This window comes from Asterias amurensis, chromosome 6 (assembly GCF_032118995.1).
Source record: "Asterias amurensis chromosome 6, ASM3211899v1".
Taxonomy (NCBI): domain Eukaryota; kingdom Metazoa; phylum Echinodermata; class Asteroidea; order Forcipulatida; family Asteriidae; genus Asterias; species Asterias amurensis.
Genome location: NC_092653.1, coordinates 25,449,971 through 26,026,686, shown reverse-complemented (window position 1 = coordinate 26,026,686; position 576,716 = coordinate 25,449,971). Strand labels below are relative to the sequence as shown.

The window sequence follows — 576,716 nt, the reverse complement described above, 5'->3', positions numbered from 1 at the left end:
ATTAAAAGTAAGCGGCTGTGCTCCGAAACGAACTCAACAAGCCTCCCTACGGGATTTTTGTGCACAGAGAAAATCAAAAGTACAACGGGTCCATTTTACCCCAAATCATTGCTCAATCTAAACAAGTTTAGCACCATTGGATGGACAATTTCAAGGGCTTTCCTCTCGTACAACAATTAGCGCTATGGGGATTTTTAAAGCGACGCTAGAAGCCAGGGAGTAGACGCGACACACCCCATAAACTTGGGACATTTAATGCATGATATACACGGCATGTGGTGATTATTGGAGAAAACAAATACTATGCGTTGAAAAAAAGCCCGGACTTATAAAAACTTTCAGCAATGCTTTCGAATAATTCTGGAACTAAAAACGATAGAGAGACGCAGTTTGTACCTGCGTCATTCTGACATTTCCCTAAATTCAAATTTCAAAGTTTTAGAGCGGCTTCCAGACTTCTTGATACCGAAAATTAAAAGTAGGCGGCTGTGCTCCAAAACGATCTCAACAAGCCTCCATACGGGATTTTTGTGCACAGAGAAAATCAAAAGTACAACGGGTCAATTTGACCCCAAATCATTGCTTAATCTAAACAAGTTTAGCACCATTAGATGGACAATTTCAAGGGCTTTCCTCTCGTACAAAAATTAGCGCTATGGGGATTTTCAAAGCGACGCTAGAGGCCAGGGAGTAGACGCGACACACCCCATAAACTTGGGACATTTAATGCATGATATACACGGCATGTGGTGATTATTGGAGAAAACAAATACTATGCGTTGAAAAAAAGCCCGGGAGTAGACGCGACACACCCCATAAACTTGGGACATTTAATGCATGATATACACGGCATGTGGTGATTATTGGAGAAAACAAATACTATGCGTTGAAAAAAAGCCCGGACTTATAAAAACTTTCAGCAATGCTTTCGAATAATTCTGGAACTAAAAACGATAGAGAGACGCAGTTTGTACCTGCGTCATTCTGACATTTCCCTAAATTCAAATTTCAAAGTTTTAGAGCGGCTTCCAGACATCTTGATACCGATAATTAAAAGTAGGCGGCTGTGCTCCAAAACGATCTCAACAAGCCTCCCTACGGGATTTTTGTGCACAGAGAAAATCAAAAGAACAACGGGTCAATTTGACCCCAAATCATTGCTCAATCTAAACAAGTTTAGCACCATTGAATGGACAATTTCAAGGGCTTTCCTCTCGTACAAATATTAGCGCTATGGGGATTTTCAAAGCGACGCTAGAGGCCAGGGAGTAGACGCGACACACCCCATAAACTTGGGACATTTAATGCATGATATACACGGCATGTGGTGATTATTGGAGAAAACAAATACTATGCGTTGAAAAAAAGCCCGGACTTATAAAAACTTTCAGCAATGCTTTCGAATAATTCTGGAACTAAAAACGATAGAGAGACGCAGTTTGTACCTGCGTCATTCTGACATGTCCCTTAATTCAAATTTCAACGTTTTAGAGCGGCTTCCACACTTCTTGATACCGAAAATTAAAAGTAGGCGGCTGTGCTCCGAAACGAACTCAACAAGCCTCCCTACGGGATTTTTGTGCACAGAGAAAATCAAAAGTACAACGGGTCAATTTGACCCCAAATCATTGCTTAATCTAAACAAGTTTAGCACCATTAGATGGACAATTTCAAGGGCTTTCCTCTCGTACAAAAATTAGCGCTATGGGGATTTTCAAAGCGACGCTAGAGGCCAGGGAGTAGACGCGACACACCCCATAAACTTGGGACATTTAATGCATGATATACACGGCATGTGGTGATTATTGGAGAAAACAAATACTATGCGTTGAAAAAAAGCCCGGACTTATAAAAACTTTCAGCAATGCTTTCGAATAATTCTAGAACTAAAAACGATAGAGAGACGCAGTTTGTACCTGCGTCATTCTGACATGTCCCTTAATTCAAATTTCAAAGTTTTAGAGCGGCTTCCAGACTTCTTGATACCGAAAATTAAAAGTAAGCGGCTGTGCTTCGAAACGATCTCAACAAGCCTCCCTACGGGATTTTTGTGCACAGAGAAAATCAAAAGTACAACGGGTCAATTTGACCCCAAATCATTGCTCAATCTAAACAAGTTTAGCACCATTGGATGGACAATTTCAAGGGCTTTCCTCTCGTACAAAAATTAGCGCTATGGGGATTTTTAAAGCGACGCTAGAAGCCAGGGAGTAGACGCGACACACCCCATAAACTTGGGACATTTAATGCATGATATACACGGCATGTGGTGATTATTGGAGAAAACAAATACTATGCGTTGAAAAAAAGCCCGGACTTATAAAAACTTTCAGCAATGCTTTCGAATAATTCTGGAACTAAAAACGATAGAGAGACGCAGTTTGTACCTGCGTCATTCTGACATTTCCCTAAATTCAAATTTCAAAGTTTTAGAGCGGCTTCCAGACTTCTTGATACCGAAAATTAAAAGTAGGCGGCTGTGCTCCGAAACGATCTCAACAAGCCTCCCTACGGGATTTTTGTGCACAGAGAAAATCAAAAGTACAACGGGTCAATTTTACCCCAAATCATTGCTTAATCTAAACAAGTTTAGCACCATTAGATGGACAATTTCAAGGGCTTTCCTCTCGTACAAAAATTAGCGCTATGGGGATTTTCAAAGCGACGCTAGAGGCCAGGGAGTAGACGCGACACACCCCATAAACTTGGGACATTTAATGCATGATATACACGGCATGTGGTGATTATTGGAGAAAACAAATACTATGCGTTGAAAAAAAGCCCGGGAGTAGACGCGACACACCCCATAAACTTGGGACATTTAATGCATGATATACACGGCATGTGGTGATTATTGGAGAAAACAAATACTATGCGTTGAAAAAAAGCCCGGACTTATAAAAACTTTCAGCAATGCTTTCGAATAATTCTGGAACTAAAAACGATAGAGAGACGCAGTTTGTACCTGCGTCTTTCTGACATTTCCCTAAATTCAAATTTCAAAGTTTTAGAGCGGCTTCCAGACTTCTTGATACCGAAAATTAAAAGTAAGCGGCTGTGCTCCGAAACGAACTCAACAAGCCTCCCTACGGGATTTTTGTGCACAGAGAAAATCAAAAGTACAACGGGTCAATTTGACCCCGAATCATTGCTAAATCTAAACAAGTTTAGCACCATTGGATGGACAATTTCAAGGGCTTTCCTCTCGAACAAAAATTAGCGCTATGGGGATTTTCAAAGCGACGCTAGATGCCAGGGAGTAGACGCGACACACCCCATAAACTTGGGACATTTAATGCATGATATACACGGCATGTGGTGATTATTGGAGAAAACAAATACTATGCGTTGAAAAAAAACCCGGACTTATAAATACTTTCAGCAATGCTTTCGAATAATTCTGGAATTAAAAACGGTAGAGAGACGCAGTTTGTACCCTAAATTCAAATTTCAAAGTTTTAGAGCGGCTTCCAGAGTTCTTGATACCGAAAATTAAAAGTAGGCGGCTGTGCTCCGAAACGATCTCAACAAGCCTCCCTACGGGATTTTAGTGCACAAAGAAAATCAAAAGCTCGACGGATAAATTTGACCTCAAATCATTGCTCAATCTAAACAAGTTTAGCACCAATAGAAGGACATTTTCAAGGGCTTTCCTCTCGTACTACACTTAGTGCTCTGGTGATTTTCAAAGCGAGGCTAGAGGTCAGGGAGTAGAACCGACACACCCCCAAGATTTAGGGAATTTAATGCATGATGCACAAGGCACGTGGTGAACATTGGAGGAAAAAATATATATTCATTGAAAAAAAAGCCCGGACTTATAAAAACCTTCAGCTATACATTTGATTCATTCTGGAACTACAAATGCTAGACAAACAAAATTTGTACCCGAATCATCCTGGCATGTCCTTGCATACAAATTACAAAGTTTTAGGGCGGCGTCCAGAGTTCTTGATGCCGAAAATGACAAGTAGGCAGCTGTGCACCGAAACAAACTCAACAAGCCTTACTACGGGATTTTTGTGCACAAAGAAAATCAAAAGCTCGACGGATAAATTTGACCCCAAATCATTGCTCAATCTAAACAAGTTTACCACCTCTGGAATGACAATTTTAAGGGCTTTCCTCTCGTACTAAACTTAGCGCTATGGTGATTTTCAAAGCGAGCCTAGAGGTCAGGGAGTTGAACCGAAACGACCCCAAGATGTAAGGAATTTAATGCATGATACACACGGCACGTGGTGAACAGTGGAGAAAAAAATATATTCATTGAAAAAATAGCCCGGACTTATATAAGCCTTCAGCTATACTCTTGATTCATTCTGGAACTAAAAATGCTTGAGAGACAGAATTTGTACCTGAATCATCCTGGCATGTCCCTGCATCCGAAGTTCAAAGTTTTAGGGCGGCTTCTAGACTTCTTGATACCGAAAATGACGGCTGTGCTCCGAAACGAACTCAACAAGCCTCCCTGTGCACAGAGTTGTCGGAAAGAAAATCAAAAGTTACAACGGGTCAAATCGACCCCACATCATTGCTCAACAAGCTGAGCACCATTGGATGGACATTTTCGAGGGCTTTCCTCCGTATAAAACTTAGTGCTACGAGAATTTTCAAGGCGAGGCCAGCGGCCAGGGAGTGCACACCCCCCCCCCCGCCCCAAGGGCCAATATGCACATTATATGGGCCCCAAACACTATAGGCGCGTGGTGATAAATGGAAACATAATACATTTTCACTTAAACAAAAAAACGGACTCATAAAAAAAATTCGCCGACCTCTTAACGCTTAATCTTAACCAGTTATGCGCGGTCGGATTGCCACTTTCAACGGCTTTCTTCTCGTATAAAACTAGTAATGTTATGACTAGGCCAGGAAGTGGAACTGCTACCCCCAGCCCCAGCCCCGAATTAATCTTTCAGCCAGACTCTTAAATGGAACTAAAAATGCTTGAGAGACGCAGTTTGTACCCGAGTCATCCTTGCAGGTCCCTACATCTCTGAATTCTCAAAGTTTTGGGGCTTCTTGATAGCGCAAACAACAACGCAGGTATGCTCAGAAACGATCTCAACAAGCCTTAAACGATTAGTTTCCAGTTTAATGCTCAATCTTAACAATTTACCAACATCTTAATGCCATTTTCAAGGGCTTTTCAGGGCGGGGCCATCGGCCAGGAAGTGGACCTGCTACCCCTCCAAAATGTGTGTGTTGTGTATAGGGGCCACACACACCTCGCGTGAAAATAAACAAAAGCCGAACTCGTCAATAACTCGTGGAACTAAACATGCTACGAAGACGCAGTTTGTATTCCTGGCATATTATCGCTCTGCGTCCGAATTTTTAGGGCGGCAACAGCATTTTCATACCGGAATTGGTAGGTGGGAACGCTCAAAACAATGCGCAACAGCCTCCCCCACGGAATGTTTTCTGCACAAAGCTGTTTTTGTGCACAAAGCTGTCGAAGAAGAAAAGATCACAGAATTATTATGACCAATCTAAACAACTCTAATGTAAATGAGTGAAAAAAAACACTTTCACGGAGCCATATGAAGGACAACTCTTTTTCGAGTGATTTTTCACTCTGTCTTTGAGTGAAACCCCTCTAAAGCCAGAACACAAACTAAAACCAGAACAGAACGGAGCGTAGCGTTGAAGATGCCATCCTAACATTGTTGCATGGCAGTTATCGCCAATTTGGTCGTCCTAAAGCATTATTATGTTAGGACTTTGGTCGTGGATTTTTTTTTCGGCCTTCAACTTGAACATCCAGCCTCATGTTCTGTTTGGCAAGCTGAGGGGGATGAATGTTAACCCGGATCTGATTTTATGGATAAACGATTTCTAGCCAAATAGATCACTGAGAGTTAGACTGATGCAGTCAGTGTCTGAAACTGTTCATCAGGCGCCCCTCAGGGATGTGTTTTATCCCCAGAACTGTTCACATTGTATACAAGCGATCTTAGATGTAGTAATGCCACGAGTGTTCCATGGTCAAGTATGCAGATGACACTTCACTTACAGGATTCATTACTCATGAGGATGAGACGGGGTATAGATATGAAATTGCCAAGTTTGGTAACTGATGGTGCAAAGAAAATATTCTGGTTTTAAATGCAAAAAGAACTAAGGAAATTGTATTTGATTTTCGGAAAAATCCGACGAAGATCGAGCCTGTAAACATAAATGGTGTTGATATTGAAATGGTCACTGAACATAAATACCTTAGGACTCACATTGATAGCCATTTAAAGTGGAATGTTACAGAAATAATTATGCTCTACGGCTAATCAACGTATATGTATTTTTTAAGGAAACTTAACATTTTTAACATTGACCGGGATATTATCATGTTGTTTTACAAAAGTGCAATTCAGTCTGTTATTGCGTTCTCTTGCATTGCATGGGCGAATGATCTGTCTGTGGGTAATCAAAATCAAATCAACAGAATCACTAGATCTGCTAGTAAGATTTAGGTACCATCTACGAGGCAGCTCTAGTGTCAAAACTCGAAAGTATACAACTTGATGATACACCCCCACTTCATACACTTTTTGTTTTTAATAAGTCTGGGAGATTACGTCAACTCGAATCCAACACTAATCGTCATATTCTCTCCTTCCTACCCAGTGCAATTTTTTTTACATGTTATCCTTAGTTTACTTTTTGTTTTTATGTATACTTTAATTCCGATGTATTTCAAAAACAATTTATTTTTTGCAGTGTGATATTTTTATTATATTGTTGCTGTTTTAATGTCTACGGTTCATGTATGTTTTGTGCTATTTTTAATAACTGTATTTTAATGTGCAAATCGAGAAAGTGATTTTCATGCTGGGCATGACGAATAAAAATCTAATCTAATCTAAAAGAGTGAAATAACCACCACTCTTTTAGAAGAGCCATAATAGGGACAGCTCGAAATGTAAAGAGACCATGGTGTTTTTCACTCTTTAATACATTAAAAGAGAAGATCTTGGGATCTTCAAAGGCCTTGTTCGCGTACAAAATAATAAAAACAAATTCTCGGCGGGGCCGGCCAGCGGCCAGGAGGTGGACCTAAAACTACTACCCTAAAATTGATGCACTGGATGTAGGCATAGGGGCCACACAAAACGCGTGGACATTAAACAAACCAAAGAAAATTTGCTTTAAAAATAACTGAGCCGAACTCTTCAATAACTGTGATGTGGAACGAACGTTGTAGGATAGGGCGGCTTCCGCACTTCTTCATACCGAAAATGCCTTTTGATTTTTAGTCGTCTTTGATACCCAATACAATGATTTGCTGAAACAGCGCCCATAGTGTCACAAACTTCCGTCATTATAGCATACGATTGCGAGTTAGAGCGTGTAATAGCAAACTTTTTTATAGGGGGAATTATGCGTGGCTGATGCAAAGAAAATAACCGTAGTTTCACTGAAATCAAGTCTTGTCTAGTTGTGGGAGGCCGAAGTGGTATTAACGGCGTTATGAAAGGGCGCCCTCCACATTTGAGAATCAGCCAATTGGTAACAATGGCGGCGGCGGAAAGCGGCAGCAGTTGTTCGGATTCATCCGACTGGTTTAGTGGCAGCAGCGATGATGAAGCGGAATGTAGGCTCTCTCAACTGGTCGATGAGAAGGGCGAGGAGAGTGAGGATAGTGATTCCACGTCTCTTGATCACACAGAGCTGGACAGTTTTGCCGATGGTTTTGAGGTAAATCATTGGTTGGTTAGAGTTAGAGTTAGACTTTAGATTAGATAGAGTTCAAGTTCAACAACACCCAGCTGCCCACCATTCCCATTCCATTGTCATGTTGACTGTTGTTATTTGTTGATGGTCAAACCATGAGTTGATGGACACGATGGAGGAAGAAATAGAAACTTACTTCTAGAAACTATGATTATGATGAGTCTTAAAAGAGCCTGGTTGACACTGGACTTAATTCCTTTATTAACTTGGGCAAACTAACCGCGCCATAGCTCAATTGGGTAACTTACCCAATTATCCAGTGCAAACACTAAAACAGCACAGATAACCTGCCTGACCAGCTAACAGTGACAGGCTGACACTGACGACAGGTAACTTCACCACGCCGCGCGATCAGTTTAATCGAGCCAAAGGTGCCCAGGAAGATTATTGTCAGTTTAACCGAGCCAGAAAGTCCAGTGCGGACGTGACAACTCATTTAAATCTCCAACCATCCGTCCGTGACCCTAAGAAGCTGACATGTTTTGGCATGGAAGAATAAAATGTTCATTATTATCAAACTATTCGATATAGCAAAAATCAGGAATGCAAGTCTTCAGCTGAAAAACGTGGTTTCCCATCTACACAGGTTTATAGTTTGAGTCATTTGGAAGTTGCGATCAAAAGTTTTAATATGACAGCGATTTGTACAGCAGTAAAAGGCAAATGCAGTCAATAAACCTAGCCGAGTATTGGTCCCTTTTTGTCTGGTTCCGGCACCACTTTGTTTGGATTTAATCGAACCCCAAATCACTACACTACAGATAAGATCAACAGAGTTTAATGCATGATAAGAGTAATAATGTTTAGTAACTTTAAAAGTCAAATACTATTTTATAAAGGCTACAAAATAGTAGTTGCAATGACCCTAGTTAGTATTATAAATCAATCATAAAAAGTGTAATATTTATAAATGATTTATTGATTTGTTTTGTAGATAAGTAAAGATGTCAACGATTATGATGCCCATATTCAGCTGATTAATGCAGCCAAGGGGCTGAGTGATTCTCCTCAAAGTCAAATCTTTGACAGTCACAGATTAAAAGGTTTAGCTCGAAAGAGAATGAGCAAGTATTTTCCATTAACTCCAGGTAGGTACTTATGCTTTGTGTTTTATTGTTCCCCTTTTGGTAATTACACTTTCAGACATAAAGTAAGCAAGAAATTTATGCTTTAGATTAACACAGGTACTATAAATTTAATGTTGTCAGTGAACAATTTCCCTCGTATACCAGAGCAAATTGCGACACAAAGTGTTTCAGTTGACTACTCATTAATCACCATTTGCTACTCAATACTAGCATTCAAAGTGCACAACAAAAGTTCAGTCTAAATATTTTGCTATGCAAAACAATATTTTGCCATTCAAAACTACTGGATTTATCCATTGTTGTAAAGGCAAGCCCTACTTAACACATGTGTCTTTCTCTCCTCTTCTTTGAATGTTGGTAAACATAAACATGTTTCAACATTGGACTGTCATGATTAGGTCATCACTGGGCATATTTAGCTGGTTGGGTGACAAAGATCTGTCCCTTTAGCTTGAAAACTTTGACATTCTATTCTGAACCATACATTAATATTTGTTTTTTTTTCTTCATTAGAGCTTTGGTTAGAATGGATACAAGATGAGATTGATCTTCAGCATTTGGAGAAATCTAAGATCAATAAACTCTTCCAAAAAGCAGTTCGAGACTACACCTGTAAGTATTCAATCAAACACCACAGTGTCAATCCAGTGGGTTTTGATAAAAGTGTTCTTTTAACCAGAAGGTGCCGGAGAAACATTCAAGAAGTGTATAGTGTGTATCCAAAAAATAATACAAGTATTAATTTTTTTGTAATTTTCATGTTAATTTAGCAGTTTTTTTAATGGAGTACTATATAGATGATGCATGTAGAACTCTGTAATAGTTAATTATGAATTGTTGTCAAAACAAATTTGTTTTTTATGTTTTCGACAGCACCAGAGCTGTGGGAGAAGTATTGTTGTTTCTGCTTGGAAACTATTAATACAAACTACAGCATAAGTGAAGTGCGTAGTATCTTTGAGCAAGCTCTGACTGCAGTAGGGCTACATGTCAGCAAGGCTGACATTATTTGGAAGTTATACAGAGACTTTGAAAACAGCCTCAGAGAAAGCGCACAGGTAACAACTTTGATTTTTTTTACAATTTAAGCATGTATTTTAGCAATAAATGTTTGTTTAAATACAAGATTAAATTCCAGGCTGGAAGTGTTACTGAAATTGCAGAGTCCACAAGAACAACCTTTCTGATATCTTGCATATTTTCCAAAAGGAATGTGTACAGTATGTGTTCAGCATAGCTCACACAAACTAACAACAAACTAAAAAAGGATTCATGTTTTAAGTCTTAAGTAATGTGCAAAAGTTCCCAAACACTATTGTTTCAGTGTACATTGTACTTAAGGTGTGATTATATTTGATAGTACACAATTCATTTAAAATCATCTTTTTCAAGTCGATAAGGAAAAGGTTTACATACTTGCACCCTTGGCGTTTTCTTAATGTAAACACTTTTCTTTTAACTACAGTCGTGTAATCTAGAGTCAAATAGTAAAGCCAAATGTTTTGGATTGATTGAGTTCATTATTTTGTTCCTCTTCTTCAACAGAATGAGTATGAGAAGGACCAACAAACAGCTAGGCTGGAACGACTTTTCAAACGTCAGCTATCAGTGCCACTCATGAGTAGGTTAATTCTTCTATATTTTATAGGAACTGGTTTATATTTTAAAGGAACACGTTGCCTTGGATCGGACGAGTTGGTCAAAACAAAAGCGTTTGTAACCGTTTTTTATAAAAAGCATATGGTTGGAAAGATGTTTTAAAAGTAGAATACAATGATCCACACAAGTTTGCCTCGAAATTGCATGGTTTTCCTTCTACTGTGCGAACTAACATGGTCGGCCATTTATGGGAGTCAAAACTTTGACCCCCATAAATGGCCGACATGTTAGTCGACGAGGTAAAAGGAAAACCACGCAATTTCGAGGCATGTTTGTGTGGATCATTGTATTCTACTTTTACAACATCTTTCTACCCATATGCATTTTATAAAAAATGGTTACAAACGCTTTTCAAAGACCAACTCGACCGATCCAAGGCAACGTGTTCCTTTAACTTTGGTTATCTTCATAGAATGAATAATCGGTTTTTATATATCAGTTTTTATACCCGAAGGGCGTCTCAAAGCACTTTAGACATACAGTATTATCTTCAAGGTATGTGCGATTTCATTTTGAAATAATATGTGAGATCTACTCCTTTTACATATCACCAGTGTTATGATTTACAGGGTGCTGTGGTGCAATATGCTACCTATCCAGCCAGGAACACAGGGGCGAACCCCTTCTCTTTTTGATTTACACTGGGTTCTTTTATCTGCATTACACAACACACGGGACCAACAGCTTTCATCCCATCCAAAGGATGAAGCAATGGATAAGTTCCTTGCCTAAGGACACAAGTGGCACAACTGGGACTCGAATCCACACTCTGCAGACTTTTCCTACTGCACAACTGTTGCTAAGAAAAAACAAGTTACCAACAAAAGGGTCATTGGTTGAGACTGTTTGAGACTGTTTCTTGGTACTTTCCTAATCATTTAAAATCACCCATTAATCTTGTGCTTTGTCTTGAACTATGTTGGAATGGATCGTTTTTTTTTCAGACATAAGGAATACATGGAGTGAGTATGAGTCCATGTTGGGAAAACCTCCAACACAGATTTCAAAAGGAATCTTAGCTCAACTTGATAAGTACAGACCGTATGAGCAGAAACTGGTAAGTCCTATTGATGATAAGGCAGCCCCTATCTAGTTATGTTTCCTGTACCCATGCAAGTAGACCGTTTTGCCAAACTAGCCTCCATTTGGTTACATTGATTTCAGTGGGACAAGGGAAGCAGGGTATACAGTTGCAGGACACTAGTTGGAGAACAGCAATGAAATACTTTGGCTGATTTTGCATTGAGCAACCTTGACATTTTGCTTAGTTCTGCATTGAACTTGGTGCTCTTTGAAGTGTAACATTTGCCTTTAGGGAGGAAGGGAAACATTGAGCTACATAACTTCTACAATTCGTTACGGAGACTGGCTTTCGCCAAAGCTGCTCCTCCTTTGTAAAATAAGCTCCCTGTCTCACTTTGCAAAACAACATCACTCAACAACTTCAAGAGGGAACTAAAAACACACTTGTTCAATTAGACTTCATTGGGTTTTAATTAAGTACTATTTCAATTAAATTAAATAAAAAATTCAATTGTATATTGTTTTCTTATTGTGTAGGCGCTTTCATCGGAAGTGAGCTTTATAAATCCGTTTTATTCTTAATGTTATACAATAACCTTATATTTGATTATGTGATTAGTTGAAGACAACTCCTCCAAGTTATGAAGACTACAGAGCCTACCTAGATTACGAGAAGGCATCTAAGGGTAACCCTGCGCGTGTACAATGCTTGTATGAGAGAGCCATACTAGATCACTGTCTGCAAGAACAACTTTGGCTAGACTACACTGACTATGTTGTAAGTCAATATATATAAACTGGGTTTTGTACAAAGAAACATTTATTAGAGCAGTACTTGGGAGTGTAAACCTGTGACCTCTGGATTAACAGGTCCACACTCTCAACACCAATCAGCCAAATCTTGACAGTCTGTAGGTGTGACACTGCAGTTTTTTTTTATGCAAGTTGCCAGACACACAAGGCCTGAAAGTCACGTCAAGGTGTAGGCTACAAATCAACTATTTTTCTAGAAGCCATTGCCACCTACTCCCGGGCCACCCCCTTTACAGTCAATACGGATGTAGGCTAGGGTATCATTTATCAGAAGCCCAGATGGTAGAGCAGAAAGCACTACCTCCCTAACTTTCTGTAGCAACCATGGTTAAATGTTTTGCTTTAAGGACACAAGTGTCATTACCAGGACTCGAACCCACACTCTGCTGATCAGAAACACCAGAGCTTGAATCCGGTGCTCGTAACCGCTCTAGGCCATGACACGCCACAAGTGCATTGCATTATGGGGCAGTGGGGTATACATGTAGATGGATCTAAATATGATAATAATAAACTGCGCCAATAAAGTATCTAAACACTTACAAATAGTCAGATTTATCGGAACCTGAATTAGTATGCCAAAGAATAATTATTCATTTCTATTCACCGTTAATTTCTGCACATTTTGACACATCTTGTGTTGCGCTACGATGTTGTTTGGTGGATTTATGGACACTTAAGTGGCTTAAGGTCGAATTTCAAAAGTTGCAAAAGCCCCTATTCACCCCAATTCCAGAAGGGAACTCACACAAGCATCACACACAGACAAAATCAAGACAAAAGACACAAACTCGTTTCGTTTACTTGACCAGGAAGTTTATGGCCGTATCTTTAACTCTAAAACTGCTGATATCCTGTCCTCAATACTTGGTGTGTCCTCCATCACTGTTAACGGCAAGGAGTCGTCTTCTCATACTCCAAACGAGACATCTGATCTGTCCCTGGTCAATCCCCTGCCATTTCCTGATCAGGGTGCGTCGCAATCCCTCGAGAGTGGTGTCAGGCTTGATGGACTTGTTCACTTTCTTCTGCTGCAGAAGTCACACTCGGGCGGCCACTCATTGGCAGGTTGTCCACATTTCCCTGAGCTTGGTAGCCATTCCACCATTTTACTGACCGTCGCTGGTGACGTTCCAACTTGATGAGCTGCAGCTCGAATCGACATACCGGCTTCTATCAAACCAACGATCCGTCCTCTTTCCTGTTTGGTCAGTTGAGCCATCTTTCCTGTTATCTTGAAACACCTTTCCCTGTCTTACCATAATCAGGGATTCTGGCTCTTAACCCATTTTGCTGTATGCCTCCCATCTTTGACCCCTTTGCTTGGTTACTGACAATTATTGCTGATGTTCATTGCAACCGATTTATCCAAAACGCGACAAACAAATCATTTATAAAAGGCGGGCAAAAGAAACGCTGATCTTACTCGTCACAATACAACGATTTAGCTCGAATAGGGGCTTTTGCAACTTTTGAAATTCGACCTTAAGCCACTCAAGTGCCCATAAATCCACCAAACAACATCGTAGCGCAACATAAGATGTGTCAAAATGTGCAGAAATTAACGGTGAATAGAAATGAATAATTATTTTTTGGCATACTATTTCAGGTTCCGATATATCTGACCATTTGTAAGTGTTTAGATACTTTATTGGCGCAGTTTAGTACTAAATAGGTTCATATACAATGCTTTCAAAGCCAAAGGAATCCTCAATATGCTGTGTATAAGTTACAACGTAGAGGCATTTTGCTCAAAGTCCTAATTCTAAATGTGTTTAGTGAACTCCCATATCAATTCAACATGTTTAATCATACTGCGTATGATCAGAGATTTGACTGACTGGTGTTTTTGTTCATAGGAGACTAAGCTGAAGATTAAGGACATAGTGCTATCAGTGTATGACAGATCAGTCAGGAACTGCCCTTGGTCTGGACGACTATGGTGTAACTATTTGATTGCCAAGGAAAAGTTCAGAGAGTCACACAATGTCATTAAAGGTGAGGAATACCAGACATTTTATTTCCAATCAAATGGTTTGTTGTTAAATTTGTTTGGATTATTAGTGTGTCAACTAAGCTACATGCAGGACTTGATAGAAGCATAGATATGTGCCCCTAATCTGCCTTATAATTTTGTTTTGATTTTGTTGGAGCAGTTCTCATACATTGACATTGTATGAATATTCGGTTAGCACTTGTGTGTTTCTATTTGCCGGATTTGTTCTTTAGAGAACTGTCTTTCTATGTTCTACTACCGCGGTGTTGATTTATCGGATGTTCGGGAGACTTCTCAGTTCTCAAAAGAATTTTAACTACTATGTGGGCAGAAGGTATAGACAACTGGCTGGGACTACTACTTTTGCTTATAGGATCGTAATTGACTGCACTACCGCGGAGTCAGTTCTTGAATCGGTCTCAACGTTTCAACTAGCTTGCTCTAGTCATCGTCAAGAGACATTGTACATGTATGAGTTTTATACTAAGAATGTGGTGATCCATTTTGTTTATTTTTAGGCAAGTATGAGGAGATACTATCGTCTGGTGTCCTACCTACAGCTGCAGTTTATCTTGCTATATGGCAGTCATACATTGATTACATGAGGAGACGTATACCAGAGCTTGATCCTAGAACATTGATTTCAGGTAATTATATTCTATTTCATTCCATTCAATAGGAATCTTTGAAAACTTCCTTAATATAAAACAACAGTATTTGTAACGGGTATTTTTCGAAAGGATAAAACTCGCCTTTTTCAAAAAGGTTACAAAGCGCCAGGTATTTACTGCAAGGTGATTGGGACGAAGTTTGAATTGTGAGACCTAATCCTTAGCACCATGTAATGATTTACAAGGTGCTGTGGCGCAATATGTTTATGGTGTTGCTGCCATTTTAAAGATGCTGGACTAAACCACACTTTGTTAATTACAATTGGTGAAATAAAATGCTGTTCCCTCATTGAAGAAGGGCTTTGTTCAATTTGTCTATGGGTGTGAGTCTTTGAGTAGTTTTAAGAATCCCCAAATTGTATACACATGTACGGAGGAAGAGCACTATATTCACTTTGTTTTATTTGTCACCTTGCAGATGAAAAGTTAGAGTGGAGAGAAACTGTGTTTAGAGCAGTGCAGTTTATTACTTCTGGTAAGTCCTTTTCATTATATTCATGTTTTATCTATTTTCTAGCATTTGTACATAGAAGCTTTAAACTTTGATTTAGCATTAACCTTCAGGTTTTTATTTAGCTTTTAAAGTCGGATAACTGTCTCATTACAAAGTATTTGATCATTAAGATCTAATGCTGCTATGTGAAAAGGAACTTCATGTATTTTTTGTTTTTATTTTATGTGTTTTTCATTTGGGGGGGGGGGTGTGCTTGTAGTAACTATAATGCTCATCATACCCCTCTGTCAAAAGAATTATTTGTAAATGGAATCCACATTAAGGAGAATATGAAGTAGGATTTGAAACTTTACTTGGTGGAAATACGATATGGAAAGGTTTGCAGTAACACCATGTAATGATTGTCTCTATTAGTTGGGGTGGTTCTGAAAAGAACTGTTAGTTTCAACTCATTTGTTTCAATCAGTATGCTCTGAATGTCTTCTGGAGAAAACACATCGTTGCTAAATATGTCTTGACACTAGGACCACATCATTAGAAGCAGTCTTAGTTCATATAACTATGTATCTGTTAATCATTTATAATAACATACTTTTCTTGGTTTGTTTTTTAGCTTATGAAGATGGAGATCCAACCTGTAGCCTTGTGCGTTATTGGGCTAGAATGGAGGTATGGTTGGCTTTAGATTGGTACATTGTAAACAAAACAAGGCCCTTAGCATAAATCTACTACATTGTAGAAGAAGAAGAAAAGAGGAAAATTTACATCATATAGAAATCTAGAATTGTTGGGATAAACTATAATACCTTTAAAGTACATATAAATCCCAAGGGCCAAGTTTTATTAATAAGCTACTTCGAAAGGCCTGCTTATTATAGGATGAATAGGGAACCTGTCACAAACATACAGTTCTTTTTGGATTAAAAGCTGATGTTTTGGCTTTAGTAGCTGTATGGAGTTGGACCCATTTAGGCATGGTCGACAGCTATAATTTGTAGATCCTTGCAATATACACAGATAGTGTCAAAGGGCAAGATCAAATGTTCCTGTGTACCTACAACGTATGAAATGAACTCGCTCTAGAATATCTCAGACATTAATGCTCATGTTTGTCATGCGTTTGTTTTTCAAGTCAATGTTTAAGCAGTATGTGTATTTTCTTATTAGGCCATCTATTGTGGAAACATGCAAGAATCCAGAAGACTTTGGAATGATATCATAATCAAGGGACATGCAAATAATGCACAAATGTGGATGGAGTATTGTAGGTTGGAAAGGTAGGTAAACAGAATCAGGCAAGTAGTCTGCAAGTAAATTGGCATAATACAAAATTCTAAACATCTATTCCAAACTGTAACAAAGTGGAACATACATGTAAAGTAACGAGCCCACCCAAAACAAAACTTAAGGCATGCTAGGAATTAGTTTGATTGATTGACTGATTACATGATGTTATACATCGATTTGTTTATTTAATTGTAACACAGCATGACCCAGAAACGCAGCAATGAGTTTGGGACACTATGCAGCACAGGGAAAACAACAAATTAATTGCTTGCAAAACACTGCAATATATTATATGCCTAGTAGGTTAGCCTGGTTAGCCTGGAACATGCCAAGTAAAATGAATATTTTAGGCTTTTTATCCTTTTGGTGATAAAAGGAATTGCTCTGAAAGATCTTGTGCTGGACTACACACTGCTTTTAAACAATGCTAGACAAAGAAGACAGTGTGTTGGGATGCAATTCTTCAAAACGCCTTAAAAAGTGTTTAAAAACACTTTATAGATCATCAATTGATTTAGAATCATAATTTACTGTCTTATCAAGGAAATAATTGCCTGACAATATGTGTGAAGAATATAATCAGTTTACAAAGGCTTTCCGATTATTTATAGATTGTGTTAATCACAAGTTATGATTTTTGAAATAATTAACTTTGATTGAGGTTCAAGTGTACGGTAAATTCAATGTTTAATTCAATTTCCATTTTGAGTTATCAAATGGGAGAATAAAGGGGAAGAAAAATGTGTAGACTTTATAAATAAACAACATAAAAATTAAAATAGGTGTTTGGCTGAAGGAAAAGATCTACAAAACTCCTCTCCTTTACTTTGTACTACATGTAGATCCTTTTTCTTAACTTTGTTAAACCTGATTTTTGGCATTGAACAAAGAATTGAGTAGAGTGGGATAATAACCAATGACCTCTGGATTAATTTGCTGGCGCTCTACCAACTGAGCTATCTAGCCCCATGTTGGCAGTCTCCATATTTTTGTAATATCTTTGTTCAGGGGTGCCAGTCAGAAGCCATACAACCGTTAACTGCCGTGCAGCCAGGGATCATACCCAAATTATGATACAACCTGGGAAGCAGCAGCCTTTATTATACATGACTTGATGTACCATTAAAAGAGTGTCATGGCCGAGTGGTTAAGAGCATCAAATTCAAGTTCTGGTGCTAATTCACCGGAGTGTGGGTTCGAATCCCGGTCGTGACACTTGTGTCCTTGAGCAAGATACTTTACTATAATTGCTTCTCTTCACCCAGGGGTATAAATGGGTACCTGCGAGGGTAGAGGTTGATATTGTGAATGAAAAGCTTTCGGAGCGCCACGGCAGCTCGGGGCTGTATACTCCCTAATGGGAGCTGAGAAAGATTAAAGGGATGTTTATTGGCCCAATGACCAGGGGACTAATGTAAAGCGCATTGATACAGTTTATTGTGAAATGCGCTATATAAGAACTTGTTATTATTGTTATTATTATCATTTCTCTTTTCTTAACATTTAGGTCACATGGTGATCCAGAACATTGTCGGAAAGTGTTCCAGCAAGCTACTGCTTCAGTCAGTGACTACCCCGAGTGGATATTTGAGGAATGGATCATGTATGAAAGAGAAGAGGGAACCCTAGAAACATTGAGTATAGCAGAAGCAAAGATAGCCAAACAAAAGAAACGAGTAGATGACATGAGAGCAAAGGTCAGAGTTTATTTTGAAAATTTTATAATCTAGCTAAGCAAAACTATTCCTTAGACTGCAAGGTTTTGCATTAACGTAGATATTAAACCAAGAGTAACTAGATTCAGTTCTTGAACTGGTTTCCTACATTGATGGAGTGATAATTAGTATTTGAATTGTAACTGTACGTACTTGTTGTTTGTATCTAGGCTGCTAGGGAAGAGCAACAAACACTGCAAAAACAACCCAAAAAACACTTGAAGAAAAAAGACAAGGTAAGAAAATTTGTGCATCTAAGATATTCTTTTGTGTTACTAATTTAGAACGAGTTGGTTTTCCAGTAGAAGTAGTTTCATTTAAAAACTTTATCAAAGTTTTTGTTTTGAAAAAAGTGTATCGGCATGACACACTACTCTATACGTGCACATATTAAGCAGGGATTGCCAGAACTGACAAATCAAACTAAAGGTTGAGATAAAAATAGTACGCTATATATTGGCGCTTGTTGTTTTTATTATGTTATGTGTCTTGCTCAGTGAGACAAGTGACACGACCGGGATTCGAACCCACACTCTGCTGAACAGAAACACAAGGGCTTGAGTTTGGTGCTCTTATGCGCTCCGCCATGACACCCTACAAGTTGTAAGCTACAGAGACTTGATCATTTTTTATCCACTAAATGATTAGTTTTGTTATGTTTAATTTACAGGGGGCACAACGTGACAGTTATTCACCAAACAGTAACCAAAGAGCAACCAAGAGGAAAGTAAGTGAAATTTATTTTTTCCAGTTGTTACATAAATTTAGTATGTTTATTTGGTTTTGTGAAAGAAAATACCAAATTAAATGTTCATGTAATGATCATCTTGTCCAGGCAACCAGTTTTGTGAAAGTTCCGCAAAGTTTCTTGGTGTGCATTCTATTTAAGTTTTAAATAAAGTATGTTTACAAGGGCATGGGCATTATATAAAAACATCCAATAACTAAATAATACGCATTGCTTTAACCAGGATTATTCACACATTGTCATCAAGTCTTATTCCTGTATCTTCACAGTATCCCGAGGAGCAACCTGAGCATAGAGTAAGCTCTGCCACTGATTTTGATAAACCTAAGAATGGCGATGATGTTTTCAAGATACCTCAGGCTCCTTCTGCAGCCTCAAAAACATCCTCACCCAGGTATTCAGAACAAGACTCTGAGTTTGAATCTCCAGCAGCCAAGAAGTCGAAACGTAAGCAAGGAATAAGATGTGGGATAAGTTGCTCTCATATAATACCCAAGCCTACGTCCGTATGGACTGTAAAGGGGGTAACCATGTTTCCGCCCCAGGAGTAGGCGGCAACAGCCCCTTGGTAATAGATTGTAAACCACACCTTGAAGTGGCTTTCAGGCCTTGTGTTTGGTGACTTGCATACACAAATAATAAGATGAAATGGTTAGGATGTTAGAGTTTAAGAATGAAGACCGTGGTAAGATAGAAATAGCATGTAGCTAAGTTTAAGATATGATAAACAAGATACTACATGTTATTTGGTATCAAAATAAAGTAACATGTATAGGAGCACTAATGAAGAAACCTTTACTGATTTAGTGTAGTAAAAGATATTGATTTAGCATGGTGGGCATCAATGTGTACTGTATTGAAATTACGATATTTGTTTGATACCCTCCCAGGCCTGTATGGTTTGTTTTTGAAGGGGCAAGGGCACCAAGGCATGTTCTCTTTGGTAAAGGCCACCCTATGAGGAAATTGTGAATTTCTACTGGAAGCATTTCAAGGGTACCAAGGTACTGACTAGGGGGCATGAAGGTGATACCCGTGTTGGAGGTGAAGTATCAGGCTCTTCCTTCTGTGCAAACTTAAGATTGGTATTTGTTCAAGTAAGATGTATGAAGACATAGCATATTGAAATTAATTTATAAATAATGTTTGTATTATTAGCTGAAGATGAAACATTCACAGAGGAGACAGGTCAGACACGATTCAAATATCCAGCCAAGGAAAAGTTCTTCCATGACTCCAGTAAAGACCATCGAACAGTATTTGTCAAGAACCTCAGCTACAATATCACAGAGTCAGAGATCAAAGCTTTTTTCTCAAAGGTTTGTTAGTTCAATTGTTATTGACTGTTGATAAATGACTGATTTCTGTTCATTGACATTTGACGGTTGATTATTGTCTAGTAACAATTGATGGATTATTGGCATTATGAAGAAACCTTTAACATTGTGGAGTATAAAGATTACATGGTGACCAAAAACAGGAGAGTTTTAAGATCGCACCAAGGAAGTTGTAGTAGGGGTTATTATGTCTTTGGAAAACTTATGCGCCTAGTTCATAAGAATATTTATTTCCTTGTTTGTGTTGACAGTGTGGCAGCGTAACAGACATTCGTATCGCAGAAAACAACAAGCATCAGTTCAAAGGATTCTGCTATGTGGAGTTTGAAGATCAGGTAAGTGTATACCAAAAACAGCAAATACCCCCCCCCCCCCCACACACACACACGCAAAATAATAATAATAGAAATAACATTTAAAAAAAAGAACAAGAGAAATCTGTCTTTTACTCAGGTACCACCCATAAGTTGTACTATAATCAAAGCTGGCTATAGACCATCAATCAAATGGATCAAAACAAATAAATGCTGCAGAATGAGATAGCTCATTTTCTGCTGAAAGAAACTGTAAACAAAAGGTTAACAATTCACTATTTACACTTCTTGGACAAACTTTTAAAAAGTAAAATGTTTTAGTCCACTCTCTAGAGGGCCATGTCCAAGTTTATTAAGGGTGTGTTCTATAAGCTTCCCTGGGTCTACCCCGCGGTGCTCACTCGGCTGAGCCCCTGACGAGCTAAACAAACAATCACTCACCGCTCTTGTAGTGATGTCATGCACCTGTGGCCAGCCCCCAAGTGACTCACTCCATAAGCAGGGCACTGGGGGCTGACCTGGGTGAGCCCCTGGAATGACGTCAAAGCTATTCGACATACCGGGGGCAGACCAGGGTTGACCCAGGGAAGCTAAACGAACGCACCCTAAATTTATGTCAATCTTATTTGTCATTTTACAGTCATCAGCAGAGAAGGCCTTAGAATTGGACAATTGTAAACTTAAAGGCAGACCAATGTATGTTGATTGGTCGGAGGATAGGACTAAAACTACTACCAAGCGCCAGTTCAAGGTAATGTATAGATTGGTCATTACTATAAAACTGTTAAGGGGGTGGGATGGATTGATAATTATCCAGACGTAAATGACAATTTTTTAAATTGAAAGCTGACAGGTATAAATTTCATACCAGCACATTAACCAGAGAAGTCGTCCATCTGAAATAATCTGAGTTGTAGTTAAGAACTAGCAATTACAGATACTGTAAGTCTCTGTTGATTATATTAAATGCTGTAATTGTAAATGAAAGTACACATAATCCCTAGTTAAAAACAGATCTCCTACATGTAAATGTACTTTTAAAAATGTGCACAGGTTGTTGGTACATGTATGGCATGTTTAAAGTAACTTAAGAATGGATGTGTTCAGGGTTGATACTACATGGAGGCAATGAAGGAGATTGCCTCGATGCCCCCTGGTCATTGCCTAGGTGCCCTAGAAATTTACAATTTTCTCATAGGGAGCCCTTTACCAAAGAGAAAATGCCCTGGTGCATATCATTGGCGCATACATGTAGTTTAAACACTTCTTGCTCAAGTTTCTTGCAAAGGTTTGGTGTATTTTCAATTGTCAATTCATTCAGCATACCTCATTTCTTTTTGTTAAAGATTAAGAGAATTATTTTCATAGCTTAAAGTCCTTGATCGTTTCCATTGTATCTCTTTACTGTTTTAGTATGATACAAAGTTGGAGAAAAGTAAGCTATTTGTGTCTGGGTTGCCACGGTCTGCTACCAATGAGACGTTATTGGAAATCTTCAAAAAGGTAAAAAACTTCTATTCGTTTGTTTGCTTGTTGTTTTTTGTTTTTTTCTCCAAGAAATTTACTTTTTAAGACGCCTAATTAACCATTGCCAAGTTGGAAAGATGCATTAAAAAAAGTAATAATAGCAATACAATATATTATTTATTGTGCACAAATTCTGTGGTAAAACCGTGCAGTTTTTCACAAGTGGTTTGTTTCATGTGTTTGATGCAAAATGATTGTTGGGGATTAATTTTACTCCCTACCCACCCTCAGAAAAGCAACAACAACAACAAAAACCAAAACAAATAATCAGAGTTGAAGCATTTTCTTCTTATGACAAAAAGGTAAACGTGTACTTGAAGAGGCCATCAATGTACAGTTGTATCATAGTTAAAATAGATATTAATAATAATAATAAACATTTATTGCGCCAAATCTATTAAAAATGCTCCCAGGCGCTTTACAACAATAAAAACTTGTAACTAGATTGGGTATCATCATAGATCTTACTAGCTGTGAACTTCAAAACACCCAACAGTGTGGACAAATGCTTTTAACTAAACTTTATACAGAACTCCAACCGGGAAATACTTTGGACTTTTGCATATGTGACAGCACTGAATGAAAGAATTACCAAAAAGATGATGTATTCTGCAAATTTATTTTTCTTATACAGTATGGACCAGTGAAGGAAGTCAGGGTGGTAACCTATCGAAGCGGCATCTCTAAAGGTCTTGCATTTGTGGAGTTTGAAAAAGAGGTATGAAAGTGCAGTGAGCCATGGTACCTTAGCATACTAAACAGCTTACTTTAAAGCACTAGGGTGCATTCTTGATACTCCTACGTACATATAGCGTACCACGATACCATGCCAATAGAATGAACAATTTCTTAGTGGCGTTCCTTTTTTTTTAAATAAGATCCCAACTGCAGCCCTGTCCTGTCCTGCAAAGGGAATGCTTGAAAGCAGCACCAAACACCATTATTACTTGAGGGGACCACACTTACACATGCTCTTTGCATTTGGAACTTTTAACAATAAAGGGCACACCAGCAAAATCAAGCTCATTTATTATAGTTCACCTTCATGTTAGACCAGGGCTCAAAATAAACACTGGATCGCAGGGCCCAAGGCAAGTGTTTTTAGCATTGGGCAAGTTATGCAGTCTTGTGTTTTTGAACTCACACCTCATTTATACGTACATGTAATCTTAACTTAACTGATAAATACATTTCTTTCAATTCCGTTGAGTATTGAAGAATTAAATCTTCTCTTTAGTGCTTGTTCCCCAAACATCTCAACTGTTTTAGTTCTGGTATTGTAACAAATTCTCTGGTTCAGTAAAAGTTTTGAGCTACAAGCCCTACAGTCTGGTGTATTGTTTCCCCAAATTCAAGCCCTGAAAATGGTGGGACGTCTTATTTTACTCCCCATTTTTGTTTATGTTTACTGGAAAATAATGACTTCAAACAAGGGTGAGAGCCTGGGACCTAAATAAACTAGAGAACCTCGGCATTCCATCCAATAAAGAAATCAATGTTATTTGGTATTGATGCTATTTAATGTTGATGTTTGTTTGTTTGTTTAAAGAGTGATGCATCACGAGCTGTCTTTGGCGAGGATAACACCATTCTAGATGAGCATACCATCAATGTTGCAATCAGTAATCCACCCAAGAGAAACCCAAAGAAGGAATTGCTAACCAATCCATCACAAAGCAAGACAGGTCATACTGAGTCAATGCAAGATAATAAAAAGGCGTCATTGAATCCTGAACTAACACAAAATGAGACTTCTGACAAAATGCAAGATGAGACATCCATTCCTAAAGCAACTGAAGACAAAGCCCAATCTGCCGGATCAACTGAAGATAATGATCAGAGTAGAACCACAGAGACAAAGAAGAGTTATCCCAAATCCTTAGGAGCAAAGTAAGTGACGCATTATTCTGTATATGGATCCCTCTTTCCTGCCAAAATGCTTGTTTCTATTTCTGTTGGTTGTACGACCCCTTTTCGGTTATGAAGTTTACAATTTTTTTCTGACACTTTTCTTTTTAATGTTTATATTTTGTAAATTCTCGTTGTTTATCATTTAAACTCAATTCAGCCCTTAGGCTGCAATGTGCGAATTTTTAATAAACCAATAATACTAAAATTAATAATATTATATATATATTTGCTTCATTGTTCTTTGGTTTGACCCTCTCCATTCCATAACTTAATACTCTGAAGATAACAATCAACAAATTATCAAACGGTTTCAATACCTGCATCTATTGCCAATCCCAGAACCAAAGTCAGTCTGATCATCAATAGAGTCTGCAGAATTCTTTAGTTCCACTTAGATTTATTGTGCACAAAAACTCCACAGGCCAACTTTTTACAATCAGCTGACTAGAAAATAAAACTAGATCATCGAAGGCAGGGCTGCCAACCACCAGATAAACCAATGACTGACAGAAAAACCAATCATTTGATCAACTGATGGTCAAAGGGGTGGAGACATTGACAAGTATGAAGTTAATTTAGCTCATTCAACTGGAACCAGTGATAAACTCTTTGAGTTTAATCTTTTCATTATCTACATACAAGCAGCAATATTTGATTGCAATAGTGATGCCCATTAGGGCCATTCGCACGTTACGTGTGTGAAAAAAGAATTGGGAAATTCTCTACTTTAAAATATCTGTCCTCTATAAATAACATTGATTTACTGACACTGGTTTAAAATTGAATACAAAATTGTTGACTTTTTCACTTTGGGGCAGAGGTTAAATAAAGTTTGGTTACTTGTGTGACGTCAGACAAAAGCAGGTTTTTGTACCAAAAGTTTCTTTCTCAAAACTCTATGAGTCTGATATTGCTGAAAGACTCATACTTCTTGTGGGGGGACTTTCATTCCTAGTCAATTAATGACACAATCAATTTTAAGGTCAACTAAACATTTTAAATATTCACTTTGGGTTACTTGAGTGACATTATGGTCGGTTATGTGTGTGAAGCCCTATGCTTTAATGCACTGAGGCAATCGACAATCAAGTAAATTGTTTAGCACTTGCCTCTGTGTCAGAAATGATTTGTGTGTAAATTAATGAACTTTCCAAATGGAATCAAATAACTGTATTAAGACAACAGTATATTTTTGTCTTGAACAACTTAATTTTAATAAAACCAAGCATAACAATTAAAAATTTACATGAACGCAATCGCAATACCGATGTCACAGAGAAAGAGAGTCAATTTAAATCCACTTCTGGGTCATGTCCCTCCCCTTTGTCAAAAATTGTTGGCTGCATCTTTGTTGTACCCCTCTCACAAGTGTAGGTAAAAAATGTGGCCATAAAGTGACACTCGAGGCTTATTCACCTGGGTTGCATCACAGTGCATACCTTGTGTATTGAGGGACATGCATGTTGGCATGCTGTCACACACGTACACACGTAACTAGTTACGTGTGCGAAACATTTACTAGGGCATTAATTAATAGTGTGAGAATTTATTGTGCCTTTGGTTTTGTATTCAGTTAGGTCTGGCAAATAAAGCAGTGCTTCATTTGTAGTACAATCTGCATCATCAGTTACGTGTGTGACATGAAAAGTCGCTAATTTCTTCGTTAATTTCTGACTACTTCTTAGAAAAAATATTTCACATTTGGATTTAAAAAAATTCTAATTCAAGCCAAAGGCACTCTCAGCAAACCAGAACATTCCCCAGTCAGTTAAGGGATAAAAAACAGCTTTATGTTAATTATTGCAAAATAGTTTATGCAAACTAGGGATGGTTGCTTGTAAATTTCAAAAAAGTAAAGCATCAGAGAATGGCCCATTTAAGGTTCCCATTGTTTTAGCTCATAATTCAACTGGAAAAATATGATAACACTCTTTAAACTGTAAACTTTAAATTAAAGTGTTATCGTTTTGTTTGAAGCTACATGTAAGAAGCAATATTTGATTGAAGTTTCATGAGAACATCTTTGAAATAAGGAGTTTAGACCATTTAAGGTTTTCATTGTTTTAGCTTATTCAACTGGAACCAGTGACGCACTCTTTGAGTTTTATCTTTTAATATGTATTTATATGTAAGAAGCAATATTTGATTTAAGTTTAAAGCCAGTAAACGGACCGGCCATTATTCGTATTCCAGAAGGGAGACAAATCTGGAGTGATTCTTTATTTGTCACGGGAGGTGAATATCGGAAACCGTATACGTTTCTATTTGGGTCAAACTTTGGGTCGCCTGCAATTTTCATTTTTGACTATTAAACCAACTTGTAACATTAATGCAAATGATTTTCAAAACTTAAAAACAACAAAATAGAATAATATTTTGACCGCTAATTTCTGCCCTTGATAATACTTTTTGTTTTTCTCGTCAACAACCTATTTATGGGTTCGTAATTTGAGGATTAGTTGTATACAAAACTGCAATAAAATGTTCGTGGTTTAACGATTGGTCACTTCTGCAACGCACATTCCAACTACTCACCGCCAACTCGTTGTCAACTCGCTTGGGGCCTTGGTGCTGTCAACTCGCCGCAACTCCTCCAAAATACGTTTAAAATCCACAAAAGAGGCATAAAACTATAAAGTATTAGCGTATAGAGAATTTTAAATAGTTTGTATTAAATTGCGGTTCAAATTTAAAGTTTTTTCTTGTGAACAAATTATCTCTAGTAAAACTACAAAGCCGTCAGCCGCCATCTTGCATTTTCAACAGGGCTTTTTTCTTTAAATTTACCGCAAGAAAGACAGGGAGGTCACTGCTACTTAGATCCAGTGATTCCATTGGATAAAATTTATCATTGGATAAGTGCAGTGACTAAAAGTTACCGTAGCTGGGTTTGTTTTGATTGGTCTGAGATCACCTCGGTTGACCAATCAAAACACAGATACGGAAAGCTAACTTTTGGTCGTCTGCAGCTAGCTGCATGATGTACATTGTGTGTCCATGTGGTATTATGTATACAGTACATGTACATGTACATGCAGGTGCATAATGTATACAGGTGCATATAAACAGTACATGCAGGTGCATAATGTAAACAGTACTTGTAGGTAATGTTGGTGTAGAGTTTGTGCGTCCAGTTTATTTCCACAGTACCAAAATCACAATCAATTTCAAATCAAAGGCAATGTGAGTTGGAAATTAAGAAATAAATAGTGAAATGAATGTAGGTCAAAGGCGAATACACACGCCGGTTTGGGGGGCAAGTCTTGGGAGTTGACGGCTCAAGCGAGTAGACGACGATTTGACGTAGTAGGACAGTATGCATTGATCACGCGCAATCGCGGCCACAAATATAGCGCAAATCAAGCATTGTCAAACCATTTTATGAACTTCAAAACATGGATTTTACCAACTTTAAAACATGGATTTTACCAGCGTATCCCTCGTGAGTTTATTGCGACAAGGAACCATGTTTTTTACTCGTAAACTATTTAGTTTTGTGCTAAATGGACACACTAGTATCACAAAACAGAGCAAGGAACAGTTTATTGATACAATGCAAAGTGAATACAACTTTAATAGCTCTAAACTGGATTTTAAGTCAAGAGTGCATAAAGATTTCACCAACATTATTTTAGGACCACACGTGCCAAATTATATGCAATTGTTTTTATATCTCTAAACATCTTGTTGAATGATAGAACTGAAGTCATATTGTGGCTCAGGTGAAAATTGTATAATAAAATTAAGTTAACTTACGTTTGTCTTGCCTTGGATCACTGGTAAAAAGTCACATTAGGTATCCTCAATGCTCCCAGGTTTCTCTTAATATTCCATGGTTAGTTTAAGATTGACAAATCCACTTGGTCTGCCTTGCAGTGAAAACCAATGGGTCCATAGCAACTCATGAAGGCAGCAAGTGGTCAAGACGCATCCACTCTCCTTCAACTTCACTTCACATTCACACAAAAGGCCACACCTCATTCCAGACATTCTTACTCTTTGTGTTAAATAATGTATTCACATATTGTGCTGATGCAGATTTCATGATGCAACAAACTAATCAATATGCAAACTCCTACATGAATATTCACACAAACCAAAACTGTAGAGGATACTTTCTCTGTACCTATTTGAATATTCATATAATATCCTTTTCTCTTATGTAACTCTACATGACATGGTTTGGACTTACATACAAGATTGGTTTAGCTCCTTTTAAATTCTCTACTTTGGTATTGTGTATAAAGGAATGGGGACTGTTAGGGACAATATTTTTTTCAATCTTTCCATTTAATTAAATCTTTATACAATAAACCATTGACTTGACAGTGATCCTATTTATATTGCTTTTAATGTCATATAAATTTATTAAATATAATATGAGTTTAACATTGACAGGTATTTTTAACTGTGTTTTCTGTTTTTGTTTTTCAGAGGTGTGGATGGACCCAGAGGTAAAAGCCGAACGCAACTGTCATTTGTTCCGAGAGCACTGAATCGGAAATCTTCAAAATAGGAAAAATGAAAAAGCATTCTTTGATCCTATCAGCAGTTAATTTGTTAACAAAATGTACTAAATTAACCGTTTTTTGTATGGTTCCATACTACCATAGTAGTATGTTTTTTATGCTTACTGTGTTTACTACCTACAACTTGTGGAAACTAGTACTTAACAAACCAAGGCACAGGAACCTGCCACATTTTTTTATGGTAACTTCATTTTCATTGCTTAAGCTTAAGAAAATATTGCTTCAAAAGTTTATGCTAAGCAGCAGTAAACAGCAGTAAGCAGGATACCAGTCACAGATCTTACATAAAATAGTATTTTAGTTGGTAACCTTTTTCTTGTTAGCATAATTTGATTGTGCTTAAGCATCTCTATGGAAGATCCCAGATGAGTTTAAGATTTTACAAACCAACACTAATAACTTCATGGCCCAACCTCGTAGAGCTGCTTAAAGGCAGTGGACACTATTGGTAATTACTCAAAATAACCATTATAATAAAACCTTTCTTGCTTACGAGTAATGGGGAGATTGATAGTATAAAACGATGTGAGAAATGGCTCCCTCTGAAGTAATGTAGTTTTTGAGAAAAAAGTAATTTTCCACGAATTTGATTTTGAGACCTCAGATTTAGAATTTGAGGTCTCGAAATCAAGCATCTAAAAGCACACAACTTTGTGTGACAAGGGTGTTTTTTTCTTTCATGATTATCTCGCAACTTCGACGACCATTTGAGCTCAAATTTTCACAGGATTGTTATTATTATGCATATGTTGAGATAGACCAACTGTGAAGACTAGTCTTTGACAATTACCAATAGTGTCCACTGTCTTTAAGCTTAACAAAATATTGCTTCAAAAGTTTATGCTAAGCAACAGTTAACAGCAGTAAGCAGGATACAAGTATTTTAGTTTGTAAACCATTTTCTTTTAAGCATAATTTTGTTGTGCTTAGCTAGTTTTTGTGCTTAAGCTGCTCTATGATAGATCCCAGATGAGTTTAAGATGTTTACAAACCAATCTTGTTGTTTGACAGAGTAAATAGTCGTCTGTCCCTTTAATTGTTTTGCATATGTGAAGATTACTTTTAAATGAACTGCAAACTTGTGCTAAGCAGTACTACTTTGTCTGCAAAACAATTGCCCAAACTTTGTTTACTACATTACATCAGAGATCATGTTGTATCAGAATAAGCATATTTCTTAGATATTTTATTACAAAAGTTTATTTTCCCTTAAAAGAGTTGCAAGATGGCACTTTGTGAAATGTTTCACTTTCAAAGATACTTTCAGGAGATAAAATGTAATTGAAGATTAAAGGCAGTGGACACTATTGGTAATTACTCAAAATAATTATTTGCATAAAACCTTTCTTGGTTACTAGTAATGGGGAGAGGTTGATGGTATAAAACATTGTGAGAAACGGATCCCTCTGAAGTGCCATAGTTTTCGAGAAAGAAGTAATTTTCCACGCATTTGATTTCGAGACCTCAGATTTAGAACTTTAGGTCTCGAAATCAACCATCTAACTGCACACAACTTCGTGTGACAAGTGTGTTTTTTCTTTCATTATTATCTCGCAAGTTCGATGACCAATTGAGCTCAAATTTGCACAGGTTTGTTATTTTATGCATATGTTGAGATACACCAACTGTGAAGGCTAGTCTTTGACAATTACCGATAGTGTCCACTGCCTTTAATAACAACACCTGGTATAATTTACAAGTTTAATTTTTATTTCTAAAAATAATAATTGCATCATTGTGCTTTATAAGATGGCTAACTTGATGAATGCCACAGATAAAAGTTAAAAATAAATCATGGAACAACTGAGAGACAGTGTAATACTTGTTTGAAATAGCGTTTCAATTGTCTTATCACACTAGAAGTGTGTTCCAATATCTTTATAATTTTTAACTGTAATGGACAGTTGCAACTTTAAGATGGCACACTTTTGAGATACGATCTTCATGGATGTACATGTATAGGCTATAAATATAAACAAAAAGTTACCCTAGACTTCATGGATTGAGAACAAAACTTGTTTATTGTTATAAGTTTTGTAACAATTTTCATTCTTAGTTTGCGTGTCAGTATTGAGTGACTTGCATGTGTATACCTCGGTTTGTGTGTATATCGTTGCATTTTCTAGAACACCTCATAACAAAATGAAATTTTTACTGAAATGGTTGCAAGACAGCACTTTGTATACAAAGATCTCGACTCTTTTGGATAAAACATTTCCTAGTGTATATTAATCAAAACTGAATTGCCAAGACACATATTGTGGTTTTATGTTTAGCCGAGTATTTATTGAGCAGTAAAACTTTTAACTTCCCTTTTTACCATGCAAAGTGTTGAAATTAAACGCAGTGCATATTGTTACTTATTATTTCAACCCTGTTTAGATGTGAACATTTACTGATGTATTGTTTCAACCCTGCAATTTATGATTAAAGTTGACCAAGTCTTCCACAAATCAATTTACAATGTACTTTAAGGTTTTGCCAACTAATTCAATTTGTCAAAGTCCTCCGTGATGACAATTGTGAAACATATTGTACCCAGTAGAGTACTGAATCCAAACTAGAGTTTACCAAGTCCTTCATGGGTGTAAATACACACTTTATCCATCCAATGTTTGACTGGGTTCTCCTTGGTAGTCACTAGAGGTACAACAATGAGTCAAGTCTAGGGTTGACCAAAACCTCTATAATGGTTTATAACCGAACTGAATCCACGTTGGCTGCACCATGTGCTTGTATATCATTCAATATGCTCATGTGTGTGTGACTGTTGTCTAACTGTGTACACCACCCCGCTGAAAAAGATGTAGAGCACAGTCAAGAACACTAGCGTGAGTAATATTCCAGTAGGTCCAAAGCCAATAAATAGCCAAAGAATCAGCGAGAGCAGTACCAGCTTAGCTAGAGTGTAGTAATTAGCTAGAAAACGAAGACTCAATCTTGGATTGCATGTTTGTTGTTGTTGAGGGGAGGCACGGTATGGGGGCGTTGGAATGGGCGTCTGTCTATGGGTTGGGATTGATGTAGGTGCAGTGAAGATCTGCTTAGCTAAAGCTCCACTGAAATTTGCTCGATGATACACCTCAAAGACTTTATCACCAAACTAAATAAATGAGAAAACACACAAGCATATGGGTTTAGTTTGGTTCTCAAATTGAAGTAGACTGTACAATGAAGAAAGTTTGTTCCATAGCAGTTTGAACAACTAACCAAACTGTACAATCTTACTAGATTCATTCCCTTGTTACTTTTAACTTTAAATCTATCCGTCACACCCTTCAGAACTTCAAATGAGGTTAACAGTTGCTGGCACAACATGGCCGATAGGCCTAACCCTGGAACAATAATTTGGGTGTTGGTTCTAAATCCCAATATTAAGACTCGTAAGCATGACCCTTGCCTTTAATTGATCCCAGTCACCAAGTTAAATGGGTTCCTGTGCGGTCAGGCATGGTTCTTATATTTAAATTAAGTTTAATTGAACAACATACTTGACGGTACACATTGATAGCTCATAGGTAGTTCCTGAGATAGTTTAAGGAATGAAATAGATGACCTGATGACTTTGGTATGTCAACGCACCATGCATTGATGGTCAAATTTGTCAACGATATCCTGTGTAACCGTCTGTTATTATTATTTCGACATTGTTATTTGTTGGTTTTCAGTGAATAATAATTTAAATTACAAGTTTTTAAAATCGACCTGTCAGATCAGTCAGGTAATTATCAGAATTGTCTTACCGTAGTGTTGAAGTTTGACGAGAGTGCATACAGCTTGCGAACAAGGTACGCATTTTCAAAGCTTCTGATTGGCTGAAGTTCTGGGTCACCTCGGTACGCGATCTCAAACTTTCGTAGTTTATTCATCATCTATGGATATTAAACAAATTAGATTCGATGTAAGACCTCACCGAAGTTCAAACCAGAGAAATACTTTCTCTAAAATACTGTCCAAATTCAATATGGCATTGAAAGGCTGTTGTGTCCTTGGTTAAATACAAGTACGCCCTCTATTGTTAAGGTTGTTTGGGGTTACGCCATCTTAGATGGTGGAGCTGTTCACATGACATGAGGTGAACATGATAGCATACTGTTTACTATCTTCTGCGTCCTTGTGAGTTCCTTACTGACTACACTACAAAGGCCCTAATAAATCACTTGCTTATTTACATTAAAGCAAGCAAATGTGCATAAATCTTTGAAAAAAATTACTTTTTCATTTATTATCACAAAACTGTGACCACCTTCACAGGTGATTTATCACAAAATGGTAACTTTTCCTGAAGTATGAATGTATCAATGGCGCTAGTGTTGATTGTTATGGCAACAAGCTTTTAAGAAGAATGACTACTTGCCTGGAAGCGACCCTTAGGACTCAACTGTCCATTGACACAATGTGGTGGTTGGCCATTCTCGTTAATGGCTGTACTCCCACTGGATCCACCATTTATTGACTCTTCAAGTAGTGACGGTGCATTTACCTGCAAAACCACAAATCATTGATTCTCATTACACTGCTTGAAAACTGCATTTTTAGTGATGTGTGTAAAAGTAACTGCATGGAAGCCTTATGTGGTGTATGAGTTTAAAATAATAATAATAATAATATCGAAGTCTTATATAGCGCACGTATCTACCAAACAAGGTACTCAAGGCGCTGAGTATATACAAACTTTCAGAAAGATAGGTTATTGCAGTGATGGATTCTGAGACCCAATTATGTAGCACTTATAAGATACACAAACATAAGACAATATAAGACACACTTACGTGTATAAGATACACAAATATAAAATACACAAATATCTTTGGGTTAATCTTTACAAATCTTAACAAATTTTGTAACAAAGCTTCTGTAATTCTGTTTGTCATCATGGGACGATATAAAGTATCCATAACAATTTATAATACATTTAATTACCTGAAACACTTTGGAGAGATAATCCTGTGTATATTCCAAGTATCTACACAACTTGTTGGTGTCTACTGGCCCAATATCATCCTGCAGCTGAAGATGACCCTGTGACCTTTGACTTCTGGGGTCACTGAAGGTACTTTGTGAAAACCAAGACAAGAAGCCCTCTCCATCATTGGTGACCGGTGTGTAACTTAAGTTGGATACTGTGATTTGAGCTTGGTGAACATTCTGTAACAATCTCTCAATCTAGCAAAGTTTTAGAAAAATATACAATTGAATTGTTGGAATGATTATTTGTGCAAGGTAAACAGGAGAAAACTTAATTGTGAAGATGCCCTTATTTGAACAAACTGAGAACATATGATTCCACAACAAGTATGATAACAAGCTTGGTTTTCATCAAGGAATAACCCTGAAAGATACAACGATGTGTGTTTATTGGGTCTCATTGTCGTTTTGATAGATACAGTACAGCCCTTATATTTCCAATCAAGGCTCGCAGGGGGAAACAAGGGCTGTAACGAGCGTCTTATTAACCCCATCCAGTGCACACGCCTCGTTGCGAGCAAGCGAAACAGGCTCGAAAGGACTGTCTTTTTGAGACGGGTGTCTTCGTGTTGGCTGGTGCAGATCAATGACCCTCGTTACACAAGAAACAACGAATAAGCCACGCAAGGCACCCAGGGACAAACCATGTAAAGATCAACTTTTTGTAAAACTTTTGGTGAACATGAGCATACACGGTTTCTTAATTGAACAAAGAAAGAACCTGAATACTTTCCTGAAAAGAAAACCCTTGTTTTGGTTCAACAAATCTGAATAAAAGAAACACAGCATTTCTATATTCAGCCTATTATACATGATAAGCCACAAGGGAAACAGAGCAGGTAAAAATGTAGTTATAAATCAATTTTGGGATGTAATAGATGTTAAATTTGCATCGGGGATAAAGAATATTAATTTTGGTTTTTACCCATACACCGATGTGTGTTAGCACTGTATACTCAGTACTTTCCCGAGTCCTGTGAAAAAATATCACAGGCATGTTACTCGGGTGGGTAAATTGCAAGGGTCGTGGGTTCGAATCCCACCCGAGTAACATGCCTGTGATATTTTTTGGGATGAATAAAGAAACATGAACTCTGTGAACCCTAAAACTTACCAAAACTTTGACATCATTGCTGTACAGTGGTGTATACATGAATCCAGGGGTCTCAAGCTCAGCTACTTGGCAGCCCAAGTCAGGTACAGATGGATTAGGCTTAGGGGTCAGGAAACTACTTCCATATGAAGCAGAGTGGCCATGATGTGGTGAACCATAATCCTCATAAAGACTTCTCTCGGCTAGTAAAAGGAATATAATAGGATATGAAATATATGAATGAGATGGCCAGGATGATGATAATACATATTAATTAACAAATTGCACTGGAATCACAAGGGCTTGGTTACAAGTTAAAAGCACTAGATACTTATGGTAATTTGATCAAAATAATTGTTAGCTGATTTACTTGTTAGCGATCAATGGAAAGATGTCGATAGTATAAAACATTGTTGGAAACGGCTCCCTCTGAAGTAGCGTCGTTTTGAGAAAGAGGTTATTTGATTTGATTTTGTACACCTCAGCTAAGGTCTCGAAAACCAAGAATCTGAAAGCACACAATTTGTGCGACCGGGGTGTTTTTTCTTTCATTATTTTCTCGCAACTTCGACGACCAATTGAGTTTAAATTTTCAAAAGTTTGTTATTTTATGCTGTGTGCATATGTTGAGATACACCAAGTGAGTAGACTGGTCTATGACAATTACCAAAAGTGTCCAGTGCCTTTAATTTAGATATGTATAATGCACTGGAAAAAACTCCAAAGACCTGCAAGGGTTACACTGGGCTGAGCTGGGTTTTCTTAATAGGTTTCCGATAGGTGCTAATAGGTGTCAACCTGGGCTAAGGTGGGTTCTCCTTAGACAAAGCTGAACTGCTAAGCATATGCATAAATGCCTATGCCTCATGATCTGGGATGGGATATTCAAAGTTTCTATTGAGTGTGACTCTGCGGTCTTACCTTCTTGGAGAACCATAGCAAGATTGCTCTGTGCAAGAACCTTAGCAACACGAAATAATACAACGGCATTTTTAGGGCTAGTCAAGTCTTGACGGAATGCCCTGGGCAAGAATTCCTGGAATAGCACCGTGTAGAACATGAGATTGCTTGAGATGAACTTTAACCTGCAAAGAACATACAGACACATATAAACAAGTACATCTACGTAGGCTTTTGTTCTGAGTTTAAATCTTTGCAACGACCCTGCTCCCTCTGATTACCTAAATGTCGTCTGTCAAACAGGTATCAAGATCTCTCTTTCTAGTCCTTAAAAATAATAACCATATATATAACAAGCCTTTTCCAAAGGATACTGCACGGTGAGTAGGACAAAGTTTTTTAATTATGAGACCTAATCCTTAGCACCATGTATTGGTTTTAATGGTGCTACGGTGCATTCAGCAATCACAGCCAGGAACACTAGGGCGAACCCCTTCTCTTTTCAATAAGTGCACTGGGTTCTTTTTCAACTGTATCACTAACTATGTAGGTCTCTCACAAAGTACTTCAATGTCCAATCAATGTCTCAATATCTTACCATCTTTCTTCTTGTATTGGTTTGTCCTTGTGAGTTTCTCTCATGTTACCTCTTGGAGATCTTTCTGTTTCCCCAGATTGATCTACATAGCGCCATGGCTGGATATAACTCAACCAAACCTCCAGCATCTGCAAGCAAAAGACAACCACGTCAAGGACTCAATATGCATTTTCATTGACAAAATAATTCACAATATAAATAGTACTGTTTTGAAATAAGAGACACTTACAGGCCTGATACTTCACGGAGGCAACGAAGGCAATTGCCTCTGTGCGCCTGGTCATTGCCTTGGTGCCCTTGAAATGCTACAGTAGAAATTTCCTCATAGGGTGCCCTTTACCAAGGAGAAAATGCCTTGGTGCCCCCGCCCTGTCAAAAACGAAGCATACAGGCCTGCCGTGGTGTTTAAAGAATCAATTATGGAGGCTACACTTCATTTGTTTCAAAAGGAATATTACTTGCCTTAGACTTAAAAACAAAAAGCAACAAAAAGATACTTCAGTATTTGTTTCTACATTTATGCCTTGGTCTTGAAATGCATGTATGTACATCGGGGCACTGTAACTGTTGAACATTTGCTCGTCTGCTCCGATGGTGTTTTAAGCCCAAACTTAATCAAGTGAATTAGCTATAATTCTGAAAAATGACAACATAATTATTATGTGCCCAGATTGCTCTTATTTCTACCTCTACATACCTGTCTAAAGGTTGAATCCAGAGGCCAGTTGTCAAATCCATGTCGTAGAAATACGTACAATTTCTTCTTGATGAACTGTGGAATCACATATCTATCAGATGAAATATAAAAGCTTAGGCTTTGCAACAAAAATAAAAAGTACTTGTATAAATAATTGTGTTTTAGTCATTGACAAAAAAATAGGGAGACAGACAATAAAGGGCTACATATAGATAGCTCAGTTGGTAGAGAGTTGGTACGTTAATCTAGAGGTCGCTGGTACGTTAATCTAGAGGTTGCTGGTACGTTAATCTAGAGGTTTCTGGTACGTTAATCTAGAGGTTGCTGGTACGTTAATCTAGAGGTTGCTGGTATGTTAATCTAGAGGTTGCTGGTACGTTAATCTAGAGGTTGCTGGTACGTTAATCTAGAGGTTGCTGGTACGTTAATCTAGAGGTCGCTGGTACGTTAATCTAGAGGTTGCTGGTACGTTAATCTAGAGGTCGCTGGTTCGAGTCCCACTCCAGCCAATTTCAATTGTTCGACCCCAAATCATTCAACAAATATTTCAATAACTCATTTTGACAAAAATGAATAATTTGGTTCGTTTAATAACATGTTTTCTTATTTTTACAAACCTGTTTTCAACATAATGGCAGGAAAGATTTCTTATTTGAATTTTATAGACTGATTTCTGCATTTCTTTGAGAAAATTACTGATTTTCTTTTATTTACCTCTTGAATTCTTCCAGTTGGTCTTGTTCAGGATGTTGGTATGCAGATGGTGCTAATGGTGGCTGCGCTGAGTTCACAAAGAAATGTAGATGCTTCACCAGGATTCGAACCACCCTCACATGATCTGAGCTAGGAATGTAGTTCTCCTAATATTAAAAGAAAAAGCGCAACATTACCTTTTGGAAAAGTAAATTTGTAATTTGTTGTGTTTCCAAGAGCAAGTCACCAACAGTTAGATGACAGTGCACTTATCAAAAAGAGAAAGGGTCGCCCTGGTGTTCCTGGCTGTGGCTGCTGTATGCGTCCCAACACCTTGTAAACCCTTACAAGGTGCTACATAATTGGGTCTCAGAATTCATCTCTGCAATAACCTATCTTTCTGAAAAATACTAATACTTCAATGCTTGTATTATTGTATCTGTAAGGTTATGAAACATTTCTTTTCATAAACATGAACACAAAATACAAACTTCAATAATTTCTATTCTTATGATAGACTGTTTGATAACCTCAAATTTACTGTTATGGTAATGTAAAGAGAATGATGTCAAAAATGAACACAAATATACCACACTCTCCCTCACCAGGGATCGATTTCAAAAAGAGTTAGGACGGACTAGACCTAGGAGATATAAAAAATGTATGGCTCGTCCTAAGTTAAGATTAGTCCTAAATATATGTGAAACCCACCCCTGGTTGTGCATGATTTATAGATTGGCAAGGAATAAGATGTGCAACTGCTATCACTGTCCAATTTGTGTTTTCGAAAGCTTCTTACTCTGATGAATTGAGAAAATCATAAAGATTTAAGTATGACTTCTAAATGTTTTGTTTACCCTAACGTGTTGCCTGAATCCTTGTTTTGATTGTAGCATATTCTGATTTAACCAGAGCTCTCCCAATGCTTGTAGAAGTATCTCACTACGCCATGTTTCTCGACTGCCTGACTCTATCTGTGATGATTGGTTGAGATTCAGTAAAGGTTGACGATGTTTACTACCAGTGACCTCACTACGGAATAGTTGGTTGTGCTGTAACTCACTGGAGTACCTGCGTTCAATCAAATCAATCATATCTCAAAATTGTTCTTATCATGTTTCATAATTTGACACAGAAATATTTTCAAAATTGTAATTGAACTAGTGTACAGAAGTCTCTTGTGTCAAGATCAAGTTTTTTATACTCTATCTAATATATATCGTTGCGGTACCCACTGCCCAAACATAGGATTCGAACTGCTTCTAGCTATCGGGCAATCTCGGTAGTCTAGTTAGTATGACACTGCTCTAGAATTGCAAGGGTCGTGGGTTAGAATCCCACCCGAGTAACATGCCTGTGATATTTTTTCACAGGAATACTCGAGTAACCAGGGCTAACACACATCGGTGTATTGGTAAAAACATATTCTTTATCCCTGATGCAAATTGTTCATATATTATATGTCAAGTTTTTTATCTACATGTATAGTAATGTTTGATGATTATAAAGAGCCTCACACTGTGTATAAAAAAAGGATAAAAAAATTCTCTAAAAATTTAAAACTCAAAACACAACCAAAAGTCACACTACATGTAGAAGTCACTATACATCAGTGAAAACAAAAGTATTGAAAGCAAAGATGCACATGCAACCAAAGCTTCCCATCACAGAAATAAATGTTGCATTTCTATTAGTGCTATCATGCAAGAGCCATGCATACCGTCATGTCAAAGGTCAATAACAGTTTCAAATTGATGTCTAAACACAGAGTCTCATAGACAATGCCTTCAGAGTTGTCCACAATTTGTATCAGTATTTGGCTTAAGCTTAATCAGTGCTACATGATTTGCCCACTTAGTTGAATTGAATACATGTATGTAGTTGTATCAACTATTCAAATTCAATCAGTTTAAGGTACTTAACACCTTTGGTAAATGTCAAAGACCAGTCTTCCCACTTGGTGTATCTCAACATATACGCATAAAATAACAAACCTGTGAAAATTTGAACTCAATTGGTTGTTGGAGTTGTGAGAGAATAATGGAAGAGGAAACACCCGTTGCACAAGTTGTGTGCTTTCAGATGCTTGATTTTGAGACCTTACACGACACGCCATTTTGTGGAGTCAAGTTTTTGACTCTATAAAATGAACGACCATGTTGGTTCACAAAGTAAAAGGAAAACCAAGCAATTTCGAAGCATGTTTGTGTGGATCATTATATTCTACTTTTAAAACATCTTTCCAACCATCATAACAAACGGTTAACAAACACTTTTTATAGACCAGCTCACCCTATCCAAGGCAACGTGTCCCTTTAAACATAATGTAGTCAGACAGGGCAATTGCCCTGATCATGCATACCACTTATCCCAAAAAACAACATGTACTACATACCAACAAAACATAATATCTGCTACTGCCTAATAGCAAATGAAGCATTATTATAGCAAATGAGACGGCAGACAAAAACCCTTGTACCCAGGGGTGACCTAAATGTAGTGCATAAATGATAATGGTTTGCAACCTTGATCCAAGATTAATGTGCAACGCAAGATGTTCCTTTCACAAATATTGCTGTAGACATTTTAAATTGTGCTAACTTTTTGCTGTGCAATGGTTGAAATTTAATTTAATTTGGGCGTTGCTATAATGTATGTATCAGCAAATGAATTTAACCATAACCAAAGTTTAAACTGAGCAAAGATGATCTACACTGTACATGTACATGTAATTTCCTTTCAAATTATCCTTGAATCAAAGAATTAGTTACCTCCATTGTCCATTTTTTTATCGTTTCTAGCCACTTTTAGACAGGCTTTTAGGGAACACCGTGTGTGAGAATATACCATGTAAATGGAGTGCACTCAAAGACCAGTAGCTTTTGTTCTGGATGCATTTCATTTATCATTTGATGTATTAATTTGCTACCACTGTTAGGAACATTAACTTCACCTTATATGGCCGCCCTCAAGTATCACAAAATGTAAAACGTGTTGCACACATATATGCCCATGATAAAACATTTGCCATGAAAAATTTGAACATCCTATTGTTGGCAACAATTCATGTTTCAGTGATTTGTGTACACACTGTTGAAACCAACGGTTCTTTCCAGAACCACCCCAACTCATTACATGGTGTAACCGCAAACCTTTCCATATAGTATTTCCACCATGCAAAGTTTCAAATCCTACTAACACTGTAATTTGTTAGCGCTTGTAATAAATTAGGCATTTTTAGTAGCCATTCCAAGTTTTTCCAGCAAGTTAAAAAAATGCATCCAGTATGTTGTTGAAGAAATGCAAAAGGCTTCAACAATGGCGACAGTCAGAAAAAAAAACTATTTAAAAGAATAAGGAGATTCGTAATATCCACTGGTCCAACGATCATACAGCACTCAGACTCAGAACCCAACAACTTGAGCAAGCTTTGCAGTCAAGTGTTTTCTCAGATTAACTTTAGCTGTCAAAACTCTTTGAACTCAGCCAACAACAAACAAGAAGAACTTTGTTAAACATTTTTGTTCCAGTGAGGCCACACATGATCTGTAGTCTAGTGAATATTTTCTAGATATTTGAGCCATGATACATGTAAGTGCGTGCTGCCTACATACAACCAAATACATCTCCCCTGGGTACAAAACTGTGCTGAGGAAAAGAAACTTACAAATATTGATAGAGTACGCCGTATTGAGGAACCCTGTAATGAAATGATGCATCATGGACAGATTAACAACTGTTATCTCAAAACCCTAATATCTTAGGGTCCCTTTGATATCCAGAACTACACTCATCACTACTGCATTGTGGATTGTGAGCAACTCCATCTGCTACAATACTACACTCAGACTATCTGCAACCAAATCGGCCCTTTTAGAAATGCCGGCTTCGGCTTTGGATTCGGCTCAGGCTAGCTTGGCCCCGCGGTTGTTTTGCCAATTGCGTATGCTTTGCGTATGTGCTCAGGGCTTCAGGCGGGAGGACGGAGCCTGACGCCGCATCCAAAGCCAAAGCTCTGATTTGGAAAAGGGTCATAATATAGCCCTACTAGCCATGATAGATGGTTTGTTTTAGTCACAACAGTACATTTTAATTAAAATAAACGCTCCTGGTACTGGTTTTCTTTGACTGTGGCAATGGAACCCTTCAGGTTAACCGTCCATGTTCATGGGAGTATGGTATGACTAGAGCCATGTCCATGTAGGTGTGGGGATTGATGAAGGAAGGAATTCAGATTAAACTACTGTGTCATCATGGATTGCCAGTTACTGAATGCTTTCCATTCAAACTGTTAATTCATTACCCAGTATGAATCTAATGGGAATACCAACTCCTTAGCTACTGTGTTCATAGATATAGAATATAATACCTAGATCGGCGGCATATGTGGGTTCTGGCATGGGCGCCGCTATTGGCCTACCTCCCATGTTCATCTTCCACCAGCACGTGACTTTTTAGCGCATCCATAAAGAACCAGGAATTTTTGTGTACGGCTTATGGCGCGTATATACGCGCGGCCAATAGGTATTACATTGTATATTCTATATCTATGCTAGCAATATGGACTCTTCCAATATGACTTTATGTACATAGTAATGAATCTAATTTATGTAGACTAAACAGCATGAATATCGCCCTCATGATATGTGCATAAACTAGATGGCTAAGACATTACTGTACCTGTAAGTTGGGGAGTGACCTTGATGACTGGAAACCTGTGTGCTTGAAGTAAAGGGAGTCAAGGGTAGACTGGTACCATCAATAGGCAGGAAGTAATGCAAGTAGTCACTGAGAAGACGGGGATACAGCCAATCTTCTGATTCTACCCACTGTTGTTGACTCTGTATGGGAGAGGGTTATATCCAACATACATTGATCATTGTGTCATGGCCGAGTGGTTAAGAGCATCGAATTCAAGTTCTGGTGGTTAAGTCACCGGAGTGTGGGTTCGAATCCCGGTCGTGACACTTGTGTCCTTGAGCAAGATACTTTACTATAATTGCTTCTCTTCACCCAGGGGTATAAATGGGTACTAGAATAGGTAGTGCAATCTTCACGATACAGAACGCTGATCATGAAAGAGGGGGTTCAGTTCAGTGTTTCTGGTGCATTGCGAGACATCCTTGTCTACAGGTTTCCTCAGGCATCCGAGTAAACAGTGATTTTGTTTGCTTTTTAGACATCCTTGGGCTCAATACAAGAAATTATTAATAGTAACAGGGATTATTGCTGATATATGTGTTTTGATCCATTTCTTACCAAATGCCTCTTTAGCTTTGTATAGATGAGCAAGAAGTAACAAATGTTTACACGTGACTAATAACTCAATGAAGATTATCAATTCTAATTGAGCAATGGCGGTTGAGGTTTACTTCCCTGCTAATGTTTTTAAGCAAAACAATCACAATTCTAGGGAATGCAAGAAAAGATAATCGGAATACAAGCTACCTATAAAGAGGTTTTTTTCTGGCATTTTCTCCCCATTTGACAGGAAGTAACACTTACCTGTTGCTTATGTCGAAAAATTATAAGATATGCAAAACTATACATGAAATATTCAAAGGCATCTGAGTAAAATGAGTTAAGGAATGTTTGCAATTATATGGAGCACTAAGGATGAAGGCATTATTCATAAATTATTTATCCATTCTGAATGGTTTACAGAAAATTACGTGGCCAAGTTTAAACGTTAACACATGCATAGATACACAATGCAGAGTCAAGGTGGGCTGTCAGATCTGCTCTAAAAATTTACAGGGATTTTGATTTTTTTTATGGAAAGTGTGTTGAATCAGGTTTAAAGGAACACGTTGCCTTGGATCGGACTAGTTGGTCAAAACAAAAGCGTTTGTAACCGTTTTTTATAAAATGCATATGGTTGGAAAGATGTTTTAAAAGTAGAATACAATGATCCACACAAGTTTGCCTCGAAATTGCGTGGTTTTTCTTCTACTGTGCGAACTAACATGGTCGGCCATTTATGGGAGTCAAAATTTTGACCCCCATAAATGGCCGACGTGTTAGTCGACGAGGTAAAAGGAAAACCACGCAATTTCGAGGCATGTTTGTGTGGATCATTGTATTCTACTTTTACAACATCTTTCTACCCATATGCATTTTATAAAAAACGGTTACAAACGCTTTTCAAAGACCAACTCGACCGATCCAAGGCAACGTGTTCCTTTAAACAACTTGTTTTACAATAACACTGATGCCTGGTTCTGGAAAATATAACCTTAAATTCGCCTCAATAAAATGATCAAGAACCCAGTGCCTCAATGTCTATAAACATCTAGTTTGGAATCTATTCACCATATTTTGGTTCCCTTATTGACACATAGGTTATTGTGATGCTGGGTATTCTTGATTGACCTTAATTAAATACAGCATAAAGGATACTAAGCAGGACTGATACAGGGGGTCTACCCTGGGTCTGGTAACTCAGCTTATTCACATAGAAACCAGGCATAGCTCCATCCAGTAAGGCCTCTCTAGTTGCAGCCTGAAACACAAAAACAAGAAATTTCCATCAGCAACATAATTATTTGCTTTTCAGTTTTCACAATGTTTTATACTATTAAAGCGGTGGACACTAATGGTAATTGTCAAAGACTAGCCATTCAGAGTTGGTGTATCTCAACGTACACATGAAATAACTAACCTGTGAAAATTTGAGCTCAATCGGTCATCGAATTTGCGAGATAATAATGAAAGAAAAAAACACCCGTCACACGAAGTTGTGTGCGTTTAGATGGTTGATTTTGAGACCTCAAGTTCTAAACCTGAGGTCTCGAAATCAAATTCGTGGAAAATTACTTCTTTCTCAAAAACTATGGCACTTCAGAGGGAGCCGTTTCTCACAATGTTTTATACCATCAACCTGTCCCCATTACTCGTCACCAAGAAAGGTTTTACGCCAATAATTATTTTGAGTAATTACCAATAGTGTCCACTGCCTTTAACAGCTCTCCATTGCTTGATACCAAGTAAGTTTTTATGCTTACTTTTTTTTTGAGTAATTACCAATAGTGTACAGTGTTTTTAACACTTTCCAACTAAAGACCTTCATACAACCAGGGGAGTTGTTGTCCCTTTTCTGACAGGTTCCCAGTTTCAATGTTGATTTCACACAAATATTTTAAAGTTTTCTTTAACACTTCATTTGGTAAATTTGATGCATAATAAGCTTACCGGTAAACATGATACAGGAAACTCATATCTGAATATGCCATCTGCTTGCAGTTTATATACCATGGTCATAAGAGGACCTCTTGGAGCTAAAAACTCTTTTATGATATGAAAATCCTCTGGAGAAGATTGCTGACTGACAGTCTGTAGCCCCCATCCTAAATTCTGGTTATATCCAAAGATGTTTTCTAGAAGTGGTTGATATACAACATGCAGCTCCTAGGGTGGAAGGAGAAAAAGATGGAACCTCAGTTAACATACATAGACAAAGTGTACTTTTCTTTTGGTGTAATTGGCCTATTACCTTTTTCTCATGGGACCAACGGCCTTAAACGTCAAGAACTAAGACGATCGGCCAATTTGTGGAGTCAAGTTTTTGACTCCATAAAATGGCAGACTTAGTTTGCAGACTTAGTTTGCAAAGTAAAAGGAAAACCGCTCAATTTTACTTACATACAAAAGAGGCATGCTTGTGTGGATAATTATATTCTACTTTCAAAATATCTTTCTAACCATATCGAATTAGTAACAAATGGTTTCAAACGATTTTCATGGACCAACTCGATCGATCCAAGGCATCGTGTCCGTTTAAGCTGTCACTAATGATTGGAAGACTTCTAGTACTACAATAAATATCTTCTCTTAAAGACATAGTGCACACTAGTCACAATGCTTGGGACATGACAACTAGCATTTTCCAAAAGAAATAAATATAATTTCAGTGTTCACACATTACATTGTAATATCAAATTATCTAGTTATCTAAATTAAAAAACTAAAATATGACTGACCTTGCTTGATAATTTATGAATAAAGTCTGCAATCTCTTCACATCTCTGTCTCAGTGGTTTATTAAATGTATCTAATATTCCACTCTGTGAAAATAAAATAATTTTATCTGGTTAAGAAAATTATAAAGTGGCACAGTGTTTTACCTGAAGGATATCTGCTTTGAGGTTGAAGGTTCACTTTTGAATTTTGTAAAAAGTAGAAACTTTCTTTAAAAAAAACAACCTCTCATTACAAACTGAAGGTTATTCCTAAAAAAACACCATTCTTTGGCCGATACTGTGATGATAGAAGGCTCAATAACCAGTGTATCGAAATATTCAACCATTTTACTTTTTGTTTACACTGCACTCACAATGTTTTATAAATTATAACCAAATTCACTCAGTAAGGTAAGGAGCTTTCTTCTGATTTGCCAAACAACTTAAAACAAAGAAAAAGTTCTAAAAGTTCCACATGGCGCCACCACTTTTTTATTCGATATGAATAATATAGTACGCATGTATTAGTAAATAGTATCTAATTTACCTCAATGAGTTTCCCTTCTTGTAAAAATAAGTGAAAAAGAGGTAGCGCCATACGAAAAGTTATCCAAAACAAGAAACAACAACAAATGTTGCAAGTTTTGATATTGTATCCATCAAGGATCAAGACCAAGTTGAATTTTAATTATGACGTGCCCCATTATTTTAAACTTTAATTAAAGGATTAGCCGGGCTGATTCTGATTCTTTCATTTCATTTTTGTTTTATTTCAACACCAAACCAAACCAAAGCCAAACAAATCTTTTCTGTCCACTGCCAATTCACTGAATGTTGTTGTTCTGTTTGTGTTGGTGGCCTCGACAGCCTTCGGTCAGCAGTCAGCAGAACAGGACAGCCCACGGCCACACAGTGCCACCACAAACCACAGACAGAGCTATCTATAAAAAAATACTCGTCACAAAGCAAACTGCAAAGACAGGAGTGGTGCAAATGCTTTTGGTGAGGCCACCACAGAGGTGTGGCGTGAACTGAACGGGTTAATCAATATGGAAAAGCTTGCGGGTTAATTAATGATCGGATGGTTTGTTAAAAATAAAGGTGAATTACTATTAGTAATTACTCATTTACTGTATGTATATATGAATACCCGTATATATTATATGTACTGCCGACAAAATCATATTCGTACTCACCGTACTGCATTGCATACAACAATACAAATTATGAATTATGGGAGCTTTGACAATTTCTAGTAACACAAAAATCATTTCTAGTAAGACCAAAATAATCATAGTAACAACGGATGGATGTTTACCGATCTAGATGACGAAGTAATCGACATTGATCCGGGAGAAATGCCCAAAGTAGCTCCGAACAAGGACGCCGCCATCTTGCTTTCTCCTGGAGGTCAAGAGGTCAACCAGCTGGCAAACTCACGCGAGAATTATATTTTCCCGTGAGTAAACGTCACTTGGCTACGTTCATAGCAACGGCTACTGCATCAAAATAGTTTTACAGATTAATCCGCTAAAATCTTAAAAAGTTGTTTTTTTGTCCATGAAAATCAAGAAAGTTGTTTATAGATTTAACTGGATCACAAAATGAACGTATTAAAACAAAATCATCACATAAACATTTCAGAAAACGTGTTTGTTTCCTTGGATCTACTTTCTCCGTGCGAATGTGTAATAAGATACTAGGTGTGTTCTTCGTCACTTCATCTGTGCACTGTTTACATGGGAGGTGCAAAGATTGTGTGAGAAGTAAAGAAACAAACTGCAGTTTGTGTCGTAAATATTGTGTTTTGTCACACTACAGCAAAGTTCATCTTGCCTTTATGAAGTATACCTTGTTTTTAAACAATAAATGAGTCGTTGGACGTCAGAGTTTTGTTGGAACAGTTGAAAACAGAGCAGCACTTTCTTCTGGGATCTTCTCTTAACGACCGTACCGCAGGACAGCAGGTAAACACTAAACGTTCAAAATGGCGTTGGCATTTGCGGATATTGCTGTAATGGAGACAGTTCGTCTTCTCGACAAAGTCAGAGCAGATGGACCCAAAGGAAAACCAGAGATCATTTCCCAAGAACCTCTCCAGTTCAAACCAGTACACAAAGTGAAATCCAAAGAAACCAAACAACCAAAGACAGATCCACTGCGAGTATTGGACCCCGGCCGCAAGAAGCTGACCACTGTGGAGTCACAGCGTGTTCTGGCCGTACTGGATGACAGTATTAAACGCATTGAAGTGGTAACATTGCTTCCATATGTTACTGAGAACCTAGAAAGGTTTACTGCCGTGCTTGGTGCTGAATTGGTGACAGCAATACAAGAACATACGAACATGAAGAACTCTTACAACGATACCTATAATCAGTTGATGGAATTGAATAATCCACAACGATTATCAACATCACAGTCAAGTAAACGATCGTTAGCGTCATCGCAGAGGAGTGCTGAGGATAGTCGAGCTTCATCCAGGCAAAGCAGTGGTATTAATGAGAACAATGAAGGAATTGAAGACACAGAAAGGATCCTCTCTGAAGAAGAAGAACAGTTGTTTGAGACTTTTCACGTCTTGAAGAAACAGATGGGTTTCTCCACTCGTAACATCCTCCGTCTTCTGTCGCTGAACCCGGCTGCTGTGAACGCTGTTAGGGCTGAACGTCAAAGCAGAGATCAAGAATCCAGCAACCTGATTACATACATGAATGAGCTTCGAGGATTTATCTTAGAGCGATTGCTGACAACACCCCTTGAAGAGAAAGAGAAGACAGATTATTTGATGCACATCACGATCCGCGAGCGAAAGAATTCTCAAATAATAAAGAAACTCTCAGCAGAGCTCCAAGCCGCTGAGGAAGAGAAAGATGCAGAGGTATTACTGTCAGTTCAGATGGGAATTTTAGTTTAAAAAGCATTGTCCAATTACTGGATCCAACAATACCTTTTCTGGGGTTTTGAATAGTGTAGTGCATTGGCACACTACAGAGTATAAAAAAAAAAACATGAGCATTTATTCTGACACTTCATACATGTATGCCAGATAATGTAAAAATTCTAAATGTGGAAAAACATGTTGGGGCCAGTTACTTGCTTAGTACTATTAGAAAGTATTATGGTATTTGAGCTATAAAAAAAAAAGAACTAAAAGAAGTTAGGCAGAACTAAAAGAAGATTTTAAGTTATTGCAGAGACAGAATTTTTTTTACTTTGTAAAATAATCTTCTTTGATTTCCCAAAATTTTTCAAACATCTTTTAAGACTTTGAAATCATGAAAAGTCGATGTGTGATACACAAACGTTTCCAAGAACTCATACATAAAGCTAGAATAAACAAAACTTTTGGACATGCCCTTTAAATCATTGGGACGATTGAGGGTTATGATAATCACAACTTTCATGAGTTAAGCTTGACAATACATGATTCAAATTTTAATCAAGCATTTTTATAGTAATTTAAAATTACATAAAATTATGAATTTTTTTAAAACAAACAATGCTAATTCTTGGATGAACACGTACCAGTCTACCCTCAATACTCTAGTAGAAGAATTAGTTTTCAAATTTGTTACTATCAATTTTCTTGTTTTAAATAAATATTGTTGTCCAATGTTAAATTACTTCAGATCTCAAAACGGAATGAGGAAATTCGTCGTCTAAAAGCTGATTTAAACCAGATTGAGAAGTTCTCCGAGGAGCATATCCGCCGCACAAAGTCTGAATCTGAGAAACAGCAGCAAGCAGATACCAAGAACTCTGAGGGCAAACAAGGCAAGCTGCAAGCTGACTTACAGGCCCTCAAGACACAACTTGCTACCAATACAACAGAACATCGAGAGAGTGAACTAGCTCTAAGAAAGGTGAGCCTCAATACAATTCTGAATGTTACAGCGTGTCAATCTGGGAGTTTTCTGTTTCTGTACAATGCTATCCTTGGCTCCAACTTTGTTCCCACTTGTATTAAATCACACATTTTCTTCAATTGCAGAGAAAGTACAAGATAGAGACAGAAGTGGAGAATTGGATTCAGAAATTCGACACAGACATGGGTGAACGGCAGGTAGGTTGACCCCCACCCCCATACACTTCTCAACTTGTAATGATTTCATCACTGTCAACTGTATGCCCTTAGTTGAGACAATCATACTGAGTGCAAATGTTTAGATATGTAGGGATGTACTGTACTGTGTACACAACAAATATTCAGGGAGTACAAGCCTTATAAGAAGCAAGGGGCAAAACAATGAACAGTTGAATTTAATACTAAAAACCTGATGACAACTAGAGATAAGAGAAGCTAGATCAGACGCCTGGATCAGACCTGATACTACATGGAGGGGACAAAAGTGATTGCCTCCATGCCCCCTGGCCATTGCCTTGGTGCCCTTGAAATGCTCCAGTAGAAGTTTCATCATAAGGTCCTTTATGCTAACTGTATGTTTGTGAAAGAGCAAGGGACACCAAGGCATTTTCCCTTTGGTTAAGGGCACCCTAAGATGAGGTTGTACATTTCTTCTGGATTATTTCAAGGGCACAAAGGCAATGACTAGGGGGCATTCGGGCAATCGCCTTGTTGCCTTTGTGAAGTATCAGGCCTGGATGGTGCCCTTCACCAAGGATATTGCCTTGGTGCCCTTGCCCTTTCAAAAACAAAGTATTGTATGAATGGACAATATTGAATATTTGCAATGTCCTCTTCCATTAGGATGAGTATGAGGATCTGGACACTGTCTACACTGAAGAGAAAGCTCAACTGAATGAACTGGAAGAACGCTTTACCACCTTGGAGACTGAATACGTTACTATCATGGAGGAAAAGAAGATAGCTCAGGAGAAGAAAGAGCGAGAGGAACGGGAGCTGGCTTTGATGATCAAAGGAGCTACAGTCATTCAGGCATTCTGGAGATCTTATAAATGTCGTAAAGCTCTTAAGTCTAAGAAAAAGAAGGGAAAGAAAGGAAAGAAGGGAAAGAAAGGAAAAAAGAAGTAAATGTACTATTAGGAACATTGACGATGTCGCTATTAATTGGACTTCTGTACAAATTATTCATTCTAAACCAGTGAAGATAGAAAGCCAAGTTTCACATAAAGTAGAAGACTTTGGTAAATTTATTCACACTTGATAGAAATTAAGCCACACATCCCCCCTTGCACTAACAAAATGGTCTACGCGTAGGTAATGAGGGTATTCTAACTCTATCTAGGCATGCTTTATTGAAGCCAACAGAAGTCAACACCTTTATCTGTGCACTTGGATAAAATAGGCCTACATGTCATGTACATTGTACAATACTCCAACCATGTGTGAATGAGCTTATCAAATTCAAGAAAAACCTGTCAAATTTGGGGGTAAAAGTTGATGATATTTTCCACAGGTTCATATAGTCAAGTGTATCAGGGCTGTCGACCATAAACATTAGGATGGTTTTCAAATAAAGCATGTTTCAACCTGAAATTATTTTACTACATTATAGTGTATTGTACAAAATCTTCCTGTGACACTCATACCAAAATGTACATGTATATTGTACTTAAAGACACTGGACACTATTGGTAATTGTCAAAGACTAGTCTTCACAGTTGGTGTGTCTTAACATATGCATAAAATAACGAACCTGGGAAAAATTGAGCTCAATCAGTCTTCGAAGTTGCAAGATATTAATCAAAGAAAAAACACCCTTGTCGCACCATGGTCACACGAAGTTGTGTGCTTTCAGATGCTTGATTTCGAGACCTTAATTCTAAATCTGAGGTCTCGAAATCAAATTCGTGGAAAATTACATCTGTTTCTCACAATGTTTTATACTATCAACCTCTCCCCATTACTCGTAATCAAGAAAGGTTTTGTGCTAATAATTATTTTGAGTAATTACCAATATAGTCCACTGCCTTTAAAAACAGCGATGAACCAAAATAATAACCAATTGAAATGCAGTTATCTTCGTATTTATTATGTTCTTGTGTTTGCATATTTGTTCTTGAAGTTATATATAAGAATGTGCTATTTAAAGATTATAAATCGCTAATAATTTTCACATCAGACATTTACGAGGAATTTGTCATAAAAATCAGTGTTTTTTTATAATTTTCAACATCAATCCAATGAATGTTAAACTATATTACCGCATAAACGTACATCACAGTTATCATTTAATAGTATGTAAAGTTTGAAGATTGACCAAAATGTATTGTTCAATATACATGTAATGCATTTTCTTCAGTCATTCCTACCTATGTGCAGCAAAAGCACAGAAACGCTAGAATGCAAAGCTCATCATTTTGAGTAAGTGGTTTTTCTCGAAATTGTTTTGAAACAAATAGACCATTCTCTTTTTGGACAAACATTCTCGAGTTTCCGAGCTTCTTACTTTTAAATTGGTGTTACATTGCAATCAGTTTAAAAATAGAGCAGTTGTTAGAATGATAATTAATAAAGTAGGTTATACATTATATTGATTGTTTTTAAATAACAGCAACATTTCAACATTACGTAGTTCATGTCGGTTATGGAAAACAGACTTGCTTGAATAAAAACTGTATGTACATAGTTTATATCACATTCAATCAGTACTGGGAATTTCTATCATTTTGTTGTCACGGCTTTTTAAACGTAATTTGCAGTGGTTGTTCAAAGTATTGTGCACGGTCGAACAAACCCACCCACTTGTTTACATTATTTATTCAAATAATGTGAATCCCGCTAATCGAGACGTTCTTGGTCTTCACGACGTCCCCATTGGTTTCAAGGGTAGACACGCTCAGATTCCTCCCCCCCCCCCCCCCCTCCCCACACACACACACCGACAAGATTCGGTTAATTATAAGAGATGCCAACCTGGGGCCAATTTCATAGAGCTGCTTAAACAAAGTTGTTTAGCTCAACAACATTTTGCTTACCAGAATAAGGTTGCCAGCCTAACTACTATGTCACGTGTACAACTGTGGTTGGTATCCTGCTAATTTCTGTTAAGCAGAAAAATGTTAAGCAACATTTTCTGCTTAAGCAGCTCTATGAAATTGGGCCCTGTTATTTACAACCCGAACATGGGTGTTTGTCCTTTTTTTTTTACATATCAGCGGAATTGCAAACACTATTTCTTCTTATCTGCCCCTTTCTTCTTGCCTTTCTTCTTCTTAGCCTTGAGAGCTTGAGCTTTGCGACGTCTGTAATCTTTCCAAAGTCTCTGGAATTTAGTAGCTGCATCATGTCTTGCAAATTCTAGTAGTTTAATCTCTTTGATCTTACGAGCTGTGTCATGTTCTTCAATGATAAGGAGGTACTCTGCCTCTAAGGTGGTGAAGCGCTCTTCAATCTCGTTCAGTCGAGCCTTCTCTTCGGTGTAAATAGCGTCTGCATCTTCAAACTCAAGCTGGGTGAGGGAAGGGGAATAAGTCAAAGTGTTACTGACGGTTCAATGAAGAAATGGAAAGTGATGACCCTTAAAGATGGAATTACAATGTATTGTGAGGTTCGTTTTTCTGGTTTGAAATGAGTTAGAAATAAGTCCCGTTGTGAAACTAAAATAAATTCCCGTGTATCTTCTCCATCCAAAACAGAGTATAAACATTATTTATCACAAGAGAACAAACGAAGGAAAGAGAAGGAAAGAAACAACGTTATCCTGAAAAATCCACACTATGAAAATTAGTGACGAATCAACGCAGTAAATTAATTTAAAGTGAAATGCAGATATGGTAGGAAATGTTTGGATGTTGGGGTTTCCGATTGGCACTAAAATGTCAAAAGCAAACAAACAAACAAACAAACAAACAAACTAACTAACAAACAAACACCCCGAACAAACAAACAAACAAACACGCAAACACCTCAGCAAACAAACAAACAAATAAACAAACAGACAAACAAGTAGATCCCTCTTCCTTACAATTTTCAGTTATTTTCTGAACACACCCGCTAGGGGTCATAAACCTACTCTGGAACTTGGCTTGAGATATACATACCTGTCGATCACCCACGTCAGTGTCGTACTTCAGAATCCAGTTCTCTAGTTCTGTTTCAATTTTGAATTTTCTCTGGGGAAAAAAAGAGGAAAAACATATTGATATTTATTGGTTGGAACGTTATTGCGGAGGTCGTTGGTTCGAATCCCACCCTAGTAAATTCTTCTCCCCGGAAAAAAAAACAGTTTCCCTTGTGGCTTAACATTGAAAGACATATTGGTCAGATATTGGGTTTAATTGGGGACGGTGGGGGGGGGGGGGTTTGGGTGGTCGCAGAGATGTATTGCACCATGCAGTAATAATGATATCAACTTCATATCACCTTTCTGAGTGTGAGTTCTTTTTCTCTGTGGTCCGTGATGCTTGCAGAAAGTTGAGCTTTAAGTGACTGTAAGTCTGCCGTTAGTTTGTCTTGTTTTCCCGCCCAATTCTTGGTGTCGACTTGCTGCTGTTTCTCAGCCTCGGTCTTTGTACGGCGTATGAAATCATCATTCAGTTTTTCAATCTGGTTCAAATCTGACTTTAGACGACGAATCTCTTCATTTTGCCGTGAGATCTAGAGGTGATCAATACAAATTATTTAGAATATCATAAATTGGTGATTTATTATATGGCATAAAGAAAATAAAACATTAAAAAACATAACGAAACATTTTCAAAGTATTTAGCTAAGATGGTCGAAAAAGACTGGATAAAATGCGTTCTTTATCCAGTTTCAAAAACTTTTCCGTATTAAAAATATACCCGTTTCAGAATATTGATATCATATGCCACCATTTTAAGCTTGTAATATTCGCAAAAACAATATTATTTTTTTGTATAACAGAAACAAAAACGAAAAAATATGGATAAGATTCCTTCCAGTGTTATGGTAACAGGCACCCATTATGTTTACCCCTAAAATAACACAACGACAATGACAAACAAATGGTTGATTACAATTAAATACTATACCTTTGAGTGGAATGAAGATGGAGTGTCTTACCTCAGTATCTTTGAAATCTTGAGCAGCTCCGAGTTCCGCTGATAATTTCTTTATTATCTGAGCATTCTTTCTCTCACGAACATCTATGAGAGATAGATAATCTAGTTCATCTTTTTCCTCAAGGGGCGTGGTCAGCAACCTTGTAAGCATGAATCCTCGAAGCTCCTTCATGTTCTTGATGAGGTTATTAGACTGATCATCCCTGCGGTCCTGCCATCGTGCCTTGATTACACGTACAGCAGGCGGGTTCAATGAGAGAAGACGGAGGATGTTACGGGTCGCGAAACTCAGCTTTTTCTTTAAGACGGAAAGATACTCCTTCAATTGCTCCTCATCTTCAGCTGAGTGGATCTCAACTCTATCTTCATATGTATCTGATACATGAATGCTGCTTAGCCTGGATGCGCTACTTATACTTCCCGTAAGCGACACCGATGATGATTTGAAACGAGATGATGCTCTTGACTTGGGGTTTAACCTGTTGTACACATGGGTGTAAGATTTATTGAGATGGGAATGTCCATCTAAAGCTGTGAGTAGTTCAGTTCCAAACACATCACTATATCTGTCAAGATTCTCTGTGAGATATGGTAGCAGTGTGGCCACTTCAAGCCGTTGAATACTTTCATCTAGTACAGCTAGGACACGCTGTGACTCCACAGTGGTCAGTTTCTTCCGACCGAGGTCTATCCCATGACCAGCAGCAACCTTTCCGGGGTGTTTTGCCTCCTTTGAGGTTTTGAAATGACTTTCTTGGGGAGGTTCAAATGATACTTCACTGTTATCGAGTTCGACAGCGTCGACATTATTCAAGTCTGATTCTAAACCTGAAACGTCACCCATTGATCTCCGAGAAGCCATTTGTAAAGTTCTTGTTTGATCTTGGTTGTCAGTTTACGAATTTGATTTCATTCTTTAATTGTGACAGCTCTGCAGACTCTATATAGGCCTAATCATACATGAACCATGAAAATACTTTAGAATATAGTATTTCCGATTCAAACATGCAAATAAAAAAGGAGACGAAATTTCTTGAGAAAACAGTCAGCACATTAATTTAACATGTATACAGCCAAACGTACGCTAAGTCATACCATTAAACGTGAAGTCCAATGAGGTATCCATTATAAAGTATCCTGCCATAAAACACAATTGAAAATTTGGTTGAAAATCACGAAAACCACTTTACCAACTAGCTCCTGCAACTAGCCACAAGACTAATATTCTCCGAAAACAATTGAAGACTGAATAATGGTATAAATATCGATGAACTGATGAAACTCAAAGCTGAAGTAAAGATTACATGTTGTGTGTTGGTGAACTTGGGGGATTGCAATGACTACTACTGACTCCCGATTGTACATGTATCGGGTTTGAACCTGTAGTTACGGTAAATAAAATACAATAATATGAAAGCCTCTTTACAATCACACTTACGCGATTACAAAATAGTCACACCTAACAAGAAGGTTTATACAAACAAAAATTATCCTTAACAAACCGCTTATTTCAAGATGCTACCTTTATTATTGAAAACATACTCAATGTTGCAAGTTTTACTATCTAGGTTTGTTTTTATTTGGTTTTGCGGATGAATCGGAGAATAATTGTGCTTGTTGAGCTGTTGCTAAGAGTGTTCCTATTGAAAGCAACGTTTTTATTCCATTTCAATGAAAGCAATACCACCATTATGGATGCTCACACACCTTAACGAACAACAATTACATTTCCATAACACGAAATGGCACAACAACTTTGAGTTAGAAAGGGGCAGGTACAGGAATATAAAAAATACATGTACAAGTACAACATTTGGAATAGCCAACTTGTAAACGATTCAAAGTTATCAAAACTACCAACCAAATAAATTGGGAAAATTACAAGCAGGGCTACTTGTATGTAAAAGTGCTATTACTTTTCATGTTTTAGAAAGAAAACGTTTATGTTTGAAAAGAGCAGGGTAGTATTTCAAAAGGCAAGGTTTATTTTCAATATGAATACCAAATGGTTTCCACTTTGATGATTACGATGAATGCGTCTGTGACCCTGATAGTTCTTACTCAATAGTTACAACAATAAAACAGTCTATTGTCATACTTAAATGGAGTCTAAATAAAATGTTCACTTACACTAGGCCAATGGTATATATTTGTGTGTATACACTGAACTGACATACATAACACAACTGTTGGCACTTGTAAAAAGTGACTGACAAAAAGCAATATTTATGTTTAAGGGACTCATTTTTGTCTGCAGCCAATTTAAATTGAGTTTGACAATAATTTGGTGGGTAATCTTGTTTTTATCAAGGAAGAAACTTCATTCTAAGCAAATGTTTGTGCTTATTAGCAGCTGTATGTAATTGGGCCCAGGTTGGGGGAGTTTTCTGATGCTAGGCGATGGTACTGAAAACAAATGGATTCACATATGATTGGGACTTGAGTCAAGTCTAGGTTTGGATCAGCGCGCATCGATGGCGGCTGACGCGGTATTATATTCTGTATCTATGGTGTGACGCAACACGGACGCAATGCGCAAGTGATACTCGCGCGTTCAGAACAGGCGCTGCGTTTGAAATAAATAATACAGGCGGTTGTTTTATACTGTTGCACATTACTACATCTGTTTTTGGTTGAGAAAAACGGTATGCATGGAAGCTGATGTTCAGTACGAAGAAAATAATAAGACAAAAGGAAAATGGATGAACAGACCCCACTCATGAAGTTCTTTAATCAATTACGTCTTAAGTGCGGCACATCTCCATCAATACAACTAAGCGACGGGATACATCTTACAGGAGTTCCAAACGATGATCTATATGATGCGATTACTCGTGGAGATTTAAGTAAATGCCAGGAGCTTCTTGAAATGGGTGTAATGGATCAAGAAGAAGGAGACTGTGCAAGCTACCCTTCTCATGAAGCAGTTAAACTCACTTCGCCTCTACACTACGCAGTGATGCGCCGAGAGCCTGAGATTATTAAGCTACTTCTAAAGTACGGTGCTGATCCAAATTGTGTGGATACTGAAGGCAGGACAGCAATACATTCATTGATTCTATGCTGGCCTCGATGCGTACCTAAAGGTAACCCATCCAAGTTACACGGAACCGCTGCATATCAAAGGCATCTCCAAGAAGTAGACATGGTATGCCGAGATAGTCTTTGGAGACTATGTGCCTTTGGTGGCAACCCAAACGCACGGGACAACAGGCAGCAGTCACCGCTACACTATGCTGCTAGATTTGATATCCCTAGTGCAGCGAAAGTACTTCTTGAATGGGGTGCTCATAATGACTCCACTGACATAGACCGTAAGACACCTCTGATGCTAGCAGCAGCCACGGGAGAGGAAAGCCTGGAGGTTCTTCTGCAATCAAAACCAAACGTCCATCTTACATGTATTGATGGAAAGACAGCACTTCACCATGCAGTTGAGTCAAGATGCCCAAAGCATAAGAAGCAGCTTTGTGTTAAGTTGCTTCTTCAAGGAGGTGCTAACCCTGATGTAGTGGATAACACCAGAAGCACAGCTCTCCATTATGCATGTACTAAGCTACCAGACGAGACCATCATCCAGTGTTTACTACGAGCACGAGCCAATCCTGACATCCGAGATGCAAACCTCATGACGCCTCTTCATCTACTACTCCAAAACACAAACAATCTCCTCACGAAAGACACCATCCTAGATCTTGTAGATGCAACTCTTATTTACGGAATACCAAACAGACAAGTTCCGTTGGCACCCAACCTTCCCTGGCTTACGTTTTCTGTTGGAGCAATTCTCACTGACCACTCCCCTCCACCTCTCCAGAGAATCTGCAGGAAGATAACACGCAACCAGATACTGAAGAGCCTTGGAAGTCATTATGAAGATACCAAGATGGAGCGGATCATGGAGGATGCAGTTGCTTGGTTACCGCTTCCAAAGTCACTACAAAGATTCATCGTACTGGATGCAACAAACCCAGTACGGCAATTGATTCTGGGAATTAAACAAATCCAGAACCGTCAGTGATGCCGAACAAAACGCAGCCAAACTTCAAGTCCAACAACAACAAAAACAACAGCAACGAATATATTTCAAGTCGGCGGTTGACTTTTTGTCCCCCAATTTGTCTTATTTATATTGGGATTATTTAGACTTTGGCACAGTAAAATCGGAAACTGATTGTTGGGAGGCAATCTGAAGACTTCTGAGTCTTTAGATTAAAAGTATGCTTGGATAAATCCTTAATTTATATTAAAACATTGTCATCTTAATTATGATATATACAACTTAGTGTGAAATATTTCAGGATATTTTCTTTGTCTTTTGGGGGGCAGGAATTTGGTGAGAGGACATGCACAATTTGAACTGTGGTTTTTAAGAAACTGCATTCACCTATTCAAACAAAATAAAAATTAATAAATTATTAAAATAATAAAATAATTAATTAATAAATAAATAAATGGTTAAATATTCTATAAAACATGTATTTCCTTTATTTGTTGTCAAACCGAAGTATGTTTTAAATAATCTAAAGACTCAGAAGTCTGTATGCATGTTTAATGGACTCACTACTGCCATTGCATATTTTATTATGAAGTAAACACTTGCTATCGATTTAACTCTATTCGACTTTATTAACATATCCACCACAAGCTTATTGGATAAGAACATAAACAAGTATTTACCATGTCTCTGTCTTCATGGACACATGGTCATGACAAGAGGGTAGTAACTTTCAGCAGTTAACTCCAGGGATGGGTGTTGGTATTTCATGATGGCCAAACTCAGATATAGCTAACAAGGATGGTAAAACGCTCAGATTGAGATGGCTTAATACTTTAAGACAATGATGACAATGGTGATGATGACGCGATAATGATGAGTGAGATGAATTAGCCTATAATGATGACAACCAATGCCAAAACAGACTTGATTCGGTTAAGTACAACCTTCATTTGCCAAGAGGAAGTCATGCAATTTCCTCGACAACAAGTCTAATCTCAACCGTCATTTTCGTTATTTTCTTTATTTGGATAATTTAGCCTTTTGTAGTTACATACAAATTCAGACAATTTCCGACTGTTATTGACCCTTAATATCCGCTGACTCCTCCTACTCTTACTCCTACTCTTTAGTCAAACCCCGGTCATTGTACCCTTTCATAGAAAGATAAACTTTCATTCGTTCTGCCCAAAGTTTGCCCGATCAATTCACAAACACGACTCACCAATCTTTTTTGTTCAATCCCCCTGAAACCTGCTTCAAGTCACCTCTTCTTGAAGACTACGTCCTTTACTTCTTATTATTCTACTCCACTCTTGATATTCCCTGGATCTTAACTAGCCATCCGGCTTGAGGAAGTTAACTGAATCCCAGCCGGAGGGCATACAGCTATTTACAGCTCTCCCCTGTGTGTTAGACTGGCACCTTGAGTGCGAGTCACACAACAGCTTCAGTAGCCCGACTCAAGACTCAACATTACAGGGTGTGCCTCAAGCACATGGGCAATGAGTATACATACACAAAAAGATTCGGTTAGAAAAGAGTTTTTTTCACAATCACCATTGTCGAAATAATCTCACTTAAAAAAAAAGACTATTACTAAAGCCTTACTTTCCACTAAGCCATGGCAACCATAATACCAAATTCTTGCAAGAAGTGGTGGTTTTGACTCTGAGAAGAAGTCCAACCTTTTGAGGAGAGCACTGATCAACAACCTCGAGACTTATATCACCTCTGATTCTCATCATTGCAAGAAGAGACCATCACACCGTGTCCATCTACATGCCTACCTAGAATACTCCAGTTTTCAACACAATGCACAGCTTCAAATCTTCAAAATTGTTGGTATATTAATTTGAAAAAGCCGATGTATTTTTTTCTTAAGAAAACGTCATAGACGAGAGACAGGAGTAGTTCTTTTGGGGGAAAGAACAACAACAAAAACATTTAATTCAAACCATACAAAATAAATGTTTCTAAATTGATTTTAATTAAGATGAAGATGATTTTCTTACAGAACCTTCCAGGTTGTGGATTTATAAAATGAACTGTATACAAAGGATCCGTGAGCTAAACATCGAAGTGCTTAAAACTTAAACAGCGCCCTCATACACCAAGTAGAGTAAGCTTATTATTGTTCAATCCTAAGACGAATCACTGGATTGGTAAAAGTAATATCGATTTTCATTCTGGGAAACTTACCGATGATAATATTCATACTATAATAGGGACAATCTTCAGGAGACAGTGTCCAAAATGTTTTGCACAAGTCGAGAAATGGCATAATGAAGAATACACAAATCACTGTTACTTATTGCGATCATCATAACTTCGATATGAAAGTGTAGAAAAATAACTATCTGCGTGCATCGAGTCAGGACTGAGGTTGGCTCTGAATGGAGCAAGCTGAGAAAAGATTAAATAACAACTGTAATTTGTTAATACAAACGATGTATCAATTGCATGCTGGTTATCGTGAACCACTGCTGTATAACGATCTTTATAGTTTTCCAACTGCTTCAATTATAGTCTACTTCCTCATTAATAGCATTAGACTCATATTGATTCGCTAAACACCATCCTGAACGCACAAATTAATATCATTTCCCACGACGACAGAGTCGTATGACCCTCTTCAATTGACACTCAGACATTATAGGACCCCCAGGCAGGCTTACCATCAGTCAACTAAACCACAAGTCACATCTCTAGCAGTAATTACAATCTTACAGATTTAATCCTACCACCCCTTTGGGTCAGGGGAAGTTAAAGATGGCTAACATTTTCTTTAAACATAGCTTCAAACAATGGATCCCTGACTCTAGTTTGGGCTCATCTATTCAGCCTTGGTGGACGAAATCTAGATTACGCAGGCAGCGAGTTGAAAAGGGGCCACGTGCAAGGAATTAAGTTAGAGTTGCGTTTGACGACTGGTGGCGCTGTAGATTGTGATTAATTAGTACAATATTTGTTGTTCTTCAAACAGCTTCTAACAAGGGTTAACATGACTCTAGTTTTGGCTCATCTATTCATCATTGGTGGACGAAATAATGATAATGCGAGCAGCGAGTTCAAAAAATCCCTGTGCAAGGAAAGCTGGCAATCTCAGATAGTCTAGTTGGTAAGACACTGATCTAGAATTGCAAGGGTAGTGGATTCAAATCCCACCCGAGTAATATGGCTGAGATTTTTTTCTCGGGAAAGTACTGAGTATACAGTGCTAACACACATCGGTGTATGGGTAAAAACCAAAGTAATTTAATTCTTTTAAGGCCATACACAATACATAAAATTGCAATGTTTCATTCTTCTTATTTTATGAATCTGATTTCTACAAGGTAGCCAATAAATAAAACATTCGATTTGTATACAAACTGTCGTTGTATTCAAGAAGATAACACAAACTATGAGCCAATTAATCTGGTAACTGCGACCCTCTGTTACCCCAAACGATAGCCAATCAATTTAATACCCAGAGCTGTGAAGTTAATTAGTGTACACACCCTCCTTTTGTTTTGACTGAAGTACTTCCTACTTATATTATGCTGACTGATATTTGCTTATTACGGGTATTGGGTTATGATTATCTATGAATAACACACGTGCCTATTAAAGTAGCGTCGATAGAGTAGAGTCGGTATTCTTTTTTCTTTTTTTTTTCATTTCAGAACTATTTATTTGCACATGAATAAGCACTTAAGAAAACTTTTTTTTGACAAGAAAACTACTAAGTGGAGGCATTACACAAGAAGCCGAAAACACAACCAAAATATATTGATATAAACAGTGCTGGAAAAGGAAGACAATTCAAAGGACAAAATACAACAAAACAAAACAATGGAACAGAAACAGACATACAAACGAAGTGGACATAAACTTTTATTTCTTACTCCTGAACGGATGATGACAACAGTTTAAGTCATACCATAGAGCAATGGTAATACGTAAAGTAACTTTATGAAGGAAATGTCTGTACATTATTTTGCGCAAGTTTGTTTGTCCATGTCTAACCTTTGACCCAGGTAATGTCTTTGATTATTTCATAGTTTAATTTAGGTGTACATGTCATGCGCCATAGTTTACTTTTTTTTTTAACACGGGTCAGTTTGGTTTGTAAATTGACATTGTCATTTGACACGAAGTGTCTCTGATTGGTTTACATTTTCAGTAGTGGCACCGTAAAGACCAAATCAGTCGTTTTCAAGATCAACTTTTCTTTTCACTCGTCAGGTACCAAGCTGGTGTTTTCATCAAGTGCCTCAGGTAGTGCTATGTTACAGTTCTAATCCAACGCTCCGCTCCAGTCCGTTCACAGAAGGCTTTACATTGAGGTAATGAGAGTATAGGTCTACCAATATGACACGGCGCTTGTGTGTAGCTTTGGTGCAATGGTCGACCACACCCTTATTCCACGGGAAACAGGGTAAATTGAGCGAAGGTGTGAAACAGTTAACGGTTGCCATCAAAAACTTTGACAGAATTCAAGTGGTCTAAACATATGTAACATAGCAACTGTATGCTGCCAAGCAAAAAATAGCAAAGTCGTTCAAAGGAAACTATTATACAATAAATATAGTGATTTGGTAATTATCGAAACAAAAGTGATTGGGTTGATTATAAAATTACTATCAGTACCAATCGTTCAAATATATTAAAGGCCATATTTTCGTTTGAAATTATGTAAAATTTGTAGAAAATAATTGTAATAGCGCCACATCACGATTGCTCATTTCGATTGCAGCATCCAGCGTGGGAAGGAATCTGATCCTACGATTCAGAATATGAAGATTCACCAGAAGGCATTCGTCCTTAGAGGAATTTACGAATTTCACTTTTTCAAGGATCACCTTCGATCTTCAACAACCACTTTCATTGACGGCAAATTTCAATTATGCCAGAAAGACCAAAGAAGTCAAATTGTTTCAGTTGTTGAGTTTTAAGTTACACGCCCGAAGGGGGAAAGGGTTCAAAGATGGCGCGATTTGCTGACGTGTTGACAAATCCAAGTTCATTTCAGTAATGGGGTTCGTAGAATGGTTACCAAAGGTGCTGACAGATATCAGACGAAAGCAAGTCCAGCTTCGATCAGGTAGATTTTTGTCTCAATGATACTACAAAGTTCCATTCCATAAACGGGGTTGGATGGAGGATAAAAAAAGCTAAATTCAGTGCATCTTTAACTTTTGTAAGAGTTAAACGTGTGCCAGGCAGCATGTCTAGTTTTTGCACGAAACCTCACACATTTAAAGCTCAACTGACATTTCAAACTCACGCAATTGCACTTAAGGATAATCCTTAACGTCTTATGGTTATCCACTTACCAGAGTGTTTTGGAAGACCCTTTTCCCCTTCCTCTTACCCCTTAGTATAGACATATGACTGGACATCGCCAGAGCATTCAGGCCGAAGTTGAATCATGATAAACTATTGTTAAGTTGACCATGGAAGCGATCGGTTGACTTATCTGGTAAACTGACTACAATAGTCAAAACATGTACAAAATAATAATAAAAAAATCACCCTCACCAAAAGATTTTAAAAATAATGTATGAACCTCGTGATTGAACTCATTGAAATATATTTTTCTCTTCTTCCTTGAAGCTTCTTGTTTCATGTAATCGCTCATGTTATTTCATGTATACATCGACCATAGAGCTATAAAGCTTTACTATGACATTGAGTTATCTCTTACTTGATGAACACTTTGGCTGCTTTGAGCGTTTTCATACCATGTTTAAAGACAACCCCTCGAGTTTGAAGGCAATAGTTGTACAATAATCTCCTTTTTTCCTTTTCTTTTTTTTGCTGACGCAGTGATAATAATATCGGTCTGGTATCTTCGATTGTGCATTCAAGGTACCGTTAGATCACTTGGATCGTTAGATCACTTGGTTTGTCAGATCATTGGGTCCGTAAGATGAGTTGGCAGACGTCAACCAAGACGGTATTACAATATTTGGACAGGTACATCCACCCTCATTGTATCTCAGACACAACAAGGTCATGTAGTGTCTTAGTTTCTTGCTTTGGTTTCCGGTGATTAGGCTGATGATGATGGGATTCCTATTATTATCCCAGCCCACTACCCTACTGTGGGTTGGGCTCCCAAACACAACGAACCATGGGCCTAGAGTGTTATATCGACGGTATGGTACAGACGACTGTGGGTAGGTTGGGGCATCTTTTTTTTCTGAAAGGTGGGTCGGGTCCAGAGTGTAAATATGTTTTAACTATTTTGATGTACAACTTTTCGCCATTTTGATCTCTGTCTGTTTTGTCTGTTTAAATAACTTAATTGTGCTTTTCTATGTAATTTAATGTTTTTATCCATCCTGTCATTGGCGCTTGCGCTGTTGGATGTGGCTGAAATAAATAAAATATACGCGTCCACGCCAGTAGACGGCATTATGAAAGTGGGTCCAAAATGGTCACGGTTATTAGCTGATAAAAATCCTCTCCTCCACAAATTATTTTGGAAACAAAAAATTAATTTAATCTTTTTCATCATTGTGGCATAAATTTTAAACCAACCAAAACGATATTTCATGTTGACCCTGTATCTACCGCGTCATCATCACTCGCTTTGATCCGATCCCACACTCTCCTTTCAGTAACTTCGGTTCCTTTGAACTAAAACTGAAAAATGTAACCCTGTATTTAATAAATGGTTCCCGAAGGTCAGGTGTGATTTGTCATTTGTGACCCTTATTATGTTGACAATGTTCCCATTCTACACACCCCTTTGATCCTAAGAGCGTAAAGTATAAGACACCTGCTGTTGTATGCCTTTGATTGACTCTAACCTTGCCGGGATTGGCTTGGTGTATCAGGGGAGCATACACCAAGACGCGCCCTCACTCGCACGCCTCTCATCACCGCAAATTTACCCGACAGATGTTGTCGTATGCTTACCCACAGTGTCCCCGGCCCGTGTGTAAGTTATAATATAAAGAGCATGTGTCTTATCATGCTTTTTGATATTATTAAGGAGTTTTAAAACGGCATAGTTTTATTAATCTATACCAAACATGAACATGAGCCCGAATGGCAGTGGAGGTATTGTCGATTTTGACTATAGTAAACTAAACATTCAGAACCAACGATCTGTACAGCACTGTTGTGCTTCAATTTAGCAAGTGATAAAGTAGTGACGAAAAAAGTGTGTTATGGACAGATTTTACCGCACTTATTTAAACCAAAACAAGCAAAATCGTTTTCTTACCATAGTCCGTTTAGTTTTGATCGACTGTCGACCCCTCGTTGATCGTAATAAGACGAAATTTCCTTACGATACATCGCCAGATCCCTTGCAAATACAACTGTGAAGACGTTCGCCCGGCCCACATTCATGGGTTGTTTTAAACTATAGTTTAACGGCTCACTGGTCAGGATGATTAAAGTGTACCTGGCTAAGTTATGTTAAAATTACGTAATAAGTTCAGTATAAAGACCCTTTCAACATTGACTCGTGGTATGTCTCCTTCAGGTGAACTTTGGTTTACTGTTCACAGGTGTATTTTCGAATTTGAGTTGTGTTTAAAGGCAGTGGACACTATTGGTAATTACTCAAAATAATTATTAGCATAAAACCTTTCTTGGTGACAAGTAATAGGGAGAGGTTGATGGTATAAAACATTGTGAGAAACAGCACCCTCTGAAGTGCCATAGTTTCCGAGAAAGAAGTAATTTTCCACGAATTTGATTTTGAGACCTCAGATTTAGAACTTGAGGTCTCGAAATCAACCATCTAAACGCACTCACCTTCGTGTGACAAGGGTGTTTTTTTCTTTCATTCATATCTCGCAAGTTTGATTTGAGCTCAAATTTTCACAGGTTTGTTATTTTATGCTTATGTTGAGATACACCAACTATGAAGACTAGTCTTTGACAATTACCAATAGTGTCCACTGCCTTTAAATAAAACACCCATTTGTATGTGGCTACGTTCAAGAAGAATCGTCTTATTTGTATTTTATATTGTTTGAGTTTCCGATCCATTGGGCGGGATGGCTAAGAAGGCCATCCCGTCCATAACACATACAAGTTTAACGGTGAAAGTTTTAAATATATTGTGGTCGAAAAATTGCAAGACAAGGTAAAACATGAAGGTAGACTGGGGCCAAAGATTCCAGCACAAACTCGCAAGTTATTGTATTGTACCTCAGTGTTTCAGACTAGTGAGTTGTGCAGTACTTGATTATAGCATTCACACCCCGAAACCAGACTGAATCAGAACAAGCAGACATGCAGGCGACAGGGAGAAACACGTCTAGCATCAGACCACCATGGAGTGGAGAGGTTGATCAACACGCTTGGCAGTTAGCACCGGGCCAGACCATGAGCTCACTCAAACTTCTCTTGGTTCCCACCCTGTCGGAAATAGGTCCATTTCAACAAACTACGGCATTGGTAGCTCTCGTAGCACATCTAAATATCACAGCAAATTATCAAGTCATCCGTTGAGCGGTTTTAGACGCGTGGTGACAGGGTGAAGGAGCTATCAAGCCAGAACCAAACGGACCCAGTAATTTAAAGGATAATCCCCGAGTTCTCATGGTATCTCCCTATGGGAGTTTCTTTTAGGTCCTTAGGAGGGGGTCTTGATGTACGGATCAAGGTATCAAACTATGATTATACAAGGTATAGATGTCGACAGGCTAGAACTATGTGATTCATGTCCGTTTAAGATGAAACACAATTCAGCAACATCAACAACAGAGCAGTAGCAACAACAACAAAAAAGGAACAATTATGACGACGACGACGACAACAACAACAAAAGCAACAACAACAAGGAATAATACATGACGATGACGATGACGATGACGACGACGACGACAACAACAACAAAAGCAACAACAACAATATAAACAGTAAATGAGGAAGACGATGACGACGACGACAACAACGACGACGACAACATTAACAACAACAACAATTTCATCAACAAAACAACAACAACAACAACACGACAACCACCACAACAGTGGGGACATTAGCAACAGCATTAACAACAGCAATGACAAAGACGATGATGACAACTTTAAGCTTATAACCGCCAGTTAATCATCATGTCACTATATTAGGAGCGCAGTCATGGAATAAAATTGTATAAAACAAATTTCATTCTAGCTCATTGTATCCTATATTAGACTAAAACGTCTGGTAAATGATTTTTGCCGCAACAACAAACAAACTGAAAATCAAGTTGAGGGTTTGTGTCTGCCCGAGTATTTTATATTCTAAAATAAATACAGTGATTTCTCAAACATTACTGTGGTGTCCACTCTGTTTGTTTAAATTTGTAACATTTTGTTTCAGTAAAAGAAAGATTCATTCAATGCGATTTTTCCTAAATTTTAATTTGATTGAGTGATTTGAAGCGAAAGTGTCCCCTGCCACAAGCTTTGGTTATCTTTTTAAGGTTACTGCTACGGTGGGCTTTTATGTAGGTCACATGCTCTTCGAACTGTCTATGAGAGAATTGACATTTCCCAGCACGTGTGTGTACAATCGTAGTGTGAACTTGGCCATGAGGTGCTGCAGATATGTACACATGAAAGACTTAGTAGCCTGACTGGCGCGGGATACATACTGAGTACACAGAAATGTGAAATCAACGTTCATGGTTAGTCAACGCATTAAGCTAAGCATCTCATAGCCTTGCTATGTTTCATTGAGTTTGCATGCCGTAGATCCATAGTTGTATAGACCCCTTGGCGACTGTGTCGATGAGATGAAACTGGCTGCCCCTCATTGCAATAGGGCGGGTACTGTGTATCCTAACCCCTTACAGACTGATGACTGAATTCACCAGTCCACGTATAACTCTTGTGAATCCCCTTAAAACAATAACCTTACTCGTGTCAGCATCTCTTAAGTTATTGTTTCCTTCCATGAAATGTCACAAATTATTTCGATCTTAAGGAAATTACCGCAATACAACTAATGGTAAATTTGTTGCCTAAAGTTAATATATTCCTAAAACGTACTCTTCTTAGCTGCGGAACAATTTAAAACTGTAAGCATAATCACTAAAATACCCAATAAAAGCAGAGGAAAACAAACATGCACAAAAAAGGTCACCGAAGGCACTTGCAATTAAACGACTCCACTCGAGGAATTTCACTAGTTAGAACAATGGCATTTCTAGGCTTGCTTTCCTTCAATGTTAAAATCAAAAGTTGTTTGTTTAGGTTTATAAAACACGGTCAAGATCTCACACGCAATGTTGACTATGTCTGGCACAAATACTTCGCCAGCCCCGACCCATGACACCAAACATTGGTTCTGTTTAAGGGACTGACATGACATTACCATAAATTTAACTCAACCGTTTTGGTGCTGCCCGAAAAAAAAACTTTTTCGCAGTCACACTTGATGCTTTTTACACATTATCATCCATCAGCGGTACGTCAATAAAGATATACATGGACACATTACACAAGATTGCATCGAAACTGTGGCTGGGCAATATGGCCGCCATCAAAAACGTCGACATTGCTGACAGAAATACAGACCATTAAAATGGTTAAAGTTTACGGTGCGGAAAAGTAATACCCATAATGGTGAAAACTGACACCCGAACTGGCTAATGTAGCTACGTGTTTGTTTAATAACCTTTACTGCCGCTCAAAATTCCAATAGAATGGGACTGTTCTATATTTTGCAAAACGCATAGGAGTGACTATAGCTACAGATCATTAATAGACTTATTCCATTCTAAACAAGTTGACTCGGTCTTCTGGGATTGATAATTGACAACCCTCGCAACTTCCGTTGTCTCGTAATTCAAGAAAAGATGTGAAGATGAACACAACATTCGAGAATAACATAACACATTGATCTTGATAAAACAGAGAACGGGTAACATCATCGACTCTTTGCTTTATTTCGAAATCTGTCTTAAGTATGACTCTCTGCAAATCGTCATATCCGCTCAATGCATGGCATTAAGTCCTTTCTTACACAGTTTTAATTCAAGTGCAACTGAGACACAATAAAGCCATTTCATCTAGTGTCTCCATCGGATCTGCCATTAGCACACAATACCCCATAAGGACAAAAAGGTAAATGTGACCCCAGTCGCAACATGTGTGTATAGACCGTATTGAATATGACGTCACCAATCAACTGCCCTACAACATGGCGTCTGTGCGCGTTTGCGGGGGTGTGTGCGTGCATGTGCCGTAGAAATCAAACCGGGCTTCGTTAGTGTTTGCATTTGGACGTCTATACAGTTTGCCCTCTAAGATGGCGACTTTCAAGGCAACAAAGGGGTTATTCAATACGGTCTATTGATGCAAAATGGCCACGAAGAGCTCACTGCCAGAGGGTCAGCAAGCCATACAAACCAAAGGACAACATCATGAGTTCCATGATTGCACTGTTTCCATTAAGTGCATCCCAACTCCCACTCTCTGAGCCCGAGTGCAGCTCCCCCACCTTCCTTCATTAACACCCAGTCTACTCATTCTTCACACTCTTGTCAAAGCAATCTCTTTACGCAGGATATCCTCTGACGATCAAGTATAAATTGGGAGTTTTGTCTTTGGTTAACGCCTTCCAAAAACTGCCCAGGGCTTTTTGGCGTTATTCTCTTAAAAATATCAATCCCATCCGGTTCATAGGAGAGACCGTGCTATCGAAAACACGCGAGCTTTACACTTGTTTGTCTTAAGGCGGTTATCTTAAATGCTAACTTATTTTTTCCTCAAACTGATTTTAATTCAAGGAGGAACTTACACTTGGCTTGTTTATAGGAGAGGCCAAGCTAACGGTGTGTGAATAAAGCCGCATTAGTCTTGACACCCAGCCACTTATTTATATTTTTGTATTTGGGGGTTAAATGACACAGGTTAAACAAGTAAAAATAAGGATTGGTACTTGGAAGACGGCTGTAACAGTGAGACACATCCTTTATTCGTTTCTTATGTTTCAAAAAAAATCGAAGAAATCATCTTGGAGTAACATATATGTCAAAGAATAATGTTAAGAATAATAAGAATCAAATATTTTACAGTTCTCACTTTTATGCAGTTTAGAATTGGAACAATTACTTATCAGATACTTTTCCTGTACATTTATTCTTCAAACTCCTCACATCACATGCCCAGTCAATCAAGTGTTGACTTGAATTGTATCACTGCTTTCAACACTGAGAGACAGTTAACATTTGCACAGATGCCCTCTAAGCAAACCCAACCAGGCTTAATGTCTCTCATCAACTATACGTCTGACTGCAAAACATCTCAAGCAAACCCATCGGAGCCAATTCGTTACCACAAATACATCCCGGACTTCATGTACTTATTTAGAGATACACAAAGGTAAACAGAACACTAAGGGACCTTTGTGGATGCGATCATCTTTGACCTATCGGCTTAACGCAACATGGCGGCGTCTGCCACTCATGCGCAGTGTCGATGACCTTTAACCTTTCTAAAATCTGTTTGGTTGGTATGTAAAATGCAATGATCTTTATTCAAACTATACTTTGTAAGTCCATAACTAACTTCAGTTGCAAAGAATGTTTTAGAGGGTTATTGAAATGTGTGATGGTGACAGTAACCCGCTTCATACGAAGGCGATCTCCTATACTTCCGTCTCTCAAGTACCCGCCTTTGCCTTGGACGCTAAGCATAAAGCCAAGTTTGATTTACAAATAATGATACAAGTTAGTCATGGACTCTAACAATACTTATAGTTATTATTAAAGAGACGACCTAGTTTACGGCCTTTCGTTTCCATATCGAGAATCTGGGTCCAGGGGTAGGATTTCAAAAACCTAGCCTTAAGTTTTGTATAACTCCTAAAGAGTCATATGACTAGACTCACCCCGGGTGAGTGTAAGTTCTAGCGTGTTCATTTGCCTTTCCATGCCGTCTCTCTTTGACCAGGGATGCCCTGTTTCACACGTCCCTTCCAGTCTCACGCACGTTTGATGTGACAGACCCAACGAGTGGGGCAGTAGTCAGTTCCGGGCCGTCTAAACTCGTCAAACTCCACACGAAACACAAGGGTGTGACACAAAGAAATCAGCAAGGAGCATATCCCATGACTTCGCCCAAAATACTCCCAATCATAACCATTCATCTTGACGAGGATTAACTGTTGATTTGGTACTCATTGGTCTAATATAATTTAACTGATGTCATAAATTTCACAGGACACCTTAAAGGTGTACCTCATCACAATAATGATTTGTAGAACATACTTGGGGTCCAATAATCATATTCAAATTCAAATCACAATGAGTTGCATCGTACATGACGGAGCATATTAAGGTGATATGTGCCAATCAATACTGCGAATGGTGTTGTGCTTTAAATTCAAGTGTAGGTCATTTAAGTTCCTATCGGTGTAAGGACGTCCTATATTTCAACGTGTAAGGACGTCCTATATTTCAACGTGTAAGGACGTCCTATATTTCAACGCATGATGGCGCGGATATCTAGCCGTATCCCGTAGTTGTAGCCGCCAATTCGGACACGGTCATCCTCTCATCTCTTGCAATGGGGGACTTTCAGGGACTCTTGGTGGCAGCAGACTTGACAGGTAAATCCATTGTTATCGGTAATGTGCGCACGCTCAGAGCATGGTTAGTCTGCTGCCACCTAGCGTTACAAAGTCTCCCATTGGTCGTATCGCAAAAACCTTAACAACCTTATACCTGGTTTTGTGGAGTTGAAGAGTCTAAAAACACGATGCAATCTAATGACCCATACATCAGTGAAGTAGTTCAACTGGCAAAGTGTCCCCATGTACAGTCATATAAGCCCATAGCTCACGGGGTGTCTTCCAAGCTAGCCTGCAATTGGTTGTGAATACTTCAATGACAGGCCAATTGGTCTAGTTCTTCAGTGCAAGGTGTTAATCCTTACGCGATTTCTGTTGTGACAGAAAAAGACCAACCGTGGAAACTGCTGTCATGCGTCAGAACGGGGCCTGCCAGAATAACCTTGAATGGCCATATCAAGAGAGTTTTAAATAGTGACTTAGCAAAGGTATACACCCAAGGAAAGAGGTCATAATTTGGGTTTCTTATCAACGCTACATCCAACCAAATTGAGGCTTGATGTGCAGTGGTTTAGTCTTGACAACGGATATTTTGCCTGTAGCGTAGCTTGTGGCAACGATAGAAGCCTTTCTGGAACGAAGTAAAGAACAAGCATGGTGCTGCACGAACGCCACATTGTAATCCATAAACATGTGTTTGTTTTAATGTCCGATGTGTGTTTGTGTACCTGTTGGTATTCCCTGGTCTGTTTGATGTGGGTTTCGGTGTACTATTTTTGTCTTCTTATAATAATGTTTTTATCAATATTGTGTAATTTTTAATGTTATAATTGTTATATTTATATTCATATTAAAATTTATATTTATACATAGTTTTTAACGATTCCTGTAAGTGGCGGCTTTCCGCTGTTGGATGTCAATAAAAAAATAAAAAAATATTGCCCGTGGATTCAAGCTTATTTTTGGCAAAGAACTTGACCGGTAATTTAATGAAGATAGTAGTGACAAGTAGCCCGACTTGTTTGGTTCCCCGGTCGTCCGTGTAAAACTTGCGTTTTATTCGATTAAACAACCAAGCGACTAGCACGAGTCTAAGATCGTCTGGTGCATCATACGTGGTTGACTTTACGCTCAACTTCCCTATGAGGACTGGTAAAAACAGCTGATGAAATCAAGTGATGAGTCCTCGGTCACACAGACACGAGGACCGGCCAACTAGAGATGGTAGTCGTCTATATGATGACGTCATGTTCACCTGCCACATGGTCCAACCACAGTGACGTCATGTCATGCGATGAAGAACTCCAACTCTGTATACAAAACGTAAACAATTTTTAATGGCAACTGCACTCGGGTCAGAGGTTACTAAATTAAACCATGGAAGGCATTGGAGGTTATTGACCCTCAGTTATCAATACCCTCACAATGCAAACAATACAAGTACATGAGTTTTGAATTGTTCTTGACTACGTTGCAATGAGTGTGGCTGTATCGCTACTTACTTTACGATTTAACCGAGCGTTGCATGCCGAGATATGGCGCTCTTAGACCGTACACTAATTAACTTTCCATACATGAATAGTTCAGACAATTATATAATGCTGCCTCGGTTTATTTTAAGAAGTGGTAACCGGTTTATAGTTCGCATTATTCTACAAATCAGGTTGATCTGCAAATCAAAGTACTTTGTGTCAACGCCACGTCACCTACGTAAGTATGCCGTGACGCGTGACGCGCAGTCAACGCGAACCGTGATATGTGAGCATTCCACCCGTCAGCTTTATCGTGACCGCTCTCATGTCCATCGACACCGAGAGGTGTGACATGTTCACTGGTTCAGAACCAATCCACCATCGACCTTGCGTGAAGATTGAAGGGGAAATGATTTTCACAGGTTTTTGTCACGATTTTGGACAGTGCAATGGGGTCGAGGAGATTTCATCTTTATCACAACCCTTGACGATTTGAATGAAAAAATCTCCAAACTGTCATCCAATTTATACAATTAAAAAAATAAATTAGGCCTCTATCGTGTTAGTTTCAACCTTTAAATACAGGTGATGGTAGGTTTGAACAGGAGCCAGAGTGATCAGTTTAGTTGTACAGCTTAAAGGAACACGTTGCCTTGGATCGGTCGAGTTGGTCTTTGAAAAGCATTTGTAACCGTCTGTTATAAAATGCATATGATTAGAAAGGTGTTTTAAAAGTAGAATATAATGATCCACACAAGTATCACTCGAAACTGCACGGTTTTCCTTTTACTTTGCGAACTAACACGGTCGGCCATTTATGGGGGTCAAAAATTTGACTCCCATAAATGGCCGACCGTGTTTGTCAACGAGGTAAAAGGAAAACCACGCAATTTCGACTGATACTTGTGTGGATCATTATATTCTACTTTTAAAATATCTTTCTAATTATATGCATTTTATTACAAACGGTTACAGACGCTTTTCAAAGACCAACTCGACCGATCCAAGGCAACGTGTTCCTTTAAGTCGTCATTTGTATAGTTGTAGTTTGACAATTTTCTTCCTCTTCTGCTTTTGAAGAAAAATAAATGAGTGAAATCTAGAATCTCTTCTCGTTGCTGCGTCATTGCTGCGTCGTATCTTATCTCAATTCAGCCAATCAAAGTGGACTCATCAAAACACTAAAGAAAAGAACAATCATGTGTCACATTCCAAACGTCAGGCTCCTTAATTAACACTTGTCGTGTAATCAGCCCTATGACACTCTACTAAAAACCAACCAACCAGTTCTCCCTTCAGAGGCGTCTCTCAAGTTCAACTAGAATCAGAGCTGACAAAACTAACACTACATCGAGAAATCTGGATTGACATGGTTAATACACATGCCAGGAATACTTGACGAGCTTTGATTAAAGAGGAAAACAAGTCACATGATGTGTCACCAGACTATAGGCAGAGGGGATGAGGGAACTATGGCGTCAGTCACACCCCTAATATTCTAATTGTTCTTTCTACAATTGGAGTTTATTAAGTTATTAAGTTTCTCCTTAGACAATGTCATTTCAAGTAACGAACTTTGTTCGACACTAAACTAAGACGAGGTTTCTTTAAGATAAGATACGATATAATTTGCACTACAAACTTACTGGCTATGATTGTAGTGTGTTTGACTTCTAGGCCATGCTTCTGATTGTTTGCTGTGAATTATCAATTTCCCCAAATTATACTCAATTTCTACGACTTAATTGAGAACAGAATTCGATTTCACGGAGGTGATTGCGTGGCTAGAAACCACAACCACAAAAAAAGAACTCTACTTCAATACCAGCCGTTCATTCACACCCTCATTATTTCTCAACAGGTAATATCCTTTGCAGTGCAATTTTACAAACAACACCAATATTGGTTTTGATGGATATGACATTGGGGAAATGGTCACGACGGAGTAGATTAAGGTAAGGTGATTACAGTTGAGTGCAAGTAATGACGGACATAAATACCAAGCTTTTTTTCTTCATTTGTTTGTTTCGATTGCCTTGTAAATCGCTGAGGTCGCAAGGAGTTGGTTACAGTTCCAGATTCGATTTAAAACAAACGACTCCTGGAGGAATTACAATAAAGACGTTTGTAGTTGACCGCTTCAGATGACCTTTGACCTTTTAATAGTCATCTAAGACGGTGAGCTATAAGGCTGGGAGATTAAATAGTTGTCAAGGAAAGCAACTTAGATCAAACACCATATGAAATCCAATCAAGATTCTGGACCTCCAGAGAAGATCAAACTTAAAAAAAGAACATAAGCTGCTAGCGGTGGGAATTAAGAGTCATTGAAAGATAGAAGCACAATGGTACTTTAACAAAAGGTATCCGAAAACCAGAGGAAACATTAATAGAGTAACTGCATTTGTTATTAAGAAAACTGAAGAGATGTCTACTCAGCTCTGCGGGGGGTCGGGTTTACAACATAAACAGGTTATGATTTGACGAGAAAAATGTACACCAAGTATAATTCTTATGTTGTCGATGTATATAGACAGGTCATAGCCATTTGGATTCCAACGATCTCAAAATGCGTTTAATAGCCAGTCAATGAGGAGTTTACCGCCCTCTATTGACTCAACACTTCCTTTTCATCACACATAGTTTCCTTTGCCCTACTTGTTGTTAAAACAATACACATTATTCACCAAATTGTTATGACATGAACAGGTGCACCAAAGAGACTTAAATGGAGTCGGAAAATACCCACTATGCATCAAGGAAGCAGCAACTTTATTAATCAAACACGCTTTGTTTTCCTAATGCCTCATGACAATATTTTCTTGGCCGAAGTTTCACGCGACAGCAGTCATAACATTTCCCCTTCCTCCTACAACAAGAAGATTCAGACCCTCACGCAACACTACGTCACTGGATGGCTCACGCGTGACGAAGTGCGTGCAGCCATCTTGGTCGGGTTCATTGAATACACACCAATACAACACAAAAACTATATATTATTACAAAACCAAAAAGTATTTCTCATTCAAAGAAGGAACCAGACTACTTTTCACTCTCAGCTTCACAAACACAAACAGGTAGACGAAGAATCGAATACTACTATCTTGGTCGGGTTCCCTGAATACACAATAATAAAAAATAATATAAAAAAAGATAAAAATCTAAAATTGTCATTTAGGTCAGCTTCTGACCGGAGCAAAGTGTGACACAGACTCGATTACTTTGTGGTACTGAACTATTCTTAAACATTTCTTGAAGATAACGGTAAACAGAAGGCTAATTATGACGTCATTGAATGCACTAATCACTTGACTAGACTCTTCATTAAGTCCATTGACAGCAAGACCTTGCCAAGTGTCTTTCAAACTGTATGATTACACTACAGTTGATGACATTCAAAATTAGTTAAGAGATTTTGATGTTCATCTACTCTTCGTGGCACGTGGCTTTTGTCAAACGGCTCACTACACCAAACCATCCCCCGGATCTGATCAAAACTCACCCACAATTCAATTAAGGAAAACATGGTCCCTATCCGTCGATTTCAGACACTTCATGCGGACTTCTTTAATTAGCCAAGCGTGCCATCTCTCTCGATGTGGTTTGTAGCCGTGTTATGATTATTTGATTCACATAATGAAAAGGGGATGTAAAATCAAACCTTGTTGGGGTGCCTTCAATGAAGTTGATTAAGAAACTGGATCAGTGACATATTTTGGAGGAATTTGTGGTTATTGTGGGCAAGTTTGAAGGCCGTCGTGCTTTCGTGGGGAAACATTTCCCCTTCATCCCAATTAAACAATAACACACGCAGAAATACAAATGTTTGAAAGAAATAACACGATTAATCAATATGCATAATTGTGTTATCCTTTCATGATAAATACATGAATGACGAAGGTAAACTGTCCGACTACATCAACATTTTGTACAGTAAACCATTGGACGAGACAGCACAATTAACGCACCACAGTCCAACCAAGCCGCCGTGAATTTCTCTACATTTACCGGTGGCCGGACTGAGCCTGCCCGCTGCTCACTCGAAGGGCAAACACCCATGGAGTAAGTTACCACGAAGCCAAGAAGGAAATATCACTCCACCGTTACGTTTGGTGGAAGGTCGCCCTTCTCAGACGGGGTTGAGTCTAAGACAACGAGGGGCGAATTCCCAAGACGCTTGGAAGGAACACAAAGTTATCGAATTGCCCGTGGGTAGACAAGTCAAGCTTGGTGTCAGTCACTACACCATGGGTTCTACCTGTACTTTGCCTCCCCTGCTGAACGCTTTCTCCCTGAGGTAGCTTCAACTTTCACGGTCTTCACCAAGCTTTCAGTTCAATTTGATACACCCACTATTTTATCTTAAATATAATCAGTGCTTGGGGAATTGATTTCAATTTTATCTTCACTGTTGTAATGAAAGGGGAAATAAGTAAGGTCTCCGTTGCTTTCATATAATTCGTTTCTCTAATTGATAACTTTTCAAGAAACCAATCTTGGTCCATTTAAATTTCAAAGTGTTAAAAATATAACACACTGATATGTAGTGAGGTTTCACACTTAAAGGCAGTGGACACCTTTGGTTATTGTCAAAGGCCAGTCTTCTCACTTGTATTGCAAATTTGAACTCAATTAGTCGTCGAATTCGCGAGATAATGATAAGAAAAACACCCTTGTCACACGAAGTTGTGTGCTTTCAGATGCTTGATTTCGGGACCATAAAATCGTAATCTGAGGTCTCGAAATCAAATTCGTGGAAAGTTATTTCTTTCTCGAAAACTATGTTACTTCAGAGGGAGCCGTTTCTCACAATGTTTTATACTATCAACCTCTCCCCATTACTTGTTCCCAAGTAAGGTTTTATGCTAATAATTATATTGAATAATTACCAATAGTGTCCACTGCCTTTAATCTTTGAAATAAACAAACCGGTATGAAGTCATGTCCACACATCTGTAAGTATCAATAGCACGAGACCTGCCCATCCAGTCTGCCAACAACTCTATCCACAGCCCAAACCCAATTACTAGAAACAAATTGAGATATAAATCAACACAAATTATTCCTCACATTATCGAGGCTGTTCACCTTTCCATTTTATTTCATTTTAATTCACAAGAACTTTAATCAAAACCAGGTTGTCCTCGCAGTAATTTCAATTTGTGGCCGTTGGTTGGAACTATAAGTGTGGTGCTGGATGCCAAACTGGTATTCATTAATCGTCATATTTTTTTACGAGCTCCAGCAGGCCACAGAATTTAAACAAAACTGATTGAACAATTTGCGTACAGTTGAGCTACTGAGACTAAATCCCAGCGTAGGTTTGAGGATATTGAACAGGCAACCACCATGATGCCGCTCATGACCTTTGACCCCAAGCCACTAGCGCTACAACAGATTTTAAGTTTCAGATGTTGGCAAAATATAAAGAAGTTAAGGTTCATATTTGTATACTATCTCGAAGTTGACTTGTATGTGTGTGGTCGACATCTGATACAATTTATGATACGCAAGAGGGACGTCAACGAATCTTGTATTTACACAGACATCGGGGTTTGTGACATATCAAACATAGTTTCTTGAAGAAATAACTTTTGTTATTAAAAATCAAAATAGAGAGCTTAAAAAGAAACACAATCTAACCCATTAATGTGTCTAAAAGCCTACTGGAAAACGTAATATGTATATTAAAGACGCTGTTGCCATTTTTCGGCAGTTCTAAAGTAGTTAAAATTTAAGGCAACAATTCCACAGAAACAGAAACAAAATACCTATATATCCCATGTTAATCATGAATGAAAACTAAAAATACAAACATGTTTAATTGTTCCAGACAAGTACACAATGTGTTTTTGGACTTTTACTGTTGATTGGCAAATGGTAGGCAAAATATTTTCTTAACTTTTAGTGTTGAAAATTCTTATCAAGTTTCTGAATACCTCTGACATGAATTATCGGAAGTTAGAATCCGAATGAGAGGATAAGGTTGTTCAAATTGCAGAATTCACAAATGAAGTGTTTGATCAGCAACAAACAAGCAAATAATGTAATTTTAGAATGTTTAATGTATAGTATATAATGTGTATTTTTTATGAGCTAGGTCTGGGAGAGCACATCTTTTTTGATGACAGTTTTTGGACTTTTGCCCTTCCCTGGACGGCCTGTGCTTGTTTTTACTGTTTTGGTTTTTTTTTTGTCCGAAGAATTAAAAAAAAAAAAAAAATAATGAGATCATTACTGAGTGAGAAATAACAATGAGAGTCTTGTAGTGTATTTCACTACGGGAGTCAGCTATCAGTGGGAAGATTTGGTGATCAAAACAAGAGAAGAACCACGATCTTTCTGCAGTCTGTTTACTCTGCTGGGTTGATAGTGTCTCTTTTTATAACAACCTGCCATCACATACGATGACCTTAAGGCCCTGTGTAAACAAGAACCATCATGTGTGGCGCATATAACTTGGCCTAACCAGGACAATCTTTGAAGGCATGGACCATCGAGAAAGTGGGTTTGTGCTGAAAGCAAGGCGTTGATTCTAATGGACCATCCAATGCACTGACTGACAAGGTCTGCCCTGCACCAAAATCAACAAATTTCGTTGCTCTATTTACATATTGATATCAACAAAACATTATAGTGAAATCAATCACATAAGAGCTCACACTCAGTCTACATTAAAACGTATCTTTTACTAATATTGTTTGTTTTAGAAGACAATTATTTTTAACATTCCAGTCAAACAATGAGCCGCTCAAAAAAATACTATCAACTATATTAAAACACCAAGACGATCAAATGAAAAATCAACATCTACAGTACAGAACCGATCCTAGCATGCACAGGTACGGACGGGCTTTCCAATAGGACTAACGATATACCCAATGAGCTTGTTGTCAGTTTTGTCCAATTGTTTCTCCAATCACAACGAAATGTTGCAGTCGAATAAATTCTATACACCATTTATATGTCACACGTTGTTCATTAACTATGAATAAAATATGGGAAACATACACTGAAACATATTTTCTTTGGGAGGGGAACAATTAATTGTAAGTACAAAAGGGAGCATTTATTGGAGTCGTAATGTTTAAGTCAACATGCGCAATGATCATCTGCTCGCAGCGATGTTAGGCAAGAAAATAAGAACTTACTAAGATGAGCAAACAAAGCCACAATAAAATACAAATGACTTTTACTAGATTCAAGATGGCGACATGAATAAGCAAATAATACACCTGTTTTCATCTTTGATACATAAGCCTCATTTTCACTTGCCTTGAAATGACGGCTGAATATTTCCAAAGCACTAAAACTAAATAATGGTCACACGACTGCTCAAAGTATTCGGCACAGCTTGAAAAACACATATGGCAAGGACATGAGACACAGAAGTGAGGTTTTTAAGACGCGTCAAAAGACATGGAGTGCGTTTTATTCTTAGCTACACATACTGTATGCAAGACAGCAGTTTATGAGGTCATGATGACGTGACAAAGGATAGATTAATATGTCCTGCACCTGTTAATAGAAATTGATCAGAAGTTATGTCTTCTTTTGACCAGGGTCACCATTAAACAAAATAAGAAGTACAGATGGGTATGATACGAAATAAGATTCAACTAGACATCATCAATGAATGGATAACTCAATTTCCAATCGCGCTGTCACCATCTTGGTCATGTTCCCTGTTTCTATAACAGTAATGGATGTTAACATTCATTGCGCAAACATGGCACCAGACTATTATTTCGTCCAGCCTCAGTTTGGTTACAACGAGTTGGAATGGAGTAAAATCAAAGATGGCTACACAGCGATAAAGGTCTATATAGCTGAGTAATAGGATAGAAAGGGATTGGGTTTCGCGAGTGGAAAATTACGAGATTGAACGAACTATGTGGCCATGGTGAATTCTTCCTGAATACTGGAAAACAAGTTTTGTTTAATAGCCGATTGTCATCTCGAAGGAATCTTAAGTGTGACCATGAAATGACGGTGACAAATGGCATCAAAATAGTTTGGGATACGACTATTTGAAGGACAAAACCATTTATTGTCAATTCTCTTTGCGATCTGGACATCGTTTATCATCAAGGACGGACTGCATCATGTATCACATTGCAAGTCTCTTCTTTATGAATGTACAATCATTTCAGCAGATACAAGGCGAGATTAACGAAAACACACAGATTAAAGAGAAAACAATGATAATGATAATAGATGCAAGTCAAAGATTATGTGAAGAAATTGAAATCATAATGAAATGTTCTCTAAATTTGTGTATTAAAATAGCAAAGCGTAGAATGTGCATGAGACATTTGCGAAAGGTTTGACACGAAAATCTGGGACCAGGAAAACAACCTCAGTCTAAATATTGCCGACATGTGGCTGAATCAAATTGGACTTTAAGGCCAACCAAATGAAGTATACCTGTTATGTAGCTATACATGCATACCATGCATTCTATATCAGTCACGTAGGTGGACTGTATAAAGACGCATAACTGTCATATGACCCAAATATCTTGTCATTTTTAAGAGTATTTTCTTACAATCAGAACTAGTTTACGGATCATCTAAAATCAGTCAATTCTTGTTGAATTTGGGTCAATTATCACATTAAAAAATACGTTTCGTATCTATCAAAGACGAAAAAGCATTTTAAGATGGTAGCAAGGCCGGGACGGGTGAGATGAACTGAGGGTTTATTTTCGGTGTGAAAGAAGGATCAGCGTTTTTTTCATTTGCCTTAATTTGTTGAGAGCATTTTGTAATAATAGTTGAGAGCACTGTACCGCATGGGCACACATGATATGATTTCATATCAGGATACGAGAAAGCCAATGTGTTGAGTATTTTACTTTGAGTGAACATGTAACCTCAAGAACTAATACAATATTTCTCTATCTTAAAATGAACATGTAAACATCCACTTTGATTCTAGCCCAAAATTGAAGAAACTTTATATCATATGGTTGTTATTTCGTTTGTCTCAACGCTCAATGGTTTTTGCATCTAGGCCTAGTTGTTACCACACTATTATTCACTTCAGAAATTGGTTCATAGAACATATTAAAGAACGTAAGTGTTGACATAAACTCTATGTCCACAACTTAAAAAACCCCGATTCGATTCGTAATATCATGCATATCAAATCACTTGAAAAATAAACCCCCCAAAAAACAACAACAACGACAACAAAACAACAAGGGTAAAAGAGAACACGGTCTGAACTGATCTTCAAGATAATGTTTAATTTACAAGAGTTAATCAGATTTCGATGAGAATGAAGCATTGCTTAGAATGAATAAATGAATGCTTAGCCCAAAGGATTCTATACTCCGAGAATGGTCTCCAGTGACCCGTGACTCCATACCGTCTTACGCGCCATACACACGGCGCAGCCAACACCCCGCCCACGCTACCTCACTTACGGACTCTGAGACCCCGTACAGTTTCCCTTCATTCCTGACACGAAATTAGCATTGTTATTTCCCTCACCCTGACAATTTACAAGTTGAATCACCGGAAATTTATCGTCTTCTCTGAACCCGCGACCCTAAATTCCGACGGGAAGCATGGGGGAACGCGGCCACCGCAAAACAACACTCCTACACCGTCTAGGTAAATCAAACGCACTCGCTCTTTTAGCTTTCACAACCTTTGAACTCCATTTGTTTATATTTTTCCTCGAGAAACCCGTGGAAGTCAGAATTAGTCTTTACTGTGGGTTGTCAAATAATAGTGTTATGCGCGTAAACCACCCATTGCAGCAAAAAACAACCAAACTTGTAGAAGAAAAACAATGTTTACGTTAATAATTCAAGAAATACGATTTGAATTTTCAGCCACTTGTAATGGTCATTTTAATGATATGGCTGCATATTTTTTTTTTTTAATTCTACCTCGTTGGGAATTTGTTTATAAATATAAAACCAAATTGTGTAAAAAATACATTCACAGGACAACATCGGAAACATAAAGAGGAATTGAATAAATTAATGCCTTTTGATTGTTTTGTTTCGTCTAAATCAGAAAAATAAATCAAATCATCTCCAACTGAGCGTACATGTTCGAGTGAAGAGTATAATATTAAATGATTTTTGGTTCTTTGTTTTGAAATGCTAGTAGAGCTTTAGGAGAATTTATAGACGTTTTTTACTGAACTATTAACCAACTCCATCACATCACGACTATCTACAATATAGCGTTCAATCAAACCGATCCAATTAATCATGTGCATTCCTTGAATCTAATATAAATTCGAATGAAAAGTGAAACAAATGATTGTCTGTAAATTGGTTTGAGGGAAGTGAAATCCATCTATCTAATTGGTTTTGCATGGTTTCCCAAGACCGATGACCGGATGATAAAGATATGAGCCAGCTACAATGAAATCCAAGTCAAATCTATGCCTTTCATTCATATAGAAGGATTGTTTATACAATCTAGTATACTCCAATGTATCTTCACTGAGATTTCTTTATTTGTAGACCGTGTCTCGGCTGAAGAGGCACGGGCATTTCGCTCATCAACCTCGGCAGTGATGCTGTGAGTGTTTACGCTATGAAGTAGACTCTACAATTATACCACATTTACATCGGGTTAAAAATACCAAGCTCTGATATTGTAAATAAATAAAAAATGCCGCTTAGATCGCTAGATGGTTTATAATTGTTTGAATAATAAGGTACGGGGAAGGTCAAAGGTGAATTAAGAACCGTAAATTTAAAAAGAAGTCTCAAATTTCGTTATTATGGATGAAGATGCAAGTTATTTCGTTTCGTGTTTTAAAAAACAAAACCTTATACAAACAATTAAACATGTACAAATAAAGAACTAAAACAGTTTCACTTAAAACAGACACAAAAAACACGAGGAAAGTCTGGCTTGGAAATAACACATGGGCTAACCATAGAGCAAGGAATAACCCACCTTCAATAGAAGATAGAGGGAGTGTCTGTAGGGAGTGAAACTCTATACACTTTTTATAACCAATTGAAACTTGGGTCCTTTTCGATCAATCCACAGTCCAGACATTTCCAATGGCACCTGACCTTCCATTTTTACCCCCAAATCGTGGATTTATCACCCCATTTTCTTCCCCTTTTCACTTTGCAAGACCGGGTGTCAAGAATTATTACAAGCACATGTTTACGTGTCCTGGCCAGGGTCTTAAAGTGTACGAGGGGACCGTGTCTGAGGCCGTCAGCACACCGATGATAGTACGTAAATCACGGCTGAGGTATTCGCTCGACGTGGCCTGGTGGTTATAAGGTCGTAGAAAGCCACTCTCATGCTTCTGTATCCACAGGAACAGGGTTGACAAGTTGACTGGGGCCGAAGGGTGCGGTCAACGAAATCAAGGCATTTTACCGAGAAGAATGGTTTATTTAAAACTGGAATGTGATTTATTTGAATTATGATCAAGATTTGACCTTATTTGTCACTTTTCTCATAGGTTTGCCATTGTTCTCGTTACTGTACGAAATGACCTCAGCACACATATCTCAATATCCATGCACCAAAAAACTATTGGATGTTGGTAGCAGAACATTTTAAATTGGAAACTTTAAATAAATCTTAACGTAATTGTATAAAATAAAGACGCTTAACATTAATGTTTGCATGAGCCAACATTCATGTAGACCTATGTGGCTTTGTGTGTAATGAAACAAAGGGCAATGTCCTTGGATTTCGACCATCCGATTGGTTCAGTGCTAGTCTCTACACCTGTCTCCATCACTCATACATGACCACTGAGTCTATGAATAGCATATACATGTACATGACTACTGAGTCTAGGAACTGACCAATCCCTTGAAAGAAGACTAATCAGGGTCTAAGGTGTGACCTCCAGATACCTCGTTAAGAACAACTCTGGCGCTTTATCGATTTGTCAATGAAGGTGCAGATTTCTTTTACACAACTCATTCTTTACTAACGAAATTCTAAACACCACTATTTGGATGAAAACACCAAGACTTAATAACAATAACGACGTCTGTATCCACAAAAAAAAGTGCTCATGGCTGAGTCTATTGACAGCATACATGTACATGACTATACTGTACAATTTTGAATTGTACTTTTACATTTCTTTTTGAGCCCAGACATTGCTCTACTGCAAAACTTAATTAAATATAAAGACAAGCATGACGACGAGCGCTTTTATTATTTTCAATGTATCTCCCTTAAATAGATTATGAAATGACGGATCTTGGTTGACGAAATAAGCTTTCGTCAGCTGGCTCAGTTTTCTAGGGCAATAAGTCACGTGATCATCTTCTTGAGCCTCAGTAATACCAAAAGGACCTTCTTCAATTACTGGATTTGACCAGATTTGGGCTAAGCTACAATAACGAGATCTGTAATATTTCTATCTATACATGAGTTTCAACTCACAAGCATGATTTACATCATGTAAATAGCCTGGTAAACTAGTTTAGGCTGATTTAGGACTTGGTTTTTGATGAGGAAAATACTCAAAAAGCATTCGTCAAGTCTATGTAAGGCCATTTTATCTGTATTTTCATAAATCCATAGATTGCTAAAAACCAGGATCACTCTCCTTTGAAACGAAAGAATTATTTTTACTTATTCCATCTAGAATAAATCGAATAAAAACTGACTTTCAGTTTTAAATATTTGTTTCTGGGGTATCACAATTGAAGCACCGAGGGTTCCTTCACCTGTCTTTAGCTTGTTTAGAGAGCCACTGTTTTCTTCGTGGCCCCCGGGTTGATAGTTTTTATCAATAATTTTGCTGTAATGTTTAAACACCATTACCGAAATTTGGCAAGGCGGTATTTTGGGTACGTACTTGAAGTCATGGGATGCAAGTATGAAATTGAACGTAAAATAAACGTTTTAAAATAATTATTCACTTTATGCAGAACTTAAGTGTGACGTTACTCAAAGATTTGCATAAAGTGAATAATTATTTTAAAACGTTTATTTTTCGTTTGATTTCCTACTTGCACATCATGACTTCAAGTACGTACCCAAAATACCCCCTTGCCAAATTTCGCTAATGGTCAAATACTACAGCAAAGTTGTTAGTGAAAATTAGCTGAAAACATAGATCCATCCCCGGGGGCCACGAAGATCAAAGTGGCTCCCTAAAGAAGCTAAAGACAGGTGAAAAACACGAAAGACAATTGGTCCTAATTCAAATGGAAGTGTCGTGGCAGAGCGGTTAAGAGCACCGAGTTCAAACTCTGGTGTTTCTGATCAGCAGAGTGTGGGTTCGAATCCCCAGCCGTGACACTTGTGTCCTTAAGCAAGACACTTAACCATTGCTTCATCCATCGGATGGGACGTTAGGCCATTGGTCCCATGTGTTATATAAAAAAGAATGGGATCGACCCGGTGTTCCTGGTCCAATCAGCAGTAGTTGCGCCACAGCACCTTGTAACACATGGTATTATCAGAATTAGGTCTTATAATTCAAGCGTAGTCCCACATCTTGCAGGAAAAACTGTATGTTACAGCGCCAGGAGCGTCACTGGGTGACGGACACGTGCGCTATATAAGAAGCCATAATTATTATTATTAATTGACAAGCGAATGAATAATTATCTCTCAACTGCTTGACTTCCATAACTGACCATAACGATAACAATGAACTGAAAACGCAACGGTGTTCTTTCGATACAACAGAGTTTGATTGAACTGGGCCTGGCCACATGGTCATTTTGTTCTAAATTGCAGAGAGGAAAATATATTAGAATAGATTTCACATTATCATGTTTAAGAATGATGATGTGTTATCAAGATGTGAGAAGATTGCGAATGAATTACCGATAATAATAAAGATACATTGCGAAATTAATGCAGATAGAAATGTGATATGATTGCATTATCACAGTTAGGGAATGGGTTTGACTCCTTAAGCATGTTCGTTCGGTTGGTCTTCCTTGAAGAAGGCATGCTCTTTAGCGATTGTTTGTATAGGGAAGGAGATACTTCAAAGAAAGAGAAGATGACATATAAATAAAAGACAGATTTTATAATATCATTCGGGGAAACAGTTCGTGTGCCTCTTGTATTCATGCAGACATATCGCAAAGTATTTAGAACAATATTATGAACGATATTGGTGCAATTCTTTTCGCAGAGTGAATTGTTCTTAAGCCTAGTCATCTGAACACTCAGAGCTAAATAAAAAAGCACCACCTATAAATTTTTAATAACACAAGCTGAATATCTCGATTGTTTTATATAATTGTAAAAGGAAAATACGGCGAAAATGTTTTCTCCTTTCTATTTTTCCTTTGAGATATCTCCAAAGACAAATAACGTTTGTGTTTACTCTTAAAACATTTCAATTATTATTGTTTTTAGACCGATTTGAAGATCATTTGAACTGCAATAGAATCAATGTTTCAAATGTGGACTTCATTTTGTTATAATCACATCTAATTTTATTTCCTTCTCTCCAGATTTGCGTTAATCACTAAAATGCTTTTTCCCGATGAGAGAGAGACAACGTTGGATATATCTTTGATTACATCGCTGTCTTCAATAATCAAGCTACCATTCATATGTCATTTACATCATATTTCATCAATTAGAGTTTATACTTGAGGTATCAGTGTGATATTCAATCTATGCAGTCATGTACAAACCGGTTAAAGTTACTATCAATCTAAGCAGCGCTAAGCCTCACTCCATAATGCACAGGAATCTCGGCGAAGAACCAAGGTCCTCGGAAACCAATACCGGACTTTCACAAGCTATAAAATAACCCATATCTCAGAGATTTATACACATATTTGCAGAAAAGCTGTATCCCCAAAGCAACTCAAGATTGATTAAAACAGAAATCTTGAATTTCACTAACAACTCTTTTTACGATCTCAGAATGAATTACAGTTTGATATTTTTGCCTTTCGTGACGATGATTGTGTTTAGTTTTATTCGTACATTTGGTTAGAAGAAAAACATGTTTAGGTAATCCATGGAGGACGAATTAATCAGAATTATTTTGTCTTTGTATAGGATATCTCTCGGTTTTCTGGGCTGCAAATATGAGCATGTTTTAAACAAACCTGAGTTTACCGTTTTTATAACTGGTAAGATTTGTATTGCATTCTTATTCATGTCGTTAGATATCAAGTATAAGCTGACCATATATTGGTCGTGGTCCTCCTTATACAATGGTAATCGTGAATGAATTCGTTATGAATTATCACTTTGCAATGTGCATGGGTTGCTGACTATTTCATTCAAGTATTGATTTTGTTATATTTGATAAGCATGAGGGAAAGTAAGATGGTTGCACCATGACGACAACATTTTGTTTACATGATTACTCGAGAGACGGTACATGGCCATAAGGCAGTTCAACATATTGCTTGAAGAAATTTATTGGGAAATTATCTCAAAGGTAAAGCCATTGGACACTTTCGGAACAGAAACAAAATTAAAAGTTCACAGATTTACAAATAATTTACAGGGTTTACAGAAGGTAATGGTGAAAGACTTCTCTTGAAATATTATTCCATGAAATGCTTTACTTTTTGAGAAAACATTAGAACAATATCAATTCTCGATAGCGAGAATTACGGATTTGTTTAAACACATGTCATGACACGGCGAAACGTGCGGATACAAGGGTGGGTTTTCCCGTTATTTTCTCCCGACTCCGATGACCGATTGAGCCTAAATTTTCACAGGTTTGTTATTTTATATATAAGTTGTGATACACGAAGTGTGGGCCTTGGACAATACTGTTTACCGAAAGTGTCCAATGGCTTTAAGTGTGTTTAAGAAATAAAATGAGACAAAAAAGTTTCATTCAGAAGCAGCCCTGGAAGATAAGTGAAATAATTTGAAGTTTGAGAACGTGACCTCACGAGAGTCTGTACAACATGAATGTAGGCCTACTATCTTGTTTTGTTTCGAGAAAAAAATATACTCGGGAGAGATTTACAGTCAACCATGGCCTTGTCAGGGAAGCAGGTACAGAAATGACTTCATTTCTAAAGGTTTCGTAAATGTTTATATTTGTAACAAACATCACTAAATCCATTGGACAACCAGTGGCAATTTATAAGCCGATCTCTCTTTAGGAAAAAGCCGCCGATTTAGCTATGATTTAGTATCAGCAGATAAGGCCCGGATATGAACCTTGGAGAAAATTGAGATGAATTTATTGAACGAAATATTGAAGTGGGATGATGACAATGGTGCATTGTTCTGCTCCTTATTCTTTTTCTTGCTGATCGTAATAATTATGGTCATGATGTTATCCAACAATAATAAGTCGAACAAAATGACACATCCTTAAAGGCACTGGGCACTATTGGTAATTACTCAAAATAATTGTTAGCATAAAAAAATTACTTGGTAACGAGCAATGGAGAGCTGTTGGTAGTGTAAAACATTGTGAGAAACGGCTCCCTCTGAAGTAATGTAGTTTTTTGAGAAAGATGTAATTCCAAGTAAAGTGATTTCGAGACCTCAGCTGATGTCTCGAAATCAAGCATCTGAAAGCACACAAAGGTGTTTTTTCTTCCTTTATTCTCTCGCAACTCAAATTTTCACAGTTTTTTTATGCATATGTTGAGATACACAAAGTGAGAAGACTGGTCTTTGACAATTACCACACGAGTCCAGTGCATCTAAACTACAAAGTATTCCCCCAATGTTCTACTGCATATTATACAAAGGACAAGTTACAGTATCCAGTGCCCATGTGGCTTTGATATTCTACTAGACGGAAATGAGTTTCCGTGTAGTTGAATTGCCGATGTTCCTGCGTTTCACAGCTCGCAGATTAATGTCCGGTTAACAGGTCCTGCTCAATTAGGCACAGCACGAATTCCCTGACGGCTGTCCTAGGATGAGCACCAATAAAGACATAGGGCAAACACCTGTAGAAAGGACACTTCAAAGTTCGCATTTTCAAAGATTCGATAGAGGGGTGGTGTGCTCATATTCGGTACTTTCTGAAGACCAAGGACAAAACAAAAAAGGGGAAATAAAAGGACTCCATATGGACATTCTAAAGACTGGGGTGATCCACAGGACATTGTGTGTACAAAGTCTATGGGAAAATCTTAAGTACAGGGACAATGGAAAGAACAAAAGATGTCTCCAGAGGGATGCATATTTGAGAGTGTGTGTTTATGTGCGTCAAAGAGGGCGGCATTTGTTTTTATGGCGTTAATTACCGCAAAAGCAAAAACATTATTTACACTATTATTGAACAATGAAATTAATACTATAGAGAGTGGATAGTATGAATTATTTTCCTCAGTGGTCCGATGTTGCTTGAAGTTGAATGATGTACCGGTAGCCTATACTAAATGGCGAGTTTTGTGTGAACAATTATCGCAAGAGAACTTATAAAAAATTTTAAAAAACGTAGTACTTAGGAAGTTTTCATTTCAACCAGATGAAAAGGGCGAAAGAGCCACCAATCTCAAATTTCTCAACGTTTCGGACACCATCAGAACTTAGCCTATCCTACGCATAACTACTACTAAATAATCAGATGATTTCTCTGTGACCGCTCTATGCCCTTTGGTCACCATTTCACACAGTTTTCCTATAGTTGTCACCAACATCCAAACTGCCAACAGCCACAAGAAAATTAGGACTATGCCTACAAAAAGGATTAGCGAATAAAGTTTGGGGGAGGGGTTGCTAAATCTTCTCCGGAATGACCAAAAGCTGTTGTATGACTCAAGACATTGTATCATGACAAAATGACCGTGAAACTCCTTAAAGATACGGAAGAGTCTTCTCTTCTGATACACACCTATTAGATGCTCCAGTTAGCTTGAAAATATAGCAGGCATGATATTAAAAACGTCCTATATATAAAAGGAAGACGGTCATCGCTAGAGGCATAGGATGCGGTAAAGAACGAGTTCATTTACCTCCACACAAATGAGGCTATAAGAAGTTAGCTAAATATGTATAGTACACTGGCATTCGTTTTCACAGCTACTGCAGCGGCCTGGGACACCACGTTAACTAAGGAGCCACAGAGCACAATACATTTTTTAAGAGATTCCTCCATGGTATTATCTAAAAACTCTTTCGGCTGGTTTCTTTTTGTAACTCCTGCTTTTATATGGAAATTATGTCAAAGAATGTACATTTTCCCATAGTTTGACCAGTGTTGTATCTTGCCTGCCAAGAAATGCCATGGAATGTGCAAGTTGGCTCTTATGGTAGGCTGTTTTGCAGTGGGTTTGTCGAATGAGGTACATGTTTTAGTTTCTTTAGAAAATCTTAGACGTATTATGTGTTTTCCCCAAAACAAAATTTGTCACACAGTGGGCCTACGTAAATGTACAGCATAATATAGTTGAGAAAGACAAAATGCAAAAGTCCGGCTTTGGCCAGTCTCAAATAATTCAGTAAATCATAATTATTAAAAAGCCGTCTTCGGGAATAGAAACTGAAATATAACATGTTTAGTGAATAATATGTTCGTGTTAGACAAAATTTGCTATAAATGAGTAGTGTACTTCAGTGTGGTATGCAGGTCATCCTAGTTTAGGCACATCTAAAATTAACATAAACCTTTCAAATATTTCATCACCACAAGCAAATTAACCTACTTCAGTTTTAAACCGCATATCAAATTCACTTAAGTTGACCAGATACTGATAGAAAATAACAAGTAGTTTTAGAAGCCGGTTTTATGTTGTGTACAAATCTTCCCCCAGTGTGTTGTTACATCTAGCTGAGAGAGAAAGCACCAAAGTCACCTGCCGTAACAAATTACTGTTTCCCCGTACTATGAACAGCATGAGGCACCCCAGAAACACACAGGTGTGACATTTATTTACGAGTAGATTCTCGTTATTTAACTCTTAATACTTTCGAAAAGGTTTTCCAATAAATTCCCTAAAGTTATGTACTACTTCAAACTGAAAATAAAGCCCCAATTTTTTTTAGATCGCCCCCGCAAATGTGTAGATATGGCATGATATTAATGCAAACACAACAATTTTATGACAATATCTGATCTGTCTTTCCTTCGTTTTTCAATTTGAAAATAGATTTGTCGTCAGAAAGAGATTAAACCCCATGATGTCGTCATACCATCACTAACCCAATGACAAGGCAAAGGTACTTAAAGCACGAGAGCACGGCATCAATGACCGTGTTTATGAGAGTCTTGTCAACCGTAGCCTACCGACGAGCTGATGGTGAGAAACACGCTGCCTTCCCACTGGCCCCAACGAGTGTAAACCAATCCATCGTGTATTGTCCCTTCCGTACATTTCTCTCAGGTCGCATACCACTACATCATCGAGGCTGTAATAACCACACCAGAGAAACATGTACAGTTTGTTGTTAGGCCAGAAATTCCACCATTGTAAATTTGTGCCAATGCCATTTGGTGTCATTGGAGTTTTTGTCCAAACATTTTCAGATCAGTTTTACAAATTTCGATAAGTTTTCCTGTTCACATTATCACCTTAATGGGGTAGTATTATGATTATTGATGTATAATTAAACTTTATCAGTGACGTCATAGAAAAGTGGTGTCGTTTCTAAGGTTTTATATTAACCAATGTCAGCCAATTAGAAACTATATTTCTCTATTATTTTTATAGACAATGCGTTACATGATAAGTTGGTGGGTAGTTGGCAATTGTGCTCGTTATGCAGAGAGCTTTGAAGTGCCTTAGAGGTGAACTTGTCCCGTTTGTGTGATTTGTTGTATGTGCTGACAGATTGCCACCAACAAAAAAATGTCACATTTCGGGAAATCCTCAACAAGGTTAAAGGCTTGGAACAAGTGGGGCTGTTACCAAGACAATATGGATTTGTAGAGTAGACTACAACACACTGTACAACACGTAAAGGGTGACTGATGAGCTGGGTGGTATCAGACCTTGTCAAGTCCAGAACGTAAGAAAAAAGAATACAAGAAAACCAAATGGGCATAAAATGACCGCGAAGACTGTTCCGATGACAAATAAACAATCATCCACGAAGGCCTTGACCTTCCTTTGTCACATGTTCTTCGGTAAAAAAAAAAAGGAGATAAATTTAAACAAAAAAATATTTACGAAATCTTAATAATAATTCTTTGAGAAGCATCAGTTTAATGGCAGGTACTTCGGCAGAGATCGAATCCGACTCAGCCAACAGTGGACCTCAAGTAGAGGAGGAGTCAATCGACATTATGACAAATCTGTCTCCATAAACATTGCATGAAACTCGATCACCTTGTTTTTCCTGCACTTTTAGGCAGAATACCTTTACTTTACCAAACTAGTTTCAATTCAAGTGGTGAAAACCGTTCTCAGGAAGACCACGTCAAATTAGTCTGAGTCCGGGGACGTAACCAGACAGAGTGAATGTGTCTGGCCGTTCGATTGGTGTAGTGTCCGGTAGAAACAGGTGTTTAGGTGGTGGTGATACCAGTGTCTGGTTCCCGCCCCAAGGTCTCCAATGTATACCGATAGCATCAGCTGAGCACTATTAGTGGTTTGGCTCAACTCAACTTATCGACATCACACCAGACAAAGAAAAACAGTGACAGAAAATTGATGTTGAAATCGAGCATCACCACCTTCATTTGCCACGATTAGAGAGGAATATTGACTCTAAGAAAATACGAGATCAGTTTGGGGCAGTGTAATAGTTGTTTACAAACAAATACATAAGCTTTTTTCATTATAAATGAAAAGGGACAAAAGGGAACATAAAGAACTGCGCAAACTGCTTCCCAACCCTAAAATTGCCTAGTGGAACTGAATACCTCATTTTGAGAAAACAAAACCCAAATCCAAGACAGCAACAACAAAATGAACAAAAACAAAAACTACTGAATCAGCAAAACAATTTGAAATCTCGTCTTAACGAACATTCTGTCCAAGGAGCTATAAGAAAAGAGCTCCATGATCCGTCATAACCAAAGACTATTTCAATCAGTTAAGCACATTTGAACGGTGTGAGTCTTAATTACCTCATAAACGTTGGTAATTAAGACCTAATTTTGAAAGAATCAGCATCGAGATGACACTAATTGGGTTGAATTGATTTGGAACATTGTATACCCATATGTAGAGGTCTATGACCGAAGAGCGAGACATCCACATGCACTTTGAAGTTCATAAACCTCTAATTTGTTTCACTCAAAGCTGAATCCGCTAATTTATTATCCAGACGAGGATCATTGTAGGTGTTCGTTGGTCGCCGATTCGTTTGGGGCTTGATTTAGAGACATTATGGTCATCGGGCAGGTACATTGATAGGGGGGGGGGGATAAACCGACGGCACAGCCTACAAGTCATCTTACAAGAATTCAGATTTGCATTGGCCCGGAACGAATTGCATCGTAAAAAGACATGAATATGGAACCGTAGCGGTTGGGAACCGTTTAGTTGAGGTAACAACCCCGTCACTTGGGACTGTCCTTCCCGGCAAGAAAACAACAAATATAACCGATGGCATCTGTCGTTTGTAATGGGATCGTCAACAAGGGATTGTCTTGAGGGTACGGGCAAACCGAAAGACAGATCTCATGTAATTCATGACATCTGGAATGGATTGCACCTTCATCTAAAGTAGTAGTATCAACTGTCATAAACGTGTAAAAACTATTTTGTCATTGTGTTATATAACGCTACCGGCATAATAGCAAATGTGTGAGCAATAAAACCTTATCAAGTTTGATTATTTTGAAAATTGCAGTCAGTTCAACTGAAAATTTTATTTTGCCTTTCTCTCAGAGGTCAGATAAGGTGTGACCTCTTTCTTGACCAATACAGTTAAAATCATTCATAATTTGTTATTAATAAATCAATATTATCAATTATCGACTTCCAGTTCAATTTTATGACTGACCTTTCCTAAAGACTAATCTGAAATTTCTCATTTCCATTTTCTTCACGAATGTCACACCATCTTTTGAATCTGCGAGCGTTTGATTTCCTCAATATTAAGTTGACAACTTGTCATTTCCTGAGTGAAGTCCAGAGAGACTTTCGTGCGTGTAAGACATCCAAACCCCACTGTGACCATGCTGTGACCAACCACTAACCACGGTGGGTCTAGGCTACCCCCCTCTATGGGAGTTCTTTCACCCTACCCCGACCCCCTTTACCCTCGCTTCGTCCGCTCTTGGCGCGCCATGTTTCGGATTGGCGTCATAACTGAAGAGTAACCCTAACCCTGAGTGTCCAAAATGGTGAATAGTACAAGCACCTTGTGGTTGATCCCTTAGGAGTGGGGGTAAAGACAAAACGGATAGGTTGGAGGAAGACGATAATAAGATTATTGGTTCTGATTGTGTCTCAGGAAATGTCTTGAAGAAAGTGATGGACATAAAGCCATACATGATCGTGATGAAAGAGACTTTAAGATATGTGTGTCCGGCCAGTATACGCGTTAAGATGAGATGGTGTACTGCACTTACTACATGAACCAACAACGACTTGGTGAAAAATAGGAAACACGGACAATTACAAAGATGTCAACTGTGTCATTTGAGACATCCAATCCCTGGCACATTCAAATGACCACAGTTTGTCATTTCAATGTCCAGGTGAGGTGACTCAAATGACAACACTCGCTACTTAAATCACACATTCATTAAAAAGTACGAAAATCACTGAATGAAAGCAATCATGTTTGGTCATACATTGGTAAATGTTGTGATCTCTTGTGGCAACGTATTGCATTGGTAGCAGTTGAACGGAGATAACATTTATACAAAAAGTATTTGTATCAAAATAATTCGTCAAACCATGGTCAAACATTGCCCCAAAATACTTTCCAAGGGAGTTCACGAATGGGAAAATTGTAATTTACAATCACCAGTAATTAATTTGTTCTTGGAAGTTTGTCTGGACAGGGTGTAGTTCCTGATCCATCAGATATATAAGGACAGAATCAGTCCTTGTAAGTGATTAAGACGGGATTGCATTCGTGTAACGTGTTAATCAATGGGGTCGATTGTTTACTCCCTTGTGTGTACACGCACTAAGTGAGGCTTCAAAAACCTAAGTAGTTATTACCGTTCAATAATATGTACACGAGCAATTCATTAAGACCAACTCGTCTAACCTAAGAAAAACTGACATCTCTAATCAGTAGTTGTCTTGTTACATTGACCATGCGTTTCCGACCCTGTTGCTTACTGGTGAGACCTGACAGCAGCCAGGGGTATACGAACAAACTTGCCACAAACCATTTTTCTGCTGACTTGATGGATGACTATCATGTTGAACATGACAAGAGGGTAAAAAGCAGGACATTCGTCAAAGTATTATTCTTAGGTTTTCTTCTTGTTTGGTTTGGTTTGGAGGCATGTGACTGTCTCACTCTATGCTCAGGCCAACAGGCTGTACGAAACTCACTTTGGAAACTTAATTTTGAAGAAAGATGAAACTTCATTGAAGAAAGATAAACCAAAAAAGACAAGACAAAATTGAAATAATAAACACAGTAAATGCCTACATAGTTATCGTTGGTAGTTTTTGATTAAGGTAACGAATGGTGGCGACCTATATATCTATTTGCATATTTCAACCATTTCACTACACCTTCTGATTTTGGTATGGGGGGGGGCTAGGCCTAGGGGGGGGTTACCTATTTTACGTCTTATCGGAATGCTGCATAGTGAAGTTTTATTTCAAGCATCTGAGGTCAAAATGGAATGAACTTTCGATATGATATAGAAGCTGCCCCCATAACATTTTCATTATTACCCATGACATCATTATTTTAATGGGATTTGGATTAAACAATCGAATATCCAAAAATCATATCTTGTTAACGTTCATGACTATTCTTAATCAACAAACTACTGTCGTCACTAAGATGGACAAGGTACTCGAACATTGCTGTTCAATAGCACTGTGATCCGACTCCACGTTGTGACTAAACTAAAATCTGCAGTTCGAAAATTAACGAAATCCCTCCAAGTAGGAGATTTTTAAAAGTGGTCAAACCCTCAAACGAAGCTTATTGAACTAGACTTTAATTACCAGAAGTATTGATTCTATTCTTAAAGACAGTGGACACTATAAGTAATTGTTAAAGACCAATCTACTCACTTGGTGTATCTCAACATATGCACAACATAACAAACCTGTGAACATTTGAACTCAATTCGTCGTTGAAGATGCGAGAGAATAATGGAAGAAAAAACACCCCTGTGGCATAAGTTGTGTGCTTCCAGATGCTTGAATTCGAGACCTCAGCTGAAGTCTCGAATTCAATTCAAATATTTTGTGAGAAATGACTTCTTTCTCAAAATCTGCGTTACTTCACAGAGGGAGCCGTTTCTCACAATGTTTTTAAAACTATCAACCTCTCCCCATTCTTCTTTACTAAGTATGGTTTTATGCTAATAATGATTTTGAATAATTACCAAAAGTGTACAGTGCCTTTAAGGATGGAGGTAGACTCCCATGCTTTAAGAGTGGTTTATAAATTTGAGATGGTGTCAACTTCTGTACTACACGAGAACAACAACTGACTAGCAGCAAGATCTGAACTGGGTTCGTAGATGACCTTCGACACTTGTACCATTGCCTCCTCAATTTGACCTTTGACCCTATTGCCACTTGTAATCATAGATGCAGTTAAGTACAATTAATCATTAGTCTGGTGGCCGTGTGCTTGACAACCATGGCCATTATGGGAAAGACGTATGTGGGAACCTGCAAGCAGACATGAGGTGTTTTGTTCAACTACACCCTTTGCAGAACTGAACTGTTTACAACATCCAAAATTTAGTTTGTCTTTCAAAACCTACGAATTACAAATCGTCATGGACTTATTGAATATATCGAAATCATAAAGTCAATGTTTAATAATTGATTTTTATTAATTTGCTTAATTAGTTAGAGACATACTTTGCAAATTAATAGATAAGGCCCTAGGTTACAAGTTTCACAATAATTACATCAGTAACCGTAAAACACAATATTGTCCATGTTTTTGGGAGATCTGTTTCAATGACGAGTCTGAGTCGAAGAACTGAGAGTCTAAAAACCCAACAAAAGACCTTTATTAGTAATATCTGATAATAAAACCCTAGAATAATGTGCCTTTCGCTGTAACACATAGGCTGAAGAGAAAATGTTGACAAAATCTAAGTTTAGATGGGATAAAAACACTCAATGGGTAAACCCACGTAGTCGGGGGGGGGGGGTACTGAAGACTAAACAAAAAATACAAGGTTTCTAGTCCGAAGCGGATTAAAAAAAAAAAAAAAACATGCAGGGAAGAAACTACAACCTGAATGCCCCAATTTAAAAAAAAAGTAAACTATTAAAGGAACACGTTGCCTTGGATCGGTCGAGTTGGTCTCTGAAAAGCGTTTAATCGTTTGTTATAAAATGCATATGGTTAGAAAGATGATTTAAAACGATTTATGTTAGTCGACGAAGTAAACGGAAGACCACGCATTTCGAGTGATACTTGTGTGGATCATTATATTCTACATTTTAAAATATCTTTCTAATCATATGCATTTTATAACAAAAGGTTACAAACGCTTTTCATAGACCAACTCGACCGATCCAAGGCAACGTGTTCCTTTAAGATCGTGATGTTTGTTCATAGATTTCGTTTCAGAAACAATGTCTTTTGAGAGATACGTAATTTATACCACGTGACTAATTATTCAACTGATTTCTTTCGAATTATGTGATGACTAAATAGACTGATTCCTCGCTACCATAAATTGGCAGCAATATAAGAATCAGCTGTTACTAATAAGAGTTAAATCAAACATTTTGACAAACGGGTAAGTATTCTAAATGTTTTCTCAAAACTTTATGAATGATAGGCCTTATGAGTTTTTGTTTTCTTCAGGAAATATTTAAAAAAAAACATAGCATAACAATTTACATAGACTGAACTGGTAAAATCAACAACTTTTGTTTTTACCATACTTGTAAACAAATGGGGGATTCTGCTTTGAAGCTTCGAAACAGGGTTGAACCAAGGACCAATCCATACCTTTTTAAAGGTCATGGGTCATTTACCACATGTGTTTCCATGGAAATAATGTCAAACTATGGCAAGTGACGTCATTATTTCATTCTCGGTAAATTGGGACAAAATTAAGTTTTACATTCATTCTTTCATTGTATTATTACCGAACTCGTAACCTATGATAAATACCACAACATTGATAAACCAACTCAGTCTGCATTGTCATGATACATTTCAAAATGAATATTTCATTTATTGTCTGACTTTAAAAAAAAAAATTATAAATGATATTCGACCGAGCGGTTTACAACGAAATTTATAAGAACAAGGAGTTATATCGCAATTTATTAAGCACAATCTGGTTCTGTCATAAAGGTAAATACTATATAATGTTGCAGTTTCGCATCATTAATATCAAACGCGTATATTCAGATCTAACCACTTGAATATGACTCGTTGTGAGCAAAACAAAATGGCTTCGATTTCTAATTCACATGACCTTTGACCTCTACTAGCGGTTTCAGTCTGCAGAGATAACCCAACCATAGACCCGACCGTCTCTTATTCCTGATGTGAAAAACAGTACCAACCGTCCAGACTTACCTCTGAAAACCCCAATACCTGGATCGGTTTGCGGGTCTAGCGATCGGGACTAGAGGGAACAATCGCTCCATGTCGACCGGTAGACTGTTCGACGAGAGACCCCGTTGTTTGTATCAATGCCAGGCGTGCCTTTAACAAGATGGAGATTGAGTGGCAAAGCTAAATGATTCACATGGGGTATGTACATTGACTTCCAACTTCATGTCTGAGCTCATTCTGCATCACTCTCGCAACAGCTTTACTAGAAGTGTGGTAAAGGTCTTTCTATCAAGTACGAATCTTTCTGGTCTTTTCCTTGTATGTTTGTTCGGCTAGAAGGATGGAGGATTTGGCACGTTCACACGGCGATCTCATATTGAAATACACCTCCGGAGCCTGGAAAGGTTTGTACGGACGCGGGAATTTGTCAATCAGCGCGTTAGGGTAGAGGGGATAGGTCGAACCGTAGAGATCCTACCAACAAACAGCAAAAAACATCCATCCCGTGGCAACGAGTCATTCATAAAAACAAATATTTGTTTGTCTTGTACTTATACACAATCCTGGTGAGAAAGTTTTCCTATCATCTGAAACAATTCTAACTCTTCTTTTCTTGCAGAGCTATGAAAGTTAAGTAACTTAAGTCAAATGTCTACGAATCAGTCAGTTTCATAAATTGAAAGCAAATTGATGATTGTAATTGTTTAGAATACATTCCAAACAATCATTATCGTCTTAATGTTAAAGCAAAAGTTACCGTCTGAATTGGCACAGCTAAGTAATTCTTAAATTAGTTATAAGGGAGGTCAATAAATTACAAAATATAAATGTTTATTTTCTCTGAATTTAATCATTTTTCACAACTTACCCTAGCAAGCCAATCTGCGTCACTACATCACTTGATTACAAAGTGGTATAAGTAGAGCTAGCTACATCCAATACCAACAACTCGAACACTCCACCGAAAACAACTTTTGTTCTTCCCTCAAAAAGGCATAACATATATAGGTTCCTCGAGGGGCATAACATACCCAAATCATGGATTACAAAACCCAACTGTCTTTGACTGAAAGTCTCAAATGTTTTAAGATTCAATCCTTGTATGTTTGTATTCCTTCTGCTTATCACTTGTCGTGACTTAGAAAAAGAAGTTGGCAAGCAAGGAGGTGGTGAAATCTTGAATGGGTTAAAACTCAATTAATGCGAAGGTGCAACTGCTGCGACTGATTGAGGATGAGTTAAGTGTTTTGATAAGGACACTGAGCTGAAATCAGATACAACCACATTCCAGTACTTTATGGTCACTCTTCATTCCACATGTGGTCTTTACTTAACACACTTATTTCCCTAATTACGTCATAGTGAGGGAACTATAAGCCACACACTTAATATGTAAACACCTGCAATCGGAGACCTCATTATATTATTGTCCCTCTTTGTTTTTATAACTAACTGTTTGGCAACAGCTCTCATTGGTTTGTACATACTTTCTAGCTAGAGGACCTTCACACAACTGGCCCATTGCCCATTTTGCTGTAGGTTGCCGGTTTGAATGTGTAGGCCCTATCTATACTGAAACGCACCTAATAAGGTAGAAAGTGATATCGACTTAGCATTATTTCCAGCCAGCCACATAGGCCTTATACTATTCAAGTTTTACAGGAGCACCATTGGATAGAGTTTTATGCTATAGATCTCTCTGCCTACACATTACAACTCTCATAAGTTCTTCCATGCACTTCTAGACATTATATCAAGGAAGAACTTTGTCCAGGTCATGTAAGGTATATCAGAGACACTAACTTAAGATATAGGCCCTATACCGAGTGCCTGTATCATTCATGATTTAAAGACTCATTGTTTACAAAGATTCACCCCTTTGATTAAACGCAACCACGCCCTTGCGCCAAAACAGGATGAGAGGCCATTTTGTATTTCCAGTGATCACATTACACTCTGAAAAACACTCGAAACAGTTGATGTGTTGTATTTGTTGTCAATCTATCAACACTATGTAATTGGGATATGTGTCCCGTGATCGTAACTATCTCGACGGGCTAGTCTTGTTGTGTAGTAACATTGGTTTTCCAGGGTTTTATAGAATGTGATAATATGGGTGACATCGTTAGCTTCCAATCATTAAAGATCCTATCATTTCAATTCAGTAAGAAACATGTACAGCATTATGACATGCTTTCATTAACATGGATGCGGCTAATATCTGGACAAAGCTATCCAAAACCATAACACCATGGTTTAACACCCAAAATATGCATAATGTACAACAAAACATAAGTTTGTTCAATTATCAAAAGAAAGATGTCAGAGCAGTACGTAACGTTTTGTTTTATTGTACAGCAGTATATAGGCATAATATGTCATTGTTAGACTTGTCTACCCGTCGTCTAATAAAAACAAGTTCAAATGTCGAACGAGAAGACCAAAGTAACTTACAAAAGCAATAGATCCACCATTTTTTAAGTTTTTTTATATTAATATTAATACCACATCACAGTTACCAAGTAATTAATTTTTATTTTTTAGGATTTTTTTTTAAATGTAAGGCCTTTATGTACTTATTATTTCGTACGGTGTGTCACCTTTTTCGTGGGGGGGGGGGGGGTCGTTTCATAACATTTCAATATTTTATTAGAAAATAATTAAGGAAACTTGTATTTGTCATTGGTATGGGGTAAGGTGACCTGATGTCCAGGTATAGTGTTAAGCAGTGCACTTTTATGTAGTCATATGGGAACGTGTTTGAGAGACACTCACGTCCGCGAGCTGTCTCTCCCGTTCAGACGGTCCTACTTCCTTCATTTTCAAGACAGACTTCAACAACCCTTAACTGTCAACTTTATACGTCTTGCGCCCGCCTCGTCATAACACGGCAACGGACCAGGCTATTATTCTGATATTGAAATTTTACTGATGAAATGTCACCGGTTCGTCATGAGCTCATTAGCATTAATTTTAATATTGTTGACGTGGTTAAGTCGACGGTAGCCAATGATTTAAGAGCTAGGTAGGGGGACAATGAGAGATTTAAGTGGTAAAGCTGCCACTCACTTTAGCTTTGATGTATTTTTCGCGCCAATGGCGGGCCTGTAGCCAGCCCCTATCACTAATGTCCACAGCCTAAGGGCCAGCCCCTTTTCTAAATGACCGACTCTACACTATATCATGACTAGTCTCCTTTACTACGAATTGTTTTGGTTCTTCTTGGATCAGTGTACACTGATCATCTACTGTGAACAACCTCAACTCTTGTTAGATTGTCAGCGTTTCAAACCTTATCAAGCTTTACTGGGCCGTGTATGTGACTGTGATACACAAAATTAGTGTACCACTGTGTACTTAACACGCCACTGATTCCACACGCCAACTGTAGGGATAGAGAGTAGACTTGGATGCCGACATCGCACGGACGTTGCCCCAGCACCACCGGTTGTGTCTCTGTTGACCCGACGGGCCAGCGGTCTGCAACGGTACCCCACATTGACTCCAGCGAATGGTGTAAATTTACTTAATGATTGTCACTGCTCTGTAAATCTCTTCAAAAAAGCCTTCTTGAATAGAGTCTTGCGTGGGAATCAAAGAGGAAAATCGACTTAATTCGGCCGTCCCTTGACATCGTTGACAGTCGTTGCATCTTCAAGATCAGCTATACTTGCTATAAGAACAAACACAAAGCAGCAACTTATAAAAGGAGAGATTGGGTTTACCAGGGAGGCGGTAGTTACCCTTAATTTGAGTCTTTTTGGCTATGGATTTGAATCAAACGGACCAAAATCCACTGTCACCCAGAGCTAACCGATTCAGCATAGCATCACTGATTTCTCCAGAGGATCGCGGTGCGGCCGAGGAGGCCTTAGCGGCAGTGAACGGGACAAGTTGTACCGGCGTCTCGCTACAGAACACGGCCAACGGCTTGCTGGCAGACGCGCTGGGTGATACGGCAGGAGATTGGGGAGTACGCTACACATCTGATCTTCATACCATGGAAGGTTTGTTATTCAATACCAAATACATATAAATATTGACATTGTGGATCTGTCTTGCAGTATTTTAATTCCATCTCAAGTAAACATATTTACTACTCATTGAGTTGTCCTTGTTAAAGCACACATTAGACAAATAACATTCTAGTCACCTCCCGTTAAAACGTTCCACAAATAATTGTTTAGATATTTTATAAAAATTTGATATGATATTTAATAATTAGGCAGGCACATCTTGATTTGTGAATGTAGTTAATGAAATCTATTGACTTATATAACATGGATATAGAATTTTACCTCCATGCTTGTACGATTTGCGAACAATGACAAAGATACTTTGAATATAACTCAATGTGGCCATGATGGCGTCGAAGTCACTTTCTCGTTTTAGGAACATCCACTTGTTCGTTATTCTGAAAATGTTTCATAAATCAATTAATATACTCCTTTACGATGACAACAAATTGTTTTGTTTTGGCATGTTTCTAATTGCATTATTGATTTACAGAAACAAACCTGTTTTCTGTAGATTTGTTTGACATTTCTTTGTAGTTATTTCGTACTGTTGGTGTTGTTGCTTTGATCGTGACAACTAACTATTTGTATGTACTTATAACTGTCAAATTAAACTGAAATTATGTTGGCTTAGACGGAATTGTACGTTGACATTTTTCCTCTGACCCAGTAAGACACATTGTGTAATTACTTTGGCCAGCCTACCTATCCTTCACTAATTAGCAACAATCCTAAATCAGGCCTCAGCATTTTGTTATGGATCTAGATCTATAGAGAGTAACAGGTTCCTTTAGACTCGTTGAAGTGTTGGTTTAATGACCAGCAATCCGCCTAATGTTTGGATAAGTTGAATAAAATTGAAAAAGAATCGAGCAGAATTGCATTATAACCAAACGAGGATTTGAAACAAATCGTGGAAAACCACGTTTTTTAATTTCTAAAGATAGGCCTACTTTTTAAAGATAAATTTTTCATTTCAAATTGTCTATTCCTACCTCCATTATTATCCAACATGAACAAAGTGCAGATACAACCCCCTGTTTAAAGACAGTAGACACTATTGGTAAATGTCAAAGACCAGTTTCTCACTTGCTGTATCTCAACATATGCATAAAATAACAAACCTGTGAAAATTTGAGCTCGATTGGTCGTCGGAGTTGCGAGAAAACTATGAAAGAAAAAAACACCCTTGTCACACGAAGTTGTGTGCTTTCAGATGCTGGATTTCGAGACCTCAAATTCTAAACTTGAGGTCTGAAAATCAAATTCGTGGAAAATTACTTCTTTCTCGAATACTACTCCACTTCAGAGGGAGCCGTTTTATACTACCAACCTCTCCCCATTACTCGTTACCAAGTAAGGTTTTTTGCTAATAATTATTTTGAGTAATTACCAATAGTTTCCACTGCCTTTAAAGATGAGCAAACGCGCAACGGGAATTTTGAAATAATTATGATTTACGATTTGAAAACAAAACCTATAACAACTAGATTACGTGATTTGTTTAAAAGACTATTCCTTCAATATTCTGAGTGTATTTTAAACTTATTTTTTTTTCACATTTTAAGTTCATTTTTTTTTTCTCTAAAATATTGCTACCAAACAGAAACCCTGTATGGGAACCTTTCACTGCCTTTATAAACAAACTACAAAAATAACATTGTTTGTTTGGGGAGGTGATCGAATGCAGGAGAGACTTCTGAAATGTGTATCGTAGGTCAACAATCATGACTTAAATGCTGATCCTCAAATCAAAGATTCTGACTATTTCTCCTTTTCACTGTTATTAGTCTGAATTTCACAATTAAATGCATGCATAGTTTTAGTTGTCTGAAGGCTTGTCTCTCCTTGTCTCTCCTTGCATTACATTCATTGAAACTTCTCACCAGCAAATTTTAATTATGTGTAAATACTGTCAAAGATGCCTTCTTGACAACCCTTTCCTCGTCTAGAATATTATGACATAATAATTATTAATATACAGGGATTCTACAAAGAAAATGGAGGTTTTTTAATTTGTACATTTGCACGACGAAAGGTTTAGGGAAGGGGTGAAAAGGGTTGACTGTAAAACAAACGGCAGATTTTCCTATACTGACTCATAGGTATTGAGTGATGGTTTGTACATGCTCTTTAAAGGGAATGTAAACCTTCACACGTTTTATACAAGTGAAAATGCAATTAAGAAACACCCGAACATTCCCAGTCAAAGAAGTCTTAACAGCTATTTTTAATGAGCTGTGACATCTACAATTTGCCTCTGTGAGACTTGGTTAGTCATATCGGTAATCAGTATTCAATCTTTCAGTTGGTCTTTTTCTTTCCGGTGTCCCTTTATGTGTAACATTGTTTAAAGACAGTGGACACTATTGGTAATTGTCAAAGACCAGTCTTCTCACTTGGTGTAACTAAACATATGCATAAAATAACAAACCTGTGAAAATTTTAGCTCAATTGGTCGTCGAAGTTGCGAGATATGAATGAAATAAAAAAAAACACCCTTGTCACACGAAGTTGTGTGCTTTCAGATGCTCGATTTTGAGACCTCAAATTCTAAACTTGAGGTCTCGAAATCAAATTTGCAGAAAATTACATCTTTCTTGAAAACTACGTCACTTCAGAGGGAGCCGTTTCTCACAATGTTTTATACTATCAACCTCTCCCCATTACTCGACACCAAGTCAGGTTTTATGCTAATAATTATTTTGAGTAATTACCAATAGTGTCCACTGCCTTTAAAGGCAGTGGACACTAGGTACTCATAATATTACCTGCCTTTAAAGGCAGTGGACACTAGGTACTCATAATATTACTTGGTAACGAGTAATGGAGAGATGTTGAATGATAGTATAAAACGTTGTGAGAAATGGCTCCCTCTGAAGTAACGTAGTTTTCAAGAAAGAAATAATTATCCACGAATTTGATTTCTAGACCTCATGATAAGATTTTTATGTCTCGAAATCAAGCATCCGAAAGCACACAACTTCGTGCGACAAGGGTGGTTTTTCTTTCATTATTATCTCGAAACATCGACGACCAATTGAGCTCAAATTTTCTCAGGTGTGTTGTTTTATGCACATGTTGAGATACACCAAGTGAGAAGACTGATGTATGGCAATTACAATAGTGTCCAGTGTCTTTAAAGACAAATAAGACAAGAGTCAAGAGCATCTTAAAACATCCGAGTAAACAGTGTTACGCGTAATAAATATGTTATTACTAATTAAAGTTTTTATAATTTTGTGGTTTAATTTTAGCGATAATAATCATATCTGCAATTTGTAAATGATGAGGAATATGTTTTTCAATCTAGAAGAACGGTGACTATTGAAGCACTTCGAGAAAAAACAAAGACTTTGTATAGAGTTTGTAACTTTTGAAAGCCCAACTTAAAACTCTCCACTCACTTGTTCAGTCTTTGGAAAAATTAACTGTTATACCACTGACCAATACGCATGCAATAAGTGCATATAACCTATAACCAGGCTCCTCTATTTTCTTGTATACCCGCCCCTTCCCTCAAATATGAGTCAATTACTATTTTTAACCGAGAGCCGTTTGTCCCAAATGCAGACAGAAATAACCAAATTGTGCTTGGGACACTGACCAAAACTTCGAAACCAGCTACTTTAGGTTAGCACCTATGTTTACATACAAAAAGAGAATAATATTTGAAATAGAGAACAGTACTGGATGTTTTCTTTTTCAAATTAAAAAAGTTGGTTTCAACCTTTGCATACAACAGAGCTTTGTGAAGCACATTTCCATCGAGAAAAGCCCCGTAAAGAGCCAAACCAATGGAACTATATAACTACAACATATCTGATACAAATAAGTTTCAAGAGATTTTTTGAACAATGTCAAAGAGTTACATTTTCTGATGCGTACTGGGAGGTTGTTTCATATTCGGGGAGCATCAAAGGAGAAACATTTAACTATCATTTATGCGTGACTTATATTAATTTAAAAAAAATCAAAACAGTACAATCCGAAGAGCAGTGGATGACCAGTAAGCCTCACTTTTTGTTTCACAGATTTACCTCTGTGTCTCCTCTTTATGAATTTATTTTATTTAGTTATTGATGAGCCGCCAATTACAGGAAATGATAATAGTATACAAATGTTCATAAGTGACGGCATTTGCATGATAAGTGACGTCACTTTCATAATGAATGTCGTCATTTAGATACGTTACAATCGAATGCATTTTTTATTAAAGTTTTAATCGAATCAACATTTTTAAGGAATTGAATTGAAGTAGACAACAAATATATATTGAAATCAGCCTTCATTACGTTATCCATCCCACTCCTACTAATTATTATGTGGTGTTGTTTTGGCCAAGTACTTTGGTTGGGATAGACCTTTTAGGTGAAATCTTTCTCTCGTCCAGACTACACACAGACCTGTCCACAATGATTTCTCCTTACAATGTTGAGTATCACCATCCGGGGAGGATCCTTATCACCTCGTTCTCACGCTAAGGACCCCACTGCGGGTATATGAGAACACTTGTATCTGTATTGCACACAGAGCAAGCCCAAACTGAATAACCATGTAAAATACAAAGGAGGAAATTAGTCAAGACAATGTCACAGTGTTACATTTTTAGTTTGTTTTATCTGGAGCGTTCCTGATTCACACGTGACAGGCCGTATATCTTAGAAATGATGACATACAGTTTCAAATAAAACTCGGCAATGGAACCAGAACAATTAGGATCGATCGAGGATAAAATGTTAGAGCCACTTTACATTTTAGTATTGAAAACTAAGCCAATGTGGTATCCTCAAACCAAAAATCATGTCCAGTGTCATTAGCACTTATTGTGTATATAGGCCTAGTTGACCAAATAATACTTTCTTAAGGTTTGTATCCGCAGTTCAAACATGGAGGTCCGCCTGCATATCAGTTTGTAAAGCCCCTTTCACATGAGAGCAGTTTAGCAAGTGTCCCTTGCTAAATTGTAGCATGTTTGTAAAATATTTACAAAATGTATACCTCGTGTGAAAAGACAAAAATCTATTTCTTCTGTCCAAGTTCTCTTGCAAAATCTTTTCAAACATTGCTACATTTTACAACCATGTTAAAATTAAGCAAGGGACCCCAGTTAAATTGCTGTCATGTGAATAGCACATACGCAACCAACCTACAACATCAAGATTAATATATCCCTTTAAAAGAATGACGTATAGGAAGGGTGCCCAGTACCATGGATTAAAATGTTCTGTATACGTTATTCATTAGTAACGCTAATTATGCGTGACCATTGATTGTCATCATACAATGTGTCGTGTGTTGATATGTTGATATTTATAGATGCTCAAGAACATCCTGAAAGTAGGCAGGCAATGAGGACCTGATTAATTACCCATCTATTATTGTGAAGTTCACCTGATAGGCAAAACAATCAACTCATCACCACGGGATAGCATTCCAAATGATGGCCACATCAACTATGATGTTTATATATTACTGGCAAAAAGTGACGGCATTCAAATGAACAGCTTGCTCTAATATTGAAACTATTGTACTATTGCCAGTTACCAACTTAAGGTTATTCCTAGGAAACTCGTCCCAACTCGAGATCAGAAATCCAACACAGGTCTCATACTTAACGGAGGCAACGAAGGCGATGCTTCCATGCCCCTGGTCAGTGCCTTGTTGCCCTTGGAATATTCCCGTAGAAGTTTACTATTTACTCATAGGGTGCCCTTTACCAAGGATCAAATGCAAGGGTGCCCTTGCCCTTTAAAAACGAAACAGACGGGTTTGTATCACACTCATGTAACCATGCCATCGAACCATAGAGTAAAGACAGATCGAACTAAGCATGGATCTTCAATAAAATAAGCAATCTCTGTAAAGGCGCATTCCTTGGTTTAGGGGGTGGCTCTTAAGGCCTTATGGGGTCAAAGGTTGAGGTCAGCAGGCTTCAAAGAGAAGAACTTTGGTCCTGTGGTTTATACATGGAGAACCTCCCTCCATGGTTTATCCACCATTCCTCCATAGGCTATCGAAAAGGTAATTATCCAAACTGTGATTGGGTGATACTCAAAGCCCACAACGAAATAGAGGTTTAAGATAAATACTAATATAAATAATAATAAAAATACTAAGTGTTGATGTAATTTTAATTAACTTTCAATCAGATGTGGACTCTAATGAGATATTGTTCTAAGTTAAATTTTCACTATTAATAATGAATAATTCCGTTTTCCGTTACATCTTAGGTATGCTAATTGAAATTGAATTCAATTAGATTGAAATATTTCATTGAAAGTGATTACAAATAGATCAAACCATGTTCCTCTAGTATCCAAGTCGAACTAAGAAGCATCTTCCAATCTCCCTTTCTCATGCTTCAAGTCTAAGAAACACCCCTTCTCATCCTTTTTGGATACTGCACAGTCTTCCCCTCTCGGTCTCATCTCAGTTTTTGAGACATCCCACGATTCCCATGCTCTCATCTTCCTCTTCTGATCATCTCACTATCTTCCTCTCGCATCATGGCATCTCTAGTATAGTGCCATATCTTAGTTCCCGAGACATCCCACAATCCCCTTCTCTCATCTTCCTCTTTTCTGGGCATCTCACTATCTTTCTCTCGCATCATAGCATCTCTAGTCTAGTGCCATATCTTAGTTCCCGAGACATCCCACAATTCCCCTTCTCTCATCTTCCTCTTCTGATCATCTTACTATCTATTTGTCGCATCATGGCACCTCGAGTCTAGTACCATCTATATTTATGTGAACTTCTAATTTGTTGGATAATTGCGAGTTGGGGACATAAATCACGTCCCTGTCAATGTCTGTCATCCCGGGTTTGTATCTATGTAATAATAGCTCCACCTTCAACTGCTCGATCAGTAGAACGAAACAAAAATATACAGAGATCAGTAACGCTGTGTTGAGTGCAGAGCTTACTGATTGAGAAGGTTTAACGTAAGATTGATATTCACAAATTCATGCATTGCTTCGTAATAACAATTCAGTGTCATAAAGAAGAACAAAACAAAGTGCTTCTAAAAAGATCTTACACGACGTAAACATTGTAAAAATGCATAAAGAATTGTATTTTGTTACGGGTTTTTTCTCCATCAGTTTAAATCACGTTAATAATCAATGTAATATTTTATGTACAATCATTTTACAGTTATATTCACTGCTGAGACCACTCTTCAATGTATCGGAAGTTTTCTATTTGTGATAATCACTTATTGTATTTTATATCAAACTAAAACAGTATGCTTTTGTAATATTTCATGTTCAATCATTTATTATTTACACTGCTGAGGCCACCCTAAAGCAAATTTCAATGTATTGGAAGTTTTCTATTTGTGACAATCACTTACTGTAAATGTATATTTAATCAAACTAAAGAGTGTGTTTTTGTGTTTGACCTATAGTTTCAGCTAAAAGCACGTCAGATTACGACGAGGGGTGCAACAACACACGGTCCTCCAGTCCTCAGATCATAAGTGATCAATGTAAAGATAACATTGATCCAATGACAAAGATCTCAGGGTCCTCTTCAGATACATCTTCTATGAATGGAGACAGAGACAGAATCAGGAGCAGTGATGGAGATGTTGGTGAAGATGTTGAAGATGGACAGCTTGCTAAAAGGAGGAGGTTAGATGAGAAACCAATGAGTGCTAAAGTCGTGACTGTAGAGGTACGACTGGAAATGAAAGCATTATGGGATGAATTTCATTCACTTGGAACTGAGATGATTGTCACCAAGGCAGGCAGGTTAGTCACTTTCAAATCTCTTCCACATCATATCGCACAAATATAATTTCATATAACATGATGCTTAAAGTCATTGGCAATTTCGGTACAGAAAAAAAAATAACAGTTCACAGATTTACAAAAAAATTACAGGGTTTACAGAAGGTAATGGTGAAAGACTTCTCTTGAAATATTATTCCATGAAATGCTTTACTTTTTGAAAAAACATTAAAACAATATCAATTCTCGATAGCGAGAACTGCGGATTTATTTTAAACACATGTCATGAAACGTTCGGAAACCAAGGGTGGGTTTTTCCGTCATTTTCTCCCGACTCCGATGACCGATTGAGCCTAAATTTTCACAGGTTTGTTATTTTATATATAAGTTGTGATACACGAAGTGTGGGACTTGGACAATACTGCTTACCGAAAGTGTCCAATGGTTTTAGCACTGTTTCTAAATGAACCAGCCTGGGCTTTGTTTGGTTGATTAGGATAAAAGGCAAGGTAATTTTCATATAACTTGATTAAGATTGGAAAACAACGATATTCATATAATTTAATCGGACACGAAAAAAGAAAGGATCTGAGACTATTAAACGACGATAATGAGCGATGACGTAACATTCCTTGCTCTATGGTTTGAATGTGTTTGTTGACGTATACTTTAGGTCACCTCACCATAACGGCCCAATATCATAGAGAAGTACAAGGTTACCAGCCAAAATACCATGTAACATGTGTAACCAATGACTGGTATCCTGCTTTATTGCTGGTTAGCAGAAAATGTTGAACTATGAAATTGGGTCCAGTGTTTTGATGGCATTCTGAACAATGAAAGGCATCCTTGGTAATGATGGCATTGATAACACTCATCTAAGCAAATAATCACAAGATGTTCAACACAAGAAGAAATATATTTTTAAGATGGTGTTTTGGACACAAGAGAGAAATGCATTTCGTCTCTCTATAGAGGTGTATCATGCTGTCTTCATTTTGGTCATGTTTCTTCTATCAAATAACAATGATGAATAGGAACCAGACTATTTTGTTCTTCCAGCCTCGGTTTGGTTACATTGATATCAATGGGAGAAATGTAAGATGGCTGCACCATCATGATAAAGGTCTATGGCGTGGCACACACAGACAGTTAATCTCCGTACATCACTAACGTTGTACATGAATTCCATACAGTCACGTCAATCATGTATTTTGAACACTACCCATCACACTGAATATCCTGCCCTCAACATTACATCAACCATTCCCTGCTACGTTTCAGGATATAACAATCACTTTAAAGGCAGTGGACACTATTGGTAATTACTCAAAATAATTATTGGCATAAAACCTTTCTTGGTGACGAGTAATGGGAAGAGGTTGCTAGTATAAAACATTGTGAGAAACGGCTCCCTCTGAAGTGCCATAGTTTTCGAGAAAGAAGTAATTTTCAACGAATTTGATTTCAAGACCTTAGATTTAGAACTTAAGGTCTCAAAATCAACCATCTAAACGCACACAACTTCATGTGACAAGGGTGTTTTTTCTTTCATTATTATCTCGCAACTTCAATGACCGATTGAGCTCAAATTTTCACAGGTTTGTAATTTTATGCATATGTTGAAATACACCAACTGTGAAGACTGGTCTTTGACAATTACCAATAGTGTCCAGGTTCTTTAAGATATTTCAGTGTCTATACATTCCGTCTGTTAGTTAACTATATACCCCCTCCCTGTTCTTCTCTCCAACAATCTTGTAAGGGATTTCCAAATTTCCTGAAGACTATGACGTGTACCTAGAGGCTTTTCCATATTTTCCTGCACACTAAGTCCTCGTAACACGCTGTTATATAAAGTAGGTTGCTTGATTAAACGATAATTCACAATGTAAACCCACTGGCTTATAACAGGGTACATCTGGGCTAGGCTGTGCAACAGTTGTGTTGAATTGTGTCATGGGCCGCGGGCAATACTGATGTGACTGGGTCGGTTAGGTGAGGGGAGGGGGGGGGGGCTGATGAGAAGCACATACTCACCGCTATATTCATGTAAACTGACAGTAACCTTTGACCTTGTTTGTTATTATAATTCATTACTAATGAACTTGTTTTAAATCATTGTGGAGTGTTCTAACATTTCATAGACCTAAAGTTGTCTTCAAACTATAATTTAAACTTTAGGAAGAGCATTGAGGTAGTTCTTAATCCATGGGCAAAGTTTGAAACTCAAGCTGGAAATTTTCTTTATTTTAAAATAAGTTAGTCTTGGGTTGAGGAGGTTTGTAATAAGAGATTGACAAATAGTGGAAATGTGATTTGGAATGGTAGAGGATTATTAATTAATACGAGGAAAGAAGTAGAATATTGGTGGTTAAACCTACTCACATGGCGTCGGCGTGTTTGTTTGTTAAACATTTAAAGCAAACACTAATAATTAACACAGTTTTTGAAAAAAAAAGAAAAATAATGTAATCGCATAAAACAATGTTCAGACGAATGCTTAGTCATGGTTTAGATCGGGTTTGGAAGTCAATGGGCCGTCAATGTTCGTCATGCATCGGTCTGTATCTCATGCAGAACAGCCAGTTATTTTTATTCTTTACTTTCCTTGTTTAGCCAATGACATCATGAAAATAATATGAGCAAACATTTATCGGCAAGGAAGGCTGGTTTCCACAAGAGACGTACTTGTTTTAAACTTGTTTTTTAATATCACACTAAAAAAAAATATAAAAAGGTATAGCGACACACATAAAGCCATAACTGTTTCAATGTTAAGTGGAGTAAACGCCTTGAAAACAAGGCCTTGGTGAAAAGAACGAAGAAAAAAACCCACATACAGAATGTTTTCCATCAGAAAAATCGTCCCATTTTCTCGATTGGTAATATCAAAATACATTACATACAGTTATCCCATGGGTCGGCTGGAATATTTATGGCGTACTTGATCAACAGCTATGCCGAGAAATTAGTAAATTCTTCCCGGTGATTGCAGTGCTGTGCTTGCTCTGCTGCCGAGGTTCTTCGGTGTTCTGGCATAGTATGTGTATAGGGACTAGGGATTGGAATGTACTAATCAACTTGAACCCTAATGATTTGTGGATATTAATTGTCATCTAGAGTTGAAATGCTGCACCTGACTTCATTCTAAGGTTTACATCTTACTGTTCATGTTCTTAGCAGAAACGTAAATGGGGTTATTCATGGTACCGACAGGTGGGTTTTATGGGCTTTTACTCATTACTTACACTATAGAGAAAGGACCATAGACACAAACAAGGGTTGCTGCGTTTGATTGTGTGTATTTGTTTTCAACTTGGATAAGTCCATTGAAAGAACTTATACTCAACAAGCGGTGTTTTAAGACGTGTGAGAAACAGCTAATCTGATGAAAAAAGTCGTATCATATCAAAAAGTAACCGAGATTTTCAACTAACTTAGGCCCTATAGTTTACAGTTAATTACAATTTAATTTCCCATTTTTGTTTTGGGAAAGACAATTAGGCCTACTACTTTGTCATTTGCAAACCTAGAAATCAAGAAGTAACTTGAAAACATTTTTAAACAAACAGAGACGAGTCTTATAATGTAACTCCACTTGAGGAAGAAAGAATTGTCTGCTTTAATTACTGTGTATATCCTACAAAATTCACACATCCTCATAGCACTCAGTCGGGCATTTGATTGTTTTGTTACAAAGTTTTGTAATTCATGTTCTTCTATGTCATGTTTTATAACATGCACTCCTATAAATTGAAATCTGGTTGACTTAAACTGTCCAAAACCATCAAAAAGTAAGCATCCTTGCATAATTTCTGAGATTGAAGGGGGGGTGGTTGATCAGTGCTGAGGTATCTAGGATGATAAACTCTCATCATTATTGAGAAAGAAGAGAAGTGGATTACATTTTCTCCTCACACCCACGTTCTGTCTCATCTAACACCTCATGCAATCCTACTGAAGTAACGAGGAATCTTAGCGGGTAATCCATCTTAGTAACGCGGTGCCAGCAGAGTGAGGGCTCCGCGTAGCTCCCAGCTCCCAGCTCCCGTAACCAATAAATATTCCTGTCCAATACTGACTACTGAAAAACAAAACTGTTTCCTTGTAAAAAAAGACGATTGTGATGGATTTACGTTGGATATCTGTTTACTGATTTATCTTTGAACATTCTGAACGAAAATGTTATAATGAAGAAATTTTGAAAGTGATTGGTGAATGGATGTTGTGAATGAAGGTTGATTGGGCCGACTGGATGAAGAAAACTGTCAAATATGGATATTTAGAATACCAGAAAACCAATACACGCCAATGTCACATACAACAACAACAACAACAACAATAACAACAACAACAACAATAACAACAACAACAACAACAACAGCAACAAACACTTGAAACTGTTTTTAATTTGCACGATTATGTAAGAGAACTATTTCTAGATTGAAATCTCTAACCAAAGACATAATTTTAATAGGAACAAATTCAGGTTTGTTAAATCTTTTGTCAATAATTTGGTTCGGCACAACCTCGTTCTTCAGGAAGTTTGAGTTCTTACAAGAATCTTAAAAAACACTCAGTTCAAACAATTTCCTTTCTTGCTACAGATGTTGACTAAAATCACAAGTGTCGTAAATAGTTAGCGCTGAGAGTGTTACAAATTATTTACTGCATGTTGGATCAAGAGGGATTATCGGGATAAGAGAGAACATGTTATGGGATCAGTGGACAATTTGGTTTATAGGAAGGGATTATCTGATGATTTATGGGGGTTATCTGATGTAGCAGAGACTGAGCCAAGAAGGGGTGGGGGCAGGGGTCGTTAATGGTGAAGTTGCGTAATGCTACAGCTGGCTAGACACAAACCCTGACTTGAGAGTGTTTTATAGTATTAGCAGTCTCCTGTTTTCATGAGATACTGTTTATTCTCACATTGAATCATGGCTGGACTGGGAGATGTCCCGAATTGTGTGTGATTCAAGACACAATTCCAGGGCGGGTTTGACCAACGCAAAGATAACTCTCAAAAATGACTCATTCGTCAAAAATCCTCTGTTTGATCTGATCACCCTACCTCCATGGTTTCATTAAAATATAATGTTATGACAATCGCTTCAGACAATGAATGGGCATTATTCAATTAATAATTTCACTACAACCTTGTTAAAACAAATGAGTCAAAACTGATTGAACAATTAAAACACCTTCATTCGATTTTTTTTTTTTTTTTTTTTTTTACAACTGTGTAAAACAAAGACATACAAGCCTACAATATCTTAGGTGGGATACATTAAAATGATTGACATAACTTGTCAACTTGCAAGGTTTATCTCTTATAATTTGTCCACAATGACACAAACTCATACCAAATGTCATTGAACGTGTCTTCATTGTTAGAGAAAATTCATCTGGGTTTGGCGCTCCAACTGAATTATTTGCTTTAATTCAACAAATGCACATGACAAGAAATAAATAACCAATCCTGCGGACTTGACTTTCGGATGGAACTTGTGTTTATTGAGACATTTCAAGGGGCCGTAAAAATCTTCTGGCACTTAATTAATTGTTGAAGGGTCCGTGACGGGGGCATGCACTCACAGACTCTTCTTAACTCCAAGGTCCTCATTAGATGAAGGGTAGATGTTTAGAAATATCATCTTCCTTTATGACGTCACCAGTACTTGATGACAGCTAAATTCCAGTTGTTGGAAACTTGGGTTGTTACTTCTATAAGGATGCTGCATGAGGGGTTTTAGCCAGAAAAAAACGGTTTGTCTGAATCGATCGGCAAAAAAAAAGAACAAAGAAATAATAAAAAATTGTCTGACATCAAGAAGCGGTTTTTGAAATTGATATCTGATGGAGATTAATAATAAATGAGAAATCTTTTGACATTCAGCCACAATAACGTATGTAAATAAAGAGTTATTCATGATCACTGACTGACTAGCTGATATTGTTATTATGAACTGGAAGCCTTAGCTAGCATATGCATACAGGACCTTGACACGTATAAGTTTGTGTATCACTCGTTATTGACCTTTAAGTAAACAGGTGTTTACTCAAACATGTTTTGGCACAATTTATATCCATCGTACCCCATATTGCGGATATTGCGTTATGACTGATTACTCAAATTAGTATTTATGCTAGACCTATGTCGATTCAATTCAATTCATTTCTTCCGTCAGGATCAGTATGTAATTAACTCGGTTCATGATAAGCCTATCGATATGTAACACATAAAGATAACAACACTTAAAGCATACATGTATAACTAACAGATACCGAAGACGATCAGATCATACTGATCGAAACGTGGAGTTGAAACCAACGTTTTTTTTTCAGAACCACCCCTAGTCGATTAGAGATAGTCATTACACGCATTACATGGTGTTACCGCAAACCTTCCCATCATAACAAATACATCTTGAAAAAGTGGGTAAAAGACAAATTTAAAAAAAATACCAAGATAAAGGATGAGCCCTCGGCACAGAGTTTTCTACAGACGGTATAACATATTGCAGATATAATTTGATAATTGTTTGATCTAGACTGCAACATCGAGTGAGAGTTTACATCCATTGTAAGATGGTTAATACTAATCTTCATATACTACGATCTCCCTTGATACCATTCCTTTGATCATACGAGACACATCCCCCATCCGTCTTCTATACTATATCAAGATGTTTCCTTGTAGTCTCAAGACTAGCTTGTAATGTCCTCATAGCGGTCTGTAATTCATTACCGAGCTGAAGATAATCGTTCCATGCCCGGAGGCGCTTCGTAACCACCGGGTTCTAGTTATGGAGACAGGGGGGTCACGTTTCTTGAAAAGCACGCTAAGTGTTTCGGCTTGTTCTTTGAGAAAATAATCAGGTCTATTATACCACCAGGGATGTACTCGACAAGCAAACACTGCCTGCCAGATAGATAAAGCACTACAAAACGTACAGCAATGTTTCAAAGCATCTGATTGCAGCTCAAATCATTTACTATTCGGTAAAACATTGTCCAATGTTGTCCACAAATACTCCCACCCGAACTTGACTTCATTAAGCCCGTCAATGTTCAGATGTTCAGTTCATTTTGGCTATGATCACGTTGACTCATAATCTAATACATGCTTAATGTTTCAATGCTTCTTGTTTATACACGTACATATTTATCTTATTAATAATTACTTGACATATGTCGGCTAATGATGTGTGCCTATGCCATGATGTAACCCATCTTTAGGACAAGATTAATTATACCACAAAAACGAACTACAGACTGGTCTCCTTTTAGTGTGAATTTTCTTCATCCATGGTGTGACTGAAAACATCCTGGATTTATTTAGCTGGAAGACACTTGCCTCAAGTTTTATGTCTCCATAAAAAACGGGAAAGACTTTTGCTTAGGGTTGTTGTGGATGTTGATTTAATGAGAACTGTTAAGCTGACTAAAGGAATGAGGACCTCATCTTCACCAAGTACTGGCGTCTTTAAGACGATCAATCTTAGTCTTCATCACCTGTCGTCGGTAGCAACAGACAATTATATCAGTTACTGAACAGACTCATCCAGATAAATTATTTAATTGCTGAGCATTTTTTCCTAGATGAGCTTTACCCAGTGATGAAGACTAGCCCGATGAGGGCGTCAGTCCAAAGACGATTTGTAAATGTTGTACTTGTTACACTTTATTACTTGTTAATATGTGATTGTTGATATTTTTAGACTGATATTACCATAACCGTTTCAGCTTCTGCTTCTGGTCATTTTGTTTGTATATTTTATACCATAAATAAAATAACAAAATAAAGACAAATAATATACTTTTGTTTGACATCCGGACGATGTTAAGACATTCCATTCATAATCAGGGCGAGAAAATTAGATATGACATAAACAATAATGAGATAATAATGAAGGGGGTGCTTAACTAAAAAAAAAAGACTTTGTGTAAATAAGTATTCAACAGTAAATCAAAATAGTGTCACCAATATTTACTATTATTATTATTATTATTATTAAGTATTAATATTTTATTTGACCAAGAAGCAAATACAGGCAATGTACGTCAGTGAGGCTACATGTTATCCGCTCCATCAGCAATGTATAATAAAATGGGTCTACTACACTTAAGTCAGCAATGTTTAATAGGTCTACTACACTGAAGTCCAATTTGACAGAAGTCTAATATGAACTACTGCTGGTATTTTAATGTAATCAATAATTGTAATACACGATGAGCGAAATGATAGACGATTGTACTCTATGAGATTTAGTTGATTTTCATTCTGTCAGCACCATGTATGCTGACTCTATTAACCTACTCAAGATTTAGTCAATGATAATTTCACTAGGACTTTAGAAAGTCAAATAAGAAGAACTACAAAGAGTCATGTCTACTGCAATGAAGGAACAGTCATGTTACTCTAGTCATAGAGTAAGGATTCTACACTCTAGTGTACTCGGCATCAGGCAATAGCGAGTGTTTAACATTTCTTATCTTAAAAGAAAGATTTTAACTCGAAAAAGTCTCATGTTTAATACTGATTTTTCCTAGTTTAATTTTTTGCTCCAACAATTATAATAATTCAATTCACAAAATTTGTGTGTTAAGTTTTTTGATAATTTTCTTAATTTTAAGTGCTTTTACAACGAAAAAAGGAGAAGAAATTTCGTGTGACATCAGTTAGTAGGCGAAAACTATTGTGCCTCGTTTTTAGGCAGAGAAAGTTTAATCAGTTTACATTTAAATAAAATTGAGTTGAAAACAGTATGTGGCATTTGTCATATTTTGGTTTTTTTTTTACTGTGGGAGCTAAACACAGCTGGCTCAACACATCAGGTCGCGGTGATTCTGCTTGGCTAATTTGTCGCAGAATCTTTGTTCATTATCGACTGGAAATGGTGGCATATTTCGGTACGTTTTCATCCGGTCATCAAGGGCGAGATGACGGTACGGTGTAGTGCGAGCACACGGTACACCGTGGAGTACCAGACGGTAAAAACATGTCGCTGGGTTTAGCATTTCTAGTCCACCCCAAAGCGGTGGCTGAACTTAATTTAAAAACAGATGAAAAATCGATGACTTCTGATCTGCAATCCTTGCCATAAAGGTCATAGGAGTATGTTGTACTGTGTTCAAGCTTTCATTAAACTGTTACATTTTCTGGTAGTGCAATTTGTTGGCGGCTGTTCTTAGTTGTACCCACAGGGTTGGTATGATGACAGAACCAGCAGGGAATAACAACTCTTGTGGCTTGAGGTACAATCAGTGATTTTGACCACCAACAATCCTTCACCCTGAATTAATCTACGTCTCGTTCAACAGACTACTGCGAGTGGTACTCTTTAAGAGCGTACACTTGTGAGAATATATAAGAAATGTATTATTTCTTAGCTCACAGTCAGTATTTCTTAAAGACAAAACGGAATTAAATAGTTAATTCAAAGGGTTATCCCGGCAAACTCAAACGTCATAATTGTGAACACTAATGGTTATTGCTTATCACAGATCATCTGAATGCCATGGGGGTAGGGTTTTGTTCACTTGCCCCAATTTTTTTGTTTGTAATAAAAAATTATGACAAATGTTCGCAATATTATGCTAAACTTGGAAATGTTGCAAAAGAAACACAGTACTTCAGCAGTTGATTTAATTCTGAAAGTTATCCCTGTATAGCCTGTTCTCTTTTGGTGACAAAATGAAGATAGTTGTTTGACTGAATAACTTCACAACAGATGTACTGTAAATTTATTTTAGTTGCATTGGTTCACAAAGTATTAAATGTCAAATATACTGGATTTTAGTAAGTACTGTTTTCTACTCTAGTATACTGATGGGTTACCCACCCGTACTCTGGTCACGAAAAGGTCTGCTAAATCTAGTTCAGGTAAACTACATAGAACAGTAGATTGGTTGTCAGATATTCACGGTGTTCAGGTTCACATGGCTCTTAGTACAAGCCGATAACCTACTTCATACATGCCCTAAAGTACTTCAATGACTTCCACAATACAGCTATACCGACTGTTCTGATTCAATTAATTATAGTACAAATTACATATTATTTGAGATTTTCATTAAGTTTTAGATCCATATTAGCAGGTGCTGTAAGGAAGATGATAAGACATTGTCAATAAAAAATAATTTTATTTTCTTGACCTGGACTTACTTTCTTAAAACTCACGCTCTAAATGTTGCTTTAGAATGTGAAATTCTGATATGTTGTATTGTTTTTCGTGAAATCGACAAGATATTTTCTTCGGTCTATCGTGTTGTTAAAGCACAGTCAAAATGAATGATAGTTTGGTTCCATGGCATTATTTTAGTACAAAACCTATTATATCCTATGGATTGGTTTTGGCAGGGATATGACGAAGAATGAACTTTTGTTTTGTTGTTTTTAGTTTTTATATTATGTACAATTCTTTTAACTAACTTTTTTGATGTCTTGATATTTCTTTGATCAGGCGAATGTTTCCTACTTTTCAAGTCAAGATTTCCGGGATGGATCCCATGGCTGAATACATCCTCATGATGGACTTTGTTCCGGTAAGTTCAGTTAATTTACAGACACTGTCACGGATGCTTGTTGCTATATGATAATAATATCGAAGTCTTATAGCGCACGTATCTACCAAACAAGGTACTCAAAGCGCTGAGTATATATACAAACTTTCAGAAAGATAGGTTGTAGCAGTGATGAATTCTAAGACCCAATTAGTTAGCACCTTATAAGGGTTTACAAGGTGCTCCTGCGCATTAAGCAGCCAGAGCCCAGGAACACCGGGGCGAATCGCTTCTCTTTTCGATAAGTGCACTTGGTTCTTTTACATGCGTTACACAACACATGGGACCAACGGCTTTACGTCCCATCCGAAGGACGAAGCAATGGTCAAGTGTCTTGCTCAAGGACACAAGTGTCACGGCTGGGGATTCGAACCCACAATTGCCAATAGTGTCCAGTGCCTTTAATTGTTTGATAATGTTGTTGTATTCTGTCATTGCTCTTTCCTAGGTAGATGATAAGAGATATCGTTATGCCTTCCACAGCTCTAGCTGGTTAGTAGCAGGGAAGGCAGATCCTGAAATGCCAGGACGGATTCATGTACATCCAGATTCACCAGCTAGAGGAGCTATGTGGATGAAACAAATCGTCTCCTTTGATAAACTCAAACTCACAAATAACCTCTTAGATGATAATGGACATGTAAGTATAGTAACTTAATCGTGATTGGTTCTTACTATTGATGTAAGTGTCGTGTCTGAATGTTGGTTGGACCTTTGGAGGTTAAAAAAGAAAAAACTGTTAAAAAAGAAAAAAAGGTTTGATGTTTGCGTTTCTACATTCAAAGGTTTTTTGGTACTCCTTATTTGAGCTGTTTTAGAACTCTTTTTATACATTTAGATTGTGGTTACAGTAAAGCACCAAGACGAAAAGTAAAACAGTTTGAGAATGAATAGAATAACAAAAATATCCAAAACTTTTAAAGAAGGAATAACGCGTAATTTGCATTGTTTGGTTGTTTTTGATATAATCGTCTTAGATTTAGTTAGATTTAATAATTTTTGGAAATGACGAACAGTATTGAGGATTTGGATTGGAGTATAGCTTGTGGTATGACAAATAGGTTTGTGGGAGTTTGTCCGAATAATTTGAAGCTGAGTGAAATATTGGACTAAGGCTTGTCTGACTCATACCGTTAAGTGTTGAAATATTGCTGCATACTCACACTATACGTATCCTGCCCAGTATACGAAAAAGACAAGTGGACGTGTTGCTCAAGAACAAAATAATACTGAAGTTCAAGCATAGATGGCATATCCACCGTTTAGATCTAGGCCCACATGGTATATGTTACGGCAGAGTGACATTATACATCATTCTTAATCTGGCATGAAGTGAACTAACTTGTTTTAAAACATTCCCCTTTTCTTAATTTCTGATTTTGTATTTGTCTATAGATTATTCTAAACTCGATGCACCGTTATCAACCTCGTTTCCACGTGGTTCACGTCAGTGGTCGTAAGGATTTCGATGATGCCCCTGAGAGAGACTTCAAAACCTTCATCTTTCAGGAGACACAATTTACTGCAGTCACAGCGTATCAGAATCATAGGGTAAGGAGGAGTGGCAGGAAGATTTGTAGCCAAGTTACACTTTACACTAAACCACTACTGATGTTCTTATTAAGTAGCCAAAGTAGAGCCTAAACAACCAAACATCTTTCCGTTCACATTATATACTTCTACATCTACGCTGTTGCTCAGCAAAGTCCACTTCTGGATGTAAAAGCTGAGGTGCTTTGCTAGGCGTCTGTGTATAAGAGCTCAAAACCTTCTCATGAGACAATTAGGTATTTTTTCTAAAGTTATTTCAAACAAATTAAGAGGATGCTTTATTAGAAATGTACAAAAATGTAAATCTTATGAAATTATGTAAAATGTAATCGTTGAGCAATATGATGCACGGTTGAAATTGAAACAAATGTCACATTCTTGTTATGGTGGAGTTGCCCAGAAAACTTCACAAACAAAATCTAAGACAGCGCAAATGACTTTGAGTATGGAAATGCTGGAAAATTTGCATTAAAATACTGCATACGATCTGGCTATATAGATGTTTGACCTTTTAAATAAAGCTGTAGCATACCTTAAAATAATGAAAACATCCTTACACTAAAACCTCACTATTATTAATATGCAAATTACTATTAAGTTAGTGTGTTATGATCCCCTGGTTCCCTGACGAGTCTATCCCATCGCTCAACACTCGATGATACATGGTTCCCTGTGAGTTGCAGGACATCTTGGGATTAGACAAATTAGTATGGACTCTTCGTTACACCTGCAACCCCATGGAGTTTAAGCTAATGAGGGTGAACTGACTACACCCATAAGGATACAAACTCGTCCCGATGGTCTTAGAAATTAAAAGAAATTGACAGAACGGGGTTGTTAACAAAGTATTAAGTTCACTGGTTCACAAGCCGTCATTCTTGACAAATTTGAATATGCCATATGCTGCCTGTGCATTTTTATATCAGTTGGCTATTTAAATAAGTCAAGATCACATTAACAACAGCAATATTAATAGTTGTTGAGCAATATTTGTTTTATCTTGAAGATGATCAGAGCTTCTTGATAGACACGTCGGGTTACCCGGGTTCATTTCAGAACAAGCACAACCAATTAAAACGATTATTACATATACAGCATAGCTTAGTTTGTTAGAGGGTTTTCCATCATACAAAGTATCCTGCCATTCCATCACTGAGCAAACCGTCGCATATTATTTCCTATTTTATCAAACATTATGAGACTGTACACTAAGCAACTAGTTTGGTCGTGCTTGAAAAGGACTGCAACAGGAAACTCAACCTTTGAGTTCAACTTTAATATTAAAAATCAGCCTAAAATAACATATCGATTAACAAATTGAAAAGATTTGACAGTCTTAATCAAAGTCAACTTGTCTATATTCATCTTTGAAGTTGAGTTGACATTTTGAGTGCGATTCAAGGTTGAACACGTATACACGATGGCCTACATGTAGAACATTAACAGGTCAATCAAAGTTTATTTCATGACTTAAAGTGCCGAAGTGACTAAGCGCAGAACAGATGTAAGAAGCAAAGTGTGTATCAACTATCGGTATATTGAAAGAAGGGTCACGTCCAGTGTTACCATGTTTTACAGTCAGCTACAAACCATCTGTGGAAGTGTCGTGGCCGAGCGGTTAGAAGCACCGAATTCAAACTCTGGTGTTTCTGATCAGCAGGGTGTGGGTTCGAATCCCCAGCCGTGACACTTGTGTCCCTAAGCAAGACGCTTCGTCCTTTGGATGGGACGTAAAGCCGTTGGTCCCATGTGTTGTGTAAATGCATGTTAAAGAACCCAGTGCACTTATCGAAAAGAGAAGGGGTTCGCCCGGTGTTTCTGGCTGGCTTGGCAGCATATTGCGCGACAGCACCTTGTAAACCATTACATGGTGCTAAGGATTATGTCTTATATCTCAAACTTCGTCCCACACCTTGCAGTAACATTACCTGGCGCTTTGTATCCTTTGGCAAAAGGCGCGTAATAAATACGGTTATTATTTCATGGCAATGTATGCTGCAGAATTCTGCGCTTACGGCGAACTGAAAGCATATGACTCTTCTACCGAAATGCCTTCAAATTGGGCCTAGTTTATACATACCAAAAATACATCAATGTGGAACTCCACTTAACAAAATGTTTTTTCTTTGGCTTAGATAACCCAGTTGAAGATTGCAAGTAACCCATTCGCTAAGGGATTCAGAGAATGCGATCCTGATGATTGGTAAGTGTAATTACCGTATATGCCCCCCCCCAAAAAAAAAAAAAACAAACAAACAAACAAACAAAAAAAAAAAAAAAAAAAAAAAAAACCGCTTCAACTTCCATTATGTTTCTTCGGTGAAGCCCAAGTTTGGAATGGTTGCCGTGTGAGCATATCCAGATTTACACCATTTTATCACATTTTTTGTCAGATATTTACATTTTGTTAATTAAGGGGAAGGGACAATTCAGGGGAAAAAACTGCTGATTTACACACCATTAATGGTCCCTTCACATAAATAGATGGCCATTCTGTATTTCATTGATATTATAATATACGCCTGACATAAAAATCACTTCATGAACGTAGAGTGCAATACGGGTAAGGCTGGTTGCTCGCACCTTTACTGGGTGAAAACAAAACCTTAATGCCATTGAACAAACGAAAACCTTTTTTTTCGTAACGAGTTCATCTTCCCAAACTAAAACTAAAAGAATATTAAAGTTATATTTGATTAGTGTTATTTATTTTACTGGATACGATCACAGTGTACATTTAATGACGCAATCTAAGTCGAGGTCGGAAAGATTAAATACAACCGTTTAATCTGTCATCGTATGAACCCCAAACACGCCTGTAAAACGCTCAACTATTTATGTTGATTAATTTATCATCATGATATGTTTTTCTGTTCTACTTTTCAGTATTCGTGCTTCATCTGGACTTCTCAACTCACACCAAGGCTCGAGGTTAGCAGAACTTGTATTCATTAAAACATGATGGCATTTTGACCGTGAATTAATCGTTTTGGATTGGCAAGCGATTCATGGGTCTCATGGGAGATGTTCCCTCAAACACCAAACAATTTCTTGTTCTGTACTTTTTGGGGGACACAAAGGAATGTTGGTGAAATTGAGATGATTGCAGTTCTTTGCGTTATATGAAACGAAGAGTTTACTGTTGAGTTGTAACAACTTAGGAATTGAAACATCGATTCTTATATTAAATTACTTAAGAAGGTTTAAAACTGCTCGCAGTTATTTCGTCTGAACAATACTGGCGTTAATGTATATCAATAATGGTTCAGTTTCATATGATATCATGTGTTTAACTTTTAAAAATGATATAAATGATCTTGATATAACTAGAAAGTACCACATAGAAATCAGCTTTACAAACGAATATTACGGCAGGGCCTGTATATTGTTATTTGAAAAATAAATGGAGAAATCTTGGGTCTGAATGTTAAACATTTAGACACTTGTCTCATACAATGTGTACCATTTCAATCTATGTGTGTTTTTCTTTAGTATCATCGAGATTATGCCCCATTCTAATGGGCCAAGGACAAGGAATCATCACCGACCAAGCTCATTACAGATTGTGGGTATTAGCAGGAGCAGGCCTCTTACACACAGACAACAATCAAATGAACAAAGTAAGTTGTATAATAAGTTACATCTATAGGGGTTTGAATCTGTTTATTTTTATCGGTAATTCTGGTGTACAGTAATGACAGGTTTCATTACAGTCATGATTTATTTTTGAACAGTTTACTAATTGAGTTACTATTGTCGAAACTTCCTTTTAGTTTCTGAGACGAATCGAGGTGCAACAACAGGGACCTCGGTATCCCCACCTATGACGTCAGAACCAGCCAATACCCTCCCAAGCTCACAATTGGTCAACCCTAATCCAAGCTTCCCGGATCTTGGCCAATCACCGATGACCAACGGCACATGCGCAACGGATACCTACCCGACCTACCATCCTGACAACCAATACAGTTATGGGCCGAGTTGTTACTTCCGATCTAATACTCGCCCTACACCATACTCAAGGGATGTGTCATACATGAGGGACACCCGTTACTGCGGCAATGGACTAGGTTATATGGGGCGGACGAATCCACAGTTCACCTACGACCCTTCCACTATGATGGGAGGTATCGATCCGCGAAGGAATTACACTCAACACATGGTGTGATTACAACCGGAACTACTTTGAGTATTCATCATAATGATAGCAAAATGCATATTGATGTATATTGTAGATATTTCTTTTGACGCCAAAGGTCAAGTGATAACAAATGGATGATACCTACAAGTCATTGGACCCCATTTGCCCCATTTACGTCCGACGATGTGCACAAAGAGCAGGAATGTTATCAGTTTAACATAACTGATTGAAAATTACCTTTCGGAGAATGATAACAAGTCATTCGTTTTGATTGGTAAATATTCCCACTCAATGATATGCAGTCTTTGAACCATTGTTACTATACGGCAATGCCAAAAGGTAAAGTGGTCTGTCTCTAAGAGTAGGGACAATGTTCAAGATGACTAATAAAGATTATATACAGCGTGTAAATAAAAGAAACAAAAAATAAGACATTTCCCAACTTTCCTTTACCAAAAAGTGAATTGACCGACAACATCATTGAAGGAACAAGTTATAAACCCTCGACTTAAAAAGTCCTTCTTAGCCAATAATAATAAACAGATTTTAAAGACTGAATAATGGGTGTTATTGGGACATGTCTAAGATCGATATTGCAATGTGGTTTTCAAATCGATTATTAGTATTCTGAAGAAATGTATACAAAAAGGAACATTCAAAATGTGTGCACACTCGATTATGGTTTTTTCGATATATGTATATTTGTCAAACAAATTTGGACCGTAATGATTTGATTTGATTCATTGCTTGTAATTTGAATGTAAAGTTAACAGCTGTAAACGAATCCTGCCTTCAATGCATGTGTTTTCATTATGATTTACTCGATACTTAACTCGTGTGGATATGTTTTGAAGCGGTAAAACACCAAATAAACACGGGGTATGATTCCTGAAGAGCCATCTGCGTCAGTTCTGCTCGACTATCCCCCATCTCAAACTGTTATCATGGGCTTTACTGGCCACAGCTGCTGTTTATTTATCAGCCAATTCCTTCAAAAGTTGTGCGTTCAAGTGCGAAGTTTCAAGCTGCTGGCTGCTGAATGAAACAGTTTGGTAAAAGTTCCCGACAAAATTCCCAAGAGAAACTGGTCCTGGCCATTTTTTAGATCGAATCTAAAGTGACAAATTGCACCGCGTGAAATGCGGTTGGTTACATTTGACATGAGTGTACATGTGAAAAGAATTTAACTGGTGGAGAAAGGTGCGAGAGGGTGATGGGAGTCGAGGAAATCGTAGTAGGCCATACCCGGCCACGGGAAAAATCACTAACTACGACAACAACCTCACCACCACTAAGAACAATACCACAACAACATCATCATCATAATCATCATCACCATTACCCAAATTGCCCCGTTCACAACACGTGATTAGGAGTCCAACACACTCTGCCACTCGTTGACAAACATGGATGTAACTTAACAGAAGAAACTGAAAACCAGCGAGGCTTGCTGTATCAAGCTAAATCCCAAGGAGCCTGGGCTACCAAAGCCCCTGGTTGCTGTACGGGGAGACGAGGCGCTGCGCCCCACTCATGCCTTCATTCACTCGAGTCTTTTCGGTATAGCCGGGGGTGGGGGACTCAACGAATTCTGATTGCTTGGCAAACTGAACTCTGCCAATTTTGTTGAAGGTGTAGAGTGATTGGACATAGAAGTGGACTATGGGCACCGTCGCATCAACCTGACCAGCTTGAACTCTGAAAATAGTGGGACTTGAACAGTGGATGACCAAATGACGCCATCCACAACATATAGTAATCAGATATTCCCCAAGTCAAACAATAGTGCTCTAAGCAAGGATAAGACGAAATCAGACTTGCTCCACAATGAAAGGAAAATCAGATAATGCTGTTTGATGGTTGGACATGATGGATCTCGCACTCGAGTCAACTTCAATTGACATTATTTCAGCGAAAAAAATAACTAAAAGAATATACACTCATCTTGAACAATCCACAACAGTTAGAAGTTAGTGCGGGAAAGACTAAATGGTTAATTTATTCCAAACTAAAGTGAAGTGACTAGAGTAGTGATTTCAGAGCTGGTAAATCAGGACAGGCTTCTTTACACATTACCATCCATTTGGGGACAAAATGTTGTCATTATTATTGTCATACCGGCTGTATGGTATAGGAACATACTGTATTTGTTTTAGCTGGTGACATCATAATGACGTCATGATCAAATAGTCATACTTGCGGCAACATGAGCAAAAAAAAACCACTTTTAATATATAGAAAAGATATTCCCTTTTCGATGTCCATTTCTTTTAAGAAGAAATCTGCTCCTTAGCGGTTCTTTTGTCACGGAAAATTGACACCATGTTATTAGTTGTAAATATTTTATTTTGTGATTGACTTGCGTCAAGGAAGTAATTCAAAACCATTTTTTATTTATTTATTGATACTTCAAAAAGTTACAGCCGCCTCGATAAGAACATCCTTTGCGATGTTGTTGGTGGTTGTAATTATTTGAAATACATGATTGTAATCAGGATGGTTAACCCAAATTTTTATATATTAAATTAATGACAGCACAATACTTATCAGACCAAAGGAACTTTAAGGTAAAAGATTGAATGACGTTTGTGTAAGTTTTGTTTTGATTGATCCATTAAAAAAAGAATATTTCGACCGAGGCTCAGCAGTACTGATTGTGACCAAACAGTGTTGGATAATATAAATAAAAATCATGTTATGAGATGACAATGTTACTTATTCATATTATTATAAAAAGTATGTTTGAGGTCGAAGGTGAAGCAATATGCAGTTCTCCAGAAGACGATCAGAGCATACTGATCGAAACGTCGAGTTTAACCCAACGGTTCTTTTCAGAACACCCCAACTCATTATAGAGACGGTCATTACATGGTGTTACCGCAAACCCTTCCATATCGTATTTCCACCATGCAAAGTTTCAAATTCTATTTAATATGCAATTCATCACTAATCTCTGATTGAATTTGCGTGATTTTATTTTATCCTTCTGAGAAAGTGTTGTTTTTCTTAGTTTAATAATAACAACCTGTGCAAAGACAATAATGGTTTCAATTGAGACATTTGTAAGAAACGTTTGTATTGCTGGTCGTTAGCTTGGTTTTAAACACCATATAATTTCCTATATTTACCTTTCCAATGAAGAAAATAAATGTAATTTATAAAATAACATAATATCCTGAAGAAAAGCTGTCTGTTTGAAAAACTGATTTCATAATAAAATGTTCATCTTCACGACCACAAGGTTGAGTTGAAGAAGCTTCTGCTCAAATCAGGAATTGTATTTAATTCGTTTAATAAAAATTTATATAAAAATTATATAAACTATTAGAATTCGAAATTGGACATAAGTTGTATTTTTTTCATTTTGGTCTCGAGTGGATTTACTATCTATAAATTACTGATGAAATTGACATTAGTGAGATACGAAGACCACAGTTTAAATAAGTCGGCCCACCCCCTCTTGGCTGGCCCCAACCATGTTTCCTTCGTCATACAATGACCGAGACGTACAAAACGTCAAATATCTTCTTCAAGTTGTAGCTGAATATCATTACCGTTTAGACATCTATCAGATCAACATCCTCCAAATCAACCAATGTCAAAGTACAATTATTCGAAACAATTATCAACTGTTTTTAAGAGGAGGTATTTTGTTTTAAAAAAGGTCTCCTTTTTTTTAATCTGTAGAATGTGGACCCGGATGGACATTCAGAGATATTAAGATCTGATTCAACCACGCCTTCATATTATCCCAAATTGCACAGCTCTTTCTTAGCTGAGTGATATGACCAACAATAATTAGGACAAGACACCAAGCCTCACTCTGTAGATCCAAGACTCTTTTATCTTAAGATGTTGAACTCTCCATCATCATAGTAGAAGATGTTTAGAGCTGATGAGAGCAGAGAGATGTTGGTGAGCTAGGGTAGTAATCATCATGACTCTCGGGGTATATGTTCAGAGAGTGCTGCAATTCGCCGACTAATCCCTCCTCTGTCGTCAAGATGGGGAGTGCTCTGTCGTCCTGCCTAGTTTGGTGATATGATGCTACGGTATTCGTGACGGCTACTAATGATTTCTTCACCATCCTGTCAGTCTACACTGGTGAGGTACTCATCTTGATGATGTAGATAGCTGATGATGCAAGAAGTAAGATGTTCTATCTTCTCCGGTCATCGTCCTCCTTGTAAGATACTGTCAGCTCAATCGATGGTTTGCTTGCTCTAATGTAGAATTTGAGCACTGTATCCCCTATTTACAATAATTATCATACCAATTCGGCACAGATCTACTCCAGCCTCGTTTGCATTGACCACCAAATGAGTGTGACGTAGCTTGCAACCACAACTGAAATTTTAGAGCCAGCTTCAGACAAAATTGAAGGAAGTTTCTGATCAATATCAACGAAACAGCAAAGTATTGAATATTACAAACAAGCTCTTGCCAGAAACAGAAGTATACGGAATTTGTTTAACTTCAGACAATGAACTATAATATGGTTCTATTTAGGTGTAACCTCCCATTTAAACTAACCCAACTAGCGAGACCCGAGAGCAGCGCAGGGGTCCATTTCACAAAGAGTTACTAAAAAACGTATGGCCAAGTCCTAAGTTAGGATGAGTAACTCGTCCTAACTCGAGATAGTCTTAACTTACTGTAAAATCCGGCCAAGGTTTCCCGTCTTGAAGGAACACGTTGCCTTGGATCAGTCGAGTTGGTCTTTGAAAACCGTTTGTGACCGTTTGTTATAAAATGCTTATGGGTAGAAAGATGTTGTAAAAGTAGAATACAATCATCCACACAAACATGCCTCGAAATTGCACAGTTTTCTTTTTACCTCGTCGACTAACACGGTCTGCCATTTATGGGAGTCAAATTTTTGACTCCCATAAATGGCCGACCGTGTTAGTTCGCAAAGTAAAAGGAAAACCACGCAATTTCGAGGCAGATTTGTGTGGATCATTGTATTCTACTTTTAAAACATCTTTTCAACCATATGCATTTTATAACAAACGGTTATAGACCCAACAGCAAAGTAATATATAAAGGAAGCACTATGATGTTGGTTCTGCATAAAAATAATTAATCTGGCGTAGATAATGTCAAACTGAAACATGACCGGAAGCTGCATGCTTCACATCCCATACCAGTGACCAGCAATGACCCAACTAGCGACTGTGTAAAGACAGAACCGATGTGTTTTATGGTGTATGAAATTTCAAATTCCAGATCTTGGAATTTTGTTGACAAATCCAAAACACGTGTCCAGTCCCCAACAATATGATTATTAAATAGTATTACAAATGTGCAGATGATACGGTAATGCACCCGTTATTACTATAGCACAACATAAACCTACTCGCTGTCTACCCAGGGACCCATCAGAATCAAACGTTCCAAGTGCAAACGCGCTGATTTGATAAAACCATGAAATTACAACCAGGCCCATCTTTATATTATGAATCGCTGTAAAAATGACAAAACGTGAAATCATTAACTTGATCTCAAAGTGCCGCGCGGTGTCTTAGAAACCGAAGCGACCCTGCTCAATGAGCCGTGGATTATTGGTGAGCAGGTGGCGATATGGGACTCATAGTTATCAAGTTAAATGACAACCATATTTAGCCTTGATGCTGGAAGATGGGCAATTGGAGATGACAAGAAGATGGGTGTAGTCGAGCGAAACCCTTGCAGGGAGAGGTAGCTGCATCCGCCCGCTGCAAGGGTAGCTACATGTACGCTGATGATGATGATGATGATAGGACCGGCGGTTGACGATGACGGAAATGCGACAAGTACCAATCCGTGCGTGTTACGCTATGAAGTGCTTTGTGTCAATGTAGTGACATTTATTCCAAATTACTGTTTCTAAATAAATGCGGGCTTTATGATCATAGAGCAAGGAACATACATGATAATATGATACAGCTGAAAGCGATACTAATCACAGCATATAGCACGAAGATGTGCAAAGCGCCAACATGATCTCTTAAGACGTTTTGGAAGATGTCGGTCCGCCTTGCACACACACAAGGAGTGACAACAAAACCAATTCAAATTTTAAACTAACTTTCCAGCCTCGACATGGAGGTTGACATGAAACTTAATAACATATGCCAAATTCGTGGCACATTCCCAGCATTAATACTTTGTTTCACATTTAACTTTTTAGGGCCTCCCCTAATACACAATGTGGGTGTGGCCTCAGCTCGATAAGGCACGCCCTTTCAGTGGCTTGAAAAAAAAACACCCAACCCTCTGCATTCTCTCATAAAAGCCTATGACAAAATTGTGATTCTTTCACATTATAATTATCCCCCCCCCCTAAAAAAAAGGGTCGTAAATCACAACACTTCGAAATCAAAAATCAAAAGATAGTGAATATTATTTTTACCCAGGTGTTTATTGGCATTGCTTTAACGATGTATCGTCTTCTCATTTTCCCTAGGCCTATTACCTAAACCATGACTTTACATTACATAATTATTATAATCCATCTGCCAAACTAACGGTTGTATTCTGCCACGTGAGATCTTCAGATATTAGCCAGGTTTCAAATTCGTTTGTTTTCTCTTTCTGGTGATTAACTAACTGATTGTCACACGGATCTTGACTTCAGCTTGCGGCTGGGTTTTTAGCCTTTTGGTGAGTAGGGCTTAAAGCCCCCCCCCCCCCCCCCCTACATTGGGTCGGTAAGGGAACGTTGGACGATTGTTGTGGTGGGTTTCTTGTGATATCATTGAGCACTTGCCAAGTGACGACAGGTTTTGGTGATGGTACGTCGTGAGGAGGATTAGTGTCTCAGTCGACAGGTCATGGTGTGAAGTTAAGACGGAGAGGGAAATAAAGCAGGGGTTGGTGTGGCACCAACTAGACTATGAGATGCCTGTTCCATATACAGGACAATTGCAAACCGTGTCTCTTCACGGCACAAATAAATTACCAAGCTCATGGGCGTCACGGGGATTTTAACAAATCTGCCATCATTTTATAAATGATTAAAACGCACGACGCAAACGAGTGAAATCGAGGCAGGCATTGTGGCTATTGGAAATCGAATAATATTTTTCAACCCAAAAGATATTGTGGATAAGTTAATTAAAAGAACAAAACAGAAATTAACAATATATTCGAATTTGTTTACGTTTCATGAATAGGACCCAATCAAATTAATGGGAAAAACTGGTTTACATTATCCACTATTAAACTCAGGCCTAAACCGTTTGTTTCAAATTTCCCATTGCGACATTCAGCCTTTATGGGGGCTCTATTAATAAAATGGTAATTAATAAAGTTTACAATCTCATTAACCGTACAATATGCCGGGTATTGTCAGCAATTTAATTTAAAGTCTTCGACAAAACGCGTTTGTCCTTAACCCTGAGGTCTGTCTACGACATTTATGAATTAGGAGCAAGACGGGATAAGACACTCATAATCATGACTCCATGTCGTAATTACTACACAGGTAGATACAGGTAGTGTCAAATGGATTTACCTGCTGCTGCAAAGTACGTCATGCAATTTAATACATGATAAGGGGCAACTGTATTGATTCACAAGGGTCCGGATTCATTTTATGTTATAAAAATAAAAGGCAGAGACATCAATTATTGCAATACTGTACTTCAACCAAGGATCCTACAACTCAAGCAAAACAAAAAAATCCAACTGAAAAAGACATCAATATCATCTCGTTCTTAAGTTCTTGGATTAAACCTTCTGTACTATTCACCCCTCTCATTAAATAACTTTAAGTACATAAGAGTTGAGATAGGTGGGGTCACAACCCTGTGTTAAAATTGCAGGGGAGAAAAAGAGAAAGGGGAGGCACTGTTGAAATGAGCGCCCTCTATTGGGCAAAATAGTACATGAGAATAAGACAAGGATTATAAATCTATAGTAGCAAACTTGCGGGTAGGGAGACGCATTTTAGTAGTCATCAAATTGTACTTTGGAAAACATAGTCATAACTACTGAAGTATCAATGCATGCATTTTGAGAGACACATTTTATTTTAATAACTGAATTATACTTTGAGGAGACATTTGGTAATACTATTTTATGAGGCATTTTTATTACCGATTCCAAAGATCAGTCATACATTCAATATTTCTAACTCATGGTTCAATCGATTCCAGTCACCCATCCCGACCCAAGAGACCCCAGCATTGTACAGGATCTTGAAAATCTCTCCAAAACTTGTAGAGCATACATGAACTAGCCTGGCGTCACCAGAAGGGGGGGGGGGCAGGAGGGCCACCCCCGCTCAGAATCCTTCCCCTCCCCCATATGAAATCACAGAAAACTGTTATTATAATATGTATTGAAATAAACGTCTTGAAATGAAAATGGAATAAGTCATGTCTCATTTGCAGTTAATTGCGCCCCCCCCCGTTCAGATCCCTTGCCCGACCCCCCCCCCCCCATATGAAATCACAGAAAACTATATTCTTTTAATATATATGGAAATAAATGTCTTGAAATGAAAATTAAATAAGTCATGTCTCCAATACAGTTAATGGCAAGCATAAATCTCAATCTATTGCACAATGATTATTTTAAGAAACATACAAGGAGCTTGAAATTTATAAAAGGTAAGCATAACACATTTGTTTGAAATGCAGGAATTTGTTTGTTACATTTGTTTTCATTCTTGATTCTTTTAAAAGAGTTCCATAAGAAACATCTCTCAATGTGAGTGTTACCACATTCAAATCATTCATCTACAAAAAACAGTACGGAATTAAGAAAACAAATTCTTTTAATTTCTGCACCTTATCAAATCTTAATTATAATAAGAACTCTGAAAAAGAAATTCTTAAATATTCAGTTAGAATTCCCAAATATAATGTACATAATTAAACACGACCTCTCCAACTTGGTTGGCACAGATTATTCATATAAAAAGCTAAGGGTATATTTTCTTGTTATTTCACTTAAAGACACTGGACACTATTGGTAATTGTCAAAGACCAGTCTTCTCACTAGCTGTATCTCAACATGTGCATAAAATAACAAACCTGTGAAAATTTGAGCTCAAGTTGTGTGCTTTCAGATGCTTGATTTTGAGACCTCAAATTCTAAATCTGGGGTCTCAAAATCAAATTCGTGGAAAATTACTTATTTCTCGAAAACTATGTTACTTCAGAGGGAGCCGTTTCTCACAACAGCTCCACATTACTCATAACCAAGTATGTTTTTATGCTAACAATTATTTTGAGTAATTACCAATAGTGTCCATTGTCTTTAATCATGGGGGTGTCATGTTTTGACAACCTTAAGCTTCGGTCTGCTCTGACAGATTTCATCCACTTTATTGCAGAAATCCTCCGTTAGTGGCAGACTACACTGATAGATAGCCAGATATCTTAACTCAGTACAATCCACCAGAAACTTCAGAATATCCTCTTCTTTGAAGTTCTTAATCTGGGCAATATTTAAGACTTGTATACTTGGTAGATGCTTGGTCATGTTGCGTAGAGACATGCTGGTTAGGTGAGTGCATTTACATACATTCAGGTCTTTAAGATATGGCAGTTTCTAAAAGAAAAAGAGAAACACAGACATCTTGGTTACAAATACATAATAGGAATGAAAATATTCAGAACTTTCAATATTTAAGGGTCTGAACACGTTTGGTAATTGTCAAAGACCAGTATTCTCACTTGGTGTATCTCAACATATATCAACATGCATATAATAACAAACCTGTGAAAATTTGGACTCAATTCATTGCAAGAAAATGATGAAAGAAAAAACACCCTTGTTGTACAAGTATAATAGTGTGCTTTCAGATAGAAATAAGGCTTCTGGCCAGAAGTCTTTAATTATTTTAGTGAGAAATTACCTCTTTCTCAAAAACTACGTTACTTCAGAGGGAGCCATTTCTCACAATGTTTTATACTATCAACAGTTCGCCGTTGCTCGTTACCAAGTAAGATTTTATGCTAATATATATTTTGAGTAATTACCAAACGTGTACAGTGATTTAATGACACTATTTAAGTTATGTCAAACCTTCATGAGTCTCATAAGAAGTTCATCATTTAGAAGATAACCACAGTATTTAAGATTAAGAATCCTGAGGTTTGGACAAGTCTTCATGATCATCTTCAAGGAGCCTGTAGTTAGATAAGTATCACTCAAGTCAAGTTTCTGCATCTCAGAACTCAGGATACACTCCAATGTTGTATTGTTTAGTTTCTTATTTCTCTTTAATCGATGCAAGATGTCTCTGTGGAGAGAACAGCAGAAGAAAATGTATCAGAATTAAACTGTGTGAGGTGGCCACTCATTAAAAGATTACTACAATACCAGATGGCCTTACAGTGTTTTATACTTTCTAGCATTTTGTATAAGAAACATGTACGTACACAAGAGATGCAATAGTATAAAATCTCCCAAACAAAGAAAGTAAAGTCTTTGGCAAAGTGAATAATACTGACAAATTAATATTGCTAAGAGTATAATTATGAAAATCAAGATAATACCAATGATAATTGGTACAAATGAAGCAACTAGATGCATAGAGTAATTTAAGGTCAATAGCCCTCTATAAATATATAGGCCTAAGTCTTGATTAAGTTAAACAAACTAAATACAAAAACATTATAGCACAAAAACGATATGTGTAGTAATTCCTGATCGAATAGAACAATCAGAATACAAGCAGGGATAAAGCAGAGAAAAGAAATTATGTCATAATTTCTGATCAAATTGAACAATCAGAATACTATACAAACACATTTAATATGGCACAGAAATGCAATAGCAAATCCTGATCCAATTGAGCAATTAGAATTCAAACACAATATAGCACAGAAAAGAAATATTTTGATTGTATACATAGTAATTCCTGATCCAATTGAACAATCAGAACACAAACAAATTATAGCACAGAAATGAAATAGTAATTCCCGAATGAGCAAATTGAGCAATCGGAATATAAACACAGTGTAGCAAAGAAATGAAATAGTAATTCCTGATCGAACTGAACAATCAGAATACAAACAAGGATAAAAGCACAGAGAAGAAATTATTTAAGTAGTAATACCTGGTCAGTCACATTGAAAAATCAGAATAGAAATACAATATAGCACAGAAATTAAAATTCCTAATCGAGTTAAACAATCAGAATTCAAAGACAATATAGCACATAAATGCAATGGAAATTCCTGATCAAATTGAAAATTCACAATATAAAGACAATATAGCACAGAAATGAAATGGAAATTCCTGATCGAATTGAATAATCAGAATATAAAGACAATATAGCACAGAAATGAAATGGAAATTCCTGATCGAATTGAACAATCAGAAAATAAACACAATATAGCACAGAAACGAAATAGTAATTCCTGATCGAATTGAACAATCAGAATACAATCAATATATAGCACAGAAATGAAGTGGAAATTCCTGATCGAATGGAACAATCAGAATACAATCAATATATAGCACAGAAATGAAATAGTAGTTCTTGATCGAATTGAACAATCAGAATACAATCAATATATAGCACAGAAATGAAATGGAAATTCCTGATTGAATTGAACAATCAGAATACAATCAATATATAGCACAGAAATGAAATAGTAGTTCCTGATCGAATTGAACAATCAGAATACAATCAATATATAGCACAGAAATGAAATGGAAATTCCTGATCGAATTGAGCAATCAGAATACAATTCAATATATAGCACAGAAATGAAATAGTAGTTCCTGATCGAATTGAACAATCAGAATACAATCAATATATAGCACAGAAATGAAATGGAGATTCCTGATCGAATTGAACAATCAGAATACAATCAATATATAGCACAGAAATGAAATAGTAGTTCCTGATCGAATTGAACAATCAGAATACAATCAATATATAGCACAGAAATGAAATAGTAGTTCCTGATCGAATTGAACAATCAGAATACAATCAATATATAGCACAGAAATGCAGTGGAGATTGACCAATCAGAATATAAACAAGGATATAGCACAGAAAAGAAATGAATGAAGTAGTAATTGCTGATCACATTGAAAAAATCAGAATACAAACACATTATAGCACAGAAATGCAAGGGAAGTTCCTGATCGAATTGAACAATCAGAATATGAACACAATATAGCACAGAAATGAAATATGTAGTAATTCATGATCAATAGAAATTACAGAATTAAACATTCAGGGTTATAAAGACATACTTAATTTCAGACTAAAAAGCATCATTTGTGGAAATACAAATTCAATGTAAGTAAAATTTCAAATGTCTCAAATATCAAGAAGCAATAAAAATACAGCAGATAATATATGAAACCATGATTAATTGGATGACATCAAAGAATGTGTGAATCCAGCCCTTATTGAAACCAAGGCTCAGGCTATGTTTGAAGCCTGTGACATAACGCACACATTTTCACAACTAACTCAACTCAGAGCCCAAACTATAAAGCCATGGAATCATAAAGGGCTGTTGATTCCTTGCAAGTGTGGGAGGACCTCCCCATAATGCGGGTCGACTAGTTCCACCATTTTGAGAGTCAATTCCTTCGTATACATATTGACTCCCAAAATGGAGAACAGAATGGGCCTGTGTTAAGTGGGTCAACAGTAGAATTCAATATTGGCTGTATAGTTTGTTTCATATTAGTTTGTATTCTCTCCTTGACGAGTGTGGTTAAGGATGTGGTATGACTGTGGTTGGGTGTGATAGGGGCATTCTCTATGAGCCACATACAGGCTGACGGAACGCTGGCCACATTGTAAAGACTCACCCTAGTAAGAAGTCATCAGGGAATCCATCTAAGCTGTAGTTAGTGATGTTAGTTGCCACAGTCTGCAAACATATCTCTAGTAGTCTCAATACCTTGGTGTTCTCATGGTATGGAAGCTGCAGAAGAGAAACACAATCATATAAACTCCATTATAAATATAATTAGACCTTTATCACGCTGTCACCATCTTGGTCATTTTATTTTATTTGTATCTTGTAGCGCTTCTGCGTCCCATATCCAATGAAGCCAAAGGGCGAGTTGGATTTATGGGACGCAGACGCACTATATTTTCCGTATTTCCACGAGCGCGTGTGTGATAACATATTTATCTTCAAGCAAACTTGGCGCGTGACATAGAACACACAAGACGCAGGTAGTGATATTAGCCGTGCAATATAGGTTTTAATCACCACTCAATTCTGCGAATCTGATTGGAGGATAAGCGCGTTCTTGAAAATACAAGCACATACAGACTTGGCAGTATTATGCACGATACACATTATCTTACAATAAATCCCATAAGTCTGTATGTATACGGGTGTATATGAATAATGTATGTTAACCATAAAAGCTCTTTCCCTTTTCATTTGAAGGTCGTGAAAATTGTATGGAGCACAGATGATGATCTAGTGTGGCATGAGATTTAGATCCCCAGAGACGATGTCCTCCCTTAATACAGTGAATGGTGCAGAAATTTCATCCGATAGTGCGCTATTTTTAATCAACTTCTCTCAGCCCATGTTAATCTGACCTGTATGGAAGGGGGGGGGCAACACATTCACTGGGGAAACAAAATCCTTATGACACACCGGGCTGTGTTATAACCTAAGAAATCATCCAGATTTTATCAAGAGCAAACAAGGCTGAGTGAGCATAATGGCTAAGCCATTTACAGTTTGAAATCAAGTTAGGGGTGTGGGTTCGAATCCTAGTCGTGACACTTGTGTCCTTGATAAAGATGCTTTACTTAAGTTGCTTCTCTTGTTTTGATGGAAACACACCCTGGTCCTTCTAAAGGGAAAGTGCTTTAAAAGGAAGGGGAGAGGGTGTCAGATTACAGGCTACTTGATTTTCATTTCTAGAAAACCCGCAATTTTGTTTTGTCACTTAAACTTTTGTGTGGATATTTTAACGCAGAGTGTGCAGTTTTGCTCACCACCTTGCGTAAAACTTAACATGCTTTGGTGAGCTAATAACTTCAAGGTTTTGTTTTCACATGGTCATTGTGTAAATTAGTCAGATAATCAACATAACACTGAAGGGACCATGGACGCAACAGTATTAGGCCTACTGCCCTAATAAACTAAGTCTAACTATTTAGGTATTTCTTTTTTAATTTGTGTAATTGTCCAGTGACAAAAGATTCTGTGAAATAAAGCGAAATTTGAGTCAGTTGAATTCCTGGCCGACACATTAGAAGCAGTTTTGCTAATTTACCAACATTCTGACTTACATGTATTACGAAGCAGAAAACAAGAACAACTGTGACTTAAACCACAACCCTAAATGAAGTATTAATCAACAAGCGTTGCCCACAACACCGATACAAAATCAGATTCTCAAGACATCACAAAAAGTGAGCTGAAAATATCTGAATGCAAAACATCTCATGTCATCTGTAAGTCTTCCATCAACTGTTACACTGAATACTAGGTCACCCCTGATAGGTTAGACTGGTACCGGTGACACTAAGAGCAAACCTCACCTTGTCAGGCATGTCAGGTCCTACCCTAATGAGGCCGGCACCCTTTGATCCAGAGGGAGAAAGGGTAATTGATGGAGTACCTATTTAATGAGCTGTCAAAAGATACCCCCAGTTTTGTCACAAGGTATGTTTCATTTATCAATGTCAATTTCCTTGCCCATTTCCTACTAGTTTGCCATTGCTGGTGGCAGTGTATGTAAATAAACAAATTTGGAAAGGTGGTATGAAAAGGTCAGATGCGATGCGTAAGGAAGAAATGACACATTAGCAGTATATTACTGAGACCATACTTCAGTCTACATCGTAGTCATCTATCTAAAATAACTGATTTAGCATGTCTCAGAGATGAATGCATGGAGGAAAACTCACTTTCAACGAGGCTGCATGGACAAGTACCACTCTTAGTATTGTGCTCGAAGTAGAATACAATTGAAAATAAATAATTTTTGGGGTTGAACAAAGAATTGACTAGAGTGGGATTTGAACCAACGACCTCCGGATTAAAGTGCCGTTGAAAATAAATAATGCAGCACAATTGCAATACAAACGCATGCGCAATGTACTGTAACTTGTAAATCTTTAGTCAATGTCCAAGAACATTTTGAAATATAGAACTTGGATCAACAGAACCAACTACTAAACTGTTGAACTCAATTATTTGTTTCTCCTGAAGATGATCAGAGTATTTTGATTGACAAATGGAGACCCATGGATCACATCTCTGTTCTACTAAGCAGGCCTGAAATTAATTGAAGGTCATGGAGACCATGCCCGCAGTTGCCCCTGGTATTGGCATTGGTGCCCCTACAAAGATTAAGATGTTCCAATTATTAGAACTGCCCTTTGCAAAATAAAAAACCCTTGCCCTCACAAAGATGAAACTCCAGGCCTGTCTTAGAACCACAACTTATCAAAAGAAAAGTTTTCATGTTGTGGATGCTGCCACAAACTAGTTTGCTCAGAGGTTTTGATATTGTTAAACAGCAACACAAATTAACCAAGCTTTGAATGTTACCCAAGAACTTGTGTAGTATGAAACATCATGACAAATTGGAAAGAAATTAAAACAGGCTTGTATGATACTTTGATCTCTCAGGGGTGCTTAACTTTTGTTCAAGCTTGTTTTTGGATGCTACCACAAACTAGTTTGTTTAGAGGTTTGATATTGTTTAACATTTAACAACAGCACAAAATAGCCAAGCATTTATTAAATATCATGACAAATTGAAAAGAAATTAAAACAGACTTGTCTGATACTTTGATCTGTCAGGGGTGATTAAACTACTTCCATCCAAGCATGGAGGTAGAAATCCAAGCTTGTTTTTGGATCCAAGCATGGAGGTAGAAATCCAAGCTTGTTTTTGGATGCCTTCCTCCATGCTTCCTCCATGCACAAACTAGTTTGATATTGTTTAAAAGCAACACAAAATACCCAAGCTTGTATGAAAGATCATGACAAATTGAAAAGAAATTAAAACAGGCTTGTCTGATACTTTAATCTCTAAGGGGTGATTAAACTACTTCCAAGCTTGTTTTCAGGGGGCGGGGGCACATTTGGTATGGTGTATATCCACATACCAAGGTATTCTCCAGACTGGTGTACAGTGTGTTAGGTCCAGCAATTACTTAAGCTTTTCCTGGTATGCTTGTTAACAACTAGGGCATGACCCAAGCATGTGTGGTTTACAGTGTCAGAAGAAAGACATATTTAGTCTGTAAGGAATTAACTTGAAGTGACCCATAGAGTGCTGAGGAATGATTTTAATCTAATTAGTAACAAGGGAGCAATACAGCAAGATGGCAAGGAGGTTGGATTACTGCACGCTTTGACCTATTTTAATTTTTCTTTCTTGAATCTGCTCTAAACTACAAGTACACTAGTTCTTACTTTAAAGTTAGTTTTGGCAGATAAGCAGGCTATGGTTCTTGGAAGGACCTCATAAAAATCAGACCACAAATGGTTTTAAGTAAAACCAGAACTGATTGAAAGAAAACATAGTTTACTCTATTCACTTACGAAAATATGTTTTATAAAATGGCTAAGAAATAACACTATTTCTTAGAAGAAATTTCTAAATTTAGGAGTAAAACTAAAAGAAGCAATTTCTAAATGTAGGAGTAGAAATAAAAATTATGTTTTAGAATGAATACCAAACAACTAAATACATTTGGCTCTACGGAATACGACAATAAACCATTTTTTAAATGTGTACCTCAGATGTTGAACTGATGGTTGAACAGTGATTAATAATAGTTTGATCTGAGGTTGTGTTGTGCAGCCATCTATCTCTGTCACTAGAGATTAAAGAAGTAGGCCATGCATGACATCAAGTCTCAGTTGCTAGCTCTTGGCTCTTGCTTACTGTCTGTACTCTCAGTGAAGGGTCATGGCCAAAACTCTAGCTCAACCTACTGTATGTAGGTGGGGCATGGCTACCATTTGTCTTAATGTCAGGGTAAACTAAACATACAGGAAACCAAACCTGATATTCATAAATGTAAGTATAGGAGTAGCAGCCGGGTAATGTTCCCCAGCAAGCAGAGTTCTAGGTCAACAAGATTTTAGTGTAGCTGGGCCAATGATTTGGAACTGCCATTACGGAATCTAATACTCTATCTGCATTTTGTTAAGTTCTAAAGACTCACCTTTTTCCGCGTTAATTGCTTTAAAGTGCACTATGATCTTGATGGGATAACCCTTTTGATTGTTACTGGTTAATGGGAAATATTGTTTAAACCAAAGCCAAGCATTAAACACCATGTGCATTAATTTACACACATTTAGTGGTGATGCTAACTTACCCGCTCAAACTGTTGGCCGAATATAGACCTGACAAAGACCTCTCCCTTCCTTGTCTCCACTTCATATCGCCTTTTGCCTCGCTCTGAGGTGGACTTTTCAAATTCTGTAATCAATGTTTCCTTGGTGTACACTGAGAAAAGTGGAACCATCATCATGTCAGAAAGCTTTACAAAACCTGCATAAAATGGAGAATAAGTTGGTACATTCATTGTGAGGTGTTATCAGTTTTTTACAAGGATACTGCAAAACTATTTTGGAAGAGTACAACAATTTTCAGGGTTCAAATTTAGACAAAAAATTCAAAATTTGTAAAAGGCTTGTACATAGCTAAACTGAAACATGGAGCGCTCAAAAATGAGAAAAACTATAACTCCCAGTTAAACTTAGAAAACCTCAAAAATCAACATTTCATTATTAAAAGACACTGGTAATTGTCAAAGACAAGTCTTCTCACTTGGTGTATCTTAACATATGCATAAAATAACAAACCTGTGAAAAATTGAGCTCAATTGGTCATTGAAGTTGCGAGATAATAATGAACAAAAAAACACTCTTGTCACACAAAGTTGTGTGCTTTCAGATGCTTGATTTCGAGACATCAAATTCTAAACTTTGGGTCTCGAAATTAAATTCGTGGAAAATTACTTCTTTCTCGAAAACTACGTCACTTCAGAGGGAGCAGTTTCTCCCAATGTTTTATACTTTCAACCTCTTCCCATTACTCGTCACCAAGTAAGGTTTTATGCTAAAAAATATTTTGAGTAATTACCAATAGTGTCCACTGCCTTTAATTTTCCAAAATGCAATAATTCATTTGTTTGATTTTGAATTCTGAACAGACAATGTCAACAGTGGCGGTTTTATTACACAGCTACAGTAACATGAATCATTAAGAACTGGGTCAAACAGCAGCAGGTCAGCCCTCATAATGAAGATATGTTTCTGATTCTTGGGAATTTTGTTCATTAATATAGACTGTATCTTGGCATTGGATTATATTTCCTGCTTGGAATGCATCAGAGTAGCAGTCTATCAATCATTTACGCTGTAGTAGCTCTATGAGCAATATGATATTGACACCTTAATGTAAGACATAGTGAGTGCTTAGATGCGCTTCCAATCTGTAGTCGCTTTGTACACACTTGCTATACATTAAAACATCACAATCAGGGGTTTTGTTTTGCATGGTTGCATTCTAGGCTACATGTTATTTTTAAGGTCAGGCTCATGGAATACTGAGTAAATTTTTGAAAATCTTGCTTTCAAAACACACGATCGTTTTGTAATATGTATTTATTTGCAATTTACAGCTTTTTGTCAGGGATAAATTGAATGAAATAAATAATTTTAAATAAAATGTGCAACATACAAACAAGTGTTTTAACCCTTCAAAAATGACACACCCAATATTATTTTGAGTATATAATATGGGCTCATTGTTAAATAATTACAAAAAGCTACATTTTTTTTTTGGAGTAAAACACTCGACAGGTTCAAGGAGTGATTTCAGAATACGATTAAATTATTAAATTGGCACAAACATCTAGGCCTACTGCTTTTAGATAAAATAATATTTATAAATGTTGTAGTGAAATTGATATTTGAACTTGAGTGTTTGAAAATATTCCTTTTAGAATAGCAGTTTGTCTGGACTAATATATACGAAGATCACACTGAACATCACACTGATCTTGTGTGTTCTCCCATGTGAGAACTGATTGTTTATTTGAATTCTGATCTTCCTATTTCACACTTTGCAGTAAATCCAAACATGACTTGATGACACGTTGATGACTGTACACAAGGTGCATCATCAGAAGTCAGGACGGAACCCTGTAGCCTGTTACTGTACATGTGCATGTAGTAGGCCTACAGTATAAATACTAAAATACAGCACAGAAATTTAAACTGGATTGCCAGTCCGATGCCAGAGATTTTACAATCTGACCATTAAATTCAAAATGAACAAGTCCTGCTGTATTGTGTTTTTCAATTAATTGTTTGTTCTCAAAACAATGTGTTTAGAGTTTGATGAAATTTTATATTCTTTTAACTTCATTGGGTATCATTTCTTACTAAGTTTGACTCACAAAAGAAGCGAGATAAGAATTCTTTTAGTGATTGTTCCACTGAAAAGAAAAAAAAGTTTAAAATACAAAACTGTCATCGTTTTATTCTGATTTTGATCTGTTCACATTTTTATTCTGGTAATGTTAAAAAAAAGAAAAAGTAAGCCTATAGGGGCTTACACATTATAAATAAATAAAAATAAAAAAGTAAAAAGCAGTGATGCTCATGGCGCTTCAACATTATGACCCCTGGTAACTAGGCGTTAAATCATTCCTTAAACCATCTCAGCCTCCTGGGGAGTAGGTCTATACAGCCTGTGCTGCCAAATATGTAGCGCACTAAGCTAAACAGTCACAAACTCTGCCCTCACATGTACCCATTTACCCCTGGGTGGAGAGAAGCTTAAATGGTTGAGTGCCTTGCTCGAGGAAACAAGTGTCACAACCGGGATTCGAACCCAACTCTGCTGATCAGAAACAACAGAGCTTGAGTTTGGTCCTCTTATCCGCTCAGCCACAACCCCTCTTTTTTTGTACAAAAAATGTCACAGCTAACATGTCATCAGTCCACCCATCTTTTTGCCAATACACTGTTTGAAAGCTATAAGGTTAATTATACAAATCTTACAGAAAGTGTTACCTTGTGCGACCTGTACTTCCGGTCAAAACAGGAAGTTGAATTGAAAATATATTTCCAGGCCTTGTTTTGAGAGGCCTTAAAAAAGTAGGAACTGGGATTTTGACATGTTTTCCAATATTTGACAATAATTATCGCATGTACCTCACTATGTATTAACATTTTTAATGTTCTGTTGATTTTTATTAGAAGTATAGAAGTACTACAAATGAGAACCGTTGTCTTAGTGAGTGTTCAAATAAAAACAGTTTGTTCAACTGTGTGTTTTTATCTTCTTCTCATTCAGATTCTGTTCCACTTACGAGATTTCTGCTTCAGTTCAGTTTGAGCTAAAAGCCCCGTGGTATGTGAAGGATTCTGCCCAGCCTCCACAATTTGATCCAGACTGGTACTCTAATGCTGCACAATAACAGCTAATTTTGTAACAAACTCTGGAGGAAGAGTAGGCCTAATTTTCTCAAGCAAGGCAACAAATGTTTTACATGATCCAAAAAATGTTACTCTTGAAATCTGAATAGTTTAATACTTTTATTGTGGGGGGTGAACAAAGAATTGACTAGAGTAGGATTCGAAACAAGGACCTCGGGATTAATGTGCGATGCTCTACCAACTGAGCTATCTAGCCCTATATTAGCGTTCTTTCTTCAGGTATGACAGTCAGAAGCAGCACCCCCGAACAAAGACATTGACAAATATAGGGAGACCGCATTATTAGGGCTAGAGCTCAGTCATTGGTTCAAATCCCACATCGTAAATTCTTTGTTCAACCCCAAAAATCATTTTAGAATGTACCTAGTTTAATACTTGAAAGTACTTTACCTACCCTTCTCTGTTACTTTCAGTCCTTCTTTAACTGCTCCATATCTTAGCAAATAGGCCAACCTTCTCCCAAGTTTGGAGTTGTTAGGGTCAGCATACAGAAAGTCAGTTTTACTGCCATTCTTCATCTCTTCTTTCCCACTTGCTGGTGATTTCTGTTTAACAAAATAAAACAAATGGCAACCCTTTTAACTTGATGATAGTATCATGTCATTGTCTAAAATAAAGCAGTTTTAAACCTCATACGCCTGAGCTTAATATTTATGCATGAGTTACGCCACAATTCTAACCCAACAAGAGGCTATAGGCGCAGCCACTGCAAGTAGTGGCGGACATGGGCCTATGGCCTCATTTTGGGTAAGAGTGTTTTTGTAATGTGCGGCGGACAGGCTGTCAAAGGAGGAGCTGAGGAGGAGAGTCGAAGTGGAGGGGATCGGCACCGTGGGGAGAAGGCACATGCTGAGGTGGTTTGGTCATGTGGAGAGAAAGGAGGATGCCAACTGGGTCAAGAGGTGTTCCAACGTAAATTGTGGGTGGGCCTACACCCGTTGGTTGACCGCACAAGACGTGGCATAGCTCCGTGACATACGACATGGAACTTCTTTTTCAAGGAGAAAACAGACCAATCCAGAACTGAATGGACAACGGCCTTAAACCAACATGATGAAAGCAGACACATACTGTACCACGCACAGGCATGAACGCGCAGACAATGTATAAATTTAAGTTAGCTGGTGTACGCATGAAACCAAGGTAATGCCTTACTTGTTAGCAAAAAGCCCGACACCAAACAAAGTATTGGTGCTGTTAAATTTCAATTGTTTGTTTTTTTTCAAGACTGGTTAGCATGCAAAAATAGTTTGTAGATTAGGTGCAAAAAGATGAACAGCCTAAAGAATGTTCCTTAAAAAAATACCTGCAGAAGAAAAACAATAAGTTATGGTGATAATTAAAAAATGTCTTGTTAAAATTTATTAATGGAAATAAACAGTGTTCGGAATTGTTCTTCAATGCGTGGTTATTACTTTGGTTGGTGGCTGGCCGCTGGTTCTAATGCACCTCACCTACGGCTTGGTCCATTAACACTTGGTGACCAGCCATGAACCTCGTTCCCAGGGGTGATCGGTTTTGCCGTGCCATTTTTTCCCAGAGTGCCTTGCTCGATCATCACCCCTGGAATTTGTTCATCAAAGTGTGCTAGAATCTAGCACATTTTAATGAGCGCATGTAAATTGTAATCAATCCTTTCTCTGGACGCACGCATGTCTTTCATCTTAAGGAATGTTTTTGTTTTTCTTTTAAAAAAAAACGTGTTTGTGCCATAAAAAATGCAGGCGTGATCAACACGCAAATCTTAAAACTCCGCGCGCGCGAGCACTTTACATCAAATGCATTAACCCAATTTCATGAACCAATCAGCGTTGTTTCTCAGTACATCCCTTCTAGTGGTAAGTGACGCGAGGTATCATTACGGCACGCTGCCAATGGTAGCGAGTCTTGGTCATTACCACTCAGTGAAGACAGGCTCTCCCCACACTGTTATTCCCAAACTCATTACATGCATTGTTGTCATAATACACTGTAACACTGTAGGAAGATTGGGAGGAATTTAGAACACATTCAAATCCAACAAATTTATACTCAACACCAGACCCAGTAACGTGGGCGCTGTATTCCTTTTTCAAAATTTTGATGACCACGAATAATGTCAAAATTTTCAAAAAGGAATACAGCGCCCCAGTTACTGGGTCTTACTCATCACTAGACCCACAGTAACTGGGGCACCTGTACTCCTTTTTTCGAACTTTTGTCATTATCGGTCATACTGCTATTCAAAATGTTGTCATTATCAGTCATGCTAGAAAAAATTTCGAAAAAAGCAGTTACTAGGTCTAATTGAACACCAAGTCCAAGTTGGGCATCTCTATACAATTTTGTGACTTACCCTGATAGTGATACCATGGCCATGGCCATCTGACAGACAGGGGAAAATGAAAAATTTTGCTCAGGGAATGTTCTTACTACTGGTTTTATGCTTGGTAATAATTGAAATAATTAAAGCAATAACAATCAGTAAAATTTCATTCAATTTTTGAATTTGTTTGAAATTGAATATTTACAAATTAATTTCCGAAACTGGCTTACCTTACGAAGTAGAATACTTTTATTTATTTGTATAGGCCCATGTCCTTACTTTGTTGGTCTGCAACGTTTCATAACATAGCGGGAAAATGATGAAACACCATGTAATTTTTTTGTAATTGTATTGTATTTTGTAGGCCTATTTATTATAACTAACACTAACAGTAACACAAACCTATCAACTAGCAACACACAAAAGTGACAAATTATTGCACAACTCACCGAAATTGTTGTCCATAAAATTTATGAAACCTAATGTAATAGGATGTAAACACAGTGTTGCACAACTCACCGCCATGTTTCTAGCTCGTTTTCAAGAGGAAGGAAGGAACGCCGGTAAAACTTTCACTAAAACCTTGACCCTAATTTGACACAATTGTAAAAAGTGTAAAATTATGCGAGCGCGGCAAATCGGTCGTCTGCTCGGTCGTCTGCTCACAAAATTAATTAACGGCGGTATGATAGGGCGCCCTCATTAGTTGACAATCGGCTAAGTTGTAACAAATTAATTAACGGTGGTATGATAGGGCGCCCTATCATAAGTTGACAATCGAGTAAGGCCGTGTTTGAAACGGCCACTTTGGCTTGAGATACGACTAGATCACGCGCGTCTGCCTATTCTTCATCACATGCAGACGCGGTGATCTAGCCGTAGCTCAAGCCGAAGTCGCCGTTTCGGACACGGCCTAAGTTGTAAAAACAAATGTAAACATGGCGGACACGATAAACTTTAGCAGAAATAATTGTTCCTCGACATGGTTGTGAGATTAGGTGCCATGCAAAAGATGAACAGACCCTAAATTGACCCTAATTTGACACAATTGTAAAAAATGTAAAATTGCGCGAGCGCGGTAAATCAGTCGTCTGCTCGGTCGTCTGCTCACAAAATTAATTAACGGCGGTATGATAGGGCGCCCTCATAAGTTGACAATCGGCTAAGTTGTAACAAGTTAATTAACGGTGGTATGATAGGGCGCCCTCAAGGGCGCCCTATCATAAGTTGACAATCGAGTAAGGCCGTGTTTGAAACGGCCACTTTGGCTTGAGATACGACTAGATTGCTCGCGCCTGCCTATTCCTCATCACATGCAGACGCGGTAATCTAGCCGTAGCTCAAGCCAAAGTGGCCGTTTCGGACACGGCCTAAGTTGTAAAAACAATGTAAACATGGCGGACACGATAAACTTTAGCAGAAATAATGGTTCCTCGACATGGTTGTGAGATTAGGTGCCATGCAAAAGATGAACAGCCTAAAGAATGGCTCTTGGACATGTGCTGAACAACTGTGCATGTTGGCACAATACACTGAGACACTGTGTGAGGAAGATTGGGAGGGAAATTAGAACACATTCAAATTCAAAAAATTAAAAATACAATAACATATCATTCAACACCATTCTTTCAGGCCTGTCACACCTTGACGTTTTCGCCAGCGTATGCCGGTGTATGAACATTTTGACAATTATGCTGGCATACGTTTAATAAGTTATGGGTTGCTGAAACACTCTGATATACGGCGTTGTAAGGCGAGGTCGTCGAGAAATTTTGTGCATGCACAAAAATTCTCGACGAGTACCACCAGCGTGTGGCTCATAATTGTTCCGCATTTATAAGTTGTAGGTAAGTTATACGATCATTTACACATGACCACATACGTTACTTGTAAGTTAATCATCAGTCAACATACGTTGAGATAATGTCTAGCGTACCCAAAACTTATTTCTAACCTACGAGTATTGGCTTTGAACCTACATATTTGACGTGTTTCGGACGAAGTTTCAGTAGAACTTCATTCATTGAAATTGTTTGAAACCGGCTTATCTTACTGTTTGTAGAATATTTATTGTTATAATGTACTAACTTTGTTGGTCTGCAGCTATTTATTTATAACATAGCGGGAAAAATAACGAAACACCATGTAAATTGTAATTATTACACAAACATATCAAGTCAACGAACTAGCAACACACATTACACATGTCACATTGCTTCCACAACTCACCTAAATTGTTGTCCATGAAAATTAATGAAAAATAATGCAATTATGATGATGTAATTGTAAACACAGTGCTGCACAACTCACCGCCATGTTTCTAGTTTTCAAGAGGAAGGAACAGCAGTAAAACTTTCACATACATCCCTACTTTGACCCTTATTTGACACAATTGTAAAAAGTGTAAACTGTGCAAGAGAAAGCTCCACGGTGTCGTCTGCAGCTAGCTCTCGGTCGTCTGCTCACAAAATCAATCAATTAACGGTGGTATGATAGGGCGCCCTCATGCGTTGAAAATCTGCTAAGTTATAAAAAAAAATTAACGGTGGTATGATAGGGCGCCCTCACAGTCGACTAAGTTGTAAAAATAATTAACGGTGAAATGATAGGGCGCCCTCATATTTGAGGGCGCCCTATCATAAGTTGACAATCGTGTTAAGGCCGTGTCCGAAACGGTGACTTCGGCTTGAGATACGACTAGATCGCTCGCGTCTGCCTATTCTTCATCACTTGCAGACGCTGTGATCTAGCCGTAGCTCAAGCCAAAGTGGCCGTTTCGGACACGGCCGTTTCGGACACGGCCTAAGTTGTAAAAACAAACTAATGTAAACATGGCGGACACTATCAACTTTAGCAGAAATAATGGTTCCTCGTCGAATATGACTGAACTTCGAAGTCCGCTGTTGAATCAAAGTGAGAACGGAATATCAGAGGGAATTAATGGTATGTTTTGCGAAAAATAACTAGTCTTTTCAGTCCAAGCCTACGGTGTAAATGTAGGGGCGCCCTCACAGTCGGCTAATTGTAAAAAAATCAACGCTGAAATGATAGGGCGCCCTCATATTTGAGGGCGCCCTATCATAAGTTGACAATCGACTAAGGCCGTGTCCGAAACGGTGAGTTCGGCTGGAGATACGACTAAACCGCACTTGCTGCCTATTCTTCATCACATGCAGACGCGGTGATCTAGCCGTAACTCAAGCCGAAGTCGCCGTTTCGGACACGGCCTAAGTTGTAAAACCAAATGTAAACATGGCGGACACGACAAACTTTAGCAGAAATAATGGTTCCTCGTCGAATATGACTGAACTTCGAAGTCCGCTGTTGAATCAAAGTGAGAATGGAATATCGGAGGGAATTAATGGTATGTTTTGCGAAAAATAACTAGTCTTTTCAGTCCAAGCCTACGGTGTAAAATGTCAGGGAAAAGGAGTTACTCCTCGACTAGACCCAGTAACTGGGGCGCTGTACTCCTTTTCAACAATTTTTGACTTTATCTGTCGATAAAGTCAAAAATTGTTGAAAAGGAGTACAGCGCCCCAGTTACTGGGTCTACTCCTCGACGGGAAATGTGTCGTGTCATGTGTTTGTGTGTAGTCGTCGTGGGGTTGTTGTTGTTTTGACGGGTTCGTTTTGACATAAACACTGACAAGTGTCACTGTCAGTGACATACCAGGATTTGGATATCTTTCCGTATCCTGCCACCACTTTTTCACTCATTTTTACAAAGAAAAAGGGATAACTCATTGAGGTAAATTAGAGACTATAATATTTCATATCAATGAAAAAACTAAAAAGTGAAGGCGTGATACGGAAACAGTCAGTCATCCATACCTCACTCAGTCATCTGTCTGCAGTCCTCCTGCTTTCAGGTAGTTTTTGGATAACTTTCCGTATCACTATCATGCCACCAAGAGCGAAGTACATTAGATACTATGTTATTTCATATTTATTGAATGAAAACTAACAAGTGACAAACCAGGAATTAATTTTTGATATCTTTCCGTATCCTGCCACCACTTTTTCACTCATGTTTACACAAAGGGATATCTCGCTGAGGTAAAGTCAAAGAAGTCCTACAATGACATTTTCATATTGAATTGAATGAAAAGGTGGTGGCGTGATATGGAAACAGTGAGTTTTTACTTTTTAGGCATGTTTTCCCCTTTATAGGCAACGTGTTCCCTTTTTAGTTTTAATAAGAAAGACTCTGCTTGCTTTGGTAGTCTAAATAGGTAAACATTTAAATCCATGACCTTTGCCATTCTATAGCACTCTTACCAACCACTACTAGCTAGACTGACAGAGTTGCCATGTGAGTTTCAAATCATACATTTAGCAGAAGGTAGCCTACCCCAATGATTTGTCTATATGTTAAAGTTACAATGATGGCAAAGAATATTATTTAGTTTAACCCTTACACCAACAACTTTAAAATTAATCCTGATGCAAATTTAACATCCACTAAGTTAATCATAAAGAGAACTTGTTTCAATTCAGTGTGCTTTGAACAAACTAGCATAAATAATATACTTACTATTGTTTCTTTTGTTATGATTATTGCTTTGACCAGAAGATGACATCTCAGTTAATACAGATGATACAAATGAGGAGAGTGCAGCGACACATTGGCAACTCAACTATCAAGAAGCTGCCATTTATCTCAAGGTCAGACATGAAAGATGTACTGTGGTAGCCCAAAATACCCCTGGGCATTATAATCTTAAAATGTCCCTAAACATTGGCCCAGGGCCTAGCCTTGGTAGGACGTCAGTCAGTGCCACTGCACCGCAACGGAGGAGTCCAACCTGGGCTAGCCCAGGGCCCCAGAAGAATGTTGACCAAGGATGTCCCTCAACACCACTGACTAGTTTTTATGCTGTAATGACTATTGTGAATAAACATCTTTAATCTATCTATCATCATCTAATAAAGCACCCAAAATGTCTAAAGCCGTTAATTTTCCCATTTAACAGAAAACCTGGATACACAGGCAGCCGACTGGTCAAACTACATGTTAGGCCTGTATTGTTGTCAAGGTTGAGAGAGATCAAGTGCAATGGAACCTTCCTTTGAAGTATGCATTGGTCACACTTTTTGTCAACTTTAATAATATGATGAAACATCACGTCTTTTTGTACCATGGGGCTGATTTTGTATGATGATGTGATACGCATTTCTGCTTCCCCGAGTGCACCACTATATGTGGCTCATTGTAAGGGTTAATTGGTACAACTTGTGTAGTGGTGATTGTTCTTTGTTTTTAATGTATGACAGTGATAGAGAAAACTTTTTCCTTTAAAATTATTGACTCTTTTTTCCACTGATCTTTGATTTTCTAGGAAGGAGAGAATAATGAGCATTTTACGACCCATCCCAAGAATCAAGATGCATTACCAGCCTACATCTTGGTTCATAATGTGTGGTTCTATTTGATGGACTTTACAGCTGCTTTCCTTCTACTGGGACTTGCTTTGTGTGAGAATCCTGCTGTGCCTGTGTTCCAACTCCCAGAAATAGTAAGAATTATCAAGTTTAAAATGTATAATGACATTCTTAAACAAACAGTTTTCAGCCAAACTAATTGGTTCTTATACCCACAATGAGAGGATTGGGGCAACAGTCTGTTAAATTAAAGACAATCAACAGGACCTAAAACTACACTCTCAAACTACACTATAAAAAGAAATTACAAGTTTGGCTTATGTGAGGAAAAAAGTCAAACCCACATTTCAATTCCTGTAATCACTACAATGCAAAGCTTCAAATCTTGTTTTAATTTTTAATTTTTTATTAATTTTTTTTTTTTTTTTTTTGTCATGCCAGAGCAACAATGTCAGATCTCAGTATACTCCCCCAGGTTATTAATCAAGTGACATCATTTCAGTCTTTCAAATTCACATAATAACAATATTTAGGAATTGTTGTCATTATTGAATCTTTTAGGAGAATATTACATTGTTGAACCATGGAGGAAGGAAGAGAAGGAGCTGGAACGATGGGACTTCAAAAGTCGAACCCGTGGTACCGCAACCGTTTAACGACACCTCGTAATCACCCACATACCTTACACAGACAATGAGCGACCTGGCGTATGTGAGTTTGCGCGTGCGCACTTGGTTCTTCACTCAACTATGGTGTTGTATGTCGTATGGATATAATACAGAAAAACAACTTTTTTGAGACCTGATAAAAATTGTGTACACTTGTGCTCACCAAATCGAAAAACACAATTGAATACCAACCACCCTCGTGTGCTAATACCCAAATTTTGAACCACCGCTAGTGACCGGAAAGTCACAAAAAATGTATTCAACTTTACACGCAGGCAAGAGCGCAGACTGGCGGTACCACACGTTCTGTACAAAGAGATTTAATCCTACTCCTTAATCGGCCGTCCAGCTGGAGGTCTCCTATCTTTTTCCACTGGTCAGACAGGGGCATTGTCAGAGTATTCTTTTGTTAATCTGCAGTTTTGCGGGTCGTTCGAACTCCTTCTCTTCCTTCCTCCATGGTTGAACTGACACAAGGATTTGTTCTATGATGTTTTCAGATCCATGGTTTGTTAGAGCTGTTCTTACTGACCATCACTGCTATTGGTCTTGGACTAAAGGTCAGATGGTTAGGAATCAAGAAATTCATCACTCATAAGAGAACTTTATTCAAGGTAATCAACACATTTATTCAGTCAGGGTTTTTTGAGCCAAAATAATACTGAGTTTAATTATACTAGCGGCTTGTTGGGGGTTTTCACATTTTTATAACTGTGACCTATAAAGTCTCTGTAGGCAGTATTAAGTGAACATTAAAACCTTTGTTAAATTCGTGTGCCAATACTCCTTGTCAAATGAAATGAGTTTAAATGGTATTTTGCCTATTCCTCTAGACTATCGTTCTGCTTGTGATGTATTGTGAAGCCATCACAGTTCTAGTCCGTCAGAAGAGTCATTTTAGAATCACCAGATCCTTCCGACCATTCTTCTTGATTGATTGTCATTATTGTGGAGGTGTTAGAAGGTAAGACATCTCTTCTATGCAAGTTTCTTAGCCTGTTTCAGTGTATCACAGGGGATGAACCTTGATCGTTCCCACCGGTAGTTGATTTCCAGTGCTTAGTACGAAACCGCTGCAGGTTCAAGGGAACAGTGGAGAATTGTTTCTTATTTGACCAACTGTTCGTTTGCTTATTAAACTATGCAGACTCCGTCGTAATATTGTTTGAAGATGACAACAGAACTTTTTGAAGAGGAATAATAATAATACCAAGGTTTAACAAAATAATTGTTGCACGCTGTGACTGGGGTCCATGGGTTTTGTATGAATGTTGTGCCAGATGTAGGCCAAAATGTGTGGAATGGCAATGTTTAGACAATTTTCAAAAAATCTTTTGACATGCAAATTGCAGAGATCCCAAGATTCTTTTTTCATTTGTCATTAGATGAAACCTGTTCCAACATCCGGTTGCCAGAAAAAAAAGTTGTTTGATGTTGGCGCATGGCGCGCGAGGTTATGGAGATGCGAAAACGCAACATATTGGTAAAATTTTAACTTTGACCTCTATTGTCTCTCTGCGCCAACGAGATCCCACGCACTTTGCACTTTAATTTGTTTTAGGGATGCAAACTCTTTCATGTGAACTTGTTCAATTCATGGGATCTTATAGGCGCATTGAGTTATGAGGCGTTGAAAATGGCACGAGGGCACTGTTCGTCAAAGGTTCAGGTGCGCGTAACATGACGGGCCAACGAGACCCCAAATTTTTTTTCCCACTTTTGTTATAAGCCCAACTGGATGTTTCAAAAAATGTTTTACTTTTTTTGGGATGACCTTGGCGCACATTTTTGTGTTTACAGGGAATGTACTACTCATTTCACAAGGGCTTTTTGGCCCAAACTTTGATAACGGTTAACTCCAAAACCGAAAGCGTCAGCAAACTAATATTTTGGATTTATTCGTTTGGTATGATAATGTATCACTCTAATTTTTTAGAAGAAGATCTGAGAACCCATGAATCACCACTTGGTACATTCTTACAGGCAGGGACTCTTAAGTAAGGTGACTTATGTCCTACTTTCACGATCTTTTTTTGCTCTTTCTTAATATTAAGATTTGCTTGTATTTTCTTTTGTTATTATTCACATTTTGCAGTTTTTTTATTTTATATTTGGCTGTCTTTGAACTCCACACCTTCAAGCTACTACTGGTAAGAATTAAACTAATTAAACTAAGCTACTTCTAAATGTAATATTTGTTGTGTGCCGAATGTACTTGTTTACAGATTCTAGCAATACAATTTCAAACAAATTTCCTCTAAAAAATTACCTGAATGCATTTTACCAATATACAAAGGCAAAGCAGCTACAGATTGGTTTGAAACCTTAGACATGAAAACCCTTCTTGATACTCGCTAACTAGATTCTTAACATCCTATTCCTAGTGCTGATGCCTGCTACTTGTTTATATATTGTAATGAGCCGTCGTGGTCAAGGACTTGTGTTGTTTGTTGATTGACAAGAATTAAATGCTACGGACATAGACAGGAATAGGACAACACAAACAAATAAATAATTGTGACACAAAAACAGTTTTCCTTGAGTCTTTGATTCTCTTTGATTCTCTTCTTCTTTTTATAATCACAGGGACTTACATTTTCTTTAATCTTGACAGAAAATGGGGGAGTCGGCCCGGAGCAATCCCAACCAAAGTGGTCTATTTGCGTTGGCTGTTGAGACCCAGATCAGTACTGACTGCCCTCTCCAGATCACGTGGGAACGCAAACCCGGTGCCTAGATTGCCAGGAGGTGCTCCGGATGTCTGCGGTCAGCACTGCCTGTAACCTCAGTGACCTTATATAGTGACCCCTGCACATTAAAATATTGTTTATATCTTCCCCAAATCTGGTTGATATGTAAGCATGGTTGGTGTTGTTACTCAAGTTTTCAAACTATTAACAAAAAGCATCTCAGGTTGACACACTGTTCTTTTGGTTTTATACAGCAATTTTGCTTGTACAATCCAGAGTAATGTTGTGGGTGGTTCAATTCCACCAGTGCTTAGTTAAAGACTGTGAGGCACACTAACACCATGTCACTATGATGGATACTGATCGTGTTGTTATCCCTGTCCTTTGAAATATTCTGATCCCAAATAAGGTACATTTCATTATTATCAGAAGTATCAGGTCTGGAAGTATAAAAAAGTGCCTGGACCTAATGTCTGGTACAATGACTTACTGAAATTTGAATTCATTAGTCTGAAGTCAGTGCTGTATATGTCAGATAATTTGGGACAAGCTCTTTCAAGAAACAGGATCACCAACTTTTATATGACTTTCAATGTAGAAGGCTTTGGTGATGTAGTGGCTTCTATACAAAAGCTTAGCATTTACAAATAAAAAATACAAAAATAGCATTTACAATCCCTTGTGACCAAGCAAGTCATTATACCAGACATTATGCAAATCTGATTTGCAAATTTTTTTTAAAGTGTTGATTGGTGTAACATATAACGGTAAAGCAAAAATGTACTGTATTTTAACTGGTTATACCAGACATGTATTGGTCATTATCTTCAAGTAGGCTTAAATTCTTGATTCTGATTGGTCGATCCATAGCAACAAGAGTGTGATATAAACCTAAATTGCACAGCCCATAAATTATCACACGTGCGCTTGTGGATTACGAGAACATTTAATGCTTTTGTGACTCGGCCTTCGGCCTTGTTGGATATGGGACGCATAAGGGAATATTTTTCCGTATTCCACTTCTGCTTGTGTGATAACTTATATTGGAGGTAACATCAATAATTTCCTAATGCAAACATGTACATTACAAAAAACATGGGGCTAAGTAAAAACTGTCACAAAATAGTCCAAATGCCACGGACTTCTATGTAGTTGTAGTGGCAGGTGATAATGAGCTTTGAAGTTCATAATCAGAAGAAGAAATATATTTAAAACCTTCGTGATACTTCCTGGCACTTGCAGAAGTCCCACAAATAATACATCAATGCAGTCGTGTGGTCCCATTCACAATGGCCTCTAAAACACAGGAGTCTCATCCATTCAGTTCGGCGGCATTGAAGATTCCTGTACAAAACAAACAAGCAGAAGTAACATAATTGCTTCGATTCACTCTTCTGAAACAGTAAGGAAAAAAGATTAGGATGCATTAGCCAAATGGCCTACTAATGACACATCAACTTTCTTTGAGTAACTAGTTAAATTCATCAATCATGTAACCCCAACTCCAAAGAGATGAAAAGTTATGTGGAAGAACCAGATAATAACACCTTGTCTATATTCATGGTATTGGTCAGATCCCTGATTAAATACAGTAGGCATATCCCTTTGAAACAAAAAATTACTTTTGTTTTCCATATCCTATAAATTAATGTGAACTTGTTTAAATTTTCTTCCAAATCAAACTACATGATCAGTACATGCTCCCTAGCTAGTTGACTGTCCTAATATTGTTATGTGCAATTTCAGTGGTTCTGTTCGTGCATTGCTTTATTATATTGTATTTCTACGTTTGTCTTTGTGTTAAAAACATTACACATTTACTTGCAGTTCACAGATGCAGCAATTTGAAAATAAGTGATTTGTAAATAAACAATTAATTGGAATTGTGAATTGAACTGAATGATCATTTACTTCCGATCCGAGTCCATATTGAATTGCCTCTTCCATAAACCAACTAAGCCCAACAAGTCCTCCATCCATGTCTCATTGTCAGTAATTAGATTAGTCGTGATAACGTTACCCTCCTCCTGATCGGTATCATGCATGATTCATCATGAATTTCATGACCACTCCCAGCCCACTCCAGCTAAGAATTTAGATGAGAAGTCAAACATTTTACCTAGTTCTCTGAGTGAGTCATTTGAGTTATTCTATCACTCAGTACCTTTTGTTTTTACTTGTTGACTCCCGCCACAAGCTAAATCAGCCCCTGACGCCAATAATTTTAAGTCCCTCCTTGAGGCATGTGCAAATAAATTACGGGTATGTTTTTAAAAAGTTACAACCACGCTGAGTTACGTTGTTGTAGAGCTAGTCATCGAGAAATTGTGTGCATATGCACAAAAATTCTTGACGCATACCAGCGTGTGGCTCATAGTTCCACATTTATAAGTTGTAGGTAAGTTATACGATCGTTTACACACGCTCACATCGGTACTTGTAAGTTAATCATAAGTCGACATACGTCAAAAAATGTCTAGTGTACCCAAACTTATTTCTAACCTATTAGTAACTTAACGTGCTTTGAACCTACGTATTTGACGTGTTTCGGACGACCACAGAGCACAGAAGTAGTCTGCAGCTATTTATAACATACCGGAAAAAATAATGAAACGCCATAATTACACAAATGTAATCAATTCAACTCAACGAACTAGTGACACGCCATTGCACAACTCATTGTCCATTGCAAAACTCATTGTCCATTGTTTTTGTCCATAAATAATAACGAAATTCATGAAAACTAATGCAATCAATAGGAAGTAAAAATACTGTTGCACAACTCACCCCCATGTTTCTAGTTTTCAAGAGGAAGGAACAGCAGTAAAACTTTCACATACTTCCCTACTTTGACCGTTATTTGACACAATTGCAAAAAGTGTAAACTGTGCAAGAGAAAGCTCCACGATGTCGTCTGCTCTAGGTCGTCTGCTCACAAAGTCAATTAACGGTGTATGATAGGGCGCCCTCATGAGTTGTAAATCGGCGAAGATGAAAAATAATTAACGGTGGTATGATAGGGCGCCCTCACAGTCGGCTAAGTTGTAAAAAGAAATTACCCTGAAATGATAGGGCGCCCTCATATTTGAGGGCGCCTTATCATACGTTGACAATCGATTAAGGCCGTGTCCGAAACGAGGATTTTGGCTTGAGATACGACTAAACTGCGCTTGCGGCCTGTTCTTCATCACACGCAGACGCTGTGATCTAGCCGTAGCTCAAGCTAAAGTGGCCGTTTCGGACACGGCCTTAGTTGTAAAACCAAATTTAAATATCGCGGACACGGTAAACTTTAGCAGAAATAATGGTTCCTCATCGAAAATGACGGAACTTCGAAGGCCGCTGTTGACTCAAAGTGAGAATGAAATATCGGAGGGAATTAATGGTATGTTTTGCATGCGATAGTCGGCTATTAGTATTAGGGTTGTAAAAAAAAATTAACGGCGGTATGATAGGGCGCCCTCAAAGTCGGCTAAGTTGTAAAAAAATTAACGGCGAAACGATAGGGCGCCCTCATATTTGAGGGCGCCCTATCATAAGTTGACAATCGACTAAGGCCGTGTCCGAAACGGTGAGTTCGGCTGGAGATACGACTAATCCACACTTGCTGCCTATTCTTCATCACATGCAGACGCGGTGATCTAGCCGTAACTCAAGCCGAAGTCGCCGTTTCGGACACGGCCTAAGTTGTAAAACCAAATGTAAACATGGCGGACACGATAAACTTTAGCAGAAATAATGGTTCCTCCTCGAATATGACTGAACTTCGAAGTCCGCTGTTGAATCAAAGTGAGAATGGAATATCGGAGGGAATTAATGGTATGTATTGCGAAAAATAACTAGTCTTTTCAGTCCAAGCCTACGGTGTAAAATGTAAGGGAAAAGGAGTTACTCCTCGACGGGAAATGTGTCGTGTCATTTGTTTGTGTGTAGTCGTCGTGGGGTTGTTGTTGTTTTGACGGGTTCGTTTTGACATAAACACTGACAAGTGTCAGTGACATACCAGGATTTGGATATCTTTCCGTATCCTGCCACCCCCACTTTTTCACTCATTTTTACAAAGAAAAAGGGATAACTCATTTTGAGGTAAATTAGAGACTGTAAAAAGTATAAAATTATTTCATATCAACGTAGCCTTGCTCAAGGCAGTCGAATTATTCACTCCGAAAACAGGCCGTCGCTGTTTAAAAACCCACCCGTATTCACTGTGCGAATTCATCGCACGAGATGATGCCCCCGTACACTATCCGCATGCGTCAGGCCGACAGCCTTGTAGGGTTTGTGTTGAAGCCACTGACCTCATTACTATAATAAGCGAACAGTTCCCACGGTCAGCTCATTACCATAATGCACGCGAAAGACGAGACATGTTTACATTACACACCACCACTATGGACGCATGATAGGGTCCAAAGGTCGTGATAAGGGAAGTGCGTGATTGGACGTCAAAATGAATAATTCATTTGCCTCACATCCTGTGTTGTCTGATAGGTCTGACGAATGATATACATATTCATGAGCTGCATACTAGCATATCTGAGAGCCCCCCCAATTTCGTCCACTAGTATAATTTTTTCAATACAACACATTAAACCCGGAAGATACAGACCCAACAAGGCTGTTGGCCTGACAGCCTCCGGTGTACCAGTGCGATGGCTTGTGTGAACAGTATTCGTACGATCGGGTGGGTTTACAGCGGCGTCTTTTCAGAGCGAATAATGCGACTGCCTTGAGCAAGGCTAATATCAACGAAAAACTAAAAAGTGAAGGCGTGATAGACTGATACGGAAACAGTCAGTGTCACTCATACCTCACTCGCTCATCTGTCTGCAGTCCTCCTGCTGTCAGTCAGGTAGTTTTTGGATAACTTTCCGTATCACGCCACCAACCAAGAGCGAAGTAAATTAGATACTAAGTTATTTCATATTTATTGAATGAAAACTGACAAGTGACAAACCAGGAATTAACTTTTGCACTCATGTTTACAAAAAGGGATATCTCATTGAGGTAAAGTTAAAGTAGTCCTACAACGACATTTTCATATTGAATTGTATGAAAAGGTGGTGGCGTGATATGGAAACAGTGAGTTTTTACTTTTTAGGAATTTTTTCAAACTAAACATCCACTAACTTCCTAAGAAAACCTGTTTCAATTCAGTGTGTATTGGGCAAACTAGCGTAAATAATATACTTACTATTGTTTGTTATGATTATTGCTATGACCAGAAGATGACATCTCAGTTAATACAGATGATACAAATGAGGAGAGTGCAGCGACACATTGGCAACTCAACTATCAAGAAGCTGCCATTTATCTCAAGGTCAGACATGAAAGATGTACTGTGGTAGCCCAAAATACCCCTGGGCATTATAGTCTTAAAATGTCCCTAAACATTGGCCCAGGGCCTAGCCTTGGTAGGATGTCAGTCAGTGCCACTGCACTGCAACGGAGGAGTCCAACCTGGGCTAGCCCAGGGCCCCAGAAGAATGTTGACCAAGAATGTCCCTCAACACCACTAGTTTTTATGCTGTAGTGACTATTGTGAATAAACATCTTTAATATATCTATCATCATCTAATAAAGCACCCAAAATGTCCCAAGCCGCTAAGTTTTCCATTTAACAGAAAACCTGGATACACAGGCAGCCGACTGGTCAAACTACATGTTAGGCCTGTATTGTTGTCAAGGTTGAGAGAGATCAAGTGCAATGGAACCTTCCTTTGAAGTATGCATTGGTCACACTTTTTGTCAACTTGTAATAATATGATGAAACATCACGTCTTTTTGTACCATGGGGCTGATTTTGTATGATGATGTGATACGCATTTCTGCTTCCCCGAGTGCACCACTATATGTGGCTCATTGTAAGGGTTAATTGGTACAACTTGTGTAGTGGTGATTGTTCTTTGTTTTTAATGTATGACAGTGATAGAGAAAACTTTTTCCTTTAAAATTATTGACTCTTTTTTCCACTGATCTTTGATTTTCTAGGAAGGAGAGAATAATGAGCATTTTACGACCCATCCCAAGAACCAAGATGCATTACCAGCCTACATCTTGGTTCATAATGTGTGGTTCTATTTGATGGACTTTACAGCTGCTTTCCTTCTACTGGGACTTGCTTTGTGTGAGAATCCTGCTGTGCCTGTGTTCCAACTCCCAGAAATAGTAAGAATTATCAAGTTTAAAATGTATAATGACATTCTTAAACAAACAGTTTTCAGCCAAACTAATTGGGGGTCAACATATCATATACCCACAATGAGAGGATTGAGTTTGTTAAATTAAAGACAATCAACAGGACCTAAAACTACACTCCCAAACTACACTATAACAAGAAATTACAAGTTTGGCTTATGTGAGGAAAAAAGTCAAACCCACATTTCAATTCCTGTGATCACTACAATGCAAAGCTTCAAATCTTGTTTTAATTTTTAATTTTTTATTAATTTTTTTATTAATTTTTTTTTTCATGCCAGAGCAACAATGTCACATCTCAGTATATTCACCCAGGTTATTAATCAAGTTACATCATTTCAGTCTTTCAAATTCACATAATAACAATATTTAGGAACTGTTGGCACTATTGAATCTTTTAGGAGATATGACATTGTTGAACTGACACAAGGATTTGTTCTGTATTATGTTTTCAGATCCATGGTTCGTTAGAGCTGTTCTTACTGACCATCACTGCTATTGGTCTTGGACTGAAGGTCAGATGGTTAGGAATCAAGAAATTCATCACTCATAAGAGAACTTTATTCAAGGTAATCAACACATTTATTCACTCATGTTTTAATTGCCAAAATAATACTGAGTTTAATTATAATAGCGGCTTGTCAGGGTTTTTCACATTTTTATAACTGTGGCCTATAAAGTCTCTGTAGGCAGTAAGTGAACATTAAAACCTTTGTTAAATTCGTGTGCCAATACTCCTTGTCAAATGAAATGAGTTTAAATGGTATTTTGCCTATTCCTCTAGACTATCGTTCTGCTTGTGATGTATTGTGAAGCCATCACAGTTCTAGTCCGCCAGAAGAGTCATTTTAGAATCACAAGATCCTTCCGACCATTCTTCTTGATTGATTGTCATTATTGTGGAGGTGTCAGAAGGTAAGATCTTAGTGTCTCAGCCAGTATCGGTGTATCACAGGGGATTAAGAGTGTGTGCATGTACACTGTGTCACCCCTCCCCTCCAGAAATACAAATCCTCAAATGAAATCCAGACTAAGGAAATACCTTTAAATGTTCTCATACTACCTGTACTTTTAGAACGATACGTTAAGAGAAATGGCAAATGGCAAAAACAGGAGATCTAATGAAGTGCATGGCATTTAGTTAGTATAGCAATACAAAATGCTCCCATTTAATATTGAACTTATCTAAGTTGTTACTCTTAACAAAGAAAATGTGGCAGATATACAAATGATGCGACGTGACGTCGCTAATAGAGCCGATAAATTTTCTAAAAGTTTGGTGGCAATATTGCAGAGTGAATCTTAATATATTGTTATGTCTCTATTGTAGAGTACTACGTCAGATCTTTCAGTCACTGCTTCCAATTTTAGACGTCATGCTACTGCTCTTCTATTTCATGGTCATCTTCTCCATTCTAGGTAGGTGTACATTTTTAAATCATTTCTTGAAGTCTCAGTCTAAATGGACAGTTCAGGTGTATTATTATTATTATTATCATTATTATTATTATTATTTATTATATTATTCTATGTGACCTGTCACAACGAAATGAGCTATAATTCGCACTGTGCCATTTCCCAGTGCAAAGTCAAATCATTCTCAATAGATAAGTGAGAACTCTCTTGTTCCCACAAGCTCTGTCGGCTTGGAGGATTATTGTTACCCCAAGTGTAATATACCATTGGAAAGCTCTTGATCTGCAGAACTCAGAAATACCAATTGTAATTTATTTTAAATATAAAAATAGATAATAGAGCCGATAAATTTCTAAAAGTTTGGTGGCAATATTGCAGAGTGAATCTTAATATATTGTTATGTCTCTATTGTAGAGTACTACGTCAGATCTTTCAGTCACTGCTTCCAATTTTTGGTATTTTCAGAAATACCAATTGTAATTTATTTTAAATTCAGACTTATAGCTCATTTTGTGGTGACAGGTCACATGTTAAGTATTGCTGTGAAAAATCCATCATGGTGGGTGCTTCTGAAGTTACCTTTGACAGTAAATGTTTGACGCTCATTTGTATATAATGAGTTCTATTTGGAACGTCTCAAAGTGATTGATACTTTGTAGTACTAACTTCACATTTTGTGAAATTTCCTGTTCTTGTTCATAGATACCACATCAACAGTTTGTGACAATCTAATTATTTCAACTTTAGTTTTTACCGTTACGGGGGAAATCGGGTGATTTAAAAAACAAATTGACATTACCGGTACTGTTGCAATATTTTCCTTTTTGCAGGTTTTTTCATCTTTGCCAATATTGATAAGAATTTTGACAGTTTGATTGACAGTTTCATCAGTCTCTTCATTCTAATGACAACAGCAAAGTAAGTATAGTATTATCAAAATGGTACTCAAGTACCCAGTATGAGTACTGTTACACTCGCTCACTCACTCACCCCAGCTTGTATACGCCTGCAACCATGGACCTCCTTTTGTCCCTCTTTTGTTTATACTTAAACTTTTTTGCAACATCTCCCATTGGTTTTGTACACGTTTTCCAACTGTGGACCTTTCCCGAACCTTGGACCCTATTGTCCTCTTTTGTTATAGGTCCCCAGTTTGAGTGTGTGTACCTACTCACTCCCTTGACCCAAGTTACTTGAGACATGCGAGATTATACACATCACGATCCCTCATGCAGCCAGCTAGATCTCCAATCCTGTATCTTCTTTCATCGTCTTCACCGTGTTCTTGATTGACCTCCCTCTGTTTGGTTGAATTTGTACATTGTTACCCCTATAGTGTACCATTTTTAGAGCCCTTTCATAAATTCTTTGTCCTGTTTCTATTCCAGTTTTCCGGATGTCATGATGCCAGCCTACAACAAGAGTGGTTGGTCCGTGTTATTTTTCATCGTCTTTTTGATCTTACAACTGTACTTCCTAATGAATTTGGTAAGTTTATTGTGGAATTTGTTTTGAATGTGATTTTTTTAAACATTGCTTGGTCTCTCAGCCTGCTGTGTATATATTGTGGATTCAGGTATTATATTGTCCAGGCAAACTGCTTCTACAAAGGTTAAGCGGCACTGTAAATGCACAATCATTGTATATCATAGAATACTGAAGGTCCCTTTTTTTTTCTTTTAAAACAAACTCAAAGAGAGTTGACCCTAGTTGACTTGAAGTGTTATGATGTGTATTTGTATTCATTTTGATGATTGTTGATAATTTCATTGCATTAGAACTGTCCATCACAATAAGTTGTTAGTCACATTTCGCAGTTATTATTGATGTTGATCAAACAGTGAGAAACTTTTAACCAATTCCAGTGGACAGGCACTGCCTTCCAAAAGAGATTTACCCAGAATGTACCCAGAATTTACTAGTTTATACAGTTACATGTTCTACACCATGCAAAGCTTCAAACATTGTTGACAGTCATTGAGTGATCAAATAATAATGATAAAGAGCACTGGTACATTAGTCCGGGGGTCGTTGGTTCGAGTCCCACTCTAGTCCATTTGTCTTTGTTTAACCCCAAGATCATTAAAAATTGTACCCAGTCAGTTTCCCTTGTGGTTTATATTGATAAAGTAATAATGATATCTCATTTGTTTGGTTACAGCTTCTGGCAGTTGTATACGATACATTTACTGGAATAGAAAAGGCAAAGTTTAAAGCCCTGCATCTACACAAACGCACAGCCGCCAGTAAGGCCTTCAAGTTCTTATGTAGCCGGAGAGTGAGTGTTTCTTTATTTTATTTTGGTTTGAGCTCCTCCTGTGGTGCTATGCACTTGTTTCTACTTAAAGGCACTGGACACTATTGGTAATTACTCAAAATAATTGTTAGCATAAAACCTTACTTGGTATCGAGTAATGGGGAGCTGTTGATAGTATAAAACATTGTGAGAAACGGCTCCCTCTGAAGTAACATAGTTTTTTTGAGAGAAGTAATTTCTCACTAAAATATTTGAATTGAACTTGAGAACTCTGCTGTGGTCTCATATTCATTGCATCTGAAAGCACACAACTTTTGTGACAAGGGTGTTTTTTCTTCCATTAATATCTGACAACTTTGATAACTAGTTGAGCCCAAATTTTCACAGGTTTGTTATTTTATGCATATGTTGGGATACACCAAGTGAGAACACTGGTCTTTGACAACTACCAATAGTGTCCAGGGTCTTCAAAGATTGATAATGAATTTGACTTTGTTTGTCATCTTCCTCTGCATTCATTGGAAGGACACCTAGCTGCCCAAACCAAACACCAGAGATGTAATGTATACTTATATTATAGGCCAGTGGTTTGCATGGAGCTGGTACACCTATGCCTTGCCACTTTGTCATGTCTTGTATTGGTCTAGCTTAATTCATGTACATTAATCAATGCTCAGCTTTACAGTGTTGTGTGTAAGGGTTTGTTTATGGCACAGGAAGAATGTTTGGGATCTACAATCCCGGCCAAAATGCTTGGACCACCCATTCGCACAGGACAGTAAACATTCTTTCCATCGTTCCCCCCGATCAATATTGCTGGGAGCACAGACCGTGCGATAAGGGCCAACATTGAAAGGGGGCACTTGGGCCGTGGTGGGGGGGCCCAATGAGATATGGCCGCGTCTGTAGGTTGACCATCAGTAGTTCATGCTAAACCTGAACACAGTGATCAACTCTGTTTTTATAATTGATTCATTTGTACCTTCTTATTCCCTAGCATCCAGGCAAAGTCAGTTTCAACCATTTTCAAGGCTTGATGAAATTCTACCGTCCTCGTTATAGTAAACGTGATGTCTTACTGGCTTTCAAAACCCTGAATACTACAGATACAGAGCTGCTTAGTATGTCAGAGTTTCAGGATATATATGACGTAAGTTTGTACAACTATTAATATTGCTAAGCAGAGAAAGAGCTTACTATTAATATTGCTAAGCAGAGAAAGAGCTTGGCTGAAACGGAATACCACATTACATCTCATGTCATATGCCTCTCTTAATATTTATGCATGAGGTACGTAACAATGCTAACTCAAAACGAGGCGATGGGCGCAGCCACTGCAAGTGATGGGGAACGTGCGCCCATAGCCTCATTTTGGGTAAGAATTATGACGTCATGCATTCGTATTAAGAGAGGCGTATAGGTTTCCAAATATTGTTTGGTTAGAAAATAAATTTGTTAAACAGTTTAATGAAACCGGATTATTGAGTTGAAGAGGTCATGAAACCATTTGACTCTGCATGTTTATTATTTAAACCACAATAGCACGCCCCCCACCCCCCCCCCCCCCAACCCAACTGGACTAGGCCCCTGCTCGCCCCCTCGGGTGTGCTTTAATAACGGACCATGTCTTCAGTCAGTGCAGGCTCGTGGGGTGCGAAGCTCCGCTGCTCTCCACAAGCACTCTCCCACGAAAGCCTGAGACTCGGTACTTTGCTGTACTTTAAGATACCGTCCTTGCCCGTCAAGGGCGTGTCCCAGGCCCCGACCCCAGCCAGGCAAGGGGCCCGCCAACCCTCTCGGTCGTGCTTTAATAACGGACTGTGTCTTCAGTGCCGGCTCGTGAGGCCCTGAGCTCCAGTGGCCCCAATGAGCACTCTCCCACAAATGCCTCCAACTTCTTACTTTGAACCAAGTCCAGACTCCTCCCAGGCCCCCATAGTTGTAGTACATTATGAGCAATCATCATTTTATCACCTGGTATGGTATTTCATTGCATAGTTGAATCATGAAATTAATACTATTCTTACAGGTGGTTCAGCTCAGGTGGAAATTAAAACGAGATGATAACAAAGTATGGTTTGATGCTCTGATGTCTCCTTTCAACAAGCCATTTAAACTACTTCATCGGTTCGTTACTGGTGACATATTCAACTACTTCATCTGTGAGTATAATACACAAGACACAAAACATATCAAATCATAGCTGATAAACCTTTACAAACCCATCAAGGCTGTTGTTTGTGCCACGTGTACGAGGTTGAAAGTAGAAAGACACGACCGTACTCACGACTTCGCTATACTGTTCTCGCTGTACAATGTACTGTACATACAATGTACTGTGTTTGTTGTTCGTGTATGTACAGCATGCAGACTGCGGAATCATGCCGTGCCGAGCCAGGGCACACTACGCCAACAGCCTTGAGTCGATGCTAATCAAATCAAAGTATTGTTTTACTTTACATGACCATGTAGGTAAAAAATGAAGCTCACTTCATTAATTATAAGGCAGGTTTAAGATATATAATGGGAAGATTTTTCAAGTTCAAATTGGTAGACTTTTTGGTTCAGATTTAATGTCTAAATCAGCCCTCCTAAGTGTTACATTATATGTTATACCGCCCTCTTGTGTTGGTAACTACAGGCAGTTGCCATGTGGGCCGGCATTTTGTTATTTTGAGAGTTAGAGAACATGACCAATGATACTAGAACAGAAGTGTGTGTTTGTCTTTTTTCCCCTTTCAGATATGGTACTGTTTGGTAACGGCATTGTCTTTATCTACAAGACGATAATAATCTCAAGTAAGTAGAATTTCTCTACACTGTTCTTTTTAATAAGTTGGATCCTTTTAAGTTAATTTATCTTCCTGCATATTAAAACTAATCAGCTGTGTTGTCAAACTCATATTTTTCTGTTAACGTTATAAACTGATAAATGTTTTGTCACAGATTTGTGTTTGTTCAGACCAGGCTTATTTCATTAGAAGCAATCGAAATAAGCAGCAGTGATATGTGGGGTTTGCAAATGCTCTTTACTCAACTTTGACTGTTTCCAGATGGAAATGATAATAATAATAATAAACAAGACTTATAAAGCGCATTTTACAAGATACAATGCGCTGGTAAGAGAGCTACGAAAAAGTAAGTTTATGAGCGAGAAGAGAATAGATCATGTGTTTTTAATTTACTCTTGAATGTCTGGAGTGTGTTGGTGTTTCGAATATGACTTGGTAGGGCGTTCCAGCATCGGGGACCAGCGACTGAAAAGGACAGGTCCCCTGCCATTTTGTGAGTGCGAGGGATTGTTAGATTCTGGCTGGAGCAGAGCCCACTCCGACCAGGTATATGGATTAGCCCTGGTATGAACTTTATAATCACTGGGCTTTCAGTTTCTTTTTCAACCGTTACAAATCTGTACCTGGTGTTTCATTAATGCAGATTCTGATGCCAGAACTATTGATGAAGACTTGTTACAGGTTAGCTGGTATGACTGGACGTTCATGGGAAGTAAGTATCTGATTTTGCATCCCATCATTTATCCATCACTAACTTCAATCCCAATCATAACCAACATTCATCCTTCAACTTAATCTGTTAACCCAGCTCCATAGCATCCTCATCCCATGTCAACCTTATCCCACACCCAACTACAACTTGATCCAGGCAGCAACCTTGACCCTCACCCACTGCATCCCATGTCAACATCAAACATACCCAGCACCAACTTTAGCCCCAACCTTTACACCTCACCAACCTAGCAAGAACCTCAACCCATACCCACACCAACATGATACCCTCAACCCCAATCCAGCACTATAACCTTATAACCAACCTTATCACCCCTCACCAATCTGATCCAAACAAATACATTGACCCCTACCTAGAGTAACACCACACAAACAATAAACCACCAACCATGCCAATCCAATCCCTACCCAGCATTATATGGATATTACCTTCACCATTTCTAATTATTTCAGTTTTTGTTTTATTGTTACGAAGTTTACGGGGCAGAAATAATTCTCAAGGTAATTGGTCTTGGAGTTACTGGATATCTCAACTCAGGGTGGAATGTGTAAGTTGCTGCAATCATTGGATTGTTTAATGTGTATAAACTGTAATTAGGTCAATTGAAAATTTACTTACCCGCAAAAAAAACCCAGGGCAGCCTAAAGATCTCTTATAACCCCCTGTTTTGACAGAAGGACAAAGTTCTGGAATTTTGCATTACATATTCCCTGGTAAATGGGAGATTCTGAGCATGAAATCCAGAACTGTTGTCCCTCTTTGCACTGGGCAGAAGAAGTATTAAATGATGCGAGTTGAAGCACAGTGAACGCTGCACAATGGAATGTCTGGCCATGTTAACATGTCACTCACTGTTGACCTCTTACCACAACAAATTGTTTGAAGTGTGCACATGTCTGTCGGCAGCTTCCTAGGGTAGAAACTATTCAATAACCTTTCGAAAAGATTAAATTTTCATATCTTTTTCATATTTAAAAATAATAGAAAGAAAAAAACTAGCACAAATGTGGCATGTATGAATTATATGTTATGAGTCATTTATTAAAACCCTAATGGATTTGGCAATCAAATTGTTTATAAAAATACATAAACTTTTCTTCTTGTATTGATTCAGGTTTGATTTTGTTGTGACGGTCATTGCGGTGCTAGGAATTGCTGTTGAATCTTTAAATTCAGCGTTTTATTACCTCGTCATCTTACGCCCAATTAGACTGCTAAGGTAAGATACAAATACAATCCATGGTATTACAACTGCTGCATGTTGTGTTGTAGTAATGGCTGCCGATCGACCAGTAGGGGGCGCAAGCATGACTCTCCATCGGAGCACTGCTGACTTGTCCCCTGCAGGCCGAATGAGGAACTCGCTTGCCAGAGAGGGCGTCTCATGACTTGTTGAGTGTAAATGAAGCTCGGAACGAGGGACAGAAAACCATGTTGTTTTTATTCTTTGTGTCATTTCAAGCTGTGTACATCGCAACCCCCAGCCAACGCTACAATATGGTACAACTTTGGTCATGTTGTCAAAACATTTGTTAGGTCTCTGAGGAGTTTACAACTTGTTCAGTTAATTTATCGGGCCACACATGCTTTATGATTCTAAGATCTGTTGGTTTACACTTTGTGTGTTTGCTTTTTTTCTTCAGATTATTCAAAATTAAGAAGCGTTATCGGGACGTCTTTGGAACTTTCTATGTATTACTTGGTAGGATGTTAAGGTGAGTGCAAAGATTTTATTGAATACTCATTTCGGAAAAAATACCTCCCTGCTGCTGAGTGTGCGCGCTGAAAATTTGAACTTGCCGCCCAACAATGCGTAACAGAACCTGCCGCCCTACAACGCGTGACTGCTGCAAAAGTCCTACCTGAGTTTGCTTGAGGCCGTCCAGTTGCCCTTGATTGAGTCATCAAGAGACAAGTAGCGCTTTTTGGAACCTGAATATAAATGTAAGAATAACAGATATTCAGCTTTTTGGGGCACTTCTGTTTTGCTAGTCCTGCAGCTACATTTTAACTTTCGAACCCTTAATCAATTTCAAATTATCAGATTGTATTTGCACCTAACTTTATGAAATGTTTGATGGTTGTTTGGGTTAGCTTTAGGGATCAGATGATTGGAATTAATTTATTGTTCTAAAACCAATAGTATTTTCCCTAAAACACGTTGACTCATAGAAGCTGTCGTAATTAACTGCAAGATTAATTAACTGAAGCAAATGGCGAGATATAATTTTTTAAATATACATTATTATGGTGATGTTTGTTTGGTTACAGCGTTGGTATTGTTTTAGTCGTCATGTATTACTTCTATGCTATTATTGGAATGGAATGTTTCTCTGATGTTGAACTGATGAACTGCTGCAAGTAAGTCTGAATCTAGACATCTGTTATGAGGGGGGGGATGCTTAAAGTGTGTTTAAAATACTGATGCATGATTGGAGATGACTTTATGCTTAGTGGGTAGGGTTTGAAACTTTGCATGGTGGAAGTATAACTATCAGAGGTTTGCAGGAGAATACAAGCATACTGATCGAAATGTTGAGATACCAACCACCGGTTCTTTTTAGAACCACCGCTACTCAAAGTCACATGGTTAACGCAAACCTCTCTTAGACATAATTATTGAGTTTAATTTTGGGTGACATATTTTGATTTGAAATACAAGATTGCAAAAGAGATCTTTGAAATAAATATTTCACATGCATTCCTTTACATCAGTTTATAACATAACAATATTAACTAATGTCCAATTTCAAATCCAGTGATGGCTATTTTTTATTCCAAACTTATCTGTGTTCCCATCCATAGAAACACCAGCTTTGAAGGTTTCTTCAGCAATTCCTCATCGTACTACTTTTACCTGAATAATTTCAGCAACATTTTATACAGCTATGGTAAGTTATAACATGACACTATTTTTTACAATTGTCCTTACAAATTACATTTGGATGAAACAAAGGAGTCCCCAAAGGGAATGCTTGCATTGTTTTAAATCAACCAGTCCAACCATAAACGCTGTCTCTTGATAAGTAGTGTTACAAGTTTTTGAGGTAGATTTCCTAGTAAACAAACACTTAATGTTTCAATCTTTCAAATTCCTTTTATTTCTTTTTTTACATTTTGTTTCAGTGACATTATTTGAGCTGACCGTTGTCAACAACTGGCATGTTATCATGGTAAGTACATCACAAAAAAAAGAAGTCTTTGTCAAATGCAAATAAAAATTAGTCATTGTTGTCTGTCCACGTTTAGGTCTAATATAGATGCTAAAATTTGCATCGGGGATACAGAATATTCCCTCATACACGTCGGCACTTTCTTGAGTTCCGTGAAAACAAGTCACAGGCACATGACTCGAGTGGGATTCTAAACCCACAACCTTTGCACTGCCACCGAGATTGCCCGGTAACTAGAGGCATATAAAAATAATAACATTTAAGTCATTTGTTTTTCTTTGTTAAATCATTTCACTCTACAATTTTTTTCCCATAATTAATTTGACTGAAATGTTTTTTTTCTGCCGATTCCCATTTTGCTCTTATTTTAGTTTGGTTTTGCTTACACCACAACACAATGGAGTAGGATCTACTTCATACTCTTTTATCTCTCTAGCTTGGTAAGTACACAGACAAATCCAAGTAAATCACCTTAATCTTAATAAATGTACTTGTCTAATTTTGAATTTTACATGATTGACTGTACTGAATCCAAGATGTTGTGATAAGTTCATACAAATACAAGTTGACAACGGGACAGTAATTTTTTATCTTCCAAATTCTCATAAACTAAGGTAATGAAAGAATAAATTTCTCTTACTGGAAATGAGTCACAATTTGTACTTTGTTACATTATTTTGCATTTTGGTTTTCAGGTTGTGGTGACAATCATTGTGACGTTCATCTTAGAAGCATTTGTCTTTAGGATGCAGTATGGACTTAAAAACCCACAAGCAGATGATGAATGTAAGTGACGATCTTTCTCTTGAATATTCTGTTACATTCCGAAAAAGCACAGCAGCAAAATTTGTGTGAAATGGAACAAAAACAATGACCTTGTAACTAAAAGCACAAAAGTAATAAAAAAAAACACAATGAGAATGGTATTCAGTCCATGAACCAATAAAGCAGAACAATGAGTTAAAACAACAACCCAGGAGTAAGTTGCTTTTACTTTGTAGCTGAGTGTGATCATAGGCCCCATATGCACCAGCAAGCTGACATGTTTTAAAGACAGTGGACACTATTGGTTATTTTCAAAGACCAGTCTTCTCACTTGGTGTATCTCAACATATGCATAAAATAACAAACTTGTGAAAATTTGAGCTCAATTGGTCATTGAAGTTGCAAGATAATAATGAAAGAGAAAACTATGTAGTTTCAGAGGGAGCCATTTCTCATAGTGTTTTATACTATCAACTTCTCCCCATTACTCGTTACCAAGTGAGGTTTTATGCTAATAATTATTTTGAGTAATTACCAATAGTGTCCACTGCTTTTAAACAGCTACCTGAGCAGAATGTTTTCAACATAAATTGTATTTTTACTTGTTTATAATGCACCTTTTCACCATTTCAATGTAATTTTGATATGTGTACACTTCTGAACTTTTCGTAATTATCGGTTAAAAAGTCAGGCCCCTACCTAAAGGTTTTTTGAAAAACTAAAAGAACTTCTAGATTTCCTCAATTTGTAACAGACTCCATTCTGTTTTGCTTTAATAGTCGTCAGTTCTATCGAAACTGAGATGACAATATCTCTACAAGAGCTGGAGAGATTTTATTCTTCAGAGTTAAGGAAGGATGTTGGATTGGCTGTACAGCAAACATTGCTCAGAAATTTGGTAAGAGTTGCTTTTTAATATTTGCATCCAGAATGACAAATTGTTTGCTTACATTGTTATTCGTGGTTTGACTTTACTCTTATGAGATAAGCACTGAATACTGTTGCTTTGTGTTTATAAAACCATCATAAAAGCAAAAGCCTTAGTGACCCTTTTTAAGTTTCCTTGCAAACTTAAGAATGAAGTAAAATAACTGTTTTTAATTTTTGTTTATTGGTATTCCTTTTGAGGGCTTTTCATAAAAAAATTCAGATCTTTAGGGTTGTGGTCCGCTCTGACTCTGACTGACACATTCTTAGTAACTTTCAATAACTTAATTTGCAGATACTTTACAATTTAACGTGTATAAAAGTAACCTCTAAATAACAAATTTGAGGACTTTTACTCATGGGTGCTTTGACATAAACAAATTAATTAATAAATAACATAAGCTTTTGCTTCTTTGTAACTTTTATTGTTTTGTTCTTGCAGTCTGATCGGATGGCAACATACAAAGGATCAAGGAAAAGAACTAAAGCTGATCTGAGTAAGACCATGTATGCTGATGAAATCAAGGCAAGTCTGATGCAATAAAATGCATTATATTAGACAATTTGTTTTGTGCTTTCTGATCCAAGTAACTGTTTGTCAATAATTCTGTTGTCTGTACACATTGTATAATTCTGTAGTCTAGTGTTTTTAAATTAACAAAGTTGGCTTTATTACCAACAAAATGTCTCTGTTTAATTACTAGTCATAGTTTATTTCTTTCGAGTTTGAAAGTGAAGTGGTAATGATATTAAGGGTCACCTGTGTGTGCGGTGCCAAAGTTGATTCTACTCATAATATGTACATATTGTGTGTATGCATGTGGCGGAGGGGGCAAAGGAAAATGACCCCCCTGGCCCCCTGTAGCTATGGCACAATATAAGACAGATTGAACAACACTTTGTTAAACTTGTTGCTTTTTTTTCAGCCTCAAATACAACATAGAAATTGCCATTATCTTTACTCCAAGGTCTATCTTAGTGGTTTTTATATATGTTTCCTTTCTTCACCAGGAATGGATAAAAGAGCAAGATAAGACACATCGCAAAGAACTTCGGCAGTTTCTCGTCAGACAACTCAGTAGATCAGCCTCCCAACGATCTCTCCCAGTCGTTCCTGAAATCCTCTCATCAGATGATGATTCAGGCCAAGACATGTCAGAAGACGACCCAATATCCCATCAATTACAGACATTTCCCGTTGAGAATCCTGCAGTATCGAACGATTATCAGCAAAATGAAAGCGAGTTACCATACTGGGAAATAGAAGAAGAAATCAACCGAGTCAAGCAGGCTGAGGGAAGACTACATCCAAATGTAAAAATACGATATGATGTGAGCTTAGAAACCAGAAACAATTGTCAATTGAGACCTGAAAGTGATGATGAAGATGATGATCAATTGATTGCATTATGAGAAATGCGGAGGCAGAGTCCTCCATGCCAAATTGCTGCTTGCCCTTTCGATGACACAGTACTTTATTATAAAACTGAGATACCATCTTGAACAGTCTTAATAGGGAAGTTTAGCTGCCAGTTACGCAAGCAAAAACGTGAGCATGAACGTCTGAAATTGTTGTTGTAAAAATCTATTGTTTTAAGCATACATGAAAGTACCATTTCTCACGTCAGGTACATGTACGTACATGCAGAGGTCATTCTTGAGCATGAACTAAGCCTGAAGTGGTGACGTCACCTAGAAACGACACCATTTTCTGACGTTCACGTTCATGTTTTTGGATGTTTTAATAATGTGCAGCTAAACCTCCCTAATAGCTACTTTGGACGTCTTTCACTCTGCGCTCCCTTAATCCATACCTTGGTTTGCTTCAACATGATGCAGTTCATCAACAAATAGCCTAAACCAAGAAACCCAGGCAGTCTTGTGAGATTCCACACAATTGGGTCTCAAGTCACATGTCCATGGAGGGTAGGATTGTTATTGTTTTAAAGGCACTGGACATATTTGGTAACTCTCATAGACCAGTCTTCTCACTCTGTGCATCCCAACATATGCATAAAACAACAAGCTTGTGAAAATTTGAGCTCAATTGGTCATCGACATTACAAGAGAACAATGAAAGATAAAACACCCTTGTTGCACTAATGTCTCACAATTGTCCATCACAATGCCTTAATGGGGACAGTTGAAGGCAGGGTGAAAACAGGATTTATTCAAAGATGAAATCAAACTTGCAGTTTATTTATCGTCGGCCCATTGATATAAATTATAAGGTCATTAATTGCAATTGCATGTTCGTAATGATCAAAAGGTCATATAATGAGAGATAGGTATAAGTTTGAAAAAGTAAATCAAAATGAACATTTTACTTAGAAAAATGAATGTTTCTTTTTGCCAAACACATACTCTGAAGACCACTCTTGCTCAATCAACCTCCATTTACCAGGAGCTCCTAAATATGCAAAAGCAAGTTCATGAAACCTATACACGTTGCACTATGACCTTATAGTTCTGAGCAGAGGTTATGTAACTTTTACTCCAAGCATTCCTTTCGTCAGGAGTCATGTCTGTAAATTTACTGGAAAACAACAATTTCCTCAAATTGGATTTTGTCAGTTATCAGTTCAAGATTAATAATTGGTCTTTCATGTAAAAATCTAGCTGTATTTAAATTACTTTAAGGATCAAGTGTATGACATTACAAAGGTTTAGCGTGTGACATGTGTACTGTTGAAACCTGTCAAACATCAAGTACCAAGCTAGTACTAAGAGCAAAGAGGTATCTTCGCTACATGTACAAACAGTAAAGGTTGGAATAAGATTGACGTGTGTGGAGTTTACTTGGAAGACATTATAGTGCAGACCCTAGAGCTTTAATACATATCATTATTTAACATGTTTGTTGACCAAACATACCGACCCAAATGTTAAGTGCTCTCACTGAAGTTTCTTTATCAAATAGGGTAGATGCTTTACTAACAGCAGTTAAGGAAGAATTTGGTTGTTGCTGAACATCGCCATAACTCTTTTAGAATGAATAGAATTGGCTCTTATCATTTCTTATCCTGTATGTGTATTTGTTTTCTATCATAAGGAAGAAACCAAATTAATTTTGTTGAAGATATTGATAATTTAGTTGAGCTGTTTTATTTTTTTCTTTCAAGTCAAATTGTTTATTGCAGTGTGATGTTGATTAATGTCTTTCGGGTTGTACATGAAATTAATACAGTCATAAAGGTTGTACTTGAGAAAGAAAAACGGGTCGATAAAGGCTGAATGGACGGTTGCATTTTTGTTAAATTAGCGTTTGCTCATGCTACCGATTGACAAACACATTCCATACTTGTTCTGCCATGTAGTTTTATAAAATAAAGGATGCTAAGTTTACAATGTCAGATGGCCAATGCACACATCTTTGTCAGTGGTGCAACATAGAACGTTATTGTACGATATCAAAATATTAGTTATGTCCAGGTCAAAATTCCAGTTGAACCTAGTTAAACTGGTTCAACTGGAAAAGTGACCAAACTCGTCCATTTTCCATATTAACCAACTGGTTTGGACTAGGTTTAACTGTGTTCAACTAGGTTGAAGCTATATATTTGGTTTGCAGTAACACCATGTGTGTATCTGCTTGCCAGGTAGAGTTGTTCTTAGGGAACTGTCTTGCTTTATTCTACTGCTGTGGAGTAGAAAATCGGCAGTAGAATAAAGCAAGACAGTTCCCTAAGAACAACTCTACCTGGCAAGTAGATACACACATGGTGTTACCGCAAACCAAATATATATTGATACCCCACCATGCAATGCCTCAAATCCTATATAGGTTGAAATTATAAATCTGTTGGTTTCTGTCCGTTTTCCATATTAAACTAACTGGTTTTAAATGTCTAACTGCCCCAGAATATGGTGTTGCATGCCCTTGCTTATTTTAATTTTTATTTATTTATTACTTATGTGTATTTTTCAATTTCTTACTGCATTCCTTTTATTTTTTGTAAATGGAGATAGAAGAAAATTAATTTTATCTAGAAATAAAGTACTATGTGATGAATTTCAACTCGTTCGCAGTGGTTTCTTTGCTGAAATGATTGTTAATAAAAAATAATATTATTAATAAAATGTCAAAAAGAAAAGAAGTTTAGGTATCAAAAGAACCATTTCCCTAAAAAGCATTTACAAAAATTAAATATATTAACATATTTTTAACAAAACTTTTTGGCAAGGGGGTGTTTTGAACTTAAAAAAAATAACTAATCGTCTGGCCGAAGTAATGTTTTCCTCGTTTATATTCTTTCTTTCTTTCTTTTTTTTTTTCCATGCCCTAAATACACTTCCGTAGTACCAATGGGCAAAACTGCATAAAGAGGGCGTTCAGCCTTTTTCGAAACTGAAATTTGGATCTGGCACCACAGTCGCACTATAGCTTGGCCCCGCGGTTGTTGTTACAACATTGCGTGTGCTGTGCGTGTAGACGGTCAGGGCTTCGGACGAGAGGACGGAGCCTGAAGCCCAAGCCAAAGCCGAAGCCGTGGTTTCCAAAAGGCCCAACGATATGGAGACCCGAATGAATAGTCTGGTTTACAATGTCTACTTTCTGTGTTTTCGATCGTTTGGTTTGAGTCGGGTTACTGACACGTGAGCGCCATCTTTGAATTTCAAGAGTAACTTTGTCTTGTGATCTTACTCAACAAAGAAAGCTGTCTATTCGGTAAGTGCCCTATTTTATTCATAAAAAATTACGTAGAAATAAAGCATGAAATGTGGAAACATCACAGTTTGAGAAAAGGGGGGTTATGAGGGAAAGGCCACGATGTCCACATTTATTTTTAAAATCTCGTCGGGAACGGTCGATAACGAAAATGGAAAGGCGCGCAGCCGGGCTGGTGAGTAAGGCGCCCTGGGCGCCCGTTGGGGCGCGTGCAATAATAATACGATGTCGACGTGTGTTTTTCACAAATTAAAGACAGTGGACACTATTGATAATTGTTAAAGACCAGGCTTCTCACTCGGTGTATGTCAACATATGCATGAAATAACAAACCTGTGAAAATTTGAGCTCAATTGGTCGTCGAAGTTGCGAGATAATAATGAAAGAAAAAACACACTTGTCACACTGACAGAGTTGTGACTTGTGTGCGTTTAGATGGTTGATTTCGAGACCTCAAGTTCTAAACTTGAGGTCTCGAAATCAAATTCGTCGAAAATTACTTCTTTCTCGAAAACTACTCCACTTCAGAGGGAGCTGTTTCTCTCAATGTTTTATACCATCAACCTCTCCCCATTACTTGTTACCAAGTTTAGTAAGGTTTTATGCTAATAATTATTTTGAGTAATTACCAATAGTGTCCACATGCCTTTAACACATGCATTTCTTCTCAAACAATGTTTTGTTGTTGAGTTTCTGTTTATGCATTGTTCAACAATGTTATATCTGGAAATTGTTTTCACCAATGTAATAAAGTTGTCCCTTTATGTGACCCCATAAAATGCGTTTTATTTAGTCTTAATTTTTTTTAATCGTTTTTTTACTTGTCAAAAAGTTGTTGAGCCATTATTCATGAACATAGGACCTACCTGTAGGGTTAACCCCACAAAGAGCAAAGATTTCTCTAAAAATGTGTGTCAACCTTCAATGCTAAGTAAAGTGTGATGTCACTATACAAATCACTTTGTTAATAATGATGAACAATAGTAAAAGCGAGCCCAGGAAAATTGTAATCATTTGTGTGTTCACCAAGTAAATAAAATATAACCAGGGTGTATTGATTCTTATTTCTGTGTCAGTTTTTTTCTTGTCAAAAAAAATGTTGTCTGATTGATCTTCTGTTATTCATTATTCATTGAGGAAAAATGATAAGATGGGGAAATGTTTGTGTTCACCAAGGAAATATATTTGTCAAAAAGTTACGATTCCTAAAATGTGTATGTTTTCATTATGTACCAAATTCTAACATTGATAAAAAGTTACCAACACCTTAAACATATATTTGGTTTAATTCTCCATCAATTAATGTAATTGTTCAATCATATTTTCCCCCCTTAAAAAAAACAACAAAAGTAAAAAGTAAAAACAATTTTTTTTTTTAAATAAGTAAATAAAATAAATGAATACAAATTCTGGTTAAGGGTCTGGCCTCATAAATACCTTGTGCACTTAACGAGAAAAGGTTCACCCCAGTATTTTTGATTTTGTTTTGCCTGCATATCGACTGTGACACTTATTGTAACCTGTAAATTGCATAAAAAGTAGTGTACACGTATGTTTAAGAAACGAGTGGTAAATAAAAAGCTTTAAACAAAAATTTCTCCAAGTGTTGTATTAATTCCAGTGTTACTTTAAAGTCTCAATAGCTGGTCACGTCTAGTCCTGGACGATATCGAAAATTTTGACTGGCGATATATCGTCAGGTATATGTCGCCAATATGACGATATATGGTGAAGATTTTTGAAAATCGAAAGTACCCTTCAGAAGGGGACAACAATGGCCCAATCGCACGCTAAAAACATGACTGTTGTGTTGTTAAAAAAATAAAAAAAAATAAAAAAATGGACTGCATAAATTAGATAAATTTTATTCAAACCGCTTTGATGAAAATTACTGAATTAACATTACATCCATATTCCATGAAACAGAAAACGTAATATTTGTTTGTTTTACATCACTGGCTCTGAAGCAATTAAATCATATTTGTACCTCAATCGATTGGAGTGTTGCGATCTCTAAAAACCCACGGAGGAAAAACCTGGCGCCGCTATTTTTATTCCAATGCGTTCACAATCATCACTATACATGTGCATGGATATTCACAGTCGATTCGCTTGTGTTGGTCAACTCACCGTCAACACGACCGATGCTATTTTATATAGCTGTGTGGCCAAAACAGTTCCAAATGCAGGAAAGCGCTCTCTGTTGTCCTGTTGTCTTCTGTGAAGAAGCAAGATGGCGGCCGACGGCTTTTGCCGCCTCAAGATAATTGTTTTCACGATAAAAAAAATCCTCATTTTATTACCGAAATGTAACCAAAACTAGTATTTTCAGTGTGTCCGACATGGTCCGACATTTCCTGACGACAATGTGGTGATTTCTGGTCAAGGGAATGTCCCCTACAGCTTTGCACCCACGCGTGGGCACGGAAACACTCTGTTCATTCATCCCCTAATAACAACTTATAAGAATAACCGTGGGATCGAGGTGATGGATACTGCTACGTGGTGATTTCTGGCCAAGGGAAATTCCCCTACAGCTTTGCACCCACGCTTGGCCACGGCAGCACTCAGTTCATGCATCCCCTAATCATAGTGTTAGCCAGAGGGGTGTCTGGGTGTCTTTTGGACACCCTGTTTTTAATTTGGACACCCTGTTTCATCTGTCATTTACATGTAAATTTATTGTAGGTGAACAATTTGGACACCCAGTTTTAAAATTTCCAGCAAATTTGGACACCCTTTTACCAAATCCTGGCTAAAACCTTGCCCCTAATAATAAAGTACCATAATAACAGTGGGATCGAGGTGATAGATACTGCTCCGGGTATTCACACAGCACATAAACGGTTCAAGAACGTTGGTCATGCTTCAGCGCTGCAAAGAGAGACCACCATGTCTAGATATGAAGGTATGCGTTCAGCCACAACTTTCATTCAAAGTCGTAAAAGACAGCATCAGCCCTAACAAATCTTATTTACCTATGAGATTGTAAGAAATCCGTGGGAAATACTCGATATTTTGAAAGATATCGTCTATGAAAAAAATATCGTTTAGAGACGATATTTCGATAAATTCAAAACCAACATCGATATTGGCGATATTGTTTTCAATATCGTATCGTGACGATATTATCGTCATATCGTCCAGGCCTAGTCACGTCACTGTGATTGCATGGTGTCAAGACTAGTGACCAGAGAAAATGTCAGTTAGGACAGCATATTGGAGAGGTTGATCTATAAAACAATGGTGTGACAATAACTCCTCTACTCTGACTTTCAAGTCGGCTGACCTGAAGTGCTAAAACACAGAACGATTAAGGCTGCTACAGATGCAAGTCTATACCAAATACTTATGAGACAGGAGAGTAAAGCTTAACAATTTCACACAAGGGTTACACATTGAAGCTTTAAATCGTGTCAACGTGCCTTCAACTGAATCCATCCTGCGCTGGCCTGGACACATTCTACGTATGCCCGAGGAAAGCATCTTGAAGGCCTCTCTACAGTGTATACAGCAAGTTGTCTTGGAAGTGCACCCGTGGACGTCCTCTCCTCCCCTACAAGGATTGAGTGAAACGAGACATCAGTGCTGCAGGCATACCAGCAGATTGGCCCAAGACCAACGTTCATGTCGGCATCTGGTCCAACACGGCACTGACGGGTACATGATGCATGGTCCCAGAGCCTGGAAGATCGACGAACAAGCACGCAGGAATGCCCGTGCTGTTGAAGCTATCTCTGCCGACACACCGCCTGTCAAGACGGCCTGATGAAAAAGAGTGGGTGACAAGAGACAGAGGCAATTTGTGCACAGTCATGACATCAAAATAAGTAATATAAGTGATTTTTGTTAGGTCCATACCTTATCTTTGAAAGTATTACACACACAACATTTCTCTTAAGGATTGTCACTACATGGTGAAAACATGTAATTATTGAATTTTCAGTTTGGAAGTTTCTCTTTCTGAAGTTGACCCCAATTTTCTCTAACTTTGACACAGTAGAGTGGGCAACCATCTGGACGTTTGAGATGTCCTATGTCCTCATGGGAGGATGCAACTGATCACCACAGATGTTAGAAAGAATGATTGACTTTTTAGTTGGTATTAGAACATTTACAATTACTGCCTTTTGATTTTAAAATCTTGTTTGGCTGAGACAGAACAGTCCTGACAGGTAAGATTTATATTTATTAAGTGAACTCAAGACGTAGGGGAGTGATTGGATAAAACACAAGATGGTTGTTTATCTAAATTCTCTTTGTATCAATACTCATCAAGTGTTTCTATGTTTAATTTTCTTTAAGGAAAGCTGTCAACTGATGCAATGTAACTTTGCTTCATGCTGTCGGTAGTATCAGGAGAAGTTACCCCAAGTAAGATGTCAACTTTCTGAATATCGTCAGGTAGTGAATGGATTTGTCATGAGAGATGGATGCTGTTATTCTCTATTCTCTTTGTATCAATATTCATCAAGTGTATGTAGTTGCTGGACACCTCTGAAAAACAGTGATTCACTGAGAGGTTTCCCCAGGGTAAAAAAATAAATAAATAAATAAGTACTTTTTATGTTTAACTGATTTCCTCTTTTGCTTTTGATTCGAGCTTGCAGAGACAAGCTGTTGAATTGAAAGTGACAGAAGACATCAGTTAAAGGCATTGACACCTTTGGTAATTGTCAAAGACAGTCTTCTCACTTGGTGTATCTTAACATATACGCATAAAATAACAATCCTGTGAAAACACAGTTGGTCGTCGATGTTGCGAGATATTAATGGAAGAAAAAACACCCTCTTGTCACACGAAGTTGTGTGCTTTCAGGTGCTTGATTTCGAGACTCAAAATCTAATTCTGAGGTCTCATAATCAAATTGAAACATCTAAGTGGAAAATTACTTCTTTCTCGAAAACTAGGTTACTTCAGAGGGAGCTGTTTCTCACAATGTGTTATACTATCAACAGCTCTCCATGGCTTGTAACCGCGTAACTGTTTTTATGCTAACAATTATTTTGAGTAATGACTAATGTGTCCAGTGCCTTTAAGCAGCCTTTCTTAAAGAAAAACAAACATGAAACGTACTTGATGAGACATGTGTATCTACTGAGTGAAGTCAGGAAGTGAATGAAGTGATTGGATAATAGACTGGAAATGGTTGATGTTTATCTCTATTCTCCTTGTATTAACACTTGCAAACTGCTCTTTCTGTTTATTTTCTTTAAGGAAAGCTGTTTGTCTTCTCTTGCTTTCAATCCCTGCTGGCTGAGGATCCGATGCAGCAGTGAACTCACATGGAGGAGTTGACGGAAGAAGTTTAAGGAGCATTGCCCCATCAAGGCGCTGCCCCTGAAGATGCATGGTGTATGGCTGCGAGACATGGCCCACATGAGTGAGGCGCATCCAGCAGATGGAACAAGCAGAGATGAGAATGATCGGGTGGATGTGTGGGGTGTCTCTGACTGACAGGCTGTCAAGTGAGGAGCTGAGGAGGAGAGTCATGGGGAGGGAATCGGCACCGTATTGAGGAGGCACATGCTGAGGTGGTTTGGTCATGTGGAGAGAAAGGAGGATGGCAACTGGGTCAAGAGGTGTACCAATGTAATTGTGGGTGAGCCCAAACCCACGGCCGTGTCGAGAGCTCTGTGTCGAGTGACATACACCTTCTTAGAGTCGATGCAAGGGATGTGGCGGACAGGGCCAAGTGGAGGAGAGCCATATAGGGAGAAATGCAGGCCAACCCAGAAGCGTCTTGACAAGCCTTCAAACCGACATGATGACTATGATGTTGATGATTAGACAAGCTTTGGAACCAGTCCTGATAGGTAAGATGTCGGTCTACTTAGGAGTGATGGGATAATGGACTTGAGATGTGTTTTTTTTTTATCACTATTCTATTTGTACCTATAGTCATCAAGTGCTCTTTTTGGTTTTTTTTCTCTAAGGAAAGCTGCTTAACTGTGATGTCTTCTATCGCTTTCAATTTTTGCTGGCAGAGACAAGTTGTGGAAACCAGTCCTCATAGGTAATATGTATACTACTTAATAGGGAAAGTTGGGAAGGGAGTAGAGTGATGGGATGATCAACTTGAGATGGTTGCTGTTTATCTCTATTCTCTTTGTATCGACACTTACCAAGTGCTCTTTATATTTGTCTTTCTTTAAGGAAAGCTGCTTAACTGATGTCTTTTATTGCTTCCAATTCCTGCTAGCTGAGACAAGCTGTGGAATCCAGCCCTTGTAGGTAAGATGATAACTTTCTGATTAACTGAATCATTGATCGGACGGACAAAGTATTATAATTGATGGTTGCTATTAACCTCTATTCTCTTTGTATCGACACTTACCAAGTGCTCTTTATATTTGTTTTTCTATAAGGAAAGCTGCTTAACTGATGTGTTTCATTGCTTCTAATTCCTACTAGCTGAGACAAGCTGTGGATTCCAGCCCTTGTAGGTAAGAAGATAACTTTCTGATTAACTTAATCATGGAGTGGATGGCTTATAATAGTTGATGGTTGCTGTTTATCCTCCATTCTCTTTGTATCAATACTCACCAAGTGTTTTTTTTATAATAATGTTGAATATTTCTAGTGTGCTATGTCTGTCAATTGTTAACACTCCCGCAGCTAAGGTACTCATATAACCTCAGCGTGGAAGGGGATGAGAAGTAATTTATGTGAAGAGGAATGACTAGCCACACTGGGATGACTTACACAGAAGATATTAGTTATGTTTTTTCTGGGACGCCGGTAGTAGTTCTTGGGGATATTGTTGTAACAGTGAAACCATGACTGCGAAAAGGAAACACAACAAACTACCCATAAAATTCTCATTGGATTTTGTGTTCATATATTATTATCTTTTCTTGATACTATCTAATAGCTTACAAATCAAAATTTTACAACAAAAACAAAATTAAGTGCAAATATTAAAGAGGTTAATAATAATATATAAACCTTGCATATCCTTCACTCAGTGGTGCTTTAACATACAATACTTTCCTGCAAGTAATTTGATAATAATTAAGTTTGAATTATGAAACCAACTCCTTTTACATAGCACCCTGTAATGGTGTACAAGGTGCTGTGGCGCAATATGCAGCCAATCAAACCAGGAACGCCAAGGCAAGCCCCTTTACTTTTAAATAAGTGCACTGAGTTCTTTTACTTGTGTTATACAACACACAGGACCAACAGCTTAACGCCCCATCTGAGAAGCATTATGGTTAAGTGTCTTGCTTAAGGACACAGTTGTCACCACTCTCAATCCCACACTCTGCAGATCAGAAACACCAGAGTTTGAATCGGATGCTTTTAACTGCTTGGCAATGACACACCGATGATTCCAATAATACATAACCGCTTAAGCATATAAATTAATTCAAATTTGGCTACATTTCTGAGCTAATAGTATGACCCATTTGCTTAAGTAATCCCTTGGGTATGTTTTATTATTATTTACCAAAGGAAATCAAGAGTAGTGACGAGGTCTTAGACTGGAGCTTAATACCGGCAAGCTGAGATCGTTGGGGGTGTGATAAAGGACCAAGTCAAAGGTGAGATTCTTGAAATGTCTTAAAGGCACTATGGACCTTATTGGTAATTACTCAAAATAATTGTTAGCATAAAAACTGACTTGGTAACGAGCAATGGAGAGCTGTTGATAGTGTCAAACATTGTGAGAAACAGCTCCCTCTGACGTAACCTAGTTTTTGAGAACTATATTACTTCACTCAAATATTAAAATACTTCAGGCCTTCGGGACTCGATGATTAAGACTTCAGGACTGAAGCCTTTTATTATGCATCTGAAAGCAAACAAATTTGTGCAACATGATTTGTTTTCTCTCTATTATCCTCTTGCAACTTCGATGAAAATTAGGTCAAAATGTTCACATATTATTTGTAATTTAATGCATATGTTGGGATGCACCAAGTGAGAATACTGGTCTTTGCCAGTTGCCAACGGTTCCAGTGCCTTTAAGACCAAGTCACTGCTCTTTTGTTTAATTGATGTTAAATTTGCACTGAGGATAAAGAATATGAACTTTGGTTTTACGACAAATTACACAATGAATATTTAAAACAGTGAATATATACAACAGTGAATCATTAATTTAGGTTAATTGTCAAAAGTTACTCAGTCTTATTTACCACAAGGGTGATCGATCTATTTGACACACCAGTATAATGTGTCGACAATTTGAATTTTCAGGTGGAATCGATTGTCTTTAGAGCTGCTTTATCAGCACACAAAATAGCTAAGCACAGCAAAATTGTGCTTACCAGAATACAGTATACTAGCCAAAATACCATATTTACCTGGTATCCTGCTCGAGGCCTGATTGCATTGCTTAAAAATTATCTGCGTATGGCAAAATAAGTGGGATTGTCAAAGAAGGTAGTTGAGACATGGAACTTTGGTTGATACAGTAATCTGTGAAGCAAACTTTTTTGGGGTATAAGCTTCCATTTGTGCTTAAAGTCATTGGACACTTGGTGATTACTCCAAAAAAAAATTGCATAAAAACTGATTGGTAACGAGCAATGGAGAGCTGTTGATAGTATAAAACATTGTGAGAAATGGCTCCCTCTGAAGTTGAGAAAGAAGTAATTTCTCACTATGCAAATATGAACTGAATTGGAGACCACAACAGAGGTCTCAAATTCAAGGCATCTGAAGCACACAACTTGTGCGACAAGGGCTGTTTTTCTTTCATTATTTTCTCGCAACTTTGACTACGAATTGAATTTAAATTTTCACAGGTTTTCTAAATTTTACGCACATGTTGAGATACACCAAGTGAGAAGACAGGTCTTTGGCAATAACCAAACATGTCCAGTGTCTTTAAGCAGCTCTTTCAAAATTGGGCCCTAAAACCTTGTTTTTGTTAATGTTATTTGATTTGTTACATTGAGTTGTCACGCCTCAGATGATTGATACGTTTGTCTAGTAAATGGGGACCTTGCACACAGCAGGTTGGATCCTGTCACATGGTAGATCGTTGAAACTAAACTCCCAAAGCTGTGCGCAATTTTCATTACCATCTTCATTATCAGGCTGATTACCAGACCAATTTATGTAAGGGATCTCGGTCTCTCCATCCATGCACTTCCAGGGATCTTCAATGAATCAATAAAAATGTAACAATAAGTTTGGGTACTTTTTGTACTGCAAAACACATTGTCCACAGATTTACATTAAACCTCAATTAAACTCGCACTGTTTGAAGATAATGATAGTAGAAAGCATACCGCTAAAATAGTACTTGCCGAGGTGATGGTTTTTGAGAAATGAGTAAAACAATGTCACAAAAATACACTTTACATGCTAAAATAATGTTCGTCATTAGAGACAAAACTTTTTGTTGTTACTTGTATTACTCATTTCTCAAAAACTACAGCACCTCAGCAAGTAATATTTTAAGGGAAGCCTTCCATCATTATTTTCAAACTGTATGAGTTTACTACAAAAACTGGACATCGTGTTTTGTGTTCTTCATAAAGTACCCAGACCCTTTATACCACAAGGGAAACTGACTGGGAAATTTTAAAAAGATTTAGGGGTTGAACAAAGAAGAAATTACTAGAGTGGGACTCGAACCAACAACCTCCGGATAAACGTGCTGGCGCTCTACCAACTGCTTTCTAGCCTTGTGTTAGCGGTTTCCAACATAAATATTGAAAAAATAAACTGAGACCGCCAATATAGGGCTAGTTAGCTCAGTTGGTAGAGCGCCGGCACGTCAATTCGGAGGTCGTTGGTTCGAATCCCACTCTATACACGCCTAGCTATACACCGTGTTTATAAATCAATTCAAATCTCACCTGATGTAGAATTTCTCATACAATTGATCCAGGGATGGTTTTTTGAGATGCTCCACAAAAAGAACTGTTCCTCTGTTGAGTTTGGCGCCGCCATGCTTCCCCCAAACTGAACACACTTCTGCCGTGCTGTAGACCATTGTAGGGCTTCAGTGACTTTGTAACAGTGCATTTTGTAGTGACTCCAATAAATAGGACACACTCTTTTGGATATGCATCTGCCACTAGCTTTATCATACAATTGAAGTGACATGAATATAAGTAACAGAGTAACCATCAAACTTAGTGGGTTCATTTTGATATTGATACTTTCAAGCTAGTCCGGCTTATGGTTAAATAACGCACAATTCCTGGCTTATAACAAGCATCTATTATCAAATAATATTTTGATGAAGTTTTTATTAATAACCATCAAAACAGGAAATGGGACTAAGAATTTGCATTATGGGGGTGGTTAAAGTTTTGCCCTAAGAAAGATTCATGTATTGTGCTCTGAATATTTAAAATTTGACATATTTCTGATTGTTTTTTGTTTAAAATTGGTAAGACTTGACATATTATGGTTCAACTTTTTAAAGGGAGCAATACAGCATTACTATTGTAATGATTAAAGTAAACTATAACCCATATAGTTTTGGAATGAAGTCTGCCCATTTTTAATATAGAGTGGCACGTTTTACCTCTTAGCTGCAGTTTCCAATATCAGGCCGGAAGTCCAACCTATCTGCTCCAGCTTTGTATTGATTTTTACTTCATCTGTGATGAAAGCCGAAATTAAATTTGTGTTTGGCCACCATCTATTGAAGGTTAAATGTATGGTTACTATGGCAATACCATATGATGAATCATATTAAGATAAGTCTTGTGCTGTGAATTCAAGCCAATAATTCTGGAGAGAAAGGTCAGAGGGCAATTTCAGTAGAAAATATGGCTCAACAATGTTCTGCTAAGCAAAATAATGAGAAGGATACCAGTCAGTGTTCATTTGACATGGTATTTTGGTTTGTAAACTTATTCTGCTTAGGATCCTTTTACTATGATTTACTACTTTTTGTGCTTAAGCTGCACTATTAAATTGGGCCATGGTTTAATTAATTATGTAATTACTAAAAAATAATTGTTGGCATAAAAACTAACTTGATAATGAGTAATGGAGCTAGCTGTTGATAGTGTAAAACATTGTGAGAAACGACTCCCTCTGAAGTAACGTGGTTTTTGAGAAAGAGGTAATTTCTCATTAGAATATTTGAATTAAATTGACATTGTTTAACCTTTGTCATGAAGCTTACTGATTTGGAAGTTAGAATCGGCTTTTTGAAGGTAAATACACAGTCAAAAAACTTGTGTTTGAAAACAATTAGACAGCAGCAGTTTTTGTTTTATCCATAGTTTGCTGGAGTCCACAGATGTTTGCCAGATGGTCTACAAAGTCAACACAACATGGGATTGTCATTATAAGTTTGACCTCTTGCTTGGGTGGTGTAGACAGAGTCAAGCGCCCTCCTGTGTACTGTTCTCCAAACTGAAGATAGAGACATGGAGTCAGGCGATGTTCGAGAGATTACATGTACGTTGATTAAAATAAGTAAAAAAAAGGGTAGCGACGAGGTCTTAAACGGTCGTTTAAAACCGGCAGCGTCGTGGCCTTTATCGCACGGTGTGCAAGGTTTTAAACTGCCGTTTAAGACAAGTCACTACTCTTATTTTCCCATTCATAAATGCCCTTTTGTTAAAAGGTGAAACAGTCACACAGTTTGAAACAATCTGCCGCTTGTTTCCTTTTCAATTTGGCGTACTTTGCAATTTTTCAAAATATTTTGTGTGCGTCAGGTGGTGTGTATACGCAGTGTGCATTGCATTCCGCGTAAGTTAAGTTGGCGTACATGAGCTTGCACGCCCAACATGCGATGCCAGCCAGTTGCAAACAGCTACAGCCGGTCATTATCAACCGTTTAAACACCCCCACGTGTTGCGCTCTCCACCAATAGAATTAGCGAAACTGTCTGGGGTGTTTATAAATGGTAATTCATAGTTTGTCAGTGCTCGCAGTAGATGGCTATGAGACATCTGTGCCCCCTTCAATCCATACAGACAAGTTTAATTTGTGAAAAGGCTCTGACGACTCTGGAAAGCATGTGGGCTGGTATCCTGGGACCTTCAGGTGGTAGCCCTGTTTTTAAACAAACCTAGTTATCAGGAAAAATAGCCTACATTTGAAACTGAAATATATTAAAAGGTGTACTTAATTATAAGATTGTGAGTCAATTTGCATTAAAAGCATACTCTGCATAATATATAAAACGTCCTAATGCAAGAATACTTTTTTTACTTTACAGATGACCAAACTGCAAGGTGGCACAACAACTGCATCTCCTAAGGACCCATGTCATCCATGAAGCAGCACCTAAATCAACAGTGTCAGTTTGTCAGCAAGGCGTGAATGAACAAACCCAGGGAGAGTCAAGCTCCACTGAATGGAAGGCTGATGTTTATAGGTGAGGTACAAAACCAACTTTCTTTACAACATTTTTTTTTTAAGAGTTCAGTTCTATTTATAAAGATACAAAATGTATACCTAGTACTTTAAGCTTTTCAATTTCAAATAAATGGTTTGATTTTGTTGGCAAAATGTTTCACTATAATCTGGAAAACACAGCAATAGTGCAACTGAATAATTGGTTATCAATACCACAACTTTCTCTCACCTAACACAGACAGGTTTCTAGCTGTTTTTTGTAAAAATACAGCAAACTTAAATACCAAGAAATATAACAGCTTTGAAGGCACTGGACACTTTTGGTAAATCTAAAAAAAAGTTGAAAGCACAACAGCGTACTTGGTAACGAGCAATGGAGAGAGTACTGGTCATTGACAATTACCAAAGGTGTCCAGTGCCATTAAGCTAAAACAATAACTAACCTTTACTAAAGAAAAAACAGTATTTATTCAAAACATTGAAGAAAAAGAACTAATAATATAGGACTTTAGTTGAACTCATAAAACTTCTTCTGTGCTACAGCATGTGCTGCGTAACACTCCTCGATCACCCCCACGAGTGTTGTCTTATTTGTAGTCAGCTTCATCTGGAGGAAGTCTCCCTCACCTTGCATTCATCCAAGCCTAGAAATTCTTTAGTTGCTCCTGAGTGGGAGGTTCCAGTTTTTAGCCTGCATTTGATTGAACTGCTGGACTTACCCCTTAGGGGGGTCTATACATACCATTCCTTTTTATTCAGAGAATTCATTACAACCCTTTACATTTAATGTTTATTACTCTACTACATTGTAATTATAGCATTTTCGTAACTTACCTCAATTTTTAAATCCATATTTTTTTGTCAAACTTTCAGAAGGCAACCTGACATACAGATATGGCTTCCAGCACACAATCGTCAGTATCATCTTGACAGCTGAATATTGCAAAGAAGAGACCCACCATAATGTAACGGCTAGGACTCTTTAATGAACAGTGGATTTCTATTCACATTCGTGGACAGTTACATCCTATGGACCTTATAAAAACTAATTGAGTTACAGATTATCAATGCAAGGATCCTTGGAGACAAGATGTTCATCACAAGAACTGTGTATCATTCAACGCAAGGACTTTTCTGAGATGATATATATACGAACAAGAACTGTTCAAGACACTGTTAATCAGCACAATGACTTTACAAGACAAACTTTCCTTTCCAAGACAATGATCTTCAATCAAGAGCTGTCCGAGATAAAGTTCATCAACGCAAAAACTGAAGAAAACTTTCTGAAGAAAATTGTTATCAACACAAGAACGATCAAAGTCATCAAGACAAGAAGTTTCAAAGAACAATCAACACAAGCCTTGGAGACAAGATTATCAGCAAAGAACCGCCAAGACATTCATGAACTAATTTTTATGAAAAGTTAAAACTTTTCAAGTAGTAGTTGTGCTGGGCCCAATTTCATGGCTCTACTTACCACCAAATTCTGCACTTACGATCATGATTCGCCACTTACATACAAGCGCCAAATTTCTGCGCTAGCCTTGTAAGCGTAGAATGCCTAGTACAAACGTGCAGAAGCAAAAATTTGCCGCTTACTTGTGAAATACACTTGCTGTAAGCACAGAATTCCCTGATTCTGCGCTTATGGTAAGCAGAGCCATGAAGTTGGGCCCAGATTGTAATGATAAATTGTCAAAACTAAAGAGTCTGGCTACAGGGGTTATTTAAATGAAGACATTTTGCATTGGATATTTATTTATGTTTGGGTTGATAACTGTCTATTGAATACAAACTTCCTATACATGTGATATAAATGATAAAAGTGTTAGCACCATATGAATTGTGTCAGTATGCTGAGGATACTGACTGAGGGTTATGTGCTGGTAACCTCTACCCTCAAATGTTTCTTATAAGCCCTATAAGATCTTTCCTATCATGTCAAGTTATTAGCCACATGCTGAGGATGATGGCTGAGGGTGACTGTGCTAGTAACCTCTCCCCTCTTGTATTTATTATATTCAGACCTTGTTTAAGTAAATTGGTGGTTCTGCAACTTCCACAATTAATGATTTGTTGTAAGATGCTAGAGTTCGATGCCTTTGCTTTCATTGTTATAATGTAGGATCAGTGGTTGTGTTCAACACGCGGAACTCGCTACTTAGTACCATCTTATTATATCATGGAGCCTCGCCAATTCCTCGCGATTCATGTGCCAAGTTACTGTATAGGAGCAACAATGTTTCTCGCAATTCAGTGCCACCTTATTACATCATTGAGCCTCGCCAATTGCTCGCTATTCAGTGCCAAGTAACTATATAGAAGCAACAATGTACCTCTCTATTCAGTGCCATCTTATTACATCATGGAGCCTCGCCAATTCCTCGCTATTCAGTGCCAAGTAACTAGATAGGAGCAACAATGTACCTCGCTATTCAGTGCCATCTTATTACATCATGGAGCCTCGCCAATTCCTCTCGCTATTCAGTGCCAAGTAACTATATAGAAGCAACAATGTACCTCTCTATTCAGTGCCATCTTATTACATCATGGAGCCTCGCCAATTCCTCGCTATTCAGTGCCAAGTAACTAGATAGGAGCAACAGTGTTCCTTGCTATTCAGTGCCATCTTATTACATCATGGAGCCTCGCCAATTCCTCGCTATTCAGTGCCAAGTAACTAGATAGGAGCAACAGTGTTCCTTGCTATTCAGTGCCATCTTATTACATCATGGAGCCTCGCCAATTCCTCGCTATTCAGTGCCAAGTAACTAGATAGGAGCAACAGTGTTCCTTGCTATTCAGTGCCATCTTATTACATCATGGAGCCTCGCCAATTCCTCGCTATTCAGTGCCAAGTAACTAGATAGGAGCAACAATGTACCTCTCTATTCAGTGCCATCTTATTACATCATGGAGCCTCGCCAATTCCTCGCTATTCAGTGCCAAGTAACTATATAGAAGCAACAATGTACCTCTCTATTCAGTGCCATCTTATTACATCATGGAGCCTCGCCAATTCCTCGCTATTCAGTGCCAAGTAACTAGATAGGAGCAACAGTGTTCCTTGCTATTCAGTGCCATCTTATTACATCATGGAGCCTCGCCAATTCCTCGCTATTCAGTGCCAAGTAACTAGATAGGAGCAACAGTGTTCCTTGCTATTCAGTGCCATCTTATTACATCATGGAGCCTCGCCAATTCCTCGCTATTCAGTGCCAAGTAACTAGATAGGAGCAACAATGTACCTCTCTATTCAGTGCCATCTTATTACATCATGGAGCCTCGCCAATTCCTCGCTATTCAGTGCCAAGTAACTATATAGAAGCAACAATGTACCTCTCTATTCAGTGCCATCTTATTACATCATGGAGCCTCGCCAATTCCTCGCTATTCAGTGCCAAGTAACTAGATAGGAGCAACAATGTACCTCTCTATTCAGTGCCATCTTATTACATCATGGAGCCTCGCCAATTCCTCGCTATTCAGTGCCAAGTAACTATATAGAAGCAACAATGTACCTCTCTATTCAGTGCCATCTTATTACATCATGGAGCCTCGCCAATTCCTCGCTATTCAGTGCCAAGTAACTAGATAGGAGCAACAATGTACCTCGCTATTCAGTGCCATCTTATTACATCATGGAGCCTCGTCAATTCCTCGCTATTCAGTGCCAAGTAACTAGATAGGAGCAACAATGTACCTCTATATTCAGCGCCACATCTTTGAGCAACACATGTACCTCGCTATTCTGTGTCATTTTACAACATCAGGAGCAACACAAAATACCTTTCTAGTCAGTGCCATCTTACTACATCATGGAGCATCCAACACCAGTGAGTTGAGCAAGATATAGTCATCAGCTTACGCCATCTCGGGAACCTCAGATGATCGCCGTCCAGGCATTCCGCATCCAGCGACTTCAGCTTAGTGATTTCTCGTCGTGTTGCGCCGGGTAGAGGACCACCGGGTGCCTTGCTTTTCAGTGCCATCTTACTACATCGTGGAGCAACACCAGTGAGTTAAGGGAGAGGTTGTCTTCAGCCGACGCCATCTCGAAAACCTCTGATGGTCGCCTTCCATGCATCCCGCTCCAGGCATCAGCATCCTCAGCGCAGTGGTTTCTCGTTGTGTTGCATCGACTGGGTAGAGGCCCACCGAGTGCCATCACTTTTCAGTGCCATCTTTCATGGAGCAACATAAATACCTCTCTAGTTGGTGCAATCTTACTACATCGGAGCAATACAAAAACCTCGCTAATCAGTGCCATCTCACCAAGCATCATCTTGACTCACAGCGGGATTCTCAGGAAAAACCTTTTATTGGGTGATTTGTAGGTAACCTAGCTCTCCGTTCCTACAGCATTGTAGACCAAAGATCCTAGCTATCGAGTTCTTTTGGAAGGATTGTCGTGAGTGATTTGACCAAGTCTGTGGAGATTTCCTTTTTGAATGGTATGATGAAGGCCAGGTTAAACGATTATAGCACTTGGTGTGCATCGCCTTCAAAATCACAACTGTTCATTTGATATAAGGCCTACTAGTTATAAAAGCTCATGGGTAAATCATGTCATGGCATGTATGGTAATGAATCTCTTTTAAAAGAGTTGTTGCTCTGAATAGAGCTGGTTTGTTCTAAACATTGAGACTAGTGTCACCTAGTCATTGTCGATGGATAGGCCTGAAATAAATGTCTTGCTTGTGGACGACCAGAGCCAAGGGTGAAGTGCTGGTAACCTCTCCCCTTCTATCGGAACATTTCTATGTTGGAATACCCTTTTAATTTATTGATCTCAGGAAATCTACCCAGTTGACTGTTGTCAGGGAGATTTTATCTACTGCAACCTACCATTAAACTTTGACAATGATTTTAAACAGGGTGACGTGCTGGTAACCTCTCCCCTATAACACCTGCAAAGTTCACTGAGCATCAACGAATGCATCAAATAGCCTACCCTTTACAAAGGTATACATTCATAAACAAAGCTTAGATGTTTAAAGGGTTATTGTTAAATGGACAATGTTAGCGTGTGTCTACTTTGAGATTTAAGCTGCACAGGCTTTACACGCAGCTGTGTTTTTTTGTGGTTTTTTTTGCTAATATTAAAAAAAAAAATATTACTTTGTATTTGTTATATTATAAGAGATGGTAAATGCTGGTTCTACTAAGAGTTACTTTGCTGCAACTATTCTACACAAGTGTATAATACAGAAACAAGGTTGCTGCTAATGCGTGTGACTCGTTATCGAGCAGAAATGTTATCATGTGTTAAACAAAAAGAGTCACACCCCCGTCAATCTCCATACTTTCCTAAGCAGGCGATCATTCCTATCTATATCTTATTTCATCTCCTATCTTTTATCTCACACAAGCCCGTCAAACAATAAGTTAATACCCTACAGATTACTGAGGTTGCTTGCTGGCTCACTGGCTGGCTAGCTGGCTGGCTTGCTTGCGTGCAGGCTGGCTGGATGGCTGGCTGGCTTGCTGGTTAGCTTGCTTGCGTGCAGGCTGGCTGGTAGGCTGGCTGGCTTGCTTGCCTGCAGGCAGGCTGGCTGGTAAGCTTGCTGGCTGGCTGGCTGGCTTGCAAAAACCAACAACAGACAGGTCTCCCACAAACACATCTCCCATCAATCTTCATACTTTCCTCATTAGACGACCAATCCTATCTTTATTTTTTTCAAACTGTCATAACTCCATACCCTACAGATCACTGTAAGTAGAATGTAACAAGGTTGCTGGCTGGTTGGCTGGCTGGCTTGCTTGCGTTCAGGCTGGCTGGCTGACTGGCTGGCTGGCTGCCTGACCTGCTTGCGAGCAGGCTGTGTGGCTGGCTGGCTGGCTGGCTGGCTTGAAGGCTGGCTGGCTGGCTGGCTGGCTGGCTGGCTGGCTGGCTGGCTGGCTGGCTGGCTGGCTGGCCTGCTTGCGTGCAGGCTGGCTGGCTGGCTGGCTGGCTTGCAAAAACCAACAACAGACAGGTCTCCCACAAACACATCCCCCATCAATCTTTATACTTTCCTCATTATACGATCAATCCTATCTTTATTTTTTTCAAACTGTTCCCACCCCAGCCCGTCATAACTCCATACCCTACAGATCACTGTAAATAGAATGTAACAAGGTTGCTGGCTGGCTGACTGGTAGGCTGGCTGGCTGGCTGGCTGCCTGACCTGCTTGCGTGCAGGCTGGGTGGCTGGCTGGCTTGTAAGCTGGCTGGCTGGCTGGCTTGAAGGCTGGCTGGCTGGCTGGCTGGCCTGCTTGCGTGCAGGCTGGCTGGCTGGCTGGCTGGCTTGCAAAAACCAACAACAGACAGGTCTCCCACAAACACATCCCCCATCAATCTTCTTACTTTCCTCGCCAGACAATCAATCCTATCACTCTTCTTTCAGAGCGGTCCCACCCCAGCTCTCCTTCCTCCATGCTGCAGCCTACTTGCGTATTTGCATCTTGATATCGGAACAGGGTGAAGTGCTGGTTAACTCTCCCCTAATAAACATTTTAGTCTAAAAGTAGCCTCTTGTTTTGAACTGAATGCGTGGTTATATGAACAAAACTATAAATAAAGTTGAGGTGTTTATTGGGTTTTTATTACTGATAAGGTTATAAAATCAAATAAATATTCTTATGGAAAGAAATGGGATTCAAGGATACATGTATGCATTTGTGTGTTATTTCATATTTTGAAAAATCTTCAATTTATTTGTATATTATACACACAAGAGTCGACCAATTTTTAGGAGTAAACGTTTTTTACTGCAATTATTCTTTACATGTGTTAAATATAAATTTAATAAATAAAATCGATAAAGTACAGAAAAATAGTTGCTGCTAATGCGAGTGATTCGAGCGGACGTGAAGTTATCGTGCGGAAATGTTATCTTGTATTGAAGAAACTCAAATATTATAATAACTATTGGTCTTGTATGAGAGGATACTCTCTGGTGTGCAGGTCGTCACCTGTGAGACTTTGTTCATAAAATACAGTAGGCTACTGGTCATTCTTTAAATATTTATGTTTATAAGGGGCTTAGTTTACAGAAAATCTCTTCAAATAAAAATATTTATTTTGCACCCATTTTATTTTGGTTTAATTAAATGTAAAATTTTGAACAGGAAAAATGCATCTTTTACTTATAAAGTGTTTATGATTTGATACGAACTGACTAACCCCATATTAAAGTTAGTAAATTACCAAGTCCCATTACCTCAAAATCATGAACCCCTAATCACTTACTAATATAATCAAATATCTTGGTATTTTTGTAAGATTTACTGATGGTTTCTAGCACTAAAATAACAGTTTAATTAAACCGAAAACATACATGTAATTAATGACAATAAATGTTTTTTTGTTACATTATGCCACTAAAGGTAATGTTTCATGTACTAACATTCTCTAATTAAATTAGAATTTGAAGAATGAAAAAAATTTAATGTTTTACAATAAAATCAAGTTGTCTTTAAATTGGTTCACCAATGCTAATTAGTTTAGGCCTACATTGTTTGTAATATTATTAAACCTTATTCTACATAAAAGGCATGGGGATGAAAACCAAAATAATTTGAAGTTACATTAGCATGAAATATATAAGGTTTGGTTAGAGTCAATGTAAATATTTATTGTAATACCAAAATAACAGTTTAACTAAAAGAAAAAAAGTAATTAATGACATACATACTTATCAAAATAAAGAATAATAAACAATTATATGTTAGATTATGCCATTAAAGGCAATGTTTGACGTACTAATGTTCTCTATAAAATCAAGTTGTCTTTTAAGTTGACACCCCAATGCTAATCATTTGAGGTTTACATTGTTTATAGTTTAGTTATTAAACAAACTTTATTAGGCACGGGGGGGGGGGGGGGGGGGGGGGGTATCGAAGAATAACAAATTAAAGGTATATACATGTATATTATATGATAAATGTTCCAATGTATTAACATAATCACATCTTTAACAAACCCTTATTATAATCCTTTAAATAGATGCATGGGGTGAAAACAGCAAATTGTACCCCGGGGGGGGGGGGGGGCTGTAAATAGTAACAATTTAAAGGTATTAAACTGCATATTCGTGTATACAAATAAATGTTCCCATATATTAACACATTTGCTTCTTTAACAAGCCTTATTATAATCATTTAAATAGATGCACTCTGTGAAAACATTTTGGACATGGGGGGGGGCGGGTAATCATAACAAATTAAAGGTATTAAAATTGAATATTATGTTTAACAATAAATGCTAAATGTATTAAAATTGAATATATTTCTAACAGTAAATGCTAATTACATTCAAGTATTTACATCTTGAACAAGCCTCATTTAAGTAACTGCGTGCGGTAAAAACAAACAATTGTGCAGGGGGGGGTATCATAACAAATTAAATGTATTAAAATTGCATATGTATTACAATAAATGTGAAATTATATTCAAGTATTTACATCTTGAACAAGCCTCATTAAAGTAACTGCATGCGTCGAAAACAAGCAATTATGCACATGTATCACAATAAATGTTTACAAATATTGGAATATTTGCCTCTTGAACAAGCCTGGCTTGAACAAATGCATGGTGTGAAAACAGAAAATGAAAAGTAATATTAACATGAAATATAAATCATATGGTTAGAGTCAATGTAAATATTTGTTTAATTAAAAATCAATATTCAGAACAAATTAAATGTACTTCAGGTGGGGTCAGGGTAAATTAAAACATGATAAATTTACAAATAAGGTCAAATTTAAATGACGCATATAGTTACATGTTTTCTAATATGAGTTACCGTACATTTTACTCACCGTTACCGAAGAAATTTAATATTAATTATCAAATAATTTAACCAACATTAACCAATGTAAATTAACATGCAAAATAACTAACACATAATGTTACATGCTTAACATGACTTTTCTATGACTGACATGGTTTATATTATTGTTAGTTACTTAACAAACCTTATTATACACAGAATGTAACAATAATTGTTATTGTAACTAACATCAACATGAAATACAGTTAGAGTGAATGTAAATATTTGTTTAATTAATCATTATTCAGAATTAATTAAATGTACTTGAGGTGGGGGTGGTTTGAGGTTAATGAAATACTATATGTAAATTTTCCTAAATAAATTAAATGAAAATTGCCACACTGTTGTGTTCGTAACTCGCTAAATTATCAGTAAAGGACAAGGAAATATAAGTTCTATTCACGTGATAAAAACAGAGCTCTCGATAATGAGATCTCGCGTACAAAACCTTGACCTCATTAGTATGACCTCGCACAAATTTTGCACGAATACGTGATAAAAAGCAGCCATGCCTTGAATGTACAGTTAAATACTGATGCGGGATAAAAACATCTAGATTATTATTTCTATTGCAATGAATAGAAAGAAATGTGTGTTTTTAATGATTATGTTTTAATAGACTCTTAAATGTATAGTTGGTGGTCGATAAATAAGTTACACTAAACTATCTTTGAAAAATACTGACATTATTAAAATATCTATGTGTTTTTGTTTGCGTTTGTATCATGTTTATATTAAATCAGGGTGTATGATAGCACCTCTATAGTTATACACAGAAACTTTAATGTTGACATTGCTATAAAATATTCACAAGTACACGTTATTACTACTGTAGTTGGATGATTTGGTAACTTATTCCAAGAGTTTACATTTTACAGTATTCTTTATAACTTAAACTTGCGCATACATTAAAATTTAAGCTAAATTTTAGAAAATTACTCTCTTTAGTTAGTTATTTAAAGGTTTTGGACAAGTAACTTCAAGTTGTAAAATCAAACTAGTAATGTGCTTGTTTAAAGAGCATGTATTATCCTTTTAAAATATTTTACTTGGTTACCTTTTAAAAATTATTTCACTTGTATAAATTATCAGTTGTTTTAACACCAGGTTAAAGGGACACACTAAATTTTAGAAAATGACAGTCTTTAGTTGGTTATTTAAAGGCTTTGACAAGAAGTTTCAAGTTGTAAAATCAAATTAGTAATGAGGTTGTTTAAAGAGCGTATAATTATGCATATCCTTTTAAATGATTTACTTTTGTTTCATAAAAACAATTATTTGACTTGTTTAATTTAATTAACTTGTATAAATGTTTAACTTGTATAAAGTATATCACATGTATAATTTATTTAACTTGTATTAATTATATCAGTTGTATAAATTATTTCACTTGTATAAATTATCAGTTAAAGGTTTTTGGTTGATTAAGTGCTACGAATAAAGTACTTTTTAAATACCACAGAAAATACTTTGCCATTTCTTTTTTTCTTTATGACTCGAGCAAAGGTCATAGGTCTCATCTCATTTAAATTTTTCATTTTTTATTTGGCCCATCCATTCTAAGGTTTAAATATTAGTTCCGAGCGATTTTTTTCAAGAGCCGCCGTAGCGCAGCGGGCTAGCTCACAGCCCCCAGAATCCTGGGGCTGTGAGCCGGGTGGGTTCAAATCCTCTCCAGGACCCTTTTACCATTAAAATAAAGATTTTTTTTAAATTCTAGTAAAAATGTGTAGGGCTTGAACTGGGGACCTTCCGCTCCGTAGTCTCTGGCCTTCACCGCTGTGCTACGAGCTGTTATGAAAATCTAACGGTTTTTGGAGTGATGAATTTACCGCATTTGGACTTAGAAAATTTTTCACAAATTTCTCACCAAAAGTTTTGCCTGGCTCGAGCCTTGGATTTCTAGCTGATCTGAGAGTTGACCAAGGGCCTTGCTGGCTCAGATTTCTCGGGGCTGAGGGGATGGAGGGCTAAAAGGCAGTCAATAGAGCTGGGCTGCTGATGGGACTGGAGTTCTTTAAGGCAGTCACTAGAGGTGGCCTTCTGAGGGGCTGGAGGGTTGGATGGCAGTCACTGACTGATCTGAGGGTTAGGGTTGGGGTCTTGGAGGACTGGATGGCTGGCAGTGGTGTTGGGCTTGGAGAGTTGGGGTTAGGGTCAGGGCTGGATGCCTGACAGTGGGGTTGGGTTGCTGAGGGGCTGGATTGTTGGTAATGGACTAGGGTCTGGGATGTTGCTGAAATAAACTGGAATTTTATGGTTAATTAAAATGTATTAATGGTCTTAGGGTTGACCATGGGCCTTGGAGCTCTGGGTTGATGGGTTGGAGTGTTATATGGCAGTCACTGGGGTTGGGTCTGCATGGCTAGTAGTGGGGTTGGGCTGGGAGAGTCTGTTAGGGTTAGGGTACGGGCTGGATGGCTGGCAATAGCGTTGGGCTTAGAGAGTTGGGGTTAGGGTCAGGGCTGGATGCCTGGCAGTGGGGTTGGGCTGCAGAGGGGCTGAATTGATGGTACTGGGATAGGGTCTGGGATGTTGCTGTAATAAACTGGAATTTCGTGATTAATTAGTTTTTAAGTGTGTTACTTAATTTATTTGTGGTTTTACTAGATTCTGATTTAAAGGTACAATGTTTTAATTATTGCGTGTCTGACTTGAGATTTAGTTTTTAAAGGTGTTATTTTATTAAATGACGATTTGACTAGATTTTGTGTTTAAAGGTGTGGTTCTTTATTTATTGACGGTTCGACTAGATTTTGTGTTTAAAGGTGTGGTTCTTTATTTATTGAAGGTTTGACTAGATTTTGTGTTTAAAGGTGTGGTTCTTTATTTATTGACTAGATTTGGTATTTAAAGGTGTTGTTTTATTTATTGCAGGTTTGAATATAGATTAACTTTTTAAAGGTACGTGTTGTTTTTTATTTATTACAGGTTTGACTATGATTTAGTTTTTAAAGGTACCTTATTTTATTTATTAAAGGTATGACTAGATTTTGTGTTTAAAGGTGTGGTATTGGATTAAAGCTTTGCTACATTTTGGATTTAAGGAATTAAGGGTATTTTCAAATGTATTTAAAGGGGCAATACTTTTCATGCTGCTGAAATACTACAGACTCTACTTACTGATCTTTCTTACTGAATTGAACTGTTGTTAGGTGGGGTTCTTTAAACAATAAATACCAATTAATGGTTTCTTAACGACCGAGTATCTAGATTGTTAATGATACTGAACAGGATCAGCTTATTTCAATTGCTGTTTTATTTTGGGGGTTTTGATAAGAATATTTTGATTTGTGGATGAGTGGGGATCATACTTTTAAAGGTGCAAACCCACGATAAATCTATTCAATTTTTTAACAATTTAGTCTAGATGTGTTCCAAGTTTGCTCAATATGAATAATTTATAACTTCACTGAACCATTTTAATTATAACACACAATGTGTACTCAAAGTGATGGAATTTAACAAATTTCTTGCTATATATATAGAGAAATTTTATTTCACAACTTCAACTTTAAACAACTAACAATACAATATGTTCAATAATAATACATTCAACGTAAGAGCAATTTAAAATGATACATAACCCTGCAAAATGTAAAACACTATGAAACGATTAAAAGGACAAAACACGATAAGTAATTCCAAACATATGCATAAAATAACGAGCATGTGAAAATTTGGGCTCAATTGGTCATCAAAGTTGCGAGAAAATGAAGAAAGAAAAAACACCCTTGTTATGCAAATTAGTGTGCTTTTCAGATAGGAATAAAAGGCTTCTGGTCTTGTTATTTTAGTGATAAAGTACCTCTATCTCGAAAATTAGGTTACTTCATAAGAGGGGGCCGTTTCTCACAATGTTTTATACTATCAACCTCTCCCTATTACTCGTTACCAAGTAAGGTTCAATGCTAATAATAATTTTGAGTAATTACCAATAGTATCCACTGCCTTTAAGGAATAATGGTGCTCACTGAATCTCCATGTCTCCAAATAGTGCTTAGTTTTTTGAAAATTTAGTCAAAATAGACTGTTTAAAATAGACCACAGCAGAGCCAAATGTCATCAAATTAGGCTGTGCAGTATCAAATAAATTTATCATGGATTTAATGCGCCCCATCAATTATGAAACCTGGTAACAAGTCTATATAAAAATAGTATTAAAGTCAATAACTTAAGTGTACTATTTGATGGTTGTAGTTTTTCAACGTCAGCAACTTCAGAACTCCATATCAAAATACTAAAAAGTTCAAACAGGTATTTTTTTTAACACAACGTCCTGTAATAAGAACTTTTTTTTCCAAGAAATGATTGTTTCTGCAAAGAACTTGTACATGTTCAAGTTTTATAATTCGAATAAAGCTCCCATTTTTGAAGGACAGTTGATTGGCAAATAAGTAAACTTTTAACTAATTTATTCAACAAATGTCAATTAATTATTTAATCAACAACAATGAAGTTGAGTATTTATATATCATGTGTACTTTAAATTAAACTTTAGGAACATTTCAAGTGCACCATTGCGAGCAGTTTAATATGACTTTTCAATTGTGTCAATATCATCCTAGTAAAGAAGAGCAATTGCAGCTCCTTTTAAACAAGGTCTGCCACTTTAAGAACCAGGGCAGTGCTTCAAACCAATGTTTCAAACCTTTCATCTCCATCAAATGATTTTCAAATCGCATGTGTGCTTGCTCGCAATGATAAACTTATTTACTAATTAAGGTATTTAAGGAAAATTGTATATGTAGATAACTTAGACACTTAGACACTGTTGGTAATTGTAAAAGACCAGTCTTCTCACTTGGTGTATCTCAACATATGCATATAATAACAAAACCTGTGAAAGTTTGAGCTCAATCTGTTGTCATAGTTGCGAGATAATAATAAAAGAAAAAACACCCTTGTCACACGAAGTTGTGTGCTTTCCGATGCTTGATTTTGAGACCTCAAGTTCTAAATCTGAGGTCTCGAAATCAAATTCGTGGAAAATTACTTCTTTCTTGAAAACTACATTACTTTATAGGGAGCCGTTTCTCACAATGTTTTATACCATCAACCTCTCCCAGTTACTTGTTACCAAGAAAGGTTTTGTGCTAATAATTATTTTTAGTAATTACCAATAGTGTCCACTGCCTTCAATGTTTTTTGTCTACCAATGTGAAAAAATGAATTGATGGGGTGATTTCTCCTTTAAAGGTACTTGACACATTCGGTGTACTCACTTGGTGTATCCCACCACTTGCGTAAATAACCAATCTAGTGTGTAAGTTTTTGCTCAATTGGTCATGGAAGTTGCAAGAGAAAAATGAAAGAAAAAACACTGTTGTCGCACAAACTTGTGTGCTTTTAGATGCATATTAAAAGGCCCAGACCTGAAAGGCCTCAGACTAGAAATTACCCGTTTCTCCAAAAGTATGATATTCCAGAGGAAGCCTTCTCTCACAATTGTTTTAACAGCTCTCAATTGCTCCTTACCAAGTAATTTTTATGCTAAAATTACTTTGAGTAATAACCAATAGTGTCCAGTGCCTTTAAATGGAACAAGATCTTCTTTAGGTGAAAGAATACTCTTCAAAACAGTTAATTAAAATACAATTGATAATGTTTGGTATAACAATAGAATTTAAATATAATTTTATGTTTACAATACAATCCACACCATAACAATTAACTAGAAGAATTGAAGTGGTCATAAGTGGAATAGCAGTGTTTTTTGGGCAAGTTTTTTTGTTGTTGCAAGATCATTAATGTGTTTAGATTATAATTAAGGGGTAATGTTAATAAAACATGTTTACATTTTGTTAATCTGTAATTGATCTGTAGGGACAAACCATTCATCTGAGTTAGGCTGATGCCAGCATGAAGTCCTCAGAGTGTTATGGCATGTCTTTGAGGTACAGTGCTGCAAAAACAGCCCACTATACTGACGGGGTAGCGTCATAATGTATTGTTGCCCAATGATTTACAAACCTGTTGAAAACCTCACATGTTTACATTGGTAATGGGTAGACATTGTGCTGATGACAGACACACGCTCGTCTCAGGAAAGTATCTCGTAAGTTGGTACATATCATCTGAAGATGGCACACCTTTTAAAGTCAGATCAAGAATTTATATGTTAGTCATTTAAAAATGTAGTTTTGTTTGATTAAAAATTGTCATTTGGAAAAGAAAGGAAAAACTTGATATCAGTGTTACTCCCCCAGGTAGTCTATAACTGAAAACAAATTACAAATTGGTTGTGTAGTTCTTGAGATATGGTCCAACTTTCAATTGACCCGGAAGTAGGTCAACATGGGGTCACAGTGACCCAGTTCAATCTTTAATGCTCAAAGGATCTACTGTTATTCTGGTTTATCTATTAACTGCACTGGCGGCCAAGCAGGTCGAAAAAGTACAATTATAACAGAAAAGAAATTAAAATTTTGTTGTGTAGTTTTTGAGAGATACCACTTCTGGTTGACCCTGGAGGTCAACATGGGGTCACAGTTACACAAGGCTAATATCAAATGCCAAAGGAGTCCATAACTGAAACATATTTGAAAACTCGGTTGTGTTTTTCTTGAGATATAGTCCCACTTCTGATTGCCCTTGAAGTAACGGTCAACATGGGGTCACAGCTACCCAAGACTAATATGCAATGCCCAAAGAGTCAATAACTGAAAAATATTTGAAAAATCCATTGTGTTTTTCTTGAGATTTAGTCCAACTTCTGATTGACCTTGAAGTAAAGGTCATCATGGGGTCACAGCTACCCAAGACTAATATCCAATGCGCAAGGAATCCATAACTTAAAAAGGTTTGAAAATTGGTTGTGTAGTTCTTGAGTTGTGGCCCCACTTCCGGTTGACCTTAGATAAGGCATTTTGGCTAGGCTATTAAATGTGTTTAAAAGCATTTGTTATGAATTTAAATAGTGTTTGGAAAGATGTTTCGAAAGTAAAATATAATGACTCACATTTACATACTTTTGTATGAGGCTTGAAGTGCAACAAGAAGTATCTGGCTGATGGAAAGCTCCTTGGAGATCTCAGATGTGTACTTGATTGGAAGACATCTGTTTGCAGAGAAAAATAAATATTCAATAAAAATTCCATACTTCGACCCCAATCCCATGTTCGTAGATCTAAGCCCCAAGATAGATTTTGGGTTTACTCTTTTTGTAGGGACTGAGTGTGGTAACCCATACACAGCATTTGGTTTGGTTCTGTGACTTCAGTGACCCTTTCAGAGTTTATGTTTGCCATGTTAGAAAAGTTTGAGAGAAGCCAAAATCAGTTTTACCTGCATTTAAGCAGTACAGTTGCGGACTATATGACCATGTGTATTGGTGTGAATATATTGACAAACTACATGCACAGGTCAGTACTATAAACAAAGAAAAGGTTTGTCAGCTTGTAAAAATCCTATAAAAGCAAATCAGTTATTTCCCATTTTTACGGAGTGATACTTTCCAATGTCTCACAACACCAAGTGTGTTTCATTTTTAAAAACAGAGGTTATAGGCGCGCTCAACTTGTGTTAGTTCATGACAACTTTTTTAGAGCTGAGGTTAGTGCCTGCAATTCACGATAGAAAATGCAAACTGTCTCGCTGAGTTCATTAATAGTTCATAAAACAAGAAGTCTCACTTTTCTGTTAGGGTTTAACATGTTATTATCTTTATTGAAGGAGCGTGTTGCCTTTGATTGGGCACTTTAGGCTATTTAAAGAATTTGCTATGAAATAAATATTGTTAGATAGATGTTTCAAAAGTTGTAGATAATGACCCTATGTGGCATCAATCATTTGGCAAGAAATCAAGACTGATATTTACATACCTTTGTATCAGACTTGAACATCCAAGTGTTACAAGAAAAGTCTGGCTGATTGAAAGGTCCTTGGAGATCTTAGATGTGTACTTGTTGGTGGGAAGACATCATCGGCAAGTTGCAAGACTTTCTGTTTGCAGAGAAAAATAAATGTACACACAAATTTATGAAAACTTGAGATAAATTGTTCATTAAGCATGTTGGGAAAGAGTAGGACTCTTTCACACATATCCATTTACATTGGGAGTTCCAGGTCATCCTTCAATATGATATTCCTTATAAATAAATACTAAAAAGGGTAATTAACCCAAACCATTGATTTCTTGGACAGGGAAAGTACAGGGTTTTGAAATTTGTCTGCCTTTTTTTAGGCTATAAATTTAATATCTGGAATAATGGGAATCTCAAAAGTGGCTCACAAGAATAAACAGGCTGCCTCCGAAACGTTCCAAGATTCCAGCTTATCAATGGCAGTCACCAGCCAGGGTTTAAATCCAAGGTTCTGCAATTCACAGTGAATGTAATATCTTATTTTCTCACAAGACAGCGATCCCTAATACTTAAAGGCAGTGGACACTATTGGTAACTACTCAAAATAATTATTAGCATAAAACCTTTCTTGGTAACGAGTAATGGGGAGCTGTTGATGGTATAAAACACTGTGAAGTAACGTAGTTTTTGAGAAAGAAGTAATTTTCAACGAATTTGATTTCAAGACCTCAGATTTAGAATTTGAGGTCTCGAAATCAAGCATCTGAAAGCACACAACTTCGTGTGACAAGGTTGTTTTTTTCAACTTCAACTTCAACGACCGATTGAGCTCAAAATTGAGCTCAAAATTTTACAGGTTTGTTATTTTATGCATATGTTGAGATACAGTAAGTGAGAAGACTGACCTTTGACAATTACCAATAGTGTCCAGTGTCTTTAATAAAAGAACCTTTCCTAAGGCAATGTTTTGTGATTCACAGTGAACCCATACTCAAATAATTTTTTCCCAAGAGAACAATCCTGGTGCACATTTCACAAATCTTTTCTTTGGTTTTCTTTGTCAAGTCAGATTTGTTTTTTGTCAAGTCAGAGATGTAATATTATTTTCATTGGAAAATTATTACTTCAGAAACGAAGAGGCAAGGATAATGTTTTATCAACCGCCCCAGGTGGTTTAACAAGGACTCATTAATAAAATTACCTGCTTGAAAGAAAGGCAGGTTGCGTGCCAGACAGCATGATGGTTTGGAGTCTCAGACATCTACATGTTGATGGGTAGATTTCCTTTAAGACCAACATACCTATAGATGCAAACAACACAAAATTGTAAGTTATTGAAAAGAAAAACAAGTTGTTCTTTCTGGTGAAAAAAAAACATAAACAAGGACACTTAACTCAGAGGTTCCCTTTAAAAACGACCCCTTTGTGTCCCCCCCTCCCAAGTAAAAGCTAGCACTAAAAACGAGATTTTTAAAGATTTTTTTATGCAAGTCACCTGACACACAAGGCCTGAAGGCCACTTCAAGGTGTGGGCTACAACTATTATTTTATTCCAGAGGCAATTGCCACCTACTCCTAGGGCTGAAACAGGGTTACCCCTTTTACAGTCCATACGAATGTAGGCTTGGGTATCTTCAATTCGAAGCCTAGCCGGTAGAGCAGAAAGCACTACCTCCCCAATTTTATGTAGCAAGTGTCACAACCAGGATCCGAACCCACACCCTGCAGTGATCAAACACCAGTGCTTGACTCCGGTGCTATTAACCGCTTGGCCATGACACTGCCACTTATTTACAACAAAGTTCCGACTAATTTATGTGTATATCCAGGGCTTGTTGGCTTGCATTGTAATCAAAGTATTAAGAAATAGCAAGTAAGTTTTGTCCATTGCAGTCAACCAGTCAAGACCAGCCTGTATGGGAGGGCCCAGTCCCCAGCATGATGTGGCATGTAATTTTTGTGATATTCATCGCAAAGTGCTTTAAAAACAGCCCACTATAAGTTAACTACAAAAGTTGCTGTCAAGGTTTACACACCTTTGTATAAGCCTGGAACAGCCAAGTGTCACAAGAAGATGCTTAGCTGATGAGATGCCCTTGGAGAGCTAAGATGTCTACTTGTTGATGGGAAAACATCATTGACGAGTTGCATCTTTCCTGTTTGTGAGAGGGAAACAAAATATACACATAAATTAGTCGGAACTTTGTTGTAAATAAGAGGACAGATCCAGACAAAACAATTCAGGGGGTTGGCAAATCTGTCCAAGACGGAGCATGGGAGCACGAAGCCTTTACAGTTAGAGGCATATCTGATGAAGGAAACAACAGCCTTCAAAAGTTTCACTGTAGAATTTGGGTCTTTTGGATTGGGGCATAATTTAGTTTTCATTAACACAAAATTTAAATAAAAAGATATGTGAAGCTGATTGCTTGCAATGTATGCATGAGAGGTTTATTAGAAAAGAAAACATTTATTTATCCTTATATGGAGCTTTTTATGAGAACCTTAGTTATTTTGTCTTTTGTTAAAACAGGGTTTCATTGTGGTAATGATATGTTTAGAGGAAAACAACCACTCAAGGAGCTTTAAAAAGATTCAAAAAAATAGTAATTAATAAGCCAACAGCAAAGATTTGTCAGTTTGTGACCCCCACAAAAACAAACGCGCACTCAAATGGCACAGACAGACGTTTGTTTGAAGTTTTTATTGTTCATATTGAAAGGACTTGCTGCCTTGGATTGAGCAGTTAAAGGCAGTGGACACTATTGGTAATTACTCAAAATAATTATTAGCATAAAACCTTACTTGGTAACGAGTAATAGGGAGCTGTTGATACTATAAAACATTGTGAGAAACAGTTCCCTCTGAAGTGACATAATTTTCGAGAAAGAAGTAATTTTCCACGAATTTGATTGAGACCTCAGATTTAGAATTTGAGGTCTCGAAATCAAGCATCACAAAGCACACAACTTCGTGTGACAAGGGTGTTTTTTTTTTTCATTATTATCTGGCAACTTCGACAACCGATTGAGCTCAAATTTTCACAGGTTTGATACACTAAGTGAGAAGACTAGTCTTTGACAATTACCAATAGTGTCCAGAGTCTTTAAGGCTATGTTATTCAAATCAATTGAAAACATTAAAAGGAAATTAATGTTGTTGGAAAGATGCTTCAAAAGGAATATAATTATCCACACAGATATGTGGGATAGAAAATAATTCGCTAAAAGTCAAGACTAAGATTAACATACTTTTGTATTAGCCTTGACGATCCCAGTATTACGAGAAGATGCTTGAGTGATGAGATGACTTTGGAGATCTAAGATGTCTACTCTTATTTATGGAAAAACATCCTTAGAGAGTTGCAGGCCCTCCTGTTTGAGAGAGGAAAACAAAATATACACAAAAATTATTCACAATGTTGTTGTATATATCTTCTTAGTGGGTTTTTTTTAAATATTTTTTTTAGGGGGGGGGGGTCTGTCCAAGATGGAGCATTTGAGAGTGAAGCCTTTACGGCATGGGGTCCAATGATCTGATGAAAGAAACATCAGCCTTCAAAAATTGAGCTGTAGAATTTGGGCCTTTTGGAATTGGGCAAGACTTAAGTTTTTATAAAAAATATAAAAAAAGGTATGTGGTTCTGGCAAGTTGTTGGATTATACATCCAGCATGTGTCTTCACGGACGAGTCGCATCGGAAGGCAGCAAGTTGACTGACAGTCTGCACCGGGCGAAAACTTTTTGTACTGGACTCTGATTGTCTGATTATAAAATTTGTTGATCAGCCTATTCAAAAATATACCACACATTTTTAATTGTTTTTGTTTTATTGGGAACTGATAAAAGTGCAGTTTCTTTCTTCAACTGGTAAAGTAAATTGAGATAATTTTAAATTCCGCCTGTAGACAAGCCCTTAACCAGGGGGGTTAGCGGCTGGCAAATTTAAAAACAAAAAGGTCCGCCCCCATAATAAATTTAAAAAAATTAAACATCCCCCTCCACTCAAAGAAAAACTACCCCCCAAATTGCCCCCAAAAAATTTGTTTTTAAAATGGAAAAAAGGCTTCCCCTCATACAAAACCCACATAAAATTTAAAAATACAATTTGCCCCCCTTAAAAAAAAAACACCCCCCCCCAAAAAAAAAAAAAATCACTTCCCCCCCCCCCCCCCCCCGAAAAAATAAATAATAATAATTCCTGGTTATGGGCCTACTGGTGGAGTTGGTAAAAACAAAATTGTCCAAAAGTAAAAGAACAACATTTGGCAAAACCTTTGAACAGATGCGTTTTTAAACTCCCCTTTTCATAACTAATTCCTTCGTACGGAAAAGACTTCTGCTCCCTTCTACTTCCTATGACGTCTATCACGATTATGAACGTACAGTTTACGATGTTAATTGAACCATATTGAACTAATAATTGATATTAATAATAGTTTAGTAGAGAACAGTAGGTTCTCGTGGTGAGCAAACTCCCTTTCAAATTATCTTATCGTTCATTTCAGTTACATTTAAATAAATGCGCCATTTTCGGTCCGCCCAAGTCAAACCATGCTCGGAGCAGGAAAGCCATGCCGTCTACCGAGTCTTTGTTCGCCCATAGACAATGGTCCAGCACGCAAGTGTAGGTTTAGTATCTCGTGCAGCCCGGCTGAAAATACCCGTCCAAGTTTCGTGTAAATTACTTGTATAAAAACCTTGAAAACCTAACCATCATAACTACAAACAATTACTAACAAACCTTCAAGCTTTTTGGGTAGTTTGTGTCCTCATAAATGCAGTAAAACTTGAATTGTCTTGAGAAAAAGTACAGAGACTTCTCGACGTCTTCCATTTTGTCTTTGAGAATGCATGCACGGTTCAATGGGCTTCTTGCATCATCTGATCCAGTCTTTCCCGCCGGTGATCAGAATTAATTTGCATATTAAAAAGAGCCCCTCTCAATAGAAAAGTCTTTATTTTGTCAAAATAAAAGAACTTGGAAATCTGATGAGACAAAAACAGTTTCGTTTTTGTTTTATTCGTTTAAAAGTAACTACATTTAACCATGGCGACTGCGTGAATCTTGCGCAATTGCCTGAGTTTCCCGTTTACCAACGATCACGTGATCACGCAGTCGGTGACTAGTTTGCATAACTTATCTTATAAGGGCTTGTGATTGGATAAACCATTCTTTAAAGGGAAGAGACTTCATGAATATTTAAATATAGGCTAATGTCTATTGGAAACTCGAACATAACTTTCTTTGACAGAAAGAGTTATTCTATTGTGTTCTGGTTTAACTGATTTCTAAATGGATGTTTATCTTTTAATGGTACGTTTGTGATAATTTCTGTGTCTCTTTATTATAAAACTACACACATAGGCCTAAAGCTCGCAAATTCATTTCAGAGCAGAATACAGTTTTCTAACTGTCAATTATAAATTTCTGAGGGTCATCTTTTTGTAATTTACTAGTAACAAAGTCAAATTTGGGTGATAAAAATTAACTTACTAAAAGAAGGAAAATCACAGAATTACAGTGGCATTGAAATAGTTAAATATTTTCACATTTCAAATAACTAAAATGTTTCCTTCAGATGTCACTAATAAATCATCTATAATCCAAACCGTTGTAAAACTTTTATAGAACTTTTTCAGGGGTTAAGTGCTATTTTCGTTGTGCAAAGGGCACTTCTGTAGGACCTGTAGCAAATTTGTCGATCGCACATTCACTGTAACTGCATCCACAGAATGGAACAACATCTCTTCTTTCATTAAGGCTGCAAAATATTATTACCCATAGAATGATGTTTGGTAAACTGTTATAAAACATTCTGTGGGGAAAAAAAAAACATTTTATGCATTACTATAAACTGAAATAATTTTAGATAATCTTTGGTTATCTGAATCAGTAATTATAATTTAAATTATCTAAGAAAAGCAGTTTACAGAGGGGTTATATATAAACTCCATGTAATCATAGATGTAATTAAGAGTGTTCAGTTTACAGTTTACAGTTTACAGTTTACAATTCTGACAGTCTTGTCACGACCTTCGTTAGGCAAACATAAGGCTGAATAGACATTTCTTTTGCACAGTCACAAGGTTTACCAAACTTTTGGCAAAACTATGGGCTGCCTACACTACAAAACAAAGAGTTTATCACTTACAAAATAACAATAGGCCTGTGTGCTGTCAAACTACCCCCATCATCACTAATAAACCATGCTATTTAAAACAAAACCTACAAACAAATCTTCATTGATTTTGTTTTATATATTTCACTAAAAAGGACAAATCTGTGCCACCCAGTTACATTTGGTGACACTTGATGAAAAGGCTGCCCATGCAAAATGTTGGTCTAATGTCAACAGAACGCTCTATAGACCTTATGCATTGACGTCATTCAGCCGCCATCTTTGAGGTCAAACGGTGACGAAACAATCGAAACGCACATAGATTCGCCAATGAACAACCTCCTTTTGACCTCAATGCGGGGGCGCCGTACTGAAATGAGGTCATGGGCATAAGGTCTACTATTCATTTGTCATGACTAACAATGTGTGAATTTAACAGTGGATTTGGCACTAGGCCTGTGATGAGAAATATGTAACCACTATAGGGCAATGCATAGCAAGGGAGCAAGAGGTTAGGGTTAGGTTTTGTATTGGTTGAGGTTTGCTGTAAAAACTCGGGTAAGTTGTTTCGGTTTAGTGAAGATTCCTCTAAATGCCACATTGTACAATGTCAAGTCAATTTCCTTTTTCACAGCTGGGCTGGAAAAACACCTTTTAAATCACAATTAAATGACAAAAATCTTTTGTACTAATGACTCAGTAATGAAATCTTACGGCACATAAAACCCATTATAAAACTTATTATTTCTTCATTGTCTTTTCTTTTACAGAGGTACCTTCAAGTGAAGAGTTAACATTGTTTACAACTCAACAAATGCAAAGAAGAAAAGCAACACCGCAGGTAAGTGTGTGATGAGCAACTCTCCCCTCTCCAGACTCTTTTTGCTTCTTGCAAATTTTCTAATGATCTACTCTGTTTACAGTTTATAAATTGTATTACATATTAAACACAAGTTTTTTCTTGTCTACATTTCAGTGATACAAAGAAGACAAACAAGTGTACAGCAGCAGCATCAAGATGGCTACTGGTGGGGTTAACAATCAATCAATGATAGACACAGCATCTGAAGATCAATTTGAATGCCCGATATGCTCTGACCGCTACACAGACCCAAGAGTCCTTGACTGCATGCACAGTTTCTGCTACAAATGCCTCTGTGAACTCCAAAAAAGTCAAGTTAATCCAAAGAAATCTAAACTACCATGTCCCTTGTGCAGACGCCAGACCAGCCTGACTGTAGAGGGTGTAGCTGGTCTACTCGAAGACCTTAAATTAAGTGCTGCTATGGATGAGCTTGCATTTGATGAACAGGTTATAAGAGGTCAAAGTTCAAGTATCAAATGCCAAGCCTGTAATGATGACAAAAATTGGGCCGTTTCAAGATGTATGCAATGTGATCATTTCCTCTGCCCTGAATGCCAAGCACAACATACCCGCATGACTCTTATGAAATCCCATCAAATCTACACTCTGGCTCAGTTTCAATCTGGGGAAGTCATCTACAAGAGTAAAATCAGGGAGTATGTTCCAAAGTGCAAGAAACACACAGACCAGCATCTCAACATCTACTGTGAGACATGTCAGCAGTTAAAATGCACAACCTGCAGCATTCTTGGCCATGGAGGCAAAGAGCATTCGCTGGTTGACCTACCTGAGGCAGTACACAAATGCAAAGAAGAGGTGGACACTCTTGTTGGGAAAGTGAAACAGAACATGACAGAGCTGACGAGAGTCATCAAAGAAGCAGATAAGTCCCAAAACAAAATGTACTTGTTGCTTGGTCAGACAAACAAGAAAATTTCCAAACGAGCAGAGAAGGAGTTTGCAAAGATACAAGAAATGGAGCAAAAAGTCAAAAAAGAGGAGAGGAAACTGAAGCAAGAGGCAGACAGAATCGTCCAGGACAATGCCAAGGTAATTGATGCTGCTCAAAAAACAAATAAAAGGCAGTTGAAAAATGCGGAGTACAAACTGAATGAAGTACATCGCCTCATGACCCAAGGGAGCCAGCATGAGATTCTATCCCTGAAGCAGAAAATCCTTCACAACCTCAATGAACTAGTTACGGACATAAAGTCTGAGAATATGCCCAATGCATTGGGCTACTTAGACTTTGAAGAAAATGAACAGTCACTTGGAAGAGTTGTACACAAAGAATTGGAGCAACAGGACAAGGATAAAGCATCAACAAGATCCACAACTTTGTATCCAAAATGGAAACTGAAAGAAGTGATATTTGGACCGGCAAATAAAGGATTCAGCTGTAAACAGAGTGTTGCAAAATTCTCTAACAACCACATTGTTGCCTTGGACACTGCCCACAATCAGTTGATAACGTTCAGTCCAAGTTCTGTAGATACCTTGACAAAACTTAACTTCAATGGTCTAGCTAATCCAATTCATGCTGCAGTGAACAAAGATGACCATCTTATTGTTATCGACAAGGAAAAAAAAACATTTGTCAAGACATTCAGTAAGAAGCAAAAACTCATGGGGCAGTTCATACCTGGTAGAGGAATCAACAATGACCCAACCTGCCTTGCTGTGGATGAAAACAATCTCATTGCAGTTGGTTACATGTGCAGAGAGGAGATCACCCTTCATAACCCAGATGGATCCTTCATCAAAAAACTCTTTGCTCCAGGGATTACTGAATATTTAACAATGCACAACCAGCGCCTCATCTACACGAACTCAGAGAAATCAAGGTTAATATCAGTGACGTACAATGGCAGTGTTGTATTTACAGTGGATCTGATTGATCTAGCAGATAAAGAAAAATGGAAACCAACTGGTGTACTCTGTGCAAGGGATGGTAGCATTTACGTTGCTGTATGTAAACCATCCATCATTCCTGTATCAAGTGAAATACAGCATTACAGTTCTGATGGCAAGTACATTGGTTATATTGCTATAGGTTTTCGTAACATGTACGGTATGACTTCTACTTCAAATGGGGACTTGGTAGTGGCTGCAGAAGACTGTTTTGAGATCTATGAACAAGAAATCTAACCAACATTCTTGTGGATTTTAAAGTTTATTGTACATCAAGATGTCAATCATAACTCACGTGCATGAGCATTATTACGCATTACATATAACAGTTGGGTTTAAAAAAAACTTGAGTGGATTTCAAACCCACAACCTTTGCACTGCTAGAGCAGATGTCCAACCAGTAGACCACTGTGCTAGCCCAGTAGCTAGAGAGGCAGTTTGAATCCTATGTTTTAGCAGTGAGTGCCACAAGGATTAAGATAATTTTGCATTGTGGAAAAGGAATTCATAAAATTTGGTGTTACCCTTACAATGGTGTAAATAAAAGCACTGTAAAGTCAGTACTTTCGTAAGATTAAACTAACATTTTTTATCCCCTATGCAAAATTAACATCCCCTTGATAATTAATTTTGGTTTTACCAATATATACACCGATGTTTGGTAGCACTGTATACTCCGTACTTTCCCAAGCTCTGTGAAAAAGACAAAATCACAGGCATATTACTTGGGTTGCAATTCTAGAGCAGTGTCTTACCAACTAGACCACAGAGATTGCCCGATAGCTAGAGGCAGTTCCAATCCTATATTATTTTCAGCAGTGGGTACCACAACAATTTAATTGATGGAAATTAGCATAGGGGATAAAGAATATTTTTTTTTTTTACAAATTACCCATACACCAATGTGTGTTAGCACTGTATACTCAGAACTTTCCCAAGCTCTGTAAACAAAAATCACAGGCATATCACTCGGGTAGGATTCAAACCCACAACCTTTGCAATTCTAGAGGGGTGTCTAGTGTACAGTTACCGCAAAGATTTAATACTCGGGCGAGATTCGAACCCACTATCTAAACAAAATTTATAAAGTTTATCTTGGAACATAATATTGTAACATTAACATGTGTAAATAATATGACTTGAGAAGAAAAACAAAAATTTAATTGATGGAAATTAGCATAGGGGATAAAGAATATTAATTTTTGTTACAAATTACCCATACACCAATGTGTGTTAGCACTGTATACTCAGAACTTTCCCAAGCTCTGTAAACAAAAATCACAGGCATATCACTCGGGTAGGATTCAAACCCACAACCTTTGCAATTCTAGAGGGGTGTCTAGTGTACAGTAACCGCAAAGATTTAATACTCGGGCGGGATTCGAACCCACTATCTAAACATCATTTATAAAGTTTATCTTGGAATATAATATTGTAACATTAACATGTGTAAATAATATGACTTGAGAAAAAAAACATGTGAAAAGGGTTTGAGTGTAGGCCTTATGGGCCCCCCTTTAAGTACCTGTAAGTGTAAATTCTATGTAATTTGAGCTAATTTAAGGCGAATATTGCTCCCCAACCTTCCCAGTACCGACAGGGGCAGGAATATTGCCACTTGTTTACTCACATCTTTTTGCATGCAGCATTCAGCTAGCAGACGACACACATCACTTCATGCCGAGTGGTTCGTCATATGAGGGCGCTCTGCAACTTCACCAAAAGAAAATCATGCCGGTTGGTGTTTTTTTGTCATATGAGGGCGCACTGCAACTTCACAAAAAAAAAAATTCATGCCGGTTGGTGTTTTTGTCATATGAGGGCGCACTGCAACTTCACCCAAATAAAACTTTTCGTCATATGAGGGCGCACTGCACCTTCACCAAAACAAAATCATAAAAATCATTCAGGACTGAAACCACCAAGATGAAGAATATGCAATATGAATAGTGATTGCTAAAAATTACAAAATTTCAAAAGTCGAATTCAGGGGTCATTTTGGCGATCACAAAAATTGTTTCGGTCATTAGGGGTAGTCAGTGAAAACGAATGGCAAATTCAACCGAAACAGTTGTTTATCACAAACCACCAATCTTCCAAGCTCCATATATTATAACAATGACCATGCATGACATGGGTCATATGATGGAATGGTTACGTTCGACCGCAAAAAATGCACCCAACCCCAGTTCATCGGTTTCTTAATTTTATCAGGGCAAGTTGCTCACCAAGCCTTCCCAGTACTGAAAGGGGTAGAAATATTATGACTAGTTTACTCACAGATTTTTATGAAAGGATCAGTTTTAGCCCAGCCAGCTCCACATGCAGCATTCAGCAGACGACGACACACTTTACATCAAGCCGATTGGTGGTTTTTCGTCATGTGAGGGCGCACTGCAACTACACCATTAAAATTCCCTCACAGGATTTAATTGAAATCACTGAGAACATGCTCAAAAAATACAAAATTTCAAAACACGAGTTCAGTTCATCGGGTATTTTCCCCCAGAATTTTATCAATACAACTAATCAAGTCGATTACTTAAGTTTTATAATGTTAAAATGCAAATAAATATACCCGTATCTAAATAGTGTTGGTTTCCCCCAAAGAGCGATAAATAAACAACCTCGATTCTGTATGTGGTAGGCCGCATCGTTCCCTCAAACCTATTGCAGCAAGATCGTACAACCTTGAGAACGATCGGCAATTAAAATAGAGGGCGCTGTACTAATGTCAATACAAAATGGCGGCGCCCATGGCAAACTCCCGATTGAAAATGTCCAAGTTGATTCAGTGTTTATACAGAAATAGAAGTCTTGATCAATCTAGACTCTACTCAGGATCGTTACTGAATACGTCATCTTACAGATGGTCAACACCTTTTGAAAATCGCGGTCAGAATTTTGCTGATATTTGTCAAAGAAGTATGAGTGCATTTACATCAAAATGCAATCGTATTTTAATGCAAAGTCGACTGTCAGTGTCAACGTCATCGATGTTAACAAACTATACGACTATGTATTCTGTCAATACAGCTACTATTTATAACAGCGCACACAACCAAAGTTGCATCTTCCCTCTTCAAATACGTCAAAGACAAACACCACTTTTTAGCTCGTTTGTGGGTCGACTTAGTTATACACGAAGAAGCTTTTGCAATTCATCATCATCATCAGTAACTGGAACTTGCTGGAACTGCAATGCTCAAATCACTGTTGTTGATGATATATCAATGGTTCAATTCTTCTGTGGGATGTGTAACGCTATTCAACCAGTTTACCAAGAGGCTAACTACTTTCAGGTGCTGAATTGGTAAGGAAGGGTCTCACTGATATTCTACATCTGTTCAACTTCAATAATATTTTAATATTAAAAAATCCCTTTTTATGAAATGAAACACTTTGCCATAATCTTTCCAAATCACAATAAAAAATAAAACGTGAAAGCAATTGGTAATTAATTAAGCTTCACAAAACCATGATTCATGAAGATTTGTAAGCTCTTTCAATCTTCTTTCTTTGATTTACTTTTGTAGTTTGAATCAAACTACAAAAGTAAATCAAAGAAAGCAGTATTGATCAAACTTTGATCAATACTTTATGCATTGTAACAGTTATAATTGAAATCTGTGTGTCCTGTTATGTTTTGCTAATTCACAGCAAGATGGTACATTGTTGCAAATTATCAACAACAACAAAGTCCACACTACTTGCAAGTTCTGGTGTTGTCAGAGTGTGAGTTCAGGTCCTTCTCATATAACTGGTGTCTTTGAGCACAGAGACATTTGGAACCATAGATTCTTTGTCCTTCCGATAAGTGTAAACATCTAGTAGGGATGTTACAAAATTTTGTAATTTATCTCATCAGATTAAGCAGAACAAGACCTTATTGAATTCCGTTGACATCAAGCAAAAAAAATCCCATAACTTTCTTGACAACTAAGACTCTTAGTAAGAGAACTGAATGAATTTTTCAGTGATTATAGATTATGTTCATTCTGAAAAAGATATAACATCTTTTAATTTGGATGACCTGAAGTTAAATTATAACTAGTTTATTACCTGGCTGCAGAATGCATTGCATCACCTTGTAATCAAATTCAAATTCTCTTCAAACCGTACAACATTTAAATAATGAGCTCTCTGAGACGCCTGGCGGACATGTAGATAAAAGACCTCATCTTCAGCAAACTAATTTACACTCATGTTAAATGGTTTCAAGGCACTGTACTTGTTGGAAGGCACTAAAAACTAACCTCTACAGCAGTTCGGAACTTTTCGTGTGCTCTCGGAACATTCCGGCACGGTTCGCGACGATCCCCCAAGCAGCAGGTTTGGGGAGTTGTTACATAAGAGTGGACTAACCACTAGGACCTGGTTGTTTATATTTTCATGTTTAAAAGATGCAAGCACTGCTTCAGACCTCTTTATTCAAGTACATTTGTAGCAGCAGGTTTGGGGAGTTGTTACATAAGAGTGGACTAACCACTGGGACCTGGTTGTTTATATTTTCATGTTTAAAAGATGCAAGCACTGCTTCAGACCTCTTTATTCAAGTACATTTGTAGCAGCAGGTTGGGGAGTTGTTACATAAGAGTGGACTAACCACTGGGACCTGGTTGTTTATATTTTCATGTTTAAAAGATGCAAGTACTGCTTCAGACCTCTATATTAAAGTACATTTGTAGCAGCAGGTTTGGGGAGTTGTTACATAAGAGTGGACTAACCACTGGGACCTGGTTGTTTATATTTTCATGTTTAAAAGATGCAAGCACTGCTTCAGACCTCTTTATTCAAGTACATTTGTAGCAGCAGGTTTGGGGAGTTGTTAAATAAGAGTGGACTAACCACTAGGACCTAGTTGTTTATATTTTCATGTTTAAAAGATGCAAGCACTGCTTCAGACCTCTTTATTCAAGTACATTTGTAGCAGCAGGTTTGGGGAGTTGTTAAATAAGAGTGGACTAACCACTAGGACCTGGTTGTTACGCTCGGGTATTCTCCGATGGGCCGAACCCCTGTGGAGTTTAGTATTTAGTGCCTTCCGTACTTGTTGGGTAATTGTAAAAGACCAGTCTTCTCACTTGGTGTATCCCATCATAAGCATAAAATAACAAGCCTCTGAAAATTTAGGTTCAATTGGTCATCGAAGTTGCAAGAAAATGATGAAAGAAAAAACACCATTGTTGGACGTATTTGTGTGCTTTCAGATAGGAATAAAAGACTTCTAGCTAAAAGTCTGTTAATATTTTAGTGAGACATTACCTCTTTCTTGTGCGAAGGATTTCTGCTCTGTTCTTTCCCTTTTTTCTCAAAGAACTTGATCTATAAAAGGTACCAAAACCCTTTAAATCCTTGATTCTGGTTGGTCAATTGAGACAACAGCATAACCCAAATTGCACCCTGCGTATTGCGCTGTTCTAACTCTTTGTATTGTGCTATTTAAAGCTGCGTGTCATGTTTGCTTGAATGTAAATTTGTTATCACATGATTGATCTTGCAATTTTGAAAATAATGTTCTTCTGTGTCCCATATATCCAACCCTGCCTGCCTTCAGTCTCTTTTTTTATATGAGCAGCAGGTAGGGGAACAAGGGCCATGCCCACCGCCCCCCCCCCCACCCCAGCTCAAATTTGGAAGGCTTTTGTTTCCTTCATTAATTATGCCTCTAAGGTAAGTAGCAAAATTAAAGCATAAAATACCCCAGATTTTGCAGTAGAGTTTTTAAAACCAAGATAACCACCAACTAGAAAACACAAATAATTTTTTATTTTTTTATTTTTATTTATTTACTGCAGATCAAATACACAAAAAAACATTGTAAGATAAAACCGTATTTTAAAAATGCTTATAGATTTGACAGTAGGGCTTTTAAAACCAAGAGAAACGCATCTAGAAAACATTATGGGGACCTTTTTTCAATTGACTACTGTCAATGCTTCGGCCTAACTTTGGGTTCAGAAATACCCCACCCCCAACACACACACTTTTGTAAAATCCTGGAGAGAACTTTTGGCTTTCTCTGTGAAACGTTTTATTCTCTGGAAATTTGCTGAGTCAGTAGCTTGTAAAATTTTATTTTGTTTATTTTGCGTTAAAACTACAATCAAGTCCTGAAGGGAAAACCAATTATATTGCCCCCTATTTGTAATGTTGTGATGATGGCAGCAACTTAATATAAATTGGAACCAGAAAAATAAAGACATTAATTCTATGCACAGTTATAATGTACGATTGGAATTCAGATTAATGTTCTTTTTACAGCTATGTAAAAATAAGGCCACACTTTTCATTTACATTATTCTAACCATCACATTTAATAATTTTATTAATTGCAGTCGAAAAATTATGAAATATTTCAGTGAGCCTGACGATGTTTAAATGAATTTCAAAGTGGAAAAAATATATCCATTAGTATCTAGAGCCTACTTATTTTACTAAACTTGGTTATTCAAATATATGCCCACCAATACAGTATGAGTAAAATTTACACCTTTGATGTACAGAACTATTCCACTAATGTACTAGAAAAAAATGATCCTCTTCGTTTTATAATGTTCTGTACTGTACATATATTTTATCTGAGTTATACTTTACTTGAGCTGTAAGAAGTGAATGGATGAATGAATGAATGAATGTGTGAAAAAAAAATTGAATATCTACAGATTATCTTTCTGTTGTGTCAATTTGTGAATGATACAGCCAGAGATGTTGTTGACCTATCCACTGTCACCTCACTAAATGCGGATGGATGTGAAAATACTGTGAGAGTTTTGCTGTTTTCTCAGCAAATAGACACTGTATGGAGCTGTTCCTTTTACATTTGACTCTTATTGCATCAAACTTAATAATTTTGCCTATAAATCAGCATTTTGTTAAAAAAACCAAATGACCCACCATACCTTTGACAAAAGCAGTTTGCTGATTCTACATTAAACATAATTATTAACACAATACTTTAAACTGCCTTCAGAGGCATTGGAATTGAGCAACCGCTTAGTGAACTGTTCAGTTATGATGGATTCACAAAGTTCCTGAAAAAAAAGAAACTCCCACAGACCTTTCCTCTTTTCATCAAATCAAAAGCAGGCACACAAAAAGCAAAAGAAAAGCTTAATATTTATTTATATAATGAAGTGCTGTTTGATACTTGAGTTCGGCAAAGTTCTGCTGATCAGACAAAGTTATTTTAGCAGCAATGTACAGGCAAAACTTACAATGAAAAATTTAATCCTGGATCATTTCTGTATTATTACCTAATGAGATAATTTGGCCTTGTATTAATCATGATTGATAAGGTACTGCTTTTCAATCCCAACTACTAAGCACGGGTTCAGTTTTACTTCTGTCTGTCGCCTCTCTTTTTCTTCTTTGTTTTGTCGACTATGTCCATAGTTGTGACTTGTGCCATGTAGACCTTCTCTGCCTCGTACTGCATTTTGTACGCCTTCTCTGTGACTTTAGCGATCTCGTCATCTGCCTTCTTTTGGATCTTTGCAATTGTTTCGGTATACGCTATGTCCAGCTTAGCGCGGCTCTCATCTGTTTGTCTAATTGCCTCAGCGAATCGGCCCTTACTCTTTTCAATTTCATCAAGCAGTTCCTGAAGTCCACGTTTTCCTTTGTCGCAGGCTTCAGACAAACCTATGAGATCATGTTGGGGATGCTCGTAGGTAATGCAAATTGTGCACACCAACTTCATGCAGGTATTGCAAAAAAGGCATACAAATTGATCTTCGTGTACTTTGCATCTAGGTACATCCTCGTAACTCTCGTTGTCAACCTCCTCCGATCGATGCCTGGGCAGCAAGTAGACCTGGTGTGATTGGACTTCTTCAAGCTCCCAGTGTGCCTCTCTACAAGCCCCACAAAGAAGATGATCACAGTCCATACACTTTGACACAGCTTGATTTCCCTCATCACAAGCTTGACATTTGCCATCTGACCCCTGACCTGTCTTTAAAGTCTCCTGCAGCCTAGACTCTGCCACCAGCGCACTCAATGTGGAGTTATCAGGCAGACCATGGACTCCCTTCTCACTCAATGTAGTCTCACAAACGCACGTTGGGCAGACAAGTCTCGTACTCTGATCTGAATCTAGTGGCGCCTTCAACTCTTGGAGACATTTCAGACAAAAGCTGTGGAGACAGTCCAGCATTTTAGGTTTGATGAAATACTGGGTGCAGATGGAGCAGTGCAGATTGTCTTGTCTGAACTGATCCATACCTGATTGGCCCTCATCACTTGCAGCCATCCTCAACCTTTATGTAGGCAACTTGCTAAAATGACCTGGGTAAAATAAAAATAATAATAATAATAATAATCAAAATGCATACGTGTGGTCAAGTCAAAAGTAGGCTACATCCTTTTGTTTGGAAGAGTAAAGTTATTAACATAGGTTTTATCAACACACCATGAACCCAGCTCATATGAATGTCATACGATTTAGTGGTCACATTAAACAGCAAAAAAATGATTATTTTTTGGTCTGGGACTCTTTGCAAGCTTTTTCTTCAATTGCTATTTTATCCCTTTAAAAGCATTGAAAAATAATATTTTTGAGACTTTAAAATTATTTCTGACAAAAACTTCACTCAGACAGATAGGTTCTTTGTATTAAATCCTGCAGGGACTGTTCAGATTTAAACCAACTAGTTTCATGGTGAAGCAAACATTTGATACACAGCCGCGCTTAAAAAACAGCAAAGCAAGTTTCTTTATATCGAAAGTCCTTCATTCTGTGCCATTTCCATATAAAGTAAGATTGTTTTCCCCCATTCAGCTGTGTACATACAATGTATCATGCCTTCAGACATGGCCGAAAGACTGGAATTTATGGCTCTTTTGTATGTACTGATTACATGGTCTAAAGCCCCATAGTATGCATGTCTTCAGTGCAGGGTTGCATTATCAGCATTTTATAGATAACACGTACTGTGCCACAAAAACACAATTAAAGGACAGTATATATTTCAAGTTTTCAACTATTATTGTAGTTTAGTACTGAAGATGCTGTAAATGTAAAAAGTCCACTGGCCAAATTTATATCATTCCAATCTGCATGTGTCATGACTAGGACCATGACTGTTGAAAAGTGGTTGTTAGGTTCATGCATACACTGTGTACAATGTAATGTGACCTTTGAGTGCACAATAAAACAGGTTGCAGTTATGCGTTCCATCAAAAGAAAGCAAGCACAAACTGGGTTTATTTTCTCAGATATTTTGATAACATAAGCTTGAATACTTACATGTACTTGCACTGTGCTCCTCGACTCTTCCAATTCTAGGCCACTGGAAGAAAAAGTGTCAAAACTTGATGCATTTCTGTTCAGTCAAACTGCACTAGCATGTACGCTGATAGACGTACCACATCTGTTGTACGTATTGCGCAGGTTGGGGAATTTTTTCTAAATCTTTGCTAACCGATCATGTGAGAGGTTCATGAATTGTCTGTATGTAAATAAACACCTAGGTTGTGTGGATAGGGACTTGGCTAGACCTTGTACTGTATTGTACAGTATCTGTATGGTAATATGACAATACAATATCATATTGTGCATGTGTACTACTAGATAACCCTGCAGCTATGTGGAGGTTTTTTCAACGTACAAGGGAATGGGCTGGAAAATGGGCATAAAATGCAAACTAGTGTCAGGGTCAAGGTCAAAGGCACAAGTTACAATAAATGATGATGTGCTCCCATGAACATGTACAGTCAGAAAGGAACACAAATTTTTAACTAATTGTCAATAGGGAGCCTCCATAACTAGGCCTAATAGTTAAAAAACATTTACAATTTTAGTTTTTTTTTTACAACTTAGTTTTTTTAACACTTTTTCTTCAAGTGGCCAACTTTTAGTTCCTATACATAAACAACCACTAGTCCCAAGAAATGTGAGTCTGCAATGCTGTCATTCAATTTGTTTTCCTTTTTTTTTTTTTCACAATGTTTGATTTCTCACCAAAACTATAATATGACAATTCCAAAAGTCCCTGATAAGTCCCATGTTTAGTATGGTGTGTTTTTGTTGAGAAGTAGAGCACCATAATTAATTAATTAGATGATCTCATCTGGATCATTACAGGGGTGGTGCAAACTAGTGCCAGATAAAAAAAAAAACAGAGATATTTGTTGATATCATAAATGTTTAATACTTCATTCTGCAGTGGATTGGTGAAGGCCAAAACTGCAAAAATTAGCCCTTTCACCCTCAACAAAAGCTACCAACACACAAACATACATACATGTCAGGAGAGTAGTTTAATTCTGTTGGGGCAAAAAGTCTGCAGACCAGAATTACATTCTGTGAGCAAAGAACTATTACATGAGAGGTGACACTTTATATCCTATTAAACTATTACCTTGGAACTTAGCAATGTATCTCTGTTCCTACATTGTACATTACCACTTATGTTTGAATTTATGTTAATTCTATCTAAAGGAAGGGATTATAAATTTGAGTGTCAAGAGTGTTCACTGATCTTCAATTTCGATTACTGTTTCATATGTGTAAATCTTTCTGCTTTCCTTTCCTTTTAGTGAAGTGACCTTCGACCTCAACCCTGCACAGCTAACACAGACGTTCAGAAATTTGCAGCGACAGTTGCATCCTGACAAATTTAGCATCAAACCAAAGGTACGTACATGTATGATTTAGCTCATCAGACTCGTGTTTTGATGGCTGAATCAGCTAAGTGTGGGTTTGATTCCTGGTCATGACACTTAGGTTCTTTAGAAAGGCAGTTAGCCATAAATTGCTTCTCTTAACCCAGGTGTATTTAGTTTGAACTTGAACAGGTTTATAAAGTTTGAGGAATGGTCTAAGTATGGCTGACAAACCAGATGTGAAGAGAATTTGGATTATGGTATTAACTTGAATTTAAACATTTGAATATCCTACGATTGAAAGCAGTGAAAATAGTGTTCACCATTTCTTGTGACTCTGTAGACGAATTGAACATAAACTTTTACAGGTTTCTTGTTTCACATTATATGCTTTTTCACACAAAGTGCGGATGGTCTTTGACAATTACCAACGTTGGCCGCATGCTTTAAGTAACTCTATGAAATCAGACTCTGGTAGGGAGAAGTAATCCTGGAGAAGTTCTTTGAATTAATAAGTTACTCGCAAGTGTAGAGCAACAATACTCTGCAGCGCTGGGTCTTGTTTCAAATGAAATCAAAGATATTCTGAATTACTTTCCGTACAGGTGGAGCAGGAATTTTCTGCTGAGCAGTCTTCACAAGTGAATAAGGCCTACAGCACCTTGTTAAAGCCATTATCCAGAGGCTTGTACCTGGTAAGTCACACTAGAAGAGTGAAAAGATCTTGCTTATGTGCAGGTCAAGTTAGCACTTACCCCTGACAGGCAGTAAGTGGTATTTTCCATAGCTGAGTGATTTCTCAAAGTTGGCAAGCAAGCTTGATCACCATAAGGGCAGCATACAACAAAAAAGTTGGCAAGAAATAAATGGCATCTTGGGTAAACACAAGGAGCCCACACTCCCAGGTAGTTTTCTGATGATTGGTGACTACTGTGTCTCACAAACTGTTGATGTTTTCAACTCTGATTAAAACAAATTCTTCACAAAGTTTGGTTGATGGTGGCTGCAGGTTTTATATCATCATTTTTATTCTTTTCTGGTTCTATTGGTATAAAATTTGCCCTTCTAATGCTGAACCTCGTCCTGACAATTTCAATCTCTCCTTCTTGAGTGGACATTTACCTCTTCACTTCAGCTTGCTAAAATCATTCCCGTCTTCACAACCGGATTTAGAGGAACATTAAGAATTAAAAGGCTATTTTATTCTTTTCTGGTTTCTCTACTTCTCGAAAGGCTGATGTATAATGGTCTTTTTTGTTTTGTTCATTCAATTTCCTGTTTGATCATCAATTTGTCTTTAGATCTAAACATTCCACCGACTCAGCCCTTGTTGATAGAGTTACTCAAGAACTATTTCCTTACCTTTTCTTCTTCATTGTGTTTGACAGTTAGAGCTGAATGGGTTGACCATTGAGGAAGGAGATTCAGGAATTGAACCAGAGTTCTTGATGGAGGTGATGGAAACCAATGAAGAACTGGCGGATAGCAAGGATGAGGAGACTGTGAGGAGAATAGGAAAGGAGAATGATGGTAAGTAGTTTAGGATGACTATTGACTATGAAATCCTTTAAGGCATTGGGACCTGTAAGTCAGGAAGCGCAGATGAGGCCGCCCTAGGACAACATGAAAAGTGTAATCCAGACTAGGCAATTGGTGGTCTGTGGAGGAGGCAGAAGTGGCAGCTCAAGATAGGTTTATTTGAAAGCTTCTCACCAGTCAGGCAGCTGAAGTCAGAAGTGTAAAAATATCAAAGTTACATTTAAATGATAAACAAATATGCCATAAACGAGAAAAAATTGCATTCCTGTCAAAAACAAATTCACTCAAGTGGGTCTTTAAACCATCAAACTTTATGGTTAAACTTATACATGGTATTTTCAGAATATGGGATTTAGAAAGATTGAGTTTTACAATGTTTCATGCAAACTGGAGAGGGCTGGCCCATTGAACCATAGTTATTCTTTTCCTGGTTTGTTTTGCAGTGATGCTTGAAAGTCTATTGAAGGATCTGTCGGAGGCATTCTCAAAGAGTAAGTTCTGTATAAGATTTAATTTTGCTAATCTCTACTCTCAACTAAAATTCTCAGCCTGTGGATATTATGCTAGCTCCAAGCTTGCTTTGACATGCATACCAAGGAAATTACCTTTGCCTTTGTTTCCTAAAGCTGTCCCTAATACATTCTATTGCCCTTTTTCTGAAGTAAGTGTTCTTGTCCCAAAAATAATTCAGCACCAGCTGGAAAATGTCTAAGATGGTCAATTACTTATTTGTAGGCATTGAGCCACATGGGTATAACAGCGCCCTAGAAGACAAAGCACAGCATTGGTGGTGATTATTGAGGGGAAGGTGACTGGTTTAAATCTGATAGCTCACTGACCAGTACCAGTCCCCCAGAAAAATATTTCTGTTAAGATATTTATTTAAAAAAAACAGTATTTGAAGACCTGCAAATCACCATTATCTTGAAGGATATAAAAAGTAATTGGAGAGTAAGGGTTTTAAGGCAATTGGAATAAACTTTAAAGTTCTGCATCTCTCTTTTAATTTCAGAAGAGTACTCCACAGCCAGAGAAATCCTGATGAGATTAAAATACTTTGCCAACATTGACGACAAAGTCAAGGAGCACCTGGAAAAACATTCTTAATTAACACATTTTAAATTACACATTTTATGAAAATTAATCTCTGTTTAGTTTGTTCTGAACTGATTTTATGATTTCTTTTAAACAAATCCTTGTAAAACCAGTGGTGTAAGGAGGGAGGCGTGTTACCCTAATTGATTGTGTGACTGCTTTTATGTGGTATTACTCAGTGCTTAAAGGAACTGGACAACTTTGGTAATTGTCAAAGACCAGTATTCTCACTTAGTGTATCCCAACATATGCATAAAAAACAAACCTGTGCAAATTTTGGCTCAATTGGTCATCGAATTTGCAAGAAAATAATGAAAGAAACACCCATTACTTTGTGCGCTTTCAGATGCATAAAAATAAAAGGCTTCTGCTGAAGCCTTTTATTATTTGAGTGAGATTACCTCTTTTCTCAAAAACTATGTTACTTCAGAGGAAGCTGTTTCTCACAACGTTTTATATTATCAACAGCTCTCCATTGCTCATTACCAAGTGAGTTTTTATGCTATTGTTACGTACGGCCAACTCACAAGGTTAAACCCCATAAGTTGGTACGCACGGCAGACTAAAAAACAATGAAATTACCAAAACAAATAAAGAAAGGGAAAACCAGCAACTGAAAAAGACAAGGGTTGAAACATTCTGTGTACAGTAACAACTTATTAAGTAATTTATTTACAAAATCAAAGCTTACAAAGGGTGTTGGCAAAATGAAGTGATTTTGAGTAATTACCAATAGTGTCCAGTGCCAATAAAGTCAATTTATACCTTTGTTTTTTTAACTGTTTTTTTTTAAAATCCTATATACATGTAGTTGTAAAAAAAAAATTATCTGTTAAAATTTCATTACAAAAGGTGGTCACATTTTTGAGATATCACCGAAACTCCGGAGCGAGCGAATAATGTCTACAGGGAGAAAAATCCTTATTGGAAACGCAATCTGAGAAGTCTTAATGTGGTAACGCTTCTTATATTCACATTTGGGGGGATAGAAGTTGATATCCTTTTCCAGAACCTTAATACTTTGAAGTGAAATCTTTCTCAAAATGTATTGTACTATCCAAAGCTGTAAGTTTTTATTATTTTCAGAGTCATTACCTAATGTATACAGACCCTTTATTTAAAGATATTTTTCTACTCTGAACATGCAAACAATGTATTTGTTTTTATCTTTGGACTTCAGACTATCTGACAAAGTGCTAAAAAAGGCATACCAATCATTGTGTAAAATTAAAATATTGTTTGAAGTGCGAAAGTAAACTACAGTTTCAATTGGCTGGAAGTGCTTGTTACGTGAACAAGAAACACCAGGGTTAACCCGAACTAAGTGTTCTGGGTTCTTTTACATTCACTACCAATCCTAGCTCAAAGGACCAAGGGCTTAATAATCTCCAATCTGAAGAATTAAGCAAGCATGGTTAAATATCTTGCTTAAGGACACAAGTGCCAAGACTGGGACTCAAACCCACACTCTCCTGATCTGAATCACAGAGCTTAAGTCCAATACACTTAACCACTCGGCTATGACGGGCCACAACATCACTTCTCCAAACACCATCACTCCTCTAAACAAACATAGATACTGGAAGTCTGAAAGTATGTATGTAAATACTTCATAAACTAAGGTTATTATTAATATTATTATTAAATGTATTCGGCCATTTTACAAAAAACAATAACAATAGATGTAATTGGAAAGATTATAGTTATAGGGGAAAAACATATTTTAAACAGAACTACATGAAGGCATACATGCTAAATAAAGGCAACTTAAGCACTGGTCCTGAATGAAGATGACTGACATAAGGTTTGGATATAACAAGGAACATATGGAGAATAGATGAGAGATGAGGGTAGATTGGGTAAGGACAGTAAATAATTATGTAGAAGCAAAGAAGAGAACAGGAAGGTGTAGACCAAAGTTCATTGAAGATGGGTGAAAATAACAGTCAAGGCTCCCCGAAACCATTTAAGAGCAACTCCAATGCAGAGCTGCCAGACACTAGATATAAAGCCAAAACACTTTACCCTAATTGATGTTTGAAGCTTTGCATGATGTGAAGAATAAGAAAAAAACTTAATATAATAGTAAACTTGCAGTATATACAACCAAAATCAAATAAACAGTTTCTATTAAGTGGTGTACATATTAAAAGGCTTTGAATCTTATTGGGTGTGTTGGGGTCTTACAAATAAGTTGTTTTTCTTGATTGTAAACTTTTCTTTTGTTGATAAATGTGGTTTATTGCCACACCCTATTTAATTTAATTTTAATTTGCAATATTTTTAATGTAAAATTGTGGTGTAAAATTGTGGCTTAATCAATAGTGGCCTACTCCACCTCTTATTAAATTTCAATCGGTAGTTCTTATAAATATGTTTTAAAAAAAAAATTCAGCCTTTGTGCAGCTGCTGAGGAAAGTTTGTTTTATCATTAAACCATGTTATCTATCTATAGTAAAGAGTCATGTACTTTCTTTAATAATCCACCAAAAAAAGAAAAGGCAAGCAAAGGCATGTATCCCTTAATTTGGATTTGTGTGGGGCTTGCATCCAAAAAGTGATATCAAAATAAAACAATTTATAAAGAGCAAGCTGGGAGATTTCTAAAGGGTTCTCACTTTGTATAGAGTTGTGGAGAGTGCTCTATCCGACCACCACATTTTGCACTCGAAAACTAAGACATTAGGGCTAGCTTATCAGTAAAAATCCGGCAGAAAAAGGGAACTCTCTGCCGCTACTTTTTATTCAAAAACGCAAAAAGATTCCGGGCATTTAAACAATCAAGTCTGGGGCGTCAGCTGCGCGCACGGCAGGGCGCATGGCGCGCAATTTTGGAGTCGCGCATTTGATCGAGTCACGCTTGCGTCGCGGCACGCAATTCAAACGCGCACAAAAACAACGTGCCTGTGTTCGTTTGTGGCCGGACAGCAACGTAAACGATGGTGTTTTAGACGTACTTCATGTCAAAAATATAAAATTTATTATGAAGAAATGGTAAGATTTATGAATGAAGGAAACCACTAGCTTGACACTACAATGGATTAGCAATCAATACCATTGAACAAATAAATCCATCAGCGTATTATTTTTCTCGTCATGGGCCTGTCGCCAAGTTTCCCAATCGATAAGGAGCCACCAAACTTTGAGGATTTGAAAGCATTCAACATTTCAGGTAGGAATTAATACTAGACAGGCCGTAGTTTTAAAGTCGTCGTCATTTTAACTTAAAGTATAAAGGAGGTGTTGTGTTGTCAAAATCAAACCAACATGAAGAAACTGAGGCGTTATTTGTGGAGTGCAGTCGGACACAAAAGTGCTGTAAATCATAAACAAAACTTTGAGAACTGAAAGTGCTGAAGAAAAGACAACTGACAACTCATAAAAAAAAACACTTATTCTAATCTTTTGATGGGGCTATGATTATGATTATGAATGATTATTTCACTTGTTCAGTTGGCTGGCCTACTGTTTTTCAATTGTTATTTGCCTAATGTTTTTAATTTAGGGAAACGCCGTCAAGACTTCGAACAGGAGACAGATATAACAGAGTATGAATGCCTGACCCATAAATACTTTAAACGTTATGTGAAGGAAAGACAAGACGCACAGGAAGCCAAGGCTAAATTTAACGGTGAGAATATATACTTTGGGGACGTTTTTTTTACTGAGGTTGAGACTGAAGCAAAAGTGAAATGCCTTGGAATTTCGATATTCGAAGGCAATGCTGCAAACTGTTCTGGAGCTAGCTGTAAGTTGAAAAGGGGATTGCCCGTTTGACCATTTGACGGTACATTCACCAATCCCCCCCCCCCCAAAAAAAAAAAAAACACAACTTTGTTCATTGTCGTAGATAACGGAGGATAAGGGGGCCCCGCCCCTTCTTCATTTTGGATCTCAATTGGGAATAAAAGGTTCGAACCTGCATTCCTTGGGAATAAAAGGTTCGAATCTGACTTCCTTGAAGTCTCCTTAATAATGAAACTCGTTTATGGGGCAACCGTAAAAGCGGACAATGGTGAGGTACACGTAGTGCGCTCAAGTTATTTTGCGTGAATGCAAACTATTTGCCTCAAAAGATAACCAAGAAAGGCTGAGATGGTGCACCACACGGCTTATTATCCGGCTTATTATCCGGGCTCCTCGGTGGCCCGGACCGGCCCATGCCGTGTTCTAGACGCGCACTTGCACCCTATTGTTTTGTCAAGACAGTGAGCAAAACTAACAGGCAAACAATTTACAATCAGTTCAATACTCGGAACAGAACCAATAAAATAATATTTACAAATAAATTAAACAATCTATGGTTGGAATTTTTTGCTGTGCTTTGGTTTGAGACTTTAAAAATTATTTTGTCATTTTTTTCCCCCATGCATGTTACCCTTTCTTATTCAGATCTTGTGGGTTTGGCAGCCCGTTTCCCACAGTGGACTGAGGCAGATATAGCTGGGATGCGGTCTCAGTTCTTGTCCTTTGATATTAACCATGATGGACTCATAGACTTCCCAGAACTGTAAGTGTTAAAATATTAGGAAATTCTATACCCACCCTTGGCAAGAGATCCCCCAACTGAACAGGAAAAAAAACACAAGACAACCTTTTCGAAAGTGTACGTCTTTATTGAACTACTGAACCCTCGAATGGTCTAACTTTTTTTTTTTTTTATAGAGATAGCGTCTTGAGTGAAATGGGGGATACTTCCTCAAGCAGTGTACGCAAGGAAAGGTTTGATGTCATTGATGAAGATCATTCAGATAGTATAGACTTCGAGGAGTTTCTACATGTGAGTAACTCTTTTTTTGTCTAAGCAGTTAACAATTGATTTTAGTATTGTTCTTAACCCTGACAAAACCCACCAAGATGTTAGGCTTAATCGATTTCCAAATAAACGAAAACAATAGCCATGAATTGTTCAGTGAGTTTTAATGCCATTATTTACCACAAGTGTCATTATGATGCAATACACTTAAAATAACCAGGGACCAATTTCATAAAGCTGTCAAGCAGAAAAGTGACAATATCTTTGCTAAGCAAAAAATGAGCAGGGCACCGGTTGCAATAATGTTAACTTCATTGAATTTTGGCGTGAACCATTTTCTGTTAAGCAAGATTTGTCCGTGCTTAGCAAGTTTTGTGCTTACAGGCTTTCTAAAGGCCCCAGTCAGATTAACATAGTTTTGACTCTTGTTCAATCCCAGTTGATAGAATCCGTGTCGTCGACTGAACGAGGAGGGATTTCAGACACAATCGGTGCTATGTGCGAACAAGGCAGCAAAAACGCTAACATCATCCGCAAACTAACAGTGGAGCAACAGATCTATGGGGGCGTGTTTTAACGCAGAACAAGAAACCAGACACAATATACAACTTTGCTAATCTGTGTTTTAGTTTTTTTCATAAAATGCAAACCATTCAATGTGTGTAACCATTATCATAAGTTCGACATTCATTGTGTATCTGTTGGGCAACAAGTTTTATTAGAACTGTTGGTTGAAAATAACTAAGAAAGCATCAAAATGCACATTATTTTTTGTTCAAAACTGTACTGAAAGTGCCATTTCATTAAATTGCTCTACATATGTTTTTACTTTGTCAAAAAGTGCATCATTATCTGACTTCTGGGTACTAATAAAATTTGTTCATTCCAGAAATGTTTTATTCATTATTTTTTGTAATTAAAATATAAATAACTTGATACTAATAGGGTGGACGTGTACAAAATATGAATAAGGTTGTAATAGTCATCAATAAAACACAGAAACAGATGAAACTTTAATAACAAATGAGTCCTTTGCAAACTGGATGTAGCATTCTTGAATTATGTCAATTTAATGTGAAGATGTCTCTGAGAATACCTGTCACACCTGTCATCAATTAATTATGCAAATAAGGAGCAGACATATCAAAAAGGCGTTATAATCCATTCTTCTAGGACATTATCAAAGTTTTCTAGTCTGGAATGTCATGGCATGCAATGTGCTTAGTGTGCATTAAATATGCAAATTGGGAAGACCAACTATTAGAAATGTACAGAGATTTAACTTCCGTAAAGATTAGTACATGTAGCGTAAAGTTGGCTTGACCTAAATGCCAGTTGTTTTTCAAGTACGCTGTGAAGCCTTGGCAGAACAGGATTATATAGCATAACATTAAACTTACTGAAAAGGTAAATAAATGTATTTTGACTAATGACCCACCAGTTACCACCACCAGCAGCTCCAAGGGACACCAACTTGTCACTGGAAATAATGTGCTGCATAAGAAAACACTCCAGACAACTAGCCTAAAGATAATGATTTTGGCTCCAATGAGTAAAGTCAAGCACAAAAATACATCCATACTAATAATTTCTTAATTGAAATTAATGTTAAGCATATTATTATCAAACAATATGCCCATACCCTGTACTGTTTGTGTGCTTGAGTGTGCATTTTATACTCTTTGATACCAAGCACGTGTTAAAACCAAAGTGATCGGGGTGAAATTGGCATCCTTGGTTTGATTTTGTGTACAAATAGTCAGGACTTAACACAAACCAATGGAGACATCACATACTAAGTCTTTTGAATAGGAAACCAAATAAATTTAATTTAATTTAATTTGTTTAAATTAGAAAAAGTGAAACTCACTCAATCAGGATGGAGAACCACTCATTACCAAACAAGGTGCCACACCACTGCCACGGTTGGATGTGTACCAGAGCCATGCGGTACCACACATAATGTCTGACCGTCTTTACACAGCAAATTCGTTCATGGTTCACTTCCCAAAATGCACACCATCATGTTTGCACTAACCATAGAGCAGGCAACCATGGAGGAATTTAATGCACTAACCAGCCTATCCTGACTGTGGATAAAAGTACTGTGTCATTTTAAACGGAGGAATTGTCTTCCTTTATGCACTTCTGAACAGTCAACAACAATGAACAACATTTGCATTGCATACCGCCAGACAAAAGTTTTAAGACAGACCTCAAATGAATACTGTGGGTCGAAAACAAACTTAGCCATGCTTTCCTGTGATGTAGTAAAAGTGACATGATTCACTCTCTATGAAAAGCCTCTATTTTCTGTTAAAATGAAAGAGGAAATGTGAAGTTATTTGCAATAAATACCACAATCTTACCTTAGCTGTGTGCGGACTGAAGAACACTGTGTACAGTCTTACTCGCTTTCTTCAACTAAGTCAAAGGTCAAAACAAATCTGGAGTTTTGATTGGTCATTAGGCAAAGTCCAAAAAATTGTGACTAATCTATTTTTAAATGGGGGTTAACTCGTCAATTTTGTTGGTGTTTTTGGTTTTGAAAACACTTCACAGGTGCAGACTAATCTCCTAAATAAATCGGACGTAACTTGCACAGGAACTCAAAAGTGTCCTTTTTATGGTTTATTCACTTTTTCATGGATAAAAATACCCAGGAATTAAACACATTATTATCAGACACCCAAAATTGGAATTGCGCCACCTATCGAACCAAAATGAATTAGTCCGTGACCTCAAAATTACTAGACACGGGGGAACCCGTTTTGGTACGCACGAACGTCATCACACAGCCTGATGCGTCAATGAACACAATGAGCCTTTCGGACGATCGTGCAAAAGACAGGGACATGCTTGCGTTTTGAGGTTGCAATACGATATTATTTCGGTTTCACCTCTAAAGCTAGCAATTTATTTTGTAGAAAAATGTTATAATTGTGAAAATACAAGCTAAATGTTGTGCTTTGCCGTGCAGACGAGCAGGTGCAGGAAACAACAAATTTGAATAAAAGTGAACACGTGACGTCTTTTGGCCAATCCATCAAAGGGTAATTACCGCCTGAGTATTTTGCCCTTACTGTGTCGCCATTACGTTATACGCGAGCGGACTAAAGCCGCCCCCGTGGTCGATTTTAACCCGGAATTTTACCCATTTTTTTGGATCATACTACCGTAAAGGTTGTGGAATATAGGAGAGTCATGTCTCTAATATGACTGCCGCAAATTCGGCGGCGAATGGTGCTAGTTTGGAAGATTGTCACACCAACTTGTTCGCCCTGGTAAGTTAGAATTTTGGGGTCAAATTGGTTGTTTGAAGAGTGTACATGTACGTCAGGTAATGGATGTGGTGCCGTGACCCGACAGCCATGGCCGAAAGACATGTCGACAGAATTTGACCTTGGACGTAGGAAGAAAATGATTAGAAGATGCGTTTTAAGACCGAAATCTATTGTCTATAAACCCCATATGTGACAATCTGGTGTTGAATACTCCCAACCATTTATCTTCAGTTAAAGGTTCACAATTGTTCGTGTATTTTATGAGGAAGTGTACTTCTACTTGGGCATGCTGTGCCTAGTTCAAAATTTTGTGTACGGACAGACATGACAGAGAAGCGTATACATAACTTGAAAAGGGGAAATATGTTCCATTGAAAGGCCTCTGTCAAATGCCGGCAAAAGGACGGGGATGTACATAATTTTGTAATCATCTCATGCAGAATATTGTTTTCAACAAGACAAATGAGAAGAAAAGTTTGAAAGGTTTCCCGGAACTATTAATATTTGTCAGTTAAATAAATTCAAATTAGGCCCTATTTTTTACTTTATACAGACAGGTTACAGAAAAGCAGCGAGATATACTTACAATTCCAACAGATTCGTAAACGAGGAACATATCCGCATGTATCTTTCGAAACAGAAATCATGTTTATTTAGGCTTTAAAAAAGTATAACGATTGTCTTAAATTTATAAAATAATTTGTTTGAATTTGATCATAAGGTTTATTGCGATTCAGACTGCAATGCGTTGTGGGAAGGAATATGGGGTGGTTTCTATGCAATGGGGTTGCAATGGGGGAAATTTGTAGATGCTAGGTGGCAGCAGACTTACCAGGTAAATCCATTGTTCTCGGTAATGTGCGCATGCTCAGAACTACGTAAACAATGGACATTTACCTGGTAAGTCTGCTGCCACCTAGCGTTCCAAAGTCTCCCATTGCTGTCAGATGCCCCTGCCATGCTTCTTGCCGCCATGAGTTTTAAAATATAATTTTTCATGGCAATGGTTGATACACATTTCTCCCTCGTTGCCTTGCACTTGTGATAGCAGTCCACAATGCAGGTTAAAGTCCATCTTGGTTTGACACGTGATGTGAAAATACAACAAATGCGAACCTGACACAAAAGTCTAACAATCAAATGTGCAGTAATGTACTGGTGGAAAGTAGTATGGCGCAGGTAAAATTAAATAATTGTGCCAATTAATTCAGATTTTAAAACTGAATTTGTGCTCACCCATGGAATTACTTAATCATAAATTCAGATTTACTTTTTTGTTTTTAGAAACTCATGTCACATTTGGAAAAGTGTGACTTGGCCTATCTTGTGTAAAGACATCAAACATTCTCAGAAAATTCACTTGGATTTCTTTTGTCTTTTGAGATTATGTGGTCTGTGTTCACTGTAAATAATCGGCAATTATGCCGGATTAAGCATTTAATATTTCGTACAAACCGCTGGAAATCAACCAACTGTGTGGACGATCAAAGTAAATGTATACTGGTTAACAAACCTCATGTTACCCTCTGTGCTATGTAACATGCTTAGTGTGCACCCTTAGCCATGGAACATGCGTCTTTGTATCACATCGCGTCTTTGTATCACATTGCGTGATTGGTTCTCGTCCAATAAAACTTGTTGCCATGGTAAAACAAATGCAAGTGAAAACTGGCAGGCAAGTCACTACCAAATCCTTCCTTTACTAGCATGCTGGACGAGTAAAATAACTTTCCTTTTCACAACAAATAGGCCTTTATTCCATTAAATTACAACATTTCTGAAACATGTGATGTTGATCAGAAATTCTCTTTTCATATTCTACATGTGTACTAAACTCGTGGAACATGCATCAATTTAAAGGTACATGCACAAATGTGTACCATACTCATGCCTCATGCACAACCAGTGAGATACACACATAAAGTATGTGTACATTTTTGTGTACACACATGTGCATTGTTTAAAATATCACACGGAAGTGTCCATACAGAACATGTACAAACCATCTGCGAACTTGCTTCCATTATCATACATAGTACTAAGTAGGCATTAGATACAGTATCCATCCAATTGTGAATAATCCAGCCATGGGCATTAAAATTTAATAGAGGTAATTAAAATATAAAATGCACAACATATTTTACTTTATCAGTTGTAGGACAAATTTAATTATAATATTTAATTATGCCTGCCTGTTGGTAACAGAAACACTCTTGGCAAAAATATGACTGACATGTTGACAAATTCAGTATTGCGAAGGGTCAAATGTCACATTATATGTGATTTATGGTGACAGGCATCCTTATTTTAAGGACTTACTCAGTGACAATAAATATGTGCGTTGGCTTGGCCCAGAAAACAATCTTATCGGTTGACAGCAATAACAAGTGAGGCCTGAATATTGATTGCGTGATGATTTAGTCATGACATATGCCTCCAGGATCCATGGAGGGATTCAAAACACACTTCATCAGCTTTCTGCTCAGTTGTTGATTTCAAGCAACCAAGCCGGTGAAATGCAACAATTTCAGAATTACTCTTTGAGATAAGTTTAACTTTGTTATGGTGGATAATATTTAAATTACATGTAGATCTTTATTAGTCGATTTGAGATGACAGATCCTTAGAGCAGTTGATGGCTGCTGTTAAATAACTTTTTATAAGCCATCATTAGTTGTATTGAAACATAATTATTTTTGACATGATTTGATTAAGAATAAATGTTTATTTAATTTTTTTTTGCTCTTTCCTCCTCAAGACGGATCTTTCGGGCATCAAATGGCGTAAGTTCAGCTACGATTGTCCCCAGGAGCCCCTGGGGCCCCTCGAGGATCCCGTCCTGGTTTCCTACTCGCGCTGCATCGCAGCTAACATTCTCAGCGTGTGGCATCGTGTCCCGTACATGAACACGGACCTATTACTCTCTCTAGATGTGCCGACGAAACCTGACCCCATTTGGTCTAAGGAACTATGGATTTATTGGTACGGAGATGACCCTAATCTGGAAGAGAAGATTTCACCGGATTTAAAAGGTAACGCATTGAATTTGCTAGAAAATTACTTTTTTTTCACATTTTATAGGTTTCAATTATGTGTATGCAACAATATGCAACCAAGTTTTGCAAAGCATATGTTGCACAAGCATCGCCTTATGGTCTTAATGAAGTCGTACTCTTATGAGTTATAAACAATTGTAGTCTAGAATGTGAGTCTTAGCACCCCCAAAATGCCCCTCCTCAGTCTTTTTTCCCAAAAAGAAAAGTACAGTAAAAGTCCATGTTAACTCTCCATGTCCAGATGCAAATTAATCTGGGCTACCATGTTTCATTTATTGGGATACTTGCAGAGCCTCTCGACTACATGAATTCTCTAGTTCCTGTATGGCAGAATATTAGCTCTGTACCATACCATGACAAAATGTGACTAGGTTTTGAGTAATCTTCAAGCAATAATTTGAGACTTTCTTGTTTGATGTCAAACTTGTCCCTTCTATAATCTTGATGGCAATCAGCTTTGATGGGTTTGGCACTACGATTCAACATGATTGTTGCATTACCCATTTAAAAATATAGCACTGTATACTATATTTATCACTTGGATGTGATCGATAAAGAACAAACTCGTCCAAAGTAAATCAGCAAATTACAGCCAAGTGCATTCTGCCTTCAACATTGACTTGAACTTTGGCTCCTCAGCGCAACCAATTTGTTTTGATCCACTAATCTTTTAGCAAATTTTGTGTCCAAAGTGCAAGAGGTATGACAGATAAAAAAATGATTAAATACATGCAAGTATGTGTATCCAGACAAATTTTTTGAATAAAACAAACACAGAAAAGGTAAAACACATTGAGAAGTACATACATACATGGTTTACACAAATATTCACACACTATTGAATACTCTGTGTCGAACATTGTAAATACTTGTTATCAGGACTCAGGAAGGTTGTATTTAAATAATATAGTTTCTTATCAAATATTGGTGGTACCGAAAAATACAAATGCCACTGAGCCAATTTACTGCCCACCAATAATTCAACATAAATGTAAAGGAGTGTAGAAAAAAATCCTTCGTCAAAATCATGGCGTTTCACAACAGTTGTGAAATTGGAGCATAAACATACATCCTCGTTCAGTGGTATGATACAGGCCTGATACTTCACGGAGGCATTGAAGGCGATTGCCTCAATGCCCCCTATTCATTGCCTTGGTCCCCTAAAATTCTCCAGTAGAAACTTTCAAGTTCCTCTATGGGTACCCTTTACCAAGAGAAAAATGCCTTGATGCCCTTGCCCTTTCAAAAACAAAGCATACAACCTTGGATATTGCATTGACAAACTTTTGTTAAAACATTGATAACCAAGACTGTTGAGAGAGGAACGCGAAGTACATGTAGGCTATGATTAAAGTTTTGGTTTCTAGTCTTCATTTGGCCAAGAAACAATACTAATAATAATAATAATAATAACTTTCGATTTATATAGCGCCTAATAATTAACACTTAATTCTCTAAGCGCTTTACAAAGAAGTACACTATAAATCAACAACAACATAAATATATATATATATAACAAATAATACCACTACAAGCATAACGATACAACAATACAAGAACGTAAACTATTGTAAGAAAAGGTGCGTCTTTAAGGCACTCTTGAAATCACCAAGGGAAGATGTTTTCCTGATCGTCAAGGGCAGAGAATTCCACAGAGTTGGAGCCGAAGCCACAAAGGAACGGTCTCCATAGATATGCATATTAACAGGGTGTACTGCAAGGAGGTGTTGTGACGATGATCGAAGTGTACGAACTGGATTATGCTTATGAATTAGATCTGACATATAAGATGGAGCAAGATTATTCTGGGCTTTAAAACACATCATAAGAATCTTAAAAACAACACGTTTTTCTACGGGCAACCAATGAAGTTTCTTTAGAAGAGGAGTGATGGAATCTCTTGAACGAGCACCCACTATTAACCTTGCTGCTGTGTTTTGAATTCTCTGTACACGGTTTAATTCCTTTTTCGGAAGGCCATACAACAATGAATTACAATTATCAACATGTGACATTATCAAAGCATGAACAAGTATATTAATAGATCTACTATTTAGATAGTGCCGGATCTGTCCAATTTTCCGAATGGCTATGAATGCCAACCGACAGGTTTTAGTGATGTGATCAGACATTGTGAGGTGCTTATCCATGATTACACCCAAGTTGCGTGCCTTACTAACTGCAGGAATGTCAACTCCATCAACAGTGATAACAATAGCATACAAGTTGCTATTATGCAACATGAAAGCAATGTGTTTGTGTAATGTTTGTGTCACCTAATACATTTATCTAGTGTGGCCATAATTAGTAAAAAGTATTTATAAACAAGTCTTCTGTACTTGAAATTTTACTGTACCTGTCTATAGTTGTACTTTGGCTTTACACATCTGATCATTGCACCTTATCAAATCTCCATTGTATAATTTATTGGATATATCAGCCAGTAAACAGGTCAGAAGGCCAAGCCTGAACAGACACAGTCATATCAGGAACATCTCTATTGATACCTCGGGATTTCCAGGCAAGCACTCAATGGAAGTAGGGGGTTATCAAGTTGCCCATACACCAGAAGCATTACACCAGAACCCCAGATGGGAGGCTGTGTAGATGTCACAAAATTATAATTATCCAGTATGAAAAATATGATTTATGTAACCTCCCGTAACCACTGTCACAATTTATAAGTTTTGAACCAACTGTCTAAGGCAACCACCGGCCTCGGGCCTGGGTCCAGCGTAAATTTCCAGCCCTGGACACATGTAGTTTATCCTTTTCACTGAACACATTTTTTATGAAAAAAAACCTATTTTTAATAGGCATCAGAAAAATGATTTCAAGACTAATAGGCCTAACAGTTTAAAGAACACCATAATGTTAATATGGACATAAATTGTAAGATGCAAACAATTGCATCACTTATTGGAATGTTTGTATCCTAAACAACAACCTGTGAGACTCTCTCAGCTCAGTGGGTGATGGCATTCCACAGAAAGTGTTCCCTAAAGACCAACTGTGAACTAGATTGAAGTGTGTACTGTACTTCGAGGGAAACGTTGTTTCTGGTCCATTCAAGCAAAGTTCCTATAGTTTAAGAACCATTTAAACATCAGGAGCTAAAATCTTGTTAGAAATTATCTTACAAGTTGAACTGGGACATTTGAAAAAGGAAAGTTGGCAAATTTGTTGGGCAAATTTCTACTGAAACGTATAATACATAGGATGGCATACGGCACTTTCCTTAAGTTTCAAACAACAATGCAACTTTTTACATTAATGAGAGAAAGACAAAAAATCTATTTATACATACATGATGTAGTTTTAGACAAAACTCACTTTGTTAGACAATGTTGTGTTACCATAACAATTGTTGTGATGATCAGGCATAGTGCAGGGCTTTTCCCATTGTGTAAAGTAAAGCGTCTCAAAAAAAAAGAAGAGTTTTCTACATGAACCTTATTTAAGAAATAAAAGACTTGCACTAATTTGGCCCAGCACAGTGATTAGCTATTCAGAAAGATATTTCTGTTGTGAAGAAATGTAGTTAACAACGCACAGTGTTCATGCACGTATGCAACCTTGACTGTAGCCACAGTGACTGGGCTCCAGTGATTTGACCTTCACACAGTGCGAGAGGCATTGCTACGTGATTCAAGCAAGATGCTCTTCATTTACATACACACGTACATGCACAGGTCAAGTGTGGTAAAGGCATGTACAGTAGTGTAAAGCTGTAGCTGAATGCGCGTGACTGAAATGCTAGGAATCGCTCTAATTTGAATTGGGACACTTGTTTTTCCATGAAGGGACTTCTCAGCAAGCTGTGCACTGGGTGCCAATGATAGCCATCAATACTTCTGGGGCACACTATGAATACATCCTTAGAATGTGGTTTTAAGATGGTGCCTTTGGTAGTATACTGTTTTATTTGTATTTTGTTTGACATGCTGTTGACATAGCACTGATGTTTTATTGTCAAACAACAATTTATGTTTTATGAATCAATGCAGATTGGGTTTGGTAATATCCATTAGAAGGGCTTCTTAAGAGAAAGTTTTGGTTAAAATTAAAACAATGCTGTCAATGTCATTGTTAAAGAGAACATTATAAATTTGAATTATAGCTCAATTATGCAATACAGTTGATCGGGCATACAGATGTCAAGTGTTTTTTTCCCCTTTTGGTAACTGTGAAACTACAGTGTATAGTGATGTACTTATTTGCTAATGGCTCTCTATTTAAGTTGATGTGAATGTAAACGCTTTTCTTTTTTGCACCCATCGACCCCTTTATTTACCACAATAGTGCAAGTTGAATGATCACATCATTTTGAATTCAGAATGAGATGTGTATTAGTGGCCTTTAACCAATCAGCAGTGGTAGTCGCGATCACCCATCTTCTTGACTGCTCAGGAAACTGGGTAGATTTCCTCTCGCAGCCAGCGGAAACTGGCCAGGCTCTGGGGCTTGTCAATCGTGATGCGACATCACCACAAGGTTTACAAGGTTCAGTGTGAATTGCCTAAACAAAGGCATGTCATCCTAAAGCACTGATTTGTAAACAAACTACAACATTGCAGAAGCTATGAACTGGGCTGCTTTACATAATTAGTAGATTGTCAACAGTTTGTTTAAATGATATAAACAAATGATTGTATAGAAAGCTTGCACAATCAAAATTATTTCGTAGACTTGGTGGATATGGGATGGGGGAGGGGGTGGCAGAACTAGGAAGTAAACTTAAAGTTCAGGTCAGTTTATTTTTACTCGGCCAGTTTGCTGTTCGGATGCTGTATACTGATACAATGTGAAGATCCCCGGTACTTGTATTACATGTACTGGTTAAAGAGTTTATGTAAGTAACTTACTCACTTGGAGATGTTGATTGTGGCAAATACTATGGCTGTACAAAGCACGAGGAGAGGGGGATCTCTATTTTGGGGAAGGTTGTACTGCCAACAAAATTATGTTGCAATCTGACCACTCCAAATGATCGCCAAGGGTTTTCAATGAGACTTTCTCTCTCTCTTTTTCATACACTACAGACATGTGTAAATGTTTCAAGATTGCATATTTTCCTCCCCAAATACAAGACATGCTTATGTAAGTCAGTCGGTCGCCCACAGGCCAGGCTAAGCGCTTACGTGCAAAAGGAGGAAGAGGCAGCCAATGATACTCTGTGTTGGGACATTGTGATTGTTAATATTTAGACTTAGCATTCCAACAGGTGCATCAGTGCATAGAGAGTGCTATGCTACAGGATGCCAGACCTTGACCCATGATCATTGGTTGCTGATTGACTTGTATTCCAAACATTCTCGGTATGTTGTAGTTCAATGTGATATACCAGAACATCAAATTGTACGTGCAATTTAAGGTTAGGAACTCTATAAGATTTTGTGACAAGAAGGGACTGATTTGTACTTTGTATATATCTCTAGAATAATTAATTGTGACTAGTTTAAGGAGATAAACTGGGGCTGTGCCTTGTAAACAGTGAAAAGTCAAGAGGAGAATTTTTTAACTTGATTAATTTTTCTTCTTCTTCGACACTGGTCATTTTGAATGTAAACATTTGCATACATATCACTCATCAGTCCTGCGCTAAATTACATGAACAATGTTGTTTAATATATAATATAGGCGTACAGCATGAGCTAGAATTCATCCTAATGTTGTGATCCATGGGGCAGCCACCTGTTCTGGTCCGACACTGCTCATCAGTCTCTTGATGCATCTTTAATTACCTTTTATTAATTGGGCACCATTTTGACAGTAGGTTGGAACACAAATATCCTACTAAAGGGTCCATGGCTCTGCTTAGTGCTTACCAAGATGTAGCATGATGTTCTTTCAGCTGATATAGCTGTGCTTAAGGGCGACATTGTTTTACTAATTTTTCAAAAAGTACAGCACCTCAGCAATATTTTAAGTATCGTTGCGGTACCCGCTGCCAAAACATAGGATTCGAACTGCCTCTAGCTACTGGGCAACCTTGGTAGTCTAGTTGGTAAGACACTGCTCTAGAATTACAAGGGTCGTGGGTTCAAATCCCACCCGAGTAACATGCCTGTGATATTTTTTCACAGGCATGTTACTCGGGGGGGAAGTACCGAGTAAGCTGTGCTAACTAACCCTCATCGGTGTATGGGTAAAAACCAAAATTAATATTCTTTCTACTATCATTATCTTCAAACTGTGTGAGTTTAATCCTTTAAACACAGCATACCTATACTACATACACTGGTGCAGTAGTACACACAGTTGTTTGGTGTCCTGTTGGGTCTTATTGCATACACTTGTACAAGTGCTGCCCTTTGTTGCCCCTTGACTGTGCATAAGCTATACCAGATTATACAGGTTTCTTATCTGACCAGACACAGGCTATTCAAGTAGCATGACTAGATTAACCCCTTTGCATTAATCCACCAGGCATAATAGGCAATAGCCAGGGTCATGCACCAATACATATAATCAATACCTTTTCCACAACACTTCTGTGTTATTTGAAAATTCCAACAACCAGGATTTGCTAAAGGGTTTTGAAGGGAAAAGTGAAAGGATTGTGCTGACCAGAGATTTGACATGTTTGATTGACACTATGCTAGATTGTAACCCTACAGCAATGGTAGAATATTCACATTATCATCTTTAAATCACGCCTGAGTTGGCATTGAGCATTGCATGCAACCACACTGTAAAGGCAGAATAAAAGAGGATGCCAGTAGTATTAAATTGCATGACAGGGTATGTAGTATCTACAACAACATTGCTGGATGATATTGAATATATTTAAAGGAACACGTTGCCTTGGATCGGACGAGTTGGTCTATAAAAAGCGTTTGAAACCGTTTGTTATGAAATGCATATGGTTAGAAAGATATTTTAAAAGTAGAATATAATGATCCACACAAGTATCACTCAAAATTGCACGGTTTTCTTTTTACATCGCGAACTACCACGGTCGGCCATTTATGGGAGTCAAAATTTTGACTCCCATAAAAGGCCGACCGTGTTATTGGACAAGGTAAAAAGAAATCCACGCAATTTCGAGGCATATTTGTGTAGATCATTGTACTCTACTTTTACAACATCTTTCTAACCATATGCATTTTATAACAAACGGTTACAAAACGCTTTTCAAAGACCAACTCGACCGATCCAAGGCATTGTGTTCCTTTAAGTTGCCAGTATGATGATATTATTGATTCACTGAAAGATAATGTCACCAAGATTTAAAAAAAATTAAAAGTGTTTTATAGAATTAGATAAAATTAATTTACTCAATGACCTTGTCAAAAACAGTTACCGCAAGGATGAAATGATAGGCTAAATAAACAAACAAGACATGCCCAAATGGTGAAAAAACACAACATAAAAATTACTGACATGTTTTACTTGAACAGCTCACATTGTTTCTTAGCTACTCCTTTAACGATAATGCATTGAACCATGGAGAGTTTGAACTCTGGACCCTGGTTACACTGCACCCAAACCAAACAAAGCTGTTTCACCATTTGTATCATTTGTGGATGGCAAAGGCTTCATACATGAAACTGTCGCTGCTCTTTTGAAAGGTGATTTGTTTTCCCCTTTCGTTTATTTTTGAGTATATTTTTTGCCAAATCGATGATATTTTGTGCATCATCTTTGGTGCAATATTTCAAAATGTTGAAGACAAATTTCGAGAAATTTTCAATTGACCTGTCTGCATTATCATATCTTGATGATATTATTGTGATATCGTCCAGTACTAGTCCAGCATTATTTTTTGGAAGGCCCCTTGCGACAAATATCGTAAACATTTAGGTTATAAACATTCCCTACCATTCCAACCACTCTCCCTAATAAACAATTGCACCATTTTGATGTGTAAATTTTTTTCATGGAGATAGTACAAATGTAGTGTAATAACAAAATGACTTACAAGATTTCTGGTAAAATTCCCCCATCAGTGAAGGTGGGTTTATTAAACATTGATCATTTATCTCTCACTCCGGGCTCTGCTAATAACTATCCTTGGGGCTTTGCGTTAGCAGCAGCTTTTGTCAATAGCAATATGTGTGTCAAGTTTCTGTAATATATTATTCATGCTACGGGCTAATTATGTTGATCGGACAGGATTTAGATGATATCATTATCAATGTATGCCTGTACATACAGTGTTTTGTCTTGAAATTCTAGCTTAAAAATAACTGTAAACTAGTTTAAAAGAGAAAAAAAAAAAATAATAATAATTTTACTAAAACCATCTTCACTGGTTTCATTCTGGGGTGGGGCAACAAAATCATTTTTACATTGTGGTTCATTTTGCATAAATATTAAATGCACGTAACCAATTTGACAAAAAGACCAGCTTAATCCTTAAGCTTGCAACAGTGAGACTAAGTGGTAAATGAAATTATAAACCATTCTGTTCCAATGAAACTGTGCAGGTGTGAACGTTCAGTTTTGTAGAGCCTTCTTGAGTCGTTACCATGGTAATCAGGAATGCCATCTTTTTGGGTCATGCAACCCTGAGGTGGGGCAACAAAATCTGGCTGTCACCTCCTCTGCAGGGCCTGCTCAGAATTATGCCATGAACATTGAAATGGCAGGTTTTGGTTATATGTCTGAACAAAAGATGGCTTTAATTTTAAAGTAAACGATGCACTATTCAGTGTAGAAAACTATACCAAAAAGGCAGTTGGACAGATAACAATTTTCAAGGGAACATTTAAAGAGAAAATATCCTTAGGGTATTAATATATATTTTTTTTGCCTACACTTTAAATCATTCTTCAGTAAAACAACTGATATTATTAACTATAATAAATCAATATAAACCATGAGGGAAACTGACTGGGTAAATTTTGAAATGATTTTTGGGGGTTGAGTCAATTCTTTGTTCAACACAAAAAAAATCAACTTTAATAAATTTCAAAATTTTAGCATTTTAGACTTTCTCGTTGCGAGCACTTGGCTTGGAATTGGATACTCAAGAAATATCACCTTCAAGCCTGTTGGAAAGTTCTGTCAATCAGGGACAAAATTATTGAACCACTTGAAACCCCTTTCTCTCCCAGCTACAGTTTACTGTTGATTTTGCTGTAATCATTCAAAGGAATTTACTCAGAAGCAATAACGCTGGCAGGAATTGCCCCTACATGTTTTTCAGACAGGCTGCTTCACTCAGCAGACAAGCTGAACAACGCGCTACGCGGCTGTCCCAAGAAATTCTGCACACGATCTTATTTTTTAGCTTGATGGCCTCTAAGTGTTATTATGTACCGAATAAAGGATTTCTCTCAAAAGCAGCCTAATTAACAGCTTTCTAATGTGTTTATAAACTTCATGTTTCTATAACCTACACTTGGTCCATTGTACGTTAATGTTGAGTCTGTTCTATGCCATACAGACAAGCGCCTTTCACTCCCAGCTGCTTACTACAGGCTTTTCTCACAAAGCTCCCTGTAATTTTGTTCACTGTTTAAATACCAAGGGACCCCCCTAGCCGTTCAAGTCTTGTTTACTCATATTTTTTCTTCGGCAAATAGTGGATAGGGGTCGCTAGATTGAGAAATCTTTTGTGTTGCCAGAACAAGAGCGGAAAAAACTGGCACATGTGTGTCCCTTTGGAGTTAAGCAGGAATACTTTGTGGCAATCAAGAGTTAGGATGTAGGTCATGACCTTAAAAGTGCTCCAGTCCTACTTTAATATTATGAATGTGTGTTAGACACAAAAGCTGCTAACACCCTTGCAGTTAGTAATGCATAATCTTAAAACCCTAACATTACATCTAGACTATAGGAGTGCAGCCATTCATTAGCGGCTAGGGGGAACGCTTACAGCATTGTTTCTCCTGAGTAAATAAATCCAAAGTACAAGTGTACTCAGTTGGCAGTGTATAAATTGGCTGTTTGGCGAATGCTTGATGGATTGATAGAAATTAAGCCAAAATATGTCCACAATGAGTAAATCAATTGTGAATCAATGGCAAATAATGATGAGAAATGTCCGTTCATAGTCTATGGTTCTTGCCAAGGTGCAGTTAACATATAAAAAATAATTTTGATATCAAAACAGGGCTCGAATTGGGTGTGAAAAAGTACAAGACTGCAGTTTGATCGGACCAGAATTCTTTTCAAAAGACAAGAGTGAAAGTGTGAAGAAACTTCAACATGTTTACTGTAAACTGTTGCACAAGCACTAAAGAGACGATATTTCTCATTTGTCTTTGGGGCAATTATCCTTCAATACTCAACATAAAAGGAATTACAGACATGACATTGTAGAACCTCAGGAAAACTAAAGGTGAAATCCATTTAAATATTGAGAATGACGTTTGAGGATGAGACTTCATAAAGTGTGCAAAAGCTAAGACCAGGGCAACAGTAAGGCCATGGCTTCAGGGTCCTGCATTACAAGGAGCTTAAAATGTGACAAATGTATACCACTACATACTTAATGCAAACCCGCAAGAGCCATCGTGTTGATCAGATCAATATGAGTGTAGACAACGCATATTTTCATCCCGCACAGTTGCCCAAAACTGCTAGGCCTGTCAACTGATGAACCTGGGTAGATGCTGACGAGCTGAATACCAGCATGTCCGCATAAGAGTCTCTGGAATGTTGTCTGTGCTGTAGTCCGGATTCATCATAAAATTCAAATATTAATTTTAATAAACACAAGTGTGCATATAAAATTGTATTCCTACGTATCTGTTAGTTTCAATGCTTACCCACATAATGTAAATGAAATGGAAGTTTGATTGTTAATTTTTTTTGTCAAACATAGACTACCAGCAAACAAGTTTTCTTGTATAGCAGATCAAAATGTGTTATAAATTGTATCAGTAGCCTTGATTTGCTACTCAATGTTGGCATCCAGTGTGCTCAGGAAAAAAGTCTGTCTAAATTGTTTGCATGCATAATTGCTGGACGAAATCAGTCCCTGTAAGTAATGCAATTTATGAATGTGTTGGATCAAAATAACATTGTTTTTCAGGAATTGTTTTACCTAATTGATTTTCTTTTTAAACCAATATATTTTGCCTTTTGTTTTATATTGCAGAAGTTGATGAGGGTCATTGGGATAACGGCCTGTCTTATGAGTGTCGCACGTTGCTCTTCAAGTCACTGCATAATCTCATTGAGAGGTAAGTACATGAAACTTAGGGCTAGGTACTAACCCACATTGCTAGATGTGATGGAAAGCCAGTAACGTTTTAGTGAAATATACATACAGGTATTAACATTTTTGACTATACTACATTAGATACAAAGAATTAAAAAACATTTTGTTGTACTTCTGAAGACAGGAAACATTTATTTCATACTCACCCAGCAATAAGAGATACATAACATGTACTTTGTAAAAAAAAAGCAAATAATTAATCAATACATATCACACTAATTAATTGAGGAGCAATAATGGGAAAATTTACACTGTATAATGATAGGGATTGTTTTATTTGGCTGTGACAGACAGGTACATGTATTTGTAAGTGAAAGTGTTTTTAAATGAAAGTGTTTTTCAAATGAAAGTGTTTTTGTTAGTCAAGCTTGTGTTGAAATGAGGAACCAGATTTTGTTTTTACATGGTGGTGTGAGAATATGCGAGACATGCCCAATTAGGCGTGTGGCCAGGCAGCCTTGACACCACTGTAATTATGCATGCATGCAGATACAATCAGTCTGATGATGTACAATAATTTTGGTAGGCCGCAAAAACCGACAATGTATGGCCTAACAAAAGAAGTAGTTGTGACTGCAGACCGGTTAATCGTATTTTAACATCTGGAAATTTTTACACTGACCTGGCAGTGTTTTTATAACAAATTATTTATATTAAAAACAAGTTGCTATTAACAAAAACAGAAAGTGATATTACTTACACAGTATGTATTTTTTTACATGTAGACTGGATTTTTTACATTGACTGCTCTCTTTTCTCCAAACTTGATTGACCATTTCTGTAGGCTTCTGTAGTTTATTGAAAAAGTATTTGAAATAATTATATGCATTCACAGTGATTTGCAAAGACCTCCACTGACTTTGATAAAAATAAAGTCTAAACAAACAATTATAATTGATTGTAGACTAGTTTGGCTTTTTATTAGTAGATCCCTTCAAGCCACAAGATTTTGTTTCCATGGCAATGGGCTTGCTGGAGTCTTTTGGTCACATGTTTTTGAGTGTTTCTAAGAGTAACCTGTGATCCAACACATCGGCAAAATTATGTAGTTGTCTTGTCGCAACAATTCTCTTGGCTGTAACTCAGTACCTGTGCTGTCAATATGATTTGAAAAACACAAAATATAAGTAACCAAATCAAATTTTGGAATAGACACTTTTATACATTATACATTATTTTTAGCAAGCATTTAAATTATTTACACATAGGAATAATACAAACTTATAATATTTGTAATATTTGAAAAATTATTGCACCTCCTCAAATGAAGAATATAAAAACCCAAGCTTGTAATGAACAACCATGTACACGTATCATCACAATGTGTACAATAAATATGCGCGATGTTATTGAAACTATGGAGTGAAATATTTGCCTAGAAGTTCATACAGAACTGTAGTATGTAAATTGCACAGTCGATGGTCTGGGTTTGCCTGCACACTGCAGCACCAGCTGGCTGGAACCACACTAAGCGATAATGTCAATTAGTAACTTCAGTATGCTGCTCATGCTGTTTAAGATCTTCCCTATGTAGACCATGGAGCAAGGAACATCAAGCAGTCATTATGATGTCAAGGGCTTGCTCTTTCCCTTTCTTGCATGTAGAAATTAACCTTTACTTCAACTGTGAATAGGACAGGGAATTCGGGAATTGGTATTGGGAAGGTGGGATGGTCATTAAGGCCTAGTGGTCAATCGGAATGCAAGGACTAAAAAACAAATTTGTTGCGAAGGGGTGAAGCGGGTGAAGAGATAGAGAAAAAAGAAAGTAGACCTTAGAGAGAAATAATTGAGACAGAGAGAGCTGCATTTGTACTCATTTAATATTTAATTTAAACAAAATGGATCACTTTCTACTGACCCTATTCACCTGACGTCATCATCAGAATAATGTTGGATGCGCCATTTTGGTGGTCAATGTCAACAGGCGTTATTCAGTGAAGTGCGCATTTTAGGTGATGCAGTGTTTACACGTAAACCTATTGACCACCAAAAATGATGAGCGTGGCACAGTCGCTGCGTGCGACGTGCGTGCAAGGGGTCAAAAGTAAACTCGGTGTCATCTTAGCATGGCATAAGTTATTCACAGAACGTTAAGACAACCTTTGTACAAGATTGGTAATTTAAAAAAAAAATCAGTTCTAATCTGAAAGCTCCTTATTCTTAAGTAACTGCACCAATTCTTCAGAGAAATAATTTCAAAGAAATGAATTACCGCCACACCGTCAAAAATAAATAAATAAATAAATAAATAAAATAGCATTAGAAAAGCCATCAAACTATTTTGTTTGCCACAATCAAAATTATTTGGAACCAACTTGCACAAAATCCCTGAAAAATTGTGTTGTTTTGCTGTTTACTATAAAATGTGACCAAAAATTTTCACAAGTTGTTTATGTACTATTTTTTTATTGGGAACAAGATGATTTGAATGACCTTACTCTTCTAAAAGAATAAAGATGAACGTTCCCTTTAACTTGACTTGATGTGTGTACAATCTGCCCGCACACACACTTCAAACTAATAATGTAGTGGGTGTAGCAAACTCAGTGTGTACACTTGGTTTCATGAATTATTCGTCCTCTTTTATCACTTCTAATGTTGAGCTGAAATGTCAACATGATGTCTACAAAAACTACATGTAGGCTATGGTGGAAGATCTTAAAACAGGCTTGTTTACTGCAAGTAAACTTTCTATCAGTTACAAGTATTTAACAACATGTATCCACACATGTAGAAAAAAAACAATTTAAGTGAGAGCAGGGCTTGCATTTCAGGAAAATGTCCACAAGACTACATGGCCCATTTGTATGGCTCTGCTTACCGTAAGCAAAGAATTAGTGCTTAAGGAAGCAGGGAATTACGCGCTTATGTCAAACATTATTTCACAGGTTTGAATTTAGAAGAGAATTTTGCATGACATAAACAGGTACATGTAAGCCTACCTAGGAAATAGATCATCGTCAACTAACACCATTGTGCGCTTGTCATTCCTTGAAATATTTTTCATTTCATACTTGAGTCACAGCATCTGTTGCAGTCATATTTTCATATCCCCAGTACGGTGTCCTTCAATTAGATGCACCTTTTCCTCAAGGAAGAGGCCAAAGGTCAAGTGTCAAGGCTCACGCTAGTTTTAGTATAGCATTGACTGACAGGGATTACTGTGGACAGCTGTAGGGCTGCTTATCCAAGGCATAGCAAACCAACCCATGAATGTACTCGGTGAATGCCTAGAAATGTATACATATTGAGGATATAACTTGATCAATGGTAATACATTGGTACAGTCCCAAGCTGTGGGTAGTATGCCACCCAAGGGGGGCACAACCACCCAAGGGGGCACAACCACAGACAGGCTGCCACAAAAGGCAAGTTGGAGGCAACAATGGATGGCTGTAGGCAGCTTTATCATCCAAATGTTGCTCTTTCTTATCCCCCCCCCCCCTCAACAAAAAGGGTGGAAGATAAAGGCATCTCAAAGCATGCTGATAAAAGCATGTTCACAGTGAAAACTGAGTGCTTACATTGGACATAATTGTAGGTTCCACTGCAGTGTTGTACCATGGTTGTACTGTCTCTACTAGACTAGTTTATTGGCTCGAAAGGAATCTGTTTTTGTTTAGAAAGATCTCCTATTTTTACAGTTTTTATTTAGAATTTAAGTGGAACAAGTGCCTGTTCCTACTTTGTATTAAATGTAGATTCATTTTGTCTGGAATATCTGTAAACTTAAGTGTTGTTTCTATAATTTAATAACTCCTTAGACCTTTATCCTGTCCAAAGTAACCTGAACTATATGATTAGTATGTTTAAAAATGAGGGACATTTTCTTTTTCAAAGATTAACACTTGCTGATTGATAATAAATGTTTTAAATAGTGTAGTAGTTGGCTATCGATACTAACTCTTTATTTTAAATGAGGTAGAAAAAGTGAGCACAAACTTTCATGACGAATGCGTTAGGCCTACTGTTGCGTGATTTATTGTTATGAACAACTAAAATCTCCCAAAAATGTCTACTTTGCATTTGCAGCCTCTGGAGTAGTTATAGTTTTAATTTAAAGCAGCATATAATATATACTTTGCAAAGTATTGAGTTTAATTGTAGGCCCTAAAGCATTGCTGGATAAAGTGTTTTAATTTCCATATTTTCAATTTGTATTATTCTTATTTTTGGTTACAGGTGTTTGTTGAGCCATAATTATGTCCATCTTGGCCGATGGTTTGTCAGGCCATATGACAGCCTTCCTGCAACTCCTGACTCATTCAAGTAAGTCATACAATTATTTCATTTCATAATCATTTACTTTGTTTCTGATAGGCAATTTGAGTTGAGCCTAAAGAAGAAAGAAAGAAAGATTTAAAGTGGCACTTGTAACTAACCGATGATTTTTGTAAAATTTAAATCAGAAAGTTTCTTTAGTTTAACTAATAGTAGTAGGTCCTACTACCAATCTTCTATAAAAATTGAATCGTCTGTCTGAAAAACTGTCCAAATCTAGGATTCCTCTGTTTAATGACTCTGAAATCACTGGGTGTGTACCTTGATTCATCCAAGCAAACTAAGCCCGGGCTTTACAATAGGCCTACATGCCAAAACTGCCTCTTTCTTTTCTTGAATCTAATCTTGACCTCTGAATTTGATTAAATTTTGAATGATTTACTGTCCCTGTAATATTCATGATGAATCAAGCAATTTGAATCCTTTTTAATCAGCCTACCTGGGCCCAATTTCATGGCTCTGCTTACCGTAACCACAGAATCGGCGCTTGCGGAAGCAGGGAATTCTGTGCTTACGGCAAGCGTATTTCATGGGTTAGCGGCGAATTTTGGCTTCTGCGCGTGCGTACTTCAAGTTACTAGGCGTTCTACGCTTACAAGGCTAGCGCAGAATTCGGCGCTTGCACGTAAGCGCAGAATTCGGCGGTAAGCAGAGCCATGAAATTGGGCCCTGATCAGTTTCATCAACTTCTTAGAAAATAAATCATAAAACAAGCGCCACCAATATCAGTGCTTTTTCCAAAGCACAAATGCATTGAGCCATGGAGGATTGAGCTTTATATATTATACAAATATTGCAATTATAAGAGCGTAACACACTGTTATTTTCTCTCAAATTGTTTTTCCCTGCATTCTCCTTTTTAAAGTTTACACAAACAAATTTCCATGGTTTGAAAGATTAAACTTTGCATTCAGTCTCTGTGAAATAATTAATGCACACATACAATTTTGTTAAACCATTTTTTTTTAAGAACGGAAACTTTGCCTCTGGAATGAAGACACTTACCACTTCTAAATATCATTTTAAATAAATAAAAAAATATTTGTACTAATGTTTCCAATACTATGGGAGCCTCTGGGTCTTTGAGAAGAGATTTGTGTGGTTTGTTTATACTTGACTTTGGGAGTCAGTTTATTTCAAATGTATGTTCTGAATCGAGGATAATGCAAAGCCATGTTGACCTCTGCTGGGTAAACAAAATATTAAATCATCTTCCCCTTCTGAAAGCAAGCACCAGTCAGGCAGCCTGCCACTGATTTACCGTTCTCTACATGTGACACTTGGCATTTACAAATGTAGATGTTCACAGAACAAGTATTTTCAGAAGCAGCGTATATATTTAGTGAAAAACCAATCAATACTTCTTGTAACAGCAGTTTAACTGACAGCCTAGCTTTACAATTAATTAAGCTGACAATTGAACAACAGCCAGAAATTTGGACTCTTTGTCTATAAATAAACCATAATAAAAGGCTATAACTAATTTGGTTCAATTTGTTTATGTTTTATTTTAAGGTATTGTCACATCCAAGTTATATTGACTCAGTACACAAAGTGTGTAGTAATGAAAGATAAAACAAATTTGCTTCGTATAAGTTGTAACTCCTGGCAAAAGGTATTTAATATACCCTCTACCTGTATTCACAAACTCCCCCTTTTAGAAAATATATTCTATGAAATTTCTTTCCACTTGATTTGGAAACTTCAGTCTAAAATTTTGCTCTTGCATGTTTCTTGAGATTTGCTCGAGTGACAATGTCCTCTGTCTTAATTGCGTTTGTTATTTTTATTTATTTATTTTTTTTCAATAAGGATTTTTCCTCTGCCATTTTCCTTTCATTAGAATGAACTAAAACAAAATGCCCAATAACTGAAATTATCTGTGGGCCACCTCCATATTACAAACATTTTTCCATTCCTCATTAATATTTCAACCCTGGATTTTTATTCCACCATCCCCACTTCATGAATAATAATCTAGATCAGTTGTCTAAATTTCTCTCTCCTCTCTGATCTGACTGGCAGTCAAGAAAGGGGGGACAGCCCAGACCAATGTGTGATGATTAATCAATTGGACCAGTAATACATTAGGGCAGGATTGACCTTGTAGACCTCTGTACAGTAGATAGGCCCTGCTCGCTGCAATGCTGGCTGCAATGCTTGCTCGCTGACTCTTCGTATTGTTGATGACACCCTACTATCGTGTGTACATCTTCATATTGGTGGTGACCATGCATGAGCAATGTAGCGGACATCCGATAGGTCGGCACCATGATGAGTGCAGTCTGAATACAAAATAAAATATAACAACTATACCCTTTACCCTTTATAGGAAGAGAAAAAATAGCTGCATGTATTTGAACAGGAAGTATGTACACATCACATTAGAAATTTATGTAGATCATTTTGATAAAATTAGTTTTCTGAAACTATGAAAGCATCTCATATTCAGGCCTGATACTTCACGGAGGCAACGGAGGCTATTGCCTCGGTTGCCCCTTGCCATTGCCTTGGTGCCCTTAAAAAGGTCCAGTAGAAATTTACAATTTCCTCATAGGGTGCCCTTTGCCAAAGAGAAAATGCCTTGGTGCCCCTGCCCTTTCAAAAACGAAGCATACAGGCCTGCATATTTGTGGTTTGGAGTGTTGGTTTGAACAAAAAATGTGAGTACGAGACAACTTACAAAATTAGAGATTAAGGCAGGCATCTCTTTTTAAAATGATTACGATAAAGCTTTAAACCAGAAAAAGTAGCTATAGATGCTCGTTTGTTGTGATCTAACGAGGAAATAGGTTCTTATGCATCCAATAATAACTCAGTTGCTCATTGGAAAAGGCAACTGCTGCATTTTTTTTTAAAACTTGTAACCAAAGTATGCCAGCATGGTATCCATGTCACTAACCCTTGGTTAGACTATCATTACTCCACTTCTACAAGCATACTGTTCAGTCTACGGAAATGAAATTTTAATGTTTTTGCAGTGTGTACTTCCAATTGCCATTTTGTCAAAAGGGGAAGGACTAATTTATAAATCATTTTCAGTAAAGCCAAACTGTGGTTATAGTGACATAATGCAACTTTTTTATGCCACCAAGCATATCTTTTGAATCAATGGTAAAAATAATAATCAATGATTCCTTTAAATTTCCAAATAGTGAAGTTTATGTTTTTATAGATAGGATCGAGTATCAGTAAATCGCTCAATCACTGTACGTGTCATAGATCCTGTCAATTCAAGTTATGATAATTACTGTATGCATGCTGTTCACTGTGTATTCATAACCGTACTAAGACGCTTGTACTCGCTGTATGCCGTGCAGAGCACAAAAGGCCATGCCAGCATATTTTCACGAGTGCCTGATCCTGTATAAATTGGTAATTAAATGATGCTACGCTAAATTCCTTCCTTCCCTAATATCCCTGAGCTGGTGAAATGTGAACCCTCTTTTTGCCATAACCGTAGGATATTTAATTGTTCAATATCATACGTGTACGTGTAATACTAAGCAATATACGAGTTAATGTATTCTTTGTTTGTTTAACATGGGTAGTGTTTAAGTCCATTATGATCATTTCTACATTGATAATGAAAATAAGATTACATATTAAAATTCACATACATGTAATAGTTCTATATATGGTGTTTATAAAAAAAGAAAAATCATTTGAAGTTGACAAATTAAAAGACTAATTACAGGTTACATTAAGTTTGAACAATAGGCCTGTAAGATTTATAACAATATTAGAGCATACAATACAATCATTTGTAATTGCAGTAATCACAATTTATTCATCTTAACAGTGTAGTGCTGCAACCTGCTTAATTTGACAGATAAAAACCTAACCACAGCAATTAATTATGTATGCTAGATCAAGTCTATTTGCATAAGACCATGACATTAACAAGTAGGAAGAGAGAGTATGCAGCCATGCATTGGGTTGGTCTTTTGTTGTTAGTCCTAGGTGTAGTCTGGCATAAACTGTGTGCCATCATGTGTGAAGTAAATGCCTCCCTAGAATTGTGTGATTGTCTGCACAAACTGTGCAAGTCAATATGTATTGTATACTGACAAACATCAACTACATCCTTGCATAGAGAGTGTGTTGAGAGGTTATAATGGGGGTGTGGCTATAATGTTTACATCATTCGAGTCTAATAAACGTTAAATTAGGGAAAAAGGAACATTATGTGGTTTTACCCTTACACCGATGTGTGGTACAAAGACTGTATACTCCTGAGTATTTTCCCAAAGCCTGTGAAAAGGTTCACAGGCAGGCATACATGTATTACTCATGCGGAATTCGAACACTGGATTCGAACACTGGATTCGAACCCCCAACCTTTACAATTGTAGAGCAGATGTCTCACCAACTTCTACAGACCACTGATATTGCCCGGTAGTGAGAGGCAGTTTGAATCCTATATTTGAGCAATGGGTACCGCATTGATTGGTCTAGTTGGTGAGACATTTGCTCTAGAATGGCAAAGGTTATGGGTTTGAATCCCACCCGAGTAATATGCCTACAGGTGATTTTTGTTCACAGGACTCGGGAAAGTACGGAGTATATAGTGCTTACACACATCGGTGTAAGGGTAAAACCGAATAATATTCTTTATCCCAATGCAAATTTCCATCTATTAAGTTTTTTTTCTATGTTCTCTTCTCTCTGTAATACATGTACTAGGCAATCTCGGTGATCTACATGTAGTTGGTAAGACATTGGCTCTATATTGGCAAAGTTAGTGGGTTCGAATCCCACCCTTGTAATATATTTTTTTTAATTTAATAAATAAAGCACTGTTTCAATGGCAAATCTCCTTGAAATGCGACGACCCAAATTGCAGATATTTTTTACTTGTTTTTTAATATGAGCGTTCTTTGAAAAACTAGATAATGTGAATTTTTTACCAAACTATCACTCTACACAAAACCATCAGAGGCGCCTTATATACTACTAGTACTAGTACTAGTGTGTGGTTGTGTATGCCTTGATGTTTGCTATCTAGTCAGCTGTAGTGAATCACATCCTTCCTTACTGTACTACAACAATAACAAACACAGTAATCAGAATGACCTCTTTAAAGGGATTGTACAACACTGAGCAAGTTCAAGTGCCCACATTAAGTTGACTCGCATCTGACCATTTATCAGTAACGTACTTTGCGTAGTGACACACTCACTCAAACGACTCCTTTGAAAGCCAAGTCAACTATCCCTTCCGCCCATTTAATATAATCATGATAGTGTCACCGGTTCCCTTCTACGCGTTAGCATGGAACAGGCTATCAGGACCACGGAAAAATCCTTGGTCCTGAGGTTGGTTCAAAATGTTGGACTACAGTCAACCAATGGTCAACCAGGATCCGCCACCCCCCTCCCCCCACTAACCCCCCCCCCCCCAAAAAAAAAAAAAAAAAAAAAAAAAAAAAAAAAAAAAAACACAACAACAACAACAACAACAACAACAACAACAACAACAACAACAACAACAACAACAACAACAACAACAACAACAACAACAACAACAACAACAACAACAACAACAACAACAACAACAACAACAACAACAACAACAACAGAGAAATGTACAACAACAGAGAATTGATTTCAGTAATATGGAGCTTTAAACATAGTTAAATTAGTTGATAACAAAGCCATGAGGTTGTTCCAGTATGTATTGTAAGTATCGGAAATTCTACATCTTGTTGATAACAAACCATTGAGATCTGAGATTGCCACGTACAAAGTGTATGCGGTAGAGTACACTTTGTGTACAGTGTATGGTTTTGCTCTGACAATTATTATTAGTACATCAGTGTCACTTTGGTTGTGTAATCAGGACAAACACTTTACATGTAGTGCTACGTAGTTGTATGGGACTGCCATTTTAACAGGATGCAGTTCTTACACTGAGGTCAATCATCCATGATTTAAGCTCTGTCAATGTTTAACTTAGATGCATATTACATGTGCATGGAGGTAGTTCTATGGTTCACATAAAACCAAAACTCAAAATGTACTGGAATCTAGATTTGTGTTGGTGCTTACAATGTACAATGTAAAGTGTATTCACACCCATGTGCAGTGATGGGTTACGAAAAAACTGCCAGGGGATCAGGTTGTAAAAATTAGTTCTCAAGTCTGTTGTTAAATGCATGCATGGCTTTTGTGGCTGTGCACACATGTAATGCTGCAGCATTCATTGTGCGAATCAACACGCCGTGTCAAATCAACACTGCATCAAGGTCTGAATTCAACTGTACTGACCCCAACTGCTTTCTCTCCATTTTCCTTTCTGTGTTTATTGTATGAAAACTGAACTGAGTATGGCTACTTGCACTCTCTTTCTCTCTTGACATAACATATAATTCAGTATGGGGGAACCAGTGGGAGGCCAATGTTGTCAGTGACACTTGGGGTCAAACCAAGAGCAGGTTAAGGTGTAGGAAGTGTATGGTTACCGGCCAAGACTGGCTGTCACTAGTTCCAGCATGTATTTACAGATGGAAATTTAACTCTGCATTAATCAAGGATCTTGGGGATGGAGAAGAATGGAGGGGGATGGGAGTGAAATAGTCATTCTGTATTCAGGCTTGTAGGCCATGGGTTCAGAATCCATCCTGCATATTATGAGGATAGCTCCCTAGAATACAGCAATGAAACTTATAGGCCCTACAGGTTTGCTGTTTAGATACCTCGTTATACTGATGAATTCACCCCTAAAGGGAAGGTGTGGTTTTCGGTTTGAGTTTTTTCAGGCATTTCTGGAGGGTCTGAACCTAACAGAATGTGATGTGGACATTTTTGTGGTTTATAATCCAAATATGAAAGGAATGCAACAATGTTGATACAGGTCATAGGTGTGTGATCTACAATGTAGCAGTCATGAAGAAAGGGCAAAACAGTTTTGTGCAACTGTGTCACAGCATGGTCACAGTGAGCTGAGAATAACAAAAACGTAGGGAGCCAGTTTTCAAATTTAACAAATATTGTGAAAGGGGCACCATATTATAGTTTAAGTAGGATTTGAAACTTTACATGGTGGAAATACGATATAGAAAGGTTTGCGGTAACACCATGTAATGACTATCTCTAATGAGTTAGGGACTTGGGGTGGTTCTGAAAAAAAAACGTTTGTTTCAACTCGACGTTTCGATCAGTGAGCTCTGATCTTCTTCTGGAGATATCATATTATAGTTTGTTTGTTAGTTGTGTCATTGTGTCTTATTCTAATAAAAATGAATATCTGTAGAGACACATTATGTAGTTAAGCATTACATCCTCTAACAACTGATACACTAAACCTCATTGGTCCTTTTTAGTGATTACCTACCTTTATCTTACCAAGACCTGTGGCGCCATTTTTATTTGCCTCAAATCAAAGGAAGTTTAATTGGAGATGTAGCTCTGCTCATTTTGAACATGAACATTTCAAACTTCTTTTTGATAAAATAGTTGACTAATTGAGGGGAACCCTTTTTCGATCAAAAATACGCATCATGAAAAAAAAAGATATTGCTTTATTATTAAAAAGTTACTAAAGCGAGACTTAAAATGTCAGAAATTGTTTCAAAATTCAGCTAATACAAGTAACTGTTTGTGAAATTCAGTTAGTCTTTTAATTTGATTTGACTAACGACGTTAAGAGAAACCTTGTGTACAGCAAGGCAAATGCTAATCAAGCCAGTGGGATTTGTTCTTGTCTGTCGCCATGGAAATGTGTGATTTCCCATGCAGTTCTCCTTACAAGGGCAATCCATCAGTGTGTAAAGTGCCCGCAGGGCGGTGACGTACATCATTTCCATTTTGCTCTTCTCATCACCTCAACCCCCCCCCCCCACCACCCTCAATATTGGCATTTCCAGTGAAATCCCATACCTTCGTTAGTATGTGAATTCAATTTATGCGGCCTGCTAGAAGCATGGCGTCGATGGAATTCAGGCATGGTGATCTTCAGTAAAAAGGTGGTACTCTGTGTGTGTTTACTTGCCACAGAATCACCAATTCAAAGGCTGCACAGCTCAACTTGTGTCTACATACAATGTAGATGAAATGGCCGATAGCTTCTGAACAGTACATTCATTCAAACTTTCAAGGTTTAAATCAGCATCAAGATACATTGTAAAAGATAGTTCTCCAACTAAAACAGAAATTCCCCCAAAGTAAGCAATGTCGCATTAGTGCAGGCTAAAGCATTAGACAGCGTTGTTGGTGATGCACAGTTCATTTGAAACTACACAATAGTTGGGTAATATTTTTAAGGGTAAATTTTCACCCTTTTCAGCTAGTTAGATCAATGTACAATTGCTAAAGGAATATGTGTCTGGCATATAGTGCAAACAAAGCAAGAGGTTGACATTTATTTTTATATAATGGATATTTTGGCAACTTGCCAGTATTTGCGTTGATAGAAGGTTTGTCTGTCTGTCAAGACAGCAATTATGTGTTGCATGAATGAATATTCACAATGATTTACTACCTCTACGTGACTGAAAATTATTTATTTCGGATATATCTGTTGAGGAGACGTGCAGTTGCTTACCAAAGATAAACGTGCATTAAATTACCTTAAAATTTATTTTGTGCTGTTTTTTTCGCCAAGCAATTCCAGCGATTGTCAGTCATCTGGGAGCTTTGTCGAGTTCTTTTGGGAATGTCATCTAAAGAAGCAAATGCTACTTGAATGAATATTTTTTCATAAAACATGGGCAGATAGATGTTTTATGATACCTGTAAAAATAGGTTTAATTCCTAACAACTGGACTCACACTGGTAAGACTTAGAACAATGGGTCACAAAAGTGTGTACGTCTTTTTAAAATAAAAACTTGAAATTCATTTCAAAAAGCATTTTATTTCATGCACAGCATTAAAAACAACATAAATGTCATCCGTAGAATGGAAATAACCTTTGTTAAGGATTCTAGACAGACAGCTACCCTAGGCCATGTTATCATGGCCATCAGACAGACAGCATGATTATTAAGAAAACCACATCCTTCAAGGTACTTTGTCAATCAGGAATTGATAAGTCAAATCTATTTCTTGCAGTGCTTTATGAATCAACACACTCTTCCATTCCTTAGTGTAAATAAAATGATATGACTTCTAATTGTCACCATTTATTTCTATTTTTTCTGTTTTGGGAAAAACAATCATGGCTGTGCACATGACATTAAATATGTAAGACTGTGCCAGAATGCCCAGAGAGGTTTTTTTCATACCCATGTACTTTTCAAAACGTCACTTGCTTTGCTAGTTAGCAGCGTGAAGACAATGATGTTTGACAATTTCGTAGTAATGCCAAATATTGTCTTCAAATAGTGTTAGCCAGATGATTGCCTGTGTGTCTTGTAGACGACTATCATTCAAATGCTGAAGTGTTGTACATAATGTAAGTCAGCAATTGGACATTCAGGATTTCACACTCTATTTCTAGCACCTCCCTAACACCATACTGTGAAATGAGTAACTGATAATTGATGTTCACAATCTCTTATTTTCCTCCTGCAGTGATCACCTGTCATTCGCCTTTAGTTTCTTCCTACATGGAGAGAGTACAGTATGTGCTAACATTGAGGTCTCCCTCCATCAACCGGTGTGCCGGCTGTCAATGGACCATCTTGCCCTTGCGCAGGGATCTGCGACCGGTTTCCAAGGTAGTTAAGACTAAATAAGACTAGTTAAGATATGTAGGTGAATGGGATGTAAATGTGATGATTGGCTTGAAGTAATCTCCACTCAACAGTGTGTGGTCGTAAATCTGTTTTGATGCAATGATTTTCTTTCAACTGAACCAGGCTGTACTTTGACTGGCTGTGACTTGAGATATGACTTCCGATCTTTTTGTAAAGTCTTTACTCTGCTTCTTCTATTCTGCTGGAAAACATTCACAGAAGAAATGGTTGGCATCAAACCCAGACACATGTTTTTTTTTATAGCAGGCATCTTTAATAACTTAATCATTCACCAAATGGTTTTTCACAGATTTGGAGCCGTGATTAGTGCGTATTACATTTAACGTTGATCAACTCAAGAGAGATACTAATTTTTGCAGACGATTTATTTATTATTGTCACGAGTGTCTTGAAACCAAAAAGAGGCTACACAGAAATTTTTCTGAAATTGATGAATTGGATTCATTTCTCTGAATCTTTCTGGGGGCAAATTGAAAGCTCACTGCTTAGAAAGTTTTATCAGTTTAGATCATGTGTGTCCTGTGATCACACTAACAATTGAGCTAAAGAGCGTGGACTTCCTGCAGGCACGATTTGTAAATCGCACATGAAAGAAAACGTTCAATCGCATATTTTAAGGAGATTGCACTGTTTGATTATACAAGACTACAAAAATATATGAAATGTTTTTATAATTCGTTTGTTATTTTGCATCCAGTTATCCTTACACCGTACGGACTGAGTGGAGTACTGACTGGTCATTCCTACAAAGCTAGCCATTCGGTTAGTCGTAGGATCCTAAATGAGTGGTGCCACTTCTACCCTATCAAGTTCCAGGGGGAGGAGGATGGGGGTAGGGACGTACCCCAAGATGAAGACGGCCTGGAGGATGGCCTTCCTGCTGTTGTTGATGTCCTTGTGGGTAAGTTATTCACAAAAGCCCCTTTCACACGAGAGCAATTTAGCAGGGGTTCCTTGCTAAATTGTAGCATGGTTGTAAAATTTTACAAAATGTACCACATGTGAAAGGACAGCAGTTGTACTTTCTGTTCAGGTTCTCTTGCAAAATCTTGTCAAACATTGCTACATTTTACAACCATGCTAAAATTAAGCAAGGGACCCCAGTTAAATTGCTGCCATGTGAATAGCACTATAGATGATACCTTTAGGTGTCTCATTGTAAAGTTGCATTCAAATCTATGGGTTCCTTACATACCACTAGTGAACACAATACATCAAGGATAAGATTAAGCTGCAGTTTCATCTCTTCTTTTGGTAACCTATCAAAGATAAAGATGAATTATTGCAGGACATTGAGCCTTATCCTTGTATTTAGGGCATTAGAGAAATGTACCATACTGTCACAACATAGCATTATAGCTGTGATGAACAAGGATAAACAATCAACCCTGAATGACAGTTGTTGCATATTAGGGGTATGTAGTTGTTACAAGTTTTATGCGAGTCCATTTTGATTGTCCACTGAACTGGCGCAAGTCTCACCCTTTTGGCTAAGCCAGCTGACTCACAATCAGGACAATCAGACTCTGTGTCCTCACAGCCAGTACCAGAGTCCGTTGGTAATCTCCTTGACTCATTGGATCTGGTTGAAGGTCCCTATGGACCCCGGCAGTTACAGAGTCCCATGCTACGCAGTAGGTCTTCCAGGTAGTGGTCAGTTATGATTGGCTTGTTGCCAAAGGTCAGGGTTCAATAACCCCCAGGAATGTCTTGCAGTCTTCGTTTTTATTCTCAAAGGGGTTGTTTGCGACTCAATAGTTATGCTATTGACCCAATTCACCTGACGTCATCATCAGAATAATCTTGAAACCTTGAAAAGTTGTAAAACCCATTATTTGCAATGTTTGTTAATACCAGAAAGAATGGGTTACTTTAATCAAACAGCCTTGCTCAACCCTTTGAGTACAATTTTATTCCCTACCCAAAGACCTACCTGCAAAGACAAACCGGAAGGTGTGTCTTCATTATCCAGGGTAACCATGGCAACAAACTGTCCCCTCAAGTCTGTCCAAACCAATAATAATGCACATGTCATTCCATGTACTCTACTAGAACAAAATTACTTTGCATAACACACACCTATTGGCACTGCTCTTGTGAAAGGGCTTATCACCAATGTATTACGTACAAGTTGCCAACAGCACAGTTTTGTGTGGAAGTCTTGCGCGTACCTGGAACAGGGTTTAAACACAAATTGAGACTGTCGCAGTTTGTACTTGAAATTAAAGCATTAGTAATTAGAATGATAAATAGCTTCATTCCCTTAAACAAAATTTATGTGTTTACGAAAGCTGTGAACTCCTTGAGATGCGTAGATCGTGTCGGGAGAGTACGTAAACTGTAAAGTCAACTATTGTAGGCTTTGGGGCTAAGTCCTATCTCAGTATCTACATGATATCCCGTCCAAGATTTGACCCTAATCCTCGTCCACGGCAAGCATAGTCCAGACTCACTGACGCTGTTTTTTCCAATCATCATTTCACCTAATCCTCTGTGGTTTATAATGACAATTGATGTGATTTTTGTGCCCTTTCTTATTTATTTAGTCTTGGCTAGTCTTAAATGAAAATGTCACAGGGCCCCTAAAGGTCACTCGTGTTGCGAATTATGAAATGGAGAAAATCACAACGTGTACTTCAATCAAACTGTAGATCAAACTCATGACATTTTTTATGTTTAAGTAGATTAATCAAATGTAGGTTGAGGGTAAATCGATGCTTGGAAAGATCATCAAAGTGAAGTTTTTTGTTGTGAAAAATCGATCATGTATTAGTTCATGGAATGTCATGAAAATATCATGCACACCCGTTGCAAATAAGTTTTAAAAAATATGAAGGAACGAATGACGTACTTATTAGGTTGACAGTAGACAAAAGTGTCTTCTCTCAAACTTGATTACCCTGCTGATAATTCAAGGAACTGTCTACTGAAGACATGGAATCCAGACAGGAGTATCTGACACGTGAAAACATTTCACTGACATTTTGTGTTTAGTGTAATTAATTGCGAAGCCAAACAGATGTCTGTACATGTATGTATGTATGTATAGGGGCATTAGGTATGCTACATTATAATGATAATATGTCATTTTATGCTGGAAATCATTGATAAAATTAATAAATACTAAGCTTCAATCTGAAAGTCCACTTTTTTTAAAGGTCACACCTATACATGTACCAATTTGTTCAACAAAAAAAGATTTAATAAATTAATTAATTAATGGATAAATAAATAAATAATCACCATTGCATGTTTCAATTGCCACTTGTAAGCAAATAGTGCCCTAAGAAAAACATGCACAAAATCCCACACAAAAAATAATGAGTTCATTTGGTGTTTTCACTAAAATGCGAGAAATCGATTGATCTCATGTTATGTGCTTACAAATTAAAAAATTTGAAGAGTTCACTTGTCCAATTAAAAATTTAATTTCAACAACGCACAACATCCTAGTTCATTATTAATAGGCCTTATAAAAGATTTACTGTACAAACACACGTTGTAAACATGCATTTTTTAGTACATTGAGGTCAACAGTATATATGTAATGCTGGTCCGAAATTCAATCCCATTCTAAGCGAAACCTTCAATGAGGTCATATTTTATTTGCAGAAAACCTCATAAGGCTTTTAACACAGCCAGAGGCCAGACAAATGTAACATGAATAATATCCAGTTTTTGATGTGAGATTGAAACCCCAAATGTTGGACACACTGTTGCTACATGTAGGGTTGGAGCTGGAAACCTTATCTACACGTTGAGTTCCAGGGGGGCAGGATGGGACTGTGGTCTAAGGAGATGTGTATTCAGAGGCAGCCAGGGGAAGCACTGCTAGATGTGTGCCATTCCAAAACTGATTAGCTACTCACTAAATAAACTGATAACAGTGCCATGCTCAGTTTAAACATGAAACAAAAGACCTAATGACCTCTCATTATTCAGTCTGGGGGACATACATCAGTTGAGATAATGCAGCAGCTTCAAAATAGATTAAGACTTGTTTTCCTTAGAGACACATACACGTACGTAGTGTACGTATGTGTGACACCGTAACAATACGATGATGCTTCCAAAAATAACTCACTTCTAGTGTCCTATCCAACCATGCAAAAGCAGGATTGTATGCTGCATGTTTGCAATCCTGTTGAGACAGCATCAACAACTTTTACATGTACTTGGTTCCTAAAGGGGAAAACCACAGAAGCACACGGAGTCAGTGATGCCAAAAAAAGGGTCACTAAAAATAGTCGCTTCAAAGTTTCACAATTTCTTGGCTCATACTGCGTGTAACTCTAAATTCAGCGTGAAGGTTACACTCCCCTCTGACCCTAAACTTGATCCATCACTTAAAAGACGTAAGAAACCTACAAGACGTTATTAACTCTCCCTCACAGAGCTAGCATGGTTGTGTAATGTAGGATAGCGTTCTATACGTTGCTAGGACTGGGGAACAGGAAATTAGCGGATGGGAATCTGGTGACTGAGTTCCTCCCTTGAGGAAAAGCTAGCCACTTTGGGGAGTGCTATTAATCTTCATATCTTGGGATGGGTGGACATCTTGGTTCTTGTCATGTACAAGTCAATGGCAGTCAGAATGAGGCCCACAGTGACTGTTCTGATGTTTGGTCATCTTTTAATAATAATAGTCCAGAATCCAGATTAAAATGGCTTCATGCAAAATAACCACACATTAAAAAAAGGGGGAATCGAGATTCCGTTTAAAGCACCCCTTCTTATGTCGGGGTGTGGGAGGGGGGGGGGGTGGCCCCTAATGTACTCTTTTCACACTTTTCCTTAGAACATTTGATTTCAAAGTATTTAAACCAAAGTTGGCAGTTGGTTTGAGAGTACTTCTGGGGGCTTACTTGACTATTTGCAAAGCTCACTAGTTGATTAAGCTAGCTTTGCCATCAGTATGTTTACCCACAAGTAGATCGGTCAAAGTGTGATGTGATTCACTAAGAAGGAAAGAGCATTGAGATACATCTTTAAGCTACTGACATTAATTAGATCGCATATTATTAGAGTATGAGACTATGTAGGCTGGTGAACTTTAAATAGAGGGAGGATTGTTCTTACTAATAATTCCACAAATGTTTTACCAAAAGTTTTGGTTCAAGAGTGTTATTTGTTGTCTTGTTTTTAAGGTACCAAGTTTCTCCTCGTACATCCTTGAATAATATTAAATTTTTCTTGTCTATTTAATCCGTAGGTGGAGTACGGATGTTGTACCCGACTGCCTATGTTCTGGTACCCCAGAGTGAGGAGCTTGCCCATGTCCCCATGGCACCGCTGTCTGGCATGACATACCTTCCCCCTCCTCCAGTTCAGAATGCTGGGGCAAGAATACATGGCATCACAGCTGCAGGTGGGTGACAATCACTCTCTTATTATGTCAGATAAGCATCATGTAAAAAGCTTCAAAGGCACTGGACGCGTTTGGTAATTCACAGACCAGTATTCTCATTTGGTGTGTCCCAACACTAATAACAAATCTGAAAATTTGGGCTCAATTGATCATCGAAGTCGCAAGAAAATAATGTAAGAAAAAAACGCCCTTGTTGCACAAGGGTTTGTGCTTCCAGATGCCTGAGAAAAGCTTCAAGCCTGGTCTTTCTCAGATTCGTTTGAGTGAGAATCTACCTCTTTCTCAAAAAATACGTTATTTAAGGGGAGTCGTTTCTCACAATGTTTCAACAGCTCTCCATTGGTCGTTACCAGGTAATTTGTTTGCTTACAAATATTTTGAGTAATTACCAAATGTGTGCGGGGCTTTAAGTCTTGATTCCTTTGAGATGTTAATACTATTATCAGATATTGAGGTTGGAAATCAATCTACTGTCACAAATTTAGGGCTCACAAGTAGAAAATGGCTGACATGTGAGAAACAAAACATGACAAGTATGACCTTATCATTCTTTAAACTAAAGTCTGGAATAATCTCAAAGCAGATTGCCAGGAGAATATGTAAATTTAACAAACCTCAAAATTTACCTATTCCTATTTCCTCTGAGCCTTGCAGGAGGTTTTTTATTTCCATTTTATTTCCCTGATAGACATGAATATGTTTTTTCAGTTTGGTCAGAAATGGAAATGATAAAGCTGGCATAGTGGGAGTGATGTAAATCAGCATCAAGGCTCGTGAAGTAAATCAATAAATTACTGTTGTTAAGATCGGATGAGTGAATCCACGAAGACACCGACTGATAACATGACTGCTTCATTTGGAGTGCTTCATCGTTCCCCCCATGTCATGCAATTTACTCACGCTTGTCAGATTCCCTGACAAGGGGATAATCAGCGAACCGCCCAATATAACTCGGGTTATTTGCATACATTAAAAACAGTTCTAGTATTTCCCCCACTGAGTGAGATTATAAGTAAGAATCATGTGATCAAAATTATGGTAAATTTATTAGTTAGATTAGTCAGAAACACACAAGGAAGTGTTGAGGAAATTATAAACCTCACAAGTTAAACAATTGTCACAGTTGAATGATGTAATTTGTGGTAATGGGAGAAGCTGGAAGCAGTGTATCATTTGTATGCAAGAATAATTTTGGGAGTGAAGTATGTGATTTAAAGGAAATTAGTGAATCTGATACACAAGCCTGATACTTCACAGAGGCAATGAAGGCGATTGCCTCCATGCCCCCTGGTCATTGCCTTGGTGCCCTTGAAATGCTTTGGAGCCCAGTAGAAATTTACAGTTTCCACTTATTAAGGGTGCCCTTTTTATCGAGGAGAAACACCTTGATGCCCTTGCCCATTCAAAAACGAACCATGCATGCCTGTGATACAGATGGTGATAAAGCTGGCCCTCAAATCGTGAAACCATGAAAATCATTGTGGATTGAACCATTTATGAAGGGTAGAAATTAAATTTGCTCTTCCCTTTTTTTTAATGTTCCACTCACACCCCTGATAAGCGAAAGGAAAAACAATCAACATGTCTGCAAAATATAAAGAAAGTGTGATTTAACTAACATTGTAAATTGTTGCTACTGTAGTGCACACCTATCAACTGAGAATGAATCACTAAATCTGTCTTTCCACATACAGCCATGTCGTCAATCTCACTGACTCCGCCCACTTCCCCGCCCGACCAGCCCATTCCGGGCGAAGCTAAGATCACCATGGTATCATCAGGGATGTACCCGAGCACCCCTGACCCGTCCATGTGTTCCCTAGAGTCCGAGATGACATCACCAGCGTTGGCTGGACGTGTCGCTGGTAGAATGTGGAGAGAATTGACAGTGGCTGCTGATAACCCAGCGATTGTGTAAGTAGCTTCTGAAGAGCATTGGAATAACCGCAGGTCATCTTCATGATGTCCTTCATAAAACATACTGGCAACCAGATCCTGCTGAGCAGTTCTAACTTTGCTTAGCATTGTTGGAAGCTTAGTAGCTTTCATCGATCTGGAATGAATGACAATTAAATACAGGTGGAAAGAAAACTGAAATGTTGTGGCATTTTTATTTTAAACCTACATAGCTACCATGCCATCACAAAAAAGAAACACACAATGTCAAGCCATGACTAATGTGAACAAGACCTGCTGAATAATATTGACCCAAAAACATGTACGTCAATTTTCCCATTGTGTGTTTAGCACATGACATGATAACATTCAGTAATGAAAGATTGACTCTTCCTTAAAAAAAAATAAGTAATCATTTTCATTGTCTGTCTTTAAACAATTTACCAGTTGAAAATAACAGTTGAAAGTAGAAGATGCTTTGTAACTTATCCCTGCTGAAGACTACACAGTCTAAGAATATCTAGATTTCTTAACTTGAATTTGGCTACCATACTCACTCTTCCTCCATCTTACTCCCATCTTTGATGTAGCACTCCTCAACCTGTTGAGCCAGCTGTCATGCCCAATGAGGAGGGAACCACAACAGAGACGAGGAGTACCGCCACTAATACTATGGTCACATGGGAGTTCAACGACCCTTGCTCAAGATCCAACTGTGGTTGTTCAAGGTGAGAAATGAATATTCATAAGACATAGTTAACTATGTATCTCATCAGTATAATTTTTATGTTTATCGTTACACAGATGTGTGTTAAGCACTGTATACTCAGTTCTTTCCATAAAAATCATAGGCATACTCAGGTGGGATTCTACAGCAATGTCTTACTAACTAGACCAGGTTGATTAACAGGTACACTAGCTAGAGGCAGTTTGATCCTATAATTTTAGCAGCGGGTACTTGGCCCAATTTCATGGCTCTGCTTACCACCGAATTCTGCGCTTACGATCGCGATTCCCCGCTTACGTGCAAGCGCTGAATTTCTGCGCTAGTCTTGTAAGTGTAGAATGCCTAGTAACGTGGAGTACGCACGCGCAGAAGCCCAAATTCACCGCTAACCCGTGAAATACGCTTACCGTAAGCACAGAATTCCCTGCTTCCGTAAGCGCCGATTCTGTGCTTACGGTAAGCAGAGCCGTGAAATTGGGCCCAGCACAGTTGCCTGTGATTTTTTTCACAGAATTCGGGAAAGTACTGAGTATACAGTGCTAACACACATCGGTGTAAGGGTAAAAACACAATTAATATTCTTTATCCCCAAATATTGCATCAGTGTTTCATCAGTTAGAGGTGACATCATCACAACAGACTGTATCACTTATTGGGTGTTATTTATGTGTGCATAATACATTGCATATTTCATTTTTCATTGTGTAATTTACATCCGTAGCATTTTTTTAAAGGCATGTTTTCTCTATTGAACTGAAAGCAATGCATATTCATGAGGTGCATGAAACTTTCATGAAACTTTCAAATGAGATCCACTGAAGTATGAACATTCCAGCTGGAATTAAGTGTGATTTGAAAAGGGTAGCTATGGGTGTGTTTCACAACAGTGGAAGTTTCTTATTGCTTGAACTTCCCATTAAACTCCTTCATACATTCCAAATTGATATTTTGAGACCACTCTGCTTAACAGGATGTTTTTAAGATTTAAAAATAGAAAGGGGACTGATAGAATGGTGGTGTCGGGAAGAGGGAGGGGTGGAGTTTTGGAAAACAAATGGGTCCCTTGTCTTTTTCAGGGTGAGAAGGTAAAAACCAAGAATGATAGAAGATTGTGAAAATTAAGCCACTGTATTACCATGTTCTAGTACTGACATTGGGAGCAAGGCTTGACTGCAGGGGACGGTAGTGTGAATCAATGAATGTGTGATAGAATGGGGAAGTTTTTTATTATGAAGGCTTCCTGTGTAAACTTTTGTTGACCTCGGCTAATTTCTTAGATACGTGTGACCCAACAGGAAGTCATTACCTGGCCTGATTCAGAGATGAGGGAGAATGTTTGTACATTCTCTAAGTTGTCAGGTTGTTGACAGAAAGGGATGTTGTATACGTCATTAATGTCGTTTAGTTTATTATTTTCATTACCACTTAATCTTAGATCTTGTCTTTGACGCACAAAATTTAAATCTCCTCTCAAAACAGGTTTTGTAGGACTAATTTAGTTATGTCTGTTTACTTCGTTTGTATTTGGTTTTACTGCTCCTTGAACACCAAGCAGGGTGGATATGTATGCATTAAAAGTCTTTATTGTTATATTATTATTATTATTTAATCAAGGTTAACTTCATTATTAACTTCATCAAGGTTTTAAAAGTGTATTGTGGATTGGATTAATAAGGAAGTTCATGATCCATAAATTTTAACTTTCAAGAGTGGATAACAAAATAATATTTTCATATAGTTTCAAATTGTTGTTATTATTTAAAATATTTTGTTTTATTGCAGGCAAAAAGCCCTAAAGCAAAAAGGAGGTTTACCTTTCAGCAAGTCTCATCAATCAGGCCATATTAGCAGTAAGCACTCCAAGTCAGACTCTAAGCAGGAGCGTCAACAGCGGACCCAGCGCCCTGTCACGCCATTCCACCATCGTACAATGATAAGCGAAGACCTTCTAGCCCTGGAGCAAGAAGCTGTTAATCAGAGACTTTCACTCCAGAGTGCTGCATCAAACTTACCCGCCACTGCTGCACAACAACAGCAGCAACCGCAGCAGGACAGTAAACTCAACACAGGCAAATTCACCCAGCCAAGCCCGGCGTTTCGTCCTGTCGGCCCTAACGATTCCGTACTGACGGAATCGCCTCCCTCCGTTGCACCCTCGCCGCTTATCCCTCCACCGGCGAGTGCAACAAACGCTAATGAGAGAACTATGCCCGCGTTAAGCCCGTACCCACCCGCCCGAAGCGGGAGTGATTCGGGTACGCCAACGGCCACCAACGCGCCGGCTGTCTTCTCACGGACGGACACAATCCCCCCTAACCCGGATCATCCGGAGGGTGTAGGGATGCTGCCTATGATGGGTATGCACATTGTGGATGCTATACAGAAAGGCATGATTGATGCTCATCATTTGGCTGATGCTAAAGAGGAATCTGAGGAGGATCCATTATGGCAATGCTTCAAACTTCCACGAGATGCCCACTTTGATTATAAGAGACCACTCCTACCAGCGCAGTGTTATGAATTGGATGATACTGATGGTATCGGATTGGAAACTCTCTATGACATGGACAATAATGAAGAGTGAGTCTTAACTACACCATTCTTAAGTAGGATTTGAAACTTTGCGTAGTAGGGCTTGCGGTAACACCATGTCATGATAATCTCTAAATGAGTTGGGGTGGTTCTGAAAAGAACGGTTGGTTCAACTCTAGTGTGCTCTGATCGTCTTCTGGAGAAAGCAATCTAATTGTGGTTCTTGAACACAATTAATGATGAGAGTTTTCTGTTTTGAAACGATTCAAACGATAGAAATCGTTACAGTACAGTAATTTAAATGGTGTGAAATAGACCAATAATGTAGCAGTTTTCCTTCAATGATACTTCACAATCTTTTTGTCTAGCAAGGGTTTGTTTTGATTCAAAAACCCTTTTCTTGCATATAAATGTGGTGCTTATACTTAAAGCTAGATTTACAGTATTGTGACGTGCCCCTTAGTTCAAGGCCAGCCTACACCCCTTTCTATTGCACTTCTTTTCAATGAAGGAAACTAGAAGAGATTGTCATTTATTCCCCTCTTTGCCCAAAACCTTTTCAGGATCTTCTCCCAACCTATGAAGAAGCTGAAGCCTGAGAGACCAGCATTGAGCAACCATGATCTACTTACGGGCAACTTCTCTGTGGATCAGCTGGACTATAAGCCACCACCGAGGGCAGCATCTCCTGAACCAGTGGACCCCTATGAGTTCATGGAGCATGATACATCTCCAACAGTTAGTGCAAACTTAAATCATTCTGCATACTTGATAAATAGATGAGACTAAATTTGTAGAAAGTACTACATGTAAAAATGCAGACTTTTTTTTGTGGATAGGATTTCAAACTTCTTGAACATTTTTATAAATGATGCGATGTAGAAACAATACTTAGAAACCAAACAACCCAAAATATTTGTGTGTACAACACTATTACCATCATTAGAAAATTAACTTCTATTTTTATTTTAAATCGTAATGGATAAATTGTATACGTTGTTGCTGCGTGTGCCTCTTTTTCTCATGTTTTTTTCGCAATTGGCACCTTTGTCTTTAAATGATGGTTCATGTTGCCAAACCCAATTATGTTTGTACCCAGCAGAGCCGAGTGATTTCCTATCGCAGTCGAGGCAAAGATTTCAAAGGCAAACCTAAAGGGCTCCAGCAAAGACGCAACAGCATACGCAAGGAACGCAAGAAACAGGTAATAAGATCTTTTCACTCTATACACTCCTACTAGAAACCTCCAATCAGCTAACAAAGGCGCACTTCTAATCCCTTATATTGCCACCAAAACATATGGTCAACGAAATTTACAGTTTGCTGTACCTCATTTATGGAACAATCTCCCTCCACACATCAAACAAGCTACCACTATCTCAAGTTTCAAGAGTCTTCTCACTTCTTTTCTGTTCAATTCATTGTATCTGTCATTTTCTTTTGTTCATCTGAGCGCTTAGAGACTTTCTTTTGGAGGTGTTAGGCGCTTTATAAGTGCAGTTATATTATTATAGATCCTTTGCATGTGACGTCACACGCTCAAAAAGTGACCTCACTGGGGTCATAAAGCGCTCTCACTGGGTTAAGAAGGCAAATGATTGGACGATAGCCGGTCTTTGTGCATGAAAACGTGTGCGTCAGTGTAGCGTTTCGCTTTGCCCTAGGCAAGGGGTCTATTATAAGAGTCCAAGGGATCAAATCTACTCAGACTATCAGTTAGTTTACTTCATCATCAAATAGCTGTCTCAGAATTATTGTCCAGGTGTTCTATTCTGTGGACCATGCACCTAAAGCCCGGTTCATACTTCATGTGAATGCGAATGTGATACGAATTTACAAATTCTAAACAAATAATTGGCAACAGTTAAACTGTGTTAAATTCCTGTGAAACATTGGCTGCAAAAACAGCCATGTGACACAAAAATTTGCTTCGCATTCGCAGGAAGAATTAAGCGGGCTTTACTGGCTTTCTAATACTTCTCTAACTCCTTGTTATTATGGTTTTGTTTAACTCAAGGAGGAAGAGGCAGCAAGACGTGCTGAAGAGGAGAAGATAAAACAAGAGCAACTCAACCAGGAGCAGTCTCAGAATAATGCTGTTGATGAGAAAGGTGGTAGGTTTTTTTATTTCATAGATTACAAAATATATTCCACACCCTTGAGAGAACATATAACCCCATCACCTAAGAACTTAATTAAGGAACAAATCCATTTTAAAATAGCTCTTCTTGTTTTTAAATGATTGAATGAAACTACTCCTTGATTTTCACATTTCACTCCTCCCGCATTTCTTCGGTCCACACTTGACATCACTGGCTTGAATGTTCCCCTAAAAAACAAAGTTTTAAGTCCAAAGCTTTCAATGCAGCTGAAATGGAACAATCTTCCTACTGCCATTAGGGAATCTGTTACTCTATCTGCATTTCGCAAAGTTCTAAAGTGATGTGTGATGTTACAATACAAATCACTATGGTAATACTAACAATTTGTCTTACGATGAATGTAATTGCTGTGTGGAATGGAGCCTTTGGCTGTGTTGTCTATAACAGGTCCGCTATCCAACCTTTCCACAGGGCGACTTGACTCTAGCAGCCTGTTGCAGGGTAATGACCTTAAAGTGACTTCCTATGAAGACTTAGACCAGCTCTTCCAATCATCTGATGATGACGATGATGGGGTAAGTACACTCCAAGCTTGTGACTATAGCCCCCGTGTGCTCTCACCTCTTTATCTTTTCTTTTTCCTAAAGACAAGCAAAGTATTCTGTTCAAAACATCAAGACCAAACCGTCTCTTTTCAAAGCCAACACTCCCTCAAAGGAGAATTGTTACGTGGTTGTACCCGCAATTCTACTATTATTTATAGTTTGTTTGAGGTTTGTTTGGTTTGAGTTTTCCCATCAAATTTATTTTGAGTTTTAATCGACGTGTATCTGTTATAACATTGACTTCCTTTTATAATTGTTATGTTATAAATCCTATTACCATGAAGTGCTTTCAAAAGAGGTATCCAGTCTTACCATCGGAATGATGGCAAACACTTTGTTCGTGGGTTTGTTCTTTAAGGATAATTTGTTGAGTTTTCAAATTTTCTAAGAAAATGCACCAAGGAGCCTTTATCCTAAACGGATAAACAGAGTGAATGCATAGCTTCTTTTTGATGTAAAGTTTATTAAATAATTACTGAAGTTTAGGAGATCTCTAGAGCAAGGGTTGATTCGCAGTTGGTGTTACAAAAAGGTAATGTTTAGAACGTTCTATCCCATGTTTGTTATCTCACAGGGTGCCTTTGAGAAGGAGAGTCTTGGACCTCCATCAGAAGAAGCCAAACCCCTCTCAGGGAACTCAAGTGGCCCAGTTGGTAAGTACATTTGATTTCAGAAGGACTGGTGCCCGTCTCAATATTTGCTTAGCAAAGAAATTTGTCAGCCAGTTTTTTTCTGCTTAAAAGCTATATGAAATCTGGCCCTGGTTAACTTTGTTTTATTATTATTATTTTTAAAGCAACCATTAGTAATAATATTGCTCGGTGTACACAAAAAATTTTTTTGATACAGATTGATGTATGAATTTTGTGAATTGGTTTGAAGCTTGATTGATTTGTAATTGAACAGGTGTACCTTACAACACTGCGACGGATCTAGTGATGTTTCCTACTCCACCCTCCTTGGAACAACAGAACTCCGCCTTCTCCCCAATCAACCAGCCATGCCTGGAATACCTCAATCACGGCTCAGTGGCTGGAGTAACACAGATTGAGCAGACTAGTCTAGGAGACATCTCAGAGGTAGAGGTAGATGACACTATGGGGAGTCCGAAACCAGACACAGTTGAGGTATTGAACCACTTTGTTTTTACTGTAATTGTTGGAACCATTAACTCAAGACTGAGTCATTGTTGAACTTTAAAACAAACAATCCAACTGGGCCCGATTTTCATGGGTCTGATACTGCCAAATTATGCCGGTAAGATCACCATTCCCCACTTACTGTGCAAGTGCCAAATTTCTGCGCTTTCTGTGTAAGCATAGAATGCCTAGTAACGGGGAGTACGCACTAGCAAACTTCCCTGCTAACCTGTGAAATACGCTTGACGTAAGTGCGGAATTCCTTGCTTCTGTAAGCGCCGATTCTTTGCTTACGAAGAGCAGAACCATAAAATTGGGCCCAGATCTTTCAAACAAGTTTAGAATTTCTGTCGTTGAGAATCTTCGTATAACTTTTGATTTACAGTATAAATGTACATGACTGGACTTGCATGTATACAGTATCAATGCTGGAATGTGTGTACATTTTTGTCACAGGTCCAGACAAAGTTAAAAAGTGCTTGAAGGTTAGTTAATGTACATACCATTCATATTGCAGGACTGGTCGTATGTATATAAAGCCCCCACGCTGGAACGATTCGTCGGAGCTAGTATGTACGCACCACTCAAGTCATTACCAAGTAGCAAGCTACCTCCCCTCAGAATACCAGAAAATTGTTTCTACAAGCCATCATGGCAGGTGAGCTCATAGCCATTAATTGCTCATAGATTATTAAAAAGTGTACCAAGTTTTAGGTTATTGTGTGACACAATGTTTGGAGCTATGGCAAGATCATGTCATTTATAACTGTTCAAATATTTGAAATTATTTCAATTTCAATTCACTTTATTATCCACAATGGGAAACTCATTTCGGCCTTTTATACAACAAATTTACAAAATTGAAACTGAGGGAACCCCAAAAGTGACTACTACAGTAACCCTTCTTGAGATGCATGAACCTGTGGCGAGAGATGATGACGAGAAGTTTGATTTGATTATTTTATCTGGCATGACAAATATTAGAATAGACATGCTCTCTAGATTCCAGGGAATTGTTGGTTCGAATCCCACCAAGAAGTTTTTGATTTTTTTCCCCGTAAGACTCAAAAAGCAGTGAGTATACAGTGCTTAATGCACATCGGTTTAAAGGGAAGGTACACGTTTGGTTAATACTCAAAACAAATATTAACTTAAAGACTGACTTGGTAACGAGCATTGGGGAGCTGTTGAAAGTATAAAACATTGTGGGAAACAACTCCTTCTGAAGTAACATAGTTTTTGAGAAAGAGGTAATTTCTCACTAAAATAATAAAAGACTTCTAGCTAGAAGTCTTTTATTCCTATCTGAAAGCACACAAATTCGTCCAACAAGGGTGATTTTTCTTTTATCATTTTCTCGCAACTCCGATAACCAATTGAGCTAAAATTTTCACGGGCTTGTTATTTTATGCTTATGATGGGATACACCAAGTGAGGACACTAATCTTTGACAATTACCAAACGTGTACCTTCCCTTTAAGGCGATAACCAAACAAAGTTTATAATGTTCAGTTTAGGTGTTGGAAGAAATCCCCCCTAAAGGTGAATCCATGTACAGTAGGTAGGTAGGGACTGACATTGCAATCCACATGCAAGGCTTTAGTCTGCAGAGGTGAAAGGCAGGATGACAAACCACTAAACCATCATGAGACTTAAACACACAGCCAGTTTATTAGGGTTCATAGGGTCACCTCCTGTATTCATTATTATCTTAATGTTCGTTTAACATCCACAGATTCCACTTTCACCAAAGCCTGAATTTATAGCTTCAACCAAAGAAAGGTAAGAAAAGCTTAAGTTTTTTCAGTCTTTATGTACAGGATTTTTGTTTCATGAAACTGAAGTAAGACTGAGTTTACTTTTAGCATAAAGCCTGTGAATGCGAAGCAAATTTTTGTTTATTACAATTGGTACGCGTTCCCCTTCCAGTTGTGTCGCAAGAAAACTCACTTCTCAAGAAGCATTTACAGAAAGTATGAACCAGGCTTTAGTTAGTTCATACTTCAATGAAGGTTAATGTGATTTTTTTACGCCGAGAATTTTAATTGATTTTCTCCCTGACAAACTTGTAACTGTGCGATACTTATCATAATTGTTGTCTGACTTCCATCTTAGTGTTGCATCTGGAAATGGTCAGCTGATAAACTCTCCTGCTTCAGCTGCAATCGCTGTTGGTGTCTACCCTCCTGGCAGTCAAGGACCAAGGAGTGTGACCAATGCTGATATAGCGCCCTCTCCAGCCTCCGAGGCTTCTTCCTACATCAAGAATCTTAACTCTCTGGAATCAGCCTCATTAGGTAACAACATCCCAGAGGCACATAGCCTCACTGTTAACCTTGCGCTCTCCGACTCGCAGCTCAACATTTTCAAAGACCGGAACTTTGACAGCTGTGTTATCTGTGCGTGCAACATGAGCATCCGTGGTGGAGAAGCCATATCAGCTTTTGATCCCATGGGACCCTGCAGTTGTGGGTTCAGCTCTGTAATGAACCGTCGGTACGGCACGGGCAGTGGGCTGTTTGCCGAGGATGAATCTGAAATAACGGGGCAGTTTAGTGATGTGGCCCTCTGGGCGTACCACCGGGATAACCCTATGTTAGCTGCTGAGTTTGCCCGTAAGGGACCCATGGGCCTGGAGGGCGGCCTGAGCAGACTTTACACAAAGGACGGGAACTTGGTCGGCACCGAGACCATGAGAACTTCAAACACGCTGTTGCGTTTGATTCAGGATCAGTGTAACACGCCATATTCAACATTGTGTCGCTTAAATTATATCACCAAAAGGAGGAACATTAACAGCTCAGGTCAGCTTGCCAGAAGTCAGTTGGAGATAGAAGGTATGTTTTCAAATCACATTATTTCAGGACAACTAGGAACCAAGTCAATGGTTCTACCTACAGTAAGATTTGTAGGAGAAACATAGAAATCCCTTAAAGAACGTTGTTGGTTTTAGTGTATGATTTGTATACAGCTCAATACTTGAACAATTCAGTAAAAACTATCGTCCTGTGCCTGGAAGAAGGACACAAGGTTCTACGCCTTTCTTCATGGTGTACAAAGTACTTTTAGTCAATAGCAATAGGCATTAAGCAATAGACCTTCATCGGGTGCAGCCATTTTGAATTTCTCCCATTGATATCAATGTTGTCAAACCGAGGCTGGAAGAAAAAAATTAGTCTGGTACCTATTTTCAAAAAGATTGTTAGCATTCATTATTGTTATTCGATGCGAGGAACATGACCAAGATGGAGGCAGCATGGTAAAGGTCTATAAAATGGCTTCTCTGACAAAAATCCCCAAGGACAAGTTTTTCCATTCATATAGATTTTAAAACTTAACCTTCCTATAATGAATGGCAACAAAATGCTCAATGTTTCACACTCTTTTTAATTTAGATGCACTTTTGCACATCCATTGGTTACGCCCTTTCTCTAGTAACTTTTTGTTAAGTCCTTCTTCCGGCTACACAAAGGTATGTTGTTGTACAACAGCCTGAGACCTCAGGTTTTTTTTAGGAATCTTTAACACACAATGCTTACTGACAAGCCAGTAGTTGTTGTCAAGGACTTTTATTTAATGATGGCTGCATGTATATTAATCCTTGATATTTAGTATTTAATGTTCATCATCCTAAGGGAGTGTGATTATCGTGTCATTGAAATTATGTCGTGATATATTTACCTCAAAATGGCCTTCGTGTAATTCCAGGCCTGACAGAGGGTGCTATTTGAGACATAACTTTAATGCACTACTTAGTTAACGTGTGTTGCATATTGTCATGAACAGTTGCATGTTTCTCTAATCTCCTTTGTCCTGTCCAATGTAGATGGGTGTGAGGCATGTTTTGCAGCCTTGGAGCAAGGTCGTCAGGTAGCAGAGAACTCCAGCAATGCTAAGCTCGATGACACACTTCTCAAGAGTTCATGTCTACATAATTGGCCTTACTCTCCAGGTTAGCTTAATGTTCAATTCATAAATACCCTTCGGCTTAGGCTTTGATCACACGGCTGCGACCCTGCCGGTTTTAAACGGTTGTTTAAGAACTCACCACCTACTCTTTTATTCCTTATTCTCAAACAATGACTGTCAAATCTGGTATTCATAATAGTTATCATTATTACAGAGCCATCTAAACATATTCCTCATTTTAGAACACAGCATTTGTTTTGGGAAACAGTGTATTCATTCCTATCCACTAATTTTCAATGAATGCACAATACCATCATTCGGTGCAAATTTCATCCAATTGAGTGATCACTTTCAGATAACAACCTATAAATTAATAGCCGTTGGCTTGTTATGGATTTTGTACATTTCCATATGTGCTTAAATTGCGTTTGCGAATTAAACAACAAACAAATGATATGAGACTCTTTTCTCACACATGTTACTTCACTTGAAAATGATTCTCAGTACAATTGGTGTGAGTTTAAGTTATAAAAAGTAGTCTTTGCGATTTTAGTTTTTTCCTTTCATTTGAAACTGTTGTGCGTGGCATATTGACTCAAATTGTTGAGAAAAAGTGCTCAATATTTACAGCAAGCTTATTTAAGATACTTCTTGATAATCATTTGAATGACATTTGAATGTCCTCCTTTACTTCATCAGGGATGTATCGCAGCCAACTGTCGTCCCAAGACATTGTACGTACCCTCTCCTCCCTCCAGCCACTTCTCCAAGATGCTATACAGAAGAAGAGGACAACTAGGTTATGGGAGCGACCTTACACTGTCCAAGGTCCTCTAACATGGCAGGTCTTCTTCAACTTAGCTGCTAAAGGTACTTAACAGAAACAAATGTTATTATCATTAGAAGATGTTTAATAAAACCCTAATCACCTAGTGTCATTAGCCAGAGACCTACCCATATTCTCCAAATGGTAACTTGACACCCAAATGTTAGGACGAGTAACTCATCCTAACTTAGGATTAATCTTATAGTCTGCATGCTACAGTGCAGAGTTGGGACTTGTCCTAAGTCCTAAGATTAGTCTTAAGTTAGGAAGAGTTTTGTGAAATCGACGGCTCGACAAGATGTTGAAAGATTTGTGACCATTAAGTTTCAGAAACTCAATGACCAAATAAAATGTGATTTGGCTCAACGAAATAAACAAACTTGAAAAACATTTCAGCCTTTGAGAAAGACTCTGCTAAGGTCAAAATGGAGACCATGATGCTGTAGTATTATTTTTTATATTTTCAGTAGAAAAAGGTAATGAGAATAATGTGTTTGTTTGAATGGTGTTTTGTAGGTTCATCTGAATCCCCAGAACCGTTACCCATTCCACCTCTACTGGTTGGTTATGACAGAGACTGGCTGTCATCATCACCCTATGCTCTCCATAACTGGGTAAGTACAATTCCAAGTTATCTTGAATGTCATTCTCCTGATAATCACTAGAGCAAGCTAGTCCAAGTGTTTAGACCATGAATTGAGCATGAATTCAGGCTATTTGAATATGTGCCTGTTGACAAAACTCAGCTGTAATTTTCTTCAGCTGTAAAGAAATCATGCTCTTTGATCTACTTCTCTAGTGCTGATGATACTATTCCTTAAAGCTGATGATACTATTCCTTAAAGCTTCCTTCACGGAGGCAACAAAGGCGATTGCCTCCATGCCCCCTGGTCATTGCCTTGGTGCCCATGAAATGCTCCTGTGGAAATGTACAATTTCCTCACAGGGTTCCCTTTACTAAAAGGGTCCCCTTTCAAAAACTAAGCATACAGGGCTGCTATATTTTCCAAGAATTACCATAAAATGGACATACAATCTTTTCAACATACCTCATTAAACATAGAATTGAACCCTGTTGTGTTACTTCTATAATGTGTTACATTGTGATTTGTTCCACCAACAGGAGAAGCTGTTTCTTGAACCCTACAGCTCATCGCGAGACATTGCGTATGTTGCATTGGTACCTGATAATGACTTTGTACTTCAGTGTGCTAAGAGTTTCTTCAAGGAGGTGACCGCTGTGTATGAGGTAGGCACTCACAAGGCTTGGTCCGATAGCATGAGGGAAAATATGTGTGTAGTTTGGAAATTGGCTTATTAGCAGTCTGGGTACTATACTGTTTCAAGATGTAGCCCACATTGGTACATGTCCATCTTTCATAATAATTTTCTCAAGACATATCTTTGGTTATACATGATGTAAATGTTAATTTAAAAGAAAAGAAGAAAAAGTCCAATACAACATGTACAAGGATGGATGGCTTTTAAAATGGACTGTTATCATAGATAGAGCCATTATATTGGTCTTGGAGCAAGTTCTGGTGAGCCACAAGACTTGACCAGACACTGTGACGTAGCTCTCAAGTTGATTATATCCACCATGCTTCCAGTGCATGGTGGATATAATCAATCTCCCTGTGCTCTATGGTTTCTGGTTAAACTAGTGGGTCCAGCCAAGTCTAGTCGCCACCAGGTAAAAAGGTGAAACCATTTTGTTCTGTTCAAGGCAGATGCATGCAACTACATGGACGCTGATAGTTGAACACTTGTCACAAAAGCATCTTCATGTTGTATTGTTTCTTGTGCTTTGTTTTTTGCAGAGTTGTCGATTAGGTCGACATGCCCCTATTGCTAAGACACAGCGAGATGGCATCTTCCGTATTGGCAACAAGTATGCATCTAAGGTCGCTGAGGAACCTGTAGACGATTGGTTTGCAGATATTGGTAAGATCAATTCTCATCCCCCCCTTTTTTTCTAAATCAATTGTCACAAAGTTAGTTGAATGATCCTGCCGTCGATTTCACCAAACTCTTCCTAACTTTAGGATTGATCTTAGGACTTAAGATGAGTTCAGTTCCGTATCCGAAGACGTTAAACCGAATTGAACTCGTCCTTAGTTAGGACGAATAACTATAGATAGGATTAATCCTAGCGTTACGTAAAAAATTGACTCCTGATCTCTTTGGAGTATGACTTTCAAGAACACATCTTTCCAGAACACAGGTTGATCAAAATGAGTTAAGCTAATTTATTATCTTCTTATTTTACAGGTCATCTTCCAGAAGCGAGCAAGTTAAAGCTCTATGCACAGGTCTGCAAAGCTTATGTCGGTAAGTTGGTCCTTTCTCAATCATTTTGTAAAACTCTCTTGTTTATAAATATGATTTATTTGGATATTATTATGCTACTTGGTAGTATGGTACTAAAAAGTAGAATGGTTCTTCAAGTGAGAACATTCTATTCAAAATAGCAACAGGGTTGTTCAGTTTTCCTCAAAACTCTTTTGCCAAAAAGTTTGGTTTATCTTTACATAAGTTCAATTCAATTCAAAAATGGTTTATTAAAACATATCTCGCAGTTAAAAACTGAATTGCACATGCCAACATAATATGTTAAAAAAATTACATCAAAAATTCTTCACTTCTATTGACAGTATTAGAATTATGGTTTTGAAATTTGTTATTTTACACTCAGCTTGTTTCAGTTCTATTCAATTTAACTCTTTTGAACAATGGCCTTAAGAAAAATTAGTGTGGCCCTGCCTTATAAAGGTATTATCAATGTTTGTTACAAAAGCTGGTAGTGTCGCTTTATCTCTAAACTTTTTGTTTTCCTTCTTAGGTCCCTTTCTGAGTAGAGACCCGCCTGACCACACCTTATTCATGAACACTTCCCGACATGACAGATCAGCCATGACCAGCTCCAACATCCCCAACCTTCCTAGTAACATCGGTGGTCCCTCATCAGTCCCTGGTAGCACTAACCACCTCAGTGGTGCACCAGGGGGCTCAGGGATGCTTGGTATGGGTAGTGTAGCTCCTTCAGGACCCACACAGGGACCCCAAGGAGATGGGATGGGACCTAGCGGAGGGAACCCACAACAGGGTAGTATGAACATGCCAGCACCAACCCTAACAGGACCTCCTGGTACTGGATCTCAACAGGACTCCTCCGAGAAGACAGAACCTAAGGAGAACGAGACCGGAATCAATATTCCAGATGTCTCTGACTATGAGAAACCGCCGTCTCCAGCCGTAGTGGTCTACATCATAGATCCATTCAGCACTGATGATGACTATGGGGAGAGGTCTATGTCTACTCTAGCCCTGCTTAAAAGCTTTGCTGAGATACAACAACATGTCCAGGGGGATCTTAAGAAGAATATCATCTTGCAGGTATGTCAGAAAAACTTTGTTCTCTCATATTCGGTTAATAAAGTGTAATATGGCACTTAGGCCTTTCTGTCTGGCACACTTACATGTTTTAACCCATTAACATATTGCAGGCGGACACAGTGTATTTCATTAACAGGAAAACTGTTTGGATGAAATTGAATGGGCAGACTCAAGGAGGGTTGACTGTGTATATGCAATCACCATTATCGTTGCAGGCTGTCATATGGAAATGTTGTGCGTCTATCAGAACCAAGTGGACGATATTAATTGGTCAAACAGTAGGAGGGTTAATGTTATTTTCCTCTTGTGTTCTTCTTTAGATCATTCCACTGCAGCAGATTCTTCAGGTTGCCAATAGCGACATGTCAACACGTCTTCTCAGTCAGATCAAGTGCCATGCCTTCTCCGTCTTCTCACAGTGTCGGCGCCATCTGCTGCCCTCTATCGCCGGACGCAGTCTAACAGGCTTCGGTCCCGCTGCCGAGCTAGACAGAATACTAAGAGCAAATAAAGATGTAAGTATGAAGGCCTATTGGCCAATGTCACATTGTTTAATACACAAATTTGCAAAGATAATTAACAAACCGAAATGCTATGAGGAAAATACATATGAATCTAAGTAGCGAAAGTTGTTGAGCTACACTTGATAGGTTAAAGGCTATATGTATGACTTGTTTTGTCATACAAACAAGTTACATTGTATTGAACTCACATTTAAAAAAATAATAACAATAACTTATTTATGTTACTTTTCCTTCTCTTACAAACTTGTCTTACAAACATTGCTTATTGAATATGATTGTAGAGTGCAATTCCTTCCTAACCATGTTATATTGACTTTGTCCTTCCACCCCACTACCAGGGCCCTAAACCTCAGTACCGTCTGTACTCCCCGCCCTACGTACTGGCCCCCCTCAAGGACAAACAGACCGAACTTGGTGAATCCTTCGGTGAGCTGAGGCAAGCCTGCGGAGAGCTATTCTGCGGTTACTGCCTGTCACATGATCAGCGGTTGCTGCTGGTATCCTGTACAGACTCTAAAGGGGAGATGATGGAGACCCAAGTTATTAACATTGATGTGCCTAATAGGTTGGTTACCAGTTTGATTATTTTATTTCCCCTTTCTCACCCCCCCCCCCCCCCACACACACACAAGTATTTATACCCCTGCAACCGTGGACCTCCTATAGACCTTATTGAATAATCCCCATTTTGCTATGAAAGTCGCCATCTTGTAGGTCAAACTGTATGCGCGTCTACACAGGTACACCAAAGAAGCATGCAGCGTTCCTGGTTTGATTTCTTTGGCACAATCACGCACACACACACGCACACGCTCGCAGACGCCATCTTGCAGGGCAGATATTTGAACGGTGACATCATATTCAATATTGTCTATTGTCCCTCTTTTGCTCTTTTGTTTATACCCTTACTTTTTTGCAACATCTCCTATCGGTTTGACCTTTCCCAAACCATGAACCCTATTGTCCTCTTTTGTTATAGGTCCTCGGTTTGAATGTGTATACCTACTCACCCAAACACTCCATAACATCCAGCTTGCATTCCTTGGTAATGGTATAATATATAAACTTGTTGCGTGACTCATTCTTCTTGTGTAGGAAACGAAGGAAAAAGGTGTGTGTGAGGAACATTGCCCTGATCAAACTATGGGACTTCCTGATGGGTGTCATGTCTAAAGCAGCCGTACCATGGAGACTCGTTGTGGGCCGCTTTGGACGTCTTGGACAGGGTGAACTCAGGGGTGAGTTACAGATATCAGTCAATAATAAACAAACATTTATACTGCGTAATACCCATAAGAATGTGCAATCTTTGATCTGGCATTCATTTCACATGGCTTCATGATCCTGGATATTCACAGTTAAAGGAACACGTTGCTTTGGATCGGTCGAGTTGGTCTTTGAAAAGCGTTTGTTATAAAATGCACATGGGTAGAAAGATGTTGTAAAAGTCGAATACAATGATCCACACAAACATGCCTCGAAATTGCACGGTGTTCCTTTTACCCTGTCGACTAACACGGTCGCGGCCATATTTTTGACTCCCATAAATGGCCGACCATGTTAGTTCGCACAGTAAATGGAAAACCATGCAATATCAAGGCAAATTTGTGTGGATCATTGTATTCAATGATGGATAAAGACAGGAGACCAGTCTAACATTTTTGACAGGAAAAGGAACATTTCAGCGGTGAATGGTTTGGTTTGTTTGTCTATTGATACAAGATCTTGTAATATTGATTGCTCTTTTATCTTTGTTTTCTGAGCAGATTGGAGCGCATTACTCAGCAGACGGTCTTTAACGACCCAGAGTCAAACGCTGAAGGAGATGTGCAACATGTGTAACGTGACGGGTAACAATGATTACCCCTGTATCCTTAGTGCCTGCTTGGTCTCCATGGAACCTGAGCCTGGTCTGCGCATCATGGCAGGTAGGTCATTTCAAAGGTCATTACCCACATCGTTACAGCCCCAGCAGGAAGCTGCTTAGCATACAAAACTTAGTTTACTTGCATGCAACTTTTCCTCGGATCAGCTGAATTCCTCGTTCTGGTTTTCTTAAAACAATTCTGGGGCAGTAAACATTGGGTGCATTCAATTAGCTTCCCTGTGTCGACCCCGCGATGCTCACTTGGGTGAGCCCCTGACAAGAGCTAATTGAACGATCACTCACCCTTGGGCCAGTCCCAAATGACCCATTCCACGAGCAGGGCACTTGGAGCTGACCTGGAATAACGTTAAAGCTATTTGACTGCACTGGGGTCAACCCAGGGAAGCTAATCAAACACACCCATTTTAATCAACAAGCCCTTTTGTCTTGTGGATTCCCCCCCCCCCTAAATTCAAGCACTGATGGTGGTTAAAGTCTCAATCCTACTATAGTGGATTGTTATATTGGACAGTTAACGGTGTTATTATTCCATCTATTTAGTCTTTGATGTTGTTATTCCTTTTGTAGATTCTGTAGCAGCAGATAAATGCAGTAAGAATGCACAACGGGACCAGCCGAGCTGTCAGCTTCACACGCCAGATGATGCCACCTGCACACATATTCATGTCTTCCCTACCAGCGCTACCAAACAGGTGAGACCATCACTCCTTAAAAGACCTTATGCACATGATATCATATCAGTAAGGCGCCCTCACCTAGTGGTCAAAAAGAGGCCGCTCACTGGCCAAACATGTGCGCCACGCGTACAAAGTTTGCGTTTTGATTGTTTCATCATCACTTTTAGACCTCTATGCCTATAAGGTGTTAAACACCACCTACCCCAACTTCATGACACATAGAAGCAGATAATCTCACCCATCAGATGGATGTGTTTTGAAGGGGATAGCAGTATGCTTAATAGCCTGTGGCCAATTTCATTGAGCTGCTTAAGCACACAATTTTACTGATCGGTTTTTTGCTAAGCAAAAATATTCAGGGTACCAGTTATAAACTGTTCATGTATAATGGTATTTTTGCTGGTAATCTTATTCTGGTAAGTATATATCTGGCGTGCTTAGCTAGTTTCCATGCTTAAGCAGCTCAACAGCTTTATAAAACTGGGCCCTGTTTCTGCTAAACAAGTTATATTAATGCTTAGCTGCATGATATTGGATTATGGATAAGGAACTCTGAAGTTGTCACCAAATAAAATGCACATCGTATGAAATTGTACTCACCCTCCAGTTGGAGTTTTCCTTTATAATTACCATTTTGTCTTTATTTATTTCTATGTTCCAGGTTGCAAGCGGCCCATTCCAAGCTGAGCCCATGATGGATCTATCCTTCACCAACACCAACGACAATGTCCTACCAGTCGAAGATGATCTTCTCTTATTCACAGAGGGATTAGACAACCAGGACTTGGCCCATATCCTTGGGCTAGGTTCCCCGCCTAAGATGAACATGGGTTCACCAGCAGCTTCTCCTACTGGACACTCCCCTGGACCAAGCTCACCAAGTGGTCAACAGATGAATATGGCATCTAACAGTGAGAACATGAATAAGGTACGTTACTTCGGTTGTGTTGTAAGTATTAGATTTTGGCTTGGAACTGTTCAGTTTGAATAGTTGTAAAAATTGTTTGGTTGTATTTGTGTTTTGGTTGTGTTTGTATTTGTTTTTTCAGGACAGAGTAATATATATCTGTGTCACTTATTATGACTATGTTTTTTTGCAACTTGTCTTCACATCAGTTTTATGTGTGTTATGTAAAGCCATATTCATAACAACACGACAATATTGCTCTGTTAGCTTTTTATGACCAAGAAGTAATTATATTTGTGTATTTGCTGACAGAACACCAACAAGCCAAATTGCTCTTTTATGTTCTTATAACCAATAAGTATTTGTCTTTATGTATTTGCGAACGGAGCACCAACCAGCAGGTATTGCCAACGGAGCCTTTTCTGGAGACATAATGGATTTTGTGTTCCTACATATGTTATGTTTTTATAACTAAGAAGTAATTGTCTTTGTGTATTTGCTGATGGAACACCAACCAGCCAATATTGCTATGTAATGCTTTTTATAACCAAGGAGTAATTGTCTTAATGTATTTGCTAACAGAATACAAACCAGCCAATAGTTCTTTGTTATGTTCCTATAACCAATAAGTAACTGTCTTTGTTTGTTGCTAACAGAACACCAACCAGCAGATATTGCCAACAGAGCCTGAGGAGAATCTTCTACAGCAGCCTTTAGCCATGGGCTTCTTTGTCTCCACAGCTAAGACTGGTCCATTACCAGATTGGTTCTGGTCATCATGCCCAGAGGCTGTCAACAATTGCCCTGTCTTCCTCAAGGTAAACATTCAATACTTGACACTACTCGGGCCGAACTTCGCCTCCAGACATTGTGACCACAGGTTTTTGCAATGTTAGAAATTTGTTTGTGCCATCCAGGGCGATCCTGGGCAGCACTAACAGCTTGATCGTGTTGTAGGCTGATAGCATTGAGGTCATCTATAACCTGTGATATGTAGGTGCAGTACAGGTTTCAACCCTGTCGTAAGGGTTCAGATGGTTGGTTTGGTGGATTTAACAATATTTGCAACATACCACCCCTGTGTTCTCTAATGTTTGTCCCCTGTCTTTGTCTTGACAAACTTGGGCCTTATCATACCTTGTTAGGATAGCAATCTAAGACTGAATGTGTAAAGTTCTCAACTTTACATTTACATGTACCACAACCATGTTGGCTCAGTCCAGTTTTCCAAATTGCTTTTTCCAAACCCTCTAATCATAACATTCTGTAGGGGGCCAAGGGGTTGGTTGTTACTATGAACTTTATGTCATATCTCATCATAACATTAGACAGGGGAAACGTTTGGGTTGTTACTATGCAAGTGTGTCAACAACTGTTGCTCTGAACATGGGGCAAGGTTGTCACATCTGTTACCAGTTTTATGCTATGATCACTTGGTTGTCTTTTTTCCCCAGTTTACAGGGCACCTGACAATTTGTAATGGCAATTTGTAATGGTCACAGTTGGTCTGTGTTCTAATGTAATTTTAATGTTTCCTATTTGTGTGTTTATTGTATGATGACTGTATGATGTTTTATAACATAGTATTGTAGGCCTATTTATTTTATAAGCTTATGGTTTACACTGTTGCTCGTGTAAGGTGCATTCCTAATATCTCTTTATAATTGCTGTTTATTATTGGTTGTTGTTTGTAGGCGGCGTTACATTTACACAATGCCTCAGTTCAGCAGATGTCTGATGACATTCTCCAGACTAAACACACTCATCCTCTGGATTCTAACCTCACAACGGATGTACTCAGGTGAGTAGTGTAAAGGTCATGACCCTTGACCTCACTGATCAACTTTGACCTCTTATTGAATACGGTGTAACAAAATGGGCTTTTACTTGAATATGGTCAAGCCGGTGTCGTGGTATTGTGCCAGCTTTCCGCCTTTTCAAATGTCTACAGCAAATTTTACAATTTTTTTTCTTGACAAGTGTCTCCATTCTGTCTTAATTATCTTCCCATCAAGGGAACTCGGCTAACTTTCTAGGGGATTATGCCAAGCTGGCAACAGCCAATCTCTCTCGGCAAACTCCCACAAGGGGATATAAACACCAAGTTAGCAACAGCCAATCTCTCTCATACAGACATTGGTTTAACCTCTATGATTATGAATTGTACAAATCACAAAGTTGAGATTACGTAACTAGACGACAATACATATTCCCTAGTCAATTTGAAACCATTGGTTAGCTTTGTAGGATTGGAACCCACAACCTTGTGATTGCAAAACCTGCAGTCTTACCACTTGACCACGTTGACCTACAAGGCAGAGATCTGAAAGGATTTCTTTGAGCTGTTACTTGAGATATTTAATTGTTCTCATTTCCTTACCCTTAAGGTATGTGCTGGAAAGCTACAACAGTCTGTCATGGCTGAACGTGGATCCATCGAGTGGAGATCGGCGGTCGTGCCTCCCCATTCATCTTGTGGTTCTCATGCAACTCTACAATACAATAGCAGCCCTCTTCTAAACCAAGCTCCAAGTCCACTCATCATCTTTGGATGTTTCTCAAATCATAGAAACCTTGATCAAACTGAGAGTTCCAAACTGTTGCCAATAATTGTGCCCTGATGCCCAAGATTGACTCAATATTTTGAGACTTTATAGGTTGGGATAACTCTTGATTTATGCTGAATGGAAGTGTTTTATTTGTGTTTTGTCTTAAGTTCATCCAGTCCTGTTTTGTTTTTTTAAATGAAGACTCAGAGTAGAAACTCTTGTCGGTTACATATTGGAATCGCGACTGAATCAAGAGAGCTGAACCCTGTATTGGACGACCTTGTGTAATTCTTGGAGACTACTATTTTTTTTCTTTGGAGTATCTGATGCCCTCAAGTAACAATGTAAGACTGTTGGAGCAGAATCCTCAGTCTGACTTACAGAATGGATCATGGAGATCTCTGGATTGACAGCAGAATCACTCGGAGTGAGTAGACGCATCTTAACGCCATGTTGGAGACAGCACAAGTGTCCGAGTGGAGCCTGTGCAGAGATTGTGACCGCATGTTCCTCTGTATGTCATAGGGGTAAGCTTTTCATTACAACAGTTGTCACTGAGCTTTGATAAGGATCATCTGCTGCCCTCTATTGAGGGATAAGAGAAAGTAAGTTCAATGTTCTCTATCTAATGTTATGGAATACTATTTGAATGTCTAATTGGATTGGACTATTTGAATGTCTATTGGATTGGATTGCGTGCGAATGTTATAATACTCCTGGTTCTGGTGTTGAAAGGATTTGTCTCTGTCATAACAAGCTTTGATGCGTCGGGCCTGCTCAATACTACAAAGCATTATGGAATGAATGATTGATTACTTGATTACTTGTACATGTGATTGATATCAACAATAAATCAACAAAATAAGTTAAGTAAATGGATACAATGCACCCACCCCTAATCTTTCGGTTACGTTTTAAGCCCCCTCCCCCCCCCCCTCTCAATCTTTGTCATGGTTTGATGATCCAGAAATGTCAAGTCCTCATACGCAGGCCCCAGTTTCATAATGTTGTGAAGCAGGCAATAGTTTTGAGCAGCGAAAAGCAAAAACTTGATTGCGACATCAGTTATGATTATTTCAAGACATTTTTATTGTGCTGAGAAAAATTATTCGGTGTGTTAAATTCTCACACTCACCAGAAAATAAACAGTGACTTTTATAGCAGTTAAGATGCTCGATCACTTGACAGAGTTTTCATGGTCATAGCTCTATACACACTTTATCAAGCGGAATGTTTTCGCTGAAAGTTTGTAAAACATTACCAAGCGTTGAACAACCCATGACAACAGTTTCATAGTGTTACTTTTCACATCTGTTGATTATTTTGTTTGTAGGCATTTTTATTCAACTATAATTAAGTTTGTTGTGTTTTTATTTTATTTTATTCAACTCAACTGGAATATGACTTGCCCTATCACTCATAAACTGTTGTACCTTCAATGAAACAAAGCTCAATCCATAAATTAAAAGATAATGTTTTGCTGTAGTCATATTTTGTATTATATAAACAATAGTATGTTTCTGCACTGAGGAAATGGACTGGGTAAAAATGCAATAAGGAAATGGTATGTTCCTTTTAGCATTAAAGAATGCAATCAAAATTCACGAAGATGCAAAAGGGACTTTAAAAAGTCTACTAAAAAGGAGAAGGGTTTAATGGAAATATAAAGTTTCATTTGAACTCACAAAACAAGACTAAATTGATCAGTTATTGAACCGTAGAGCAAGACAAAAGTCAACCCCCAACAAGTGTGTAATTTTGTAGCGACTGATGGGTTTCTTGACTTTCCTATTTACACAGCAGCAATTTAAATAGGGTCCCATGCTTAATTTTGGCATGGATGTTAAAAATGTTGCAATGTTTGACAAGATTTTGCAAAAGAACTTGACAGTAGACAAAATTGCTGTGGAGGTCATTTTGTAAAATTTTACAACCATGCTACAATTTAGCATGGGGCCCTTGCTAAATTGCTGTAGTGTGAAAGGGGCTTTTGACTCCATCTCTGTTTTATTATGTTATGTCATTTCTTACACTCAACAGACAAATTGGGGGGTATGTTTGTGTAGGTTAACCTTTACAATGAATGAGAACCCGCGCTACGGTGTAAAGTTTCCATTACATAGTTCAAAAAACGTTGTCAAACTCTTTTCTAAAGATTTTGTGAACAAATTGTCATTAAAAAGGTTGTACAATGAGTTTTTAGCCGGGACCTGTTATGAAATGTTGAAAAACCTTGCATAAGTGACCTAGACTGGCTGACGCTTTGTGCAAAGTTACTTTGTACTAATCCTATACGTCACAATAGTTGACATTCTATCATGGGTAATAAAATCAACTCCATGTGGTCCATACACCTAACACTTTGAAGTTAACTTTTCTACTGGGCTGGTCACTTTTCCTTTTAGGCTCCTTGCATAAGAAGTTATATGCTTCAATGACCCTTGATAGGGATCAAAGAAACACCTCATTGTTGTTGTTAGCTTTACCATTGTTTGCACATTGCAAGGGGTTTTACCCTGCAACTATCAATCAATAGAACGATCCATTAAGCTCCGCCCCATTGCGTATTGACCAATCACAACGCAACGAAAGTCTGACACTAAGGTCCGACATGCGTGCGCATATGCTTGTCGCGCGCGGCAGAGTTGTGCAGAAAGGCATTGGAGAGCCCTACGTGTTCTTGCTCACTTGGCGTCGTGGGCGGAGCCTACTGGATCGGTCTATTAGTCATTTTGTCTAGCAAAAACATATCATCTATCAGCTATTGACTTAAGACTAAGAGTGTATTTCCTTCCTCCATGGTGTAAGTAACCCCTTTGTTTGAATTGTATACTGATGTATGGTATGTCAATAAGCTGTATCCATAAAGCCTTGTTGAACAGTACACATGAGATCAATTGGAGAGCTTTGTTGTATAGCAGTCATCGTGTTCCTCTCCTATCAAAAACCAACACATCAAAAAAGATGCAAGAAGAATAGTCTGTTTCCTTTTTGACCTAATGAAATCTTGAGTTTGTTATGGCCCTTGCAGATGGGGGAACAAAGTCATTAACATGACTGCATGATCAAGTTTTATTGCCACAATGACTCCTAAAAAAACAATTAGTTGGGGATGAGAATCCATTACACTGAGAGTACCACACCTTTAAAAAAAAGAATCATAGCTTGCTGACATAATTGACAGAAAGGATGTTTTCGTTTAATGCTAATCTCTAAATGTGGTTTAAATATCATTGCCCTTCACATTATTGTACAGTTTCCAGATGGTTGTGTAAGTTACTTTTTAATATGATTTTCTCCACACCGATAAGTAAAAAATATCACTGGTTTTCAATTCTGAACTTTTAATTTTTTTTTGTTAGGTGCAAGTGATGTAGTTTGAATTTATTTAGCCAGGTTATGGCTGATCATGTTTCCTTAATAATGCCATTCCTTAAGACTGAAGTCCCTACAGTTCTAACTCTAAGGATTGAAGTCATTTTGATCGCGGGTCAAAACTTTAACTGGAAATTTAACTTTTTGTTTTTATTGTGACCTTTTTCTTATTTTATAAAGAAGAGGTTGTAGTGGTAACAAAAACCATGTGGACGGTTCATTGTTGATGTGAAATCAAGGAATACTTTGTCATTAATGGGTCAAACATGTTTCAGGGTCACTTTGGTTAAAACTCACGATTAATGTTTTCCTGGTCGCTGGGAAAGAAATCCTTCAATCCCTTTGCCCTCTAATCACACATACTTGATAGTCTCAATACCCAGAACAGCTTGACTGGTATCATAATTGTAAAATTCAAATAAAATGTGTTTGCAAATTTGTTTGCAGATAGTGCTTAAAAGTCTTGCACAGCACACAGCGACATTCAAGTTTGTATGCATGTTTGGCAGTAGTAATGTCAACAAGCCACATGTGGTGTGGCACTGTGGGGGATGGTTTGGTGGTTCAGAGGGATAGGGGTGTGAATTGACAAGTCAAATTATCCTGCAATGCAGACTCTTTGGCCTACTATTCCATGGGGTTCATTCCCTCAAAAGACTGACAGCTAAATGTTATTATCTCTAAAAGAAAAGAAAAACATTTTCAAAAGAGTTAAAAGGATTTCCTTTTTTGGTGTTCACATGTTTATAACGCATCTGTTGTCACATGTTGTTCTTTAATCAAGGCTAATACACAAATTAGTGAAAACTAGTCATGTGTTAAAGGCAGTGGACACTATTGGTAATTACTCAAAATAATTATTAGCATAAAACCTTACTTGGTAACGAGTAATGGGGAGAGGTTGATAGTATAAAAAAATGTGAAAAACGGCTCCCTCTGAAGTGATGTAATTTTCAAGAAAGAAGTAATTTTCCACGATATTTGATTTTGAGACCTCAAGTTTAGAATTTGAGGTCTCAAAATCAAGCATCTAAAAGCACACAACTTGGTGTGACAAGGGTGTTTTTTTTTCTTTCATTATTATCTCGCAGCTTTGACGACCAATTGAGCTCAATTTTTCACAGATTTATTATTTTGTGCATATATTTAGATACACCAAGTATGAAGACTGGTTTACGACAATTACCAATAGTGTCCATTGTCTTTAAGTAGCACTTGGGTGTCAAGGCACTGTACTTCCAATTCTTCACTGCTGTTGAAGTATATTGTCCATTGCTGAGTGACATATTACATTTAGCAGTGAATATTTCTGTGATGATTCACAGCCCCTTTGTGTGTGTTGACATTCATTTGTGCTATGTAATAATGTGTCAAAAAATGGCTTGCTGTTTATCTATTGGCAGGGAGCCAAAAGATCATAACACTGCGACGCATTTTCTGGATTTTAAAACGATTTATCAATATGCTGCCCTTTGAACCAGCAATATGCCAGCATCCTTCATAGCTTATCCCAAATTAGTTCAAAAGGAGTGCATGGAGTACAAAATTACAATTCACAGAAACACAAAAGTTGCAAACAACCGCATGATACAGCAGTGCGTGCCCAAATCCCAAAGCATTTTCTGGATTTTAAAACGATTTATCAATATGCTGCCCTTTGAACCAGCAATATGCCAGCATCCTTCATAGCTTATCCCAAATTAGTTCAAAAGGAGTGCATGGAGTACAAAATTACAATTCACAGAAACACAAAGTTTGCAAACAACCGCATGATACAGCAGTGCGTGCCCAAATCCTTTGGAGTGTATAACTTGTATGGATGTTTAGAAGAACAAGTAGACAGTCGTACCTAGTTACACAACTTGAAAGGAATGGGTATCTTTTACTAGGCAGGGATCATTGCCACTTCTTGAAATAGTGGAAAACACTTCTTTAACAGACAGGTACAGATAATTGGTGAGTTGCATTGTGCTTCGCAAAAACACTTGAGTTAATCATGATAATTCCTTCTCAGTTGAGTCCATCTTTAACAATCTGGGCCAAATTTTACAGAGCTGCTAAGTACCAAAATTTGCTTAGCATGAAATTTCTTCCTTGATAAAAGCGAGATTACCAACCAAATTTCCAGGTGATTTTTTGAATGAGCAAACAACAGCTGGATACAAGTAACACGCAATATGCAACAAATGGCAATTTGGTTGGTAATACTGTTTTTATCAAGGAACAAATGTCTTGCTAAGCAAGTTTTTGTGCTGAATGAAATTAAGCCCTGGTGGTTCCATTGTGGGTAGTGCATAATTAGCTCCTTGTTATCTTTTTACCATGCAATAACAATTCTTGTGATTTTATTTAATTTTAATTCATTTTTAAACACATGAACTATGATTTGAAGTAGGAATTTACATGAGAGTCAAATATGGTGATTGAAAAAAAGGAAGATTCATGGAACCTTAAATATTATCAAACAAAAGGCAAACAAACATCAACAACACACCTTGTGAGAAAACGCAGCAATAATTAATGCTTAGGAAAAGTAAAGTTAGCTTTAAAATAAGGAGGAAATCAAATGACAAATCGGTTTTTGATGAGGGCTTTGGGCTTTCAGTGTCACTACTGCACTTTTTGTATATGGTACAAAGAAGTCTCAGTTTGATGCAGATCTTAAAATCTAGGAAAACTATCGAGGGAAAAAGTATTTACCAATCTAAGCTTTGGGTTGTTGGTGTTCTTTGTGTTGTACAAAGGGACTAAAATCATCCTGAGCACCATACAGTCTATGGGGGGATCCATGGGAAAAAGGGATAATCAGAGTTCAGGCTAGTGGAATGGGTGCATGGAGGGGGATTATCGAGGGGAAAGGGGAAAACGTAAGTGCAAACTGGTGTGGTACAGTCAATGTGTGTTTTCTAAGGAACCACCCACATAGATTAATCTCGATCAAGTTCTTAGGCTATACATGTTTATGTCGCCCAGTGTCGGTAGTCACGGTAACTCCAGGTAATTATCCTCTATCCCAAAATTCTCTTTCCCCCCTATGAAATCCCACAAGATGATGTTCTATTTCACCATGAGTTTGCGTAATGCTTTTGTTACGAAAGGAGGTTTATCTCGAAAAGTGATGATTAATCAGGGCATGTTTGGGTTTCAGTTACATATCATACTTCAACATATGAATCACAATAGTGTCTTAAATCTCTTACCCTATCATTTGAAATGATCAAAATGATTTATAGACTGTCATACTTGATTTTCAGTCTCCTATAAAATGTAATGAATCAGTTGTGTACTTTTGTTTTTAGCATAGTTGTTACTGTACATACAGAATCAATTACGAATTATGCTGAACAAAATAATGTACTCTGTGTCGAGGTTTAAGCAGAAGTATTCAAAGACAAATCATAATTAATATTAATATAATATATTTTGCCTTTTGTTTTTATGGAAGTATTATAATGAATATTGTAATGTGTTGGAATTTCTTCAACTGTGGGTTGTTGAGTTTGGTGTCCATTGTGGCATTTAAAAAGAGTGTATCAAAAGGAGCGTAGACTCTGCCTCTTTGTATATAAATATTGAAATTATTGGTAATTGTATACAACATGGGTGTAATTTTGTGTACAACGTGTATGTAACTTGGTAAAGTAAACACTTTGTAAATGGTTACCATTATCAAATGGGAAATACATGAAAAAATATTGTGTTTTTTAATATAAATATTGTCTGTTTCCTGAGATAAAATATTATCACCGTCGAAAGAAATTTAGATTTGGAAAAGAAAATGTTTCCACGGTGAGTTTTTTTCTTTTTGAAAACTATTTTATGTGTGTATGTATTGAAACATATATAAACAAATAAGAAAGGGATGAATTAATTGTATGCGGTTATTTTAAATGTTTAAGTATGTCAGAATATGAGTCTTGTTTTAGAGTTAAATTATACGAAAGTCCTTTGTGAAGAACTTGGAGTGAGATGGTTTAACACCTTGACAGAGTGTATGTACTTCATGGGATAAACTTTGGACCCTTAACAGAGAACCGAGTTCTTAAGAATATCAAACAATGGAATAGAACAATAGGTTCATTGTTGCCATTCCATTGTTGTGATGTTATCAGTGAGTGTTCTTTGTGCAAAATAGGAGTGCACCCTGAAGGAAAGAAACCAATGTTAGTTTTACAGGTCCTCTGTTTATAAACATCAAGTACTACGGTATGGTCTCTGTGCAAGCCGTTAATTGTCATAATAAAGAATAAAGTCTTGATGCGTTGTCCCAATAATTAATATAATATACTTTTCCACATGATTTGTAGAATAAAAGTAAGTTATTTGTCTCTAGAATGAAAACCCTACAGGAGAAAGAAAGGAAACAAAATTGTGAGTCTGATTAATTATTTTTGTGTGATGTTGTTTGTCATTATTGCTTAAAGACGCTCGCTATTTAAGTTGGTTAAATCATACCGTAAGAGGGCGTGCTTTAGCGATATACATCTAGGCGTAGTTCACTATCCAATCGAGCACTTAAATCTTGGGCCAAGATTAGCCGCCAAATAGCCTCCCTGTCGGCGTAGCCTGGTGTCTCGTTTCCGCCGCCCCTCCAGTATGCTATTGTTTCACGAGTGGAATGGCAAAAAGCTGCAGCAATAGGGACTCTAGGTGGCAGCAGACTAAACGGGTGAACACATTGGAAGAACTACGTAAACTATGCACATTTACCTGGTAAGTCTGCTGCCACCTAGCGTTCACATACGATTTTTTTCTTGTTTTTTTCTTTCTTCACAAAACTGGAATGATTGTCAACATTAATAAATAATAAAGTCAATCAAAAAATGCACCTCTCCATGCGGCCGGTGTGGCAGGAGATTTTTACAAACTACTTCTGATAGCGCCCTCTGTTGAATCATCATCCTCTAGTCCACGTTAATTTCCCACATGGGGGACAACATTTCCGGCAGACGGAATTCCTTTGATGGGATACCGGCTTTTTATGTTTAAAGTAATAAAAAACTGCTTATCTATGATAATGATATGCATTGATGTCATCGGTGGTTTAGAAACGCACGGTCAGCATTTTAAACATCTTTGCTTGGAAACGGGGGGGGGGGGGGATTTACATGAAGTAAAACAATCTTTCTGTCCATCTAGGATCCCAAATACAATGTCATTGTTGTAAAATGAAGCCTGCACGCTTTGCAGTATCAGATTGTTTTACAATATTTAGCATTATCACGATGACGTCAACAATTGAGTAGGGCGCCCTCTTCTAGTTGTCAATATTGAACGCACGAGCGCACACGTGCAAGAAGATTTGAACACGAATCAATATTAATGTGAACAGGATTACTACCCCATAATTCATGCAAGTTGCTGTGGACAATAGGTGTATTTTCATACAAATAAATACTCGTTTCCCTTCAAGTAGGCTGCACATAGCTCGAGGGTGCTTAGAGAGAGCCGATTAGCTGACGTTGTTTAGGCGCTAGTGAGCGGTCGGTGCTAAAGGAGGGTAGGTAAGGTTTTAGAGAGACACCTGCTATTCTTCAATCCTGACCCTCACCATTTCCAGCCATCAAGTAAAATAATCGTGCAGGCAGGAGCAAGAAACAACGGAGCACACGGGTAAGTTTTTTTTTCACAACTTTGTGAAAGTTTATTAACTTAATTTAAGTTTTACGACGTCAAACCTTTTAAATAAAATAAAATGTAACACAGTTTGAAGTTTAAATTCCGGCAGCAAACTAGATGGAGGAGAAAAGGAGATCGTGTGGGCATTTAGACAGTGATGGAAAAGGGGGGGGGGGGGGCAATCGAAGACGATTATTTAATCAGTTGTGATGTGCTGTAGCTGCTCCTTGTTGACATATCGTTGGGGCAATCTTGAGTCACAGTTGTCGATTTATACAAACGAAACTATTTTTTAAATCTCGCTGATTCACTTGCTTGGCTTATATTCAAGTGACATACCTGCGTACCGTCAGCACCACTGAAGTTGGTGCGCTCTTTTGAGTAGTTTTGGTTCTGAAAAGAATTGATTGACGGATTGGTCGACCGTCCATCACAATAGAGAAAGCTGGACTTTGTATCTATTGATGCTCCCGGATTGAATATACTTGTACGTGGTGATGAAAGAGGACTAAGTACTAATCCTTGCGGAGCACCATGCTTGGCGTTAATTGTATTTGATTGGATATTGTCAAGCGCGAAGCTCATGTTATGGGAAAAGTTTACTTTACGCTCCGAAAAGAACCGGTGATAGACAACTCAACGTTTCGATCAGTATGATCTGGTCATCTTCAGGAGGATAATAAAATAGCAATTTTTCAGACAAAGCTGAGCATGCACGGCGGATAGAATAAGCTAAACAAGAGACAGTTTATCCTACGAGACGCTGTCTCGGGGAACGCTCTCTAGACAACGACAGCTTCACACCGGGGGGACAGAATCTCCGTCCATGCCGGATTGCATGCACAATGACTGAAAGAGGACCGAATACCAATCCTTGCGGAACACCACGCTCGCCGTTAGTTTGATTTTGATTGGATATTCAATCATGACGCGGCGCTCATTATTATGGAATGGAAACAAATTGATTTTACGCATAGCCTACTCTAACTTATGAGACCTGTTCGTTCCTATGAGGGTATGAGGGGTATAGTTGAATAGAAATTTGCATAGGAGGAGGGTTCAAAAGAGGGCGCTATCATCAGAAGAAGTTTGTACACAGTTCGCCGTATGGGGACAGATTGCCACACCGGCCAGTGCCACTCACACACCACACAGACTAAATAACTGTTCCCACCGGCCTATATTTTCTTTATAAAGTCTGTCCATTTAAAGAGTTACTTCCGAAGTTGAAGATTAATGTTGGATGTTGATCGAAGGCTCATGTATAAAGAAAGCAACCTTTAATTGGGCCTTCTACCCAAACCACAGTGTTTGCAGTTTGAGTGAGTGAGAAGGGATTGAAATAGCTCTCCGTGTGGCAAGTCAAATAATTCCACATAAGGATCCCGGAAGGGACTATGAGACGACCGCAACTTATTTCCATACGATGGCAGGGGCGTCTTGCGAGAACTTTGCCAGTGAGCATCACGGAGACAATAGAGGGGGGAGAACGCTTGTGACAAGTCTACGTCGTCAGCTTTAGCCAAGTGGGCGTGCACATGGCTCTGCTCATGCGCGACCTACCACCTAAACCACTACCTACAGAGGATCAAGAGGTGATGATGTGCGTGTGAACATGAACGTGTTCATTTTGTGACTTTAATCTATACCACAGGAGTACACGGACCTCACCTTTCATAAGTAAAAAAACAGGTTCTTGCGACAACTTTAAATAGCGGAAGGCCACCACATGTCTTGTCACAAGTTTAAGGAGATAACTAAATCACAATTATGTAAGAGCGGATGTATATGCGGAGAAGTTGATGCAGGAAGCTATCAGTGAAGGATGATAACATTTGAAGTAAGTAAACCAACATAAAGCATGTGGAAGAAGTGAAGGAACGTGGTGTCAAGAGCTTGGTCGTTGTCAATCAATATTGTTGTGTGTTTTATGCGGAGGCGAGATGTGGGTGTGTCAATTTGTCAAAATAAGATTGGAAGAATTTCCCTTTATACCTATTTGTTCTGAGCGAGTTTGTTTTTGCGATTTAGAGGTACTGGACACTATTGGGAATTACTCAAAATAATTATTAACATAAAAACTTACTTTGTAGCGAAGTGTAAAGTCTGGGATAAACTACATTGGCACCTGAAAGCGCAAAAGTTCTCAGATTTGTTATTTTAAGTATGTTGGAATACACCAAGTTAGCAATCAAGTCTTTGACGATTAGAAAAAATTGTCCTATTCCTGTTTACTATTTTAGAGGACAGGTTGAGTTCATTGTGGAGTGTTGCTGGGGTTGACATTCATGGTGTTATGTCACTGTGGTCAGGAGATTTATCAACATATCACCAGAGGGACTGTTTTATTGGGGTTGTCGACACTACTTTCATTATATTTACTGAATGGTAGGCCTATTCTCTCTTTTTTCTTCACCAGATTTGCTTTGCATTTCCCATTGCCCGTGCCAGGAAACTGCTAAATCTTGGACTTACATTTTATAACTGAAACTCGTTTTACACCAGTGGATACTCTTTTATGCTTTGATCTTATCCGTTGGATTCGCCCATCATGGTGCAGAAAGAGGTGCAAGCCATAGCTCCAAGAGCATCACTTATAAGTCTGCTGTGTTTTACCATGACACTTCAGAAATATTGTTTAGCAGGTAAGTGATTTGCAGTAAATATATCAGTAAATAATATGTGAAGTTTCCCTTTAATTTGTTTTTCTTGAGGCAGTGTGCAGCAAGCTCTTTAACAATCGTTCCTTCAGAGAAAGGAAGTCAAACTTAATTGTCAGGCTCGATCTGTGTTTATACAATCTATGACTATTAACTTGATTCTTCCATGCTCTCTGGTTTTTTGAATTAAATTAGTTAGGCCCAGTTTAATTAAATACATTTATTTAAAGGAAAAATTGGTGTGCGCGACAGTGTGTTGCTTTCGCTATAGAACTGATCTCACAGTGATCACCAAGCTCTGAAACCACTTGTTCTTCCAATAACGTAAAACACCTGGGGTGGATTTCACAAAGAGTTGATGACTAGTCTAACCTCAGGTTAGTCTCTGTACTAGCCTTAAGTTTTTAATATCTCTCATAGTACGGTCCTAAGTTAGTAAATAGTATATATATATTTGGTTTGCGGTAACACCATGTGTGTATCTACTTGCCAGGTAGAGTTTGTTCTTAGAGAACTGTCTTGCTTTATTCTACTAACCGCGGAGTAGATGTTCGGGGTTCAGGAGACTTCTTATATACCCGGGCGGATGGTAGTATAGAAAAATACTTTAGCTTAGGATCTTGGGCTTACTGTACTACTGCGGAGTCGTTCTTAAATTGGTCTCAACTTTTCGACTAGCTTGCTCTAGTCATCGTCAGGAGACTGAAGAGGTAATGTTATGTAATAGTAGTTAGGACTAGAAAGTTAGGGGTAATCGACCGCAGTACACCAATTGCTCCAAATTGCAACTCTGTAGCCAGCCTCTATTGTGAACCGCGAGCATGGGCGTCAATCAGGGGTGGGACAGGGGGACATGTCCCCCCCCCACCTTTTTGAGGGTGGGGGACACAATATCAAATGTCCCCCCCCCCCCACCTTTTTGACCACCTTTATCATGAAGCCCAAGTTTTGCCCTGTGTAAGACGAAACCCGGTGTCCCTATATGGGCATTAATCCTGTTGGCAAAGGATGACACAATTTGTTGAAGGGTGGGGGACACTATATCAAATGTCCCCCCTCAAAATTGGCCATAGATTGCATCACAGAGCATCTAAAATGCAAAATTTCCCCGGGCCCTTAATCGGGCCCGCACCTCACGACGTAAAGGCTTCCCACACGCAGGGTCCATCGTTGACAGATTTGCACCTCCCCCCTGAAAGAGTGGAAGGAACGTGAACCCCACCCCATTTTCGAAGGGTGGGGGACACAGTATCAACTGTTCCCCGTGTCTTTTGACCACCTTTATCATGAAACTCATGTTTTGCACTGTGGAACTGTGGAGCACTGGAACACAATATTCCCATTGTTCTGTTTCGTTTGGCCGCTTAATGTTTCGCATTTGCGTGCTCACTCTTTGGCAGACTTGTCCCCTAAAATTCGTGTCATAAACCAACACCTGAACATGCTGTTAAACAAAAAGATTCTACTGCTCACATTTTACAGATGCTCTGTTCCATTCTGTAAGCATCTTATTGGCCTAAGATTGCACCACAGAGCATCTAGAATGCAAAATTTTCCCCGGCCCTTAAGCGGGCCCGGACCCATGCCGTAAGGTTTCACACTTACGTGCTCACTCTTTGACAGTATTCCCTCCCCCTAACACTTGGTTCAAAGACACGCACTTGAAGATGCTGTCAACCCCAAAATGCTCACATTTTACAGATGTTCTGTTCCATTCTGTAAGCCTCTTATTGGCCTAAATATTGCACCACAGAGCATCTAGAATGCACAATTTTCCCGGGCCCTTAAGCGGGCCCGGACCCATGCCGTAAAGGTTTCACACTCATGTGCTCACTCTCTCACAGATTTCCCCCCTAAAACTTGGTTCATAGATCCGAACTTGAAGATGCTGTTAACTCAAAAGGTTCTACTGCTGCTCACATTTTACAATGTTCTGTGCCATTCTGTATACCTCTTATTGGCCTTAGATTGCACCTCAGAGCATCTGGAATGCAAAATTTTCCCGAGCCCTTAGGCCCGGACCCAAGGCCGTAAAAGGCTTCGCGTTCAGCTTTATAGCAGGCTCCATCTTTAATACCCACCAGGGATGAACTGCCGTCTGAGCATTATAATGCAGAAACAAAATGGATATTACGAAGCTATACAGTGAGTTGTTTTTTAGGTACAATAACCATGATAGCAAAAATAGGTGCATCATAGCTTGAAATAGGCATTAAATCTGAGAGGGGGAACATCACTCCTCAGACTCCATAGATTGCACCAGAGAGCATCTACGGACAAAAAAAAAACCCGGACCCCACGCCGTAAATATTATGTCCCCCCCCCCCCCCCACCTTTCAAGACGGATTGACACCCCTGACCGCGAGAATTATTTCCACTCATGTGCTATTCAGACACCATTCTTTTGTCAATCAGGATTCTCAGAACATCAATTGGTCCATCTTACATAAGGACCTTGTTCTAGTAATGTTGGGTAACGAAACATCCGACGTCATACTTATGATTATTGTGTTGTGCTGCTCCTAAACGGATGATCTTTTCACTGGTGCTCTTCCGTCTCAATCGGTTCTCCGCTGTGTGTCTATCAGAGATGTGAAACAACGACTGTTTAACGACACACTGGTTTCGCTCTGCAGCGAGTGCGCACGTTCATTAGACCATTCTTTCACACAACCTGCCCCGCGCGCAATTCCTTTTTTCTTGCCGCACAAGGAATTGCCTTCCCCCCAAAAAGTTCCAGATTTTTGTTTTAATGATTCCCTTTTTTAAATTAATTTAGAACAAAACAAATCCCCCATTGCAAAGCACTATGACTTTGCAATTCTTGGTGCAGAAAAGAACATGCATGCCCCCCACGCAAAGTTAAGTTGCTCGCGATATTGAACGTGCGCACTCGCTGCAGCGCCGTAACTAGTGTGCCGTTAAACAGTCGTTGATTTGACGTTCCCGACAGCAGCAGAACTGACAACGGAATGGGGCACCAGAATAAGAAGTAATGGCAGACTTTTTGAAATCGGATCATCGATTTGGAGCACAACACATGATCGTGAGTACAATAGTAATTCCTCAGTTATGGCTGATGAACTGTTACACCCGAAGGCTATGTTTGGTCGTGTCTGTACTCGCACGGTTGAGTGACAGAAAACTAGCCACGCCTGTATTGTCTCTAATGAGGCAGATAGAAGAAGAAGAAGAACCAAAGAGTAAGACGTCAAAACAAAATCTCACCCAGGCCTGCTGGTCATTGCCTTGGTGCGGCCCTTGAAATGCTCCAGTAGAAATTTCCTATAGGGGGACATGCCTTGGTGCCCTTGCCCTTTAAAAAGCCTGACAATATTAAAAGAGTACAGCTAACAGTGTCTAATTTAGGCACAGCCGTGCTCCTTTTTTTTTTTAAATAAACGTCTTCACATTATTCGTCCAGCTTACGCCGTAGATTTTCAAGGGACTTTTTTTGAAGGATTCGGGTACTTTTTCAAAATGTCCACAGATTGACATTAAACTTACAGGGTTTGAAGATAATGATAGTGGAAAGCTTCCCTTCGAATATAACTAACTAAGGTTGTGTAGTTTTTGAGAAATGAGTAAAACAAGTCACAAAATCATTTTGGTCTAATGAGACCAAAATTATTTTAGCATGTAAAATCCCCTTAACCAGTTATGATATTATACCAAAACCATAGCATAACTGGTTAATACGTTTTTACATCCTACCTCCATGCTAAAACTGAGACGAAAATTATTACTTTTACTCATTTCTCAAAAACTACAGCACCTCTAGACCCAGTAACTGGGGCGCTGTACTCCTTTTCAACAATTTTTGACTTTATCTGTCGTACAACAATTTTGACTTTATCTGTCGTACTAGTACGACAGATAAAGTCAAAAATTGTTGAAAAGGAGTACAGCGCCGTACGACAGATAAAGTCAAAATTGTTGAAAAGGAGTACAGCGCCCCAGTTACTGGGTCTACAGCACCTCAGTAACTAAAATTTCAAGGGAAGATTTCTACTATCATAATCTTCAAACTGAAAGTTTAATGTAAATCTGTGGACATTGTGTTTTTTGTTAGGAAAAAGTATGTATTCATCATTTGTTTGAATCTGTAGTATTATAACTATTGCTTTATTATTTCATCTATCCTCCATGTTTTCACCTTACTACTTGTTTTGTGTGTGTTGGCATCTAGAGTCTCCTGCATTATGCGCTATAAAAATGTCTGGTATTTCAAATGAAATTTAAAGCTCCTCAAATTTGCGTCATGTGATTAAAAATATAACCATTCAACTGTAAATCTCTGCTAAAATGAATGCTCATTATAATGCCAGGTTAACAAATCTTAAAATAACAAAAGTCAAGCTGTCTGGGTCCATCAATTGTCATTGACAGCTGAGAATAGCAAATGTAAACTGAAAGAGACCAGTGAGGCAAGGTTAATTATTTAGGGAGAGCAATTTTACCTCTCAAACAGGAAATTTAACCATCGATGCATTTAATGAGTAATCCTATAATTGCTTGTCACAGAATCTACTCACAATATTTAAAAAAATGGAAAAGCCAGATTTTATTGAGCCATGATTTTTTGTCAATGACAATAGTGATGAAAATGCATTCTGTGTTTGGGTTTTAAATAAAACATGGCTCGAATTTGGAGGATGTCCACAACCTGCAGGACTTGTAGATCAGAATCTTTACTGGACCAGGGTTTTATTTACAAGACCAAAATCAAAATGAAAAGAGACTAGTAGGCCCTATCAAAATGAGAACAAGGTTTTATCATCTAAACTGTTTCATTGAATAAACACTAATAGAAGAGACAATTTATCTCTTCTGTTAATTTGAAAATTAACTTAGGCGACTCAAACTTTAAAACATCATTATTTTCAGACAAAGATGTTGAATTAACCACCCGACTTGTCCTGTTTTGAGTTTACTGGCCCAGTCCTGATACTTCAAGGAGGCAATGAAGGTGATTGCTCCACGCATCCTGGTCAGGTGAAATGCTCCAGTAGAAAGCATACGAGCCTGCTGGCCCTACACTGGGTGCGTTCGATTAGCTTCCCCGGGTCGACCTGATCTGCCCCCATGGCTGAATAGCTTTGACGTAAATCCAGCAGGGGCTCACCTGGGTTGGCCCCAAGTATTAAAACGGGTCACTTGGGGGCTGGCCTGAGGGGCATGACGTCACCACGAGAGGGTGGTTGATTGTTCGAATGAGCACCGCAGGGGTCGACACAGAGGGAAGCTAATCGTTTGCACCCACTGAATTCGCTGGCCTTGGGCCTGTGGTCCCGTGTAAAAATCAAGCCATGCTTGTCATTGGAAATTTTGTGTCTAATAATTATATTACGGAAGCTCATCCATTGTCGACTCCCTCAAGGATGAGTAACCTTGTCACCAGTGACAAAATATGGTCAGGGACTACGTAGTGGTCACGTCCAAAACGTTCTATAGAATTATGGAGAGTACATTAATTTTTGAGCATCATGGCAGTTTACACGGCAAGTAAAACACCACATGTGGTGCGTGTTCCACCAATCAAATGTCTAGGATTGTCAGGGCTCAACCTTAACACTTGCCTGGTGTCCTTTGCCTAGATAGTAAAAACTGCTGCAGGCTATATATATGTAGTAAACACCACCTCTCAACTTGCCCTGTGGGGCTGCAAAAACTGTGCAACCTACTTGTTTAAAATGCTCATTCAGATGTGAATAATACGTATTGTTAATGTGTTAATTTATTGTTTAGTGTTTGAATGTAACTATTGTTCTGGTTGTGATGTGATTGCTACCATTGCATCAGAAAGATACTTTTTTTACAATACAATGCTACTAAAACTCCCTTGGGGCAAGTTAAATCCAGGGTTTATCAGCCCGGTTGGCTACTTAACAAAAAGCTTAAAGAGCAACCCCTGATCTTTGTGTTCCGTATACAAAATGTGGATATTGCAAACCCTTCATTGAAGGAGTTGATTGGTTCCCTCATTATGAAGAATTACTTGAATTGTTACACCCACCCCTCCTAGGAGTGTATGACAAGTCTTTTGTGTGCAACTCCTGTCTTCGCATCCAAGTCTTGACACGCCCAGCTATTATCTAGAATTACTTGAGTTTTTTCTTAGGGAGTTACTGATGTTCCCTTTAAAACTATGAGCTAATTGGTGAAAAAAATGAAAGTGTTTAAATTTTTCTGCTGGAGTTTCCTCTTCTGAAACAGCATTTTATCAAAACCACAATAAAACAAACGAAGTATAAAACAAATCCACAAAAATAGTGCGAAACACAGTCTTAGAACCTGGCACAGGCTGTAAGCAAGACATTGTAAGCCTATTACCTTCATAACAAGATCAGAGGGTGGGTCTGTTTTGCCCTACAATGACAGGAGATTTGTATGATACTTTCCGCCCCTGAAAACAAAGTTAACAATGCAACTCTGGGAACTGTCCCCCCCCCACTAAGATGAGAACTGTCTCCCCTACTAATGGGACCTCCCCCTACTAAGTGCGTGGATGGGTTTAGTATAGGTATAAAGGAATTTTAGTTCCACCCAAACTCTTTGGAGAAGCATTTAAATAAATTATTTTGAGGGTTTTAAATGTTGTTGACCCTCAATCTAGGATGAATTTCCTCTCATTCAAAGCACTACATGGTTTAGATCCACCTTACCTACAAATACTGCTGACGCTTGTACAACAAGACCAGTGGATTGCACATAGAGTTAAAGACAGTGGACACTATTGGTAATTTTCAAAGACTAGCCTTCACAGTTGGTGTATCTCAACAATGCATAAAATAACAACCCTGTGAAAATTTGAGCTCAATCGGTCATCGAAGTTGCGAGATAACAATGAAAGAAAAAAACACCCTTGTCACACGAAGTTGTGTGCGTTTAGATGGTTGATTTAGAGACCTCAAGTTCGTGGAAAATTTCTTCTTTCTCTTCTATGGCACTTTAGAGGGAGCTGTTTCTTACAATGTTTTATACCATCAACCTCTCCCCATTACTCGTCACCAAGAAAGGTATTATGCTAATAATTATGTTGAGTAATTACCAATAGTGTCCACTGCCTTTAAGACTAGTCTTATCTCGACTTAGGACAAGTTGCTTGTTCTAACTTAGGCCTACCCATAGGTTTTTAATATCTCCCAAGACCGTTCCTAAGTTAGGACTAGTCCTAACTCTTTGTGAAATCAGTCTTGCAGGCCTGAGATCTCGACCAGGCCTGAGGTCTATCAGCAATATGCTTTATGTTCCTCAAACTCGCCTGATCAGTAACAGGGACAGGGCCTTTTTAAACATCACCAAGACTCTGGAACTCACTTCCTGAAGACCTCAGCCAAAATGCTCAACAACACTCTCTTCAAGCAGAAACTGAAAACCACTCGTTCACGCTTGCTTTCCCAACAATTCAACAATACTGTATCTAACTTTGACTTCTACTAGACCGGCGCCTTTGATTGTTTTCAGGAAGGTTCGCCTTATAAATTACAGTGTAATCATTTAGTTTGACGTTTTGAATGATCACTATGATTTTTTACTGCATCTGGACTCAATCATGAAGATCAAAAAGAACTGAAATGCGCCAGATTTTCAATCCTTTGCATTTCATTTAGTTTGAGATTTGTTGAATAGTTGTTATTATTATTTAAAGTCCACTATTTGTGAAGCCAACCAGGACGTTTTCCTGTTTCATTTTTTTTTTCTTTCACATTTTTCCTTTACAAATGCCAGGTCAATAGCCTGACGCAGGCTTCGCATGAAGAGACATGATGTTTGAGTCTCCAAGTTTGCTGTTTAATGATTTTTTTTTAATAATAGTTGTTATGAATAATCCTTTTTTGTGTGAAACCAACCCAATCAAACTTTAAAAATTTGGTATTTTGCGAATCGGGCATTCAACTTTTACCAACAGGCAGAACAGTCAAATGTTTTTTAAATAGTGATAGTGAAAAAAATAATTCATAAACACCTCAGACAGTTTCGCTATTCCTGTTGGTGGAGAACGTGTCCAGTGGGTGTGTATAAACCTTTGTATATAATGACCAGTTAAAAGTGTTGAAACATGGGCGTGACACGGGAGCTTGCACCTGTGCTTCATTCCTATTGGTCGAGAGCAACGGCCGGGACGACAGTTGTGCCACGTCACAGCATTTCCTTATAAAAAGTTGTTTACCAGAGGGCGGCAGACGGCCTTACCTTTTCATAGCTGGAGGGGTGTTGTGTTGAAAGAAATCATTGAAAAATTATGATTTTTTGACCAAAAAGTGTTGTCGACTTTGGCTCGGTAAAATTATCAAGAATCTGCAGGCCTCGTTGGGATTAAACCACTAGTTGAAAACCTCTTCACCACACATTGATTCCCTTATTTGTAATTTTAGGCGACTTACTAGGATCTTTCTCCACTCTAACCATGAATAGAAATAAGTACCTCCATGTCCGAACAACTGGCCTGATACTTCATGGAGGCAACAAAGGTGATCGCCTCCATGCCCCCTGCTTGTCTTTGCCTCGATGCCCTTGAAATGCTCCAGTAGAAATTTACAATTTCCTCATAGGGTGCCCTATTACCACGAAGAAAACGCCTTGGTGCCCTTGCCCTATCAAAAACAAAGTACACAGGCGTCATGTAACAATACAGCCATCGATTTCACAAAACTCTTCCTAACTTATATAAGACTTATCTTAGGACTTAGAGACTTATCTTAGGACTTGGGATGAGTCCCAACCCTGCACTGTAGCATGCAGACCTTGAGGTTAATCCTAAGTTAGAACGAGTTACTCGTCCTAACTCGAGATAAGACTCGTGAGTCCTATTAACTCTTTGTGAAATCGACCCCATGCCACGCACTCTTTGATACTTTTAGTAATAGCAATAAACAGTGCCTAGTTAAATACATAATCAACACATTTTACAAGAGCTATTCAATAAATTTACATCAGTGCCCTATGGCCAATATTCCATTCCTGTATTCTTTCCTTCCTGCGGAGTAGTTTATACATCCCTGGGTTTCTGTGACAATACTATACAATTAGGCTTTCCTACATACAATAAGCCTTCACCTGGGTAGTATGCTCAGCAGGTATCCATTTACATATGTACACCCTTGTTGGATTTATTCCACTGGATGATCTTGCTGAAGGACACGGGTGTCATTACTGTGTTTGAAACCTTTACCCCCTAATGAGTTAGCCGACACAAATAGATTATTGCCCGCTAGACCACTCCCCCAACACACCATGGAGGAAGCATAAATCTATATCCAAACTGTTAAATACAGTGGACACTATTGGTAACTGTCAAAGACCAGTCTTCTCACTTGGTGTATCTCAACATATGCATAAAATAACAAACCTGTGAAAATTTGTACTCAATTGGTCTTCGGAGTTGCGAGATAACTATGAAAGAAAAAAACACCCTTGTCACACAAAGTTGTGTGCTTTCATATGCTTGATTTCGAGACCTCAAATTCTAAACTTGATGTCTCGAAATCAAATTTGTGGAAAATTACTTCTTTCTCGAAACCTACGTCACTTCAGAGGGAGCCGTTTCTCACAATGTTTTATACTATCAACCTCTTCCCATTACTCGCTACCAAGTTAGTTTTTATGCTAAAACTTATTTTGAGTAATTACCAATAGTGTCCACTGCCTTTAAACTCTCATGCCTGTATGTTTCGGTTTTAAAAAGGCAAGGGCACTATTTGCATTTTCTCCTTGGTACAGACCACCCTACATGTATGATGAAAATTGTAAACTTCTACTGGAGCATTTCAAAGGGCACCAAGGCAATAACCATTCCTGGGCACAGAGGCAATTGCTTTGTTGCCTCCATGCAGTATCAGTATTTCAGGATTTTTCTCGTTCAACCACATTCACAAGAACAACTGCTTGAAAGAAAGCTCTTGAAATATTGCACAAATCTTGCACAAATTTTGCACAAAATGTCCCCCTCCCCCATTTGACTTTGACATCTGCTGAAGTTTTGAATATCATTGGACAATTGCGTTGCCATTAAAATACTGATTGTAAACATCGCATCTCTGGCTGCAGCTTTCAAGAATGGACACCAAGCCTAGAAATAATTCATGGTCAATAGGGTTAATGGTAAATAATTTGTTGAGTACTCAAAAATCTGTTCCTGTCATTTATTAATGGAGCAAAAGGGAGTCAATGTGCATAGTTTATTATAATGGGTGTAGTACAAAAACAGGAAAGCAAAATCTTGTTCTTGCCAAAGGCAAGGTCTGTTGTTGTTTTGCTTTTATATAGCAAATGGTGTTACTTTGGCTAAACTGTACTTTCTCTACCAAAGCTAATGGCATGTAAACTGGGCCCAATTTCATGGCTCTGCTTAGCGGCCGATTTTTTGCTTACTGTGCGATTTATATTTCATAGCGCTGCTAACCGTAAGCACACGAAAAGGCATGCTAACCTTCCAGTGCTTACCGCACGAAAATAAATAACGCCACAATGCAAATCCATGGTAAACACGCAATATGGCTACCAATTTTTCTGCTAACCTGTGAAATACGCTAAGGCTTAAGCAAATTTTTGTGCTACAGTAAGCACGCAAATTTGCTTACCGTTAAGCAGCGCTATGAAATTGGGCCCTGGATACCAATGGGTGGTTGGTCCATATCAGGCCTGTATGTTTCGTTTTTGAAAGGGGCAAAGGTGCCACGGCATTTTCTAGTAAATTTTTACTGGAGCATTTCAAGGACTAAGCGGCATTGACCAGAGGGCAGGGAGGCAGTCGCCTTCCGTTGCCTCTGTAGGGGTAGTATTTTTAACCATTTTGATTCAGATATGAATACTAAAATTATGAACAGTAAGGCTGAATAATCTTTAAGATTAATATTTCAGATTGTTTGTTCTAAGAACGAGAATATAATAACATTATAGCATTACAATTATGTTGCTATTCAAACAAAATTTGAACTGCCTCTAGCTACCTGGCAATCTCGTTGGTCTAGTTGGTAAGACACTGACTAGAACTGCAAACAGTTCGTGGGTTCGAATCCGGCTAGAGTTATATGCCTGTGCTCTTTTTTCACAGTACTCGGGGAAAGTACTGAGTTTACAATGCTAACACACATCGGTGTAAGGGTAAAACCAAAATTAGTATAGATTGATTGTAAATTTTCTTGAAAGAGAAAGTAATTTTTGTTTATCATGTTTTTGTAGACTCAGTTGAGTGGAGTGACGTAAATACATACTTTGTGGACGGACAGCAAGGGGATTCGACCACCAACATGCTGTTGGGAAGATTTCGTCGTGTTCCTAGCTCTACTCATCCTGAAACAGTATACAATAAAACAATTCAGGTAAGACAATTTGCAGGCGTGAAATCGCAGTCGCGTTCCCACTTGAGGATGGCCACGCATTGATCCCCCTTATGGGAACGGAAGTGGGTTAAAAAAGAACACTGTTTCGCTAGGAAATTGCGGGGTCTGATCGCCCTTTGCGTTCCCACTAGACGTTTGATCCACAAGGGAGATCAGATCCCGCTTTAATCCTACTCCTGAGGAGGATAAAAAATGTGCGGTCAGATCCTGATCGTCCGCACGTTCCCACTGGAGCTCATTTCTCGTTGATCACCCTTTGATCGCCTTTCAGGGTCTTGATCGCCCTTTTCTGAATTTGGGATACCAAGGCGGGGTTCAGTGGGAACAGGGTCCGATACTCAACAGGTGTCTATTACCTACTGGAGTATTGATTACTCCAAAAAGCCAGACATATTGTGAGCTTACTGAGCCCCCAAGGCTAACATTACCATGCTTGGCCTTTTGTCCAGTAGTGAAGTCATGCCAGGCTTTGTGGATTTTCCTTTCTTGCAAATCTCCCACTAGCTAAAATAGAATAGTTTTTTTATATTTTATCTCGCCTGAACAGTTATGGTTTTGTGTAGTGATAGCTATTTGGTTGCAAACTCTGGAGAAAGCTAGCAGCCCTGTCAACTCATCAATGAACGCTTACAAGTATGCGGGCAACCCTTATTAATGCACAACTGCTTCAATTAAGCTTTTTCTAAACTAGTGTATGAAGAAATGAACAATGATAATTTATTATTTGAATTCTTGAATGAACAGAAATGTCTTTGTTTGTAGTACTAAAGTCACCGGATGCAATAAAATATATATAAGAAGGGGAATTTAAGGAAGATACCAGCATATTTTGGATATTTAAAAAATTTCTTTTATAAATTAGAACCTAACAATTTCAAATGTTGACTAGAATTGTTTTCTTTGTACCAAAATGAAAGACCACCGGATGTACCATTATACAACATACAGCCAAACCTAGGACAATAAACTGTTTCATTTGTATGTCTTTTACATACTCCAGCTCTTTTCTCTGTGGGTTAAGAAACTTTTACCACCCAAGATTAAGGTGGTCGCCCAACCCAAGACAATGAGCCCCCAGACTAAGTAGAAACTTAGTGGTTTTGATGTATGGCGCCACATTCATGACCTCAATGACCTTTCTCAACCTCAATGATCTTTCTCCACAACCTTCTTAAATGTGAATACAGTCCTATTCAACTCATATGCGAATGCCTGCATTGCCTTGGTGCACTTGGAAATGCTCCAGTAGAAATGTACAATTTCCTCATAGGGTGCCCTCTCTACCAAGGAGAAAATGCCTTGGTGCCCTTTAAAGGCCTACAGGCCAGATGTACAAATATAAACGGAACATACACTGTTACCGTAGTGCATAAGAAATGCTCATTATGACACAGTGCATGCTGTAATGTGCACCCATACACCTCAGATGATCCTTAAATTCAAATAACTTATGTCCCACTGTCTGGCCTTCTGTGCAGTAAGAAAGCCTTAACCACAAACATTGATTTTAGAATCTTTTCATTACACACCCTGCCACTGCTTCCAACCGCAATCAAGGACATCTTGGATGCTCAGTTTAATAAAGATGTACAAACATTTCGCAGTGAGGTTCCCTTGGGTTTATAGACTATGTACTTGATATGAATATTTATAACAGAGAAAATAGAACTAGCTGTTGCAAACTACTTACCAACCAAAAGGACCTAAGGTATAGGCCTAAATAATAATAATAATAATATTAATAATAATAATAATAATAATAATAATAATAATAATAATAATAATAATAATAATAATAATAATAATAATAATAATAGTGGCTTCAGCGCTCAGGTCTGTCACGCAGTGACGCTCATGGGGCTTCAACATTTAACTACTTTTAGAAAGACTCTGCTAGATTGCTTTATGGTCGAGACATCAGGCTATACATGCACCATCTTGTTGGTAGCCCCTTTCAACCCCCCCCCCCACTTTAAATCCTTCTAGTGCTGTAGAGTCCATCCCTTGATCTCTGCCACTTAAATGCTTTTGTTATACTCAAATATACATCAACCTGTTCATGTGTGTTGTTAATATACCTATAGAGGTCATTTTTGGAGGCAATTAAGGTGTAGCATCCCCAAGTGCCAACAAATTGTGAGACAGCCGAACAAAAGCGTGTTTACTTCCGTATCCAAACATGGAGTCCAGAATTCAATAGTTGTTTTATATCCATTGTAGCCATAGAGCAAGGCTCTGTCCTTGATGGGGGCATTTCTACCTTCATGGAGGAAGGAAGGAATTACACTCACACATACGCAATACAATTATAGCAATGGGAACTTGTAAAAAAAGGTTGTAAACAATATGGCAACTCCACCAACCTTGTACCTTGTCAATGACTGGGCCTACTATTGGTTTGTGGTATCACCATTTGTATATATATCTACTTTCCTTACCAGGTAGAGTTTGTTCTTTAGAGAACTGTCTTGCTATACATTCTACTGTTGGGAGTAGATTTTTTTATTTTTTCGGGAGACTTCTCAGGTTTGAAAAGAACTTTCCTGTTTTTTAACTACACCTGGGCAGAAGGTAGAAAATTGGCTGGGACTACTACTTTAGCTTGTAGGATCGTTATAAATTGTCCTTCCGCGATTTCAGCGATTGCAGGTTTGGGTGAAAATTCAAGGAAATGCCATTTTGCGTGTTAGATATGAATATTGTCTGGTACAATGACTGGCTTGATCACAATTAATTACCACTTGAATTTGAATTCCTCAGACTATAGAGACAGTTGCTATGCCGCAGGGTAAGCTTTTGCGTATTACGTAAGAGACGGTGAACACCTATACACAATTATGAATGAATGTCTATGGCACAATGGTACCAGGGTTTGCTCATCTGGAGGTTGCTGTACAAAAGCTTGCCCCGAACATATATATGCAACTGTTTTTATGTCCGTGCTCTATGGTCTGAGGAATTAACATGTAACAGTAAATTGTGTATAAGGTCTAAGCAAGGGAATCACAGTTTCCTTGAAAGAATCTCCATTGACTGGCCTCTGAGGAATGTCACCTTGATTTCAGGGAATGCTCTGCACACCTAAGCCCAGACTTCTTGGGTAATTCTGTGGAATGTTATTTCCAACTTCCTCTACTCCATAGTCTCAAGAGGATGATTAGCCAAGTTACAGATCCACTTCCAAACATAAACATTGGTCTTATGACTAGTATTGCTGATCTGAAACAAGGTGAACACCAAAAGGTTGACCATTGAACCATCAAGTTGCACTTCCCCTCATTTAAAAGCAGTTATCTGTGCAGATTGGGCGTGCATGCCACAGACACACTTAAAGGAAAAGCGCCAAAAAAACCTTTTATTATTATTACTGTTATTAAAGGCAGTGGACACTAATGGTAATTGTCAAAGACATAGGCTTCACAGTTTGTGTATACATCTCAACATATGCATAAAATAACAAACCTGTGAAAATTGGAGCTCAATTGGTCGCCGAAGTTGCGAGATAATAATGATAGAAAAAACACCCTTGTCACACGAAGTTGTGTGCATTGAGATGGTTGATTTTGAGACCTCAAATTCTAAATCTAAGGTCTTGAAATCAAATTCGTGGAAAATTACTTCTTTCTCAAAAACTATGGCACTTCAGAGGGAGCCGTTTCCCACAATGTTTTAAACCATCAATCTCTCCCCATTACTGGTTACCAAGTAAGGTTTTATGCTAATAAATATTTTGAGTAATTACCAATAGTGTCTACTGCCTTTAAACCACTCATTACAAGCATTATGGCATTTTATATGTTGGGGGGGGGAGGTTAAGAGCAGGGATTCATTACAGGCTGCTAGGGGTCGATTTCACAAAGAAACTTAAGACATTTTACTCCAAGACAATAACTCTTTGTGAAATCCACCCCAGACAAGTTAAGTGGTTTTTTTTCTAGCCTGTTGCATTTCCATGTGCTATACCACAGAGCAAAGGTTAAACAATGAAGTCTAGGTAAGTGTTAAAGCCAGAGAGCCCTGGAGTTTGACATAAATATTGTCATAATACTCAACTAATAATGGTTGGCATGAATGGTGTAGTGCGTGAAGTGCTTCAGGCCTGTGTTAACATTCTTTATTCCCGGTGCAATTTTCCATCTATGATTACTCCATGTTCTCTTTTTCTTTAATCTGATCAGGACAATCATGACTACTATTTGTCACAGTTTTTCGGACCATCGGCTGGGGGTTCAACATTCTGGGTGGATCTAGACAATCCTTCTATAAGAGATGATGTACTGGCACCAGCTAGTCTTGCAACAAATGAGAGAAAAGGAACAGTAAGTAGCTTACCCTAATTCCTTTAAAGGTGTTTATAATATTAATAATTATAATAATAATAATCATAATAATAACAACACAAAGCATTTGTATCACACTAAACAGAGAACAGAGTGCCTAACACTGGGGGCAACACAACAAAAGCAATACAAAAATGGACCAACAACAAGCCAAGAAGGGAAACAAAAAGGAGGAGCAAATTAGGATGGTTCTGGAAACAGAAATGTCTTGAGGCGGCGTTTGAACACAGCCAACGAGGCAGCTTCCCTCAGACTTAAAAATATACTGCAAAAATAAATTCAATGGTGAAAGACTTCTCTTGAAATATTAGTCCATGAAATGCTTTACTTTTTGAGAAAACGGTATAACAATATAAATTCTCGTTAACGAGAATTACGGATTTGTTATAAACACATGTCATGACACAGCGAAACGCGCGAAAACAGGAGTGGGTTTTCCCGTTATTTTCTCCCGACTCCGATGTCCGATTGAGTCTAAATTTCCACAGGATTGTTATTTTATATATAAGTTGTGATACACGAAGTGTGAGACTTGGACAATACTGTTTACCGAAAGTGTATAATGGCTTTAACACCTGTATATAAAAGATACTGTACCATTTCAAAAGTGTTGGAGAGCTTTCCGAACATTATTACAAATGCGTTGTCTGAAAATTTTGTGCAGCTTCGGAAGATTAAAAATAATCATTAAACCAATGCAGAGTGATGGAGGGGGAACTGTTGACTGACAAAAGAAATCATTGAGACTGGGTGGGCTTCTGTAGCCAATCGTTGGTTCTTTCTGTCAAGCCTATTGTACGGTGCATATAAGCAAAGACTGTTAAATAAGTGGCTTCAAAATTTAATGATTGATTAGTTGTTTGATGCTGAGGTCAATAATGCTGTGTAAATGAAGATGTTTAGAACTGCATTATACAGGCCTGATACTTCACGAAGGCAAAAAAGGCGATTGCCTCCATGCCCCCTGATTATTGCCTTGATGCCCTTCAAATGCACCTGTGGAAATGTACAATTTCTTTACAGGGTGCTCTTTCCTAAGGAGAAAATGCCTTGGTGCCCCTGCCCTTTCAATTCGATGACTGAAGAAATAACACTTGAAACAATTTGTATGGGTCTGATCTTGTTTTATTACAAGTTGAATTTTGGCGATATAATATTGAACAGAGCTGCTGGACCTACAGTGCCGGCCAAAGTACTTGGGCTACAATTGCAACATTACAATAAACATTCCCTGTCTACTTCCCCCTGACAATAAACGTTCTCTCCCCTGTTCCCCGTCTCCCCGCTCAATGTTGATGGGAGCGCCGAAGACCATGAAAGGATCAGAGCAAACATTGAAAGGTGACACAGGGGGCTATGGTGCGGGGCCCAACGAGATATGGACGGGATTGAAGCTCCTAGGTTTAAGAGGGGAGTCTCTTGCACTACTAAGGCATAAGGGAAAATCAAAGGAGTGGTCAAGGCATGGAGTGAAATTTGGGGAGATGGTTGAAGGACTGGACACAGGTGAAGGACTTTTGATTGCTTTGAAACGTTATTACAAGACGTGACACCCTTTTCCGTCCCAAGGTCACATGAGGCAAGCCCCTTTGTTGTACCTCGGTAACAAATTGTGAAGTTTTATTGGTCGAGAACCATCTTATGCAAGCCTGTATGCTTCGTTTTAAAAATGGCAAGGGCGCCAAGGTATTTCTTCTTGGCAAAGGGCACCCTATGAGGAAATTTAAAATTTCTACTAGAGCTTTTCAAGGGCACCAAGGCAATGACCAGGGGGCATGGAGGCAATCGCCTCTGTTGCCTCTGTGAAGTATTAGGCCTGCACGTGATGTGATACAAAGATGCATGTTCCATGGTTGAGGATGCACGCAAAACATAGCGTATAGCGCGGAGGGTAAAATGAGTTTCGTTAACCAGTAGGTCTATACACTACCCTGATCGTACCCGTTGTTGGCCGATTTCCAACGCTTTGTACAAAACAGCCCCTGGAATAAAGTTCAAGTAAATTTTCTGTAAAAAAAGCTGTGAGACTTCCAAAGTGTTTTTCGGTGTGTATTTGAATATTTTGCATTTTGCACCGTAAGCTATGGCCTATGGGTGTTGATTAGGTGGGGTACACCCTTGACATTAAACCCCTGGTGTAGTGCCTTAACATCTGTCCATTAATCTTGATGAGTTTCTTCACACTGTAACAGGTGTCAGTAGACTGACCTAGATGACTGAATAGCTTTGTGTTTATCCAATGTCTAGTTTAATATTTAATTTTTCTCCATATTATTTCAGACAGTTGCACTGGACTTCACATTCCCTTTCTACGGCCATGAGCTCACTTCAATTGTTATAACAACAGGAGGTATGTATAATTCTTTATTTTATTTTCAGCTTGTAAATTTTCACAAACTTTCCTGAGCACTTTGGCATTATAATGTTTATTATAACTGTTACTGAACCGATTTGGAATACAAAAAAAGGGAGGTTGTATACCGCGATTTCATTTGGATCACAAGCGGTTAGATGATCTGTCAATGGTCCAGCCCATAATCTGCAGATTTGAGGTCTGTGCCCAATTTCATTGAGCTGCTTTAAGCAGAAAATATTGCTTACAATTTTTCTGCTCGGCAGAAATGAGCAGGATACCAGTCACAAATTGTACACCAGACATGGTACCTTATTCTGCTAAGCAAAATATTGTTGCACTTAGCTTGGCCCTGGTGGAATGTTGACTCAAGTCCTTGGGTGGATTTCACAAAGAGTTAGGACTAATCCTAACTTAGGACTAGTCCTAGGAGATATACAAATTACATGGATAGTCCTAAGTTAGGACGAGTAACTGGTCCTAACTCGAGATAAGACTAGTCCTAACTCTTTGTGAAATCCACCCCTGGGGTGGATTTCACAAAGGTAGTCCTAACTTAGGACTAGTCCTAGACAATGCTAAGAGATAGGACCAGTCCTAAGTTAGGATGAGTTACTGGTCCTAACTTAGGACCAGTCCTATCTCTTAGCATTGCCTAGGACTAGTCCTAAGTTAGGACTGCCACAGTACAAACCACTATGGTGAAACTGACAATTTGTCTTGCGATGAATTTTATTGCTTTGTTAAATCGGCCCCAGGTCCCAAATAATCAGATATATTTTTATTTTTTTAGGGGGCAATAGAAATTATGCAATTTTATTTTAAGTGGGGGTAGTTGGAGATTTTTTTTTGAAAAAAAAGGATCAATTCAAACCATTGAGTCAATTTTTGTGTTAATATTTTCTTTGCGCAGCATTTTTTTAATTTTAGGCAAACTTTTCTTCTTTCCCCTCGTTATTGTGTTTATTGTGGGAGGGGGGGGGGCCCTCTGCCCTCTATACCTTCACCTCTCATCTATTCTTTACATGTTCCTTGTCGTATCCAAGTCTTCTGTCAGTCATCTTCATTCAGGACCAGTGCTTTATTTAGTTGCTATTGTCTGCAGGCATGTTAGGGAGCGTCTCAAAAGTCGGGCACGTTCCTAGCGCAAAAGAACGTTCCTGCTGGCATATGCCCGCAGGATCGCAACATCATGACATTAGGAACGTTCTAACATGAGATTGGACGCGGTCACGCATTTGGAACGATCCAAAAGATCGCTCTGGCGGTCCAAAGGACCGGTCCAAGTAAAGCGGCGGGGATACTCTTGCGGTCCAAAAAGAACGTTCCTACCGTTCCGACTTTTGAGACGCTCCCTTACTTCCATTTCTTTTCCTGTAGCTAAACTTTTGTTTGCAAGTATTGTTACCGTACTTTGTGAAATTGCCAAATAAATAATAATAATAATGTACTGCGCTTTTCATCCACAGGTTTTATTTATGCAGGATCTTATCTTCATAAGCACTTGGCTGCCACTCAATACATTGCACCATTAATGGGTAACTTCTGCCCATCGCAATCTGAAAACACCGGGGTGAAATACTACAGTAATGGTGAGTTGAAATGTTAGCGTTTGACTCCTCTCATTTAGAGTCAATTAGAAACACGTGGTGAAGAGGATTTGTATATGTTTGGTCATCGACTCTGAAAATTTATGACAATGCAAATTTATGTGGTAAGAGTTAAAGCAGAGTTTTTCAACTATGCATTAATTTGAGAAACATTTCACTTTGAAGTACTTTGTTATTATGCATTTTGAGAAACATTTCATTTCATTTAGCCTTTGAGAAAGACTCTGGTTGAGTCGAAGCAAGTCATTGATGTATTTAAAGCGACCCTTTTGGTTGGTCAGCAGTTTGCAACAACAAATTTTCTTTAATGTTCTGTATGATCTGTTCCTGTTTCTTCATATCTGATTGAGATTGAGCCATAGACATTTGGTAGCGGAACAACTGATAGATCATCTCTTTCGTGTAAGTTTCATTATTTCAAAAAACGATTGATTTTCTTGTTATCATTTTGTTTGACTCAAAGGAACTGCCATGACTGTAGAGTGGAGGAACCAAAATCTAGCTGACAATATTGAAGGTAAGATCAGTGTTGAGGAATAGTCAGACTTATATCTGAATTCAGGCTTTGTCAAATCGGCTCCAGGGTTGGATTTCACAAGGAGTTATGACTTAGTCTTATCTCGAGTTGGGACGATTTACTCGTCCTTACTTAAGACTAGCCTTAGGTTTTTAATATCTCCTAGGGCTAGTCAAGTTAGGACTATAGTCCTAAACTCTTTATGAAATCGACCCTTGCCTCCTTTTACATAGCTCCATGTAATGGTTTACAAGGTGCTTTCACGCAATATGCTGCCACTTTTAACATAAGCACAACAATTTTGACCTTTTCCTGTAAGAGGTCAATGACCGGTTGGTCATTGGTCCCAATCAGGTGCATGAACCATAGAGCAAGGAGCGTGTATGAGCTTTGCACATAAGCACAACAATTTTGACCTTTTCCTGTAAGAGGTCAATGACCAGTTGGTCATTGGTCCCAATCAGGTGCATGAACCATAGAGCAAGGAGCGTGTATGAGCTTTGCTTACTCTTTGTTTTCACCTGAAAGACAGTTGGTATTTCATTTACATTGTGAGTCTTACATAACACAGGTAAACAGCATACATGCTAACCGTGTAATAAATGCAGATAAACAATAACAGTAAAATACTTTTGCAAAGCGCCTAATGCAAAAGCCTCCTAGCGCATAAACATACAAATAAAATATACAATGAGTGAAAAGATACAACTCCAAGTATAAGCAGATTACAAAAAAGCAGCTTAAAACAATCAATTTTTTAACAGGGACTTGAAGGAACACGTTGCCTTGGACCGGACGAGTTGCGTCTATAAAAAGCGTTTGTAATCGTTTTTTATAAAATGCATATGGTTGGAAAGATGTTTTAAAAGTAAAATACAATTATCCACACAAATTAGTCACGAAATTGTGTGGTTTTTCTTTTACTGTGCGAACTAACATGGTCGGCCATTTATGGGAGTAAAAAATTTGACTCCCATAAATGGCCGACCGTGTTAGTCGACGAGGTAAAAGGAAAACCGTGCAATTACGAGGCATGTTTGTGTGGATCATTGTATTCTACTTTTACAACATATTTCTACCCATGCATTTTATAACAAACGGTTACAAACGCTTTTCAAAGACCAACCCGACCGATCCAAGGCAACATGTTCCTTTAAAACAGTGAAAAGAACAAGCCTGGCGAATATGCACAGAAGATATGTTCCAAAGAAATGCATCTTTCATTAAGAAAATGATCAGCGTAAGAAAATGATCTTTGACCATAAAAAATGGAAGAAACTCTAGTAGTTGAAAGCATGACTGTTAAGATGATCTTTAAGTCTCAGCAGAGGAATAATGAAGAACCAGTTCAGATAAATAAACAGGAGATTGATAGAGGTGAACGACCTTTGTCCATCTCCCATGAACAGCTTTAATTACTTGGAATGTGATCATAAACCTCCCCGTGCATTACCAACTACTATTGAGTGTTGAAATCAATTAAGTGTAAAAGATGCTTGTTGTGTTTAAATGAAGCGAACTTGGGGGACTGCCAATGTTCACTTCGGATTAAAAATTAGGTTTTGTTGGTCCATGAATTGTTAGAGAGAATGAGCATCATGGATGCGCTGGACCATGTATGATTAGAGAGAATGCGAAGTTGGAGTTGCATGTTGGTACGGTACTGCTGTTTTTGATCAGCAGAGTGTTAGCCTCGCTACCATGGTCAGCGCGCCGTAAGACGGTTGACTGTGTATGTATGCATTCACACCATTATACCGCATTGCCTGCTGGCATAGTGAATATATCCCATGTAAAACTATAGATGATGTTGAATGATGAGAATCTTGGCTGTGGGTTTGATGCTGACTGGGTACTGTAAAACGCACCCATCACATGATATCACATACATGTAGAACCTGACAATACATCTATCGTATAGTGCATTCCATGGTCATAAAGTAGGAGGGTTGACTGTGTTCTGTGTATAGTGCGTTTGCTTTAAAAGCCCAGCCGGTTTGAGCCTCCTTGGTTTGAGAGACCATTTAAGAAAACAAGAAGAAAAAAAAAGCCCTTCTTCTTTTTTGTCAAAAGCGCAGAACACTTTGTAGGCTATTGGTGTTATTTTGAGTAAACTTGTTTTCAAAAGTTAAAGGCAGTGGACACTATTGGTATATTACTCAAAATAATTATTAGTATAAAACCTTACTTGGTAACGAGTAAATGGGGAGAGGTTGATGGTATAAAACATTGTGAGAAACAGCTCCCTCTGAAGTGGAGTATTTTTCGAGAAAGAAGTAATAATCACGAATTTGATTTCAAGACCTCAGATTTAGAACTTGTGGTCTCGAAATCAAGCATCGGAAAGAACACAACTTCGTGTGACAAGGGTGTTTTTTCTTTCATTAATATCTCGCAACTTCGATGACCGGTTGAGTTCAAATGATCACAGGTTTGTTATTTTATGCTTACGTTGAGGTACACCAAGTGAGAAGACTGGTCTTTGACAATTACCAATAGTGGCCAGTGTCTTTAATTAATAAGCTGAGCAGTTATGGTGGAAATCACATTTTAACATAACTCCTAAAAGTTTGACCTTTTCCTGTAAGAGGTCAATGACCAGTTGGTCATTGGTCCCCATCAGGTGCCTTGCATTAACCATAGGCCTACAGAAAGGATCATGCATGAGCTTTACATTTACTGTGTTTCCACTTGAAAGACAATTGGGATTTCATTTCCATTGTGATTGACCCCAGCATAGTCTTACACATAACAGGTTAACAGGTATGCTAAACGAGTAATAAATGCAGTTAAACAATAACAATAATAAAGATATTTGTAAACCAAAGTTTATTCATATGGAAATGAGAGTGCAGTAACTTTATGCTATGGTCTTCATGATCCCCAGAGCCATTCGAGAGGTGAATGAACTTTTGTTCCCTTGACCATGAACAGCCTTTTTTTCTGAATGTGAGCCAAAGCCTCCCTATACTGTTGAGTAGTGGTAGGATTAATTCAAAAAACTTTAAGATAGAAAAACAAACTATAATCAATCAAGTGTAAAAGATGCTTGTTGTGTTTAAATGAAGCGAATTTGGGGGACTGCCGATCGATGTTCACTTGGGATTAAAAATTGGGTTTTGTTGGACCATGGATGGTTACGACAGAATAGGTGGCAACTGTTGGTACTTTGAAGTGTCGTGGCCGAGCGGTTACCAGCATCAAATTCAAACTCTGGTGTTTCTGATCAGCAGAGTGTGATATTCACACATATCAAACAATTCACAAAACATATTTCTGCAAAAAAATGAGAGCTTTGAGACTCCCTAACTCACAATAAAACGCTGTATAAAAAAACATGTTTAGCAACCTCCTTTTTTCTTTTCTTTTTTAAAGTTCAACTGGTTTTCTTTAAAAAGGTGTCGAGTGACCATTTTAAAATAAAAATAAAAACAAAAAAGGCCCTTCTAATTCTTTTTTTCAAAAAGGCAGGTCGCTAAACATGTTTTCATTAGCTTGGCCTTTTTAATGATTTTTAAAGAGGCCTTATAAGTCACTTTGTATTGGTATTCTATTGAGAAACTTTTTTTCAAAAGTCAGCACTCAAAATACTTGAAGGCACTTAAATACAGCAGGAATGTTAATTTTCTTGGGCGAAAGATTCAAGAGAAACACAACAAACTTTTCTCACAACTTCCCGAAGATTATTTCTGTGTCAACCACTCAACCAACCTTGATGAAACCAGTGTTTAAGCTTACCATTTATAAAACAAATTCCTTGTACAAATTATTTCTTGTACAAACAATACATTTATTAAAGTGTGTATTGGTGCATAACCAGGAATTTCCGGACTCTTGCTGGAAAAGCCAGAAGTTTTAGATGAACTATAATGGCGATAGTTCCTTGTACTAGGATAGGTAGTGCATTTAAAGGCAGTGGACACTATTGGTAATTACTCAAAATAATTACTAGCATAAAACCTTACTCGGTAATGAGTAATGGGGAGAGGTTGATAGAATAAAACATTGTGAGAAACAGCTCCCTCTGAAGTGACGTAGTTTTCGAGAAAGGAGTAATTTTCCACGAATTTGATTTCGAGCCCTGAGAATTAGATTTTGAGGTCACGAAATCAAGCATCTGAAAGCACATAACTTTGTGTGACAAGGGTGTTTTTTCTTCCATTATTATTTCGCAACTTCGACGACCAATTGAGTTCAAATTTTCACATGTTTGTTTATGCATATGTTGAGATACACCAAGTGAGATGACTGGTCTTTGACAATTACCAATAGTGTCCAGTGTCTTTAAAAGAACCCTTCTCTGTGAAGCGATAGTTATGTAACCTTTGGATCTGTTGTTAATCTTTTCTATCCTCAATTAGAATCGATGGGGGGTGGTAGGCCTAGGCTTCCTTTATTGTGACTTCATTCCCTGCTTCAATCTTAGGTATTCAAGATCAAAGGGCATTACTTCTCACAATGATAAAGGCATGTTTAAGTATGGGAAATTTTGGGCATACCCTCTGGCCCATCAGGCATGGTGTATAAGCCCCCTTTACAGAACCGAATCCTAATAACCATCGATTTAAGTGCCAGTTGTCTGTCCCATAAGGTTGCATGCAATTTTATGACAAACGTTCACAGGATCACACACACCACGTCCCCAACATCCCTCGTTTATGTGAGATCACACTGTTGTTTAGTTATCAGTTCGGTGGTGCTCTCTGTCAGTGTAATTGCATTAGGTAATCATCAATCGCTTTCTCTGCACACCATTTTTTTTCTTCTTTTATGCGACTTCTCAGCCTCCTGACTCCAAAGATGAATTTATCTGAAAGCATTTTTTTAGAAATGGAAGTGTAAAAAAGCAAATTCAAGGCTTTATTGATCAGACACATGTTGGTCATAGCATTAAAGCTTTGAGGAAAGCAACTTAAAATAAATGCATTCGAAACATTTGTTCCGCTGACGCCATTTTGATGGGTACCTCTAATAATGATCTTTCTCCACCGGCCCGGGTAATATTAATAATAATAGTTGATTTTTATATAGCACATTACACACCCAAATGGCGTCTCACTTCCAACATCATTTTCCCTGGGCACTGGGCCATTTAATTAATTCCTTAAACCACCTCAGCTCCCTGGGGAGTATACAGCCTGTGCAACAAATATGTGCTACTGTTAGCTAAATCAATCACAAGAACCAACCCTGCCCTCACAGCATGGAGCTAGGATGCTCACAGGTACCCATTTACTTCTGGGTGGAGAGAAGCATTTATACTAAAAGTATCTTGCTCAAGAACACAAGTATCGCAACTGGGATTCAAACCCACACTCCGATGACTTATCCACCAGAACTTGAATTCGATGCTCTTAACCACGTGGCCATGACACCCTTCTTATGATCTTTCTCCACTGGGTGATAACGTGTACTGCTTGATATAGTTTGGTGATTGCGAGAGATTCAAGAGAAACACAAAGTGTGTTTTTTTCTCACAACTTATCAGAAAGATATTTTCTGTGTCCACCACTCAACCAACCTTGATAAAACCAGATTTGTGTGTCAGCTTACCAGTTATAAAAAGACTGTCCTTGGACAAATTGTCCTAGTTCAAATAACACATTTGTTAAAGTGTGTACTGGTGCATTACCAGACATTTCCTGACTCTTCTTGCTGGAAAAAGCAGAAGTTTAGATAAAACATAAATGGTTAATGGTCCTTGTACTAGGATTGGTAGTGCACTTAAAAGAACCTGTTCTTTAGATCTATTGTTAATCTTTTCTATCCTCAATTGTAATCCATGGGAAGTGGTAGGCCTAGGCTTCCTTTATTGTATCTTCATTGTGAGCTTATATCTTAGGTATTCTTCAAAGGATTTAAGTGGGGCATTACTTCTGTACACAAGGATAAAAGCGTGTTTAAGTATGGGAAAATTAGGGGTTTCCCTCTGCCCCCGTCAGGCATGTTGTTAAAGCCCCCTCCATACGCGAACAAGACCAAACTATTAAAATGTACATATTCACTTTCCCTTGTGGTTAATTACTTTTGAAAAACCAAGTTGCATCCCCTTAAGGTGATCCCTCTGCTGCTACTTCCCAGATTGTAAACCTGGGTGTGATCCCTGGCTCTACGGCAGTTACAAGTTGTATGGCTTCTGATGGCATGCACAGCTTAACAAAGATATTGAAAATAAAGGGAGATCTCAAACACTAGGACTACTAGCTCAATTGGTAGATCGCGGGTTCAAGCCCTGCTGTAGTAAATTATTTGCCTTTTTTCGTTCCAAAGTTGTTTAAATAACTAAATGAATAAACAGTTTTTTTTTCCTTTTTCCACAGCTGGTATATTCTCTTTTCAAACAACACTATTCGACAATGGGAAAATTGTTTTTGCGTATAAACAGGTATGGTTTTAATTGGTATTGTTAAGAAAATATTCTTATCCTCACTGAGCATCCAAACAAGACAAAAGCTAAACACAAAGTCTGGCCCCCGCCAATATGGGTCTTTAGGCCAGTTTAAATTCAGCTTCAGTTTCATTAACCAACTGAGAATACTTATCAGGACGCCAATTCTTCATTAGACTTGATGACAAGTCATTAGGCGCTGCCTATTTGTCTGCCTTTCATGCAACAGTCACAGTGCGATGTTACACATGCAACAGTCCTAGGTAGCGCGAGGCAGCTCTAATTGCGACTGACCCACACACACATACTGGGATCGAGGGTGTGTGCATCGTCCCTGTAGCTACGCCGCGCTGTAACTACACACCGCGCTTAACAATTATCATCTTGACTTCAAGACTAGTTCTTCATATGTTACACCATAGCTCTCACATTGTACTCCACGGTGGAGTAAAGCCATTATGATAGATTGCCTTGCTCAAGAACACAATGTCACAACTGACCAGGGGTCGATTTCACTCAGAGCTAAGACTAGTCCTAACTTAGGCCTAGTCCTAGGAGATATTAAAAACGTATGGCTAGTCCTAAGTTAGGTCGAGTAACTCCTTGAGATAAGACTAGTCTTAACTCTTTGTCAAAATCACCCCAGGCCAGAATTCAAATCCACATTCTGTAAATTACAGCGCTTGAATCAACCTTCTCTTCTTCAGAAACTTGGAATTACTTGTGTGGAGAATCATAAATTGTTTGCATCTTGAACCTACTAACCACTTACGACGTCCTACTAATTACAGTTTAATGGGTAGATTAATTAGGCATAACCTTTGTGACCCCATATCCTATTTTTTCCTCCTTCCAGTGAGAATCCAGTTTTGACTTGAATCTTGCAACAGTTTTGGCATCCACTACAGCTTGTGGAAGGGACTTCCATATGTTTATTACTCTTTGGGTGAAGAAATTTTTCCTGCAACCAATGTTTTTCTTCAGGGATGGCTTGAAGAGCTTGAGAGAGTGACCTCTTGTTGTGGTTATCTGATGTTCTTAAGAATTTTCTGAAGAACCTAGCCACCACCTCTCCAGTGTAGGCTTGATTATGATTCTCATTTTTTCTTCTGATTGTTCTTTTATGTACAGATTCCAGTTCCAGTTCCGAGTATATCAGACAATGGACATCCAGTGAAAGTGGGATTAGCTGATGCCTATTACATTGATAAAATAATTGCACCATGTAAGTCTTTGTGTATTTTACGTACCATACCTAATTAAGATTTTAACTTTGATTCTTTACGTTTAGTTAAGAATTTAGAACTCAAACTTAAGAGTCAATTTTAATAGCTTTTTAACTTTGAATAATTAAAAGATATTAACTTGTTTAGTATGAAGTTCCATACGAAGGCTAAAATAATGACAGTACAACAAACATAAACAGGAAACTATTAAAATCCTGTTTTTGTATTGAATTAGTTTAACAAGTATTTTCTCCCCTTCTTTCAGTTACGAAAAAGCGAGATATATTTGAGTACCATAAAGTGGAGCTGGAACTGTCGCAAGTCAAATCTAATTCTGCAATTAGTATCAATCCACTTCCAAGTGAGTAATTTTTATCTTATCCTAGATTCAAAGGCAGTGGACACTATTGGTAATTACTCAAAATAATTATTATCATAAAAACTTACTGTGTAACAAGCAATGGAGAGCTGTTGATAGTATAAAACATTGTGAGAAACGGCTCCCTCTGAAGTGACGTAGGTTTCGAGAAAGAAGTAATTTTCCACGAACTTGATTTCAAGCATCTGAAAGCACACAACTTTGTGAGACAAGGGTGTTTTTTTTTCATTATTATCTCACATCTTCGACGACCAATTGTGCCCAAATTTTCACAGTTGTTATTTTATGCATATGTTGAGACTGGTTTTTGACAACTACCAATAGTGTCCAGTGTCTTTAACATCCATTTAATTTGACTCAAGTTTTTAGAATGTGATATTTCTGGACATTTTCATTCGGGGGAAGGAGGGGCAAAGAAATCATTTTTGGGAGGTCTTTATACTTTACCAAGAGAAACCTTTCACAAGAAGTGCAACCATTCGCCTTAACTGTCTCATTTTCATTTTCATTGATTAATTCTGATTGTGAAGCCAAGAACTCCCATAAAAGCTGAATCACTTTAATAGTCAAAAACCCAAATGGAGAGAAGACAACGAAGGAAGTTTCAGTTTTAGATGTGGGAGGAAAACCTTAGAGAGTTATTCCAGGGAAACCCATGCAGTCACAAAGTGCCCATGGCAGGATTTGAACCAGGGTTCCAGAGGTGAAAGGCTAAGAAAGATACCACTACGCCAACCTGACCACCTGTATGTAATGAGTGGACTGAATCAAACATAATGTGTTTTCCAAATGTATAGGTTCTGCACAAAAGATGTTGAATCACAAAAGGTGTTGAACTGTGAAAACTAATCAACTTCTAATTTATATTTATCAATAACGGTTTCAAGGAACCCTGATCCTTATCGTCTTCATAAAGGAGACTTACAAAAAAATACATTAACAAAATAGAACCTTTTTGTTGTTGTATGTGCCTACATTGTTTATGCTGGGAAAACGTGCTATTTTTATTACAGTAACAACTCATAACAAGTTTCCCCAAACACTTTTCTTCATTTAAATGAAACATTGATGGATATGTGTCTTTTTTATTATTAATATGCTTTATTATCAGGAGTGACTTGTGACTCAAACTTGACATTTGTGACTCATGACATAGACTTGACAACATTTGTTTTAATGTTTTGAATTTTGCATCACCAAAGCAACAAGATTTTTACCAAAAATAGAAAGAATCGCCTTGGCACTACTTGACTTAGCTAGTTGGAAAGAATGAAATTCTCTGTTGAAAAGTTTTGGACACGATGACAGTACTGCATTTAGTTTAATTGATGAGACAATGGGCAATTCCCTTGAGACAGTGGACTAGTCTATGTTGTAAAAAATCCAGCGGATGAACGACCTTGCCCTTTGGCCACTCAAACTTTCTCAAGCATGATTTCAGAGATCCGGATTTTAACTAAATACGTACGCAGAGTAATTTAAAAAGAACAACATCATTACCCCGGTCACCGGGCCATTTAATTGATTCCTTAAACCACCTCAGCTCCCTGGGGGAGTATATAGCCTGTGCAACAAATATGCGCTACTGTTAGCTAAATCAATTAAAAGAACCAACCCTGCCCTCACAGGTACCCACTTACTTTTGGGTGGAGGGAAGCATTTATAGTAAAGTTTCTTGCTCAAGAACACGAGTATCGCAACTGGGATTCAAACCCACACTCCGATGTAAAGATCTTGCTCAAGAACACAAGTTTCACAACCAGGATTATTATGGTGACTTAACCACCAGAACTTGAATTCGGTGCTCTTATCACTCGGCCATGACACCCAACTTATGATCTTTCGCCACTTGGTGATGCTGTGTACTGCTTGATATAATTTGGTGATTGCGAGAGATTCAATAGAAACACAAAGTGTTTTTTTCTCACAACCTTCCAGAAAGATTTTTTCTGTGTCCACCATTCAACCAACCTTGATAAAACCAGATTTGTGTGTCAGCTTACCAGTTATAAAAAGACTGTCCTTGAACAAATTGTCCTAGTTCAAACAACACACAAGTTTCACAACCAGGATTATTATGGTGACTTAACCACCAGAACTTGAATTCGGTGCTCTTATCACTCGGCCATGACACCCGAGATTCAATAGAAACACAAAGTGTTTTTTTCTCACAACTTTCCAGAAAGATTTTTTCTGTGTCCACCATTCAACCAACCTTGATAAAACCAGATTTGTGTGTCAGTTTACCAGTTATAAAAAGACTGTCCTTGAACAAATTGTCCTAGTTCAAACAACACATTTATTCAAGTGTGTACTGGTGCATAACTAGACATTTCCAGACTCTTGCTGGATAAAGGAGAAGTTTGTATAAAACATTAATGGTCATAGGTCCTTGTACTAGGATTGGTAGTGCACTTAAAGGAACACGTTGCCTCGGATCGGACGAGTTGGTCTATGAAAAGCGTTTGAAACCGTTTGTTATGAAATGCATATGGTTAGAAAGATGTTTTAAAAGTAGAATATAATGATCCACACACGTATCACTCAAAATTGCACGGTTTTCATTTTACGTCGCGAACTAACACGGTCGGCCATTTATGGGAGTCAAATTTTTGACTCCCATAAATGGCCGAACGTATTTGTCGACAAGGTAAAACGAAAACCACCCAATTTCGAGGCATATTTGTGTAGATCATTGTATTCTACTTTTACAACAACTTTCTTACCATACCGATTTTATAGCAAACGGTTACAGAACGCTTTTCAAAGACCAACTCGACCGATCCAAGGCAACGTGTTCCTTTAAAAGAACCCATTCTTTAGATCTATTGTTAATCTTTTCTATCCTCAATTGTAATCCATGGTAAAGGCTTCCTTTATTGTATCTTCATTGTGAGCTGATATCTTAGGTATTCTTCAGAGGATTTAAGTGAGGCATTACTTATGTGCTCAAGGATAATAGCGTCTTTAAGTATGGGAAAGTTAGGGGTTTCCCTCTACCTCTGAAAGGTATATTATTGTTTCTAGGAGTCTTTCAAGAAAACTTTGTAGATTTGTGAAGTGGCCAGCAGTTGCATGACACAGAATATTATGACTGGACTTAACATCCCATGAGTTCGCGATGTACCAAAGGAATTATCGACGGCACCATGCGAATCTTAGCTCCAACCAGCAGACCAGGTGTCGATTTCACAAATGAGTTAGGACAAGTCCTAACCGGGAAATATTAATAGTCCCAAGTTAGGAACTTGTCCTCACTCGAGACTAAATCTTTGTGAAATCCACACCTGGAAGAACAACAATGTAAAGGGGACAAATTACCCATACATGGGAAACGACCTTGCCCTGGCCACTCAAACTTTGGACAACCCTTGATTTGTATTTTCACACAAATCTTGAAATCATAAATGCGCATAACGACCCAAGGTTGCCCCTGCTGTGGCAAAGCTCGGAATCCTTGACCAGACTTCGGGTCCTAAGTTTTGTTAGTAAGCGAAACGAATCGGTCGGCCATCGGCGACCCAAAGCTTTAAACCAACTTCCGTTCGCTCACCTTGCCTCGCCTCAAGTGTTTTGGAAGCCATTTAAATGCACTGGACACGATTGGTATTTTGTAAAAGACTAGTATTCTCACTTGGTGTATTCCAACATAATGCATAAAGCAACAAACCTGTGATCATGAAAAGTTGGGCTCAGTTGGTCCTCGAATTAGCAGGAGAATGATACAAGAAAAAACACCCTTGTTGCAGTAGCCTGTGTGTGTTTTCAGATGAAAGGTTTCAGCTGAATTATCTGAGTGAGAAATTACCTCATTCCCAAAAACTGTAATACGTTTCTCACAATTTGTTCATACTTGCAACAGCTCTCCATAGCGACCGTTACAAAAGTAGTCTTTTTGCCAACGAGTATTTTGAATAATCACCCAGCCGTCGATTTCACAAAACTCTTCCTAACTTAAGACTAAATCTTATGACTCAGGTCGAGTCCCAACCCTGCACTGCAGCATGCGGACCTTAAGATTAATCCTAAGTTAAGACGAGTTACTCGTCTTAACTCGAGATAAGACGAGTCCTAACTCTTTGTGAAATCGACCCCAGGCCTGGAAACAAACCGTTTAAATGCGAAGTATACCTTTGATTTTGGGAGCCGTTCGATTGCTTTTATCGTATATTATTATTGCAGATAATTGTTTATCCACAAACATCTAAAAGTTTCATTTAAAAGGGTTGTCGCGTTTCTGATGCCGCCGAGAATCCGGAGCGAATGCCCACACAGGAAGAATCATAATTCCACTATCTGATTACATTTTTGGGGGCACACAAATTGTTATCTTTTTACCGCATTATTTTGAAGTGAAATTTTTCTCAAAATGCTTTATCCTATCGAAATCTGCTGTATGCTTCTAGTGAACTATTTGTATTGCCATTAACTTTAAGAGTGATTACAAAAATCACTTTCCCTTTGAAAGAGTATTTCAAATAAAAAAGTTGTTTAGTGTCCGACCGATTCGCTTCACTTGGAACCGGACGTTGGGGCTAGGCTCAAGGATGATCAGTAGAGAGCTAATTGCAACGTGCTTGAGAGCGCCAGAGGCAGGACCGGTGGGGAGGTGGGGGCAAGGAACTTCAATGTTTACCTGTGTCATGGTAATTGAAGTCACGCATACCTTGTAAATAGCCAACTTTGTTCCTCGCTAAAACACCATCATTGATGGAGGGGGGGGGGGGGTTCAGGGCGCCCAGCGGACTAAAAAGATATCAACCAGACACCATGAAAGTGAATTCATTGTGAAACAAGCTTGGAAACTACGTTTATAAATAATATAAGAATGAAGGATCAATATTATCCTTGGCAGAATATGGACCCTGTCGTTTCTGATTGGTTTGGCATTGCGTAACAAGCTGGAAAATGCCCTTGTTGCTTCGCCACTCCCGTGACGTGCGTGTTTCCCTTTCAGTTCCCTTGGGATTGCGGCTCTGCGAAAAGCCACAAATGGATGCCCTAACCTCGGCTTTTGTCCCACACCAAAGATCAATGATTCCCGCCCTGGATAATGACCGATCAAGCAGTAGTTATTGCAGCTTGTTGTAAGACTTCTACTTGCTCTATGCTCTATGCATGGAGGTAGAACCTCCATGCCCTATGCTTGGACATACAGGTTCAATAGCCTCTGTAGTAGAGATGTAGCCTTTGCAGGGCCCAAATTCATCGAGCAGCTTAACGGCCAATTTTGTGCTTACTGTACGACTTTAAATATTATTTCATAGCGCTGCTTTAACCATACGCAAATGAAAAGGCATGCTAACCTTCCGGTGTTTGCTACACGTGGTGAACGCGCAAAATGGCCGCCTAATTTTCTTTCCAACCTGTGAAAAACGTTTACGGTTGCAGACCTGTGTGTGTGGTGTTTTTTTTTTAGGGCTAGGGCGCCAAGGCATTTTCTCCTTGGTAAAGGGCACCCTACTAGGAAATTGTAAATTTATCTTGGAACTTTTCAAGGGCAATATGGCAGGGGGTGTGGAGGCAATCGCCTTCGGTGTACCACCGTGAAGTATCAGGCCTGGGTTTCCTCCATGGTTGTAGCCTGTCTGCGGGTGGTTTGATTGTACGCCACTCCTGATGTTGTGCCAGCCGCGCACGAGGACACGGCAGAAGAAGGTGCAGGGGAGGCAAAATCTTTGAACATTATGGGTATCAGCTGGTGGCTTAGCATGTAGGGTGAGGGCCAGACGGGGTATTGCCGACCATGACCACCAAAACTGACGTCTCGAGCACCCTTTGCATGCAGCGCACTAATTAAAGGCAAACATTTTGTAATGCATCAAAATGTTCATTATCACATAAACTTACTTGGTAACGAGTATATGGAGAGCCGTTGATAGTATAACACATTGTGAGAAACGACTCCCTCTGAAGTAGCGTAGTTTTTGAGAAAGAAGTAATTCCTTACTAAAATATTTGAATCTGAGAAAGACTTCAGGCCTAGTAGCCTGAAGCCTTTGTCAGGCATTTGAAAGCAGTTTTGTTCAAAAAGGTTGTTTTCTCTGTCATTTTGTTGTTTGCAACTTCGATGACCCATATAGAGCAAAATAAATCGCAGATTTTTGTATGCATATTTTGGAAACATCAAGTGAGAATGAATACCGTCTTCGAAACCAAACGTGAGTAAGGGGTTTCGAATCGAACGTCTTAACTTATGACTAGCCTTACGTTTTTACGGTTCTTTAGCTACATTATTATTTGGGTGCACTCCCGATCTCCAGTGCTGGACGATATAGCGCTAAAATGTTTTTTTCAAAAACTCTGGTTGTGCTGTCTACCGCCCTCTTTCTTCTTTTATGAGCAGTTCATACCAAAAATATTGTTGTATTTTTGGTGCATAGTTGCGAAGTTTGTCAACTGAACTCCCCATTTAATACATAGCATAAAGTGCAAAATACCAAATAATTCAACAATAATTATACAAGAAATTAGTTTTAAAATCCTGATACATGTAAATGTTCAAATTTTGTATAAAACTTGCTTCGGTCACGTGAATTTGTTTTTCCCTTCCAAGTACTTTGGTTAAATTTATACTGTGAACATTTCGATTGAAAATATTGCAGTAATTAATGACTGCATTTTTGATTATTTATATCCATATTTTATTTAACTGTAAACAGTAGAAAATAAATAGATCTATTTAAAATGTAGTTTTACCAGTAAGGTTACCCGTATTTTCTAGGGGTTGCTCCCCTTGATCAAGTCAGCAAGGTCAAAAGTCAAATCATGCACTACGTACTTACGGCCTTCTCTGGACTGTGTGTATGTATACTGGTATATGTATGTACCCGCGGCGCGGTACAGTCACGATGAATCACTTCGCAGTAATTTAATTTTGTGCCCGATAAATCACTGCTGAGCTGTTTACAGTTATATTTATTCACATTACTCCGTTGTGTTGTCTTTGAATTGAGCTTACTACAACAAGTTCATAATTTCAATCGAAGTATTTTCGCACTTTTTGAGGCTGTATTGTTGACCTGGTTGAAAAAAAGTCAACTCGACCATCAACAATTATTGTCAACTTTGCTAAAAAAACTACCGGTTCTGTTGAGTTTAACCACCAAACAAAAGCATGACCGAATCCAGTATAAACTTAAAGTACAGCGTGGGGAGTTTGTTAGTTTTATTGTTTGTCGTGCTAGCCTCTGCTACAACCAGCGCACCGCCTGCAACCAACAACAATGGGCCACCCTATGGAATAGATGATGGTAAGCAGGTGGCAGAGAGAAAAAAATGTGGTTTTAAATTCATCATTTATTTTTGAGTTATTGTTTTATATTTATAGTAACAGTAAACACCACTACACATGAGTAGTAACACCATTGTTATGTTTTTTAATCTAGTCCTAGCTCCATAGAGTAAACAGTAGTGTTACTGTAATGTTCATGTTTAGTTTAGACGAGAGTGCGTTTTGGCGACCCCAACCAAAGCCCAACCGAGTCCACAAGTTGGTTACCGGTTAGCGAAGTTCAATGCCTGGTACTCGGTAGATCGCCCTACTGCTTGAATTTGATTAAAAAGCATCACAGGTTTTACGGAAAATCATATGATTTTCGAGAGTGAACGTTTCAAGATCTCAACTATCTTGACTTAACTAGATGGTAAGCAAAATGTGTTCCATCATATAAATCAACTAACTGATGCAAGTATTCGTGTCACAGTTTGATTATTTTTCTAATGATTTAATAAACAAATTATAAATATAAAGTGACTTGTGACTCAAACTTGGACTTAAACTAAGTGACTGGTATAACTTGACCCAAATGACTTTAAACACTTTGACTCGAACTCAATGTACATGTATGTGAGTTGACTACACACAAAAAATACTAACATTTCATCTCAAAATATTTAAAACCTGTAAAGCTTGACACACAAGCTTGATCGTGGCTGATTTCGCACTGTTGAATAATGGTATTCTTCTTTCCACAGCTTGTAACTTATTCGCGTCATGTGACACCTGTGTTTCCAGTGATGTTTCTTTCAACTGTACTTGGTGTAAGAGACTGGGAAGATGCTCTGATGGAGTTGACCGCAGTCGACAGAGGTGGCAGGAAAACAGCTGTGGCAGTTCTGTAAGTCACTGAATTCTGGCTAAATCTTCATGTACCCCATCCTGTTTACAAATTTAAAGTTGCTGGCAGGGCGGCAGTTACTGGCAGTGTAAGCACTTGTAATCCACCATATACATAAATCTGTAGAAGTTTGAGATCGATCAGCCATCTGGGTCACAAGTTAATGAAAAATTGATTACACATTTTGCATGACATTTTAATAAAACGCTCACTGAGCGAGAGCGATAAGCTCCAAACACGGAAATAGATGATTTATTTCTCATCAAATATGACATTTCAGACAGAAATATTTCAAGGGATGTTTCCTACTATCATCATCATTAGACCGTGTAAGTTTTAAATAAATCTGTGATCATCACAATTTTGTTTATTACCAATTTTGTAAAAATCCTTTAACAAACCCAGTCAAAAACTGTTCATCTTAAATTTGAATGTTTTTTGAAAGTGTATTGTGTGCTGAATTCCAGGAGAATTTTGTAAGTGAAGTAACCCAGTGTCCTGGCTACACCACCATGCCAGCTCCAACGGAGTTGCCTATAACTGCTCAAGGGCCTCAGACTGATGTTCATTCAAGTGCTCCAGTGCAACTACAATCAACAAAGCAGCCACAAGCTAAAACAGGTACTGACATTGATGTAATCTATATATATTTAGTCATCTTGATTGGACTGTTGTGCTCCTTATTTCGTTTAAGTGTAATGAAAACAGAAACACGGGCATCACACTTGTGTCCCTGAGCAAGATATTTATTGTAATTGCTTCTCTCCACTCAGGGGTAAATGGCTACCTGTGAGGGCAGAGATGGTTCTTGTGATTGATTTAGCTTAGTTGCTACATATTTGGCGGCACAGGCTGTATACTTCCCATGCATGGAGCTTAGATGGTTTAAGGAATGAAATGGCCCAGTGATCAGGGTAATAATGTTGGAAGCTGAGAAAGAATAAAGGGATGCTATTGGCCCAATGACCAGGGAACTAGTGTAAAGCGCAGCGAGACAGTTGTTGTGAAATGCGCCATATAAGAATTTGTTATTATTATGCTTCCTTGGAGGGATTAAACTAGTCTGATGTGTGTTTGATCTTTCAGATGATTACTGTGAAGGCATTGTATGTCAAAATGGCGGTGAATGTTTTGAGGGCTTCTGCAACTGTCCAGCCAACTTTGCTGGAGCAAGATGCCAAAAGTGTAAGGATATACAAGTAAAAAGCTAACCCCCTTTAAAACTAATTTCAAAAATACATGTATCTGTTTCTTATAATCTACATGTACATACCAAACATTGTGGAACCAAAAATTTTCTTCTTGTTTAATTCTTTCTCGTGCCATTTTGTAAGATGAACTTTGTCATGCCTTGAATGTGAAATACACGTTGTGTGTGTTGATAAATACACGTTATGCGATGCTGTTTGTCAACTAAGAAAATGGCCGCACACCAGGCCGCATATCTAGGCTTGTGTGCCCTCTAGTTCTTGTATATAACTCTTTGGCATTTCAGATTAAGATTGATAGATGACGCTTATCAGTCAACGATTTGTTTTTGATTCAACAGACGTTGTGAGGCATTGTGAAGCCATCCATTGTAAGAATGGAGGAACGTGTTATGAGGGAATATCATTACATATCTGCGATTGTATGCCTGGATATTCAGGACTCTACTGCGATGGTAAGTAGCCAACTCAGAAAGGCCTCAGTGTATTCTTGTAGACCGTTATTGATCCCCTTTTTCAAAATAGAATCTTGGATTTTCACATACATTACTTTAATTTGTGGAGAAACAAGATTTGCACAGTTTGTTAGAAATGTTTTCTCTGATTTAATAATCTCATACCAGTTATACTTTGCTTCCAACTGTAGAAAGTTTTTTCTCATTAGAATCTTGAAGTTTCACATGTACAGCAAGATTTGCATAGTATGTAGAAATGTTTGATCCCTGATTTAATAATTCTATATAAATTATACTTTGCCTCTAATAGAAGAAGTCGGCATCACAGGCAGCTCCAGAGTTTCTCGACAAGGATTGACAGTCGGAGCTGTAGTGTGTATCACTCTGATTGGTTTACTGATCTGTGGTCTGTTTGTTTGGGCAGTTTATGCCTACAGACACCCCACATCACCATCTGGACTCTTTATCATCGAGGTAAGTAATAGTCTATTTGCCTGGTTTCAGCCTGTTTCATTTCAGGCGTGTTGCAGCTTAGCTGATAAGAACACCGAACTCAAGCTCTGGTGTTTCTGATCAGCGGAGTGTGGGTTCAAGCTAACGCCTGTGTCCTTATGAAAGACACTTGACTACTGTTGCAGTGGCCTTTGGATGGGACGCAAAGCGGAGGTCCCTGTGTGTCGTGTAATGCATATAAAAGAACGCAGTGAACTTTTATATCATAAAGAGTAGGGGTTCGCCCTAGTGTTCTTGGTTTGATTGGCTGCATATTGCGCCACAGCACCTTGTAAACCATTACATGGTGCTGTAGAGGAATAGATCTTATAATTCAAAAACATAAATCTGCATACCTTGCAGGTTTATACTGAATGCTGAAGCGCCACTGAGTGACGGACTGGAGCGCTGTATAAGAATCCACTATTATAAAGAAGAAATGGTGGTGTTAATAAAGAATTGTTTTGTGTACCACTGAAATGTTCAAAATACTTAAGTTCCTACGGAGAAAACACGAACAGACATCCCAACCTCCACTGAATGCTGTAAGAAAGCTAAGAACCTCTGTGTTCTTTGAAATTGGCTTGGTGAACTCTGACCTTTGACCTATACTTTTTCCATCCAGGCTAAGCATAGACTGAGGGGTCGTGGTCGAGGGTCTAATGGCGTCAAGTACAAGTACCATCAGCAAGTTGACTCCAATCATGTGGACATCCAACTTTGATGAAAGATGCTTACCGTCGTGGCGTAACTTATTTGACAGAGATCTTGTGGAAAGAAGGTATGACAGTTGGTTGTGACCAGGGCCCAATTTAATTTCTGCTAAGCACAACTAAGCAGGATACCAGTTACATTTTGTACTAGTTAAACGGTGTTTTAGCTGGTCACCTTATTCTGGTAAGCATAATTTTGGTAAGCATATATGGCTTTACATTGTTCTGCTAAGCATAACTAAGCAGGATACCAGTAAATTTGTCTACATGTGAAATGGTGTTTTAGCTGGTTACCTTATTCTGGTAAGTACAATTTTGCGGTGCTTAGCAGCTTTATGAAATTGGGACCTGGTTAGAAATTCCAAGGTGTCAAGTAGGCATAAGTTTTGATTAATTTTAATGAGGGCTTTCATCTCGCAGAGAAAACGAGTCATTCGAAAATGCGGCTGCTTTTTGAATAAAATTTGAAAAGTTAGAGCTCGTAAAAGCCTTTAGGCAGAGAAAAAGTTGTTAAAGTTTACAACGACCTTAAGAACAGAGTACTGTCCCTGAAAGCGTGTTTGATTTTCATTTTGTTGTGAGTGACTTTCCACTGGATTTCGAATGTACATTTTGAAAAAATATGTCATTTATTTCTGAAATTTTATCTGTATTCAGGTTTTTTGTTTAATTTGTTTCAAGATGGCCGAATACAAGTCGTCATCAAGGTGACATAGCCATCATAAATTTAAAGAAATAGTATTCTTAATTTTATTTAACAACCGATGTACATGATGTTGTACAAATGAATATTATTTGCTAAGTATTTTCCTGGCTGTTTTTGCCTAGCAATGACAGAATGAATTGGATTCATACAAAGCCTTATGGATTACTAACTTGGCAACACTACACATACCAAGACAGTTGTCATTAAACTTTGTGCCTGTAAATATTTTTGTAATGCCCGGCGGTTGGCAAATCCACTGAAGGGGCATTATATTTCTGACATGTGTGTGTGCGAGTGTGTGCTCATATTTGGTACCTTCTGGAGTCCATGGACAAAACAAAAACAGGAAAACAAAATGTCTAAAGACTGGGTGTGCTCTACAAACAATTTTGTGTACAAAGTCTATGGGAGATTGTTAGTTACAGGGACAAAGGAAAGAACAAAAGATGTCTCCACTGGGATGTAAACAATAGAACTATAAGTGTTACATACTAAGAAGTGTTGACCTGACAACAAAATATGTCCACACAGTGTAGGACTTAAAACACTATGTGGACTTAACAATCATTGTCCAAGTAATAACTCAAGAAGGACTTGGCGTATCAACACCAAACTTGGTATGTGGGTTGGTCTTGTGATCCCCCAGAAGCCTATTGTTTTTGGACCCCCTCAGATAAATTTTAAGCTCATTATGGCTAAAGCAAAAGAACTGTTGTCTGAGCGGTAAACCAAAAAGGACTTGGCATATCAACTCCAAACTTGGTGTGTGGGTTGGTTCTGGGATCCCCAAGAAGCCCATTGTTTTTGGAACTCTTGGATCAAGTCAAATGTCAATTTCATTATTGTATGGCTTAAACAAAGAAATGAGCAAGTTTGATCAACGACCATAGTTAACCATAGTTCGACTAACTCCGATCGAACCCGCGTTAGTCAACGATAGTTGGACCAGTCTAGTCGACTATTCGCGACCATCCACTCGAGGCTGGTCGAGGTTGGTTGCATTCTGGTTACCAACAGCAATTAGTCATATCTCAGTACTGCAGGCAGAGAGGACCAGTTATTATTTCACATACGGTCACTAGAGTCGTTCGCACTTTTATTTCAGCGCGCACGCGCTTCGAATGTCACGTACGTACCCTGATCGAACTTGCTCAATGTTGTCACAGCGATAACTTGAGAAAGAATTGGCATATTATAAAATCCAAATGTGTTGTACTGATTGGTGTTGGAACCCCCTGAAACCTATTGTTTTTGGACCACCTGGGTCAAAGGTCAAGAAATGGCCTGCTGGACATTTTGTGTTTAACAAAATGCGACTTCTCTTGATTTTGTCTTTTAGTTTCATGGGAGATAGGTTTGGTTCATGGAGTCATAGCATAAGTTAATTAAGTTGTCATGTATCAGTCAAGAAATGGTGTTAATTTAAAATATTTTTAGAGTGCTGTGTTCAGATGTGCTTCATAATTTAAGGTGCTTTTTCTTGGTCAATAATTTGTCTGGAATATAAATTTATTTTGTACTTAGCAAGCAGAATGTTGTAGCTGGATATTCAGGAGAAACTAAGTCAAGAGCATTTGACAGATTTTATGTCTAGGGTCAACTGTTAGGAAGACTTGATTGAATTTGTTTTAACCTTTATTTCATATTTTGTGTTTAAAAAAATAGCATTGACAAATTTTCATAACCCTATCCATCACCTTTAAGAGTAACATGTAAAAGTAAGAAAAGAAAAAGAACAGCTTTGTAATATTGGAGTTTGTATTATACGTCACTCCTACACATAGTTGTACATAAAAAGTTCGCCACTATTTTTCTACTCATATTATACTTATTTGTATGACCTAAAGTGATGCATTTTTGTATTATATCATATATGTATGAGTTTGAACTATCAAGGAATTAATTCATAATGTTAAATGTTGGTTCTTTGCGTGGAGTTGAAATAACCTATGGATTGTACTTGCTGTTTTGCGGTTTACATCACAGCTCTTTTCTTCCATTTGTAACTGGGCAACAATGAATGTCAATACCCAAGTCCACAAACTTGCTTACGGTTCGGTTGGAACTGTTACATCATAGTAGCACAGTCACAAAAAAACATAAAATAAACAACGAAAATCAAAAACATGTTTCTGGTCAGTCGGCAAAATGTATCCCGTTTTTTTGACAAATTTCAAAAATATTATAGAAAAAACAGCAGACAAGTTATTATTATATTTTAAGAATTATGTAAAAATCAAATATTTAACTAGTTTTTTATTTTGATTCTATGGTTGGTGTAGTTTTTTGCACTAATCTTTTTGGGTATTTTAATTGTATAATTCACAATAAGTCTTCTTAAAATGTCTGCCATCCAATTATATAATAATTTGATTGTAGTACTGTCGGTACAATGCATTGTGTAGCCACCATTAGTGTACACACATCTTGAGCAATGCAAACTAAACTAAAATCATTTTAACGCGATGTTAAAGGCACTGGACACTATTGGTAATTACTCAAAATAATTGTTAGCATAAAAACTTACTTGGTAATAAGGAATGGAGAGCTGATGATAATATAAAACATTGTGAGAAACGGCTCTCTCTGAAGTAACATAGTTTTTGAGAAAGAGGTTATTTCTCTCTCAGATAATAACAAGACTTCAGCTGAAGCCTTTTATTTTGCATCTGAAAGCACGTTTTGTGCAACACGGGTGTTTTTCGTTCATTATTCTCTCGCAACTCTGATGACCAATTGAGTCAAAAAAAATCACAGGTTTGTTATTCTTGGGATACACTGAGTGAGAATACTGGTCTTTGACAATTACCAAGCATGTTCAGGGGTCGATTTCACAAAGAGTTAGGACTAGTCCTAACTTAGGACTAGTTCTAGGAGATAAACAAATTGCATGGATAGTCCCAAGTTAGGACGAGTAACTGGTCCTAACTCGAGATAAGACTAGTCCTAACTCTTTGTGAAATCCACCCCAGTGCCTTTAAGAACTCAACGTATTGTATAGACCATGTGTAGTGTAGACTTGGTTCCAAGTCTTTGATCATGGCTTTTCAGTCGTCCTGATAGTCGCTACAAACAGCGCCCTCTTGTGACCAACCTTCGTTATTTAGCCCGAGTTACGGCGCGTGATAGCTAATAATTTGGGGGCGTTTTTCGTGGCTGAGATGCAGAAGAATAACCGGGATCTAAGACTTGAATCAAGTCTGTGTGTAGTGGTATCGCTGAGCACTTTTTATCATCTCAGCATTATTACAAAGCATTTACAAAAAGTCTTCTGCTAAAAACACAGCAACCTCAACAAAAGAAGGGCAATTGAACAAGGCGCTTTGAAATATGCACTTGTAAATAGTTTGATAAAATCCATTAACCTGTCCTGGGTCCAATTTCATAAAGCCTGTAAGCACAAAAATTTGCTTAGCATGAAATTTCTTCCTGGATAAAAACAGGATTACCAAACAAATTTCCATTTGTTGCATATTGCTTGATACTTGTATTCAGCTGTTGTTTGCTTATCCTGAAAATCACGTGGAAATTAATTGGTTGGTAATCCTGTTTTTATCAAGGAAGATATTTCATGCTAAGTGCTTAAAGGCTTTATGAAATTGGGACCTGATGATTGTATAGTTCTGAGCTGACAAAATAAAGAGTGAAGTCTGCAAATCAATAATTATTGTTCATTGATATGGTCATCATAAAAAACACAGAAAGATGCTCTATGCAACAGATATCAGCATTAAATTGGTCATCAGTTTATTCAAACAAAAAAAATGCTATTAAGTCAGACCCATAATGAAATCCTGTCATTTGATTTTACATTAAAAAGACTTTTGTCTTTGATGTTTGTACACTCACCAATAATCATAATTGATTTGATGATGTATGGGAATGCGACTTGTGTGTATGAACTGGCAAATCTGTGCAATTTATTGATCTTTAAGTGACAAAACATTGTACAATCACACTTCAATTTGCAAGGAATGTTACAAATTAATGCAAATAATGTATCTTATTTTATTTTTTGAACATGGGGATGGGGCAGATTATGCCCATTTGCAAAGTATGTAAAATGTTTAAATGAAGAATAGAACATGCAATTTGTAACCGTACTAAGACACTGTATTTGTATAGGTTTAGTTGAAAGTGGTTATCGTACTGTTGAGAACTGTACTTATTAATAACATTTGTTTCTCTTGCAATTATGTTTGGTTTTAAAAACTTAAAATAAAAAAAGTGAGGCATTTTATGCTATTATGATTTTATTATTGTTGTTATTTTTAAAGATTGAATTAAAAAAAATATTACCGGGTTATGCAAAGTTTATAGATTAACAAAATGAACCTCAAAAAACATACTCTGTTTACCTCCAAACTTTACCCCCTCCCCCCTCCAAACCTACTGACCCATATATAATCAGAAAGTCATCTTAAACATAAGAGAGAAACTGACATTATTTGGGTGGGGGGGGGGGGGGGGCACACCAGAATGATGAGTTTCTTTTTGTTTTGATCCTTTTGAAAATTATGATAGACAGACATGTTTTATATTGTCCTCTAATTGTCAATTGAAAAAACATTTCTTGCAAAGAAGGTAAATAATTATGCCATTCAAATCTTCCATTGAGTAATGTTTCTTTGAATTTTTTGCTTGATAGAGCCCCCCAGATTTCCCCACCCCCTCCAGACTTCCCCTGCCCCTCCAGACTTTCCCCCGCCCCCTCTCCAGACTTCCCCGCCCCCTCCAGACCTCCCCGCCCCCTCCAGACTTTCCCCGCCCCCTCCAGACTTTCCCCCGCCCCCTCTCCAGACTTCCCCCGCCCCCTCCAGACTTCCCCCGCCCCCTCCAGACTTCCCAGGGTTTTTATATAGCGCCCTCTATAGTTCACTCATTTACAGACTCATTCACGGACGGCAGCACCAACACAGGTCTTCGAAGTCAGAACAACTGCCTAAATTTCCCTTTTTGAGAAGTGACTGAAGCATTACAAGATGGTGTTTCTTGTAAGTAAACAGGTAGGCTTCTTATTATGGACATAATTGAGAAATCGAAACAAATTTTAAGCTAGCAATAAGCGGTAAATCTATCACTGTCTGAGAAAAAAACTGTGTCGCATCATCGTCATGCATATTGCATGGAGTAGAGAAAGAAATCAAAAATATTTTATACTACCATCCCATATTGTGTGTCAATACATCCTCCTCCAACCAGTTCAACACGGTCCACTTAAGTAAAATAAACTTTATTTCTAGTCCATAAGTGTACTACAAAACACATTCTTAAAGATTGCGTAGCAGGGCTAAAGAATTCGGAGTAGGATACAGCAAGGCAAATGATTCACGTTTTGCACAACGGAGTAAAGACTTTGGGTAACTTTCCGTATGGCGTCACTACTTTTTTACTGATTTTTACAAAAAGGAAGATCTCATTGAGGTAAATGAGTTGCTATATTATTTCATATCGAATGAAAAAAGGGTGGTGCCATCAGAAACTTTTCCAAGCCAGGCATCATGGTGCAGACGATGTTTGAAATTAATAATAATAATAATAATTATGGCTTCTTATAAAGCGCACATGTCCGTCACCCAGTGCCGCTCCTGGCGCTGTAACATACAGTATTTCCTGCCAGATTGTGGAACTACGTTTGAATTATGAGACCTAATTCTGATAGCACCATGTAATGCTTTACAAGATGCTGTGGCGCAATTTGCTGCCGATCGGACCAGGAACACCGGGGCGAACCCCTTCTCTTTTGGATAAGTGCACTGGGTTCTTTTACATGCGATACATAACACATGGGACCAACGGCTTAACGTCCTATCCGAAGGACGAAGCAATGGTTAAGTGTCTTGCTTAAGGACACAAGTGTCACGGCTGGGGATTCGAACCCACACTCTGCTGATCAGAAACACCAGAGTTTGAATTCGGTGCTCTTAACCCCTTCTCTTTTGGATAAGTGCACTGGGTTCTTTTACATGCGATACATAACACATGGGACCAACGGCTTAACGTCCTATCCGAAGGACGAAGCAATGGTTAAGTGTCTTGCTTAAGGACACAAGTGTCACGGCTGGGGATTCGAACCCACACTCTGCTGATCAGAAACACCAGAGTTTGAATTCGGTGCTCTTAACCGCTTGGCCCTGACACCTCCACATGTCCAATTTGTCTGATTTTAAAATAATTACGTGTCAATCCTTTATTTTGCGTTGACAGATAATTCACTATGAAGATGCCTTCAATCTGTGTCTCCTTTTTGAAGATTACGACAGTCCGCACAGTTGAGATGACCTTGGAAGACACACAACATGATGTCATTCAGAATGTTGAATGGTGAGTTTTCATTTCAGCAGAGAAATATTCAGGGACGAGTGGTTGTATAGGACCCAAGCTCTGGTGTTTCTCATCATCAAAGGGTAGGATTGAGTTTTCAATCATGAAACTTGTGTCCGTGAGCACGAATAGATACTTCACAAAAATATCGTTGTTGCCCTGCATGATGTGTACTATAATTACTTTCTTGTCCTTCATATAAGATAAAAGTCTGTCCGAAGCCAATATGGCTCATCAGGACGGTGTTAATATCCGGTTTCCTTGGCATTAATCGACTGAGAATATTTCTATTCCTCCTGGACAGGATGCCAGTCCATCACAGGTTACTCCCTAGCTATCGCTGGTACCTATTTGTATATTTCTGGGTTGAGAAAATGATTGCCTTGCTCAAGGAGAAGGTGATCAGTTTTTAGTTGTATTTTGAGATGAAAATCTTACAGGAAAACATCATGAACTTTTCATACTTTAATGGAAAACATGAACTGTGCTAGTTGCAATAACGTAACCCTCCTCCCGACGGCGAAGCTGCGTTATCGCAACTAGAACTGTGCAAGTCTATTTTCTGGAAAATTTAGGAAGCTTTGTATAAGATCTGATCATGTGCAAAGAGATTAAAAGATAACCCACACTTTCAATTTATTTGCAAGACTTGCACAGGAGTTATTTTTGGCGTAGTTGGAATTGTGTTTTAAAGATACTTTTTCTTACACGATATTTTACAGAAGGCCAGCAGGAAGATACAGTGCACTTCCATCTCATTTGAAGACTAAGAGACGGACAAACAATCAGCCTGTACAGGACAATGTGGAAGGTGGCATCTTTCAATGGTAAGACTTCATGTTCATTAATAAGGGAATTATAGGGTAGTGACAAGGTCTTAAACGGCCGTTTAAAACCGGCAGGGTCGTGGCCTTAGGATAAAGGCCCGAGCCGAAAGCAAGGGCCTTTTTTCAAACGGCCACGATCCTGCAAGGTTAACTGGCCGTTTGAGAACAGGTCATTACTCTTTTATTTCCATTCATAAATGCCATTTTGGTTTAAAGGAGTAATACAGTAGGAAACTCTGTAAAAATTTATCTGTTTTCCGACCTCCTTGAGCTTTTTATACGGTGCATTTTTATGAGACAGTTTTTGGATACATGCATTCGTGCGCGTAGTAATGCATCTTCGTAGCCATTGGTTAATGGCACGGCGAGAGCATAGTGCCTTTGGACTTGAAACTGTTCCAGACAGAAATCATGAAGTTGTCATCAGTCACTTGTCTTTGATTACATCTTCCAGATGTACATTTGCAAATTCTAAATCCGCATTGTTATTCAATTGTTTTTATTTATCTTTTGCAGATGGTTTCCTTGACATTCTTCACTTGATTGTGTCCGGCCATCATGATCTTCAAGATACATCAAGATTGGATTGAAATGATCGTCAGATTTGCTTGAACCATGGTTACAAGGACAGTTTGCTGTACCAGGACAAACTGGACTTGTGTTTTGTAGTGACCACCATCTAACTATCACAAAAACATTTGTCTTCAAGTTATCTTATGATTGTGGAGTACGCTGGATGTTATTACAATGTTGCCATTAACTTTAGGTCGGACCCATGCCTTCACGAACATTTCAAACTCTCTGCCACAGACTCTGAATAATCTATGTCATATGAACATCATGTGACCACCATGTGACTAACATGTGACTATATGTGACCATCATGTGACTAACATGTGACCAGCACAATGCATCACCAGTTGTCTGATGAAGTCCATAGTAAGTTGCAGCCTTTGATTCATTTTCTAAACCTTAATCAAAGTGGATGCATCTTAGTTTTTGCTGTTCACATCACCAAAGTGGCACTGAGATCAAGAATAAGAATTAAAATGGCAAAAGTACAGAGTGTAGAGTTCTTTATACCCCGTTCACACAGCCCTAGGACCTTATGAATACCATGCCGATCACTGCGATATCAAAAATGTATTAAGTTGGGACACAATCACCGTCAAAATCAAGCAATAATGCAAATGAAAGATTGCACGCAACATTTTCATCTCAATGCATTTATTTAGTACCAAAGTACTGCTTCTACCTCAACACTGTTGCTGACTCGCTGTCACTACGATTACACCTAGACTAATGTCGACCTAGTACATGTAGTTTTCTACTTTGAAATGGTTGCCGACAGTGCTGCGATCTCACCACGATGCTTGTCATTGTTGGCTACGAACCGGCTGCGCTTATTTTGAACATGTTAAAAAAAAGCGTGGTGAGAGAATGCAGCTTCCCGAGTGGGAGATCCCAACTCGACCAAACCATCCTTCCACGTTTGGCCCACGATTGGTCCGCGATTGGCCTCGTTCTCGGCCACTTTTTTATGTCGTGTGTGTGTGAACGGGGTATAAAGGGAAGGTATGCATTTGGTAATAAAACATTTTGGCTAGAAGCCTACAGTAGCTTTCGATTGAAAACCATTTTGAGAAACATTTCACTACTTTTAAGTAATGTGGTTATAATATAAAGGGTTCATCATTTTGTGTGCCCCAAAATGTGAATCTGAGAAGCAATACTGCAGTAACATTTCTCAGGAGGGGGGGGGTGCTGTGTTCAAGCAGAGTATTACAAATTTCTTGATTCAATCCAGCATTGATCAGAATAAAATTTAGCTTGCGAAAATGCTGTGGGGAAAAGCAAAACATTTTCATTGGGTGTAAAATGCTGTGGAATAAAGTTAAAGCAGTCTATAAAAGTTGCCAGTGGGATTCTTATTTATGTGATACTGGTTTACTTTGAGTGGTGTGGATACTTGTTTTGTAATAGTTTACTTAAGGGGTTAAGGTAGTCTTTAATGGCACTGGATACACTTGGTAATATCTCAAAACATAGTTACCATAAAACTTCTTTGCGAGCAATGGAGAGCTGTTGATAGTATAAAACACTGTAAGGAAACGATTCCCTCTGAAGTAAAGTATTGTTTTGGATAAAGAGGTAATTTCTCACTCAAATATTTGAATATTATGAGAAAGACTTCAGGCCTGAAGCCTTTCTCAGGCATCTGAAAGCACACAAAAGTGTGCTTTTTTCTTTCATTATTTTCTCGCAACTTTGATGAACAATTGAGACAAAAAGTTCACAGGTTTGTTATTTAATGCATGGTAAATTTGGACACATCAAGTGAGAATACTGGTCTTTAACAATCCACAAATTACCAAACGTGTCTAGTGCATTTATGGTGGACATTATTAATAAAAATAGTTTTGGAGAGTTTTTGGGGTGTTAGTTTTGGAGAAGGGATGAAAGGGATGTTCAAAACCATTCATGATGTTTCATTTCAATTGCAATTGTGATGAAATACATATGTTTCCCGCAAAAAGATCATTAACATGATTAATAAAAATAATTTTGGAGGGTTTGTTGGGGTGTTAGTTTTGGAGAAGGGATAATTTATGATGTTTCATTTTAACTACAATTGTGATGACATGTATGTTTCCCACAAAATCTTCTTGGGTAGACTAGTTTTATTGAGACTTGGAACGATAATGTGCCTTTATACCAAAGTTGTACTTTTCATGAATTAATAAGGCCCAATAAAAATAAAATTTTGTTTCCTGTGATACACTAAAAAAAAAGGATAATGATAGTGTGGATAATAAGTACGTTGGAGATATGAAGGGATTCGGACCCATTTAGGAAACTTTTCAAATTATTAATATCATTCTCATATGGTTGCTTTTTAAATAGTTGGGTTACAGGAAACAATGTTATTTTTGTTAGGCCTTGTAGAAAATACTCAATGTTGACTCTTTGTTATGGGATTTTAAATGTGTTTTATAAATAAAATACTTAATTGAAATCTACATGATATGTTGTTCTGATGCTATTGTTAAAAATGTTAAATTAATTTCTTTAAGTCCAAAACTAAAACAAAGTTGTGTTTCCTACAAATAAATCTGATGATCAGAAATCTTTGTCATCTTAAAATTTTTTAAATTGCTGAACAATATTTAGCAATTTTTTGTAAACCCCATAAAGGGGACAAAATAAACGAAAGTCGGTATGATTATTTTAACTGGAAACACAGCTGTTTTTTACTTTGTACCTAAAGACAAAACAAATGCGTAAAAAAAAAATCCATCAACAAAATTTATTATTTAAGTCACATGTGACTGAGGCACGATAGTGTATACAAAAATCGCTTTCAAAATCAACATTAAATGCATTATGCATTTTAACCGCTAAGGACATAAAAAACATGAAAAATTAAAATGCGCAAATGCGTATACGTGTACATTTTAACAATTGAGGGCAGTATCCACATATTGAAAACCATTCTATTTAAGACCAACAAACACTAACAAAATCCAAAAACAATCAAAATGCGTATACGCGCACATTTTAACAATTTAAAGGCAATATGCACATCATGAACATTGCTCTTTGAAAGAACACTACAAATACTATCACAACCTAAAAACAATCAAAATGCGCAAATGCATCGACCTAAATGCGCGTACATTTGATCAATTACAGGCAGATATAAAATGGCTCTTTTAAAATTTATTATAAACAGCGAAAAAATCGTAAAGAAAATCGAAATGTGCTAATGCGTTTATGCGCACATTTGAACAATTGAGAACAATATGCGCATATTTAAATTGTTCTTTTAATGAACACTACGCTAATAAGCAATAATGAACAAAAACAAACAAAATTGTAAAAAAACATGAAAATCAAATTGCGCAAATGCGTATATGCAAACATGTTAACAATTGAGGGCAGTATGCACATAGTGAAAATCGCTCTTTTAAAGAACACAGCAAACACTAACAAAACCTAAAAACAATCAAAATGCGCAAATGCCTATAAAAATGCGCGTACATTTCCACAATTGAGGGCAGATATAAAACGCTTTTTAAAAGTTCATTATAAACAACAACAAAATTGGAGAGAAAATCGAAAAGCGCAAATGCATATAATAAAAAAATGCGTACTTTTTAACAATTCAGGGAAGAATGCACATATTGAAAATCGCTCTTTTAAAGAACATAACAAACACTAACAAAACCTAAAAACAATCAAAATGCGCAAATGCCTATATATATGCGCGTACATGTGCACAATTGAGGGCAGATATAAAAACGCTCTTTAAAAAATATTAAAAACAACAAAATCGGAGAGAAAAATTGAAAAGCACAAATGCGTATACGCGTAGATTTTAACAATTGAGGGCAGTATGCACATATTGAAAATCGCTCTTTTAAAGAACACAGCAAACACTAACAAAACCTAAAAACAATCAAAATGCGCAAATGCCTTTTTATATGCATGTACTTTTCCAAAATTGAGGGCAGATATAAAAACGCTCTTTAAAAAATATTAAAACAACAAAATCGGAGAGAAAAATCGAAAAACGCAAATGCGTAAATGCGTACATTTTAATAATTGAGGGCAGTATGCACATATTGAAAATCGCTCTCTTAAAGAACACATCAAACATTAACAAAACCTAAAAACAATCAAAATGCGCAAATGCCTTTTTATATGCATGTACTTTTCCAAAATTGAGGGCAGATATAAAAACGCTCTTTAAAAAATATTAAAACAACAAAATCGGAGAGAAAAATCGAAAAGCGCAAATGCGTAAATGCGTACATTTTAATAATTGAGGGCAGTATGCTCATATTGAAAATCGCTCTCTTAAAGAACACATCAAACATTAACAAAACCTAAAAACATCAAAATGCGCAAATGCCTATATATATGCGCGTACATTTGCACAATTGAGGGCAGATATAAAAACGCTTTTTAAAAGTTCATTATTAACAACAACAAAATCGAAGAGAAAATCAAAAAGCGCAAAGGCGCATAATAAAAATGCTTACTTTTTAACAATTCAGGGAAGAATGCACAATTGAAAATCGCCCTCTAAACAACACAACAAACACTAACAAAACCTAAAAACAATCAAAATGCGCAAATGCCTATATGTATGCGCGTACAATTGCACAATTGAGGGCAGATATAAAAATGGTCTTTGAAAAATATTAAAAACAACAAAACCGGAGAGAAAAATCAAAAAGCGCAAATGCGTAAATGCGTACATATTAACCGTTGAGGGCAGTATGCACATATTGAAAATCGCTCTTTTAAAGAACACAACAAACACTGACAAAACCTAAAAACAATCAAAAAGCGCAAATGCCTATGCGTGTACTTTTCCACAATTGAGGGCAGATATAAAAACGCTCTTTAAAAAATATTAACACAACAAAAACGGAGAGAAAAATCAAAAGCGCAAATGCATAAATGCGTACATTTTAATCATTGAGGGCAGAATGCACATATACAAAATCGCTTTTTTAAAGAAAACTACAACACTAAAAAAAAATACATGAAATTCGTGTATTTACACATTTTTTAAAGTCCCACCCCTACAAATCAATTAATCCTACCATGACACTATAAAATAGCGGAGTTGACGATATTTCAACTCAAGAACCATTCCTAGTCGTCCATGTTTAAAACCCCTCAACCAAAATGTACTCCTAGCTAACTGTAACCAGCCACCCCCTAACCCCTATCCCCAAGAAGCAATATCCAGCATGCTTGCCGTCAACTAACCCTAACCCTAACCCCAAGTCATCAGCAATATCCACCTGGCTTGTCGTCAACCAACCCGTACCCTAACTCCAAGTCATCAGCAGTCTTGTCCAGACCTCATCAACACCCTAAGCCCAGTCCTCTCAGAAGCCCAACCCCAGCGACTGCCATCCAGCCCTCCAGCAACCCAACCCAAGTGACCGCCATATAGCGATCCAGTCTTGTCAGCAGCCCAGCTCTACTGACTGCCTTTTAGCACTCCATCCCCTCAGCCCCAAGAAATCTGAGCCAGCAAAGCCCTTGGTCAACCCTCAGATCAGCTAAAAATCCAAGGCTTGAGCCAGGCAAAACTTTTGGTGAGAAATTTGTGAAAAATTTTCTAAGTCCAAATGCGGTAAATTCATCACTCCAAAAACCGTTAGATTTTTATAACAGCTCAGTAGCGCAGCAGTGAGAGAGAGTGCTTACAGAGTGGAAGGTCCCCGGTTCAAGCCCTACCCATTTTTACTAGAATTTAAAAAAATTCTTTATTTTAATGGTAAAAGGGTCCTGGAGAGGATTTGAACCCACCCGGCTCACAGCCCCAGGATTCTGGGGGCTGTGAGCTAACCCGCTGCGCTACGGCGGCTCTTGAAAAAAATCGCTCGGAACTAATATTTAAACCTTAGGATGGGGGGGTCCAAAAAAAATAAAAAATTTAAATGAGATGAGATGAGACCTATGAACTTTGACATCACCAGAAAAGCAAATGAGAAAAACAGAAAAGTCATGCAATACTTTAAAGAGGATCTTTATTAATTCACCAATGATAAATACAAATAATTGTAAATAGAAGTAAAGAAGATACAAATACTTGTGGGTCAATTAAGGAATTTCTACAAGTATTTAAAATTAAAATAACTCTAAATTTCTTTCATTAAAATTAATTAATTAATTAGTTACTTAGAAATGCTTAGAATTAAACGCATCAATTTCCAAACAACATACTTTTCAAAAACATTTGGTAACCTTAATCAAACGCAAGCCATGTTATTTGTTCTAAAAATTTAAACTGATTTTGGAAAACATGAAGAAATTGTTTCTTTCCAGTACTTCAATGTGTTTTTTATACAACCCTATATGATACTTAATGAATCGAGTACATGATATAAAGATGTTTTGCATCTTTCATAAAAATTCACTAAATAGCACGCAAATCAACATAAAATAAAGTGTTTAAAAACACTGATGTTTTTTAACGTTAGTTGTCAATGTTTTGGTAGAAACCCCATGGGATTTTAAGTGCCTTTTGTTGAATACATGGCTTGCTTTAATACACAACTTTTATTAATATTTGTCCACATACATAATATTCTTAGTGTGACTACTTCTACCCTAGCAATGAGCAACACATGTTCAGCTTTATACATTGGGGGGGGGGGGGGGGGTATACTGTTATCATGACGGGCGTCTTTTGGACACCTTGATGGTGAAATCTCAGCATGAATTTTTACATGTTATTGATTGTACGCAAACAATTTTGTCCCCCTGTTGATAAATTTCCAGCATATTGTTTTTTTGCTTAAACCTTTGGGGGCACGAGGGGATGCATCATTTGTTTCTAGGTTGCACTTCTGGTAAATTGAATTCCATTCTATTTTATCTTCAATTAGCTGGTGTTTTGGCGCTATTTATTGGGGTTTTTTCCCCCAAGATAATCTGAGGTGGAGGTAAATACAAAACACAGTTTGCGTGTACTTTATAGCAACCAAAGGTTTTTAAACATTGAAGTTACTATAAATATCGAGTTTGCCAACTGCGACATTTACATCCAGTAATTGTTTAATTTCAAGGCCCAGAGTTCAAATGGGGAAGGGGAGTTGCATTGAAACCAGCTGAGAGAGGGGGCACCCCACCCCCTTGTTACACCACTGCAAACCAGTTTGTTTAATTAGGCTAATTAAGGTACACACAATAATTTAATCATAGCGACTGTATACAATATCCACAATGCTGACAACATTTTATTGTGTTTATCAATTTTATTACAACATAGAGGGGGTGCATCATGACACCATGATCACACCGACTACCCTCACCCATAATACCTAGGGCAGGAAGAGACTCGCTCCTGGTCTTACTAACAATTTCAACATTATATTTATATTATCTCTATGCCTAAATCTTGCTAGATTCTGTTACCCAAACGAGCAAATCGATCATTTTACTTAACTCAACTTTAAAAAGAAATGTACCCCTCGTTCCGCAGCCATGCTTGAATGACAGTGAAAGAACTGTAGAGCCAAGGGCTCATGACAGTGATAGAACTGTAGAGCCAAGGGTTCATGACAGTGATAGAACTGTGGAGCCAAAGGCTCATGACAGTGATAGAACTGTGGAGCCAAAGGCTCATGACAGTGATAGAACTGTAGAGCCAAGGGCTCATGACAGTGATAGAACTGCAGAGTCAAGGGCTCATGACAGTGATAGAACTGCAGAGTCAAGGGCTCATGACAGTGATAGAACTGTGGAGCCAAAGGCTCATGACAGTGATAGAACTGTAGAGCCAAGGGCTCATGACAGTGATAGAACTGCAGAGTCAAGGGCTCATGACAGTGATAGAACTGTAGAGCCAAGGGCTCATGACAGTGATAGAACTGTAGAGCCGAGGGCTCATGACAGTGATAGAACTGTGGAGCCAAAGGCTCATGACAGTGATAGAACTGAAAAGCTAAGGGCGCATGACAGTGAAAGAACTGTACAGCCAAGGGCTCATGACAGTGAAAGAACTGTAGAGCCAAGGGCTCATGACAGTGATAGAACTGTAGAGCCGAGGGCTCATGACAGTGAAAGAACTGTAGAGCCAAGGGCTCATGAGAGTGAAAGAACTGTAGAGCCAAGGGCTCATGACAGTGAAAGAACTGTAGAGCCAAGGGCTCATGAGAGTGAAAGAACTGTAGAGCCAAGGGCTCATGACAGTGATAGAACTGAAGAGCCAAGGGCTCATGACAGTGAAAAAACTGTAGAGCCAAGGGCTCATGACAGTGATAGAACTGAAGAGCTGAGGGCTCATGACAATAATAGAACTGTAGAGCCAAGGGCTCAAGACAGTGATAGAACTGTAGAGCCAAGGGCTCACGACAGTGAAAGAACTGTAGAGCCAAGGGCTCATGACAGTGATAGAACTGCAGAGCCGAGGGCTCATGACAGTGATAGAACTGAAGAGCCAAGGGCTCACAACAGTGATAGAACTGTAGAGCCAAGGGCTCGTGACAGTGAAAGAACTGTAGAGCCAAGGGCTCATGAGAGTGAAAGAACTGTAGAGCCAAAGGGCTCATGACAGTGATAGAACTGAAGAACCAACAGTGATAGAACTGAAGAGCTGAGGGCTCATGACAGTGAAAGAACTGAAGAGTCGAGGGCTCATGACAGTGATAGAACTGTAGAACCAAGGGCTCACGACAGTGAAAGAACTGCAGAGCCGAGGGCTCATGACAGTGAAAAAACTGTAGAGCCAAGGGCTCATGACAGTGATAGAACTGTAGAGCCAAGGGCTCATGACAGTGATAGAACTGCAGAGCCGAGGGCTCAGGACAGTGATAGAACTGTAGAGCCAAGGGCTCAAGACAGTGAAAGAACTGCAGAGCCGAGGGCTCATGACAGTGAAAAAACTGTAGAGCCAAGGGCTCATGACAGTGATAGAACTGTAGAGCCAAGGGCTCATGACAGTGATAGAACTGCAGAGCCGAGGGCTCATGACAGTGAAAAAACTGTAGAGCCAAGGGCTCATGACAGTGATAGAACTGTAGAGCCGAGGGCTCATGACAGTGAAAGAACTGTAGAGCCAAGGGCTCATGACAGTGAAAGAACTGTAGAGCCAAGGGCTCATGACAGTGATAGAACTGAAGAGCCAAGGGCTCATGACAGTGATAGAACTGAAGAGCCAACAGTGATAGAACTGAAGAGCTGAGGGCTCACGACAGTGAAAGAACTGAAGAGTCGAGGGCTCATGACAGTGATAGAACTGTAGAACCAAGGGCTCACGACAGTGAAAGAACTGTAGAGCCAAGGGCTCATGACAGTGAAAGAACTGTAGAGCCAAAGGCTCATGACAGTGATAGAACTGTAGAACCAAGGGCTCATGACAGTGATAGAACTGTAGAGCCAAAGGCTCATGACAGTGATAGAACTGCAGAGCCGAGGGCTCATGACAGTGAAAGAACTGAAGAGTCGAGGGCTCATGACAGTGATAGAACTGTAGAACCAAGGGCTCATGACAGTGAAAGAACTGTAGAGCCAAGGGCTCATGACAGTGATAGAACTGTAGAACCAAGGGCTCACGACAGTGATAGAACTGTAGAGCCAAAGGCTCATGACAGTGATAGAACTGCAGAGCCGAGGGCTCATGACAGTGAAAGAACTGTAGAGCCAAGGGCTCATGACAGTGATAGAACTGTAGAGCCAAGGGCTCGTGACAGTGAAAGAACTGTAGAGCCAAGGGCTCATGAGAGTGAAAGAACTGTAGAGCCAAAGGGCTCATGACAGTGATAGAACTGAAGAACCAACAGTGATAGAACTGAAGAGCTGAGGGCTCATGACAGTGAAAGAACTGAAGAGTCGAGGGCTCATGACAGTGATAGAACTGTAGAACCAAGGGCTCACGACAGTGATAGAACTGTAGAGCCAAGGGCTCATGACAGTGATAGAACTGTAGAGCCAAGGGCTCATGACAGTGAAAGAACTGTAGAGCCAAGGGCTCATGACGGTGATAGAACTGTAGAGCCAAGGGCTCATGACAGTGATAGAACTGCAGAGCCGAGGGCTCATGACAGTGAAAAAACTGTAGAGCCAAGGGCTCATGACAGTGATAGAACTGTAGAGCCGAGGGCTCATGACAGTGAAAGAACTGTAGAGCCAAGGGCTCATGAGAGTGAAAGAACTGTAGAGCCAAGGGCTCATGACAGTGATAGAACTGAAGAGCCAAGGGCTCATGACAGTGATAGAACTGAAGAGCCAACAGTGATAGAACTGAAGAGCTGAGGGCTCATGACAGTGAAAGAACTGAAGAGTCGAGGGCTCATGACAGTGATAGAACTGTAGAACCAAGGGCTCACGACAGTGATAGAACTGTAGAGCCAAGGGCTCATGACAGTGATAGAACTGTAGAGCCAAGGGCTCATGACAGTGAAAGAACTGTAGAGCCAAGGGCTCATGACAGTGATAGAACTGTAGAGCCAAGGGCTCATGACAGTGAAAGAACTGCAGAGCCGAGGGCTCATGACAGTGAAAGAACTGTAGAGCCAAGGGCTCATGAGAGTGAAAGAACTGTAGAGCCAAAGGGCTCATGACAGTGATAGAACTGAAGAGCCAACAGTGATAGAACTGAAGAGCCAAGGGCTCATGACAGTGATAGAACTGTAGAGCCAAGGGCTCATGACAGTGAAAGAACTGTAGAGCCAAGGGCTCATGAGAGTGAAAGAACTGTAGAGCCAAAGGGCTCATGACAGTGATAGAACTGAAGAGCCAACAGTGATAGAACTGAAGAGCCAAGGGCTCATGACAGTGATAGAACTGTAGAGCCAAGGGCTCATGACAGTGAAAGAACTGTAGAGCCAAGGGCTCATGACGGTGATAGAACTGTAGAGCCAAGGGCTCGTGACAGTGAAAGAACTGTAGAGCCAAGGGCTCATGAGAGTGAAAGAACTGTAGAGCCAAAGGGCTCATGACAGTGATAGAACTGAAGAGCCAACAGTGATAGAACTGAAGAGCCAAGGGCTCATGACAGTGATAGAACTGTAGAGCCAAGGGCTCATGACAGTGAAAGAACTGTAGAGCCAAGGGCTCATGACGGTGATAGAACTGTAGAGCCAAGGGCTCATGACAGTGATAGAACTGCAGAGCCAAGGGCTCATAACAGTGATAGAACTGTAGAGCCAAGTGCTCAAGACAGTGATAGAACTAAAGAGCCAGGGGCTTATGGAAGTGATAGAACTGAAGAGCTGAGGGCTCATGACAGTGAGGGTAATGTAAGGCTTAATTTTAAATTGTTTAAATCAAATTAAAAAAAATTAAATATAAAACAAATATTTTTAAAATGTATGTTATGAAGAAACTTTGTATGAAACTACATACACGCATGACAAATTAAGTCATGTGTTACCATTTGTATTACCAAAGAGAGGCTTGGTGATTTGCTACCTGAACGCACTACACATACATACAAAAACTCCCTCAGAGAAAACATATTATTTAAACTCTTTCCTTACAGGTACATTTATAATGCGTTTCACACCAAGATGAAAGTGTGGGACTAAATTACTATTAAATGCTTACTACTTAATATTATTATAAGCATTACGAGTAGTTTGAGCAGCAGAAACAAGCGTTATCATGCATTGCCAAAAGAAACCATACGCACCAAGGAAAAAAACGTCTTTATTTTTAGCATGCCCATGTTCACTGCCTTTTCAAATTTGTTTAAACAATCATTTTACTTATTAACTACTTGTTTAATAATTTATGTTGATTAAACGCACAGAATAATTTAAAATAACAGGTAAGGGGGGCGTTATTAACGTTTGGGAGTAGGGGGGGGGTTAGTAACGTTATGGGAATGGGGCTAAATTTCATTCAGGCCTTATTTAATTGTACACAAGTAATTTTTGTTCACATGGTTAAGAAATAAAATAAAAATGAATCAAACATTGGGAGTATTGTTATATCTTGATAACTAATTAATTGCCCCCCCCCCATTTACTCATATTGTGTTAAATGTTAGTAACAGTCAGATGTTTGTATAAAATACATTTATTTCATTTATTTCATTTTTTCAATGCAATGTGCTTTTGTATTTGATTAAACTCTCTTTTTAATAATTCATACTTTACTCTTTACATTTTTTCTACAAGTAAATCATTCCCATCCCCCTTTTCATTAATTAATGGTTAGTTATTTTATTCTGTTAATTGGTCATGTTTAATTTAGTCATGTTTATTTGTGTTGTAAACAGTATGCATTGCATTTGTAATGCTTTTATTCGTATAATTTGTACATAAAGTAACATGGGCCTAAGTCACATAAGTATTTTTATTCAGCAGTTATTAGGCCTAATGACTGTATTCATTTATATTCATGTTTATTTTATATATTTTAAATTTGTTAGTAGGAACATAATAACCCAATAAGGGCTTACATTTATTTGTACACAAGTAATGTTTTTTCACAGGGTTTAGAAATAAAATGAAAAGGAATAAAACATTGAGAGTATTGATAATAATTATAACAATAATTGGTCCACCCCCCCCCCCCAATATATACTTATGTTGTTAAATGTTAGTAATATTCTGGTATTAGTATAAAATACAGTTATTTTATTTACTTCATTTTTTTCTCTCGTTATTATTGTCAGAAAAAAATAAAAACGTGATGTTAGTTTCATAGATTAAAATTTTTGCATCAGGGATAATTATTATAATTTAACCCGTAACCCCCCCCCCCAACCCAACCCAGACCCAACCAAACCAAATTCCCACAAAACCCACCTCAAACCACCACCCCCAGAACATTTTCTTATTCAAAATATTTATTCCCACCATGGTGAGGGTATGTACAGACACCTATAAATAATAATGTCAGCTAGGACAATACAAATAAAAATCCCCACTTTACTTACTTTTGAACTTAATTCTTAGACCTCGAGCTTTATTTGGTTGGCAGTGACAATTGGGCATGCGGCACTTTAATTTGACGTGTGCAACAACTTTTGATAAATTTTGGATTAATTTATAGCCTCTTTCTTGATAGCAATGCATGATGTTTTGTTTCTCAAATAAGTATCTTAACTACTTTATGACTGTCTCTCAATAACTTAGGAGAGTATTAAAGTAACAAGAATTTGCATGAAATGGCAATGGTTATTTTAAATAAATTGATTGGATTACTATTAATGAATGTTAACAAGTATTTATCATATAAAATTTACTATTATTCATATCCAAATCAACGAGTTCCAAATATTTGGCCAAGAAATTCTTGCTGGACAGATGTTTCTGTTTGTACATTTGTTATTACTCTGTTTTGTCTGTTTATGAAATAAACCAACTCAAGAGGGGAGAGGTTACCAGCACTTGCACCCTCAGCCAGTATCCTCGGCATACGGCTTTCAAATAATACCACAAACAGATCACAAGTAAAGTAAAAATGGTTTTACTGAATTACGTTGAACGAAGAAAATAATTTGTTTATTTTAGAGGGGAGAGGTTACCAGCACTTGCACCCTCAGCCAGTATCCTCAGCATACGGCTTTCAAATAATACCAAAAACAGATCAAAAGTAGAGTAAAAATGGTTTTACTGAATTACGTTGAACGAAAAAAATAATTTGTTTATTTTAGAGGGGAGAGGTTACCAGCACTTGCACCCTCAGCCAGTATCCTCAGCATACGGCTTTCAAATAATACCAAAAACAGATCAAAAGTAAAGTAAAAATGGTTTTACTGAATTACGTTGAACGAAGAAAATAATTTGTTTATTTTAGAGGGGAGAGGTTACCAGCACTTGCACCCTCAGCCAGTATCTTCAGCATACGGCTTTCAAATAATACCAAAAACAGATCAAAAGTAGAGTAAAAATGGTTTTACTGAATTACGTTGAACGAAGAAAATAATTTGTTTATTTTTGAGGGGAGAGGTTACCAGCACTTGCACCCTCAGCCAGTATCTTCAGCATACGGCTTTCAAATAATACCAAAAACAGATCAAAAGTAAAGTAAAAATGGTTTTACTGAATTACGTTGAACGAAGAAAATAATTTGTTTATTTTAGAGGGGAGAGGTTACCAGCACTTGCACCCTCAGCCAGTATCTTCAGCATACGGCTTTCAAATAATACCAAAAACAGATCAAAAGTAAAGTAAAAATGGTTTTACTGAATTACGTTGAACGAAGAAAATAATTTGTTTATTTTAGAGGGGAGAGGTTACCAGCACTTGCACCCTCAGCCAGTATCCTCAGCATACGGCTTTCAAATAATACCAAAAACAGATCAAAAGTAAAGTAAAAATGGTTTTACTGAATTACGTTGAACGAAGAAAATAATTTGTTTATTTTAGAGGGGAGAGGTTACCAGCACTTGCACCCTCAGCCAGTATCTTCAGCATACGGCTTTCAAATAATACCAAAAACAGATCAAAAGTAAAGTAAAAATGGTTTTACTGAATTACGTTGAACGAAGAAAATAATTTGTTTATTTTAGAGGGGAGAGGTTACCAGCACTTGCACCCTCAGCCAGTATCTTCAGCATACGGCTTTCAAATAATACCAAAAACAGATCAAAAGTAGAGTAAAAATGGTTTTACTGAATTACGTTGAACGAAGAAAATAATTTGTTTATTTTTGAGGGGAGAGGTTACCAGCACTTGCACCCTCAGCCAGTATCTTCAGCATACGGCTTTCAAATAATACCAAAAACAGATCAAAAGTAAAGTAAAAATGGTTTTACTGAATTACGTTGAACGAAGAAAATAATTTGTTTATTTTAGAGGGGAGAGGTTACCAGCACTTGCACCGTCAGCCAGTATCCTCAGCATACAGCTTTCAAATAATAAAAAATAATAAAACATATTTTATGTAGAATAAAATGTGGTTTTTACTGCATTTCATAGAACATAAATAAAAAATATAATTTGTACATTTTAGAGGGGAGAGGTTACCAGCACTTGCACCCTCAGCCAGTATCCTCAGCATACGGCTTTTAAATATGACTACAAACATATCTTATGAAGAGTAAAAATAAATATGATTTTTTAATGAAAGTAATTTGTTCATTTTTTGAGGGGAGAGGTTACCAGCACTTGCACCCTCAGCCGGTATCCTCAGCATACGGCTTTTAAATAATGTAAAAAACTGATTTTATGCAGCATAAAGTTTGGTTTTAACTGCCAAATTTGGGAACATAGTCATTAAACAAATTTAGTTTGTACATTTTTTAGGAGAGAGATTACCAGCACTACCCTCAGCCAGTATTCTCAGTATACGGCTGTGAAATTAAACCAATAAACTTGAGTTTTAACACCCAAACCTGAAGTTCTCATTAAACATTAGAGGGGAGAGGTTTCCAGCACTTGCACCCTCAGCCAGTATCCTCAGCATACGGCTTTCAAATAATATTAAAAACTTATGTTTTGCAGAATAATTGTTACCACCAATTGAATCACTAAATTTTATGTAAAATAAAATTTGGTTTTAAATGCCCTAAAAGGTATTATAGTCACAAAATAAATATAAATTTCTACATTTTGAAGGGGAGAGGTTACCAGCACTTGCACCCTCAGCCAGTATCCTCAGCATACGGCTTTCAAATAATATCATCAACTGAACTTTTGTAAATTAAAATGTGGTTTTTAACTGCCTGAAAAGGGATTATAGTCGGCAATAAATCCATTTAGTGTATATTTTGGAGGGGAGAGGTTACCAGCACTTGCACCCTCAGCCAGTATCCTCAGCATACGGCTTTCAAATAATATCATCAACTGAACTTTTGTAAATTAAAATGTGGTTTTTAACTGCCTGAAAAGGGATTGTAGTCGGCAATAACTCCATTTAGTGTATATTTTGGAGGGGAGAGGTTACCAGCACTTGCACCCTCAGCCAGTATCCTCAGCATACGGCTTTCAAATAATATCATCAACTGAACTTTTGTAAATTAAAATGTGGTTTTTAACTGCCTGAAAAGGGATTATAGTCGCCAATAAATATAAATTTCTACATTTTGAAGGGGAGAGGTTACCAGCACTTGCACCCTCAGCCAGTATCCTCAGCATATGGCTTTCTTACAACAAGCATGACAAACCAGATGTCATTTAAGTATGTTAACATTACATTGAACATAATTGTAATAAACAAATTTAGTTTGTGCATTTTTGAGGGGAGAGGTTACCAGCACTTGCACCCTCAGCCAGTATCCTCAGCATACGGCTTTCTATAGCGAACAAGGTCTAAGAAATAGAGATAAAGCTGGATTCATCATCAGTTTGTTCCCAAAGTATGAAGCTACAAGGGTAAATCCAGGCAAGACTAAATGACATCATGCATTGGTCCACAGGATGATGATAGCAACATGACATCCATGAAGACGATCCAGTTAGATGTCACCATTAAAACTATGAGCAGTGGATGTGACGAATCAACTTTTTAATCAGATGTCAAAACTAAAGTTGAATCATGCATTGGTCCAAAGCTTGATGATAGCAAACATGACATCAATGAAGATAATCCAGTTATCTGTCTCCATAAAAACTATGAGCAGTGGATGTGACGAATCAACTTTTTAATCAGATGTCAAAACTAAAGTTGAATCATGCATTGGTCCAAAGCTTGACGATAGCAAACATGACATCCATGAAGATGATCCAGTTAGATGTCTCCATAAAAACTCTGAGCAGTGGATGTGACGAATCAACGTTTCAATCAGGTGGTCTTCATCACAAGCAAGAGATCAATAACACTGATTCACTGCACACAGGCAGGCAGACCCACTATGAGGCCTAGTTGTATCATGAGGAATCCTGACCACAACAATCTACACATTGTTATCACTTAAAACCTGATCCCTTGTCTTAGGTTGCAACCAATCTTAAACACAAAACTGATTTGTAATGAGACTTTCAATTTCAAATTTTAAAACACATCAACCAGTGTATCAAATTACTTGTAATCCTCATTTCAAATAGTTGCTTGTAAGAGTTTAAAAGGGAAAATATGCAGATATTGCATTTGTTGAAACATTCTAACTTTTGGTATGACTTTCACTACGACTTATTTGATCCTAGGCGAGCTAGGCTTTCAAAATTACTAGTATTTTGTACACTGGTCCATGATTAGTTTCAACACTTGTCTGATATCATTGTCCAATATGGTATCAGTGCAGTCTGGCAACAGTTTTGCAAATTTAGACTCTAATCGAAACCGTTATTTCTTGCTCTTGTTCTTGTCCGTCATGTCTTGTTTCTCCAACTTGACTTGCGCACTTGCTGTGTTCTTGTCCATGTTAAAGTTTTTAAGCTTATCACTAGAGTTCGACACTTATAAAAACATTCCTTTCTTGAATCTTCAACTTGATACTTGTGCAGCTGCTCTGCTCTTGTCCTTGCTAAAGTTCATACGCTTAACACTATAAGTTCCTTGGTTATCCGTCCTTAATGACGCAGTTCAAATAGTTCATTCTGTATTCTTGTGCAGTCGTTTCCAAGGAATCTTTGAATGCTTTAAAATAGTTTGTAGTTGGTGAAGCTGGTGCTGATACCTCTGACTAAAGTTCAATGTCATTCCTCAATAGAGGCCGACCGGGATGTAGTATTCTCTGCAGTGTTTTCAAGGGGCTGGTTATGAGGAGCATGCTAAACTCAGCAGCATGTCTATCACTTTCCAATGTTTACTCCGTGGATGTTGTTTTCTTCCAACTCGAGCAAAGTCCTGACAAACCGTAGGGCAGCGAAGTCACAATCTGTTTGAAAAAAATGATAAAAAGGGTCTATAAATAAGTTCATGATCAGTACTTATCAAAAACAATTCTTGTTATTAGTTTCAAACCAAAAGCTCACTAATAATGTTTTCATAGCATTACAAATCCTCCAGAAAATGAACCCTACTTTGAGTTTGAGTACTATAAAACTTCAGAGAAAACTGCATGTGAAGACCCTCAACATTACTGTTTCTTATTTTGATTGCCAATTTATAAAATAAACATGAATTGAGTGTGCCCAACCTTCTGACAAACATAAACTGATTTCACTCAAACAAGATTTGACAAAAAATGTTCACTGACTCTCTGTATGTTGTGTTTATTCAAAATTCTATGAGGTTTTCTTGCTCTCCCGTAAGAAAATGAGGTAGATTTACTTTAAAGGCAGTGGACACTATTGGTAATTACTCAAAATAAATATTAGCATAAAACCCTTCTTGGTAACGAGTAATGGGAAGAGGTTGGTAGTATAAAACACTGTAAGAAACAGCTCCCTCTAAAGTGGAGTGGTTTTTGAGAAAGAAGTAATTTTCAGCGAATTTGATTTTGAGACCTCAGATTTAGAATTTGGGGTCTCGAAATCAAGCATAAAATTATGAAAGCACACAACTTCGTGTGACAAGGGTGTTTTTTCTTTCATTATTATCTCGCAACTTCGAAGACCGGTTGAGCTAAAAATTTTACAGGTTTGTTATTTTATGAATATGTTGAGATACAGCAAGTGAGAAGACTGGTCTTTGACAACTACCAATAGTGTCCAGTGTCTTTAATAAAAAGTTAGAAATACAAGTAATAAACCACAAGGGAAACAAACTGGGTACATAAATCATTTTGGGGAGCAGCTGTTATTGCTGACCCAAAATGTATTCTACCCATCAGTTTACCTTGTCATTTATTACTTGTGTTCAAAAGCAAATCCACATCAAATGTTTGCTACCCATAAACCTACTGTCTTGGTCTGATGAGAACGCAAGAAAATTAACTGCTTCAAAACTTACCAATAAATGGATTGCAAGAATTCTTCTCTCGAGTAAATCTTTCAAGTATGTAAGATGTTGATGTCATCATGGCTTAAAGAGTTGTATGTGTTCTTTCTGAGCGCAGTGCATTCTCCTGTTGCTTTCTGTGTAGTTTGTCTATGATGTCACAGGGTCTATCTTCATTCCTCTGATAGATCTGAGGAACATCTCCACTGTTCCAGCTGCTTGTGCTTTCAAAGCAATAAGTATGCCTGAAACATCAAAAACCAAAATTAGAATTAAAGTTAACTTTTGAATATAGGTATGTTACTTATAATAATGGTAATAATAATAACAAATTCTTATATAGCGCATTTCACAATAAACCGTATCAATGCGCTTTACATTAATCCCCTGGTCATTGGGCCAATAAACATCCCTTTAATCTTTCTCAGCTCCCATTAGGGAGTATACAGCCCCGAGCTGCCGTGGCGCTCCGAAAGCTTTTCATTCACAATATCAACCTCTACCCTCGCAGGTACCCATTTATTCCCCTGGGTGAAGAGAAGCAATTATAGTAAAGTATCTTGCTCAAGGACACAAGTGTCACGACCGGGATTCGAACCCACACTCCGGTGACTTAGCACCAGAACTTCAATTCGATGCTCTTAACTAAGTGATTATTGTGATTATTGTGCAAGGATGTGTTGAAGGTAGTCGCTCACGCGGCCGTGGGGATCACCATAATATAAGGGGATACAACATGTTCTTTTATTTACAAAAACCTAGGTTTATGGGTAGCATTCATTTGAAGTATATCTGTTTTTAAATACAAGTATTAAACTGCAAGGGGAAACTTACTGGGTAGGCTACATATCATTTTGGTGAAAACAATTTTGTCAAAGTTCACCAAGAATTGATTTATGTGTTCCCATCCATTTCTGCTGTTTTACTTGTATTTAAAATGATTGCTACCCATAAACCTACTTCTTTCTTGGTCCAATGATAATACAAGAAAATGAATTGCTTCAAAACTTACCAATAAATGGATTGCAAGAAGTCTTCTCTGGAGTAAATCTTTCAAGTTTGTAAGCCATTGATGTCATCAGGGCTTTTAAAGAGCAGTATGCATTCTTTCTGAGTGTAGTGAATCCTCCTCTTGATGTCTGTGTAGCTTGTCTGTCTACCTTCATTCCTCTGTAACAGATCCGAGGAACATCTCCGCTACTCCTGCAGCATGTGCTTTCAAAGCAATAAGTATGCCTGAAACATAAAACAAAACAAATTAAAATGAAGATTAACTTTTGAATATAGGTATGTTACTTATGTGATTATTGTGCGAGGATGTGTTGAGGGTAGTCGCTCACGCGGCCGTGGGGATCACCATAATATAAGGGGATACAACACTTTCTTTTATTACCAAAAACCTAGGTTTATGGGTAGCATTCATTTGAAGTATATCTGTTTTCAAATACAAGTATTAAACCACAAGGGGAAACTTACTGGGTAGGCTACATATCATTTTGATGACAACAATTTTGCCAAAGTTCACCAAGAATTGATATATGTGTGCCCATCAATTTCTGTCATTTTACTTGTATTTGAAAGCAGATCCACTTCAAATGTTTGCTACCCATAAACCTACTATTTCTTGGTCTGATGAGAATGCAAGAAAATTAATTGCTTAAAAACTTACCAATAACTGGATTGCAAGAAGTGTCCCCCAGAGTAAATCTTTCAAGTGTCTTGTCCACTATTCTAGCTGCTTGTTCTTTCAAAGCAATTAATATGCCTGCAACATCAAATAAAACAATATAAAATGAAGATAACTTTTAAATATAGGAATGTTACTTTATATGTGAAGACTTTGTCATTATGAAAGAGACATATTTTTCCTAATTGTCAGGAAAGTTGAGTTCAGTCACTGGAGGTGTAATTAGTCACCGAGGATAATACCAACCCAACACCATAATAAATGCTTGAACAATTGTTTAACAGGAAATTCTATAATTGATTTTCAGCGAAAGAGAAATTAAATGCCCATTTGATATTTTGTTAGATTCAAAGTCAGCTATTTTCTTGCAAAGATTTTACACAATGAGCTAGCCTGTTATTATCCAATTCAAAAACACAAGCCGACAAGGCTTACATGGGCTTGAGTTTACTGACCGACACTTAAACTCACTGGTCCTGGGCTGGTGCCTGTGGTCCAATGTTGATTTCAAGCCCTGGTCAATAAGTTTTTGGATATAATAATAATAAGATAATAATAAGAATTTGGGGGGCTAATCATCCTTACTCGCAGCTAACAGGTGAATAGCGAAGGACACGGCTACAGGCATGTAGAAGCAGGCATGCAAGGGCGCCTTTGGCTGCCAGCCACATCAACCCATTATGACCACGGAGCACAGCCAAGATCGAAAGTGTTTGATTTTTCCCAAGGGAGGAAAACCGGATGTTCTGGAAAACCCTCGTGGCACAGCAGAGAACCAACGCACAACTCAACTCACATATGGCCCTGGCCGGGAATCGAACCGGGGTCACCTTGGTGAGAGGCGAGCGCTTTACGCACAAGCCAACCGTGCCACCAAATAGAGTCCTTATGTAATGCAAACAAAGACTCTTACCTCGTCTTGTCTGGAGCATTTGAGGCTAAGATCTCAAAACAGTCAACAGCCATCAGAAGTTCACATCGAGACATCAACCTGACCGTACCACTCCATGGTCATGTATCTGTATCTGTACAATAACTCAAATAAGAAAAGTATTTCAAGGGATAAAACAACCACCTCAGATTTGTCGACAATGCTCCTTCCAACATTTCTAACCTCAGAATAAGATAGCACCGAATTATAATAATAATAAACAGTGTATAAATGTTATTCTGAAATTTGACTTAATATCAACAACAAAATATTAAATCTGAAATAAATTGATCTAATCCAGTCAGATAGGTTGCATAAGTACAAACCAATGTAAAACTGTGAGGGACAAGACATTGCCTCAAAATCCTCCAGCTGGTCTCGACTTTAAAAAAACCCAAGATTAAATCTAATCTTTTGATGGAACGATTAGTAATCACTCTTGAAATTAATTGCAATAAAATCCTTTGGTTAAAAGCCTACAGCAGGATTTGACAACAATACAAAACAGACACAACTAAAGTAGTCCTTAACACCTGTGACATTTGATAAGTTTTTAGAAGGGATTTAAATATTGTGATACACAGACAGACCTAAGATAAGGTGGCAGAGAGTTCCAGATGTGTGGCGCAGCTGAAGAAAAAGACCTGTCACCCCAGGAGTGTCGAGACTTGGGTGCAATGAGGAGAAGCATGGAACTTGATCAGAGATTCCTTGATGGAGTGTAAACTTGAAGCAGTTCAGAAATATAGTGGGGAGCCTTGTCATTAAGAGCTTTGTGGACAATGAGCATCAGCTTGAAGATGATTCGTTGAGAGATAGGGAGCCAGTGAAGTTGTTTCAGAATGGAGGCGATAGAACAGTGATGTGGGATGCAGTGTTTTAGCATTTGGAGGCGTGAAGACAGGATCTTCAGTTGTTGAAGACTGTACAGATGAGCATTGCCGTTGTCAAGACGAGAAGTAACAAATGCATGAATTACTTTTTCAGTGGCAATCTTGTCCAAGTGCTTACGAATCTTACCAATATTCCTGATGTGGTATGATGACAGACGAACGATACTGCTGATGTGTGGTTGAAGTGTCAGTGATGAAACGAAAATAACCCCTAAGTTCCGAGCTTGCAGTGGGGGAGCTATCTGAGCATCAATGATGAAATTGTATGACACTGAAGCCTTTGCTATTTGTTGACGTGACCTGAATAGAGGAACTCTGTCTATCATCATTCAACTTCAGGAAATTCAGTTGCATCCAATCTCTTTGGTGCATTTCTCAAGTCTTGCAATGGAGGCATTGACATTTTCTCCTCTGGCTCAGCAGTTCCAGGGCCTTGTAATACTTGTCTTTCTCCAATTGAACCTGGCTTGTTGTTCCTCTTTGAAATCTTCTTGGGCAAGTCTGTTTGAACGAAGATCTATCCATCATAAGAACCTTTTCTTTCACTGAAGTGCCCACTAATTGGGGTTTATAACATTCACCAGGTTTTAGTGAGACATCAGACTTGTCTGTGTTACAGTAAATATTTCCTATTTGTTATGGGGCTGGTTTCTCTACAAATAAGATGTTTCTGTGGAAACCTTGGGTAGAATCTAGGAGTCTTGAGAATGTGAAGAGCTTCATGAAATTTTAAAATTGTCGGAGTAATCATAGGTGGCGCTGGCTCAATATAGAGAACATGCTGGTGGAGTGGGCACATTCCAGGACGTCATTGTTTGTGACTTTCTCCTGCCAATGCCCAAAGATGCGGCGTAAGGCAGCGCAAGTGGAAGCTGTTCAGCTGTTTTTCTTGTCTGATGTAGGTGGTCCAGGCCTCACTGCTGTATAGCAGAGTGCTGTTGGCTCATGCTTGGTAGACCTGGAGTTTTGTGCGCACGGCTATGTTCTTACTAAGCCACACTCTCTTTCCCAGTCTGGCCATCACTGCAGAGGCCCTGCAAGACGGGTGCTCAGTTCAGCATCAAGTGACGGGTTGCTGGAGACTGTTGACCCGATGTACGTGAAGGAGTCCCTCAGTCAATAGTCATGTTGCCAATAGAGATGGAGGGTGGGTTTTCAACATCTTGGGCCATGGCATGGGTCTTCTTGATGCTGATGGTGAGGGCAAACTCCTTGCATGCGTTGGAAAGCCTGTGCACCAACTGCTGGAGCCCTGTCTCGATGTGGGATGCAAGCGCAGCAACATCTGCAAATAGCGTTTCCCTGAGAAGAACACTGAAACACTTGGTCTTAGATCTCAGACGGGCAAGGTTGAAGAGTTTTCCATCAGCTCTTTAGTGTAGATAGACGCCTTCATGGGATGAGTCGTATGCAAATGACAGCAGAAGCAAGAAGAAAATTCCAAAGAGGGTCGGTGCAAGAACACAGCCCTGCTTCACTCCGCTGCAAATTGAGAAGGCCTCTGAAGTTTTTCCATCACAGCAGACGGAACCCGACATATTGTTGTAAAAAGACGTCAGGATGTTGAGAAGTTTTGGCGGGCAGCCGATCTTTGCAAGTAGCTTGAAGAAACCATCTCTGCTGACAAGGTCGAAGGCCTTTGTGAGGTCAACGAAGGCAAGATACAGGGGTCTCCTCCTGTTCAGGACATTTCTCCTGCAGTTGTCGAAGGGCGAAGATCATGTCCACAGTGGATATTGCTTCCCTGAAGCCACTTAGTGATCCATTTGCTTGTTTAAGGTTTAAAAAACATCCCAATTTATTTATCATCATCATCATCATCTAAGCTGTGTTCATCCAGTATAAGATGTAGCCCTCCTCATGTAAACACCTTTTAGTTATATTTCTTGCAGTTCTGGTCCATGTTGTTCCTGCATAGACCCTGATGTCATCTCTCCATCTTCTTCTCTGTCTACCTCTTTTCCTTTTCCCTGTCCTTGGTTGCCAGTCCATTATTCTTGTTGTCCATCTATTGTCATTTCTTCAGGCAGTGGGTCCAGCCCATCTCCATGTAGCTTGTTTGATCGTCCTTATTTCGTCTCTAACTCCAGTTTCCTGTTGTACTTTTGTCAATTTATCCTGTCTCTAATTAAAATGTGTAGCATTTGTCTCTCCTTTGCTGTTTGTGCCTTGCAGAGTTTACGTTCAATCAGATTTCTTGTTGTTCATGTTTCTGCTCCACTGTTGGTAGCACACACCGATCATAAACTTTTCTCCTAAGTGCCATACATGTAGGTATTTTCTTATCACTCTTTGTGCCTTGCGGAGTTTACGTTCAATCAGATTTCTTGTTGTTCATGTTTCTGCTCCATAAGTTACTGTTGGTAGCACACACTGATCATAAACTTTTATCCTAAGTGCCATACATGTAGGTTTTTTCTTATCACCAAGTATTTCTCTGTATCATCGAAAAGGAGCTCCACCCTGCCTTTAATCCTAGTTGACACATCATCTTTTGTGTTGTCGTTCATTTTTACTGTTTGGCACAGTATTTGAATTCATTGACCCTTCTGATCTCTTGGTCCACCACTGTTAATGTGTCATCTGTATTGAAGTTGGTCATGTTTCCCTTGTTCACCTTCAATCCTATGTCTTTATTTTTGCTGTTGACTTCATTCAATTGAGCTTCTAAGTAATTCTTGGAAGAGGTGGACTCGACTGGAATATGACTGATGCCACCACTGGGCTAGGTGCAGCCCAGAGGTGGCATCAGCTTGGCCAGTCCATGCTATATAATGCCAGGCCTGGCCCAAGTCTGGGCCAATGCGGGTGTGCTAGCTGGGTCACATCATCTGCAAAGTGTAGATCTGTCAACATTTCTCCATCCATGATGTACACTCTCATCTAGTGATGCGTTCTTGAAACCCTCTTCCAACACCGCAGCGAATATTTTGGGTGATATTGGGCCCCATTGCCTAACTGCTCTGTTGATGTTTATTTCCTGTGATACGTCTTTATCAATATTAATCCTTACTGTTGCTTCAGTGTAGATATATTCCAGAAACTATCCTTGACTGATGTCTATTTTCCTCAGATCAGCTTGAAACAAGTATTTGTATTCCACAGAGTCAAAAGCCTTCTCGTAATCAATTAATCCTACATACAAGTCCAGTTGATATTTGTTTAGCTTTTTCAATGAGTTGGTTTGGTATACATAAATAATCTATTGAATGGAGAAGCCTTTTCTGAACCCAGCCTGTTCTCTTGGTTGATGCACATCTAAAACTGCCGTAATCATTCTTTGTATGCTTTTTTGGGGAATTTTGTAGAGATGAGATAAAAGACTGATGGGTAGGTAAATCTTGATGGTCAATTTGTCGCCGTTTTTATGAAGAAGAATGACCTTCGCTTCTTTCCAGTGTCTTGGAAACTTTTACTCCTTGAAAATTATAATTTAAAGTATGATTAACTGGGATATCAGTTGCTTGTTATTTCATCTACCCCGGAAGCCGTATTACAACTTGGATCTAAGATTTGCAAGGGAAATGATACATACTGAAAACTTTTCCTGGTGCTTGAGATCCAACTTGGTAGACTGGATGACGATTTCTTTGACTCCTGAGTGATGCTGGTTCAAGGACCACAAGCTCTTGGATACGCCAAAGGATGTCTTGCTTGTGGCCGAAATAATGATGAGAATGATGGGATGGTTTCTCTGTAGATGAGACTGTAATGGCTGTCTGATCCAAGATGGTGTTCTCAGTAAAGACCCATGTTGAGGGAATGGGGCTTATAAGCACAAAAAATTGCTAAGCACAGAACACTCTTGCTTAGCAAAATAAGGTTACCAGCCAAAATACTAACAGCAAGATAGATCAAGTGGGACAAATTTTGAAGAAAATTGATGAAAATTACTTTTTAGACTTGACTAATATGAGATGAACTTGGTGATCTGTAGTGGCGAGCAACCCTTGACACTAGATGGTTGGTTAATAAGATCTTGCACCCTTGAGAAGTCTCATATGCTGAAATATCTTGAAGCATCTTAAAGAAGGAGATTTGCAAGATGTCATAGGCCTAGTTGAGCTCAAGTAGTAACAACATCTGATGAGAGCTATAATCCTCATATGGGCCCTTTGAAAAGGAACAACTAATGGGGTCATCATTATCATCAATAATTGGCTTATAGAAGCTTGATACTTCACAGAGGCAACAAAGGCGATTGCCTCCATGCCTATCGTCATTGCCTTGGTGCCCTTGAATTGCTCCAGTAGAAATGTACAATGTCTTCATAGGTTGCCCTTTACCAAGGAGAAAAGGCATTGAATAGTGCCCTCGCCCTTTCAATGTCCTATTCCATCATCAGTGTCTTGAGTTCATCACTCATCAGCAATCTTGGTGTCACTGTTCTCCATTAGGGTCTTGGCCATGGTTTTAGAAGGATGCCCAAGTTCATCTTCCTATGGGTTGGTTCCCAGATAATAAGTTTGCTTGCTGGTGACTCAAGATGCTGAAGACAGTACCCTGCAAGTCTCCTGCTATCTTGTTTGTCAAGTTGGGGAGGTGGAAAATAGAGTTGCTCATAGGGCACTTTCTGCGTCCAGTTGATGTTGAAGGCCATCCAAAGCAGCAGAGGGTTGTGTTAATAAAGAGACTTGACCAATGACTTAGGGAGGGTCCAATTTTCACACCAATGGAGGATTGCCTTGTATGCTGCTATGAAGATCTCCCATAGTCCTTAGGAGAGGTTGGAGATCCAGATATTTTCCCGAGAGAAACATTTTAAAACTTGTATAGTTAATATCATTATCTAGACCAGAATGCAGATGTTATGACTGTCGCGTGTGTAAAACCAAAATGTATTTGGCATTTTTTTATGCAGATGGACTGTTTCATTGAGCTGTAGCCTAATTTGGGCTGCCATGGAGACTTTCTGTGGGTAATGGAATCCCCAAAATTTAACTGGGTTCCCACATCCCGGACTAAATGGTTGGGAACATATATTTGGGTATACCCAGGTAATATCACAGGCTTAGAACGAACATCCAAGTTTTAAAAGTTTTCACTTGGGAAAGTACTAAAATTGATTAACACAAGTTAGAGTATGGGTAAAACACAACTAAAATTTATGTATCTCGTATGCAAACTAGCATCCATAATTCGTTTAAATTCCTCAAACAAATTCAGTGATAATTCATACTCAAACCCAGTGGTGTAACTGGATTTTTTGCAGATGGGTGGCACTTCAAGAGCTCAGTAAAATGTTTTATAGCTTTCTGTGTTTATTTTGACACAGTTGTCTAGTTGGATGTTCATTCGATCTTTGTATAATCGCGTGAAGCACGTAACGATGCTTTGAATAATCAAGTTGCTGAACAACTCTGTTTAGTACTCACATGTCCATTGTGCTTATGGTCGGTACGAAGCGTAACAAACGCCCAATGCCGAGGACATCTTGGTGTTCATTTCTCATCCTTCCAATAAGGCAGCCTGTAAGAACTCTGATAATCAGTTGCAGCTTAGCTGGAATATGGGTACATCAATTCAGTTGGTTCTTGCATCCTGAAACAAAAGCCATAAACCAGGGCCAGAAACATAAGGTAACAGGAGGTTGTCTAAAAGAAAACACCAGAAAATCCAGGGGTGTAAAAACCTGGGATTGGTGCAACACCCTTGACAATTAATTTTCCTTTGGGGTATTTTCAGCCTGAGGAGCAAAAAGAGTAACCAAAGGTCAATATAAAATCCAGTTTTTGTCCATGTTTACAAAAATAAGAAATAATATTGATTTGTTCATTTATTGGGCAGGATTTTTGTCTTAGCATCTTTAGAATTTGTGTTAGTGTCCAAAGAAATCTCGAACAACAATTGAAGACACTGCCTAATGCTTCTAGTTCTACTGAATTTTTTTATTTTAAATTGTCACTAATTACATAATAGAGTAAACATGCCAACTTCCAAGCTCAGAAATGTTTGTCGTCTGAGACAGTAATAATTAACCTGGAACATATTAGTCATTTGCAGTGTCAGATGTTTTCACAACCATATTACATACCAATATAACATGCTCGATATACACTATCAGATGTAACGTTTTGTGTAAAATCAGATTGAAGGGACCTCATTTGGATTTCACCACTTTTGAAAGCAGTCAATAAAATTTTAACTATAAATTTTAATCTACTTACTTACTTGAACTTACTTGAATCCACCGACGCCATCACACAACTGGGGAGGAGACAGTGGTTCTGGTTACTGGGGCAGACAGCTTAGATAAGCTTATGTAATGTAGAGCCCCTGACGTTCTTTAGGAATTTGTACACATGTCCCTTGAAAATGTTCACACTTGAAGCTTCAATTGCCTTTCGAGGGAGAATGTTCCAGTAATTGACCACTCTCTAGCTAAACCAGAACTTCCTGAGGTTAAGGTTGGATCTTGATTTGTACAGTTTTAGTTGGTGACCTGTAAAAGTAACTTCAGCTGTTATAATATTGTAAGCTTTTAAACACTGTGCCGGCCGCCTATAATGGGCACTGCATTGTTTTACATTAAACTCCCAACTGCGCAACACTGTCATTGTTGATGTGGATAACTTTCCGTATAGCGCCACCACTTTTTCACTCATTTTTACAAAAAGGGATAATCTCATTGAGGTAAATTAGATACCTTATTTCATATCGAATGAGAAAATGGTGGCGCCGAACGGAAACTTTTCAAACAATAATTTTAACCAACAGGAATGAGTCTCATTTGAGATGGTATTTCATAATGAATAATGAAAAAGTGGTGGCAGGATACAGAAACTTTTGCAACTTAGCTAATAAACAGACATGAAAACAACCACCTCATTTGCCGTCCAAATGTAACCAAATAGTGCCTTATTTTACCTCTAACGTGTTCTACAACTCCTGCGCTACTCAATAACTCATTAATTTTACGGTGATATGTCCTCAAATGAGCAAATTTTCCCTTTAAAAACTGAAGCAAATTATTTTTCACTTACCTTTTCTTCGGTCGCTGTACACGTGAATTTCCCAGGTTGGTGGCGCTATTCCGTTAGACTGGTGCTAGATTTCGGAGCACCGGGGTGTCGAGACGTGTTTGAACATGCAGACGTTTTGAACTCGCAGCCGTTTTTTTTTTCAACGGCTGGAAAATATACTCAAACTGGTCCCAGGCAGTTTTAACCCAATAGACAACAACAACATGATATCTAACCACTATGTATTCGGTGTGTGTTGATGATAGCTATGCACAAAACAGTGAGCAATTAAGCACTTTGGTCAAAAAAAGAAATTATGTTGTGTTTTCCGCGGCCTGCTTGAAACTAAATGCTTACATGTGCGTCTACTACACAGCGAAGTTCGTATAGGCTGCTACGCGGCGCTATATAAACTTTGTTGTAAATGGCCAAAGTTCACACTGTTTATCGAATTGATTTGCTAAGCAAAAAAAGAAAGGATTGAGCCCGGCTTCAGTCACAACAATGTTAACTTCATATAACTTTTGCTGGTAAACTGTTTCTTTTAAGAATACTTTTCTGTACTTTGGGCTTAGACGCTTAGGACTTGCCCTATCGACTTGTTTGGTCAAGCAATAATTAATTGATAATAATGTTTTTTATTGGTTCAGTGGAGAAAAAAATTCTTAAATAAGGCGTGAAAATTATTGTTTCATATTGAAAAGAAAAAACATACAAAACGGTCACTTTGGCGTGGCAAATTTCTTTAAGAACTTAATTTAGAGAAAATTCTGCTTGGCATTTAACTAACGGACACTCGTCGAACTAACAAACAACAACATTTGTGACACGAAAAGTCATAGAACCATAAACAACACTCGACCCGTCCATTGTGCTCTTTGCGAAGCATGGGTGGGGGGGGGGGGGGGGGGGTGGACGCAGCACGTGGCCAGCCAGCTTAGTCTAAAAATAGGACAGGGCGCGCGATCGGCCAGCGGAATTTGAAACGCTCATTAAATATGCAGCGATTTACAAAAAGCCTAGTAGTGCATGTTGGCATGGCATGTAGATTTACTGTTAGGGTCTGAACATACATGATACAAACGGTGACTTATTTTATTCATACAAAAATATTTCCGAAAAACCCTGATGTTTTTAAACAACCGAAATGAAACGGTATATATGCGGCTTTTTTTTATGCGCTGGTTGATTTTGTTTGTTTTTGCTTTCTTAAGATCGCCTTGAGAATTCTATCCAGGCTACACTTTCACTATTATAATAAAAAAATGTTGTATTCGTTGTAAATGATATTTTCTCTCCTGTTCCAATTATCATGTCTCAGTTCTGTAATGTTTTATTCTTTTTAAAATGTGTAACTTTTTGCATATTTTTTTTCTTCCTGTAGTTCGACCCTTGGTCGCCATGAGAAATTTGTTTTTAAATGATAAATTACATTACTAAATGAGTGAGTTTACTCGCTATGTATTGTTATAGGTAGGGATTGTCGGGGTTAGAGTTCGATTTCATACTCTTTTGAAGTTTTTTTAGGCTTATAATAATTATTTTCGACAGACCTGTGACGTTCCGATAACAATGTTTAACAACCTGATTTATACGCTATAGGGTTAGGGCCAGGTTGCAATCTTGTTCTTTTGTAGAAGAAATATGCCATCCTCAAAAAGGCCCTGAGATTTCCTAAAGAATATTCTTTTTTCGTACCCATTCAAAATCACCACGACAGTGGCATTTTTGACGAAAAACAAAAACTGCGCCGGGAAGCAATTAAGTATAAAATTACCCTCGTCAAATAAACGGCGTGATTATTATTCTATTTTTAATCGGTTTAGAACTAAAAATTTCCCCATTGAAAATCACCACGACAGTGGCATTTTTTATGTAAACATAACAAATTGCGCCGGAAGTGGAAAATTTTTGAATACTGTAATATAAAATTGCCACCCTCAATAAATATTATGATTTTTCTTTTAGGATTCCCTTTTTTGAATCGATTTAAACCCAAAATGTCCCCATTCGCATTAAACGACAGTGGCATTTTTGACGAAAAACAAAAACTGCGCCGGGAGGCAATTTTTTCTGTTTCTGTAATACTAATAGTCTAAAAGTACCCTCCTCAAACAAATTGCGTAATTTTTCTTTTTTTTAATCGATTTAGAACCAAAAATGTTGAATTGAAAATCACCACGACAGTGGCATTTTTGATGTAAACGAAACAAATTGCGCCGGGAGTGTAACATTTTTAACTATTGAAGTATAAATCTGCCATCCTATATAAAAATATTCAGATTTTTCTTTTAGAAATCCCTTTTGAATCGATTTAGAACCAAAAATGTCCCCATTAAAATTATCACGACAGTGGCATTTTTTATGCTAACAAACAAAAATGCGCCGGAAGGCACATTTTTCGTCTTCTGTAGTCTAAAATTACCCTCCTCAAAAAAGGACGCAATTTTTCTTTTAGGGTTTCTTTTTTTTATAACCAAAAATCACCCCGTTCAAAATCACCACGACAGTGGCATTTTTGATGTAAAACCAAAAAATGCGCCGGGAGGCAATATTTTCTCTTTTGTAGTATAAAATTACCCTCTTAAAAAATGGCGCGATTTTTATTTTGGGATTTCCTTTTTCAAATCGATTTATAAGCAAAAATTATCCCCTTCAAAATCACCACGACAGTGGCATTTTTGATCTAAAAACCAAAATTGCGCCGGGAGGCCATTTTTTTCTTCTGTAGTATAAAATTACCCTCCTCAAAAACATGGCGTGACTTTTCATGTAGGATTCCTTTTTTTGAATCGGTTTAGACCCAAAAATGTCCCCATTGAAAATCACCACGACAGTGGCATTTTTTATGTAAAAACAAAAATTGCGACGGAAGGCATTTTTTCTCTTCTGTAATATACAATTACCCTCCTCAAAAAAATGGCGTAACTTCTCAATTAGGATTCTTTTTTTTCAATCGGTTTAGACCCCAAAATGTCCCCATTGAAAATCACCACGACAGTGGCATTTCTTTATGTAAAAACAAAAATTGCGCCGGGAGGTAATTTTTTTTTTCTCTTCTGTAGTATAAAATTACCCTCTTAAAAACAATGGCGTGATTTTTCTTTCAGGATTCATTTTTCGAATCGATTTAGAACTAAAAATGTCCCTTTCAAATTACACGACAGTGGCATTTTTGATGTAAAAACCAAAATTGCGCCGGGAGGAATTTTTTTTCTTCTGTAGTATAAAATTATCCTCTTAAAAACAATGGCGTGATTTTTCTTTCAGGATTCCTTTTTCCAATCGGTTTAGACCCAAAAATGTCCCCATTGAAAATCACCAAGACAGTGGCATTTTTTATGTAAAAACAAAAATTGCGACGGCAGGCATTTTTTCTCTTCTGTAATATACAATTACCCTCCTAAAAAAATGGCGTAACTTTTCAATTAGGATTCTTTTTTTTTCAATCGGTTTAGACCCCAAAATGTCCCCATTGAAAATCACCACGACAGTGGCATTTCTTTATGTAAAAACAAAAATTGCGCCGGGAGGTAATTTGTTTTTCTCTTCTGTAGTATAAAATTACCCTCTTAAAAACAATGGCGTGATTTTTCTTTCAGGATTCCTTTTTCGAATCGATTTAGAACCAAAAATGTCCCTTTCAAATTACACGACAGTGGCATTTTTTATGTAAAAACCAAAATTGCGCCGGAAGGAATTTTTTTTCTTTTGTAGTATAAAATTATCCTCTTCAAAAAATATTTTGATTTTTCTTTTAGGATTCAATTTTTGTAATCGATTTAGACCCAAAAATGTCCCCATTGAAAATCACCACGACAGTGGCATTTTTGATGAAAACAAAACAAAATATTTGCGCCGGGGTGGACAATTTTTTTCTTCTGTAATATAAATTTACCCTCTTCAAAAAATGGCGTAATCTTTCTTCGAGGATTGTTTTTTGTTTTAATCTAGAGCAAAAATTGTCCCCATTGAAGCACCACGACAGTGGCGTTTTTCATGAAAAAAATTAATAATTGCGCCGGGTGGACAATTTTTTCTTTCTTTTGCAGTATAAAATTGCAATACTAAACAAAATGTCCTAATTTTATTTAGGATTCCCTTTTTCGAATTGATTTAAGACAATAAATGTCACCATTGAAAAGCACCACGACAGTGGCATTTTTTATGTAAAGAAAAAAATTGCGCCAAGAGGCAATTTTTTCTTCTTCTCCAGTATAAAACAATGCCAACCAAAAAAAAAATTAATGTCCCGTTTTTTTTCTTTTAGGATTCCCTCTTTTTTGAATTTAGCAAAAAAATTTAAAAACACCACGACAGTGGCATTTTTGTAGTTGACCTACAGCAGGTGGCCGGAACCCACCTGTCTCTGCACCGTTAAAATGTTATAGCGCCACCATCGTTTACACAGAGTGAGGCACACACATGGCGGAGAGTACAAATTTCTTCAAGATTTAGACAGAAAGTAAACCTGAACCTAAAGGTAATTATGAAGTCATTTATATATATTTTGTTATTGCAACATTTGGTTCACTATAGAAAGCCTTTATGTAAGTTGTAATGTCGGGAATTTGGGGGATAATATGATGTCAAAGTTGCCACTTAATCTTTGCAATTTTGGCTATGCACCCGCATGGCCATGTGTGTTTTGCACTCACAGTAGACACAGATCTGCAAGTATCATTTGCAATTTCTCATTTTATTGCCATACAAAAATAAAAGATAAAATATCCTATGCATGTGCAAACGTAGTGTAGTTTGAGACAGACTCTAAACATCTGTTTTGTATTGAAAAGTTTCGGATAAAACCCAGCAAAAACTGGGCAAAGTTCCGATGTCTGAATGAAAACTGAAGACATACAATTACAAGAGTGACCGTTTTTCTTTTCCCATTTTCGCATGGCTCTGATGATGACTGATTGAGCATAAACCTTCAAAAGCCACACAGAAGACCAGGTTTGTCACCATGGAAGCTCAACTGTGCGTTCAGAGGCTTATGACTGGTACACATGAAGCTGTAAAAGGGGTGAGTTAATTTGATGTACTTGTAAGTTGTAGTCTTCGGCATTATAAAACCCTATTGTACTGGTTACAAAGAAATGAATTCCTTGCCCAAGCCATGAAGTTTAAAGAGCCAATAAAGGATGATCTCAATATGTCAACTATTACCATTTTATGGCCAAATAGACATCGCAGATACCGGTTAATAACGCACTTTACTCTCAAAATTTGCATTTAGTAATAAATACCTCGAGTCAAAAAATGCTCTATTATGATTTTTTCTTCCATTTCATTGAACTAGTTACATGTATCTCTTTGCATGTTTAGTCTGCTAAGCTCTTCATCACAAATTGGAAACAACAATTGGGTTTAAATCCAATTGAATTAAAGAGAACTTTGATTCTTTGTATCACCGCTATTATTCTTAGATTTTATAAACATCAATATTTTAAAAAAAGTTTTTTTTTACCAAGTTACCAGACATATTCTTGATATCTACTATTGAACCATTAAGCCAGACTCGCTCTAACTTATCAAAAGGCACCAGACATTGCTCCAACTCGACACAGACCTCAGGCTGAAAACTGCCTGAAAAAAATCAAGCTCAACACTTAGGAATTGCTTGCCCTACAATACGATTCAGCAGAGACTGATAGCGGTTGCTTCCACTGCGCAGAAAACAACCAGTAGAAGATGCCCAATTTTACAACTATCAGAGATTCCATAATCCACTATCTAGCAGAAGATGCTAAACATCCCTAAAACAAGCAGAATAAATGTATGCCAAGGGTCATCTAGCTACTAAATAGAAGACTACGTAGAACTAGTAGAAGAAGATGCCAAACATCACTACAACTAGCAGAATACATGTATGCCAAGCGTCATCTAGCTACTAAATAGAAGAATACCTAGAACTAGTAGAAGATGTCAAACATCACTACAACTAGCAGAATACATGTATGCCAAGCGTCATCTAGCTACAAAATAGAAGAATACCTAGAACTAGTAGAAGAAGATGCCAAACATCACTACAACTAGCAGAATACATGTATGCCAAGCGTCATCTAGCTACTAAATAGAAGAATACCTAGAACTAGTAGAAGATGTCAAACATCACTACAACTAGCAGAATACATGTATGCCAAGGGTCATCTAGCTACAAAATAGAAGAATACCTAGAACTAGTAGAAGAAGATGCCAAACATCACTACAACTAGCAGAATACATGTATGCCAAGCGTCATCTAGCTACAAAATAGAAGAATACCTAGAACTAGTAGAAGAAGATGCCAAACATCACTACCACTAGCAGAATACATGTATGCCAAGGGTCATCTAGCTACTAAATAGAAGAATACGTAGAACTAGTAGAAGAAGATGCCAAACATCACTAGAACTAGCAGAATACATGTATGCCAAGCGTCATCTAGCTACTAAATAGAAGAATACCTAGAACTAGTACAAGGAGATGCCAAACATCACTGCAACAAGCAGAATACATGTATGCCAAGCGTCATCTAGCTACTAAATAGAAGACTACGTAGAACTAGTAGAAGATGCCAAACATCACTACAACTAGCAGAATACATGTATGCCAAGCGTCATCTAGCTACAAAATAGAAGAATACGTAGAACTAGTAGAAGATGTCAAACATCACTACAACTAGCAGAATACATGTATGCCAAGCGTCATCTAGCTACTAAATAGAAGAATACGTAGAACTAGTAGAAGATGTCAAACATCACTACAACTAGCAGAATACATGTATGCCATGCGTCATCTAGCTACTAAATAGAAGAATACCTAGAACTAGTAGAAGAAGATGCCAAACATCACTACAACAAGCAGAATACATGTATGCCAAGCGTCATCTAGCTACAAAATAGAAGACTACGTAGAACTAGTAGAAGAAGATGTCAAACATCACTACAACTAGCAGAATACATGTATGCCAAGCGTCATCTAGCTACTAAATAGAAGAATACCTAGAACTAGTAGAAGAAGATGCCAAACATCACTACAACAAGCAGAATACATGTATGCCAAGCGTCATCTAGCTACAAAATAGAAGACTACGTAGAACTAGTAGAAGATGTCAAACATCACTACAACTAGCAGAAAACATGTATGCCAAGCGTCATCTAGCTACTAAATAGAAGAATACCTAGAACTAGTAGAAGAAGATGCCAAACATCACTACAACAAGCAGAATACATGTATGCCAAGCGTCATCTAGCTACAAAATAGAAGAATACCTAGAACTAGTAGAAGATGTCAAACATCACTACAACTAGCAGAATACATGTATGCCAAGCGTCATCTAGCTACTAAATAGAAGAATACCTAGAACTAGTAGAAGAAGATGCCAAACATCACTACAACAAGCAGAATACATGTATGCCAAGCGTCATCTAGCTACAAAATAGAAGAATACCTAGAACTAGTAGAAGATGTCAAACATCACTACAACTAGCAGAATACATGTATGCCAAGCGTCATCTAGCTACTAAATAGAAGAATACCTAGAACTAGTAGAAGAAGATGCCAAACATCACTACAACAAGCAGAATACATGTATGCCAAGCGTCATCTAGCTACAAAATAGAAGACTACGTAGAACTAGTAGAAGAAGATGCCAAACATCACTACAACTAGCAGAATACATGTATGCCAAGCGTCATCTAGCTACAAAATAGAAGAATACGTAGAACTAGTAGAAGAAGATGCCAAACATCACTACAACTAGCAGAATACATGTATGCCAAGGGTCATCTAGCTACAAAATAGAAGAATACGTAGAACTAGTACAAGGAGATGCCAAACATCACTACAACTAGCAGAATACATGTATGCCAAGCGTCATCTAGCTACTAAATAGAAGAATACGTAGAACTAGTAGAAGAAGATGCCAAACATCACTAAAACTAGCAGAATACATGTATGCCAAGCGTCATCTAGCTACAAAATAGAAGTCTACGTAGAACTAGTAGAAGAAGATGCCAAACATCACTACAACTAGCAGAATACATGTATGCCAAGCGTCATCTAGCTACTAAATAGAAGAATACGTAGAACTAGTAGAAGAAGATGCCAAACATCACTAGAACTAGCAGAATACATGTATGCCAAGCGTCATCTAGCTACTAAATAGAAGAATACGTAGAACTAGTAGAAGAAGATGCCAAACATCACTAGAACTAGCAGAATACATGTATGCCAAGGGTCATCTAGCTACTAAATAGAAGACTACGTAGAACTAGTAGAAGAAGATGTCAAACATCCCTATAACAAGCAGAATACATGTATGCCAAGGGTCATCTAGCTACTAAATAGAAGAATACGTAGAACTAGTAAAAGAAGATGCCAAACATCACTACAACCAGCAGAATACATGTATGCCAAGCGTCATCTAGCTACTAAATAGAAGAATACGTAGAACTAGTAGAAGAAGATGCCAAATATCACTACAACCAGCAGAGTAGTCAGAATATACTACAATCAGTTACATCACAATAGTACAAGTCTCACCCCAGTACTTATAGGGGAAAGGAGATGCAAGACATCCCTCCAAGTCCAAAGAAGACGCAAGACACCCCTTGATCCAAGTCCAGAGAAGATGCAAGACACCCCTCGATCCAAGTCCAAAGAAGATGCAAGACATCCCTCCAAGTCCAAAGAAGATGCAAGACGTCCCTCCAAGTCCAAAGAAAATGCAAGACATCCCTCCAAGTCCAAAGAAGAAGCAAGATATCCCTCCAAGTTCAAAGAAAAAGTAAGACATCCCTCCAAGTCCAAAGAAGATTCAAGACATCCCTCCAAGTCCAAAGAAGAAGTATGACATCCTCCTAGTCCAAAGAAGATGCAAGACCTCCCTCAAAGTCCAAAGAAGATGCAAGACATCCCTACTAATCAAAAGAAGATGTAAGACATCCCCCAAGTCCAATAGGGTGCAAGACATCCTTCAAGTCCAAAGAAGATGAAAGACACCCTTTCAAGTCAAAAGAAGATACAAGACATCCCTCCAAGTATAAAGAAGATGCAAGACATCCCTCCAAATCCAAAAAAGAGGTAAGACAATTCTCCAAGTCCAGAGAAGATGCAGGACATCCCTCCAAGTTCAAAGAAGATGCGAGATATCCCTCATATAGACCAAAACAGATGTAAGACAACTTTCCAGGTCCAAAGAAGATGCAAGACATCCCTTCAAATCCAAAGAAGATGAAAGACATCCATCCAAGTCCAAAGAAAAAGCAAGACATCCCTCCAAGTCCAGATAAGTTACATGTAGGATATCCCAAGTCCAAAGAAGATACACGTCATCCTTCAAGTTCAAAAAAGATGCAAGAGATCCCTCCATTCACAAAGAAGATGTAATACATCCCTTCAAGTCAAAAGACAATGCAAGACATCCCTCCAAGTTTAAAGAAAATGCAAGACATCCCTCCACGTCCAAAGAAGAAGTAAGACGTCCTCCTAGTCCAAGAAGATTCAAGACATCCCTCCAAGTCTAAGGAAGAAGTAAGACATCCTCCAAGTCCAAAGAAGAAGCAAGATATCCCTCCAAGTTCAAAGAAAAAGTAAGACATCCCTCCAAGTCCAAAGAAGATTCAAGACATCCCTCCAAGTCCAAAGAAGAAGTATGACATCCTCCTAGTCCAAAGAAGATGCAAGCCTCCCTCAAAGTCCAAAGAAGATGCAAGACATCCCTACTAATCAAAAGAAGATGTAAGACATCCCCCAAATCCAAGAGGGTGCAAGACATCCTTCAAGTCCAAAGAAGATGAAAGACACCCTTTCAAGTCAAAAGAAGATACAAGACATCCCTCCAAGTATAAAGAAGATGCAAGACATCCCTCCAAATCCAAAAATAGAGGTAAGACAATTCTCCAAGTCCAGAGAAGATGCAGGACATCCCTCCAAGTTCAAAGAAAATGCGAGATATCCCTCATATAGACCAAAACAGATGTAAGACAACTTTCCAGGTCCAAAGAAGATGCAAGACATCCCTCCAAATCCAAAGAAGATGAAAGACATCCTCCAAGTCCAAAGAGGATGCAAGACATCCCTCCTAGTCCAATGAAGATGTAAGACATCCCTCCAAGTCAAAGAAGATGCAAGACCAAAGAAGATGCAAGTCATCCCTCCAAGTCTAAAGAGAATGCAAGACATCCATCTAAGTCCAAAGAAAAAGCAAGACATCCATCCAAGTCCAGATAAGTTACATGTAGGATATCCCTCCAAGTCCAAAGAAGATACACGTCATCCTTCAAGTTCAAAAAAGATGCAAGAGATCCCTCCATTCACAAAGAAGATGTAAGACATCCCTTCAAGTCAAAAGACAATGCAAGACATCCCTCCAAGTTTACAGAAAATGCAAGACATCCCTCCAAGTCTAAGGAAGAAGTAAGACATCCTCCTAGTCCAAAGAAGATGCAAGACATCCCTCCAAGTCCAGAGAAAATGCAAGACATCCCTCCTAGTCCAAAGAAGATGCAAGCAACCCTCCATGTCCAGAGAAGATGTAAGACATCCCTCCAAGTCCAAAGAAGAAGCAAGATATCCCTCCAAGTCCAAAGAAGATGCAAGACATCCCTCCAAGTCCAAAGAAGATGCAAGACATCCCTCCAAGTCCAAAGAAGATGCAAGACATCCCTCCAAGTCTAAAGAAGATGCAGGACATCCTTCAAGTTCAAAGAAGATGCAAGACATCCCTCCTTTTACAAAGAAGATGTAAGACATCCCTCCACATCTTAAGAAGATACAGGACATCCGTCAAGTTCAAAGAAGATGCAAGACATCCCTCCTTTTCCAAAGAAGATGCAAGACACCCCTCCAAGTCTAAAGAGGATGCAAGACATCTCACCAAGTCAGGAATGTTCCACTGCGATAGTGGTGATGGTTGTGGAGTGGCATGGCCTAGCGGTTAAGAGCAACGGACTCAAACGCTGGCGTTCCTGATCAGCAAAGTGTGGTTTCTAGTCCCAGTCGCGACACCTGTGATGCTTTGTCCTTCCGATTGGACTGCAAGGCTGTTGGTCCCATGTGTTGTGTAACGCACTAAGAGAACCCAACGCACTTGTCGCAAAACAGAAGGGCTTTGCCCCGCTGATTCTGGTTTGATCAGGAGCATATAAAACTTCAAAACGTAGCTCCACATACCTTGCAGGACAAAATATTAAGAGCTTTGGGGTGTGATAAAGCGCTCTATAAGAACCTATTATTAATATTATTTCTAGGGATATAAAGATATAACTTTATCAGACAATTTGCAGGAAGCAGCTGAAATTGAGGTCCTTTCCCACTCTCAATGGAATGAAAAGAGAAGGGGAACGGCTCTCACTGTTTATATTTGTCACCGACTGAATTGCGGCTCCAGAAATGATGAACTGATGAGTAGTCTACAGTGGGGATATAACACAGTGAAGGTCAGGTGCATTAACAAAATTATGCTTAAATTTAAACAAAGAACAGTTATTGATGCAAGTTATATCTTAAATGGACATCGTTTTGCATGGATATGGCATAGTTTGTGTGTTTAGATGATCATCCCAGAAAGGGAACTCAGCGAAGTCCCACAAGTGGATATAAACAACAAGCTGGCAACAGCAAATCTCTCTCATACAAACATTGGTTTAACCTCTATGATTATGAATTGCACAAATCAAGAAATTGTGATACAGTATTTAGACGACAATACTGAGATTCGAACCCATCACCGTGGTTTTCAAATCCTGCACTACAGTCTAATCACTGAACTTTGACAATGTACAGTGCTGGTGTACATACCAATATTGACGCTCATGTTGGGTGGCATGGTTGGCTTGTGCGTAAAGTGCTCGCCTCTCACCAAGTTTGACCCCGATTCGAATTCAATTCCCGGCCAGGGCCATATGTGAGTTGAGTTGTGTGTTGGTTGTCTGCGGTGCCACGAGGGTTTTCTAGACTATCCGGTTTTCCTACCTTGGGAAAAATCAAACACTTTCAATCTCTGACTGTGCTCCGTGGTCATAATGGGTTGACGATGTGCCCTTGCATGCCTGCATGCTTCTCAAACACGTTGTAGTCGCGTCCTTCGCAATTCAGCTCTAAGCTGCGAGTAAAGATAATTAGCACCCAAGTTATTACTATTATTATTATTATTATTATTATTATTATCCTGTTCACTGAAGCATTTGAATCATTCCTTCCTCAGCTCCCTGGGATAATAGCCTTCGCTGTCAAGGATGTCGCACACCAAGCTAAATCACTGAATCACAAGAACCAATGCTGTTCTTACAGGTACGTATTTACCCAAGTGGTGCCGAGAATTCGCGAAGCAATTTATAAGTATTGTTTGAAGCTTTGAATGGTTGTAGAGAAATAAGAAAATATAAATAAATAGTAAACTTGCGGGTACAACCATGTGTAAATCTCTTTTGAGTGAGTGTTGGCTCTGAGAAGAGCTGGTTTGGTCTCCGTTTCGAACAGTAAACTCTGCTCGTCTTCAGGAGAACGAGCAGAGTATACTATTTATTTCTAGTTTCTTCTTTAAATGTTTGAAAACTGTTTCATTGAAGTTTTTGTTCATAATTATTAGAAGTATCTGAGCTTATGATGATCGATGGCATCTAACTGAATTCTTCTTGTGCTTAGCGTTAATATCTACTATCACCTCTAATAACTCTGCCCCATTCCCTTTACAGATCATGCTTTGTGGAGCCGGCTTGGTCTGCCTCTTCCACCGAGCCCCTATAACCCCTCCATCACACTGCTATGATGTAAATTCTGATGAACATACCTGCCTTGTATCCTGGAGAGACGATTATCTTTGAAGTGCTCATCATGGAATTGGTTTAAAGGCAGTGGACACTATTGGTAATTACACAAAATAATTAGTAGCATAAAACCTTACTTGGTAACGAGTAATGGGGAGAGGTTGATAGTATAAAACATTGTGAGAAACAGCTCCCTCTGAAGTGACGTAGTTTTCGAAAAAAGAAGTAATTTTCCATGAATTTGATTTCGAGACCTCAGAATCAGATTTTGATTATCTTGCAACTTCGACGACCAATGAGCTCAAATTTTCACAGGATTGTTATTTTATGCATATGTTGAGATACACCAAGTGAGAAGACTGGTCTTTGCCAATTACCAATAGTGTCCAGGGTTTTTAAATGTGAGTGAATTCTAAATGAAGACATAATCATAGTTTCTACAACCACTTTATGAGCTTAGCATATAAATCATACTAAAACAATGTCCTATGCCCTTTGGCAAGTCCCAATGCACAAAATAGGCCAACTAAGGATTTCATTTTACTTTAATTAATCTTGTTTTTCATGGAGCTCATGGAACAAATTTGTGACCAATCATGTTGAAAACTTTAATATTGTGTATCTTTGCAATTTACAGATGACGAAGCCAGGAAATGACATCAAAACCTTGCAGTAGACCATCGGGAGGAACGCACACAGTTGAGACATCATTCTTATTAAAGGCAGTGGACACTATTGGTAATTACTCAATATATTTCATTTTATTATATTTATTACTCAAAATAACTATTGGAATAAAACCTTACTTGGTAACGAGTAAATGGGGAGAGGTTGATAGTATAAAACAGTGTGAGAAACGGCTCCTTCTGAAGTAACATAGTTTTCGGGACAGAAGTAATTTTTGACGAATTTGATTTTGTGACCTCAGAATTAGATTTTGAGGTCTCGAAATCAAGCATCTGAAAGCACACAACTTCATGGGACAATAGTGTTTTTTTTCTCTTTCATTATTATTTTGCAACATCGACGACCAATTGAGCTCAAATGTTCACAGGTTGGTTGTTTTATGCATATGTTGGGATACACCAAGTGAGAAGACTGGCCTTTGACAATTACAAAAGGTGTCCATGTGTCTTTAAAGGATTTGGGTACTTTTTTAAAATGTCCACAGATTTACATAAAACTTACAGGTCATGAAAATACGTTTTTACATGCTCATAATTTTCGTCTCATGAGACGAAAATTATTTTCATGACATTGTTTTACTCATTTCCCCCAAACTACAGCACCTCAGCACGTACTATTTTCAGGGAAGCTTTCTACTATCATTATCTTCAAACTGTGTAAGTTTGGTGTAAATCTGTGGACATTGTGTTTTTTGTCCTACAAAAAGTACATAGACCCTTTAAATTAGCATGGAGTTGAAGGAGCCTTTAGGTAATGACTTGCTGACTGACTGTATGATCTATCAGGTATTCTCATCGTACAGTTTTTAATATTAAGCATCATAAATGAAAAACCAGTAAACATTTCGTTGAATTTGTTGTTTTGTCAATAATATTGTACATCTTGAATTGATGTTAAATTTGCATCAGGGATGATGAATATTGATTTCCTGATACACCGATGTGTGTTTTAACAGCACTTTATTCTCGGTACCTTTCCCGAGTCCTGTTAAAGACTTCGGTCGCTTTTTTGAGATATTGCTGAAAATCCAGAGATAATTATGTCCAAACAGGATCGAGGACAGCCCCTATAAGAAAACACAATCTGAAAAGTGTTACTGCAGTAATGCTCCTCAGTCTCAAATTTTGAAACATAAAAATTGATTTCTTTTTACATAACAACATTATTAAAAGAGTGAAATGTTTTATAAAAATGCTTTATACTATTGAAAGCTGCTGTAGGTTGGTAACCAGAAGTGTTTATTGCCATGAATTTTGAGAGTGATTGTTTAAACAATTCCCTTTAAATGACATTTACAGGTGGCTACAGGGAGGCGCCCATTTTGTTTTCACCCGTGTCTTGAAGCTTGAATAATCATCTCCTATCCTGCCATGAATGACATGTAGCAGATACCAGTGGAGGGAAACCTGTGTCCTTCCACCGACCGGTAAATTACAAAAATGTTTGAATTATTTTTCCATCTGTCGTGGCCAAGCGGATAAGAGCACCGAACTCAAGTTCTGCTGCTTCTGTTCAGCAGAGTGTGGATTCAAATCCCCGTCGTGACACTTGTGTCCCTGAGCAAGACACTTAACTATAATTGCTTCTCTCCACCCAGGGGTAAATGGGTACCTGTGAGGGCAGAGATGGTTCTTGTGGTTGATTTAGCCGGGTAGCGCATAACTAATCTGGCACAGGCTGCATACTCCCCACCATCGGGAGCTTAGATGGTTTAAGGAGTGATTTAAGGCCCAGTGACCAGGGGGTAATAATGTGAAGCGCTTTGGGACGCCTTCGGGTGTGAAAAGCGCTACATAAAAACGGGTTATTATTATTATTATTATATTTAACTTTGGCATTTCTTCCTCTGTCCATTTCGAACTGAACCCTTGCATGTGATACTTGCAAGGTTCTCCCCGGAATAATTCAAAACTGTAAGAATTTATTAACACAAATTTTGGAAATGTTGCCAACTTGAAACAAGGTTTTCTAAATATTTGTTACACTTGGTGTGTACAATTCTGTTTTAAAAGCCCTACCATGCAATTGATTGGAATTGGAAATTTTGCTCCAATGTTGATTTTAAATTGTTTTTGTTTTGTTTTCTGTTTGCACAGTGTGTATCATACAGGAGTCCACTACATGTTGGCGATACAATAATTGAAATGACAGAAGTGGAAAGACTGGAACACCATAAAGGAAAGGACTCAAATATCCTGGACGTTCATGTACGAGAGAAAACATCCAAGTCAAGAACTTTTGGATTCTTTGAAGTCATGGTGACATTCAGAAATTTTGGACTGCGTAATGATAGACCCTTCCCATGAATTATGCTTATTTCATTCAGGCATGCGTATACAGACACAGGCAAGCGCCATATGAATGTGCACTAAGCAGGTGCACGCATTCGGTCATGCCACTATCATCTCCATGCAAAAAGGCGCGATGTTCCTTCATTTTGCCAACCAAAGTGTTAGTGTGCAGGCATGATCTTTAATTTACATACTTCATGGGAAGTGTCTACTAAGTAAATGGACTACAACTGAATACCAATCAATAATGCTCAAGTCAAGAACGCTCAAGTCAAGAACGCTCAAGTCAAGAACGCTCAAGTTAAGAACGCTCGCATTAAGAACCCTCAAGTCAAGAATGCTCAAGTCAAGAACACTCAAGTCAAGAACACTCGCGTCAAGAACCCTCAAGTCAAGAATGCTCAAGTCAAGAACACTCGCGTCTAGAACGCTCAAACCAAGAACGCTCAAGTCAAGAATGCTCGCGTCAAGAACGCTCGCGTCAAGAACGCTCAAGTCAAGAACACTCGCGTCAAGGATGCCGCCTCAAGTTAAGAACGCCGCCTCAAGTCAAGAACGCTCAAGTCAAGAACTCACAAGTCAAGGCCTTTTCTTTTGCAATGTAGCAGCAGGTAGACTAAAGAACGCTGCCATTGATGGCATGAATGGTTGCAGGGGACTGATATTGAAGACAGGGCAAAGTGCCCATGGCTTAGAAACTGCTTAGGGACACCAACATTGTTATTATTACATTATTGGTAAATTTCATAGTGAATATGAATAAACAGTGATATAATTTCTTAAATATGTTTAGGTCTGGTTGCAAAAATGATAGCTATAAACAGCACTTATAAAGCCAACAGTATCTGACAAAAAATGCCATTCAAGGGGGGTTCGCAAAGTTGAAAGTCTAGAATTTAAAATGCTCTTTTGAAGTGGGAAGTTTCGAGCTGTCGTTGGAAGATTGAAGGATTTTTCTGTGTTCTGAGGTCAAGCAGCAGTAAATTCCATTGACGAGGTGCAGTGTTAGAGAAAGCTCTGTCTCCGTAGCTAGCGAGGTGGGGTATAGGAACGTGAAGTGTGAGAGTCGAGGACCATAGACCAGGTCTGACATTACAACATTCATCAGGAGCTGTATACATTTGTACCAAGTAAAATAACCTGCCTCATGTTGTTAGGGTGGGGAACCAAGATGGCAGTTTGCACTCAGGAGTCTGTGTGATTGATCAGAAAGTTCAGCTGACTATTTCCAAGAAGACTACCTCTATGAACCACCGTTTACCTGAGGGAATTGACTGATTGGCTAAGGACAGCATTGTGTTGGTTTTTCGGTTCAAGAGTTTAATCATTGGAGGAGATACAACTGTATGGAATTGGTTGAAATATTGCTTCACGGACGGCGGTCATCATGTGATGAGAGAGAAAGGCCTACCCAGCGCAGCTATAGATGTTCTGCCTACAGGTGCAGTTTGAGGCAGAGGCCACCCTAAGCTGTGCTGGATAGACAACGTCACAGAGTGGAGTGGAAGAAGCGTCAAAGAACTGAGACGAGCAGCGATTGAAAGACACCAGTTGATGGCAGCGACCTCAGGAGTGCACCCCCATTACAATTTGAGGATGAGGCAGCCATGGACGCAAGTCTATGTCGAATGATGATGACGGCTGTCTTCAAAATGGATCTGGAGTTCTCACTAACATGATCTTATAGTTTGCTGCAAAGTTTGTGTATCATCAAAATTGGTCAACCAATGCAACTGTTTCTACAAAGCCATATGCTGAGGATACTGGCTGAGGGTGCAAGTGCTGGTAACCTCTCCCCTTAAAAATGTATTTCAAAATACTTCTTTGTCTCCAATCTGTGAAAAATGTTTTTAAAACCTCTTTCGTTTTTAAATCTTGAATGACTGATTAAAAGCCGTATGCTGAGGATACTGGCTGAGGGTGCAAGTGCTGGTAACCTCTCCCCTCCAAAATATACACAAATTACTTCCATAAATATGTTAAATATAAACCAGTAAAAATCACATTTATTTTTACTCTACATAAGATATGTTTTTAGTACTATTTGAAAGCCGTATGCTGAGGATACTGGCTGAGGGTGCAAGTGCTGGTAACCTCTCCCCTCCAAAATTTACAAATTACATTTTAAAATGTTCATATTTATGCAGTAAAAACCACATTATTCTATAAGTTCTGTTGATGGTATTATTTGAAAGCCGTATGCTGAGGATACTGGCTGAGGGTGCAAGTGCTGGTAACCTCTCCCCTCTCGTACAATGGTCATGAACCAGTAAATGTAAAAATAATTTGCATGTTTCCAATAATAACTTGGAAGTTATAACCTTTTACAAAATGGTGTGCCTTTTGGACTAAATTTTTTTGGTCCTAGATCACTGTGTCAAATTTTGCATTATGTAAAAGCCGTATGCTGAGGATACTGGCTGAGGGTGCAAGTGCTGGTAACCTCTCCCCTCTAAAATAAACAAATTATTTTCTTTGTTCAACGTAATTCAGTAAAACCATTTTTACTCTACTTTTGATCTGTTTTTGGTATTATTTTAAAGCCGTATGCTGAGGATACTGGCTGAGGGTGCAAGTGCTGGTAACCTCTCCCCTCAAGACTTGTTTTTTTAATAAACAGATAAAACAGAGTAAAACAAATAATTATCACCACAAATCTGTCCTGTCCTAATTTCTGTCTTGTTATATTACTACAATGTCCCTAAGAACTCATTAATCTGGATATGAATATTGGTAAATACTTATCAATGTTTATTATCAGTAATCAAATCAAATTGTATAAAAAACATCGCCTTTTCATGCAAACTTGTTGTTTTACTTCTATTAGTTAATGAGATATTTATAAAGTAGTTGACATAATTTTGTTTGACAAACAAAAGTTATCATGCATTGCTATAAAGAAAGAGGCTATAAAAATTAATCAAAAGTTATCATAAACGCCAGATCTCATTCGCTGCCTGCATGCCTGCATGCCTGATGGTCACTGCCCACAAAATAAAGTCTAAAAATTAAGTACAAATGTACGTAAAGTGGACATTTTTAAAATTATTTTCTTAGCTGACATACTATTATTACAGTATTGCAGTACACTATTTTATATAAAGGTGTCTTCACACACCCTCATTATTGTGGGAATAAATATTTTAAGTTAGCAAATGTTTTGGGTTGCGTGGGGTTTTGGTTTGGTGTGGAGTTGGGGTTTTTTTTTTTGGGGGGGGGGTGTAATTATAATTTTTATCCTCGATGCAAAAAATTTCAATCTAAGAAATTGAAACCATGTTATTATTTTATTTTGGTGACAATAATCATAATATCACAGACACAAATAAATAAAATAAAATAAACAGAACAAATGTTTTTTATACTAATCCGAATATTACTAACATTTAACACAATATGAATTTGGGAAGGGGGGGGGCAACCAAATTAATGTTATGCTATAACAATACTCACAATGTTTGTATAACTTTCAGTTTATTTCTTAACCCTGTGTAAAATTAAATGAAAGCCCTTATTAAGATATTACTTTCAAAACTTAAAATAAATAAAATAAACATTAGAAATGAAATAAAGTAGACAATAACCGAGTACCAATAACATAACTTAATTTGATTTAAGCCCCTATTTCTGTGTAACTAATTCTACAAATAAAAACATAACAAATGCAATGCATAAATAATAGAATATAAATAAACATGAATAAATTAAACCAAACCCAATAACAGAATTAAATAACTAACCATTAATGAATGAAAAGGGGGATGGGAATGAATATACTTATAATAGAAAAAATATAAAGTGTAAAAATAAAATATGAAATAATAAAAAGAGGGTGTAAAGAAATACAAAAGCAAATTGCATTGGGAAAAAAAATGAAATTAATGTATTTTAAACAAACATCTGACTGTTACTAACATCTAACACATTACGAATATATGGGGCGGGGGGAGGGGAAGGGTCAAATTAATTAGTTTTCATGATATAACAATACTCCTAATGTTTGATTCCTTTTTATTTTATTTATTAACCCTGTGAAAAAAAACTTACCTGTGTACAAATAAATAAGGCCTGAATAAACTTTAGCCCCATTCCCATTATGTTAATAACCCCCAATCCCATAACGTGAATAATGCCCCTTACATTCTTAATTTAAATTATTCCGTGCGTTTAATCAACATAAACTATTAAATAAATAGTTAATAAGTAAAATGATCGTTTAAACAAATTTGAAAAGGCAGTGAACATGGGCATGCTAAAAATAAAGACGTTTTTTTTCCTTGGTGCGTATGGTTTCTTTTGGCAATGCATGATAACGCTTATTTCTTCTGCTCAAACTACTCGTCATGCTTATAATAATATTGAGTAGTAAGCATTTAATAGTAATTTAGTTCCACACTTTCATCTTGGTGTAATACGCATTTTAAATGTACAGGGAAAGAGTTAAAATAATATATTTTCTTTGAGGGAATTTTTATATGACATTCTCTTAACTTGTCATGTGTGTACATGTAGTTTCTTACTAATTTTCTTAATAACTTGCATTTTAAAAACTGATTTGGTTATTTATTTATTTAAATTTATTTAAACACTTTAAAATTTCGCCTTAGTTCTATCACTGTCATGAGCCCTTGGCTCTTCAGTTCTTTCACTGTCATGAGCCCTTGGCTCTTCAGTTCTTTCACTGTCATGAGCCCTTGGCTCTGCAGTTCTTTCCTTGTCATGAGCCCTTGGCTCTACAGTTCTTTCACTGTCGTGAGCTCTTGGCTCAACAGTTCTATCACTGTCATGAGCCCTTGGCTCTACAGTTCTTTCCTTGTCATGAGCCCTCGGCTCTACAGTTCTATCACTGTCATGAGCCCTCGGCTCTTCAGTTCTATCACTGTCATGAGCCCTCGGCTCTTCAGTTCTATCACTGTCATGAGCCCTCGGCTCTACAGTTCTACCACTTTCATGAGCCCTTGGCTCTGCAGTTCTATCACTGTCATGAGCCCTTGGCTCTACAGTGCTTTCACTGCCATGAGCCCTTGGCTCTACAGTTCTATCACTGTCATGAGCCCTCGGCTCTACAGTTCTATCACTGTCATGAGCCCTTGGCTCTTCAGTTCTTTCACTGTCATGAGCTCTTGGCTCTACAGTTCTTTCACTGTTGTGAGCTCTTGGCTCTACAGTTCTTTTACTGTCATGAGCCCTTGGCTCTACAGTTCTTTTACTGTCGTGAGCCCTTGGCTCTTCAGTTCTATCACTGTCATGAGCCCTTGGCTCTACAGTTCTATCACTGTCATGAGCCCTCGGCTCTACAGTTCTATCACTGTCATGAGCCCTTGGCTCTTAAGTTCTTTCACTGTCATGAGCTCTTGGCTCTACAGTTCTTTCACTGTTGTGAGCTCTTGGCTCTACAGTTCTTTTACTGTCATGAGCCCTTGGCTCTACAGTTCTTTTACTGTCGTGAGCCCTTGGCTCTTCAGTTCTATCACTGTCATGAGCCCTTGGCTCTACAGTTCTTTCACTGTCATGAGCCCTCGGCTCTACAGTTCTATCACTGTCATGAGCCCTTGGCTCTACAGTTCTTTCACTGTCACGAGCCCTTGGCTCTACAGTTCTATCACTGTAATGAGCCCTTGGCTCTTCAGTTCTAACACTGTCATGAGCCCTTGGCTCTACAGTTCTATCACTGTCATGAGCCCTTGGCTCTTCAGTTCTATCACTGTCATGAGCCCTTGGCTCTACAGTTCTTTCACTGTCATGAGCCCTCGGCTCTACAGTTCTATCACTGTCATGAGCCCTTGGCTCTACAGTTCTTTCACTGTCACGAGCCCTTGGCTCTACAGTTCTATCACTGTAATGAGCCCTTGGCTCTTCAGTTCTAACACTGTCATGAGCCCTTGGCTCTACAGTTCTATCACTGTCATGAGCCCTCGGCTCTACAGTTCTATCACTGTCATGAGCCCTTGGCTCTACAGTTCTATCACTGTCATGAGCCCTGGCTCTACAGTTCTATCACTGTCATGAGCCCTCGGCTCTACAGTTCTATCACTGTCATGAGCCCTTGGCTCTACAGTTCTATCACTGTCATGAGCCCTCGGCTCTACAGTTCTTTCACTGTCATGAGCCCTTGGCTCTACAGTTCTTTCCTTGTCATGAGCCCTTGGCTCTGCAGTTCTATCACTGTCATGAGCCCTTGGCTCTACAGTTCTTTCACTGTCATGAGCCCTTGGCTCTACAGTTCTATCACTGTCATGAGCCCTCGGCTCTACAGTTCTTTCACTGTCATGAGCCCTTGGCTCTACAGTTCTTTCCTTGTCATGAGCCCTTGGCTCTGCAGTTCTATCACTGTCATGAGCCCTTGGCTCTACAGTTCTTTCACTGTCGTGAGCTCTTGGCTCTACAGTTCTATCACTGTCATGAGCCCTCCGCTCTACAGTTCTATCACTTTCATGAGCCCTTGGCTCTACAGTTCTTTCCTTGTCATGAGCCCTTGGCTCTGCAGTTCTTTCACTGTCATGAGCCCTTGGCTCTACAGTTCTTTCACTGTCAATAGCCCTTGGCTCTACAGTCCTATCACTGTCATGAGCCCTTGGCTCTACAGTTCTATCACTGTCATGAGCCCTCGGCTCTACAGTTCTATCACTGTCATGAGCCCTTGGCTCTTCAGTTCTATCACTGTCATGAGCCCTCCGCTCTACAGTTCTATCACTGTCATGAGCCCTTGGCTCTACAGTTCTAACACTGTCATGAGCCCTCGGCTCTACAGTTCTTTCACTGTCATGAGCCCTCAGCTCTACAGTTCTATCACTGTCATGAGCCCTCGGCTCTACAGTTCTATCACTGTCATGAGCCCTTGGCTCTACAGTTCTATCACTGTCATGAGCCCTTGGCTCTACAGTTCTTTTACTGTCATGAGCCCTTGGCTCTACAGTTCTTTCACTGTCGTGAGCCCTTGGCTCTACAGTTCTATCACTGTCATGAGCCCTTGGCTCTACAGTTCTATCACTGTCATGAGCCCTTGGCTCTGCAGTTATATCACTGTCATGAGCCCTTGGCTCTACAGTTCTATCACTGTCATGAGCCCTCGGCTCTACAGTTCTATCACTGTCATGAGCCCTTGGCTCTACAGTTCTATCACTGTCATGAGCCCTCGGCTCTACAGTTCTTTCACTGTCATGAGCCCTCCGCTCTACAGTTCTATCACTTTCATGAGCCCTTGGCTCTACAGTTCTTTCCTTGTCATGAGCCCTTGGCTCTACAGTTCTTTCACTGTCATGAGCCCTTGGCTCTGCAGTTCTATCACTGTCATGAGCCCTCGGCTCTACAGTTCTATCACTGTCATGAGCCCTTGGCTCTACAGTTCTTTCACTGTCATGAGCCCTTGGCTCTACAGTTCTATCACTGTCATGAGCCCTCGGCTCTACAGTTCTATCACTGTCATGAGCCCTCCGCTCTACAGTTCTTTCACTGTCATGAGCCCTTGGCTCTACAGTTCTTTCACTGTCATGAGCCCTTGGCTCTACAGTTCTATCACTGTCATGAGCCCTCGGCTCTACAGTTCTATCACTGTCATGAGCCCTCGGCTCTACAGTTCTATCACTGTCATGAGCCCTTGGCTCTACAGTTCTATCACTGTCATGAGCCCTCGGCTCTACAGTTCTATCACTGTCATGAGCCCTCCGCTCTACAGTTCTTTCACTGTCATGAGCCCTTGGCTCTACAGTTCTTTCACTGTCATGAGCCCTTGGCTCTACAGTTCTATCACTGTCATGAGCCCTCGGCTCTACAGTTCTATCACTGTCATGAGCCCTCGGCTCTACAGTTCTATCACTGTCATGAGCCCTTGGCTCTACAGTTCTATCACTGTCATGAGCCCTCGGCTCTACAGTTCTATCACTGTCATGAGCCCTCGGCTCTACAGTTCTATCACTGTCATGAGCCCTTGGCTCTACAGTTCTTTCACTGTCATGAGCCCTTGGCTCTACAGTTCTATCACTGTCATGAGCCCTCGGCTCTACAGTTCTATCACTGTCATGAGCCCTTGGCTCTACAGTTCTATCACTGTCATGAGCCCTCGGCTCTACAGTTCTATCACTGTCATGAGCCCTTGGCTCTACAGTTCTTTCACTGTCATGAGCCCTTGGCTCTACAGTTCTATCACTGTCATGAGCCCTCGGCTCTACAGTTCTATCACTGTCATGAGCCCTTGGCTCTACAGTTCTATCACTGTCATGAGCCCTCGGCTCTACAGTTCTATCACTGTCATGAGCCCTTGGCTCTGCAGTTCTATCACTGTCATGAGCCCTTGGCTCTGCAGTTCTATCACTGTCATGAGCCCTTGGGTCTACAGTTCTTTCACTGTCGTGAGCCCTTGGCTCTTCAGTTCTATCACTGTCATGAGTCCTCGGCTCTACAGTTCTTTTCTGTCATGAGCCCTTGGCTCTACAGTTCTTTCACTGTCGTGAGCCCTTGGCTCTTCAGTTCTATCACTGTCATGAGCCCTTGGCTCTTCAGTTCTATCACTGTCATGAGCCCTTGGCTCTACAGTTCTATCACTGTCATGAGCCCTTGGCTCTACAGTTCTATCACTGTCATGAGCCCTTGGCTCTACAGTTCTTTCACTGTCATGAGCCCTCCGCTCTACAGTTCTATCACTTTCATGAGCCCTTGGCTCTACAGTTCTTTCCTTGTCATGAGCCCTTGGCTCTACAGTTCTTTCACTGTCATGAGCCCTTGGCTCTGCAGTTCTATCACTGTCATGAGCCCTCGGCTCTACAGTTCTATCACTGTCATGAGCCCTTGGCTCTACAGTTCTTTCACTGTCATGAGCCCTTGGCTCTACAGTTCTATCACTGTCATGAGCCCTCGGCTCTACAGTTCTATCACTGTCATGAGCCCTCCGCTCTACAGTTCTTTCACTGTCATGAGCCCTTGGCTCTACAGTTCTTTCACTGTCATGAGCCCTTGGCTCTACAGTTCTATCACTGTCATGAGCCCTCGGCTCTACAGTTCTATCACTGTCATGAGCCCTCGGCTCTACAGTTCTATCACTGTCATGAGCCCTTGGCTCTACAGTTCTATCACTGTCATGAGCCCTCGGCTCTACAGTTCTATCACTGTCATGAGCCCTCCGCTCTACAGTTCTTTCACTGTCATGAGCCCTTGGCTCTACAGTTCTTTCACTGTCATGAGCCCTTGGCTCTACAGTTCTATCACTGTCATGAGCCCTCGGCTCTACAGTTCTATCACTGTCATGAGCCCTCGGCTCTACAGTTCTATCACTGTCATGAGCCCTTGGCTCTACAGTTCTATCACTGTCATGAGCCCTCGGCTCTACAGTTCTATCACTGTCATGAGCCCTCGGCTCTACAGTTCTATCACTGTCATGAGCCCTTGGCTCTACAGTTCTTTCACTGTCATGAGCCCTTGGCTCTACAGTTCTATCACTGTCATGAGCCCTCGGCTCTACAGTTCTATCACTGTCATGAGCCCGTGGCTCTACAGTTCTATCACTGTCATGAGCCCTCGGCTCTACAGTTCTATCACTGTCATGAGCCCTTGGCTCTACAGTTCTTTCACTGTCATGAGCCCTTGGCTCTACAGTTCTATCACTGTCATGAGCCCTCGGCTCTACAGTTCTATCACTGTCATGAGCCCTTGGCTCTACAGTTCTATCACTGTCATGAGCCCTCGGCTCTACAGTTCTATCACTGTCATGAGCCCTTGGCTCTGCAGTTCTATCACTGTCATGAGCCCTTGGCTCTGCAGTTCTATCACTGTCATGAGCCCTTAGGTCTACAGTTCTTTCACTGTCGTGAGCCCTTGGCTCTTCAGTTCTATCACTGTCATGAGTCCTCGGCTCTACAGTTCTTTTCTGTCATGAGCCCTTGGCTCTACAGTTCTTTCACTGTCGTGAGCCCTTGGCTCTTCAGTTCTATCACTGTCATGAGCCCTTGGCTCTTCAGTTCTATCACTGTCATGAGCCCTTGGCTCTACAGTTCTATCACTGTCATGAGCCCTTGGCTCTACAGTTCTATCACTGTCATGAGCCCTTGGCTCTGCAGTTCTATCACTGTCATGAGCCCTTGGCTCTACAGTTTTATCACTGTCATGAGCCCTCGGCTCTACAGTTCTATCACTGTCATGAGCCCTTGGCTCTACAGTTCTATCACTGTCATGAGCCCTTGGCTCTACAGTTCTATCACTGTCATGAGCCCTTGGCTCTACAGTTCTATCACTGTCATGAGCCCTTGGCTCTTCAGTTCTATCACTGTCATGAGTCGTTGGCTCTGCAGTTCTATCACTGTCATGAGCCCTTGGCTCTACAGTTCTATCACTGCCATGAGCCCTTGGCTCTTCAGTTCTATCACTGTCATGAGTCGTTGGCTCTGCAGTTCTATCACTGTCATGAGCCCTTGGCTCTACAGTTCTATCACTGTCATGAGCCCTTGGCTCTTCAGTTCTATCACTGTCATGAGTCGTTGGCTTTTCAGTTCTATCACTGTCATGAGCCCTTGGCTCTACAGTTCTATCACTGTCATGAGCCCTTGGCTCTTCAGTTCTATCACTGTCATGAGTCGTTGGCTTTTCAGTTCTATCACTGTCATGAGCCCTTGGCTCTACAGTTCTATCACTGTCATGAGCCCTTGGCTCTTCAGTTCTATCACTGTCATGAGTCGTTGGCTTTTCAGTTCTATCACTGTCATGAGCCCTTGGCTCTACAGTTCTAACACTGTCATGAGCCCTTGGCTCTTAAGTTCTTTCACTGTCATGAGCCCTCGGCTCTTCAGTTCTATCACTGTCATGAGCCCTTGGCTCTACAGTTCTATCACTGTTATGAGCCCTTGGCTCTTCAGTTATATCACTGTCATGAGCCCTTGGCTCTTCAGTTCTATCACTGTTATCTCACTCCCTTTTTAAGCCTACAAAGTCGTTCCAGCATGGTCCGGAACGAGGGGTACATTTCTTTTAAAAGTTGAGTTAAGAAAACTTATTTCAAGATTTGCTCGTTTGGATAACAGAATCCAGCAAGTTTTAGGCATAGAGATAAATAAACATAATATGGAAATAGTTAGTAAGACCAGGGGCGTGTCTCTTCCTCCCCTAGGTATTATGGGTGAGGGTAGTCGGTGTGATCATGGTATCATGATGCACCCTTATATTGTAATAAAATATTTAAAAAAAACAATAAAATGTTGTAAGCATTGTGGATATTGTATACAGTCGCTATGATTAAATTCTTGTGTGTACACTTTAATTAGCCTAATTAAACAAACTGTGGTTTGCAGTGGTGTAACAAGGGGGTGGGGTGCCCCCTCTCTCAGTTGGTTTCAATGCAACGCCCCTTCCCCATTTGAACTCTGGGCCTTTAAAATTAAACAATTAGTGGATGTAAATGTCGCAGTTGGCAAACTCGATATTTATAGTAACTTCAATGGTTAAAAACCTTTGTTTGCTATAAAGTACACGCAAACCGTGTTTTGTATTTACCTCCACCTCAGGTTATCTTGAGGAAAAAAACAAATAGCGGCAAAACAATAACTAATTAAAGATTAAATGGATTGGAAACTAGACAGTTTCAATTCACCAGAAGTGCAACCTAGAAAAGTGGTGCATCCCCGTGTGCCCCCCTAAGGTTTTAGCAAAAACAATTGGTATAAAGGTGACAAAATATGCTAGAAATTTAAGAACAGAGCGTCCAAATTGTTTGCTTATAATAAATAACATGTCAAAATTTTAAGCTGAGACTTTAACATGAAGGTGTCCGAAAGACGCCCGTCATGATAACAGTATCCCCCACACCCAATGTATAAAGCTGAACAATTTGTTGCTAATCGCAAGGGTAGAAGTATTCACATTAAGAATATTATGTATGTAGACAAATATTAATAAAAGTTATATATTAAAGAGAGCCATGTATTCAATCTATAAGCCCTAATTACCCCATGGGGTTTCTACCAAAACATTGGCAACTAACGTTAAAAAACATCAGTGTTTTTAAACACTTTATTTATGTTGATTTCCATGCTACTAAGTGAAGGATGCAAAACATCTTTATACCATGTATACGATTCATTAAGTATCATACATGGTTGTATAAAAAAACTCATTGAGGTACTGGAAAGAAACAATTTCTTTACGTTTTTGCAAAATCAGTTTAAATTTTTAGAACAAATAACATGGCTTGTGTTTGATTAAGGTTACCAAATGTTTTTGAAAAGTATGGTGGCTGGAAATTGATGCGTTTAATTTTAAGCATTTCTAAGTAACTAATTAATTAATTAATTTTAATGAAAGAAAAGAGTTATTTTTATTTTAAATACTTGTAGAAACGCCTAAATTTACCCATAAGTATTTGTATCTTCTTTACTTGTAATTAATATTATTTGTATTTATCATTGGTGAATTAATAAAGATACTCTTTAAAGTATTGCATGACTTCAAATTCTCTTTTTCTCTCATTTGCTTTTCTGGTGATGTCAAAGTTCATAGTTCTCATCTCATTTAAATTTTTTATTTTTTTTTACCCCCCCATCCTAAGGTTTAAATATTAGTTCCGAGCGATTTTTTTCAAGAGCCGCCGTAGCGCAGCGGGCTAGCTCACAGCCCCCAGAATCCTGGGGCTGTGAGCTGGGTGGGTTCAAATCCTCTCCAGGACCCTTTTACCATTAAAATAAAGAATTTTTTTAAATTCTAGTAAAAATGGGTAGGGCTTGAACCGGGGACCTTCCACTCTGTAAGCACTCTCTCTCACTGCTGCGCTACTGAGCTGTTATAAAAATCTAATGGTTTTTGGAGTGATGAATTTGCTGCATTTGGACTTAGAAAATTTTTCACAAATTTCTCACCAAAAGTTTTGCCTGGCTCAAGCCTTGGATTTCTAGCTGATCTGAGGGTTGACCAAGGGCCTTGCTGGCTCAGATTTCTTGGGGCTGAGGGGGTGGAGTGCTAAAAGGCAGTCAGTAGAGCTGGGCTGCTGACGAGACTGGATCGCTATATGGCGATCACTTGGGTTGGGTTGCTGGAGGGCTGGATGGCAGTCGCTGGGGTTGGGCTTCTGAGAGGACTGGGCTTAGGGTGTTGATGAGGTCTGGACAAGACTGCTGATGACTTGGGGTTAGGGTACGGGTTGGATGGTAGATAGCAAGCTCGACAGGACTGATGACTTGGGGTTAGGGTATGGGTTGGAGTTGGTTGACGGCAACCAAGCTGGATATTGCTTATGACTTGGGGATAAGGTTAGGGGTGGTGGTTGGAAGGCAGTTGGCTCGCTGGCTAGTGCTGGGCTCGGCAGTTACTATGGGGTTAGAGTATAAGCTGATGGGATAATTTTTCAACGCTGTTAGGGTTAGGGTACAGGGTAGGGTGGGCTCGTCTGGCTTGCTAGCTCACATGACTTCGAAGCATAGCGAATTTCGAACGGCGCTGAAGGACTGTGATTTATGTTGGTCGTCATTTTAAATATAAGAATTTTAACCCTTCTACACGATTTTTTGTGTGCGTTTTTTTAGTGTTGCAAGTTGCGCATTAGAGGCGTCCATTTTATTATACTGCACTAAATATACATTTTAAGTGTTTTTGTTTGATTTTTAGGAACATTTGGTAAAAGCTGAATAATTATCTGACGAAAAAACGCAATTTGGCAAGTGGAGTTTTACTGCCCTCTCGAGTTGCGCTTTTTTTGCGTTTTGCGGTTTTTCACCTAAATTTGGATTATATCTCAGTACGCACGCATTATTATTTGATAATACTGCCCTCTGTTGGTGTTTTCTATTTTTTAAAGTTACAAGTTGTTTATGTGGAAGTGTTAAATTACGCAGAATGCTGCCCTCTATGGTTGATTTTCAAAACGTATTTACGCATTGCGATTTTTTTCTTCCTTTTAAAAAATTTGAACTAGGCTTTTACATATACTTTTAACCGACTTCTCTTTAGCAAATTTAAGATAGTTTTCAGATTTTGTTTGTGATTTGTGCGCTTTCTTAGCTACACATTAAATGTTTAAAAGTATATTTGAGAAATGTGGCACTTTTGAGAAAAATAAGTTAGGAAGTTAGGAGTTTGGTCACACTTAATGATTTGTTGGTCTTTTATGTCGAAATTTATTCTGCCCTCTATGGTCAATTTAAGAAACTTTTTTTGCGCGTTACGCTTTTCTTATTATTCTGTTCAATTTGCATGCTCATTCTCAAATGACAGGTTTTCTCTAATCTGTGGGTAGATTTGGCGAGTGGAGTTATACTACGCTCTTGAGATGATAAATACTACCCTCTTTAGGATTTTTTTTGGGGGTAGATATTTATGTTGAACAGTTGTAAAATTTAAAACGTCTAATGCTGCCCTCTATGGTTGATTTTCAAAAAGTATATTTACGCATTGCGATTTTTGGTTTGTTTATTTAATTTTTCATTCGTGTTTTGGTAAATATTTAGAAATTGATTTGGTAAGCACTGTAGTTGTGTTTGTTTGGATGTTTTTGTTTGTTTTTTGTGCTTATTCGCCTTTGCGCATTGTTCTTTTTTTTAATTGCTGCTTTAAAGGAAAACATGTGCGCATATTTAGTTATGTAACGTTTTTTTATTAATTGACAAGGTTTTTTGTAACGCCCTCCATGGTTGCTAACGCATTTGCCAATTGCGAAAATTTGCGTATTTTCACACCTGTTTTTTATGAATTTTATTTAGTTTTTAGGTTATAGTGCCGCTGCATTTTTATGTACACATTTAATGCAAATTTTGTTAATGTTACAATTAAAACCATTTGTCAATAATGTTTTTGTAGTCAATACCTATAGTTTAATTTGAATTAAATTTTTCGTGTTTTTTAAAATTTAATATATGCACATTTCAGACAAAATATATATTCTTGATCATGACCTGCATGTTTTATTAAATCATTCTCAATAATTTAACAATCCAGTCATTAAAAGACTATAACTATCTAATTAACTACTTTAAACATCCTAAGAGGTTCTTTATTCTGATATAGGATTATTTCAGTCAACTATCTTATTAGTTACGATAACTTTGGAAACTTTCTCCCCACTAAATACATAAATACAAAACAGTGGATCAACCGGGGGGGGGGGGGGGGGGGGGGGGGGGGGGGCAGGGGGACCTGCAGCCCCTCTGCCTCCATTCTTGCCTAGCCCCGCCCGGTGAAATTAAAAATAAATATGCACTCACTTGATAAACAGCGCCCCCACCAAAAATTGTTTGTCATTATCCAACTTGCCTCCTCACCCCCCCCCCCCCCCCCCACAAATAAAAAACCCACAAAACTATTTTGATAACCAGCCAAAACATAACCGAATTAATAAGTAGGTTGCTGTTTTCATTGTGCCACATTATTGGTCTTTCATTGTTGACACTAAAGGAGCTTTTTGAAGGTTTTCAAAAAAAAAATCAGATAAATTTGAAATGTTGGAAGGTAACTTTTTGCTAGATCCCAACACTCATTGGTCAAAGGTGCTTGCTTTTTCATTAAAAATTTGATTCCTTTCGAATGCTATTCCTTTCTCTTCATCCTTGAGGAATTCAGCTGAATACCCGAAAGATTTTTCACTAAATCTAGCCTTCTTAAAGTCTTATTTAAAGCCACTGGACACTTAAATTAATAATTAGCATACAAATTTAATTGGTATGAGCAATGGAGAGCTGTTGTGAGAACCATTTTGAGAAACAGCTCCCTCCGGAGTAATGTTTGTTGAGAAAGGGAACATTCTCACTAAAAACAAACAAAAACTAAAGCCTTTTATTAAGCATCTGAAAGCACCTGAATTTGTACAAAAAGGGTGTTTTTTCTTTCATTATTCTTTTGCAACTTTGATGACCAATTGAGTCCAATTTTAACAGACTTATTATTTTGGAATACACCAAATGAGTATACTGGTCTTTGTGATTACCAAAGGTGTCCAGTGCCTTTAAAATTTCTCAATGGAACCTACATGTATGTAATGCTACACTAGTTTAAAACCCACCACCATAGCTACATTCAAATAGACCTTATGCATTGACGTCATCTACACAGCATCTTAGAGGAACAACAGTGACGAAACAATCAAGACGCACAGATTTGTACGCGCGGCGCACAGTATTGGCCAATGAACAATCTCCTTTTGAACTCTTGGTGAGGGCGCCCTACTGAAATGACGTCATGTGCATTAGGTCTATGTAAGCATTATGTGAAGAGATAATGATCTACGTCAAGTACTTCACTTATAAATACTAGTCTTGATTTCAAGGCTGTCTTGCACAATCCATTTGCCTGATAGTCCACGCATAGAGTCTGTAGGATGTACTTATTGGTCTGCCAACTGCATATTCATATTTTAACAGCCAATCAAGACACATTAACATTCAGCTATTAACATAACCACAACCCAATTTCATAGAGCTGCAAAAAGTACAAAAAAGTAGCTACATGTAAGCATAACAAAATTATGCTTGTACCAAAGGCTACCAGCCAAAATACCAAGTACAATTTGTGACTGGTATCTTGCTCATTTCTGCTTAGCAGAAAATTCTTAAGCAATATTTTCTGCAAAAATTTGGTCCAGTTGTTTTGAGGCTGTCTTTCTGACAGACTCCATGCGTGGATCAGTGTTCTACGTTTGTGTGGATGATGCGTGGACGGCAGGTGGTTGGACTCCAAGACAGCCTTGGATCAAGGCTACAGTACTTATTGGTCATTCCATTGACACAGTACAAGCATAAGAAAAAAAATGAAGAGGAGCTTACATAGATCTATGAGCTTCTATGAAGGGTGGGTCTTGAAATCCAGAATCAATGTCTTGATCCAGAATCAATGTTTTGTAATCGAGGATAAATGTTTTGTAATCCGTGATCCACAACGTTTTGTAAATCCAGAACCGATCTTGAAATCCAGTTTCAATGTCAAGTAATCCGGTAACCGAGTCTTCAAATCCGAGATAAATGTTTAGCAATCGAGGATCAATGTCTTGAAATCCAGTTTTAATGTCAAACAATCCAGTAACCGAGTCTTCAAATCCAAGATAAATGTTTTGCAATTGAGGATCAATGTCTTGAAATCCAGTTTCAATGTCAAACAATCCAGTAACCGAGTCTTCAAATCCAAGATAAATGTTTTGCAATCGAGGATCAATGTCTTCAAATCCAGATTCAATGTCTTGTTATCCGGTAACCGAGTCTTCTAATCCGAGATAAATGTCTTGTAATCCAGGATCAATGTCTTAAAATCCATGATCAATGTCTTCATCCAGGGTTAATGTTTTGTAATCCCAGGATTAATATCTTGAAATCCAGATTCCGTGTCTTCTAATCCAGGATTATTGTTTGGTAATCCCAAGATCAATGTCTTGAGATCAAAAATCAAATGTTTCAAATCGAGGTTCAGGGTCTTCCAATATCCAGAATGAGAGTCTTCAAATCCGTGATCAAAGAGTCTTCAAGTCCGAGATCGAAGTCTTGAAATCCACCGTCAAACTCTTTGAATCCAGGATCCACGGAATCTTCAAATCCAGGATCGATGTGTGGTATTCCAGGATCACAGTTGCTAATGATGAGCCAACGTCTTGATTCAAGCATCCTGAAAACAAGGAGAAGAAAAAAAACTGTAAATATCCTGAAATTACATCAATGTATCTGACCCTACATTTTACACTTAAAAAGGTGGACAAAAAGTTAAGAGCACCACTACTGAGCTAGTAGCCAAAAAAAGGCTACACTACTTTGGCGATGACAAGAGGATGATTCCAATAAGGAATCCACACTTAGTAATGGAATCACGTGTTCATGGAAACCGACTAAGAGGGAGACCAGTCAATTGTTAGGAAGACTGTGTGAAGTCAGACTGTCAAGTGAGAGGCCTGAGCTCAGAAGCCACCACATAGTTACCAGCTGGCGTGGACGGCTTAGTTTTAATATAATATAATAATAAATAATAAAGTATTATAGTCATAGTAATCGTAATATCTGACCATAACCTATAGTCTGTAGATCTCAAGGATCTAACGAAACGTAGGGTTGACAAAATAAGGAGACTGCCAACATAGGGCTAGATAGCTCAGTTGGTTGAGCGCAAGCATGTTAGTCTGGAGGTTGTTGGTTCAAATCCCGCTCAAGGAAAATTGTCCTTGTTCAACCCTGAAACATAGGGTTGCCGGAACATACAAAAGTTAACGGATCTCTGGGCAGTCATTTGAAACTGAAAGGGATGCAACATCAAGGGCATCACTTCATCTAAAATAAGCGCAACGTTCGTGTACGGTTAGAAACCATGGGTAAAGGCCGAGTCACACTGCAGCGATAACAAAAACGATAACGATCACGCTGCAAAGAGAACGCATTCTATTGGTTGAATTACTCCACACTCAATCAACCAATAGAATGCGTTGTCTTTGCAAGTGCTCATTATCGTTTTCATTATCGCTGCAGTGTGACTCGACCTTTATACCCACTTTTAAAATACTATAAATGCCTGATAAATGGAAAAAGATCTCTAAGCTTACCTGAAGTTTATGTGAGTGAAGAATCAGAAGTGTCACATGGTGTGTAGACTTCTGCAAGGCTAGATCCAAATCCATGATGTGCAGACCCTGCGTGTAGTAAGTAAATAACAAACAAACAAATAAGTACATGGGATTTGAGGCATTGGGTGCGTTCGTTTAGCTTCCCTGGGTCGACCCCGGTCTGCCCCGACACGTTCGAATAGCTTTGATGGGGCTCACCTGGGTCAGCCCCCAGTGCCCTGCTTGTGGAGTGGGTCACTTGGGGATGACCTGCGGTGCATGCCGTCACCGCGAGAGGGCGAGTGTGATCGTTCGATTAGCTCTTGTCAGGGGCTCACCCGAGTGAGCACTGCGGGGTCGACCCAGGGAAGCTAATCGAATGCACCCAGAGCTTGGTGAGATATCAATATATACATGTACATATTTGGTTTGCGCCAACACCATGTGTATATTTTAACTACCACAGAGTCATTTTTTCAGAATTAAGGAGACTTCTCTGCTACCGCAGAGTAGATTTTTGGAATTCGGGAGACTTCTCAGTTCTAAAAAGAACTTTCCTGCTTTTTAAATACTACCTGGGCAGAAGAACAAGTGATTCTCATATCAGTCATTGTACATGCATGTCGTAAAAGAAATTCTGGGAATGGACATTACTTTCTGTAGTGGTTTACATTTTTTCAAAATGACACTAAAACGAAGGAAAAAAGATGAAAGCCAATAGGAAATCCAATAGCATGTTTTTACTCACCATCTCAGCTAGTGACACCACAGGTTGCCATCACATCCTCAGCTAGTGACACCACAGGTTGCCATCACCATCTCAGCTAGAGACATCACAGGTTGCCGTGCACCATCCCCACAACACAGGTTGCCGTGCACCATCTTCAAGTAGTGACATCACAGGTTGCCGTGCACCATCTTAGGTTGTGACATCAAAGGTTGCCGTGCACCATCTCAGCTAGTGACACCACAGGTTGCCATCACCATCTCAGCTAGTGACACCACAGGTTGCCATCACCATCTCAGCTAGAGACATCACAGGTTGCCGTGCACCATCCCCACAACACAGGTTGCCGTGCACCATCTTCAAGTAGTGACATCACAGGTTGCCGTGCACCATCTTAGGTTGTGACATCAAAGGTTGCCGTGCACCATCTCAGCTAGTGACATCACAGGTTGCTGGCACCATCTTCAAGTAGTGACATCACAGGTTGCTGTGCACCATCTCAGCTAGTGACATCACAGGTTGCTGTGCACCATCCTAAGTAGTAAAATCTTCATGTTTCATTAATTACCTGAATTGAGATTCATGGTTTGCATGAATTTCAATAATCAAAAATCAAAATATTTCTCCATATTGATGTAAAATCCAGGAGTGCCACATACTGCGTTTTCAAGATAACTAATCTTTAACTCATCTTCAAATAAAACAAACAACTTGTTTGCAACAAAGTATTTATCACCATAGTAAAGTTGCACTTTAGATTTTTATTCTGGAATCAAAATTAGATATAACTTTCTCTATTAAAATACATAAAATTCAACAATACCAACTATATGTTTTTTGTGTTTTTTTGTGCGCATAGATATTTTTCATTTCCTGATTTCTTGCTTTACAAAGCTGGCACAGTAGAACATACATGTACCAGTACTTGTATGTTCCATTTAGACTTGTAACGGTTCCCGGGTAAGCATAATTAAATCTGCTCAGCTTATTTTTGAGTTCAAACAGCTCCATAAAATATGACCATGGTAAGAATTATTCCAAACTGACTGGAACCACATCTAAACAGTAGAACCAAAGTATAACATTTATAAATTAAATATATTACATGTTAATATTGCTTTACTGAAGTTCCATATGAAAAAGTTCAAGTTTGATATTATTAGTAGTCACACAAGCGTTAAAGGCAGTGGACACTATTGGTAATTGTCAAAGACTAGCCTTCACAGTTGGTGTATCTCAACATATGCATAAAATAACAAACCTGTGAAAATTTGAGCTCAATCGGTCATCGAACTTCGGAGATAATAATGAAAGAAAAAAACACCCTTGTCACACGTAGTTGTGTGCACTTAGATGGTTGATTTCGAGACCTCAAGTTCTAAACCTGAGGTCTCGAAATCAAATTCATGGAAAATACCTTCTTTCTCGAAAACTGTGGCACTTCAGAGGGAGCCGTTTCTCACAATGTTTTATACCATCAACCTCTCCCCATTACTTGTCACCAAGAAAGGTTTTATGCTAATAAATATTTTGAGTAATTACCAAGAATACGGAAAAATATCGCCCTTCTGCGTCTAATATCCAACAAGGATGAAGGCCGCTTACGGTATGGGATGCAGACGCGCTATATTTTTCTGTATTCTATGAGTACTCATGTGATATTGAATTCATCTTCAAGGAAACTTGATGCGTAGTTTAAAATAGCTTAATGCAGGGTTAGATATGGACCATTTAAGGTTACAGTCACAGTTTTGATGCGATGGGTTGACCAATCAGAATCAAGTTGCTTGAAGATAAGGATGAATATCATTCCCATTGGTGTTGCTATGGATCATCCAATTTTTGTGCGCTTAAAAATAATACAGATAAGAGATAATTACATTAAAATACCACTCTGATAATCACTTTTAGTATAATTAATAATGTAGAATAGATTTCTATAAATAATTAAATATATTACAACCATTAGAATCTCTTTACCTTACATCAATAATCCAATTTGATTGATAAATAGATCATCTTCGATTCAAATGTAAAGATTTTGAGGAAAAAAACAAATACAGACAATTTGGCAACATTTTATATCACCTCAAATTAAAGGGATTTTCTGCCATAAGTAAAATGGCACTCTTTGATCGCTTAGAAAAACTCATTGTTTCTGTTTTCAAACAATTTATTAATGCTAAGAATGTTCTTTTTCAGTAAGTTAAAAAATACGATCTCGTCTTTTCTTGTTGTATCTAAACAGAATTTAAAAGCTGACTTGATGTAAAATTGTTCACCCCCATATTTTGCCACTTGGAATGCTCCAATCTTTGAGAACATTGTATCTATTAACATGAACAATACCAAAAAGGCAAGTTGATTGTTAAAAGGGGGAAATTTTTAAAACCCTGAATTTTGTATGAACTAATGCCAAGTCTCAATGAAGTGTTTTCGGCAAAATGTAGTATTTATATCAGATTAAAAAACCCTGTCGGTAATAAAGGACATATAAATCTTTCGTAAAAATACACTTTCTATAGATTTCTATTATATAACTTTGATTAAACACTACACTCAATATTTTCATACAGATCTCTAATAAAATTGTACCTAAATGTTGAAATATTCCGATGAAAAAATACTGGACCTGCATCATTTATCCCCCCCGCCTTTTATTTTTTTATAAAACCACAATTTGTAATAATCAAATTTGACTAGCCAGCACCAAAGGAAGGCCCAAGGCAGATATATCATCAAAGACCACCTTCAAATATGTACATAAAAATACTTTAGATTAATTGTTATTGCTGGAAAGAGTAAAAGTATTGCAACAATTCTGAAAATTCTAAAATTCCGATACAATCAAACAGTTAATTGACCTACCAGACAACATTTGTTGCGGATTGACCACAATTTTATAAGTTTTTTTTTCCCCCGGCATTAAAATCTCCCTTTGTCATTAATTCTCTCATACATGTCTTAGTGCTAGCTAACAAACCTAGTTTGTGACCGGTCTTGTAAAAAGAGTCCTGGATCAGTAAACATTTCGAGCTTAAAGATGCTATGTCAGATTTTTGGCCGATTTGACCCCAAAATTTTGATTTAAAATTCAATAGGTATTTTGATGGGGGTCGAGAAAGTTACAAGCTTTCATTTGAGCCATTGCTCGAAAAAGTCCGCCAATTATTAGTAGCAGTGAAATAAAGTGCTCAAAATTAGTTTTTGTCGGGATCCCGACAACATATCACGTGACCGATTCTTATGTGTTTTATAAGAAACGTTTTAAATTTTTGTCATGTTCCTGACCATTAAAAGTAAAAGTTAAACTTTTTTTCGTTAGAGCAGGTGATACTCTTAGAAATACCATTCACTCCAAAAAATCTATTTTTTAATGTTTGGGGCCAAAAATCTGACATAGCATCTTTAAGCCCTATGGTTTTGTGGATTTTTTCCCTAAAATTCGAGCCCCGTAAATGAAAGATTATTTTGAGACAACACTATACAATAATTTCTAACACAGAGGTAGAGGGAGGCAATGGGGCAAATTTGAGTAGGAACCATTTTTCAACCACCAGTTAATATTCCATGGTTACCTACGCATGCAATACATGTACATCCTGCAGCCGATTTCACGAAATGCTAGGATTAATCTTATCTTGAGTTAGGACAAGTAATCTTATCTTGAGTTAGGACAAGTAACCCGTCCTAACTTAGGATGGGTTCAATGTGTCCTAACGTCTATGGATGCGGAACTTCACTCATCCTAAGTCCCAAGATTAATCCTAAGTTAGGAAGAGTTTGGTGAAATCGACAGCTGGGTACCAGCAGCCGATTTCACAAAACGCTAGGATTGATCCTAACTCGAGTTAGGATGAGTAACCCGTCCTAACTTAGGATGGGTTCAATGCGTCCTACACCTTTGGATACGGAATTTAAATCGTCCTAAGTACTAAGATTAATCCTAAGTTGGGAAGAGTTTGGTGAAATCAACGGCAGGCCAAATCGCCCAATGGTCGACTTTAGTCCCTCGCTCAAACTTGACCGAGGTGGTCTGGGTTAAGTGTGGAGGGAGGACCTTAGTGACGTCACAGTGAATTATTGACACTCAGCACCTTAATGTCATTGTCTGGTGGCATCACCTCGATCGTGTAGAATATCTTCTTACATCGCAACCAGCTGTAGTTGTTGTCAAATCTAAGAACATCTGTAGAATGTAAGTTCACAGGAAAGGTATTGGTGTAGGAAGAAACTTTTACAAATCATTAGTTAACTTGCAGGTACAACCATGTGAAAATCTCTTGTGTGGGAGTGTTGGCTCTGAAAAGAGCCAGTGTGGTCTTGACGTTTCGAACAGTATACTCTGCTCGTATTCAGGTATTCAGGAGAATGCGATACTACTGGCGGTGGTGGAGCTTAACTGGTAATGGTATCTTTCATTTTTCAGGTCTACATGGAGTTGGGTGACATGGCCGCACAGTCAAGCGCACTGGACTCAAGCTCTGGTATTCCTGATCAACAAAATGTTTGAGTCACAGTCTTGACATTTGTGTCCTTAAAGGCTGGGTTATACCAAACTAATGACTGCAGATTTTGCCTTGTTAACACTTACAAGGTGCTAGATAAATGAGAAGTTGAGATACTTACAAGTTCCCGTGTCTTCGCATCTTAGCCCTCCGGACTCTGGAACCATCTCACTATTCACCTTCTGGAGAGGTATAACTTCTACGAGTTCCACGCCCCTATCGCCCCGCCCTACTGATGACAACGATGATGAAGAGGATAATGAAGATGTTGATGAAGAGGAGTGGCTTCTTGTCTTATCCTGCCCCACCCCGTGCCCCGCCCTTTGACTGGCTGTTTGGCTCTCTGCTGTGGCTTGCTCCAGGTACACTCCAAAGCAGATATTGCACTTTTCTGTTTTGAACTCCCATCTGTGAGGACCAGGAAAACAAATGTAATCATGTAGGTTTTGAAGCATTGCATGGTGAGGTATCAATGGGGTGTCGTGGCTGAGTGGATGAGAGCACCGAACGCAAGCTCTGGTGCTTCTGTTCAGCAGAGTGAGGGTTTGAATCGCGGTCGTGACACTTGTGTCCCTGAGCAAGACACTTAACAAACAATGTTTCTCTCCACCCAGGGGTAATTGGGTACCTGTGAGGGCAGAGATGGTACTTTTGATTGGTTTAGCCGAGTAGAGCAAATAATTGTCACACAGGCTGTACACTCCCCTGGGAGCTGAGATGGTTTAAGGAATTATTAAAGGCCCAGTGACCAATGGTAATAATGATGGAAGCGCTTTGAGAAGCCCTCTGATGTGTATATGACCTTGATCGATAGTTATGTTCTTTTGAAAACTTGTCTCACTACATGTATATATTCTACTGGCGCAGAGCTTTTTCTGTTGGACCTCGGCAGAATTCTCTACTGCCGCGGAGTAGATTTTTGGAAATGGGGAGAATACTTTACTGCCGCGGATTAGATTGTTCAAAACATGGGAGAAAACTCTGCTGCCGCATAGTACATTTTTTGGAACTTCAGGAGACTTCTCAGTTCTAAAAAGTAACTTTCCTGCCTGGGTGGAAGGTAGGAAAATTGTTGGAACACTATTTTCGCCTAGTGGATCCAGAGGACTTCTTGCTATTACCTTTACTGTCGCAGAGTTAGTCCTTATTGCTTTGAGAAGTCTCCCGATTCCCCCCCCCCCCAAAAAAAAAAAAAAATACTCTACAACAAATTTGACTTTCTTAAATGATTTTTGTGGCCCATTATGCCAAACATGCAATTGTGGACATGTAGGTAAACTTGCAGAAAAAGAAGAAGAGGTTTCCCAAGAATTTCAACTTTAAAAAACTGGCTGACTTACTTTAAGACGGAGCCAGGCTTCTTAACACTATACCGGAGATCCAAATGGGAGCCATTTGCAACATAGATCACACTCATGCTGTCATAGTCAAATTGGTCACTCAGATAGTATGACCTCGGCACTTTACCGCCAAAACAAATCTAATTAGAAAAACATCAAAACAAAGAGAGAGCAGAGATTAAAGAACCTTCATGTCAAATATGTAAATTACACATCCTGAGATCGGTCTGATTCATACATCGCATGAAAGGTGAAAGAAAAGCAAATTTCTGATATGACAACTTGAAAAACCTTGCATGCTGTTTATTGCATCACCCAAATTCGCTTCTCAATAGACCAATCCATTAGGCTCCGCCCACGACGCACATGTGAGCAAGAACACGTGAGCCTCTCCAATGCCTTTCTGCACAACTCTGACGCGCGTGCCAAGCATACGCGCACGCATGTTGGACTTTATTTGTCGGACCTTCGTTGCATTGTGATTGGTCAATACACAATAGGGCGTAGCTTAAAGGAACACGTTGCCTTGGATCGGTCGAGTTGGTCTTTGACAAGCGTTTTTAACCGTTTATTATAAAATGCATATGGGTAAAAAGATGTTTTAAAAGTAGAATACAATGATCCACACAAACATGCCTCGAAATTGCACGGTTTTCCTTTTACCCTGTCGACTAACACGGTCGGCCATTATGGTAGTCAAATTATGGTTTCAACTGTTCCAAACATCAGAGTTGAAACCAACGGTTCTTTTCAGAACCACCCCAACTCATTAGAGATAGTCATTACATGGTGTTACCGCAAACCTTTTCATATCAAATTTCCACTGTGGAAAGTTTCAAATTCTACTTATGCAGTTACTCGTTCATGCTTGTTAAGTTGCCATTCAGCCTTTGAGAAAGACTCTGCTAAGGTCGTCAGGCCATTGACTATTTTTTGCCAATTTTGTTTGTGTGACTTCAACTCACCTTTGATTGGCACTTTGGATCATTGTCGCTATCCACAGCAGTACCTCCGTAATGTATCGGCACGTTCTCTTTACTAATAAGATTGAACAACTTATCATGGTAATGACCTGCAATGCAAACAGACAAAAATATAATAAAAATATAACTTCTGACTTCTAAATCTAAACAATGACTTTGTTAAGTTTCCAATTCCATAGACTGTGCAAGTCTATTCAAACTTCTAAGACCAATTTCGTCCCAACCATAGTTGTAAACCATTACACTGTGCTTTAAAGGAATAGGTCTCATACTTCAAATCGTAGCTCCACATACCTTGCAGGAAAAAACTACTGTGAGTTTAGATACACCCCTTTAATAGGGGTAGAATAAAGCGCTTTAAATAAGAACCAAGTATTAACATTATTATAGTGAGGTTTTTTTTTGCGCAATTCTGTTTCTTCAAATACCTTAGTTAAAGCCATTGGACACTTTCGAAACAGAAAACAAAAAAAAGTTCACTGATTTACAAATAACTTACAGGGTTAACAGAAGGTTATGGTCAAAGATTTCCCTTGAAATATTATTCCATGAAATGCTTTACTTTTTGAGAAAACATTAAAACAATTATCAATTCTCGATATCGAGAATGATAAATTTATTTTAAACACATGTCATGACACGGCGAAACGTGGGGAAACAATGGTGGGTTTTCCCGTTATTTTCTCCCGACTCCGATGACCGATTGAGCCTAAATTTTCACAGGTTTGTTATTTTATATATAAGTTGTGATACACGAAGTGTGGGCCTTTGGACAATACTGTTTACCGAAAGTGTCCAATGGCTTTAAACATACATACATGTATTGTCTGTGGATATAACAATTATATCATGGCTGTCAGGTTAGCATAGTGGCATGTATCTTTCATCGCCTTCTACATGTTCCTCTGTTACCACATTTCAAATCTCACTGGGGGCACTAATAGACGATCACTGACGTCACTCGAAACCATAACATGATTCGCGCGCATACCGCTGGGCAAAACTTTCGTGTTTTGGCAGCCAGCTAGAAAGTGTACACAATCTTACCACGACTACGCGTCTTTTTGCCCGGGGAAACATGACGTATACAGTGTTTTGTCAACAGAGGGCGGTTTGAATGTAAACATAGGTCACATCGTCTATATGGATTGGATTTTCAGCCCCTACCTGACTGCATGGTTTTTTGTATGGTATAGTTCTCAGGGGTTTTCCGTGTGTTGTGTAATGCACATAAAAGCTCACATTGCAATTTTCATAAAAAAGAGGGTTAGCCTTGTTGTTTCTGGCAGCATATGTAGCACGTGACCTTGAATACCTTTCAAGCTGTTGTATTATGAATGCTTCATCTCATAAATTCATAACCAATTTCCAGTAAAATTTGATAACTCAGCACCAGTATCTTTTGTGCATGTATTTTAATATTATTATTATTTAATACAAAGCGCCTGTATGTCACAGGTTAAAAGCATACATTGTAGTGGGTGTGATGTGTAAATGTTTAAACGCATACCAGCAACTTATGGATAGCGCTGGTACTGGACATAATGAAAATGACCTGAATTAAATTGGTCCGAATCGGCACGGAGCAATGGTATCACACTGCATATTTATAATTACTCCACATGGTGTAGTTGTAAGAAGACACAGGACCCAATTTCATAGAGCTGCTTAAAAGCACAAAAAGTAGCTAAGCTCAAACAATTGTGCTTACCAGCATAAGGTAACCAGCCAAAATACCATGTCATATGAACAGTTTAAGACTGGTATTCTACGTTTTTTTGGCACAGCAGAATAATGTTGGAAGCACTTTGAGATACGGGTATAAAGCGCTATAAAACCAATTATTATTATTATTATTATTATTATTTGTAAGCAAATTTTTATTCTGCTTAAGCTGCTTATGAAATTCATAGAGCTGATAAAGCACAAAAAAAATAGCTAAGCACAACAAAATCATGCTTACAAGATTAAGGCAACCAGCAAAAACAGCATTTGATATGTATCTGTTATCCTGCTCATTTTTGCTAAGCAGAAAGTTTTAAGCACAAATTGCTGCTTAAGCATCTCTATGAATTTGGGCCCAGAGTGCACTGCACTATAGGTACAGATTCAACACAATCCATAGCATCATAACCATTTCCATATTCTACTGGCATTAATCAAGTAATTTTAAACCAATATCCCAGGGCTATCAGATAATTGGCATTGCTGAAATAATCACAACTCCTTTAATAGCTAGCATCCCTAGCAACCAAATGGATACACATGTGCCGATTAATCATAGTACGATTATGCAGACTGGCATGAGAATACATTAAAGGGGATTTGATATCTTTCGTACGTACGTCAAGTTTTTGGCTATGCCATGAATCCCTACTCACTATGAATGAAGATTTATTAATAAGTGAGTGTATTCATATAGGTATTGCGCAGTATAAAAATCCATTATCATTATCAGGCATAATTTTTGGTCCTAGAAAAAAATGTAGAAAAATTTTAACAAGTATAAGGGCTGACCTACATGTACATGTACACATTTTAAAGTAGGCTTTAATTGAATTTTTTTCAGGCTGTTTAATCACAAGTTTTCTAAAGGGAAATTCCTATAATTTTTCCAAGGACAACAAAAAATTGGAAATCTTAAGTAGGAAGAATACTATGCCTGTATTTTTATGATTGATCGGTGAAGCACTTAGCCGTGTAGAAAAATTAGAGCGCGATGCAGCTTAAAGAAAAGACTCAAAATGTCTGTAAAGATGTCATTTGATATGGAACTATTTATATCAACTAGCTTGCGACTGTAGTCTACAAGCATGCCTCTGACACAAATTTTGTTCTCTGGTTTTATTTTGGTATTTATTATAATGCGTGAGTGTATCAGGTGTTGCACAATATAAATATACCTTATTATTATTATGACTGGTTGGTGAACCACTAAGCTGTGTAGAAAAATAAGAACACTTGACACAGCTCAAATCCAAAACCTAAGTTCCCTGTAAAGATGGCGTAGGTTTTGTTTTTTTTGGTTGCTACAGTACTGTCTGCAACACATGCCTCCGACACCAATAGCCAAATGAACTGCACTGCAACCTTTCTATATCTACCCTCAGATCAAACAACCTAATTGGATCATTCACCGTGAATCAAATTTGCCAATCTAATTTGGAACAGTCTTGTTTGGACTGGTCTTGAGTGAGAAGGACTGGGAAGGTACAGTTATTTTTAATTTTTTTTATGTAACCACTGCTTTTAAGGGGGCATTACTTGTACTGTACTGAAATACCTACTTAATATTCTTCATGTATGTTTCAAGAAACAACCACTAGAAAATAAATTGTGTATATTTGAGGGGGGTAAATATAAATAATAAAATAATAAAAGCGGCAATTTTTAATGCCCAGGGGTGTGATAAGCTGTTTAAAAACACCTATAAAGTGCTATTTAAAAACCGATTATTATTATTATTCCCCAGCTACCTGTCTGACCTCATCATCCACTCCGTTCCTCGTTCGCTCTCCACAGAGCATGGAACAATTCAAAACTCTGCTCAAATCCCATTTGTTTTCTATTGCCTACTGTTCAGTTTAATCCTTTTGTTTTCTTATTGTTAGTATATTTATTGTTAATTGGTTGCTTAATGTTTTGCCTTTTGTTTTGTTAAGCGCATTGGTATTTCTTTCAGTTATGAAATACGCTGTATAAGAATTAAATATTACTATCATTATTAAATGTATAACATTATCTGTATATACTCACTGTCTACGATGACTGCTTTAGCTGCTGTCTCTTCGCTTAGGAATGGTTTGATTAAATTGAATCCAACGGTGAACATCTTAGGAGCTGTGGATCAACAAAATTATCGATAAAGTAAAAGGATAACCCAACAAAGAGGAAGAATTAAAACATGAATCCATGTAACACATGAAAGCCTTGGCCCAATTTCATACTAAGCAGAAAATAATGATCAACAAATTTTGTTGCTAAGCAAAATATGAGCAGGGCACCAGTGGCAGCAATGTAAACTTTAAGGAATGTTGGCTGGTAACCTGTTTTTACTAAGCAAGGATTTTCCTGTGCTTTTTCAATGGCACCAGTGATAGAACATTTCTAGTCCAAATTGAAATGAATAACTTGCTATCAAGAAACCTGCAAAAAGGAATATCATCAGCCCTATCTACAAATGAGATTAGATAAGATGAGATAAAATAAGAAATTCTCAACTTACTGTTAATCACGAAAGCACATTTGAGAGATTCTGGATAATTAGCTTCCCATATTTTGATGACCTCATTGTAGAGATTAACAAAAGGTCGCCACAGATGGGAGAAGTTGACCTTATCGAGGTCAAAGACCAGCGTGTACATCTCAATCCTCCGTCCATGCTGCAGAAAATTTTTAAAAAATTATACAATTTTGTTATGCAAGTTCACCCCAAACAAGGCTAAAAGAGACTCTTGGTAAGAGGCTACAAGAAAAAAAACTATTTAAAAAGTATCAAATGGGAAAAAAGGTAGGAATTTATATTCCTCTTAAAACAGTCTAGATTGTAGGATGGAGGGAAACATGCACCAGGCAAGGTGTTCCAAAGAGATGCAGTACATGTACGTTGGAATGACTCTTTTTTCTACATCTCAGCAAAACCCTGAATAAGTCTGCAATATTTGTTCCTTTTATTTTTTTAAGCAAGCGGCCAAGATTGGTAATTTGGTCAACCGCACTTATATAGTTTCAACCCAAGTAGAATCTTTCTCTGGAAGTGTCGTGGCCGAGCAATTTAGAGCATCACATTCAAACTCTGGTGTTTCTGATCAGCAGAGTGTGGGTTTGAATCCCCAGCCGTGACACTTGTGTCCTTAAGCAAGACACTTAACCATTGTTTCGTCCTTCGGATGGGAAGTAAAGCTGTTGGCACCATGTGTTGTGTAACGCATGTAAAAGAACCCAGTGCTCTTTTGGAAAAGAGAAGGGGTTGGCCATGGTGTTGATGGCTGTGGCTGCTGTATGAGCCAGCACCAAAACCCTTATAAGGTGCTAAATATTTTGGTCTCAGAATTCATCACTGCAATAACCTATCTTTCTGATATTTTGTACGTACATACTAAGCGCCTTGAGTACCTTGTTTGGTAGATACATGCGCTATATAAGACTTTGATATTATTATTATTGTTATTGTTATTTCTCAAAGACTAAATAGTTGTTAATATTATTGTTAGCTGTGCTTTATACTATGACAGTTCTTAGATACCTTCTTAGACTGCTCTTTCAGGGCCTTCTGTATCCTCTCACACGCTAAGATCTTAAACTTCAAGAAGTCATTTCTTGTAACGGACATGACGATGCCTTTAGTGTCGATATGACCGTAAGGATCAAACCAAACTGGGGAGCCATCTCGAGCCTCTCCAAACAAACCACCCACAAAGTGCTTATCTAAGACCTGAAGGAAGTAAAATAAGGATGGGAAAAAAAATCTTAATTAATATTGATTTAGGTTTCACCCTTTGCATATGACGTCACACTCTCAAAAAGGAGGCAGATCATTGGACAATAGCTGTTCAGCGCATGACCTGAGCATACCTGTAGCATTTCGCGCTATGCAAGGGGGAGCTATTGATTTCTAACACAATACAGAACGCGTCTCCGAACAATGCGCATAACTTTGGGTGTCAACTCTTGTTTGTGCTTGTTTGTAATATGGTTTTGATACCTAAAAAATGACACCCAGGATAGGCACATGCGAGTACACTGCGCGTATTGCAAGGGGTCTGTACACCAAAGTCGGTCATCTAAAAACAACCAACTGTAGTGCATGCTTCAGGACCACTTTGGTAGCACATGAAGCATTTTTCAAACATTGATTTACAACTCCCAAGAAAATTATATGAACATTCAAATGTGGATGGATTCCCAGGTCAAAATTCCAGTTGAACCTAGTTAACTGGTGTCAACTGGTTCAACTGGATAGTGACCAAACTCATCCATTTTCCATATTAACCAACTGGTTTGGACTAGGTTTAACTGTGTTCAACTAGGTTGAAGTTATAAACCAGTTGGTTTCTGTCCATTTTCCATATTAAACCAACTGGTTGTAACTGTGTTTAACTAGTTTATCAACTGGTTTTCAACTAGTTCCAGTTAAACCCAGTTTAACTAGGTTCAACTGGAATTTTGACCTGGGTTATGTTCTTGGCGATAGACTGGAACTGGTTGCCTGTTAATTGCCTTGTGTGACAATGATGTTTGGTTTCACAGAAACCATACATTGCTTGCATTTGTTTCTTAATTTGAAGTGGTGCACCAGCTAGACAACTAAACCATTGCAAATTCTTCATGTCCAGCTACAGGCCTGATACTTCACAAAGGCAACGAAGGCGATTGCCTCCCTTGCCCCCTGGTCATTGCCTTGGTGCCCTTGAAATGCTACAGTAAAAATGTACAACGTCCTCAGTAGAAATTAACAACGTCCTCATAGGGTGCCCTTTACCAAAGAGAAATGCCTTGGTGCCCTTGCCTTTTCAAAAACAAAGCATACAGGCATGCAGCTAACACTAACTGCTTGTGTCTCAACTTTGTAGACTTAACAAAGGTATTCATTTGGTATTCGTTTTGTAATTAGGAAAAAAAGACAAAATCTGTGCCCAACTCAAATCGTAATAAACTCTGCTCCCTTTCCCAGTTCAACAAACTTTTTCTTTGATACATGTATCTGAACAATATGCTTCCACCTATACCGTACCAGCACATTCTGAAGTTCATGGTAGAAAGATTTATTTCCGCAATATAAGAAAGTTCACAGTAAATTAATATTAAAAACATAACACACTCAATCCTTGAGTTTATGGATTTAAACTTTTTAATGGTACCTGGTTTCATTGCTTCCTGTTACTGGTTGAATTAGGTTCTGAATCAACGAGTCATAGTTTATGACACTATGTTTAGTTCTCTAATTTTTGCTGGTTGGTTTTTTGGCAGCCGTAGGATTTGAAGATTGTTCAGGGTAGAAATACCACAGGTAATGAGGAACTGTGATTGTGCAAAACTGTAAAGTTATATTTTGAAAATGAGAAGTGGTCTTCTTTGGGTTAAGAGAGGAAATATTCTGAAACTCTAAGGAGCTATATCTCATACAGTTTTGATACCTTTTGTAGATCTGGGGTACTTATTCTTACCTCTGGTGGGGTCCATTGGTTAGCGAGGTAATCAACATCCCAACGTTTCCGAAACTCAAAATGCTGAAGAGAAAGACAAGAAAAAAAGAGAGGAATGTAATCAAACAAACAAAGAACATTGATCCAAGTCAAACCCTTTAATTTTGATAGTTGTGTATTCTTTGAGCTCAATCAGTCATCGAACTTGCGAGATAACATTGAAAGAAAAAACACCCTTGTCACACAAAGTTGTGTGCGTTTAGATGCTTGATTCTGAGACCTCAAGTTCTAAATCTGAGGTCTCGAAATCAAATTCGTGGAAAATTACTTCTTTCTCAAAAACTATGGCACTTCAGAGGGAGCCGTTTCTCACAATGTTTTATACCATCAACCTCTCCACATTACTCGTCACTAAGAAAGGTTTTATGCTAATAATTATTTTGAGTAATTACCAATAGTGTCCACTGCCTTTAAACGTGGTATGCTAATTCATGCTAGTTAAAACTAAGTTTAGGACCTGCAAGACGGGAATAAAGCTACTACTGTACCAGCCAAAATATCATGCCACACCATCCGTATCCTGACCATTTTTGCTTAGGGGGAATTTTCTGCTTCAGCAGCTCTACATCACTTTAACACACATGTAGCTAAGCACAAAACAATATTGCTCACCAGAAGCTGGGGTACCAGCCAAAATAACATCACAAATCACCTGTGACTGGTTTTCTGCTTTATTTGTTTTTCGTTTTTATTAATAATTTACACTTTTGTCTTTTTATGCAGCTCTATAAAATTGGGCTTATTGAAAACAAAACAGTTTGTTCACCCCTTCAACAAACTGGCTTTAAATTCGTACCAAATCATCGCTTGATACCAAGAAAGCTTTTAAATGCTAACAATTGTTTTGAGTAAAATTACCAATAGTGTCCAGCACCTACATTAAACACCAGCAAAATTCTCTTTAAAGTGCCGTGAAAACACATGGTGTAATAAGGTCAGCACTACACGCTAAATTATCCTTTATACTATTCCAACCGTAGACCTTGCATTATTTATATGAAAAGTCCTTCCTTCCAAGCATAAAATATAATAACGATCTTCCCCGCTTTTTTTCTATTATTAACAATTGATTGTTTTCATAAACAGCTACCACTGCGTGAAAGGACAATCAGCAAATGGAGCTTGCACAGGCGATTGAATTCACACATCGGCAGGCAAGGTTATTGGGTCCCTACAGTAAGTACATTGTACATTTGATAGTACACACAACGGAACATAAAACCAACGTCAGCTGGAAAGGTTTCATAACTGAATGAGGCTAACATTGCTCCAATTACGAGGATGTGAATTAAAGGGAAGAATCTGGAACTGCGTTTTCCAATTGAGTAACAATAAATTACTGTGTAATATCTTGATCGAACACAAATTATATTCAAAATAAAGCGTTAATTTATTAGACAAATTAGATGAATCTTCTTTAATTTTATGTTTTTTTTTTCTTCAAATAATCATTTTCTTAGGCCTGTATGTTTACAGTGTGCAGAGGTTTTTCTTCTTCTCATTTTGATTGCAGGCCTGTATGCTTTGTTTTTGAAAGGGCAAGGACACCGAGGCATTTTCTCCTTGGTAAAGGGCACACTATGTGGAAAGTGTAAATTTCTACTGGGAGCATTTCAAGGGCACCAAGACAATGTCCAGGGGGCGTGAAGTATCAGGCCAGTGAAAGATAGAAAGCTGATTAAGAACACTAAACTCAAGCTCTGGTGTTTCTGATCAGCAGAGTGTGGGTTCGAGTCCCAGTCGTGACACTTGTGTCCCTGAGCAAGACACTTAACTATAATTGCTTCTCTCCACCCAGGTATAAATGGGTACCTGTGAGGGCAGAAATGGTTCTTGTGGTTGGTTGAGCTTTGTGCGCTACATATTTGGCAGCACAGGCTGTATACTCCCCAGGGAGCTGAGATGGTTTAAGGAATGAAATGGCCCAGTGATCAGGGTAATAATGCTGGAAGCGCTTGAGACATATAAAAACCGAAGATTATTATTAATTTTATGTACTGCAGCGTGTAAAATATTTGCCATTGTTTGTGGCGACATTGGGATCTTTATGATTGATGTAGTAATAGTAGTATATCAATGGCAATGGATCACCTGTCAGAATATATCAATTTGGTTCTACGTATTCATTCACTATTTTCAAGCAAATTGCCGTCAACAAGCATGCTGCTGACGTTTACTCATGGATTTTAAATATGTAGTACAGGCAAGTATGTAGATGGTTCACCATGAAGACTGTGTGTATCCAATGGGAGACTTTTAGCCGCCCAGTTTCACAGTTTGCGCATGCTCAGACCTACGCGTGCAATACTGAGCATGCGCGCCCGCAAAAAAAGGACCAGCGTCTCAAAAGTCTCCTATTAGATTGATTGGCAATCTACTCTGCGGAAGTAGAACATAGAAAGACAGTTCTCTAAAGAACAAACTCAACCTGGCAAGTAGATACACACATGGCGTTACCGCAAACCAAATATATATTGATACCTCACCATGCAATGCCTCAAATCCTATAAGCTGAAAATTGCTTTCTATTAATGAGCGAGTTATGGCTGGTTGACCAGAGCTGATTAAGACTTAACCATATAGTCAATCTTGTTGTCAGTTGAATGCTTCGACTCGCTGGTTTAATTGGATCAACCTAGCCCTGAAGCATTGTTTCTCAGTTATGTCCCAATGAATGGGTAGTTTAATGATAACAGAATGTTTTGTTCAATGTGACAATAAAAGTATTTGCAGTGAGATACTTCATAAATGCGCTGGAAAGGTTGAGAGAAAAAAAATTGAAATTGATGTGCACTCAGTTTCCTTCAAATGAAACAGTTTAGAAATATTTATAAATAAAACTGTGTTCTCATTTTATTCTCGTCTCTTTTCATTTTGATTCTGGTTTTGTAAATTAAATCCTGGCCCAGTGAAGATTCTAAGCTACAAGTTCTGCCATCTAGGATTTCTCCCTAAACTCAAGCCCGGAGACTACTACGTGTCCATGTACAGACATTGATTGACCATTAGACACCCTTGCAGGCCTGTATGCTTTGACTTTGAAAGGGCATAGAGAACCAAGGCATTTTCTCCATGGAAAAGTTATGAGGAAATTGTAAATTTCTACTGGATTTCAAGGGCACCAAGGCATTGACCAGGAGGCATTGAGGCAATCGCCTTCATTGCCTCCATGAAGTATCAGGCCTACCCTTATACCTCCAACTGATATTAACATTTGTAGACACTGTTATAAAATGTACAACTTTATCAATATTGAGTAAGTACATCTTTCAAATTAAAGACATTGGACACTATTGGTAATTGTCAAAGACCAGTCTTCTCAATTGGTGTTATAGGCCTATACATCTCAACATTATATGCATAAAATAACAAACCTGTGAAAATTTGAGCTCAATTAGTCCTCAAAGCTGTTAGATAACTATAAAAGAAAAACACCCTTGTCACACGAAGTTGTCTGCTTTCAGATGCTTGATTTCAAAATTCTGAGGTCTCAAAATCAAATTCAAGGAGAATTACTTCTATCTCAAAAACTACGTTACTTCAGAGGAAGACGTTTCTCACAATGTTGTATACTATCAACAGCTCTCCATTCTTCGTTACCAAGTAAGGTTTTATGCTAACAATTATTTTGAGTAATTACCAATAGTGTCCAGTGCATTTAAGGCCAGGTACCACTGAGTCTACTCCACATTACTTTCCTTAATTTGATGTCTGTATCAATGTAACGGCCTCAGAACAGCACTATTCATTTCAAATTAGACAAACTTTAATTGTGTTAATTATGTACTAATAGCGTCTGGTTAGTAGGCTAACCTTGAGAGCTAATGGGAAATTGGGGGGGGGGGAATAAATTCACAACCCGCTAGTAATTAGTTATACAATGTAATACTGTAGTGCTGCGGACTGGAAGGTTATTTCGTTATCACGCTTGTCTACCTTTGCAGAATCTTCGCTGCGTCTTATTTATTATAAATCACACTCCTCAATGTCTCACTCTCGATCCGTAGAATTGATTTTTTTCCCCCCTTCTCCCGCTTGGGAAATGTCAACTGTTACGTCCGCGACATGTTAGTAATGAATTTAACAAATGCAGGGCGGCCAACGTTTCCGGTCCATGTGAAAGCGGCAATAAAGGATGGCCTTTTGTAATTATAACAGAGCTGCACACATTTGCATTTTGTACAGTAATCAAGGAGATATATTATTTAATTTGCGATCACACCATGTGTGTGTCTACTTGCCAGATAGATTTTGTTCTTCTAGGCACTGTCTTGCTTTAAATATTCAACTATCGCGGAGTAGATTTTCGGATTTCTTCCAGGAGACTTCTCAGTTCTGAAAAGTTGAAACTTCACTACCATGGAGTGAGTTCTTAATTGGTCTCAAACAGGGAGATATTTAGAAATTACATTCAACATAATAGGGAAAAAGTTTTCACAATCAGGAAGATTTTGTAAACTTTCCTCAGACCATGGAAATATTTGTTGATTTTCAGGGAGCTTTCTGCAGAATCAGGGCAGCTCTGAATTATACTACAGAAAAATAACAAAATTAGTTTTTAACCCATAGACTATGTCTACTAAGCTTATAAAATAATATAAACAAAAACACTTGAGCCTGAGCACAAACACACAAAACCAAAGATTGTAAAAGCCTACGTAAATTGAGGTGTTGAAAAAAACATTTAATATTTCCACTTACATGTATCTACCCCGACTATTTTATACTATACTACAGAAAATAAGAAATTAATTTTTAACCCAGTAGGCGACATAATTTAATAGTCAATCAAGCTTATAAAATCATATAAACAAAAAACACTCAAGCCTGAGAACAACTGCACACACCAAAGATCAAACACAGTTAATGATACAGTCCATCAGTGTTGTAACCACAGTGGGCGGTGCCAGGCGGGCCAGCTGAGCAAAATACACTGTGCTACCCCACGCAGTATTCCAACCCCCCCCCCCCCCCCACACCCGATTGCACTTCAGCAATGATGGCCCCATATCTAAACATGGATAGTTTGGGTGGCCTTAATTTGAATTAGAACCCTTCACTAAAATTGGGCTATAGCTACCACAGTGCAGTCCTTAACTTTGCGATTGGTCAAAACATGGAAGTAGGATAAGGTCAAAACGATGTTAATTGAATTATTGGAAGAAAAAACCCCACGAAAAAAACAGAAAGGCAGCTCCGAACAAAGGCAATGACTAAATAGGGAGACCGCCAACATAGGGCTAGATAACTGTTTGTGGAGCACCGGCACGTCAATCCGGAGGTCGTTGGTTTGAATCCCGCTCTTAGTAAATTTTTCTTGTTATTCGGAGGTCTTTGGTTCGAATCCCACTCTTACATGTAGTCAATTTTTCTTTTTAATCCGGAGGTCTTTAGTTCAAATCCCACTTTTAGTAAATTTTTCTTGTAATTCGGAGGTCTTCGGTTCGAATCCCACTCTTACATGTAGTCAAGATTACTTGTTAAACCGGAGGTAATGGTTCGAATCCCATTCTTAGTCAATTGTTCTTGTTAATCCGGAGGTCTTTGGTTCGAATCCCACTCTTAGTCATTATTTCTTGTTATTCTGGAGGTCTTTGGTTCGAATCCCATTCTTACATGTAGTCAATATTTATTGTTAAACCGGAGGTCTTTGGTGAGAATCCCACTCTTAGTCAATTGTTCTTGATAATCCGGAGGTTTTTGGTTCGAGTTCAATTCTTGGTCAATTTTTGTTTGTTCAACCCCAAAAAGGAAATGTTTCTGATACACTTACTTTGCTATTAATTTTTTTAGCATTTCAGAATGACTCTGCTTGGGTTTAAACACAGATTTATACTCACATCTCTGATCATCTTTTCCGATTTCTTGAGGTCAAACTTCCGAGCTGTAAACATAAAATAAAGAGGAACTTAAAGATTTCAAATCCATTAAGTTTAATGTTTTATATTTATTATTCAGGGCATAACAACACATCTTCAGGTTATTCTATCAAGTTCATTTAAAATAATCAGTAAAAGACTTTTTTAAGAACACAGTTATAATTTGGTTGGAGGTAACACCATGTATGTATCTACTTGCCAGGTAGAGTTTGTTCTTAAGAACTGTCTTTCTTTTAAGTTCTACCGCAGAGTAGATTTATCGGATGGTTCGGGAGACTTCTCAGTTCTGAAATAGCTGTCCTGCTTATATTAACTATTACCTGGGTGGATGATATCGAAATTGGCTTGGACTACTACTTTAGCTTATAGGATCTTAACTAACTGCATTACCGCGGAGGCAGTTCTTGAATTGGTCTCAACACTTCAACTAGCTTGCTCTAGTCATCGTCAGGAGACTGGTCTCCCAAACTACCCTCCCTAACTATAAATACTAACATGACTAACAGACAATTTAAGTTGGCACAGTGGCCATGTGAGTTAATTAAAAACTGCTTGCCTGGTTGGCAAAGTGATCAATTTTTGTAACAGTTGATTTCATTGTTCTTCGGCTGACGAAAAACAAACTTGTTGGGTTTCTGTCAACCTGAGAAATTGCCCAACAGACTCAATTTTGTTTTCTTCAGATAGTGTGCACAAGTAATGATACTAAGGAAAAAAAATAAGGGGCTCGGTTGCAACAGTGCTGGCTTGTTAAGCATAGGTTCAAATCATACAATAGTAAATTTTTCTTTGCTCAACCCTGAATTTATTAAAATTTACCCAGTCAGTTTTTTTGCTTGATCCATGTGAAGACTAATATTTTTCATATTTGGAAGTGTCGTGGCAGAGCGGTTAAGAGCACATATGCTGATGTTTCTGATCAGCAGAGTGTGGGTTCCAATCCCCAGCCATGACACTTGTGTCCGTAAGCAAGACACTTAACCATTGCTTCATCCTTCAGATGGGACGAAATTGAGCCATTGGTCCCATGTGTTATGTAATGGATGCAAAAGAACCCAGTGCACTTGTCGAAAAGGGGTTCGCCCCGGTGTTCCTCGCTGTAGCACCTTGTAAACCCTTATAAGGTGCTAAATAATTGGGTCTCAGAATTCATCACTGCAATAACCTATCTTTCTGAAAAATTGTATACATAATGTACATACTCAGCGCCTTGAGTAACTTGTTTGGTAGATACATGTGTTATATATCAGACTTTGATATTATTAAGGGGAGGGGTGTAGTTTGTGCACTTACAAGATCAATATTGAAACAATGATGTAGCCTTTACACTAATAAAGAAAAATCATTTGTGCAAACATACTTCTCACTGTGTAAAAATGTAGAGTACCAGAACAGACTCCTACTGTATAGATACAGGTACTGTGTTATGATAACATTATTCCTTCAACTCTATAGTGTAGCTCACAATAAAAAAGATTACATAATACTGTAGACAGCTATTTGTTCTCATTATGTGGGATATCTTCCGGTCAAATTAAAAGATTAAGTAGTGCCCCTTCCATCAGCACTTGTTTATTATAACTTCTGAAATATTGATTTCTTTAGAATATCGTGGGATATCTTAAAACCACTTCCCGCAAATTAAAAGATGTAGTGCCTCTGCCAGCAGTATTATTTTGTTTTAAACTATTTCTGAGACGTCAGTCTTTTGTTGAAAGTGTAGATTATTTTTACGAAGCTACACTTCGTTACGTAGTTATTTCAGGTTTGTTATTCAGGTTGTATCGTTACCTGGGTGTGATCCCTGGCTACACGGCTGTTTGCGGTTTAATGGCTTCTGACAGGCACCCCCGAACAAAGATATTGACTAAATAGGGAGACCGCCAACATAGGGCTAGATAGCTCAGTTGGTAGAGCCCCAGCATGTTAAACTGGAGGTCGTTTGTTCAAATCCCGCTCTAGTAAATTTTTCTTTGTTCAACCTAAAATCAGTTTAAAGAAAATACATTATGAGAAGCCATCATCTAAGTCAAGAGTTTTTTTTCAGATGGGCTCCGACAGAAAATATCTGTTGTTGTTCTTGTCATAAGCGAAGTGGATTTTTTTAAACCTTACCTCGAAGAAACCTGAGTAGGTAGTAATCATCATGTTCCACCAGCAGAACATCAGATAAATTAGTGCGGAACTGCAAAGAAAAATTATAAAACTTCAATGTAATTAAATTTGTAAGCGAGGAAGGCCTCTCACAGAACCAACAAAGTTGACCTTTAGCAATAATTGACAATACAGTGTAAATTTTACATGGAAAGAAGCCTTGAAACTGAAGGTCAAATGGTTTATTATCTGCAGGCCTAAAATTTCATCTTTTATGCAAGGTAAGATTTCATAAATTTGAAGAGGTAGGAGAAGGCCAAGTGGGATTGAAACAGTTTTTATTTTGGCATGTACGTTTAGACTAGGCGTACCAACAAGGCCAATAGCTTCAAGGTGTAAGTTACCCTAAATGAAAAAAAATTAAGATAAAACCTCGGCAAAATAATTGTATTTCTAAAGTCATACAAAACTGTTCTTGTAAACAGAAAGTCAACAAGTTTTCTCTTTTATCGGAGAGCCCGGGATTTTTTTTGTACAAGGTCAATCTTCTTGAATTTGAAAATAATAAATAATTGTAATTCTGCTTTTAAAGCCATTGGACCCTTTCGGTTCAGAAAAAAAAATTAAAGTTCACAGATTTACAAATAACTTACAGGGTTTACAAAGACTTCTCTTGAAATATTATTCGATGAAATGCTTTACTTTTTGAGAAAACAGCAAAACAATATAAATTCTCGTTAACGAGATTTACGGATTTATTTTAAACACATGTCGTGACACGGCCAAACACGCGGAAACAAGGGTGGGTTTTTCCAGTGTTTTCTCCCGACTCCGATGACCGATTGAGCCTAAATTTTCACAGGTTTGTAATTTGATATAGAAGTTATGGTACACAAAGTGTGGGCCTTGGGTAACACTGTTTACCGAAAGGGTCCAATGGCTTTAAATCCATGGGACAATTTTGGTCAACAGTATTGTCCAAGGCCCAAACTTTGTGTATCACAACGTATAAAATAAACCTGTGAAAATTTAGGCTCAATTTGTCATCGGAGTCGTGTCATGACATGTGTTTAAAATAAATCTGTAATTCTCGCTATCAAGAATTGATATTGTTCTGTTTTCTCAAAGAGTACAGCATTTCATGGAATAATAAGAGAAGTCTTTCACCATAACCTTCTGTAAACCCTGTAAGTTATTTGTAAATCTGTGAACTTAAAAAAAATATTTCATTTAATCATCGAAGGAGAGGGCTAACCCAGGTCGAAATTCCAGTTGAACCTAGTTAACTGGAACACAGTTAAAACCAGTTGGTTTAATATTGACAATGGACAGAGACCAACTGGTTTATAATTTCAACCTAGTTGAACACAGTTAAACCTAGTTCAAACCAGTTGGTTAATATGGAAAACGGACGAATTTGATCACTATCCAGTTGAACCAGTTGACCCCAGTTAACTAGGTTCAACTGGAATTTTGACCTGGGAAGGGCATCACACAAATTGCTGTGGGTGTCACTGGTTAATTTTCTGGGAGCATGATGAGAGGGCGTTGTCAACGTACCTGTTGTAGTTTGTGTTGGTGATCAGCCGAGAGATTGGGTGTCATTCCATTCATTGTTGCTCCTTGTTCTGGTTTTCTCAACCAATGAATCTGTTCTGGAAGGAAAAATCAAAAGTTAAACATTTAATAATCAAGAAGTCGAGAAGAGTATTCTTTGGATGCAGGGCTGAAATGTTTCTTTATAGCTAAATCTAAGTGTTTTTCATTTCACACTTCATTTCATTGAGACTAGTTTTTTTTTATGCAAGTCGCCTGACACACAAGGCCTGAAGGCCACTTCAAGGTGTGGGCTACAACTATTTTTGTCAAGAGGCCGTTGCCACCTACTCCTAGGGCTGAAACAGGGTTACCCCTTTTACAGTCCATACGGATGTAGGCTTGGGTATCATCAGTTCGAAGCCTGATCGGTAAAGCAGAAAGCACTACCTCCCCAATTTGTGGAGACAAGGACTCGAAGAAAAGCAAACTTAATCAATGTGGGCTACTAGCCAAGAACCTGTTCAGTTGCTGAAAGGCATTGACATGTACCAGCATAGATATAGATACAGTACACTGTAGATAGATAGACAGATCATGGATAGATAAGTCTCTAAACTCACACGTACGCAACACTCAGACAAATACACAATGCATAAAACTTCCATTATCTGAATTGTATTGAATTTGATGCTGTTTGAAGTCACGTATCAACCTGAACAACAAAACAGAATTTAAAGCCATTGGACCCTTTCGGTTCAGAAAAAAAATTAAAGTTCACAGATTTACAAATAACTTACAGGGTTTACAGAAGGCAACGGTGAAAGACTTCTCTTGAAATATTATTCCATGAAGTGCTTTACTTTTAGAGAAATCAGCAAAACAATATAATTTCTCGTTAACGAGAATTATGGATTTATTTTAAACACATGTCATGACACGGCGAAACGTGCGGAAACAAGGGTGGGTTTTCCGTTGTTTTCTCCCGACTCCGATGACTGATTGAGCCTAAATTTTCACAGGTTTGTTATTTGGTATAGAAGTTGTGATACACGAAGTGTGGGCCTTGGACACCACTGTTTACTGAAAGGGTCCAATGGCTTTAAAAGGAAATAGCACTTTTAAGGATTAGAACAAAATATTAGCAATGTCATGAAAAACATAGCCAGCGCTTCAAATCAACTAAATACAATAAGAATGTAATTAAATACAATAAAAATGAACACAATGAACAACAGTGTGAGAAAGGATAAATATTATTAGTAAATAAATCATTATTTAGATGAGTTACTTAATTATTGAATTACAATTTACATTAATAATTTTATTTAATAATAAATGTTAGCTGGCCGTACCTTTAAATCGTCTGCAGAAAACAATCAAATTCTTGCCACCACTCAACTGCCTTCGCAAATCAGACTTCACTGTAACTTATAATAGTATAGAAAATCTAGTTCTAGATGAGTCAGTGCAAAATAAATCCAGAATCCACGATCTCTGCATCACATGTTTTCCTTCATTGTTATGGATTGAAAATGAAGCTGAATGAATTCATATGAATCAATCAATGACCAGATTGTTTGACTTTGAGTTCTGAGTGCACTCTTTGAGTTGGGGTCCCAAATTCCAACAGCCAAGCATGGCACTGCCAGTCAGCCAGGTGAGATAGTTCAGCAAAGCTACAGACGGCTCAAAGTGTCCAGTGTGTGTGATATCAACAATGGAATGAATGCATGGTTGCACCAGTTCCATACAAAGCTCTAACCATGCCCAGCCCGCCGTGAAGGAAGCTTAGCAAGGCTCCAAAAAATCAAAAGTATAGCCAGGGGCCACGACTGACAATTCCAACTCAACTCAAAAGGATTTCCTAGTTACCTTGGCACAGAAGTTCCGATAATGAATGCGCAGCAGCGTTCTGATCCTCAATATTTCATCTGCTCAAAATGCATGCACACACAACTGAAGTGGTTGATGGTTTTACGCATGAATTAAGTCCGATGATCGGTTGGCAAGCCAAGCATGACGGCTCCACCCACCCTGTATTACTGTCTGTGGGCACTTCGGAGTAGTTTTAGCCCGCTGCCGAGTGACACACCTCCTACCTCACTGCTCCATGGTCTGATTATTGAAAAATAACGATTGACAGTAACACTGTTACAAACTTAAGAATGAGAAGACACTATTTAACGGATGATCGAATACATCTAAGTAACAAAAATGATGTTTTTTGGCTTCCGTTTTCAGTTACCAACCTAAGACAGTCAAGCTGATCATTTCGAGTGGCGCGCTGATGTAGCGCCCTCTTTTGATATAATACTCACAAGTTTTTCGCGCACATTATTTTGGGAGTCTTTAATAAATATTTAAGAATTATCTGTGAATCAAAGTATCTATGGCATTATTCATAAGGAACTTTGAATATAATTTTGTTTGTGTGGTATAGGAGCACCTAGTTATTAGATTAAAATACACAACAGCTACTATTAATTGATGAATTATCAACTGATTAATTTCTCCTCACGTAATGACTTTACGAAATAGCGCCCTCTCGTGGTAATAGTGACTGGGACCGCCTCCTTTTATTGCATACGTTGCATATGCATAGTCAACAGATTCATAAAATCCATTCTGTAGGGTCATCAGTCAGGTGACGTATGAACGTTACGTGAATGAACTAGGCCAAGTTCGTTTACTTTTCTACCAACTTTCTCGTGCGTTTGTGTGAATTTCAAAGCTAAATCTCAACAAATCTTAACCAAGGGGTTGACGACGTATGTTTTTTGCTTTATTTGGTGAAACACAAGTGGCTTGTTTTGACTCAATTATCGTACCCTCTTGCCTTGGAGTCCAAGTTGGCAAAATCTGGACTGCCGGAGTCCGGAGAGATGGAGCGTGGCGTGCGACTCGCCATGGGTTCATTCGCAGATTCTGACGGCATGCCGACATCCATGTTCCACGCTAGGATGATCTACACTATCGTTGGTTCGACAATTGCATTTCAATGCTTGAATATCACGCTAAACTTCACACCAGCACCGCAGAAATACTACTCTGAACCTCGGTTTAGATGGAGAAATATATTGACTTCTTTTACACATGCTATGATTTCGGGATTTTGCTCGATTTTCTGGTGAGTGCTGAATAATTTTGGGGAGGATACATTTTTGGTATTGAATTCGTTGTTGACGATGTTTGATGCGTTTATAATTCTTTCCTTGCTAGGGTTACATTGCTGGAATGCTGCCTTGCAATTCATATACTCTCATTTAAAAGGAATTTTTGTCAGTTTGTAATCCAGTCTTCAAATTTGTTTTTGTAAAACAATTTTATTTTTATTTTGAAAATGATACTATTTAAAAAAGAAGAAGTTTTTTATGAGAACTATACTACATTGTGTACACATTTCTACATATTTTGTAAGTTCAAAGAGACATGAATGGACACCCCTAGCTACTCGATTATATGTTAATGTTAATGTTACTATTGTTAATGTTACAAAAATTGTAATGTTTAAGTAGTTTGAGTCTGAGTTACTAAACTAACTTACTGGACGCAACATAAACAATGCTATACTAACAATACGTTTGCATATTATGCCTTGGTGTCCTTTCCCCTTCAATCATTCATATCAGTCCATGGAGGTCAGACCAACCCTGTGTATTGAAATCAAAATCATAATCTAAAAGTAAATGTGATGGGATGAAAGTACAAGTTTTGTTTGGCATATACACAAGTGAAATAGCGGTTTTCAAATCCCCCCAAAAAATTCTCAACTAATTTGCAACTTTCATTTCAATTGCATCAAATACTTCTAAAGCAGTTTTTCTTGATGATCCCTGAATCCCACTGGGCAATTTTTTTCATTGATCCCTGAATCTGAGTGTTATGTAACTTTCCATTTAATATGTTTAGTATGCGAAGTCCATCTGTCAATATAAATAATCAACGCATACAAACATCAAATAGATAAGGTCAAACACACCAGGTCAGAAATCCATCACATAAAATTTGCAGCCAGAAGATTAAACAGATAAATACTATAATTCTTGTTTAATCAGTGGTTTGCATTTTACTATTTTTTGTGTAAATGTCTACTGTATTTAAAATGCAAAACACCCAGTGGCCCAAAAAAGCTTACAGGCACTCATAATTAAATCGCGCACAAACCGCCGAACACAATCACATGTAATAATGAAAGAAAAAGCCCACTAGCTAACCATAATGTATGTTTTTCACATTACAATAGAGACACGGCTGTTAGTGTACTGTTATAAAACTCAGGAATAGCAAGTCATCGTGTGTGTGTTGATTCAGTTACGTACTTTCACACTATAAAGCCACTACAGGCTGTTGCCATGCGAGCATAATCAGCAATATAGGAAGTCATAATGGAATTGTTTTCCCGTCCATTGTGCCGTCCATTGTGTCGCTGTTGAGTAACAATTTTAAAGTTCATGCTGGGTTCCCACTTAATACCAACATGCCCACCATTCACGTACACAGTGAATTATAACACACTAGTGACAAGTGAAATTTGATCCGTTTTAGAGGACTTTAGAGGTTGAGATTAAAACTTGACATTGTGTAAATTACAAGGTGGAGAGGTTTGCCTGCAGCAAGATTAAGGACCAAATTTCATAGAGCTGCTTTAAGAGGCACTGGACACGTTTAGGGGTTCCTCAAAATAGCATAAAAACTTACTTGGTAATGAGTTTACAGAGATAAAAACATTGTGAGAAACGACTCCCTCTGAAGTTGATAAGTGAGAGGTAATTTCTCACCAAAATACTTGAATCTGAGAAAGACTAAAGGACTTAAAAGCAGCTATGAGAAATTGGGCTTAATACAGTTTCATAAAGCTGTTAAACAGAAAAACAAAAAAAGGAACCAGTTTAACAGTATTGCTTAGTACTTTTGTGGGTAACATATTTGTGCTGAGCAAGATTTTTCTAAGCTAGGCAACTTTCTATCTGACCACCACTGCCCTTATGGGTATCATAAAAATAATAATTTTTAAGGGGGTGTGCTGTACGAATTGTTTGAAACTTGACAATTAATTAATATTTGAAAAGGAAATGCACACTTTTAATCCATTTTTAACTTGAACAAGTTTCTGTTGTGTTGTCCTTCACAGTTTGTACAGCTCACCAGAACTACTTGATGATCTTATCCACAATGTGACTCCAATGGGGGAAGTACTGGTTGCCATATCAGTAGGTAGGTTTACAAATAAGAGTAGACTGTTTGAGTCCAGACTACACCATTTCTGCTCATAACCAACACTATTCTGAAGAGAGTCATCTACATGGTTGTACCCACAAGTTTACTATTGGAGTTTTTTTTTTCATAATAATAATACTAACACGTTTTTATAGCACTTTTCACACCCGGAGGGCACCCCAAAGCGCTTCCAATTATTACCCCTGGTCACTGGGCCTTAATTCACTCCTTAAACCATCTCAGCTCCCTCAAGAGTATACAACCTCATGCAACAAATGCGCTTCTCGGCTATATCAATCATCCACACAATTAGGAAGCCTCTAATTTCCTGTTTGGACGTCCCCCTTATCCAGCGTTCTCCCCTACCAGTTGTGAGCTGACCCAATAGACCTTTCACAAAAACCCATTGCCCAAGCGCTACCTGTTGAATGAGGTGCCTGCTGGTCTAGCTAGTGATCAAGTTTGATCGCTAGCTAGACCAGGGGTCGATTTCACAAAGAGTTAGGGTCCTAGGAGATATTTAAAACGTATGGCTAGTCTTAAGTTAGGATGAGTCGAGATGAGACTAGTCTTAACTCTTTGTGAAATCCACCCCAGCATGCATATGATCGCTAGCTAGACCAGCATGCACCTCATTTCATGCCTAATGTGCGTGCACTGAGTATTTGCAATGAGGTCTATGGCAGTTAAAACAGCTGAGTACCAGTGGGTCTGATTGGCTAGTTCAGTTTGAAAAGCTTCCATCAATTGAAATATGGACCACTCTTGTCGACTTGCCCCTTAATTTTAGCCATGAATATGTGCCGTTGAAACGTAACTGTGGTTTTATCTGGCTTTCTTGAATAAATAAATAAATAAATAAATAAATTCTTCTGTGTTGATATATCCGCAGGTTACTTCATCTATGATGTCATCGATATCCTACTCTACCGGTCAGTCACCAACACCTGGCCGTTATTAATTCATCATATTGTTGTAAGTAATCATCATAAACTTAAAAATGTCCATCGTACCACAGCAAAAAAGTTCAGATGCAATTTCCAACTTCCAAAGTTCAGTATAATTATAAAATAGGCCTATACCCTCCCTTTAAGGAAGGGTGGATAAATATTTACCAAAGGTATTAATAAACCCTGGGCTGGCATTAAAGGAACACGTTGCCTTGGATCGGACGAGTTGGTCAAAACAAAAGCGTTTGTAACCGTTTTTTATAAAATGCATATGGTTGGAAAGATGTTTTAAAAGTAGAATACAATGATCCACACAAGTTTGCCTCGAAATTGCGTGATTTTCCTTCTACTGTGCGAACTAACATCGTCGGCCATTTATGGGAGTCAAAATTTTGACCCCCATAAATGGCCGACGTGTTAGTCGACAAGGTAAAAGGAAAACCACGCAATTTCGAGGCATGTTTGTGTGGATCATTGTATTCTACTTTTACAACATCTTTCTACCCATATGCATTTTATAAAAAACGGTTACAAACGCTTTTCAAAGACCAACTCGACCGATCTAAGGCAACGTGTTCCTTTAAAGTGCCATTGACAAACATGTGTGTTCCAACCTTACACTGGCCACCGGCCAACTTGATTGTGAGTTAACCAACCATTTGAAACCATTTTAGTGTATGGTTAGTTGTGGCGGAGCGGTCAAGTACACTAGACTCTGGAGTTTCTGAATAGCAGATTTAAACTACTCAACCTTCAGAGGGAGCTGTTTCTCACAATGTTTTATACTGTCAACCTCTCCCCATTACTCGTAATCAAGAAAGGTTTTATGATGATAATTGTTTTAAGTAATTACCAATAGTGTCCACTGCCTTTAAACTAAACTTGATAAAACCTGTAATAAAGAAAGCTCGAAATTCTGTTTTTCCCCTACAGATTTTGTTTTGCTTTGGTATCAGCTTATATCTCCGTTCCTTCATCGTGTATTCGCTAGTTTCCCTAGCAGCCGAGATCAACAGTGTTTTCCTTCACTTCCGACAAATCCTTCTCATAGTTAACACGCCAAAACACTCCGCTATTTATCGAGCGAACAGCGCCATCAACATCGTGTCGTTTCTTTTTTTCCGTTTCGGTACGCTGGTTTGGATGTTCTACTGGCTTCAGAGCCATTATCGAGAAGTGCCGTTTCTCTTGTATTGTGTTGCTACGGTAGGACTTATTACCATGGTGATTATTAATATGGTGCTGTACAAGAGGTTACTTATTAGTGACTTCATCGCTCGGGGGGATAAACTGAAAAAGGAAAAGAGCGTCTTGGAGAAGTAAAGATGAACAATGGAGGAGTGAGTTGGTTCTGAGTGATGTAAGATTTCAATGATGAGCATTATCTGCATGGATCTTGCATTGATGTATCATGCCGCCATCTTTAGAGGAGCAACAATGACGAAACTATGGAAACGCGCACCTACATGTACGCACTTTGCACAGGATAACCAATGAGCAACTTTCAACCTCCATGTGAGGGCGCCCTTCTCAAATGATGTCATGCGCATTTTGGAACATGTACCTTTGATATTCAAGATGGAAGACAAATCACCAGCAACAAATTTCAACACAGAACAACAGTCCTGTTTTACATGCTAAGCAGAACATTACTTAGCACTCCGTAGCTGCTTATGTATTTTTTCGCTTAGCATTAAATTATAAGCAATATTAAGAAAATTATGGGGTAGCATTGTTCCATTGTCAAAATTACCTCGTAATTTGGTGTGTGTATGGACTCAGTAACATAAGTGTGTACATCGACAATGGCCCAACCACGATTTATCGGAGAGTCAATCGACTTGCGTCAGTACAAAGTTTTCCATCTGGTCTACATGTATGTCAGCGCTACCAATGGTATTCCTGTGTGTGTACTCCTAGTGTGATATTCTATGCATTTTTGTGTGAAATTAACCGTTAACAAATATTGATGTAGAATATTTGATATTTTTTTGTATATGTTGAGGAATTGTTTTATAGAATTCCCACCCTCAATAATTATTTGTATTCCATTATTTCACAGCATTTTAATTTTGTTTTAATTGTGATAAATTTTGTAATTTTAATGAAGAAATTAAAAAAATTCAATTATATAGGGGAGACTAATTTATTTGAAACTTGTTCTGTATTTTAACCCGGCTTCACTTTGCAATAATGGTAATGGTCTAATCTTTTGAACCTATCAGAGTGGAGTGTCTTGGTTGGCCAAGCGGTCAAGCGCACTTGACTCAAGCTCTTGTGTTTCAGATTGAGCAAAGTGTGGGTTCGAATCCCGGTCTTTACACTTTGTGTTCACCAGCAAGACACTATTGCTGGGACGTAAAGCTGTTGGTTAAATGTGTTGTGTAATGCGCGTAGACCCAGTTACATTTATCACTAAGAGAAGTGGTAAGCCCCTGTGTTTCTGGTAGTGAGTGTGCCGCAACACCATGTAAACCCTTGTAAGGTGCTACATTAATGGGTCTCATTTATATTCAAAAGTGCTTTGAGACGGTAGATAGAGCGTGATATGCAAACATTAATGTTATTATTAGTCTTTGTTAAATGTATTGTAACAAAATGGCTGCAATATGGTTAAAATATTAACCAATCTCACACATGCTGCTTGTGTTGGTGATCCCAACCAGGTTTAAACTTCGGTTGTTGATTTTAAAACATTTTTGAAAAGTTTGACTGTACCATGCTGCCATTATCGTTCAGACTAAACTGCACCGCCAAGAGTACTGGGCTTGGTTTGGCTTGATTTCAAGACGCCGTATTAAATTGCAAACAAGCAAATAGTGCCTACAGAATTCATGAAAAATTACTAACGCAAAGTGTTGTTAATAAAGGTGTTATGACTAAATTCCATTAAAGGGCAGTTATTTTGTGTGTTGTACAATGCCATATTTCACAAGGTGCATTCACATAGTATGTTATCAATTGTAAAACCAAAGATTGTGTCAATTTTGTATATTAGAGTTTGTAAATACTAAACTTGTATCATGCCTTCGGTCGTTATTTGTAATCGTGTTCCACTTGTTGTTTGTATATAATGCATTCATTAACAGTCATAAACAGGTGGGTTAATGAATGAATACTTACACAAGTCTAATTTTTTTTTTACAGCTGATGTGGTGAAAAAAATACACATGATGTCACTGTCCAATTTAGTTGAAAATTTTGCCATGTGGAACAACAAAGACAGGTTTATGCTCCCAAATGATATATTTATTTCAAATGTGTATCAGGGGCAACAAGAGACTTTTTGGGACACTAGGTGGCAGCAGACGTGCGCATGCTCAAAATAGATAGAACGTCTTACCACAAACCAGGTGTATCCGCTAGTGCAGTTTATTGTCGCACAAGCAGGTATTTCGGCTAAAAAACAAGACTGTATGCACATCTAAGTGCATGCCCCACGCTGTTTGTTTTGGGCGTTTCTAAATGGCGTCTGTGGCGACTTCAACCAACGCACTGGACCCCATATCCAGTCGATATATATATATTGAGATCCGTGTCAGAACTAAGTCAGCAATTGACATTTTACCTGGTTAAGTCTGCTGCCCCCTAGCGTTTCAAAATATCAGATTGTTAGGCCGTGTCCGAAATGGCGACTTTGGCTACTATTCTTCAACACTGGCAGCCGCGCTGATCTAGCCGTAGCTGTAGCCAAAGTCGCCAATTCAGACACGGCCTTAGTTTCTGTTATCACATGTAACCTCAAAGGTTGATACGCCAAGATGCCTCAAAATCTCCAGTGCATTTGACAAATAACAAACAACAGCATTTTGTTTACTACATAGGTGGTTTCTCAGGAAAGGTGAAAGTTTAAATTTTGTAAAATTGCTGCAGAATGTAATTCTATGTTTGTTAGTGATTGTTATGATGAAACCCAACGTGCACTTAGAATGGTTTTGATGGAATAAAATAACATTTAAAATGATTTCACTGCTGTTTACACTGGTGTTATTTCAAGTCATAGAAATGGAAACTCTGATCTCTACCACACTGTGTCCAGAGCCGTGTTTTAATGACTCTGACTAGCAGATTCTGACTGGAAGTGTCGTGGCGACGAATTCAAACTCTGGTGTTTTTGATCAGCAGAGTGTGGGTTCGAGTCCAAGTCGTGAAAGCTGTGTCCTTAAGCAAGACACTTAAGATATAGAGTAGGATTTGAAACTTTGCATGGTGGAAATAAGATATAGAAGAGTTTGCGGTAACACCATGTAATAACAATCTCTAAATGAGTTGGGGTGGTACTGAAAAAAAACCCGTTGGATTAACCTGATGTTTCGATCAGTATGCTCTGATCGTCTTCTCAAGACACTTAACCATTGCTTCGTCCTTGGGATGGGACGTCAAGCCATTGGTCCTGTGTGTTGTGTAACACACATAAAGAACCCATTGCACTTATTATCCTGGCTGGATTGGCAGCATATTGCGCCACAGCACCTTCAAAACCATTGGTGCCCAGTAGTAAGTCTCAGAGTTCAAACGTAGTCACACCATTCAGGTTGATACTGTATGTTAAAGCGCCTTGAGTGTCACTGAGTGACGGATATGTGTGCTATATAAGAAGCCAATATTACTATTATTATTCTGACCGTAAAAAGCATTGAAACAAATTCCAAGGGATTTTGGAGAACAGGATAGCTGGGACAGGCCAAATTACCTTTGTGACAGGAACTTTGTTACAAGATTATAACAGAACAGCAAAACAAATACACACAAAGCGGAAAACGGCATTCAGGACTTCAGAATGTACTCTTTAATAAACTGTATCAAGAACCCCGTTTCGCTTTGAAAGTGGCCATGATGTAGGGTAGGCTGTGTGCGCTGCTAAACGCATACGTCAATGAAACACACAGCGTTCCTGGTTCGATTTCTATGGCTCACACGCGTACACCAACACGCACACGCTCACAGACGCCATGTTGTGAGACAGATATTTCAATGGTAACACCGTATTCCATACAATCTTTTGCCTGGAACTAGTTGCCAATAAATAATCGCGTAGGACATTATACTAAAGAACAACAACGATCTTCTATGGTTCTCATGTTGGCATAATGCCAATTTTTATTACAGGTCATGATGAGTTAATATAAATGAATGAATTGGTGCAAAGTTAGCATTGCAAATTTACAAAGGAAAATAACACCGATCATAGAAATCATAAATTGAAAATAGGAGAGAACAAAAACGGTAAAATTAAAATGTGCTAAAATGCTGGGTCAATTTTGATGGCACTGCTTACTGCAAAATTCAGGGCCCAATTTCATAGAGCTGCTAAGCACGAAAACTTGCTTAGCATGAAATTTCTTTCTTAATAACACAGGACTACCAACCAAATTTCCATTTGTTGCATATTGCTTGTTACTGGTGTACAGCTGTTGTTTTCTTATCCTGAAAATCCAACTGAAATTTGGTTGGTAATCCTGTTTTTTATCAAGGCAAAAATTTCATGCTAAGCAAATTGTTGTGCTTAGCAGCTCTATGAAACTGGGCCCTGTGCTTAAAGCGCCCTGTAAAGTGTGTGGCTCTGCTTACCGTAAGCAAAGTTTCATGGCTCTGCTTACCATAAGCAGAAAGAATTAGTATTAGTAATAAAGAAGCTTACATCAAGTATATTTCACGGGTAAGCAGTGAATATTTGCTTGTGCCTGAGCATACTCTATGTTTCAAGGCATATTCTTCGCTTACTTCTAGCACAGAAGTTGAGCACTTGCTCTGTAAAGGTAGAATGGTGATTGTAGGCACAGAATTCAGAGGTAAGCAGGGCCATAAAAGTTTGCCCGTTGCAATTAATGATGTGCACGTGAAAGTTTGTGTTAACTGAAATATATCATCTACTTGATGAGCAAATGAACCCAGTTTCAAATTCGGGCAGATATTATCATGATTTGGCATGAAACATCAACAAAATAATGTTGATTCTAACTATTTATTTTATTGTATTTATTTAAGACATTATATTCTTTAAACTTCACTGCCAAATGAATAAACAATTGTTTAAAAAATATTATAATTACGATAAAGAACACCATAATCCAGGCCTGCAGTAAAACAAAAATGGGGCTTGGAAGACCATGTCCTCAGTTGCCCTAGTCTTTGCCTTGGTGCCCCTGTTGCAGGAGATTCTGTGTGTGTCCCCCCCCCCTCCCCAAGGAAAACTGTGTAAAATTTCTTTCAATAGCGCCCTCTTTTTGAATCCTCCTCCCCCATGTTAATTTCCCATTTGGTGGACTCTCCGGCGGACAGATTGCTCATTTAAAGGTTTCTGATTACCTTCCTTTGACCCCCACAAGAGGGCGCTATAGTTTGATGACATCACATGCAATTGGTTGATACAAAGTGATACCTTGTCCAAATAGATTTGCTCCTTGCGCAGAGTTCATTTATTTCGCACTAGTCTTCAGTTTCTTCTTCTGGGTTTTCTGCTCGCTGTCATACTGCTCTCGTCTGCTGGTCAACTTACGCACCTATACACGGACAAATCAAAATCAGAAATAATTTCTCATTTTAAACCAATTCTTAATTAGGTGAGGTTTGAGGTAGCACCATGTGAGTGTTGGTTCTGAAAAGAACAGGGCCCAATTTCATGGCTCTGCTTACCGTAAGCAAAGAATCGGCGCTTGCAGAAGCAGGGAATTCTATGCTTGCGTCAAATGTATTCCATAGGTTAGCGGAGAATTTTGGCTTGTACGCTTGCGTACTCATTGTAACAAGGCATTCTACGCTTACACAGCTAGCGCAGAAATTCAGCGCTTGCACATAAGCAGAGAATGGTGATCGTAAGCGCAGAATTCAGCGTTAAGCAGAGCCATGAGAGCTGGGCCCTTATGGTTGACAACTCAACATTTCCAAACAGTGTGCTCTGATCATCTCAAGGAGACTACTAAAGACGATCTCTAATTTATAAATTTTCAGTGTCTGTCTTCTCCAAACCATTTGACTAAAAATTGACCGGAATGATACAGTAGTATTGAGTATGATCCCACTGACCTGTTTCTGTTTGGTTTTGCGTTTCTTCATGAGTTTCTGATAGAGTCTCTTGCGTTTCTTGGTCATCATCATTTCTTGGAGAGAGCGTTCCATCCTGGCTTCCTTCTCGGCTTCATAGACTACATCTACTGGCTTGACCTCACCGGCCTCTACAGATAGCTTAGACGTATCCTTGATTTCCTGGCAAAAAAAAATAAAAAAATAAATCAATCAAAACCATCTAATAAATGTTAAGTTTGCAAAACATTATGTGGTTTCAGCCTTATATTTACGAGTGTAAGTATTATACTTAGAGAATTCTGCGAAAACAAATCACATGCATATTACTCGTTTGGGATTAGAACCGACGACTACAGCCAATCTAGAGCAGATGTCTTACCACTAGACCACTGAGATATCCAAGTACATGTAGCTAGAGGCGGTTCGATTCTTTTACTTAAGCAGCCGGTACCAGAACAAAACCATCTCAAAAACTGACCAAATATTTTCCTCATGGAAATAAATTGATTGGTTGGTAAACAATTTGTTCAAATGTAGGGTCATAGAGAAGGGGTTCACCCTAGTTTTCCTGGTTGGATTGGCAGGATATTGCGCCACAGCACCTGGTAAATCATTACATGGTGCTATGTAAAAGGAGTAGGTCTCATAATTCAAACGTAGTCCCACATACCTTGCAGGAAAAATTGTATGGTACAGTGCCACGAGCGTCACTGAGTGACGGATATCCGCACTATAATAATAATAAGCCACTGTTATTATATTTTTTATAACTTGGGAATATAAAATGCTTACCTGTTGTTTGCTTCTTCTCTCCATGTCTTGTTTTCTCTGTAGTTGACTCAGATGTCTTTCTTCTACTTCAGTCAGATGTGATTCTTCTTCATCTTCGCTGATGTTTCCTCCTTCCTCTTCGTCTTCTTCAGCATCTTCCTCATTTTCTTTCCCCTCCTCAGGCTTTGCTGTATTGTATAAGAATCAGATAAGACTTAAGGCCATGCAAGGTATTGTGACTTTTAAGCGTCTGGTTCCCTTGCCCCTTAATCAACAAGCAATAAAATCAAAATAATAACAAATTCTCATATAGCGCATTTCACAATAACCGTATCAATGCTCTTTACATTAGTGCCCTGGTCATAGGGCCAATAACATCCCTGTAATGTTTCTCAGCTCCCTTGGGAGTATACAGCCCTGAGCTGCCTGTAAGGCGCGTGTGGCTTTTTCATACACAATATCAACCTCTACCCTCACAGGTACCCATTTATACACCTGGGTGAAGAGAAGCAATTACAGTAAAGTATCTTGCTCAAGGACACAAGTGTCATGACCGGGATTCGAACCCACACTCCGGTGACTTAACCACCAGAACTTAACTTTGATGCTCTTAATCACTCGGCCATGACAAGCAATAAAAACACTACGGAGCCAGACCGTGCACTAAATAGTGTAGTAGGTATGCTATGTGAGGAAAGTCTGGACTGTGTAGCGCTTTTGCGTGTTAACTTCTGCGGAGCATCCATCACAGATTTTTTTCTTTCATGCAGCGTTTTTTTTCGCGTGGAGTTTTTTCGTAACGGTGGATTTCCATTTCATGAAATGTGGAAAAACACAAATCTGCGAAAGAGTTGCGTGCCTATAAATGATAACTTGAAATACATGATTATGCTTTGACAACTGACCTGCGTTGATGCCATGTTGTCGGTTCAACAGAGTCTTCTTCTCTGGTGGCATGTAGTCACCCTCCTTCTCCTGGACGAAGGGTGAGAGATGAGGAGGTAGGACTACCCCTGGAAAGTACTCCTCCACTGGGAGTAGGAGGCGGGCGTTAATGCTGTCAAACACCCACTGGGGCTGGATGTAGTACCTAGGAAGGTACAGAGAAGGGTACACATTAGATGAAATGGTAAACCAACATCATGGTGACACCTTAGGGTACACATTAGATGAAATGGTAAACCAACATCATGGTGACACCTTAGGGTACACATTAGATGAAATGGTAAACCAACATCATGGTGACACCATAGGGTACACATTAGATGAAATGGTAAACCAACATCATGGTGACACCATAGGGTACACATTAGATGAAATGGTAAACCAACATCATGGTGACACCATAGGGTACACATTAGACGAAATGGTAAACCAACATCATGGTGACACCATAGGGTACACATTAGACGAAATGGTAAACCAACATCATGGTGACACCATAGGGTACACATTAGACGAAATGGTAAACCAACATCATGGTGACACCATAGGGTACACATTAGACGAAATGGTAAACCAACATCATGGTGACACCATAGAGTACACATTAGACGAAATGGTAAACCAACATCATGGTGACACCATAGGGTACACATTAGACGAAATGGTAAACCAACATCATGGTGACACCATAGGGTACACATTAGACGAAATGGTAAACCAACATCATGGTGACACCATAGAGTACACATTAGACGAAATGGTAAACCAACATCATGGTGATACCATAGGGTACACATTAGATGAAATGGTAAACCAACATCATGGTGATACCATAGGGTACACATTAGATGAAATGGTAAACCAAAATCATGGTGATACCATAGGGTACACATTAGATGAAATGGTAAACCAACATCATGTAGACACCATCTTTAATTCAATTCATTATATGACGTTAAGTCCATACTCTTTTTGGAAAATAATTCAATATGAGAATATCAGTACATAGAACGGTAACAAAAACGCTAGTAGGTATACAAAATGATTACAGTGCCATAGCAAATAATAAATAAATAAATAGGAATGAATTGAAAGGAGCGAGAGCATGAGGCTGTTAGAGTAAGCCGAGGCTTGTACAAAACAGACTATATATAGACAAACAAACAAACAGTCAATCATGAAACAAGGACAAGATGGACAAAACAAACAATGACTTTACAAAACACTGATGAATATATAGAGTAGAAAAGTATAGAATAGTTTGGTTGATTGCTTTTTACACTCGTAGCCAAAGGCCAAATTACAGTAAAAATTACAATTTATACAAAAATAGTTTACATACAAAAATAGTTGATAACAAAGTCTTCTTTTTCATTCATTCAAAACAGTTGTCAAACTGAGGCATGGAGGAAAAACCAAACTGGGGGGAGGGGGGGAGGGGGGGGGGAGAGGGGGTCTTTGTTGGTACGCTACCTTGAGAGGTATTCTTTCTTCTGTTGAGGTCTATCCACAATCTGATGTGTAATACTCTCATCATTCACGTCATATGTTGCTCCAATGAACACCGTCTTATCCCAAGATACCTGGGCACCAAAGCACCTACAAGAAAGAATGAAAATCAACAAAATCATCCTCAGGTCTGGCATGAGTTTGAAATTATTTTGGTAATATTTATAATATGTAATACACATTGATGCTAGAGTAAAACCAAATAATAATCTTTATCCCTGATGCAAAAATTAATATTGACTAAATCTGTCTTTACCTGAGGACAAATGTAAGGGTCTCCCTTGGTACTTCTCTTGCGAGGTAGAACTTGCATCCTTCAAAAAGATTCTTGAATTTCTTTTCTTTGTCTCGTTCTTCCTTGGCTTCCTGAACTGCTTCTGTGTCAAGCGTCTGTCAAAAACAATCCAGAGTAAAGATACATGAGACTTAAAGAAATGAAAGTATTCTTTTGGTATTCTTTTTTTGAAAAACCCTTTTAAATCATGGTATTCCATGTGTAAAAACACCCATAAATTTGTCGCAAACAATTGGAAGGTCGCCATTACTATGTACATGCGAGTGAGGTACGTGGTACATCCGATACAGTCCATGCCACACAGAGAAAACAGTCTGTCCCACACAGAGAAAACAGTCTGTCCCACACAGGGAAACAGCACCCACTCGTACATGCGTTGCGTTGGTAGATCACGAAAGGACTTTCGACCTTTGAATCTTTGAAGGTGGACAGCATCATTTTTTTTGAAGGGAACCATGTTCTATTTTTAGACTGTTGTCATCTGGAAATCACGCTCTATCTCGGCTGTTTGCTGCATTTAAATCGCATGTTTAGAACTCAAAATACACCAGGCGGTATGCGTGTTAAAGGGTCAACGTCCCCCTTCGTGAAACAAAAATGGTGGACAGGAAACAAAATGGCGGACAGCTAACAAAATGGCAGCATAAGTATAGGACATCAATGATTCATAACCAACTTACCCCATCAGCCATAAGCTCCTCATCCTGAACATTCTCCTCCTCATCCTCATCACCGATTGGCTCTTTGCTGACCTTTGCAAGGTCAAGGGTCATGGCTGCGACCCTTTCCTGTTCTTCTTCTTTATCCATACAGAAACTTGTGCTAGTGTCTGATTCGTCGGTTGTGCGGGATTTCTCAATTAGGGAGATCTATGGACATAATTAAGAAGTTTGATTTTCATACAAGTTTTGGATGAAAGCTTTATCTTTAAGTACCAGCTTTTGAAACAGATATATAAGATGAGAACGAATGGCTGAAAAGTTGTGATTGTAAAAAAAGGGAGACCGCCAAACATAAGGCTAGATAGCTAGCTCAGTTGGTAGAGCGCCGGCACATGAATCTGGAGGTTGTTGGTTTGAAATTGGCTGTAATAAATTTGTCTTTGTTCAGCTCCAAATTATTTACGATTTACCCTGTCCGTTTCCCTTGTGGTTTATTAGTCAATATCTGAAACAAAAAGGCGATCCCCTCGCTGCCGCTTCCCAGGTTGAAACGTAAACTTGGGTGTGACCCCTGGCTACACGACAGTTAACAGTTGTATGGCTACCGACTGGCACCTGAACAAAGAAAATAGGGAGACCGCAAATATACGGCCAGAAAGCTTGAAAGTATGCAGTGTTATTACCTTGGGTGGATAGTGTAGATTGAGTGTACTGTACAATCTGTAGTTGATGAAGCCAAGCAGTGTGCTGTAAAACTCCACAAAGGTCGACATGATTCTTAAGTCAATATCTCTCGGCCGCTGGAGAAAATAAAAACAACACACATTTAAATTGTAAGTACTTTTAAAGTCAGCTAAGTTAAGGAAGACAGGTATGCTGGTTTGTAGCTAGACCAATTTTAGTGGTGTGCAATAAATCTCCTTTTATTTATAGTCCACCAAAGGCGAGTGGATTGACAAAATTATCAATGTTTAATGATGGGGCCATTAATGCTGAAGTGCATGCTCCAGGCATGATGGCAGGTTTCCAAACTGTTCATGTTATTGGGCCATGCAATAAGTTGAATGGCCTTTTGACTGTGTTCATTCTCTGTGACATTTGATACCTAGCATTAGCTGTGTCTCAGATCAATGCACAGTGGACAATATTTTGAATTAATCTAGAGGAAATCTGTGCTGGATGGCACAGTGTATTTTGCTCAGAGAGCTGGCCAAAAATTGTGAGTCCTGAGCAGGCCGACCCAGCACCGCCAACCGTGGCTACAGCACTGCAGGCTGAAGTCAAGGAAGAGGGGGTATGTGTGCAGTTGACTCAAGTCACCTATGGTGAGGAATATGTCAGCACAATACATGGAATAAAACAACAGCCACCGGGGCCTGGTATATGAACTTACTGTGGATGTAAAGAGGTAGGGTACGATCCACGTTATTGTTTGTCCTTGGACTTCCACTTGGTAGTAGATACCTTTTATGGATAGAAACACCTGGGGAAAAAAGAGAAATTTCAAGAATTCATTTCATTGATATTATGAAAAACCCATTGTGAGTGCATAAACAAACTACCAGCATTGCCTATGAATTACACTTAAGGTCAAAGTCACACTGCAGCGATAACGAAAAAGATAACGATCACAACGCAAAGGACCCATTATATTGGTTGAATGAGCGTGTGCGTATTCTGCGTGGAGCAATTCAACCAATACAATTCGTTCTCTTTGCGTCGTGATCGTTACCGTTTTCGTTATCGCTGCAGTGTGACTCGGCCTTTACACTGCTAAAGAAAGCACAACAAATTTTGAATAAGTAACTAGCTTTATATAACTTATTCGCGTACATTTCTCTCCAATGAATAAGTAACTAGCTTTGTATAACTTATTCGTGTACATTTCTTTCCAATGAATAAGTAACTAGCTTTATATTACTTATTCGTATAACTTACCTTTTTGAGAGCTCTTGAAGCTATAACAAACTGCATAAACTCCATTGTTAGCCTGCTGCATATTGGTATGAGTCTACTCTCTACTTTAGCGTTCTTCTTCATGGCGCCAAATGTAGCACACATCGTTAACGGGTCATCAATGTCCCGTAGTGCATCCACAAATGTTGGGTACCTGAATACAACATAACATTCCATTCACATTTACTAGATTATTTGTATTTTATCCAAATTTGTTTTTTGTTTAAGCACTGTATACTCAGTGCTTTCCAAAGTCCTGTTTGGGTGTTTTTCTTTTTTTGGGATGGGGAGGGGGTTATGAGGACTATCACAAGGCCAGTGGCAACTTCAAGGTGAGGGCTAAACTTAGCAAATGACCCAAATCAACTTTCACCAAGGCACGTTGCCAACCTACTCCTGGGGCTGGAACAGGGTTACCCCCTTCACAGTCTGTGAGGATGTAGGCATGGGTATCATCCACTAGGAGCCTGGCTGGCAGAATGCACTACTCTCCAATTTTGTACAAAGCAAGTATGGTCAAGTGTCTTGCTCAAGTGCATGAGTGTCATGACTGGGATTCAAACCCACACTCTGCTGCTGACATTATCAGAGCCCAAGTATAGTGAAGTGGTCTGCTTGGCCAGGACACGCCACACAACCCGCAACCTATGCCATGCCAGACCAGATGTCTAACTACTAGACCACCAAACTTGTCTGGTTTCTTGCTACAAAACTTAAATTAGTTTTAAGATTTGTTGACAATACTGAGACCCACCTTTCCTTGACGATGTAGTCTAATGTATAGCCGGGTTTGTTTTCACTGAGGCGTTCCAGACGGGTCCAATCTTTCTTGTGTCTTGCAGATTTCACCTTCCTAGCAAAGATCTAAATGAAACAAACGCATCGCTTGTCAAAATTTGTTCAGAGAAAAACTCGAAGTTGGAACATGTTGCTTACTTGCTTAAGTCGAGTGATGTCCTCGAATCACGATGGTTCCCTAAGCCTTCCTGTCCCCCATTGCCGACTTGAAATCTGTTGATTCAAGTCCCGTGTCCATTTTAAGATTGTCAGTGTAAGTTAGTGCAGGTCTACCAGGTTTCCTCCTCCCATGCTTAGGGGTCCACAGAACAATATTGGACACTGGTTCGTCTTTGATCCTGTAGCAGTGGCCAGCAAAACGCATCCTTCTCTGTCTGATCTTTGCTGAGAGTTGGAGCATTATTTACATGAAAGAACAACTGCTCAATCTGTACTCACCTTATGTGCTCGGAATTTGTTGATGATTGGGTCATGTGCCAGAAATAGGATGTCTTTACTCCGGTAGAAGGTTCTGATGGCTCTCTTGCCTTTGTTAGCCTGGGCTGGGTTATTGGGTTGTACTGGGTATACCCCCTTCAGAATACACAGGCGTCTAAAGGATAAAATGGAATCTGGTATTAGGGGTGCTATTCTCAAAGTTATATTAGTGTATAAAAATTACATGGCAATTTTGAACGAAAATCAACAAGCATTAACATTACTAGCTGCAGCTTGTGCACACTTCGTACAAGTGCCTGCTACGTTTGGTGACACTACATGCCTGCTACTTCACAGAGGCAACGAAGGCTTGCCTCTGTGCCGCTGCGGGATTGCCTTGGTGCCCTTAAAATGCTCCAGTAGAAATATACAAGTTCCTCATAGGGTGCCCTTTACAAAGGAGAAAATGCCTTGGTGCCCCTGCCCTTTCAAAAACGAAGCATACAGGCCTGCACTACATGTACATGTAGGTGGCAGCAGACTTTGGTCATTTTGGTAAGTGTGCTGCCACCTAGCATTCCGAAGTCGCCCATGTACCTGACGCCCTACCATGCTAAATCTTGGTTGTACAATTCTAGAAACCTGAGTCCTCAATGTATAACATTTTAGGTAAAATCTATAAATTAGCTTGGTTTTGTCGTTACCTGAAATCAACCAATGACAGTTGAAGCTTCTTGACAGCCGAGGCTCTGGTGATGAAGTTTGTGGCCGCACCACTTTGGTACTGAGGAGAAAACATAAAAAAAATTGTAAAAAAGTGCACGGTGGAACTGCCATAATTATTGCACTACCAAATCTGAATTCTTGGCCATAGATCATGAGAAATTTTTTCTTCAACTATCAAGCGGGACAGAAGTTTAAACCATCTAAATGTTTTTATTTACCTTTTTTTTTGCCCTGGGGGTGTTTTGGACGTCTTAATAATTAATAAATAGCCTAATAATTATTATTATTTTGTTTTCAACTTCCTTTCAACAACTTTCCCCGCTGTGTAATGAGCGCAGCCATTTTGGAATGATCCCAACCTTAGCAATTATCAAACCATGACGCCACTGACCGACTCGACTGAGCTGTGGGCAGAGCAGATAGTTAATAAACTTAATGTTTCCTTGAGAGTGTTGCTGTTGGAAGAGTCAGATCAGAGAGTGGCAGAACATTAATCGCATTGTCGTTAACCTTTATATGTATAATGTTTAGTATTATAATTATTACACATGTTAAAATTAAAATGACTTTCAATATCAAGGCTTCAATAGGAGGGGGGTCGGGAGGATTGGGGGGAGGGGGCCGGGTATGTTTATTCAGTTCAGAAGTTTTGTGAGAAACTGTAAAATATTGGCGTGATTTTTCAGAAGAATACTTTTTTTCTTTTGTAACAACACTAACATGGTCGACTAATAACATTGTTATTAATAACATAACAATCAATCCTGATCCAAACCCCACACAAACCTCGCTCTCTCGTGTGCGTGACGTGCATGTGATTTTGTGTGCGGCAAGGAAACCGCATGTCCGGTAACTGGACAACATAAAAAGCAACATTTTGAGCGTATTGACACTACCACTTACCTTCTTCTTCTCTCGCCCCATGTCTTAATAATGTATGATTGGATAAATCGTATCAGAAATCGCCAACCATAAGTCGGAAATGAAAGAAAAACGACGATTTAAAGGGAGAGATTTAAGATCTCGTATTCTTGCGTTTCTTTACACGTGCGACTTATCTTGAAGGGCGCCACCAAGTGTCTCGTGAACAATAATTCATATAGTCTGGTACCATTAGTCAGGTAAAACGTAGGTAGAGATAGTGCAATTGACGTTTGGGTATGCTGCAATGTTAAATGACCATTGTAATTAGTGAAAGTAAACAAAGTCTGGGCGGAACTCCATGTGCTTGTTCAGAAAATAACCCAAAACCACCGGTAAGTATTAAAATATTCTTTGAATATCATTATTTGTTCATTAAGGGAATCTTGTTGATACATTCAATCATTTTTTACTTCGCATTTATTTCCTTGTTTGGAAGATTCAGATGAAAATGACCAACCCTTTTTTTGACAAGTTTTGTCATGATTGATTGTTTGTTCATTCATGACTCATTGTGTTGTTCTTGTTCGTTGTTTTAAACTTTATGTTTACTGAGTGATATTTTACCTGATCTTGATTGTGTTTACTTACTGTACTTTCTCGTCGAAAGAAAGGACAACAAAACAACATTACAACCAACCTACATTATAAATAATTTTATATCACTTAATTAAAAATTATGTTCTTACTAGTCTTACATTGCACAAAGCACTGGGATGTGTTATTGGAAAGATTCTCATCCTATTGTATTCCTACCAGTCACCACCTCTTCATTTTTACCCAAAGAAATATCTCATTTGAGTAAATTAATTAGAATTATGAAAGAGTTAAGGCACAGGTTTCCTTGTTTTTGTGGGCAGTGATAGTGCAAGTTGACACCCAGATGAGACCAGGAAGTTCTATGACTTGCAAAAACGTTCTCTCCAATAAAAGAAGTAACTCTTTGCACATGCTGTCCTCCTATTTTTCAGCATCCCATTTGACCTTTAAAAAAAACTTAGTTTAATTGCTTAAACTTTTGTCCGTTGGCATTGCTTTCCTTTTATATTAGCTAGTGCTGAATGTAGAACTATTCAAGTATTAAATGGTTGGTCTCTTCCTAAAGAAGTTTTATTCCTTATGTGTTATATTTTTACGTTATGCTCTTGAACCAATGTATTTGAATCAGAATAAGTTTTTCCCTACAAATGGACGATTTGGCCATATCATGAGCTATCTCTCATTCACACAATTTGTTTTAAATAATTTCTACTCTAGACCTAAAATGGCTGATGATGCAGAGGATATTGATTCATCTCTAGACTCATTATTGCATAAATACGGAGTCAGCAAGAAATCAGCTCAGCATGCAGCAGAGAGTGAGCCCTCAAGAGGTGATAATGAAGCGGTTGACAGAATTGAGCAACCAAGTAAATTCTTACAAGAGATCAGAGAACGCGCTGAGGTGAGCTTGGAATAAAAATAATAATTGTAAAACAATTTTAAGATCATCTGTTAAGAGTCATCTCTAAGGTCTCCGGCACGTCATCATCAATTATTTTTGATATTACTTTTTGTAAACTTTGGTTATGGTTTTTTGGTATTCCTAATTTAAAAAAATGAAATGAAATGGAATTTAACAAATCTGAAAATCTGAAAAGATGTGTTTTAAGAGATTGCTGTAAATGGGAAATATTAGGTGGTGGTGGGGGGGGGGGGGAACGTGGTAAAAAATGCCCTACCCCCATAAGTGGCCAGGCAATTTATTCCCTGAAGACCAAAAGACTGGTCTTTGACAATTACCAATAGTGTCCAGTGTCTTTAACAAAATTCTGATGACAAAATCTTCTCTTGTTATCCTAAAGAACATTCAATCAAAACCATAACACTGTTTCGATGATTTGTTGTTGTTGTCATTTTAGATTTTAAGTCGTAATGCAGCTAAAGCCCGCAAGGTTGCCCTTCAGAATGTGGTCAACGATGACAGTAAATCACTTCGCTTAGCCTCAGCAAACTCTTCACTGGTAAGATTCCGCAAGTAATTTCTCATCTTCGGCTGGCCTAAATTTGAGTAATAACCATCAATTAACCTTTCACATAGTTCACATAAGTATGTGCTCATAATTTTCCATCTGAAAAATTTACTTTTACATGCTGCACAGATTTTGTAAAATGAATAAAAGCAAAGATAACTCTTGTAAATAGCTTACCTAATGTACTTAATGTACATTTGATAGTTAATGCCCTGACATTTAGACCTTAGCCAAGTCTTTCTCAATGACAAAACTCACAAGTATATTTTTGTAACAGAAGCACTCAAGTGGAAATGAAAGGACAAGGAAAAAGAATAAAGAAAACAGTGAGGAAGGAAGCAATAGGGGAAAAGGAAGTGGTTAAAAAAGCTGAGTGGATAAGAGGAAATAAGAACACACATTCTCAAATGCATCTCTGTGGAGACTTGTTCTTTCCATTGTCCTTGTACTTAAGATTTTTTCATAAATGTTGTACACAAAATTGTCTTAAGAATTTCCCTATGGAGTCCGTCTATTTCCTCTTTTTTATTTTGTCCATGGTCTCCAGAAGGTACCGAGAAAGAACAGCACTAAGCTCAAGCTCTAGTGTGTGAGTTCGAGTCCAGGTCCCAGACTTGATGCGTCCTTCAGATGGGACATAAAGCCAATGGTGCTGTGTATTGTGTAATGCACATAAAATAACCCAGTGCACTTATCAAAAAGAGAAGGGGCTCCCCAGTGTTCCTGGTTTGGTTGGCTGCATATTGCTCCAAGGCACCTTGTAAACCAATATGTGTACATTGCGCTATAAAGGAATTTGTCTCATATTATATTTCAAAGTGTAGCTCCACAATATCTTGCAGGAAAATACTAAATGGAATGAACACATTTAATAATAATAATACAGCATTTATAAAGCGCACTAAATCTGTGGAACATTCAAAGGCGCTGGTCAAAGAACAAGAAGAAAACTTCACTCAATATCTGCAAAGGCTAATCTGAAGAGATGGGTTTTGAGAGAATGTTGGAATCGAGAGATGTCATGTGTGTGTGTTAGCTAAATGCTGCATGTTTTAACCAAGTTCTACTATTTTTTTCCAGGATATGTTTGTAGATGTGATACGAAGTGCCAACATCGCTGGTGAGGACACAACATCATCTCTATCTGTTCCATCTGACGATGAGGACTTGATCTCAAGCAATGATCTTCTGCAGCCTATTCTTCCACTCGATGCAGCCCCTTGGAGATCTGAAAGTCCCAGGGACTCTGAAAGACCCTGGGACATTGAAGGGTCCTCAGATACTGGAGGTCCCTGGAGAACAAGGGATCATGAAGGGTCAAAGGTTATTGAAAGCCCCTGGGACATTGCAAGTTCAGCTGAAGTTCCTTGGAAATGTGAAAGTGCCTGGAGAACTGGCAAGGATGTTGAACAGTCCAAGACAAATGAGAAAGCAAATAGATCCCAAGGCATGGAGAGTGCCTGGAACACTGAAAACACTGACTCACTGGGTGATTATGGTCTCAGCGCAGAGCCCTGGGGAACTCCAACATCACCGACCAATGATGACATCACTGAGAGTGAAGACAGCGATACAACCAGTGAGGAATCATCAGACAGTCAAGATTGTGTTGATGGTAGTCATGGCAACATCAGTACTAACGAGAATAGCACCAGTCTAACATTGAACTGGGAACAAGACCAAGTTGCTTCATATGAGAACAGTGATACTGTGGTAAAACGTAGGGATGACGATTCAAAATTAGTCTGGAGCCTCCAGACAAACTCCCATCTTACGAGTCAACCAGAAACTGCAGATGTTGAAAGTGAAGACCTATGGAGTAAAACTGTGGTTGATGAAGAAGTAGAAGAGAGTAGGGATGAAGATGATACTGAGGAAGATGAACTTGAAGACATTGACAACAACAAGGATGTCAGTAAGGACAGATCAGAAGATGGTACTTGTACCAGGGGACTTAATGTGGATACAGTTTCCTCAGTCGTTCTACGTGTAGCTCAAACATCTGACAGGGGTCTTGATGCCTCAAGTCCAAATCATAACAATGAAAGATTTAGTCATCAGATTGATGATAAGATGAGCTTGGATGATGGTGTCAAAATAGGAAATGAGTTTGATGGCAGAAGTGTTAATTTAATTGGATCTGAAGTGGAGACCACTACAGAAACTCAAACAGTCCAAGACGAGAATGATGGTCAAAACGATGACGATCAGCCTCTCTGCCTTATTGGGCAGAACATCTGGAAGAATATTTTAGAGGATGAAGGACAGGGAGACGGGGAAGCGATGGACCAACAGCTCACAAGTGATATTATAGTAGCAACTTTGGTCGGAAATTCCCTTTTTTGTGGAAGTAATGGTGCTGTAGAGGTACGAAGAAGCAAGGATGACAAGGTTGAAGTATTTAGTACGGACATCACAGCTGCAGCTGAGACGGATGACTGCATCAATCCAGTTGGTATTGTACCCCAGATAGGAGCAAAAACTGAAGAAATGGACGGAGGTACAGAGCAGTTTCCTTCAAATCTGGAACTCTCAGTCGATAACCAATCGGATCCTTCAAATCTGAAACTCTTACTCCCTACTGACCAATCAGATCCTTCAAATTCGAAACTCTCATTCCATACTAACCAATCGGATCCTTCAAATTCGAAAATCTCGTTTGCTAACCAATCAGACCCGTCAAATAAAAAACTCTCATTTGATACAAGCCAATTAGATGCAACATCTAACGTCACTGATAACTTGTCTTCTGGTGCGAAGGAACGTAATGTTTGTGTGGAGAGTAATTTGAAGGATGACATTAAGGAGTTAGCGTCGTCTCTTCATGTGGAGCCTTCAACTTGCCTTGAGCTTCTCTTGCCCACAACGGACATCTCATTATCTGCTAAGGATGACGAGATTTCTGCGAGGAGCAAAGATGAAATGGATACAACAAATGCACTTTCTCAATCTCGGCAACCTAAACACCCAAGCACCTCCGACTATGGTTTATTACTTCCCACTGTAACAAACACCACATCAACTGTATTGGATGCAAACGATGACACTCTCCAAGATGAGATGGATTTGAGTTCAAGATCTCACCCGCTTTATTCTCAAATTCCAAGTGCCTCAATGGAAGCAGACACACCCTTAGATTCTTCATCTTCAGTTTTTAAGAACAATGACAGCAATATCCTTAATGTAAGTCTTGAGGAAGATTTGAAGAAAGGAGTTAAAGTGGACATAGCTACAAGCGGATCTCGTTCTGAGCGTTTAACAGCATTAGATCAAGTTGATTCTGAACCCAATGTGGGGGATGGATTAGAGGGAAGAGTTAACGAAACGAGGGATGCGAGTAAAAGTTTCTCATCGTCTTCTTGCATCCAGCATCAATCGTTTCGAGACGAGCGGACGGAAAGTTTTGAAGTTCTACCTCATGGAAACATTTCTTGTACTCAATCACTCTCTCTGGAATCCATGATCGACAAAAGCAATCCTATCACGGAAAAGTCAGAAACAAAGTTTGGTTTGACTACATCTAAAACTGTCAGTTACAACACTAATAACTCTAATATGGGAAACTTAGCTCATGAAAAACGTCAAGATGCACACAAAATGCTGCAGAAGAATTGTGCACCTTTAAGTGTTGAAGATGTGAGTAGGCCTAATCGTTCCAACTTGAGACAGTCGACAAAATCTGTTAATCTCAGAACTCCAAACTCGGAAAAAACACCAAATAAAGATTTGACACAAGATGATTTGCATAATCAAACTGAAGGAGTAGTTTTTACTAAAGATATGCAATCTTCAAGAGGAACCATACTTGATTCACCCAAAGAAATTCCTAAAAGGTCAGAAAAAGAAGTGATCTGTTCGCATAGAAATCCTCCGGATCAAGACGCTGTGAGGACCATGAAAGAGGACTACAAAACAAAAGAAAAGGAGTCCAAGAAAGGCTGGGAAGGTAGACATGCCGAAGGGCTGGAGAGGAGTCAGAAACCAGACTACAAAACAGAGAACCAGGCCAGGAATGTCTGGGAAGTTAGCCATCTTGAGGGGATGGAAAACAAAACGAAGAAGCAGGAGGCCAAGAAGACCAAGGGTGGTAGACATCATGAAGGGCTAGAAAGGAGTCAAAAACCGAACTACAAAACAGAGAAACCGGAGACCAAAAGTGGCAGGGATGGTAGCCTGGGAAGGGGTCAGAAACTAGACTACAACAGAGAGAAACAGGAGGCCAAGATTGCCTCAGAGGGCCGACATCCTAAATCTGTGGGTGTTAGTACCAAGAGTGGGGTTAACCTTAGTGGAGGGGCTTCTTCGACAAACTCAGGATGTCAGTCTACACTGACGAAGCAGGACACTAAAGATCGAAAGAATTCTTCCGAGCAGAGTGGTGTCAATCCAGAAGGTGAGGATGACGTAGTGAGAGCAGTGAGTGTTCGCAATCTCATCGCAAGGTTTAACGGTGGGAAGGTCTTGGCTTCTGAGCCCCCAAGCTCTGAGACGAGGAGGGGTGGTCGGGGTGCCTCTGGTCAGGGCGGTAGAGCAACGGGAAGACTGACCAGCATGGAGATTGCTCGTGAGGATAGGCCTTTGATGGTAAGTTAACTGTCTGAATGTTTTTCAGCAAAACCTGGACAAAGTTGTTTTGTCTTTGCGAATTTGTTTTCACTGGACTGAAGAGAGCACTGAATAAACATGTACTGTGATTGTTACACAGTGCAGTCAGGATAAAAACCAAAATAATGACTTGTCTTTAATTAGTCTTTACAAATCTGATGTAAGAAATTAAAGAAAAATAACAAGTATTCATAATTTAAAACAATTTTTTTCTGTTGTTATTTTGTTCAGAACATTTCCTTTGTGGGGAGAACCACTGGCATGTGACATAACAGAACCCTTGTGCCCCACTCTTGTCCCCCAAACGAGATTGTCCCTCAAACTAGATCAAAAACAAAATGCACCGGAGAATGATTATGACTTTGCCCCTGCTCGCCCCCCCCCCAACCAAAAAACAAACAATTCTGGTTACACCACTGCCCAGAAATGATGTCAAGTTTAAATACTTTTCTTGATAAAAATGTTATTGCAGTAAAAAGAACTGTCAGAACAACTTACATGACTTGCATTACTGAAGTGGTTCCAGTGTTTGATTTTTACTTCTAAACTGTGTCTTTAAAGACACTGGACACTATTGGTAATTGTCAAAGACCAGTCTCCTCGCTAGGACCTCAAAATCTAACTCTGAGGTCTCGGAATCAAATTTGTGGAAAACTACTTCTTTCTTGAAAACTATGTTACTTCAGAGGGAGCCGCTTCTCTCAATGTTTTATACAATCAACAGCTCTCCATTGCTCCTTTACCAAGTAATTTTTCATGCTAAAATTGTTTTTGAGTAATTGTCGATAGTATCCACTGCCTTTAATTATTTACTACATGTACTTCTGACATTTTTAACATCAGCGTAAAGAGAGTTCTGAGGCAGCAATGGAGACTGTCAATCAAGTCATACCTTGGATGCAGGAGCTTGCCAACCGCAGGAAGAGAACAGGACACGGCTCAGTCTGGGAGAAGATGACTTTAAAACAAATGTCTGAGAAATAAAGAGTAAGAAGAACTTCAAAAACTACACAAAAATAAAGACGACTTAGAGCAGTTTAACTACGCAAGGCATTTAAGGCATTGGGGTCGACTCCACAAAGAGTTAGGACCAGTCCTAACTTAGGACTAGTCCTAGGAGGTATTAAAAACTTATGTTAGGACGAGTTAGGATGAACTCGTTCTAATTTGAGATAAGAAAGTCTTATCCAAGTCTGAAATCCAAGCAAAATTTTTTGTATGCAGATTTTATATTAGAAAAAAAAGAAAATCAACAAATTTTTGTAAAGCAGATGTTTTTTTTCATAACAATAAGATTATTTAAATTTTGTAAACACATATAAACCTATAAGGCAAATTTGCCAACTAATAAAATGGTCCCAACTCAGTCAAAAGAACAAGTTTACCCCTTGCAGTTAAAAAAAAATAAAAATCTTGGGTCAAAAAGGCCCATTTTTAAAAATTGGCAGAAAAATGAAATGGTCCCAAATCAGTCAAAAGAACAAGTTTAACCCCTTGCAGTTTTTTGAACAAAAAATCCTGGCTCAAAAAGGCCCATTTTTTAAAATTGGCAGAAAAAATGAATTGGTCCCAAATCAGTCAAAAGATCAAGTTTAACCCCTTGCAGTTTTTTAAACAAAAAATCCTGGCTCAAAAAGCCCCATTTTTAAAAATTGGCAGAAAAATAAAATGGTCCCAAATCAGTCAAAAGAACAAGTTTAACCCCTTGCAGTTTTTTCAACAAAAAATCTTGGCTCAAAAAGGCCCATTTTTAAAAATTGGCAGAAAAATTAAAATGGTCCCGAATCAGTCAAACGAACAAGTTTAACCCCTTGCAGTTTAAAAAAAAAAAAATCCTGGCTCAAAAAGCCCCATTTTTAAAAATTGGGAGAAAAATGAAATGGTCCCAAATCAGTCAAAAGAACAAGTTTAACCTCTTGCAGTTTAAAAAAAAAAAAATCCTGGCTCAAAAAGCCCCATTTTTAAAAATTGGCAGAAAAATGAAATGGTCCCAAATCTTTCAAAAGAACAAGTTTAACCCCTTGCAGTTTAAAAAAAAAAAAATCCTGGCTCAAAAAGCCCCATTTTTAAAAATTGGCAGAAAAATGAAATGGTCCCAAATCAGTCAAAAGGACAAGTTTAACCCCTTGCAGTTTTTTAAACAAAAAATCTTGGCTCAAAAAGGACCATTTTTAAAAATTGGCAGAAAAATGAAATGGTCCCAAATCAGTCAAAAGAACAAGTTTAACCTCTTGCAGTTTTTTAAACAAAAAATCTTGGCTCAAAAAGCCCCATTTTTAAAAATTGGCAGAAAAATGAAATGGTCCCAAATCAGTCAAAAGAACAAGTTTAACCCCTTGCAGTTTTTTAAACAAAAAATCCTGGCTCAAAAAGCCTGATTTTAAAAAATTGGCGAAAAAATGAAATGGTCCCAAATCAGTCAAAAGAACAAGAACCCCTTGCAGTTTTTTAAACAAAAAATCTTGGCTCAAAAAGGACCATTTTTAAAAATTGGGAGAAAAATGAAATGGTCCCAAATCAGTCAAAAGAACAAGTTTAACCCCTTGCAGTTTTTTAAACAAAAAATCTTGGCTCAAAAAGGCCCATTTTTAAAAATTGGCAGAAAAATAAAATTGTCCCAAATCAGTCAAAAGAACAAGTTTAACCCCTTGCAGTTGTTTTAACAAAAAATCCTGGCTCAGAAAGGCCCATTTAAAAAAATTGGCAGATAAATAAAATGGTCCCAAATCAGTCAAAAGAACAAGTTTAACCCCTTGCAGTTTTTAACAAAAATCCTGGCTTCAAAGATTGGTAAGGTGATAAGGTACAGGAATGACTTTAATAGGAGCTTAACTGCACGTTACGCGAGCAAGTCCTTAAATGTGAACGTCAGAAAATGTGTATTGTTAAAATTTAACGTTTCAGAAATACGTGAAGTTAACGTCGGTAACGTACGTGCAGACATCATTTGTGAGCATGCAATACGCCCAAAGTGGTGATGTCACCCAGAAACAAAACAATTTGATGATGTTCACGTTCTTGGTTTGCTTGCGTAACGTGCAGCTAAAGCTCGCTAATAATTATAGGCCTACCGAAGTCTTAAATAGCGCACATATCTACTAGAAAGCTACTCAAGGCGCTTGTACATCTTATTAGAATTTGGTTTACTGTGTCTTTAAAATTGAGTGTTTGTTAGCGCTGGACTTATGTTTTAGATGGTGACTGTGGGTCGATCAGTTGTTTGTTCGAATCCTGTCTTAGGTAATCCTGGTACTCGTGCATTGGGGCAAAAATATAACCATAAGTTGCTTTCCTCCACCTGTTTATATGAATTGGGATATGTTATAGCTAAGATGTTGTGAAATAGCCTTCCTTTTTTGTTTAGCAATTAAATACTATTTAACATGGTAGTAGAAACACCATGGGGAAATTTTTGTAAGGGAGTGCAGTGTAGAAATTAATAATAAGAATAAGTATGTTCTCAAATAGCGCATTTCACAATACGTCTCAATGCGCTTAATGATCCACATGTCACGACCAGGATTCGAACCCACACTCCTATGACTTAACCACCAGGACGTCAATGCTTTAAAGGAACACGTTGCCTTGGATCGGTCGAGTTGGTCTTCGAAAAGCGTTTGTAACCGTTTGTTATAAAATGCATGTGGGTAGAAAGATAATGTAAAAGTAGAATACAATGATCCACACAAACATGCCTCGAAATTGTACGGTTTTCCTTTTAGCTTGTCGACTAAACACGGTCGGCCATTTATGGGAGTCAAATTTTTGACCCCCATATAAATGGCCGACGGTGTTAGTTCGCACAGTAAAAGGAAAACCACGCAATTTCGAGGCAAACTTGTGTGGATCATTGTATTCTACTTTTAAAACATCTTTCCAACCATATGCATTTTTTTTTAAACGGTTACAAACGCTTTTTATAGACCAACTCGTCCGATCCAAGGCAACGTGTTCCTTTAAATCACTGATTATGACACACCATGAATTGTGAATTTTAAGAGCAAATGACATTAAAATGTAAACCAATTCTGTCACTACTGTTTTGTCTTACCTTTTTTGAGAGAGTATAGAGTAGGAAGATGGATCCTAAGACAATATTTTGACTCAGATATTTGTGAAATCCTCACCAGAAAGCTAGTAACTTCAGCATGGGTGTGTCCTCATTGTTCAACATGTTCAGAAATCAAGCATGCCACTATAGTGACACTGGGTGCCAGACATTTAAAGGTTGTTCACCTTGCTTTTGGGTATACCCTTGGAATAGGCTGGTACCCAAATTTAAAAAAAATGATAGGCCAAACTTTTTAATTTTAAATTGGGGGATGGGGGGGGGGGGTGGTTGTAGTCAAGAGACAGACAGACGTATTAGCTGATATATCAGAATTGACCTATAATATTTATTTATAAATTAATATTATATATACTTGTGATCAAACTGAAGGAAGAACATTCCACTTTCACCTTTTGCTAAGCAATAATAATGGTAAACTTTATATTTCTGAAATTCGTGTTTGAAGTTTAAAATAATTTGTCATACTTTTGTAAATCATTGAACTAATTTGAAGAATGAAATAAAAAAAATGTAATATTATTTAAGATAACCTTTCTGATGGTCTTGTATTTCATTAATAAATTCAAATAGTTTTTTTGGAAGATTTTCTGTCTGTTATAAAATAACCGGTTTGAAAACTAAATTTTTAAACTGAATTGGCAATAGCACTACTTGCTTTAAAGCCATTGGACACTTTTTGAACAGAACAAAAATTAAAAGTTCACAGATTTACAAATTACTTACAGGGTAATGGTGAAAGACTTCCCTGGAAATATTATTCCACGAAATGCGTTACTTTTTGGGAAAACATTAAATCAATTCTCGATATCAAGAATAACAGATTTATTTTAAACACACGTCATGACACGGCGAAACGTGCGGAAACAAGGGTGGGTTTTCCCGTTATTTTCTCCTGACTCTGATGACTGATTTGAGCCTAAATTTTCACAGGTTTGTTATTTTATATATAAGTTGTGATACACAAAGTGTGGGCCTTTGGACAATGTTTACCAATGTTGTGCGATTGAGGAGATTTTATCTCGATGGGAATTAAGATGCTACAAATTGTAAATGTTACCTCTTGGAGCAAGGGGAAAAATGGTAAACAACTTACGAGTGGTTCTGAATACTAGGAGGAAGGATTGAACATCAGGGCCCCATTTAATAAAACTGTTTAGCAGAAAATTCTTCTGAAAAATTTCTTTGCTAAGCAAAATTTGAGTGGAGCACCAGCCATAACAAAGTAAACTTAATGTTTTGGCTGGTAGCTGTTTCTATAAAGCAATACTTTTATGTTCTAAGCATTTTTTTTGTGCAAAGGCTTTTTGAAATTGGGCTCTGTTTTTTTAAGACTTGTTGATTTTTATCTTTTAAAGATGAGTTTGCTAAAAAGCCAGCTGGGTTGACAGCCGCTTGAATATAAAGCCCTACCCCAAAAAATAAATAATAAAATAAAATAATAAATTATAAATGAACGGCTCCTTACCGGAACCCCTGCCCTCCCCTTCTTGCCCCCCTAGGTTTACTATTACTTGACGAAGTGATGAGTAATTAAAGGCAGTGGACACTATTGGTAATTACTCAAAATAATTATTAGCATAAAACCTTTTTGGTAACGAGTAATGGGGAGAGGTTAATAGTATAAAACATTGTGAGAAACAATAAAGTGACATAGTTTTAGAGAAAGAAGTAATTTTCCAAGAATTTGATTTCGAGGCCTCAGAATTAGAATTTGAGGTCTTGAAATCAAGTGAGAAGACCGGTCTTTTACAATTACCAATAGTTTCCAGTGTCTTTAAGTAGCATTTGAAACTTGACACAGTGGATTTGGTTTAACTAAGAGACGTTTGCAGCGATGGCGTTACCACAATCGTCTCTTCGTTAAACATCTAACATGTTCAAGCCATAAGCATTCCTAAAACTATCTCAGTTCCTTAGGATTATGCAGCATCGACAACCAAAGTGGCACCCGTGTTGCTAGTCAGTCACACCTCCACCCTTGTACAGTTGTAGGTCATAAAAAATGCACACAAATGGGCCAATGGGCAGCCTTCTTTTGACATCCAGCCGAGGGCGCTCTACTCAAACAACGTCATATGCGTAAGGTTTATTAACATCACAACCATAAACCACTAGGAAATTTACTTTGTTCTTTCAAAATTAGATTTTATTATATTATTCCATTTCTAATATACCAGTCTATTTTTATTATTCAAATAGACAAACTTGTTATTTAGTGATTTGTACAAATATCTTTGATAAGTTTTAATACTATTATTTCATATTGCAACATATTTTATAATTATAAAATAAAGGCATGTACAAATAGAATACTGTGTATTTGTTTAAGCTGGAGCTTTAAGCTAGGCACAAAATGAATAATACGATAGAATAAAATGAGTAATGAATAAAATGAGTAATGAATATAATATTAACAATATTGGAATCAAACAACAAGCACTTGTATCTTATTTGCGGTTCCTTCAAAAATAGCATCACAATGCCCAAAAGGAAAACAGACCTGTTTTCACTGGTTTAATTTGTCTTAAGTAGAATTTGAAACTTTGCATGGTGGGAGAAAAAGGTAAGGTTTGTGGTAGCACCATGTTTAAATCTCTTTTGTTCAACAACCACCGGTTCTTTTCTGAACCAACACAACTCAAAAGAGATTTACACATGGTGCTACAGCTAACCTCTGAGATTTGTGTAAGCTAGTCAAAAGACTTCCACCCCAAAACATAAAATTAAAGGCAAGAATATACTAATATAAATATTATTGTTATTGACTTATACATGTAAACTTTTAAGTAATAAAGACTTGAGTATAGAAAAGAACCTTCTTACTTTGAGTCGTACATCAACTGCATAGTCTTTAAATCATTTGGCTCAGATAAAAAATTTGTTTTTTAATAACAGTGGACACTATTGGTAGTTGTTAAAGACCAGCCGTCGATTTCACAAAAAGTTAGGACTCGTCTTATCTCGAGTTAGGACGAGTAACCCCTCTTAACTTAGGATTAATCTTACGGTCTGCATGCTACAGTGCAGGGTTGGGACTCGTCCTAAGTCCTAAGATTAATCTTAAGTTAGGAAGAGTTTTGTGAAATCGACGGCAGTCTTCTCAGTTGGTGTATCTCAACACATGCACAAAATAACAAATCTGTGAAAATTTGAGCTCAATTGGTTGTCGAAGTTGCGAGATAACTATGAAAGAAAAAAACACCCTTGTCACATGAAGATGTGTGCTTTCAGATGCTTAATTTCGAGACCTCTAAAAATCGAAGTTCTAAATCGGAGGTCTCGAAATCAAATTCGTGGAAAATTACTTCTTGCTCGAGAACTACGTCACTTCAGAGGGAGCCGTTTCTCACAATGTTTTATACTATCAACCTCTCCCCATTACTCGTTACCAAGTAAGGTTTTATGCTAACAATTATTTGAGTAATTACCAATAGTGTTCTGCCTTTAAATAATTGACATAACTTAGAATAGATTTATCTTTCTGAGAAGAAACCTAGACCATGGGCCATAATTCCTAGAATGATACTGCACTAAGGTCTGGTCCATACGTGTCTACTGTATGTAGCAACGCAACCTTCTCTACAAACCTAGACCATGGGACATACCTAGAATGATACTGCACTAAGGTCTGGTCCATACTTGTCTACTGTATGTAGCAACGCAACCTTCTCTACAAATCTTGTGTCCACATGATGCTCAGAATCTCTGCTTCGTGTGGTTGAGCCAACTTTAGGATCTGTTAAGAAAAAAATAAAAAGTAAATAAAAGTGACTGGAGGCAAAATTGTAACAACAAGTTTTCCAGCCCTGGTGCAATTATTTAAGGAACAGGGACGAGTTGGTCTATAAAAAGTGTTTGTAACCGTTTGTTATAAAATGCATATGGTTGGAAAGATGTTTTTATAAGTAGAGATCCACACAAATTTGCCTTGAATTTGCGTGGTTTTCCTTTTACTTTGCGAACTAACACGGTCGGCCATTTATGGGAGTCAAAAATTTGACTTCCATAAATGGCCGACCGTTTTAGTCGACAAGAAGAAAAACCGTGCAATTTCGAGGCAAATTTGTGTGGATCATTGTATTCTACTTTTAAAACATCTTTCTAACCATATATGATTTTATAACAAACGGTTTCAAACGCTTCTTATAGACCAACTCATCCAATCCAAGGCAACGTGTTCCTTTAATAGATGGACATTTGCATTGGGGATAAAGAATATTAAATGTGGTTTTACCCAAAATACACCCATGTGTGTTTAGTACTTTCCCGAGCTCTGTGAACAAATCACTGGCATACATGTATTACTTGGAACTGCCTTTAACTACGAGGCAGTCTCGGTGGTTTAGCCGGTAAGACACTGCTCTAGAATTGCAAAGGTCATGGGTTCGAATCCCACCCAAGTAATATCCCTGTGATGTTCACAGAGCTTGGTTAAGTACTGAGTGTACAAAGCTTACACACATCAGTGTGTACATACTATATGGGTAAAATAATAATAATAACAACAAATTCTTATATAGCGCATTTCACAGTAACCGTATCAATGCTCTTTACATTAGTGCCCTGGTCATAGGGCCAATAACATCCCTGTAATGTTTCTCAGCTCCCTTGGGAGTATACAGCCCTGAGCTGCCTGTAAGGTGCTTGTGGCTTTTTCATACACAATATCAACCTCTACCCTCGCAGGTACCCATTTATACCCCTGGGTGAAGAGAAGCAATTATAGTAAAGTATCTTGCTCAAGGACACAAGTGTCACGACCGGGATTCTAACCCACACTCCGGTGACTGCACCAATAGGTAATACGGCCAGTCCCAATGACCTTGTTATAAAGAGAGTTGACTGTATAGACGATGTGACCTCTGACGTCACACGAAAACCATGACATGATTCGCGCGCATACCACCGGGCAAAACCTTTGTGTTTTGGCAGCCAGCTAGAAAGTGTACGCAATCTTACTGTGACTGCGCAACTCAGTGCCCGGCGAACCATGACGTATAGAGTGTTTTGTCAACAGAGGGGGTTTGAGTGTAAACATAGGTCACATCGTCTATATGTTAATAAACAAATCTTAGCTACTAAATGTAACATTTGGTAGCTGATACCTACCTCTGTTTTCTAGAAGCCTCAGCAGTGTTGACAGCGGGGGAAATGTAGACGCAACGCCTGGTTGTGGATCAAGGCTCCCTAAATTGTGAAAAAGAAGAACAAATCTTAATTAACACATTTAAAAGTCTTTAGACCATGTGACTTGTGACATCACATATTTGCAAAAGAGCTTTTCGGCCTAGACTGCAGGCACAATTTATACATTGCTTAAAGGCATAAAAAATTACTTTGTATAGATCAATGAAGAACTCTTGATAATATAAAACACTGTGAGAAACAACTCCATCAAATATCATACCAAGTGAGAAAACTGGTCTTAGACAATTACCAAACGTGTCCAGTGCCATAGATGAAAGAAAACATCAACATGGCACCAATGCTGGTTACTACTAGGACATGTGGTCTATAAAAACTATTTTGTATCACACATTACAGAAAATACTTATACAAATAAAGAAGAGGCAGCAGACAAATGCATCTCTTAATACGATTGTTGCAGTTACAAATGTAGTTACCTGAGTTATTAGAGATTTGCGAGCCACTTCGAAAGGGACGATTCCTGTAATCAGTTGTTTTGGATCCATCTTTGTATTAAAACAGAAATATTAAAATTAATGCTACTTGTGTTAAGGTCAATATTCTACACCATTTGCACCATCTTTTTACTGTATATAATTGATTGTATTGTATTGAATTCTGAAACTGAAACAGGGAATAAGGTTGATATTTTATTTTTTCACAGGACTCGGGAAAGTACTGAGTATACAGTGCTTACACACATCGGTGTAAGGGTAAAATCAAAAATTAATATTCTTTATCCCCGATGCAAACTTAACATCTTATTATAAGGTTGATATTACTATCTACCCTCTTTTAAGCAGCCAGTCTCTGGATTTGGAAAAAGACAGGAGTGTGGGTTACATGTAGGTTTCAGCCCCTAACATGACCCAATTCCATGGCTCTGCTTACCGCCGAGTTCTGCGCTTACGATCACTATTCTCCGCTTACCTGCAAGCGCCAAATTTCTGCCCTAGCCTTTTTAGCTGAGAATACCTAGTTACATGGAGTACGTACACGCACAAGCCAAAATTCCCGGCTAACCTGTGAAATATGCTTGACGTAAGTACAGAATTCCAGTTAGCGCCGATTCTTTGCTTACGGTAAGCAGAGCCATGAAATTGGGCCCGGATTGCGTGGGTTTCCCCTTTTCATCCTGGTTTTGCGTGACATGTGATGCTCGATGCGAGTATCAAATAAAAGGATGTAATTAACCGGGATTTTACACAATTCAGTCAATTTTCTATCGAACAAAGAACTTCAACCTGTTGAAAATATCGTCGCCCATCCACCAGTGTAATTGGTCCAACAATAGCCACCACTAAAGAATCTGTGTCGCGTTGGAATCAATAACTACCATTAAAGCAGTCACCGGGGATTTTTTATTAAATTGGACTCAACTCAAGCATGATGAGTGACACTTTATATCAAGGTCGTATGAACTGACATTTTGTTCCAGCGTTTAATAATGAAACATGCACTTGTCAGGGTTTCTGCACACTTTTTAAATTTTACTTCTTAAAAGAAGTAACTTTTTAGACTTTTAAGAATCTTTTAATGGTTCTTCAGGCCTTAAAGCCATTGGACCCTTTCGGTAAACAGTATTGTCCAAGGCCCACACTTCGTGTATCACAACTTCTATATCAAATAACAAACCTGTGAAAAATTGGGCTTAATCAGTCATCGGAGTCGGGAGAAAATAACGGGAAAACCCACCCTTGTATCCGCGCGTTTCGCCATGTCATGACACGTGTTTAAAATAAATCCATAATTCTCGTTAACAAGAATTGATATTGTTTTACTGTTTTCTCAAAAAGTAAAGCATTTCATGGAATAATATTTCAAGAGAAGTATTTCACCACTACCTTCTGTAAACCCTGTAAGTTATTTGTAAATCTGTGAACTTTTTTTCTGTACCGAAAGGGTCCAATGGCTTTAAGTTAGTTCAATTACAGACTTTTAAATACTCAAACGATCCGCAGAAACCCTGTTTTTTAAAACTACCGTATGCAAGTTAGCTCACAATTTTTAGGAGGCTTATAATTTTATATCACCAAAATGAAGGGAAACAAAAGAAGTTGAAATCAGAGGTGAAACCCATGCCCTTAATTTGTTGCATAGAAAGGCATTATGCCGTCAGTTGAAGGACATGGTTACAACTAACTACAGGCATGCAAGGGTGCCTTTGGCAGTCGTTGACCTTGTCCTTTACACATGACCGTGGAGCACAGCCAGAGATTAAAAGTGATTGATTTTTTTCTACAGAGGGAGGAAATCAGCGTGCACTGGAGAAAAGCCTTGTGGGATAAGAGCGAAAGCAACGCACATAACTCCACTCATTGCCTTAGCAGGGAATCCAACCAGGGCCACATTGATAATAGCCGAGTGCTTTACACACTAGCCATCAGTGTTGAAGCGACAGTGAGGGTTCAGGGCGGGCCTACCCAAAACTTACAAATTTCACTCAGCACTCTGTCACAAAAATTATTTTAGTCTCAGTTTTAAGCATGTAAAAACGTATTAACCAGCTATTTTTTTTTCCATAACAGGTTAATATGTTTTTTAACTAGCTATGGTATTTTACCATAACTGGTTAATATGTTTTTACATGCTAAAATAATTTTCGTCTCACTGAGACGAAAATTATATTTGTGACTTACCGGGTATTTTGTTTACTCATTTCTTAAAAACTATGACACCTCAGCAAGTAATATTTTAAGATAAGCTTTCTAACATCATTATCTTTAAACTGAGTATGATAAGTTTAATGTAAATCTGTGGACATTATGTTTTGTTACAAAAAGTACCCAAATCTTTTAATTGTGCTGAGCAGAACAATGTTATACAGCAATATTTTCTGCCCTTGGCCCAATTTCATAAAGCCTTAGCAAAAAAACCCTGCTAAGCAGAGGAAAATCTTGCTAGCAAAAACAGGTTACCAGCCAACAGTCCATAAGGTTTACACTGTTGCGACTGGTGCCCCATTCATTTTGTGCTTAGAAGAGAAAATTTGTCAAGCAGAATTTTCTGCTAAACATCTTTATGAAATTGGTCCCTGTTTGTAAATCGGTAGGATTTCATTAACCTAGATTTTACACAACTTAATCAATTTTCTGTTAAAACGACATAAAGAGAACTTCGACCAGGTGGAAAGAAACCACACCTCCCCACCAATACGTAATGACTCCAACAATACCCACCACTCCAGAACCTGCGCCGCGGTGGAATCAATAACTACCAACAAAGCAGTCACAGGGGATTTTATTAAATTAGATGCAACTCAAGCATGATGAGTGACATTTCACTAAACGAGGATCTTATACAATCTCCGGCTAGGCAGAGGTATCTGTTTCCTTTTGTGTGTTCCTAGCGCTACTGCCAGGCAAGCTGGCACGGACTCAAATGGTGTACATATTAATACCCTGCTTACATCGATACTGTTCATTCGGGATTTGAGGCATTGCATGGTGAGGTATCACTGCATATTTGGGATGCAGTAACACTGCGTCTACTTGCCAGGTAGAGTTTATTCTTGAGAGAACTGTCTTGCTATACATTCTACTACCGCGGAGTACATTTGCGGATTTCCAGGAAACTTCTCAGTTCTGAAAAGAACTGTCCTGCTTTTTACTGTTCATCTTGACTTTATACACTTTAAAAACGTGGAGCTATTTTGTAACATCACCAGCACTTCATACAGATTTGATCGAGTTGTCATTGATTGCGTTAAAGTTCAAGATGGCCCAATTATGTTTCTTCTCCTCAGTAGTTCTAGCATTAATTGCTTTTACCGTAGTGACTGCGCCAACTTTCTGTAATCGTCAAACCAAGATGAAGAAGTTTCACTCAGTAGAAAACATGAAGTTAAAAGCTTCATATCGACAGGTTGATACAAGCTCACACGTCCTCTGTGTGAGTTACTGTCATGCTGATCCTCAGTGTCACTCAGTCAATTACAACATTGCCAATCATCTGTGCGAGTTAATCAACGCGACCAGGGCTCAGTATCCTGATGAGTTTGTCACCGACTCCAATACCTGGTACTTTGACGCTGAGATGGACATGCCTCTAACTAAGCCTAGCACCACTGCGCCTCAAAAAACCACGGCCACGATTGGTACGACAACTAAGCCTACCACTACTGCGCCACAAATAACCACGACTGAGAAACCTCACACCACATTGCCTCCAATCACTCAGACACCAACGCCTTGGTTGAAGACAACAAAACTGCGGGAGATACCGTGTACAAGTGAAGGTTGTAATGAATCCTAGATCTCCAAAAGTGATTACCTGTAGTCAGGTAGTCTACATGTAACTTTGAAACTCACAGTGGCAGAGATTTAAAGACACAGGAATTAAGCCTTCAACGCTGGGCATTTTTGAAGCTTCATGAAGTACAGAACTAGTAAGGATATGGCTGCTTGTTTGATTATTGCAAGAAAGAGTTTTTAAATTGAATGGGATTGCAAGGAGATTCAAGTAAAAATTATAACAACAACTGCAAGTAAATTTCAACTTAATTAATAATAGTATACAATTTGGGAGGCTAATCAAATCACCCTTTCTCTTAGCTGAGAAGCTGAATTCAGACGGACATGGCTACCACAACGAGCTACAGGCATGCAAGGGTGCCTTCAGCAGCCACAAACATTGACCCATATATGACCATGGAGCACAGCCAGAGATTGGAAGTATTTGACCTTTCTGGAAGGAGGAAAACTGGAGTGCATGGAATAGAAGAGAACCAACACACAACTCTACTTACATATGGCCTTAGACGGATTTGAACCAGGGCCACCTAGTGGTGAGAAGGGAGTGCTTTACACACTGCTAGCCATCAATACCACACAAAGCCAATCGCCAACTAATGAGATCATTATGTACAAGTAAAGTACTTGAAAACTGTGTATATGACTCTCAACAATATACCAAATATATTTTAAAGTAGAATGCGAGTATTTAAAATGTTGGCACAGAAATTACCGTAGCAGTGTAACCACAATGGTACCCAAGTAAAGTAGAATAATGTAGATTATAAACATGTTGAATGTCCACAAAGTACACAAGATTCTGCTTATTGATTGGTTAAGAGCGCATCACATGGTATGTGTTATTTTCACTATAAAGCTGCACGGCAATCGATCAATGTACTACACGCATAGTAATCAATGTATATACGCATAATGTAGCAATCAATGAACTATATATGCATAGCAAATCATTCTTGAAAAAAATATATAAAAAAACGGATATCTGATTTAGTTGCTCAGTAGAGTGAGATGTCACAAAACGAATCACTATGGTAATACTGATTATTGAGATGAATTTTATTGCTTTAAAAATCGGTACCTGGTCTTTTGTAGTTAAAGCCATTGGACCCTTTCGGTAAACAGTATTGTCCAAACCCCACACTTCGTGTTTCACAACTTCTATATCAAATAACAAACCTGTGAAAGTTAGGCTCAATCGGTCATCGGAGTCGGGAAAAAATAACGAGAAAACCCACCCTTGTATCCGCGCATTTTGCCTTGACATGACATGTGTTTAAAATAAATCTGTAATTCTCGTTATCAAGAATTGATATTGTTTTACTGTTTTCTCAAAAAGTAAAGCATTTCATGGAATAATATTTCAAGAAAAATCTTTCACCACTACCTTCTGTAAACCCTGTAAGTTATTTGTAAATCTGTGAACTTTTTTTCCTGTACCGAAAGGGTCCAATGGCTGTGGACACATTGGTAGTTAATGAATAAACATGTTAGCCTAAAAAGCTACTTTGTATCAAGCAATGGACATGAGCTGTTGAACGCTAGTATAAAACATTGTGAGAAACGGCTCCCTCTGAAGTAACGTAGTTTTCAAGAAAGAAGTAATTTCTTACGAAAATATTTGAATCTGAAAAAGGCTTCAGGCCGAGAGCTTTTCTCAGGCATCTGAAAGCACACAAATTTTTGCAACAAGGGTGTTTCTTCTTTGATTATTTTCTTGCAACTTCGATGACCAATTGAGCCCAAATTTTCACAGGTTTGTTATTTTGTGCTTATGCTGGGATACACCAAGTGAGAATACTCGTCTTTTACAATAACAAAAGGTGTCCAGTGCCTTTAATTTCACTCATGATGCACAATCATTGACCTGAAAATAATATTGGTCTGTCTTAGATTCTAACCTTAATTAAAATCAACCGTAATTAAAAGCCCCGGATTCTTCTTACTGACCTGGGTCCAGTTTCATAATTAAAGCGGTTTAGCATAAAATACTGCTTGACAAATTTCTTTGCTAAGCAACAATGTATTAAAAACTTAAGTGTAATTTTGGCTGGTAACCCGTTTCTGTTAAGCAATTATTTCTTTTTGCTAAGCAAGTTTTTTGTGCTGACAGGCTTTATAAACTTGAGCCTTGGGTCCAATTTCATGAAGCTGTTAAGCAGAAAAATTTGCTTAGAAAATTTCATGGCTGAGCAAGAAATGGGAGGGGTACCAGTTGCAGCAATGGAAGACGATGGTATTTTGGCTACAAAGCTAGTTTTTCCAAAGATTTTTTGGGTATTATTATTATTTATTTGGCAATTTCACATATAGATACAAAATTACATTAATTTGTCTGTTCTTAGCAAGTTTTGTTTGTGCTTAACATGACATTGGGCTCTGGAAGCAAATCAAAGGCAATTATTAAAGGTATTTTACATTAATGGTTCTTTTGAAGAATAAATTAATTTCAATACTTAATTTTCAATAAGTCCACCCGTGACCACTCCCATTTGTCTTTCATATAGACAACAAATTTCTAAATTTTGCAATGAAAGCGTATCAAATCAAAAAGCATCTTACACAAAGTGTTAGACAAAGAGACTCGTAACTTCCCTTGTGATGTTTCTATAAATTAGAAAATGATTACACCACAAAACTGAATTTGACCCTCTTGAAAATAACTCTCTACACAACAAATTGTTTTTGTGTTATAAGAACCCAGTGTGCGAACAAGGTCTTAACATTAAAAAATTTAGAAGGGAACAGATTGTAACTATAGGAATGATTAAATGGGAAATCCAAATCAATAATATCAAGGCCTGGAACCTGTTGTCATAGCAACGCATTATTTCTTTATTTGTTTGATCTTTTCATCAAGGGAACTCGGTAAACTCTGACAAGGGGATATAAACACCAAGGTGGCAACAGGCAATCTCTCTCATACAACATTGGTTTAAAGCAACACGTTGCCTTGGGTCTGTCGAGTTGGTCTTTGAAAATCGTTCTGTAACCGTTTGTTGTAAAATGTATATGGTTAGAAAGATATTGTAAAAGTAGAATACAATGATCTACACAAATATGTCTCGAAATTGCACGGTTTTCTTTTTACCCTGTCGACTAACACAGTCGGCCATTTATGGGAGTCAAAATTTGGCTGACCGTGATAATGTAGTTCGCGACGTAAAAGGAAAACCGTGCAATTTCGAGTGATAACTGTCAAACGGTTTCAAACGCTTTTAATAGACCGTTTTAGTAGGTCGTGGGTTCGAATCCCACCTAAGAAATATGCCTGTGATTTTTTTTTACTGAGCTCAGGAAAGTACTGAGTACATAGTGCTCATTTGGGTCAAATCCCGATCAAGTTAATATTTCTCGGACATGTCATTTGTAACTATAGGCAATGCTTTTTGTAAAAGAAACGCATATACAGCGAATTATTAAAGCCATTATACACTTTCGGAACAGAAAAAAAAAAAAAAGTTCACAGATTTACAAATTACTTACAGGGTTTACAGAAGGTAATGGTGAAAGACTTCTATTGAAATATTATTCCATGAAATGCTTTACTTCATGAGAAAACATTAAAACAATTACCAATTCTCGATAACAACAATTACGGATTTATTTTAAACACATGTCATGACACGGTGAAACGTGCGGAAACAAGGTATGGGTTTTCCCGTTATTTTCTCCTGACTCCGATAACCAATTGAGCCTAAATTTTCACAGGTTTGTTATTTTATATATACGTTGTGATACATGTAGTATGGCTTTTGGACAATACTGTTTACCGAAAGTGTCCAATGGCTTTAAAAGGCTTTTAAAATTGCTAGGTTTCATCCCTAACCCCCCCTCCCCCACCCCTCCCACAAACATTATTGATTCATGACAACAGGAGTCCAGCCTTGTCGGCTTCGATTTCACATTAGGAAAGGTCAATCATTACATCTCATGGCACAAATTAATAATGTAATATTCTTGTAATAAAAAGGGCATTTTAAATGGAATAAAAGAGTGGCGACTTGGTATTGACTGTTCGTTTAAAACCTTGCAAGGTCGAGGTCCTTCATCATTGTCGCATGACCACGACCATGCAAGGTTTAATACAAACGATCAAGACAGAGTCACAACTCTTTTATTCCTTTCACAAAAGTGATTGAAAATCTGTTAAAAAAATTCTGTGCATTTTCAGTTCTTGTCCAGGGGCCAATTTCCTAGAGCTGCTTAAGCAAAAATTTTTGCTTAAGCACGAAAATAGCTTGCTTATATTACACATGTTACTGGTCAAAATTTCCTGCCATATACATTGCTTAAGACTAGTATTAAGCTGTTGTTTACTTAGCATTACATTTGAGTGGAGTCTTGACCGGTAATCTGATTTTACTAAGCAATGAATTTTTTGCTTAAGCAAAACTTTTTACTTTTGAAGCAGCTCTATGAAATTGGGCCCTGATCTCTCGAAGTGTCAAAACGCACACGATGTTCAACCGCTGTACATTGATTATCGGTATACTAATAATATCGACCCAGATCAACTGCCAACAGGGGCAGGTTGCCATCAACTCCTGGGGCTGAAACAGGGTTACCTCTTACAACAATCCTTCATTGTCTTCTCTCCATTGGGGTCTTGGCTAGCATAGTGATTCTATCTTAGATAGCAACTGCCAACAGGGGCATGTTGCTATCTACTCCTGGGGCTGAAACAGGGTTACCTCTTACAACAATCCTTCAATGTCTTCTCTCCATTGGGGTCTTGGCTAATATAGTGATTCTATCTTAGATAGCAACTGCCAACAGGGGCATGTTGCTATCTACTCCTGGGGCTGAAACAGGGTTACCTCTTACAACAATCCTTCATTGTCTTCTCTCCATTGGGGTCTTGGCTAATATAGTGATTCTATCTTAGATAGCAACTGCCAACAGGGGCATGTTGCTATCAACTCCTGGGGCTGAAACAGGGTTACCCCTTACAACAATCCTTCATTGTTTTCTCTCCATTGGGGTATTGGCTAGTATAGTGATTCTATCTTAGAACCACTGGCTTCACAATCAGAAAAAAATATCCCAGGCATAATATTTGGTCCTTAGGATAAAGTAGGAGTACCAATTATTTAGCACCTTATAAGGTGCTACGGCGCATACAGCAGCCACAGCCAGGAACACTGGGGCGTACCCCTTCTCTTTATGATAAGTGCACTGGATTATTTTACATGCATTAAACAACACATAAATTTAGGACTATTTTTTTTAATCAAAACTTTTGTAATTTTTCAGAGGCCGAAAATGTTTGTAATAAGTAGAAAAAAAAAATATTCGAATAAATGAAATGAAATAAATGCTTAAAAAAATATCGAATAAATGAAATGAAATAAATGCTTAAAGATCCTACCTTCCTTGAGTGTATCAGCAACGTAGAGCTGAGCTAAATACTGCTTGCTGATTGGATGATTCCATCGCTGCAAAGCTTGCATAAATCCGCCCTGTGAACAGCGACAAAAACACATTTTCAAGAAAAATATAACAATTGGTAAATATCAAAACCTTTACTTTTTTATTTAACTTCAATTTTATGCAAGTCACCAGACACACAAGGCCTGAAGGCCACTTCAATGTGTAGGCTACAATTTGTTTGTTCCCAGGGGCCGTTGCCACCTACTCCTGTGGCTGGAACAGGGTTACCCCTTTTACAGTTCATATGGATGTAGGCTTGAGTATCATCAGCCTGAAGCCTGGCTGGTAGAGCAAAAAGCACCACCTCCCCAATTTTACGTAGCCAAGTGTCACGACCGGGATTCAAACCCACAATCTGCTGATCAAACACCAGACATTCAAGAGTAAATTAAAAACACATCTATTCTCAGAAGCGTCTTTTCCATAGCACTCTTCCAGCGCATTAAATTTTGTAAAATGCGCTTTATAAGTCTCGTAGACCAATCCTAAGTTAGGATGAGTTACTGGTCCTAACTTAGGACCAGTCCTATCTCTAAGCATTGCCTAGGACTAGTCCTAAGTTAGGACTACCTTCGTGAAATCCACCCCTGAGCTTGAATCTGGTACTATTAACCGCTCGGCAATGACACGCCCCAAATCAGTTTCTAGCCCCATTTGGGTCCAATCCACTTTGTGTCCTTGGGCCTAGCGCCTATAGACCTTTATCATGGTACAGTCATCTTGAATTTCTCCACTAACCCCTGGGTGGAGAGAAACAATTACAGTAAAGGGTCTTGCTCAGGGACACAAGTGTCATCACCAGGATTTGAACCCACACTCTGCCGAACAGAAACACCAGAGCTTGAGTTCGGTGTTCTTATCCGCTCAGCCACAACATCCCACAAAACCTACCTTCGGTAATCTTGAGACGATTTCAATCTTCATATTAACCATGTCTTGGTCATCGTCCGAGACCTCATGCATCAGGCGAGACACAAACTCCTCAGTCAGTCTTAGTACACCATAGTCTACATACTGAAGAAACATACTAGGATCTAGACAACGTAATCCTTGTATTGTGAAATACGTCTGGAAACCTGAAGAAAAAAAAAGTGAATGGAATTTCTTTTTTTAATAATAATAATAAATATTAACTAAATATTAACTAGTCATCAACATCATGTCGAGCGCCATCTAGAAGCTCGAGCCTGCCCAGTGATTTTTCTCCAGATGTTCCGGTCCAGCATGCAGGAGCGAAGTTCCTAAGCGCTGGTCAAGCCGGTGTCTCGTTTTAGTATGTCAACAAAGGAGAGACATCTTCTCCCACGCGATGCCTTGCCTTGGGTGGGCTCCCAGAGGATGGTTTGGCAAGCGGCAAGCTCCGAGTGGCGAACACAGTGCCCAGCGAGCTTAAGTCAGCGTTCACGGATCTTCTCTCTATTAACTAGTTCTTGTTATATAATGAGTAGGGTAGATGGCCTTGGCTTTCGATCCAAACGGCACCTTCTTCAGATTCCTAGTTCATGTTATATAGCGCATTTCACAATAACGTATCAATGCCCTGGTCATTGGGCCAATAACATCCCTTTAATCGTTCTCAGGTCCCTGGGGAAGGTACAGTACTGAATACGCAGGAAAGTTCTTTTCAAAACTGAGAAGTCTCCCAAATTCCGAAAATTTACTCTGAGGTAGTAGAATATAAAGCAGGACAAGTTGTCAAAAGAACACAATCTACCTGACAGAGTAGATACACACATGGTGTTACTGCAAACACATGGTGTTACCGCAAACACATGGTGTTACTGCAAACACATGGTGTTACCGCAAATACATGGTGTTACCGTAAACACATGGTGTTACCGCAAACACATGGTGTTACCGCAAACACATGGTGTTACCGCAAACACATGGTGTTACCGTAAACACATGGTGTTACCGCAAACACATGGTGTTACCGCAAACACATGGTGTTACCGCAAACACATGGTGTTACCGCAAACACATGGTGTTACAGCAAACACATGGTGTTCCCGCAAACTAAATATATACTAATATAAACATTAATGATTGATAAGAGTTGATATTTACCAGGAGGGACCGGGAAGCAGACGGACTGTACAGCCATGAAGAATCTCTCAATCAATCGGAAGAGTTGATAAGCTTGAGAAGACGGCTCTTTCCTTCAATAACAGATAATAATAATAATATTATAACGAACAGGATATTTATAAAGCATCTTTAACCAGAGGATGCAAAGGGCGTCGTGGCTGAGTGGATAAGAGCACCGAACTCAAGCTCTGGTGTTTCTGTTCAGCAGAGTGTAGGTTTGAATCGCGGTCGTGACACTTGTGTCCCTGAGCAAGACACCTAACTATAATTGCTTCTCTCCACCCAGGGGTAAATGGGTACCTGTGAGGGCAGAGATGGTTCTTGTGATTGATTTAGCCGAGTAGCGCATATTAATGTCGGGCAGGCTGTATACTCCCCAGGGAGCTGAGATGGTGTAAGAAATGATTTAAGGCCCAGCGACCAGGTTTTTTTGTTTTTGGGTCAACCCCAGAATACATGATACAGATATTTGCTGTACCCGCTGCTAAAACATAGGATTCAAACTGCCTCTAACCTGGGCAATCTCGGTAGTCTATTTGGTAAGAAATCTGCTCTAGAATAGCATAGGTTGTGGGTTTGAATCCCACGTGTAAGAAGTCTGTGATTTTTTTCACAGAACTCTGGAAAGTACTGAATATACATTGCTAACACATATCACTGTAAGGGTAAAATCAAAATTAACATTCCCAAAGTACATAACAACAAGAAGTAAAGATATTGTTTGTGTACGTACAGTGTGACGTTGCTGCGCGGTATAGTACGAGCGTCCTGGTAACCACAGGAGTGTAGCAACAGCAGTACCAGCTGCTTGGCTTGCTGTAGTTGGCATGTCACATACTCCTGAGCAATATTGACCAGTCTGTCACGGCTTACTGACTGGCTGGAGTATCTCTCGAGGTGGGCCAATAACTTCTCCGCAGTCTACAATAAAAACATTATTATATAAGTTATCAATATAAACCACAAGGGAAACTGACTGGGTAATGATTTTTGGGGTTGAACAAAGAAAAATTGACAAGAGTGGAATTCGAACCAACGACCTCCAGATTAACGTGCCTGTACACCTGTTTTTCTACTGCTGTGAAATAACTTTCAGAATTCCGAGACAAGTTCTGAAAAAAACCTTCCTTCTTATTAACTACTGTACCTACGAGAGGTTAGGAAATCGGACTGGACTACTTCTTTCACTTAGTGGATCGAGGAGACTTCTTGATTATTAACTTCAATGACGCAGATTGAGTTTTTAATTGGCCTCAATTAAACTAGCCTGTTCTGTCTATATTTGATTTGCGGTAACACCATGTGTGTATCTACTTGCCAGGTAGAGTTTGTTCTTTAGAGAACTGTCTTGCTATGTTCCACTACCGCGGAGTAGATTTATCGGATTGTTCGGGAGACTTCTCAGTTCTGAAAAGAACTTTTTAACTACTACCTGTTCTAATCATGGTCAATAATCAAGATAATACCTACCATTGCTAAGATAGTGTCTTGTGTATTGTCAGTCAGTGGTGTATCTTCCTCCATTAGAACCAAAGAGTTATCTTTCTCAGGCTGGATTGTGATGACTGCTTTCTTAGAGGGTGTGATGGCACGTCGGGCTGAGGCGGCAACCTTCTTCAGGAAGGACGTCCTATGGGTTTGATTCTGCCTTGCAAGATTACTCTGATGAAGAACAAGAAGGAGTGGCTTGCTGAGTAAGCCTTTTTGAGACAGGGCGGACACAATGCTACAACACAATTAGGTTTGGGTAAACTAGTGTGTAAACGCCCAAGAGCAAGTTCGAGTGCGCACATTTAGTCCACAAAGGGTCGACTACAGACTAGCAACGCACATGCGCAGTGACGTACTCACCCGAACGACTTGTTGGTAGTCTAGTCAACCTTCCACCTTTTCGCTAAAGTGTCACTGGTTCCCTTCTGCGCTTAATAACACATGTTAGGAACATGACGTTGGGACCAGTGAAGAAACCATGGGCTTGAGGCTGGTTCCAAATGGTCAACCACAGTAGTCAACCAATGGTCAACCAGCCTGGGTTTGAGTCAAAATGGTCAACCTTAAGTTAACCATTGTGCACACTCAAACTTGCTCCAATTGTAGTTTAAGAACCTAGTATTACCATTAAGTGTGGTTTGCTCATATGGATTATAAAGCATTCCTGTCAACTTGACACTCCTGGCGCAGGTTATGAGAAAATTATGTTTAACTACAGTACAGTCTTGGCATAAATGAAATAAAAGCAAACTGGAGTAATCCAAACAGTCTTTAGCGTTGACAAAAACAAAAGTTGTTGGTTGTGATATGAAGTTGGTGAGGGAGCTTTCCTGCCAAAGGCTAGGAGGTAGCGAGTTCCAATAGTGTTGCACTGAAACAGAAACGAGTCGGTGTCTCCAGGAACGTTGTGTCCGTGGAATGTGCAAAGCCTGATGTTGGTGAGGCGAACAGCTGTCTCGTACAGGTAGGTTAGTACGGAGGAATGAGTTTTGCATGAACATCTTACCTCATTAAGTGACTGTGCTCTCTGTTTGCGAATCTCTCTTTCAATGAAACTTGGATGGAATCGTTGAGGTGGTTTGGTAAAGAGGAATGGATCCGGTGGTGGACAAAAGCTTCGTATTCTCTGCTCTAATGTCTCCCACATGTTGGTTGAGCTTACCTCCATCGACAGACGACGTTCCATCCAATCTTTCTGTTCAAGGAATAGCATTATAGATTGGTAAGACACTAGTTGGTAAGACACTGCTCTAATAATAATAATAATAATAATAATAATAATAATAATAATAATAATAATAATAATAATAATAATAATAATAATAATAATAATAATAATAATAATAATAATAATAATAATAATAATAATAATAATCGTTTGGGGGGCTTAGCATTCTTACTCCAAGCTAAGAGCTAAGTTGCGAAGGACGCGGCTACAACGTATTCGAGAAGCAGGCATGCAAGGGCGCTTTTGGCTGCCACCCATCAACCCCTTATGACCCTGGAGCACAGCCAAGATCGAAAGTGTTTGATTTTTCCTGAGGGAGGAAAACCTGATGGTCTGGAAAACCCTCGTGGTACAGCAGAGAACCAACGCACAACTCAACTCACATATGGCCCTGGCCTGGAATTGAACCGGGGTCACCTTGGTGAGAGGCGAGCACAGTATCTGTAAACCATTCCAAGGAGCCGGTTGCTAGCAAGTCTCCATGGTTTGATTAAACGACAGATTGAAAAGATAAGTCTTGAGGTTGCATTGAATGTTGACAGATCAGGTGTGTCCCTCAACTTGTCTGGCAAGTCCAAATATACCAGTACCTTGTGAACGAAAACATTTGGTTTGATGTTATAACTGCAGTGTCTAAAGCTGGCCAATCTCTCACCATCTGATGTCTGTGGACAAATAAATAAAAAGTCGGTTTAACTTCACCGTTCTCAGGGTCAAGTGCTATAAAGTCAAGCTTATCTGTTTTAAAATCAGCAGAGCATTGGGTCAAGTAACAGTCTTGACACTGACGATGGTGGATGCGCATTTGTGCAGAGGTTAGGTATTAATATGTCTTTCAGCGTTAACCATGTTAACTGGTTAATGTTTATTAATGCTAAGTAATGTGCTTGGTTTTGGCTGGACCATGTTCAGCTTGTGTGCAGAAATAATCAGACTAAATATTGAACAGAAACAATCATACAAATAAAACTTTTGGTTGGTAAGTAATTTGCAACAGCTAATTCTACTTTCTCACAAATAATACTACTCTTGTTGTCATCTGTAATTGTCAGTCCTGCCTTCAACCCCCCCCCCCTCCTTTTTTTTTTTTTTTTGGCAGTGGGATGGGTGTCTTTTTTTTAACTATGGGGTGGGTATAAAGGGTCATTTTTTGTGGCAGGACGGCTTTGTAAAGGTGCTGGTCACCTGTTCCTCCTTGCCACTCACTGGCTTGATATTTTTAGCTTTTTTGCTTCTTTGTCTTTTATGTATCGATTTGTATATATGCCAGTGTAAAGTCTAATGAAACTAAAACTAGCCTTCGAGAAAGACTCTGCTAGGGTCGAAACGTCAGGACATTAACTATTTTTTGCATTTATACTCTCGGTTCATTTGGTTGGTAAGTTGTTTGCAGCAGCTAATTCTATTTTCTCAAAACTAAAACTAATGAAACTAAACTTACTACAGACATTAACAGCACATAGCAGACTTTTCTATTTTGATCATCTGCTGATGTGATTTCAATTCCTACCTCAGCCAGTTGCCCTCTTGATGTATCAGTATTAGTGAACTGTAACAGACGGAGTATATCTCGATCAAACTGCCTCCTAATGGCACTGAATGTTGCTCCCATTAGATGCTCTGCCAGTAACTCCGATAGATTCAGATTGGTGGAGTCTTCACACAGTACATTTATCACCTAAGATAGAACCAAATAAAAACACAGTAAAGGCTGAGTCACACTGCAGCGATAACGAAAACGATAACAATCACGAGGCAGAGAGAACGCATCCTATTGGTTGAATACGCGCAGAATACTTCCATGCTCATTCAACCAATGGATTGCGTTCTCTTTGCGTCGTTATCGTTATCGTTCTAGTTATCGCTGCAGTGGGATGGGGCCTTAAGCCTGTATTCGTGGCACGTCCGAGGCCGCAGTTCACCGTCAGCAGCAGTGCGTGGGTTTGAATCCCGGTCATGACACTCGTGCCCTTCAGCAAGACACTTGACCATACTTGCTTTGTAAAAAGTTGGGAATTCTGCTGTACCAGCCAGGCTCCTAGTGGATGATACCCATGCCTACATCCTTAAGGACTGTGAAGGGGTAACCCTGTTTCAGCCCCAGGAGTAGGTGGCTCCTAGTGGATGATACCCATGCCTACATCCTTACGGCCTGTGAAGGGGTAACCCTGTTTCCGCCCCAGTGACAGTTGATATGGGTCAACAGCCCAAATCAGTTAGATGTGTAGCCACCTGGCCTTGCTAGTTGGGCAAACAAAATTAAGTTTTTTTTTACAACCATGCTATAATTTACACCCTTGCTAAATAAGCCATTTGTGAGTTAGATTTGAATAATGTCTGTTGCAATGACTCGCTATAGTTACAATGCACCGCTTACATTTGAACTTCTCAGACTATCGAGAGAGTTGCTACGCCACATGATTAGAGGCAAGCTTTTGTATAGCAACCTCCAGATGAGCAAACCCTGGTACCATTGTGCCATACACATCCATTCAGAATTGTGTATGGGTGTTCACCGTCTCTTATGTAACCCCGAAAAGCTTGCCCCTTATCACGTGGCGTAGCAACTGTCTCAATGGTCTGAGGAATTCAAATATAAAGGGTGCATTATAACAAAGCGAGTCAGTGTACCAGACACTATTCAAACCTAACTCGCAAATGGCTTATTGCTTGCATATGAAAGGGGCTTAAACTACCTTCTGAATCAGCACAGAGTCTCTGAGGTGTAGGGTTACCAGGTGGATGAGCGCCAGTTTGTTGGAGTGACAGACGTCCTGGACCAACAGTTTAGGTATTGCTTCCTTGTTTATACTCACTCTAAACATTTTACCTGTCTCTGTATTGAAAATACAGTCACCTTCAAGAAAGAGACAAAAAATGAAAAAAAATCAAGATAATTACCCACAAGGTTAACTGACCCGGTAACTTTGGGTTGATCAAAGGAAAATTGACTGGAGCAGGATTAAGGAGCCAGAAGTCAAAGGTTTGAATCTGCTCTAGTACATTTGTATTTGTGCAACTAAAGATTTATTCAAGTTTATGAAGTCAGTTTCCCTTTTGGTTTATTACTCAATATTTAAAATTAAAAGTCGCATCCCCTTAAGGTGATCCCCTGGCTGGCACTTCCCAGGTTGGCACTTCCCAAGGAAGTGATCCCTGGCTACACGGCAGCCGTTAATGGCTTCTGACTGGCACCCCCGCACAAAGATTTTCTGTGCCTTGAACACCCAGCAGGGTGGATACGTGCGCACTACAAGTGTTATTATTATTATTATTTATTATTAGGGCTAGATATCTCCTTGGTAGAGCGCCGGCACATTAATCTAGGATGCAGGTTCAAATTACTCTGGTTTTTGGAGGCAGAAAGGCAATAAAATAAAGCTTCCCATAAAAAACTTACCACTAGAGCTGGCCGTTTTCACCCGGTTCAAATGTGTCAATGTTTGGCAGCCATGTTGGGTGTCACATAGTGATGCATCGTCATCTTCCATGACAGGACTAGTGGGTACCGACGCACCATGAAAGGCCACATGCAAACATGGTACAACTTCAGGACTAACATTCAGTAGGTGGAGCAGGTTACCAGGGGAGTATACTAAAATATAACTCTCTGAAGGTAGAAAAATTAAACCAGAAAGTTTATCGATCCTGTGTAAATAATACAAATTACAAAAAACTTCCTGATCATCTAAGGTTTGCAGTAATACACAGGCCTCGAAAGAACCTCCAGTACCCACAGCTGTTGACAGCAATTGCCGTGGTGCCCTGTGCTTTTGCTGTGGTGCCCTTTGCAAAATTCCAATACAATTTTTGACATTTTCCTCATAGAAGTGCCCCTTATCAGAGAAACTTGCTGTGCCCCTTCAAGAGCGTAGTTCAAAGCCAGAGTACGTAAAAAAAGCGCAAGCTGTGGTGGTTCTTATTGTTTTCTGCTAAGCACAATGAGCATGATGAGCAGGATACCACCCAAAAATTGTACATGAGACATGCTATTTTGGATGGTTACCCTATTCTGGTAAGCATTATATAAGTGTGCTAAGCTACTTGTTGTGCTTAAGTGTTAAGCAGCCCAATGAAATTGAGCCCAGTTCGCTTCAGAAGAGGGAATAACGCACAAACATCAGTTCAGACCCTAAGGACGCTAAAATAATTCGCAACTTGTGGTGGTTCTTAATAATTTTCCGCTAAGCAAAAATGAGCAGGAAACCAATGCACGTTTTGTGCTAAGCTCCTTTTTGTGCTTAAGCAGCTCTTTAAAATTGGGCCCAGTTCGCTTATCGAAGACAGAATAACATGCACAAATCTTGTGCAAGATTAAACTTACCCAAGGGCGTAAAATAGAGTTTCGTGGTCTCTGCCAATTCTCTTGGTATTTGAGGTACACTGCAATGTAAGACTGTCATGTGATGTAGAGTCAGAACAGAGTAATTCAGATCAACGGTGTCCAGTTTCTCAGCGGTTGGACTAGGGGTGGAAAGCTGCCGGTCTCCCCATCGAAAGGGTGTGAAGAGGGGGCTAGGAGGTGACTTTAAGGTACCCGGCGGGGTGGAGGACAGGGAGTCAAAGCTTAACGATGGATAGTTGAGACTTTCAAATGACGAACCAGGTGAGGACGCATCGGGTGAAAGATCGCGGTACCAGGTGCTTTGTGGGGATGGTGTCGATGAGAGATCTGAAACTGCTCTTCGTCGATTAACGTCAGAGACTAAGTCGGTTTCAAGATCTGGTAGAGTTGTTCGGCGATTCTTGTGCTTGTGACTGTCACTCTCGCTGATTGGGGAGAGATCGGGTGTGTGGGGTGTGGCTTTGTCTTGAGTGGAATGCTTTGTGGATTGTTGGAGTTTGGGTTTGGTTGGGTGTTGGTAGCAGACACAGAAAGAACCACCGGGTTGAACTATCACCTCCATATTGAAGGAACTCTCTGGAGAAAGTGGAATAAAAGATGAAGTTTAGGTATGCTGGTTGTAAGAGACAAGAAGCCTAGAAAGATTGCGACCAGAGAAAAGATTGGTCCTGGAAGGGAACGCCAGTGAGCAGTCAGACCAGTTGAATTCCTAATAAGAGTGGGCAGTTTATTCAATAGCCTTGGGGCAAAGACAGAAAAAGATGAGGAAAACATAATTCAGCTCGCCCTTCCATGGCGAAAAAGCCAAACTAGAAAACGAAATTTTGAGAAAGTCATGCACAGAGATAAGCTGTTTTGCCATATAATAATAACAAATAACAAATTCTTATATAGCGCATTGCACAATAACCGTATCAATGCGCTTTACATTAGTGCCCTGGTCATAGGGCCAATAACATCCCTGTAATGTTTCTCAGCTCCCTTGGGAGTATACAGCCCTGAGCTGCCTGTAAGGCGCTTGTGGCTTTTTCATACACAATATCAACCTCTACCCTCGCAGGTACCCATTTATACCCCTGGGTGAAGAAAAGCAATTATAGTAAAGTATCTTGCTCAAGGACACAAGTGTCACGACCGGGATTCGAACCCACACTCCGGTGACTTAGCACCAGAACTTGAATTTGATGCTCTTAACCACTCGGCCATGACACTCTATAACAGAATGAAAGTATAAAAAGAGACTGCTATAGGAAATATTATGTTCATACCTGACATTGTTCGGCTTGGTGCCACATGTGAATACTGCTCTCTGAAAACAACACAAAAATATAAAAAAGTGATACACATTATTAGCTCACAAATCCAAAGAAAACATGTGCTAAAAGGGTCTATGTACTTTTTCCTTACACAAACCACAATGTCCACAGATTTACATTAAGCTTACACAGTTACACAGAAGATTATGATAGTAGAAAGCTTCCCTTGAAAGTTTACTTACTGAGGTGCTGTAGTTTTTGAGAAATTAGTAAAACAAACAATGTTCGTCTCAGTTTTAGCATGTAAAAACGTATCAACCAGTTATGCTATGGTTATGGTATAATATCATAACTGGTTAATGGGATTTTACATGCTAAAATAATTGTCGTCTTCCCGAGACGAAAATTATTTTGTGACTTGTTTTACGTATTTCTCACAAACTACACAACCTCAGTTAGTAATATTTGAAGGGAAGCTTTCCACTATCATTATCTTCAAACCCTGTAAGTTTACTGTAAATCTGTGGACATTTTGAAAAAGTACCCGAATCCTTTGTCTAATGTGTACTTACTTTCCAACACTATACTTGATTGGGAACGGCAGGGTGAGTTCCAACTACACAGAAAAAGAAAACACAAGTACAGTAAAAATTAGAGTTTGGAATTTCAGCACTCTTGTACATAAAAATAAATACATATACATACAATTAACAGTCTTTCAATAGCAGAAATATTCAGAATTATCAGTGATGACAGCTGGGAACCACTTATGCAAAGTATCCTGTGGATATTTGTTGGCGTATTTGTGGAGGTGTGTTCCGAGTTGTGCGAGAGGACAAATGGCCTGTAAGAAACACTTACTATTTTTGTAAAGAGAGTTGTTTTACTATTGAACTCCAGACATCGCAAGATGGGGGCAGGTTTATCTTCCCCTTGACGAGATCTCATCAGAAGCACATATAACTGCTGATTACTGACGTCCCATTGAGCCCAGATGAACTTTCCTAATACCTGCTGAGTATCTGGTGGCGCACTCATCATCTACAAATCAGAAAAAAATGGTTTAACCCTTTAGCTCGCACACAATATTGGAACAGCGCCATACACTCCTTACTGCGCCGTAAAAATTCAATCAATTTCCCGCTGTATCCAGAAATCATTTGATAACTGTTGGTGTGATTATTTTCATGTGTTACAAGTTGAGTTAATTTTGTAGCGGATGAAATTATATTTTGAATGATTTTCACAGTTGTTTTGTTTGACTCACCAAATTCAAACTTTCAGGTTGGAAACATAAGAGAGATCAACAAAAATTTGAAAACATTGTTTGCGTATAGAGTAAAGGTATGTTTACGTGGATAAAAAAAAAAGATTTTATTTTTTAGGGCAAAAAACCCACATAATTCCATTTTAAAATGGAGGAATCACATCCCTGCTATTAGAACTAGAACATTTATTTTCATTATTTTATATTCAATAACTTTGCAGGATGAATACTCACCACTCCTTTGTTGCCCATTCTTGCAAGTGAGAGGCTGTAAAGCCCAATAGCTGCAACAAAAACAGAAACAAGAAAGTTTGTTTAAAAAGTTGTCGAGCAAAAATAAAACTTATGCCTGACTTGCATTATACAGGGATGTCAAAAAAGCCTGAGCTATGAGCGCAATGCATGAAACCTTGCGAGCGCGAAGCCTGCTTACACTAATTTTTATTTATCCTTGGTTTTAGAAGCCCTTCTCTGCAATCTGGGGTGTTTCATTGTTTTCTCTTACAAGTATCTTCTTTTTTCCGTTAATCCATAGGAATTAACTCTGTTTTTTAAAATTGTTATATATATATTTTTTTTAATATGCAAGTTCGCCCAAAACAAGGCTAAAAGCAACTCTAGGTAAAGGGCTACAAGAAAGAAAACATAGAAATGCAGAAACTCAGTGGAGCTGATGGTAGGAATTGATATTCCTCTTTAAAGATGGCAGATCATAGGATGAAGGGAAACATGCACCAGGGGTAGCTCTTTGTTCTACATCTCGGCACAGCCACAGTATAAGGATGAGAACAAGCAGAAAGCCTGGTCTCACGCTCAAACACCCTGACAGGAGGAACAAGGTTGGATAGACTGGTGGAACATTTACCATGGAAATATCTGTAAAACAGAGAGAGGCTGGCTACAGACCTTCGGTGAGAAAGGGGTTGTAGTGTTAAATAGAAAAGCCTAGATAAAAGAGTAAAAACAAGTCAAAGATAATAAACTTGGCATCAGAGGGTCGGTAACAAGTCACTTACATTCTTTATGAAGCAGAAACAAGAGGCGTGACTCGCGGCTCGCTGCGTCCCGGTCCTTCGGTTGACGACCCCAGAGGAACTGCACTCTGAGAAGATTCCGCCGCTCCACGTTGAGATCAAAGATCCGATTCTGAGGCTGAATCTCAGCCAAGAATGCTCTGTACACTAAAAGATATCAACAGGTACGTCTTAATATCTGGGCCCAATTTCATACAGCTGATTTGCTTAAACAAAAAAATCCTTGCTTAGTCAAGTCAGATTACTGGTCAAGACTCCACTCAAATGTTATGCTAAGTAAACAACAGCAAAATACCAGTTACAAGCAATGTATATGGCATGAAATTTTTGCTAGTAGTCCTGGTAGTATGTGTAAAATAAGCGAGCTATTTCGTGATAAGCAATTGTTTTGCTTCAGCAGCTCTATGAAATTGGCCCCTGGTTTAACTCAGGGGTATAAATGAGTACTGCGAAGTTAGAGGTTGATATTGTAGTTCAGAGACGTTAAGGAAGAAATTTCATGCTAAGCAAATTTTTGTTCTTACAGGCTTTATGAAATTGGGCCCAGAATGTTAATCCAGAGGTCTCAGTTTCAAGTCCCGCCTCAGTCAATTTCAGAATAAATTATCAGGATATACTTACAGCAAAAGGGCGACACCCTTGACTTCCCAAAGCTAGCCTGCGGTGATGATTCTGTCGTCGTTTCAGCATGAGTAGATAGCCCCTCTAGTGTCACATAAGCAATAATACTGCACTCTTGGTTCATGGTGCAGCTAATAATATTCAGCTTACTCTCATGAACAAATAACACCTAGAAAGAAAAGGGAACAAGAACAATTAGCAATGGAGTTTCACTTGTATAATATGAATTATAATACTGGATAAGTATTTGCGCTTTAGCACACCCCTAGGGGCGTATCAAAGCGTTTACTGTTTATTAGATCCACTGAAAAGTAGAGTTACTGAAGTTGGAACTCCGGCTTACCATATAGGTAAGTTTTTGCACAGATGTCAAAGTACAAACATAAATCTCTCTGCTCTAGGCTTGTAAACTGTGTAAATGATCGTATCAGTGTGAAATAATAACGAATTAAACCAATTGAAATTTCAATCTTTGTTCTAACAATAGGGCCAGAAATCTGGGTCTCAGCGTTGCAGTTGATTCAAAGCCTTTTCTGGTTTCTCTGGAGTAATAAGTCCTCAGACCGTGACCATGGCGTGGGACAATGTATGGAAACACCTGGACAATTAACAATATTTTTAAAGTCTTAGGCCATATCCGAATTGGCACCTACGGCTACGGCCGGATCGCCGCGTCATCATGCATTGACGTATAGGACGCCCTTAGCAACACCCCTGCCAACGGTCGTAGCCACAGCCGTAGCCACCAATTCTGACACGGCCTTACTCACCGAGTTCTTCTGTTTGGCTGGATCATACAATCCAACATGAGTGACAGCTTCTCTGGAGAATGGTGAAACATCATCCCATACATACAAGACTTCATCAGAACGTTCTTGCCCAACGATGCGGACAGTCAGCTCTGGCTTTTCTACATGACAGGGAGAAAGAAATGAAAGTTTTGTCATCAATCAATCACCATAGATAGACCCGGGAACTGTTAACAAAGAGAGAACTAATAAAAATGTTGAAATCATGTTTCATGATTTAATGAAAAAAGACATCAAGTCTATCAAGATCAAGTCATTATCAAGTCTACTCACTACTAAGCCAAGGAAGGTCCTTTCTGGTAAAGTACAGAGTGCGTAAGAGTTTCAGCGACACAAATGCTATGAAATGTCCGCTTGAACTTTCTCTTGACTTTTTGGGGTTGAAAAAGAAATAACGGGATTTGAGCCTAGGGCCTCCAGATTTGTGTGCCAGCACTCTACTAAACAAGGCAATCGATACCTTACACAATGTTTGCTACCACTACGATACAACTCAGCAGTCATGAGATTCGTTTGGCTACCATAGCAGAACGAACATCATATCTTTCCACTACTGGTTTTCTTCTCCAACCTAAATCTATCAAACTTGAACTGACATTTATTCCTAATTCCTTATCTCCTTCAAAAATTGGTGAGTTGTTTCCATAATTAGTTTTTTTTTACGACAATACAATTTAGTTTCAGAATAAAGATAAGAAGTGACAACCTCATGACCAGAAAAAAAACAATCACCTGACTGACAGTGACACACACAACAATGACTGCTGATGATAGTGAAAAACTTTTTGGGTAAACTTTTTGACATGAATGACATTTCTTTTTTAGACGTTCGTAAATAATATGTACTCACTTTCATCACCTGCAGCTGATGTATTAATAGGAAGCTTGTCTCGAAGAGATTTTACGAAGCATAAAATATCTTTGTTTATGTCAAAACAGCAGGAAAAATTGCACAAACTTGCCATGACTTTTTACTTTTTTACTTTACAATCGCCTACTGCTAGATTGGACTTGCGCCCTCTGTTGACAATAAAGTGAACATGAACAAGCTATAATAAACTTGTACAAGTCGTTCATAAAGTAAAGTCATTGGCATGCGATCCATGATGAATAAACTTGTATAAGTCAAGGCGGCATTTACACATGTAAATAACGCAATCAAAAACTATTATAATTATAAAACGGGTTGAATTGAATGAAGAAATGTAGACAGACTTCATGAAAACTTAATTTCTGAGGAAAAAAAAAACACTTTGTGTTTGTGTCGAAAGTAATTTGGGGTGGGGTAAGACCGTATGGGCAGGGCTTGAAGTTGGAGGGGGGGGTTCGAGTACCAAATCAAGCACAGAGCTTTGTATTAGTACAAGTGTGAGAGCTTGCAATTAGAAGCTATTAGTCAGGGTCCCAGACTAGACTGCACATTTGGTTGTGCTGACCGAAAATCATAAATGGTGTCTATTTACATATTTATAACCATGTGACCCATGGAAAACAGGTCCCCCCATGTCGCAACTCTTGAAAAACACAGCTCTGCCAAGGTTTGCCAAGGTTAACCCTAGGCTTCAGTATATCCTAGCTTAAAAAAAAAACTTAATACACACAAAAAATCACTCGAACCTATACTATTGGTAAAAATAACATGATACACAATTTAAATTGTTTCAGAATAACTGTTTTATTTGACTTCTTGTTTTACAACAGTCACATGCAGACACACTTTTTATTTGTACAATACAGATTTGCACAGTCTATTAGATGTGATTTGTTTGAGATATCATTAATTATAACAGTTCATATATTACACTTCACAAACTTGACTTGTGTTCAAAAATAAATAAGTTAGGTAAATCATAATTTACTGTTCAAGCACAGATACATTAATTTATATATTTTTTGTGATAGTGGATTTTTTTCTGTGAATTCTTAGTTTGCAAAATTCTCAGATTTAAAAAGTTATACGGGGGTGATATTTAATGCTGACAACAAGATACAAAGGTGTGTTCAAACCAGAATCATCATTTGTTTTTGTCACAAATTGCTGGTTTATCGGCCGAGAAAATTGTTCAATAAAGATACAATGAAAGACACATAGCATAAAATTGTTGAGAAAATGGCAAAGAACTGTCACAGTATTTTTATAAAGAAAGTCAAATCCATCTATGTTTGGTGAGGTGACAGGAAAATGATGCATTCACCCTCCCTATTAAAATAAACCAAACTGAACACAAAAAAACTAACACAGGGGCAATACGGCCTAGGTATGAGGTTGGTTCAGTGGTTCTTTGCCTGCCTTTTAACTCTGTGGGGCCCGTTTCAAATTCCCCCTCAAACGAGAACCTTGCATTTTTTGTAATGCAAGTCGCCAGACACACAATGCCTGGACGCCACTTCAAGGTATGGGCTACAATCGTTATTTCCAGAGGCCGTTGCCACCTACTCCTACAGATAAAACAGGGTTACCCCTTTTACAGTCCATATGGATGTAGGCTTGGGTATCAATCAGTCTACAGCCTGGCTGATGGAGCAGAAAGCACTACCTCCCCAATTTTACATAGCAAGTGTCACGACCCGGATTCGAACCCACACTTTGTTGATCAAATACCAGAGCTTGAATGTTGATTGGATTTCAGTTCCTGCCTAGTTGCAGGCATTTTCCTTTGAGGTATTCTTTTACCATATCTCAAGCTTTCCATATCTCGACGTGTTTTGGCATTGTTCGATGTGTAATAAAAAATAAAAAAATTAAACTGTTTAGGTTTAAAATGGCAAGTCATATGAACAAAGAAGTACCATGTTTAGTGCAGGAGGGTTTTTGAGTTAGATTGCACACACATTAATCTTAAAACATCTTTCAAAACAAGATGGTGAACTTTATACAAGTAGATTGGCGGTCTCCCTATGTTGTCAATATCTTTGTACAAGGGTACCAGTCAGAAGCCATAAAGCAGTTAACTGCTGCATGTATCACACCCAAGCTTACAATACAACATGGGACAGGGTTAGCATCCACAATGAGGGAGTTTTGAATCAAAATGCGCAATTTAGAATCCCATGTGACCTACAATTCTCCAATCAAATGACAAGGATCTACTCATGATAAAGAACCAACTGTGATGCATAGAACGAGTTACTTATCGCAAGACTACAACCTACAACCTTCTTGTGAAAGTGATTTTCCTGTTTTGACTATATCCTCTCTGCCGCAACGCAGCATTAAACAACACAAACTAGAATATATTCTAGAAAAAATATATAACAGCTATGTGAAAACGGCTCTTGTGTCTAGTAACCAAGAACATAGAATCCTAATAAGTACATTGATTACTCAAAGCGCCATGGCATTTTAAATGCAGGCCTGATACTTCACGGAGGCAACGCAGGTGATTGCCTCGATGCCCCCTTGTCAATGCCTTGGTGCCCTTGAAATGCTCGAGTAGAAATTTACAATTTCATCATAGGGTGCCTTTTTACCAAGGAGAAAATGCCTTGGTGCCCTTGCCCTTTCAAAAACTAATCACTGAGACTGTTTCTCTTTAAACAAGTGCTTTACAACCTATATCTTGTTCTGCTAAGTTATTCTACCACATTCGATCTTATATACAGCATCCATTCTACAGTGAAATATTACATAAAAGTGCAGGTGAATTTTCATTGATTATTTTTAATACCATGTTAAGCTCTGCACATAAATTCCACACAAAAATATTCAATTTTGTCTATGCATAATCATAAAGACAGCTATTCAAGGTTTAAAATTTACCGATTTCATAGGTGTGTCGATCTTGGCTCTGCCTATACGTTGGTACTGATTGGTCCCTAGATAAGGGTGTGGATCTCTGCATGCCCAGCGGTCAAAATTCCAGTTGAACCTAGTTAAAATGGTTTTATCTGGAACCAGTTGAAAACCAGTTGATAAACTAGTTAAACACAGTTAAAACCAGGTGGTTGTGGCCGTGTCCGAAACAGCTGCGGCTAGATCAGCGCGTCTGCCAGTGCTGAAGAATAGGCAGACGCACACAATCTAGCCGTAGCTGTAGCCGAAGTCACCGTTTTCGGAAACGGCCTTCATATAGAACTTGGACAAAACCAGTTGGTTTATACATACAATTTCAGTTAACTGGGTTTAAAGGCAGTGGACACTCTTGGTAATTGTCAAAGACTAACCCTCACAGTTGGTGTATCTCAACATATGCATAAAATAACAAACCTGTGAAAAGTCGTGCTCAATCGGTCATCGAACTTGCGAGATAATAATGAAAGAAAAAACATCCTGGTCACTCGAAGTTGAGTGCATTTAGATGGCTGATTTCGAGACCTCAAGTTCTAAATCTTAGGTCGCAAAATCAAATTCGTGGAAAATTACTTCTTTCTCGAAAACTATGGCACTTCAGAGGGAGCCGTTTCTCACAATGTTTTATAACATCAACCTATCCCCATTACTCGTCACCAAGAAAGATTTTATGCTAATAATTATTTTGAGTAATTACCAATTGTGTCCACTGCCTTTAACTGAAACTTTGACCTGGTGACCCATTCACCTTTTCTCATTCCTTCTTCTCTGCAGCCTTCTGCTCCCTTTCAGCGACGTCAATGATAGCCATGTTCTGGGAGGCAGTGATGAGATGAAGGAGGCTAATGGCCGTCTTAGCCAAGGAGATTGGGGCAGATAAGATGAGGATAAGGCGGAAGATGCTGAAGGACACGATGGGAACTTGGAATAGATGGATAAGAAGATGAGATAATAAGAATGTGTTTAGACAGTGTGACTCAATGATCTCTGCACACAAGGTGGCAGCCAAATATTCACATTCTCAGAATAGCATGAATAACAATAAGAATATAGACCAATCCGACGTGCACCGGGCCCGCAAGTGTTAAGCACCAGGGGCCATTTGATGCGGTGTCTTCAATGCCTAGATTAGGGGGCGCTACCAATTTTGTTTCGTCCGTCGGGTGGGTCTATATAATCTTATCTAGTGCAAGTATCTATTAATAAATTACTCAAGGCTCTTGAGCCTAAAGGCAAGAAAATGTCAATACGATTGTGTTTGGGCAATACGTCTCAGATTAAACTACAATTATACCAAACATTAAGCCACGTGATTAGAGGCAAGCTTTTGTAAAATAGCAACCTCCAGGATGAGCAAACCCTGGTACCATTGTGCCATACACATCCATTCAGAATCGTGTATGGGTGTTCACCGTCTCTTACGTAACTACGCAAAAGCTTGCCTCTAATCACGTGGCGTAGCAACTGTCTCGATAGTCTGAGGAATTAAAATGTACCGTGCATTGTAATAAGCCAGTCATTGTACCAGACATTATCCAACCTAACTCACAAATGGCTTATTGGTGTCAACAAGCCATCGTGTGGCCAGACTGTCTAGCTCCTTTAGGGACTGCTCGCCAGGGCAACTGTGATAAACACTGGTGATGTGGGCAGCTTTGAATGGCCCAGTATAGCAAGGGTCTCATACTTACTCAGTGGTCCTTCAGTGAAGTAGAGCAAGTACATCATGCTGTAGAATAACTCATTACCAGCACACATGGCAAACAGCACCGGCTAGAGTCAAGATAAAAACCAACAACAAGAAAAACACTACTTAATTTAATACTTTGGGATTTTGCACTTTTTAAACCATAATTGTTCCAAAAACAGTTGGGAAGGTAGTGCATTCTGCTCTACCAGCCAGGCTCCTAGTGGATGATACCCATGCCTACATCCTTACAGACTGTGAAGGTAGTAACCTGTTACAGCCCCAGGAGTAGGTGGCTCCTTGTGGATGATACCCATGCCTACATCCTTACAGACTGTGAAGGGGTGACCCTGTTTCAGCCCTAGGAGTAGGTGGCTCCTAGTGGATGATACCCATGCCTACATCCTTATGGACTGTGAAGGGGTGACCCTGTTTCAGCCCCAGGAGTAGGTGGCTCCTAGTGGATGATACCCATGCCTACATCCTTATGGACTGTGAAGGGGTGACCCTGTTTCAGCCCCAGGAGTAGGTGGCTCCTAGTGGATGATACCCATGCCTACATCCTTATGGACTGTGAAGGGGGTAACCCTGTTTCAGCCCCAGGAATAAGGTGGCAATATGCCCCCTGGTGACAGTTTCAGTTAAGTGTTGCCCTCACCTTGACTTGTGATCAAGTTTGATCAGTTTGAGCACTGTTCTTTATCACTAGCTCTATGAAATTGAGCCCTAATTCTTAATAAGCAGCTTACCCTGGAGGTGTAGTAGATACGCAGGATGGGGTTTCCAGACATGTCAATCATCTTATGGTTGGCTATTCCTTTCATGCTGGAGCTGTAAGGTAAACAAAAAAACGAACAATTCAACTAATGTTACTATTGCACTGGTAATAAGAAAATTATTAGCTAAGTTTTTTAAATTTGTGTGTGTGTGTATTTTAAAGGTAATTTTTTGGTGTGCCAAAACATATATGTAAAATAACAAAGTTCGGCTCAATTAGTTATTGAAATTGTAAGAAAATAACGGGAGAAAAAAAAAGACCACTGAAATAGCCCAGTGTAGTTTTAAGCATGGCTCATACTTCTTCTGTATGCAAATGAGAAGCAAATTTTGATGTCACAGGGCTGTTTCCGCACCGAATATTTCGCAGGAGTTGAGCCAAAAAAACTGTTGCGAATTATTCGTTGCGAATTTGTGATGTCAAAATTCATACCGCGTTCACATTCGCAGGAAGTATGAACCGGGCTTGTGCAGGGGCCCTAAGGTCAAGACCAGGGCAACTGAGACCTCAATTGCCTCCATGTAATTTGGGAATGTACCTGTGAAGATGTAACCAGTGGCTAGCAACATCTATGATCATACTGAGCTGGAACCAGAACATGTAGTCAGGGTACAAGACTGAGAGAGTCACTAGAAGACACATGGTTGCACAGCGGTCTGTTAATTGGTCCAGCATGGCCCCAAACTTGGTTCCTATACAGAAAGCAGAACATAAATTCATTTACTGTAAGTTTTATCTCTTTGTCTCTGTGGTTAAGTATACTTTATTTACTCAATAGCATTAAAAGTGGAAGTGTTGTGGCCGAGTGGTTAGGAGCACCGAATTCAAACTCTGGTGTTTCTGATCAGCAGAGTGTGGGTTTGAATCCTCAGCCATGACACTTGTGTTCTTAAGCAAGACACTTAACCATTGCTTCGTCTTTCGGATGGGACGTAAAGCCGTTGGTCCCATGTGTTGTGTAACGCATGTAAAAGAACCCAGTGCACTTATCGAAAAGAGAAGGGGTTTGCCCCGGTGTTCCTGGCTGTACCTTTATAAGGTGCTAAATAATTGGGTCTTAGAATTAACCACTGCAATAACCTACTTGTCAGGTCATGAGAGTTTACTGTCCGGCTATTAACCCATTGGCCTTGGGCCTGCTGTCCAGTGGACAAATTTAAGCCCTGCATGTTTGTTTGCCTGGCACTCATACGACAGTCAAAGTTAAAATTTATAAAGGGAGTCTAGTCGGCAACCCATCAAGCCTATATGCATCATTTTTGAAAGGGCAAGGGCACTAAGTAAATTTGTACTGGAGCATTTCAAGGGCACCAAGGCAATAACCAGAGAGCATAAAGGCAATTGCCTTCATTGCCTCCAAGAGGTATCAGGCCTGCCCCGTCTACATTTGGCATTTATTTATTCCCCAATTGGGATATTTTGGAAGATAACTACCCTATTTTGGGTATGGGTGGTGAGATTGATATACCTTGATTGAGCATCCTGGCAGCGTGGCCATCGAACGCATCCAGTAGACCACTCAGTAGATAACACCAGGTTGCAGTCACATAATCAGTTCGCATGTAATAGAATGCAATCAGTGCAAGAAGGATACGGGCATACCCTGAAAATGAAAGTGAAAGTAACTTTTAAAATTAAAAAAGCAAAAACAAAACAATTTTAATTTATGCCATTTAATATTGAAGTGGATTAAAATGTCAACATTAATCATAATGCAAGTGAATGTGTTACGTTAGTGAGGGTCCACCTGCAGGAGGTAGGCACAAAAAAAGCTTGCTTTTTATTATTATTAAGGGGGTTAAGCACAAAACTCTTGCTTAGTTAGAGTTAGACTAGACATTTACTACACTACAGTTAATAGACCTTATTATGCACATGGCGTCATTTCAGTACAGCGCCCCCCGCATTGAGGTCAAAAGGAGGTTGTTCATTGGCCAATCTATGTGCGTTTGGATTGTTTTGTCACCGTTTGACCTCAAAGATGGCGGCTGGATGACAGCAATGCATAAGGTCTACTTACACCAGCCAACAACGTACCGGACATTTTGCTGTGATCTTGCCAGCAAAGGAGTTTGCTCTGCAGAATTTCGGCTGACGGCATAATAAACTTGGGCCCTTATTTTTACTAATTACATTTATGTACATTAATTTTCACCAATACTCATTTGAGTGTTAACAGTTCCCCAGGCAAACTTAAAAGTGGAATGAAAAATATTTTTGTAAACAAGAAATTGAACCCCCAAAATATCCCCTCAGAAATCTTACATTTACAAGCATTCTGCACAACCTTTTACATTTTAAAATAATGTCAGATATAACTGCACTTACCGATGAGATTTGGGACAAACAAAAATATGTTTTCAGCCATTTAAAATGATGAAAACTGGCAAACCAGCAGCCGCAGAAAATTTAGTATTAATGTTTTTCAGTAAACATTCAATCAATCAACTAACTAATTTCTCACCAAACGAGGGCGCTGTTCTCATAAGAGGACAGCGCCCTCATTTGGTGAGAAGTTAAACAAGAAAATAAGTCGGGTACCTCGTTCATCCGTTCCTGACTTTTCACATGCTCAGATAGGATGTCAGACTTACGTGTAAAAGTTGTAAAACGCCGGTAAAAAACCAGAAATGTCGCTCACACGATCCGTTTATAACGCACTTTTCAAGCGAACTTCTACGTTCGCTCTGACGATAGTTGTCGGTGCTGTGTTCTTTGAGCGCTTCTTCGATCTAGGAGGAGATGCAATTTATAATCACATCAATAAAGGCGTAAGTTGTACACGATTAAAAATAATTTGAAACTGCTTCCATCTCTCTCTGAACTTGTTGGCATCAAAATGTGTATGGCGCACAAAGCGCACCAAGAAAGAGCCCAATGCGCCCAAATTTAAGTCTTGCAAAATAATGAAAAAATTGCATGAATTGGGGCCTATTCTGATTATTAAATTGTGCTGTGCTGTGTAAAACAACTTTAAGTAGAGGTAGGCCAAAGTAAAGTGACCAGTGACCACGTTTGTATCGACTGTATGTAATAAAATTAAATGTATTCCTTGGCTTTGGTGCTATCCTGACCGCTGACTTGAGGCTGAAATTCACATTGGCAAATTGCCGAGTCTCACGTCACCACGTAGAAGTAGAATAATAGAAGTAGATGTGTAGTTCTAACTGCTTAGAAATATTTCATTTGAATTTTGATGAGCAGTGATGAGTGAGTACATACATAGGCTACTCTAAGATACGACGAGTGAGTAACTTCTACTTCTAATTGGATACTCGCTTAAATTTTGAGTTTTTTTGTAACGTTTATACTATGTAGTTCAATTAGGACCCTAAACTAATAATGATGACACTTTTGTCTAAAATACCTGGCTGTCAGACAAACATGCCACACCACTAGACCACTGCGTCATCGCCACGTCAAACTGCACATACATGTAGTGATGTACAAGTGACGTACCTGCGCGTTTAATAGTGAAACTTAACACTTTTATCTGAGATCCGGTCGCTAAGCTTTTATTTTTAACATAAATGCAGAGTTTATATCACTCTCTTATAATTTTTCAAGTTTACATCTTAGTTTTTAGTTATTTAACAACAAAGATATTCAATTGTATACTTTGTTTTCCTCACAGAAACAATGGAAAGACATCAAGGGAGATGTTGTGAAGAGATTGGCAGAAGCTGGCGACGATGAATGATGAGCGACTGGTAATCATGCTGCAGTGTACCATCGTAAACTAAAGGCATTTCTCTACATGGTGTGAGGGTTACTGGAATGGACCTCACACTCGCAACACCATACCCTCCAAATAAACCTCATCAATAAACCTTTCTGATTACTACAAATTCTGTATCAGTGACATTGCTCATGGAGATTTCAACTGGTTGGGGTACCTCAGGCTTCGAGTTAACCCATGGCACCCACAGCTTTTTCTGCGGTGCACCGTACCCTCCAAATAAACCTCATCAATAAACCTCATCAACTTAGCCTCCCTGATTACTACAAATGCTGTATCAGTGACATTGCTCATGGAGATTTCAACTTGTTGGGGTACCTATGGCCTCGAATTAACCCATGGCGCCCACAGCTTTTGCTGCGGTGCACCATACCCTCCAAATAAACCTCATCAATAAACCTCATCAACTTAGCCTCCCTGATTACTACAAATGCTATATCAGTGACATTGCTCCTGGAGATTTCAACTTATTGGGGTACCTCAGGCCTCAAATTAACCCATGGCGCCCACAGCTTTTGCTGCGGTGCACTTTGCAAGGCTTCATAGAAGTGCCCCTTACCACCAGAGGACAGTTGCTGTGCCCCGAGGTGCAAGGCATGGTACCTCATTGAGGTAGGAGGCTAATATGAGGCATCACTGTCACCGAGGTGGTACCTCAACCAAGCCTGTTGCCATCTGCTTATAACATCATAACAATAGCCCGGTTACCAGACGGCTTCGTTCTTTCAGCCTTCATCTACAGTAGATCATCTTCCAGAACACTCTTAGAATTGACTGTAAATGTAGCCACAACTTCGGACACGGACTTGGCAATTATCTCCCTAGGCTACCATCACAGAGGCCAAACAACTGAAGCGTGTGTGTGTATGCGCCACATGACAGTCAATAACTGGGCCCAATTTCATAGAGCTGCTACTGGACTTCAGTTCTAAAAACATTTGAAATGACTAAACTTGTCTACATATAATTTAATTTTATCCTTAAACAGATGTGTATTAAGCACTGAATATTTGGTACTTTCCCCGAGTTTGCTACCTCCGTGGCCTTGTGGTATGACATCTGGGCCAAATTTCATAGAGGTGCTAAGCACACAAATTTGCTTAGCATGAAATTTTCTTCCTTGATATAAACAGGATTACCAACCAAGTTTCCATGTGATTTTCAGGTTGAAGCAAACAACAGCTGAATACTAGTAACAAGCAATATGCAACAAATGGAAATTTGGTTGATGATCCTGTTTTTACCAAGGAAGAAATTTCATGCTGGGCAATTTTTTGTGCTTAGCAGCTCTATGAAATTGGGCCCTGCTTAGCAATGCAAAGGTTATGGTTTCAAATGGAGTCGACGTGCCTGTGAATTTTTTTGGGGGAAAGTACCGAGTATACAGTGCGTTATGCACATTGTGTCAGGGTAAAAAACAAATTATATTCTTTATTCCCGATACATAGAATGACACACTGCAGCATGTATTATCAGATTTCCAAACGTTTGTGGTTTTATTTTGTGTATCATAAGTCAGATTATTATCCCTTTTAAAGTTTAAAAGAAGAATCAAATCTCATGTTACAATGTGGAGTTATACAATTGAATACAATACAAATGTATAAAATGTTCAAATTCTACTTTAGATTTCCTAACAGAAAAAAGTGTTTTGATTAACGGGCAACAACCATCTTGGAAAAATATTTTGATGCAAAAATTCATCATTTTGTGTGACAAGTTTGACTCTCTATTTTAATTCTTCATAATGAAAAGTTTCAAACAATGGCTCTACAAAATGTTCAGTCATTATAAAGCTCTTCAAATCAAATAGAGAATGGCATCATTGCACTTTTGGGAAATTCAATATGTACATTAAGTATTTAAATAACATCATTGAAGTACGTATATACAAACAAACAAAACTTGAAAATATTGCAAAAAGCCTTTTATAGTGGGTCAAACTATACAATATTCTGAGACTACTTTGTTACATTTTTCACTTAAATAATAGTGAAGTTGATTGCTGTGAATGTTGTGTGTGTGAGGCCATTATAAGTTCAAATACAATTAAGGCCTGCAATTTCATCTTTGAGAGGGCAAGGGCATTTTCATTTTTGCAAAGGGCACTTCCATTGGTATATCTCAAAGTCTATCAAAACTTTTGATGGGGCACCAAGGCCAAGACTAGGGCAACAAAGGTCATAGCCTCCGAGGCCTCTGTGTGTAATTCCAGGCTTGAAAAGGTCAATTCATTTATATATCAAATATCAAGGTTAAATCAGTTGCCGCCTTTCTTGGCAAATTTTGTTGCATGACGTTTCCCCTAATTTTGTCCGTTTGAGTAGAAATTGTACATGGAGATTCATAATAAAGATTTGTGTTGAGTTTTAAGTTAAAATTTTGTACTGCAAGTGTAAATTACTTCTTAAACAAGGACCCAATTTCATAAAGCTGTTTAGCAGAAACTACTGCTTAGTAAATTCTTTGAGTAATAGGTCTGTATTCATAGACGCTAGTACGCATTGAACCCATCCTTAGTTAGGATGAGTGACTCGTCCTAACTCGAGATAGGATTAATCCTAGCGTTATGTGAACTCGGCTGCTGTATTTATTGAAGCCTTGCACTTGTAATGGGTTTTCAGTTCCGACCTGCTTGTATTTTCATAATAATACTGATTGAAAAGTTGAGTTGTTCACCACCAGGTCTTTTCAACCTGTGGCAAAGATCATAGTCTTAGATCCTCGGCCCAGTGGTCGTCTGAATCTTCATTCTCCTATAGAAACAAAATGAATTTAACATAATTAAAATTTGATTTTGGGTTGAACAACAATATTTACAAGGGAAAGAGTTTAACCTGCGACCTCTAGATTAATGTGCCGGCACTCTACTACCGTAACTGAGCTATCTAGCCCTTATTTCAACGATCTCCCTATTTTGTCAATATCTTTGTTTGGGGTGTCAGTCAGAAGCATGTCCCACACTAAGACATTTTTATGTGTTCAACCCAAAATTATTCGCAAGTTTACCCAGTCAGTGTCCCTTGTAGTTTATTACTTTTATATACCAGGCCAGCAGCTGATTTCACGAAACTTTACACAAAACCGTCAAATTTTTTACTCCCATAAATGGCCGACTGTGTTAGTTCGCATAGTAAAAAAAAAGAAAAAACCAGGCAATTTCGAGGCAAATTTGTGTGGATCATTGTATTCTACTTTTAAAACATCTTTCTACCCATATGCATTTTATAACAAAGGGTTACAAAAGCTTTTTATAGACTAACTTGTCCGATCCAAGGCAACATGTTCCTTTATGGACACACCACTCACCTCTGAAGCAGATAGATTGGAGTAGCAACCTTGTTTCTTCCGTATGAGATCTCCCCATAAGACGTTATTCTTACAGACCGGGCAGTTACCATCCACTGGTAGCAGCTGATCAGTCTCTGATGAACGCTTGAGGAATTTAGTCGCTAGACAGATAGTGTGTACTATCATAGAGCAAGCTGGATGCACGCAGCTTAGCGAGGATTCTACATCCTGTAATTAATAATAATAGTACCCAAGTCTTATATAGCGCACATATCAACATGAACCAACAAGGTATCATAAGTTACAATAGGAATTCTGCCGTCAATTTCACAAAGAGTCAGGACTCGTCTTATCTCAAGTTAGGACGAGTAACTCGTCCTAACTTAGGATTAATCTTAAGGTCTGCATTCTACAGTGCAGTGTTGGGACTCGTCCTAAGTCATAAGATTAATCCTAAGTTAGGAAGAGTTTTGTGAAATTGGCAGCTGAGACCAAATAATGTGACACTTGTGTTTTTGAGCAAGATACTTTACTATAATTGCTTCTCTTCACCCAGGGGTATAAATGGGTACCTGTGAGGGTAGAGGTTGATATTGTGTATGAAAAAGCCTTTGGAGCGCTATGGTTGCCCAGGGTTGTATACTTCCCAGGGAGCTGAGACAGATTAAAGGGATGCTATTGCCCCAATGACCTGGGGTGGATTTTACAAAGGTAGTCCTAACTTAGGACTAGTCCTAGGCAATGCTAAGAGATAGGACCAGTAACTCATCCTAACTTAGGACTGGTCCTATCTCTTAGCATTGCCTAGGATTAGTCCTAAGTTAGGACTACCTTTGCGAAATCCACCCCAGGGCATTATTGTAAAGCGCATTGAGATTTATTTTGCAACGCGCTATTTCAGAATTTGTTCTTCGTCTTCTTCTTATTATTATTACCTGTATTCTTTTGATGCAGAGATCACATCGTTTATTGACAGTCTGAGTCATACTAATCATATCATCAGATTCTGTCTGCGCTGCATCTTGGCTTACTTCCTCCGACATGTCCGACGAACTTCCTGCATCTTTCGTCTTCTTCTTCTTCTTCTTCCTCGGTGAACATTTCGTCTTCTTTGATGAGTGCATCTGATGGTAGAGATGGAGGGATTAGTAACCTGTGCAGCCATTTGGTTTCCGGTGCCGCATACTCCTAAGGAGTGAAACTGTTTTCAGAAATGTTTTCCGCCCGATGAACAGGGTTATTATCATAATATCATAAATTTGTTTCGGGGAAAAAGAATATTAATTTGGGTTTGAATCCCACCCAAGTAATAAATGCCTGTGAGGTTATTATCATTAATACATGTCAGATGTTAAAACTTGCATCTGGGATAAAGAATATTAATTTATGTTTTACCCTCACACTAATGTGTCTGTACTTTCCAGAGTTTTGTGAAAAAAATCAGGCATATTACCTTGGTGGGATTCGAACCCATGACCTTTGCAATTCTAGAGCAGTCTCTTTCATACTAGACTATCGGTAGCTAGAGGTCGTGGGTTTCAATCCAACCCGTGTAATACGCCTGTGATTTTTTTTAGCTATAAAGTTAGTCGAGCTATGGTCAGCGATAGTCCTTGGCCCTTGTGATTTTGTCCCCCAAATTCGAGCCCTTGGTGGATTTCAAAAAGAGTTAGGACTAGTCTAATCTCCAGTTAGAGAGCGGGTTACTCGTCCTTACTTAGAACTAGCCATACGTTTTTAATATCTCCTAGGGCTAGTCCTTAGTTAGGACTAGTCCTAACTCTTTGTGAAATCGACCAATGGTGTACTAACACTCTACCTTTATTGAAGTAACAGGTCCAAATGCAATAGGCATGTGTGGCGGCGGCTGCAGCCCGTCCTCAAACTCCCTCATGTATTCCTGTTTCAGCCATTGTATGGTCAGTGGTAGCCTACACCATGGAGCTGTCTTCAGCATGTTAGACAGAACACGCAGGTCGTAAATGAAACGCTTCTCATCCTTGCGCTTACCTGGAACATACCGGAGACGGCGGGAGAGTTTAGGTTTCTGCCATGCCCATTCAAACTGCGGAATCAATAAGAATTACCAGGACTTGAACTTGAAGAGGCACACAAATTTTCCTCTGGTTTGGGGTACTCTATGAGGGAAATGTAAATTTGTATTGGATCTTTGCAAAGGGCACCAAGGCAAAATAGCACAGGGCATCACGGCAATTGTTGTGGGTGCTGTGGGTTAAATCGAGACCTGAATTACCATCGGTCAGACTAATTACAATTAAGGGCCATGTCACACGAGGCAATTTACGGGCAACCAGTTCCAGGCAATCTCCATGAAGAAAAGGCATTCATATTTGAATGTTCACCTATTTCTCTTATGGGTTGTAAGACAATGTTTGAAAATTGACCCGTGTGCTACCAAAGTGGTCCTGTAGCATGCACTACAGGTGGTTGCCTCCAAGTTGCCTGCAAAAGTGGCCTCGTGTGACAAGGCCCTTAGGGTCATGCTTGTGTTCTTAAAAACGGTGTCATGCCTTTTGAAAGTGGTAAAGATGGGGCAAATCTGGTGACCAGATGTGTTGGACCGAATTCCCGTTTTGTGACAATACTCTCATTACCATTTGGCTTCGCCGTCGGGAGGAGGGTTACGTTATCGCAAGTAGATTGGACTCACCTTTAATGCTGAGATGTTATTCGGAAAGCCGTATACGATGAGAACCATTTCCCTGAGAAAGAACAAAATTAATATAAAAATACACAAATTTCTGTGACACTTTAAAGGGGTTGGGTACTTTTTGTATGACACAAAACACAATGTCCACAGATTTACATTAAACATGTTAAATGTACACGGTTTGAAGCTGTTTGCCGCAAACTAGCCACCAGCGCAAGGCGCATGCAATCTTTAAGATGGCCTTTGAGAGTGAAATTTACATATGGCAAATTTTCGCGTGTGGATGAGGTCAGGGCGCTACATTTAGTCAAGCTCAACAACAACAAAACGAATTAGACAAAGCTTCTTGACCTCCTTGCAAAGTTCCCCAGTGGAAACTTCAACTTTCAGGAGGTAACAACTACCAACAAGTATAAACTTTTATTCAAGTACTGGAACTGCACGGCATAAAATGACCTGATGTGATAGGGTGCCGCATATTAAATTTAGGCTAGTTGCGATAACGTAACTCACTCCCGACGGTGGGAGGAGGGTTACATGTTATCGCAACTAAATTTAGGCTAGCTTGCCAAGTTCCTGAACGGATCACATGGCCGTTTTGACTTTGTTTTGGTTTAATTTATAACTCTAAAATAATAAAGTCTTAAAGACCCCTTTTATGTTTTTAATTTTTAAGGATTCTTTTTGAAAAAGTATAATGACAAAATATAAATGACTTTTGATTCGTGGTTCGACATTGCAACAGGCGGTAAAAAAAAAGATGTTTTTGACAGCACCAAATTTGCGCAAGGCTTGAAATTTGCGTGGAATATCTGGTGCGCAGGCCTACTCACAATCACAAATTAAATTAGGGCCATCAACTTTGCGCGCTCAGAGGAGGCTGAAGTTTGCGCAAGGTTTTAAAGTCTGCGCCAAACAACTCACTCAACTCACTCGACGCGTCGTCTCGAAAAAACTCGACTTACCATGGTCCTCGTCCATGTGTGCGTTTAGCTCCTCCAAATTGCTTCCCTTTATTATGCTGGCCAATCCTTCTTCTAGGGTCCACAGTGTAACCAATATAGGTTCGGTCTTTAAAGTCAGGATTAACATTCAGGAGTAAATAACAGCCGAAAAATCTCTCAATTTCCACAACCATTCTGTTTCAAATGGAATCCAGACTGTTATTGTTGCCTAGCGCCCTCAAGTGGTGAATAAAGGCATTGAAGTTTTTTGACACTAGCGGGAGTCCGCGCTACGCGCGGATCCGCTAGAGCAGGCCTACCGCGCACTGGTGCGATTTTGCAAAGCATTAGTATTCATTTTAAATCACTGTGTATCAATCTTAATTGATAAGCAAAGTGTGATGTCACTATGCAAAAGACTATGGCAAACAGCCCTATCGGTATGTATACGCTTCTCTTAATATTTATGCATGAGGTACGTCACAATGCTAACTCAAAACGAGGCGATGGGCGCAGCCACTGCAAGTGATGGGGGAAGTGCGCCCATAGCCTCATTTTGGGTAAGAATTATGACGTCATGCATATTAATAGAGGCGTATAGCGTGAGCCTACGTCGTGAAGGAACGTTTTACGTCATCATCAGATGGATCTGTCATCACATGTGCGATTATTTTCAGAAAACACAAATAAAGAGACATAAAGAAAGTTTTTACACGAAACACAAAATGTGACAATTTTATTTAGTTCTGCACGTTGCCAATTACGGGGGTATATCTACATAATGGGCCTATCCTACAATATTAATCATAAATATTAATACATTTTAAGTTGCTTGAATAGGTTTAATGAGTTTTCAAATTTTTATTCGTCCATAAAAAAATCCCTGGCCTATAAGCCAACACAAACATATGACTTGGAAGTAAATACTTTACGGCACAATGAACAACAAAAAGGCGAATTGCAAAAGATTGACTTCCCAAATTTATAAAAGACAACTTAATATGTTAACAGTAATCTTCTTAGTTTCAGTTCAACTGAATTCTTAATACATTTGAAATTGGAAAAGGTGAACCAGCTAAAAAGCTTGGTCATTGCCCCTAGCCATGATTCCTAGAAATAATCTCAACTGACTATTATAATTTCCTAACACTTCAATATCACACGGATGGGATATTATCTTGCAGAGCGTAAAATTTGTCTATCAAGCAGAAATTCTCATTATTTTGGTCATTGCTCTCATCCAAAGCAAGTCTCTGGCGTATTTTAAACACTGGATCACTTTGGTCCCATGTGGGCCTATTGCTTTAACGCGTAAATGAAACAAACTCACGCAATTTAAAAGGTCCCATCCAATGTTCAAAATACATGCGGGATGTGCACAGATTGTTTATAAGAAACGGTGCTCGCACTCGAAGGCATTTATAGATGGACAATCTTATGCACCCAAATTGAACAGGAGTGCACTCCTGTGGTGTCCCACCATCTGCAAAAAAACTAATTAAAATTGGCAATAAATGGATTGCACGTGACGTCATTGACCGCCGTCTTTGATGTAACACAATGGAAAAGTGAACGCGTGTACGCCTTTCACGCATGCGTTTCATCAAAGATGTCGGCCAATGCGAAGGGTCTATTAGGGCACTTTTTGGTAGTAAACATGTTGGAAAACCAAAATTAGGGCTAATAACATTAATCAGTCCACTTACATTCCAAATAACTACTTGTTTAAACACTAAAACTACTTTATGTACACTAGTTCGTCTGCTGCCAGATTTCTTTGTGAAATCGGCCCGTTGATCACATAACAACTAAGCAGAGTGGTCTACGTAAAAGTAATAAAAAAAAGTATTTAAACTTTGCCGACCAGGGGCACATGATTATAAACATTTTGCCAGAATTACTTGGCGAGACCTAACGTCATCAAAAGTCTTGCTTTATAAGGGTTTCAAGCCCTTCATTATTAGCGACAGGCACCGCTGGTTTTACATTCAATCCACAGTCTTAATTTTCAACCACACAGTATTAAACACCAACATAACAATGGGTGACATTTGGGACGCAATGTAGACTTTTGGATATTAAAGTCGGTAAATCGGCCCACGCGAGATAGTCGAGTTGTGGCGGAGCTCCCCCGAGATCACTGCTCTCGCGTGAACTCCGCCACAACTAGACTATCTAAGCGTGGGCCGATTTAACGACTTGTCCACAAGTCTAGACGCAATGCGGCAGCAGACTTACCTGGCAAAAACCATCCCTCGTTGTTATGTGCACTTCTTGCTCAAAACTACGTTTACAATAAGCCACTTCGGAATGTCAGCTGCGCATGTCTGTTGCTGCTGACAACGGATTTTGTCTATCTCCCATAACCTTTTGACAATACCAGCGGGTATTGTCAGTAGCAGCAGTAACAGACGTCCGCCCCTGACATTCCGAAGTGGCTTATAGACATTTACAAGTCTGCTGCCATCTAGTGTTCCAAAGTCTCACATCATAGACCTTTATCATGTTTCCAGAATTAGAAAATGTTCCCTGTATGAATCATCAATGAATCATAGTTCAGCGCAATAAAGAACCAGACTATTTACTTGTAGCCCCGGTTTGGTTAACGTGAATTTGAGTGAACAAAATCAAGATGGCCGCACCGTGAAAAAGGTCTATTGACAAACAGTTTATGGTACATTCAAATGTTATTTAAATAATTGAAGAACATGGACAGTATTGGTAAATGGGGGACTTTTGGGACGCTAGGTGGCAGCAGACTTACTAGGTAAATCCATTGCTCTTGGATATGCGCGTGCTCAGAACAACGTAATGGAAACTGAAATGGTAACTCTGCTGCCACCTAGCGTTCTTAAAAGTCTCCTATAGTAAAGTCACCAAACCAGTATCCACATGTGTGACCTAATAATAATACATTAAAATATCATTCAAAGCTGAAAGTTTAAAAACTCAATCGGTTATCGGAGTCACGAGACAAAAATGGTGAAAACACCTTCATATTTTCACTGTTTTAACAAGGGACTCGCGAGATAAAAACTAATAATATTTTGTCTAACAAAAATGTAATCATAATTTCAATACAAAAAATGTGTTAGCTGCTGTGTAGATTTGACTTTCACTACCAATGATTTGTACATTCTTTAAAAAGTCATTAGGCTTAAAGCACAGGTGTAACGAATACAGTCATTACAATTTTTTTCAAAAAATAATACTCGAGTTTATAATTAATACTGAAGCGCCTTTTCGATGCCTCTGAGCATAATAGAGATAGATCTGAAATCAAGACTTGTTGAACTACAGGAGACTAGGAGAGTATCCAAACTCCATGAAAACTGAAAAACAGCAATCGTTTGAAGTATGCTTTGGGAGAATTGAAATGACCAGCAGGTTGGGTACTGTTTGTGTAAAGGGTAAGCCGCTGGAAGATATCAGTGTCACAGGGTGCTTTCAGAAGATGTTTGTACACAGCTCACCGTGTGGAGGACAGCATCTCAGGGGGGACAGAATTACACTGGTGTGGCATGAGATTCTGTCTCCGCGAGATTCCGTTCCTCACGCGGCGAAATGCGTATAGCGCCCTCTCTTGTAAATCTTCCTCCTGCATCATAATTTCACATTGGTGCAACATGGCGGACTATCAAACCTACATCTTGTGTTTAGTGCAACGAAGGGAACACAAATTATAAGACGCGAATAGACTTGTGACTTCTTTGGATGGGAATAGTAGAAAAAGGCAGCATAGAAGACGGCTCGTAGCAACGTCGAGTGTATTTACAGCCGACGGCCATTTTATGACTAACTGAGTTAACCCAACGGTTCTTTTCAGAACCACCCCAACTCATTTAGAGATTGTTATTACATGGTGTTACCGCAAACTCTTCTATATCTTATCTCCACCATGCAAAGTTTCAAATCCTACTTAACTTATTTACTTTAATACATTAGAACACACTGAAATATTACACATTATTTTAAAAGTTCCAGAATTGATACAGGTAAGAGTCGTATGGACCATTAGCATAGCCCGTTTTGGGGGTCAATGAACCGGAATCTGCGTCAGTGAAGAGTGTTGACTCTGATTTCGGGTTGTTGACATCAAAACGGGTCAAGCTGACACAGACATGAGTATGGCCCATCCACACGAACCCTTCCCTGGTTCAAATCCGGACCTAATTTCATAAAGCTGCTAACCGGCCGATTTTGTGCTTTCTGTGCGATTGCTCTTTCTAAGCGCTGCTAACCGTAAGCACACGAAAAAGGATGCTAAGCTTCCTGCGCTTACTGCATGAAAATGAATGACGTCACAATGCAAATCCAATACTGAAGGCAAATGGCCTAATTTTCTTGCTTTACCTTTGAAACGGTTACACCTTAGCAAATTGTTCTGCAACAGAAAGCACGAATTGCTCAGCGTTAAAGCATAGCAGCGCTATAAAATTTGGCTCGATTTAGTGGGCTCAATTTTATAGAGCCGCTTAAGCACACAAAGTAGCTAAGCACAATATAATTATGCTTACCGGAGTAGGGTTACCAGCCAACATACCATGGATCTGGATCTGGGTGGATACTATGTAACATTCCTGTGGAATCAGACACATACATGTGCGATTTTGACTGGTATCCTGCTCATTTCTGCTAAAGCGTGGATTTGTTTAGTACTATCTTCTGCTGTAAGCAGCTCTTTGAAATTCCGCCCAGATACTTTTGTACGATGTTGTATAAGTCACGTTTAATTAAATCAGTAATACAAATTAAATACGAAATTTACTAATTCTAAGAGTGCTGTTTCACTCCTTAGGCATGAGTCCATTGATAAGGAACAATGTTATGGTGAGGGTTATTGATGAAAACATGGTGACGACGGAAACGAGTAGCATAAGCCTGTTGAGAATTATCGCAACCTCTTGCCACTCACTCACGGTCCGTTCATTCGTCTCGTCACCAGTCTTTGAGGACCCTTCCCGAACGGCGTGAAGCTTCTCTAGTGTGGATACAAGCTCCCTGACGCACCGGTCGTGGCAACACTGCTTCCCGTTGGTGTGGTCACAGAAACTGTTCATGTGTATGGTTTCCCCATCACCATGGCTGTTATCACCGTTACTACGCGTGTGTTCACCACTGCAGTGACCAGACTGTGGTGATACCGGCCCGTCTGATGAGGACTCACGTATGTTGTGCGCAGACGTACGAGGCCATGATTCAACGATTGTAGATGATCTGGTGGGGCAGTTGTTATTGAAGACGTAGAGAGTCGCGGGGCCACGGTGGTAGCATAGGATGGGGGCAAGGCAACGGAAGGTGAAGTGCCTTAGCCATCGTGGTACTGGCTTGTGGCTGCCTCGGTGGTGGAGATTAAGGATGACCACACTGCACAGGACCGATGTGCAACTGATGACCACCATGGGGGTGAAAAAGAAACCTAACAAGGAAAGCAATTTGTGAAAATATTTACTAACAAAAACAACAACATTTCCTTGGAAAAAACTTGTTCTCGATGATGCGCGCATGCTTAGAACTACGTAAACAATGGCAGTTTACCTGGTAAAGTCTGCTGCCACCTAGCATTCTAAAGTCTCCCAGTGGAAATTAAACTGTCACGCTTATTAACTTTGAGGCTTGTGAATTACGCAAGAGATCTGCCTATCAGCTCACGTCCAGAATCATTTTTGACCTCGCATCCATTTCACTTGGTTTTCATGGTCCTTGAGATTCACAGTTAAATCCGACGTATATGTGATTGTGTATACATTATAAACCCGATGTCCTTATCCTTGCGGATACGGACAAGGGACCAGTCTACTCTATACTTACTTATGATTGGTGTTTTATCAGAAGAGGGCGGTAACGACCCACCAATCAGCTCCTGAAACAGAATGAGCGCCAAAAGGGTGGTCACACCTAGTGAGATCTTCTCCCCGGAGTCAGGGGGTAAGATGTAGACAGCAAGACAGATGACAGCAAGAAGAACCGCTGGTAAGATGATGCTGATGATGTAGAAGAGAGGTCGACGGCAGAGTACCAGGTAGAAGACGACCTGAGCGAAGGGATCGGGACAGCAAGGGTAGTCCACGTTGGCCTCCTCTACTTTCACCTGCCATTAGACAAGGAATCAATTGTCAAGAATTATGGTCTTGTCATAAAGGCTGTAGAAAGTGCACTATGATTTGTGGAGAACCTTTGGTTTTCTTCTAAGGGTGAGTGGGACTAAAGGCCCGGTCACACAGGCCCCGATAACACGAACGAAAACGATAACGATAAAAATGCACGCCCTCGATTTGTTGAATGAGCGTGGGCGTATTCTGCGTGGAGCAATTCAACCAATCAAGGGCGTGCATTTTTATCGTTCTCGTTTTCGTTCTCGTTTTCGTTCTCGTTATCGGGGCCTGTGTTGGACTTAGCATTGAGAACCACCCACCAGGATTCAGGACAAACACCCATTCTAAAAAGTGCATCATTGTGAAGCGATATCTTGTTATTTCCTTTGTCCCTTGAATTTTCTGAAACTCTGATCAGTAGAGTGTGGGTTCGAGTCCTGGTCGTGACCGTGTCTGTTAGCAAAATAAGACACTTTACCATCATTACTTCGTCTTTCGGATGGGACGTTAAAGGCCGGTTTATAGACCCTTTGCACAACGCGGAACGCACTTCCTAAAGCAATTTTCGGCCGCCATGACAGGGGCTAAAGTAGTACCTGTGGGGGTGATGGCACACGTATTTTGCACCAACGTAATAAAAACGAGTGTCCCTTGATTTAAACCCCCCTTTAACATTACCTCGCTCATTTCCCATACTCCATTCGGCACGAAGTAGGCACTCAGGTTTTGTTTTTGCTCGTTGTCCTTATACAACTCGATGTCAGTAATGGTGAACACCCACGAAGCGAACACCAGCGCACATCGCTGGATGTCGAATGGGAAGAGCAGTGTGTCGATCTGGCACGAGGACTTGAGAATAGCGGGGAAGTTCCACTCCACGTAGCCGTCTGGCGTCACGATCGTCGGTATGGACTTGGTGCGCTCGAAGAACTCGTCGACGCTGGAGCCCGGGGAGAGACTGTTAAGTTTAGAAGGACCGGTCACGCAGTGTGCGAGCTTGGCAAAGCAGTGATGTTAAGCAAGGACGACAAGTTCACATTATTACCGCATTTTAAACATCTTTCTCACCCTTTTACAAAATCAAATTGAATTTTTCTCAATCTAAAAATAGTGAAAGCTTTAGCCGAAAACTCCGAAATAGTTTTCTATGTTTCATTCATGATCAAACCATTCACGTTTAGTAAAAGTGATTAGGCATTACTGACTTCAAAACCTCAAATATTTCTTTTAATACGGAGAAGAGGTGAACGGTCAAAAACAAAGTGCTAATTTAACTAATTGTTTGAAAGTTGTGCCAGACAAGGAGAGACCTTTTTCGAATCCCCGGCCTCTGCTTTGGCTAAAGGCTCCTTCTTTACAATCGAAGCTCCTTTCAGAAAGCATGCAACTCCAATAACTGATGGAGCCTAAGCTTGGCCTTAATTTAAGCCGAAGCTTAGCATAAGCTTAAATCTAAGGTACTTCATAAGCTTAGGTCTTAGCCTAGGCCAAAGCCGAACAAGTGGTTTTGATAAAGGGCACAACATGTGTAAATGGGTTACCAATAATGTGAACTTGCATCCTATGCCCTTACCATGTTATTTGCATGCAGTTATTGCACTAATTATTATTGTGCTGTTAAAACTACACTGGTATTAATTAGCTCAACAATGTTGAGTGACAATAGTAAAAATATTAAAACAAAATCGTGGTTTAGACCACGATTTGTTGTGGACACGGGGCCGTGTTGGTCTCTGTTTGCTTGAAAAAAATAACATCGCTTTGCATGTGCGTATAACTGGGATAACAATTAACAAATTTTAACAACAAAACATTTTTAGCAGAAAATGGGGAGGTTTACTTTGCACGGAGAATCACAGGGATTACTTTAACAGACATGCATTTCTGCCGTTTAAACACTTGGTTGAAGAAGAATTGTCATTGCCTTTCATGCCACTGTAAAGCTAAACAAAAAAAGTTTGAAAAAAAAACTGTCATTGTTTTTTTTTATAACCGTCCCGGTGCGGAGAAGATTTTGATCTGGATATTGGACTGGAAGTTAGCTCGTCTACGCAGTGCCCCCTCCCAGCGTGATGTGAACCGGGGTCCTAAAGGTGGAAGGCAAGGATAATTACCACTACGCCACCCCGAACATAATGAGCGCCATTAAATGTTATGTTTTCTATTGGATGACAAAACATTGCCTTGTTGCCGATTTCTCTGCATGAACTATCTAAAGGTGCAGCAAGAAAGCAAAGGTGGTGTAAACCTGCTTTAGAATCTACTTTGTACTCTATTTAACTAAAAAGGTCACCAATGATTAATCTTGCTTTAAAGCGTTTCATGTCATTTCGTTTCATTTGCTAGCAAACATGAACAATTCGTTCTTTGGCAATCAGTGTTATTTTGCACTGATTCTTTTACAGGGATTTGTGACGAGGGATATCGATACGACACTTTCCCATTACTTGAGCGAGGATGATGCGCACCATTTTTGGTTATGGTTTTGGTTAGGGTTTAGGTTTAGGGTTTTGGTTATGATTACGGTCAAGGTTTAGGTTAGGGTTAAGGTTAGGATACCACGAGATAGCCTGCGTGTGACGTCAGTGCAAGGGGTCAACACTGTTGTGTCCTTTGTTAAATAGAAGTGCGCCCTCTAGTGTTATACTTTTAGATTGGGGTTACACCATCTTGAATGGTTGAGTACGACATGAACATGAAATCATGTTGATGTAATATTTCTGCGTCATGTGTGGGTTACTAATACTTGGCTACACCACACCTACGTCATGCAAAGGCTAAAACCTGCAGTTCAATTATCTACCTCTATACAGCCATGGTTTACCACACTGAAACAGGAGGGGTGTGTTAGGGTGTTGGGGGTTAAGGAATACGTTACATCACCAATTAGAAGTAGTATCGTTGGTTGATAGACAGTAGAGAGAGAGAGAGAGACAGTCGGCATGTGGAACACGGAAGCTCTTACTTAGTGTACAAAGTTATGTCTGGCTTCCAGATATCCTTTGCAGAGACGTACAGCCTCTGTACGCCGGGGTACTCAGTTTCGTTCCACGATAGGAATTCATCTCTCCATTTCTAAAGTTGCAAAATGAAACAAATTTATTGAAGTACCATTGCACTCTAAAAAAGACCCGCGCATCACCGAGAACAATATATTTACCCAGTAAGTCTGCTGCCACCAAGCGTCCCAAAAGTCTCCCATTGTATTCATTTTTTAACAGGTATACTACGGTAATGAGAACAGGGTTTACACATATAGCTCACGGGCAAAGGAATAAAACCGATAACTAGTTGAGTTGTATGCTGGTACAAAACCGTAACGACTGTCCTGGTGGACAAGTGGTTTTATTTCATTTTCTGTTTTATAATGGTCTCTCCATGACTACGTGCGTAAAAAGCAATATTATGTTTCATTATTGAAATGACAAATGGGTTATGTTCTTGATGGGTTGGGTTTATATGAAGTTCTTTTTATAGCGATTTTACCGCTATATTCTCAGAGGGCGTCACAAAGCGCCACGGGGCAAAACCATCTCTTTACGTTAAATGTACTTGGTTCTTTTACGCGTAATACACAACTTTGAGGTCTCACAATGAAACAAGTCATTCACAGGTCGCAGTTACATCATAATTCCGGGGTCAAAGGTTACAGTTTAGACCCGGGAGTTTTCAGAGTGATCAAACTAAACACCCTTTTTATAACATGACATTCATACATAAACGTAGGAGCTTACCAGTCGCATTAGACCGCTCACTTGAACAAACTGCTCACGTTCATTCTAAAGAGAAAACAAGTGACATAAGTTGGTAAAAATTCCCCTGCTTAAAGGTGCCAGCGCCGTTTTAAACAGTCTTCGGTCAGAAGCCATGTGCGGTCTTTCGATCTCGATATAGCTCCTAAGATGACGTCATGAAAACGACCTCTAGCGTTCAGACCCTGTTGGTTGGCAAACGCCATAGAGTTGTGCACTAAGATTAGCCGTGTACAAAACAGCGCGATGTTCCCTCATTTTGCCAACCAAAACGTTAGTGCGCACGCAATTTACATATTTCATGGGAAGGGTCTATTTCCATACCATGCTCCGGAAGTTTACTAATGTATTGACATAGTGCATTACAATGGCTACTTCTATTAGTGCTCCGGTAATACATGAGAACTCTCTATATACGACCAAATTAACAATTGAAAGCTGAATGGTTGTTATTCACCTCGGATCTAAGTATTGACTTTTGGCTGTTAGACAATGTTTTGGAATGAGCTCAATAAGTGAATCTTTTAGGCACCGGACACATTGACTTAAAGTAAGCATCGATAAAAAAAAAAAGATGTTATGGGGCTTTAATTTGCACAGGCTGTTCGGGAGGCAACAAGAAAATCCCTTTTTAAATAGTACAACTTGGTTATTGCAAACATTGTACAGACATAATGAGTTCAATTAAGGAACCTTTTAGGTACGGACACATTTATTAATTTGATGTAACAATTACGGGTAGGTCTATTATGATTTTTTAATTGGTACAGTTGTATTGATTTTCAACCCAGACAGAGTGTGTGTCAATCAATCATCTAATGACTAATTAAGCCATTGTGCAATGACCTGGAGGAGTTATATTCATTGATATCCTAAACTTTGCCTTTCAACATTTACCTAATAGGGGAGTACGTTTTAGAAAAGGAAGAAAACTATTTGCAGTCATGTAGGCCTACTTAGCACTTAAAGACAATTAGGAAACCACAATAATTTTCAATGAGTCTTATTGACTGATATCCTAAACTGTGCCACTCCACATTTCTAAGGGGGTGAGATGGCGTTCCGGTCTCAGAGAGGGGACAAAACTAGTTGCACTCATGTACTAAGCACAGAAAGATATTTTAAAACCACAATCAGTTTTTAATGGGTCATATTCATTGATACCTTAAACTACGCCACTCCATAATCTAGAGGGGGGAGGGGGGTGTTTCAAGTTTCAGAGGGGGCAAAAAACTATTTGCACTCCATGTGAAAGTAAATAGGGAAAACTTGTAAACCATAATCATTTGTATTGAAATGCACACGTCTTAGAAACGCAGCTATGTTAAGAACAGGAATGAGAAAAAAACCCATTAACTTCTAAAATTCTTACCAGTTCAATCACTTGGGTGACAAAGATCCTAATGGCGACCCTGGTAGGCTGGGAGGCATTGTATACAGGCCGTATCGTGGTTGGGCCATAATTTCCTACCAAACTCTCAAGTAGATGAGACGCTGTTGGTTTACTGAGCAGCGCACCTGTTTGATAAATAATGGTTAATGGTTTATATAAATTGATTGAAAAGTTTGAGAGATTCAAGCCTTTAAATAATTTAGTTTTGGATATGGTTATACACTCTAAAAACTCCTGCCGTTGATGTCACCAAACTCTTCCTAACTTAGGATTAATCTTATAACTTAGGATGAGTTAAGTTCCGCATCCATAGACATTAGGAAACATTGAAACCATCCTAAGTTAGGACGAGTAACCTAACTCAAGATAAGATTAATCCTAGCGTTTCGTGAAATCGGCTGCTGAGTCAGAGTTGACCCGGATTGCGGATCACATGAGCCCGAACCATTTCCAGGTTGACCCGTAAAGCAGTAAATGCAACTATAAACCCCTTCTGCGTAATTTGGACATGGATTCCGAGTTATACTACCCAGAAATAGATAAGGCTCTACTGGACCCGGATCTTGGTAAACTCTGACCCGGAATAGAGTGTAGAGGTCAAAGAACATGCTACAACCATATTCCGTGCATGCGTTCATGGGTATTGGTTTTAATTTTACACCGTGCATGGAGTGCAGGTACTTGGCTGTGACTGTGTAGTATCACGTGACACTTGTTGGCTTAGACTGTGGTTGCTTCTAAGGGTGTTGCTATGAGCCACATAAGCTTACACGTATGTTACCATGGCGATCAAGTCGGAGCCACAGCCGCATATGAGTTGATGATGCAGATGCTGTTAAACCCAAATGAGGAGATGCTTGAATGGTACATGGATTTGTGATGCATAAAAGTGTTTAAAGTGGTGCATGTTCTTGGCTTCAGTCGATCTCACCACATAATACAAGTTCATGAGTTTATTCAGGCATTAGCATGCCTATAAAGGCACAGGGGTGGATTTCACAAAGGTAGTCCTAACTTAGGACTAGTCCTAGGCAATGCTAAGAGATAGGACCAGTCCTAAGTTAGGACCAGTAACTCATCCTAACTTAGGACTGGTCCTATCTCTTAGCATTGCCTAGGACTAGTCCTAAGTTAGGACTACCTTTGTGAAATCCACCCCTGGACACTTTCGGTAACTACTCGAAATAACTGTAGTATAAAACCAACGAGCATTGGCGAGCTGAAGTAAACGTAGTTTTTGAGAAAGAGGTAGTTTCTCGCTCAAAAGATTTCAGGCCTGAAACCTTATAATAGGCATCTAAAAAGCACACAAACTTGTGCAACAAGTGTGTTCTTTTTTCAATATATTTTCTTGAAACTTCGATGACCAATTGAGTCCAAATTTCCACAGGTTTGTTATTTTATGCATGTGTGTGGATATATCAAGTGAGAAGACTGGTCTTTGACAATTACCAAAGGTGTCCAGGCCTTTAAAGCAAAGTTTAGTTCGTTTAATTTAGTACAAATATACCACATTCAAGTTAGACCTGATGTTGAAGTTTAACACTCATCGTAAATGAAACCAGTGCACGGCGATGACAAAAAATAATGGAAAAAGCTGCTAAAGAAAATCAGATGTGTTAGCTTTTGAGGAACAGACGAGCTTTTGCTTGGTGTTATTAATGCATAAAGTGAGAAGCATCCTATATAAACATCACAGTGACAAGCTCCACTACCTAAACAACTGCCACATACATAACGCACATGCAAACAATGAAGTGAAAAAAGGGTGTTATTTTAATTATGCCAGCCGTTTGTGCAGATGTGAGTGTTTACCATCTTTGGTGAATTTTTCACCATTTTGGGTTCCGCCCTTCACTGTGTCCGTCACTGCAACTAAAACAAGAAACACACATCATCTAAAAGGTTCTGTTTGTAATTAGTGCAGACGATAAAACGGCATGCAGTTCCTTGTGCTAGTAAGAAAATCTAAAGTTTACAAACTTGCAGGTGCAACCATGTATACTTTTACAACTTTTTGGAAAAGTATTCAGTGTTTACAAAATACAAATTAACTAGATAGTACTTCTAGTGCTCCGTATTTTGACTCTACATTACTACGCGTAGTGTGGATCTACGTGGATCTAAAAAAAAATTAATAATAATGTGGCAATTCCAGAGCTCCGTAAACAGTGAATCCAAGATGGCAACCAATCTACAAGAATTAGAGATGCTTTTTTAATTCCAGGAGTCGGCTTTTGAATCGGCTTCAGGCTCCGTTCTCTCGTCTGAGTCTGAAGCCCTGAATTCAAAGCACGCGCAATATTGTAAAACAACCGCGGGGCCAAGCTAGTCTGAGCCGAATCTGGTTCAGACGCCGTGTCTTCGAAAAGGCCTTTGAAAAAAAATCCGTAGAAAAAAAGAGATCCGTAGAAAAAAAAGTGAACCTACACAAAATCATAACTGTGGATGATGGAAAAGGTTGGCCTTGGACGTAATATTTGCTAATGATGATTTGTTGAAGTACCCCCTTCATCTGTAACTAATTCAAGGCTGTTTTTGATTAAATTCAGATCAGTCATGATTAATTTACGAACTTCTATACGTCCTGGCTTAATCAAGGACTCTAAATTCACAAGAGAGAGGGTGGTACAAAGGAAACTAAACAGATTGCGTACTAATCCAACATCTTTCCATCCTATGTACCTTGATTGAATCTTCACCGCGATGGTACCGTAATCTTTAATCCAATTTCAATTATAGTGTTACAAAAGATAAGGAGGGGGGATTATAGTCTGGTCCCGATTCGCACTTAGCGTTTAAATAGTCATAATTGTGATTGATCATGCAGGGAATACGATGCCCATAAAAATGTGATTTTAGATGCCCACTATTGTGTAACTTGATAAAACAAGAACATAACAAAACAAGCACAATTTGTACAAAGCACTATTACATCAAGATCATAGCGCACATGTAAAAATTTACATGGAAAGAAGCGAGTCTGAAAAGCACTGGACACTATTGGTAATTACGTAAAAATAGTTGTTATAGCATAAAAACTGACTTATTTTTGTAACGAGCAATAGAGAGCAGTTTATAGTATAAAACATTGTGAGAAATGGCTCCCTCTGAAGTAACGTAGTTAAGAGAAAGAGGTAATTTCTCAAACAAATAATTAAACGCCTTCAAGTCTGAAGCCTTTTATTAGGTATCTGAAAGCACACAAAGTTTCATTATTTTCTTGCAAGTTCGATGACCAATTGAGCCTTAACGTTCACAGGTTTCTTGCTGGATGCATATTTTGGGATACACCAAGTAAGGAAACTTGTCATTGACAATTTACCAAACGTGTCCAGTGCCCTTAAAGAACACTATGTAACATAATACGCGTTGTAGTTAAAATGACATCATCCTAAAAATGATGGTGTCACTTATTGAGAAAGCAATGTCTTCTTGGTGATTCATAACAATGATTCACCACATAATGGTGTAGAGTCAGTGCATAATTGTTATGGAACCATGGAGGTGAACTAATCAGTGACATCAGGGATAAGTCACTATGGCCGGCCCTTTCCGAAACCACGCCTTCGGCTTTTGATTCGCTTCAGGCCGTCTGAAGCCCCGAGCGCGTAAACACAAAGCACGCTCAAAATGTCAAAACAGTCTCGGGGCCAATCTAGCCCGAGCCGAATTTGGAGCCGAAACCGTGGTTTCGAAAAGGGCCTATGTGTAACTTTACAGCAGTGCCTAATGACTCAAGTTACTTCTTAACCTAGACTTGGTTTCAGGTTCATAACCGATTTCCCACCATGCCAAACGTGTCTCACCTCATAATGGTGTAGACTCAGTGAATTGGTATGATACAAATCAGTGACATAGTCAACTGTGTATGTTTTACAGCGATGCCATATAACTTAAATGACTTCCCTGAACTTAGACTTGGTTTCAGGTCCATAACTGATTGCTCGCTATACCAAACTTGTTTTGAGTTCGAATGCTAATGTAATCCCTGGGGTGGATTTCACAAGGAGGACTAGTCTTATCTCGAGTAAGGACGAGACTCGTCCTAACTTAGGACTACCATGTAGACTTCAGTTTTTAATATCTCACAGGACTAGTAAGTTAGGACTAGTATAGTCCTTAAGAACTAGTCCTAACTCTTTGTGAGATCGACCCCTGGCGTGTTTTGTGTATCTCGACAGTCTGAGGAATTAAAGGGTACAAGGACAACATTGGTACACTGCAGCGGGGGGGGGGGGCAATACTAACACCATTGGATTGGTCTCATTAAGATACCAAACAGAGATTCAAAACTAACATCAAAGGTCTAGTTCAAATAACACAAATGTGATTCTTTGTGCATAAATTAGTTTTTCTTAGCACCGTGCACATTTTAATATTTTGTTGGTATGTGTGACAATTCCAATTGTGTCTATTTAACAGTAGCACCCCATTTGTTTTGTAGTAGTTTCACATAGACCAGTATATATCTGCCACTCTATGGCGTTAAAACAAATAAACTTCAGTATTAGAAGGTCTTCTGAGCCACAAAGAAAATAGTGGATTGAAAAACACAAAACTGCTAGTGTTATGTCAAACAGCAATGTTTCAAGGCTAATTCTTTTCTACGTTACCAAGGCCATTTTAATACTACGGAATAATAACATGAGGGGAAGAAACTTTCTTTAGTGGCAACGAGAATTGTTTCAAAGGAACGTTTTTTTTTGAGGGAACGAAACATTATTTCGAGGGGACAAAACATTCATTCGAGGGAACGAAAAACCTGGCTAATACCCAACCTATTTTGTGACCTTCCCCTTTACTCCCTACCAAATTGACGCCGACTAGTCATTTGGAATGTGGATGAACTTCTAAAATAAATAAGGTACGACGATATGTTGTTTATGCTGGTATCTCACTCATTGCATGGCAAATGTTGGCCGAAAAGGCTTTACAATTTAGCTTCCCAAACCAAAATAATAGCTAAAGAATTTGATATGCGATTTCGAATAAATCCCGAGTCTGTGAATCACAGATGGGGGAATCCACAAGAAAACACCCGATGAAAGATGGATACCTTCTTCAAACAACTGAAGAAATCCTTGTGCAAACAGGCCCACAATTATTTTTTTACCATCTGTGAAACTAGGTCTACTGTTATTAAAACCTCGACGGTAGCCCTGAACAAAATCCCCTGAGCTGTTAAATTACCCAGACAAACGGGACACCAGTATGCGGTATTCACACGCTATACATAACCTTTCAGATATGAATATGTTAAAGGAAAAATACATACATAAATTGTAAATGATCGAAAACCTTTTAAAGATTTTCCAATCTTACATATTTATAAGCTGAATAACAGTAGTATAGATCGTGGTAAATAAGACGCAGAATGTGTGTCAAATGACCAAGACACGGTCAAGGTGACCAAGAAATGAGTCAAGATGACCAAGAATTGGGTCAAACTGTCGCAGAATTTAGGTTTTTAAACAGGTTGCGTGAACCCAAGTTATTGTGTTCCTCGAAAGTATGTTCCTTTCCCTCCAAACATTGTTCCCTTGAAAATACCGTTTCAAAGCAGGGCCCAATTTCATAGAGCTGCTAATAAAGCACAAAAAGTAGCTAAGCATAACAAAAGTATGCTTACCAGGGTAATGTTTTACTGGTATCTTGCTCATTTATGCTTAGCAGACAGTTGTTAAGCAATATTTTCTGCTTCAGCAGCTCTGTGAAATTGGGCCAAGTGTTTAAGGTCAGTAAGACAAACGCCTATGTCATGTAAATCAAATCACGGATATGCTTCAAATAGTCTATCTGGACAGACTCAGCTACTGAACTACAAAATATCCAAGGCTCAGCTCATCAAATTAAATCCATCTTGTACCTGATGCCCTATCATCCACAACATCCTACGGTGATAGATCATTGTCAAGTTGCACTCAGCTCATCTTCTCCCGTAAAGAACCCGTCACAACGAATCCTTGAGACGTTTCTAAGTCACTTCTTATGATGTACTTAGCCGCATTGGCTTGCCTCTAGGCTAATTTTACCTTTAAACAGTGAGTCACATTCTAAAGGTATAGGCCCTACCTTTGGTCTTTGGAATGTTCGATTGAATTAGTCAATGAAGGTGGATGTATACAATAAACTTCGTAAAAGTTCATTCAAAGGGTCGCATTTTTGAGGTAGCTATTTGCCGAAACTCCGGAGGAAAAATAAACCCCGATAGGAATCAGTAACGTTTCTCAGGTTCAAATTTTGGAGCATTAAAACTGATCGATTTTTAACAAAGTTCCGTTCATTTCAACAACATTTATTCCCAATTCCTGAATCAATATAAATACATTGTTAGCAAAGTGATACACACAATGCAGGAAATCGGGGGCAACAACCAAGCATCGAGGTGCTGATTGGTTATGAGATAAGAGGCTGGGTGATGTGACTCCTTCTATTTTCTTCCTCCATGAAGTAAGCACAGCTTGCTTTAGGGAGTGCCCATACAAAGAAAAGATCCAATACAAATACAATAGAGTTAATACAGACTGAGCAGACAAAGCACGAAGCACATGACCAACAAAGACCTGGACAACAAAGACACACAACATTCCATTGGTTAGGTCCTACACTCATTTAAGAATGCAAATGAAAACAAAGTTAAAGAGGGAAAAAAGAAAGTCCATTGTGAAGAAGGTATGACTTAAGATTACGTTGAAAACTGAATAGAGTCTGCCTCGAACCAGTTGAGAGGCCCAGAGTGCATAATGCTATGTTTAAAGGCAGAGGTTCTCAACTTAAGGAAATGTGAAAGGGAAGAAGACCTGGTAGAGTGGCCGTGAACATTATATTTTGGTTGAACAATTTTGACAAAATGTTCGGGAAGTTGATTAAAATAGTGTTTATAAATAAAATTAACAAAACATAATAATAATAACTCATAACCCACACAAAAATAACCCAATCCATAACCACATTACTTCGAAGTAAAATGTTTCTCAAAATGCTTCACAGAATAGAAAGTTGCTACTAAGGCATCTATAACCAAAAGTACTTGTCGCCATTGATGTTAAGACTGGTTAGTTAACTGCCCTTTAATGTAGTTGTTGGTGTCACTCTTTTTCATTTCCAAGTAGGGCCTACAGCATAATCTTTCAGGACTCGTTTATAAAGAATAAAACCAAGTAAAAGTCGGGTGTGCAAATTGAACAAAGACATTATTTGCGCATAGACGGAGCTATGGGAAATGGTTAATAAAAATCATCCACACAAATGCATCATTTATGAACGGTAATAATTACATTCTATCGATAACAATTTTACCGGTATTAAATGAAGTCAGGCGTGGTGTAATGCCCCTTTATATGTAACTTAACACATGACAATACCAAACATGTATTTCAATTAAACAATTTCACAAAATATAAGCACCTGCTGAGGGTGTGGAGGGAGCAAAATAATGTCAGACTTTTCTATACCCCTTGCTAGAACCGCCACATTTCCACCTTCATTATTTTTTCATTTTACGAAATTGAAGTTAGCCCCAAACCATTGCATCCACATCCAAGCAACTATGTTCCCCTTACGACCAATGGCCAATTTCATAGAGCTGCTAATTAGTCAGAATTGTGCCTAAGAAACTAGCTTGCTTTTTTAACACGTGTTACTCGCCCAAATCATCATTCAATGACAGTTTCTTTCCCTTAACATTACCCGTCAACTTGTACTTTTTTGTAAAAAGTTCTAAAGGTTTAAACGTAGTCAAATTAGTACCTCCTTGAATTCTAAGCTTTCCCCCCTTGTCCACCTCACAGACTATCATGTCTGGTGATGCCGCTGCGCACCTGAAGCTGGAATACTTCCTCTAAACCCCATCAAGTGCTTTTTAATATAAATTTGTCAGCTTAGACCCTCCAGGTCTGTCTAAAAGCTGATTGTGATGAGTTTAGAAGTGAAAAGTGCAGAGCATTTAATATTGGCTTGAGACATGACATCAATCTTGGTACCACAGGTCTCACAATGTGCAAACACATTATGTCTTTTACTAGAGGACATTTACCTCAGTCATACAGGGTTTGGAGAATCCACCATTAAGCCATGCAGAAAATTGTCAGCTGCAATATTCATTTTTAATGGTCGACTGAATTCGCATAGAATTACATCCTCAAACTACATTTACCTCCCAGCCTACAGGCCTATCCCTCTCTGAACTCTTTTTATGAACAAGAATATAAAAAATGGTTGATCCTCTAGATTTATTTTACGATCAACAAACAATTCTTCTGTCAATTTTTGCCTCAGACCACGGTCGAGGTCATATTATTTACAGAGGACATCGATTTTATTGGAGTTACGTGTACTTTTATGAAAGTCCTTTTACCTTATTACTATGGTAAACTTGCAGGTACCGTATTAAAATCTCTTTGGGTGAATGATAGCCCTGTATAAAGAGTCGTTATTTTGGTATCGACGTTTCGAACATGCCTTGCTCGTCTTCAGGAATTTAGCAAACCAAAATAGTAGTATCTCAGATGAAACATTTTCTTTGGATTTTTGGTATATAATTTGTATCGACGTTTCGAACATGCTTTGTTCGTCTTCGGGAATTTAGCAAACCAAAATAGTCTCAGATGAAACATTTTATTTGGTCGTTTGGTGTATCGACGTTTCGAACATGCTTTGTTCGTCTTTGGGAATTTAGCAAACCAAAATAGCAGCATCTCAGATGGAAAAATTTCTTTGGACTTTTGGTATATAATTGGTATCGACGTTTCGACCATGATTTGCTCGTCTTCAAGAATTTACCAAAAGTCCAAAATAGCAGTATCTCAGATGGAACATTTCTTTGGACTTTTGGTATATAATTGGTATCGACGTTTCGACCATGATTTGCTCGTCTTCAAGAATTTACCAAAAGTCCAAAAAGCAGTATCTCAAATGGAACATTTCGTTGGACTTTTGGTATATAATTGGTATCGACGTTTCGACCATGATTTGCTCGTCTACAAGAATTTACCAAAAGTCCAAAATAGCAGTATCTCAGATGGAACATTTCGTTGGACTTTTGGTATATAATTGGTATCGACGTTTCGAACATGCTTTGCTCGTCTTCAGGAATTTACCAAAAGTCCAAAATAGCAGTATCTCAGATGGAATATTTCGTTGGACTTTGGTATATAATTGACGTTTCGACCATGCTACGCTCGTCTTCAGGAATTTAGCAAACCAAACTAGTAGTATCTCAGACTGAATATTTCTTTGGTCTTTTGGTACTTGACTCAAGTTTAAAGCAATACTTTTAAATTGGAACGGGCATGGGCGAAAATTCGTGCATTTGCGTACACACAAATGTTTTTTACACAGGTTTACAAAATTTGCAATTGTTGTTTACGAACATCCTTTAGTTGGTATGATACTACTCTAGAATTGCAGAGGTCTTGGGTTCGAGTCCGATTAATATGCCTGTAATTATTTCACAAAACTTGGAAAAATTCTGAGCTTACAGTGCTCACACACATTGGTATACATGAATGAGAACAAAATGAATATCCCCGATGCAAAGTTTGAACTATAGTTATTTTGTAAATTCTACTTAAAATCAGTAAAGATATTTAACTCTTTTCTATGTAAACATGAACTAAGTAAGTTCGACTGATTTAATTGATATGGAATACTGTTTGTGAAGAGTCAAGATCTTCACGATTTTCAAAGGTCATTTTTAACAAGTTATAATAAAAAATCCCGACAGTTTGGGGAACTGTACGCTCAAGAGAGATTATTATTCATACACTTATCAATCAATCAATAAACGAATATTGCATCTAGAATTTCCTTCACCTATCTTTGTATTGTTTAGAGAGCCACGTTGTTCTTCGTGGCCCCCGGGGCTGGATGTACCTTATTGAGATCCTTTTATCCAAAGATTTATATTAAGATGTCACCAGAAGAAAAATTTGGCGAAGGGGTATTTTGGGTACGTAGTTGGAGTCATGGTGTGCAGAAATCGAGCGTTAAGTAAACGTTTAGAGTAATTATTCACTTTATGCAAATCTTTAGTAACGATAATTTGCATATTTTGTTTTGTGAATAATTAATTTAAAACGTTTATTCAACGCCCGATCTTCTACTTTCCCACCATGACTTCAACTACGTACCCAAAATACCACTTTGCCAAATTCCGCGTCGGGTTAGATAATTAATAACAAAAATAATAAGACACATCCAACCCTGGGGGCCATGAATCATAAAGTGGCTCTCTAAAAAAGCTAAAGACAGATAAAAAAACCGCTACAATTTGTACTAATGTGACAAATGAATGACAAATCATTTCTCATTCCAACCACTTTCGGCGTTTAAATTATGATACTTCCCTTTTGCCAAAGAAAATTAAGAAACAAGAACATTAAGAGTCCACCCTTCAACCGTAACACTCGTCTTGAATGTCAACTTATACTAACAAGGTTGGGAAGAGGACTATGTGCAAACGAAAGATCGTGTCGAGGATCTGAATCAAATTTATGGATTTATATAATCTACGCTCTAATAAGATGGCCTCTGTTTGTTAAAAACATTGCATTCCACCCCCCCCCCCCCACAAAAAAAAAGTATAATTCATTTACCTTATAGACTGAAAGGTTTGAACAAAAAACGGTCATGGCTATACGCTTACCAAGGCAAACAAAAAGGATTCAATTTGTTTGCATTATTAATACTGTTTATACAGGGGGAATATTCAGATGGCCCAGCCATGGATCCCTGGTTTTGACTGATCAATCAATTAGAGAAAAAAAATGGGTCAATGCTGTTTCCTATTAGCAGTCTGATTAAGACCTAGACCCACAGTCAATAGCATGCTGCAGTTTCCAATAAGGTAACGATAAGAGACACAAAGGGGAAATTTCCGCATGTAGGGGATGCACAAAGCTGATTGCTTATCCGTTGATATGGCAACCTTAGGAATGGCTTACTTTTTGTAATAAGTTGTGACAGTTCAAATTAGATATACGGTACGTTTGAAGGGTTACAGGGTAATGAGAAAAAAACTTGACATGTGATCCGGCTTGTATAGTAGAATAAATTAACAGCTGGTAATTTATATTGACATTAATTTCCTATATCACATGCAAATTTTGAAGGTGCTTAAACACTTCAAAACGATAACAATTCCATTTCTCGAAAACTAGTAATATATTTTCCGTAAAAAACAGATAAAATCTGTATTCGTAAACTAGTCACATCTTTGTCGTAAACCAGCCATTTCGTAATAATTAGAAAAATCTTCTCGTGAACCAGGGACATCTTTTTCGTAAACAAGCCAAATCTTTCTCAAACAAATTAAATCTTTCTCGCAAACTAGTCCCTCCCGTAAACCAGTTATATCTTTCTTGTAACCCAGTTAAAGGTGATGTGACTTGACCTTGACCCCTATAAGATTCTATAGTTTATAAGAGTGCAATTCCTTGAATTAGACCGCGACTCTAAAACGGAACAACAAGACAAAGATCACATGCGTGTCTTCGGCATCAACTCTTTTTAAAGAAAACAAGGCGACAAAGATCACTTTCTTATAAAAGTTCACGATACATGCTCTTCTGTGTTTTGATATCTTAATTCATTACTTGTGGTTGGTGTTTGACATCATCCAATGCTTTTTAGTTTCTATTCTAGTTGGTAAGCCACACGTCTGAAATACATCAGGGAAATTGTAGAGAGTATTTCTCGTAAAGTGATAGCACTACAGTCAGAAAACGGTTCAAGCGGTAGTGATTTATTGGCGTCCTTTTGTTTTGTGATTTTGAGAATTGTTAATAAAACGGTATTATGTTCAAATGACTTAATGGCTCGCTGGCACTATAAACTAGTCACAGCAGACGTCAATATAGTAATCTCACAATAGACTGAGCATGACTTGTACGTTTCGAAACAGAGAAAACCTCTCGAGCGAAGACTAATTATATTTTCACTGAAATCAAATCTTCCTTTCAAATTCTATGTACTCGACTCTCTTGATAATATCAACTAGACACCAAGACAAGTTCTCTAAATAACCGCAGACAAAATATACATTGATACTTCACCATGCATTGCCTGAAATCCTATATAAAGCAATTACACAGACTCATTGCATATTATAATACACGCTATTTCATGCCTAATACTTCACGGAGGCAACGACGGCGATTGCCTCCGTTGCCCCTGGTGGCCCTGGTGCCCGTAAAATGCCACGGTAGAAATTAACAATCCCCAACATAGGGTACCCTTTACCTAGGAGAAAATGCCTTGGTCCCCTTGCCCTTTAAAAAACGAAGCATACAGGCCTGCAATTTGGTAAAACAAAACTTAATCTTGTGATCGTAGATTAATTAGAAATTCTAGTTGCCAATCCAACCCGAATTTGAGCGCCCATTACAGGTTTAAAGCGAAGGTATGCCTATACGTTTGGTCTCACTCTTAATCTTAACGGCAACAAACAAACTTGGTTCAAAGCCTACAGCAGCTTTTGAAAGTAATAGACCAGTTTGAGAAACATTTCACTTAGAAGTAATGTGGTTATGTAAAAAATCTAATTTGAATCTGAGAAGCGTTACTGTAGTAACGCCTCTCAGTTTGTGTAATCCTTAGGGATTATTCTTCCTGCTTGGACATTTTCGTTCTGGATTCTCGGTGCCTTCCCCTTGCCACCACCTTTTGAAACTAAATTCGTGCATTTAAGTGTTACTGCAAAACATCTACATTTATGTAGGATTAAAGACAGTGGACACTAATGGTAAATTGGCTCAATCGGTCGTCGAAGTTGCGAGATACTAATGAAAGAAAAAAACACCCTTGTCACACGAAGTTGTGTGCTTTCAGATGCTTGATTTCGAGACCTCAAATTCTAAATATAAGGTCCCGAAATCAAATACGTGGAAAATTACTTCTTTCTCGGAACTACATTTCTTCAGAGGGAGCCGTTTCTCACAATGTTTTATACTATCAACCTCTCCCCATTACCTGTTACCAAGAAAAGTTTCATGGTAATAATTATTTTGAGTAATAACCAATAGTGTCCACTGCCTTTAAAACAATACGTTTTAAAAAAGACAGGTTAACTTTACCTTTAATGACAGCATGAACGTCAGTTTGGCAAAATTCTGACAGCACCCCACAAACATTCAACACATTAACATTCTGATCGCGTGCGAGTTTCCTTTCCAATTAATATGGCTGAGCTATTATGATTTAATTATAAACCTTCACAGACTGGGTTGGTTACAAACAAGCTTATCGACATTGGTAAATGACCTGTCTGGGAGGTTCAATACTATCTGGGGCTTGGGGTGAGTAGGGCTATCCTGTCCCAGCCCCCCCCCCACCCCCCCCCCCCCTCCGCAATGCCTATTCTGTAATAAGATATAACCAGGTTTAAAGGCACTGGAAACGTTTGGTAATATTGTCAAAGACCAGTATTCTCACTTGTTGTATCCCAATGATGCAAAACATACAAACCTGTGAAAATGTTGGCGCAATTTGTCATCGAATTTGCAAGAGAATCATACAAACAAACACCCTTGCTGCATTACTTTGTGTGCGTTTAGATGCAAAAATAAAATGCTCGAACTGAAGTCTGCTGCATTACTTTGTGTGCGTTTAGATGCAAAAATAAAATGCTCGAACTGAAGTCTTTTATTATTTGAGTGAGAAATTACCCCTTTCTCAAAAAACTATGTTACTTTATAGGAAGCCAATTTTCACAATGTTATACTATCAACAGGTTGCTCGTTTATACCAAGCCAGTTTTTATGCTAAAAATTATTTCGAGTAATTACTTGTGCCCAGTGCCTTTAAGAGGAGGGCTTTTTAAGTGCATTTTTGTTGTAGTGTGTTTGTCAACAGAGAGTTGCAGTCAAAGCTTCTACGTAGATAGAGTTTGACGTCTGACAGTGACTGACTAATAAATTAAATTTGCACAAAAAGTCTTTTGACCCGTTTGTCAATTTTTATCAAAACACAAGCCTCCTAATAATGGGATGGTCAAAGGAGAAAACTGTTGAATTGATCAATGAATTTGTTTGTATAAAGACATTATGGAAATTTATAGAATAGGGATCAAATGCATATTTTGGTGGGACAATAATTGCAACAGGTGTTATAAAAAAAAATAATCTAAAATATTTGTAATTTTTATATTTTGTTTATCTTTCCCCGGACAACAAATCAACAGAAGTTTTAATTAGTGATATAGAGAGAACACCATGTATCTACACGAAAATCCTCTTGAAATTTTTCAGAAAAAATCCTGAGTGTGCTTAGTCGACGTTTCGATCAATATGCTATAATGCCCTAATGTTCTTTTGAAGACAATCAGAGCATACTGATCGAAACGTCGCGTTAGTTAACTACAAGTTCATTCCAGGGCCATCACACCACACAGAGAGATCATTACTAGACTATATCTCCAACATTATGCACGGTCAGTTAAAATCCCAATACAATTTTAATTGGTTTTTCGAGAAAAAGGGTTTTAAAAATCATTATGTTTTATTGAACAATCTACATAAATTATACTTTTAAGCTCCGATAACACGAGAATGACTGTTTTGAATCTATGAACAAGAGTTTTTAAAACAAAGACGTTTTATTGAGCAGTCTGTATTATACTTTTTTGCTCCAGGTAGAACGAAAATGATTTTGTTGATGTATAGAACAAGAGTTTTTAAAATAATTAAGTTTCATTGAGCAATCTGCATGTTTGTATGCTCCAATATAACACGAGAATGATTTTTGTTGACTGCATAGAACAATAGTTTCAAAATCATTAAGTTTAATTTACCAACCTGCAAAATTAGTTATACTTTTGTGCTCTACTAAACATGAATAAGTATTAGTTGACTGTATAGAACAAGTGTTTTTAAAACCATTAAGTTTTATTGAGCAATCTACATGAATGATCCCTTTTTGCTGTCCTCAAAACCCACCTCTTTGCAGTTAAACAATGACCAGCAACTCTCTACAAACTTTGTCTGTTCCTTTCTTTTGAACTGTTTATTTTAGTATCCTGAGCGAGCGCCATTGGCGCCTTTTTGTGGCGGATACCGGATAGAGACCCCATTATTATAATATTATCATATTAATATATTACACGAGAAAGTATTGGTTGAAGGTAAAGAACACGAGTGTTTAAAGTCATTAAATTGTATTGGACAATCTGCACAAATACTTTTATGCTCCAATAACACGAAAACAATTTTTTTGGAAAATGTATATCTTGCATACAGATGGTTCATTTTACATTCAGAATTATTCCCACTATATTTGTATAATGGTTTGACAGTCGCTTGACATTTTCGCTAATCACACATTGTGATGTGTACACAATTCAATAGTACACGCGTGGAAGCTATGAACGATAGAGCAAATGTTCACAAAAATTTCCAATAAAACTGCAGGTGGTAGATCTTTGCAAGCACGGCACGTGTAAGGCATTTGGCGTGGGTTAGTTTGACGTGTATTACAGATCTGTCAGCGAACAGGGGCCAACTTCATAAAGCTGCTAAAGCACAAAAAGTAGCTAAGCACAACAAAATTATGCTACCAGAATGAGGCCACCAGCCAAAATACCATGTCACATTTTGTGACTGGTATTCTGGTCATTTCTGCTTAGCAGACAATTGTTAAGCAGTATTTTCTGCTTCAGCAACTCTATGAAATTGGGCCCAGTGTATCATTATGTGCCTTTAATGAGACAAGGATAAACTGTCAATCTACCACACCGGCCAAAATGCTTGGGCCACCCTTTCCTAACGTTGTATACAACTATACCCTGTGCACTTCCCATTCACATTCAAAATATTTGTCCCCTGCCCCCCGCCCCCCGCCCCCCGCCCCCCGCTCAATGTTGACTGTAACTCAGAACACAATCGGCAATTGGAACTGTAACTCAGAACACAATCGGCAATTGGAACCAACATTGAAAGGGGGCAGGGGGGCCCAACGAGATATGGCCGGGATTGTAGCTTGGACAAAAAGTATTCAGGGTTTACCCTATACGAAAGAGGACAGAAATATATTTCTGTAGGTTAAAAGAAAGAGCTGCTTAAAACTTGTCCTTTGAAAAAAACCCCACCCTTATTACGTCGAATGGTGTACTCTTGACTTCAACTGGTCATCGAAGTGACGAGAGAAAAATGAAAAAAAGTACACCCTTGTTGAAAAAAATGTGTAGTTTCATATGCCTATTGAAAATGGTGCAGGCCTGGAGTCTCTTATCATTTGAGTAAAAGTTCACCTCTTTCTCAAAAACTACGTTACTGAAGAGGAAGCCGTTTCTCACAATGTTTTATACATTAGCTCTCCAGTGCTCGTTACCAAGTAAGTTTTTATGCTAACAATTATGTTGAGTAATTAGTTATTACATGCAACAGTGTCCAGTGCCTTTAAGTGTGAAATGTGGCGTGTGTCTTCAAGATTACCAGAAGAGCTCCTTGGGGACGCCACGTTCGAAGAAACTCGGCAATTTCATCAACAATTGTTTGGGGAATGAATATACAGTCTCAAAATTTCCACAATGTGATTACGTGTGTCACCACACTCACAAACCCCATACAGTCTGCCGAGGAATTAATTTATCCAATTTGTGGTCATGGTAGTCATGCACGCTCGCTTCACAAAAACGATAATGAGACAAAAATATATTAATTAATGAAGGACTTTTATCAATTAAGAAAGCTTTTACCACTAACAATGATGAATATGAAATTTCATTTCCTATGTTGGTACTTTGGATTTTTTTTTTTACATTTCATAATAGTTTTTATTTAAAAATTTGTATGCAGCGCAGACTGTGATTACGAGTTGTTTGGCAACGAAGTCAATGCTTAATTATTGTAGACTTGATTTTCATAAAAAATAATAATTTGTGTCTATAGATAAAGAAAATGCAATAAAGAACACAAAAAACATCATGAGCAGCAAAGAAGGCGAAGAAGAAAGCTTAAAGTCACCTGGAAGTGGTATTTTTTCAAAATAAAGCTTTTGTCACTAATATATGTGTTTTGATGAGTGGAATGTGAATAAACAGTTAACTAAGGTTTTAAAAAATCAGTTCTTATGTTATTTACAAATTTAAGAGTAGACCCCGACCCGAGAGGGCGCTGTTCGTGACGTCAATCGAGGCAGACTTTGCCTGTAATGCGTAGAGTAAACACAATTTCAATGCCGACCAGGTGTATTGCTGCTGAATGCAGAAAAACACTTTTTGAAATGTACCAACTCACGACTTGGACGTACATGTACTTTGCACGTGTGTTTACTATACGCATAGCAGGCAAAGTCTGCCTCGATTGACGTCACAAAAGGGGTAGGCGGAGTCAGCCCCCAAACAACTTTATATATTTTTTAAACATATAAATCGTGACAAACAATTACTAAAAAAATTGTTTTATTGTTCGTAAGCATATACTCTTATGTTTGAAAGAAAAAAAATTCTATTTCCAGGTGACTTTATTAATAAAGGCACTTGACACTTTTGGTAATTGTCAAAGAACGGTATTCTCACTTGGCGTACCATAATTTGCATAAAATGACAAACCTGTATACAAAAATTGGCTCAATTGTTCACTTTTGAGTGCTTTCAAATGCATACTAAAAGGCTTCAGACCTGAAGTCGTTTATTTGAGTAGGAACTATCGTCTCCAAATCTACGCTACTTCAGAGGGAGCCGTGTCTCACAATGTTTTATACTATCAGGTTTAAGTTTAACTTGAAATTTAATGGCTGAAATGTATGGAGTAGACTTTAAGATAGCACAGCTTGTTAAAAACAAAATTTAAAGTTTGGTTTAGGGCTTTTGTTTGATGTCTAGCAAATTGGCAATTTTGAGTTATTGTGGACACTATATATGACTGAAATGTTTGGTCTGGGTGTCACATTTATACCGTACCCAACATCTAGTGTGATAGTTCTGTTATTATTATTGCAAGAACCACAGCTTAAAGGCAGTGGACACTATTGGTAATTACTCAAAATAATTATCATCACAAAACCTTTCTTTATTACCAGTAATGGGGAGAGGTTGATAGTATAAAACATTGTGAGAAACAACTCCCTCTGAAGTGAAGTAGTTTTCGAGAAAGAAGTAATTTTCCACGAATTTGATTTCAAGACCTCGAGTTTAGAACTTGAGGTCTCGAAATCAAGCATCAGAAAGATCACAACTTCGTGTGACAAGTGTTTTTTTTCTGCCATTATTATCTCGCAACTTCTACAACCGATTGAGCTCAAATTTTCACAGGTTTGTTATTTTATGCATATGTTGAGATACACCAAGTGAGAAGACTGGTCTTTGACAATTACCAATAGTGTCCACTGTCTTTAAATTATGTTGTTTGATAATAGATCCTCATCAGACCATAGAGCAATGATCAGACTATTCTCAAGTTTGTGTGCTTTCAATGCCTAACATCTGGGGATAATTTCAAGCCAAAGTGTGCGTTTGGGTTTTTGAGCCGTTCGATTGGTTTCATCTTATATAACGGAAAGTATAATCCCTAAGGAATCCACATTCTAAGAAAGCGCTCCCTCTTAATACAGTTTTTGGCCATAACAACTAATATCTTTTTACGTAACCACATGTCTTCCAAGTGATTTTTTTCTTAACATGCTTCATACTAACAAAGGCTGCTTTAAGCCATGCTTCTTAACCAAAGGTTTTTTACATCATTAATTTTTAAGAGTGACTATTAATCGTATTATACATTCCCTATGAGCATTTTCTTTTGCTTAGTAATATGGATTGTATAGTTTTTGCTGCTGCGCAATATTAAAGGCAGTGGACACTATAATTGGTAATTACTCAAAATAACTATTAGCATAAAACCTCACTTGGTAACGAGTAATGGGGAGAGGTTGATAAGTATAAAACATTGTGAGAAACGGCTCCCTCTGAAGTAATGTAGTTATCGAGAAAGAAGTAATGTTCCATGAATTTGATTTCGAGACCTCAAGTTTAGAATTTGAGGTCTCGAAATCAACCATCTAAACGCACACAACTTCGTGTGATAAGGTTGTTTTTTTCTTTCATTATTATCTCGCAACTTCAACGACCAATATTGAAATATTGAGCTCAAATTTTCACAGGTTTGTTATTTTATGTGTATATTGAGACACACCAAGTGAGAAGACTAGTCTTTGACAATATTACCAATAGTGTCCAGTGTCTTTAATTCTGCTTAGCACATTCGTATAAATGCAACTTTTTGCTCCAGCAAACTGAAGGAACGTTTATGATTTTATGCAGTTGGCTCGGCCCTAAGATGTCAGGAATGATTTGTCATCAAGTTTAGGGTTCTAAGGGGAGATGTATTCTGCATGTAAATTGAGTTTTTAGCTCAACTGAAATGCCTTGCACGTCACTATAAAATTAATGGATGTGTTACTTTTGTGTCGTTTAGAGTCTAGAGTCATTTAACATGAATATTTACACATATACTGGTGGCGCTGAAAAAAAAAGCTTATGTTAGGCGCATACTGTAAAAGGTTTTTGTTTGTTATTTATATGGAAACAAAAATTAACTATAGGCCTATATATATATTCACGATAATGGTGGCGCTGAAAAAATATTCGATAAGCATATTATAAAAGGTTACTCTGCATGTATTTTATATATAAACAAAACTGTAGTTTTTAACAAAACTATTTTCTATAAAACTCTGTATTTTAAACTCAATTCAGAAACGAAATTCAACAGATTATACAGTCTTCGAAATATTTAAAACCGTGAAATGAAAGTTACGAGCAGGACGTAACCTTTAAGGCTTACATAATTATTGCAAATATATCCGGAAAACGGACTTTGTAAGTTTTAAGACATGTTGTTGATGTAACCAACCGAGCTATGTAGCTCTGATGGGAGTGGTCTTCCTATTTTGTCAATAATTTGTCCAACATCTTACCAAAAAAATATATAATCCTTACAATATTGAATCAAATTTTCCCTCATTCAAACATAAACAATTTTAATTGTAAAGGTTATAATGTGTAGGTGGTCATAGATATTTTACAATTTAATATACTTAGTTACCGATTCGTATATGAATCTACTATAAACTAACGAATCACAACAAACTGTGCGTTCGTATGATACTATGAATTGTAGATTCGTAAAAATAATTATTATTCACTTACTTTTTGTCAATGTAGTGTGAAGTAAGTTTAATGTAACCAAATCTAATATACCGACTACAGAATGTGAACTATGAAAAGTTCAACTTCTCACCTTCGTTGAATAATTTCGAGTAAAAATTAATATATCCCTACATTTTACAGGAAATGTGCATAACACTTAACAGTTTTTTCATCTTTAACGCATGACTGTACCTACTCTTTATTTCGCCTTTAAGTGGTCATTATTGTGAGGTCAGATATAAAAAAAAAATAAAAAAAAATAGGCACACACATAACAATTAATTCACCATCACAACAAGTGTAAATCACCTTCAACCAAGTTTTTCAGTAAAATGATTACTTTCCGAACACAAATTCATATTTCCCTTATTCTACACGAAAGAAATAGAACACTAAAAAGGTTTTTATCTTTAACGCTTGAGTGTACTTTATATTTCGCCTTGGTTATAATCGGGAGGTCTCATATGAAAAAACAATTATAGGCACACATGAAAAATTGATTGACCATTACAACAAGTGTAAAATCACCTTCAAACCACACTTTTAAATGAGTTTTCCTTAATAACGTACTCACCAATTTGTGTTGGACCGAGAAGAAAGATCATCAGCACGGTTGATAGACTCAAGCATCCTCGCTCCATCGTAATCCTTCACAGTAAAGACAGCTTTCAAAGGCAGCGCCTGTCTGAGGAGTAATCAACAAGTATTACGAAACTCGAATGCCGTGGAAACTGAGAGAGGTGCTCGAGTGACAAGAGTAGTGGGGCGTAAGCTCTCTCCCCACCCGATTGGCTGTGGCCGGATGACGGGTGAAGTAATTAGGTCCGCAGACAAACCGTTATTATCATTAGCATTATGACGAAACGGTTGTTGTGCGTGATGGTTTTAACAAATGAGCATCGTAACTTGTGACGTTTTGTGGCGGGGACAATAAGAATTTCAAATGAAGGGAAATTATAACAGAAGATAAAATAGAAACAAATATATTCTCAATGTACAATTCAAAATTTTCCTTTTTCATAACAAAGGTGTCAACAATAACAATTATGATTGAGCAATAGTTTGTTACGAATCTACAGTTGAGTGTAGTTTCGTATGATTCGTAGATTCGTAACGAATCTACAGTTGCCCGTATATTCCTAAAGAATCAAACAGTTGAGTGTAGATTTGTACAATTCGTAGATTCGTGGCGAATCTACAGGTATGGGTAGATTCATAAGCATAGTCTACATTTTTATCAAAAGAAGAGTGACGTCAAAGAAATAGTTTATTTCAGTTTGGCAATGTAATCGCCTTACCGTCTGATCTGGAAACTAACTCAAAAGGAACATCGGTCCATTTGGTTGGTAAGTTGTTTGCAACAGCTAATTCTATTTTTCTCAAAAGGAAATACACAAAATACATCAGTCAAAACACATACAGCACAAAGCCATTACGAACTTACGTATCTATAATAGTGTCCCAAAGCGTGCACATTCAATACCTGCAACAGCCGGATGCATTAAGTACACCATACGAGATTATGGTGTCTACATAATACATGAGTCTCCTAAAATACATGTATAATACAAGTTCAAGGTCGAAGGATGACTTCAAAGCGTTATATAATTCATAATCGCTTCCATATTTTAGAACTTTCCGTAAAGTGACGGTTTAAATAGTATGCGTCCATGCAGTAATGACCCGAAGTGTTTCATGAACCACTGAGATAATATTCTATACGTTGTAATCATTTATAAGCAGGGCCCCCATACGTCACCGAGTTATGCATAGAGCTGCGTACTAGACTGGTACCCTGTAAAGACAGGTACTGGTTTTACACAACCAGTGGTTTCATTGGATACAATGATTTTATTGGATAAGCGTGCAGTGACGTAAGCTTTCTGTATGTGTTTTGATTGGTCCGAGGTGACGTTTAACGGCTGCACTCGCGGTCGCCTGCATATGAATCTAGGTGAGAGGTGCACATGCACGGGAATCGACCTTGGCTCGAAGTTTGACGTCAGATGTTCTTAATAATAATACAAATAATAATTATAATAATAATTTTGGCTTCTTATAACAGCACATGTCCGTCACCCAGTGACGCTCCTGGCGCTGTAACATACAGTATTTCTTGCCAGATGTGGGACTACGTTTTGAATTATGAGACTCTGATAGCACCATATGTTTTACAAGGTGCTGTGGCGCAACTTGCTGCCGATAAAACCAGGAACACCGGGCGAACCCCTTCTCTTTTCGATAAGTGCACTGGGTTCTTTTACATGCGTTACATAACACATGGGACCAACGGCTTTACGTCCCATCCACTCAGTGTGTATACGGCGGAGGAATATAATGCGTCCCAAAGGATTGCGCACAATACAGTGGGTGCGTTCGTTTAGCTTCCCTGGGTCGACCCCGGTGTGCGGCGGTTTTTTTTCCCAGGACGAACGTGGGTAATTATCTGCATACGTTCGTCCTGGAAAAAGAAAACGCCACACACCGGGGTCGACCCGGGGAAGCTAATCGAACGCACCCAATAATGGGGAGAAACGGAGCGTTGGTCTCATCAATATTTGTGCTTGCTCTCAAAAATATCCTCAAGACAGATAAATAGGGGTATTATAAATAGAGACATAAAAAAAGGGGGTACAGTGTTAACAATTGCCCTAATTATTAACTTCCATACTTGAGGCATCTTGGATGAAAATAGTACTTGGATTTTGCTTCAGTTACAGTTTCTAACTTATGAAGTTGACACATAATTTTATGGTTACACAATAAGGGTTGGGTCCCGGCAAAAAAAAAAAAAAATCAAGTGGGGTGAAAACCCAGTTCACATACAAAGTTCTGCTGGCTGGGATTCGACAGGCAGAGTCCCATTATTATAACAAAGGCGAGAGTGACCTCAATGTTAAAGGCACTGGACACCATTGGTAATCACTCAAAATAATTGTTGGCATAAAAACTTACTTGGTAATGAGCATCGGAGAGCTGTTGATAGTATAACACATTATGAGAAACAGCTCCCTCTGAAGTAACGTAGTTTTTGAGAATGAGGTAATTTCTAATTCAAATATAATACAAGACTTCAGCTGAAGCCTTTTATTATGCATCTGAAAGCACACAAAGTAATGCAACGAGAATGTTTTTTTCGTTCAATATTCTCCTGCAAATTCGATGACCAATCGAGCCCAAATTGTCACAGGTTTGTTATTTTATGCATTTGAGAAACACCAAGTGAGAACTGGTCTTTTACAATTACCAGAGATTTCCAGTGCCTTCAATGAAAAGGAAACAAACCATGGTGAGACATTTCAACGTAAAACGTTGCCTCATACAACAAATGCAAGCCTTGGAAAAGAATATCTATCTACATAAGAATTGCTACGCATCCAGCTATGGTATAATGGGATCAGACTTAACATTCTTCTTGGCCACAGTTTACATTCAACCAACCTATGCCAAATCATGTTCATGGTACATTGGGCTTGGCTAGGATTTGACGTTCTCCTATATTATTATCACATCACTGCAACAGCTTCGGTTTTAACATGGATTTCTTGATGGTGTGAAAAGGGATTGGATGTCGCACCGTCTGGTGTACTTGCACACTCATTTAGTTATCACTTAGTCACTGTTCTTGTAATTGCATTTTCAGTGTTTTATAGTACAGAAGCGCACTACAACCGCCACAAGAGTAGCACAAATCTCTCTCAGCAGAGCCACCCCAACTCATTTAGAGATTATCATTACATGGTGTTAAAGGCAGTTGACACTATTGGTAATTACTCAAAATAATTATTTGAATAAAACCTTTCTTGGTGACGAGTAATGGGGAGAGGTTGATGGTATAAAACATTGTGGGAAACGGCTCCCTCTGAAGTGCCATAGTTTTCGAGAAAGAGGTATTTTTGCACGAATTTGATTTCGAGGACCTCAGATTTAGAACTTGAGGTCTCGAAATCAACCATCTAAACGCACACAACTTCTTGGGACAAGGGTGTTTTTTCTTTCATTATTATCTCTCAAGTTTGATGACCGATTGAGCTCAATTTTTTTACAGGTTTATTATTTTATGCATATGTTGAGATACACCAACTGTGAAGGCTAGTCTTTGACAATTACCAATAGTGTCCACTGCCTTTAACGCAAACCTTACTCTATCGTGTTTCCACCATGCAAAGTTTCAAATTCTACTTTATAAATGCTTTTTTTGTCGTGTACGTACACGAAACTTATCGTGTTTGCACACGACAAGTTTTGATAATATTCTGGTAAGCAAAATTTTGTTGCGCTAAGCTACTTTTTGTGCTTCAGCATCTCTATGAAATTGGACCCTGAACACTTAAATTCCTATTTTGTCTATAGTGGTTGTTTAAGGTGGTATGCCTGCAAATGTTACAAATTAATTCCCTTTTTTAGTAATTGCCTGTGCAAGGACTTTCGAGTCCTGTATAATTATGTAATACCGAAGCTTTACATCATGCGTAAAACACCAATGAACGGTGACACCATACAAAGCCCAATTTCACAAAGCTGTTGAGCAGAGAATCTGCTTGACATATTTTTTTGCTAAGCAAACATTGAGTGGAGCAACAATCGCAACAATGTAAACTTAATGTAATTTTTGTGTTTCTGTCAAGAATGCCTTTTCTTTGCTTAGCAAGTTTTTGTGCTTACAGGCTGGGCTAATCGCTTAATAATTTATTGCTTAGCAGAAACGAGCAGGATACAAATTGTACACTGTGGCGTATTTTGGCTGGCAACCGTAATCCGGTAAACGTTATGTTACTGTGCTCCGATTATCTATTCCACGGCAGTAGAATAAAGCAAGACAGTTCCCTAAGAACAACTCTACCTGGCAAGTAGATACACACATGGTGTTAGCGCAAACCAAATAATTTATACATTGATACCTCACCATGCAATGCCTCAAATCCTATATACTGTGCTTCTAGCTACTTGGCCCAGATCTTTAGTTTCGTAACAATCAATCAATCAATCAATCAGTCTATCAAAATCACAATCAAAATCATATCAAAGGCAAAGATAATAGTTGTTTTATAAGATTAATTATATGAAGGATAGGCATGGACATTCATAAAACTGTGGAGTGACACCATAAGCAAAGCTTGTGAGCTTTGGGTCCGTCCCTGAGCAAGCGTGCGCATTGAGCCGATAATTTGTTTGATGTCTTGTGGAAGATACCACTCCGGCAGGTAGGAAAAATGTTCCTTGGGATGTAAGGATAGGTGTATTCAAAAGGCTCAAAATACAAGCTGCTTACAAAGGCTGGGGTCGCAGATAATAAAGCCAACGTTCCGTAACTAATTAGAAACATCATGCCCTTCCAATAAGCGTTAATGGTCTTTTAATACAGGGGGGGGGGGGGACTGTGTGTGCTTTGGGCACTTAATGGCGATTTTTTTTCATAAATTAAATTACTGTGAAAGAAGCAATCTATCTGAAGAGTAATGGTAATATTGCACGACATTGTGTGGTGAAGTCTTTTGTTCAATAGACATAATGAGTGATCATTTGGTTGCTTTTAATGGGGATGAACTCTGTTACTAATAATACCTGATGATTGAAATGTACAATAGAAAAATTACTTTTTCGAGTTGCTGTGTGGTTTCATAATGAATAAAAACCATTTGCAAAATGTCTACAGTTTGAAATGTAATTGTTAAAGCGAAATCTGAAATGATTCATTATTATCTCGCAACTTTGATGACCGATTGAGCTCAAATTTTCACAGGTTTGTTATTTTATGCATATGTTGAGATACACTAACTGTGAAGGCTAGTCTTTGAGAATTACCAATAGTGTCCACTGCCTTTAAAAACTACATTACTTCAGGGGGGGGGGGCGTTTCTCACAATATTTTATACTACCAACAGCTCTCTACTGCTCGTATACCAAATAAGTTTTTATGCTAACAATTATTTTGAGTAATTACCAATAGTGTCCAGTGCACAATGTTTGATTTCTCTTCAGTCACTCTTACTCACACATCCCTCACAGTAAAAGCAAACATTTACTGTCTGAAAATGTCCCATGGCAATATGTTATTAAAACACACCAGATAGATTCGCACCCACGAGAAAATTTAGTTAGTTAATATTGACTTTGAGAATGGCCTCATAACAATTAAGGTGCGAATAATATTTAAATGCACTGGGCAATATTGGTAATTACTCAAAACAATTCGTTAGCATAAAACAATTTACTTGAAACGAGCAATGGAGAGCTGTTGATATAAAACATTGCTCCCACTGCAGTAATGGAGAGCTGTTGATAATATAAAACGTTGCTCCCACTGCAGTCAGGTAGTTTTTGTTTTCAGAAAGAGATGAATTCTTATTCAATAGTAAAAAAGTTCAGCCTATGCTTGATTATGCATCTGAAAGCAGACGAATATTATGCATCAAGGGTGTTCTTTCATTATTTTATTGTAAATTCGATGACCAATTGAGCCTAAACTTTCTCTGGTATGTTATTTTATGCATATTAATTATGTCGGGATGCACCAAGACTGGTCTTTAAAGGTTACCAAAGGGGTCAAGCACCTTTAAGTTGTATTTACTTTGGGAAAATATTCACCGGCAATTAAGGTAAGAATAAAGTTTAAATAGAAACTCGAGGACAAACACTTTAATGGGTTGATCATTATATATATAACGCTGATTATGTACAAGGGAAATAATTAATTTGAGAATGTGCAGTCCCATTTTGAATTGTTTTGGACATTTATGTTTTTGAAATTTATTTTGGACAGAACCCCTAAAACAAGACATCGGGAAGGAGTGTCACACTCTCACAATTCCTGGGTCACAATTGACTCTGATTCCGGGTCGGGTGTCTGACCCATTTCTGGCAGTATATAACACGGACTCGATGTCAAACTGACCCAAAACTGTGTCAAATTTACACAAAAAAAATCCATCAAAAAAAAGTTTGTATAGTGAAGAAACGTCTTTTGAAACGTCTTTGAAATCGTCGAAAATACACTAACTTTACTTCAGAAAAAAATATTTCGTGTAAATCGGTAGACCAATGCATACTTTCTGCCTGCAAAAAAAAAAAACCTATGGTTTATACTCATACAAATTTCCGATCAGAATTGATCCTAATGTGGATCAGTACTACCCGAATCTCTGTCGAAATGACACAGACCTACGCATAATCCAATCTAAATTCCCTTTTGTTTAACCAGTGTCGGATCAACCTGACCCAGTATGGGTCAAGACCCCCTTGAAATTGGAATCCGGTTCAGCACCAAGGGATTATTGAGAGTGGTGTATAACATTAATTGGATTTATTTGTAATCCATGCCTCAGGTTTGCTTCGCGTCCGTACTGGGAGGTTGTATCTATACATTGACTTCCATTAAGCAATATTATGCAGGTTGTCATAATTAATTCAATACATAAATCAAAAGAGACGGAAGGTCATACGCTAATCAACGATAAAGCTTGTCCATTATAAATTACTTGTCCATTATAGCATATCCATTTTGCGCTGTGGCCTCGTCTAAGGAAGAGAACTACACAAGTTAAAGATCTTATACAGCATAAAAATGTTCCCGTGCCATTATACCTAAACGATGAATTAAAGGAACACGTTGCCTTAGATCGGTCGAGTTGGTCTTTGAAAAGCGTTTGTTATAAAATGCATATGGATAGAGAGATGCTGTAAAAGTAGAATACAATGATCCACACAAACATGCCTCGAAATTGCACGGTTTTTCTTTTACCTCGTCGACTCACACGGTCGGCCATTTATGGGAGTCAATCTTTTGACTCCCATAAATGGCCGACCGTGTTAGTTCGCAAAGTAAAAGGAAAACCACGCAATTTCGAGGCAAACTTGTGTGGATCGTTGTATTCTACTTTTTAAACATCTTTCCAACCATAATTATGCAGTTTATAACAAACGGTTGCAAACGCTTTTTTATAGACCAAGTCGTCCGATCCAAGGCAACGTTTTCCTTTAACGGTGAAAAGACGGCCCGTTTTCCCTACTTATTGTTGAGAGGTACATTTATAGGAAATCTCTAGTGACTTTGCCTTTTGTCATTGCTCAAACAGCAATCCTTTTAGACTCACGTTACGATGTTCACTAAATCAAGTAATTCAGTTATAGAGACGTTTAATATCCGAAAGTATATAACGATTTTATGTAACGTTGTATTCATTCGTTCATTCATTTGTTAGAGGTTTTTTTAAGTCACGGTGCAGCCAAATGGCCGAATTGACTGACTTAAAAGGAACATACCAACTACATCGCAACGTTAAAATCGACTAATAATTAATGATCAAATAAAGTTATCTGAGGGAATTTTATTTTTAAGTTACTGAGGGAAACAGAATTATGCGTCGGCATTTAGCAATTGCTTGAAACTACGGGTTCCTTATGTCACGTCTCCACCAAACTCTCGGATTAAAGGGAATGTACGTTTTGGAAATCACACTTAAAATAAATGACAGAAAACACTTTTGGTTAAAAACCTACAGCAGATTTTGAGACAAATTTCACTATTCACTCCCTGCGTGGACGTTAAACTGCTCCAGATTTTCGTTTAGCATTTTTAGTTTGATCGAGGTTTTTTTTTTTAAAAGCGGAACCGTTGTAGGACTGCACTTTGTAGGAGTATATATAATCCATAAGGCAGGTGGATCAACGCAACCAGTTGACTTAATGCCTCATTTCTTCTAAGAAATATACTAAAAGGTTTCCGTAATCTACGCTTGCTCTGACTTATAGAAGGAATAAAAAGTATAATTACACGGTAAAGTGATCAAGAAAGCAATCAGTAACCATAGCAACGTCAGGAGATCAGAAGATACGCTGATAAGCTTAGAAGGTTATTAATTTCACTAATTGTTTCCTGGCGGGCCGCAGCGTTTAGATTTATTATTAAGCTCCACAAGTTAATGCAGATGACAAAGAGAGCTTAATTGTTTTAATTTGTTCTCTGAAGTCTTCTTCTATCATTACAGTTTATATTACAGGTTTTTGCGGCAAAAAAACAAAAAACAAAAAAAACACCATAAGTTTCAACACTCGGCTCTTTCGGGGAGAGGTTGATAGTAAAACATTGTGAGAAACGGCTCCCTCTGAAGTGACGTAGTTTTCGAGAAAGAAGTAATTTTCCACGAATTTGATTCCGAGACCTCAAGTTTAGAATTTGAGGTCTCGAAATCAAGCATCTGAAAGCACACAACTTCGTGTGACCAGGGTGTTTTTTCTTTCATTATTATCTCGCAACTTCGATGACCAATTGAGCTCAAATTTCCACAGGTTTGTAATTGTATGCATATGTTGAGATACACCAAGTGAGAAGACTTGTCTTTGACAATTACCAATAGTGTCCAGTGTCTTTAAGCAGCTCTATGGTGGTAAGGAAGAGATAGTGATGTACTTACCTAATGAATGTAATAACTAACCAAGTGCAGCCTGTGTATTTATCTGGATGCTTTAATGCAGGTGGCAGCAAAAGTTAAATCACAGTCCAACACCAGGCAACATTCTACGCCGAGTGATGTTGATTTCCAACGGTAGTCATCGAGCCGTGTCAGACGTCATTCCTCGGACCTGTTGTTGGATTATTGCATTGTTATACGAAATACATGTCTTCTTTTAAAGCATCAAATGACGCGTGAACTAATGTGATATGATAACAGTTTAGGGGGATGGGTTAAATCTTTTCTGAAAGAAGCAAATGTCGTCAGAGGAGATTTACTATAGCTGGTATGTCACAGATGTATTATCATTTCCTGACCTTGGGAAATGTCGATAATGCAATACGAATTTTTGTATTTATTATTATTTTAATCCTTACATCATGATGTGCTAGTACCAAACTTTTATTGTGGACACTGAATTTGTAAGTCAACTTTTGGCTATAATGCTAAATCACAGTTCTAAGATTTTGTTTTATTCTTTGGACAATATGAGTAGAAATGACCATGGAAGGGCAAAAGTAAAAAACAAAATCACGTCATTAGGCCTTGAAAATAATTAAAAAGAAATGCCGTCCCAAACAACGCTAATTTAATACTATAAATATAAAACAGAAACACTAAAAAAGAGGTTTATTGCTTTTATGTTTAATGCTGTAATTTCGGTCATTGTCAAAGACCAGTTCTCTCACTCCATGTACCCCAAAATTGTGCATAAAATAAAAATTCTTTGAAAATGTTGACTCATTTGGTCATCGACGTTGCAAGATAATAATGAAAGAAAGAAAAACACTCTTGTTACACAATTTATTTGTGTGCTTTAATAAGATGCCTACAAATTCTTAAAGCCTGAAGTCTAAAACTACGTCAGAGGGAGCTGTCTCTCACACTGGTTATCCCCAACAACTTCGTTCCCAAGTAACAATGATTTCGAGTATTTACCAATAGTGTCCAGTGCCTTTAAATATTTGTTGAAATAAAGGCTTTGTAACCCTTTTTACTGTGTCTGAGTACGTTTCATCCGTTTGTTAATCTGTATTGTATTTTATCAAGAATGCTGGCTGCAACGAACGGATTTTGGAACAAAGCAATGATAAATACTGCTCTTTTTTATTATGAAAGGCATCACTGATGCGTCAACTAATTTGATATTAGTTGACAGTTCCATGGACTAAGGTGAATCTAGATGCAAAATGATAAGCATAGGTCATAAAACAATATTTTGCTGGTATTCCACAAAACGTCATCGTGAAATATAACACCCAGTAAATATTTACAGTCATATAAAACACAATTTAAGTGCAATGTATCGTATGTTAGTAATGTTTTTGTTACACTATGAAGGGTAAATTGCGCTGGTACCATTCACGTTGAGAAAAAAAAACTGATATGTAATTCTACCTTTAACCCTTCTACAGTGTTATTGAAAAGTATGGCTCGAGTCTAAAATAATCTGGACATGTTTCCAAACCAGACACATCGCTTTCCAGTTCCAGCGCGTTTAAGCTGTTTTTGAAATAATAATGCGTAGTGGCTATCCTGCAGCCGGTTTCACGAAACGCTAGGATTAATCCTAACTCGAGTTAGGACGATTAACCCGTCCTAACTTAGGAAGGGTTCAATGCGTCCTACGTATTTGGATACGGAACTTAACCCGTCCTAAGTCATAAGATGAATCCTAAGTTAGGAAGAGTTTGGTGAAATCGACGGCTGGTCCATGAACTCCGTTGACCCACGAACAACCACCGTTCCGAACTTCGGCTACGTACGGGTCAACATGGACCGTTTTGTGGTCTTATGTGTAACCAGCCACGACTCAGCAACAAAGTAGTGACCGGGATAATACTGGTCTATCTTTTCACTTTTAACCAATATAGACGGCTCCAACCTCGTAATTCGTTCGACACCAAGTGCTTTAATGTGACCTAAATCATCTACGCAAGTGGCCATGACAAGCTGCTAACGATACACCATATTGCAAAAAAAATAAACAAGGTGATTAAGAAAACAATTGAAAACATGTATTATTATTATTTTTTATTTTTTTTAAATCAACGGCCATGACCGTGAACTGAACCACAGCGCACTTGTTTTGTTCCCCAAAGTCATAAAACAAGGCCACTTCAGTCAACTATGTAAAGCAGGTGTCACTGTTTAACTGTATGTTGACATTGACTACATTAAAATAACAAAACAAAAAACATTTTCAAGTCAGAATGGATCAAATGGTTATTTTATTAACCAAACTGTCATCAGAAATTCAAATTTGTGTGGGGAAAGCTATAGCTCGAATAACGTTCCACCATAATTTTACAATTTGAACTCTCACTGATTCTCAAGAGAAATAACTACAGGATGTATTGTCAACAGTTGCGATGTTTATTAAAAACAGGATAATTACATTCTGCTCTTTAAAAACAAGGTTCCACTTTAACCTCAATACACTTCCTTATACAAAATAAACATTTCAACCATAATGCCAATGCTTTTAAAATCTTAATACCCTATTGATACCACTTGAACACATTGATTTATACATAAATCTTCTGAAAGAGTGATGTACGTCATTGCTTAGACTGATTTCATCTCAGGGGGGTGAAACATAATACATGTGTTGGTGGGGACGAGTTTCTAGGTAAAGTAAGCTTCCTGCCATGGGACTTAAAAGCACTGGACACGTTCAAAATAATTGTTAGCATAATAATTTACTTGGTAATGAGCAGTGGAAAGCTGTTGATAGTATCAAACATTACATTGTGAGAAATGACTCCTTTTGAAGTAACGTAGTTTTTTTTTAGAAAGAAGTAACTTCTCACTAAAATTATTTGAATTGAAAAGAGACCTCACAGCTGAGGTCTCGAAGTCTAGGCATCTGAAAGCACACTACTTCTATGACAAATTTTTGATTTGTGATGTTATACACAATATGTTTGGATACACCAAGTGAGAATACGTGTCCAGTGCCTTTAAGAGGTTGCCCCAATGAAGAGGCACTAATGGTGTATTTTATGAAAAGCTTTAAAGGAACACGTTGCCTTGAATCGGTCGAGTTGGTCTTTGAAAAGCGTTTGTAACCGTTTGTTACAAAATGCATATGGGTAGAAAGATGTTGTAAAAGTAGAATACAATGATCCACACAAACATGCCTCGAAATTGCACGGTTTTCCTCCAGCCTCGTCGACAAACACGGTCGGCCAATTATGGGAGTCAATTTTTTGACTCCCATAGATGGCCGACCGTGTTAGTTTGCACAGTAAAAGGAAAACCACGCAATTTCGAGGCAAATTTGTGTGGATCATTGTATTCTACTTTTAAAACTTCGTTCCAACCATATGCATTTTATAAAAAACGGTTACAAAAGCTTTTTATAGACCAACTCGTCCGATCCACGGCAACGTGTTCCTTTAAGCCGAGGCATTATGGCGTGCAGTAATGATGACGGTGAGCCTCGCACGCTCTCATCATAAAAACGTGTCAACGCGTGAGTTACCCTGGGTAGGTTTCAAAATACGTCATTTCATAGGCCGTTGTCATTATTATGCAGGTTGACTGTTCAGTAAACATCCGCCATCAATAGTGGATTTCACAGTTACTGTGTATCTCATAGTTCAACGAAAAAAAAAGGCATAATATGAAAAATGAAAAAACTGTCCATATATGAATTATCTCAAGACTCTCTGTCAAAATGACCACGAAATGTGTCAACAAAATACGGGTCACCATTAAAGCCATTATACACTTTCGGTAAACAGTATTGTCCAAGTCCCACAGTTCGTGTATCACAACATATATATAAAACAACAAACCTGTGAAAATTTAGGCTCAATCGGTCATCGGAGTCGAGAGAAAATAACGGGAAAACCCACTCTTGTTTCCGCGCGTTTCGCCGTGTCATGACATGTGTTTAAAATAAATCAGTAATTCTCGCTAACGAGAATTTATATTGTTTTACCGTTTTCTCAAAAAGTAAAGCCTTTCATGGACTAATATTTCAAGAGAAGTCTTTCACCATTACCTTCTGTAAACCCTGTAAATTATTTGTAAATCTGTGAACTTTTATTTTTTTTTCTGTACCGAAAGGGTCCAATGGCTTTAAAGACTCGACAATAAGTTAATTGGGCTTCAGGGCCCTTAAACTATCCTATATAATTGAAATTAATTATTTAAAACAACACGATTATGTTTTCAAGGTAATTAATTAACAACACAATTACATTTTCAAGGTAATGTTGAAAGAGGTGTCGTGATGCGCTTTGTAGGCTGCGTTCGATAAGCTTCCCTGGGTCGACCCCGCAGTGCTCACTCTGGTGAGCCCCTGACAAGAGCTAATTGAACGATCACACTCGCCCTCTCGTGGTGACGACATGCACCTCGGATCACCCCAAGTGACCCATTACACAAGCCGGGCACTGGGGCTGACCCGGGTGAGCCCTTGGAATGACGTCAAAGCTATTCGGTGACACAACCACTTTTTTCAATTTGCACTCACAAGTCGATAAAGGTCTTTTATAAGCAGCTCTAAATGAAATTGGACGCTAGTCTTGGGCAATTACCAAAGTTGTCCAGTGCCTTTAAGGACAATGGACACTATTGGTAATTGCCAAAGACCAGTTTTCTCACTTGGTGTATCTCAGCATGTGCATAAAACAACACACCTGTCAAAATTTGATATCGCTTATAGCCGTCGAAGTTGCAAGATAACTATGACAGAAAAAACACCCTTGTTACACGAAGTTGTGTGCTTTCAGATGCTTGATTTCGAGAGACATACAAATCTAATTCTGAGGTCTCGAAATCAAATTCGTGGAAAATTACTTCCTTCTCGAAACCTACGTCACTTCAGAGGAAGCCGTTTCTCATTATTTTTTCAACCCCTCCCCATTACTCGCTACCAAGTAAGGTTTTATGTAAATAACCATTTTGAGTAATTGCCATTAGTGTCCACTGCCTTAAGGATATCAACTGTGTGCCACTAGGTGTGATGTACTCATCAGTCATGATGATCAAATACACAAGACACAACCCCAAGGGTCTTCAAGAAGTCTCTTTCATGATGAGGTCCGATCGTATTCAAGGTGTATATTGGGATAAAGAGAACACCTGCCCTTGCTTATCATATTTCCCCTCGACATGCCCTGAAATCTATACGAAGTTTCAGTGACACAAATGTATGTAGTATCTGCCTGTAAGGTCGCTCGACCAGCGCCTTGCTTTAACCAAAGGCGCTGGGATGGGCAAACGTATCATGCACACACATTGGTTTAATAATGCGCAGTCCCATCATGCATCACACTCAACACTGCGCCATATTTCTATGCACTGCACACGTGACGTACTTCCTGAACAAGAATCAGTCCAAGCGATTAGCCCATTCCAGCGGTCCTGGATAGATAGACTGGCCGCTGGTGCCGAGCGAAACCAGTTAAGGTGCGGTGAGTGCACCGAGGGTGTACACTCTCAAAACCTCCCGGGTCAGTTGACCGGGAATCGCAGTTCCCCGGGGACCTGAGCCGGTGAGCCAGGGAAATCTGACCGCCGGGGGTTCTGTCCCCCATTGTGAAAACTAACGTGGGCCGGGGGAAGGAGGATGTTTCTAATAAAGTGGGCGGTCAGTTCCCTGCGGGATGGGAGGGGGAGACGGGGGGGGGGGATTTAATCTCATGCCACACCGGAGAGTGGTTTTGGTTTAAAAACAACATGAGTTTAGCTAGGATTATGTGTCACTTTGACCCCTTTCTGGGTCATTTTGACACAGATTCCGGGCCACACAGATCCGATTGAGTTCAAATGTTCACAATTTTGTTATTTAATGCATTATTATGTTGCGATACACCGAGTGAGAATACTTTGACAATGTCATCAAAGGTGACCAGTGCCTTTAAAGGCATAGTACACCTTTGGTAATTGTCTTTTATTATAATATTATATCCTATTCTTAAAAAGAGGGAGCCGTTTCTTACAATGCTTTAACAGCTCGCCATTGCTCGTTACCATGGAAGTAAGTTGTTATGCTTAAAACTAATGCCGTTAAACCATTCCCGCTTTAGTTTACATGTTTATCTTTTAATTGTAATGCAACAATGATTATTCAAGGAATGACGACAGGTGAAATTGATCACATCGGTTGAAAAACAAACTGTTCTTTGCTTTTCTGGTGAATATCCATCAAACGTTTGTTGTTTTAGTGATTTTTGTGACAGAATCAGGTCAAAGCAAGTATGAAACAATTCAATATGAATTATCTGTTTGTGTAATGCAAGATACATCCATCTGCTTGTCACCAAGGAAGTTCCCTTGAGTAATAGGTTGGGTTCGTGCTTAATTGGCAATAAATTTACTGACAACTTTCTTTGAATTTTGTGGATAATACCGTTCACTTGCAACCACTTTTATTAACTGTGATCGTTTTTTGTTTGCAATCGATTAGTAAAACATGGGAACATTGTTTGCAAAGAATCGAACACACTGACTTTTTGCGTGTGACAGCGACCATCTGTGACATGTTTTTCGTGAAAAATAATTTTAAAATAATTTAAATGTAAATGTTTACAGCTGTAGGAATATATTGACTTAGATAAAAATGACGTAAAACAACCCCTGGAGGATGAGTGATAGCATTATTAAAAACACAAATACTTTTGCTTAGAAAAGGATTTGAGGTCTAGGTATAATTTTAAAGTAGATTGCAATCATTCCTCAGTACCACGGAACCAATCTCTGCAATAGGTTGCCTGGTAAGCTGAGCCTATTATTGAAACTTCTGATCAGCAGAGTGTGGGTTCGAATCACCAGCCGTGACACTGTGTCCTTGAGCAAGACACTTAACACTGATTAAAACAGGATAACCAACCAAATTTCCATTTGTTGCATTTGCTTTTTTACTGTTGTTTGCCTATCTTGACAATGGAATAGCATTTTGGTTGGGAAATCCTATTTGTATCAGTGCAAATTTTTCATGCTTAGCAAATTTCTGTGCTTTCCCTTCTTCGAGATCACTTGGATAACTTGGGGATGGCCCGAGGTACATGACGTCACCACGAGATCGATGGCAAGTGATCGTTCGGGAGCTCTTCTCAGGGGCTCTTCACCCGCATGCGCACCGCATTACGGCAGGTACGAGCTAATCGAACGCACCTATACTTGTTGCGATCCCGTCAGGGATCGAGCTAATCAAAAGCACCTATATTTGTTGCGTTACCAGCCAAAATACCAACTCACAAGTACGACTTGACTGGTACATCCCCATCCTGCTTTATTTTGCTCTAACAGAAGCAAAACAGGGCCTGGGATGGGCTGGTTGTCAAACAAGGGAATTTCTTTTTGCCCAAAGATTTATCGATAGTTATCTAGAAAATGGGGAACTTGGCTCCATTCTTTAATGGGGGTGTGTTCACGAAGGGTTGGTTTCCCTTACAGCTCATTCTTCCTCGTACATTCCACACATGTTTCCAAAAGTCTTCAAAGCAACGCCATGTTTTATCACAATGCTATAATTGAACCGTTTATCCATATTTGTTTCTTATTTGGGATCGTCCCCTCCTCTATCGCAAGAAAAGTATTTCCCTTTACATAATGTGCTTTGCCCTTCTCAATGGAGATATGCAAATTAGTCACGTTGGCTCGCTCCTTCGATATTAGACTGGTCCCCTGTCTTTATCATTCATGATCCTCGCAGTGTGACGTCGGGGTTACTTTGATGAGCACATTTTTCGGCGGGGCGTTGACCTTTCCTTGAAGACAAAATGGCTGACCGCGAAAGACTCCAATTTTTCTCTCCAGTTATTCTGTATTTTATAGCCAATTCGGTTGACGAAACTACTGCGAAATGAATAAGGTGAGTTGAATATTAGTTGTAGAATCTATGTGGAGTGTTATTGAGGTTTATATGAGGTTTCAAAACGGCAAAAATTGTGCAAACACATATCTTAAATTGTCGGTGTGGCGGGTGGGCTTGAGTCATTGTGTGTGCAATTTGCGGTAGGCTGAACTGTGCAGTGTGGCGGCAATCTTCGAAGCGCACGTGTTGATAATGCCTGAAGTTCGTCTAGGAAAAGTTTCCGTATGGCGCCACCACTTTTTCATTCGATATGAAATAATACGTATCTAATTTTCCTCAATGAGATATCCTATTTTGTAAAATTGAGTGAAAAGGTGGTGGCGCCATACACAGAAAGTTATCCCTCCCCTCGTCTCTCTTTCCGACAATTGTTAAGCGGTGTTCCCACTAGCCTTAACTTGGGCAAACTAATCTAGCCAATGAGTAGCCCAGGTTGGACTCCTCCGTTGCAGGCAAGGCGACGGAGTGCAGGGTATGAAGGTCCCGTACCATTGCGAACAAAATTCAAAAATCTGTTAAAAATATTTCTACCCAACTCGGGAGTCTGAACTTTTACTCATATGTTCCTTGTAGTTGGAACTCCAAGCCCGCATTATTTAAAATTGTTGAATTGTCTCCTTTGGTGTTAATATTTTGTGAAAAGAAAATTGAAATTGCATTTCCATTCCCGTGTAAACACTTTCTTGCACTGATCACTGGCGGCCTACTATTTGCAACCAAATTGCCTTCAATTTGCGTCAACGAAACACTTAGGCAGATTGATAATAGTCGGGGAGCAATTTACACAAACCGCAGAACTTTGCGACTTCTTGTGCCAAGACTCCATGTGCTGGAGGCGTATTTTTTTCCCAGGAAAAATAAGGTCACTTTTTACCATAAATTAGCGCATGCTAACCGCACCTGCACGCACTTACAACATGCGAGTGAGTACACCGTGCGTAATCAGCAAGTGTAAGTACGGCCTCCGTACGACAACGTGGCACTCGCAAGATGATTGTACGTTGTAAGCACATTGTAATCATGTAGTACTCACTTACCACGTGCGCATCGTACTATGCACACAACCACTCACGGCCAGGCGTGGCGTGCGGGCCACGTACTTACACCTTGCACAAACGTGCGAGTGACGTGCGTTGACATTATTCCCTCCCTGCTCTTGCCACTCCCTCCCCATGTTTTCATAAAAAACGTGGCAGCCGTGGCCTCCCCACAAAACGTACGGACAAAAAACACGCACGGTGGGTTGTGACTGAGGCTTTACATGTACATTTTAACTATGCAGATTGAATCCTGACTGTTTTATTTACATTATGTAGGCCCTACATGTTTTAACAGTTTGGTTCTTATTTCTTGCACAGTTTAAACCAGCTTCAGTATGGATGGTGCTTGGTACCATACAAGTGTTTGCTGAACTGATAGAAGCACAACTGTACATGCTCATGTGGCCCTCCCCTGCAGTGTGAAGCATCCAAGCACATAGAGAAGGAACAGCAGGTTACTGCTACAACATGTATTTGCCCGGGTGAGTCCACATAATAAATACACGAAACATTTTTCCTTGAACTGTCGGATGATTCTTAAAAATGTCTAGTAGTAAAAGTGGACCCATTTCCATGGTGTTCAGCAAATTTTGTCAATCCGCTGCATGAAAATCATTTTCTTTGGCCCTTCCAGGACTGCAGAACAATCTTCCCATCACCATACACACCTCAAGTTCACTGCCTATTTTTTTTTAAGAAAGCACTTAAAGGCAGTGGACACTATTGGTAATTACTAAAAATAACTTTTTTCAACAAAACTTTCTTGGTAAGGCCTAACAAAAATAAAGTGTTTGTTTCTGGTAACCCGACCATGCGTGTGAAAACCTTGCAACCATAACATTGTTATTAACATTTATGGCAAAAGTAAATTTATTTTATACCCACCGTTCGTAAGCTTCCAGTCTAAACATACAGACATATTGTTAGAGAACAAATTTTTAATGCACATTATCAAATTCGTATTCGCAATTGGATTCCGTAAATTCTGGCAACGAGTTCGTACTATGAATTTTGATTTGATTACAGCGGGTGGGTTCTTTTAAGATAGAACATTAAAATGCCACAAAATATTTGACTGATCATGCCTTGAACAGAAAATGAGTATAAATAATTTTATAAATGTACAACTACTTCGCCAACTGCCTGTAAAATTTGACCCCGTAGACAATGTATGTTGTGCACAACAGTTAAGGGCCGGGTGTGATCGACGTGCGACACGCTATACGTGATTGAGACTGCACTATTTGTAATGATTCAAGTTGTCTAGCTCCAACTCATTGTTTGACTCTGTATAATTTAGGATTCTATGTATAATTTAGGATTCTATGTGTAATTTAGGATTCTAGGTCCAAGTCCATGTAATCATTGCTTATTATTGAAACAAACAATTCCATTTTTTTAAGTCCAAACATTCAGTTGTTAAGGATTGAAGTATTTTGGAAGAATAAGAGGGTCTTGAGGTACTAGGGACTTGTCATTATTTGTTGTGCTAACTGTTTGTTTTGTTTAACTGTGAATCCTTGTCTTGTCAGAGTAAGGAAATAAACTTTCCCTTGAAAGTAACTGACCCCAAGTAGTGTCTTTATTCTGTGTCAATGAGTCGAGCCAACCAATGAGTTGAGACACAGTAGTTCCTGTGTTCCGCTCTAACTTGACCATCGCCCCAATGACTGGTCCCAGCTTAAGTGTTATGGATGGGGTAGGGGGCCTACCCAAGGAACTGTAGTTGAGATCACAGTACCATAAGAGCCACAGTCTCCCAATGTTAATTTTTCCCACTACAAATAATAAAGCAGTTTGTTAAAAAGCTCTGGACACTATTAGTATTTACTCACCAAAAAATGTTAGCATAGAAACTTACTTGGTAACCAGCAATGGAGAGCTGTTGATAGTATAGACCATTGTGAGTTTTTGGGAGGTAAAGTTCTCACTCAAATAATAAAAGACTTGATGAAGCCATTTATTATGCATCTGACGAAAGCACACAAATTTGTACAAATGTTTTTTTAATTTTTTTTTCATTATTCTCTTGCAGCTTTGATGACCAATTGAGTCCAAATGTTCACAGATTTGTGATTGATTGTATGCATATATAAAATGTTGGATTACACCAAGTGAGAATACTGGTCATTATAAATATTACAATCATCAAAGGTCTCCAGTGCCTTTTGTCGCTTATGTTAGTCCAAGATTGAATTAAAAAATCCTTGTTCCCTTTACGCTGATTGCTTCACCAAAAGCGTGTGTCTGTAGAGCCATTCAGGAGTCAATGCATCAAATTTTCTAAGCATGAACTTTCTTCCTTGATAAAAACAGGATTTCCAAACAAATTTCCATGTGATTTTCAGGAAAAGCAAACAACAGCTGAATACCAGTAACAAATTTGATTGGTAATCCTGTTTTTATCAGGCAAAAGGTTTCATGCTTC

The 576,716-nt window shown here is 38.3% G+C and overlaps 23 protein-coding genes, 7 long non-coding RNA genes and 1 pseudogene across 49 annotated transcripts; 17 read left to right on the top strand and 14 right to left on the bottom strand.

Moving 5' to 3' along the window:
- The first annotated feature begins 7,513 nt into the window (after window positions 1-7,513).
- Window positions 7,514-28,851, top strand: LOC139939148 (squamous cell carcinoma antigen recognized by T-cells 3-like). The gene is made up of 23 exons (XM_071934908.1): window positions 7,514-7,698; window positions 8,669-8,822; window positions 9,336-9,434; window positions 9,696-9,880; window positions 10,368-10,443; window positions 11,426-11,538; window positions 12,124-12,282; window positions 14,177-14,315; window positions 14,832-14,960; window positions 15,403-15,459; window positions 16,052-16,107; window positions 16,606-16,715; window positions 18,233-18,422; window positions 18,611-18,676; window positions 19,111-19,167; window positions 19,458-19,635; window positions 20,347-20,507; window positions 20,777-20,860; window positions 21,480-21,590; window positions 22,253-22,342; window positions 23,001-23,084; window positions 23,916-24,256; window positions 28,712-28,851. Exons 1-23 carry the CDS (start codon window positions 7,516-7,518, stop codon window positions 28,791-28,793), a joined length of 2,904 nt encoding a protein of 967 aa, XP_071791009.1. The 5' UTR covers window positions 7,514-7,515; the 3' UTR covers window positions 28,794-28,851.
- Window positions 28,852-31,546: 2,695 nt separating this feature from the next.
- LOC139939149 (sphingomyelin phosphodiesterase 4-like) lies at window positions 31,547-47,276 on the bottom strand. Of its 2 annotated transcripts, XM_071934909.1 has the most exons (17): window positions 47,032-47,276; window positions 45,735-45,818; window positions 44,947-45,162; window positions 44,155-44,257; window positions 43,261-43,322; window positions 42,436-42,596; window positions 41,423-41,455; window positions 38,613-38,826; window positions 37,777-37,922; window positions 37,063-37,153; window positions 36,366-36,493; window positions 35,789-35,952; window positions 34,889-35,070; window positions 33,730-33,972; window positions 33,164-33,289; window positions 32,550-32,678; window positions 31,547-31,909 (listed from the first exon to the last, which is right to left on the bottom strand). In XM_071934909.1, the coding sequence occupies exons 1-17, from the start codon at window positions 47,104-47,106 to the stop codon at window positions 31,547-31,549; spliced, it is 2,520 nt and encodes an 839-aa protein (XP_071791010.1). In that variant the 5' UTR covers window positions 47,107-47,276. The 2 variants fall into 2 exon arrangements, with proteins under 2 accessions (XP_071791010.1, XP_071791011.1); XM_071934910.1 differs by lacking the exon at window positions 41,423-41,455.
- Window positions 47,277-47,437: 161 nt separating this feature from the next.
- LOC139939150 (dynein regulatory complex protein 10-like) lies at window positions 47,438-52,352 on the top strand. The gene is made up of 4 exons (XM_071934911.1): window positions 47,438-48,594; window positions 49,346-49,579; window positions 49,708-49,779; window positions 50,425-52,352. The coding sequence occupies exons 1-4, from the start codon at window positions 47,701-47,703 to the stop codon at window positions 50,707-50,709; spliced, it is 1,485 nt and encodes a 494-aa protein (XP_071791012.1). The 5' UTR covers window positions 47,438-47,700; the 3' UTR covers window positions 50,710-52,352.
- Window positions 52,353-52,559: 207 nt separating this feature from the next.
- On the bottom strand, window positions 52,560-55,991 carry LOC139938819 (dynein regulatory complex protein 10-like). Its single transcript, XM_071934456.1, has 4 exons — window positions 54,667-55,991; window positions 54,004-54,237; window positions 53,682-53,753; window positions 52,560-53,089 (listed from the first exon to the last, which is right to left on the bottom strand). Exons 1-4 carry the CDS (start codon window positions 55,525-55,527, stop codon window positions 52,811-52,813), a joined length of 1,446 nt encoding a protein of 481 aa, XP_071790557.1. The 5' UTR covers window positions 55,528-55,991; the 3' UTR covers window positions 52,560-52,810.
- Window positions 55,992-57,248: 1,257 nt separating this feature from the next.
- On the top strand, window positions 57,249-60,003 carry LOC139938501 (ankyrin repeat domain-containing protein 61-like). The gene has a single exon (XM_071934065.1). It carries the CDS (start codon window positions 57,364-57,366, stop codon window positions 58,684-58,686), a length of 1,323 nt encoding a protein of 440 aa, XP_071790166.1. The 5' UTR covers window positions 57,249-57,363; the 3' UTR covers window positions 58,687-60,003.
- Window positions 60,004-75,509: 15,506 nt separating this feature from the next.
- On the top strand, window positions 75,510-92,998 carry LOC139938035 (uncharacterized). The gene is made up of 3 exons (XR_011786113.1): window positions 75,510-75,607; window positions 92,338-92,443; window positions 92,674-92,998. It is a non-coding gene; the product is annotated as an uncharacterized lncRNA (long non-coding RNA).
- Window positions 92,999-100,341: 7,343 nt separating this feature from the next.
- LOC139938923 (T-box transcription factor TBX1-like) lies at window positions 100,342-131,407 on the top strand. 2 transcript variants are annotated; one of them, XM_071934595.1, is made up of 9 exons: window positions 100,342-100,360; window positions 111,590-111,935; window positions 122,387-122,468; window positions 122,935-123,126; window positions 123,882-124,037; window positions 126,173-126,240; window positions 126,924-126,968; window positions 127,530-127,657; window positions 127,811-131,407. In XM_071934595.1, the coding sequence occupies exons 2-9, from the start codon at window positions 111,691-111,693 to the stop codon at window positions 128,203-128,205; spliced, it is 1,311 nt and encodes a 436-aa protein (XP_071790696.1). In that variant the 5' UTR covers window positions 100,342-100,360; window positions 111,590-111,690; the 3' UTR covers window positions 128,206-131,407. The 2 variants fall into 2 exon arrangements, with proteins under 2 accessions (XP_071790696.1, XP_071790695.1); XM_071934594.1 differs by lacking the exon at window positions 100,342-100,360 and adding an exon at window positions 103,401-104,169.
- Window positions 131,408-136,634: 5,227 nt separating this feature from the next.
- LOC139938581 (uncharacterized) lies at window positions 136,635-153,351 on the bottom strand. 5 transcript variants are annotated; one of them, XM_071934160.1, is made up of 6 exons: window positions 153,214-153,351; window positions 148,993-149,143; window positions 145,463-145,638; window positions 140,956-141,071; window positions 138,199-138,415; window positions 136,635-137,721 (listed from the first exon to the last, which is right to left on the bottom strand). In XM_071934160.1, exons 1-6 carry the CDS (start codon window positions 153,217-153,219, stop codon window positions 137,443-137,445), a joined length of 945 nt encoding a protein of 314 aa, XP_071790261.1. In that variant the 5' UTR covers window positions 153,220-153,351; the 3' UTR covers window positions 136,635-137,442. The 5 variants fall into 5 exon arrangements, with proteins under 5 accessions (XP_071790261.1, XP_071790263.1, XP_071790260.1 ...); XM_071934162.1 differs by lacking the exon at window positions 153,214-153,351 and adding an exon at window positions 153,133-153,211; XM_071934159.1 differs by lacking the exon at window positions 153,214-153,351 and adding an exon at window positions 151,423-151,542.
- Window positions 153,352-154,155: 804 nt separating this feature from the next.
- Window positions 154,156-158,345, top strand: LOC139938735 (two pore channel protein 1-like). Its single transcript, XM_071934352.1, has 6 exons — window positions 154,156-154,267; window positions 155,477-155,571; window positions 156,246-156,422; window positions 157,457-157,570; window positions 157,790-157,920; window positions 158,342-158,345. The coding sequence occupies exons 1-6, from the start codon at window positions 154,156-154,158 to the stop codon at window positions 158,343-158,345; spliced, it is 633 nt and encodes a 210-aa protein (XP_071790453.1).
- A 4,923-nt stretch (window positions 158,346-163,268) lies between these two features.
- Window positions 163,269-181,532, top strand: LOC139938839 (two pore channel protein 1-like). Of its 2 annotated transcripts, none has more exons than XM_071934481.1 (24): window positions 163,269-163,465; window positions 164,875-164,966; window positions 165,638-165,814; window positions 166,300-166,413; window positions 166,629-166,759; window positions 167,175-167,263; window positions 168,091-168,178; window positions 168,649-168,748; window positions 169,422-169,538; window positions 170,515-170,667; window positions 171,547-171,679; window positions 172,260-172,316; window positions 172,953-173,021; window positions 173,517-173,589; window positions 174,157-174,261; window positions 174,686-174,757; window positions 175,314-175,403; window positions 175,848-175,933; window positions 176,169-176,215; window positions 176,587-176,655; window positions 176,911-177,001; window positions 177,760-177,878; window positions 178,350-178,433; window positions 178,919-181,532. In XM_071934481.1, the coding sequence occupies exons 1-24, from the start codon at window positions 163,354-163,356 to the stop codon at window positions 179,318-179,320; spliced, it is 2,670 nt and encodes an 889-aa protein (XP_071790582.1). In that variant the 5' UTR covers window positions 163,269-163,353; the 3' UTR covers window positions 179,321-181,532. The 2 variants fall into 2 exon arrangements, with proteins under 2 accessions (XP_071790582.1, XP_071790581.1); XM_071934480.1 differs by having other exon boundaries at window positions 164,872-164,966.
- Window positions 181,533-186,900: 5,368 nt separating this feature from the next.
- Window positions 186,901-188,817, top strand: LOC139938543 (uncharacterized). Its single transcript, XR_011786168.1, has 4 exons — window positions 186,901-186,950; window positions 187,795-188,393; window positions 188,514-188,593; window positions 188,734-188,817. It is a non-coding gene; the product is annotated as an uncharacterized lncRNA (long non-coding RNA).
- Window positions 188,818-190,033: 1,216 nt separating this feature from the next.
- LOC139938542 (uncharacterized) lies at window positions 190,034-197,426 on the top strand. The gene is made up of 4 exons (XR_011786167.1): window positions 190,034-190,124; window positions 193,782-193,959; window positions 194,729-194,887; window positions 195,742-197,426. It is a non-coding gene; the product is annotated as an uncharacterized lncRNA (long non-coding RNA).
- A 3,025-nt stretch (window positions 197,427-200,451) lies between these two features.
- Window positions 200,452-201,236, bottom strand: LOC139938734 (uncharacterized; annotated as a pseudogene).
- A 5,993-nt stretch (window positions 201,237-207,229) lies between these two features.
- Window positions 207,230-222,131, bottom strand: LOC139938559 (uncharacterized). 2 transcript variants are annotated; one of them, XR_011786170.1, is made up of 7 exons: window positions 222,019-222,131; window positions 214,743-214,865; window positions 213,528-213,647; window positions 212,693-212,792; window positions 211,510-211,630; window positions 210,658-210,746; window positions 207,230-209,778 (listed from the first exon to the last, which is right to left on the bottom strand). It is a non-coding gene; the product is annotated as an uncharacterized lncRNA (long non-coding RNA). The 2 variants fall into 2 exon arrangements; XR_011786169.1 differs by lacking the exon at window positions 222,019-222,131 and adding an exon at window positions 216,235-216,325.
- On the top strand, window positions 218,113-221,801 carry LOC139938663 (uncharacterized). Its single transcript, XM_071934268.1, has 3 exons — window positions 218,113-218,170; window positions 218,383-218,453; window positions 218,589-221,801. The coding sequence occupies exon 3, from the start codon at window positions 218,631-218,633 to the stop codon at window positions 220,623-220,625; it is 1,995 nt and encodes a 664-aa protein (XP_071790369.1). The 5' UTR covers window positions 218,113-218,170; window positions 218,383-218,453; window positions 218,589-218,630; the 3' UTR covers window positions 220,626-221,801.
- A 1,015-nt stretch (window positions 222,132-223,146) lies between the features above and the next one.
- On the top strand, window positions 223,147-236,064 carry LOC139938357 (iron-sulfur cluster co-chaperone protein HscB-like). Its single transcript, XM_071933820.1, has 6 exons — window positions 223,147-223,701; window positions 230,931-231,027; window positions 231,602-231,691; window positions 232,385-232,526; window positions 232,979-233,026; window positions 233,548-236,064. Exons 1-6 carry the CDS (start codon window positions 223,166-223,168, stop codon window positions 233,640-233,642), a joined length of 1,008 nt encoding a protein of 335 aa, XP_071789921.1. The 5' UTR covers window positions 223,147-223,165; the 3' UTR covers window positions 233,643-236,064.
- On the bottom strand, window positions 226,187-229,872 carry LOC139938358 (E3 ubiquitin-protein ligase TRIM71-like). The gene is made up of 2 exons (XM_071933821.1): window positions 229,639-229,872; window positions 226,187-228,677 (listed from the first exon to the last, which is right to left on the bottom strand). The coding sequence occupies exon 2, from the start codon at window positions 228,640-228,642 to the stop codon at window positions 227,728-227,730; it is 915 nt and encodes a 304-aa protein (XP_071789922.1). The 5' UTR covers window positions 228,643-228,677; window positions 229,639-229,872; the 3' UTR covers window positions 226,187-227,727.
- On the bottom strand, window positions 230,412-240,743 carry LOC139938361 (uncharacterized). Its single transcript, XR_011786126.1, has 3 exons — window positions 240,257-240,743; window positions 232,359-232,496; window positions 230,412-230,487 (listed from the first exon to the last, which is right to left on the bottom strand). It is a non-coding gene; the product is annotated as an uncharacterized lncRNA (long non-coding RNA).
- On the top strand, window positions 236,527-239,413 carry LOC139938359 (uncharacterized). Its single transcript, XM_071933822.1, has 5 exons — window positions 236,527-236,802; window positions 237,136-237,261; window positions 238,023-238,140; window positions 238,296-238,410; window positions 238,826-239,413. The coding sequence occupies exons 1-5, from the start codon at window positions 236,727-236,729 to the stop codon at window positions 238,961-238,963; spliced, it is 573 nt and encodes a 190-aa protein (XP_071789923.1). The 5' UTR covers window positions 236,527-236,726; the 3' UTR covers window positions 238,964-239,413.
- Window positions 240,744-241,478: 735 nt separating the features above from the next.
- On the top strand, window positions 241,479-301,288 carry LOC139938027 (mediator of RNA polymerase II transcription subunit 13-like). Of its 2 annotated transcripts, none has more exons than XM_071933382.1 (35): window positions 241,479-241,670; window positions 244,429-244,702; window positions 255,780-255,864; window positions 260,088-260,174; window positions 269,701-269,846; window positions 270,583-270,786; window positions 275,098-275,253; window positions 276,948-277,167; window positions 277,740-277,877; window positions 279,659-280,456; window positions 280,972-281,146; window positions 281,511-281,612; window positions 282,426-282,519; window positions 282,982-283,085; window positions 283,690-283,768; window positions 284,022-284,242; window positions 284,772-284,912; window positions 285,990-286,036; window positions 286,370-287,091; window positions 288,081-288,206; window positions 288,863-289,033; window positions 289,506-289,603; window positions 290,113-290,238; window positions 290,810-290,933; window positions 291,261-291,320; window positions 291,832-292,385; window positions 292,706-292,900; window positions 293,248-293,474; window positions 294,005-294,147; window positions 294,676-294,837; window positions 295,365-295,489; window positions 296,136-296,402; window positions 297,038-297,199; window positions 298,076-298,182; window positions 298,769-301,288. In XM_071933382.1, exons 1-35 carry the CDS (start codon window positions 241,602-241,604, stop codon window positions 298,899-298,901), a joined length of 6,642 nt encoding a protein of 2,213 aa, XP_071789483.1. In that variant the 5' UTR covers window positions 241,479-241,601; the 3' UTR covers window positions 298,902-301,288. The 2 variants fall into 2 exon arrangements, with proteins under 2 accessions (XP_071789483.1, XP_071789482.1); XM_071933381.1 differs by having other exon boundaries at window positions 282,426-282,522.
- Window positions 301,289-309,515: 8,227 nt separating this feature from the next.
- On the top strand, window positions 309,516-354,681 carry LOC139938502 (plexin domain-containing protein 2-like). Of its 3 annotated transcripts, none has more exons than XM_071934066.1 (16): window positions 309,516-309,764; window positions 310,344-310,569; window positions 321,769-321,908; window positions 326,108-326,248; window positions 328,550-328,619; window positions 330,092-330,214; window positions 330,696-330,749; window positions 337,070-337,134; window positions 338,269-338,362; window positions 338,629-338,724; window positions 346,720-346,862; window positions 347,330-347,483; window positions 347,949-348,047; window positions 348,412-348,525; window positions 348,836-348,999; window positions 349,643-354,681. In XM_071934066.1, the coding sequence occupies exons 2-16, from the start codon at window positions 310,476-310,478 to the stop codon at window positions 349,739-349,741; spliced, it is 1,650 nt and encodes a 549-aa protein (XP_071790167.1). In that variant the 5' UTR covers window positions 309,516-309,764; window positions 310,344-310,475; the 3' UTR covers window positions 349,742-354,681. The 3 variants fall into 3 exon arrangements, with proteins under 3 accessions (XP_071790167.1, XP_071790168.1, XP_071790170.1); XM_071934067.1 differs by having other exon boundaries at window positions 310,317-310,569; XM_071934069.1 differs by lacking the exons at window positions 309,516-309,764; window positions 310,344-310,569 and adding an exon at window positions 313,509-313,630.
- A 614-nt stretch (window positions 354,682-355,295) lies between these two features.
- On the top strand, window positions 355,296-359,429 carry LOC139938428 (uncharacterized). Of its 2 annotated transcripts, none has more exons than XR_011786156.1 (4): window positions 355,296-355,442; window positions 356,644-356,760; window positions 357,483-357,587; window positions 358,104-359,429. It is a non-coding gene; the product is annotated as an uncharacterized lncRNA (long non-coding RNA). The 2 variants fall into 2 exon arrangements; XR_011786157.1 differs by having other exon boundaries at window positions 355,298-355,430.
- A 14,242-nt stretch (window positions 359,430-373,671) lies between these two features.
- Window positions 373,672-378,575, bottom strand: LOC139938813 (uncharacterized). Its single transcript, XR_011786205.1, has 4 exons — window positions 378,502-378,575; window positions 377,845-378,068; window positions 376,845-377,077; window positions 373,672-375,828 (listed from the first exon to the last, which is right to left on the bottom strand). It is a non-coding gene; the product is annotated as an uncharacterized lncRNA (long non-coding RNA).
- A 39,563-nt stretch (window positions 378,576-418,138) lies between these two features.
- LOC139938566 (SEC14-like protein 3) lies at window positions 418,139-448,056 on the bottom strand. Of its 4 annotated transcripts, none has more exons than XM_071934143.1 (15): window positions 447,141-448,056; window positions 445,810-445,904; window positions 444,271-444,340; window positions 442,117-442,160; window positions 436,238-436,300; window positions 434,317-434,505; window positions 433,297-433,453; window positions 432,828-432,911; window positions 429,054-429,160; window positions 428,089-428,228; window positions 426,870-427,156; window positions 426,338-426,429; window positions 422,262-424,089; window positions 421,514-421,600; window positions 418,139-420,591 (listed from the first exon to the last, which is right to left on the bottom strand). In XM_071934143.1, exons 2-13 carry the CDS (start codon window positions 445,861-445,863, stop codon window positions 424,072-424,074), a joined length of 1,305 nt encoding a protein of 434 aa, XP_071790244.1. In that variant the 5' UTR covers window positions 445,864-445,904; window positions 447,141-448,056; the 3' UTR covers window positions 418,139-420,591; window positions 421,514-421,600; window positions 422,262-424,071. The 4 variants fall into 4 exon arrangements, with proteins under 4 accessions (XP_071790244.1, XP_071790241.1, XP_071790242.1 ...); XM_071934140.1 differs by having other exon boundaries at window positions 418,141-420,591; window positions 422,262-426,429; window positions 447,141-447,215; window positions 447,661-448,056; XM_071934141.1 differs by having other exon boundaries at window positions 418,141-420,591; window positions 422,262-426,429; window positions 447,141-447,209; window positions 447,661-448,056.
- A 399-nt stretch (window positions 448,057-448,455) lies between these two features.
- LOC139939033 (TLC domain-containing protein 2-like) lies at window positions 448,456-455,919 on the top strand. Its single transcript, XM_071934743.1, has 4 exons — window positions 448,456-448,915; window positions 450,920-451,002; window positions 451,898-451,980; window positions 452,889-455,919. The coding sequence occupies exons 1-4, from the start codon at window positions 448,671-448,673 to the stop codon at window positions 453,276-453,278; spliced, it is 801 nt and encodes a 266-aa protein (XP_071790844.1). The 5' UTR covers window positions 448,456-448,670; the 3' UTR covers window positions 453,279-455,919.
- Window positions 455,920-456,930: 1,011 nt separating this feature from the next.
- LOC139938336 (pescadillo homolog) lies at window positions 456,931-468,123 on the bottom strand. The gene is made up of 14 exons (XM_071933788.1): window positions 467,964-468,123; window positions 467,039-467,118; window positions 466,356-466,509; window positions 465,874-465,983; window positions 465,102-465,273; window positions 464,557-464,646; window positions 463,847-463,963; window positions 463,182-463,370; window positions 462,463-462,596; window positions 462,171-462,296; window positions 460,658-460,842; window positions 459,774-459,940; window positions 458,982-459,161; window positions 456,931-458,458 (listed from the first exon to the last, which is right to left on the bottom strand). The coding sequence occupies exons 1-14, from the start codon at window positions 467,982-467,984 to the stop codon at window positions 458,375-458,377; spliced, it is 1,809 nt and encodes a 602-aa protein (XP_071789889.1). The 5' UTR covers window positions 467,985-468,123; the 3' UTR covers window positions 456,931-458,374.
- A 143-nt stretch (window positions 468,124-468,266) lies between these two features.
- On the top strand, window positions 468,267-476,099 carry LOC139938335 (uncharacterized). The gene is made up of 5 exons (XM_071933787.1): window positions 468,267-468,316; window positions 469,239-469,425; window positions 469,883-469,984; window positions 471,074-474,577; window positions 475,442-476,099. Exons 2-5 carry the CDS (start codon window positions 469,246-469,248, stop codon window positions 475,580-475,582), a joined length of 3,927 nt encoding a protein of 1,308 aa, XP_071789888.1. The 5' UTR covers window positions 468,267-468,316; window positions 469,239-469,245; the 3' UTR covers window positions 475,583-476,099.
- A 4,758-nt stretch (window positions 476,100-480,857) lies between these two features.
- On the bottom strand, window positions 480,858-508,667 carry LOC139939022 (gamma-secretase-activating protein-like). The gene is made up of 22 exons (XM_071934733.1): window positions 508,530-508,667; window positions 507,641-507,780; window positions 506,871-507,039; window positions 506,232-506,396; window positions 505,450-505,499; window positions 504,810-504,989; window positions 504,521-504,564; window positions 503,961-504,001; window positions 502,672-503,268; window positions 501,748-501,957; window positions 501,044-501,204; window positions 499,858-500,025; window positions 498,938-499,012; window positions 498,126-498,314; window positions 497,099-497,290; window positions 496,362-496,549; window positions 495,608-495,699; window positions 494,432-494,616; window positions 493,479-493,569; window positions 484,295-484,363; window positions 483,780-483,857; window positions 480,858-482,406 (listed from the first exon to the last, which is right to left on the bottom strand). Exons 1-22 carry the CDS (start codon window positions 508,642-508,644, stop codon window positions 482,276-482,278), a joined length of 3,330 nt encoding a protein of 1,109 aa, XP_071790834.1. The 5' UTR covers window positions 508,645-508,667; the 3' UTR covers window positions 480,858-482,275.
- Window positions 508,668-509,329: 662 nt separating this feature from the next.
- LOC139938956 (CDP-diacylglycerol--inositol 3-phosphatidyltransferase-like) lies at window positions 509,330-516,373 on the bottom strand. Of its 2 annotated transcripts, XM_071934641.1 has the most exons (7): window positions 516,263-516,373; window positions 515,403-515,537; window positions 514,473-514,626; window positions 513,906-513,987; window positions 513,161-513,242; window positions 512,189-512,390; window positions 509,330-511,806 (listed from the first exon to the last, which is right to left on the bottom strand). In XM_071934641.1, the coding sequence occupies exons 1-6, from the start codon at window positions 516,300-516,302 to the stop codon at window positions 512,224-512,226; spliced, it is 660 nt and encodes a 219-aa protein (XP_071790742.1). In that variant the 5' UTR covers window positions 516,303-516,373; the 3' UTR covers window positions 509,330-511,806; window positions 512,189-512,223. The 2 variants fall into 2 exon arrangements, with proteins under 2 accessions (XP_071790742.1, XP_071790741.1); XM_071934640.1 differs by having other exon boundaries at window positions 509,330-512,390.
- A 3,321-nt stretch (window positions 516,374-519,694) lies between these two features.
- On the bottom strand, window positions 519,695-524,801 carry LOC139938836 (structure-specific endonuclease subunit slx1-like). Its single transcript, XM_071934478.1, has 6 exons — window positions 524,601-524,801; window positions 523,636-523,687; window positions 522,784-523,029; window positions 521,900-522,088; window positions 520,983-521,192; window positions 519,695-520,429 (listed from the first exon to the last, which is right to left on the bottom strand). Exons 1-6 carry the CDS (start codon window positions 524,771-524,773, stop codon window positions 520,382-520,384), a joined length of 918 nt encoding a protein of 305 aa, XP_071790579.1. The 5' UTR covers window positions 524,774-524,801; the 3' UTR covers window positions 519,695-520,381.
- A 513-nt stretch (window positions 524,802-525,314) lies between these two features.
- LOC139938988 (neuronal acetylcholine receptor subunit alpha-10-like) lies at window positions 525,315-557,620 on the bottom strand. Of its 4 annotated transcripts, none has more exons than XM_071934686.1 (9): window positions 557,407-557,620; window positions 556,537-556,647; window positions 537,635-537,694; window positions 535,799-535,944; window positions 534,409-534,453; window positions 533,640-533,749; window positions 531,353-531,632; window positions 530,391-530,670; window positions 525,315-529,998 (listed from the first exon to the last, which is right to left on the bottom strand). In XM_071934686.1, exons 2-9 carry the CDS (start codon window positions 556,601-556,603, stop codon window positions 529,367-529,369), a joined length of 1,620 nt encoding a protein of 539 aa, XP_071790787.1. In that variant the 5' UTR covers window positions 556,604-556,647; window positions 557,407-557,620; the 3' UTR covers window positions 525,315-529,366. The 4 variants fall into 4 exon arrangements, with proteins under 4 accessions (XP_071790787.1, XP_071790786.1, XP_071790788.1 ...); XM_071934685.1 differs by having other exon boundaries at window positions 556,537-556,643; XM_071934687.1 differs by having other exon boundaries at window positions 531,353-531,614; window positions 556,537-556,643.
- Window positions 557,621-576,716: the final 19,096 nt, after the last annotated feature.

Bases quoted from the DNA above. Each gene is read 5' to 3' on its own strand.
- LOC139939022 (XM_071934733.1), bottom strand. From the start codon at position 508,644: ATGGCAAGTTTGTGCAATTTTTCCTGCTGTTTTGACATAAACAAAGAT. The intron at 504,565-504,809 runs GTAAGTGTTTCT...TTTTCTGTGTAG, and splicing joins CAACTCTCTTTACAAAAATA to TTGGAACTCACCCTGCCGTT. The intron at 494,617-495,607 runs GTAAATATCAAC...TTTTTTCTTCAG, and splicing joins CTGCTTCCCGGTCCCTCCTG to GTTTCCAGACGTATTTCACA.
- LOC139938663 (XM_071934268.1), top strand. From the start codon at position 218,631: ATGGCTACTGGTGGGGTTAACAATCAATCAATGATAGACACAGCATCT.
- LOC139938839 (XM_071934480.1), top strand. From the start codon at position 163,354: ATGGCGGACACGATAAACTTTAGCAGAAATAATGGTTCCTCCTCGAAT. The intron at 164,967-165,637 runs GTCAGACATGAA...TTGATTTTCTAG, and splicing joins AAGCTGCCATTTATCTCAAG to GAAGGAGAGAATAATGAGCA. The intron at 166,760-167,174 runs GTAAGATCTTAG...TCTCTATTGTAG, and splicing joins TATTGTGGAGGTGTCAGAAG to AGTACTACGTCAGATCTTTC.
- LOC139938501 (XM_071934065.1), top strand. From the start codon at position 57,364: ATGGATGAACAGACCCCACTCATGAAGTTCTTTAATCAATTACGTCTT.
- LOC139938923 (XM_071934594.1), top strand. From the start codon at position 103,929: ATGGATTTGAATCAAACGGACCAAAATCCACTGTCACCCAGAGCTAAC. The intron at 123,127-123,881 runs GTAAGTATAGTA...ATTTGTCTATAG, and splicing joins TCTTAGATGATAATGGACAT to ATTATTCTAAACTCGATGCA. The intron at 126,969-127,529 runs GTTAGCAGAACT...GTTTTTCTTTAG, and splicing joins AACTCACACCAAGGCTCGAG to TATCATCGAGATTATGCCCC.
- LOC139938027 (XM_071933381.1), top strand. From the start codon at position 241,602: ATGACTGCCGCAAATTCGGCGGCGAATGGTGCTAGTTTGGAAGATTGT. The intron at 244,703-255,779 runs GTAACGCATTGA...TTTATATTGCAG, and splicing joins GATTTCACCGGATTTAAAAG to AAGTTGATGAGGGTCATTGG. The intron at 294,838-295,364 runs GTAGGTCATTTC...TTCCTTTTGTAG, and splicing joins TGGTCTGCGCATCATGGCAG to ATTCTGTAGCAGCAGATAAA.
- LOC139939148 (XM_071934908.1), top strand. From the start codon at position 7,516: ATGGCGGCGGCGGAAAGCGGCAGCAGTTGTTCGGATTCATCCGACTGG. The intron at 11,539-12,123 runs GTAAGTCCTATT...TTATGTGATTAG, and splicing joins GACCGTATGAGCAGAAACTG to TTGAAGACAACTCCTCCAAG. The intron at 18,423-18,610 runs GTCAGAGTTTAT...GTTTGTATCTAG, and splicing joins TAGATGACATGAGAGCAAAG to GCTGCTAGGGAAGAGCAACA.
- LOC139938819 (XM_071934456.1), bottom strand. From the start codon at position 55,527: ATGGCTTCTCGGAGATCAATGGGTGACGTTTCAGGTTTAGAATCAGAC. The intron at 54,238-54,666 runs GTAAGACACTCC...GATCACCTCTAG, and splicing joins AAGATTTCAAAGATACTGAG to ATCTCACGGCAAAATGAAGA. The intron at 53,754-54,003 runs GTGATATGAAGT...TTTTTTCCCCAG, and splicing joins AAGAACTCACACTCAGAAAG to AGAAAATTCAAAATTGAAAC.
- LOC139938988 (XM_071934686.1), bottom strand. From the start codon at position 556,603: ATGGAGCGAGGATGCTTGAGTCTATCAACCGTGCTGATGATCTTTCTT. The intron at 537,695-556,536 runs GTGAGTACGTTA...TTCTTGTTTTAG, and splicing joins TCTCGGTCCAACACAAATTG to TTGCAGTGACGGACACAGTG. The intron at 531,633-533,639 runs GTAAGAGCTTCC...TAAACTTAACAG, and splicing joins GACATAACTTTGTACACTAA to TCTCTCCCCGGGCTCCAGCG.
- LOC139938956 (XM_071934640.1), bottom strand. From the start codon at position 516,302: ATGGCTGAAAACATATTTTTGTTTGTCCCAAATCTCATCG. The intron at 513,243-513,905 runs GTAAGCTGCTTA...TCTTGACTCTAG, and splicing joins GTATCTACTACACCTCCAGG to CCGGTGCTGTTTGCCATGTG. The intron at 512,391-513,160 runs GTAAGTATGAGA...ATCTATTCCAAG, and splicing joins CTTCACTGAAGGACCACTGA to TTCCCATCGTGTCCTTCAGC.
- LOC139938566 (XM_071934140.1), bottom strand. From the start codon at position 445,863: ATGAATGGAATGACACCCAATCTCTCGGCTGATCACCAACACAAACTA. The intron at 442,161-444,270 runs GTAAGGTTTAAA...TTATGTTTACAG, and splicing joins CCTACTCAGGTTTCTTCGAG to CTCGGAAGTTTGACCTCAAG. The intron at 436,301-442,116 runs GTGAGTATAAAT...CTTTCTCTTCAG, and splicing joins CGGAAAAGATGATCAGAGAT to CATTTTGAGTTTCGGAAACG.
- LOC139938336 (XM_071933788.1), bottom strand. From the start codon at position 467,984: ATGGGGCGAGAGAAGAAGAAG. The intron at 466,510-467,038 runs GTAACGACAAAA...TTTATCCTTTAG, and splicing joins CTGTCATTGGTTGATTTCAG to ACGCCTGTGTATTCTGAAGG. The intron at 463,371-463,846 runs GTAATAACACTG...TTATGTCCATAG, and splicing joins ATCTACACTATCCACCCAAG to ATCTCCCTAATTGAGAAATC.
- LOC139938502 (XM_071934066.1), top strand. From the start codon at position 310,476: ATGGTGCAGAAAGAGGTGCAAGCCATAGCTCCAAGAGCATCACTTATA. The intron at 330,215-330,695 runs GTGAGTTGAAAT...TTTGACTCAAAG, and splicing joins GGTGAAATACTACAGTAATG to GAACTGCCATGACTGTAGAG. The intron at 349,000-349,642 runs GTAAGTAATAGT...TTTTCCATCCAG, and splicing joins CTGGACTCTTTATCATCGAG to GCTAAGCATAGACTGAGGGG.
- LOC139939033 (XM_071934743.1), top strand. From the start codon at position 448,671: ATGGAGCGTGGCGTGCGACTCGCCATGGGTTCATTCGCAGATTCTGAC. The intron at 448,916-450,919 runs GTGAGTGCTGAA...TGTCCTTCACAG, and splicing joins GGATTTTGCTCGATTTTCTG to TTTGTACAGCTCACCAGAAC. The intron at 451,003-451,897 runs GTAGGTTTACAA...ATATATCCGCAG, and splicing joins ACTGGTTGCCATATCAGTAG to GTTACTTCATCTATGATGTC.
- LOC139938581 (XM_071934160.1), bottom strand. The intron at 145,639-148,992 runs GTAGGTAAAGTA...CATTTTATGCAG, and splicing joins ACTGAAAGTAACAGAGAAGG to GTTTTGTAAAGCTTTCTGAC. The intron at 141,072-145,462 runs GTAAGTTAGCAT...TCTCTTCTGCAG, and splicing joins TCGGCCAACAGTTTGAGCGG to CTTCCATACCATGAGAACAC.
- LOC139939150 (XM_071934911.1), top strand. From the start codon at position 47,701: ATGGCGTTGGCATTTGCGGATATTGCTGTAATGGAGACAGTTCGTCTT. The intron at 48,595-49,345 runs GTATTACTGTCA...AAATTACTTCAG, and splicing joins AGGAAGAGAAAGATGCAGAG to ATCTCAAAACGGAATGAGGA. The intron at 49,580-49,707 runs GTGAGCCTCAAT...CTTCAATTGCAG, and splicing joins GTGAACTAGCTCTAAGAAAG to AGAAAGTACAAGATAGAGAC.
- LOC139938335 (XM_071933787.1), top strand. From the start codon at position 469,246: ATGGCTGATGATGCAGAGGATATTGATTCATCTCTAGACTCATTATTG. The intron at 469,426-469,882 runs GTGAGCTTGGAA...TTGTCATTTTAG, and splicing joins AGATCAGAGAACGCGCTGAG to ATTTTAAGTCGTAATGCAGC. The intron at 469,985-471,073 runs GTAAGATTCCGC...ATTTTTTTCCAG, and splicing joins CCTCAGCAAACTCTTCACTG to GATATGTTTGTAGATGTGAT.
- LOC139938359 (XM_071933822.1), top strand. From the start codon at position 236,727: ATGGGCCTGTCGCCAAGTTTCCCAATCGATAAGGAGCCACCAAACTTT. The intron at 236,803-237,135 runs GTAGGAATTAAT...TTTTTAATTTAG, and splicing joins GAAAGCATTCAACATTTCAG to GGAAACGCCGTCAAGACTTC. The intron at 238,411-238,825 runs GTGAGTAACTCT...GTTCAATCCCAG, and splicing joins ACTTCGAGGAGTTTCTACAT to TTGATAGAATCCGTGTCGTC.
- LOC139938735 (XM_071934352.1), top strand. From the start codon at position 154,156: ATGGCGGACACGACAAACTTTAGCAGAAATAATGGTTCCTCGTCGAAT. The intron at 154,268-155,476 runs GTATGTTTTGCG...TGCTTTGACCAG, and splicing joins AATATCGGAGGGAATTAATG to AAGATGACATCTCAGTTAAT. The intron at 156,423-157,456 runs GTAAGAATTATC...TGATGTTTTCAG, and splicing joins TGTTCCAACTCCCAGAAATA to ATCCATGGTTTGTTAGAGCT.
- LOC139938357 (XM_071933820.1), top strand. From the start codon at position 223,166: ATGTCCAAGTTGATTCAGTGTTTATACAGAAATAGAAGTCTTGATCAA. The intron at 223,702-230,930 runs GTAAGGAAGGGT...CTTTCCTTTTAG, and splicing joins TACTTTCAGGTGCTGAATTG to TGAAGTGACCTTCGACCTCA. The intron at 231,028-231,601 runs GTACGTACATGT...CTTTCCGTACAG, and splicing joins AATTTAGCATCAAACCAAAG to GTGGAGCAGGAATTTTCTGC.
- LOC139938358 (XM_071933821.1), bottom strand. From the start codon at position 228,642: ATGGCTGCAAGTGATGAGGGCCAATCAGGTATGGATCAGTTCAGACAA.
- LOC139939149 (XM_071934909.1), bottom strand. From the start codon at position 47,106: ATGGCGGCGTCCTTGTTCGGAGCTACTTTGGGCATTTCTCCCGGATCA. The intron at 37,154-37,776 runs GTAAATAAAAGA...TTCATCTGATAG, and splicing joins CAACTGGAAGAATTCAAGAG to ATATGTGATTCCACAGTTCA. The intron at 31,910-32,549 runs GTAAGACAATTC...TCATTTATTTAG, and splicing joins CGTCAAACTTCAACACTACG to TTTGGTGATAAAGTCTTTGA.
- LOC139938836 (XM_071934478.1), bottom strand. From the start codon at position 524,773: ATGGTTGTGGAAATTGAGAGATTTTTCGGCTGTTATTTACTCCTGAAT. The intron at 523,030-523,635 runs GTGAGTCCAATC...TTGATTCCGCAG, and splicing joins ATAACATCTCAGCATTAAAG to TTTGAATGGGCATGGCAGAA. The intron at 522,089-522,783 runs GTAGAGTGTTAG...CTCTACCATCAG, and splicing joins GACCTGTTACTTCAATAAAG to ATGCACTCATCAAAGAAGAC.